Source organism: Nesoenas mayeri (assembly GCF_963082525.1).
Source record: "Nesoenas mayeri genome assembly, chromosome: 6".
NCBI classification, from domain to species: domain Eukaryota; kingdom Metazoa; phylum Chordata; class Aves; order Columbiformes; family Columbidae; genus Nesoenas; species Nesoenas mayeri.
The window spans coordinates 10,902,892-11,466,484 of record NC_137545.1 but is presented as its reverse complement, the minus strand read 5'-3'; the positions used below and the strand labels follow the sequence as shown (position 1 = coordinate 11,466,484).

The 563,593-nt window shown below is 43.4% G+C and overlaps 10 protein-coding genes across 13 annotated transcripts; 5 read left to right on the top strand and 5 right to left on the bottom strand.

Annotated features, from left to right (window-relative positions):
- Positions 1 to 144,463: 144,463 nt before the first annotated feature.
- On the bottom strand, positions 144,464 to 160,120 carry MREG (melanoregulin; the record flags this gene model as incomplete). The annotated part of the gene is made up of 5 exons (XM_080346710.1): positions 144,464 to 144,598; positions 144,950 to 145,113; positions 147,426 to 147,516; positions 155,617 to 155,776; positions 160,038 to 160,120. 5 exons carry the CDS (start codon positions 160,118 to 160,120, stop codon positions 144,464 to 144,466), a joined length of 633 nt encoding a protein of 210 aa, XP_080202836.1.
- An 8,499-nt stretch (positions 160,121 to 168,619) lies between these two features.
- On the top strand, positions 168,620 to 171,982 carry LOC308041639 (putative methyltransferase; the record flags this gene model as incomplete). The annotated part of the gene is made up of 6 exons (XM_080346491.1): positions 168,620 to 168,730; positions 169,018 to 169,178; positions 169,450 to 169,663; positions 170,326 to 170,426; positions 171,166 to 171,303; positions 171,892 to 171,982. 6 exons carry the CDS (start codon positions 168,620 to 168,622, stop codon positions 171,980 to 171,982), a joined length of 816 nt encoding a protein of 271 aa, XP_080202617.1.
- A 5,272-nt stretch (positions 171,983 to 177,254) lies between these two features.
- On the top strand, positions 177,255 to 178,477 carry LOC308041789 (interferon lambda-3-like; the record flags this gene model as incomplete). The annotated part of the gene is made up of 5 exons (XM_080346698.1): positions 177,255 to 177,500; positions 177,685 to 177,762; positions 177,938 to 178,081; positions 178,189 to 178,269; positions 178,382 to 178,477. The coding sequence occupies 5 exons, from the start codon at positions 177,255 to 177,257 to the stop codon at positions 178,475 to 178,477; spliced, it is 645 nt and encodes a 214-aa protein (XP_080202824.1).
- Positions 178,478 to 187,724: 9,247 nt separating this feature from the next.
- UBE2F (ubiquitin conjugating enzyme E2 F (putative)) lies at positions 187,725 to 271,417 on the top strand. 4 transcript variants are annotated; one of them, XM_080347130.1, is made up of 10 exons: positions 187,725 to 187,836; positions 190,369 to 190,502; positions 200,165 to 200,194; positions 202,440 to 202,505; positions 210,646 to 210,713; positions 219,568 to 219,638; positions 225,864 to 225,921; positions 239,845 to 239,877; positions 242,134 to 242,196; positions 270,065 to 271,417. In XM_080347130.1, the coding sequence occupies exons 2-10, from the start codon at positions 190,385 to 190,387 to the stop codon at positions 270,113 to 270,115; spliced, it is 558 nt and encodes a 185-aa protein (XP_080203256.1). In that variant the 5' UTR covers positions 187,725 to 187,836; positions 190,369 to 190,384; the 3' UTR covers positions 270,116 to 271,417. The 4 variants fall into 4 exon arrangements, with proteins under 4 accessions (XP_080203256.1, XP_080203257.1, XP_080203258.1 ...); XM_080347131.1 differs by lacking the exon at positions 200,165 to 200,194; XM_080347132.1 differs by lacking the exon at positions 242,134 to 242,196.
- A 980-nt stretch (positions 271,418 to 272,397) lies between these two features.
- LOC308041788 (RNA-binding protein 44-like) lies at positions 272,398 to 309,330 on the bottom strand (the record flags this gene model as incomplete). Its single annotated transcript, XM_080346697.1, has 15 exons — positions 272,398 to 272,653; positions 279,496 to 279,634; positions 295,686 to 295,961; positions 300,630 to 300,751; positions 300,874 to 301,019; positions 301,808 to 302,186; positions 302,492 to 302,565; positions 302,670 to 302,740; positions 303,423 to 303,554; positions 303,884 to 303,986; positions 305,454 to 305,628; positions 305,693 to 305,750; positions 306,240 to 306,427; positions 307,646 to 307,704; positions 307,840 to 309,330. The coding sequence occupies 15 exons, from the start codon at positions 309,328 to 309,330 to the stop codon at positions 272,398 to 272,400; spliced, it is 3,669 nt and encodes a 1,222-aa protein (XP_080202823.1).
- A 6,003-nt stretch (positions 309,331 to 315,333) lies between these two features.
- LRRFIP1 (LRR binding FLII interacting protein 1) lies at positions 315,334 to 423,470 on the bottom strand (the record flags this gene model as incomplete). Its single annotated transcript, XM_080346297.1, has 27 exons — positions 315,334 to 315,444; positions 316,832 to 316,936; positions 317,573 to 317,652; positions 318,083 to 318,200; positions 319,050 to 319,096; positions 329,018 to 329,159; positions 329,604 to 329,696; positions 330,854 to 330,946; positions 331,426 to 331,518; positions 332,457 to 332,627; positions 334,785 to 334,856; positions 336,175 to 336,300; positions 337,115 to 337,147; positions 345,632 to 345,709; positions 349,057 to 349,122; positions 350,085 to 350,129; positions 351,469 to 351,549; positions 355,115 to 355,181; positions 355,707 to 355,771; positions 358,953 to 359,000; positions 360,109 to 360,141; positions 363,696 to 363,746; positions 364,274 to 364,318; positions 365,924 to 365,971; positions 369,825 to 369,842; positions 377,029 to 377,115; positions 423,381 to 423,470. 27 exons carry the CDS (start codon positions 423,468 to 423,470, stop codon positions 315,334 to 315,336), a joined length of 2,106 nt encoding a protein of 701 aa, XP_080202423.1.
- Positions 423,471 to 444,486: 21,016 nt separating this feature from the next.
- On the top strand, positions 444,487 to 446,659 carry RAB17 (RAB17, member RAS oncogene family; the record flags this gene model as incomplete). Its single annotated transcript, XM_080347186.1, has 5 exons — positions 444,487 to 444,667; positions 445,035 to 445,186; positions 445,614 to 445,739; positions 445,948 to 446,041; positions 446,550 to 446,659. The coding sequence occupies 5 exons, from the start codon at positions 444,487 to 444,489 to the stop codon at positions 446,657 to 446,659; spliced, it is 663 nt and encodes a 220-aa protein (XP_080203312.1).
- Positions 446,660 to 448,422: 1,763 nt separating this feature from the next.
- Positions 448,423 to 448,960, bottom strand: PRLH (prolactin releasing hormone; the record flags this gene model as incomplete). The annotated part of the gene is made up of 2 exons (XM_080346696.1): positions 448,423 to 448,595; positions 448,861 to 448,960. 2 exons carry the CDS (start codon positions 448,958 to 448,960, stop codon positions 448,423 to 448,425), a joined length of 273 nt encoding a protein of 90 aa, XP_080202822.1.
- A 5,146-nt stretch (positions 448,961 to 454,106) lies between these two features.
- On the bottom strand, positions 454,107 to 479,811 carry MLPH (melanophilin; the record flags this gene model as incomplete). Its single annotated transcript, XM_080347053.1, has 17 exons — positions 454,107 to 454,133; positions 454,523 to 454,620; positions 456,036 to 456,093; positions 456,253 to 456,318; positions 456,801 to 456,893; positions 457,007 to 457,162; positions 459,357 to 459,551; positions 462,509 to 462,700; positions 464,464 to 464,547; positions 468,943 to 469,099; positions 470,385 to 470,581; positions 471,958 to 472,086; positions 473,155 to 473,249; positions 474,266 to 474,304; positions 475,380 to 475,516; positions 475,739 to 475,960; positions 479,702 to 479,811. 17 exons carry the CDS (start codon positions 479,809 to 479,811, stop codon positions 454,107 to 454,109), a joined length of 2,055 nt encoding a protein of 684 aa, XP_080203179.1.
- Positions 479,812 to 510,670: 30,859 nt separating this feature from the next.
- COL6A3 (collagen type VI alpha 3 chain) lies at positions 510,671 to 562,793 on the top strand (the record flags this gene model as incomplete). The annotated part of the gene is made up of 43 exons (XM_080346296.1): positions 510,671 to 510,758; positions 516,038 to 516,640; positions 520,765 to 521,367; positions 524,173 to 524,772; positions 526,075 to 526,641; positions 529,229 to 529,849; positions 530,993 to 531,592; positions 532,148 to 532,750; positions 533,164 to 533,766; positions 534,775 to 535,121; positions 535,527 to 535,605; positions 535,959 to 536,104; positions 537,665 to 537,757; positions 538,181 to 538,234; positions 539,257 to 539,328; positions 540,262 to 540,288; positions 540,402 to 540,446; positions 540,545 to 540,598; positions 540,762 to 540,824; positions 541,219 to 541,284; positions 541,971 to 542,024; positions 542,616 to 542,651; positions 543,165 to 543,227; positions 543,521 to 543,583; positions 544,308 to 544,370; positions 544,683 to 544,745; positions 545,508 to 545,558; positions 545,999 to 546,034; positions 546,140 to 546,202; positions 546,339 to 546,401; positions 547,048 to 547,080; positions 547,167 to 547,215; positions 547,469 to 547,962; positions 548,600 to 548,699; positions 549,195 to 549,893; positions 551,116 to 551,224; positions 551,980 to 552,278; positions 553,781 to 554,041; positions 555,809 to 555,883; positions 557,782 to 557,961; positions 558,071 to 558,124; positions 562,365 to 562,535; positions 562,753 to 562,793. 43 exons carry the CDS (start codon positions 510,671 to 510,673, stop codon positions 562,791 to 562,793), a joined length of 9,054 nt encoding a protein of 3,017 aa, XP_080202422.1.
- Positions 562,794 to 563,593: the final 800 nt, after the last annotated feature.

The window sequence follows — 563,593 nt, the reverse complement described above, 5'->3', positions numbered from 1 at the left end:
GAATCATATTGGAAGAGTTTCACAAACTCATGTTGTTGGCAGAGCCTGGAATAGCAGCCTCACAGAAAAATCCATTGCCGGAGGGCAGGTAGGGACAGCAATCGTTTCTCCCTTGTGTGAATCAGGAGGCACCTTTTTTTTCACCTTTGCTTTATGTTCCTAACCAGTGGTATCTGTTTCTGCATTCTCATCAGTATACTGAAGACTGATGTTCTTTCATCAACAGGCTTTTAAACCGAGATCCAGCCACACTGCTGGTTTAACTGCACTGTTTGTATTGCAGCCCATGAAAAAGGAGAGATTATTTGGTAGGTATTCAGTGAGGTAACTACATTTACTTGTGAGAATTTGTACCAGTCTTCTCCATTACAGAAACAGGACTGCCCCAGTATACGCAGCCACCAATAACACTGAGGATGCGATTTCTTATAATGACTTTTCATAGAATTAATATTTTCAAAAACCAAGATATTGCCAAGAGTGTTGCACTCACTTGGTAGGAGAGTGCTTCAAGAGAAACACTCAGAATTGCCTTTGGCAGAAAAGCTGAATCAGAGAGGGTTTGCATGGGTTGAAGCTCCTGCCTCATTTGCTCAGTTTTTTGCTAGCCTGGTGCAATGGAAATTGCAGGTTTTGTAGTGATTGTACTTTTTCTGGTGAGCTTGCTCAGCCTCTAGGAACGCACATGCCGCCAGGGATACATCCTCCATTCTCTGACCCGCCCCGGGTGCCTTTGAGCATGAGATCCTTCTTGCTCCTGTACCCTTCTCCAGAGCCACCCTCAGTCCTCCACTCCCTAACAGTTTTGTATCCTGACTTTCAATTTTGGAGGATGTGCCAGAGGTTATACTGAGCTCTGAGAGACAAAGAAATTATGTCGTGCTCCTGTGGTTGGTGGAAGGATTTGTGAAAGCTTAAGGTGACTGACAGCATTTTGAGCTGCACGGAGGTGTCAGTGGAGGAATTACAGCATGTAAAATGATGCACAATTAAACACCCAGGGTATTAATTGGATCTAAGCTTACGGCCTCTGATTGTCCTCTACTTTTTTTGTGTTTTTTTTTTCTTATACTAAACCATAACTTACTGGCCTAAACCCAACCTCTGGAGGAGCAGATTAGCAGGACTATTATGCCATCCTGCTTAATACCCCTCAAGATTTATTCGTGCTGGGAGCTATAAAAAATATTGTGTAATCTCCTCTAGGTTACAGATTATGTTGGACACATTGGCAGTCACACCCCCCTGATATCAGGATCTTGATAGACTTCAGTGCTGATGGATGATACTGGAGGAACAGAGATAAACTTGGTCCTTGGTGTATCATGAGTCTGATTTCAAAAGCAGCAATTTTCACATAGAGATTAAATGTATAAGCTTGCAGTTTTAGAAGACATTTATTCAGGGGATCCATGCTTTGGCTGTCCTGAGCATGTGAAATCCCTCAAGAGAGGCTTTACAGCCAGGCTGCTGCTGCCCTCGTTAATTATCTTGCGCATTGGCATTTACAAGCAAATAATTTGACTCTCTCTGTTTTATTAAAACACGTATTGTAAAGTGCTCAGCTAAAAAGGAAATTAAAATTTCCTTTCACACCCAAGACTTTTCCTGGCAATACAAATACCTCAATATTGCAACCGCCAGCATGTTGTGTAGACAAAGCAGGGCAAAACAAAGAGACATATTTTGTGGAGATTGTGATGAAGGGCGTTTGTGGAGGCACGAACTCCTCTTGCTGCAGAGCTGGGGCAAGAGGGGGAAATGACAATAACCCGAGTAGATCTTGAGCTAGTGCAGTTTGGTGTGATTTAATTGATTCCAGAGGAGCCACTCTCCCTGTCACAGTGTGAGTAGAAATCCTCAGAAAGGCTCGCACCAAGGACCTAGCTATTCATAAGCCGTCTGTTAACGGAGCTTTATTTTGACCATAGGCAGCTCTGAAACAGGCTCAAAATGAAGGGTTCAGAAGAGAGGCCAAGGGTACAGCTATTGCAGCTGTCCCACAGGTGGGATGGGAGACGTGCTCTGCAATATATTTTAATCAGAGATATCTTCATCCTACAAGGTCCTGAAGTGCTTTTAATTATTCACTAGGGTAATTACTCAGTGGAAATACTTATTCAAGGGAAATAATTACTCAGAAGAAAGTAGTCATGGTCAGGAGGAATGAAGCAGCATATGCGGGCACCATCCGTGCAGAACAGCATTTACGAGAACAAGAGGGAAACAGCAACTTTCCCAGTTAAAACCACGAGTGAAATTGTAACCAGGCAAAATCCCATTTGAAACTGAGCCAGGGCTGTGGGCTATCACTCCTACTCTTGTGGCAAGTGCGATGGGCTTTTTAATGATGAGATCCAGTCAATGATGTAGAGTGATGCCTCTAGTGAGAAGCAGGAGGATCCCCTTCCATTGACATTTTCTACCTCCTCAGTGGACTTTATCCTACATCCTTGTCAATAGGTGACAGCCACCAAAAGTGCTGTGCAACATTTCATGTGTCTCTTAGGAGTCTGTATCTTTATTTTTCTTTAACTCAATAGTTATTACTTTTAATTCTTTCATGATCCATGCGCACTTGGGTGTTGAGTGCACTCCCAGGTGAGAATCCGTGGGACTCAAATGCCCTGATGGAACATTTTTCTGTTGGAAGGTACTGTATCCTCAAAGTCAAAACTTTGGAAATGTAAGCAAAATATCCACAAAATTAATAAACAATCAGACTCGCCATTTATAATAATAGCAAACACCCCCAAAATTGCAGAAAATTTGATTTAAAAACAAACCAAACCAAAACCAACAAATTTCAACATTTTAAAGAATATTTTCTTCTAAAAGCTGGTACAAAAATGATACATGGCTCAGATTACTTCTGTTTTATTCAGAGTCTTGAACAGTAATATTCCTGTTTAATTTACAATGAAAATAAATGCTGAAATTGCAGGACTTCTGAAATGCCTTGGGTGCGAGTCTGCTCTGATCGGAAAGTCAGATTGTTGGTTTATTAGCTCAAACACAAGTCTATACTAAGCCTCACTGACGTGCAAGAAATTCCAATGAATTAGGGCTAACTTCGCCTTTCTGCACAGGTATGTCCCTGATGCCTGTTAAATGCTTCTGCATTACTGTCCTGGGGAGGCCACCAAATAAAAGCAACTGTCTCTTTCCTCTATTCTTTCGGGATTTTTGGACTGGCACAAACATGAGATCCTCTGGGATTTTTTGCCCTGCTCTATTAAATAGGAATTGCAACATATAGGATAGGGCTGCTTCCCTTGAAACATTCTGTTGTAAATACCTGTATGGGGTTTATCAGCTCCTGATGTATTTGTGGACTTCTGTCCCACTTGCTTTCAAAAACTGCTGTATTCCCTGCTAGGGAAGCAGCTGGCAGTTTAGGAGTGGGCTGATTTGAAAAATAAGGATGGAATGTGCTCTGAGCTGGGGCGGTGGTCAGGGTGGTTTGGATCGAAAGGAGAGCAACTTTACCTTCTTAATCACCCCGTGTTTGCTTAATTATCCCAAAGTATGTCTTTCATTCCCCTACCCCCTCTGAGAATGTGAGACAGGCTTGTTATAAGTACTAGGAAGTATGAAAGGTGAATTTCCCCTTAATTTAACATATTTCTAAGTTAGGCACTCTCCCCCCAGAACACAGCTGCTTTGACTGCTGTTTTTTGTTTGCTTTTCTTAAGCAGTCTTGCCTTTCTTTGGCCTGTTTTTCCATCTTCTCCTCCTCCTCTTCTGAGTCATATGTTGACACAACTCAGCATTGGCCTTGGTTGTTAGAGTGGAGCATTGTTGCTGCATATAGGTACAAAGAGGGGTTATTTTCATGCCTGGCATGTGAATACCAAAATTGCCTTCACTTCTGTTTCTTCGACATCAGGTTTTTAGTGTCATGATGTTCAACTGGTGCGAGTTCGATTTCATAGAGATATTGGAGTTGGAGACAACTGACACTGTATGAATTAATTTTTCCTGTTTTCAGCCAGAACCTGCCTTCTCTGAAGTGATCTTTGTTCAGACCCTAGGCTGACCCTGGTGAAAGCTGGCGTCGTAACTTTGAAAGATTCCTTTTACACAGGTGTCTTATTGCCCAAGACTTATCACAACTACATGATGCAGTGTTGCGACAGCTGATTATTTATATCCTCTGGTTGGGATAGGGGAAAGAACTGTTTGTGTATCCTATGTTGAGGCATATATCATGTCCTGGAATGACCTGAAACTCGATTTATTTTTTCCGGAATGTCCTCACTTTCCTCCGTAGCCCTGTTTTGAGTGCTGCACGAATGCAAAGTGTTTCCAGTAACACACAGGTACAGAAAGCCCTGCCCTTATGTTAAGTTGTAAATAGTGATGAAAAATAGCTGAGAACTGCAACTGTGTTGTAGCATTTCACCAAGGCCATTTCATCGCGACACTGATACCCATCTTGGGATAGCTCAGCAGGCAATCTTGTCCAGATCCTTGGACCTGATCATTTTGGAAGAACTTAATCCTTGTGACCACAAGATTACAGCTACATAGGGCCACTCCTGTGCACTAGGAGAACCTCTCCTTCCCCCCTTCCTGGCACCTTTCTTACTGCCCTTATTGATATGAAGACACCACTGGTGAGAGACTGGGATGATGGATTTACGAAATAGCACTTCAGACCCCACAGTAAAAATAGTTTAAAATTGTGAGCAGTTCTTAAATGACAGAGATTTATCCTTCCCCCAGGGAAATAAAGTACTAGGGAGCTGTTGGACTGAACATTTAACTGGTATCAGGGGAAAGCGTATGCTCTTCCTTTTCCCCCTGCTACAAATCTTTGATGCCTTGATTTTCTTTTCTCTGACTCTTGCCTCCCATGCTGAAGCAGTAAATATTTCAAGAGAAGGACTTTCTTATAGCTTGTTTTAAAAACATCATGCATGAGAGTTCTGGGTCATCATTTTAGGCCTCGTGGTGCTAGTACAAGATAAAAGTGAACATTACTGTCTCAGATATTAGAGAATGCGTTTTTAATGGAACTTTTTTTCTCCTTTAATGATGTGCTTTGTTTTTAAAAGTATTTCTGGCCTTTTTATTCTAGTGTTATTCTTTTCTCTGTACTCTTCCTTCTCTGGGTGATGGCTGAGCGTTGCACGGTTGTTACATTGGTCTTCACTCTGCTCAGGTGACTGTGTACAGTGAATATGGGTTGCGACTTGCTGAGAAAGATGGATGAATCTGTGTTTATTTTTTAAGAGAAAGTGTGAGCCATTTCTCCAGCTCAAACTGAGACTAATTTTGCTTTGATGGGTTTTATGACCCCCTTTCTTTGTTTTCTGCAAACATCTGTCCAACTGTTTTTATTTACAAGAGTATATTCATGGAAAAGAGCATGTCTCAAATATGGAAAGGAAAAAGTGTGACACCCTCTGAAAGCATTTGTTCAGCTGTTTTGGAAGTTCTTTGTGGGTGTTGGAGTGTTTTAATCATTCAGTAAAAACAATGCCATGTAATTTAGCAGCTCAGAGGCCATTTACACAGCCTACTCACTATTCTAATGCTGGAATACATTCAGCTGGTCTTGACCACCAAAGATCTACTTGATTCCTCAAAAACTGGGTTTATGAAGTTGAGTGGTTTCCTTAACATGGTTTCTAAATGGAGCTCTTGCTGAACAGCTCACAAGCAACTCACATTCAGAAATACTGTCATCCAACATTTTTTTCCTCTGTGAATCTTTTTAAGAGCATGTTGTAAAATGCTTTACCATCAATTTTTGCATAGCCTAATTTAAAATGAGAGTTTGTTGTAGAGGAAGTGATTGAATAACAGGAGAAAGAATCCCAAAGAGATGGACCCACACAAATGAAATAACAATCTTCCACTGGGGTGAATCAGGCAGAGCAGAAGTACAAGTGAAAGTAATAAGATGAGTCTCTGGGAGACTCTGGGGAATCAAGTTAACATGAGAACAGAGCAGCAGGATGAGATGAGTACATTGGAGACCTTTAAAATCCAGGGAGTGGCTCTTAATTGGATTAAATGCTGGAGGAATGGTTATAAGTATAAAGCTGGTTGATGTGTCTGAAAATGGGGGAGATTTACTCCCATTTCTTGCAGCAAGAGTTTGTTCTGTTGATGGATTTGGAATCCTTGCACGTTTCTGAAGCAAGGATTTGGGATTTCATCTTTTACAAGACAGAAATAATCTCAAAAGGCAAGGTCAAGATAAGGACAAATACTAAACACTTTCCTTAGGTGAAGATGGGCAAAATTGCTGGAAGTTAAAAAACCACACCAAATAATATCTTGCTTTCCTACCACAGGACATTAAACAGAGTGCTTAATTTAAAAAACACACAAACAAACAAAAAGAGTAAGGTGATCAGAGAAAAGACTGAATTTATCATTCTTTGTACAGAAACATCATTCAGACACACAGGGCAGTATTGGTAGCAGAGAGAAAAAGGAGGGAGAAATTTGTAGGGAATTTTGTTGGCACAAATGGATGGTGAGCCCAACACTCTGAAAAAGGTATTGTTTTAAAACATGACACACCAGCTAGAATTAGATAGCTGCTTGTGAAATGCTGCTTCTTTGGAAAGCTAGTCACAAGTGTCTCTTCAGCAACAGGAAACTATTATATAAATAATTGCAATATTTATTTTTAAATTCAATAATACATGGGGTGACCTGCTTTTAGAGTATGTCTATACTTAATGTATGTAAGTAAGTGATCATGCCCTCAGCAGCTGTTTTCCATGCCTCCCACTTCCTAGGATAAAACATGGTATTATCTATCTATATTCCCATCCCATAAGAGTAAAACATAACACATTACACATTTCAACCTCTTTGTGATAAATTCTGCTCTCAGCTTTAGCCTTGCCTTGAATATTTCTGCCTTGCAAGGACAGGCATTTAAAGAGGGAGTCATATCCCTGAGAAAAACAGGGTTGGTCTACAAACTGTGAGACCATTTTAGCTCTGTTGCCTACGCTTTGTTTCCTTACACAATCATACTCCTCTCTCCTCAACTTCTGAACCCACTGACTAATGTCAACCGACTTCACCAGAAGGGCAGAAATGTCAAAGATAATTTTGTTTCTGTAACAGTCGGCAATAAATTGCTGAGTAGGAGAGAGAGATCTTGTAACGGAAAGGAAAGATTGAAGTGTGAGTTCAGGCATGAGTAGGTCTGAATGTGCCCAGGAGAGATGCTATGAAAGCTCCACTAATGGGGAAATGATTGAGAATCCACACATCCGATGTGGCTCGATAGCAAACCAGCTTTCACTGCGTGTTGAACTAGTAAAATTAATTGGGGGTGCTTTTGACTTGTGGCCTTTGAATTTGTAAGGTTCTCTGTTCTGCCTCCCTCTACAATCTGGCATTTTCATTTTTTTATTTTTTTTACCATGAAAGTCGACATTGTTCTACAGCTCTGTGTCTTTAGAAGCTGAACTGTTGAGAAAAATGCCAAATAAGTTGAGATTAATTGTGAAATGAAAGGTGTTGATGGCACAGCAGAGGTCTTTGGAGAATCTTGGATTATAACAGTATGGAGGCCCAGAGGTGATGTGCCACAGGAACTCCATGAATCTATGAACTCTCAGGAAACAATTTCATGGTCATTATGCTGCTAGGATTGATAGAAAAAAAAAATGCCTCCAGAAGTCTCTTCTAAGCCATATTGGCCTGGAAGTCTGATTCTACGAGTCTTGTGACATTGCTGGCTCATTGGGGAACACCCTTTGAAGACATTTGCAAGCTATCCAGTCATCGAAGGGAAAGTCAACTATTACTGGCAAAGTAGTCCAGTACTGAGGATCCTCTTTTTTTTTCCGCTCTGCGTCAATCTGTTGAAAGACAGGCAGAAATAATGCTGAAGAATTGAGCTGACGTATGTAATCTGACTTGCAAGTACCTGATGCCCTCTAACTGGAAGACTTGGAGAGCTTGAGGGAAACTGAGGCCAACAAGTTCATCCAGATCTAGGGCCAGGTGCAGGCAAAGTTGCCGAGGGCAGAAGCCTGATGGAGCTGCAAAAAAAAGATCACAGTCCTGCTACCCACCTCATTATGCCAGAGTCCTGAAAAGTGAACAGCCAAGTCTGTTATTTCTGCTGAAAGGGAGACGGTGATGTGTAGGGGTTGGCTTTTGCAGGAGGCAATAATCTGTAGTGATAGCAGCCCTCTTCCTCTCCTATCATGTTTTATTTCCTTGTTCTACATGGATATTACACCAAGCTTTTCAAATTTAAGAGGGAAAAAAGAGACCTGGAAGCTTCCCGCATTTCTTTCCTATCCAAATCTCTCTTTTTTTTTAATCTGAAAAATTTAAACAGGGCCCATAAAGAGAAAATTAGGAATGAGGTAGGCCTTGGAAAAAGTCAGAGTTCAAAGAGTTGTGCCTCTCAGCCAACTGACTGATGAATCAGGCACCCTCACAGCTTAGCTATCATGAGGTTTTTGAACACAATAACTCCCGTTCTTTTCCCCTAGCAGATGTTTTTAGGTGTTGTCTTTAAAGATGTTTTATTAAACTCAAGTTTTATTATGTATCTTAACATCAGGAACAGGAATTTAGCAGTATTTTACCAGGAGAGGTAGGAACTCTTAAGTATTGTGAGTATGGAAATGTTATGCAGAAGCTGGGGCGGTAAGGAAAATAACCAAACATTGAAGGACCCATTGAATATGGCAAGAAATGGTAGCATGGTGGGGGTTTTTTGTAGGCATTTGATTCTCTGTTTTGCTGACGAGCACTGTCTGTGAGAAATGTGACAAATGCAGCTCCAGAGTGCCTCTTTGTCTGACCAGAGCCTCTAATGTTTTAATTATAACGGAGAGTAAATGCCTATTTCCAAGACAAATTTCAACTCTCTTCCATGGGGCGGTGGGGGGTGTTACTAAAATAATACTCCTTCCAACCAAAATGAGGGGGGACAGGGTGGAGATGACACATGCAAGCTCTTGGAGGAAAAAAGCTGACTGAGAAAACTTGTCTGTGCAACTTCGTTAGACACAAAGCATCAGCTTGCGTAAATCAGCATAATTTAATTGATGCTGAAGTAGTCATTTTGCTTTGCAACAAACTGAGTCACTGGCCTCAGTCCTCTCTCTGGTGAGGATTTCCTATGTTCTTCTGGAAACAATCATACTGCAGATCTATGGGTACAATTTTCTTTGCAGCCCTTCTGTGTGTACAGGCACAGGATGGCCGCAGTGTGCAACCTTCATTTGGCCATTCTTTTAGCACATTCTAGTAGAGAGTTATTTTTGTCTATAGATTAAAACAAAAAACAACCAAAAACTCAAACCCTCTACACCTTCTGGGATCCATTGACCCTGGAAAACCTGCAGATACTTTGGGTGCCACACCCTGCCCAGCCTGGGAACTGTCTTTGTGTAAGATGTGACTGCCCTCCAACAGGAAGCTGCCAACCCCACATCTGGACACATGTGTGCAACAGATGATGTGGGATGCTCCTGGACCAGTAACCTGGAAATATCATCTGTGGCTCCCTTCCAGCTGTGTGGGCACACTTCACTCTGCTGAACCAGCATGAGTTTTGCCATTTACCTCCCTGGAAGCAGGACATGCTGCTTGAAGAGTGATGGTTAGAAGTATGCAGAAGAACTAATAAAGCTGTTTGTCATACATTTTCCTGGTGGATTTCTCTTTTCCAGCTTTTCTTAGTAGAAGAATAGGAAAAAAGCTGGATGTACAGCTGGTTTTTTTTTTTTTGTAAATGAGGGATGCCAGTTCACAAATTACAATTTAATTTGGCCACACCCTACTTGTAACTGAGTAGTAATTGAAATCAGATTAAGAATTGGTTGTAATAGAAATAAGAGAAGCAATTATATTCCTTGAGGGTTGGTTTAGAAATAAATCAATGAATTTGATTAAAAATAAATAGGATGATTTGGTAAACATAATTATTGAATTGGATAAGCAGCATGATTTGAAACTGAAAGCCCCTTCCCGCTATGCTCATTTACCTCTTGTATATTCAGTGTAAAGGAAACTTGGGTGGAAATTTCTGGTCAAACCAGACTTTTGATGGAAAATGCTGATTTTTCTCAAGCCCACATTGTATAATACAAGGTAGGTGGACAAGCCCCCATGCAGCAATGAGATGGAGGCCTGTGTGTGGCAGGGGGCTTGGAGAGCAGAGCTGCAGGGAGGGCAGTGCAAGAGGAGTGCAAGACTCCTTTCCTCAGGAATACATCTTTTTAGCATGCACTGAGCAGAAATTTGAACCAAATTAAGCTTTGAATTTACAGGATTGTTTTAGCTGTGTGAGAAGGAAGAGGAGAACCAAAGTAACCCTAGAACAATCCCTTCAGCCAGGAGTGAAGTGTTTGTGACCAGCTGCAGCAGAAAGCTGATGTGCGTTAGCAGAGCGAGCTCGTTACTGAGATGGTAATTGGAGGGGAGGGAGGGGGAGAACTGCAGGTGGTTTTGTGGTATGTGCCAAGTGATTGCTGCCTGTACCCTTTTAACTGGAGCAGGAGCTCTTTGGGTGCTGCTTTAGAAGGGAGACTCTCTACTGGGTGTCTTGGAGGGACAAAGTTTGTGGGGTACCTTGGTCTTCTCTTGCTTAAGAAAAAGGTATTTTTGGATTATGCTGTGTTGTGCCTTCTACTTGGTTTTCTGTTGCTTGATCCAACTTTGTGTGAAGCTTTCTGTGAGCTCAAAAGAGTGAAAATTTGTTATATTGGACTATTTTCCTTTGTTGAAGAAATCTTCTGTTGGAAGGGTGCTGTGTTTGTGTGTGATGAGGAGTTTCTAGCTGCTGACAGCTTTGTTCTACTCTAATTATGTCCTGCTGCCCTTAAGACACCTTATGAATTATTAAGCTATTTTAAATTTCTCATTTGTATAGGAAGATGTTTAAAATTAGGAATAGTCAGTGTCTTGCTGCCTTTGGTGCTGCTTGTGTTTTCTGCTCCTCTTAACTGATGGTGACTGGAATGAACCCTTGTATTCCTTTTGCCCCTGTATGCTTTGAGTAACTCTGAAGTGTGAGACTAGCTAGAAAACCCCATAAAAGACTAAGCATGAAGATGACCTAAAATGTTTGGGCTTTTTTTTTGTGTGCTCTCTTTCAGCATTGTCCTTTCTTGTGGATGAACTTTAACACCGGCAAGCGGTCTGCTGTAGCTCTGGGTAGAGATAACAGCCTCATGTGTGCAGCAGGTAACACCTTTCACTTAACAAGTTTTGGGTATTTGTGGTGAGTATTTTTGTTTGGTTGTTTTTTTCAGTCTGCTTCACTGAATTTTACAAGTAAGACAAATATTATTGGTGCTGGTGTGCAAACGAGTGAGAAATAAGATGTAGCAGTAGAAATACAAGTGTTCTGAAATAGGTCTCCATCTTGTCATGTGGAGAAATTGAGGCTATTCATAGTACAGAAGCTTAAAAACAGCATCTCTTCATGTGTGGGAAATAAGCAAATAGACAGTGAATGATTGATCACATGGAGAGATACAGGTTCACCTGGGACGTTACCCATTGCATTCTTAAGAAATAGCATCACAAATACCGTTTGTTTGTTTTTCTTTCTTTTTCCCCAGCCAACGTAATGGAGTAGTTTTCTCTCTGCACATTTCAGACAATATTTTAAAACTTACTATTAACAAATAGAAGAAAATAATTTCTGCTTTTTGTTCTAAAAAAAAAAAATCAATTTTGTTTCAGTTTTGTGGCTTTTGTGACAATGAAAATATCTTTTAAGAAGAAAATGAGCAAGGTGTAAATAAGAGTTTACTGTATTTTGCCAGTTATCTTAATTCTAGTGTTCTGGGGTTTTTTTTATTTTATAACCACATCTTCATTCTCATGTGAAAATGGTAAAAGTCTTATTTGGAGAAGGGTGAATATTTCTGCAGAAGATATTGAAAGTGCTTTTGTAAGGAGGTTTAGACAGTGATATTTCCCTCTTTGCTGAGCAATGCACGGAAACAGCCTGAGACAAAGCCCGGCTTGTTGGAGTGTGGCACAGATAGCAGCTGCAAGCAGTTAAGGGTTAGAGGAATCGTTTCAGAGCTGCCGTCTTCCCCACACAGACCCACCCAGTTCTTACACTCCTAGTCCCTGGGGGCAGGCAGAGTAAGGTATTAATGTAAAATGCTATTTCTTATTCCTGTTGTTAACAAAACTGTGTTTTGGGAACAGTGTATGTTAAATTTAAATAGTCTGGGAAGGCAATACTTGTGAATGCTCTCTTAAAAATGTGGATAATGCTGGTATGTCTAATTCCTTAAAAGCTCCTCCTCTTGTTTAGACCGTTTTACAACCAAGGAAAGTAGGAAGGCTTTCTGGTGCTCTTGGTGTTGTTACAAAATGTATTTTCTTCTGCTTGCCAGCTTCTAAAAGCCAGGTACTACTTTGGTCTTGAGGGTGTTTGTATTTCTGTCAGCCACCTTCTTTCAGCTTTTGTTAGAAACACATGTTCATTTGAGGCAAGCCTGTTCTGTAGTGTTTTGCTGATGCCTTTGAAACAAATGGTGGTTGGACAGTTGTCAGAAACAGCCTCTCTCCTTTTAGTATGAGAGGAGGGTGCAAAGGCCATGTATTTTCTCACCATACATCTGATGCTCCCACCCGTTGTCCATCCCACTTGTCCCAGTGAAAGAGCAGCATGGTTCCTCTAAGGTGTGTTGTCAGCCTGCAAGGCATATCTTGAGTATGGGATAGACTGGCTAATCTCTTTCTGGAGGATCTGTGAACAAGGAGCTGGGGTGCAAAGTCTGGTCCAAGTTAATGAGTCTTTTGTTGTGCTGTATTTGCTAATTCTGGCTTCCCTCTGCCTTGGTCGTGGCTTCTATTAATGCAAGGTTGGTCATTGGCGGCTCAGGTAGTGCAATGTGAACCGTTTTCCTGTTTGGATTCATCTACTTAAGCTGAAAAATCAAACTTTTATTGCGGCATGTGCAAATCCAGATTCTTGAACTTCAGTCAGCTGCAACAATCAATTCCCTTGGGCTTCACCCTGCAGTTCTCTCCTGTGATAAAACAAATCCTTTAACCTGCTGCTAGGATGGTGCCTTATCAGGTTTATGCTGTCTTAAGCAGCATTCAGCTTGTGGAGGTTACAAGTTTGATATAACTAAGCACTATCTGTCTTTTTTGACCAGCTGAGAGCCCAGTCTATGTTGAGAATCAGTTTAGAGTATCTTGAGTGCAGGCAGTAGTTGGCTAGAATAAGACAGAATTAGAGCTTGTGCTATTTCTGCAGTGATGGCAAACTGAAATTTTACTACTGGTAGGTAGTTAGGAGACTGGGCCATTGTGATCCACCATATTATACCTTCTCCCTACAGCTGTTTCTGGCTTTATACCCAGACAGTGGTTGAAATCCATCATCCTTGCACCACATCAACAGCACAGGCGTGAAAGACTGAAGACTGTGGCCCAATATTCATTAATTTTCCTCCACTTTCTGGATTATCCTAAACTTAACATTACTGTCACTAAATCTGTGTTTTGTTTTTTTTGTTTTGTTTTCCTGGCCAACCCTTTGGTTTTGTGTGATGTAGTAGTTTTTTGATTTAGTGGGTTTGTTTGTTTTGTTTTGTTGGTGGTTTTTTGTTGTTGGTTTTGTGTGTGTTGACATTTTTTTTTGGCTCATTTGCTGATTATGCAAGCAAAATATTAAGGCTACATTTTTTTCTCCTGGATTGCAACTTTTGAACAAACATAACAAATTCCACTCACTGGAAAGTTACCAGTGCGATTAATTTCTTTGGTACCTGTGTCTGAAATCAACCTCTTGGAAGCATTTCATTCCCTGTAAATACAGGAGAATAGATTAGTGATATCTGTCCCATAACTACTTTGAACGTAGTTTAAGACTCATTCCAGGTGTGGGCTTTGTGCAAATACCCTTTACCACTGATTCCCTGGTTCTGTGTGGAAGAGAATTGGTTACGTGAGCTGTTAAGTGGAAACTGCTTATGAGTGGAACCTTTGCTGGTTCTAGTCCTAAGTTACAAAAAGTCAACCATTTATTAAATGTTAAGTATCTCTGTCAAAAGCCTGGGTGAAAATATGATTCATAGAGATATATATATAGAGAGAGAGAGAGAGAGTGAGTTTTCCTTACCAGGTGAAACCTGTAGGGCAAAAAAACTGGTGGCTTCAGGGGAGATGTTGCCCAGATAATTACCACCCTAAAGTATGACTAGTAGAAAACGAGGTTGTATGCTTTATATATGACAGTATAGTCTTAAGTTTGTTTGTTTGTTTTTTCTGCAGTTTTTGATATAAGAATCATTATGAGGTTGGGAAACCATGAAAAAATGGGTCTGGAGCAATAGGAAAGGAAGAAAAGCTGTGGTCAGTTTTAAGGGATATAAAGCATGTATTGCTGAACATTTGTTGACATGTAAACAGTGCTCTCTTAGCAGTATGAAGATGCTGATCACTAGTAGTCATGACTAATCTCCTGACTCCTCTTCACAGGGTGCTTTGCTCAACAGAGCCTATGGACACAGCCTCTAAAGTGTAGATGTGGTAGGAAGCCTTCTGACAGGAAGTTTCCACAGAAAGAAAATTTGTTTTAACAAATTCAAAACTTTTATGGTAAAATGCTGGCATTGGAACAGTTGCTAATAGCAGTGACAGAAAAATGTGAGATAAAGTCTCTGCTGCATGTACTTTTCAGTGTTTGTTGAACAAAACGGTCTCTACCTTCTAGGTTGTGAAGTCCTTATATCAAACTAATCACAGAAGAGACAGTAGTAGATGAGGTAGTTTGGTTATTAGCATAAATTAGAGGAGTTCTGTCATGCTCTTGCTCTTTACTGTAGTCCCCAGAAAGCCAAGGTAATACCAGAGCTCTGTGATGCACAAGGAATGGCACATGTTAAGAAGAGTATTTGTTACCTGGGAAGTTTATCACCTAAAGCAAGAGATGAGTATTACTTTCTTGCTGATGTTGGGCTTTTCAGACATAACTGGAAGCAACGCTAATACATCTTACTGATGTTTTGTCAGTCACAATGTGGGAGGCAACTTGCACCCCTGGCTCATATGAATAAGCCATGAGCTGTATCCTCCCTTCCCTGTCCTTGGCTTCTCCAAGGGAGCTTGAAATAGATAAGAAATCTTTTGAGGTGGAGAAAGATAATTTGTCCTAGATCACAAGGTAGGTGGCAGACTCAGAACAGACCTCAGAAATCTTGCTCTACAAGTCAGCATCCTCTTTATCTGCCACGGAGCTTTGTGTTGGGTTTGGGCTGAGAAAATAAAACCTGGGTGCCTTCCAATACTCTTTGTGATACTTGTCTAGAAACAGCACTTTCTACCTCACTTTGCCCTGGCTATGCCCTGTACTTTTGAGTGCTGTGAAGAGGGTGGAGTAGGTACCGATGCCAGTCCTGGAATAAAATGTTTCTCCACATCCGAAGTATTGGCACTTAGCTGGGTCTGGGTGGAGTTTACGTCACCAAAACAAATCAGTCCTACTGGGACCAGGGCTGATGGGACCACTCTTGCAAGACTAGATGTAACCATCTGAGTGTACCGAATGGAGTCAGTAAATGGCAAAAGTTTGTAAGTGTTTGGATCGGGCCTTAAATGGTCACATCAGTCACAGTCCGCACTGTGCCAAGATCATAAAACCATGTTAAATTCTTGCTTGCCAGCTCTTGATAAAAGAGCAAAACTGTCATGCAAATTCTTTGCAGATAAAACTGTGTGTTTAAACACTTCTACTCCATAATTTAGTGCCTTTTTTTAAACTGCTCCAAGTTGATGACTTTACAGCAGACACAACTTCAGTGGATAAATATTATTTCTGAGTGGTGTAATGGTGGTTTGTCATCTTAACGTTCAGGCAACTCATACTGGTATACCGGCTAAAACAGGGGAAAGTCATTTTTCCTACTTTAAGTTTCTAGAACTTTCAGGATTGTATTTTTAAGCATATATGGAGCCAGTTACTGAAAGAGTAAAATAACTCATTGTGCAAAAAAACAACACTGCTAGTGATTGAGGATGGACTCATTTCAAAAAACCCAAAGTTCGATCCTGCTTGCAGGAGAACTAATGCTCATCTAGCTTTTCACAGCCTCTAACTATTGCTGTAATGTTCTGGGAACATGTATTTTTTTTTTTTTAGTGAAGGTGCTTTTTGTTCCTCTTCTTTTTTAGAAAAGCATAGAGAAGAAACTTTCTCACACTCTACAAGCCAAAAGTAATCTTGTTTATTCCAAATGGGCAAATGGTAAAAACATTCAAATTCAGTGCTTTTTGAACGTCCAAATAGTCGGGCTCATCTGCTCTAGACATGGCTAATATTTGAGGTGAGGAAGTTATATGACTGTTAGTGCGTGTTGTTCCTTATCACCACAGTATTCATCCTAGAGTGATTTCTCTTGATGACTTCTGGGTGGAAAAAATCTATTGCTATTGTACTTGCAAATGTGTCCTCACCTCTCAATTTAGTGCAGTTAATTCTGGATTCAAACCTGCAGTGAGCCAGAAGACCCAGCCCAAGCTTGACAGTGAAATTATGTTAGGTACAATACTAGACAGAAATGTGCAAAAAGGATTAAACACCACTGGAGAATGTTCAATGGGATGAATGCAAAAAGCTTCAGGGGCCTTTTATCAGGAGCTCAGAGAAATGTCACATCAAGCATATATTTTAATATCCAATGGAGTAATCCAAAGGGGCTGGAATATGTTGATGGAACTTTGTTAATTAGAGTTGATGCATTTTGCATCAGACATTGAAAGCAGTTGATCATGTATGGTATTGGCTTGAGTTTGTCACAAAATCCAAAGCACTGAAATCAGTTAAGTCTCATGCTGACTTTTGAAGCTTTGTTTTCAGTTTGGAGTTCTTAGTGGCTCCTAAGTTGCTGTTCATAATTAGCTCAAGAGTCTGAATTTTCCTGTGTACCTGACAGCAAGATATGTTGCACAGGAAACTGAACACAAACTCAGAGTAATGATTTTATTTCTTTTTCCTATGAGGACACTGCCTGGAATAAGGTGCCTCACTGCATGGTACTGGAGCTTTGTCCAATAGCCATCAGATTGTGACTTCTGAGGCTGGATTTGAAATTCAGGCTTGAAAACATAACAAAATGTCTGATCTGAAGCAGGGAGAGAGACTTCCTATTAGGGTGGAGTGTTTACTTTGCTCTGTGAAATGTTTTTATAGTGTTCTTTATTTCTTCAAAGCTCTCTGTGCAATCATTTAAGAAACCAACATGCCGTCAGCCTTGTTAATGGCAAGTCTTGGAAGCATTTTTCAAACCACCTCTCTGATTCATCCTGCCAGTTTTTTCACATATCTAATATTTGTATATGTAAACAGTTTATTTTTAGTTTCATGCTAAAAAGGGTGCTCATGCACGTACTTAGAGCTTACATTTTTGTAATGAAGGGGTTTAATTGGCGTCAGTATAGTTATATTGGTGCTCTGTCAGTCAGTCCAAACATAATACCTTCTGCTCAGAGCTTTTTCTTAAACTGCTTTTGGCTTTACAATGTAAAGACCGCAGACTAACTAATTTGAGGGCTAAATTAGCTCTGTTCCTGGTAACACAAAGGTTTGTACGTAGTCCTGCTGCAGGCAGAGCTTGGAATGGTAGGGGCCCTAGCACACATGAGGATGTCTTGTATCATTTTCTATTATATCAAGTGATGATGCTTCCGTAGGGGACTTGGGATTTCTACCATGTTCTGTAGGTTCCCAAACTGACCCCAGAGACTGTGACTTTGGCTGAAGCCTACAGACCAGCCAACTTTTCTTCCCTGTCTTGAATTCTTCATTGATGGGATCATTTCCATGATGCATTAGAGGGGATGAGGTAGATTTGGTTTCCAAAGGGACTTTACCCAGCTGCTGCAGCTGCTCTGTGGGAGTGTACCACAGGCAGCCACACATTAACAAGGATCTAGTCTTTATTTTGATTAAACAAAAGATGTGGTCAGTTGACTGTTCAACACCCCTCTAGTAAATGTGAACTCCACCATTTTGGATTGACTGATCCTGTCTACTGATATTCCCTTGATCTTCACAAGTACCATTGACTATTTTGGTCTTGCCCAAACCCAGTTCAAGTGTATTTTAGGTCATAGGAACTGGTGAGAGTGGGTTTCAAGCTCCCTGAATGTAGCAGGGCTGCAGTGAACATAATTATTTCACAAGCTTGGAACCATGTCATCATTCAGAGCCTGCCACTTCCAATAAGCGTGCACTGCTCAAATCTACATACAGCTTAGTTGTGGGCTTGAGTTAAAATGAAAATCCAGAATGAAAGCAGCTAATTCCACTTCAAAATTGGACAAGAGACACTGAGCTTGCTAAAGGGAAACACATTGATACAGGAATGGCTCTCCACCAAGACTGTTAGTACAGTTCAGGTTGCAGAACTGCTTGGATAAAGCTAGCATATGTTGCGGAGGAAGTTATTATCATATAAATTGTTCAACAGTTCCTACCAAAAAGGAGTCCTTTTTGATAAGACACTACCCAGGAGCAGTATTTGCCTCTTTGTGTGGCAGCTCTGGTGGGAATGCCGTGTGGTGAGCCACAACTGTGCTGCAGGTTTGGAGGGAGTCCTGGGGAAAATCTGCAGTATGTCAGATGCAGTTTTAACTTGCTGAGTGGATCAAAAGCTGCAGGGTTATTAGTTTGAGTTTAGCAATTAGCTTGAGCTTAGCCCTCAGCTCCTAGCATCTCTGGGTCAGCCCTGAGCAAGCAGTTGTCAGCGTGAATAATACTTGGTGGCCACATCCAACGTGTTACATGGTGGACAAACAGTTAAACATGTCTGACTACTGAGCCTGGGACAGTACAGATGCACCTGCTTGTCTCACCTTTCTGGCTTCACAAGTACAGAAAAAGGGAGAGAGATGACAGTGTCCCTGCTGTCAGGTAAATCACTTAGCATATGACTAGTCCTGCTAGAATTGTGCTGACCCTCAAAAGCATTGCAGCAAATAACACCTGCTTCCCCCATCGTCTTTTAAGATCATAATCTCTTTTGCCTGTTTGTTCTCCTAACTGCGGGGAGGCTTGGCTTTTACCTGTGGGCGATATTCAGGCAGAGATTAGCATGATGATGGAAGAAAGAAAACCTGAAGGGAGGCTTAAGCAGTGCCCAGCTCTTGTTTTGACCCTTGATTTCCTCCACTTGATAAGAGCCAGCTTCCTCCTCCCACAGAAAACTCACAAACAGCACCTAGTTATACAGTAATGGAGATTAAGAAAAAGGAATTTGCTGAAGACCTCAGCACTCTGGGAATTGTCTTGTTTAAACCTTGTTTTGCACTTTGCTATTATAGTTTACTTGAGTTATCCCAAACCCAAGGAAGGAGAAGGTGTGCTGCCAACTCATGGGTCATTAATTTCCAAACCATGCTGGAAGGTGCAGAGTTGAGCATGTTTTTCTTAGTGTTTTACTGACAACAAATATTTGTTTGAAATATTTTTGTAGAAAGCAGAGAGTGGGGCTGCTTGCTGGCTTGGAGCTGCTCATGGCATCACTCTGCAGTGAGGCATTTGGAAGACCTTAAGGCCATGTGGGACATGCCTGACAGACCATGGCAGTCATTCTCAGCTTAAGATTTACGGGATGATAACAGATTCTGAGTTCTGTGGGGGGTTTTGGTCAGCTATATGCTAATACTTTTCCTTTAGTAAAACTTATCCCCTCCAGTCATTCAGTAGAAATTCTACAGCCTCTAGGCTGTGAAATTTTGGAGTATGTTCTTCTCCAGCTCCCTTTGAGCTTTGCTGTGCAATATCTCATCTCTTGCAAGTGATGCAAATGGTGCTCAAACCAATGGCACTCTCAGCTGGGGTTTGTTAAATTAGGATAAACCACCACTGGCAGACGCTGGATTTTTTCATGAGATGCTAAGGCAAGGTTTTAACTCGAACATAGTGCTAAATAGCTTGCAATATTATTTTAGTTTGGACAAATGATGTAAAGTCCAGTCTTGGTCAAGCTTTCGCTTATGCTGTTACGGTCTGCCTTTCTGTCTCTTCCTTGAACTCTTATTGAAACCTGATGGCTTTATTTCTTTGTGTCTTCTGTGGTATGGACCTGCTGAACAACTTTATTTTTAGAGATGTCTGTATTTCAATGGTATATAAGAAATCTTTCATGCAGACTCACTTCGGCAAAGACAGAAACTGGTGACTAATTTTAAGTAAATGAATAATCTCACTGAGTTGGGAATACTCCTATAAACAAAAGTCCTCAGGGGTTTCCTAGGATATGAATCAGTTCCACATGTGAAACATTTCGGGAAGAAATTTTCTGTGTAAAATACAATTCTAAATGATGGTTTGAATTTACACAAACCTATACTTTTTCAAGGTTACAGGAATACTTCCAATTTGTAGCTTTAACAGTGTAAATGATTTGTTATATGTAGTTTTAAATACCTTATTTTCTATGCCAATTTTTGTGATTTTTACGGTTATGGTTTCTTATAGTTAAAAAATACTGTTTTTTCTCTTTGTTGCTAAGAGAGAAACACAAACAGCAAAGTGAACTAAATACAGTCTGTTTAGCTATTCAGTAGAAAGCTACATCAAATGTAAAAACAAATAAAAGCCTTTCTCAATTTTTTCATTTGCAATATGCACATTTCACAGAGTGAGAGTAATATTTTTGGACAGAAGTATAATTAAGACTGTGCACTTTAAGGCAATAATAAATTGGCTTTGTAGAGCTGCACACTTAATACCTGCCTTGGAAAATGTTGTGACTGTGGAGCTGTGCAGCTTTAAATCAACTCTGTTCAAAACCATATCCTGTGTTTTATTATTTGATCTTGGATACTACTTCAGCTATGTCAGGATTGTATTTATACAAATTCACAATGCTGTTCCTATGAATGTCATTATAAATAAACAGAAGCAAAAGTTATTTTAAGTCTGAAACACACAATAAAAAGTGTCACCTGCCACAATGTCTTTAGTTACATTGCAGGTTGTAGTTTTTTCAAGTAATATAGCCCTAAGACTGAGGGGAATGTTGTGTTATCTGTATTGTGTCTTTTATCTGGGGTTTGTGTGCTTCAGTGTTGGATCTTGGTAGACAACAGTGAGGGCTTTTCATGTGGAAATACTTGGTGCTTTACAATTCCTATACTTTTAAAAATAAAAGCATTAAAAACATGAAACCTGGAGAACTTGGGGGGTGCAAGTGGAGCACTTAATGATGTAAAAACTGAAGATAGAAGGGAAAATGTTGGTTTAAAGATGTAAGTGTAGATAAGAGCAATGTATGTGCTGCAGGTACTGCTGTGGGCAAAGAACACCAGGTGTGCTTACAACCCAGGGGTGTCTATGCACCTCAGGTTGCCCATTTGATCTGGTTAAGCCTGGAAGCAGCACATGAGCATTAAGCTGCCAATGCACAGGTGTCCTCAGAAGGAAGAGGAGGGTCCCTTAGGAGGCAGAGAGCCCATATGTTGAATTTTATTAATAGGGTGCTCAAAGTTAGTGATAATGGTCCTCATCCATAAGTGCAAGCAAGAATTGTTTTATGTAGCCTGTGAAAAGCCATGGAGTTAGTGCTGGGTATTTTTTGATCCAAAATGTATGCAATGTTTTAAGGTATGTTATCTATGTAACTCAGTTTACCAAGGTGCATCTAACATGATGGCTCGTGTATCCTCAACATATCCAAAAAGCAACAAATGTGGATTATCTTATGTGAACTGGCTTATCACAGATGTATGGAAATAGGTAAAACTGTTGACTGTGTAGGAATATTTATATATTCAGGTGTGAATGAGAAGCTGTCGGAACAGCTGTAAGCCATACATGTAAGGAAAGGAAGAGAAGGCCATCTATACAGGGATGTTTCTCTAGCACAGAGACCTACATCCTTTTTATCAGGAGTTATGCTCAGTTTGGAAACTCTGATACACAGAGCTCTGATACACTCTGATTAGTCTGTAAAAGAGAGTGTTGGCAGAACCTGGCCCTGCAGCATCACTGAGGAGATTGTAATTTCACACTTTTGAAATCACTGTACATAATATGATGTAGGACGTATGGAACGTCTTCATGTAGCTAAGAAATACGCACATGCAAAAATGTGTAAGAACAGTATATAGTCTTCCCCTGTATATGCCATGGTGGATACTACAGTTTTATGTCAATATGCATTCCAGATTAGGAATTTTTTTCACCTGGATGCTGTTCAGATCTGGCATGATACAGTTTTATAACTAAAATTAAGAATTTGAAGAACTTCCCTTTAGCTTCTCAGGAAAGCACTTTCCTACCAGAAAAGAGCATTTTAGAAAAGTAGAAAACAAACAAAAGTCATTGTCTTCAGTTGCAGACACAATGTATCCTAAACCACAGGAAGCATAACAGTGCAGTCCAGCCATTCTTGCTACTTCTGCTGAGTTTCAGGTATTCATAATTTTCAACTTTTAAGCAATGATTTAAAATTAGATAAAAAGGAATATGTCTATTTATATGACTAGGAAGATAATCTCCTGTGATTTCTTGGATGAGATGATTCACACTTTCACATATCTTTTTTTTCTCCTGGGTGACCATCTTTGCAGAGACTAATTTTTTTTCATTAGTATAATCTGTATTACTGGAGGAAAACCTACTCAACAAAAAACTTTCAACAAAATAGGTATGTGTACAGGAAGAGTTTATCCTAAATAACCTCAATTCAGGTTCTCCTTTAAACTTCATAACATCAGGGTCAGAATCAACAATCCTGTAGCTGAGACTGGCATGTAGGGCACAGCAAAGTATAGCAGGGCTGTAAATAAAGATTTCAAGTATCCATGAATGTCTTATCCACTAAACTAAAGCAAACAAGAATGCTTATTATTGTATCTTGGGTAAAATTCTTCCTTAGGTCCTTGCTGCTTCTTCCTGCCAAAACTTCTCATGTGGGTTTAAGTCATCATTTATGACTGTAAGAATAACAAACTTTAATCCAAACATTTATGTATAAAGGCTTTTACTGTTGTTTTGGTATAAACAAATGTACACAAATTCTGATTGTCTTTGTCTAACAAAGCATAAAGGACTGGTTAGAGACACTTTCAAATAAATTCTGGGTGGCTTTTCTTGTTTTCCCCTGCAGCAGTGAGAAACTTGCTGAAGTAAGACAAGCCCTGCTCCGCTTCCAGCCTCTCCCAGCCCTGTCTTTTCAAATGCAGCCAGCTCCTGCCTCCCCTGTGCTTCCAGGCTTGGACCTTGACCTGTGCATCTGTCAGGAGAGCTTCACTTTTGCCTGTTTTACAAGCCTTTGGGTGACCTTGCCTGAGACCTTGTGCTGTTGCTGCATGTCACATGGGTGCTGCTCTCCTCTGTTTCAAATATCAGGGTGTTCATTGCCTAATTTGTCATTAAATGTGATTCCAGCAGTTTCAAACATTTCTATGCCTCCAAAGGCTCACAGAATAGTCAGTGTTTTCAATAAGTAGTACAGAGACACAGTGAGTCCAGTCTCCCTAATGATACCATAAAAATAGAAAAATATCAAGAACTAAAAAGGAAGACAACTTAGAACGTGTTCCTGAGGATTTTGATTTCTATCCAGCTGTGGTCAAATAATCCCTTGTTCTTTCAGATGAGCAGTGAATTTCCAGTAGGGATGGTCTTAGGAAACTTGTAAATCCACACATAGTTTCATCTCTTCCAGGCATTTCTCCTTGCTTTCTGTCAGCCAGTGTTTCTCTTGAACACTTTCATTTTCTGTAGAAAGCCCTCCTTGTCCTGTTTCTAAACTTCTTGGGTTTTTTCCACAATACCAAGTGCTTTTTCTCTTTAACCTAGATTTTAAGTACACTCTCACTTTCATTGGGTGCTCAAATCATTAAAGAAATCTTGGTATAATTATCAAATAATCAAGTTGCTGATATCTGATTATTCTTTGAGTTTTGAATATTACTCAACATATGTGGAGCAACTGATCTATGAACTGTAACCTCATACTCAGAGGATATTTGGGAGTTCCCACCAGGGAGAGGTTTTTGTTTTGGTTTGGTTTTTTGTAAATGGTCCAAGCTGAGGAAAAGCTGCAGTTGAACTTGAAGTTTACACTTCTGATTTTTACATTTCAAAGTTAACCAGGTGTGAGGATGCTCCTGAATGCACCTGCGTACAGTTGAAGTTGCTGTTCATGCTACATGACAATCTGGCTTAGCTATTTTTTGAATGCTCTTAGAAACACTCAGTTTGGTCTTCTAAATATTAAGAAGGTCAGTTCCATACTGTGACCACTAGTATGGCTAATTCCAAACAGTGTCAATATAGCTAATACAAGGACTATTGTACTTCATGAAGAATGACACAAAACCCCTGGGCAGCCTAGTAGGTTGTTTCTTTGTGCTAAAGCCCACACTTCTGGACTCACTTCTACTGGTAGCTGTGCTGGCTCCTTGAGTCCACCTCTCTGTCCTATGCTTTTTGTATTAATATTTGTGTCATATTTGAAGGATGTTATGGGCAGACTTTTTTTTTGTAGCACTCATGGTAAACAAATTGTGCCATATTCCAAGCATGTAGTCTTTATTTACAGCAGCTCTGTACCAATAAATCTGTGGTTGAAGCTTAACTCTCAATTAAGAAGGAAAATAGCATTCTTTAGCAGTAAATGCTGTCGGGGTAGCTGCCTGGCTATACTTCATGTAAAGAAAGCCTTGACAGTGGGTGGGTGGGCTAAATAGCTCTGTTCTCCTCCTGTTGCCTGCAAGTTGCTCTGCTGCCTGGGGTGCTGCACAGGACCATTGCTGTCCTGACCTCCTGCAGGGGGGTGTCTACGCCTCATGGTGCAGGCGGTTCAACCTTGGAAAGCAAGCGGCATCAGGTCTTGATGAAACAGGGATGAGGATGGGAGGGATCTCTGTACCATCCTGACAGCTCTGCCTTAGGGGTTTATAAATGCACTGGCAGTCATCACTTTTTTTTTTCCTGGCTTTGGGTTAAGCTGTTCCTAAATGTTTGGATTTGCAGGGATACTGTCCAGCTGTTATACCCCCTCCTCTCGCAGAGCAGAATGTCGCTCCTTACATGTTATTTTTCAACAAGATATCAACAGTCTGAGTGCAAGAAAAAACCATCATAGATTCACACATTTCTGAGAAGAACTGTTATCCAAGTGTACTATTACAACAGAAGTACATTCAAAGGTGTTATCTGGTGGCTGACTTCTAATTGGTCTGAAGCTGGGAGAGTGAGAGCTCAAATATGATCTCATCTTGCTGTCAGGAATCAGTTTCTCTCTAGTCCATCTGCTTGCAAATCCTTGGGTAAGAATTATTAAAAAATACCAAACTGCAGGGTGCCCCAGGATACGATTTGGCTTCACATGTGAGAAACAAAGCAATCAATAGGAAATAATATATAGACAGTGCTACAGCATCTAAAAAGACATCATTGTTACTGGGGGAAATTTCCAGCCTGGCATCAGCTCTTAGCAGCTTTAATTTCAATTGTGATGAGATGTGGCAAAGAGGTCAGAGTTTCGTTCGACAGTTCTAAGTAATGTCAAATGCCGTATCCAGTGACTGCATGATCAGATAAGGCTTGGGATTTAAACTTATTTTTCAGTTTTTCAGCTGAATTCTACTTCTGTGGAGAAAGCAGAACAGTTAAATCCTGGAAACTTGCATTGTTAGATAGATGGGTTTGGAATAAAATTTTATTTGGGAAATCTCAGTGTCTCTGGTTCATATGCCAGAATAAAAGAGTTCAGAAGGGTGAAACTTAGTGAAACATCTCTCCAGGAAAGCTTTACTTTGTGGTGGGGTTTTTTTTTTGGGGGGCAGGGGGGTGGTTGTCGTTGTTGTGGGGTTTTTTTTGGTGGTTGTTGTGTTTTGGGATTGTTTGTTTTTAATAAAACATCCCAGCTGGACAGGAGAACTGTGAGTGAATCTATTTTAGTGGTCAGTTCTGCTGTTATTTTACACACAGCGCTGCTCTTCAGGAGTAAAACATACTGCAGCAGACAAAAGTGGTTTGCCCATCTTGTAGACAATATAGGGAGTATTTTTGAATTTGAACAAATAAATGATAGTTTCATCAGGAGAGCTTAACTCTGAATTAACTCTTAACTCAAGGAATTAATCCTATGCTTTGCCTCTCTCCAAATATAAGTGCACCCAATTTTAAAACGGAGAAAAAGCTGTAGGTTGTATTGGATACACTGCAAAGGTAGATATCGTGCGGTGAGAGACTTCCTCAAGAAATCTAAACAGATGTGGAACAAAAACAGTTTTGGGGAGTAATGGGTTAGCTTGAATTCATCCACTTCTTTAGGCTTCTGTTGCTGGAAATTCACTGCATGCTAGAAGTGGCAAACTGTTTCCCACAACTGGGATATGAACAAACATGCTTAGTAATAAAACTCTTAAACCTTAAGACAATTTGGCTTATTCTGGTACCTCTTACCTCCCTCATCAAGGTACAAATAAAACTATTTTTGCTTCATAATTCCAGCAGAATAGATTGCCATACTTGCCCATCACAAGTATCTCTTGATCGGAAAAAACATCAGCTTAGGAGTGATTTTCAAGAGAAAGTGAATGAACTGCTTATGATATTTGGCTAATTAATCAAATCTCTAATTCTAATTACCTCCAAGGTGTATAATGATAAAGCACATAACACTTGACAAATGCAAGGACTGGTAAATAGTTATTTTTCCTTGTCAGACTTCTTTCCCACCTCACAATAGCTGTTGAATAAAGTGAGAAACAGTGCATGTGGCTCAGTATGAGCTGCTTGAGTTGTTACAAATGCACATTAAGTCAGAAGATGGGGGAATAATATAATGAGTACTGGATGTTGGGAACTGAGTTCTGTCATCTCATACATCTTAACTTGATAACCACTGTGAGATGGTTCTGAATATTGTCTATGGCAGGGACATGGTGTTGGTTTTGTTGTGTGTGGGGTTGTGTGGTTTGTTTGGTGTTTGTTTTGTTTGGGTTTTCTGTTGTTTGTTTGGTTTTTGTTTGTTTGTTTTTTGTGGGATTTTTGTTGCTGTTGTTTTTAAGGGAAATCTGTCCCATTGAATATGGAGGAGGAAACAAAAGTTGCTCTGTGGTGCAGGTGTCAGGTGTTTGTTTGGAGCCCCAGAAAAGCAGGAGCCACTATCTCTTGCAGTGCTGAGCTACCACTAAAGCTGATGGGACCTACTTTTTTTTAAATGTCTGTTTTGGTTGTGGTGGTGTTCTTGCTATTGGTTTTGTTTGTTTTGAATAACCAATTTGCATCATCTTGAAGGAGGGGGATTTTCGGAGGTGTGCTATCCTAACTGCAACTGAATGTGGGCACTGAAAGAAATAACAGTAAAAAATCCCATCAGTATCAGAAACTTAGGTCAGTATTGCAAAAGTTTGAGAGGCACTGAAAGGCTCAGAACTAATTTGGATATTAATTAGCTCAAATCTTTTGGCTTGGATATCTCAGTCTACCTTTCTTCCTTGTGATGACATTGCTGTTTCCAGTTGCATCTGTGTCTGGAGCCCTTTCCTCTGAAAGGTATCACAGATTTGAAGAATGAGGTGTCATAATCCATGGGTCTTCCAGCAAAACCTTGAGGCTACAGCATGGCAGGTGGCTACAGCCAGGAGCTGTTGTGCAGCTTGGAGACTGAGATGCCTCAGACACATTCTCTGCTCTGTTAAATATCTCACAAAGTGCAGGTATGATGCTGTTCAAGTGGGAGCAATGCACAGTTTGAGCACATCTGGTGGATTGCACCAGGGGAGAGTATATTCCAGGTACTGGTGAGACAGCAAACATAAGAATTAACCAGATTTAAATATCTGTTAGCCTTTTTAGACATACTAAAGCATCCTAATTCTTCTCATTGCTATTAGCATCTCTTACCAGTGTACCAGTAGCTAGACATTAACTTTCTTTAATGTAAAGGATGTTTTCAGATGGTGATGGATGTTTTGTATTCACTGGGTTGGGAGTGGACAGGGAAAAGAGATAGAAAAATATTCCAGCACTTTTTCTCACCCCTGCCTCTTCAATAGGGAAATTGCAGGTTGGTTTCTACTAAATGCTGTGAACATTTATTCCAGCAAACTTGAAAGGGATATGAGTAGTTTGCAGGTCTTAAACTTTACCTGGTTGAATAATATGCATTTTCTCCTCTAGGAGATATCATGACTTCATTTTGTAAGAGTAGTTTAGCTATGCTATTGTGATATCAGTCATCCAAGGTATGAGCCAACCATGAAGAATGCTTGTGGTAGTACCAGTAGTGTCCTGCTTCCCTGTTTGGGAATGACATGCCCCCCCACCCTGTTTTTTATTTGTATCAAAACAGAACAATGGGACTGACATGGTCATTTGTTGCACTTTGGCTAAGAGAGTGTTGTGTCTTAGTTGGCAGCACTAATTTTAAAGCATCTTGTTTCTTCCAATTATCTAGTTATGCCTCTTTCCATGTGTTAAGCTATTTCTTAATGGAATTTTACTGTTAAAAACTTTTGTTTAGATCTGGTGCTTTGTTGGCTTAAGCTGGGTGAAACAATGATAACTTTAGTCTACTAAAAAGAAATGTTAACTCTGAGGAAAACAATACATTGATTTCCTCTTAACAGCATCTCCCCTCTACTTATGTTTGTTTCTCTTTCCTAGTTCCCCTGAAGTTCAGAGGTTTCATAGTGTGAAGTGTTGGTCATTTGGAAAAGTCTTTATACAGAGAGGTAGGAGTTGAATGTTTCTGTCTCTAATTAAATAAATTTCTCTAATTTCTTGTTAAGAAGAATATTTCTTCTGTGTGTGTCGTGTTTTGGGGGTTTTTGTTCATTTGTTTTGTGGTAGTGTGGGGGTTTTTTTGTTCCCATCTGGGAGAGATTTTTGAGCAGTGATGCTCTAAGAATGTATGGCTGAATTATCTGCTGCTGATTTCAGTGGAGTTGGGCCAGCAGAGACTTTGGCCCACTGTTTGTCTGTTTCTCAGAAATGCTTTTCTGAGCAGATTTTCATTGTTTCCTGGAGGAAGGTTAACTCTACTTAATGTATTAATCCAGGCAAGTTTGTAAATGCAAGAACCACATGGCAAAGTGTATATATGGGAGTGAAGGCTACCTCATGTTCAATTCCTTTATCAGGTTTTATAATGCATTAAACAGTCAATAGTAACTCTTCTGTCTCTGTCTAGTTATAAGGGTCTGTTGGGCGCTTGTCACCTGAATGTGTGTTTCTCCTCTCCCTGCAGCTTTCGAGTACATAAAACAGCCCCTCATATATCACAAGACCAAATCAAATCAAGTTGTCAGAGGGTTTCACACTTAGGTGTAGTGAGGTTAAATCTGGCCAGTTATGAATGAGCTGAAGAAATAAGCAGGTGCTTGTTATGCAGTAGTTTACATCAGTTCAGCTCTGATATATCTGTAAATACACTATAAATGTTGTGTCATGTAATGAGTCAGGTGAACTATGAGGCCCAATGACTTCTGTATTTTTGGGGCTGATATTTGTTACTTGCAAAGCAGAGAAATCTTGCCATGCTTGCAACTTTATTCCACAAGTGCTGTGGTATTTGTATGATACAAATATTTGTCATCCTTCATTGTAAAGGTGTGTAATTCTACCAAGCTCTGAGTACTCAGCCATGTGTGATCAGCCAAATGATGAAGCCAGGCCCATATTGTTGTACTTTTCTTGAGCCAGTATTCCTCTTTGGTGGGATTTCCGTGATGTATTACAGGACAGGGCACTTACCCCTGAATAAGGTGACTGATTTAGACTGAGTCACAGTGAAGGAGAGCACTTCTGTCTTTGGAGTAACAGAGGGAATTGCAGAAGGTTAAACCTACATGCCCATTCCAAAATGAATGTGTGACCTCCAGCGCACATGAACCTCTATAGGTATCTGGCTTCCTTGGATTTCATACCATATAGGGGATCACAATGCAGGAGTCTTTTCTCCAATTCTGAAGCACAGCTCAAAATTTGGGTGTTGGGTCCCACCCAAAATGTTACATTGGAGAGAGAGGAGGAATTCCTTCAATTTCTGCATTTTTCAGACTATTGCAAGCATTAGGCTGTCTGACTGCATATCTTTGTGTCACTGGCCAGTTCAAATGTCCCTTTTTGCACAACTGGCAGCACTTCTCTGCTTATTAGATGTGGAACAGTTGTGGCATCTCTCCCTGCTTTGGACAGAGGCAAAACATGGACTTGTGGCTCTGTACAAAAGGCCACAGCCTTACTGACAATATGCCATCATATGAGTCATGTAAGAATAATAATAATCTAAGCTGTCTGAGCAACTGTGAGGAAAGATCGTGGTATGAACAGTTGGGCTAGTACTCAGAAAACTGGATCCATCCTTTCATGCTGTTTACCATTGTCTGCTGTTACAGACAGACTTAAGAGCAGCTGACTGCAGAGCTAGAGGGAAATTTCCCAAGTGTTCCTAAAAGAGAGACCACCCAAAATTCCTGCCCAAAGATATGAATAGTAATTAGGGATGAACCCTTCTGTAGATGAGAAGAAAGGCTATGGCCTACTGCTGCTTAGAGCAACCTTATTCTCCTCCCTTCTTGGAAACTTTTCTTTTATGTTTGTAAGAGATACTTCTGTTGGGGACTAGAATACGTAACCAAACACCGGAGGCAGATGTGTCTGCGAGATCTTCTGCAAGTTTTTCTTCCAAAAGGGGAGCTGATTATGTGTGACTGAGCAGCCCAGAAAGCCTGCAGGGTGTGGGGTAAACCCATCACTTCCCAATCTGTCCATCTTTGGCAAGCTTCAGTAAGAGATGAAGAAGGAGGAGGTGTGATGATGGGGACATTATATGGTCCAGTAGATCTGAGCAATAAAAGGGTCTTCTCAGGCAGACTGGTTGGAAAAATCCTTTCTCCTTCAGCAGAGTCTGAGTAGACAGGGTACAAGCTATTTTTCTTGCACCTGTGATCGTTCAAGAAGAGCAATCAGTCTGGCCCACCAGGTCTGTTTGTCCTGAGAACACCGTAATCATTCACCGTAAAACACCAGCCAATGGACCTTCCATGAAACATGCTCTGAATAAATATTTTTTTCTCCTTCGTCTATTTCTGTAAAAAGGGTCTTTTGATGAAAATATCGTTAGTATGTTTGAAGAAACCATCCCTTGAGTAGTTATTTACTGAGTCTTTAAATACACAGGCTGAATAATTGCCTCCTGTGAAAGTGCTGCTGCTGTAGACCAGGTAGAAATGCCCCATGTCCCAGTCCGGAGCCCCCAGTCATTTCCTCTCTGTGCTGCAGACGGTGTGTGGCTGTGTTTGCGTGGGTGCCCAAGGGGACAACCTCTGCCACCCCTCCCTGTCTGACTAGTGTGGGACATGGTCAGCGTCTCAGACCTTGTTCTTGCCTGTGCACCATGTGTCTGGCTATGCATAGGTGGAAAATGGGATCTTGAAAGACAAGGGACACTGTGAAACCTGCAGAAGATGTCAAGGGGGTTAGGAGTTTTCAATGCCTTATTTTTCAGGTAGTACTTATGGCTTGTGCATTAGTATTGTCTAACAAAAATACCAGCCTCAATAAATTTAAGAGAATGTAAGGAGTTTCAGTGTAGTCTTTCTACCCCTCTTGTGCCTCTTAGAGATGGCTGGTGCTGTGGTAATGTTCTTGTCTCCCATCTAGCTGAGTACTCTTTCTAAAAGCCTCAGGCAGTGAAGTGTAGAGGTCACCATCTACAATCAATGAAATTGACCCCTCACTGAGATCCTATTCCAAATGAACAGTGCCATGGGAGCTACATGTTGGGTGGAAATCTATGTAGCGGTTGACTTGGCAAAAACTACTTCGGAATGTGCCTTTTACTGAACATAGCCTATTTTGCTGCAAGCCAAATATATGTACATATATATTATGTATAAGAATAGCCATGAAGTTGAGAAGCTGATGGAAAGTTACCATATAAGCAGTTGATAAATCCTTGACCCATTTCACATCTCACTGAGCTTTTTATGAATTAAGGAATCTGTGGCTCCTAATGACCAGCAATATATGAGATAAAAAGCCTGCTCATACTGAAGAGTGAAGCAGTAGTCAGTAAATGGAAATGGTCTTCTTTTGCTGTAAGTGTTACAGACATTATTTCCACTCACAGTCTGCATCTGCTGTAATGTACTTAGGGTGCTGCAAGATACTGCTTGTGAGCAGCTGTGAGGTCTCGTTAGCTGAAAATGGATCAATTTTTATTGTGTTATGTTTGTCCTTAGGAAAGGATGCAGCCGGGTGTGTGGAAATATACAGCTCAGTCTATATTGGTGGTGGGAAAGAAGACAAGCTGCAAACTCTAGTTCCAGCCTCTGTAGCACTGTGCCTTGTCTCTGTCTGTAGGGCTTATTCTCCCTACGGTCTGAAGTATTTTGAGGTATTGGTAGCCTAAATTCTCATTGGAATTTAGTTTAAGTAGAGCTGTTCAGTTTTACAAACTGTACACCATGTTTAGAGTAAGTCTTCAGCTACAAGTACAGCTAATGTTCCCTGAAGTTTAAACTAGATCAGACAGGGAATTTAAGAGTAATCATGTTCTTTGGAGGAAAAAACACACAAAATTCTGCTGATCTGAATGAACCAAGTGTCTTTTTCTTTGTTTACAATACATAAACTAAAATACACTGGCTGTACAGGGAATCAGTCCTCCAAGTCACTGAGATTCTTTAAAAATTGCATGTACTTTCAGTTAGATCTTAACCAAAAAAAAAAAAAGGCTTTTTAATCAGCACCAGCCTGCACCTTTGAGTACCTAAAGTATCTTTTAACTTGGTCCTGTGCTCCAGAATCTTTACATTTAGGTGTCTGCCTCTGCTGTCAGGTGCCTAATTCAGTCTTGAAAAATGGGACTTAGGGTACTTACTGAAATACAAATCTATAGCCAGGTGCTGTAGTAGAAATAATTGCCCAGCTTCTAACCTCCAGAAATTTGTTTTATGTTTGTTTTTTTTTCCTGTTGTGGATAAATAATTATTCATTTGTCTAGAACCTGCTTAGTTCTGTAGTTGATTCAATTGCCTGTCTAATCATTCATTCTTCATTGTTTTTTCTATTAACCAGGAATATTTTTTTTACTGTTCAGCAAGGTCTGGTATTTTTAACATCATCTTAGTGAGGAGCTTATAAGCATTTTTTGCTGTTTTCTCCATTAATAAAGAGCTCTATAACAGTGCTATTAACAGTTCTGCAGTGCCAGAACAGCACAAAGTCACCACTGCTGAGACTTGCTCTGTGCATTTAGACACAGTACAGAGTAAAATGTTGGCTATGACTGTGCTGAAATGGTGATAGGAATATTTTGTAATCCGTGATCACTTTCATGGTGTATTTTGGGGGTGAAATTGAAATGCTTAGTAAAAATGTTAATTCATCAATATATTACTGTCATACATGTGTTGAGACCAGGAACCTTTTGAGGTTTAGTGATATATAAAGTCTTTCTGCATGATTCTGGGAAGGATCATTTAATGGATCCCTTTTATGCTACCAGTGCCATGCAGAGAGCTGTTAGTCTAAGTCAGCTTTCAGTTCTTCACATTTCAACTTCTGGAGGAAGTGTTGGAACCAAGCCTCTTTGTATAAATAGCATCTTGCTTTCTCAATAGCCCCAAAATCCACATAGATACATACCCTAAGTTAAGGTAGACTGAACTGAAAACCTCCAGCTTCCCCTGTGTACCAAACTCATCTCACTCTGGAGCTAGATTTGTGTGGGTAGGAACTGCCTATTTTATATGTGTATTTTGAAATGTGTGGTTTAAGGAATGGAAATTGTGCCTCTGTTCTAGGCAATTTTCATTTTATATACTTCCCAGGCTAGTCTCTTAATAAACTAATATTGATTGTGCCTATATTCGGTGTTAAGAGGAGGATGGCTTTGTGTTCTCAACTTCAGGCCACAGTGGTGGTCCAGCAGTGGCAGCACAGCAGCATTGCTCTCTAATGCTGTGTTTGAACACTTTGGTGCCCTTCTTAAAATATCATTTCACATTTATCCATGCTGCCATGTGGACAGCATTTAGTCACTTACTTATTCATATAACTACTGTTACTCTTTCTATGGTAAAAGCAGTTGTCTGCTGTTTCTGCTACTTAAAAAGCTTCGTGTGCTCAACAGCCCAGAGGAGCCACATGTCCCATTCCCAACTTAGGCCCTTTTATCTCTAGGTTACTTTGAAAATGTTTCTTGTATTACTGTAGCTCTTGTCTTAAAGCTCATGGTCACAGGAGACCACCCATGCATAAGATGTCCGAAGCAGCAAAGGGGTCAACCTCTGTTTCTTATAGTAGTCAGGGTATCATCATCCCTCGGTGTCAGTGTTATATGGATATGTTGTGTGAGGCAGCCCCTGCTTGAGAAACACCTGGAACTGTCAAAAAAAAATGAAACCAGTGACTAGTCAGTATGATGTTTATCAAGTAAACGCTCTACTCTGGATAAGGAATAAGCTGTTTTCCATATTGCCAGCTGGGTTTTGAAGAGAATATCCCGGAAGGAGGTTGTGTGAGGATGTATATATGGGGAGAAAATGAACAGAAAGAGCATTAGATGTGTAGCAATGGTTCTTAAGATAACATAATAATCTGAGTATCAGGCTCAATGGGCAAAATGACTTTATCTGGGAAGAAATCCGAAGAGGAGAGGTCTATAGGCTAATGTCATAACTTTTTTAGCTTTAGGAGCTGCTGACTGTGACAGCAATGCCGGCTGAGTGTTGGGGCTAACATTGTTCAGTAGCATGCGTATGGTATGACATAGGATCCTTTGCATCTAACACAGGTTTCCTTGCCAAAGTTGGTGTATAAATGTACATTTTGACCTGTAACTTTATCACTGTAGACAAATCTAAGCTAGGATAGATGCTATATTTAAAGCTGAGATTATAACAGTACTTGCTATGGTTATAGCCTTTCCACAGTACTAAGGAAACATGACAGATCCAAGCCAACTATTTTTCCAGATTTTGTGCCAGAATTCAGTTTGCATAGGTGGCAATATTGGAAACTCACCAGAGAAAGCTTTTTATCAGACCATTCATTTCTACTAGCTGTTCTCATCTTGAATCCCACCGAATCTGAGTCTAAACCTGCCATAGCAGAAAAAGCCAAACACTCTGCTATCCGAAACAGCTCACTAGTTTCAAACCTACCGCAGATTGAAACAAGCAAGTCTCAGATAAAGGCAAAGCTGGGCTTTTCCATTTCCTCTGCTTATCAGAGCCAAAACCCCTTTTCTAACAAGTTGAACTCATCCAAAGGAACTAAAAGGAGAATATGGGTAATTGGCTGGTTGCTTTCTGCACACACGTGTAGGTTTTCACCATTGGCATGGGCAAGTAAAATATCACATAGTGTGCTGAAGGCCACCCACTGGTCAGATCAGTGGGTAAAAATGTGAGTTTGCCTGTGGGCTGCTCTTGCTTCACTTCAGGCAGCTCAGAGGTGAGAAAAAGGAGCAAGCTATTGAGAGTTATGTCTACACCTCAGCCAAATGACACCTCTGAGTAAGAGCACTGAGCAATTAATAATAAACTTGGAGTTCTCAGACAAAAGGTCTGTTGCAGTGAGACTTTAGGAAATTGGGCTATTGTCCAGTTATCTGAAGATACTGAATGCTCTGGTTCTACAAATAATACAAGAATCATTCTGGAACTCTAATATGGGTATTCTTTTAGAATATACATATATACACATTCTTATATGGAAAACAATCATAATTTAACTTTTTGAACAGTTCTACCAAGTGGCCACCCATCCTGAGCTGGTCCCTTTCTGGGAACCAAACCACCTGGAAGCTGAGTCTCTTGATCTAGTGAGCTCTTTTAGCAGTCTTGGAACATGAGTTACTTGTTTCAGACCAGTGTCTCCTGTCTGTATCTGGAAGGAGCCAACAAAGATGGCCACAAATGGGGTCACCTCTGAAACTGAGGGTTCTGAATGTGAATGATAGAGATGGGTGAATCCATAAGCAGCTAAAGATGAAATAGTGTTCAGCAGATTGAAATCTCTTGTGCATTGTGTGCCTTGGGAGCAGTAGTTAGTGCTAAGCTCTCTTAAAATTCCTGAAGCCACCAACTAGGCTTGAACAGCTGTTGAAAACCTTTTACTAATGTTCTGTTATATTGGAAAGCAAAGGAAGGATCAGAGTCTCGTGACTATGAGAATATATCAAGTTTAAGCATTTTGAAGGCTGAGGTTCCCCTTTTCTCCAGAGAATATTATTAATTTTGCTGAGTTTTGAAAAACCAGACCACACCATGTCCAAAAAGAAGAGCAGCTAATGATACTGGGTGAACTGGCTGTTCTTAGATGTGGAGTCCTATGTGCAGAATCAGCTCCCCTGGGATTCTTACTGGAGAGGGTTCCTGACTGCAGCAGTAAATGTAGCTTGAGGCATTCAATAACTATATAAAATTCTTCATTACAAAGTAAGAGCCACTGTATCTTCTTTATTCACTTGGCTCCATGTATTTGCTCAGTCTGTTTCTCTGTTATATTTTAATGGCTGAGAGGTAATTACATGGAAAGCCTAAAGAACTCGAACTAGTGGGGAAGGAAGATCACAGCTGGATTGCACAATCCTGAAATAATGTGACTATCTCTGACAAAAGTCACTTTTTTGCCTTGTCTATTTAGACTACAGCTTTTAGGTTATAATGTAGTGAAGATACTAATTAGTGTTCAACGGAAGTCAACAGACTCTCTTAAATTGGGGAGACCTTGGTAATGAGCTGGTGTCAGCTGACAACCCTTTGCAATTTATTCAAAACAGCTGAATCTGCCTCTTTAGACCAGCCTCATAAATTTACTAATCTTGTGAAATCACTAATGACTTCTACCACCACAGCACCCTGCCACTGTTTTTTTTCCACTAGTAGATGACAGTTGAAATCACTTTTTTTTAAGTGTCTATCATAGTTATGTCTTAGACTTAAAGCATTTAAATACATACTTAGGTTTATGCATGTGAATGCCTTACTGGCTTTGCTGAGATTACTTGTGTGTAGGCACATGTTATCAGTAACTCACCAGATCAGAGTTTAACTATGTATAAAAAAGTTTTCTCTGTTCTCTAGTCCAGGAGAAACAGAATCTGTGCAAAGCTGGAAGGCATTGCTAGTTGGAGACAAAGGGACTCCCTCATTAGAGGCCTCATAAGCCTGGGGTTAGAAAATTAAGCTGAAGCATAATAGAAGTATCGGCATAAAGTAGAACTTGCCAGTTAAAAGTGAAATGCTGGCTAAAACAAATATCCTCACAAACCTGGGCAGCTGGATTGATCAGAGAGCTTGATTACTCATCCTTTCCTGTCTAGACAGACCTAGGTTTTAGATTTCATTATAAAAATTAATACTTATCATGTTTGATGGCTGTCTTGGTGCTGGGGGGAGTTTTTGTGAGTTACTGTCAGTATGATTTGAAATAGTTTGGGGAAGCTACTAGTAAAACAGGTTTACCTTTTGCTATATCTCAGTGGAAGAAACATGGTCTTCTGGGGGTGCATAAAAGAGGGAGAACCTCCTCCTGCCCCCTTTTCAGAGTTCAATTACAGTAAGTGCACTTGGCATATTCTAGGTTGATGTATTAGGGAAAATCTTGGTCCATTTGCTTATAAAGAAGGAATACTGCTTGCATGATATGAGTTCTTGAAAGAAACCTGAACAAAAGCAAGGTTGACAAAGGTAACAGGTGTATGGAGAAAGGGAAGTATATTAATGTGTACCAGGAATACTTTTATTTCTTGGGGGATAACATTGCTTGTTTAAAGCTATAAAGACAGAAGGTGACCTGTGTAACCTGAGGCTGGGGCTTTACATTGTATGACAATGCTGAAGCTGTCTCCTTAGTAAGTGCTCAGGGAAGGCAAAGGGTTTGTTTTTCCCCTTTATCCATTGCTCTGGTTGCAAAGTGATTTCTCATCATTGGTGGGGATAAGGAACCACAGAGTTAGCTGTGTACTGGGCAATCTTTAAAGGGGGCCATTTGTTGTTAGCCCAATCATTCATATATGGGGCATCAGAGCTGAAGACACTGATGTGAAACAGTCCAATGTGTTCTAATAGATTCAAAGGAAAAGAACATGAGAAATAGATATGACATTGTCAAAACTCTGAATTTTGTTGGAGAAAGGCAGTTTACCTTTATGGGTTTTTTTGTTTCCTCTTCTTTGAGTGAATCTGATTAAGGTAATAAGAAATTTTCCCTGAAATTTCATACTCCAGAACAGGTCAGTTTGAACAACTTTTCAGTTCTTATTTCGATTTTTTTAATATGTTGCGATGTCTATTAAACAGTTGGGCAAAATGTAAAGGATCCAAACAACCTGAAAATGCTTAGACTTTGTGCTCAGACTTTACAGGTATATAAAGAGATGTAACTGGGTTTGATGGCAATAGCCAAATATTTTTAGGAAAATAATGTGGTAAAATGTTAAGAAACATAGCTCCTAATGTTGTGCTTAATAGGGTGAATTTTGAAGCTTTCAAAAAAGAGAGTATGGTCATGGCTATTTACTCATAATACTGTGTTCTATATTAATTATCTGTGCTAGTTTAACTTAGTGTTTAGTGCTGCCCATTATTGCACTAATTGCTGTATTGATTTCTTAGTACTAGACAGTGTGTTGCCTTTTGCAGCCCAGCCAATATTGAAGTGGGAGTTGAGAGACACTTGAGGACATGCCCCACTCCAAATACAGTTGCTTTAGACAGTCAGAATGAAGATGCTTTTACAGAAGGGAGGTCCAGGTCCAGGTTTATAGACTCTCTGACTTTTACATTGGAAGAGAACAAGGAGTACAAAATATCTGCAGAGAACAGTGCTGAAAGGACATGCCTACAGCAGAGTTGAGAGCTAGATGAGAATTTCAGTCTGTACGTAACTGGATGCTCTTAGTAGGTAGTCTCTACAAGTTGAGTCTATCATAGTATGAAGACGACTGAGGTGTTACGAGAGAAACCCAGCAGAATACTAGAGTGATGCTGTGCCATACCAGGGTGTGAGCTGACTTCATTAATGGTCTGGTTTTGATCTTTCTTCACTAGCCACAAATTTTAGTAACTGCCTGCTTCCAGTTTCAGACACTCTAGCTCAAAGCATATCTGTTCCTGAAGGCAGGTCAGATCCTGAAAGTTACCTTGGAGAGAAGCTTTAACAGGTATCTGAGCTGTTATTTCATCTTCTATGAAGAGTGTTACACTAAGTGCTCTTTGGCTGCTGTTTCAGGGAGCTGGCGTGAGCAAAGTGGTAAGGAGTTCATTTTAATAGAGCTGGACTCATTAACATTCCAGATGCTGAAAATGTGCACAGCTGGGTCATTGCCAAAAAGCAGGCCTCCTCTTCTGTGGCTTTCTGGTGGCCTAAAAATAAAGTTCAAACTGACTTTATTAATAATCTCTCTATATGTATACCTATATAAACATATATTTATACATATATAAGCACACATTATGGCCAAGCTGATGTTTGCCTATTGCCTACTTAAAGGATGAAGTTCTGCTCTGTCCTTTGCTAGTAGACAGTGTCAGATTGCAAGAACTATATTCACATCCAAGTCTTGAGGTGATCAGTTTGCCTCACAGCAGTGTTGAGATGCTCTGCTGGTTCCTGAGCTAGAGAGGCACTGTTGCTGTAGAGTACTGTATCACCTTAGTTAATATGACTGTATTCTCTCTGATCAGGCTGGCATTTCACCATGCTTATGCAACTTCTAGTGAGTGGGAATGTTTAGAAAGCCACCTTCTTCAGTAAAAGTTGTAATAAGTGATTATATGAAAATAGCTCAGCTGGGGTGAGAAAAAGATCAAATGATGCTAAGAACTTACCAGGACAGGAAAAAGAATAAACCAGACTTGTGGCAGTGTATAGATCCTCAGCACATCCTTTTCCTAAGAACTGTGTGTGGTACTTGATACTCAAAAATAAATAATAAAGTATACAGAGAATGACAAAAATAGATGAAGAGTGTGAAATGGCTTTTGTACAAGAGGTGACTGAAATTTCGTGTCATTTATTTCAGCATAGAAGACATAAACAAGAAAGAACTGTCTTTAACTTTATGACCTGCAGGGATAAGGTCAGTGAGGAAGCCTTAGTCATTCATAGTTTAAAAAGCAGAGGCCTCAAGTTAAATTACTAACTAGATTTTCAAAATGCATGAAAAGAGGTACTTTGTCACACAACATATGAATCAGGTGTGGACACTTTGCAACTTTTGGCAGTGACAACTACTGATATCCAAAAAAGGTTTTGGAGAAATTACCAGAAAAATGGGGATTACTAAACACGAAGGTCTATTTAAGCACATGGACTCTGGCTCAAGAAGTCTGAGCTGCACATTGTCAAAACCTGAGCGAATAATGGGATGTGTTGCTCAATGTCTGTCCTCACATGCTTCCCTCTATAGCTGGCTGCAGCAGCTGAAGGGATGTTACTGGGCTTGGATGGCCCTGTAGTCTAGTCCATGGTATGCAAGTTCTTCAAGATAGGGTAAAAGCTTCCTGATCCAATGGGCTGAAGTTGAAAGACTGGCTGTGGTGCTGCAGAACTAACCAAAGAGACTTTATCTCCCTTCAGTCACCACTTGACTTTCTACCCTCTTTCCTTTAAGGAGTTAGTTTTCTGGGCTTGAATTTAGGAAAAAAAAGCTATGAGGGCTAGATCTTTCAAGATGCTTGGGCATTTTATTTGCTTATATTTTCAGGAGAAAACTGTATCCTCTATGGATCTTTCAAAAAAAGAGGTTGCCTACATTTAAATATACCTGTATGCCTAGGTCTTTTAGGATCTGTTTTACTGGCAGAAAGGAGTACCTTTCTCTAGCTAATTACACAGGTAAAGGTCCCTTTCTTCATCAGGCTTTGCCGATTCCTGGGTTTGTAGACATGCAAGTTTCTACTTGAACTTAAAAATGGCTTGTACACTTCTCTGAGCAAGACACTTGGTGACACAAAGCAAATGAAGGATGGAGGAGAGAGAAGCTTCATAATCATGAATGTGGACAGGATTGACCTTTAGGTGGAAGGGGGAAATGAGAAAAAGCTTAGGAAATTTAGTGCAGAAAGACTGTGGAGAGAACAGTGTCAATGAATATCACCTTAGGAAGAGGAGTGATGGCTGAAGATCAGCAATGTGCTACCAAATCACCCCTCTGAAAAGTCTGCAGACTTTTCCAGGGTGTCTGAGATGGGAAATATCCATCTACTGTTTGTTCACCATTACATGGTGGCTCAATGAATATGTTTGCAAATAATCCCTGTTCCAAATAAGATGATGTTGAATATAACCACTATTTTCCCATCACAGTCTAGTTCAAAGTTGGCCTTGCGGGTTTATGGTTCCCTCTAAATTCTGATACATGGGCTCATTTTTAATTAAACACCCATCATTCAAGGAAATAAAAACAGTCCAAAAAAGTTCTGTTGACTGAAGTCTGAAAATATGAGATGTTCTTTGGGGGGTTTTGGGTGTGGATCGTAAGGCACATTTTCGTAATATTTAGTATGTCATCTTCAAGTAATGTTTTTAAACCTCAAAACTCCAGGGAAGTTCTTTGGGCTCTAGCAAACAGATGTTAGCAGTCAGGAAAGAATTATGATTCCTGCCCAAAAATATTCCCTCCTGCCTGTCAAGATATCCTGACATGCAGTCCCTTCAAGATATGTCTTTTATGGAAGTGGGAACACAGTGTTTCTGCAGGTCTGTGTATAGATAGATTAAAAAGAGCTCTTGAGTCCCTCTTAATCATCAAGGCAACATATCACTTGGGACACCCTGATTAACAGAGCGTGTGTGTTTTAGTGCACGCTTTGTCTCTATCTAGTAGCTGCCTAAAGTGGTTTGACTCAGCTGCTGCCTGTAAGTTAGCAGTCTTTTAACTTAAATATGTGCACTAAGATCCTATGTATCCTGAGCTCTGTAATCTGCTTCAGGGATCAATGGGAAATAACTGTGAATCCAGACCCCTGCTTTTATGAAAACTGGACAAAAGTTGGCTGCAGAGGTCTTGATGAGGGGAAAATAACAACATCTGGTTAATGGGGAAAAGTTTAGCTTCACCTCAATGGAACTCCATCAACTTACTTTCATTTTCTATTTAAAGCTTAATGGTGAAGGTATAGTGAGGTTCCTGACACACAGCAGGAGACCATAGCTCACTGACCCAAAGGACAGGGAGCTTCTGCTGTTTTACAAAGAGTTTGACAGTGTCTTCAGTGTCTTCCGAGTAACATGGGGCAGGTGTGTAAAAGCTTGAACATGAGCTGACACTGTGCTGACATACAGTGAGAAACCAAAGGACTGTCTCACCATTCTCATTGCAAAGGCACCACAAATAATGCAACTCCATTATCTTTGGGTTGATGCAACTCTGTGCTGTGTCCTTACCTTTGGAGAACATAAAAGATATGATAAGCTCATCTTTCAGAGCTCTTATGCGTTACAATTCAATGGAGGCATCTAAAATCTTGCTCTCGCTTGCTTTCTTTGTAACAGGCCTCTGTGTGGTCAATATGAAAACCTGTAGGCAACATGCCTATACAGCCAGCTGTCAGTCTGTGGCCTCTTGTTGCCTTCTAGGCTCATGACCATATCCCCATCCAAAACTGAACGGGATGTGTGTTTCCACACAGCAGAAGAGCTGTGCTTTTGAATCCAGGGTGGCTGGACTTAATCCCTGCAGATGCCTTCCCAATTTTACTGCTTTTCCCACCCTTTCCTGGGCTATAAAGAAAATGGGAAGGAGGGATGATGACTGTAAAGCGAATTGTAACACTTGTTAACTGTGATACATGTTACTTTCTGGTGTTCTGCTGCTGGTACCAGTGTATGTTTTTCTATATGTTTCAACTGCGCATTTCTGTTCCTGAAAGTTACCTTTCAACGTGGGTTCCAGCCTGAAAGCTGCTTTCAACTGCCTGTTGAATGCTCAGCTTCTGCCCTTTAGGTCTAGAGAAACAGCAGCTGAAACCAAAGGCTTTAGGTTTCCTTTTAGTGCTTTTGTCAGTGGGAAGCAGATAATACTCATGGTGTAGTCTTGGTTTCTCACTAAAAATATAGACTGATTTTTATTTCTCTTGGAATCCAGTGTCTGAACTGGTGTGCCATTTTCATACCTCTCATCAGCTGTTATATCTTCTCTTTTATGCTTTTGCTTGCCAACACTTGCAGGATTACTGTTTCAGTGAAGGTGAGTCATAATTTCAGTATTTTGGGAGTTCTGATTTTTAAACTTGTGGTGGAATTAAAAATTTCTAATGGAGAAAAAAAAAATCACTCTTGGAAATAGCTCCACTTAATGTAAATACTAAGTTTAGGATCATGTTCTACCAATATTTACCTTAATGGACATGCCCGCTCTACACATGAAATTTGCTAGACTTTTAAATTACTCTGAAGTGAAACTGGCTGCCCATGAAAAGTAAATATCTGATTAATACATGCTAATTTTATCTGTGCAGTGTATATATAACCCATTCACCTTCAAAAAAGCTTCCTGTGTCTGTACTATATTGTCTCATTTTACAAATGATTCATACTTTGTGGTGGTGGGGAAAGAACATAGGACATTCCCTATTAACATGTTGCATTATCCATACCTTCTGTTTCTTATTGCATAATGGAAAGAGATAATCCTGTGTGTGGATGAGCTCTTTGGAGACCAGCCCAAACTCACTTGGGTGCTTGAAATGAAGTTCCCCTTGATTTGGGATCTGTGGTGGAGCTGTTGCTTTATGAGAGGTGTTAATTAACCTTTAGAGGATTATGATGTCTTAATTAGATTAATGTAATCACCACTAGTTTGGAAGTAAGCTGTCAGGAAGGCAGTGATTAACCTCAGCGAAAGAATTGCTGGTGGCATAGGCCAAATAACTTTCTCTGTGATTGATATGGAGGAAAAGAGATGGTCCAGGAGCAATGCTAAGGGTAGTACATTTTGCCTAACTCAAAATCCATGAAGTCTTTGGTAAGACTCCTTTTTATACTTCACCAGGCTTCAGACATGCTCAGAGAGGCTAAGAAAATACGTGACATGGATATGGTGCTTTAACTGAACATGAACGCAGACATTCTGGCAGATTTCCTGACTTAAGGTGAAATCCCTTGCAAACAACCCGGTCAACCTAATAAAAATCAAACTACAATCTCTCAGTTCAGGAAAGTACAGCCTAATTGTGAATATAGCCTTCTGCTGTCTGAACCACTTAAAAATGAATGACATGCTGAAGGAAGGTAGAACTTGCAGATTTATTTATTTATTGCCTTTACTACTTTAGTGCCTGGATGTAAAGATGCATTATATGATTACAAGTCCAAGAAAGGTGCTCCCTGGGATGTTATTAAAAGCTTTCAGAAATAGTGAGAGTCTGATGAGCCTGGATTGAAAAGTGCAAAATTCCAAACACAGAAGCTCACAAGTTTTGTTAGAGGCAGAGAAAGCTTAAGTTTATAGCTGTTTCAGGCCTGATCCAACTCTTGCTGATGTCAATGGAAAGCGCTTTGCTCACATTCTTCATTAGCAAGGTTCTGAGCCTTGAGAGGAACAAGATTTATGGAGAAAGTCATAAATGGGCAGTTTACACCTTTCAGCCTGTTTAGCAGTAGGAGCTGCAAGAGATTAATTTACAGCAGTTTCACTACTGAAGACATTTGAACCATGAGAAGATGCAACAGTGCTAGTAATGAGTGCTCATATGCTGTCATTTGCATTTCCAAGGTTTTGAAAGAGTAAGCAGTGATGGTTCAAGTGGTGGACTTGGAAAATAGTGTCTAGCTTGGTATGTTAGGAAAAGCATGGGGTGTTGGGGGGGTTAGTTTGTTTTTCAGGAGGCAGGGTAAAGTATGACAGCACTACCACTGGGGCACTGGAGATGAGCCAGATGTACATATTTGGTTAGAGAAGAAAAACATCCATGTGTCTAGAAGAGGATGTAAACATTAAGTTTTAACTTTCTGTCTTAGCCTCTCCTGTGACAGAAAAGAAGCCTTGTATGTTGAGCCATTCTGCTACTCTGTGAAAAGCTACTGTAACTCAGACTGTATTGAAAAGGAGCAATTTAGGAGCAGATATTTCTTTTACTGTATTTTTCCAAAAGATTACTTTTTCACATGGGTCCCTTCTGACGTAAGGAGGGAGAAATCATTTGGAAGGAAATACATCTTTACTGATGGCTACTCACAAGAGAAAAGCAGACAATGAGTAATTAATAAATGCCATGGATGATGCACTGAATAATCTCTCAGATGTTTTTGTTATGCTTTTAAGTTTAACTTTAGGCTTCCAAGAACTAGAGACGCACTTGGTTTTTTGGGGTGTGTGCATTGCAGTGAAACTTTGACTGGAGTACCAGTACAAGGAATGAAGAACACTCCACTAGCATATCACAATTATGGCACAATCAGTTTGTACATGGGCCATAAGGCTGTGGAAACGTACTGAATGCAAAGGAGCTTTGCACCTCTTTAGCAGTGCAGGATTCAGTCTCAGAGTGACTGCTGGCCAGGGGTCTGCTAGCATTTTAAACTGGAATAACTTCTGCCTGAAGAGTGACTAAACTGCTGTCTAAAATAACTTACTGCTACACAATTGTGTCGGACCAGGAACAGACAGTTGATGGGTTACCTGAGGGCCTGACCCTTCAATTCACATTGTTCTTTATCCTCAATCTGGGAGGTGAGGACAGTGAATTTATTCTAGTTTTAACTAGGTTGGGTGCAAGCAACACAGAGAACTCCTTTCTGCTGTGACTAATCCTCCATCTTGTGCCTTCCACTTCTCCAATCCATCATCTTTGCCTTGAGCCCTTCCTCTCATATTTTTTTAAAGCTGTTGAATAGAAGACCATTCTGTTCAATTCTCAGCTGCAGTCAGGAGTTAGGTGGCAGATCTAGACTTTAAATCCAAGTTTCCAAACAACTTTGTCGCCAAGAGTTTTGTTATAGACTCTTACAATGTCACTCCTGTCATTCTGTTGTACATGCAAGGTAGGTAAATATCAGCTGCTTGAAGCCTGTTATAAGTCTGATTTAACAATAAGGGAAAGTGCTTCCTGATATATTATAACTTTGATTTAAATGAAAGACAAGCAATTAAACTGTCTCATTTTCATTGTTAGACTTGGGTCTGCAGGGACTGAAGAACACTGGATATGATTTTGGGGGTTATTGTGTGTTGTGAAACAGAAAATGAACCTGAAAAAATATAGGAGAGCGTTGATTTCTTATCACCAGAATCTGAGGAAATGGCAGAGGAGCACTTTGGGATGGTCTCTGAGGCTGCTTGTGCTGTGCTGGAATATTGGTAGGGAGGAGAAATGTGTGCTGAGAACATAAACACGCTCCGGTCCTGATCCAAGGCCACTAAAGGCAATGCCCAGGCTCCCACTGCCTCTGTGTCTTCGTGTTGGACCAGACTGTTTCCTCCACCCTCTGTGCTGAGCCTTGAGTGTGTTTTTGCAGTTGAGTCATCCAGCCTCTCAGAATAGGAGCCTAATGTTAATGCATCTGGAACAGCAAGAGCCTGGCCAAGTGCCTATTCTGATTTGGTGAAATATTCTTGGCAACTGTTGGGCGTTTTTAAACCAGTCCTTCATTAAATACAGTTTTATATGCCAAAGTATGCCAGTTTCACTTTATATGCAAACTATTTTAAGGAGAGTTATGTGCAAGCGTATATTCATGATAATAGCAGGAGCTGTAGTGCCACAGGCCAGGGTAGCGGTACCTGGGGGATGAGAACTGGCACTTGCTGTGTCAGGCAATATAAACAGAAGTGCCTCTGTTATTTCTGTCATCTTTCATCTACCCCATCTATGTAAGCCTGGATCTGGCCACAAAATCTGAGTCATATGGACTCCCACTGACTTCTGTGGGGCTCTTCTGGCATGGAGGGTCTTCTCCAAACTGAGCTCAATGCAGTGCTGAGGCCTTTCAGGGCACTGGCTGCTCTGTTCTGTGAGAGTCTTGGCTGGTGTTTCTGTGGGGTTGTACAGCAAGTGATGGTAATGCTGTTGATGATGTTTTCTACCTTTATGGGAGGAGATAAATGCTAGCCTCTTAGAAAGTGCATTTTAATAAGCCAACATTACTTTCCAGAATACTTTAAGGTCATACTGGTAGTAAAGACATAAGTAGCAAACTTTGTTTTCTAAACAAGTTTTGAAATTGTTCTGTGGTTGGGATCAGTGCTTCCCTTTGCTGTCAGACTTGCTGAATTTGACCTTCTGGGTTCTAATATTTTGCTGTTTAGCATTCACATTGCTTATGTGTAACTCCTCCATCTACACAAACTTCTGGGGCTTGATATATCTCCTGTACAAATTCTTTCTGTGAAGGAGAGTAGAAACCAGATGGCAACACCAGGCAGGAATGAACCTCACAGTTACTGTCTGAAGTGAGGGAGTTGGCATGTGGATGGAGTGTCTTTAGTAGCATGAGAGCAATCCCAGATGAGGGAGGGTGATGGGTATGTTCTTCTGCACCCCTTGTCTTGGCTCATGTTCCAGGAGAAAAGGGGAGGAGCCACCAGTTCTTGGCCTCCCAAGAGAAAGGAAGGTTATATGCAGCCAGGATCTTCCTTGGCTCTGGACCAGTGTCTACATATGTTGTATCCTCCCAGTGGGTGAACAAGCTACAATTCTCCTGTGCCCTCAACTGGGATGGGGGAATTGGCATATGGCTGGTCCAGATACTCTCCTCCTATTGTGGAAATGTGGAGGTATGTCTGGATCTTACCGTTGGGAATAACCTGTGTTTGAGATGTTTTCACACTTTAATGTTAATACATTAATACATTACCTTTCTGGAAAGAGATCACTAGCCTTGTATTTGCCCAGGCCCTTCTCCAAAAGGGGATATGTATCCCAGTTCAATCAGGAGTGACTTCTTCAAGGGCCACATGTTTTTCATGTGCCTTATTCTATGTGTAAATGTGGAACCAATTTACTGAATGCAGGTCATAGCTGAATTAGGCTGGAATGGGCTCTACCCTGAGGTGCTCGGACTGCAGAGCTAGTGAGAACACCAGCAATGTAGGAACTCAAGTGTTTGGGTCAGGAAATGAGTCTATCCCAAGCTGCCTCAGAGGTTCTCAGGTGGGCCTCTCAAGTAGTTTTGTCCTCTCATTCAGTCAGTGGCTGGGGCTGCTGTAGGAAAGAGCATTGGGGAAAGGAAAGTGCAGTAAAGCATCAGGGTGGCACTCAGGCAACACAGGTGTGAGACATATGGACTTTTTCTATACCTGCTGTCTGTCTTGTCTCTGAAAATGTGACCCGTATCAATACTTCATGTCTTCTGAAAGATGCTATGTATTGGCAGTGCTGATGTGCAGGCCGTTCAAATGAAGCTCTTACACTTCTGTCGCATATTTTTGTAGCATGCTGAGGGTAGTGTCACTGATTAAAAATGTACCCTTAAAATATTATTTTATCTTTTTCCTTCTGGGCTGAATGCAATGTTTTGTTTGACCCCAGGTGGGGGGTGGATGAATTTTATTTTTTGGTGCACTCAAAATTTTTAAATCATTTTGGATGGATCTGAAACTAAATACTGTGTTTTTAAGTTCAGCCAGCAAACCAAAATGTAATTATTTGCACAGCTGTAATTGTACTTCAAAGGAGACATGACTCCTCCTGGAGCCCCAGGTGCATGGAGAGGGCACTCCAGCCCCTGCCATGAGCTCTGCATCCCTCCTCTCTGCATCTGTGGAAACTCAGGACCACTGCCCCTCTATTTGGATGACCACTGTAGCATCCTGACTAACAGACTGCATTTTACGGGTTGAAAACTTGAGGTATGTCTGCAGTGTTTCATCAGCAAATGCATCTCCCCCTTCACTATGGGCTGCTGTGCTTTGTTAATGTGGTGCTGGCCTTGTCCTTACAACTCCATCAGGTTAATCCTTTTCCCCGTTTAAAAGTCTGACTGGCATCAAAATTCAACCAGATGAGGCTATGTGGAGCTGAAGGCAAGGGTGAGGCCGCACTTACATGTGCACACCTGCACGGACTCCAAAATTTCTGCCTAGTTTTCTATTTATAAATAAATAGGAGCAGTTTTCATCCCATAAGGAGGGGTCCAAAAAGTTGTGTGAGGTGGCTCTGTGGGGTCCAGGAACATGGAAGAGAAAGTTTACCAAGTTAAACCCTGTACATTTCTTTCCTTTTTTTTCCAATAATATTGAGTTCTACATCTGATTATAATGGGTATTTATTCCCATCTTGCTTTATAGAGTGGTTATTAAAAAAACAGACTCTTAAAAAATTATTGAAAATTCTATTTCCATCGGCAGGGGAACATTTTTACAAATTACGTATGTAATTTTTTAACTAGTGAGGGACCTACCATTTCCTTTGGTCACTGATAGAGTGTTCCCTCTTTTTAATGACTGTGTAAAGAGTTTGTTTTGGGGTTTTTTTTGAAGCTTTTGGGACATGCTAGCTCTAGCAAAAATTTGTTAAAGCAGACGAGACTTCTGGAGCACGCACTTCTCCAGCAAGGCTGTTTGAACAGCTCTGTGGTCTGGGCAGATGTCCAGCTGGATGTATTGATAATTTGCTGGAATGATCCAGGAAGGTTTTGTTCCTAAGTCGTATCTTGACTGGCAAATCCTGCTCAGCAGTGGTTTGAGATCTGCCCAGCCTGAGCTTTTACCATTGCCTAGGAACATTTGTCCCACTTAAATCTGGGATGAGTGAAAGGTGCTTTTGCCTTGCAGCCTAATTGCTGCTGTGTTTCTCTCTGAGGTCAAAGATCCTTGGATAACTTGAGCTGGTGTTTATTCCAATGCTGCCATCCATGTCCCCTGGGAATGAGTCAGTTGAACAACCAACCTGCCATATCCTGGCTACCTGTGTCTATGCAGTTTTCCACTTCAGTTCCCAAAAAGACCAAGATGTATACCCAACAAGGTGCTGAGGCTCTAGTTTCATGGGAGTTAAGTGTGCACAGCATTTCCTTCAAGGAAAAAAGTTATAATTTGGAGGCAAATGTTTAAAAGCTCCATTTATCCCCAAATTATTTTCTCTGCTAGAAACAATTTGTCTTTATGTACCATATTTGTGTTGCTGCATTCTTAAGTATGATAACAAACACCAAACTGTACGCAGGCTTGTGACAGGATGTGGCCTCAAGGAAGACCAAGGAGGAGGTTCTGCCTGCCAAACAAAATCCCTGCAAGACTGTCTGGTGTTGCTTAGAGAAATTGAAAGCTGAGACATATTACTCTGTCAAAAATCTCCCTTCCCTGTCTCCTGCTGCCACCCACATTCTCCTCATACGGGTGTCCTGTCCACCTGACATGTGCTTTGTATGTCTAGACAGAAGTCTGTGCTTTGGCCTGACAACTCAATCATATTCATTCTTCTGGATTGCCTGGATGCCCTGGAAATGCTTGCTCTGGGACACAAACATTTGTGGCTTACCTAGAGCTGTGTCATAGCCTTAAACCACAAATATTCTGTGTCCTGGAATTAGTCTTGCATTTACAAGTGTGTTGTTTGAAACAGAAATTGAGATCTGCCCCAAAGACCCCTGTGCCACACAGGCTGCAAGGATGAGAGAGATCCTCTTTTCTGACACATCTGCCCAGATGGTGTTTCTGCACTGGCTCCTTCTGCAATATATACAATTCCCATCACTGATAACTGTTAATTAAATGGTAGGTTCAGTGCCCTGAAGCACTGCTTTCTGACACAAGGAAGTAACAGGCTCTTTAGCAACATGTGTTCAGTTTTGAGCAATTCATTAACAGCATGATACTGCTGATTTAGTGGGATTTTAGAGAAAAGTGCATCTAGGAGGCTGGCACAGGCATTGCCACAGGGAAGGCTTGAGTGTTAGTTATGAGTAACTTAACTGAGCAACATCAAAGAGTCTGTCTGCTGGGATTTGCTAGTTCAAAATGAGAGAATTGCCCCAGAAGAGACTGAAAACACCTGAATCCAGAAAAAGATTCTTGCTCAGCTGCTGTGTGATCCCAGAGACAGATTCCCTGGTCACTTCCTCAGTAGCAATAGTATCCTAAAATGTCAGTCTTGTTCCCTTCCTTTACCTGCTTATTTCTGACCTGGTGCCTGGCATGTCTGTTTGATTAAACCAGCATAGTGAATTGGGTCAGTGAACTGCTCTGGGCTATAAAATGATCCTAGATGAGAAGTCTAACCTGATCTGTTCTCTAATGCCGTGTCCTGGGCAGCCCTGAGATCAACTGGGCTGTCAAATCATAGGTGATTGATGGGAGACAGACAAAGGTGGAAGCTGTTTAAGCTGGCATAGCTGCTGAGACTAACACAGGCTGACTTTGCCAACCACTCGAAATCCTGCTCAAAGTCAGGCATGCCTGTGGTCTGGACAGAGCCAGACATTTCAGTTCTTACTTAATCCTCATCCATAAATTAGATATATTCTGGTTTGTCTCACATACAGGGTTCAAACTAGTGCACCTTCTCAGACCAGGTGGAGGCAGGCTGGATGCCTAGCACAGTTCAGGGCAATGGTAGCATTTGCCCCGATCTAAGTAGTTATGGTTACAGCACATTCAAAGGATTGGCTATGTTGAGCTTTGGGTCTTCCCAAAGTGAGGCAAATCCAGCACATTGTCCCCCTCCTTCCCTAATGGTTATTTTAGCTACCAGCTTGTAAAATATTGATGGTGGGGTGGAGTAGTCCCACTTTAAAATGTCAAATTATTTGCAAGCTTAGGATACTGTGCCTGAACTTCCTCTCTGTTTCCAGGTTGCTGCCCAAAACACTTAGCAGCAGTTGTACTCATTCTCAGCTCACTTCTCCTGGCCTAATGCCTGTGGTATGCTGGGAAATGGAGGGAATGAGAGCACCACCTTTGCAAAAACCTGGGTGCTGGGGCAGTTCCCTGCAAAGTAGCATCTACAGGTTTAATTTCCTCCAGCGATGAGCTGAACCCCTCTGCGATTTCTGCCAAGCACTGAACCATCAGATGAAGCAGGAGACCATACAACTACTCCTTCAGCCTTTAAAAGACAAGCTCCCAGGAAAACTTTTGGGCTGGGAATCACAAGTGCAAGGAATTGCTTGCAATTTAAGATTAGGTACCAAAGTTGTGGGAAGATGGGATTAAGGAGCTGCTCTGGCACAGTTCCCAATGCAGAGCAGCTCCTGTTCTGTGGCAGTAAATTTGCCCATACACTTTGCAGTGCATCTAACTTGGATGCTTGAGTTTCATTAAGTGAAACTGCACTCCAACTCTGCCATCCGGGTTAGTGAGGGGCAATTATATTCTTAAATATATGCTACTAACTAGAGGAAATGCTAGCTTTCAACCATGCCCAGAGGCACTGGCCTGTTTGTGATTGATCCTCCTGTAAACAGAAAGGTGATTTTGACCCTGAAGTGTTTCTACAACTTCTTGAAATTTGCTTTTGAAAATCACTTTGGGAATCACACCTGGCTTGTAGCAAACAGCAGCCTTACTTTTTGCCTGGGAGAAAAAAAGGAGAGGGAATCCAAGCCTTTGGTATGAAAGGTACATAAAGGATACTAATGGCTTCATACATTCAGCATCAGTTCTTAACTCCAGTGGCATGTAGGAGCAGCTGATGAGTGGAAAAACTAAAAGCTTGTTCCAACTTGTGTGACACCATTGCTAGTGAGTGAAGGGGTGAATGGAGAGCCCAGGAAGCCTGTGAACATGTGTAATTGGTACCTTCTCACTGTGTGTGGGTCTAAGCTGGCTAAACTACCCTAATATTCTGGTTTGTTGGATCTGACCTTCTACTCAAATAGCTAGATTTCATCTAAATCAGCTATTTTGCTTTTAACAGATAAGAAACCTTTATGTGGCTCAGCTGTTCATTTTCTAATCCCTCCTTTTTCCTTGGCTCAGGTTTCCTACATCTACCCATCGTCTGCTTGTGTCAGTCTGTCTGTGCAGCCAGCATCTCTGCCAGCCAGTCCCAGCAGGGACAGCTCTGAACTCTCTTTTTATTTTAATCAAAGTATCTGTCACTGTTATTGTTATATACAGTGTTCAAAATACCTGGCCTATCAGACTGGTCCTTTTCAACATGGTTTTATCTCAAATAAGCACGTAAGGATGCTGTTTTGCTTTGCTGGTTCATAAACAGGCAGGCGGATTGCACAGAATAGCTTTGTTTGGATCCTGTTGAATGTGAGGCTCTTTGAAGATGCTTTAAATAAACATCACTTGCTGGTAGCTCATTATCTAGTTAAACAAGGAGATTTTATGGTTTGGAGCTATACAAAAGAAGGAATCAGCTAATGTAAATAATAGTTAATGGATGAAGGAAGAATTAATGATTTTTATATTCCTGATTGTCAGAAAATGAAGTTGGGACTTGCAGAGCATCTTTGCAATGACTCCATAAAATCTTTAGCACAGACACAAGTGTAACCATCGCACAGAGCACAGGTGCTACCTGTTTACTGAAATGTTAAATTCTACTTAAGTGTTTTGCTGGATTGGGCCCAGTGTATGTATTTCTTGAAACCCTGATCGTCTTACTTCATAAATATTTAATAAAGGCATCACTATCTTAGACCTACTTATGTATCCATAATACCTTGAAATGAGGGCTGGAGTAAGACTTAAAGAAACCCAATCAATAGACAAAGGAGTGCACAGAGCCAAATTCCTGCTTGGCAAAGTTCCTCCAGCACTAGAGCATTTGGCAGACAATATTTAATAAAGCACTTGCATACACACTTAAAACTTCACACTATTATCATTCCCTGCCTCTATTCCTCATCATCATTTTTCTTCAGATGTTATTGGAATTACACAGAGATGACCATTATAGCTCTCACGGTATTCATGTTGTGATGTTGGGTAGTGTAGGTATCACCACGGCTAATGCTTTGGGTTGGCTGCTTCAAAGAAGATTCTCTGTCTTAACTAAATGCTTTGCAAAGGACAGTGAAGGACTGAGTTAAGATAGGGAATCTTCTCCCTTCTTTTACCTAGGGATATTAAAAAAAAAAAATCAGCAATTGCTTGCTCTTTTTTTTTTTTCCCCCAGAAATCAAGAGGCTATGGCTAAACACAATTTTTTAGGAGGTGATGCTTTTCACAGGAAAGGAGGATGCATGACTGTGAGGGGGACCAGTGGTGCATATTTAAGATCACGTGTAGTAAATCTTTTGCTCCATCTTATGCTGCAGATGTGAGTGTAGCCAGAGCTATTCACTGTGGTTTTGCATGGCCAGGCATCCCAAGGGATCAGCACTGTGTACCTCGCTCCTTATTCGTTAATTTGTGATCTGAGTTTTGTGGAGAAGTCTCCTCAGCCAAGAGCAGAACAATAGTACTCTACTTCATATGCTGAGAAGTTTAACTACTATCTGTAGAGTGCCTTGAATGCACATTAGATTTTGTTTCTAGCTCCACTGAGAGTCCCAGCAGCTGGAAGATGGCAGGGAAATGGCCAGCCAGTGGCTGGGAAGCCTCACTGGGGATGGGAAGCCTCCCCAGCTCCACTCAAACAAGGGCAAGAAGCCACCTACCCATCGTAAAAAAATGAAACCTTTTACAGATGTATACAAAGGGAATTGATGTGGGCTGCTTTATCCTATGTAAGTAAAAAGGGTTAGGAAGCTGTGTGATCTTATTTTATTTATATATATATATATATATATATATAAATATATATAATATATATACATATAAAAAAAAAATATATATAACATTTTTCCCCTAGGGGATAGTTTGAATAATTGTAGTGTAATGTAGGAGACTGTTTCCAGGTTTAAGGTGAGTTTCTTGCTCCCAAGATGGGAACACCTGAGGTCAGTGAGTGGTAAAGTACAAGACCTGTGTCAGAAAGTCAGTCAAGAGGAGAGTGTCAGGCTAATCAGTGATAACTATGAGGGTCAAGAGAGTCTGGTTTTCCTTGGACAAAAAGTGTCTGCACTGGGCTGGCATAGAGAGAGTGATGTGCTGAGTAACAGGAGCCTGGATAGCTATCCAGCTAATCTGCAAAACTGGCAGCAGCAGCGAAACTTCAAGAGATGCTTTAAACCAGGCAAATTTTAGAGGATTCTGGTTTGGTTATAAGGTGGCAAGAGTTGCATGTAAGTTCCTAAGCCTGATTACCTGAATTTGAACACTTTTTGTACAATTACCAACATATAGATGTGAGTTCACTTGATAATTTGATACAGCCCTCAGCCATGAACTGCTGTTCAGTGGACCTGAATAAAAGGACATATTGACCATACTGCATCTGTGGCAGGGACTTGCCTAGATAAATGCTTTCCAGTTATATGATGCTGGAAAACTGGTAGGCTTTCTGTAGTGTATTGGTGAGTGTTCCTCCCGTCTTTGTTTCAAGCTTGGCAATATTCAGGAGCTATGTATCACTGTGCCTAGCACACCGAGCCTGGTCTTGGTAAGGAATGAATCAGAAATGACAAAAAAATTGGGGGGGGGGGAAGCAATAACAAAGTAGGGCTCATAAACACTTGAGTTTCAAGTATTATGGTTGCTCAGAGCCAAGTTATTTCTCTTGTCCCGTTGAAAGCAAATGTCTGACCAGTGTCTGACCCTCTTCTCTATCCTTCACTGTCATTCATTTGCATCTTGTACCTCTTGTCACTTCATCTCTGGGTGATAAGAAAGCTTTTTTTCTTTATATTTCAGATAGGAGAATCATAAGGCAATCAGACTTGCTCAGGGTCCCACCTGAGCTAGGGCTGGACCACTCTTTGGTGTGTTATTTTTCTGCATTTGTGCTCAATTTCTTTTTTAAATCCAGTGGTTGCGTTTGGCTTTTTTGAACTCAAAATCATCTGTGGCTGAGAAAAATGCCTTCCAGTGTCTCTAGTTTTAAGTGAAAGGTAACCACATGTTCCTCTTTCTGTGCATAACTTCTCCTGCTCCTCCTTCCCCAGGCTGTTCACATCTGCTCTCTTTGCCTACCCTAGTGCACCTGGCAAGGCCACTCAGCTCAGTGTGTCACTGCTCACCTGCCTGGGTGTTTTTCCCCTGCCCGGACATGCTGCAGCCTGTATCCAGCACCTTGACTTGCCTCTGCAGACTCTTACACTGCCCATCTCTGCTCTGCAGCTGCCCTGGTAGTGAAGGCAGTAAGGGCTGTTTCTGACTGCAGCAAGTTGTCCAAAAGAAATAACTTTCATGTCAAATTCCTGACAAATTCAGGCTTATACTCCAGCTGCATGACTGTACAAGAATCATACAGATGTGTAGTCAGCTCAGGGACTCACCTGGCTGCAGTGCAGGTGCTTGGTTTCTTTTCTTGCCCAGTGAACTGCCCTGGTTTAAGCTTGTCCGCCCCTTTTTCCCCAATCTCGGTTACCCTCGAGCGCTACTTTGCAATGGGTGTGGATCTATTGGAAAACTTAGCAAGCCAAACCTTTGGAAATGTTTTTTCCAGGGGCTGTGCCCTACCTGCTCCACCCGGCCAGCAGATCACGGCAGGCTCGCTGCTGCAGGCCAGAGCTGCCGAGGGAAGGTGGTAACAAAGGGCAGGACATGAGGGGGCCTGGGGTCTAACAGCCTTGATGGTGGAGGATGTGTCTGAGGTCATGCAGCCCCTTTTCCTTTAAAACTTTAAGTGGGATCTGTTAAGTACAAGCGGAGGTAGTGATGGGAGTCATTCTGATTTCTTTTATTTTTTTTAATGAAAACTAAGAAGTTCACCCGCAGAAATTCTGTCTGTATTTCTCCTTTCTCTGCTGAAAATATAGGAGGGGAGGACTAGTGGAGGTTTTGGCAACAGAGGAACCACATAAATAAAGCTGCTGAGTCAAGAGAGGACTCAAGCTGTTTGTGCTGTAGGCAGATCCATATGGCCTTGGGAAGGCTGTGACACAAATCCCATCGGAGTGGTTTCCAGGACCAGAAAAGGTGGATCCCTTTAGCTGTCAATTAGAGACACTGCAGGACCTGGAAATAGTTGTTTGCTGGTTCATTAACATAGAGACTAAGGGAGGGAGGAGAAGGAGTTTGCATTCACACTGACCTACTGAAGGCAGAAAGATGCCCAAACAGGTGCCCAAATGTTGCTGAGTCCTCTAGCACTGCTTGCTGTAACACACCTGGTTGCTTTGTTAGATACTAGTACTTGCTGGCACAAAGCCTTGGGATAGAGGGGAAAAGCAAAATGTCAGGTTTGCTTGATGAAACCAGAGTAAGAAATCCAGCGAAAGCTTTTGTTACCATTCAGCAAAAAATGTCCACACCTCACCCCACACTTTTGTTTTGTGAGGGCTGTTCTTGCATTCCTTTGCTCAGGGACAAATCTCATTGCTCTGCTAACTGTAAGCTTGCCAGAGATAAACTCATTTTCCCTTCTCCCTGTCATTCCTCTTTGCCCTTGGTCATCCCTTTGCTGGGAAGTGCAGGGCTCGCACCCACGCATCTGTCTGCCATCCCTTACACTTCATTGACAGAATCCTCCACTGCTTTTTATTAAAGATGAGAAGTGGTTTGCAGGCTGGAGGTGACTCTAGGTCTGCTTGTCTCAAGCTTTCTAATGACTCATCTGTCTGCAACTGATACAATGTCATCTGACATATATATATATATATATATATATATATATATATATTCCTTTTTTTTTTTCTAACTGCAGACAGTATTACGTGCTGAGGTATTGAAAGGCTGATTTCTATTTTGACTGTTGTCATGTTGGCTTGCAAAGCATAAGGTATGTGTCACTTTTGGGGGTTAACTGTTCTCATTCAGCAATTTTATTAATAGCTTCTAGGCTCATGAATGAAAAAAAAAAAATGCAGTTTGTTGAAAATGTGACTTGTTGAAGTTGGAAGGAGTAGGAGGGAACTTTTTCTTTTCTGGTCTACTGTGGATTTCAAAGACTTTCCCCAGAAATAGACGCAGACAGACTTTCATTCTGCCTGAATGGAGCCACAGTGAATTACAGCAGATCTGACTCTGGCCACATTATGTTGGAGAATATATTGATACTTATGAATGGAACCTGTTACATACTAACATGTTAAATATACACTCGTGATATCTTTGAGCTGTGTAGTAGTATCTTAGAGACATAGAATTTAGAAATTAAAAAGCACACTGTATTCAGTTCATTAAAGAGATAAAGGTAATATATAAATTAACACACAAGATAAATCAACTTAAGAGGATAGTCTAAGACAACTGAAAATATTTCTCTGGCCACTGATCATTACATCTAACCTAAGAAGTAAATGATAACAAATATGCCATTTCTTTTAAAGGCATCTGTTTCTTTTTCTTTTAACTGTATTTATTTCCATGCCCTTAACCCCTCTGTGATTTCTCTGCTTTCTGAATAAAACTAACCTGCTGAGTTAGTAATGGAACGGCTTTTACAAATATGCCCACAGGTTCAGGAATTGTGCGGCTTTCAGATGAATACTTTATTTTGCCACTCAAGGGTGCCCACATCTCTTGTCTTTCATTGCCGATTCAGGGTATTTTCCACCAAGCAGAACAACTCTTCAGAAATTATGAGCTTGGAAGGGAAAAGAGCTGAACAGAACTTTCTTTTATCGCATAAGTAACCCCAGAGTTGCAGCTGAAGGGGAGATGTGCTTGAAGGCAAAGAGCTTGGGCTGAGGAATAAAATTTCATCTCTGCTTCACAGTTCCTGGTCCAGCGCAATGAGAGCTTGCCTCTGATCCAGTGGGCTGCAAACGATGCCTGTAATCTTTGGTCCCTAAGCGCCTCAACCAGGATATTAATAATTCTGTATGTCAGGACCAGAGGAAATGAATTAATTAATTGAGGAGCTCAGATTGTACATTAATGAAGCTGTGGGAACAGGCAGGCGGGATGGCCTGAGCCACTCACTTAACAACAGATACCAGAGGATAAACAAAGCATGAGAAAACAGGGAAACAGCTGAAATGTCAGAGAGAAAGAGGAACCCCCCTGAGATCCTTGCAGTTTTAATGGTGTTGCATTCCTCCCCCAAAACAGAAGTCCCTGAGGCTGAAGCAACAGGAGAAAGCTGAGTCCGGCTCTGGCAGTCTAAGGCAAAGAGGTGGAGGGGCTAGGTTGTCCCTCTGGAATTTTTATCGGCTCCAGCTGCCTTTCGGCAGGCTGATTCACCTCTGTCTCTAAGGAAACATGGGTAGGAGATGCAATCTGAAGGGGCTTGCAATATGCCCTCAGGGCACTGGAGGTATAAACAGAAGAATTTGAGATTAATTACCTGTGCTGTTTAGGTTGGCTTTCCCCTCTCCTTCCTTTGCTGACCTGTAACAGAACTTGTATTGAGGTGATTCATCCCCCCACATTCTTAGTTACTATGGAGTACTTTACAAACTGCATGTATACATGACATAACCGGTCGCATGTATGTGTGCTGAAATGGTTATCAAGGGGTCACTGATGGGCTAGTATGATGTTTTCTTAACTGTGTTTTCATTCATATTAGTGAATTGACAGTAATTACAAGGACAAAATTCTGTAACAGAAAAAAAAAACAATGCCTGTGACTTGTGATGATCTTTTGTTAAAGAGAAGCCCCTGTAAGCATGGTCTCTGAATATATAAAATGGAAAAGGGGTTATTTTTCCATGTGACTTTTAAAATTCATTTCACTCAGGTGCAGCTAAGAGATACAATGAAAACACCTCGTTTCTTTGCAAATACAACTATTAGCAATATATATTTGATAGAAGGTTCCACATCTGTGAAGAACTTAAGAACATCTTTAGATGTTGTTAAACAACCCATACAAAATCAGAGAGAAATTATCAGAGTCCAGAATAGGGCTCTCAAGTTCTTCACTCAGTGTATTCATCAGATTTCTTGGTCCCAAATACATCTTTGGTCTGTACAGCCTCTATAGCCTTGTAGTTAAATATATGATTTCCTGAGTCAAAGGAAAATCTACTTATGAATTATGGCAAAGCAAAACCCAGCTTGTTCTCACAGGGCTGTGTCTCCCCACAAGAAAACAGGGGTGGTATTAAGGAACACTATTGGGAAAGCAGAGGACTGTAAAAGGCTCAATGGGTGCACATGGCACTGTAACTGCTCTCACCCCAGGGTTTTTCCCCGTAGGGGAATTTGGAAGAACAGGTGGGAAGAGCAGTATTTTGTCTGTATGTTGAGCTTCTGTTAATGGTTCCCCAAAGCAAACTTGCACCTGCTCAATGGGATGCTGTCCTGCCATCCACTTCTATTGGACGGGAGGTAACCTTTTATGCCTGGGTGGTGGAGGCAGTTGCCCTAGTCCCTATACTGATAAATGCAGATGCAAATCCCTTTGGCATTTCTCAGATCCTACCACGTTGATTAAGCTAGACCTTCTAGGAGGCCCTAAGGCTCAGAGAATTTACATACTGTAAAACTAATTCCCCCTGCTTGCTGAGATCTCCATACTTGCTGAGTATGTGAAAGTACTCACTTTAATTAAAAAAAAAAAAAAGCAGCTACTGTGTTTTGCATCACACAGCATACATATAAGTCTTGCAAAGGTGGTGTTGCTGCATCTGAATCAGAGTTGACTTGCACCTTGAGAGCTCCACCATGCTTCTCCTCTGGTAGCTTCAATATTTGCAGTGACCAAGAGCCCAGCTGGAGCCTGGTGTGGGACCACAAGGTAGGCCTGTCAGCAGGATGAAGTTGTGAGGGCATCTTGCTCTAGTGAAGAAAAGAGATGTCCAGTGTGAGGGGAATCACATAATTATGCCAGCTGATGTTGCAGAATTTCAACATTCATCCAGTAACAGCCATATCTTCAGTCCATGACAAGTCTCATCCACAATCATAGATGACCCCAAGGTAAATTCACCAGGTAAGGGCCACCTCTCCTCCCACGAGTGATTAGGTGGCCTTTTTTCAGCAATTGGAGAAATGGCCTTTGGTCTTTCAGTTATAAGGACCAATAAGCACCTTTGGACTGAGCCAATTTGAGCCCTGGTTTAAAGTGAAGGAGCAGGCAGCCAGAGAGAAGAATGGGGACCCTGTCGCTCATCACCTGTGCCTAGACCACATGCTACTGCTCTGCAAATGATGGCTCAAGTCATGGGTTGCAATCTAAACACTTTTTGTCAACAGCACTAGAGAGCTAAATTTAATTTCTGCCTGTCCCAGCACTTCAGCTGGAGCAGAGCTGCAGAATCCTATGCTGCAGCATGTTGGGTTTGCATTATTTATATTTGCTTATATTAGAAAAATTAATCTATAAAAGCATGAGGAAAAAAAATGTGGTGAACAGTGTCAGTTAAACAAACATGTAAATTCATGGTAAGCCCTATGAAGAACTCACACACAGAATCACGGAATCAAATGTGCTGGCTTTCAGTCTCAGTTGCAATTAGCCTGTGTGCTGCTTTACTGTGTACTTCCAACCCATGGAAATAAAATATATCAGGCTAGATATAACAGCTGCTCATGTGTTACAAAGATTCATCCTTTTGGAAATAATACATCTATTTAATAGTTGTGAACAGAGAGGCTTGTATTAATAGCCACATTTCACTTGTTTGGTAGGATTCTATAGCTCCTTCAGGTCAAATCTGGGATCAAGTGAAGTGTGAGCACTTCTGTAGATGTGCATTTGTGAAGAAAATTGCAGTGCTACTAATTTGTGGTTAATCCTCACTCCTCCTTGAGTGGGAGGTCTTTATAGCAGGGTAGGAGGTAAAGCTGGTTCACCATAAGCATGGAAAGAAGTCTAAAAACTGAATTTTTAAGGGGGAGGGTTTAAATGGGGGGGGGGGGGGGGGGGGGGAGTTTGTTTGTTTCCTGTTTGGTTTCTATCTTTGAGAAATATCTACTTTTCTGTTTTTATTGCACTTTCTCACATCTTCCCTCTAGAGATTTCAAAATCTGAGATGTTTATAGACTGAAATAGTCTGATTTTATTGGTCCTCTAAGAGCTCCATGTATGGCTCAGCCTTAGAGTCAACTGATGTTCTTCTCCATGGTTTAAACAAAGCTGTTAAACAAATGAAACCTCTAAGGACGAAACCCCCCAAAGATCATTTATCAGACATTTGGCAGAATAAGTAGCAGCTCTGATAATGCTTCTGATGGACCGAATTAAAGATCTATAATCCTTTTTCTGTAGTAAATGTGGGTAAATTTGGATCTATTCCTCCTAGCAACCAATAATTTGACATAAATTACACAGCAACAGCTTAGCAGGGTTTGGAGGATGGTGGGGCTTTTTTCTTTGCCCTGAAGATGAACTTCATTTGTGGTGTGGCTGCCAAATCCATTTCATTGTAAAGAAATTTGCTTTCTAAACTAGATAGCCCTAGGGATTGAAATTGTGTGGAAACAAAGCCAAATCCAATTGCCTGGCTATCTGGATGTACGTTAACAAACAGTATCATTCTTTGCATCTTATATTTACTAAGCTATTTATTTATTGGCTTCAGGCTGCATTCCTGGAAGTCTGTCAAGCTGCTAAAACGTGTGGAGCCTGTTGGAGACCTATGGGGGAGCCTCACACCTTAATGGGCGGCTGTGTTACCGGCTGAGAGGCAGACATGGCTTTTTTGCAGGGACTTGTCTTGTATCCCCTGGAGAATTTCTCTTTGCGGGCTGGTGCAGGGGGGGAATCCCATCTGCTGTCTTCCCTCCTCCCAGCTGTTCTAGGTGGGTGCTTGTAGTGTGGTCCTGAGGCTTTGCTGGCTGCTGGTGGGGCTTGCAGTTGGTTTTCCCTCTTCTTTTTGTGATAATATGGACGCTTATTGGAAATTTCCATCTAGCCTTGAGTAAATCTCAGAGCAACAACGAAATGCATCCAAGGTGTAGCGCTGGGCAATTTTGACCTTTCTATAGGAACATAGTTATGAACTAAACCTCCTTTTTTTCTTCACTATAGCAATTGAGAATGCTTTTTTACTTGCAGGATAGGGGAATGGGTTTATCTGCTGGCTTTGAACCTTTGGGATCCTAACTCCAAGGTGTCTGTAGGTGCCACTCCAGTATAAATACTTTAGCAAGTGCTGCTTGACCCTACACTTTGGCTTTAGATCACAGCAGAAGAATATGTGGCCTTTGAAAATCCTCCTCCTCCAGCCTGTCCACTATTGCTGTGGAATTACAACCGAACCATACTGGAAAGGGTAAGTATAGTGCTCAAACTCACCAAAAAAATACAGTCCAAAATGGGAAAAAAGTTCTCTTAGCCAATCGGAAGGTGGACTAAAGAATGAGTCATGTCTGATGTATTTAAAAATATATGGCCTGTTCCTGTAATGTAAAACATTGCTACAGCTCACTGTTCTAATACAGTGGAAATTCCATATTTATTTCTCATGAAGCCTATCTGTTATGTTATCCAACTGAGTTACTTAGAAACAGCAGTCACTCCAGTGTTTTAACAGGGGACTATAACTAAACTCTCCTTTGTGATTTCAGTGTAGGCTTGTCTTGACAATCCATGAAGATGATGTAACCAGAAAACAGCCCATTAATCTCATCCGAAGCTTTAAATTCCAAGGTGCAATAAATCAAGTTTAAATTACTTTCCACTGAACAAAAGTAAAGGGGCTTTATGAAAAACTTTCATTTTCAGTGAGGGTTTCTTTTGCTGCATATTATGTTATAGTTCTTCAAGCAACAGCTTGTTATGCTAACAAGTTAGCATAACAACAGCTAGAAACGGCTAGTTATGCTATAGCAGGAGGGCACTGTTTAATTTTATTTCTGCATCCTTGTAAAATAGTTTAAAAGAGACATAAGCTGCTGGGGGGTGGGGGGAAGACAATTTCAATGTCATACTCTTGGGTGGGGGGAATACAGAATTTACTTCTTTATGGCCTGTGAGCAAGGCTGATTGGAGTAGTGCAGAATTACCAGAATCAGCTGGAGATGTTGGGTATGAGCCTGTGAGCTCACTTTCATGTTCTGGTACCTCTAAAGCGCTAGAAATACAAAACTAGCTGGGTGTTTGTAAGCTATGTTTTTTAAAGCAAGTCTCCAGCATTGAGCCTTTCCCTGTTCTTTAACACATAATATTTGGAAATGCTGAGAGTATGTGAAAGGATATAGCAGAGCTGTGTGAAAATGCAGTTTTGTATGCCCTTGGATATAGATGCTGGAGAATGTGATATATACAAATGCACGTGAATGTGCTTGAATATACATACGATTACAGTAAATAAGCACTTGTAGTAAAGTCTGGTGCTTATCTGATGACTCTGCAGAAGTTGTTGACTGTGTCTCCCTGTTGATACATGCGTGTTTCCCCAAACCTTCCCCTTGTTTGCCCAGTTCCCCCGAATGAGGACATGCGTTGATCTGAAGAGACAGATCTCAGCTAAGAGGAGGTTGGGGGGGAGGTCTGAAAAGCTGGAACTCTGCAAAATCACCAGTGCTCTGACGTTTAATAACATTTCCTTACATTTTTCAGTACCTGGCAGCTCCTGCCTGCTGTAGGATGCAGAGGCTCTAGGGTTACTAATGCCTGTGCCAGACCCGTCGGGCTCTGCAGAGCCCCCAGTCAGTCACATCAGCCGTTCAAGGCTTTGTGAGAGAAACGGGAGGCCCTGCAAGGGGAGTCAGAGAAGGGAGGAAAAATGCATTTATGTCCTCGTTGTGCTGTCTTTGATATATTTTAATGCGGAATTCATAGCACGAATGACGTGGAAGCAAGACTTGGAGGACTGGAGTAGATATCTTGGCTTTGGTGGGTCCTTAGTAATTTAGGCTTTTTTTTTACTTATTTTTTTTAAATCCCCCAAACCGTATTGAGAAGCTAGAGCCACGTTTCAGTATTTCAGTTCCTTTTTCTCATGTAGTCCCTACTTGGAATGATGACCTGAGACAAGGGAGGGAAGAATTCAGTAAAGCTGAGCAGGGTCACTTTGTCTGGAGCTGTTAGGCAACAGCACTGTACCAGCAAAACTGAGAAGACACCTGGGTGCCATCAGAGGAGGGTGGAGGCTGGAGCAGTAACCTTTTCCCCCAGGTCAGCTCTAACCAGTGCAACATGTCCCTAGTGGAAGAGGAAGGAAGCCTTCTCCCGTAAGTGTCTTGTCTGAGATGTACAAAGCTACTTGGTGACCTTTCAATGCCTGAATTTTTTTGTCGTCATGTTCCTTCTGCACTTATGATGTCAAAAGCATTTTGCTGGAAATTATGGCAACATCATATTCCTTTGCTGTTAAAACAAAGAAAAGGAGCAGAAAGGCTGCAGAAGAAACATGTAAGTTCAAGTACAACCATTTACATCAGGGCTCATGCTCCTCCCTTAGGTCAAGAATGTGTTCTTGAATAATCAGTCGCAAGTGATTGGGCCTGTTAGTGGTGGCTCAGGTAGAAAAGCAAGATATTTCCCTCCCACAGAGAAGTCATAACAGAGGCTCAGTGGCCTGGGTGATGGAGGAGGTGAAGATGTATGAGCAAAGGGTCCCTTTTGGCCTTAGCAAAATATACAAATCCACGAACTTCCTCTGACTCGAACAAAGCTCTCCCTGAACTGAGGAGGAGCTGAAGCACACAAAAGCTGGCTGCAGTAGCTTTTGTAGTATGTAGATTCAGTAAGAAATAGCATGAAAGGAAAATGGTTTCTGGCCTAAATATGACCTGGACTTACAGAGCTCTCCAGCATGGGAACAGTTCAGCTGACCAGCAGACCAGATTTGCTGTCTACCTTACCAGGTGATGTCTCTAATTAAAGCCATGCCAGTGTGCTCCTACTCCCAAGGAGTATTTTTAGACAGCTCGAGAAGCACAATAGTTTCACCAGTGTGTGTCCTTTTAAGCTAACTGAAGGCATATGTGAAGGCATGCCTTCCTTAACAAAATATTTAGTGAAAGGATCTGCTTCTAAAATCAGCAGAGGAATTCTCTGAGGAAGTCTAGATTTCCACAATAAGAAACTCTCCTCCTTTTCTAGATTTAGGACAATTACCTTTTGTCACCTCCTTCCCTCTGATGGCACTGTCACTTTTTTCTTTATTTTTTCTTGTTTTTTCTAATAGCAAGCACCCAGGACAGGCAAACGGGTTTTTTGATTTTCTTATGAGTGCTTATCAGGGCTGGGAACCTTTCTATTAAGGTGCCTTCCCATCTAATTTCCATTTTCCCCCTCCTAAACTCTTTCCCACTTTATCAACTATACTGTATTTCACACTGCACATTTTACAGGGCTGGCTAACCAGCTTGTGTTTGCAGATGCAGTTTCTGATTTTGATCCCTGTAGGCTTCTTGTCTGAAGTTAGGACACCTAGAAATTGTTTCCTTTGCGTTTCTCTAAAGGCCAGTCCTTCTCTAGCAGATGAGACATCTCCCTCCATCACCATTCTTGCAACAAGAAGAGGACAAACAGGGCAGCATAGTCAGGTCACACATAAACTATCTTGCAGCATCAGAAGACGTGAGACTTGACGAGTCAGCCTTGAGTCATAAACATCCAGCACCAGAGTCTGGCTAAAGAGGCCTCTCTGACTGGTCTCTGGGTGGGAGGAACTTGCAAAGCCTTGAGTAACCACCCAGACTCTTAGAAACCTAGCAAATCTGAGCTCAAAACCATGTCTTGGAATAAAGGTTGGATTCTATGTTCCGACTGTGTGGTCAGGGGAAGCATCAGTTTCAGGTAAAGGAACATAATTTATTCCCATGACCATTATTATTAAGTCTAGGGCATCTGCAGAAAGATGTGCAGGCATTTTGATATCAGTTTCAGGCTGCTGGAGGGATTTTGTCTCTTTAGGATCTTCTCTGAACGCTGTTAGGCTTTGAGGACTCTGGGGCCATTGCAGCCTCGCATTGAATGGGAAAGAACAACAGGGAGCGCAATGAATGAACACAGATTCTCTCAGACTCTGAATTTATGAAAGCCTGCATATTTTTCCGTAATTATAAGCACTTCTCCTGAATCTCCTGACAACAACCCAGAAAAGAGCCCACAACCTCAAAAGACGTATTGACTATTTTCCCAGGGCAAGGGAAGAGCAATGTTTACCCATATACTTTCATTTCCAGGATTAAATATGACAGGAGAAGGATTTCATACTTCTCTCTCTCTCTTTGTCATCAAGTGCCAATTGGTTTATGAGCTTAAGAAACTCAGAATCATGGTTTTTGGAAGGGTGCTTTGGAGATCTAGTCCAAACACCCTGCTCAAAGAGGGCTGGCTACAGCAGATCATCTATGACTGCTTCCGGTCAGGTTTTGAGTATCTTTGTTGGGTTTTTATTTTTGATGTGGGAATGTATTTTATTAAACTGTAGTGGGAAAAAGACTGGAAAAGACTACCTTTGCAAAACACTGGAGAGCATGGCTTCTTGCCATTGGGCCTGTACTTGGCCTCTGCAGGTACATTTTAAACCCTCAGTTTCAGCATTTTGTCAGAAAGTTATTTCTGTATGGCAGGGAGAAAAGAGAGCACTATTATCAATTAATGCAACTTTATGCTACCAACAAGCATAGAGCTGTAAAGCCCAGCACTGAATGGGGAATAGTCCTGGAGAAAGTGTAGATCTGTATCTGAGTTCCCAGCGAGGGTCTGTGTTGGGGAGGATTAGCTTTTGGTCTTGTAGGGCAGAGCTCTTGCTGCACAAGGACCTGCTGGTGAATGATACTGGGCCAGATGTCTCTGGAGGAAATAAGAAATAGCTGGTAATGGTGGTTTTGTTCCTTTTCACTCTGCTTTTTCCTTTTATTTCTTTGGTTTGTTTTCCCAGTAACCTTGGCACAGCTCTAGATAAGAGCAGTCAGAGGCACCAAGCTCCCAGGCGAGACTCTTGGTAAGAGTGCCCACCTTGGCATAGGTGAACAGAGCTGCTGCAAAGCCCCAGCTCCTCACATGAGGTGTGGTGCTGATATGCTAGGTCCTTGACATATCATAAACCAAGTAAGCTGTTTGGGTCACTGTCTGTCTTGCTTCAATGAGAAAAATCCATGGAAGTCTGGCATAGTGGAAAATTACCGAGGGTAAACAAGGATGTCAAAAGGAACAGAAACCTCTTCTGATGTATGGCCAGGAAACCTCAAGGTTTGCAGGAAGCTGTGTTGGTGACTCAGGGGGCGGTATTCTTCCCTTTGAGTCAGTCCTGAATCCATGCCTGGGTATGACCACATTTGAAATATGGCCCCTCTGACAGCACAGTGCCCATGAACACTGTGTTGGAGGGCTGACTTGTTGTTAGATTTTCCTTGGAAAACTCCCATCCAGGAAGAGTTCAGGCTTGACCAACTTAGCTGATGAAAGCTGGCAGAATCACAGCAAAGGCTTTGTAGCTTTGCTTGAGCAAGGAAGAGGAATTCAGAGATGTTAGATCAGGTCCTTGGTTAGTGAAAATCAGTATAACTCTGGGTGATTTGCAACTGCAAACAGTCTAACATTATTAATAGTGCATATCTGCTGATTAAATGGGAGGAGAGAAGAACTGAAGATCTGCTGCTTGCTGTAGTTACAAAAAGGTCACCATTATTTCTAGAAACCAAGTAAAATACATTATGAACACTGAGGCAAAAATAAGCAGAATATTGATAACAGTCACTGAATGAGTTTCAGGTTGCTCTTTCCTGCCAAGGTTGAAGCACTTTGCTTCATGCAAAGGGAAGTTAACTGGCAGCAGATCTCCCATCTTTGCTGAAGCCAGTCATCCTACAACAGCCTGGTCCGACATCTGTGCAAAGTTGGTTTGCTGCAATACTGTGGGCAGGATGTAGGATGGCAAATCACTCCATTTGGCACAAATTCACACCCTGGCTGGAAGAACCTCATAGGAATGATTGGCTCAGAGATGTGAATACCTTCTCATACCCAGGCATGATACCCACAGGTCTAGATTCAGTTTTGATGACTGAAATATGTACAGAGGTTTGTGCTGCTACTCCTCTGTAGCAGTTGCTGTTCAGGTAGAGCATTTCTGTCTGTAGATTGGTCTATGAAGTGTGTTGCAGGGAGCAGAAGATCCTTTAGTTGGAGAACTTGAATGTTTGGGAAGAACAACAAGTGATGGAGAATGAGCCCTGTCATGCAGTAAGGCTTCAATGTTTCCTTATGAACAAAGAACCAATTAAAGAAGGTAGCTGATGTGGGAATGTGAGAGTGATAAGGTCTAAGGAAACACGTTTAATAATAATTTTCCATCGCTTGATACTGGAATGATAAAATGGCAAACACCTGAGAAGTTATTTTCCATAAAAGTTAATACACTGAAAATAATGGGGCTTTCTACTGATTAATGCTTTATAAATGTGTTGATGCAGATGTAGTCCAATGGATATCAGTGGTGTGGAAAGTAAATTTTGTTGAAGTGTTTTCCTGGATTATATTGAGACTGTAGAACCCATAAGAAATTCTGGAGCTGTAACAGCACTTAAACCTGTCTTATTCCACATTAACTAGAGACTTATTAGGCTCCTAAAATACAGGGGCTTATGCAATTTTCAGGTCATGTAGCTGTGGCTCAAACAACACCGCTGACCTTGGTAGTATTATCTTTTGGTAACGCTTGACAAGACTTTGGTCAGGTATTCATGTACTTGTACTTGACAAGACTTTGGTCAGACATTCATGTGGACTTGCATAGATGTGAGTGGGAGGAAGGAGAGGGAGACAGAAGGTGAATCAGCACTGCCACTAGATTATATTTTTCCTGTTTTCCTATTTTACTTTGGGTTAATTGGGTGTTTCTGGTTGTATCCCTCGCCAGAGATGTTACAGTATCTATAACCCCATGCTCTGGGACTTGGTAAGCTGTCTGAAAACAGAGGTGACCCTCTCCTGTACAATCAAAGTCATTTATTCTCACCTGAGGAGAATCTACACAATATCAGTCTGCACCGGGCCACTCTATGAACACCTCAGAGCTGATGCTCCACAGCTGAGGAATGGGTGCATCTTCTGCCGAGTCCTGCTCTGAACACAGAGGGGACACTCCAGCACTGAAGTGCAGCAAAGTAGCTTCACAGATTCACTGTCGTTTAATTTCCAAACCCCCAGTGACAGGTGTGAGGCCAGTCAGAGCTGGTTCAGTTACACAAATGTGGTAGCATGCTGAAATGGATAATAGTTTGCTCTGTTTCTACTGACAGCTTTTGACAGAAACCATTTCTCTGAGCCCCAGATCCACCCATGAACATTATGAGCTCAGAAACAAGGCCTGCAGCCAAACCATTCTTGGTATTAGTTTTGCAAAAGCAAACAAAAAACAAGTGATGAGGTCTGTCCAGCTGTTTTTAACCCATTTCTAATTATAGAATGTCTTCCCAATACAATCAATTACTCCTGTTGCCCTGGTGGGATCACTTAGAATGGTCATCAGGAGCTGATGGTTTCGGCTGAGCCAAATAACCTGTATTTCTCTGTTACAAAGCAATGCTTGTATGGCAGGATGGTTTCTAGTTACATGCTGTCCCATAGCAGTGCACTCAGGTGCTGAAGCTTGCTCCTTAGTCCCATCACTGTGTCAGCTGCCTTTGCTAAATCAGTAAGAAGGGACTGAATAACACATGAGAGGGAGAAGGAGCCTTGCTGGGGGACTAGGCAGATAAATAAGTGCCCTCATGCACAAAGAGGGCAGTAGGGCAAAGCAACCATGTGTTGATCTGACTGGCTCACTTTGCAGGTAGGTGTCGTGCTGGACCAGCGTTGTCATGTTCAGTGACAGGGACATTATGGACAGACAGAAAGCATTGTCTTTAAGTTGGTGTCCACAGCTTCCCTGTGAGTCAGTGCAGAGGCAGCCAGAAAATCTGAGTTACAGTATTTTGGGAATCTGGGTAATTATGGTGGTAGAAATTGTAGGAGGGGAAAATTCTGCAGAGGGGAGAGTGACAAATTTAAAGAGCTTGCTGATGGTGATTTTTGCTAATAATTGTCTACAGTTACTATATATTTTCATTTAATCTAGTTAAAATACAGAAAGAAAACAATTAACAAAACAACAAACCTCAAACAGGAAAAAAACATCATTCAGATACTTTCATGGATTGTATGAATGTTTTTTGGCTAGAAGTTTTTGGTTTCCTAGCACTGACAAAATAAAAAGCAAGCTTGATCTCAAGCCTACTTTTGAGTTTGTCCTTTTATGCCACACAAAAGAAAAATATATTTGAAGAAGAATTTCTGACCAGGTCTGGTTTTATGCTAATAACCTCTGTAGCAGACAGAGGTGGTTACTTCTGTTGCTCACCCTTAAAATCAAGCTTCTGAGCGGGGTCTTGCTTTTGTGGACACTGTTGACCTGATCCTTGTAACTTGTTTGAGCAGAACAGCCAATTCCACTGGACGTAATTTGTGGAAATGTGTGTAGTTTGTGTTGTGTGTGAATTTTTATTTTCTTAAAACATCCTTTTTTCCTTAGTGATTATGCTATGAGCATTTAACAGGGTAAACAGTGCCAATGAAAACCCTTCTAAAATACAATTTCTCATGGTCATTCTGCTGGCAGGACTTGATGACTTACGTGAATCTCTGTTCCTCTCTCCCAGTGGGACCTCATATATCTTAATGAAGTAACTACCCTTTTATAGCTCTAGGAAAGATGGAGGAAATGAGCTCCATTAAGACTTTTGGTGGATGTAGGACACAAAAATCAGAAGGCTGAAGGAAGCTTGGAAGAGTTGAGTAACACGTGGTGGTCTTACAGTTGTTCTACATATCTGTAGCTGGAAACACTGCAGCAACCTCTGTTTCTTTTCCATGTGTTGGTGCCACCTGACACTGAAATGTCCTTGTGTTTACATTGACAGAAAGGAGCCATAGACTGTTTCTTAAGGATACTATTGCAAGACCTCAGGACACCAAAATGCCTGTAGTCTCTCATTCCTTCCAGTAACATTCTGTAATTTTTAAGGGGTTTGGTCTTTCCTGCTAACAGCCTTATTTTATTAGGTCAGTCTCTTGGTTGTGGTGAGTGTGGAATTGATGTGCTGTGGACTAAACACCTCTGCTGTGCTTCTGTGGAACTTGTGGGGAGTGATCTCAGAGTCCCAGCTGGTTTCCAGTCATGTGGAGATAAGTGACATCCATACCCCATTCTCAAAGCACTGTCAAGGGAATGATTTACTGAGTGCAGCTTCTTTCAGGAATGATGACATTTGCACAAAGCATCAGTGAGAAGCTCAAATGGTGAATTGGGGTCCCAGTTTGCTAAGCATAGGGATTCATTGTGCAAGGAGATAGCTTATGTTGTCAGTGTGTTACAAGGACCAGCAGATTAACCCAGCCAGCCACAGAAGCCCAAATAACAGTGGGAGGATGACTAAGGTGTCTGTAATGAGCAGACACTGCAGCACACGGCCATCCTTCATTGCTGTCAGAGCTGAGGCAGCTGTGGAGATGAAATTATGTCATCCCTCCAGTCTTGCCCCACTTGATGCAAGGCTGGCCTTGAGCAGGGTCTGCCCAAAGGCAGGAGGTGGGGGAATTCCCTATGAGACAAGGGTCCTCACAATGACTGAGTGCTCAGGTCACTCTTAGGTCATGGTAGGATCAAGGTAGTGTTGCCCTCTTGGATTTCCCACTCTCCTCTCTAGTTGACTGCAGCACATGGGATGGTTTAATTCCGTACACTCAGAGGAAACTTAAAAGATATATAAAAGCCTCTTGAATTGCCTAGGTAAGCTGAGAACATATTTTAATAGCAGGTGTCAAGTGGGAGCTGTTTGAGAGAAATCGCTAAGTGTAGGTACTTTGTAGGCATTACAGAGAAGCCTGTCCTGATGGAACAAGCTCCTGTGGTGATCAGCCTAGGGTTATCCTCTTTTCTATCAACAGCATGTCTGGCCTCTGCCTGCCATTTATCCACTGTGTGTCAATGTAACTCTTAATTCAAAAACAAGAAACTTTCTCCCTTCCTTCCCCAAGCACGTCCCCAAAGAGAAGTTAAGGAAGTTATTCTTTCTTTAATATGAGACATCTGGTCTCTGGGATCTACAGCAAAGGCAAAGAAACCATGAAAAAAATCAGGTGGAAAAAATCTCAGCTTTTATTATCATGTCCCACAGAAATGCCTCCCATAGAGCTGCAGGAGGAAAGTAAGAGTAGAGCTGAAAAACAGCACACAGACCAGCAATTCATTCCATTCACTTTCTTTTTGCTTTACATTGTCCATTGCATCCCCTCCAGAACATCACTTGCTTAGCTGAGATGGAACACCAGCTTTCATCTGCTGCTCAGGATCCTTCAGTGACAATCCCACACAACTTTGTATCATATCTGTAGTTGATCAGAAATGCTCTGGCCAATATAGGTGGGGTTTTTTTGGTCAGGGCATCTGACTTTTTTTAAAAGTACATGTTGCTTTGTTAATGAAAAGATTGTGAACTGTGGAAAAATATCCATGGAAAAGTTTTACCTTTAAGATGATCACACAAGAAATCCAGAAACGCTTCTGGTTTTTCCCTCAAACCACAGTTTTTTGATCTGGAAATGATGGTGTGCTAATTCCTGGGAGCTCTAGCACAGGTCTCTTATAGCACTGAGCTTCCTCAGCTGCACAGCATTTCCCAGGATGCCTTCCCATCATGTTTTGTTGGTAGGGTGCTGATGTACCATGGGAGACACTTGGCCTATAGAAGTTGATGGAAAATGCTGCTCATCAGCGAAAGCAGAGGTTCTGCACTGCAGAACTTTCCCTGAGTGCAATGGCTTTTAGTTCAAGCTGAAGTAGTCAAGTTTATGGATTTCTGTCCCAAAGTTTAAATTGTCACTAGGCATATTGTTGAAAACACAGGGAAGTAATTAAGGCACATCACGAGATTTTGCTTTCTGCTGGCTTCCTGCACTATTCATTCCATAGCTCAGATATGCAGCAATAGAATCAGTGTTACAAGAATAAAGGGGAGAATATGACTCCCAGTTACCTTTTGAATCCCTGCATCATGAGCTGGCTTGGTGTTCATCCTGACTCAACCTAAATTAGAGCAGCCTGAGGACTGGTTTAAATTTGTACCAAAGGTGGCTGGAGACTGACTCCAGCACTTAAACCAGACTCATACACTCAAGCCAGGTGTGAGGCCACTTATTGTCACAAAGGCTTTTTTTCTGTTCTAACAGGGAAACACAACCAGCACTCCTGGATGAGATTTATTGCCCATTAAAATGAGTCTGGCTTCAGCTGATTGTCAAAGAAAGAATGAGTTTGTCTTGAAATGTTGCACGTATTGGTGTTTGAAGGGCTGTGAGTTGGTCCACTGATCTCAGTTGTGAATTGTGCATAGTTGAAAAATCTCATCTGGGCTCCTTCTGGAAAACCAGAGGATTAAATCAGATGTGAACTTAAATATAGCAAAGTCAAGTCTGAATAGAGTTCTGAACTTCATGTCCAAATCCAGACAAATTAAAATGAGGATGAGAACAGGTCTGCATGGCTTAGATCAATTGCTGATAGATAATAATGCAGGAATCCGTACTTTATTAATTTCAGGAGGTAGCAGCATGGATATTCAGCATGATGTCAGCAGAAATCAGTAAACTTTTGGAGCAGAGATTCTCTGCTGGACTTCATGGACCAAGATTAACCTCTGAGGGCCAGAAAGCTTTAAGATTTTACTGGAGCAGCTGAGCAATCTGAGCAAAGCGAGCACTGGCAGTACAACAGTCCAGACATGATTGCTTGTCAAGGTGAAAGACAAGTTATTACAGGAATCAGAAGCCATGGAAAAGGTTGGGTTTGTACTATATTATTACAACTTATGCCCTGCAAAAAGCAACAGTTATGATTCAGACCTCCAGCTCTTTCCAATAGTTACCATAACTCAGGCTGAGGTAGGCTGTTGGAGGAAGGAATGATAACCCCACAGAGTTTTTGGGTGGAGTCATGTGGATTAATGACATGTGCTTATTAATACTTTCCACTTGCGCAGCCATTCCAGATATTCTTTGAAGATTACTGGCTGTCTACTAGACCCTGTAGAGTGACCTTCAAGACACCATCCTTCACTTACACATCTGTTAAAAAAAGAAATGCTGAGGACAGGGAGGGGCTCCTTCCTCAAAATGTTTGGGATCCACTCAGCTGTAACACTGGCAAACAGTGAGCACCAAGAGGGATGTGTTTGCCCTCAGTTAAGGACACAGTAATGGGAAGGATGATGAGGAACATTGTAAGAACTTAGGGGCTGGCTGCTGATGGTTCACTCATTTTTGAGCTAGGCAATCACTCTGAATTTCAAAACTTCTCAGATAGTCGGGATATCCAACAAATGTTTATATGGGTGGATCAGAAGTAACTTGGGTCCATTCTCATTGTAGCTATTTGGTGGATCTCCATCGACTGTAATGCAACTCTTGGTATTGAGTAACAGAAGTCTGAAAACCTTGCTTACAACCAAAACCTGAAATGGAAAGACTTGCCTGTCTGGATGGATGCCACACTTTTCATCATGCAACCAGAAGAGGGCAGAAATAGGCACAAAAGCTCTGCTACCTATAATATTTTGGCCATGGCTGTCACCAATGGTAAGATGGTACCTCTTCTCTGATGGTTGGTGCAGACCCATGGCTTTCATCAGATGGGATCAGAGCTCTCTGAACCTCCTGTCCAGAGTGGGCCTGTGGATAACTTCTTACTGAGGTTCTTTTCTTTGTGATTTCAATTGAAAAGGGACTGTGATTCACTGTTGCTTCAAGTCCTGAGGGACTTTCTGCTGATTTCAGCATCTGAAGAAAGAGACAGGGCACACCCTGCTTGAGGAGGTCCCGCAGTGCAGAGACAGGGCAGTGTGACCACAGCTTCCCTCTCCGTGGCACTTCACTGAAAGCATAAACTTTACATTTTCTTAGAAACTCCCAGAGAAGTGGCTTGCGTGTGGTGAGAGTTCCCCTCATGAGCAAACTGTGCTACCCCATAGGATAACAAAGAAGATTAGAAGAAACAATGGGTGTTTTCCTATGTGGTGTTTTTGGAATTTTTTTGTTTTTTCTTCCACACTTCCAGTACAGATACTAGTCTGGACCAGAGCCAGGCTTTTTCTTCTGCTTTTTAACCACCCCCATCCCACGAATTGGGAGCTGCTTAAGCCATAGACAGGATCCACTCAGGCACCAGTGGCTCACCATATGGGTCCTACTCTGATCACAAATGTTATTTGCAGTTGTTTCTGGACTGCTGTAATGGAAAGATTTGGACATGACCAATGCGGTGCTCTTCATACACGAATATGTAATATTTCCACATAGTAGTTGGTGCCTTTCCATTTAAATGGGAAAGACAGAGAGCAGGGGGACCAGGACTGTGGCAACAAGGAAATGCCCAAAGCAAAATGTTTCTGGTAAGTATGACTCACGAGAGTCAAAATACTTCTTCTTAACCACTGGCCAGCTGAGCAAGAAGAGGAAAAGAAGATAAACAGGATAGGACAACAGAACAGCATCTCTGCAAAGTTTCCAGTCCTCCTGCCCAGTCTCTGAACACTAGTTTCCAAATGTCTTTCCCTCATTTACAGTTCACTGGCAAGGATAGTGGGTGCTTCAATAGAATAGTTTTGTATTATATTTTCCATGAAGGTGTATTTTTATGGGGTTCTTCAGGATTAAAGTAAAATCCAAATAAAATTGAGAATAGTAACAGTTTAGCTTGTGTACAAGTCTGGTAATGATATCCTGATTGCCTGTAAGTCTTTAAAAGCATCTGTCCTTCATTTTCTCTGCTAAATTACACATACACATGTATATATGTGTATAGTTATACATACATGAAACACTTAAGAACCAGGGTTTGCAAACCCCCAATTAGACTGATAGTTCACGTAGCTGGTTTCTTGTTTACAAGAGTGGATGTTTCTCAGTGCTTCAGACAAACATGCAGAAAGCCCTTTATGAACCAGTTGTCAAGATATTCTGCTTCAGAAAAAATATTTCAGCCTGCAGTAAAGGTCAGCTTCAACCTGAAATATGTATTATAACTTTTCAAGTGCCTCTGATTGATTTAGATAACTCTGTATATAGTTGTCATCCATAATTTCTTTATGTCCCTGTGAAGCTGTCAGGCTCATGATCTTCAGTGACAGGGACTAGATGTGCGCTGAATGGAAAAAACAAGGCAAGGGCTGGTTCCTCAGGTTGGTGGTGATGAGCTGCTTGGAATGAAAGTCTCCAGCACCTTTTCTGTTTACAGGCAAGCTGAGCTGGGAGCAGTTCACTAAGCCTGGAGGGATATTCTCTGTACAGAGATACCTGCTTATCCTTCTACCTGCAGGTCTACTAGGGTATTTTGTGGAAAATGTACTTTGAGGACAGAAGAAACAGGCTGGCACTATGGTGGACTAAAATACTATCTCTCAACAACAGAGAACAGTATATTTTCTTAAAATAATGCTGCCAAGTGTTTTTCTTAATTAGAAAAATGATTTTGTTTGTTTGCCTGTACTGGCAGTATCAGAAACTGTATTTTATTTTTATTTCCTTACCCGTCCCCAGGGCTAGAAGAGTATATGACATCTTAAACTTGAACATTAAAAATATAAAGATTTTGAACTGTTCCTTGATACAGGGTGAGTTTCCACTGCACTTTTAGCTTGAGTTTGAACCCTGACTTCAGCCTCTCCACACTGAGAAGCCTCCCTGGGGGTGGTTTAAGCCACAGTGAATTCAGCAGGGGATATAGATAAGAAAAGGATGTTGCATTTCATTTGAGTTCAAATCACCCACTCACCAAGTGCTGGTTGTTCTCTATTTCCTTCCCAAACTGCTCCTTACAGGACACATTTTCCATATCTGCAGTGCTCACTTACCCATTCACCTCTACCAGTGAAAAAGGGGTAGAAATATTTATATTTTTATTTACTTTTGCACTGAAGAAAAGCAAATGCCAAGGATACAGGGTCTAGGATAGAAAGCCTTTTTAACTCACAGTTTGAATAAAACAGCAAATCATACTGATAGATGTCATTGTATTGATGACTTTTACTCATGTCTAAAACTCAATGTATAAATTCAAAATCAAACTGAATGGAAGTTAGTTATTTTTTTTTTCATTATTTTGTTTGTGGATTTCTCTAATACTCATGTTCTTAGGAAACTTGGAAATTAGCCTTTAAGAAGAAACAGTTATCCGTAGGGATCTGCTTAGCACAGCTTCAGGTTGTAAGTTAATATGGAAAGTTCATAGCTGTATCCTAACTCCTGCATTGTGCTCCCAAGGAAAAGCAATGTTGAACGAATGCAGTGCCAGCAGAGATTTCATTCTCTTGTGACATCTTTGAGCAGAGACAGATGCAGCCCAGCACAAAACTAGAAATCAGATGGTACATCTCTTCTCTAGTGTTTCTGATGATCACTGCAAACAACAGAAACACTCTAATCATTTTAATGGCTTTTCATCAGGAAAGAACAGCCTAACAGCATGTCCTGTTTGATGTAACAGCACAGAAGTTATTAACTAATTAGTATAGCCTGAAATTTTTCTAAACTCTCTGATATTAAGCTCCAAAACCTCTGTCAGTCTTCTGCTGACATTGCCCCGGGACACTATTTGTTTTGCACCTCTTCCTACTACACAGGATCAAGAGAATTCCTCTGCCAGATCCCTCTGTATACAAACTGGGAATGGATGGATGGATACAGGAGGAAGCCTGGAGCATTCCTGAAGAAAATCAGTGCATATGGATCTGACACCTGCTGATTTTAGACAACTCAAATTTAGGGTGGGATATCACAGATAACTGTTGACACTCACTGTATGTATTGTACTTCACTGTCTGGCTGAACCATGACCTAAATTAATCCCAGCTGGGACTTGGTCTCACAAAAAAAGGGACGTGAATAATGATACAGCTCTAGAAGTAGCTAACAGGGGCTGAAGTTTTCTCTGTGAGATATCTACATCCTCACCCTAGACATAAGTCAAACTAAGAATGAGGAAATATGGATCATCTGGGTCTGTGTGACTGTCATAGCTGACCTTGAAGCAGATCCCTTCATTTCATTGTCCCTTAGCTTATTGTCCGAGTTATAGTTTTCCTGATTAATCCATTTATATTTTATTCTCCTAAAGGTGGGATGGTTTTGCCTCTTTATAGTTTCAGTGGTGTGGTGTGGTGGGGTTGTTGTTAGGTGTGTTTTTTGTGGTTTTGTTGTTGGGGGGTGTTTGGTTTTGGTGGGTTTTTTGTTGGTGGTTGTTGTGCTGGGGATTTTTTGGTTGTTTTATGGTTTGTTTGTTTTGTTTTTTCTTTGGATGTAAATGTTTAGTTGTATTAAATAACATTTGTACCAATCATTACTCATTAGCATCTAGTCATATGGTATAATGCTAATAAAACTTATAAACAGTAACTTTTGCTAGAAAAATTTATAGTGCTCAGTACATTCAAGGAGTCATGCAAGGAAACATCAAAATAAACTTTTTTCTTTGTAGCTAGTAGAACTTTAAAAAATTATATCTCAAATATAATTTCCTTTTGAAGGAATATTTTGAAGCATCCCATGGAGTGCAACAAGTTACAAACATTTCAATATCTTTGTGGAACTGTGAAGATTAAAATACATAGAGCTTGTTGCTTATTGCCTTGTGGTGATATGAAAGATTTAAAATCACAGCAAAAGCATAATATGGTAAATTAATCCTAAACATCACAGCCCTGAAAATGTTGAAACCATCCTTTGCTGCTGCCTGCAACATTGTGCTTTTGAGCCACCAGGAACCGCTTGTTTACAATCTCAGCGATTTATATTTCCCTTTCGCAAGAGCAAGACATCATATTGTCTCATTCCTGCCTCAGTTCTCTCAGCTGTTGCTATTAACTTACATTGCTCAAGCTTCAGTCCTGTTTGCTTCAGCAATGAAAGTTGCATAGATGAAGCAATACCAGAAACAATACAAACAAATTACAGCAAATTTCTGGAGGAAAAAAGAAAAGGCAGAAGAAAGAAAAAAGCAAGGTGAAGGGAAAGAGATTTGAGAAGAAGGTTCAGAGCAACTTTGTGACACTAAAAATTATGAAAGCAAAAATTGTAATGTTCTCCATACAGAAAATGAAAGTTAAAAAGAAATAATTTTTTCTGCAGTTGAAGAAGATGATAGGAGATTACAGCAGTATCTGTAGGAGATAACTGGTATCATCAGGAGTTTTACAGGAATTAATTGCATTTAAGCCAGTTATTGTTAATGGAAGTTACAAGGATCATCAATTGTTCTTGGGAGACTTTCCCACCATGAGTCTTGAGTATGCTTGGTATGCGTTTCTTGGCTGACAGTTCAGGCATTATTAGGTTGGAGTCAGCCTAGATTAAGTGTCTACTGCAGTCCCAGTACTTCAATATATGGCTTTAAAAGGAGCTGGCTTTAAACTACTAGGTGAAGTACTGATATGGCCCCACCACACAATGCTGAGCTCACAACAGGTACGTTTCTTGGACAAAAACAGACCAAAGGGTAGATGCTCTTTGAAAGTTAATCTGATGCAGCTCAGGAATTGCATAGTAAGCTGATGTCTTATGACAAAATGGTATTTCACCATGTGGTCAGAAGAAGGTGGCATATTGTAGTTTCTCTGAGGTGTGGCTGGTTATGGTTTTGGTGTTTGGGGTTTTTTTGTTGGGCTTGGTTTGGTGTTGGGGGTTTGTGTATGTGTGGTTTTGTTTTTTTTTCCTTTAAAGCTGGAAATTCGGACTGATGTGTCTGAGCTCATGGTCTTTGAGATTACGTGAATTAATACATAGGATCTGCAGGCAAAAAGAAATCGGAGATCTAGCTTGGGGCGAAAGATGAAAAACTTCTGAAATGATAGCCAGAAAGGGAGCTCAGTACAGCTGCCATTTAAGATATGTTGAGTGTCCATATTGGATTTCATATACAAAGTCAGAAGCGTTTGTCCATTGAAATACATCAAGTAGCGAGGCTGCTAGAAACACCTGAAATCAAGGAAGAGAAACCACAGTGCCATAACAAGTGTCACCCTGACCACAGAACATGACTCTGTTGACCCACACCGTTCTACTTGATGTGAGCCATGACTGCCTGGCTTGGAGACTAGTCACACCAAGGCTTTTCCATGTCTCTTTCTGGTAGCCTGACCTTCAAGTTGGGATGTTGCTGGTTAGTGTACAAAGATGATAACAGAGCTTGCTTTTTGTAAGCTTCGCCCTTATCACATGGAATGGAGTGGGAAGCAGAGCCTGGCTGGCCAAGGGTTCGATAAGCTTGGGAGCAGGTCAGTAAACCAGCTCTTCAAGCTGCTTATGTGTCTCTGACAGTCACATCATTTTTTCCACGTCAAAAAGCCAGTACTCTTACTGTTAGTATAGAGATGCATAGAGTGCTTTTTCCCTACTGTGCAGTTTCCTTGTTGACGTAGAAAGGAATAACAAGGGCTAGTATCGTGTTTTATTTCCATGCAGAGCAGAGGTAGAGAGCATACAACTCACTGTGCATTTGCAAATGGCTTCTGCAGTTGGCAGCAAAACTGGGGTTTGGTTTTCTTTTTCCTTTCTGGGAATGGCTTACACAGTGAACAGTATAGTGTGTTTGATAATGTGAAATAGCATGTAACCCCATCTCTAGCTTTGGCTAGAAAAATAAATAAAAATACATATATATATTCAATGAACTGTGATACCCTGACTTCATCCTAACTCTTGCTGTTGGTACAGAACACCAATTTGCTGCCCTAAAAAAAAAGAGGGCTTCTCTTGCAAAAAGGAGACACCAAGCCTCCCAGTTGCATCTGAATTATGAAGTGTTAGAACTCTTTCCCTAAGCAAGCCTTCAAAGTCTTTAGCTGATCAGATAAACATTTCACAAACATTTCTGCTGGAGCTGCAAAATCTTTTCTCTCTAGCATGCCTCAACCTAGGAGAACGAATAAGGACAGCAGATGATGCTGAAGAGATGTCTGCTCCATTTCCTGGTTGTGGCAGACCAAACACACATAAGGATTCCCTTTCTTCTCTTGAAATTAATGCTGATCTGACACAATGCTTTCTCTTTCCTTCTCCCTAAATCTGGTATGCCCTCTTGAAATACAGCTTAGAATCTCAGTAGTCTATGAAAGTGGGATCTTTACCTCTACCAGTGACTGTGGCTGTGTACACAGGGGAATCAAAGCTTCCTTTGAGAGGAAATTTAGGCTAAAAAAAGAAGAAATAACAACAAGTCTGTCATGTTTAGGAAAAAAAAAAGGAGGTAAATAAAAATATTATTCTCTTGCAAAATTATTACTACTCTATCAAGTGATGGTCCAAGAAACAGACCTCATTGCCTGTCATAAAATCATAATTAGAGCTATGTATCTAGCAGAGATCTTGTCCAAAAGTTTCTTCAGAAGATGGCACGTCACCGTAAGAGGGCATGACAGTGTTGGCACAGTGTACCTTCTTGCTACAGAAATGCTGTCGATGACAAACGATGCTCACTGGTTGAATGGCATGAATTGATTCACTCTCTGCAGAAAACCTTTCCGATGACCTGGGTTCAGATCTCACAGGAAAAGAGCCACTGCAAACACAAGCATTGTTTATAAGTAAGTTGGGTCTCGAGAGGCCTGTTCTTATCCCCGTCATGTCTGCGAAGCTGCCTGGGAAACATCAGCAAGTTGTGTGTGCAGCAGATCATCTTGTAAATGCGTGAAGCCAGCTTCGCAACTCCCAAGCACTGGTTTCTGCCCTGGGAAGGACCAGGCAATCGTCTGCAACTCAGGATTCCCCCTGGTTTTCCCTTCTCTCGACAGCTTTCTCACTTCGGCAGCACCACGACTCTGGGTCTGGAAAGCGCTCGTTGAAATCACCTCTCAAAGAAGACAAGAATCTGGCACAAAGGTGTATGTGCTGGCCGTCACGTTCGATCTGCATGCTGAGGTTTAAGCCAAACTGAAAGCCCAGGCTGCTATTTTCCAAGCTAAAAGCTAAGGTTCCATAGTTTCTGTTTGGCTCAAAGAAGAACTGCTGCATGTACTCACTGGACAGAGAAGAGGAGGGTTTGTATACAGCATGCGCCTGAGCTTCAGAGGTTTGGTTCCTCTTTCACATTTGGGAAGCAGTAGCTCTTTTGGAAGACCTTGTTGCAGCTCAGGAGCTAGAAGGAAGAATGGGAGAGACAAGAACTTGTAGCAGAGATCTGATACCCTGCAGATCAACACGACAGAGAGCCTCTGAGTGACCAAGCTGTTTGCATTTGGTGCATAAGCAAGAAAAAAGGAATCTGCTTAGTAGTGAGTACAAAGTTGATGAGATGGGTATTTTGCTTTCTAAAGCAAGAGCAGGCCTGCGCAACTGTTTTGTTTTCCCTCTCCTCTTCCCATACACCGGCACTGCCCATACACTTTTGCTGGGGATGGACCTATGGCTGGCCTAAGCATTCACAAATTCTTGTCCTGTAAAGTGCCGATACTTTGCATGTCTGCATGTTTTCAACTCCCAGCGCTGTTTGCAAAATTTATCCATCACAGGCCAGCCTGCAATTTTAGTTGTGTAGCAGATACTGGTTGTTCTGGCAAGTAACAGCTGCTCACTTGAGACAGGCTGTGGGATAAGACCTTGGTACTGTCAGCATCTTGAAACACAGACTTTTCCCTTGGGCTTTTGGTAATGCCCCAGGGCTGACAGTCATAAACAAAATGATATCTGGGATAAATGTTATTCTCTAGATTAGGGTCTTACATCTGCAAATGTTTGGACAAATGTTTATCCCTAAGCACATGGCTGGGCCCATCAGTTTCAAGCTACTTAAGCTGAAACAGCAGAGAGCTGTGCAGGGTCCTTTAACCAGCTCCAGAGAAGGGTAAAAGCAGCAGGAGAGGAGTGGTCAGATGGGTGCATTTCTCTCAGCCTCACTGGCTACTGTCATGGCAGGAGAGAGCTTCCAATCTGCATGCAAAATGTTAGCACAAGGCAATAGCCTGAATTGTGGGATGGCCAGGCTTTGTCCCAGAGCATCTTGGATGGACCTGAATTGCTGTATTGCAAAAAACCTTCCTGTTTTTAATCCTGCTGGGAGCAGTTCCTGCCCCACTGTGCAGTGTTATGAAGCCTGCCCTTTCCTGAAGGTGTTGCCTGGATCCCACCGTGTTGACCGATTCTCTCATTCAAGGGTAACCTCATCAAGCGCATATCAGCTTACAAGCTGAGATACAGAACTGATTTTCAGCACCTTAATAAGTTACCACTCATCAGCTGAGGCACAGGGTGTACTCACAGCCTCCCCACCTGGGAGGGAAACGAACTGGGCCAAAATCTCCAGGAATGGGACCATGCTGCTTCCCCACGGGACAGTAACTTGCTGTGGCTCGGCAGGCAACAGTGGTGGCTTGTTGCACTGGCATACACAACCCCAGGTCTCACTCCAAAGTTTGTCAAGACATAAGGCACAATGGTATATATAAAGGGTGTTTGTTTTTTAACTTTTATTTTGTTTCTAGATAGGTGAAAGATGATGCTCGCAAGAGATTTCTGCAGAAGTATGTGATGCAGCCAAGAGACTGGGGCCTTCTAACCACTAATTTCTTCTGGCCAAGTTTTTACCCACTGGCTTTGCTTCAGTGAAATAGTAAAGCCAGCACATACTCTTACTTGGCCCATAGGTTCTCAGAACAAAGAAGAACAATATTAATAATAACTTACTAAGGAATATTTATGACAAGTTTAAATAATTGCTGCATGGCTTTCTCTGTGTGTGTTGTTTAAATTAATTATTTCTGTTAAATATATCAGAATATCTCAGCTACCTATTTACTTTTAACAACAGCAAGAGGAAAAGGGGATGATGCAAACTTCCCAAATAATGGGAAAGTCATTTCTACTATGTGTGGCAATTCTTCATTTTCAGGAGGTAGTACAATGTAAAGGAGACAGATAGGTTCAGGAGTACATAGTATTTGTAAGTAAAATTGCTTTCCTCTATATCTTAGGCAAGAGTGCCTCTTGGAAATGTGCAAGTGCAATTCATGAAACAGGAAACAGATGTATTCTGCATTGTAACCCTCTGTGGTTTGGAGTGGGAAGGTAGAAAGGGTATGATAGCTGAGGTCAAAGATATACTGCTAAGTAAAGGACTATTAACTCAGAGAATAATAAATAACACTTGTCACTTACTGCTATGCTTTTTCTCTGTGGGCCTCAGGGTGCTTTGCAGACAGCAACTAATTAGCCATTGACCCCTCTGCCTCTGATTCGTGATAGGGCTTTGAAAACTGTGATTCAGTGGCACGGTAAATCCAGCTCTCAGTTTCTTAGCACTAGATCAAAACTTGATGACAGCAGGATGCAAAACAAGACAATCCAGTGTGAAGTCACTTTTCTACCTCAAAAATGTTTTTAAAAATGAGGCCAGGTGAACTCTGCATTGAAAAATGTTAGGCTGCATTAGGAATTGTCTGACTGCTGACAGCTAGGCCAAAGCTAGTGTAAAAGCATGGAGCAAGGCTAAATTCAGTCTCATATACTCAGGGTAATTTGACAGAATTGGGATTGTGTGAGCTGGCATGATGAGGGTTACACCTATGATACAAGTATACAGATCTGTTTCCAGTTACCGTGGAACTGAGGTCTGGAGGACCCGGACCCAGAGAACAGAGATGGCAATTTGCAGTCCCAGCTCCCTGCAACTGGGCTCATAAAACTGGTTTTTGGCCACCCAAGGACAGCTGCTGAGCTGCTCTTGCTTTGAAATTGCTTCTAGGTGGTCTTGGGCTGGGCTTTGTCTGTGTTTTAAAGGTTAGCAGGTCTAATTGCACTTGCTGGCCCTCCTGCTGTGGACAAAATTTACACTGGCAAAAGATCTCCAGCTGAAATAAGCGCTCAGGTGCATGGCTCAGGACAGCAGAACTGCTGAGGCTTAGCAGGTACGTATCAGCTGCCCTGCCCAAATTGCAAACTGACACAATGTGGATTAACCTTTCATGAAAAGTGATGAAATTAAAGCATTTGGCCTCAAAACTAGGCCCAGTTAAAGCTATACCTGCCTGACTGTTTGCCTCATCCCTCTGCTAGACATCACCTATCCAGAGCAATATTAGCAGAAGACAATATGTGCTTAATTTACAGAGTGGTGGGGTTCTGTTGGGGATGAGGATGTCTTTGGCCAGCACAGCCCAATTCACAACGTCACTGAGATCGAATTCAGCAGGGTATGTATGTGTGTAAATTAACACAGCGAGCTTGTGCTCATGTCTGCCTTGCTAAACTTTCACTCTAGATACACCAGCTATTGCCTGGGCACATCCCTTTTCTTTGCATTTGGGGCACGTTTGGAGATGACCCACAAAATGCTTCTTAGAGAGGCAGGGGAACATAAATCCACTCCTTTAAAGAAAATGGTGGTATACCTATCTCAACAGCAAAATAAGAACTTAGGGACATGGTGTGTTATCCTACACATCCACACCATGCACGCACGACTGTCTGCCTCTCCCAGCATAGCTACCAGTTATGCTGCCAACTCTGCCTGCCCTTACATCTGAGCTCCATGGCAAAGCAGGGATAGAAATGGATCTGAAACTTTTTTCAGGCTTAATTTCCACAAGACTGGTGCTTCTTTTTCCCCTAGAAGCTCCAGCGGACTTTGTTTAAATTCTCTGATTTGTTTCTGCCATTGAACCCAAATTTTTGAGTCTGCTCTGAAAGCAAAGCCATGTTCCCAAAGCCTGAAGACTGGCACATGTGAGACAATGGAAAAAGCAAACAGAGCTCCATGGGGAAGAGATTTTACCTGGGCTTGGATTTATTTTCTGTGTCCAACAAAAAAGGATGTAAGAACTTGACCTAACTTTGACTTCTTAATCAGCAAGCTCAGACGGCAGATTGGGAAAGTGAGGTCAAGTGGCGCTGAGTGTGCAGAGGTGGGCAGCACTGGCGCGACAGCTGAGGCAGAGAGAGAAGGAAATTGGCACATCGAGCTGTTTTCTTCCTTTGTGCCAAGTGAGAGCAACTGGGGGCAACAGGTCGTTGCAACGTAGGAAGGCGGAAACAGATGCGCTTTGCTATGCCACAGCCAACTGGTACCGCAATCGGCCACGGCTTGGGCAGGGTGTGTGGTGGGAGCCGCGAGGTGCCCGAGCATCAGAGCAGGGCAGCTGAGGTCACCAGGGTGGATTTCAGAGTGAGAGCCGGCTTGTGTTGAAACGCTATGTGGTATTGCCATGAGAATATGAAATAAAGCCCTAGTTGGAGCATTTGTTGGTCTGTTGCTAGGCAGACGTTTCAAAAACAATCATATTTTGCAAACTGATTCCTTCTTGTCTTTGTTTTTTTCTTTTTCTTGAGGCCCTTAATAAATTGTCCAGGGCAAACTGATTTTTATCATTATATCTGTTCTTTGCTGTTGCTGTGACTGTGCACTTATCAACTTCTCAAATCACCCATGAGTTAGTTTTTAAAATATTCATCCAGGTATTTGGCATATTGTACTTCAAGACATGGTCACACCATTTCCTAAGGCACAGGAATTGTTTATTCTCCACAAGAACAGGCTGAAGGAAATCAGTTTTCATGGTTGTATGGCTGGTATGAATTTTTCTCTGTGTGGTGTTCGGAAACCCTTATTTTCTTAGACATTGTAAAAGAAGGTGCAATCTGTTCTTCACTGTAAAAGAATAAATAATATATCAAGTGCTTTAAATTAAACATACAAAGTTATTTACTTCATAAGATTACTCTGTAAGTGAATTTAAGCTGCTTGTCAAATATGAGGATTATGACCATTAAACAGTCCTTTTTTATCTTTCATGCATGGTGGAAATAAACCTGGATTCAGCCTTTCCCATGTGTTTCCCCTTGTGCTGTGACATCCCACTGCCCACACTGATTTGTTATTTGCCAATTGTGCTTCTGCAGATGATCCGTTCGGTGTCCTCCCGGGCCAGCTCCAGATCTGCTTTTCTCACTGCAGTTGTGGGGCCACGATGATGGGATATGTTTTCATCGATGTACCAGAACTTATGTAAGTCAATGTTTTGAGGGCAGCCTGAGCATCAGCCTTGCTTTGCCAGCAGGTTGTGTGTTGCTTGCAGACCTGGCTGCTTGCTTTTGCTCTGCTGGGCTGTCATTAAGGCCTTCAATCACTGTATTTAATTTTGAGCATCTACCTGGTGCATCTCTTAGTTGCCCTGAATTCCTTCTCCAGGATTACAGTCATGAAACAGTCTCTGTGGCTGTAAACCCTGTGTGCTGACGCATGGATGATGACACACTGTTCTGCACCCAGAAGCCTCCTGGCCTGTCACCAGTCTCTGGCCTCTCTGTCCGGTTTGTCCATCCCAGGAAAGATCAGAAGCACCTAAGCCTGGTTTCCTTTGAGCTAGAGGTGAGATCATCCCTGGCACGAACACCAGAGTGGAGGTCTCCTGCCCTTCCCAAAGCCATGGGCTCCCAGCCCTACTCAGAGCTGACTGGCCCAGGAAAGCTGCTGTTTTGATCTCCTGTCTCCTGAGTGCATCCCATCCTGAGCAGGAGGCTGTGACACCCACTCTGTGTTCCCTCCCAACTGAAGGCAGGAGGTCCATGTCTCCCCAGGTCCTGATCAACAGTGATAAGGTTCACAGGTGGCCCCAATTTTCCAGGCAAAGGATGCACATTCACATCCTTGGCTTCCTGGTGTAGCTCTTACCATCATTGCTGGAGCAGCCATGCTGGTTAGCCACAAAAATTAGCAGCCAATTTCTTGGAGTTGACTACTGTTGTGGGTTGCATTTGATTAGTATCAGCAGAGGATTTCAACTCAGATTTGTATATGTCATTCATTATTCCCACTCTGTGTCTAGTATCTTGTGCTGTCTCTTGTCATCCCAAGATGACAATCAGCTCCTCCCCAAAGAGTGGATGGGATATATTCAAAAGCACACGACTTCGCTCTACTTACAGAGCATGAATTGCTTCATCTGTCCAAACGCTTGCTTCTAACACACTGTTTCTTCCACGCCACCTTAGATGCATTTTATCTCCTCAAGGGCCACAGAGAAATCCACGTTGTCGCACACAAAAAAGTGGTCTTGAATGAATTAGTCTTTGTATCTCAGCTGGAAAATTATAATTTGAACCATTCCACTGAAGCGGTGAAATAATATGCACACAGTGCCTGAGAAGAGCCCAGCTTGGAGGCTTCTAGTGGAAAAAGAAAGTTCAGATAGACAAAAAAAACCTGGCATGAAGAAGAATGTCATGAGATCAGCCCATAGAATATGCTGAGGAAGACAGAAAGTGACTGAACAAATCTAAGTAATTTGGGTAGCAGTTTGCATTTATTAAGTTCTGGCTCATCAGATGTATCAAATTAGGCAAGTGCACAAGTGCCATGTTTATCATACCAGGCTCCTAACGAGCATTCTCTGTCTTAAGGAGCTCCATTTAAACAAACAGACGCAAACGGGAGAATGACTGGGAGGTAATGAGGTGGTGAGAGGAATGTATGTTGAATTCAGCACTTCTCTGGCTAATGAACAAGCCATTAGTCCCACAAGAAATTCCCAAGTGGTGTGCATGAAAGATAGGCTCCCTTACACCATGTTGTCTAAGCAACCTCAACCACGTTTCATCTGCTGCTGAGTGAGCCCAGACCCAAACCCAGCTCCTGCTTCCATGGAGAGGCTTGGAGGAATCCAGGATTCCTGGGGTGCAGGATTTGCTGGTGGTGTGAACCAGGCCTGTATTTGCCTTCTTCCACACAAACTTGCTTCATGCATTAAACTTCTGTTCTTCAAGTGCTTCATCTAGTCTAATTGGGCTGCTAGACTGAACGAGAGTGCTCTGATATTTAGCATGAATATCCCAAATGGCATTTTCATCAGTTCCTTCTCGTTGCACACTCCGACTGCAACCAACAGCCATGAGCAAAACTCATTTGGAATCACCCCAGGAAAGAAAAACAAACAAGTCAGGAATAGATCTCATATGCAGAGATATATCTCCTTAAACTCATCTTCTCCCAAACAATAAATTTACAGATACAATCTTAAAACCTTGTTAATAGGTAAACTGGAGTATATCCTGCCTAGAGATTAGTTTTGTATCCAGATTGCTGATATGTCTCTTCTGTACCTAGATGTCTGTATCTCTGCACTGCAGTTGTTGCTATTTCACAGAAAGATTAGTTGACTTGTTCCACATACTAGGTCTCTTACTAGGTTTATGAAGGTCTGAGATTTTGAACATTTATTTTAACATCTTTCTGAACAAATACCTAGTACCTAGTTGGGGCTTGTAAGTGTTTTGGGAGTAGCGCGATCACAGATCTTGAAGGGTAACTTCATCTTCTCTTAAGGGTTTTCTAAATTTCATTATTTGAATGTGTCTTAAAATTATAAGCCTTTATCCCTTCATCATTCCTATTATTCTTGCCTCAGTTTTCTCCTTTTTTTCCATTTAGGGTTCTGATCAACAGTAGTTTCCACAACGTCTTGCTAGTGATCACTTTGCCAGAGATGCGCTGTCTCTAGTGCATGCAGCAGTTATGTACAAATTGGTTACAGCCATCTTGCCTTATTGTTTTATACACGTGCCTCAGATGATAACCTCCACCCCAATAACCACTTTCAAATTTTATTTCTTCCACTGAATATCTGCGTTTTGCATCGCTCTTCCACCCTGGCATTCACTATCCTAAACTGAGTCTTGTTTTGCTGTTTCCTCCTCCTATTTCTAAGTGCTTGTTGCAACACGGATGTTGGCTGCATGTTTCAAAGTCATTTCAGATGTGAATGTACTCATTCCTTTTTATTCTCAAGGAATTAATGAGGTTGTTAAATAAAACCAGGCACCAACTTTAATCTTTTTACCACTCCCTTCAGTATTTCAAAAAATATTGTGCATCCAGCATCATTCCTAAGGACCAAGGAAAGCTGTTGAGTGCTTAGCGCATGTGAATCGTGGTTGACTCTAGATACTTAAAATGGACTTTAAGCCCTGTCTCTAGTTCTGAAAGTCTGGGCTGTAAGGTTGGACTGCAAAATGATTCACTAAAGGAGTTGTCAGTATGCATTCGTCATCTATTTATTGTTTATTTATTGTACCAAGCTCAACCCAAAGGAGGCACCCTCTCTTTATCTCCATGCTCTCTGACAGCTTTGAATACACAACAATTTCCATTGCACGTTCATGTCTTCTGCAGGCAACAAAGTTGGAACAGCTTGTGAGAAGACATTTATTCTACAGTTACTACAGTCCAGGCACTCTTACATGTGGAACAGTATTGGACTGGCCCTGTGGAAGTGGCATCTCTGCTCCTGACTGAGCTAGTGAAATGGTGGACAACCAACCCTACCCAGGTTGTTTTGCTGCCCCTTATTAGACATTTCTGAGACCTGCTAATAAGAAGGGCTGCAGTATCTGCAGTCATGCAAATACACATCTGCATCACATCATAAAGTGACTTTTTAATGCAAATGGACACAAACTAATTCTCAGTATTTAAAAATGCAGCATAGTTGCGTTTGAATGGAAGTTCTTCAGGGTCAAAGTCCTATTCCTGTGAAAGTGAATGGGGATTTTATCTCTGGCTTTCATGGTATCCATATCTGGCAAGCCATGAATGCAGATCTGTCATATTTCTTTCTGTTTCTTCACTAAGTTACTGCAAATTTTTCCTGGGAATCAGATTAGTGAATTCTCATCTGACTAAATACCTTTCTGAAGTACCTCAGCAAGGCTGGAACATTTCCTGTGGCTATCGTATCCACTTCAGTATCTTTCAAAGTGAAAATCACAGCCCTTAACCAGTGAAATAGGCTTTTCTTTCACAGCAGCAAACCAGCCTGGATAAGATGAGCAGGACATCATAAATGTTACATAGGGTCTGAGGCATTTACTGTAAATTCAACAGGAACTTTTCCAGCTTCCCACTGGGAGACATTTCTTGGGAGCAGAAAACTCTCTGGAGTTTGTAATAACTTCTTAAGTGATACTGAGATTTTTAACATTCCATATTACACAACGGGAAGCAGAATCTTAATAGAAATGCTGCACACATTTGCCTTTAATAGGAAACAGAGTCTATGCAGCAGTGGAGGAATATTTTCAATATTCTTTCTCTTTTTTTCTTTTTTTTTTTTTTAAATATTTTTAAATTAAGACTGATTTTAGATAATCTTTGATTCAGTGAAATGGATTCAGGTGTTCCTGCTGGATTCAAGGAAAAGCTGTGCAGGGTGACGTGTGGTAGTCACAATGACAATGTGTTACGCTCTACAGGATCCTCTCTCCAGCTCTCTCAAAGCTGCAGGCTGGGCAGCCCAAAACAGGCTGCTGTACAAGTGCCATCGGGCTTCAGCTTTGTGTTTGCAGATAGTCTTGTATAGAAAGTACTTTGAGCTGAAACTATATCCAGGTGTTTTTCAACATCAGCAGGACCTCCTAAACTTCAGGCTGAAGCAAGTGGAGTTTCTTGCTGAGCCCTTCTCAGAATGGGTGCAAGCTGCAAACCTCAAGGTTTGTTTGTGTAGAACATGAGTGTAGGATACAAAAGCCCCACTGGGAATTGCAAGCACATGTAAAGCTAATGGGATGCTCATTAAATCTACAAGCCACACTTCTGACTCCTCACTCATGCTGAGCATCAGGAAAGGCAGAGAGAAAGGTAAGCCCGATCCTGAAAAGGAGTTTCCGTACCCTCACTGAAAATGCTAAATGCCTCCCTCTCAGATTTACACATGTTAAAAACTGCACTCAGTACAACACATATAGCAAACTATAGTTAGCAATGTGTTAGTAACTCCTTCACAGAGACTTACTCGTTAGGACCCTAATTGACCAAGGCATCGCTTACCCTTGTGCTGCTACGTTCAGCCATCAAGGGGGTTGTACGGCTGTCTGAGATTGAGCACGTGGTCAGGGTGGTTTGCTGAACAGGGTTTGCTGGCCACACAGACAACAACTGAGAGCAAGGAGGGATTCCCCTTGCTCCTCACTAGAGAACTATCTTTGTGCTCTGGCATTCAAGAAATACCCAGACCATTCAATAGTCACAAATGCTTTTCCTGACTTTCAGCTGAGAGAAATTCCTTCCAACTGATGTTGTTTTTTTTTATACAAACCGCAGGGTACATGATGTTGAATCGAACCCAGCCCTTTCACTTTAAGGTAATTTGTGGCTGTTTCTTAGGTCTGAGCAAAGAATGGGGCTTGAACTTCTCTGTCCCCACAAGCAAGTGGCTGGTGAGTAACACCTGTGAGTAAGCATCATCAGATGTCTGTGCAAATGAACCTTTCCCCCACCCAGTCTGAAACACGTACAAAGTGATCCAAAGAAAGTAGAGGTTTTCCATGAAAGCGGGCAGGCAGGAGGACTCGAGCAAGCCTTGGCAGCACAATTCACCTCTGACTGCAGGGAAGTGCTGACCGGAATCTGGACTCCTTGCCTCACCCTTGTTTCATTTCTAAATTTAAATGTGGGATAATGTTTACAGTAAATAAGGTCACCTCCATGTCTGGGAAGGAATTTCATCTTCCATGCACTCTGTGCTTTCAAGAGAGTTGCGTTTTATAGCAAGTCTTTTATTTATAAGTGGTTGGAAACAGGCTTGTGTTTTAATAAATGAGTAATCAATGGGTAGCACCCAGCAGCATGCTGTCTATAGCATATAATTTTCCTGTCTGTAACCTGCTCAAGGAGCTCTATTGACCATTTATGAACTCTGTGCATCACTTAGAAATCAAGCTGCACTGTGAAGTGCACTCGATTGCTGCAGAGACTGTGGAAAAGACAAATATAAAAGCCCAAAGATTTAAAGGAAATCTCATGCCTGAGAGTTGCTCTGGGTCCTGGGTGCTTTAGGATCACATTGTCAGACCACAGTGAGAAAAGGACTCCTGTGCTTTTTCAGTCTCTCTCCAAAAGAGCAGGACAGATGGAAATTTCCTTCTGGAAGTTTGCTTGTGTGGTCATCCCCACAGTCTGGTACTTTTTGCTTGTGTTTCTGGTCACTTCCCAGCAGAGCTGTTGTGAATAATAACTAAACTGAGACTGAGATCTGATTGTCAATGACTGAAGAAAGTATTTTCTCCTCTGTGCCAGAGGGCTGGATGCTGAGTTCAGATTCAGACAAACTCTTATCAGACTCAACAAGTTTGGAAGGACAGAGCTGTGGCAGAGGGAAGACCATTTCCAGCTAAAACCACCATTATAAAATTGGTGCTATGGTGGGAAGCAGCTCTGGCCAACGCAGTGGCTGCTGGGGATGGCACCGTGTATGTCCCTCGGTGCTATTTTCCATGTAAAGTGGAAGCTGCCTCCTTGCCGGAGCTGCAGGAGTCCTTTCTTCACCTGCTGACTCTGCACCTGAGCTGGGGAGCGGTGGCCAGCACAGCTGGGCAATGGGCTTTGCAGGCTGATGAGATGGGACATCAGCTGCAGCAGGGAGGGATGGGAAGGTTTGGGAAACCCTATCGTCCGCTTTTTGCTGCTCTGTGATGGGACGTGGGAGGGAAAGCTGGTGACAAGTGAGGCGTTTTACCTCACTCCAGCTCATGCTCTTTCCTACAGGATGTGTGTAACCTCAGTTTCAGCTTTTTTGTGCCCTTGGCACCCAGGAGACGCAGATTTCTTTATCAGTCCTGCTCCTGGCCCACAGTGTGACTGTCAGATGTCCTTTCACAGCCACCTGCTTTAGTTTCCCCCACACAGTGAATTTTTCAGGATTAGTTAGCTCGCGCTTGTCACCTCTAAGAGATGCTGAGCATGTGGACTATCCAGGGACTGTCACCTGTAAAAGAGATCAAAGACAGGTCCCAGTTAAAAAATTAGATTCCTGGTTAGTGGCTTCTGACCTTTCCCATTTCTGGGACTGCAGTTGTGTTCTCTTTGCGATTTTGAGCGAGTCTGGACAATTTTGGCTGGTTTAAGTGTCAGGAGTTCCTGATATAGAGCTGTCTTCAAGAAAAAAGAGTCTGGGTGTATTTCCACCTTTCCATGACTGAAAGCTGCTGCAAGTCCCAGAAAAGCTTTTCCAACATTAATAACATTGTGTAGCTTCTATCCTGAAGCATTATTTTAAAAGGCTTGATTTTCATAAGGTGGATAATAATGTGAAAATTGTCTCCAATTACAATTTCTCAAGCCCAGTCCTCCTCACAATTAGTACCAGAACTGTTCCCCCTGCTTCTGAGCATTAAATTCAACTGCTTAGACTTGTTAAAAACTCTAGGTTTAGCTTCCTGCTTAAAGCTGTAATTTTAGATCCTCAGCGGGTATAAATAGACACAAAGACACAATGCAGTTATGCTGACTGACATTAACTGGGAATAAGGCCCGAGCATTTATTCCTTCTCTTCACCTCTGCTGTGTTTTGCATGCAGACACACACATGTACCCGCTCACACATTTGCACAGACCGAGACACTGGAAAGGTTTTTGGAACTTAATCTCCTGCAAAACCAACAGATTTCCTTCTTCTGCGTAAATTGATCTGTAGGTTTATTGGTTAAATCTAGATGTGAAATGAAATAGCCATAACAGGAACTGCGTGCAGACCTTTGATGGCATTTTTACATGACAATTTGCAAGAATACAAAAGTCTGCAAATTAATGTGGTGACCCGCTAGAAACACTGGAAGTTTATCATTCCTTCTCCATGACTTTATGTATACAGTGTATGGAGGAGGAGGCTTTTTCTGGTGGTTTGGTGGGGTTTTTTTCTGGTTTTTGTTTGTTTGTTTTGTTTTTAAAGAAGAGTAATTATAACCCAGCAAATGCTTTTGGAGTTAAAGGGGAAAGAATCTCCCATAAGTGTGTTTGGAGTGACTCAGCTCTGTGCTGGGGCTCTGCAACACAGAAACGAGGATATGAATGTGTTTCTCAGGCATTTCTCGAGGGGTGGCAGCTTCCCACGCGGCCCCGCGGGCCCTTGCTCACAGTCAGCATCCCTCCACCCTGGACCAGGGCCATACTCAGCCCTCGGGGACGAGTGGGAGAAGCAGGAGTCTGCAGGATCCGTGTACATGCTCACGTGTTAGTGCACATGGACGTACCCGCCTTAGCACAGGCAGATCTGTTTTTCTCACACAGCAAGTGAAGGACGCATGATGTGGGGTCGGTCATCATGGGGTCAGCAGGGCACGTTGGCCCCATGTTCATGGAGCGCCAGCCCAAAGGCTCATTCTCCAGCGTGGCTCCTGCAACTGGAGTTGCCAGGCACGGGAAGGCTGTCTGTAGGCAGTGGATATTGCCTATCACACATTATCTTTGCCGTCTCCCCCTTGAGCTCTGTTTTTGGCAGCTCTCTGCAGCAGCCAGTCACTGCAGCCTATACCTGCACAAAGCAGCTGGTCAGAAATACTTGGTCAAAGCTCTTCCCCCCCCATGAAAAATGACTTTTAGACAAACTACTTCCCATGGACAAATTTCCTTTTGCATGGACATTTCTGGAGGAGGAGGGGGTGCCCAAAACACTGAATTGCCTGTGGAAGATGCAAACATCTGATGATGCTTAAACAGAGGATAATAACCCCAAAGTCATCCATTTTCACTGGACTTGAGTGCTTGAGCATGTCTTCTCACAGCAATAATGTATGATTAATGTTAAGTGGTTTCCATGACTGGTAAGTCCTTTTCTAAGGGCCTGCTCTACACTGGCTGCTCAGGGCATGACTTCCCAGTGTTGTCACCCCTGCCCCTTTCCAAGCCCTAAACCCCTCTTGGAGAAGAGCATCCAAGGGGATTGTCCACATCAGGCTGGATTTATAGGAAGCCGGCAAGAAAGGAAGGGGAATATTTTCACATTCTTTTGAAACACATGTTGGAAAATTTCCTTAGGAAAGAAAAGTGCTTACGCAGCTTTAGTTACTGTACATGTGCTTTGGATTGTGTGAAACCCTATCTGCTTTTTCTCAGCAGAGTCCTGATACCCACATGAGAGAAGCAGACAGACAGACAGATGGGCAGACCCAGCGACGGTGACTTGCTGCAGAGCCCCTTCCAGATCCCTCAGGCAGGCACCGAGAAATGCACCCACCGTCTGCATTTTATCAGTCCAGGTGGGTGCGAGGAAGAGGAGGAGATATTCCTTCTTGGGCTAAAGTCCAAAAAACTTGTGAAAACAAAATGTGTAAGGTATAAATTCTTTGCTAGGAAAGATGTCTGTGGCTTAGAAATGCCTCAAACTTTCTATCAGGAGATGAGTCTCAAGAGTTAAAGGGTCTGCTCCTCTGCTCCATGTGTTGGTGCGGCTGGTGCAGCTGGATCCTTCCTGCCCATGACAGAGCGTGCCTGGGATGGTAAAACCAGGACAAAGGCCCCAATAGCATTTATGTACAAGAGGGAAGCGAAGCACTAATCAGGCACTTGGAGCCCAGTCTGATTAGTCTCAAGTTTCCCATACTGCTCTGTCCTATGTGTTGGAGTTCTAATCTCCCGTCAAGAAGTTTTTGGGGCTAAATGCTCATTCAGCTTTGTTTGCCTTTCCTGGGAATTAGGAGATTCCCTCTTCCTCTGTGCACGTGTGTCTCGAAAAAGAGTCTGAAATTATTGTGGGCATGTGTGTATGTATGTGGGCAGCCACACACCACTGTAGATGCCAGCAAACATGACACCTTTTTGTTGCTCCTGGCAGGATCCAATGGCGAAACAACCTGTGAGAGGACAGAAAACCCCCTCGTGCTGTAATGGAAATGCAGTGCTGGAGAGAGCAAGACAACTTCCCCGAGACGACTGGCCTAGCACTATGGTTTCTCCACTGCTGCTACCCACGGAAATGTGTCCCCCGACAGGGGCTCAGGATATATGTGAAGAGGAGGAGACAGTTCTTTGAGAGCGGGTAAGGCAGGGGAAACATTGGGAATGCGAATACCACAAAAACAAATCTGCTAATAATTAAAGCCCAGCAGTGCTGCTTGGCAGCTGCTGCTTTTCAGGCTGGACCCTCACCCTAAGCACATATCTCGAGAACCCCTGGACTTGTCTTGGCTAAAAGTTATGCAGGGTCTGGTAGAACAGCAACTTGGGGCAGCTTCCAGTCTCCTGAATCAGCATTTTGAAGGCTAGACAAGCTGAGTTACCCACCTTCCTTCCCCCAAGGCATGTGTGTATATATAGAGTTATAAAATACACATATAGCAATGTGTTAGTACACACACACTCCTGCCTCTGTGAAATGTCAGCCAAAATATAATTCAAAGATTGCTCAGCCTGGTTCAAATGCTGTTAGGCTTCAGAAATTACACCCCCCTCCAGGAATGGGTAAGAGCTGACACAAAGCAGCAATAACAAAAATAACAAAAATTTCCCCAGCTGTTGTGTCTGGCCTTTTGAAAACAGGAATTCCTTGGTACAGAGCCTGAAACCTTACTCTTTCCATTCAGCTTTGCCTGAGGGCGCTAGCATTAAAAGGATGTATGAGACAGGATTTATTGTCAGCAAGGTGCTTGTAGCAACAACATTATTTTTTTAAAGACCTGAGTATAGACGGACATTGGGAGGACGGGGGGTAACCACTGCTAGGTCTGTTTTTCCTCCCAAGCCTGTCTGCACGGAGAGCCACTTGCAAGAAACACATTATGCTCCAGAGTCCAATGTCCCTACAACACTAGCGGAGGCGGCTCATAGCTCTTCCTGGTTTAGTCAAGTTGGCTGCAGCCAGGGCTAAAGACACATGAAGCAGAACAGGAGCATCTCAGGGGAGAGCACCATGGGATAACAAGGTATGATGTTCTGGTTGTCCTGTTTTACCTGAGTTTTCTCTGGAGACCTTAATTCTCAAGGGCTGGTGGAACAAATGCCGCAGATGAATGCAGGAATAGTCTGTGATTCCCTTAGCTGCTGTCAGAGCATGTGTAGATTATACCTGGAAATTCAGGACTGGGATGGAAAGCAGGTTTCACCAAGACCTAGATCAAGAGTGGAATGCTGTTCTGATTGAACTTCCTGGTGTAGGGGGCCTGAGGCAGGTAACATCCCCATGAAAGCGTCCCCGGCCAGGATCGCAGGAGCTGTCTGACAGCATGAAGGAGCTTTAAAATGCTCCACCGAGCCCCAGTCTGCCTTCCATAGGTCTTTGGTACACGACTTGCTGGACTGAAGCTTCAATTAAAACACTCAAACACCCGAGATACTATTGCAGGGGTTGATTACGTGGTATATCTCACCTTAAGAACATAGAAACCCATAGCTTTTAAAACAGTTTATAACACTACAGCGATTCCAAGGGAAGTAAAAATATATATTTTTTTAACTTGGAAATTTTCCTTTCATGGCTTGTGACATTGTTTCTAGCTCAAAGGGTTGTTGATAGTGTGTCTTCAGTTGGATGAAGGATGCTGCACAGATTTATGCTAAACTTTGTGCTTCCTGTGACAAAAGCAAATCTGTGGGAGCTCAGAGCTTTTCTCCTTTCAGCCTCCCCCCAGGCCATCCACATCTTCCCTCCATCTGATGATACAAACATGCAGCTATTTCACTGCAGACTCCTATTGTTCACAGAGTGCTTTGATGGTAGAAACCAAACTTTGTACTTGGAGTGCTTAATTGGGTACCAGAGCAAACTTTGATTTATAGCAGTATATATAGCTGTGTTTTACATTTTATTAATGCTGTTCGCATAACCATGCCGCTAAAGTCAGATCCTTTTCAGTCAGAACTCCATATATGAGGTGGAATATTGGGATCTGAGCATTATGATAAAATTTTGGATAATCAGAATCTCAAACAGTTGTACATCACACTGATATTTCTTCCACTAAGTGTTACTATTAGAGGTTTCTTTATACATCCATGAAGAAAAACCTGGTGTAAAACATTTAGACTTGGTGAGCATTTTAGTATAAGTGTAAAAAATGGCCTAGATGGAAATTTGAAAAAAAACAAGTCATGATTTGTCTCATGGCTTTAACAATGATCAGTTTGGTTTTTTGGAAACAAAAACTTTAAATACAAAATCCTGGAAGAGAGAGTTGAAAAGTGCCTGCTACTTATTTTGGCTCTAAGAAGGCTGTTTTTTTGAGGTGAAGAGCATCTGCAGCTCCTGTTGATTTCAGGAGGAGGACAGTACCTCCAGGATTTGAGCAACATGCCATGGAAACAGTTAAATGTGAATCATTCATCATATAAGTCAGCACAAATACAATGATCTCATCTTTATTTATGTCCTTGGCCAGATTTGTGCTCATTTCCCTTGTGAAAGGCAATGAATTGCCTCAGCTGGAGTCTTCAGCAACATCTTTTAAGCACCATGATGCGCACAATCCCTGTGGCATTGCTTGTGGTCTAAAGAGGTCATGACTTCTGCAGCTGAGTGGACAGGAAGGGCTCCCACACACCACCTTTGCAGCACCACCTCTTTCCAAGGGCTGATGGAAGCTCAGGACCACTAGTCTAGGCGTTCTTACATGTCCCTGGAGACCACATTTGTCTTTGCCACGTTTCTCAAATTGTCAGACCCTGCAACTATCTCCCTGGCCAGCCCCTTCAGCTTTGCTCTTACAGTAGGGAACCTGAAGACCTGGGGTCATCTTTACATCAATGGAATTATTCTGTGAGTGAAATATAAAGAGTTAATCCATAAATAACAGTAAAAAATTAATAATTTGGCATAAGCTGTTAGCAAGTCCATCAGATGAACAGAGTGCCTTTCACCAAAGCTTAAAATCATCATCACTTACCATAATTTCATTTCTGACCATTAGTAATTTGTATCTATAGCATGTGTACAATGTTCAATACTCATTTCTTGGTTAGCCATGCAGGAATTCATTGTGGAGCCAGGAAGAAAGATTCACTGATAAATGCAATTCTAGCAGTAGTTGTTTTGTATTTTTGAGTTGATCAGTATTTCCAGTAACTGGTAGGGCTGTGTGAGTGAAAACACAGTTGGTAATATTGTGATTATAGCTATATTCCGTGATGTTTTATTTAGATTAACTTTTTTCTTTTCCAGTCTAAGTAATGTTCCCATGTTATTTTTATGATGCAGTCCTGTGGTTTCTAAACTAAGGCCCATAAAACCCTGCAGGCTGACTGTCCCAGAGCTGGTCCATGGGTGGCACCAGGCTGCAGATTCAAAGAACCTACCAGCTAGCTGACATGAAGCTTTATGTCCCACTGCCACAGGGCTCGGCCGGTTGGGTGTACACCCCAGCATGCGATGGGCCTTGTTGCTGTTTTTTGGTTACACATACACAAAAATTAAAACAGATTTGGGAACCACTTGCCTACTACACTCTTGCTCTCAAAGGGATATGGCTTTGTCAGTATTTTACATAGAATTAACCCTAAGGCATGACCCTAGAGAAAAAGGTATTTAATTGGTTCAGAAAGAGCTAAAACCTGCTCCCACAGCAATCAAAGGAGGTTTTGTCATTGCTTCATGAAGTTGTAAGGGATCCAGAGCATCCTGTGATGGCTGCTTTGGGCTATGGGAGTTATGATTATGGTTTCTTTAGCTGTTCTTTGAGTTGCTGCTTGCTCCAGGTGCATAACATTCAAAACTTGGAGGTTTGGTGTATGAAATAGAGGCAGGCTGGGGAAATGGAGGGGGATGAGATGAGATGGGATGGGATAGGATGGGATGGGATGGGACGGGATGGGAACTCCAGATGCAATTTCAGCCTATGAGGTGGAAGAGATGTGTGGTACCTTTCATTTGCCCCACTGTGGAGCTAATCTGAAATTCTGAAAAGATCTTTCCTCTACAAAATAACTTGTACTTAGTACAGAAAAACGTCTCCATGGTGGTACCAGTGGTGGTTATGTTGGTTTCAACCCAACTGAGAGCCCCAGACATTGTTCTCTCTAGAGCTGCACTTGTGGCCGAAGAGCATTTCTGGGGGAGTATATGGCAACAACGGTCTTTCCTTTTAAGCAAGGAGTTGTCACAGAGTGCTTTTAGAATCAGAGTCTGTATATGCATGTCTCCAGAGAGCTATGGCAACCATCTGTACATTCTACTTCTGTACATCTTTTAGGCAGGTGTTCATATATGCGTTTCACTATAAAAATTCAGGTAACACTTTCTAACAGTGCGAGAGTGCAAAGGAAGGTTTTATAAACCACTTGGGCTGGAACTGGCTGATTTGGAAAGCTGGCACTATGAAATTTGTAAAACTATTCCCTCTCCCTATACAAGTTAGAGCTGTCTGTGTGTAAAGTGAATATTTATGTTCAAAAAAAAAGGCATAGTTGCGATTTAAGGAGTCCGGGGGAGAATTTGTTTTCATTAAACAATTCATGAAACAAAGGACACCAATGAAAACCAGGAATTCTCCCTAAACCACCAGCTTTATTAAAACCTGCTTTTTCTGGTGCACTAGAGCAAGGAAGACGCCAGCCCCATGACAGAGGAGAGGTGTGAGGTGAGACGCATGTGTCTCTAAACAGGAAGAAAAGAAATCACAATTCATTTCAAAGCCCAGCCTGGGGCTGGTTGTCCCTCCTAGCCCATACAGCGCTACAGTGGAGGTACTGGTCCATGAGAGGGGGCACTGGGCTGAAGAAGGGAGTTCAAAAGTGTGGTAAAGGAGTGGGGCTTCTGGCGTCCAGGAGGTTTTGGGTATGCTGTTACCAAAACTTTTGTCCATCCCTGTCAGAGCAGGTGAACATCTCACTGTCTTTAACATAATCACCTTCCTCAAACCCTATATTTCAGTGTGGAGACAGCAATAGAAGGTATCTTATCTCCAGATAGATGTGGAACTTGCTGTAAGGCCTGAGCCTGGGTCTCCCAAGCTCCAGGCTCCAACTCAAATCACCAGACAATTCCTGCCTCTTCCTCTGCAGCTGCTGATCCGGAAAAAGCTGTGGCCATAATCTGGTGCTAAATCTCTTCAGATCAAATAGCTTTGCTCTTAACAAAATAATCCTATAGAATGACTTGGCTGAGAGCAAGAAGAAGATCTGGGCAGTGTATTACAGTCAGGGCACAGCACCAGGAAATTAAGCTTTATTATGTGTGCTCTGGCAATGGAGCGTACACGGAAGTCATGTTTATGGCATTCACACCACTGTTCTGTCTCTTAATTCTTCATCCTTTGCTCACCACAGTATGGTTGGGAAGCTTTCTTAGGGGAAGGCAAGGTTAATTTCTATGCTTACTGTTGAGAAAATAAGTCTGGCTATGAGCTGATTGCTCTGCCCTGCCTATCTCTGTCCTCTTCTGGAGTGAGTCAGGTGGGGCACAAACCAGATGTATCAAGGGTAGGTTCATCACCAAAACAGTGCAGGCATGATCCCCTGACACCCGCTTGCCTCTTCATTGGCAGTACCACATGGTCCTGAGGCCACAGCCACCAACATGCCACTTGTTTGGAGCTCGGGGCAGAATAGGAAACTTCTTGTGCATCACCATTGCTGCCCAGACTCGCAAAGTAAGGAACAAAAGAGTCACTCTGAGACCAGCTTGTCTGCCACCTGGGAGCATAGTAATAAGACTGTGGATTAGCAATTTGGTATTTAAAAGCATTATCATATCTTTTCCCCCAGCTCTAAGAACCACGTAGTGGTAATGAAATTCTGAAGCTGTGATTTCGCTTCCTTTCTAATTTAAAGATTAGATACCAGACTACGAGTCAAGAGATTTGGTGGCTGGTCTTTAGTTGTACTGCAAATCTTTTTCCATTTCCTCTGGCCAAAGCTGAAAAAAAAAAGCTGGAGTCATGACCCAAAGCAAAATCCCCAGCAGCTGTCAAGTTGCTGGCATACTTCTTTGCCTCAGGGAAACTCTGCTGCATTGGTGAATTCCCAGATTTTATTTGAGGTTATAATACCGATAATCAGAGGACCTGCCTCTAAGGATCTGTTCCATGAAAATACTTGTGATTTTCAGAAGAATACATTCTCTATAATAGTAGTGCTTACTGAACTTTCCTTTAGCTTGCATCCATGTTTGTGAAATATTTAGCTGAGCGTAAGCATGAGGAGGTGCATAAATGGCACATTGATAGTTTACAGTAAAAAAAATTCCTGAGAGGCTTTCCAGGAGAAAATTAAGAAATTCTTTCAGTATGTGCAGGTCACATCCATGTTTCAGACATGGCACAGATATCTAATAAAGCAATATACAGCTCTCCTTGACTCTAGACCTTCAAATGAGACATTTGTATTATATTTGTGGATCAGCAGGAACAAGGGGTTTGTGGTTCAGTTCTACTCATTTAACACTTCTCAGCCTCTGTGTGAACTTAAACTTTCAATTAATTCAACATGTTAATGCTAAACATTGTTGAAGCCACTAAGTCTCTCTTCAATGGATTTGCTATCAAAACTATTTATTTTAGAGGATCTCTCTGTTCCCAAATATATACTTATTTAAAATTGCTGGAAAACATTTGGCTAGGCTTGTTCAGAACTGGACCTTTGCTTACTCACAAGGTTCATGAACCTTCACAACTCTCTAGGTGAACTTATCCTGACTTTCCCATATATAACCAAATCCCAGCCCAGATCAATCTCATTTGGTTTCATGTTTCACTACAGGCACTTTTTTACAGCTCTAGTTTTAAAGACCTGAGCGTGGGACAGATACAAGGCTCCTATAAACACAGGCAATAGCCATGGTAATAGTTGTGCCTCACATTTGTTGTATCTGATGCTGGAATGTATTTCCCTGTAGCAAAATGCTGGAGTAGCTGTTATGTGAATTAGTAGCAAAGCAGAAATGGAAGAGGAGTGTTTATGGCTTGTATGTTAAAATAATTCCACCAAAGTTTGATTTACTCCAAATCTCACTGTATTTCTGTTTGGTTTAAGGCAATGCAAGTTTACAAAAGTACCCAGAATGCTGAGGGTGGCAGCTCAATTTGTTCTGAAATGACCACAAAAGGGCAAAGACATTGGCTAGAAGTGTACGCTGTAATGCATATTATATGAAGTCTGACAAAAAGTCTGAATTAGACAATTCTCTCATGCTATTTCCTTATAAGAGCCCAAAGAGGCGGTCTTTTATGTCAAGGAGCATGAGTCAATCCTCCGAGGAGGATGCTCAAATGGAAAACAGATCGAAGGAGGGCTCTGCAGGCTGTGCTGCTGCAGGTCCTGTCCCTTGAAGTGAAAAGCAGAGGAAGGGAGGAAAAATGGGATCGGTAACAAATGACGTGATGGCAGAGTGTCAATCACAGTGGAATTTCATCCTGGCCCAGTATTACAGCGGTGCTGGGAGTGCTGTTCCAGTGAAGGCTGCGTCAGCACTTTGTTTAGCTTATACACTGATTCATTATCTGCCCTTTGGGGTAAGGCTGATTTTTCTAGGAGTTAACCTGGCAACAGTTCTCTCCATGTATTTTCAGCTATTGTGCAGCTCAAGAGTTGTTTAACCTCTCACCCCTTCAGCCTCAGTCCCAGATTATCCTACTACACCACAATTTTCTTGGAGTGACTGGGGTTTTAAGCCTGAAATCCAGATTCCACAGCAAAGACAAGGGTTTGCACAGAGCTCCCAACAGAACACCTGCACCCTATTCCCGTCCTATCCTTAGGCTGCAAGTCCTTTGGTGGCTGATAGAACTGGTGGATATTTTGGGGCAGTTTCCAGCTAATTTGAATGTGAACATCATGCATGCCTTGCAAGGGCAGTGACTTAAAATTGCAAGCAGTGGAATTGTCCTACCTGATTAGTTAGTGCCTGTCAAAAAAAGCTGGAATAAATGTGTCTTCTTCATCCAATTATGTTGTGAAGTAAAATGCAATAGGTTAAAATCCTGTCTTTGCAATGGGACATGAATGCAGTCAGCTTGCCTGGTGGGTGATGGCTCACTAACCCATGATAACTCGAACAGATCAAGCTGAGAGAATGAACGGCAATCAATTCCTAGAAGGAGATGCTGTTCCCTTAGAAGCTCTAGTGTTGCTTAGATAGGAAACTACACCTCCACTTGCTGTAGCAGGAAACCTCTTGCTTAAATCAGTCTCCATGCTTGAAGTTTGGAGTGTGGTAAATATGTCACCAGTTCTTAAAACATCTGCTGGGACCCATATACAAGGAAGCCTGACTTCTATGTCAGACAAACTGACAGAAATTTTAGAATTAGTAGGCACTTGGATAAAACTGATAATTTGGGGGGGAGTTAGTGTCACATTTGTAGGAAAAAATCACACTTCACAAATCTATTACAACTATTTGAAGTGTCAAACAACCCTTAGCTAAGACTGAGCTGGCTGACAGAGTCAGAAGACTTTTAACAAGACCCTTCACCAACAGGGAAAGACTTCTCATCAATTTCAAACTTGTAATAATAGCAAACAAAGGACGGGATGAAATTGTTGGAATTTACAATGAAGTGTTTTACAAACACTTAGGAGTGTGGCAGGGAAAGTTATCATGTTTGCTGAAAGTACATAAATATTTATAACCAAAGTTGACTCCAAAGAGATGCAGAAGGATTTCTGGGTACCTAGGGGATATTCAGGAAAATGGCAGATGAGATCTGATTTTGCAAATGCAAAGTAAAGCACACAGGAGAAAGGGACCCCAACCACACGTGCACCCAGTTGTCACTATTCCAGAAAGTTTACTATGGATTGGCATCTACAAACATCAGCTTAGTGTTCACTAGGGACCAAGAGTTAGGACTTACTACAGACAAATAGCAAGCAGAACAGAAAACACTCTGTGTGATTATATAAGTCCCTGGTATAGGAATTCTGTGTGCAGACCTATTCATCTTCTCTCATGAAAGATATAGTGGAAAGACACAGGGGAGGAAAAAAAAACAAGTAAAGGAATGAGTGCCTTGAAGGGGCATGAGAGAGGGCTTTCAATCACACATGTCATGGAGAGTACATCAAAACTCCTCATCAGGGACTGAGAAGGTAAGAGAATTCAGCACAGTGCAGGTCAGGTTCAGGAAGGAGAGTTCCATCCATGTTGCTGGTGGACCCTGACCACTGGTGGCTGCAAGGAGAAGGGCATGGAAAGGGAAGGGTTCCTGCAGGCTCCCCTCATCTTGCCCTCACTCCCTAGCTGTGGTCAGCATACTAGGTTTCGTGAACCCTTGATTTGACCTCAAAAATAACTGTTGGCAATTGTAGTCTTGCATCTGGGTAGGAACAACCCCAGGTTCCAGTATAAGTTGTGGCCAAGAAGGCCAATGGCATCCTGGGGTGTATTAGAAGGGGGGTAGTTAGTAGATCAGAGAGGTTCTCCTTCCCCTCTACTCTGCCCTGGTGAGACCACACCTGGAATATTGTGTCCAGTTCTGGCTCCTCAGTTCCAGAAGGACAGGGAGCTGCTGGAGAGAGTCCAGCGTAGGGCAACAAAGAAGATGGAGTGGAGCATCTCTCGTGTGAGGAAAGGCTGAGGGAGCTGGGGCTCTTTAGCTTGGAGGAGACTGACGGGTGACCTCATTAATGTTTATAAATATATAAAGGGTGAATGTCACAAGGATGGAGCCAGGCTTTTCTCGGTGACAAACAATGATAAGACATGGGGTAATGGGTTCAAACTGGAACACAAGAGGTTCCACTTAAATTTGAGAAGAAACTTCTCAGTAAGGGTAACAGACACTGGAACAGGCTGCCCAGGGGGGTTGTGGAGTCTCCTTCTCTGGAGACATTCAAAACTGCCTGGACACCTTCCTGTGTAACCTCATCTGGGTGTTCCTGCTCCAGCAGGGGGATTGGACTAGATGATCTTTTGAGGTGCCTTCCAATCTCTAATATTCTGTGATTCTTATACCACTTTTTACCCTGTGCAGTCTCTTTAGCTGCCATTAGGGTCCACTCATATGCTCTTTTCTAGCTGAAGACCTTACAATGCTGGCCGGCAGCTTGCCATGACCATCTCCTGAAGATAATCCTCCCTTTTTGCAGCACAGATTGCCCTTGGTCCTTCTCAAAGCGATGTGTGTTAGTGAAGCCTGTTTACTTCAAGTGCTTAAGGGCCATACTTGCACTGAAATGCTTTTGGGCATCAGCAAGCAACCTCTGCTAAAAGGAAGGTGGTGAGAACCTAAGGGCACCGATGCCTTTCTATGCACAGCTACAGGATGGAAGAGACTTCCCAGAAGCAGATGTGTGAACCTGGACTGATTTATAAATCAATCCACCTCTTGGATGGAAACTCCCATTCTGGTAGAGAAGTTTTGGATTTATTTAAATCTGTGCCTGGTTGGTGCTTACTTTTGATTACCAAACAAAAATTCATTCAGTCTAGATGAGGTTATCTACCCTTGTTCTTAACTGCAACAGTTTAAACGTTGGCCCAAGATCCTGCTGGGAAACTTTTCCTGTGAAGTGCTAAAATCTGGGGGTGGATGAACCTATGCCATGAACTGAGGACAGTTGGGTTTAGAGCGATAAATGAAACACCTCTTGTGACCAGTCTGACTGTGAAAGATCTCAAAAGGAGACCTGGCCAGATAAAAGAGTGTTTGACTATGAGGGAGAGGTTTGGGCTGTAATGGAGGTAGAAATACTAATGAAACACCAGAGGAAAGGACTCTCATTCTGCTGAGATTCAAACTAGTTTCACGCTGTGTCACCTACACCAATGTTAACAGCAGCTCAACTATGTCCTCCAAAGTATGTCGCAGAGATTTGCTAGTCCTTTTAACAGAGTTTCTCTTCTCTAGAGATAAACATAAAAAATTTCTTGATAAATTACTGAAGTCCTGAAATACAAGGTTAAATGACCAGAAGTGAGAGGCCTGGTTTCCCGAAAGCAGGTTCTTCTGGGTTACAAAGGAAAGACACCCAAATTATGAGCTAAGCTGGAGCACTGGAGCTGCACGCAGGACGGTATCCAGCGACTGTTGGAGAAGAGCTTGTCTTGGTCACTGACCAGGATGATTGCATGTTAAAGTTATTGCTCTTCCCAGATATCCACCATGCACTACGAGTCAGCAGCCAAAATCAATTAGGAGTGATCACATAACACCACAGAAGGCAAATACACTGTCAATCTTTCACTGAGCAACAGAACTGCTTATTAGCTTATTGAGGATGTAATAGGAATAGCAACGGGTGAATAGTTCATGACAGATTATTTATGTACTGGATTTCCTCCCATTCAGTCTGTTTGCAAATTGACCTTGACTTTCCCTGATACATTCATAATTCAGAACTACTTGGTAACTAATTTTGGTGGCACAGCTCATTTGAGAAGGCTCCATTTCAGCCTTCTGTTAGCTAAAAAGCGAGGTGTTTCTTCAATGTATTTTAACTCTCTCCATCCAAAGGTGTCAAAGGGACCTGTATCTTGAAGGAGATGTTTTATGGAAGCAGTACAGTGAAATACAGGGAGACCAGCAGCTGGGTGCCAAGAGCAGAACTCCTCCACTGCCTTCTTCTGAGGTCAGTGCTTTAGCCTCTGAACTTGTCATCCACAGCCATATGCAAAGCCTCATGACATCACTTAAGTGCCTTCCCACTGACGCCTGCAGGTTTTGGTTCAATGCTGGATCTCCTCGCTCCTCTGTCTGTGATATCACAGCCTGTTTTCATACAAATGAGTGGTGAGGTCACACGTTCAGGCCCCCAGGCCTGAAAGCACAGAGGTCAGAAATCGTTTCGGCCAGGGGAAATAGAGCAGAAAAGTATTTGGCCCTACTCAGAGACAAGGGAGAGGAGAGGATGAGCTGGGCAAGAGCCCACATGTGCTTGAACAGAAAGCATCTGATGTTTCACAGACATGGGGAGGAATGCTCCTCCAGACGCAAGGCATAGCCTGGATTGGATGAGCTGTTTCAGCTCTCACTTCAGAATAAAAGCCCAGCTCTCCCAAAAAAAGCCATGTGTTCAGGCAGAAGGGACAGTAAAACAAGGCACTTCTAAAACCTACCTGTGTTATCAAGTCCTGAGCATGATGTCACTCCTCCTTGGCCTGTGCAGCTGGGACCTGTGACCCTGAGTAGTGATGAGCTCATTCTTGACACCTGGGGAAAACCAAGTCAGAGCTGTAGCAGCGCTGGCAGCTTCTGTTGATGGTCTAGGCAAACCATTGACTAGACATGGATGCTTTTGAATTTTCTAGAGTGTCACAATTTGTGGTCATCTTGGTGAAAGACTGATTGCAGCTGAGGGGCTCAAATTATCTCTTCCAGCAATGTGAAGGACCAGCAGATTGTCTGTAGTACACAGAAAGTTCAGGGTCACCCTGACCCAAGCTCTGTGTCAGACTGCCCAGAAAGTCTCCATCCCCATGGGCAATGCGTCTGTGATTGCCCTGATCCAGCCCTGAAAGAAAGTATGGTCCTGGGACAGTCCTGAAGAGGCAGATGACACAAACACAACACTCCTGAGACACCTTCTGAGATAGCTTGGGAAGCGTACTTTTGCTCTTTGGGCCAAAGCTGTGAAGAGCAGGAATCTGGTTGAGGATACCTGCCCCAGCTGCTAAATATGTGAATATGATTCAGCTGAGTTAGGTCCAGCTCTCCCCAACATCTCTGCTCTACCACCCAATTAGGCAGCTCTTCTTAACGGGGTGGGATTTGTACCCTAGCTCTTGGATCTTGCCTGTTCCTGGGAGCAGAGGGAGGAAATAACTGTCCCCAGGGATACAGCCATTAGCAATTGTGCAGATATCACTGACACATTCTAGACACTGCAATTTATAACAGGTATTTATCATTTTTGTGTTGTTTTTTCCTTATAGTGTGTTGGATCTCTGCAATTGATGTGCAGATATTGATTGCACCTTCTTTTTTCCGTCAATCCTTCTTGTAGGAGTTTTCCAGACAGAGTCTTTAGTCTGACAGTGAACTGTTGGTAACCATATGGTAAATGTCCTAATTGGGCACTTCGGTTGTATAATGAGGCTCCTCAGGAGGTTACGTGGTAGAGGACTGGAAATTATACTGTTACGGGGAGAAAAAGCAGTGTATTTTGATATGTTGTATGAGAGCTCAGAGGTGTTTGGGAGCTAAAGGATCTTGAAGCACCTGAGTCTGACCCTAAAGAAGGCTTGAGTGGAAAAATGGAGGTATGCAGATGTGCATGACTGCATCTGGAGTTTTGTCTCTGTGTCTCTTTTGGTCTCTACACTAAGAGAAAGTTGGTATGTGACTTTGTATGGTGCAGTTGTCACGTGTCCTCTGTGCAGAGGTGTGGTGTTGGTTAAATGTAGATGCAAAGGTGGTGTGTAAGTGACAATAAAGTGGAGCAAACCTCAGGAAAAGGGGCTGGCTGCTGTGGTGGGTGTTGCTGATAGCCAGCCACCACGAGAAGGCAATATTTTCTGATAGAGAAAGTTTTCAGCAGAATTTAAATGCAAACAAAAGGAGCTCTTGAGAACTCACAAGTCCTGTGAAGCTGTAAGCCCAGTGAGGGAGAAAAGCAAGTTCACAAATTATTGTAGTGACAGATGAGATATAAGGAGATGGAAGAAGTTGCTCATACTGGCAAATCTTTCAAGAGCATGTAGATTACCCAAAGTCTCCTTAAAAAGAAATGAATAAGCTTTTTTCTTTTTTTCTTTTTTTTCTTTTTTTTTTTTTAAGAAAAAAATCACAGCTGTTTTTGCAGGGAGTTTCTCTGTTAGGAAGTGATGAGATTTTGCTGCCTGATTGATAAAACACACAGAGGCTTGGAGTAAAGAGGTTTCATCTGTTGTACTCTTCAGGGCACCACTGTGCTCTGTAATATTAAAAAAAAAAACCAACAATGAAACAAACTTCTCTGCTGACTCATGCTCTGCTTGCTGGAAACTGTAGCCCTCTTGGCAATTGCTTTCCTTTCCACCCTCCACAGAATCACAGAATGTCAGGGGTTGGAAGGGACCTTGAAAGCTCATCCAGTCCAATCCCCCTGCTGGAGCAGGAACACCCAGATGAGGTTACACAGGAAGGTGTCCAGGTGGGTTTGAATGTCTGCAGAGTAGGAGACTCCACAATCCCCCTGGGCAGCCTGTTCCAGCGTCTGTCACCCTCACTGAGAAGTTTCTTCTCAAATTTCACCCCTGGCATTATTTTCCTTGACAGTGGTTTCCCAACTTTTTATTTTTTTAGTACTCAAACTACATCCAGAAGAGTATAGCTTGTTGAAGGCAGCGTTCTGTCTTCTCTAATCCTATTGGGAACAGATGGAAGATTACAGAAAATATGCCAGTGTGGCTGGAAAAAATGTTCCATTATCTGTAGCTGCTTGTGTATGGTTGTCTTGCAAACTTCTAGCCATGTGCAAGGAAGACCTGAATGTTTCTTCCCAAGTTACTCTTATAAAGTAACTTGAAAAGACTCAGAGTAAGAATTGTGAATGTTTCAAAACTACTTTAATTTCAAAGCTTTCCAGAAAACAATACAACCTAAAACATTCAGTTGCTGTTTTTCCTAAGCAATACTATTTTGCAGTATTTTTTTCCTATTGAAGTAATGTTTTTACTTGGGATGTGTTTGTAACATGGAGGCTAATCTGTTCTAACAGCTGCCAAATCAAGGCTTCTGATATTTTTCCCTTTCAAATTATTTTCCCCCCTGTGTTATTCTCAGTGTGAGCTAATGTGGAAAATGCTTTGAGCATCCTTGGAACACGGTTTGCTCAGGGCAGAAAAGAATTTCAGAACCAAGTTATGTTTCCATAGTCCTCATATCCATCATCTCTTTTCAGCCTGGTTTTCAATGTCTATTGTAGGCACTGGCTGCTGTTTCCAAAACAACAAACCCCTCAGCAGCCAAGAATTAATGGTCTGGCTTGGTGGCCTCAAGCATCTCTGTTGAGAAGAAACGGGGTGGATAAATGGGGGGATGACTCTTAAACATGTAGCAATATTACTGTTTGGGGCACTATTTAAAAAAATAATAATAATAAACATAAAAAAAGAGAGAGAGAAAGCCACTATAATACTTATAATAATAATCTGCAATTACTTTGCCCTTTTTTTAGGAGATATTATTCTTACTCATCAGCTAGTTGCTACTTAGCATCTGATACTTAAGACAGTCGTCTGATTTCAAGTTGATTTCCTCCCGCCTTTAAAAACTCTTTTTCAGTTCATTGTTTTTGTAACTGTCAGTATTGCTGTAATAATAGCACTTATTATTTTCATAATCGGAATGACAGACCATCTGGGTAATTTGGGCTATTGCGATTGTAGTGACTAGTTCAGGGAGCTGAGTTGAAAGCATGTGTACTGGCATTTGGAGGATGATACAATCCTATGTTTTTCCCTGGAATAGCAGGTCAAATGTGAGTAAGTGTTGGCTACTCTCATACTGCTACTAAGATTTTCCATATCTGTTGTGTACCTAGCCATACTTTTAAGTCTCCCTTCTCTTGCTCGCTCAGAATCATGAAATTACATGAGATTCTGAGAGGTTTTTCTTTTGTTTTAACAAAGGAAAAGCTTTGCCTTTAGTGTTGCAGAGAAAGTTGTGGCAAATGCAAAAGCAAATTGGATATACTCAGTTGTGCAATTAGGCTGAATAATTATTGTCTTTAATGCCTGGTGCTACCAATAAAAATTCTTCCCATATTGTCTTCTAATAATATCTAGAGACTATGTTAATCCAGTAAATAGTCTGTTCAAGTCAAACTTCTTGCTTACTTGACTGTTGCGTGTTTCTTGTGTTTAGAAGTTTGATTCCAAGAATTCAGCTGAAAAGAAGAGAGATGCTCTCCATACCATTTGGGGAGTCAAGCCCTAGTGTATCTACTGACAAGCCTGTTGCAAATGTTTGTGTGTGCTCTTCGATGCTGTAATTCACCCCTGTTCATTTACTGAAATGGTCTTTTCCTCAGGACCTGGAAATTACGGGATATCTAGGGTGTGGTTGTATATCTTGTATTTCATTCACTATAGAATGATTTTTCTCGTAGTACAACTGAAATAATGAGGATGGGGTGGGCTTTGTGGGGGTTGTTGGGGGTGTTTTGAACTTTTTTTTCCTGTGGTAGTTGAGAATTGTGATGCTCTAGGCCTACTTGGCTTTTTCCCCATTTACTTCTGCTTAGCTTCATGCCTAAATTCACATCCTGACAGAAAGAAGGAGAATCAACAAGGAGTAGTTTACCGAAGCTATATCCTCAGCCTTGTCTCAGAAAGGCTTCTCATGAGAAATCTGGAGGAAAAATAGAGTGGACCAGAACTGCAGTTTCCAACCTGATCATCTATAAATTAATCAGAGTTGTTGTAGTTCGTACAGGTTTGGATAGCTGAGATTCTGGCCCCAGATCTCTGATTTCTAGAGCAGCAACTAACAAACAACTCCCCTCAGCATCCGTCTTGCATGGAAAATGACACATTAGCTTGGTTTAAGATTCTGTTGATTTTTTTCAGCCGAGGAGCAGTGTATGAGCTTGCGATGTCTCTGTACAAAACAGGTGGCTTCTTTGACCGTCTTAAGGGAGCCATTTTTATGGGAGACTGGAATGAACAGAGAGAGTAGAAATAAGCCTAAACCTCTGTCCTCCCTTCAGCGACTGTGCCTTTTTAGGTTGGTCTTTACTGGAGACAGAAGAGCAATAGGGCTGCAAGGTCATAATCCATTTCTCCAAAACTTTGGTGCTCCAAGCCCTTGTGCAGGACTACTTGATGCACTTATAACGCATCTTCCCAGGAAAGCTGCTATTTTTGTGTGAGCCAGAGGATTTGCCATCTGCCTGCTTGCTGGGATGAGAGTGTTTGAGGGCAAGCACCATATTGTTTTGTTCTGTTTCATACAATGCTTGGCAAAGAGGAAAGAGAAGGGCGTCTTGGCTCTCTACCAGGTCTCCAAAGTGCTAAAATAATACTAACCCAGTAATAAATCTAAAATGTTTGTTGTTGTCTGACACTCAGCAGCTTATTTTGGCTTTGGGAATCTGTGAATTTGGATTAAAAAAAATGTAAAAACTTGTCAATGTGGAGCAAATGAGAGCACCCAGCTTCAGTCTGTTTAGAAAGACACAACTATGAATCACTGCTCCTTGGTGAGAAGAACACAGGATTTCCTGGAAACAAATTCAGGCCTCGTCAGAGCTGTTTGATTTTCAGTTGATGTTTTGTTTTTGTATTCTAAGCAACAATAACATCATTTTAAGCTACAAATAGGCCATTTTCCCTTGTCCTTGAAGTGAGTCATTAATTAGTTAATAACATGAATTAATTACTGCCTGGACATAATTAAAGGGGCCATATTTATCTGCTATGTTCTTTCTAGTAGTGCGTTTGCATGAGTAGTCTATCAAAATCCAGTTCTCCTTGCTCCACTCAGGATCTGCTCTTCCTAAACCTGGTACAACACCTGTGCTTGGGGTGGAATGAAATGCAACCATCAAGCTTATCCAGAGATGAGATATGCAAAATAATTATACTCTTGTATGACAAAGAGAAGCCCCGCGGGCTGGGTTCACAAAAGGGTGCCTTGTTTTTTTTCTTGAAGGTTGTATCCCTGCCTCCCCTGCTCACCAGGAGCCACACTTTTATCTTGGGATGGGAATTTCAATGCGGAGTTCATGGCCTTTTGACAATGGCTTCGTGGTATTTGCTGGCTAAATAAATTGTTTGTCCAATTAATTACCAAGCAGCTCTTGCTGATAGGGCTGTGGAAAGTTTATTGTGAGAAGTTTATGTGCATAAAAGAGGACACTTTGTATGTTCTCAGATAAAACAGACCTTATTTTTTGATGGAGATGCTCCTGGTAAACAAATGAGAGAAATAAAGCCAAGCCAGCCTGGGAGTGCCTGTCCTCTTCCTGGGAAGCCAATTTAGTGCTTAGCTTGGGCTCCTTGTGCTTGACTCCTGCCTCTTCCCTCAGTGACCTGTGTCCTTTTGACATGTGCCCTGAATCAGGTGCCATCGTTTGTCCTTTGGACTAAGTTCCAGTAACCTGGTAGTAGCAATGAATGAGAAGTGCTGCACAGACAAGTGTAGTAACTTCCAGGAACACATCCCTCTGCCAGATCCCTTCACCAAACTTGTAATGTTGGAGACCAGTGATGAAGCAGAGTGAATCTAAGAACCTATTCCATGCTTCACAGCACCTTAGTAGCTCACCCATTATGCTTTTATCACCGCACATTAAAAATGCCTTTTTTCCTCCAGTCAAACTGCATGGAAGCCTGACAAATTCAAAGGGAAAAAATAACCTATTGGTTTCCTTTATTGAAGTGGTGAAACTGCCTTGGTAATTCTAAATTGCTCTGCATATTTTGAGGACAAAGGCTTGTCATTCTTGTGAAACTCTTGGCCAGTGTGGACCATTGATGGGCATTGGTAATTTGTTCAGTCTGACCAGAGTAGCTGGGCAGTGCAGGAAAGTTCAGACATCTGTTTTAAAATATGTGACTTTATCAGATTTTCATCAGATTCCTGTTGTTCTCCCATTATATGCTTTCTCTCTCCACATGGGCCTAGTTCAGTTTCTACCAAAGTCTTCAAAGTTACCTTTGGTAGGTGGGCAGGTGGATCGAGATGTATGTATGACATCAACCACTGTGGTGTCATGTGGCCACAAAACAAGGGGTTACCGCTTTGTCATGTCTTGTGGGAAATATGAGTCCACCAGAACCTAACAGCAGGAGGAGCCATAGAATTAGGACCAAGTAGTCTGGTGATCCCTAAAACAGGTACCAGTGAGAATAGGCAGTAGTGACCTATTATAGGGATTGCATATCCAATATTTTGCCCTGTGACCGTTCCATGGGGATGGCAGCATCCCTGCTGGGTGACATTAAAAGCCACAGTGCTACTGATCTTAGGGGGACTTAGCTGGCTGAGAGACCTTGGCAGGTTTCTCTGGCTGCTGCCCGGTAGCATGGTAAGCTATGCATGATAAGCTGCTCGTGGATGAGGCCAATTCCCAACCCCTGAGCCCGCCTCCTGCTCTGAAGCAGGAGATCTGTAACCTCTTAAAATGCTGCATAACAGCATTGGGTGCCTTCACTTTTCATGGCGGTGTGTAGGTGAGATCTCACGAGTACTCAGCTGCAGGTGATATCCTGCAGCAACAATTCCACTGGGGAGGAAAGCGTTTCTGGTATCTGAGGGTACTGCGCTGTTTTTGTTTGTGGTGTTTGGTGATTTTTGTTTAAGCCCTTGTCAACTTCTTCCCATGAGGCAAGAATAAACATTTCCCTTATATAAGCCCAGGCTGAGAAATAGGTATTAAATGGGTTTGTTTGGTTTTTTTTCTTTACATTAACCACTTCTCATTCTCCTGCTATCCCTGAAGTGGAAGTATTTGGGATTCTTTCTTGGCTCTAGCCTCTGTTTTTCAGACCTGCTTGATTTTGTGTTTTAACCTGTTATACTTTAAAATTCAGCAGGCCATAGAAACTTGTCAAAATTCCACTTGTGGACACCAGTTTTACTCAGGGCTTGTGTATTTTAGTGACACACGTGTGTTCTTTATGCAGCATCATGCGGTGTTCCTGTGGTTGTGACAAGCTGTGGGTCCCGGGGCACATCTGGTCCACAGGCAGCCATAAGAGTGTGGTTTGCTGAATGAGATTAGGGGGCAGGGGGGGCACTGGTGTTGTGAAGGGGTGGTAGCCTGAAAACAGGGAAGGGGAAAAAGATCAATGGTGAAGAAGGGTTCGATCCTGACTCCGAACCCCATCTTCTTTCAGAGTCTGACCCCAAACCTCCTTGCCTGGCTCCTCTTCTCTGCCCTGGACTTTCATGGCCCCTTATTTGTTTTTTTGTTATACTGAAAAATGTGGTGGGTTGTTTCGTTTTGTGGTGTTTGTGAGGGGAGTGTTTTGTTTTTCCTCTCTATGTGATCAAATATGATCTGACTCCTGTGCTGTAGAGGATGAGCTAAACCAGAGCTCCTTTCTCTCTTCCTGCCAGACTCCAAAGGATTTGTTATGCCCAGGCGTGCTGCAGGTCAGACAAATCCAGTGCAAACAGGGAAAACTCTCCTTCCTTCCTGCTTCTAGAATCTCTCCTGTGGTCCTTTATAACCACAGATCTTCAGATGTTTTGCTGAATGGTGCATGTCCCACTCTGGCAGCCAGCTGAGACATGTGTCTGAACCGAGCACTTCACTTGCACAGACATCCACTTAAGTCTTGTTGTTGTTGTAGGGTTTCAGGGATAGATTTTTAGATATGTTCCAATAATTGACAGGCTGAAAAAAGTGAGACGTGCCTGCTTGTCACCATGTATGATTTGTGTGGTCTTTGGGACTGTAAGGAGCTCAAGGAGTGAAGTCCTCCTGCCCCCATTACTCCTACTGGAAGATCCAGACATTGCAATAGGGAGTACAACTATCTGGAGATGCTGGGATGGTATCCTTGAGGGGGCTGCACCTGAGACAGTGCCTGGTGGGGCTGTGGTGGGGGAGCACTGAGAGGTGGTTGGGACCAGAGGAAGTTTGGGTTAGTGAGCAGGGCAGCAGTCCAAGCAGATTTGAGACTCTGCCAACTACTAGCAATGGAAATCTTGCTGATAGGTGACTATCAGCTCATCCTGCCCCAGGTCAGCTTCCCTGCAGGCTGAGTCCTCCTTCCTGCTCATGGCCCCAAGCGCACACTGCTCCTGAGAGAGCTGATTGCAGCTTGGCCCTTTAGGCAAGATTACACAGACCTCAGCTGATGGCATGATCTCATTCCCAAATGCTTTTCCACATGCTTGAGATGTGTTTAGCAGGTAAGGGAGAGCTGGCAACTGTCACGATTTGTAAAATAAAAATATGCCTCTGCTCTGTTTAACTTTTTCTAGTTCGTTCTAGTCTGAGCTCCTCATGGGTTTAGCAAGCTGTGCCAGCAGCTCTGCATCTTCCTCCTGGCTTTAAACTCGCCCTGCAAAATGCTAACACTGGCTTTGCTACCTGAGTGTGGGATCATGCTAACCAAAAGGGTCAACGCATTGAAAGCATTATGGAGAGCTGCTACAGTCCCAGAGGTCCAAAGGCCACTGACTCTCCTCTGTGTGGGATGGAAGAGTATTTGAGAGATAGAAGAGCTGTGTGTTTGGGGTGTTTTTTTACTGCTGCTGCCTCGCAGGTCTCTAGACAGATCTACTGAACCACTCGAGCAAAGGTTGTGACCTCTCTGTCCTCGGTAAGAAGTGAGCATATTGCCAGGAGTCAACATGGATTTGACTTCTGATTATGAGCCCTAGAATGCAGGAAAAGTCCTGGTGGCTGCACAGTAGATACCAATACACTTTCTCAGCTGCTTCTTCTTCCTTCTCCCTCTCATAGCCACTCTTTGTTCTGGAGAAACCAGCCTCAGGCTGTGAATCAGCAGTGAATATTAACACCACCAGCCCAGCAGTGTGATGTGTGTTCCCTGCTGTGCCCGAAGCCCTTATGATCAGAGTCTTTTGGTCTCAGCTGCAGGCACCACAGTGGTCTGAGAGATGCCTCTGATGGACACAAATGGTGGTGATGTGGGCCAACGCTTGCTACTGTGTAGTTAGGTCTGGTGAGAGCGGATCCCCTGTTCCTCCATCAAGAGGGCATGAAAAACATGTCCTCACATCTTCCCAGTAGCTTGTGTGGGACATGAGGAGTTTTACAGGATGTCTCGGGTGATGTTCAGTGCTTTATGCCAACCCAATGCTGCTATCCCTCGTGGACAGCGCTAATCCAGCCAGACGCAACCTACTGCAGTCCCCTCGAGCTGCGTGTGGGGAGTGTGTGCGCTACAGGGGCCTGGGGGGCTGTTCTTGCAGCTGGCTGGGAAGAACCTCTCCTGGTCATCAGTGTGGAAAAAATGTGGTTTTCTTCCTCACAGCAGTGTTCTGCTGCTCTCCAGGGAAAGCTGAGTGTGAAGGGCCGTTGACACACAAGTGCTGATATTACCGCCCTCTTCCTCCCATGCAGGGGCACAGCTACGGGCAAGGCTTGAGTTTGGATAAAGAAGTGAGGATGAGCCTTATTCTCGTGTTCTGCTGAAGCAGCCCAGTGTGTGGATGGGGAGGGGATGTGGCTGCTCCCCCTGTGTCCAACCCAATTGTCAAACGCTATAGCGTCAGCCCACCTCCAAGAGCAACGCCTTGCGTCCTTGCAGCTCCACAGAGCTTGCTGTGGTCTTAGCTGAGCATAGCTGAAAGCATGTGAGCAACTGGTGGGTTGATCCTACATCTGTTTCTAATAATGTCTTCTTAGAGAGACCACTTCTAAGTAAGTCTGGTCCAAGTATGTATGATAAGGTCAGGATACAACTTTAGGAGGCACTGTCCGTGTTTGCTGCTGTCTTCCCTGTAGGCACTCATAATCAAAGAGGCACTGGAGACAAGATACTTGCATTTCAGTCCACAGCCACTCATACGTGATACTTTGTTTCCTATTGTGCTACTGCAGTATGTAAGAGCAAGTGAAAAAACAGCTTATGAAATCCTTCTTATATTTGTCATTTAATGTGAGATCCGTTCTAGGAACATGGCCCCATGCGGCATTTCTAGGCTTGAGCCTTGGTTTAGGAGCAGCAAGAACTGCAGAGACAGTGTGTTTTGGGGTTTGTTTGTTTGTTTTTGTTGTTGTTGGTTTGGTTTGGTTTTTTGGGTTGTTGGTTTTGTGTGTGTTTTTTGTTTTTTGGGGTTTTTTTAATCACAGATTTCTTGGGTAAAACTGTTTGGTTCTCCTTCCCTTGTAACATGTGGGGAACGACAAAAGCTTTGTACTCCTGCAGAGATTGTGAGGGTCCATGCTAGTGTATGCTACTGGTAATGAGGGGCTGTGACAATCAGCTGCTGCACATGGTGACAGTTCTCCACTCAAAGAAGATTGTTGCAGCCTGATCTGGTGGAACCAGAAAAGGCACTGACCTGGAAAGTGGGGCATGACTGGCTGCCGTGCTTGTGGTGCCTTTGGACTCTGTGCGAGCAGCATCTGACAAAATTCACAACAGGAATGGGTTTGGCAGCTCCTAGCAAGCTCTTAAAACGAGGAGGTAAAACAGGGATAAGCAAATTCTCCAGATGAGGGAGGTTAAATTGAAAACAACCACTTAGTTCTGCCACTGGTAAAACACGGATGTGACACAGGGCTCTAAATCCTCTGAAGCCCAGGTACTTTCTTCTTCCCCATCTTTGATTCTCAGTTCTGATGACTGTGTCATCAAGAACTCTAATGTGAATCAATGAACTGTTAATATCCATTTTATATTGACTTTTCAGTCTTCAGTGAGACTGGACATGCAAATAAAAGTGCCGTGAGAATCACAAGACCTGAGGCTGAAAATACTGTATTACAGGACAGTGTTTCTATTGAGAGCGCTACCACAGAACAACATGAAACTCATCTCATGATGATTAGCTGTGTGGGTGTTCTTGTTTTTAAACACAGATTTCCATATGCAAGAGATGTGGGCATTTCCCACTTCATTTATCTTTGCAATTGAGTTCATGTGCAAACAACCCAAATTCCAGATATGTTGTTTCATGGTGATAAAGTGAATGGGATCCCATAATGCATAACTCCTTCAAGCTAGGTTAAGTGACCCTAAATCATGGAGGGGCACATTCTGAAATGATGTAAACTGAAATTAATGAGATTCCTCCCGACTCCAGCTTTCTGTGTGTTGCTTTAAACATGGCAATTTCAATAGAGCTGTGCCTATGTCTAGGGTGTCTCGTTGTCTCTTTCTCTGTTTCTAGGGTGTCTCTTCTTCTTTTGAATTCTTTAAAGAAAGTAAACGTCCTGTATATTTAAAGGAGAACAACGAAGAACACCTCCAGTCTGTGGAGAGATAATGTGTTATGGCATCCTTTCATATCAGGTGGTGGGTAGAAGAAATACGCAACAAAAAAAAGCTCTCAATTATGTTCTCTGTGTCTAATAAACTCAATCTTGTGAGAATTTCAAGGACATGTCTAAGTGAGGAGAAGGTGTTGTAGCAACTCATGACTTGCCAGCACACCCAGGTACCCCACAGGAGAGCAGTGGGTGGCCATACTTGCTCTATTTCTGTCTGGAAGACAGAAAACCAAGCTCCAAGCACTAGGTTCCTCTAGTATCTGAGGATACTGGAAACTTTGTACAGGGCACATCTACCTGGAGCCAGGCTTCTTGGTTCTCTGCAAAACTAAGGGATTTTGCAAGAGGGAAAAAATACAAGGTCTCATTTTCCAGCATGTTTTTCAAACAATTGAGTAAGATGTCTGAAGTGAGAAGTGTTATCATAAGTTCTTGTTCTTGGCTAATTCTCATGTTCTGTTTCCAGCATGCAGCTCTTGCTTTATATTCTTCCCCGGTAGCTATGCTATGCAGATGATGTTATTTGTGATTAAATAAGAGAATACAAGGAAAAATTTAGTCAGCTGTTTAGGAAGTCATATGTCTCCCCTCAATGCCAGACAGGCTTTAGTGAGCTCTTAGATCAAGATATTTCATGGTCCTCAAGGCTGAAACTGGCTTCCAACAATACCCACTCTTATCGTGATTCCAATGATGACTAATTCTAGGAACAGATGTAGAGGAGGAAAATTGGCTGAAGAGCTGCTCAAGAACATCTCAGACACTCATGTTGTGGCTATAGGTCTCATTTCAGCATTGCTCAAGTAGAAAGTGTCTCCCCAGTTGTATATTCTCTTCCCCAGAAGCTTCCTCTGAAACAAGAGAAACCTGAATTAAACCACTGATTTAAAGGACTCTTTTCCAAAGCATGATGGAGAAGAAAAGTCCTGGGTGTGCTGAACTTCAGGGTGCCAAATTTAATATCACAAAAAGCTGCTGGCAAAAGGTCTGCTTCCCCCAGCAGAGCTTCCCCGCTGGTCTGTGAATATGGAGGCTGCTTCTCTACTTTGACTTTTGCTACCAACTTCTCCAGCCCACCTGCTTTTATACATCAGTTCTCTCCATGCTCCTTATCTTGTCCTCCCCTGAGGAAGGTGCAGCCCTCTTCCTCCTCTTGGTCATGGCATTCCTGGAAAGGATTAATTCTTATTGTCTCATTTCCGTTCACCATATCAGTACCCAAGAAAGGACAATTTCAAATAGGTTAAAGGAGAGAAAACCTTATCGTTAGACCTCTTTTGAACTGAATGATTGAGGTGTCTAGCTGTCCTGCTAGGTAGTTCAGCCAAAGAGTGAAGAGGGTTGTTTCAAGGGCAGCAAGGAAACCTGTGGAGCAGTTCCCTGGCATTTTAAAGCAGAGTTAAAGAACTGGCTCTCAAGCCCTTTGGTGTAATAAGGGAAAGCCCCACTAATAGTGCAACACCCACAACTCACAGGCAGAACTGATCTTTCCTCTGTAGTGAAGGCTTAAGAAAAACAAAATGCAAGAGTGAGAATTTTCCCCTGCTTTCAAAACTGAAACTAAGCCAAGTGATGCTTTTTTTTTTCCCACTGTGTTTTTTTTAATGGATCTTTTTCTCATAGCTCTGTTTCCTGAAGCAATTCCATTTCCCAAGGTCATGTTAAGGCTGCAGTTCCTTGTGTTATCTCTCTTCCAGCAGCCTCCCTGGCCCAGTGGGTCTGCAGCTGAGAATTGTCAGGGAGACTAAGAAACAATGGTAGCTTGTCTGTGCACCAAGCTGTTCTTCTAAGTGCCAGTACCTCCAGATAGCACCTTCTGTGCTCTGAGGCTTGCAGACTAGCATGTTGCTTCTGATTGTCAATTGAAGATAGAAATTTGACCTCATGTTGGAGGTTTGACCTCGTGTTTCAAGGTCCAGAAGTCAATTCTGAGACACTGTAACCATATTTCATATCCGTGGGTCTGTAGAACACCTAGCAGGGTGGCATTCACGCCCTGACTGAAGACTAATGGGATAACTTTAGCCACTGGAACCGGGTTGTGAAGTTTCTTCAACTTGTTTAGCAGGCTGGAGCTGCCTTTTACAAGTTCCAGCTTCCATTCAGAGTGCCAGAAATTGGTGTGGCTGCTTTAAAGGACTATGGGCTGAATTACTCCTTCACTGTGAAGAGGAGCTGAATGGTTTCTTTATACTCAGATGCCTGCTTAACTCTATTTTAGGTTCACTTTTGTTCCTTACTGACCCTCTTTTCCCTATTATTCTCCCTTGTTCTCCAAATTGAGCCAAGGACTGCAGCCGGGATGAAAGCTGGGAGCCTGGGTCTGCCTCTCATGGAAGAAATCAATTGGCCTTTGTACTCTTGAGATAAATAGCACAGGAGGATAAGAGTTTGTGGCTGAAGTTTGCAAGGTCACAAATGTTATCTGCTTTGGGAAAAGCAAACATTTGATCAATCGCACTGTATGGAAACTTTGGGGGATGAGAGGGAATACGTACACAGTCTTGAATTTGTGCTGCCGTTGTTTAGATGTGGTCATAGGTGTCTCTCTGGCTTCAACTTGTGTGAAGGGTCTGGTCAGCAGGATGTGAAATGCCTCTGATAGAGAAGGGGTAACAAGTTCAGCATTAAAAAAACAACCCCCACTTTTTCCAAAAGAGAAGCCTCAAGCTTCTGCTTCCACAAAGATCTGGATGTAGGTAGGCATCAGTGTGTAGGTGTGTTGGGGAAGGAGGTGAGAAGAAAGGGAAGTTCATAGACTAAATCCTGCTTGCTGCAATGCTTCCAGGGGCTGGGAAGCACTCATGGTCAATCTCAAGGGCTGCTTGCAGTGGAAGAAGCATCTTGAAAGAGATACAGAATTGCAAAGCAAGAGAAATTTCTTGTGCTTTGCTCCATGTTTTGCCTGCCAGAAAACACGACAAGGCTGCTCCTTGCACTTTATATCCTTAAGTCATTTTTGTAATGGTTACTTTATTAGGAAGGAAACATGGAAATTTACAGGAAGGGAATAAAAGCTCGGCGTGATCATCATTATTTACCAAATGTAGGGACATCTCCAGTGGCTCAAAGGTTCATTTTTCCCAGCGTCCTTCCTCCACAAGTGATTAATGTTGGATGCAGAGGGGAAGAATGCAAGAACAGCACAATATAGAGGGAGGTGTCCATGGACTTACCCACCCAACATCCTCCAGTTCAGCCCGGGAATCTCTGAAGCCCGAAGGCTGTGTCTACATCTTTGGTTCAATTTACTCTCTTTTGTGTTCTGAGATGATTACCAGACATCAAATCTTAGCATGTTCCTTTTCTACTTAGCAGCATTTTACATACCAGAAATTGTTTCACTTGCTTCCTTTTGTGAGGTTAAATGTATTTAGACATTAATAACACTGAAATTAGTTCGACATCAGTTTATTTTTCTCCACAGCTTACTAGCAAGAAATGCATTCTTTCATTATTACAGTAGATCTGAGAGGCCAGATAACTCATTGTTTTAAAACAAGGTGTTTCCATTCAGAATTATGAGTTGCTCCTTGCTTTTTTCAACAAACCAGCTGAAACTTGGCTCATGCAGTGGACCCACACATGTGTGTAAATCCAGATAAGATAAAAATAAATGTTTGCACCTCTTGGTGTGCAATTCCCTGCCCTCCTTCAGCCTCTGTTGCAAACTAAAATCTGACCTGATGCTGTCTTGCCTGACACAAACACTGAGACCATGGCTCTAACTTCAACAGACACTCCCAAGCCCCAGTAACTCTGAAGCCTGTAAATATGTCAGAGAAAGAGTGAGAAGAACAAAGTTAGGATAGGGTTGGTTGCTGGCTGGGCTTGAGAAAGCATCACCAAGATCTCTGATGTTCACCAAAGGTGTTAAATTCAAAGTATGTTCTGCAGAACAGTGGAAGAAGTGACAGAGAATGGCAGTTGTCTCCCTCCCATGTGGCTGAAGTGGGAGTCTAGGAGTTCCCTCTGAAGTGTGGAGATAACCCACATCCAGGGAATATTGCAGCAAGTGAATATTGCAAAACTTTTCTTGAGAATTCTCCTGCAGTACTTTTGATGGATGAGAAAAACTCTGACCTCACGATCTGCCTCTAGTTCTTGCAAATTAGTGAAAATGGCTCCTGACCTGATTCCAGCCAGGGAAATAGATGTACTTTGGCCCCAGTTGCTACCTTAGGACTTTACCTATGCAGTCCCCAAGACGTGTATTAACACATATTTGAGGTGACTTTCCACCAAGCTTTTTCCTTGATGTATTTTCCATGCCAGGTCTCTTCGGTGCTAGTCTTTCTTCTGCATTTCTCCCTGAGCTGGGACAGTGTCTCTTGCATCCCTCCTGTTCCCTGCGCAAAGCTGTGGACTCTCTGATCCCACCCTGGCTGGTTGACCCGGGTTATCTCAAATGCAGCAAGGAGCTGGGCTGTGTGCTGTGGCTGACTTGCCTCCCTGCTGTCGCTCCCTGGAGAAACACAGCTCTCCTGCGCAGCAGCTAGGAACTTCAGCCTCTGCTCCACCAGCATGCGAACTGCTGGCCCCAGGTGAGCTTATGGATATGCTTTTAGTTCCTATGAGCTTGATGTACCAGATATCTGCTGGTGAATAACTGCAGCAATGTTCTCCAACATTTGTAACAAGCCTGCTCTCAAGGGTGTTTTTCTGCTCAACATGAGTTCTCCTCTTCTGAAGCAGCACTGGATCAGACTTCTCCAGTCTGAGGTATAAGCAAAAAAAGGTTCTTTTGTCTCTTAGCTCACACATCAGACTGTATAATATTTCATAGTTACTGCTACAGAACACCAAAGAGTTAAGCTGTTGCTTTGGCTAAAACCCATCCAGGAGAAATGTAGTAAATTTAATTCTGCTAGATATGAACTCTAAGATAGGTCTAATGACATGAGGTATTACTCTGTGCAGGTATTCAGTGTTCCTCCAGACTGATATCTGCCTTATATTTTGAATTATTTGCGGTAAGTACAAACATGTGCAGTGCATTTTTTTACATTTTATTCTTATATATGAATGATTTATTTTTTTTAATAGACTTCCCCTTTTCCTTCCCCCTCTGCCATCCTGGGAACCTGGTGCTCTTTTTTGTTCTGGCACAGCTGTGCTTTTGGGGACTGCAAAGCCATTTCTCTACTTCATCAAGGTCCACTGCAGCCCACAGTGTCCTCTCTTGCAGAGCAGCTTCATCTCACACTGCAGCAGGGAGAGGTAAGAGTTTTCTCGCAAAAGGAACAGGGATTTGGACTGCAAGATGCTCCGCTTTCTTTGCATGTGTGTCCCTTTGCAATTCTAGGAGTGAAGGCCAGCAGGATACAAAATCTGCTCTCTGGTAGTGTCACCAGCTCTTTCAACTCTTGTGTTATTTTGTGCTTGAGGACTTTGAGTTAAAATGAAGAGGTGAAAAAGTTAATAAAGCCCTAGCTATCTTAACTGTAGATTCAAAGCCTGAAAATATAACCCTGCAAACTGAGATCAAAAGAACCCAAGTATTACTACATGCTAAGCCACTTGCCTCAATTCTCAAGGTTTGCTTCAGGATTGCTTGTAGTGCTTTGCTGTTGGCAAAAGGGCAGGTAGCAAAATACCACAACCTGGTGTGTGCTTCAGGTGTGTAATCATATCCTGAGACGGGCTGTCAGCCTTGGGGCGAGAGTGAGCTGTCCTGAAAATTGAAAGGGTTCGTATAAGCGACAGGAGTGATTGAGTGGCTGGGGAGAGATGTCTTCTTTAACTCTGAAATTGTGGATTTATGTGAACTGAACCACTGGGATTGTCAGTTAAGATACTTGTTCATTTGCTTTGCTGCTCTCTCATACATCCTCCCCCCCGCCCCAATCTTATGGTGGTGAATACAAGATGAAGGGATCAGTGTTGTGGGGGGTGGAGATACCTGTTCAAAGCATAAGACTCACTTGAGGAGATCTGCTCCAGGACCAAAGGTGGCTTAGAGAAGACCAAGGTGGCAATCTGAGCAAGCATGCACCAGTATCCATGTGTGTGTGTGCACATGTATGGTTTGGGGTAGGGGGTCATTGTGTGGATGTTGCTCCGCTTTGTAGTTGGTTTGTTTGTTAATTAAAATAAATGTTGTGGTCCTGTTCTTTGATGAGTTGAAGTACATGGGAGCTTCTTTTTCCCAGACACTTGTGGGAATCTATGCTCATCCTCCCCCCAATCCCCCCCTCTGAGTGCAGGATAAACAAACTAGAAATTTGGGGTTTTAAAAGTAAAATAAATAAGTATTGTTCTTCCTTTCTCCCCTGCCTCCTTCTCTTCCCACTATCTCCCCAGCTGCCTTCCTTCCACCAGAGCATCCCTTGGGATCTCCTCCGTCCCAGCCAGACCAGCAGTCTGGAGATAAAACATCCCACCACCTCCTGCTGAGGCACGAGAGCAGCACTCGCTGTGTCCTTGCCTCTATGTCCAGGGCTCTAGACACCAGCCCCATATCAACAAAACGCTGTTTTGTGTGTTTCACATCAGTAGTTGTTTTTGTATAGTGCCTGGTATAACAGATTTCTTCTCAGACCTCAGAGACATGGACAGGATTTGTATTTGTGAACTGTTGTGATCAACGGTTAAAATGGGAGGAGCAGGAAATGAGGGTGTCTCTGGTGTGGCAGGGAGTGGGAAAAATCTATTTGCCAAAAGAAAAACCTACCCTAAACCATGGAGCCTTGCCTGCAAGGAGAGGGAGAAAAGCTAGCAGGGTCTTCTGAGTCCCAGGCAATGCTTGTATGGGTGTGTAGATGCCATGAGCATAAATTGATATGAAAGCTGATGACAGATTTTCACTAAAAGTTACAATTAAAAAAAAAAATCCAATAGGATGCTCAACTGGCTGTAATCACTGAATGCAATTTTGGGTGAGAACAAAGCTTCGCTAATTCACAGGAGCTGTAGCGCAGCTCAGATCCTGTTGGTTATTGCTGGGTACCAAAGACATCAATCAGACATTGGTGGCTGATTTAAACATGTCGGTGATGCTGAGATGCAAGGCAGTAACTGGAACAATTTGCTGCAAGCATGTGCCAATGCCAAGTTTAATTACAGTTGTTAATGAACTTTGTACCACCTGTGTGGTAGGTGATGTGGCATCTTTGCTGAGGCCCTTCTATGAATAAAACAGTTAGTGGAGCATGTCCCAACCTGTGGGCTGTGGCCACAGAGACTGTGGGAGAGGAGACAGCAGCAAGGAAATGCATGGTTGCTTTTAATTGCTACAGTGCCACAGCTCTAAGGCTGTGGGCACGGGTGGCTGTAAGGAATGGTGTGTTTCTCCTGCACCTCCTGCCTTTCAGGTGTCTCCAAGCACAGCAAGTCAGTCCAGCAAGTCTGGCTCTGCACCCCTGCTGAGTTTGGGGAAGGAGCATCTATTTGCAGTGATTAAATTGGACAGTGCTCCCTGCCTCATCCCCAAACTCCTTTCTACATGGGGACTTTTTCCATAATGAAAAGCACATTGGTGAACAAGGGTTGTGTTGGTTCTATTTAAAATATTTAAAAAATCATAAAGAGGGGAGACTAAGGCCCCTCGCACCTACTAGGTGCAAATCAACAACAGAAAAAATCATCTTGTTTTTAAGAATCTAGGGAGAAAGCCTCCACAGGCAAGCTTGGAAAGCAAGCATAGGAAAGTATTGCTTAACGTGCAACCAAAATCATCCTTGATGCAACTTAAGCCTGTTACTACTTCTACTGTCCACCACAACCATTGAGAAAGGATTAATCCGTTCCTCTTTGTCCTGCATGTATTTGAAGTTCATAATCATCTGTCTTCTAGACTAAACAACCCTCATTCTTTCTTTCTTTCCTCATAAATTGTGTCTTCTGGCCCTTCTTGCTGTTCCGTTTTGGACTTTCTCCAGTTAATTCACATCTCTGAGAGCTCAGTGCCTGGGACCGGTCACCATGTTCCCGGCTTCCTCTTTGATATGAAATTGTAGCCAACATTTGTGAATCTGCTGGGTGAAAGTGAAGGTCCAGGGTTACATGAGGCGAGTGTGGGGACAGTGGTATGTAAATTCTCCTCTTGGAAAATGAAAGTACCGAGAAAGTGCAGGAGAGTAATTTCTCGCACGTTATTTGTAGTTATATTGTCCAGTGCTGGGTCTTTCTTCTGCTTCATAACAGCTTGCACCCAACACGTGTGTTCTTTTAAGGTTAGATCTGTTCTATTGCTCATCCCAGGGGCATAACTAATGAAATTATAGCACCGTTTTGTCCAACTCATAGTCTTTAATGGCATTTTTCTTCTTCCTGTCCTCCCCCACACCAACCTTATCTCTCCATTGTTGATCTGTGAGATAGATATGCATTAAAGACCATTCGCATGGTTAATGGATCTAAAGTCTGGATCACACAGACACTAGATCATGAGCTTAATCTCTGGCCTTGCATATAGAGGACAGACTTGCTCATCCATGAGAAAATAGCATGATATAGAGATATTGTGGGATACCAGGCACCAAAACATTTACCTGATGCTGATCTGTATCTGTATTTACTTTGCAAGGAGCTGAGCGGTGGTGGAAAACTCCACCATGGTGCAGCAGAAGCAAAGCCATTGTCCCATTATCCTTGCTTTGGGAGCATGTATCCTTTGTGACAACTCCCTGACACCAACTCTTGCAGTGTAAAGCTGCCTTGGATAAGTTATGCTCTGTGAAAAAAATATCAAGATAAAGAGTAAGCTCTTTTCTCCATTACTGGGCTAATAGCCTGGGTTACTTCATAGCTCTGCTTCTCAAAATGTGCATTTTGAAATGTTCTCTTATTTCTGCTAGGAGCCTCATGTTTACTGGAAGATAAATATGGGAAAGCAGAGCAGGGGGGGCATCTGGTTTTGATGGTGTTTTTTTTTTTCCTCTGTGCATAGTGCTGATTCAGTGGAGATGGAAAAGACACCACTTTATGCCCTTGGCACAGGACATGAGAAGCATCATTGCTTTCAGGAGCTGGGCATAACAGCACTTCTCAGCACTGTCAACCCCATTTAGAGGTGAGACAGCGGCCAGGGTTGTGTTACCCAAACACAGCTCTGATCAAACAGATGCTTCCTATTCAAGGCCTGGCTCATCTGCCCACGTTCTTTCTAGGTAGGGCAGGGGCCAAGCAGCTGTTCCCAAGGGTAACCCTGCCCATGGGAGGGCACTTAGGGTGGGTATCATGGCCCTACCCCCTGCCTCCATCAGCCCCCAACAGCATTTCAGTTTGGCAGAACACCAGAGAACAGCACCCTTGGCCCTACACAGAGTTTTGTCCCAGTTTGACCAGTGCTGAGCCATTCCCACTGCAGTATCCTCCAGGTGTGGGCAAAGCCCAGTTTTTGTGTCTGGGGTGGCCAGGCCCTGTTTATAATTGTCAATAATCAAGGAAAAGTGCAGATAGCATTTGTTTCCTTTGTGTGGGTATCCCTACCTGGCTGTTATGTAAAGCCCCTGACAAGCAAACAGAGGAGAACAGGGCTGTATTGGGAGCTGCTGAAATAAAAGCAGGACGGCCACCATATATGTGAGCCAGATGCTTTGCATAGTTGTGTTGTCAGCAAACACAGCGAGCCAGAGGGCAGGGAACCAGCCGCTCGCACGGCTTCTTTCTTAGCTCCTATTTGCCTTTGCATTTGTTATCTCGGACACAGAGAGGTCTGTGAGCCAGGGATTTGGGCAGTTAACCTCAAATAAACCCTAAAAGACCTACTTCAGTGAAGTGTAACAGTGTCTGTTGAATTTAATGGAGCTGGGCTTGCTCTCACCAAGGATGAAAGCTTGCTGTTTCCTGGGAGCTAATGGCATTTTGGGGTGTCTCTTTTGCTGTGTGTGCAACTTTGATTGCTGCTTTTTTTTACCTTGGCTTTATGTCCAGCTCCTCCGCACAATTGAATGTGTGTACACGTGTGTGAGAGAGAATATCCAGCAGTGAAAGGATGCACCGCTGTAACGATGGACATTTGGTTTTGCTGTGAAATAGTCTTCATATTCAGACAGCAAATATTTGACTCTGAGCAAGAAAATCAAGTATGCTGTTTGACTAAGCAGATCTCTGCAGAAAATGATGTCGTGACTCACCAGCAGATCATTTCAGAGCCTCACCCAGCCGTGTTACTTAAAAATACTGTTCAGGATCAAAGTATCCTGCTGTCAGTGAGTTTTGTTTCTTTAAACAAAACCAAATCATGCTTTATAAGGTCAGCAAGTTCCCAAAGAGCAACTTGGTGGAATACAGCTGCAAGACGGATGGCTATGGTGTGAAATGAAGCTGTTTGGAGAGGCCATTAGCGGCTGACACTGTTCACAGGGAGAGCTGGGTGCAGATCTCTGTTTGCGCCTTTACAGGTTGGTGATTCACTTATGGGTAAAAGCAGCTCACAGCAATTAGAAGTGCTGGTCTTGGCTCTTGGCACGTATGGTGTTGTGGGTTGTTTCCAGCTCTACTTGTTGATTTCTTGAGGCCTTCTGAGTGCTCAGGTGCAGGCTGGAAAACAAGCCTTATCATGGGCTGTTGGAAAGGGAGCCAGGAATTGTAGTTAAATATAGGCTTTGACCAAACAAAAAGTCTGTTCTTTCGCTTTATGTAATGACTAGCAATTGAGAGATCACGGGGAAATAAAACACAGATTCAGCAGTCTGGAGGCCCGGGAAGATAAAAGCCTGACTGCATCTGTTGCATCTCCTAAAAGCACCAGGCTGTTTGATACAGCCTCTAGGTCTTGGGGCTACTGATGTGACCCAATTGAAAGCAGCAAACCAGAGGAAATAAAGCATCCCCCACTTTGAGTGACAACTTCTGGACAAAGACCAGGGTGGTATCATCTCCTGTTGGAAAAGCTTGGCCAAAGGCAGGCAGGAGCAGGAAAAAAATAAACTCTTATTGAAACAATATTTTTAGTAAGATTGGATCAAGCCAAAACTTGGGGATTCAGGAGGTCATGTCCCATTCTCTGGTTGTTCCCAATGTCAGGCAGGATTTCTTGCTTACTGTTTTATTTAGTTATAAAGATGAAGCACAGTATGTTCACAGCTCTCCTGGTGATTTCAGTAAGTGTAGACTGACCATTTCTGGAAGATCACAATGCAATCTAAAACGTCTCCAGTGTAGTTCTCCTTTGCACTAATTCAGAACAGTGTAGCACAGTCTCACTACAGCACCCTGCCCCTAAATGAGCTACAGAGATATGCTGGGTCCCAAACCCCAGAAACCTCAGCAGTGCCTGAGGATGAGGAGGGTGAAACTGCTGTCCTACCCCTGCTGTTTCCTTGTAGCCCTTCACACATCCAACACAAGCTACTAGAACTTCACGAAACTGCAACCATCTATTTGTATGGCATTTTTAAATATGCATAAGATCCTGGGTTGTTATTCCTTTTCTAGAAAAGCTTCTGCGTGTGGATTTGAACATACAAGGATGAAGCTGACGCTGTTGCTGAAGCCTATCTGTGTATGCAGGGGCTGATGGGGGTTATGGCAAAGCCTTCTTTAATACATACAATCTATTCTGAGCCTCTGCCAGCTTTCTGCTCCCCCTGGTTTGTTATTGCTGGGTGCACAGTGTAGGAAGAGGAGCTGATGGCAGTGCTTATGGGGAAGTCAGAGAGCTCTGATTTAAATCAGACAGAGCACACGGGGCAGAGTGGTTTGTCCTTCCTTTCCTGCCAAGGAGGGCGGATGTTTATGTGCTTCTGGACTAAAGGTACCCACAGCCTGAAAGCCTCTTACTCAGTTTTGCCTGGTAATTGGGATTCCTTATTGGCATGTCCAGTATCAGTGGATCCAGCTGAGACCTGATGTCCCTAAACAAATCCTGCCTTCAAAGCCCAGCTTGCAACATCCTCTGAGAGGTTTCTGGCTTGACGTCATCCTGCTCAGAGTTTCTTTCAAACAGTCCCTTGTTAACCTAGGAATAGGGTGCACTGCTTGGATGCACGTTCACAGCCCCCATCGCTGCTCAGGGGCCAAACAGCAAGGGGATTTATGAGACATGGAGACCAGAGCCCAGAGGAAAATATTGGGTAATCGGAGAAGTGGCCTCAAGGAGCCAGTCAGGCTGTTTATCTCTCCTTCAGCCTCCCCTGGGGAGGCAGCTGCACCATGTCACCTCCATCGCACAAAGCCCTGCCCAGCCTCAGTCATAAAATCCCACAAAAGCCTTATATTTGTGAAGGGAGCTCTGCCCAGGCCGGGCTGGGATTCGATGCAGACAAGCCTGCTTATCAGTGTGGGGCTGTGCCGGGTGCGAAAGCACAGGGAGCTCCTTTATCCCTCCTGCTGGGGTTCAGGCTGGCTCAGCTGGGGGTATCTTTGTCCCCTCTTGCTCTGTGTGCATGTGCGAGGTTTGGCAGCAACAGGATCAGACCTGCCATGAATGGGGTTTGCAGGAGGCAAACACCAACTTCCAGTGAATAGGACAGAAATCCCCTGCTACTAACATCTCAAGGAAGGAGCAAGGACATGGTGTCAGGGAGCTGCCTGCTCTGAAACAGCTCTATGGGAGGGCTGAGCAGTTATTTTTTGTGTGTGTGTTTCTGTCAAGGTTTTTTATTTGGTTGTTTTTTGGGGGTGTTTTTTTGGGGGGTGGTTTGGTTTTTTGTTGTTGGTGGGTTTTTTTAATACCATCACACATGGGTCTGTGGGTCATTCCTGCCCTGCAGGAGTAGGACAGCTGCAGGTCAGACCCTCAGGCGGTGTAAATCAGTGTGTGTTGGTGCTCGATTCGGATCCAGAGCGTGGCTGCCACCTGCCTGCTTTGTTAACTGGATTAGCCATTTACAGGCAGTCGCTCTTTATGGCTTCAGTGTCTGGTTTTCCAACATAATTCTTCCTTTCCATGTCTCAGACTCTGTCTGGCCCCTCGATCTCTGCAATTGAAATATGAGCATTGCTGTGTATCAAACAGACTCATGCTTGCTTTCTGGGTTTTTTCCTTTTTTTTTCCTTTTTTTTTTCTTCTTTTTTTTTCTTCCTTCTCTCTAATTTCTTTCATGGGGACCCATGGGAGTATGGCTGCAACTTTAAATACCTTCCAGCACCACCAGCTGAAATGAGGTTGGGGAACAGGGAGAATTAAAATATGCTTCAATGGAGTATGCAGGAGGAATACAAATAGGAACAGATAGACCCTATAAGAGATTAAATCCAGGGTTTCATAGCAAATAATATCAGCTTAGGAGGGGTTAGTGCTTGTAAAGGTAGGAGACAGATGCCTGCTATGTCTTCCTAAAGTCTGCTGTGCCCAGGGCAGGGAAATGTAGGGTTCTGGGATTTTTTCAGCTCTCTCTATCAAACTGTGTTACCTAAATGATGACCTCTGCTTGGCAAGGAATCTTTCTTTCCTCTCGGGGCAGGTGTGTGGTCCTAAAGAAGGCTAAAATTAAATAAAAACCCTGATAGAAATGGCAGAAAGTGGTTCTACCCACTGATGTTCTACAGCCCCGTGTGCTCTGGCTGAGCAAGGTGCTGACCCGCACAGTGCAAAGCAGGCAAAAAGTACATGCAACCTGTGAAAATATCTCATCTGCCTTTTCCTGGGATGAAAACCCATTTATAAAAGCTGTAACAAATGCTGTAAATTCAAACTGAAAAGTTAATAGCTATGAAAGCACGTTTGCTTCTGTCCCCTTGTTTACTGAAGACTTATATTTGAAAGCCAAAGCAAATGCCCTTTGCTCTTTGCTGTCATATATCACATATCGACCCAGGCAACAGGTCACCAGCTCTCAGAGGGAGCCACTGCCCTGTCTCAGGATTAAATCAGTTCTGCATCTTCAAACGACACAAATCATTTAAAGGTAGTCAGGGATGGAAGAAATTGTACAAATACAGTGTCAGGGGCCAGGTCTTGAGACACCTGGAATCGGCAGAGCTGTGGTGATTTATGTGAGCGTACTCCGGCACACGGACCCCTCCACTCCTGCATTGGTTGGAATGTTGATCTCACACAGGAGAGCTTGCCAAAGCCATCGAGAGAGTCCTAAGCAACATCCATCTTCACCGCGGGGCAGGAAGGGCTGTGATGGGATGGCATCCTGGGAGCCCCGTTACACAAAGGCTCGGGTATCCTCGCACCCTGCTGCTGCTCACCCACCTTTGAAGCTACAGAAACATCTTGAGGGTGTTGCCAGCCATAAGCGATGGTCCTCCATTAGCCTGGGGGACACAGGCTAACATCCCGCTGAACCAGGGAGGGGCTTGAGAAAGGAATCCTAGTGAAAAATAGCATTTGGCACGCTTAGAGCGAGAACATGGACTGCTTCCATCACGTGTGTTTACAACTCAGTCACAGACATCCATGCTGACCTCTTCTTTATCTACAGTTTGCTGTTCCCTGCATGTAAAACCCTGTATCCATGCAAGATTGTAAGACTAAATGTATGTTTTCTGTTTTTTCGGAGGAGACTGCCCTGCAGGGCTAGTTCTCATAGTTGCATCTTGGCAAGGGTAAACCCAATCTTAAACTGTTCATGACATCAGGATTATTGCCAGCCAACTCTATCTTGCTCATCATACCTCTTTATCCAGTGCTAGTTCACCAAGTGCAACCAGTCTTTAACATTAGAGAATTTTTTTTAAAAAAAGTGAGAATAGCATCACCAAAAGAAGCTTCAAACACAGGAATGAAAAGCTGGGTGGTGTGGATCGCTCTCTTCTGGGTGATCCTTCTTCAGTGCTGAGAAATGTGTTTGTTTTTGCCTAGAAACTGCACGGTGACTATCAACCCTCCCAGATTTAAGCCTGGAGCTCTCTCTGCTGAAGTCAATGGCTGTGTTTCCATGAATCATTAAAAAAGGAGTTTTGTTATCTCTAGCAAGTCTTTCTGCTTAGTGTTGTGCGTGGGAGGCTCAGTCCTAGTCTGGCAGTTGTGTCTGTACCACGTATTTCACAGTATAGCTGTAGGTTTGCTGGCTGTCAGCTCACATAGTTTGACGGTTACATTTTGCTCTAAATATAGGAAAAGCCTGGTAATCGCTGACATCAGGCGGTCCTGTTCCCAGTCATCCCCCTACCACCTCATTAACTTTTAAAATGTACAGGTTTACAATAATAAAAACTAGGAAATAGGGAGGTGTGAAAGGTAAGGCTCAAAGGCAGAAAACATGTAACAGTAAACCTAACATGAAATAAGAATAATAAAATGTAAGGAAAGAATCTGAAAAGAGGCAATGGGTTGAAAAATGAGCCCCAGTATTTATAACTAGTAATGTAAATTGTCGCTGCTAAGAAAAATAAAGGCTTGGCAGGAGAGAAACTTGCTCTGATCCTGCAGATGCTCTGCAGTAGCTTGAAGCATGTGTGTTGCTTGCTGTGAAACTTCTTGAGACCCTAGATAACACGTATATATAATTTAAAGAGAAATTATCTCTAGTAAGTGTTATTTTTGAGTACGGGAGCAAAAACTGCACTGAGCTTACGTTTAACCATCCTGCTTGTCCGTCGTCTGTCTTGCAGGGTTTGTGTTATTTGTGACCGGGGTTGCTGGATCCATGCAGCCAGTCTGATTGCCCATACAACCCTGTGAAATGGAGCTTCCCCTGTGCTGCTGCTGTGCAAGGAGCAAGGAATAGTGACAGGCTGCTGCGTTTGTGACCATGTTTGACCTCTGAAGTGTGTCTGGGCTGAACTGAGCTACAGGAGACATCAGGGCTGCAGGAGAGTTGACTCAGGTCTCGTTTTCTCCTGGCATGTGATAACCCAGGTACTCAGATACATTCATTTCATCGGGGCTGCACTGGTGGAGATGGGGCTGCAGCTTCACCATGCGCCTGATGTGCTCATCAGTAGGATGTTGCTAAGCCCCTCAGCTCAGAAATGGTGGTGTGGAGGTCCAGGGTGAATCCTCAGATATTTAAACAAGGGGCAGGTTTGAGTACCTGTTGGGCTTTCCAAACCATCACCCATTCCCATTATGTTTGTATGTGCTTTGGGGAAGCTCCTTGACTTCTGCAAAGCAGAACTGGAGCAAAAGCCACTTTGATACTTTGCGCATCCTGTAATTCCCCTCTTTTGTCATAGGCTTCAGAGAAGTGACAGAAACTGCCAACTACACTATTACCCAAACTTGAGTATTTTCTGGGCTGCATCTTGTCTAAGAAGGAAAACTGAAAATCATCTTCATGCAATTAGGCAAGTTAAAGCCAAACAACCCTCTTAAAGCCAGTGTCTGATTAGTTCAGGAACAGTTGCTATATATTAACTGTTTCCCTGTTCAGCAGATCTGCCAGTTCACGAATGTTCATGGAAGAGAAAGGCTGCATCTGTCTTCAATTGGGACAGATAAACTGCAGGCAAGCCAAATTCCTAGGCATGCCTGCACGTGTCCTTTGCAGAGCTATAGTCTCTCCTAGTGATCTCACTTAAACATAGTCAAAATGATTAAAAGATGTCCTTCCCTTATGTTTTGAAATGTAATTTTCACTTGAAAAATAATCACGACTCTACTTACTGCTGTGCAGCATGCTTTGTTACTAAATCTCAAAGCAGCTCATAACAAAGAGTTAAGTTTTAGGCAGGGTTAGGATTTAAAACAAAACTAAACCGATTTTCTGTCTGGAAATGCTGATTTATCAGAATTGAAACTATTTGTGGGAATAGGTATTCCCCCAAATTGAAAAAAGTTTTAGCGCTGCTTTGAAAGGAACTGCTGTGATCTAAATTTGAAGTTTTATTTTCTGGCTAGAAACAATGCTTTATTTAGCTTATACTAAAAAGCTGGAGAGCATTAAAAAAAAGTCAAAATTGAAGCAAACCATCTTGAAATTATTATAGCAGAGTCTTTTGGATAATAGCCTTGTGAATGTTTTAGAGATACAAAGTTTTGCTTGAAGACAGATGCAGGAATATCAAGACCCCAACAACCCCTCCAGGGTAGGAAGAACATTTTGCCATCAGCTCTAGTAGGTACGACCTCCTCATCCTGCGCTTGGATGACCTAAAAGGCAGACACAGATGGGGCAGCCCTGGGAATGGAAATCGAGTTTTCAAATCTCAGGGCAACTCCCTATCACCAAGATAACACTGTTCTCTTCCCTCCCTCCCCTTTCGCCCCTAAATAGCTCACTGGGAACTGCTGGCTCCCTGCAAAGCACATCACCCCACTGGACGTGTCCCAGGTGGGGTGAATCACCCTGTTTGAGATATCAAAGGAGTATTTCATAGAGGGATTAATTCATTCCGAACCTGCCTTCCAGATGAGTTACACCAATCTTCTATTTCGTTTATTTAATCGGAAAAAAATATATATTAATATATATTTCCTCTGTACCAACCACTACTCTTTTGGCTACGGCAATTATTGTGTATGTCAAGAATGTTTTCCATATAAATTGCTGATGCCATTTTCAAAAGATGAGAGCTTATTTCAAGCAAGAAGGATGTTGGCTAACATGACCTCCTTGAGGTCTCCTCCGACCTGAATTTTCCCTGTGATCCCTTGGCCATTAGAATTGGTTTGGGCTTTACTTTCTTCCTCTAAACAAGAACAGGTATATCCTCTCATCAGTTGCGGAAATCTTCTCATAAACCATACTTGTTATTGTTGAGACTTTGATGCAGAAGAGGAATAGATGGGCAGCTGGCAGGAGTTTTGTTTTTGACTTCAGTGGTGTCTGTGTCTGGACTTGCCCTGGTGTTTGTGTCTCTGAAGTCTGACTCAAACCCTGCTCAAGCCAATGGAAAGAATCCCAGCAGCTTAGCAGATATAAAGCTGCCACTCTTGAAAGGATAAATTTTTGGTAACACATCGTTTCATAAATATCTCTTCTTTCTGATCTGCTGGTGAGCTATCATCAAACAGGGTTTTTAAGGATGGTTATTCAAGCATACACAAACACATTTCATCCTGCTGGTGCTACCCAGATGACGCACCCTGCCTCACCATCACAACATATTTTGGCACTGACACTGTGCCCATTGCACACAACCTTCTCCACCTGCCAAATACTCTTTCCTTTTCTTGGGCAGCAGCTGGGCTGTGCCTGTTTGCCTCCATTTGCTGCCCTCTCGTCTTTGCTTTGATACGGCTCTACCTCTTTGGCTGTAAATGTGTTTATTTTAATGCCACTGGGATCCTATCATGTCAAGGGTGCCCACAGTCTCCATAGCATCTTCCTTTCATATTCTAAGTAAGACAAAATAGTCAACTGAATTTATTACTGCTTTGAAAAAATGTCTGATGTCCTTAAAGGGTAAGGATAAGGCTTATAGGGAAAGGTGGTACATTTCAATAGAGCAGCTGATAGAAAAAACAGACGAGCTTTTGACCATGCAAGCCTTTTCTTAGGGCATTTGGGAGCAGCCAGTGAACAGATCTCTCCACAGCCTCCCTTGTGCGACGCCAGCTCCCCTATGGATGTGTCCGCAAGGTCTGCAATTTGTAAGCCAAATAAATGTTTCTGATAATCCATAACTTGCCTAACAAGGACTCCCCATGCAAAAATGGTTGTTTGTCTTCAAAGAAATGCTTTTGGAGAGCTATTTTGTGGTAAGTCACTCAGCGTTACTGATCCTCATTAGATTAGAAAAGTACACGCTTTCCCTCAAGGAAGAGTATGTAAGCGTTGGAATGTCTAACGTTAGAAATGATTGAAACTGAGTGGTTTGAAATGGTAATTTTTCCTATAGCTGAAATTTAAAAGATGACAGTTTTCTTTCCCGTGTCCATTCTCATTATTTATCAGAACTTACAGTGTGATTTACGTCCATAGCAAGTAAATTGGAAAGCCTGACTTCTTTCAGGCCACTGCCTTCTGTCTCCTTTGCATGCTGCTGCTCCAGCCTTTACCAAACACCTGCACTGCCACCTTCTGCCTGTCTTAGATCACAGCTGAATTTCCACCGTTATTTTGTTTTCTCAGCCTGCCAAATTCATGATATTTGTCCTAGGAAAACTTGGAAGACAAAAAAACATGTGTGCATATGCACAGTCAAGATGGTCAATAAATTGATTTTTGTTTCTAGCTGGTCTCTATTACTGATGACAATTGCCCTGTACACCATCCCAGTTTTGATTTAGAGGAAAGGAACCTTACAGTGTTGAACTAAAATACTTTGTTCAGCCACTGTTAAGTCAATGTAGTGGTGGGTGATTAACCACAGGCATTTTGTCAGGTTTGCTCAACAGCATGGTTGATGCAGGCACGTCTGAAATAACCAAATGAGTGCTGGTAGAGGCTTAGACCATCAGTTGGTATAAATTGGGATTTCTTACCTGATTTTGGAGAAGCTACCCTGATTCATATTCAGTGGTTATCTCTTTTCAGGTTATCACAGGAACTGTGTTAGTTGTGTCTGCTTCGCTGTGGCAAAGGAAAAGGAAACCCAAGTGGTGCATGTCAATGGCTTGTGGATAGAAGAAAATTATTCCACATCCCCCACTTTTTTCTTTTCTTTCTTTCCAGTTGAAATAATGGTTAACTACTTTTTTTTTTTTTTTTCAGATCGACTTTGTATCTGAAAGCTAAGTGAACCCAGATGTACTTTAAACCCTCTCACGTTACTCATTTAAAAGAATTCTTGGTATTTTTCCTTTCCTGGCTAAGGGAGGAGTGCTGGTGTCACCCTCTGTTCGGGAAAATAAATGTTCTTTGTGAACATGCTAATTCCTGCAGCAGCCAGCCCCACACCAAGTGCCACTTTTATGCGGGAACAGAGTCCCTGGTCCCAGCCCTGTGAACCTTTGAAAGAGAGATGGGCTCACTGCTGTCTCCCAGAAAGCACCAGAGCAATAATTCAATATCTAAACCCCAGCCTTTCACAGAAAGCCAGTTCTTGCAGCCTTGAGAGACTTGGTGCATGCAAGAAAAGGTTGGAAGAATTTGCTCTGCATTGTAAACATGATTTCCCTCACCATGGCTAAGGGAACAGTGGCATCTGGTGTTCGCTGAGCTCTCTTACAGGCACCACTTCCCAGGTGGGTGCTGGCGAGGCATAGGCAGGATTTGCCTCCCCGCATATAGGTATCTAGTGGCACCTGAGATCTGTAGGCTGACAAAGACATCGGTGCACGTGTCCAGGTGTGACACAGGCCATAGAGGAGACTTAAGCCCATCTGAACAGCAGCTGGAGGTCTGGGTGATGCATCAAACAGGAGAATTGCAAATTTTCTTCTAGTGAAGAAGGTAACAGCTCTTGTTGAGGGATGAGTCCCCCCACCCAGGATAATGGTGGTGATGCAGCATCACCAGGGAGCCTCTGGCTTGGGTGCTGTTTGAGACTTAAGCATTTTATGAAATCTTTATTCCATCTTTCTCAGTAGAGAAGAATTTCTGGCTAATGAGGTGCCCTGGTCCATTTGGCGAGGCAGCATGGCCACCCTGAGGCCCGTGACACTCAGTCTGCTGCAACAGCTCCAGGGTGTGATGCTCGATTGTGTATATCTGACTTGTTTTTACCATCTGAACATTTCCTCAGTTTAATCTCATGTTCTCAGTATGAGACCCAAAATGCAAGTACTGTCCAGAAGCCTTTCCTGCGCCAGTGATTTTAACTTGCCCAAAATCTGGAATGAGTTGCACTGGGAGACATTTGCTTGTGCCTATTTCTCTACCTTTGTTCTTGCCATTAAACAGCCCCACCGTATCTGCTGTATAGACACTGGTAACTTTTCTGCTGTTACAGCCTAAATACAGCTTTTAAACACCTCTGCTACACAAGTATCAATAGGCAACCGGGGGGTATCTGAACCCTGTGGTGAGTGTGTGCTGCCTCTGGGCTGCAGGTGGAACGTCCTCTACTGCTGGTCCCTAAGACACAGCCAAAGGCTTGCTTGGAGACACACTGTGTTTCCTTCTCCTGGCAGGAAAGGAAGCCCAAATCTGAGCAAAACAAAAGTTTAGGATGTGCATCTCCCTGGTAATTTCTATGCACGTTAGAAATGGCAAATTACTCTCTGCATTTTGATAACTGGAATACAGTTTTTCAGTCTTTTATCTGAAATGCCTGAAAGATAGGGCATTTCCTACTGAGATGAACAGAATGCCATACTTGGGCTTGGACCTCTATGGCAACAATTTGTGCTGGTTTCTGTAACTTCAAGTTGTAGATTTTTAGAATTTCTGCATCCTTTTACTTAGCCAAAGGTTCTTTTGTAATATCTGAAGGTTGCCCCATGACCGCTTTTATCTGAGGGCTGGGACTGACAGACCTTTCTGTCCACATTGTGACTGGTACATTATCGGACACACAAGCCCCATGCCTGGTTCCTCCTCCCTGCTGTGCAGAAGCGAGCGGCTCCGCTCTGATCCGGTGCTGCTGTTCATTCCTGCTCCTCCCTGTGGCTGTGCTCAGAAACTCAGTGCTTCTCCTGCACAGTAGCTAAACTCATTCAGAGATCATAACCATTGTCCCTTTTAGGCAATTTCTGTTGTATTAAGTTACAACAAATTGCATTTTCTTGACATCGGAGCCGGTTTCACAGCTCCAAGGGATGGCAAGCGCTGGTTCTGCAAAGGCACCGCTTAACCGTGACCTGTTGCAAAAACAAGCAGCACCCCAGTTAACAAGATATCTCTTTTTCTTACCTACAACATCTAGAAATTTATCAGGTGGCTTTATGTAACATGTAGTACTATAAAGTGAACATGTTCCAAGGGCTGGCTTTTGGGTGGTGTCGTGTACTTTGGCACGGTGTTCCTCAAACCACCAAACCTCTGTTGTGCAACAGGTTTGTTCAGTGCATGGTATCTCTAGGGTTTGATTTGAAGTTTTTCTATAAAATGTTAGATGTTTTCCAAAGTGCAGCTGAACTTCTGCTTAAAAAAAAATAATAATAATAATCAGTGGAAACTGGGCACCTAACTCCCAAACCCACTGAAATTAAATTAAATCCCCACTGTTTCCTATGAAGATGTTGGTCTTAGGCTGGCGAATGACCCTAATCTTGCAAGTCAACAGGCAGCCTTAAATGTGTGGAGAACAGGTCCCAGAAGCACATGCTCTTCAAATACCTCAACCCTTTTGCTAATGGCAATCAAGATACATGTTGTTGCCTGAAAAAGGTTACAGAGAAAGTAAGAAACTTTAGTTTTGTAATGTGTTTTGTTTATTAAACTCAGTTTTCACTGATGGCCTGAGTTGAGGCAAATGGTTCCCAGGAAGACTGACGAACAGAAACAATTCATAAATATATATACATTTAAAACACTGTAAGTATAAACAAATAAAAGCTCTGTTTTGCTATTCTGGGAGGTCCTGTGTAACCAGCATCTTTGACTGGTGAATTAGCAGCACATGTGTTAACTAGTGAAAAACTTTCACTTGTTTTTAAAAGATGAAATCTTGTTTTAAAATTATTGCTCATTATCAGAAAAAAATCCAAAGATATAAAGTATGTTCATTAAAAATCCTCATTAACAGCAGGGACAGTATATATTGACACTACATCCAGCTTTATAGTGGGGTGGTTTTTTACGCAATTAAGACCAAAACTTTCTGAAATGACTTAAGATGCTGGGCAAGCAATCAGAGGACAGTACAGGAGCCAAATTCTCAATAGGTCTGACCTCAGCACCTTCCTAAAAATCTACCTCCTTCTAAGATATCATGCTTAGCACTCCAAACCCCTAATGGCAGGGAACACAGCACCCAGCTGCAGCGCTGCTCCAGAGCTTTGCCACCCAGCACTCACTCTTCTCATGGCTACATGCTGCTCCTGCATCCTTGCTGAACCTGGGACCTGCCCAGTGGTGCTGCCAGGGGATGGGGACAAGGAAGAGGACCAGTGCACAGAGAAATGTCATGGAGTTGTAGACAGCTGAGGTATTTTTCCTCCCTCACTGGCCCTCCTGGCTAGCAGGGGCAAGGGAAGGGACAGTAGCAGGTACCAGTGGAAGGTGGAAACACGGATCTCCTTGCAGCACTCGTAACAAGAGGCATCTAGACTTCTGCAGCTACTGGTAGCAACGCCTTGTGTGGCAGGTTCTCCTCGTGCCTATTGCACATACTACTCAGCTAGTGGTCTCCCACCGGGGCTATGCTACAGCAGTTCTTGCTCCCTTCTGTTTGGGAGCAACTCGGGGCCAGAATCCGCCTTCCTGTGCCCTCCTGATGGGCACAGCTTGCTGGCCCCCCTGCTCCGCTCTGGCTGCCCAGTTGCTTCCCTGCAGGAAAACAAGGAGCAGCACTACTTGTGCTGACTCCTCGGCAGAGAAGCTGGGTCCTGGAGGGAAAGAAACTCGCTGTCCATCTTGTGCCAGAAAGGTGTGCTCCTCAGGGCATCACAGCAGAGATGTGCTGCGGGGCCTTCTGGCTATTGTCCACTCTGTCCCCACTGGGTCTCTTCGGATACACCACACTGGCCATCTTGAAGAACTCATCTGCAGCGTCCAGAGCTATGAGCCGATCCTGCCAAAGCAAGTGGGTTTTGTGGTTACTACAGGCTGTTTCAGGTGTCTCCCTGGCCAGGGTCCTCCCCCCACAGCTGCTCTCAGGTTAAGCCAGGAATTAGGTCTAATATTTTCCCACTTTAACAGGCTGTGTGGGGTTAAAGGAACTTGGGGATGCAAATTCATGATGATACAGCACTGACATTTCCAAGGAAGCTGAACAGCCAAGCTACAGGTGCAACATCTGATGGAGATGCCGCAGATGCATCCATGTATTTGAGTATCCTCTGGTGCTATCCACCTATCTGCTCCCCTCCATTTGAGCTTACTTGCAGAGACAGGGGCTGCAGGCAGGCTCAGAGCTACTCACCACCACAAAGAGGTAGCGCTCAGAAAGCTCCCAGCTGGTCGGGAAGATGTTTGTCTCTTCGGAGAGCTTTAACAAGATGTCTCGGGCTTTGCCCATGTTCTGAGAGTCACTGATGATACTGAGTTTGGTCACTGATAAGAGAGAGTCTGCTTCCTTCTGGAAACCTAGGAAAGAGATGTGTTACAGAAATGAGTCAAACATGTGAGCAGGGTCATCCCTGAGCCCTCCAGGCCCTTGCAAGGTTGCTTATTCCCCCTCTACCTTGGGCTGCTGCATTCCTGTCCTGGTTTTGTTAAAAACAAGTTTCTCTTTCAGTGAACTTTGCCTGTCAGCTAAAGCCTTCATATTAACTGCATTTTCCTGGAGAACCAGACAAATGTTTTGGTAAAACCTAGCAATGGAATGCAAACTTATTGATAAGCATGGATGGACATCTCGCGAGAGGGGCAACGAGAAACAAGTGACCAACTGTGTATAACATTCCATTCACGTGAATACTTCATATAACATAGGAGATCACGAGGATCTCGCTCTCTTGTTCTTATGGCCGACATTAGGAGAGGACCTTGCTAGTTGTCCCTGCGAACTGAGGGCTAGTGAGAGACTGAATCCAGCTCTGTTTGGCTGTGGAGTCTAATCCAGGACTTTGGGTGCCGGCTCTGCAGTTGCTGAGACTTTCAAGATTGGTTTTGTATATTTTGTATTATTTTCTCTATTCTTATTAGTAGCATTAGTAAAACATCTTTAATTTTTTCCAACTCTCTTCTCTCTGTTCTTCTTTTCCTCCCAATTGCCTCTCCTTAGTGGAAAGGGGGGAGAGGGAGGGGCAAAAAGGGGAAGTGGGGGGGAAGAGGGGGTTAACAATACATCTGCCAGGGTTTTATTGTCACCCTGCAATCTTAACCCTCGACAATTCTCTACTCTTGCTAAAACAAACCTAGCATTTTCTTGGGGCAGGTATGAGATGGCTGGTGGGGCTGGAAAAAATAATCAGAGCAAGTTTGTTGCTAGTTTTCCAGAGAAGGTGTATGAACATCCACACCCAGAGTGTGCTCTTGCATGTTCCTGATGCTGCTGGAGCTTTTGGGGCTGCTGGGGCTTCCTGAGGACCCCAGCAACTATGCCTAGATGTTGGGAGGTAACAGTTGTAAAAAGCCTGCAGCAGTAACGAACGCATGGGTAATTGTTCCTGTAGCAGTCAGCATCTCTTATAAGAAGGGTATCAAAGGAAGGAAACAGGGAGGAGAATGAATGCAGAGATATTTAAGTGTAATGGCTACTGTTAACTTGTTGTTCAGCTGGGAGCTGGTGGTGATGTATCTCACCTGAAAATACTTACTGGGAAAGAGTGGTGGTCTTCTGACTAAAGCACAGGTTTAGGTAACAAAAGATGGCATTTTTCACATCTGGTTGCACACCTGGCTTTGCTAAGGCCAAATGATCTCTGTCTTTGAGCTTCCCCAACCTTTGCAAAACAGCTTTGGAGCCATTGTGGACATGAGGGAGATGTGGGAGAGCCTTTGTCAATGTGCAGTAACAGATATAAGGATGTCAAGCAATCCCTCCCACGTTTGGCCTGTATGGGTTGCACGAGCACCTGGGTGAAGATTAACACTGATACCTAGTTATGAATTCATAATGTTCCTCCCATCCAGATGCTGGGATGGCACGTGGGACAGGAGTGGCTGAGATACCCATCTCTTTTTTCTCCTAGTGACAATATCCTTGAACAGCCCAACAAGTGCGCTCGACTCGTGCATCCTCCTCTTATTAGCTGCCAACCACCTCCAGCGCATGATGCAAGCCACCGCACTGATGTGCCGGCATGATGTGTCTCCTTCACCCAAGTGTCACATGCTGTGTGCAACGCAATTGGGAAAATTGTCACACCCGCCACAGGACCAGTGGGTGCAGCTCCCTGTTTGCAGGCTGGCAAACAGCAGGAGTAGGAGGGCTGCTGCTCAGCAGTTTTGTTTGGTGAAAGAATATTTCAAATCCACCTCAGAGCAAACAAAGTTGGTGGTTCGGCTTGGATCAGCTGGCGTGGGCTAAGGAAGAAAAACATGTATCTGTGTTTCAAATCTGAAAGGAATATTCATTTTTCCCTGTTTATCTTGTTTAGAAAAAAAACAGGGTGAAGTCCCAGGTATCACTACTAAGTTTCCACAAGGAAGTTTGCAATGGATGAGTGTGCATGCTATTATGGGCTGGAAAGGCTCTCCCTCTGGTTGTGATCCGTGGGCTTTTTGACATGCCCGCAGACACGGTGGCAGCGTCTCCCCCCAGCCGTGCCTGAGTCTGGGCAGCCTCTCAGCTGCTGTGTGGGCTTCCTGACAGCATTTCCCAGCAATCTTGTTTTGTCTTCCTCCCTTTCTCCTCCACCTGCCTGATTTTGTGGAGCTGTTCCCATCCTCAACCACTACGGGACTTATTATTCAGTACCACAGAAATGACATCCTGTTGTCCTCCAACTTACCTAAATCCTCCAAGATGTGTTTCCACCTGCTTCTCACTTCTTTTCGTGTCTGCCGTAAGGTATAAATATCATAGTTGAGCTTTTGCCATTCCTGCAAAGCAAAAGGGTAAGAGATATTCAATCATTTGCATGTGGGGATGTCTCTGCTGCTTTTCTAGGAATTACAGCTTTCAGAAACAGAGCTGAACTGCGGGTGTTGGCACTGGGGGGTCAATGGCCAGGCTGCTGCTGCCCCTGGAAGAAATTACACTTATCTGCATAGAATATTTTAGCCTGACATTTGTTACAACATCTCTGTATCTACTCTGCATGTACAAAACAGGCTTCTGGGTACCCTGAAACCGGATTACAGAATTCAGCTTAGACATTGCTGGTGGCCAAAGTGGTTTCCTCAGTCAGATGGTGAGACCATAAAACTGCTGCTCTGCTCTGTGCTAGAAACTGTAACACTGTCCTAGGCTGGAGAACAACATGAAATTACAAATGTAGTTCATTTGAGAGGCTTCAGCCTCTTTGGTCCAAAGCTCTTTACCCCAAACCCCTGCTAGTATTAAAACCTGAGGTTGTCAGAACACCTTATTCAGCCTTATCAGCTTGGGAAAGCACAAGCACGTATTAATTATTACCTTTTCTAAACTATTGCAACACCTTATTTTCATACCCTCAGAGTAAAACTGGCATGGCACGTTTTCTTACAGCTCATGATAGCCCTTGGGAAAATAAAAGTTTGATAAAAAGTTACTGCTCTCAGTACAGTCACACGTACAGCGGCTTCTCCAAACTAAACCCTCTGTTTGGCATTTAACTGAAGCAGGCGGGTTTTTAAAAGTACTGGAAAACAAGAAAAATATACTTTTTTAAAAGGCTGGGGTACCCTTTTTTAAATAGCAGAGAAAAGGGATCCACGTGGATGGTTGAGGGCTGAGCTGGAGTCATTTGACATAATAACTATTAGTGACAGCCAGTTGCTGCAGTTAATGCCTCATTTAACTATACAGCTTAAATCCTTGCACTTGACCTCAAGTTTTGTAACTGGATAATGGGACAGTGTCTAGAGGGGAAGGTTTTGAGGTTATCTATTAGAGTTATACCAGCACAATTAAACACATCTGTACAAGTACACGTTCCTGAGAAACACATGTATTCTGCAAGAAAGCCAGGAGTACTTTTCCTAGTTGATTTTAATCAATGCACACACTGAAAAGGATGCATTTACAGAAGCATCCACACAGCAGGTCATAACATCGCTCAAGTAATTTACATGCTCTAATAACCTTAATTAATCTCATTTCTCAGCAACAGATTACATAGATGGATTTGTGCAGAATAAACGGGTGTTAATCTGTGCTGTCTCCCTGGGATTTTCCTACGTGACATGCTGGGTTCAACGGGATTAAATAATACCCATAAAGGTAGGTTGGGCTTTAGAAATCCCCCTGGTTTTCTGACACCTGTTGCTTTAAAGAGTTCATTTCATTTGATAGAGAGTTTGAGATTTTTTTTAGTGTTTCGGTTTTTTTTTCCTGAACCCAGCTGACACACCACGACTGCAGAGAATCAAATGACAAGCCTGTTTTCCTGTTGTTCAGCAATAGTTGCAGGAACCCCTTGGAGATTACGCTTTGGAAGACGCAGCCGCTAAGGTTAAAGACACTGGTGAATTCAGGTCAGGAGAGCAGAGGAAATGCGGCTCTGTCTGCAGCCACTTTGTACCACTCACGCCCCCGCAGAGCAAAATCTCCTTCATTTTTAGCTTTGTGTTGCTTCTCACAATGAGCTGTTGCGTTGCAGATGGGAGCTCCGCTTCTCCCTTGACTGCAGCAGCACTCGAGAACAGCTTTGCTGTTTGCACAGGAGGGCAGCTGGCTGCTGGCACAAGGCATCCAAAAGCATTAGAGCCTTGTGGAAAGTTTATTGCAAACCTGGAAGTTTCTAAAGAGAGAATTAAGGCTGTATGATGCCTCGCTGCCTGCTGGTGGGGACCCTCGGGAACAGCCCAGCCTGCTGGTGAGCCCATGGCATGAGCAGAAAGGAGAGCAAACCAGCCTGAGCGTGCTGGTGGGGACATCAACTGCGTGTCTCTGCCCTCCCGCAGAGAAAAACAAGTGTTTTAACACACAGGGTTGATCAACACAGCCACTGTGACTCCAGGCGTGCTTCAGGCTGCTGAATTAGCAACACGAGAGGTGGGAAAGATGCTCGTCTCCCCAGAATGTGGCTTGTTGGCACGGGGCCGCAGCTTTTGGGGCTGTGGGGATTTACCCTGTGGTAGCGAACCAGACTCCTGGCTAAGCTAAACAGCAAGCAGTGCTTAGCATGCAGGAAGCTGCTCCTGATTTTCTCTGGATTAATAGCAGCTTGGTTTTCCCTTGTCTATTTTTGTTTTAAGGGAATCTAGGTTATGGCTTTCTTGCATGCTGTAGTTACTGAGTTGCATTACGGAAGCATATTTAATGCATATACATGGCACATGTTTAGTCTCAGAGGACCTCTAACTGTGTTCTGTTGATGAAAAATTTGGGAAGTGTGCAAAGGAGTGGCTTTGGTACAGAAAATGATGCTTCACAGTGATGCCAAGAGGACACACCTCTTGTTTCGGTAGCATTACTTTTGCCTGAGTGTGGAGCTTGATGTATTTATATATCTGTAGAGAGAGCTGGGAGAAGGATGCTGCATGTGGTGCCAGTCATTGAAAAGCAACTAGAGATCAGGATGAGGTTTGGCACATACGGGCCGAGCTCTCAAAGGGACTTGTGCCCTGTTCTCCATCAGCCTCAGAAAACACTGAGTTTTCCCAGGGGACTCCTTGTAGTAGAGACATCCTAAAGGCTGTGGGCAGGGGATTGTCCTTTGTGTTGCTTTAACAAGGAAATAAAGTCAAGAGCATCTTTCCATCCCTAAGATTATTCTAAAAAGCATCTCCCTCTAACTGTACATCAGAAGAAGCACAAAGTTTGTCCTGCCTGAGTCTCCACACAGGAATGGGTAACACGGGAGGCTTTGGGCAGGGTGTTCCCCACGCACTTCTCGTGAGTCACCAAGACGTGACCTGTAACTTCTACAGTGGTGAGGAGGTTTCTCGCACACAGTACTGGGAAAGTACAGCAGGAGACTGGTCTTCACCAAACTCCTTGGTGTTTCTATGGGTCTGGGACATCCCAGCGATGCTCTCAAAATCAGTCCTTTAAAAAAAAAATACCCTTTTGCCAAAACCTGAATTAACCACAGGAAAACAAAGCAGTTCCTGGCTTTGTTTTTTGCAACCAGTTTTGCCCTTTTAAACCTACATAGGTTTAAAACACAACATCTACCAGTCAACGCTTGAGAAAACCCTTTGTGTGTAAAGCAATAATATCCCGGGAGTAGCAGGGAAGCTCCATCAACTCTCTCCTCTGAGCACTAAGCCCTTCAAATAGTCACCTGGAAAACTACCCTGGACTCTCTAGTGTGATATATCAAATCTGCAAATGCCAAATTGAAGTGAGGAGATGCTGGGCCTGAAATATAAGCCAGGTTGATACATAACCAAGAGCTCTGGGAAAAAATGTGCCATGAAAACAGGCAAGTACTGTCCAACTTTTCATCCCCACTTGTATGGAAATTTCCTAATTAGTGGGTAGCATTCCTCACGTTGCCAAAATAATCCTCTACTGAAGCCTTCTCCTTTATTCTCTTGAACGCAATTGGTGTCACCGCTCTGTTCAAGAGTTATTTTGGAAATGAGGTCAAAACAGAGTTATTAGGGAAAGACTGAAAAACACAAGACCAGGCAGGTCCCACACCACATCCAGGGATGCTCCCGCTCTGGCTCTGAAACTGGGTCCACTGGAAGGAGTAGAGCAAATACAAACTTTAGATCCACACTCATATATAGAACCATTGACTGACATCTCAGCTTACAATAAGCTTAAATTGGACATTGTTTTAAGATGGTCATGCAGGATTTCATAAATATTTTTTCATATGTATTAAGTGGGTCAGTTCTGGGTACCCTGACCTGCATCCCCAATCCCTGGCAAATCCCATGACTTCTTGATGCCCCAGCCACAGTGTGTTGTGATACTGACCTTCTCTGTGACATCTTTAAAAAAGAATAATCCTGTAGGTGAGAAAAATAGGCCTTGTCAGGGTATTAATGGGCTTGCCAGGAGGATTGTGCCAGGGCAGCTCCACTAGCCAGGCCCCCAGCAGAGATGCAGGTAGAGGAATTGCCTTTGCTAGTGGGGTTTATGATCCCACCTTCCCCAAGGGAATAAGCCAAAAGGAGAAAGAAGCACTGCATTTACAACAAGCCATAAGAATGGCGGTTTTGAACTCAGTCATAATGAAAAATCCACATTTAGTTTCTGTTCACAGACCCGCGGCGCAGCTGCTCTAAACCTGGCTCCTTCTCCAAAGCTGGTGTTGCTGCGAGAGCTCAGGCTCTCTGCCCGTGGCTGGGTAATTCCACACCCCACCAGGGGACACCGAGGCACCAGGGCCACCACAAACCAGTCCCTGTGGAATGGGGCATCTGCCACACCATGCACATAAACCCAATAAACCCAGCTGTTGCTGCTGACTTTGGAGGATTGCCAGAGCCACGGGAGTCCCCTTCCCCATAAAACACTTTTATCCTCGCTAGCTGGGTACGTGCTGGAACAGTCGTTTGGCCTGTATATCTATGCAGCATCTTAAATAACATCCTGTCTTCCTAGAGATCCTCAGTTCACCTGCAAGATTTGGGGCTTTACTTTATACCACAGCAGGTTCAACGATGCTGCAAGGCAGGAGGAGGAAAAAAGAAAACCACAACATTTTTTTCTATATTTGAAACATTGACCCCAGCCTTCAGAAGCTCTGATGACAGCTTTGATCTGCAAAGGCTGCATCAGCTTTACCAGCCCCTTTAAGCCAGCCCTTCAGCTACGGTTATTCTGGTTTTCTCTGCGTACGCAGCCCCTGCCCACGCTTTGCTTCTGATGGTGCATCCAGGCACATCACACACATCGGCCTCAGGCAGAGAGAAATGAGAAGCTGCAAGTTGCCCTTACGATTTTAGGAAGCTCCAGCAAATCTTGCCTCATGTACCTATTGCGCAGTGGGTTTGGCAACCGCTGGGTGCTTCAGCAGGCTCCACCATGGCCAAGAGCCCCATGAGCTGTCACCCCAGCACACAGCGCCGAGCAGGATGAGCAAGTGGGAGTGAAATGGGGCGCACCTGGGACGTCACGGTGCTCGCTTTGAAGAGCTTGCTGCCCTGGTTCGGCGAGGAGCAGGGTGGGGCAGCGCTGCCACCCTTACGCCAGCTAAGGTCACACTGAGTTCGGGCTGGAGCTGCCAAATTTCCCAGAGTGGGGCTGTTGGGAGGAGGCAGAGAGGAGAAATGGCTCCACGAGGATCACGTGTGGGTCCAGTCCCATGGTGGGGGCAAGGAACTGTCCCCAAGCAAGGACACCAATGCTGTGAGTTGCTGGCAGCCCCACCATGAATGATCTAACGCACAGAGCTACAGGGTGCACTCAGTGTCAGAGCACCTGGCCCTTTGCATACACGGTTTGGTTTACTTATTTACAGCGATCCACAGTGCAGCGATGCCCAGGCCAGGAGAGAGCCACCATGGACCACACTTGCTGACCTCCAGCACTGCACCAATGTCATGACTGCACCTGGCCCATCGCCTCTCCTGTCCTAGCTCACAGCACCTTGTCTCTAAGTGAACAACCACTGAAAAAAAAAAAGAAAGAAATACCCAAGAAAGCAGAAGTGGATTAGCTAGATTAAAAAACCCACAATACCGGTTTCATGGAAACACACATGATGTAGAGCAACTTGCTCTTTGGGATCTTTCCAAAGTTCTGTGCTAGGAAATCACAAAGATAAAGGTGGTGAATGGCAAAGCGTACAAGCACACTGAAATTTCCTTGTTAAATGAAGGAGCAGAAATACAGGGACTAGTTCTCATTTCAGTCCGATTTTAACCAAGAGAAAAAAAAGGACCTATGATTTCATAACGCTAGTGCACAAGAAACCGTTCTTCTGTCCCCTGTCCTGCCACATCTGCATACTGCCCCCAGGGACTTCAGGAGCAGAGCAGCTCCCAAAGCAGATTATGGCTTTTGCAGCCCAGTGCTGTTTTGCAATCAGACTTTTTTCCCCTTTCTCTCAAGGCTGAAGTCTCATTAGGAGGGGAGGGCAATGCAGTCTGGCCTGGTTTTAAAATGCTCACTGGAGTAAGAAGAGATTTCGGCACCCGGGGCTGAACACAGGAATGTTTGCTTTGCCAGCCAAGTCTGTCCCTGTTCTGCCCCTCAGAAGGAGCTGCAGCTGGAAACCACAGCAGCTTGCCAGGCTTATATGTTGTGCCTCAGTTTCCCCAGCTGTAAACCAGAGGCAGCAGAGGGGCTGGTAATCAACAGCTGCAAAGGGCATTGTGCCATAATTCAAATCAAGCATATTGCGCATTGGCTTTCTTCAGAGTCAGCCTGATGTTGTAGGCTCAGGCTTTTTTATTAATTGCACTGCATAGAAAAACAGGGTATATGATCTTACATTTGTTGTGGAGAGGAAGCCCCGTGCTCTTTCTACTTTCTTTTCTCACTGACAGGGCACAGCAACTGCTCAAACCTGCTAAAAACCCTACAGACACACTGAAGGCAGGGAGAAAGCACTGGATTTAGAACAGGCAGGTACATGGTGCTGAGGACAGGCAGACATGCTGGGTTTAGGACAGGCAGGTGCAGGAGTGCTCTCCTGCTCACCCATAACTGATGCTCTCCTCTGCAACCTGAGCAAGGCTGACACACAACACTCCCTCGCCCAAGGAGCCGTATTTGTAGCAGCCTGTCCACTTATGATACCGTTTTATAAATAATAATAGCTTTTAGGAGGCCTGCCTCATAATGAGCCCTAAATCAAGTCCAAAGGCTGCTCGAATAGGCACAGGCCACAATGAGGAGCTCCAGCAATGCCCTGAGGTACACACCGCTCTGCAAAAACTTGGGACCGGCACAGCCTCCTAAACGGAGTTGTGCTTGTTTGCTTTCACCAGTTTGGGCTGGATGAAGCTCCCTGTCTTCTCCAAGACAAGCAAATGCAAGGTATAGAAAGCAGTGGTGGGGAGGGAAGAGGATATCTTCAATATAGTTGAGGTGGCTGAGGAGGTTACATGCAGCCATTAAAATGTTGTGTCAAAACCATGATAAGTTCAATCCCCAGAAAACAAACAAACAAACAAAAAACCCCACAAACATTAAATGGGGATTCTGGCCAACCGTATATAAGGACTGCATTATCTCAAGTTTTAAAAATTGTAAGTTTGATCTCAGCTGTATGTCTGGAGTTTAAGGTTTCTCATGAAAGCTGAACTAGCTTTTGGTTTGAGGGCACTATCAGAGGAGGAAGAGTTTACAGTCTTGTGGTCTCCTGGATAAAGTGGGAACACATTGAAATTAAATGTGAAGCCTCCAGGCTTTCCTGCAAAGATTGTGATGTCTTAAAAGCAATCAGAGAGGGGAAAACATGTCACTATTTGCTACAGCCTGCTCCTAATCAGGCCACTGAAATCTCCTTTGCACCGAAGTGCTTTAGTGAAGGAAATCAGGGCTGCAAAACAGCCTTTATGTAACAGCGATGATTTTTCCCTTCCATGCTAAGCGCTGTGCCAGTTCTCCGTTTCTCATTAATTGTGTATAACCCATTAGAGGAGTATTTAACTTGACGTGTCAATGGAGCGGTAGCTCAGCTTCAGGCGCTGCCATTGCCAGGCAGGCCAGGCTAATGCCAGTCTGATCACAGAAAGGCCAAAGTAGGAAAATATCAGACAAAAAAAAGCAGCCTGTGAAGCTAGGAAATTGAGCTGGGGATCCCAGTGCTACCAGTACACATTTGAGGGGTGTGGTGGTAGAGGTGCTTTGTAGGACATGGTACATCCCAGCTCAGGGCAGCTCGCCTGGCTCAGCCACCAGAGACAACCCTGAGCTTCCCAGGGATGGGATGGCTACAGATGCACCCACACCAGGCACAGGATAAAATCTGGAGGGCAATGGAGCGGATGGAAGGACCTGATGCTTACACGAGCCACAGTGGGGGACATTGGGGTCTTTATAGCAGTTTAACGAGGACTTAAATAAAGGTACCGCCAAAGCACCCGATGAAGGCACCGAGCCTTGGTCTGCAGTGAACCTGAGCAGGAGGAACGGCACCGCCTCACCTCCGAGTCCTTGTCCAGCTGGTTCCTGACCACGATCATGTTGTACAGCACCCGGTCATCGTCCGCCTCCGTGTGGGTCACGTCGTGTGGGGTGCTCCACAGGTTCTGCTCCTCGTCCCGCGCCAGCGTGGCTCCAAAGGAGGCGTAGGGGTTGTTGTTGCTGCAGAGGTGGGGAGAGCAGAGGCAGCGTTACCCACTGCAGCATCATGCTGCCTCCTTTTACCTTCCCAGGGTCAAGTGCCCATGGCTGCAGCATCCTCTCTTGCACCCAGTGTCCTGCCTGGGAGAGGGGAGGAAGAGGAGAAGGAGGGAACAGGAAGACAGCAAGAGTTCTTTACCTTAGCAAATATCCTGGCTGCACAAGCCATAGTTCAAACCAGGCATTGCTGCCACGAAAGACATTAGACGCACAATTTGCTAACGACACCAAGATGACGACACTAGGATGGAGGAACTGCAAGTATGCATCTGCGAGGATGAAAGGCAGCATCTCCCTGTCACTCCCCACAGCCCCCTGCCCTGCTCCCCATCATGCCTTCCCACCCCAAACCCTGTGCAAGTCCCCCAGCCTCTCCAAGCTTAATGTGGGAACAGTTCTAATTAACTAAGGCTCAAAAATCCCAGTGGTTTCAAAGGGTATTTTCTCTCTGCTCAGCTAACCCTGCAGCCGTGCCAAGACCCCAACAGCATGACCCATCCCCACGGAGACTTTGTGCAGCAGGCAAGAGGATGGCTACGTGCAGTGCCTCTCCCTTGCATCTTGGCCAAAGAAGCAACTTCTATCCATCTTCTGCTCGAAGGCGCTGCGGCTGGGCATGGTTTTATTTTGGACAAAACCTGTCACCTCAGCTGAGGGAGCTGGGACTGGTTAGTACAAAGAAGAGGTGGCTCAGGGGGATCTTATATACAAATACCTCAGGGAGTGAAGGAGACAGAGCCAGACTCTTCTCAGTGGTGGTCCATGACAGGACACATGTTGGAATATAGGAAATTCTGTTTAAATTCTGTGGGTGAACACAGCACTGGTTACCCAGAGAGGCTGTGGAGTCTCCATCCTTGGAAACACTCAAAACCCAACTAGACACAGTCCTGGGCAACCTGCTCCAGCTGACCCTGCTTGAGCAGGGGTTAGACTGGATGTTCACCAGGGTTTCCACCTCTGTGACCATGTTTCTGTGTGACCCTGCAGCTCTATTTTCCCCATCCTAATTTGGGGGATGGAAACATCCTATGTCTGCTTGTGAACGCCTGGCTTTATTTGCTTAGCAGTCAGCAAAACAGAGCATCATCATCTGGGAAGGCTGTCCCCACCAAGCTTTTCTCTGCGTTGGTGGCAGTTCCGTGTTTTATAGCTTTATATTGCTACTGTGGCATCCAGTTTTTTATATAGGATTATTTAGTTTTGCTGGGAGAACTTTTAATGGAGTATTTCCATAACGTTTCTAATCAAGAAGTCCAGACACTTGAGGAAAACAATGCAAACAGAAATATTTTTGGCCTTACCCAATAGTCTCATCAGCCATCCTGTGGCAATCCCTGATCACTTCTTATTATAACAACCCACTATTTATCCTATTTGCTACCCAAACCTCACTCTTTTCCCAAGGAATCCATCCAGCAAAACATCAGATGACGCTGTGGGTGCTCTACCCATGACATCAAGTCATAAAAAAGATGCTAAGAGGAGCTCTGGCACATAGATGAAATAGAAAAAATAATTCACATCAGTATTCCTGCAGGAAGGTTAATTAGACTTTCAACACACGAAAAACCTGAGCAACGAGTAATAAGGGAAAAGATAATATCTTATAATCTCTCATTAAAGATGAGCAAATAAACGTATCTTGGAGGGTGTGGATGGCATAACTCAGCTGTTCCTACACCAGAGCCAGCGTGGGATTGCTCAAACCACTTTTCAAAGGTGGATCAGGCAGGGTCCCAGCCTGGAAGGGACCACTCAGGAGCTAGTTGTGCTACCAGCACAAGTTTCATCCCATCCTGTTTTTGACAGGCTTCTTCTCACCCAGTGACTTACCAGTACCCTCAACATCTGACTTACTTTAAAAACCAGTATTTGGCAATAACACTAACACGCCTTAGCTTTTACAAGCCGCTCCTCCACTGCTTGCAAGGTGCTTCCCAGCGCGTCTCTATTTCCAAACCACAGCGGAGAGCATCCAGCAGCCTGTAAAGGACGTGGGCAGTGCCCAGGAGTCAGCAAATCCACCCAAGCGTGGGGAGCTCTGCCAACAGCGAGCACCTCCGGAGCATGCTGGACTTCCAAGCAATATTTACAATGAAGAAATGGGATGAAGAAAAAGGAGCATATGAACAGCAGCCTGCTCTGCAGGTTACTGGAGTCTCTGTGAGACCAGAGGGGACTTGGACCATTTCACACTCTGGGCACTATCCAAAAGATGGTGAGCGCTAATGCTTCATCAACAACTTTCAGCTCCAAGGGTCTTCCAGTCCAGATTAAACCTGTTTCAGGATTCAGAGCCCAAAGTCCAATTTATTTGTATCCTGAGGACACCATCTGAGCCAGATCCCACCTTCCCGCACTGAGACAGCCATGCAGCCCGGGTGCTTTGCTGCATTTTGGCCGCCGTTTCTTTTCCCAGCTCTGCATTAGTGCTGTGTCTTTGTCCATGCTCCATTTCCACCTCCACGCACAGCACTGGCTGTTCTCACTGGCTTTGTCACGGGTTACAGCCAGCCTTGTATAAACTCGGGTAATATATGCTCCCAATTATACATGTATCACCGCCCCCGCACTGCTTCATTCTTTGATATGTTGGATTTGTGAGGCCGCAACCACTACGTTTGGGGAAAATATGGTGAAAAGTCATAAACATTTTGATAGCAATGTCAGCTCAGGAAAACTAAAACTCAGCTAAAAGATCTGAAAACTTAAGGAAGTTATTCATTTTAAACAACACTGCAATAAAAATAAAAATACAGCAAGCATGCTCCTGCAAGATCCTGGCTATGAAATAAAATCCCAAAATCCTCCCAAAGAGGGACAGGCCAGCGATTAGGCTGTTGGATTAATTATGCTGGCATGCTTGTGCAAGAGCAGGTGCTTTTCGAATGCCCAGCATTTATACAGACTTTCCTACTTATAGGCAGCATTAACTGGATCGCCGGTGGAAGGCATGTTCCTAAAGAAAGGTGCCCAGTGAGGGACAACCGTGGTGGTGGGAAGGAGCCTCTCCACACGTGTGCTCAGCTCTCATTAGGTTAATGCCAATTTCCTGGGCTGGAGGCCCCATGCTCAGGATTATCTGGTTATTATTTAGGTAACTGCTTTAACAGCACGAAATCAGGACACTTCAAGCCCTGTTGCCAGCTCTGCTATAGCTCCATATCTATGTAGGCCAACCTGGGTGCATCTCAGCCTCCTCCTTGAAAAGCCTCTGTCTCACCGATGCTGTGGGGAGGGCTCAGTCCCTGTCCCCTGCCGGGGCTGGGGCACCCACCGCGGGCTCTGCCAGTGGCCAGGACCCCGTCTGGCAGCTGGGGAAGGAGGGAGGGGTGCTGCAAACCCCAAGCCCGGATGTTTCACAACACACAAAACCTGCTTACGTGCCTGCACAGCTCACATCTTCACCACGACTCAGAGCTTCATCTTTTTGTACAACCTCACGTCTCTGTGTGCAGGACAGATGCGACTGACAGGAGGAGAGAAAATTCTGCTCTCTAGATATCAGCATGCGTTCTGCTTTCATATAAAGCTCTCTGACAGTGCCGTGTGTCTCTATTCCAGCATCCCCAGCCCGGGAACGGATCCCGGCGCAGCACAGAGCTGCCCAACGGTGGGACCTGACCCCTGCATAGCGATGCGGTGATGGACGCACCCCTGCTTGCAGGCAGGACCCCCTTTTTGTTCGGTGCCTCGGCCTTCTCTATTGAAATCCCACCCTGGACAGACAAAAGCCAAACGGTCCCTGTGGTGAACGGCACACGGGAAACACCGATGAGATGCTGCTCTTGGTTCGTTTGCTAAAACTTAACCATAAAAAAAGCACACAGCACGCAGAGTCCGGCGTGCATCGCACCGCGAGGTGTCAGAAAGAACCGACCCCCGTGACAACGCGGGTGGAAAGAGAACTGAAAGCAGCTTCTTATCGCGGGAGAAAATCCCTCGTCCGGCTCTCGCAAGGCATGGCCAGCTGCCCACGGAGAGCAGCGGCTCTAACATCCCTGGAAACTGTTTTAGGGGGGAAATGGGGCTCGGCTTGACGCGCCAGGGCAACGGGAAAAGGCTGTGGGGTCCGGACGAAAAGGGGCTCACGCGTGGCTGCGGAGCGAGCGACCTATCTCCGGTACGAGCATCCCTCCTCCTGCGCAGGGCGGAGGGGGCTCAGCCCCGACCCTCCGAGGGGCCGTGGGGTTGGGAAGGGGCCGGGGGGGGGTCTCACCTGATCAGAGGCTCCTTCTCGGGCGCCGCCGCCTCCCCGCCGCAGCAGCCGCAGCAGGAGCGCAGCCAGGCCCGCAGCCCCATCGGCGCCGCCGCCAGCCGCGCTGGGCGGGGCGGGACACGCCCCACGCCCCAGACACGCCCCCGACACGCCCCCCAGCGCCGCCGCCGAGGGAGCGGAACAGAGTCGGGCACCGCACCCCCGGCACCGCCCCGCCTGCCGCAGCCGCTCCCACGGTGGCGCTGGGCCGGTGCACTCACGGCCAGGCCCCCTTAGCCAGCCTTCCGCATCGTCACGCACTCTCCTGCTCTCTGCTGCATCCACCTGCACCCTCCTGCATCCCTCTGCACCCTTCTGAACACTCCTGCAAGCTTCTGCACTCTCCTCTTCCCCCCTGCATCCACCGGCACCAACCCGCAACCCCCTGCTCCCTCTTGCACCGTTCTGTACCATCCTTCTCCCTCCTGCTTTCTGCTGCAGGCACCTGCACAAACCCGCATCCCTCTGCACTCTCATGCATCCTCCTGCACCCTTCTGTACCCTCCTACTCTCTGCTGCAGGGCACACACCCTCACCCACTCCCCTTCAACCCCCTGCTCCCTCCCGCATCCTGCTGCACCCTCCTGTGCCCCCCCGCATCTTCCTTTTACCCACCTGCATCTTCCCACAACCTCTTACATCCCCTGCATCCTCCCATGCCCTCCTGCACCCCCTGCATCCCCCCGCATCTCCCTGCACCCTCACACACCCTCCTTGATGCCCATTTGGCTGGGGCGCAAGGGCCAGAGGTGTGTTACATTCGCAGCCTCTGGGCCTCACGACCTGGCCAAAATGGGCCACCCCACTGGCTGTCACATCATGGGCAGAAATCCCCTCTGCAATCCTCTGCACAACTAAGCTGCCAGGCTTGTTGCCACTTGGATTTGTGGACACAGGACTGCGACCCTGGGAAATGCAATGGGAAATGGGCAGGGGGTGATGGACTCTGCCATGTCCCAGTGCAGGGGTTTTTGAAGGTAGGAGAGAAAAGCCTAAAAGATTGTTCCTTTCCCCTTTATTTCTCCCTTTTTTGCAATCAATGTTCCTATCACGTGCCTAGCTCAGACCCCGAGGAAGAAGACAAAGTTTAAACACTGAATTAAGATGGTCCTGGATCTCGTTTAATCACCACATGTTTGATTGCATTTCAGAACAGACCACCAAGCATCAGCCAGTTCCCAAAGCAATTGCTCTGAGTGTGGTTGGCCACATGTCCCAAAGAGTCATTTAATTTTAGTACAGCAGCTTCCTGACTCCACTGAATGTTTTCCTTATCCCCGCCAACAGAGTAATACAATCTACTATATCCTCGTGCCCAACACACGCACACAAGGAAAGGTGAAATAAAATCAATTCACACTCATGTTTCTCTCCTTCTTTTTAATTCCAGGGCTTTTTAATTGATCACCAGTGAATTATGTCCCTTGGACACCCAGGACCCCTGAATAGTGAAGCTCCCCGCTAGATGAGGCACAACCATTTTGTCACAGCACTGCAAAGTGCCATAAATGAACGTACTCAACTCAGGGACTTTGTAGCACCTGAATCCAGCCCTAGTGAGGTTTCCCTTATGGTTATTTCACATGGGGAGATCAAGTGCAGAGGCTCACAGACCCCTATGGGAGGTGGAAGTAGCTAGAGGCAGGAGAAGGAATTCAGCTGGAGCACATTTAGAAGGAGTGAGAGAAACTGCATGGACATGGAAACCATCACACACAAACCCAGGCGGCAGCAGTGGTGTCTTCTCCTACAGACTCACCTCCTCTCTCAATTCTGTACTCACCAGAGGAGACAGGAGGAGGGAAACCTCTGGGCACCTGAAACACGGCAGCTGAAGCTGGAGCTAGAGGTATGTGGTGCTTCTCAGCTATCACAGAAAGACTGTCTAAGGTGTCTAACCTAGCCTTCACATCTGATGCTCTAGAGAGCACTGGAGCCCAAGAGTCCTCTGTGTCCATCTGAGATATTGTTTCCCCCAAAATATCTAGAAATAAACATCTCTGGTAAGAAGAAGAGAAACCCCACTGCCAAAATATGGGTGTACTACTTCTGCTGCCCAGGTCCAACCCTCTCTCCAAGTTGCTGCATTGGGAACTGCAAACAGCAACAAATTTCAGCAGCAAAAGCCGGCAGTGCTGCAAAGCTGAGAGGACTGCCGGGATCCCATTGGGAACGAGCAGACCCCAAAATCACCACCTGGTACTTTCTCATCGGCCACTTTGGGAACCTGCTCAGCCAAGAGGGCTGCAGCGCTGGATTGTGGTGCCACCAAGGTGAGTTGGGACATTTGAGTCTGGTTAAGACCATTGGGTAATGAGAGATCAATGGCTCTCCAGTTACAAATGAACTGAAGACAACAATAAGCTGTTGGTGCCACTGCCATCAGCAAATAAAGATGTAAGATGAACCAGGAAGCATGGAGGAGCCTCTGGTCCATGCACAAGGAAGAGGAGATCTTGGCGTGCTCTGTCACAGATTCTCACCTGACTTCTTAATTTAATTTAATTTATTGGCCCATCAATCAGTCTTCCCATCTTCCTAATTAAAAGGTGAAATTATGAGAGAAGGACTTTTTCTTATTGTTTCTGGAAGATCCCAGCGCTGGGGCTTTTCTCCCAGCCACGGCTTTCAGCTCCACCCCCCACCCCATACATCAGCAATTCATAAAGAAAGATTTATGGCAGGGTGAGCTAAGCAGGGAGGCAGGATTTCAAAGTCAAGGGCGCTTTCCTCTGCAGACTTCCTCCTCTGCCCTTGAGCTCACCCTGCCTGCCTTTATTTCTTGTCCAACCTTTTGTGTGCTTGATCACAAAAACAACCAGCCAATATGCCAGCTGCCATTAAAAGGATCTGGCAATTGGCCATGACAGTTACTTGCACGGGTGCGGACACGCGCTCCCCAAAACAGTCACCCCTGCAGAGACTCCCTTCTTCCTCCCCTCTCCCTCGGTGGTTGATCCATCAGGTCTCTCTTTCATCTGGGCTCTCTTTTCACATGATCACCGTTTTTTTTCTGGATTGCAGATGTCAGGAGCGCACAGGGACAGCCCCAATCGGCACAGCTGTAACACACACAGCCGTGCCATCAGCTGAGATATCCTTCATTTGTGGCTAACTCCCTTCCCTACAAGGAGATTTTATTCCATGCCCTGCTGCTTGTAATCCAAGAGAATTATGTTCTTCATTAATTTGAAGTCTGAGCCCTCTAGGCTTAAAGAGCCTTGTAGAAATACCAAATATTTTCCAATCCCTTTATTCCCTGTTGTGATAATAAATCTTGTTCCTTTTCCATCAGAGAACAAATAAAGAGGGGAAGGTCTCCCAAGAACTGAAGCCTTACTGGGGTCTTAAAGGCCAATAATTTTCTTCACAAGGTAAGAGAAATATCGTCAGCCTCTTCACATGTTGCTATAAATAACACAGATGAAAGATCCAGCAGCGATGCTCTGGGGAGCAGCCTGCCCTGAGTGTTTCGCCCATTCCCCATGGGCTCTGTGGCCCCAGGACGTTTTCATATCACCGGTGCCTTCTTGGTGGGGAGGGACTACTAGGGTGGAGACATTGGCACTGTCTTTATTTGTTCCTAGTAAGCAAGAGCCTGCTGGTTACAGACTCTTTTCATTCGTCGGCATAGTTATCACCTAAATACCTGTTCCCCAAGCTCCGAGGCTATAAGGTGGGAAGGAGGACAGAGTCATCCCCATCCTGTACTCTGCTGGGCATCTCCCACAGGTTGAACTGAGGAGTCAGAGTGACGTTGGGTGAAATATGGCCCTGGACATTGCCAGGGCCCTCACTGGAGTGGGCACAGTGCATTCCTTGATACACACATCATGTCTGGATTTCTTTTCCCAGGATAATGTCTTGGAAGCTCATTACAAGCAGTAACGGTGGTGCCAGCCCACATGTTGTGACCATAGTTGCCCCAGTGGCTCTTGGGGAATTGCCCAGTGTCCAAAATCTCTAAAAACAAGGCTGCTTATTTCACACCACAATTTTGCCCAGATCCGAACATTGGTGTATCCCTTCCTTCATCTTCCTCCCACAGGCAGGGGCAGGATGCAGTGGTGGTGCTGAATTACAAGCAGCAAGCCTGCAACTTAGCTGCAAGCTACAGAATTACTGTGTGTTTAAGGTCTATAACTAAAGACCCAGCCAGAGGGGCACCTCTGCTACCAGGGAAAGAGGGCTCAGGATCTACTCCATCTATGAGAGCGTGAGTCCTGCAGCGTCACTTCTACACAGCTTCCAGCAGCAGCGGACAGAGACATCCAGCCCGAGGAAAGGAGGAGAACAAGATACCTATAGGTATCCCAAGCTCCTTCAAGTGCCACGCATCTTCTCAGCACCTGGAGTTTAGTGAGATGTGGTTAAGTGGTGTCCCTCTCCATCTGCACCTGGTAGCGACCACAGCAAAATTCCTTCATGATGCAGCTGGCCAGAGCTGGGGTTTTCTTTCAGATTCCTCTAGGTAGGTGTGGAGTGGAGTGTTTTCCAGGTAGGGCATTATCCATGGAAAAGGTGGAGAATTGAACCCTCTGAGCAAGACATTTTTGTAATTATTTTAGTAGATGGAGATCCTCCAAAAGACGTAGCTTGATGTATCTGGCAGCATTTGAGCTCCATGGACAGGATCCTGCAGGCAGAGGCTGGTGTAGGAGTGGTGTGGCCTGGAGGTGTGGGACACTGCAGAGACGGAGGGTGGGAGGAGGGTTAAATGGTACATAATTAGGGAAAAGAGAAAACTCATTATACATTTTTAAGTGGCCCAGGTAGAATACTGAAGGGCAAAGAGCTGCAGTACCTGGGCTTCAAATACAGTAATGGAGGAAGCAAACAATAACTCATTTTTCATTTGAGAAATAGCTGTAATTAATTAGAAGGTGTTTATGAGTTTTCTAACAACCGTTCTATAGCTGCAGGAAAAGAAGCCAGTTAAGAGCTCTCTGAGAGAAATTAGGGAAGATTTTTCTGCCAGAGGATTGCTGGGGATGATGTGAACATAATTACAGAGCCAGGCTTGCTCTGAGAGCAACATTTGTATTCTGGGTAAACCAGAAGGGCTCTTCCCCACCAGCAGCAAAACAAGGGAGGAGGGGAAAGGAAATCTTCTGAGAAATTAAAGCATCTGGTTAAGGTGAGTTCGGGTGTTTTTATTTTTACGGTGCTGCTCTGTTTCCCTTGGATGTCAGGCCATTTCACTGAGAAAAATAATTCAGTTTGCTGATGTGCAGTGAAATGAACCACAATAACAGAAACAAAATGGCTTTTTCAATACCAACATGAGACAGTTCAGCGCTGTAGAAATGACAGCGCTGTTGGTTAAAAACTTGAACAAGTGACACAGAAAAATTGACAGGAGTCTCATTTGCGCTTTTCCCCCCAAATAGATTGATTTTTATTATTTATTTTTTTTTAATTTCAGGGTGAGTGAGATGCATTCCCAATTAAAAAAATATATAAAAAATCTGTCTGGAAATGGTCCGAGTGGCTGCAGTGAAACACCAGTGGCCGAGTGGGATGACAGCTTGTATATCCGCACCGCTGCGGGAGGGAAGGTGAGGACACGCTGGGACTGCAGTGGCCAACGGGCACGGGGAGGTGTCAGAAGCACTCAGGCGAGTACCTATTTCCCAGGGACAAGAATCCATCTCCTGGCCATAGGTGAGGGTAGGGCTTGGCTTGCCAATGCTGTTCAGAAAAGCAAAGCTCAGGGACACCGTTTGCCACTGCATTCTGCAGAGGCACAAAGGTGGGGAGGAGGTAAGCCTTTAAGAGAGTAGGTGTGGAGGGATGACGGTGTCTTAGTTCTCCTTTTCTGCTTTAAGGTTAGGGTTTGGAGGTCTGTTGACTCAGGACTCCACTATATAATTTCAATCTGTAGGGCCTGCAGGTTTGGAGAACAAACTGAGAAGACCCCAAGGCGCTTTGGTGTTCCTTAAAGTCTATGGGCTGAATAAGTGGGCTGGTAGGGATGGTGAACAGTGGCTGATTCTCTGTGTCTCGGGTATAACTCACATTTGGGCTAAGACTAAGCAATCCAAAGGTCGAGGAGACCAATTTATTGCTGCATGGTGCAGGGCTGTCAGAGATTAGCTGTCACTGGGGAATATAAATAGCTCTAGAGACGTGGTAGGGAGCCAAAGGCAGCTGAATCCAGGGTGCCAAAGGCTGGGAGAGCTTCAAAAAGACCTGGTGCCATCTGCAGCCCATGCCTGGCTCACATTTTCTTTTACTGTAGACATTTGGCCTCAGTTGTAGTGAGAGGATAATCAGACAAACTTCATCTTCTGTATATTGCCCATGAGAGCAGCCTGTGCCATGGGGACCTCAGAGTTAAGAAGAGGGCAGGTGACCACAGCTTGGGACATCATCCGTTCCTGTCTGCATTCAGGCTCTCAGCAAAGTACAGGAAAAACTGGGGGATCTGAACCCCAAATAGGCCAGACTCTTGCCAGATGCTGAAGAACACTGCAAGGTTAGGAAAACACTGATGCCTTTGATGCTTGTGTTGTATTTTCTCTTGGTACAGAGATGCACCTGCAGTCCAATTAAGCAGCAGGTGACCCAAAATGAAATACTCTAGACACAAGCTCAGCAACTTCAACACATGCTTTGATTTAGCAAACTGTTTTGAGGTGGCCTCCATCTTCAGCCCCTGGGTAAGTTCCATTTATTTCACTTAAAATTAGGAGGGGCTTAAAAGCTGTGTTAATTAGCATAGATTCATAAGCCCTGTGCAAAATACAAACTGAGTGAATTTGCTTCAAGCAAATCATGGCTCTTCTCACTTTGTATGTATGTTATAAGCATTGCTCTGGTGTGTGAAGGGGTAAAATCCTCCTCCAAATCCAGAGGATTGCTCTGTGCTCTCATGGTTAGTGCTGGAGGTTTATGCCTTTTCTTTTTCTACTGTACAAGAGGAGGGGATTTCAGGGCAGCCAGATCTTTGTAAGTATGGCTTTGGGTGCCTGTAGTGTTTGAATCCTGTTCTCCTGCTCCCTTGAATCTTCTGCTGGCCTTCAGGTCTGCTTCCCAAGATGTGCAGGGCTGCTGAGCATCCCCAGTTGGTGGGCGTTTTGAAGGCTGCCTTAATTAATACCCACAGAAGCCGTGTGAAGGCTCGACTCCTGGGCTCCAGGACCACGGTGGGATGGAGACTGTGGAACCTGCCGTACGGTTTTTGTCTTCCTCCTCCTCCCCCAGGCTCCGGCGGGCCCGGGGTGGCCCCGCGCTCCCCCCGCTGCCGGGGCGGGCGGTACCGGAGGCGGCGCCTCCTCCCGCTTTGTCCCGGCCCCGGAGCTCCGAGCTGGGAGGCGCTGGGAGCTGCTGGTGGCGGGGGCTGCAGCGGTAAGAGGGGTGAGGCTGCCCGGGGCGGGGGCTCGCTGCCGGGGCAAGGCTTGTCCGAGCGCACGGAAAGCACCCGCAGGTCTCCCGTCCAAACAGGGCTGCTGTTCCTGGTGGGAGTGGCTCCTGAGCTGCTACGAGCTCAGCATCATCCCTTGCATCATGACATACGATAACTCTTTATTGCCTGGCGCTGGATATCTGTGTGTCACTTGCAAAACTCGCTGTTGTTGTATCCTTCTGCCCACCTTGCTCACTGTGAGCATGCGAGAGGGTGCCGCTACCCATCCAAAGAGGCAGTGAGTCCTTCTGGCAGGCTCTTGGGGTCTGTTTTTGGACCGGGAAAGCCGTTATCGTCTTGGACGGTGTCTGTTTGAGCACCGAGATAAACAGGATATGGCCCAGAGCCTTCCGGTGCGGCTCGATGGGTGAAGAGCAATGTGCCAGCAGCCGCTGGGCTTCTGCTTATGGGACCCTGCCTGGTGGGTGCATGGACCGTGTGGTTTATAGCAGCCGGGGGGTTAAATTGATGAGGCAGCAGGGGAACGATGGGTGCTGTGTCTGTGAAAGCAGCTTTGATGGCAACACTGTGGACGCAGGGCTGAGCTGGCAGGAGGCCCGGGGCTCGCCTCTGCATGTGGTTCTGGGTGACGGGTTTGATGTGGATCTGTATTTAAAAGAGACTTGGAGCATTTCTGGTGTGGAAAGGGACAAAAACCATATCAGATGGCTCAGGAAGTGCAATCAGAGAGTTGCTGTGATTGTGTTGCTAATACTAAAGCGTGCATTTCCTTAAAAAAACCTAACTTTTCTGTTGCTAGTCTTCCCGACGCTCTGCTTACTCCTCCCAAACTTGTAGATATTCCAGATATAGTGGTGATTTATTTCAGAAGACACCTGTGTGGGTGGGGAAAGCAAAGGACTAAGGAGAAGAAGGGTTTAAAAACCTAGAAAGCTTTTCCTTTTTGAGCACTGCTGGTTTGTTTCTGCAATTGGCTTACACCTGGGGAAGGGATGCTTGGAGAGCAGGTTCACTCTCCCTCACTGGAGCCTCACGGGCAAAGTCCTCCCCAGGCACCTGCCAGGAACCTGGGACTTAGTGCCTGTGGTCACAAGCTAAGGAGGTAGGAGGAGTTTGATCCCATGGTGACAATCCCTGGCTTGCTGCCTCCTCCCAGGTGCCAGGTCACACAAGCATGGCCACCCAGTTGTTCGAGGGGAGAGAGCATGCGGCTGTCTACCTGAAATACAGGTTTGCTCCAGGTGAAGAGCTGAAGCAAACCATTCTCACCTACCTGCGGGAAAAGGTGCGTGGGGTGTGGTCAGGCTGTAGGGGAAAAAAAAGGCAAGAGTGTTTGTGAGCAGGAGTTTTCGTGGGCAGTAGTATTTACCCTGCTGGGAGTGTTACCTTAGTTGGTGCCATGGGGAAGAATAAATCAAGAGGGTTGAAGACAAGATATGGGCACAGAAGAGCCTCTCCAGGGCTGTGCCATGCTGAGGCTGTTCCTGTGTGGATGATGAGGGATGGAATTTGGGGGTAAAAGCACAGAAATTGGGTGGCTGCCCACTGAGACGCATCTGCTCCTCCCCACAGAGGGCAAACCCTGCTGAGCTGGTGGTGGATGTCGGCTGTGGGTCAGGACAAGGCACCCGCTTCCTTGCTGAGCACTTCAAGAAGGTGGTGGGAACGGACATCAGCGAAGCACAGATCCAGGAGGCCAGGGATGCCCCCTCTCCACCCAACATCTCCTACCTGTGAGTGTTGGGGCAGCGAGCTCAGCAAAATTCAGGTCCTCACGTGGAGGTGGTGCTTTGTGAGTATGATTGTTGTAAGAGCCAGCTGGCACCAAGGAAAATCCCATTTGATGAGATTCCTGGTGCAAATGAGTATTATCCTAGATTTACAGCAGCCATGGTCTTGCATCCCAACAGTCATCATTGCCTCCAAAAAATGCCCACTGACTTCCTGTCCTACTCTCTGATTCCTGTATTAAATTCTGCCTATTTTTCCTTTCCCCCCTTCCAGCGTGTGCCCTGCAGAGGAGCTGCCATTCAACGATGCCTCAGTGGACCTCCTGGCTTCATTTACAGCCGCACACTGGTTTGATATTGAGAAGTTCATGAGAGAAGCAAACCGGGTGGTTAAGCCAGGTGGTTGTGTGGTCATCAGCACCTACACCAGGGACATGAGCCTGCGCTATGGAAACTGCTCTGAAAAGCTGACTGAAGTCTTCAGGGAGGTGAGGTGATGAAACCTGAACCTTGGGGCTTCCCATCCTGATTTGGGCAGGGGGAAATGTGTACTAATTAGATGCAGCGGGGAATGCAATGGGATTAGGGGTACAACTAGAGGACTCCTATTACAGGATGGGGCAGAGAGATGGTTAAATACAAGGACAAGGCTGAGTTAGGGTGTTGGTGTTTCCCACGTAGTGCTGGGGCTGGTGGGATGAGAAGAGGGATGTTAGGACTCATAGGGCAGACTCTGCAAGAAGGGTTGCAGAGTAGATTTGGGAGGCTGATATTGTCAAAGAAACTACCCATTCTTTTCATTGTGATCAAGGTGACAGGAGAAATAAAAACTGTTTGGAAAGAGAGTTTTTTGGTGATCTTTCTTGTCAAATAGTCTTTTAACAACTCACTAAAAGGAGACTTTCCACTATGAGTAACAGCAGCGTAGAGGACAGGACCCGCCCCCCCCCCCCCCCCTTATCTCTATAATAAAATAGGATCCTTGGATTCTTGACACTGAGCAAGATTTTGGTGAATTTTAATGCAAGGACTATTTAAAAAGCCTACATATATGAATGCATCAGACCTAGGACCAAGCAAACCCGAGTTAAGCGGAAAACGAGGGCTTCAGGTGGTTTAGTGTTTGTTTTTTATGCTGCTGTCTTTACAGGCCTGGGACCTGCTTTTAAAATACACACATAGTAGAGTGAAACATGTCTTGGAAGACTACAAAGAGATCTTTGAGGCCATACCATTTCCAGACAAGAAGAGGTGAGCTGAGATCCCTCAGTGCAGCACCAGGAACAGATAGAGGTGGTGTCCCCACTCCTCCACGGGGCTGCCCAGCGAGGACACAAGGGAGCTGGGGTTGCCAGAGCAGGTAGCTGCTGGGTTTCAGCAAATGCCTTTGCATCGCAGCAGAGCCATGTGGCTGCATTTCCAGTTTCATTGGATTTAATGTGGCTCTATGTTGGGCCAGCAGGCATGGTCTAAGGCTGCAAGGACCCTTCCTGCTCAAGGCAGAATTGGGTTAGATTTTTTTTAGTTGGTCGTTTATGATAATTTGAGGCTTCTGAGCAGATCACTTAAGAGATGAAGGGAAACACTGGAGGGAGAGCAAGAACCCACCCCAGCCCTTCGGGGAGCTGGCACCTGTCTCCCCACCAAGGCATGGTGCAGGGGTTAAGTCTGCAGGCAAAAAGGATGTGTTGGCAGAGGTGTTGGTGTCCTGGCTGCTGGAAGGGAGCAGGCTCTGCCAGTAGGTCTGTGCTGAAAGGGCTGTTCAAGTCACAACTAGGTTAGATGGTCCCTGGTACCATCTCTACTTCTCCAGTAGTGCATCAGTTAGAGCTCCTGACCCACCAAATGCCACAGTCTGATGGTACTTCCATCTCTTGGACCTTTGATAACATTAGGTATTTTATTCCCCACTGCCAGCTCTGTCTGTTGTCTCCGTTTCACTGCCTTTGGGATTTAACTTGTCAATGTCCCTTCCCCATTTTCCTTCTAGAATCACCAATATCTTTGATAAAATCCCTATGACAGTTGCTGGTGTGATTGGTTACTTGGAGTCTGTCTCTCCGTATCAAGCCTTTATGAAGAGTGACCCCGAAGCTGCAAAATCCTTCCTTCCAGAGACTGAGAAGAGGTAGGAAAAACACTTGGGAAAACAAGCAGGACATGGAAGATCCCTCTTACACAATAAACAAAGAGTGAGGTTGTGGGACCACTTCAAAGCTAGAAGTGAGCTGTGCAGTGATATGTTCCCTCCATCTCCCCAGGTGTGGCTGGATACTTGTCAGAGGTTAAATAGCAGATCCTCAGCTGCTCACAGCATGGTTGATCTCAGTTTAAGTCAGCTGACTTAAAGTACATGTAGCTGTATCATGTTCTTGCACTGATGTATCCATCCAAGTCTCATGTTAGAGATACTCAAGATGAGTATCTTTGCCTTGCTCTTGATTAGCAGAGGGCAAGAAAAACATATTGAAGATTATAAGAAGCTATTTTGGTCCACAATGAGGGACTGCTGCGGAATTGGGAAGGGGGGAGACATCCCTGTTCCTCCTAATTTATTCACTGACCAGAACAACCCTTGTGCATGTGTTGAAAGCATCTGGCATTCAGATCTTGGCACCTTGGGTCAATGAGACCTATATCTGGTTGCTGATGTTGCCACATGTCGGGTGGGTGCTGGCTCGGCAGAACAAGACCCTTCCTCTGCTTCTTGTTTCAGGATGCTGGAGACAATGGGAGTTTCTTCTCGTGAAACCCCAGTGGAGTTCTGGGTGAGGCACGTCTGTGTGCTGGCGTGCAAGGGACAGTGAGAGGAAAACCCTTCTCCTGATCTGGTGGTGGAAGGGAAGAAAAAAGTGGATTGTCTCTTAATACCCCACTGCTAACCACCTTTATTCCTTGGGAAGATCAGTGCTGATTTTTCGTGATTAAAATTTTGATCTTCTATGGAAACAGACGTGGGTTTATACCTGCTCTCAGGTTCCTGTCTGTGTTGGTCCCCCAGTCTGCCCAGTGCTGTGCGGTCAGCACTGTAAGGGTCCAGTTTCTGACTGTGGTGGTTGTACACATGAAGATAAGGAGGAGGAACAGCTGAGGAACTTGTTGCATTTCTTACACGATTAATAATAAAAATGCTGATAAAATGTTGCTTGTGGTTCATCTTTTTAAGAGAGGCTGTAGAGCACCTGCTGGGATGGCAATAACTGCACTCTGTGGATGTTGCTTACCTAAACCCTGAGTGGCCGCCTGTTTCATGGGTAGATGGTTTTAAGTAGAAAGGGCCATTTTCCCCTTTCCCTGCCCAGGCTAAGCTGTGTGTTGGCTTTGAAGGCTGGGCCGGGAAGAGGCTGTTGTCACCTGCTACCTGACCCCATCCCTGGTGCTTTGCTGACTGGCACAGGTGCAGCAGCAGCGTATCTGCCCCAGGTTTGCTGAGTGCTGGGCCAGCACCGCTGCTTCTACTCCCATGAGGCTACTTGCCCTGGCACAGCTCAGGAGCCTTTCTGGGGTGGCTGCCAGGGGGGAATGGGTTTGTGCTCCCCTCATTCCCTGCCCAGTATTGCTCACCCACGCTGCAAAGAAAAGATTAGAGTCTGTGTTTTGGGGAAGGGCAGGTGGAGGCAAAAGAGTTCAAAGCCAGGTACAGCCTAGCACAGGTCCCCTCCTGTTTGCTTTCTGGAGACTCTAAGGTCAGGCACAGCCTCTGCAGGGACTTTTCCCTTTCCTGTAATTCCTGTCCTGGCAAGAAAGCTGCCCCTATGCCATGGAGAAGGCTGTGGCCTCACTCTGTTACTCCTCAGTGTGTTATTAAGGAAGACAGAAGTGATGCCTCTACTTCACCTGGAGGGAGCCTTGTAGGGGCTGGAGGTGTTTCAGCTGTGGTCCTTCAGGTGTGGTCTTGCCACAGGTGTAGAGACTAAGCCTCCTCAATCTGATGAATTTGCTTGACCCTGGGCATATCTCCATTGAGGTCAAAGTGCTGGCTCAGCTTGCCCAGGGTGCAGAGCAAAGGCTTTTATTCTGCGTGGTGGCTACCAGGAGGGTGGTGTGGTCCCAGGAGGACAGCAAGGGGGAGGAAAGTCAGCTGACACATTAAGGTGAAGCTGGTCTCTGTGTCCATGGCCATGTGTTGGAGAAGACCTCATTGAGCAGCAATGACAGATGAAGCCCTGCTGCCAGTCACGGGTGAAGAGGCTGCACCAGGTGCGGGTTGTGTTTGGGTGAGCAGCAGCCATAAATCCTGCTTTGCTGGGTAAGGATGGGGCTGGTGGTTTGTCATGTTCTGAAGGAGGACTAGAGGTCTCTCCCTGCCTGGAACTGTGCTGGAGAACACAGATACTGGTGTGTAAGTATCCTGTATAGCTGTTTCAGTCTGGGGAAGCCCCAGCTTGCCTGACAGGGTTTGTCCAGGTAAGATGCATCCCCAGAAGCTTGCCATGCCCCTACAGAAAGGCTCTGGGGAAAAAAAAAGTGCTTGTTCAGGTTTTCCCCTCACTTTTAAATTTAAAACAGTTTGTTTAAACCTGCTCGCTAATAAACTTTGCAACTTTCCCTCCCTGGCATCGATGGGATGCTCAGCACATCCTCCAGGATGATGCAGCGGGTGACCAGCTGTGATGTAACACCAGGGATTGCATCACCAAACTGCTCCGGCATGGTGTTGGCAGCACGTAGCACAAACCATCCCAGCACCGTGGCAGCTGCTGCAGATCGCACGTGCCGAGAGGTGGTGAAGGGTTATGAGGTGCATAGCATGGCTGGCGGTGCTTCAAGGGACAGGGCCAGTGACAACTGTAGACTGGAAGCCACCTGATGTGCCCTGGCCCAGCACCATGGGGAAGGGCTCCTGCATATCACTGGGGGTTTTGTTTTTGCAGCTGGCTGTTTTGGGGCACTTTTCCTTTTTTTGTTTCTTTTTTAAGACCATCAACTTAAGCATGAGACTGTTCCTTCCGAATGATCAGACCAGCTCCAAAAGAGATTGGGAAGGAGCAATCTGGGCTCATCCTTGATACCTCACTTCAGTAGCATGGCTTGTGGCCAAGATTTTCTGCACTTATGCCATACAGTGGCTGATGAGTCATGAGATGATTACCTCATCCTGTGGCAGCCCTGCCCGCAGCCTTGCCTGTTTTCGCTTTCTTTCTCACAGCCGGGACCTTCCACACCACGGGATTTCTTGCCCTGGGCAAGCTCGAGTGGCTACGTGGATCGGAAAAGAGGGCTTCACCACCATCACCCACACTGCGCTCCCAGCATGGCGCCATTTGCAATTGGTGCTGGGACCCACTGAAGAGATGGCTGTGGTGGGTCCTCAGCACTATGCAGACCCCACTGGGCATGCCAGAGCGTGCCCAGCCTGTGCTGGGTTTGGGGGACCCTTCGCTGTCATGGTAGGAGCCAGTACTAGTGTGGTTTGAAGGGGCTGTGCCAAATACAGCAAGGCTTTGCTGGCCAGGCTGAGGACCAGGGGAAGGTGGAGCATGGCACCACCGTGTGAGAGGTTGCTGGCTTATGTCCAGGATGGCAAGACCATGTCCCATCAGGGAAAAGCTCTTGCTGCTGCTCAGCCAGGCACCGATGAGCTCAGCTATTGCATCACCACCAGCTTTCACTTTTCCTTTGGTGCCTCCGGATCTCCTTTCATCTGCAAAGTAACAAGGTTTTGCTTTACTTTTTCAACCAGAAATGACAGCTGGGAGATGAAAGCCACAGCAAGAGGAAAGTGGAGCCAAAGGAGTTGGGTCCCACAGGGATGTGACACTGCTCTGGGACCTGAGGGGTGACCCAGGAGTGTCACCCTTGGCTAGGGCCTATGGCATGGGGCAGCAGTTCATCGCGGATCTGCATGATGAAAGATGGTCATGCAGAAGATGAGGGGGATCCAGACCTGCTCTGCGTCCGTGGGGCTGCAAATGAAGCTGTCCAAGCGCAGTAGGTGCTGGACATCAGAGTCTGGGTGATCTAATCTGCTGGGGATCCTGCTCCAGCGGCGGCCTCTGGAGATCCCAGCCTGGCTCGTACCTCTGTCTGGAGCAGGAAACATCTCATAGTCATCTCCTATGAGCTGGTTGGGCTCTACCACGTGGGACCTTGAGCCACCATTGCCATCCAGCTGCTGCACTGCAACCTGAAGAGTTCTAGGCAGTGCCTGGACCTCCACTCCCTCCCTTCTCTCCCTGGGGTCCATGTTCATATTTACATCTGTCAGGCTTTTTTGCTAAGGTGCTGTCTATTCTGGCTGAGCTGTGCCTTGCTTGGGTGACATACATGAAGTTATTTATGGTGGTCTGGGGTTTTATTTTGTAGTTGTATTGAATATGAACAAGTTGCATTGAATAAAAAAATATTTCTCTAAATCTGCGCATTTCTTTAACAGGAGAGAAAGGAACAACAGTGCTGTTCTCCTGTTTTCACTGAGAGGGCAGATGAAAGGCCTGAGCCCTGGCTGGGGTTCGGGCTTCTAATTATTTAACTTGTTGTGGTGGGGGAGGCTGGTCTGGCAGTGACATCTGTGACTTGCCATGAAGGGGAACCCTGTGCCTACTGTGCTATTGGGCTTCAGCACCACATTTTGCTGTCCTGGCTCTTCTCCAAGTGTATCTATCTCCCTCTGGTTTGGTCAAAGCTGAGACAGCTACTGCCCGACCCACACTGTTTCCTGCCCGCTGTCTCTGCTCTTCATCTCCACTGTGGCCATCCAGGAAAGACCTGATCTCTCGGAGATGCTGCTGGGGCAGGGGAATGGCTCGAGAGAGGCTGGGCAGATCCTGCAGATTGACAACCAGTCGTGCTTAACCTCTTCACTAACGATCTGGATGATGAACCAAAGTGTACCAGCAGTGTACCGAGTTCACTGATAACACTGGAGTGGGTGACATGCCAGAGGATCCTGCTGCCATCCAGAGGGCCCTCAGTAAGCTGAGGCCACCCTAGAAGTGCCAGGTCCAGCTCTGGGCTCCACAGTGCAAGAAAGACATGGACAAACTGCAGAGAATCCTGCAAAGGGCTATGAAGAGAATGAAATGAGTGAAGCATCTCTCCTATGAGGAAAGGTAGAGGGAGGTGGGGCTGTTCAGCCTGGAGGAGGCTCAGAGGCTCTTGGTGGTGCCTCCTGACAGGACAGCAGGCAATATTTGCATTTTCAGGCTAAACAGGGAGGAAATCCTAGCCAGTTTCAGTGGCTGGCCAGGGTGGCAGCCCTGTTTGCCTCTGACAGCTTCCGTGCACAACTGGAAAATGTCAGGTGGAAGTGCTTCTGCTTTCACCTGTTTTCCTGCTTTTGTAGAGAGTCTGGTGTCTGAGGATAGTACATCATGCCCACAGCCTGCAATGCGCAGTGTCTGTGCCCAGCTGCTGCCTTCACCCCCTCCCTGCCACGGCTGGAGCACTGTGCTTGCTGTGAGGAAACTGAGGCACGAACTGCTGCCGCTCAGGAGGCACCAAAACCCTCCTGGCCACCCCAAGCCCGCGGTCCCCATGGGGCTGTGTGCCTGGCAATTTCCTGCAGCTTCCGATGTGGTGCGGGGCTGAGTTATGCCCGGACTTCCCCACACTCGTCAGCACCCCTGCGCCACTCAACGTGGGAGCAGCGTGTGCCGCCATTGGAGGGGCTCACGCCAAAGGCAGTGCCAGCACCCCCTGGTATCTCCGGGGTGCTGGGTGCGCTCGCCCTGTCGAGGCGGGCGGCTGAGCAGGCAGCAGGAGGCGGCGCTGCTCGTACCTGCCGCACCTGTGGCAGCGGGATTCCCTCCGCTGCTGCTTTCACTTTCCTGTTTCCAGAGCCAGCAAGCCACGGATTTTCCTGCCAACCTGAAAGCAGAATCATGCTGGGCAGGCAGCATAAAAAGCCGAGGAGATGGGGCAGCCAGGCAGCCACAGCAAACGAGATAAAGCAGATCCCTGGAACCAGCCACGAGCCCAGCAGCCCCTCTGCCAAGAGAGCCACCCGCAGCAACACCGTCAGGCATCTCTCCATCAGCAGTTCAGCCCGGAGTACTCTGGTTTATCCTCTCCAGATTCTTGCACTGCAGCCCATTCATCCCATCGTAATACACTCACCGTCAGACTTTCATTGGCAAAATGTTGTGCCTCAGCTTCACCTCACTGCTTGTGCTGGTGCTGGGGGTCAGCCTTGGGGCTGCCTTCCCCCAGGGCGCCCTGAAGAAGAGCTGCAGCTTGTCCAAGTACAAGTTCATCATGCGCCATGAGATGAAGGCTGCACGGAAGATGATGGAGCATTTTGTGAGTACCACCGGCAACAGGGGACTGTGGGCTGGTGGGGGCCAGTGCAGAGAAGATGCTGAGTTTGAGACCCTGGGTGACAAGGTGGATGTTTTCCAGGGCAGTTTGGGGATGAGGAGGATGTTTTCCAAGGGAGTTTGGGGACAAGAAGGATGCTGGGCCAAATTTTGTCCTGGTTTCAAACCCTTCAAGGTTGACTGGGGTTGCACAACATCGTCAAAAACCAAGATGACAGTTTTTCAATCTCTCCTTTGGTTTATGCTGATAGGAGAACATCAAGCTGCAGTCAGACCGCAAATGCAACACTCGTCTCTTCCATCGGAAATGGAAAATAGCGGATCTGTCGGTAAGAGCAAGGCGACACTGTGAAAAGGGTGTACACCCCCTGCTCCAGCCGGGACCTCCTGTGAGCTGGTTCCACCTCCATCCACACCCCTGGGCAGGTCTTTGAGACCCCTGCCCTCCAGCCCCCAGCCAGCCCTGGCACTTTAGGTCTCAAACCGGGATGCTCTTGCCTGCAGGTGCCTGACAGAGTGAGCCTGGTGGAAGCTGAGCTGGACCTCACCATTGCCATGCTGGAGCTTCCCACCGTCCCCAGTTTTGATGAGACACGCCAGCGGCCCCTGGCCTTCCTCACCCAAGTCCGGGAGGATCTGCGAGGCTGCGTGAGTGTCCCCACCAAAACCTGCCAGCCCCGTGCCAGCCCACTGTCATTGCAGGCAGCAGTGCCACAGGGCATCGCCAGTCCTTACGCAGCCATTTTCCTTTGCAGATGGCCATGGAGGCCACTTCACATCAGCCCTCGGGGAGACTGAGGCACTGGCTGCAGAACCTGCAGACAGCCAAGAACACAGTAAGTCAGGCCAGCAGGGCGAGGGGGCTTTGGGGTGTTCGTGACCTCATGGCTACGTGGGTCCTCCTGCACCCCGTTTCTGGTGATAACCTGCCCCTTCTCCTCACCGCAGGAGACCACGGGCTGCCTGGAGGCCTCTGCCATCTTCAACATCTTCCAAGTGCTGGAGGACCTGCGGTGCACGGCCCGCCGGGAGCAATGCACTTAGCCCCATCAGCACTGCAGCTGGTACGGTGCTCAACGGCCCCAAAGGATGCCCCGAGGACCTGGAAAAATTATTTGCATTGCATCATTGGACTGTATTTTCTATTTATGCATTTTTCTTAGTTATGTGAGCTCAGGGAGCATTTTTTTTTTTCACAGTATATTGAATTATTGTGTATTTATAAATGGTTCAAGAAGACATAAAGAAATGCTGTTCCTGAAAGATACTGATCATGAGGGATTAATGTATTTATTGGATGTACTTCTTTTGCTGGTTTTCAAAATATTTACTGTTTTTAAGGAAATATATTTTTGTACTTTCTATTTATTACAGACTATATTATGTATATTTGCCTATATAAATTATTTTTTTACATGCTATTTAATGTGAAAAATAAAATAGATAACTTAACTGGACAAGCTGCCATCATGTGTTTTTACTACGCTTTGCTATAATATCATCCCTTTGGAAAAGTGATTTACTGGCAGAAAAGGTAGCAAAGTAGGACTCTGCAGTAAGGAGTGGTGTCAGAGCACATGAATTGTGGTCTCCCAGGGGCTGGAGAGGACTGGGCAGAATTTACTTTCTCTCAGAAATTCAGTGGAAATGAAAAACATAGTGAAGAGGTAAAGTTGTTTATGGAGCCTTATTTCTAGTTGGTCTTGTACAGTTGATTTTCCAGACTTAAAATGTTGAATATGATGGCCTTTTTATTCAAAGACAGCTCTTCCTAGTTTAAAAATCTTCTCACCTATCTGAGAGGAGAAAAAAGCAATTCTCCAAAAGAAGAAAGTCTGCGTAGACTCACCCCTAATCTTGGGAAATTTTTGGTCCTATAGCACCGGCCGTTTATAATAGCAACGTGATAATTTTAATCTCCATGTATGAATGTCAAAGCTATTTCTCCTATTCAACTGAGTTCAATTTTTACAGAAAAGTTTTGGGTCCCCACTTGGGCATAAAAGGACCTCCACAGTGCTCTCACTGCAGCTGCCTAGATTGATTGTGTTGTGTTGAAAGCAGGGCTTTCTCAGTTTAGTCTGACAAGTTTCAGAGCTTGTTTCCTCTGTAAGAGAACATATTTCAGACATGTACTTCAGATTAAATTCTTCTTCTTAAAGTATGAACTTACTCTGTAGTTATAACGTATATAATTACGTCAAGTTTAGGAAAGTAGTTTAGAAAATATTTGCCAACATCCTTCACTATTTTGAAGGATTGTGGTTACTCATTCCCTGCCTATTGGAACAAAAGCATCAATATCTTCACGGTTGTGTTTTGCTTTTTTCTAGCTACATTATCTCTCCAGAATAGAATTTTCATCTGTGTTCATCTTTAGCTGCTGCACATATCTATTTGCTTCTGCTGAATCATTTTTTTCCTTTGAAAAATGATAAGAGCAAACCTGTATGGCCTGTATCAATCTACATGAAACACAGCACACTCCTGTACCCTTCAGTACTCCTCATGGGTAAGTTGCTTTGCCTGATTAACTGATGAATGGATTAACTGTAGTCTTTCAAAATAGCAAATGCTTGGCAGTGTGTTAGTTTCTGAATTCAAGTCCCTTCCAAGTATTGTATTTTGCAATGACAGTCCTGTAATTCCAGCTAACCTTCTTCACTTGCTTTCCTCAGTTTCTGAGAATTTTGACTTCCACTCTGAGCTTTGAAGTTTTATTCCTGCTGATGCATGGTGTTCCAGAATCAGTCAAAAACACTGGCACAGGACAGTTTCATTTATTTTCTGACTTGCAGCTGATTAGCATTATCAAATACAATGTCTGCACAGCTTATTAGATGTATTTAACTGTCTTGGGAGAAGCCTCTTAAAGGAGGAGTTTTACCAGAAAGCCTGTACTTATACAGAGTGTGTCAGTGTGACTCGGTATGTTCCTTTCCGATGAAAAAAAATATAAGCCCGTGTTTATTTTCTCACACTTTGTCTTATCAGCTTTTTCTCTGGGCCTTTACTCCTGTTCTTTAGCGACTTAAAGACACCTACAATCAATTTCCTTCCTCATTTCTGTTTGTGTGTGAACCAATACAAGGATGTTATGAAAACACACCCGGGAGTTCTGGTTGATTTCAGTTACACAGACACTGTCAGCTCCTCTCCCAAATTCTCATGTACCATCAAAACGAAGTTCATATTCCTTCTGATGACAGTTAATGGTATTTTTTTCTGCGACTAAAGGGAAATCTTTTAATATTTATGTTTGGTGGCTGCTGACCAGACTGTATTTGTCCTGTTTGTTTAGGGTTTGGATGCGGCTGAGAGGCACAAGGGTCTCTCCAGAACTGAAGTGTTGAAGGTAAGGACAGTTCAGGCTTTACCTTTGTAAAACAGAATTTACTCATTACCTGGTCTGGAAGAAGAAATCAGCATAAATTTATTCAGGTTTTGATTTTTAATCGATTTCATGTGTTTCTCCACTGTTTTATTAGCATTACACTACTGCATGAAAGGAAGTCACCTCTCTCCCCTTCTGTAGGGGTAGACAACATTTATTTTAACCAATTTTGATGGCTTCGGCGAATCCCAACCCTGTGAGGCAGGGGGAGGCTGTATGGTCACTAGGGAGGGAGTGGGGTCGGTAGTAGATGCTGTCCCTGAGGCAGCTGGTGAAGGCACAACAATGGCCGTGGTTTGTTAGTGGGCACTTGAGGGATGGTGGCCCTGAGGGCGGCTTTTGGTGAGGATTTCCACAGCAACAAACCCAAACCATCCCCTGCCCAATGTGCTCAGCGAGCTGAATAAGTTGGGAGATGAGTAGAACGGGTTTGGGTGCAGAGTTGCTGGGGCAGGGCGGTGATTTACCACAGCTGAGGTGACCTGGGGCAGCCCCTGCTCGCTGCCTGGCGCCATTTTCAGCGCCCCCAACAGCCGCATGGCGGGACAAGGGCTTTCGACACGGATCTTTGTTCTCTAGCTGGAAAAAGAGCGGAATTGAGGCAAAAAACAGGGCAAGGGACGGTTTTGCTGGTCTGTGAAGGGGAAGATTTGCAAGACTTTTGAAGGCAGCCAGGTCAGAGTTCAGCAGGTTTGTAAAGACCAGAACAAGTTTGCTCCTGGGTGTGAAGAGGGTTGTTTATTGTTCAGTGGTTGCTAAATCCATCTTTAAATGCAAGTTACGCTGTGGAATGTGCGCTGTAAAGAGCAACTGGAACTCCACTTTCCCACTTTTTTTCATCTTTGATGTGGTATGTTCCAGTTCTGTCTGAAACTGGTGGGGTTTCTTCCAGGCTTTCCACAGGCAGGGAGGGAGGTGGAGAAGGTGCTGGAACATCTGGAACACGCTGGGTCTCCCTCAGCTCTGCTGCCTGCGGGTTTGTTTTTTGAATGACTTTCTTTAAATATTCATGGCTAATGTGTTATGAAGTTTCAGAATATGCAAGTCCTGTTCATCTTTGGAAGCAAATGCACTAAATAAGAGGTAGATGTACCAAGTTTGTGTTGCATGGGGCGAGCTGGGCAAACAGGTATGGAAGTTCAGAGGAGCAGACTGTTGCACGAAAAGTGGCTGCTGGTGTGTGAAGGAAGGATCCGCTTAAATTTGAGAAGAAACTTCTTCTCATTGAGGGTAATGGACACTGGAACAGGCTGCCCAAGGGGGTTGTGGAGTCTCCTTCGCTGGAGACATTCAAAACCCGCCTGGACACCTTCCTGTGTAACCTCATCTAGGTGTTCCTGCTCCGGCAGGGAGATTGGACTGAATGATCTTTTGAGGTCCCTTCCAATCCCAAACATACTGTGATACTGTGTTTGAGCAATAATGTGCTCTCTGGATGGTGTGCTGGTTGCATTTAGCAAACTGCTGGTGTAAAGTGATGTTGGAAATATGCATATGCCTAGAAACCTTTTTTAAAACTGGGTTGTAAGGTTCCTACTACTGCTCAGTAAGTTGTGGAGTCAGCAAGATCTTTCTGCACATGCCTCATATAGAATCATTTCAGTTGGAAGAGACCCTCAGGATCACTGAGTTCAACCATAACCTAACTCTAGCACTAACCCATGTCCCTAAGAACCTTGTCTAAATGCCTTTTAAACACCTCCAGAGATGGTGACTCCAGCACTTCCCTGGACAGCCTGTTCCAATGCTTCACAACCCTAATATCCAATCTAAACCTCCTCTGGCGCAGCTTGAGGCCATCTCCTCTTGTCCTATCACTTGTTACTTGGGAGAAGAGACCAACACCCTCCATGCTACAACCTCCTTTCAGGTAGTTGCAGACAGTGATAAGGTCTCCCCTCAGCCTCCTTTTCTCCAGGATAAACAGCCCCAGTTCCTCCAACTGCTCCTAATACCTCCTGGTGTTTCAGGAGCAGGGCTGATGTGCCACGGGTTTGCTGTTCTCCCAGGGCTGTACCGGTGCAGACAAATCCTGTGGGGGCTCCGCTCCACCAGGCTGGTGGGTGATGTCTCTTCATGTTCACACAGCTGGTGGTGTGCCAGCTCAGTAAGGCTTAACCGGTGGTGGTTGATTTTGTTATGGAAACAATTAGTTAATTGGATGGTGTGGCTTCTTTGTAACAGCTTTATCTTGTGGATCTCTGTTTGTTTTTCTGACCACTTTCAAAAACAAACAGAAGGGTGTTTTGGACTTACATGTAATCTTGCAATGCCTCTTTCTCATGAAGAAGTTAAACTTCACACTATATTTTTCCCTTAAATGTGTGAATTCAAAACAAACTTGCATATCTGCCATTTGCTTACCAGAGCTATGGCTGAAAAATAAACCTTCACATGCCATTCATACTACCACGAAAAATACTGAAAAATACCGAGAAGTCCAATTTTTTTCCACCTTTGTTTTTAATTATTTTTTTTTTAATTTTCAGTGATGCAGATTTTGTTCCCACAAAAAGGCTTTTTCCTTTTTCTCTTTTACCTCATTTCCTTTTTCTCTTTTCTTTTGTCTCTTTTCCTTTTTGTCTTTCCTTTTTCTCTTCTCCCCCCACTTCTCCCTTTCTCATTTGGAAAATAACCCCGCTAGTTTCGAATTCTGTAACCATTTTGCTCATTGTGTGTGTGTGTGGCCACAGGTGCCCTCTGCTGCTCTCCAGCGTGTGCTGCACTTCTGTCCCCCTGCGCTGCCACCAGGTGTGACACATCTCGCTGCCTCTGAAGATGCGGAATAGGCAAGTTTCACAGGGGTTGGCAGATTTGTGGTGTGGAAATAACCACCTTGTCCTGAGTCCCAACCACTTCTGCGACAGACACAGAACGAGAATTCTGTTTTCATTAAGTGCCAAATAACCATGACTTGAATAAGAACATAATTGTGTTACTATGGCTTATGTTAAAAATCTCTTTGTGGCTGCTCTATTTCCAGGAATAGTTCTCCTGGAAGTCCCTGGGATGACCTGCATTTGCTCCCATTGAAGACGATAAGCTGCTACCATCAATTACATGTGCACTTGACAAAATTCAAACACAAACACACTTCAAGGGGCTTGGGGCCTGAGCTGGAGCATGTATGTGAGAATACGGTTTCTGTTGTGGTTGAGACGGACAAACGACATGGACCAAAGTCTTTCAAAATGAAAGTAATAGGTGCCATTTATTGCTACAAGTGCATTTTTATACCATTCTACCAGTTCATGTGTCTTTTCACTATTGGTTAGAAGTTACAGCACTAACATCTCATTGGTTAATTTTGCTATCATCCATGTTATTCTTCTAGCCCCTTCTCTCACGGGTACATCTCTCCTCTCTCACGAGTACAACTCCATACCTCCGGATACTCCTTTACTCCTATCCTTCTCAAGGGTAAATCTTAATATCTTCAAGGCTGATCTCTACTCCCATATTTTCTGTCAAGGATTCCACAGACCCGCTGCAGTTTCCCACAAGTTTCTCTGATCTTAATAGACTTATGTTGATTACCTAGGGACTTTTAGTTGGTTTACACTGTCTGCACACTTTGTTAAATACCACTGGCATAGCTGTGCCACTGAGGAAGAGCTTATCTCATGATTTTTCCCTTGACTGTGTTTTCTCTTTGTCTAAAGTAAGTCATAAAGGGTGAAGCATATAGCTACTCTTCACATTAAAAACTTCCTTAATAGAAAAAAAAAAAGGCAGGGGACAATTGCTCTGCTTCAGCGTTGTGATTGCAATGATCAGGCAGCAATAAAATTCTTCTTTTGTAATCTTTATTATCCTCTGCTGGTGGGAACCTTCTGTTGCTACAAGCTGCTAAACTTTCCTCTTAGTAACAGCATGTAGCCTTCTAGACCCAAGTTATGGGCTGTATACTAAACAAAAGAAGAATTAGGAGAAGAGTCATGGATATCTCCCCATTTTGAGGCTTTATTACCTTCAAAATTGCATCTTCTGACTTCTTTTTGAATGTGGAACTATCCTATTTTTTTTTTTAATTTTACTTTAATGACTTAGTGAATGTTAAAGAAATTTACAGTACAAATAAAGGATCTTCAGGAGTAAACAAAACACAGTGTTTTGATACAAACCTTGTATGAAAACTGTTTTTCTTTCACTCTATGAAATCGCATTGTCTGTATTCCCATTGTACTATAGTGAATACGAAGCGTGTAGCAGGAAATTAAATATGCAGGTGACAACATGACTAAAGGATGTATGGTCAGTTCTGTGATCTGTAAGGACTTTTTCCTCTTTAGAAACTTTCGTGAATGTGTCTTGCGTCCTATGGTTTAAAAGCCAAAACACAGAAATCCTGGAGCTAGACTGATGAGGCTTAGAGGCTCCAGGTCAAACACAGAAGTTCTGAAATAAGTAAGTCTGGACTGAGGACAAGGAAGAGATAGCAGCAAAGTGTTTGTGTTTTTTTCTGTACAATGTCAGAATAAAAAAGGCTTCTGATGGTCTTTTTGTAGCTCAGGCTGCTTAAAGGCCGAGCTTCCCATGCTTTGTTCCTAGTCAAGTCTTGGAAATAATGATTTTGAGTGAAGATGCAGCTTTAGGCATGTGGCAGAAGGTGGTGATGGCGGTTTGCTTCTCTCATCTTCCCAGTTGACTCGAAGCCACGTACCACAGAAGGGTCAGAGATTACTGTTATGTTAAGTTGCTCCTCTAGCTTATGGACAGAGGTGGCCAAAAAGGGCTTAAAAACTCAGAGATGAGTGGTGAAGACAGCTCTTGTGTGTCTTAACCAGCATGAAAACTGATAGTAAATGAGACTGTCCCTTCCATCTAGTTTGAAAAATCTGTACTTACCGGGCCGTCAGCCAGGGACTTTGGGACCTCAGAATAATTTTGCACCTTGATGTACAATAGACACTACGTTAACGTGTGCTACCAGGCTGCTGCTGTAATGGAGAGAGTGCCTTTGTCAGCCTGTTCCCTCAGCTCTTCTAGACCTCCATCTGGTAATGGAAAACTGGTGAGATCAGCATTATTCAATCATACCTACCCTGAAAAGATTTTGTGTGTACCTCTCACTGTGGAAATACTCCTGTTGGTAAAAATACGTAATTCAGGATTGAGATTTTCTGTTTGTTTTACATTAAATAGTATCCTCAATACAGACTCATTTTCATTTATGTGAAGGAAATGTAATATGATAAATTACTCTTTGTAAAATACAGAGTAAACTTTAAATATGTAAATTTATCTTTTGACCTCAGTGGATCATCTCCCTTAGGTTTTACTATATTAGGAAATGTATTTTTCTTTTTTTTTTCCTGTCATATGATATTTTCCCCCCATGCCCAATCTTTAAATGTCTTTCATTAGCTTTATATAAAGATATTGTTTTAAAGTCCAACTAAAGTGATTTGTAATGAATTAAGTGAGGTCAGATGTTTTCCATATGAAGACGATAACTGAACAACTGATGCCTTTTTAAATGCAGTCAAATGTGTTACAGGAGGAGGTTTCTTAAGAACCAGGTTGTCCTGAGCAAGGCGTTAACTTCACAAAGCTGGGAGAAAGTCTAGCTTGCTTTTGTTGTAGCTGGGTGTAGTAAAGGGGAGATGATGATTCCTCAGACGAGGACACACTACATTGTCGCTAGCCATGCCAATGTGAATTCTTGCCCCACTGCAATGCAGCACTCTGAGACCTTCTTAGCTTTAAATATTCAAATATATTTAAAGTCTTGCCTATGATAAAACGTTTCCTTGTAAGTGGTGAACTGCTGTATCTACCCAAACAGCATTCTGTGGTCATTAGTTTTGTGTGGTTTAGTTACTTTTCCTGTGATCCTGCAAAGCAAAGTAAAAACTTGCACAGATAAACTGACCAGACCTACTGGTCTGTTTGATCCACTGGAAGTTGCCGTATGTGATACACATTATCTAGACACACCAGATAACAAAGGCGTGTTTTTCTGTCAGTCAGAGGAGCAAAATAAATAATTGCTTGACTTGGTTGGTTGAACTTGTTGGTTGTGGTTAGCCTGGAAAATGTGGTGCAGGGTATTGGTGAGGGACGTGTGGCTTGGCAGATCCATGTTGGATTTACACAAAGTTGGAGGGCGCTTGGGTATAAAACTGCTCTTCTGTGAATACAATTAGCAAATTTTTTACAGTATTTTAATGAACTCAAACTGTATCAGTTTTGGTAGAGCTGTTTACATATATTTCTGTATTTGTGTAGACAGTGCACTCATTGGCTTTGCCACATGAGCTGCAGAAACAAAGCTATTCGTGGAGCAGGTGTGGACAAACGTTATGTTCCATGGAGATGAGTAGAACTGGGTGAACATAATGTTTCTATCTACAGAATATGGAATAAACAATGCCATGCTGAGCAAAATTAATAATTATTTGGGATCCAATAAGCATTTACGTAAAATTTAATTTTTTTTTCAGCTTCCTGCTTTAAAAGCTACTGAATTAAGTATTCCATATGAAAATATTTGTTTAGAAAATATGCTTTCATAACACATGCTTGGAGCAAAACAGGCAAACTGTTTGCCAGAACAACTGTGTTTAAGTGAAGTTGTCCTTTGGGATAGAAGATATTTGTCCTACTCCGAATTTGGTGCTCAGCAAGAGCTCTGAGCACAGTGTGTGTGCGGCTCCCGTGTTGGTGAAGGACCCACCCCGGGGTGAGGACCCCGCCACCCGGTGACAGCGGCACCGCCGCGTCCTCACACCCGCGGAGCCACAAAGCGGCGCCGCACGCCGCCTCGCCGTCCGCCTGCAACTCTCGCGAGATCTCCGTAGGCACCACCCAATTCCCCCCCAAACTCTCGCGAGATCCTTGCGCTCTGCGATACAGTTGTTGTTGACGGGCGGCTGCAGCCCCGCCCCTCGCGCTGCCCACTTCCGGCGCCGGCGCTGAGGGAGGAGGAGCCGCCGCGTCCCCCCCGCCCCGGGCCAGCCCCGGGATGGTGTTGGCCGCGGGAGACGGGCCCTGACGCCGCGCTCAGGTGAGTGCGGGCCGCTCCCCTTCCCCCTCGGTTCTGAGCTGGGGCCCTCAGCTTAGGCTCGGCCTTTTCCCTCCATCACCCGGTGCCCCCACATCTCCCGGGGCGGCCGCGGCCCGACAGGCCTCGGGGCCCCAGTGACGCCGGGGGGGATGCCCCCGGTACCTCGGCCCCCTCCACCGGCACCCCGCTCCACCCCTGGACTAGCAGGGTTGTAGCCCCACTGCAAGGGGCCAGCGATCCTCTTCCAGCCGTCCGGAGGGGCTTCCCCGCTGCCCCCGCTCCCCAGGGAGCTGCAGGAGTTCCGGGGCCGGCTCGCCCTTCGCGATGAATCAGAACAGCACCCCGGTGCCGTGCAGAGCTAGAGCTGTTCTTTCCCCGTGCCCTTAGCAAGTTCCGGGGGCTTCCTCGCTATGCTTCATTGATGAAATTTGAGGTAGAGCTGGAACGAATCAGCTCTGGTCACACTGGTCACGTTTCTCTTTGGTTTCCTAGTTTTCTAGGACAAGCAGTGAGGAAATCGATTTATTATTTAGGCGTTTACTTCCCATTGAAGTTGATTAGTTAATTTAATTTAGGCTTGGTACCTAAAAATTGTGGGGTTTTGCTTTGTTTTTTGGGGGGAAGGGTTGCCTGCAGTCTACAGTTTTTCTTTTCTATTTTTTTTTCTTCTTTTAGGACCCTCTGTCAGTACTTTCCAGACTTACCTACTCTCTCCTCTTTTTTTTTTTTTTAATTTTTTAAAGCCAGCTGTTGCCTTCCTCTTCTCCAATTAAATAAAAAGGCTGTTTTGTCTGCTTGTTCTTTCTTCCACTGGGGTAGTGGCAGAAAAAGAACCTACTCTAATATTTCAGTTGAGCAAGCGGGATTTACATGCTCCCTGAATTTTTGCTTTGTTTTTAATCTGGATCTTGAAGCTAACAAACATTCTTGTCAACTTCAGAGAACTTGACCCTCTTGTAGATCTTACCAGAGTTTCAGCTGTTACATACTGTTGTGAAATATGTGTTTTCCTCTTTTTTTTAAACCTTGTTACTCACGTATCTGTTTTTCTCCACATCTGAGTGTCACATCAGTTGTTTCACTTCTCCTTGCCCTTTCACCAGTATTTTGGTGTTGATGTTTGGTATAAACCTGTCAGCTTTCTCATGGCTCTGGGAAAGCAGTAGGGCTTTCAGTGCTGTAGTGACTAGGTTGGCAGACTGGAGGCTTTATCTCCCGTTTTTGCTGGGGCAAGACAAAATTAACAAGCAAAGTGACTGCTGTTGCAATAAACCTGTGAAACTTAATTTCAGGACTTCCCTACAAGAAGGGAGGAAACATGGAGATATGTAGAGCTCAAGCTGACAGAGATAAATTTTGAGTCTTGTCATTTTATAGTGTAATCCTCATCATCTCAGTCGTTTGCTGGACTTTATCATTTGTCTTATGAATATCTCATCTGATTCTCTGTTTTATACTATGAGAGCTGATGTTACCTGGCTATCTGTTTTATGTCTTGGTAACTGCTGCATCATACCTATCTGGTCTTCTATGCAAACTAGTTCATGTATAGACTATATACTGATTTTACAAGTTTTTTTGCTTTTATTTTGTTGGATTAACTGTCATGACTAAAGGATAAACATTTCTCCTATCATTTTTGTGATGCTGGGGCCTAAAGGGCATGGATCTTGTCAGCATTACGTTGGTTTTGGCCAAACTTTTAAGAATGAGTTGCCTTCATCTAGGAGTACTGTCAAAATGTATTAAGCTATGACAGACTGAATGTTTTGGTTTTATGACTTTGACATTATCAGTGCAGGTATCTTCTATAGTGGAGGACTGACACAACAGAAGATATCTTCATTTTAGTTACCGAATCTCCATATGTAACTTTCTCCACCATTGCTCTGCAGTGTGAAGAGTTATGGTTGTGCAGCTGCAGAGATAATTGCACTATTTGCAGCTGAGATCTGTTTCCTTCCCTGTGTCCTGGTAGCTGACTCAAAGCTCTCTTTCTAGTGTTAGACACTTATTCCAATAACTCCTCCCCTCCCCTTTCTCTCTCTCTTTTTATTTTTTTTTGTATTGTTTTTTGGACAGCCAAAAAGTAGCTCTGAATACTGTCATGTGAAGCATGGATGCGAATGATTGTAGCAGGTTGTCTGGTCAGGGATGTGGCAGAGGTGTTTTCACAGCAATTCTGTCGAAGGAGTGATGTCAAGCAGTGGTGTACTGCAGTAGATGGTGCAGTAAAATTGGATTGTAAACAATGATGAAAGTCTGACCTTTCTCCAGCAAAACTGAACTTTCTCTTGGCCTAACGTACTGTAACTCTCAGTATTTGTATCTGAAACAAACTCTCATTTTTCAAGTACTCTAGGCCATCCTCGTCTTTAGTTGCAGTCATGTCAACTGTTAAGTCATGTCATGACTGCTAAGAATATGATGATAGTTGTCAAATACGGAACTAACTGTAATTTGGTTTTGTATTTTTTTCCCTGTAGTGCTTTAATTTTGGTAATTGACTTTGTTCTAATATTTGTGTTCTAGATTGAAGACAGCAGTAATGTTAACTCTGGCAAGCAAGCTGAAGCGGGATGATGGTGTCAGAGGACCCCGTGCATCCAATCCACCTTCTGATTCAACTCGGAGGGTGTCTGTACGAGATAAATTACTTGTTAAAGGTGAAAGGAACTTATATTTGAGTATTTGGGGATTTAGACTTTGCAGGTGTGTTGACAGCTCATAATATTAAATTGCATATAAAATAATTTCCAGAAGTATTTTTTAGATTTCTTGTGACTTACCTCATGATTTATACTGTAGGTTATATGTTGGCTTACATCGCACCTCCAAGAGCTCTTTGGCTGTAGTACACTTATTTTCATGGAATAATACAAAACATAAAAAGCTTCTTCCTTACTCTGACACATGAATCTGTTGTTGGAAACTGTCATCAATTAAAACGTTATGATAAAAATTGTCACAAGCATTGCTAAATACATAGGAGTAGAACATCAGCTTTGACTTGATAGAAAGGTATTTTTTGAGCAAAAACATAACTGGAAAGAAAGTCCTAAAAGTAACATCAGTGTCCTGGTGGCCTTTAATGGTACAGATCAGAGGCAGTAAACTTTAAAATGCTTAAAAAAGTAAAGCAAAGTGATATTTTTCTTAGGCCTGGAGGCACTGGAAGTTGAGTATGAAGTAGTGAATAAAAACCAGCATCCTATTTTTTAGTAGTTCTCTATGGTCTGTTCAAGAAAGGCTACTGTAGGTTGTTACTAGCTGACTCTCCATTGGTGAGAAAAAAGCATTTTACTTTGTGGCAATTCTAGATAAATGAATTAGTTTGTGAGCTGGTAATTAAGCTCTTTTTTAGTAAAAGCAGGGACACCTCTTTCTTGATTTTCAGTTTTTCTGTAGCATAGATAATCTTGTATTTAAAACTCCATGGTGCTGACACTTTGTGGTTACTTTGAGCTTAAACTCGAGTTTCTTCCCTCTAATAACTGTTGAGCATTTAATGCTTGAGTTGTGCAGCTTGATCTAGTGGCAAAAAATACATTGTTTAGGTTGATGTTTGTGCTAAAAAAGATCAATAGCAAATATACCGCTGTTGCTGTGGAAGCTGTCGTGGTTAGGATTCACGACAGTCAAATGAAACGTGCTCATTTCCTGGTCTTATTTCAGAATGGCTTGAGACTGACAGTGGTATGTTTCCCTGGATGGTATTAACTAAGCGTACTGTTACATATGGCTTTTTCGAATTAGGGTAGATTCTGCCATATAGCTGTATACCAGAATAAGGTTCCCCTGTGAATGCTGCTGCCTTGGTGCACTGGGAAGTGCCTCAACTAGACTGTAGGAATGTTATGGTCACAGTTTTCTCTCTTCATTTTTCTAAGGACAGAGAGTTTTCATTCCCTTTAAATTCTGATACGATAACTCTTGCAAAGAGCTTGCTATAGACTTATGGTTTAGAAATTCTCAGCTCCAGTTCTGAGGGGGGAAAGATATCAGGCAGGAGAAATAAGCTCTTTAATCAGGCTTAGCTACAAAGCCAAATTACTAAATATATATAATCTGAGATTTTCATTAACCTACAAGTGTAGACTTGAGGGGAAAATAGTAAAGTAATATAAATACAGTTCTGCTACAATGCCAGGTATAGTGTGAAGTGCCATGAGAAATTCTACTGTGCCCTTAGAGTAATCATGTTTTTCACTTTTATGACTAAAACCTATATCTACAGGGGAAGAAAGGACTGTAACCTATACAAAAATCAGTAATTGTAAGTGCTATGGCTACCGTTAGCAAACCAGCGCAGACTAAGTATTGGACAAGTTGCGTCCCAGACTGACAAATGTTAAAAGCAGGTCACTGCATCATTCTGACAAGTGTGATTGTTAGATCGTGATCTGATGGTGCGTGAAAGTTGCATCACGTGGCCCTCCAAAAAGAGTTGTAGGAGCGGCTGTCAGTTTGGTTAGAATGGTTTCTGGACCAAAATGGGAACTGACAGTAGAAGTAGATCACTTCAGTATAACTGTACTGGAAGTGAGGGGAAAATCTAGCAGTCTAAAAAAGGCTTGTTGGGGATGTTCTCTTTTAAGCTACTCGAAATAAAGACCATTCAATTACAAAAGTTTCTAGAACTTGCTCCAGTTCTTAAAGTTAGGTCAGCCAAAGCAGCACCTTCAATGTTGAGAAACTGAGTGAAGATGGACGTCTGATGTTGACAGTTTTTTTAGGTCATATTGTCTAGATCTGCAGGAATGAGTTTAGCAGGTAGTGAAGAGCTGCCTGCTGAAGGTATGTGTACAGTGAGGATGCCTTTTACTGCTTGGTTGTATGAAACTGTTGTATTAGACTTGAAACAAAACTGGTGGGAGCCTGTAAGAGTCGTTGTAAGTACAAGTTGTTTTTGATGTTTGTTTAGGCTGGAGTTATCAAACAAACAAAAGATGACAGTTGCAGAATGGATGAAAGGCTCAATCAGGTCAATCTCCTGGCAACTGTGAATGAAAAAATAATCTATTCTTAAAAAAAAAAAAAAAATGCTGGTGATGAGTATGGAAGGAGGAGGAGATGAGAAAAGGCCTGGTGTGTTCTGTCCTTGTTTGCCTCAGCAGTTGTGCTGAGGTTAGTGCTGGTTTGCTGGTTGAGTTGTACCTCTTGATGGTGTTAGTGGTGGTGGTGGTTTTATTCTACTGTGTAAAGCCTCCGAATTGAAAAAACAAGGGACTGTGGTCACGGGTTACAGAAAGCTCAGTGATAGCTGTGCTCTTTCCATAGCACACCTGGATCCTTTTTGGCCTCAAATAGGTCTATAGCTTCTGAGTCAGTAGAACAGGAGGCAACTGGTCTGTGCAGCATCCTTCACAGCGTCTTACACGCATGGGAGACTGTCCTGGAAGCTTAGCTGACGGTGGGTTTTGGCACAGTACTCTAAATCTTGCCTGGCCTTGGGACCTGGTGATAGTGTGTGAACCAAGGTCAGATAGCTGTTCACCTGATTAAGTGGTGATGATGTGCTTGAGAGATATTATCCTGTTCCTGATCGCAGTAAATTGGTGATAGTCTAATAAATTCTGCAGACAGATGTCTGTGAGTTTTGCTAGAGGTATCACTGAGACACAGACAGTGTCTGGTTTTTATCTGGAGGTAAATTAAAGACAGACTTGTTTGTGTTGATAGAGTTCAGTCGGAGGAGGCATTACAGGACCTCTTTAAAGGACATGTTGTTATGCTGATAACCCTGCAGTTTTCCAATGTATTTTGTACACTGACTGGTAAATAGATCAATGACATTTTGATTATGGGGTAGATGACAGTGACCACAGCCACTGCTAAGTGTAGATGATGCCTACAAGCTTTTAAAAATTTGGCATAGAGCAACTACATATGTCTGCTAACTGATATTGCCTTAAAATAGGACAAATAAGTCATAATTTAGGTGTGATGTTAGCTATATGCAGCATATGGATGAGAAGAAAATTCAAAGTCATTTGAATTACTTTTACTAAATCTGGAAGTATGTGAGCTATCAGCTGAGTATTGTCAGGTGCTGTCCTCAACTTCTGTGATGGGTACATGTTAAACAGTCTTTTTTCCTACCTTTGTGATAAAGTTACTCTTAAAATAATGATGCCCTTTGTTAGTTTTTCTAAGCTGTACCTTTGCTTACATGTCCAGTATTGTTATATATTCAAATATTACTCATGGCTCAGGGTACTGTTTTGTTGGGTTATTTCATGGACATATTTGGAAAGGAAAAAAAATTATTTCCCTGAAGTTTTATGTAGGAAAATAAATCCGAGACAGCTGGAATTGCTCTTCCAGCTGTTTGTCCTCTGGGGTATTAGTCATAGCAGCAAAACAGGATTTGGTAGCAGCTTGTCCCCTTGCTGATTATCTCAGCAACTAATGGAGCACACTTGGGAGGTTAGCAGGGCACTGTGTCTGAGGTGAGGAACGTGGTGATAGTTCTGATCTGAAACGCTGGGAAGTCACAGGAAAACATCTGCCACTTGGAAATCACTGAGGGCCAATGTGTCTGAGGGTGTGGAAGGGTGAAGACTAGTAATTCGGGCTGACAGTTCTTGGAGAGAGGCTTTCTGGCCAAGGAGGAGTTGATGGGGGAGAGATCAAGTGGGGCCTAACGCATATTAAGAGAAACAGAACTGAGGAAATGTGAATACCTGGAGAAGGTAGAAAGCAAATACTGATGTGGAGAGGAGGAGCAGACAGAAACGATGCTTCAAGGAGCTCTGCTGCCTCTGGCAGAGAGAGGGCCTCTAATAAAGCACAACTTTGTTAAAAAGTTCGGTGTGACTCATTCTTGCATCTGTTATTTCACTGGCTTTTCAATATAGGCTCAGTTGGAAGCTAGGGCCCTAATTCTATTGGCCTAGTACACCAGTTAAAATAGAGCAAGAAGTACACTTGCTTTAGCAACTTTCAATTTGTTCTGTGCTGCAGAGGCAATTTTTGCTGTCAAACCAGCTTAAAATTCATCTCTGAGGGGCAACATAATGAAGTTAGGAATAGAGACCGCATAACAGGTCCTGCAGGGTGTTCTAAGCCATGCAGTGCTGAACTTGAAAAGGCAGATCCTTTCTGAAAATTTGAAAGGGGCTCAGGACAAGCTAAAGTCCTGTTTAATATTTTATAATGAATGCGACTACTAAATTGATATAAAGAACATGCCAGGATGTCAATAGTAGCAGCAGTGTACATGCTTACTGATCACAGAAGTTATCCCTTGAAATGCTTTTTTTATAGCAAACCTAAACATCACCCAGTTTTGTATTACCAGTGCTGTTTGGTTTGATTGTGACAGCTTGAAAAACACTTAATCTCTAAGAAAATGAGTTAGGATGGTTTATTCGTCAGTTATCTTAAACATTTGTGGGTTTTACAACCTGATTAATGTAACTAGAAAGTGTTTCAGGTGTGCATTTGCAGAAGTAAGTAGGAAACTGATTGTAAAAACGAGATAAATGTGCGCTGCGAATAAAAACGAGGAGAAGCCATGTGTTTGCTTTCTTCAGGCCTTCAGATACAGAAGTATTCCTTCTTACAATAACAGGTGAGGAAAATTGAGAGGGTAGAAAATACTTTTGAGAATTAAAAAAAACCACCTTTCTTCATTTACACCCTTGAAATTAGGTGAGGCTTAGCTTTAAAAATGCTGCATTAACTTCTGCACATTGCACAACTTAATAATAAGTCCTTTTCATTTATGCTTTTCATCTCACCAAAATGGAATTCCTTATTTTGGAAAAAATGATGGAAAGCTTCTTTATAAATGAGTGATTTATATTTACTAAAGACTGAACTAGTAGTTTACGCTGAAATGTTTGCATTGTAACTGTGATAGATATTGTAAAGCTAAAAATACACAAGAATTGAAGCTAATTTGAAAAATTATTACTAAGACTTTTTCTAGAACAAAGGGAGCTCTAGTTTCATGTATTGCTTCACTTCTTACACCCCTGATTTTCAGTATGCCTGAAGTATGAAGTTATATATTATGTTGGAGATTTCCAACCACGGTGACTTTCCTAGATATTGATGTCAGGATAATAAGTTTTGCAAGAGTGTATAGAAGCTGAAGCATGTGATTTGATGGTATCTTGATTAAAATAAACATTTGGAAGTGGAAGTAAAATATACATCTCTTAATCTATTGAAAAACTGGCTGTATTACGCAGCTCGTTTGACTTCTAATAGCAATATGGGACATTGTACTATTCCTAGGAGCTAAGTAGGGTAAGCTATAAGGATAAATGGATACAAATTAGGAGGCAAAAAACATACTGCTAGAATTAATACTTAGAAAATCGAGGTTTTATCAGATTGACAAGGTATTATAAAACTCTTCATATATATCAGTCTTAAAGATGTACATTAAACAGGGACCTAAACAGGAGAGGGGGCTTTTTGAAGAAAACCAGAGAGAAGTAAGTATTACTGTGGATGAGAAGGTTAATTTCAGTTGAGGAAAGGATGTTTTCATTTTGTGTACTTATACAAAACTTCAGTGGGAAGCATATGGCCTGACTCTTTGTGGCAAGGCTAGTAAACAAAGCACTTCTATATTCTGACTGTTGCGTTGGGGTGGGGGAAGGAGAGGGAGCAGAACAACGTGATTATAGTCTGTGCGTTACTGAATATAACATTCACGTGAGTCTCATAAACCATATGCCTGTACACATGTCAGGAGTGTGTGTTCCTATTTCTGTCCTGGGAATTGTCATGGGCAGGGAGAGTTATTGTTCGTGAAATAATTTATAAATAGCTCTAGGTGCTTGTGTAGGCTTATCTTTCCTCTGTTTTATGAAGTTACTAAGCTGTTTCTGAGACATAATCAGTTTGTATTCGACTCTTCCAAAGTCTGTGGTAAGTTTAAGTTTAACCCTTGCCTTTTTATTCCCTTTATGGTTTAAAATACCATTTGGAACTGTTCAAGCAAGTGTATACTAGGTAAAGAGAAGGACTGCCAGTGTACCTGCCCCTTGCATGTGTGGTTTTAGGAACACCAGGCTGGCTGGTTGGGAGCTGGTCTGGGTTGATTGCACCTGAGTTTATTCCCTGCAGAAGTTCTGACGTGTGTCTGCACTTGTGGCCTTTCAGATCTCCCCAGGATGGCTTATCAGAGCAGGTGCAGGGCCTTGCAGTACTCCCGGGTTGGCCACTTCTTGGCAATAAGCCCTCTTGACTGTGAGAGAGCTTCGGATGCTCCACAGTGTTTTTGCTCCTCTGCTAAGACAGAACTTAAGTGGGCATTGATGAGCACTGTTTTCCTTTGGAAGTTGTAGAGCACTTTCACACAATATTTCCTGAGACTTCAGTTATGCAGTTGTTTGTCTCGGAATCTTAAGGAACGGTAAGGTGCCTCGCTGTAAATTGAGATGCAGATACCTGTTTCTTTACTGTTTAGCTGTAGTTACAGTCATTCCTTCTGACCTGGTCTTCCAAAAATTGTGAGATTAGGCTTTTGGAGCTTTTGCAAGTTCAGTGCATTGGAGTTTTAATTGTTGCTTCTACGTTTTGCTTATTTATAGATCTGTTAAACCATGCGAATAAGTTGGCAGGCTACACAGGGGGCATTTTCTTTTGGAGAATATTCTTGTCAGTGCTGTTGCTTTATGTAGAAAATACATAACTTAAACCATCAGAATATTAAGGGATAGCTTGAATGATGCGGTCAAAATATTTGCTGTCTGAGGAGCAGAAGACAAAAATAATTTCAATGTCAAGACTGTCACTACCAAAAGAACTCAGAAAACTCACACTCTAGCTTTGGCCCATTAAATGTGCTAATTATTATTAATCACCAATGTTGATATGTCACAGCTAATAAGTAACATGTTTCCTTACTTGATGTTACTTTACAAGTTTAGATTATTGAAGCAGGTCTTCCTTTTTAATCTTTATAAAGTTCTTTTGTTCTTAGTTTCAGTGGCGTGTTACAGAGTTAATTAGAAACCTTAATTTTGGGGAACTTGTCTTTGTTCCTAAAGCTTTTGTGTGGATTAGTTATTACAGTCTTCACATGTGCTTGCACACCGTCAAAGAGCACGCTGTTCAGTACTACGGATGTGAGCACCTTCATTTTCATGTTTTCACAAGAAAACCTGCTTGTTCTTTTGCCAAGACAAAGGGAAACTCAGCAGCGTGAACGCATTACAGGAAATTTTTCACACTTCAAAGGAGCTGTGGTGATCAGTAAACTCTCTGCTGAACCATGCAGGAGGCAGAAGTGAGGGCCCAGCTCAGCAGAGCTGCTGCAGCCCAGCCTTTGCTGGGCTTGGACATGCTCTGTCCTTTGACTTCTCCATTTTCCTTGCTGTCCTTTTCTCAGAATCAAAACAAAGGGCAGACAGGATTCATTAAGCTGAACGGCACATAAGCACGGAAAGCAATAAGGAAAGTAGTCAGCACCTTAAAATAAGAGCCAGGTCCTAAACTGCCCTCTAGAGAAGCTTGACAGTGCCTCCCACTGTGAAAGGCTGGTGTGTTTAAAGAGAAAGGCGTGGGGGAATAATCTTATGATGGATTCTGTATAGCTGCAGCCCTCAGTAGTTGTAGTGTCTTGTCTTTAGAAAGGGAAAGTAAAAATAAAGTCCATTATTATAGCTGAAATGACATTTTTGGTATGTTATAAAAGTAGTACTTTTCGAAAACTTTCAGCAGAACTATGCCATCACTGTTGTGTGTCTTTCCATGCACAACTTTGGTTAAATCAGCTATGGCTGCTCAAGTGCTGCAGAGTGGGGGATTTTAAAGAGTGCAGTTATGAATTTTTTAGGTAAGTGTGAAACCCAGTCCTTCAGCTTTGGGGGGGTTTTCTCTCTTGGTGTAGTAGGCTGCAGATGCAGGGATACCAGGACTCTGCCAGGCACATGGGAGGTGAGAGTCAAGAGTCAAATAAGCATCGTGCTCACTGGTGAGCATGGATGCTAGATAAGCTCTGGGGAGTTAATGAGCTCTTAATTGTTATGAGAATGGTTTAGATTTTGTACCAAGAAATCTCTCCCCATATCTTAAACTGAATTACAGTTTTCTTTAGATGTATTTTTTGATAGTTGATGTTGAATTCTCTTACATATTGTTAGCCCAAATAAATGGCAGACCAGAAAGCAAAGTTAGAAATCGAGTGGAAAAAAATACTACAGGAAATGCAAAAATATATTTCATTATGTTTCCTAGAACTTTAGAAGCAAAAGGGGGAGGCATCTTGATGCATCTCATTCATACTTGTGTGAAATACAGGTAGTTGAAAGTAAGACTTCACTAAAAAAATATAAAAGAGGGAGTTTTCCAGAGGAAGTAGCATAGCAGAAAAGAGGCTTAAAAGTAAACTTATCTTCCTAGGAGATATGGAACTGCATCAGGTTGCTTCATCTCTTTTATTAATAAAACTTGCAAGTTTTATGCATGGAAAATATAATGAATAAAAAGACATTTTAACTGAACAGAAGTGCATATCTATAGCAAACTCTGCTCTCAGGAGAAATATCCAACAGACACAGGAGCAAAAAAAAAGAACTCAACACTCCTGAGTTTGTCCAACAGTGTGGAGGTTTGGGGGGAGTTGTGCAATGGATGCAGTTTTTATCACTGATGGGTGCACGTTGCTGTACCAGGTGCTTGAAATGAAGGTGTCTTTCTCTTGTTCTTTCAGTGCTCTTAATGCTGGTTTCCGTGGGCAGGACCACATCTAGTATGACAGGGCTTTTGAATTAGGGTTTCAGTAGCTGTTTTCAAGGGTGCTGTACATTGTGCCATGCTTGGAGGCTCCCCTACCTGAGGCAGCGTGTGGCTGATGGCGGAAGAGCATCCGTAGTTAAAAGCTGGAGGGTGGTGATACTTACGCAGACTGTGAACCTTCCCTGCTTGTTTTTGTCATTGGACTGGCACCTTGATTCTGGTGGGTTTTCTGCTCTTGTGTTTTGGTTTGCAGGCTGTGGAGTTCTGGCCCGCTTTATTTTAGTGTCTTACGTAGACAAGTTTGGAGGTTTGGTTAATGCCCCCTTTTGAAGTGCAAGCGTTCTGTGTATTAGAAGCCCTGGTGCTTCAGTTTTGGCAGAGCTCAACTTCCAAATCACAGTAGGATACATTTGTGTTATCTGTTGGTCAGATGAGCATTTTTCCTAATGAATAGTGTGGCTTAAAGAGAATTTTCAAGGTAAACCTCCAGTGCAGCTTAATTATATTTTTAAGTGAAATTTGCTTTCCAGCATGATTTAAAGTAGATCTGCCAGTTTGGACTTCAAGGGTGGCTTTATGCTTGCATAAGTAACAGTATGTTTTTATTTTTTTTTTCTTTCAACAGAGGTTGCAGAACTTGAAGCTAATTTACCTTGTAAGTATAGCATTTAATGGCATGCATTTTAAGGGGTAAAGAGCCATTGGACTGAATGTTTTGACTGAAGTATGAATGCTAATGATATTTTTAAAATCTTGGGAAAGCTCTGCAAAACTATGCCATTCAGGCTTGAACAGATTTTCTTTGTTGCTCCTTCTTAAGGGATTGTAGAGAGATGGACCCTTATTAGTGTCCTTTGGAAGTGGTATTGATCATTTGACTCTCTAATTTAATTGCTGATGGAATGGGAGCTTTGCTTTTGTAAAACCCTCAAAAGGTACCTGGAACTGAAGAGTTGCATTTATTGCTTCACTCCTGTTTTTCCTCCATTCTCTCATTTTCAAAGCAGGAGATTCTGATTTAGGAGCAGGACAAATAGCTCAGTTCTTGGGAAACATTAAGTCAACCTAGTGCTTTTTCACTTTGCATACAAGCTGTAAATGGATGTGTTTGTTAATAGTGAAAATACTAATTAATAATTTTTTTTAAGTGATCCATATTGCTTAAAAAAAGGCAAGATAGTGTGGTTTTTGCCCTAGAATTTTAGTTGTAATGTATGTTGTGCTAAAAGCTGAAATTATTAATGGCCACTTTAAAATGGAGTTTTAAGAGCACAGGGTAAATGGCTCGTTGCTTCTAATGCTGAGGATAGCTAGTTAGAAGTAAAGTATGTTTTCTGTTCTTTGGCTTTAGAAAGCCTAGTTCTATAACGGACAGCAAAACACAAAGCTCTTTTATAAATGAGAATAAAGTTCCTACTGCTCTGTATTTGTTGCAAAGGAAAGGTGGGTGTTGACAGTGAAGGTGAATTCTTGCTGGGCTCTCCTTCCCTTCAAGTGTTGACCAGAGCAGCATCATTCTGCCATGAGTTCTTGGAATACAGGCCAGCACAAGAAGTTATTGCTTGATAAGCTCAGAGGTACATTCAGAGCCCATTGCTCACTCTACGTACCTTCCTGTGGTGCATGTTCCTATTTCAGAGTAATCAAAGATGTTTTCCCTGCGGGGAAAGAGGCCTGAGCTGCTTGCAGCAGACTGAGAGTGTACGTGCAGGCTGTTACCATGCTGTGCATTCACACTGTCATGTCCATATGCTTTTCTTGTAAAGAAAATCAGGGAATGTTCTCTCTGATTATGCTGGCAGGTAGTTTGTGGTGTTTCTAGTCTTTCCCCATCTAAGGGAAGCTTTGAGCATATTTTTTTTTCTCTTTGGCTTAAACTTCTGGATGTTGCTTCTGATGAGCATCTTCTGCTTGCTAATGATTCTATATCCATATCGGTGCTCAGTCTTAAATCAGACTTTTCAGTATGCAGACTGCCTGATGGGAGATGTCACAAGGGGGCAAAATACAGACCAGAAGCAGCAAAAAGGGAGAGCACTTTCTGTATGCTCTTCTTAAAGGCAATTATGGAGATTTTACAGAGTAATTGTAAGTCTTTTTTAAAAACTTTTTTGTGTAGACTCTTCTGCAGAACAAACACCTGGGAAGTGTACCAGGGTTTGTAGTTACCACAATGTGAATGCATTACTAGGGTTTGTGTACAGTTGTATTTGTCTTTTACAGGCAAACAGGGTCTGTATCTCTGATGCTGTTTAAGTCCTTGACAACAGAAAGCAAACAGCCAGCTTGGTAGGTTAAGAACCTAAAAGCTGCATAATATGGATAATAATGTGTCCATGGATATGCACATCATCTAGTGCCAGCCTGACAGCTTGTCTCGGCCATAGTGAAGAAAGGCCAGTTTTGTGCATGGGAAGGCAACTTAGTTTGTGTCATCAAATGCAAACAAAGGGCTTTTATGCTGTGAACTTGCATCTGTTGAACTGAAACCACTGACTAGTTTCATCAGTTTTATATTTTATCTTTTTTTTTTTTTCTCCCACACTCATTCTTTTTTCTCACTCTTCTCCTTAAATTCATCTAGTCTGAGAATAAAAACCTGGTGTTTGGTTTGTAATGATACTCCACAACCTTTGTTGTTAATGCATGTAATTGTTTGCACAGAAGAAACTTATTTGACATGACAGCTGAATGGAGACTTCACAGACTTTTGGATGAGGCTTTCAGTAAAGCTTATATCTCATGATACTTTACAGGTATAAATAATCCTTTGTTAGCATAGGGCTGTGGTGGCAGGGATTAATCAGGGAGTGATTTGGGGGAGTGTGAAAGATGATATACTTGCCTTCCCAACAGTGGAAAACCAGTTGTCTGATGTAAATTATTCTTTTGCTTTACAGGTACGTGTAAAGTGAATTTTCCCGACCCAAACAAGCTTCATTACTTTCAGCTAACTGTAATCCCAGGTAATTTTTTTAAGCATGTTACTTTTGTTTCTAGGTGGGTTAGTGTTTAGGAAACATAATTCCAAGAGTTTACTCAAGAATAGAATAACCTTTCTAGTCACAGAAAAACTGACTTTCACAATGATTTATTTCCTAGAGGCATTGGAGAGACTGGGCTGGATTTTGAGAACTAGATTCCAATAAGAAGACCATCAAAATTGAGCAGGTTTAGGAAGCATTCTGGTTTCGTTTGCTTACTCTGAAAACATCTTTTTTTCCTCTCAGCCAATTTCAAACTACTTTATTTTATTTGGTGAGAAAAATTTTGGACTACATCTAGAGAAAATATTGCATTACAGCCCTGCTATGCTGCAGATTTATTCTCTTCTACTGATTGCTTGATTCTGCAGAGGTGAAGAGAGAGATGACAGATACAACACTACTGGAAATCTTCACATCTCTCTCTGTCTGAAGATACTTAGCCAAGTAGGAGTCTCTTGGTCTTTGAATATTCAAGTATGTGGAAATTAATACAACTTAAGTGTTCTGTGAAGCTGCTTCTGGTGTGCTGTTCAATGAAAACATTTTCAGAATGTATCAGTTCCACATAACTTTTTTAATAACCATGTGAAATTACAGAGTTTGCTCACATAGCCATCCATTTTAGAAGAAAAAGTTATTTGTGTTTTATGGATTACTTTGCATGGAAGATTTAAACCTCACATGCACTTCTTATTTTTGCTGTGTGTTACCTTTGAGACTGTGCAGCTACTTAAGTGAGAACACTGATGTGCAATACACTGAATTGTTGGAGTTAGATATGATGGGATCAGTGTCTCCCTGCCAACTAATCCTTGTAGATGCATATTTTCTGTAGATGCTTATTGACAACAGAATTCTGATGCAGTGTGGCGGTCATCCTGATGTCTTATCTGTAGAAATAGTGGTTTACCCTTAACAGGGTGATAGGAAAGTTTCTGATAATCCAGTATCCAGTAGTCGAACGGGCTCTAGATGTCACTGTTGCTGCTTATTAGCCAAAATCAACTAGCTCTTCCTCAGCAGTAGAAATCTTGTGTGATCTTTGTTAACATGTCCATTCATTTGCCTCCTTTTTGTGATGGAAAGATGAGTAAGACTGCCCTAATCAGTGTAATCAAAAATAAATGCAAATGCTATTATAGAACTTCTCATTCTGTGTAGGAGATGTATTCGTGTTTACTTGGTGAGAATTAGTCTGCTTGCACCAAATGTCCTGCAGTTTACATGATGCTGCTTTATTATATTTTGGAAATGAATTGACTTTACAAGATCATCACCCTGCAAGTTAGGGATATCTTGAATGTGAAACGATGATAGCTTCTTCATGCTAATTCTGCGTCTAAATACATAGTCATTTCTTTGTCTGTTAACTGCTGTGCAGCAAGATGTTGCAGTCAGAGGCAGTTGCCATGTGCAGAGCGTGGGGTGTTTTTTTTGGTTATTTTTTTTGCTAGCTTCATTCCTGAGATGATCTTAATTAACATTATGTTACTCTAAATATAGCTGCACAGCTGAAGCCTCTGCAGTTGCAGTCTGACCGAAGTAAACATCTATTTTCAGCTGTGCATAGTTCAGGTACAGAATCTTGTGATCAGCTATGGCTTAGTACAGCTCTCTAAAGGCAGAATGTAACACATACTGAGGAGATCTTGGTAGCTTTTCTTTAGAGTATGCTACATCTTAGTTTTTTCTGGGATAACCAAGAGGCAACTGAGTGATTGTCACAGGACTTTTCTGGCTCAAATGGGCCAAAATCTTTGCTTGAGGCAACTATTTTTGTAGTGTCTAAACAACATTGCATGAATCTTGAGAGTCAGGAGGAAGAGGCAGTTTTCCTCCTCCTGCCTGGAACTATCTCTCGCATTGGGGAGCTGAGTTAACTTCTAGAAATTCTGTTTATGCATCTGGCTCTTAACGGAGGGCTTTGCAAATATCTGTGCGGCTTTCCAATTGTGGAACAAGAGCTGGGTTCAGCGCAGCTGCGGGTGCCAGGGAACACCTAGTGCTGCCTTGCAGTTCCTCGCTATTTGGACTTTCATAGTAAGTGTGCGTAAGCCAGGGCTGGCAGTCTGCACAACAAAGAGGTTCTTGCTGGCTCACTTCTCAAGGTTCTCAGTTTGCTAATTTGCAGTTAGATATTGCATCCTTCATCACAGATCTGGTAAGAAGGGCTAATTATTTTATACTCATGTTTAAGTTCTTTTATATTCTGATTAATATTAGAGCTTGAATTCTTTAACCACATTTAAAAGGAATCTTACACCAAAAGATGTAGTCGTGTTTACTTGGTGAGAAAGTAGCTGGCTGTCAAGGTACTATGAAGGTACTGACTGAATGTGTTTTTAACACTAGCAAGGCCTTTTGCAGTTAACATTCGAGCCTTAGGTTACTGACAAAGCTTGCTCTTGGATGCTTTGTTTTATGCAGTCATTTCAGGTGTGGCTGGTCTTGGAAGGACAGTGAAAGAAGCTTCTTCAGGTTCTCTCTAAAAAGTTAATTTGAATAGGAAAATAAACTTTACTGTCAAACAGAGATACTTTCAGCTCCCTTTGTCATGGAGACACCCCAAAAGTCAATTTTTGGTGGACAACAAGTTCCAAAATAGACTTTATTCTAGCTGGAAAAGTGTAGCCAATAAATGGACTAGAATCAGGGCTTTGTACAATTATTTTGCGCTTCAACAACATAAAATAAAATACAGCTTTGGATATCAGTTGAGGAGATTATTGGGGTACAACAACATGAGAATAATGAGGATCCACAACGTGCATGCATTCACTCATGAGAAACAAAACCAGTGGTCTCTCACTGAAGGGTACCCACAAGAAATAATCACTCCCCTGGGTTAGGTGCGGACTCATGAAAGGATATATCCAGTAAATAGCACAGCACCACAGGAGGAGACGAGGCGCTCTCAATCCCAAGAAGTCTCCTTAGACAGCGTCCTAGTCCAAGGGGAGGGCTCCAGTTCACAGACCGGCTGCTCTGAGAAGACCACCCCAAGGGGGTCTTTGGTGGGGACCTCGTTTTATATCCTGGTCAGATCTGGCTGTGGGCATTAAACATATAGTCCAGAAGCTTCTATGGGCACCTCCCTTGTTGAAGACCCTGTCAGTTGACTGAGGGTCCCATTCTTCCTGCCCCCTGAGCTTGGTGGAGGTGAAGTCCCCCTGCCCTGAGGTAGGGGAGGATGTGACTGTCAACACCTTGGTGCCACTCCAGGTGTGTAGATGGGTCAGGCACGGTGGAGCACAAGAGGCCCCATCAGCTGCCCTATTGAAGGCTCCAGATTTCAGGGGGATGTGCAATTGCCACACCTTTGCTCTCCACTTCTCACTATAACCTTTCTTAATAAGTTTTTAGTGTCACAAAATTATCCTGATGACAGTGAGTTTTAAATTAAGATGAAACAGTAGCGAATCTTTAAGAGGGTAACTGCTTTCACATAAAAAGTGACTTGTACTCGCAAATTCTGATTCCTTTATGTTATAGCTTTCTTCAGTGCACCATGAGTGAATATATAATAGCATATGCTAGAAATTGGGTAAGACTTGGATTTTACTGTCACAGTGGACAAACTCTGTGTTCCCAAGGCAGATGCTGCTGGCTTTCTCTGCTGTCTGAAGCTTCTTTTTCTTTTTGTCACCTGAAGCAGTTGTTCTGTCATTGAAAAATGCCCCTATGCCACCACTTGCCTCTGTTCTTATTTTTGTGCCAGTACCTTATTGGATCAAAAGCTGGGCAAAATAAGGAGATAGATGGTTGTAACATGGGCAGAGTCCTGCCTGCTGCACCAATATTTGGAGCACAAAATTGGAAGCTGAAGCTAAAATATGGTAATGACCTGGAAAAAAAAAAAGCAACAAACTAGAGGAATAGGTAGAGGTTATGCAGTTTTCTGCAACTCCCAGACGGCTGGAGTAGTTTGGAGCTAGTGTGATTATTCTGGAGTCCCATTCTTCAGGGAATTAATAAAGAGCCTGTTTTGTGTTTTGCATTCCATAAAATGACAAATGCTGGTGAGTACGGCTGAATATTTCAGTGCTGCCGATTCAGGGAGCTACTATCAAAAGCACATCCTTTGTGACCTGTCCTAATTATCTTGCATTTTCTTCTAAAGTGATAAAATTTTACTTTAGTATTTTCGCAGCACTTTTAGCCATTGAAATACCATACAAATGCAAGCTAAGATTAGAGTCAGGTTGTCGATAAGGAAACTTGAGATTGAAGTGGGAAGGATGCTTGCTCTGTTAATACAGTTTGAAGACATAAATTTAAGCAGCAGGAGGAAAAGTGGAGCTCAGACATACTCCCTTTTGCAAAAGTCTCCTCAGTCGTCAACTTCGCAAGTTATATGCTAAAGCTATTTTGAGAGTTTTATTTATAGCACTTTCCTCACTATTAACTTTGCCAGAACTTCAGTTTTTCCCACCACTGTTAACATGCCTGGGAAATCGAGGGTCTTTATCCCAGTCTGTGCAGGTGTTGTGGGTCACAGGGGAAGAAACTACCATGTGGGAGAATCTATTTATTATACTTGATTGAGATGCCGTAAGATTACTTCGTTGTGAAGACTTACCTTGTTAATGCATTGCAAGATTTCTGGCTGGGTACTGAGACTCCAGAGGTATGAATTTTTAATATACATTTGACTGATAATGAGTAGCGTGTTTTACTGTTGTTTAGTGAAAAGATTTACAAACATACAGGGAGAATTGTTAAAAAAAGAAAAGGGTGTGAGAGGAGTGATGCTTTACTTTTCTGATTTGGTAAATATGTCCTTGCTTATTTTATAATAGAACCAGTAGGGTACCCAGTACACTTTTTGATTAGTGCTAGCATGGACTGATGCCAAGGTTTTTGCAGAGAAAAAGGGATGTTCTTTCACTGTCTTCTCCTGCTCTTTCTCTTCTGCTGACACTGGTGATAATTTAACCCCTCTGCACACCAGTTCGTATCAGTAGTCCGGGAGGAAACTCTGTGCTTTTTTTGCTGTGGTCATTTTTGTGAAGTGAGAAAGGACTTGCCTCCTTCAACTGAGCTCGCCTTGTCTGCACCTGGGTGCTAGGAGTTGTTGCTGAGTGGAAGTGGAGCTGCCCTGAGCCAGGTCCAAATGGGAAGGAAGACCAGAGAAAGCAAAGCCAACTGTTCATCTTGCCCTGAGCATCTCCTGAGCAACATCAGAGTGATCTTACTGTCTCTGCTTGGAACTAAGGGTCTGCCTTAATGTTCCTGCACACTGCAGAGGCTGGGGGCCTGGTATTTTCAGTATGAAAAGAGATGTGCAGAGCATGGTTTTTCTCTTGTTGCTTGACTGTCAGGAATCCGACAGTCTTTTGGCAAGCTCTCCTCCCTTGGAGCCATTCTTGAATGTTTCTTTTGGACAATTGTATTACAGTAAGGACTCATTAAATCTGAGGATTTTCCTTGACATAAGACACATGTAGATATATCCATCAACAGGCATCTATTTCACATTAGCAGGGGTGGAATATGAAGAGCTGCTGTATACTTCCCTCCAAGTCTGCAAAATCAAGGAACTATTGAAATTAAGCCAAAGAAAGTAACTTTCCACTGCTGGACTTCCTGAGCAATGTTAACAGTGTTGGTGTTTCTACTTTACCTTGCTGTACTGGCAGTCGGCTTCTCCCTGCACAAGCACACATGGACATTTCATGTGATTACTTATATTGTGAAGTGATAACTTAATAAATGCTTATGAGCAAGAGGGCAGTGGAGAGGCTGTGGAAGGCTTTGAGGTACATGGGTTGCACTGTAATGAATCCTGAATTCCCGTATGGTGTCACTTGTTTGTTTTAGTACAATCACTGAAACACCTGAGATTATTTTGACTGTGTTTTTTTACAAGTAACAGCATTTTATTTGGAAATGGTGTGGATTCCTGACACTTGGTTTAAAAGCTATTAGAATGTGCTAAGTGGTGGATCAAGTGCAGCTAGCTGTGTCCTGTAGGGTAACTTGGTGGTGCTTGAGCTGTTTGAACTCCCAAGGAGACATGGGACCATTTTCCTAATCATTCCTTCCTGGAACAGTCAGAGTCTTGCATTGAGTGTTTTGCACATTTGGCAGGGAACAGTTTCATCAAAGGGCTATTGGTATAGCTCGCATTTTACATCTCATTCTTTAGAAACGCCTTGCTATACTGATTTTTATCACGGTATATTTGAAAGCAAAAAATAAATGCTTTTTATTGTGCTTTTTTCCTATAAAAGTCAGTACATGTGCATTTACTTTCTGGTACAGCGTAGCGTGTCTGAGAAGACTGTTTAATAAATCAAATACACTTCAAAATCGAATTGGAGTGGAAATGGAGAATGTATTTGAAAAGCATATGTTCTGGACAGGTTATTAAAGTGAGATTTGCAATGTCTGAGTCGTGCAGCTTTGTGCTGCACAGTTCAGTGTGGAGGCAGCTGTAAACATCACTGTATGGGATGGGAAAGACCAGCCACCCTGTTTCCATACTTTTATACCTATGCTACTGTTGCAGTCCAACATTTCTGATGCTGTTCATGTGCTGAAATGTCAGTGATGTACACAGGCTCCTGGGATAAGCTGGACCATGATGTACATCCCAGCAACTCTTTCGCTGTTCTGCAGCACAGATCTTTTGGAGTGGTACACAGGGTGTAGCATACAGTCAAATCTCATCTTTGACAGCATCAACTTTACTGGTTTGCTTCCTTCCACAGCTGAGGATTTGCGCTGTTGAACAGGGTGATGCCCTCTGCTTTTCAGTAAGCCAGCTGGTAAGAGGTTGTGAAGAGGAGGAGGGTAGGAGCTGACTGCTTTCTTGTGTTTATGGCCAGTGTGGTGTGAAAGGGACAGACTGGTGCTGACAGTGATGAGTTTGTAGCATGGTCTGAAACCTGAGCAAGTAAATGTGGTGCTGTTGCTTGGTAGGAGAAAGTAGAAGGTTGTGCTAGATCTGGGGGAAGGCAGCAGGTCCAGAAGACAGCATCCTCGAAGAAGATTTTGATGACCTTTAGTAGAGGAGCTGCTTTTTTTTTTTTTTGGTGGTAGTTTGGAACAAGATAGATAGCAAGAAAACTCTTCCTAATCTTTCTGTAAACTATGGATTGCCACAAAGAACTTCCCTTGCAATGCTTGTTTAAAAAGATATTTAAAAATACTGTTGTGATTACCAGCCTTCTTGACCTTCAGACCTTCGCTGTGGCTGCACTCTGTGAAACAGAGAGCTGGAGTACCTGAGGTGGCTTGAACATGAGCACTCCTCAGGTGTCCCAAAGCCCCAGTGAGGGTTGGGTACCTCTGTTTCTCCTTCTTAATGAAAATTAAAAAAAAAATATATATCAATAATGGTAATGCCAGACAGATACTTTTCAGATCACTTGCAAACATTTCAGCTTCCAAGCACAGCCATCTCAAGAGCTGGAGGCTCTTATCCTAATCTATTATCTCTGGTTAAATGCAACCAGATATTTTCATATTTCATATTTTAAAATTGAGCCACTTTTATAATTCAGTATTGAGTCTGAGGTTGACGGAGAGGCAGGCAGATTTTTATAACTGATACTATCATCCTCAGATAATTACAATAAGAGAGCTAACTTGCTTTTCTATTGTAATACACTCTGAAGCATACTCATGCACATTATTATTCATACTACTTGTGATATGTGATTGCTAACTCAAGTCTGAGAAGAGATGCTAAGTCCTGGAGCAGGATTTAGCAGGCATTACCAAGGGAAGTATCTATGCAGCTCATTCCAAAGGTTGATGTTGTAGCACTGCCTGCCACATGGCCAATGTGTGGCAGAATTTTGTTCCTACAGACATGAGAAGTTCAGTCACAGGTTCTTCTAGCTTGACATTGCCTGATCAGGAAGGTGGATTTTCCAGGGTCACTTTGGAACTGTTTATTCTTCTGACTTAAAATTTATGCTCTAAAAGTTTTAGGAGTGGAGGAGGACACTATGTTCACATTCGTGGCAGCTAGTGTTATGGTATAACGAGGTTAAGTATTTGATGATAACACCATGCTGTTATTTTAATCTTTGTAAGGACAGATATTTTGTATTATATGGTGTCTGTCATTTTCTCTTCTTTAACTGTGTTTCTTGTTTTGCTTTTCTAGATGAGGGCTATTACCAAGGTGGAAAGTTTCAGTTTGAAATTGAAGTTCCTGATGCCTACAACATGGTGGTGAGTATTTGTCATTAAACTAATAGTTGTCTTTTTAGATTTCCTTTCCAGGTAATAAACTTCAAAGGGAACTTGGCATTAAGACTAAGAAGGGAACTTCTGTTTGTTACTAAAATATCATGTGTTTGTAGAAAAATCTTGGTTGCCTGGAGTTTTGGAGGTCATCTGAACTCCTGCGCAAGGTCGAGGTGCCATTAAAAGTTGTATTCGGTTGCTCAAGGCCTGGGCCGCTTGGAGTTTCAAAATCTTACAGGATGGGGATCCCACTGCCTTCCTGTACCTCTGTGCCAATGTTTAATTACCTTTGTTGTGAATTTTGTTTCCTATATCAAGTCAGAATTTCCCTTTTTGCAGCTTGTTTGTGGCCTCTTGCTTTATCACTGTGCACCTCTAAGAGTCTGGCTGAATCTCTATACCCTCCCTCCCATTGGGTAGGTGTAGCCAGCAATAGGGTCCCTGCCTTCAGCCTTCTCCAGGCTGAATAAATCCAGGTCTCTCAACTCTCCTTGTACCACGTGAGCTCCAGTCTCATCTCTGGCTGTTCTTTTACAGTCTAGTGTTTGCAGCCAAACAACTTTGAGGCTTTTATTGCCTCAATGTTATTTTTCCTTAAAGAAGAAAAACAAGTATTTGTAACTGAGTGACAGAAGCTGCTCAGAAGTGCAGATGAGTCAGACCGGAGAGTCTCTCTTCTGGCTGAGGTTCTGCTCTCATCCGTTCTCTACCGTTAATAATTCTTGAGACCTGCACTTAATGATTATTCTCACAAAAAATAATACATGTAAGAGAGAATGAAATAGGCGAACAGAATAGAAAAAAGTTTTTCTTCTTTTTGTTTCACCAGTTTCAAACTGGTGCTTGTAGTTCTGACATTGAACTTGGGTGTTTAATGCCTTTTGAGTGCATGCAGTGCAGGATGTGGAAAGCACAGATTTGTGGACAAGTGGCCTCCTTTAGCACACTCCTCCAGTTCTACTGGTTGTCTCTTAGGTTGTTCAGTTAATGGTTATTAAGCAAAACAGCTTTTCAGAGGACCTACAAATGATTGTGATATCTTAGTGTAGATAAATAGAAAGCTCCAGGTAGCTTGGCCTTTTAAAACGTGAGAAATGTTAGTATTGCATTATTGTAATTTCCTAAAATTGCAGAACCTTGCAAGGGAGGGGAGGTGCAATTACAATAAAAATAAATTCAGACATTGTTTTCAGAGTTTAGCTGTCAAAAGAACAAGATTGACTCCAAAAATGGAAAACAATTGAGGCACACGTCTGATTCTCAGAAATTACACCTGCCAGTCTGTGTCACTATAGTTGGATGTGTAAGGAAACTAAACTGATTTGAGCATTTGAATTGCAACGTTTGCCTTTAGGTATATAAATTGCTGGAAGAAGGAAGACTCTTTGTTTGAACAGTTTTGATAATTTTGCTTTCTTTTGTAACTTTTTTTCCAATCCTTCTGCTTTCTGTTTTCTTATATTTGATGTTGGTAGTTCAGAACTCTTCTCTCAGGGGAGGCTGAAGAATGTGTAGGGGAGGATACTAGAGAAACGTGTCCAGAAAGACCCTTGACTTAATGTTCACGTTCCCTATGTCTAAATTCAGCATTGTATATATGTAGTAGTTGCAGTCACAGCATTGTTTGTATCCATGTACAAAAGAGGTGCAGTGGTCTGAAATGTAATAGCTTGAATTCCCAGACTGAGCTTGGAGAAGGGTACATTAACACTGCTAGTAGAGTAGAAAGGTTATGTTTCTGAAAACAGAGGAGTTGGGGTTGCATTCCAGAAGATGCCTTCACAGTATCCTAATATTCCTTTATTTATAGTCTATGAAGACATAGGACACGCACCATGTCTTAGAGAAAGTACATGCTTGTGGAGGACTATAGCATTCCTGAAACAGCTTTGAATTTTCCCCCCTCCTTTTTTTTGATTGTTGTGCTCTCCTTTCATAGTAATATTGGTCAAGGATTTTCTGCTCAAACTTTTTTTTAAAGTGTTTAGGATATATTGTTTAGTCTTTATTGACACACTTCTATCTGAAATACCTACATGTACTAATAATATTTGCAGTTGCATGGTTATTGGTTACGGTTTTTCATTTTTGTTTTGTTTTGTTTTTTTTTTTAAGTTCCCCTTAACTTCATCAAATAATTTCATACTGTAATATGCACCACTTTTACTAGCTTGTGTAAAGTTATGCATGCACTATAAAGACAAAGGTGATCATTTAAGGTCAGCTACGTCCTTGTTCTAACTTGAATAAACTGTGCCATTGCATACCTGAGAAACGCAGCCTTCAGTGTCAAACCCTGTCACATTCTACACTGATTTTTTTTTTTTATTTTTTAATTTATTTTAGTCATCTTCAGTAATAGCAATTGAACCTCTCTGGCAGTACTGGCCACGGGGAACTATACACAATACATATATACACCATATATACTAATTTTAATTTCTTAAATTTTTGTGTTTAACGTGTTCACCTAAATAACACCACTGCAGGAAAGGATTTCCTATGTGTTAACAGGAGAGCTGAATGTTAATTTTGATCTGGGTTTTTTTTTTATTCTCGATTGCTATAATTAAACAATCTCCTCGTTTGTTATGGTTCCCTGCTTAGCACTGGCAGAAAATGTGCATCAGATGTTAATTAGATATTTTGAAATTCTGAACATCTCTCATCAGACACAAAAGTAAGCAGTTTGCCTTGGTGCAATTTAGAAAAGAAAATGCAGTGAGTTGAATGTTGGGTTATGATCAGGTTATTAATTAAAGTTTATATATTCACAAATATTGAGAGAATTATGGTGAGGCCATGTTTTTTCTGCCAGGCAGAACAACACTGAAACAAGTGATGGCAGTGCTTGTACTAGAACCCACAGACCTGGCCGTGTTCCCGCAGCCCGTGAGCAAGGCTGGGATACAGCACATCTGCATCACGCTCCTTGCAGGAATGCTGAACGTGTTTGTGTTGGGAGTAACAATACCGGACAAGACTGGCAAGTCCTCGTAGCCCTTCCCCAGAGCCTGAATCTGTTTCCTAACTAATCTTTTCAGCCTACAGTAGAAAAAAAACCCAAACAACAACAAATCCCATCTGTTTTTAAAGCTACAAAATGCATAATTTATAGTATAGATTCTGTAATGGTATACTTTAATTTCTGTAGCATGCTGTTACCGAAATCCTGCATGTTTGATGCTCCTCTAGGGAATTCTTCTATTTTTTTGGCTTCATTCCTCAAAAGCAAGCATCCAGCGTCTGCACCGGGAAAAGGAACAGATGTGTGGAATGGTGGTGTAGTGGAAGTGTATAAAAATATGTAATTAAAGAGGAAAAACTTGGAAGATTTTGTGTTGTGGACTGTAGCCATGGCATATTACTCTGCCCAGGGAGTAAAACACTAGAGGCTAGTTTGGAAAGCAGTGGGTCTATGAATACAGGGAAGAAAGGTATCCTTGTGCTTTAGGTGTGACCTAGGATGTACACAGTCTTTAGATACCTGGGCTATAAACTGCCTTAGGGCAAAGATTCGAGAACCTAAAATGTGAGGGGGATGCTTTGCAGCATGGATGCTTTGGAGCAAGCGCATTTGTGAACAGAGCACTCAGCTGGTCAGGGTTTAATCAGACTTCTGTACCACTGAGCTGCTCTACGAAGTATTGGAAATGTTTATTATGATTTTCTGTAAGGCAATAGAATATTATAAAGGTTCGTCCACTGGGGCCATAAGTAACTGAACCTATTTAAGCTATTGGTGATTTGGGTAATTGCAGAAGCATCTGAGCTTGAGAGCTGGAAAGGGTTCCTGGTTTTAATCAGCTGTCGGAGGAACGAGGATGGTTTGGATAGATTTGAGCTATTGTGCTAGTAGTAATTTGCCACCCTAGTCCTTCAGGCTGATGGGCTGCGTTTTGCTCTGTGCTTTACAGAAGGGGTGAAGAGAGGTGAGAGATCTTGCCACAGGCTTTTCCTAGAGTAGTTTGTTTCCTAAAGAGAGGCGCTCTTCCAAATGCTGCAGCTCTGCATGGTCATGTTGCCTAGTCCAATTATTATGTTTCCATTGTTCCTGATTTAATACTATAATTCAGCAAGCATTGGTGTTGATTGGTGCTAAAACAATGAAACGGACGTGGTGGTATCTTTGGTCTGGAAGAGATCTTTCTCCTACACTGCTGCTGTTTGAAAGCAACATCTGAGAAATTGTGTGCTTCAGTAGTCTTTTTGAGTTGGTCCAGTTAGTACACTAATGAGCACTTGACTGCAGTCAGCTTAATGTTTTAATATTTACTCTCTCTCTAATGTTCCCAGTTAAATTTCTTTCTGCTTGATTAAGGCAGACCTGGGATCTTTTCCTTTTTTTTTTTTTTCTTTTTCTTTTTCGCTGTTAGTGTGAAACTACTACAAAGAACTATTAATATTAAAGTTATTGCTTGCCCTTTGAACTCCCATATCGGACATGGGGCCAGAATCAGGAATTCTGTTAATCCTTTTTCTGTGGCCTCTGAGCAAGGAGCCAAGTGATTTTTCCTGCAGCCCTAATGAAGGGGGAGGGTTGGTCACGCTCCCAAGGATGCACATATAAATATGGTCCTGAATTGAAAGGCCTCTGCTTTCTAGGGACAGGTGGAGTAAAAAACATCCTGAAAGGAGGACTTCATCCCATACATGCCCCAAAATGTCTTCCAAAAGAATTTGTGCACCTCAGATCTGTTCCTTCTGATCTGATTCAGGCTGGCTGCTTTTAGGTGCCTTGGGAAAAGCTGGCATTGTGTCTGCAGAATCCTCTGATCAGATCCAGTCTTTCACACCCAAGACTTCCTTGATGTGATGTGTTGTTTTGTTTGTTTTTTTTTTTTAAGAGCACTGTTTTAGGGGAATGGCATGAAACGAGTAGGCTTGAGCTTTTGATGTTTTCTGGTCTCAGTGTAGTTCTTCCCATAAGTACTATCCATGTTCTGAGTACAAAAAGAAAATAAAAATTATCCTGAGAGGGTTCTTTCCCTCTAAAGGTGGAGCCAATCTGTGTGGAAAGATACCCTGGTGAGAAAAGTGAGGTTATTGATATTTAACTTTTGAGTATTTTAGGGCATTAAACATCTTTGGAAGATAAATGCTTGTTTTATCCGTTCTGAATTATTTTTCAAAGTTTCGAATTCTTTTTTTCTCCATTCTTCACTTGAAATGCTAAAAGAAGTATCAATCTCTACTAGTATATGAAGGCTCCCTCCTCTCCTATGCAGGGGGTGTGGGATGTGCCTGTTCCACGGTTCAAATCACGTTGTATTTCATGATATTTGGGAAGAAAAATGGCTGATCCTGGCTTGCATATCCATTCATATGTGAAACTGCCCTTAATATGTTGCATACTTTCCCAGTGTACTGTTCTTTATATCCTTAGCAGGTGTACAGACTGAAGGAAAGACTTCTTTAACAGTGTAACATATTATTTGCCAGATAGCCTAGGGACTGCATTCTTTGATAATGGGATATTGTGTCAGAACAGAAAACAATTGGTACTGATATAGATGTTGCAGAGGGATCACGAGAAAACTGCAACAGGATTAGTTAATTCTGTACTGTGTCCTCAAGCTACCATGCCATTAGACATATTAAAATCTGTTGGTAAACCTGTCGCTTGGCATTTTGAAGTATTATACTTGCTAGGAAAAAGCTTGGACGTTTATGAGCTTTTGTATAAAGTGAGCAGGAGTTTGTTAGTGTTTGTGCTTACGAAAGGTGCTGGGAATGTTGCTGGCCATACAGAAGTCAGAGGAGGCTGTGGAACAGCAAGCAAAATATTTAATGGTGTACACAGCAAATGCCTGTAGCATCAAGTCCTGCTGCCTGACCTCTGTGTCCGCAGCATCTGTTCCCCAAGAACTGCTTTTTTGGTTGACCAGCTCCCCAAAAATAGGGGTCAGTGGGAAATGGGAGCAAATGTGGGGGTTTGCTTGTTTGTTTGTTTGTTTGTTTTCTTGGTTTTTTTTAAAGGGCAGGGAGTGGCAGTCACCAGGGGATTAACTTATTTTACAAAACAAACAAGCTCCCTTTTTTTCTGCCTTGAGGTGCAAATGGTAAAATAATGGATGCTACAAGACTAGAGACTTGGTGCTTTAAGGAATGGAACCTGATTAATAGTACGGATCTGGGTTAATGTTCACATACAATTTAACTGTCTGCCACCGCAAGCCAGGCCTTGTTTGCAGCTCCTGTGGTTGTGTTGTCAGAGTAGACATGTTGTGTTGTCAGAGTAGACAGTCTTAGGGATTCTCTAGTTTAATGATATTGTTATGACATGAGGTACACTGGGCAGTGGTCAAAAGCTGGAAATTTAACAGCAGAGCTGCTAGTCTTGGCCCTTTTTCTGGCTGATATATTAGCTGTGGAAACGTCAAACCGCAATCTGTATTCTTGTTAATGTCTCTTTTTGGGGAATTATGTTTTGTAGAAACTGCAAAGAAAAAAAAATGGAGTTGGAGATGTAGGGCAGTTTACAAGAATGCTTTGGGACTATATAGAGTCTAGATAAAACATTTCCATTAAAAATGATGCCTAGTTTATGCTAGGAACCCTATCCCTTCTCTAGGGAGAAGCTTGTGAAGTGGAGAACTATGGTTACAGGACAGATAAAAGATATATGTATCAGTACACCTGTCCTCTTGGAGTACCACATTGATCGTGATCTGAAACTATTAAGTTCATCTGTTGATTAGCACTGTATATTTAGCCTCTCATGTGGTGAGAACAATGGAGGAGAGAGATTATTTATTAGCTGCATTTTTAAAAAATGAGGCAAACTTCATCTGAAGCTTATTCTGAAAACATCCACCAACACTGAAGTCTGTATACGTGTAGTTCTCAAATGCTTGCAACGCTTTCTTATTCTGTCTATGCGTATTCACCAATGTGTTGAAGTGGACTGAGAATGGATGTGAAGGTCAGACAGTTTCCATTATCAGAACTGATGAGAGAACCTGAAAGATAAGTTGCTGCTTAGAAATGGAGAAGAAAACTAATTCATTCGATGTTGTAACCACCAGTTGAGGTTGGATCTATTATACCTGTGCAGCTTGCACTCTCTGAGGTGAAGGAAGCATTTTAGCGATGGAATAAATGGATTTTATAAGCTTTGTTGTGCAAAGTGTCACACGTATGACTTGAAGATGGCTGGAAATATTCAAGTGAAGCATCTTCTTCCGAGAAAGTCTTCAGCGGATTTGTTGGTGTCAGGAAGACGCAAAGATGACTTGGGACAAGCTTGAAGGAGAAGTTTTGTCTGAAGAGAAAAGTTATGGTAGTGCTTCAGTTGTCCTGTCTAAAAATGAAAAAGGAGAGAGAAAGAGAAAATCTTTGTCTTACTGTCAGGAGTGTGTTTTTCTGATTTTTAGCAATGAAAAACACTTTTGTGAAAAGAGAAGGGAATTCTTTTGTTTCCATGATACAAAAAAAATGAGACACCAGTTAATTTGTTGTTTCTGAGGACTTGGGGAATATTTTTTTTAATGTTTAATTTGTGCTCATCAATACATTCCTTGTTTGAAGGTGCATATGGTAGAAATTCACTCTTTTATCTTAAACTACTGACATGCAATAAATAGGACTGCTTTCCCTTTCTTGAGAACTAGACATAATCTTTCAAAACAACATGAAGATGTAGCTAATGAAAAGCTGTGCTGTTAGAAAACTTGTAAGAACAACGTTTGTTTTCAAGGTAAAAAGTTTCAGACTGTTTTCTCTGTGCCACTTAGTTTTCAATAATGCCACGATCCAGCATTGGGACAGTGAGTGTCCCTTGGACAAACATGAAATAAGAGTGGAGAGAAGTCAACGTCTACACTATAAATTGCAGATCCATTGTGGTGATAGATGTTTCTTCTTCTAGTGCTAGGCAGATATGTTACTGGTAGCTTAGTACCATGCATATTTTCTTAGTCTTAGTTAAAAAACATTTTACTGAAAAGATAATTGGGAAGTTGAGAACAAAGTGATGAGAAAAAACACATCATGCCACTGTGCGAATACAGCTGTTTTGTCTCTTGACTGAGGACTTCATGGGAAGCAGTGAAGGAATACGATATGTGATTTAATTGAAGTTATGAAAGGTACTGCTCTGTGCTGATGTATTCCAGTACACTTACTCTGAGAAATCACTTGCTTGATTGAAAGCTGCAAAATGTAATTTGGAGAGCATGGGGGGAACAACGTGCTGTTGCTAAGCTACTGGAAATTTTATGACCCACTCTTTATTTACTTCACAAAACTAGAGGAAATGAGACTGTATTTTAAGAAATTGTATTTCAAAATGCACTGTGGAATTCAAAAATCCGGTGATCTTGCCTGAAAATAAGTTGTGTGGCTTTTTATGTTAGGGTTTTAAGTTCAGATATGATACGCCTTCTTGATGTTTTTTGTGATATGTTCTTTTGATGTGGTCATCATCATTGCATAACAAACCCTTGGCTTGGATAAACCTTGGGGGAAAACACTCAGTAGTTTTGAGGTTGAAACTGTTGTCCTGGTAGTTAAGTGTAAAGAGACTGAATAGCTTAGAATGTTTTCTTTGCCCTGAAGGAGACAGGAGAAGAGAGTCAATTTTCTTGACTTTCTTTAAAGTTAGGTTTTTCTAAGAAAAACCCTAATACCAGCCCAGCTGGTATTATAAAGAGTTGAGAGCAGCTGAAAGAGTGGAGAAAGCTGGTGTAACTCCTGTATGTTATGTTATTGGTGTCTTTAACATACAAACCTAGACTGTGAATATCAAATATATTTGACTTTATTGTTTCAATGACTTGTGATAGAGTTTTATTTTAAGAGATAATGGATAACATCGTAATGTTTTCTCTTCTGGCAGCCTCCAAAGGTAAAATGCTTGACAAGAATCTGGCATCCGAACATTACAGAGACAGGAGAAATCTGCCTAAGGTAGCAGCAGTTTTTTTTCCCTTTTTGTTGTTTTTCTAACCGTGAAGTTTTATCTGTGTTCTATTAAAACATTGCATGTAATTTTCATGCCAGTATTTTTTTCAACAGATTGTGCAAATCAGTGGCATGTGACCCTTAGGAAATGAGAAATCTACTAAAAAGTATTGTACTTTCTGTGCATTAGAGATCACGTAGAGCCTGGCTTTTCAGGTTCAGACTTAATGTTTTGTCCTACTTGGGATATAAAATGTAAACTCCAACCTAAACAAAAACTTAGGTGTTTTTGTTTTCTCCCTCTACAAGTGAATAGTCCTCAGGCCCTGAAAGGGCTTAAGGCTTTACTCATTTAAAGCCTGAATGTCTTAAGTGCTTGAAAACCATTTCAAAAAGGAAGGAAAAGGTATTTCTTGAACTTTGATGGTAACTATTTGTTTATTTTAACATTTAATATCCACTATAAACACGTGTGCCAGTTATAACAAAATGGAGTTGGGAGAGTGTAAGTCAAGATAAGAAACTTAAAAGCTTTACCAAAGTGAGAGGCTTATGTTGCTGGGTGGTTTTGCATGATAGTAATGTTTCCTCTTCAAAATCAGTTTCTGAAACTTTGTAATTTCAGTGTCCCATCTTGGGTACCTGATGGTGAAATTGGCCAGAAACAAAACATAAACTGAAGTGGAAAGCATGACTGTCATTTTTCAAGTTAATGGAACATAAATGAAAAAGTAGATGAAGGAGAAGCAATGAATATAAGTGAGATTGAAAGCTGTTCTAAAAATCCCAAACCATGTGTAGCAAATTAGCACTTAAAGAAAAAAAGCTGAATTTTCCCTCTAGATTTAAAACCCGTTTTAGTGGTGTGTTCAAGGTCCTGGTGGAAATTAAGTTTTCACGGGGCAATTTGTCAGACTTCATAGAGAGGGCAGGCCCGTCAGCTGATAACAGCTAAAGAGCCAATACCAGTTCTTTGGCCATAGTTCTCTGGTCTGCTCCACGCTTCTGCACAGCTCGTCTCCTGGAAATGTGATGGAAACCAGGCTGAGAAGGCTGTGGTTGTCTTTCTGGTGCTTGATAGTGCTAGACTGCAGTGCGATTACAGATGGGGAGGAGCTGATGTCCACAGACTTTACCTCACTCAGGGACTGTAGTATTTAAAAGCACCGGAAAAACCTACTAAATCCTCGGAGGCCACCTACAAATCTGGTTGTCCATACTTCCTTGGAGTTATATGCTGGTGATACAGGAAGGCTGTTTTGGTAAATATGTATTGCTACTTTTAGCAAACTTGCCAGCCCTGTGGTGTTTCTCAGTGCATTCTAGGACTGTTGCATTTTACATGGCTGAACTTGTCGCTTGACAGTAGGGAAACTGGTTTGAGGATCATGTATTTGCTGTTTAAATTCACCAGAGTCCTTGTGGTTTAGTCAGTGGAGAAAGCTTAGGTACTTTGAGTCAGGTAGCTCAAGTAAAGGAATGGATAAGTGAACTGTTTCTAATGGGGGAAGAAGACATACTAAACACCGGAAGACAGCTAAAAGTTTAAGCTCTGACTACAGTGCAACATCTTCTGAGGTTAAATAAAGCCTCACATCCTTGAGGATGTTTCACTGTTTCTTGTCTTTAAATGGTTTTAATTATGAAGGATTAATGTAGTGTTGAAACACCATAATTCTAATAAAGTCAAGTCATTTTTTCAGCACCTGCACTGAAACATCAGCTTTATTTGATTGGCAGATACTTTAACATATCAAACCTTGGAAATGTCTTACCGTTTAAATGGAAAAACTAAAATAACTTAGATTGCTTTATGCCTGTTATAATGGAGAATGCACTCTAAATATAGCACCTGCAATCAACTTACACTAGAGTCTTTACATTAAAATAGCTTCAGTTATTTTTAAAACAGAAAAAAACTTTCTATCAGTATTTTTCCTAACTGTCTTTTACTAAACATACCTCACACTATGGTATGTATTGGTTTGATAATCATACCTGAATTAAAACATACCGAATAATTAAACTTGTGGTCAGGTGTAATAGTTTGGGGCAGGAAAAGAATTGTTTTCTCTGTGCTTTATGGATCGCAGTTACTCCTTACCATGTTAACAATGGACCATATTAATTAGGTCTGGACCATACTTGGGGATGTTGCCTCCACTGCACACCTGGGTAGAAAACATCAAGATACCTAGGAAGGATATTCTTGCTTACTGCATATGCCAATTGACTGCTTTCTTGACAGTATGTAATGCGTGTCACTGAGGTTTTTTTTCCCCTTATGGATGTGATTATGTGTGAGGTGTTTTTCTGCCTTGACTGCATAAGCTTTTAGACTAGTTTAATCACTCAGGAAATTTCGCTGCTTCTCTGCTATGTGGTGAGCTGGTCAGTGTTGTCAGATGTGCCCTTTTTGGCAATAGGTGGTCGTAGTTATGGCATCAGGAGGCAACCAAACCTTATTAAATGGTGCTGAATGGAGTAGTGTTTGAAGACTGATTAATTGTATCATCTAGTATAGCTCAGTGTTGCAATTTCTCCAGTTATAAAAGCTGATTAAGTTGATTGCTTGTTTCTGTTCCCCAGTGCTGTTCCCAATATCCTCAGCTGTGCCAGTGTGGAAACAAAAAGCTCTTTAGAAAGCCTTTCTACACCAGTTGCTCCTCTCGTCCAGTGTGTAGCATGGCCTCCAGAATGGCTGCACTGGCAGTGCTGGGCTGAGCAGGGGGCAGGCAGCAGAGGTGAGCAAGAGAATAACCCGTCTCATGTGTCCCTGCCAGAGGAGGGTTTCTGAAGTGGATTTACAGCTTTTTAAGTTTAACTTCCCTTGAATGATACTTTCTGTTGGCAAAAGGCAGGCAAGAGTTCTGCTGGAACTGACATTTTATATTGATAAATGTGTTTATCCAAGACCTTTACATAAAACAGGTTTTCTCCAGGACCGATCTCCCCATTACAGTAATTTTTAGTCACTTAAGCTGTAAATTGTGTCAGACAGAGTTTCAGAAGGTTTTAAGCTTGCTAGTGCCATGCAATTCCCAGTTCAGTAGATGTTTTTGCAAGGTCTCTTTAGAATGTCGTATGTTTAAAAAGCAAAAAATCTTAAAGCTTTTCTCCATGCAGAAATTACAGAGCGAGAACATATTTGTGGAGATGAAAGCTGAGCAGCTGGCTGGTCACATCAGCGGCTGTTTTGGTTACTACAGCTTCAGAAGTAGCACTTTTGCAGTCTTCCCATAGAAACTCAGATATAATCATAGAATCATCAAATGTTCTCAGTTGGAAGGGACCCACAAGAATCATCAAGTCCAACTCCTGTCCCTGCATCTGACAACCCCACAATTGATAAGGATTTGAAATCATGTTCTGGGAGGTTTCTTTAGATACAAACACCAGATGTTAAAGTGCTGTTATCAGTTCCAGTCTCCCCATGACTGAGCACATGCTTGGCTTTTCTCAGACCCTACTACAGCTGAAGACAAAGCAAATGGAAAATAGTGTTTTAGTGTCCTTCCCTGTTCCTGGTGAGGTTCCCCACCTGACAAACTCCTCCTTATGCCACAGCACTGTCCCTTTTGTCATTCCTGCTGCTTTGTCCCCAAGGCTGCAGAAATTGTGCGGTTGGTTTACCCCTCTCTTTACTTTTGCAAGTTCATTCTCGGGCATCACAAGGCAAGCTTCTGAATCTTCGTTCAATCTAAATTGTATTAGAGGAGTTTTCTGGCACCCCTATATGAGCTGGTGAAGTCTTGGCAATTCTAGAATAGTCGCTTCAAGTACAGACATTTTCCTGCCCATCAGGTGTCTTGAAACCCTGGTAGAAAGGGTGGCTTTTGTGGTGTATCTGGCAGCTCGTCAAAGGCAGCCTCTTGAAGCATGGAGTGGGTGAGGAAAACTGCTGGTCATGCCATTTGAGCACTTTCTAGTAGTCCAGCTTGTCTATGGCAACAGGACCCATGGATAACAGATCCTTGAACAGAAGCTTGATGCAGATACTTGTTCATCCACTAAAGTAGCTCATGATGTGTTTTGTGTGTTTTTACTCATTTAGGTGTTCATTCTGCTGTGTTTATGGTGCTCTGAGAGCAGATCACCATTCAGACCTCCAAACTGGCAGCTCTATCCAGGTCATCCCTGTGGAGAGCATGAGATGTGGTTTCTCTAGACACCCTGCAGTGGGAAAAGGTTTTGATTAATTAATGATCTTTCCTAACCTATAGGAAGAGGGAGGGTGCTGCTCTAAAAATGAATTATATCAGCACATGAGAAATATTAGGCAAAGGTACATTGATCTGTCTTCATTTGGGTTTTGCGCCAGAGCACTGTGAGAGGTGTGAGTGTCTGCTCTCAAGTCCTCACTGCTGATGTTCTCAGCTGGAGATGTGCCAAGAGAGCTCTGAGGTTTTGGGAAGCTGAAAGGGTGTTAATGAGACTTAGCTGATATACTCAGGCACTTTGAGCTCTATCAGTGGATGTTTTCATGCTTTTCTGTGTGTATGTTGACTTATTTATCGCTCTTAAGTTCACAGTGAGCTATATGAAGAGGCAAAGGGGAGTACTATAGCAAAATTTTATGAGGAACAGACATAAAGCAACCTAAAAAGTCAGTTATTTGCTCAAAACCTGAATATCCTGCCTGTTTACTGTTCAGCATCATTTTTGCTTTTACTTTTGTAATATGAACAAAAGTTGCAACCGCAAAATGCTGGTTTTAATGCTTCTGAAATTAGTTTTGAGCTGCACCAGTGGTAATGGCATATTTTATCTCTTTTAAGGCACAGAAATGAGATTAGTAGCACAGTTAAGATGGAACAGTCTTGTCCAATACGGTCGTCCTGTTCCTAGTCTCTCTACAGAGAACAGGATCAATGTTACTATATTTCCTTGAAATAAATCGGTACATTCAGTAAGGAACTGTATGGATAGCCTATATAGTCCAGCCATGTGCTGTAATTTAAAAATTACTTAATACATGTCATCTTGAAAGTTGGTAAAACCTAATAGTTTGAGGCTATTTCACTGCAACCCTGTCATTTCAGTAGTAGAAGCTGCTGGTCATCATGGATTTTTGTGCTTTGCTACTTGGCTGTACAAATTTTCAGTTTGATTGCTGCTTAACAGAGGAAGACATGATTGTGAAAAGATACTTCAAGGAGTTTTCCAGACTCTTTCTTTCTCAGTCAGATTATTACATTTGTTTTGACAAATATGAGCAAGGCTTCAGCTCATTTCTCAATTGTACCCTGGTCCCCAGTATTTTTACTTCTCATAACTGCTGATGTTTTGACCTGTAGTTCCAATAATGTCTAACCAACTGAATACACCTCAATGATTTCAACTTGGAGGTCATGTAAAATTTCTGTACAGTGTATGCGTACATAAGAAAGTCTATATCATAATTTTGTTAACATTCTATGTATTTGTATTAAAATTCACATATTACAGTCTATAAGGAACTTTTTCCTCTTACAAGCAATCACTCTTGCCCAAAGCAGTTCTCATTGTGATTTCTGGTTGGGGATGTATGATGCTGAGTTTGTAAAGCCTTAAAATGTTAAGTTTGCAATGCAGCTCACCTGCTGGAACAGGACGGTGGGACGCTGCCACTAGACTTTCCTGGCCTCTGTCCCCGGGGGCTCCAGATGCATCTGCTCCTGTTACAGCTGTTGCAGAACCTTCCTGAGCAGACAGACCGAAACTATTTCACTTTCCTGTCTCTGCTTTTAAGAAGCTGCAGTCCTCTCACAGAAGAGGTGGTGATAACACTCTCTTTCTAATTAGATATCCCACCAAACATACCCTTTTATTGGATTGAAATGTGCCAGATTTGGTGAGAGATGAGACATTCTGCAAGCATGTTTCTTCACCAAAGCTAAACGTGTTCCAAACTAGAGCACATGTCTGTGTGCTCAGGGGAAACGAAAGGTTCAAAGTTGAGACTGTATCGCAAGGATTTCTGTGACAATTATTTTGCTTGATGAAAGTAATTAGGGTTTTTTGAAAAATGTTGAGCTCAGATCTGGAGATTTGTGATGACACTATGTAGGATGTAATTCTAGGAAAACATAGCAATTCTTGTGCTTTAAAATCCCAGTACCTAGACATAGTGCAAGAGATAATTCTTATGTTACAATTATTTTGTAAATTCTTAATGTTTTCTGAGAAGATTTCTGACAAAGGTTGTTTAATGAGAAGTTGCACTGTATGATATGTGTGTCTTTTTTCCAGTTTATTGAGAGAACATTCAATTGATGGCACTGGCTGGGCTCCAACTAGAACATTAAAGGTACTGTTTCCTTTTAGATACATACATTGAACTAGATATATCTTTTAAAATACTTTCATGGGCTTGGAAGGAGACTGATAAGGCAGTTTGCTCCAGAAACAACTAAATTTTTTGTCTTTCAACAAGTGTTGGTGGCAATAGTGAAACAATAAGTACAGCGCTAACTGCTTCTAGAAATGTTTGCTAGTTTTAGCATAGCTGCACAAATACTGCTTTGACTGATAAAATGTTTTGTAGAATGGTATGACTACAGATGACTCTGAGAAACCATGCTAGGAAGATTGGTCTTGTTTTTTCTTACCTGGGCAACAAAGGACCTTGCTGCTGGTAAAGTCTTGCAGAGCATTGAGCAGTAATCTCCCTTTTGCTTTTATGGGGAACTTTGCCAGAATTGGTTCTTAAAGAAGGTTAGCTATGTTAAGTAGATGAAAGGTACACGCTGGCTGTTTGTTTCTTTTCAGAAGGCAAATTGAAGATTACTTTTATCTAATATTTGGTTTCCTTTTTGGCACTATGAATGAGATATTTGACTTTCTTCATCTGTAAAATCTCTTCATGAGCATCTGATGTTCTGGGAAGTGAAGTAGAATCAGTGTGTGTGTTTTGTGGGTTTTCGTAAACATCCTTTCCCTGTTTCTCTTCATTGGCTAGTATGATTTTATTTTGTCCTTGGGTTTGTATTTTCGTATTAGATTAAATCAAGACACTAACTGCGTAATTAAGTTAACTGGTTCTGTTCCTGTCCCTGCATTTCATTCCCAGAGAAGGTTTTTGGACTACAAGTTTTAAGCTTTGTCTGTTTAAAAAATTAGTACAACAATATTAGAATATTACAACTAGACAAGAATGTACATATATTTTCATCTGCTCTCCAGCTTTGTTCATGGTATCTTTCTTATAGAGAATAAAATACTGCCATATATGAAGACTATGGGTGGGAATAGCTGTTGACATTGTGTGTACTTAACTTCCTGTCCTTGATAATGACGGAAGATGTGTATTAATCGTCCTTACCATTTTATTCTTGCATCAGTTTGCTAATTGCACATGGTTAATTTCATAGATTAAACACCCTGGAATCTCAATGACCAGGAGACTCAAATTACTGCATATTATGAAGTATTTTAGGGCATTTTAACCTTCAATAAGTTAAAGGGGGATGAAAAAACCCTCCACAACACAAACAAACACAAACACAACACAAACAAACAAAACCCAAACAAACCAAAACCAAAAACCAACAACAAAACCTACCACAACACCAAAACAACCAAAACCAAACAAAACCCCAAAGAACCCCCACTAACGTCATGGGTGTTGAAGTGAAAGATTCAGCAAGAGGAAATGACATAGTAGCTTAACTTGGATTTTGTTAATCCCCCTTGGATTTAATTTCTTACCCATGGGCTTTGAAGCACCACAATTGCAAACTCACATTTTATAGCTTTCAAAAAAACCCACCCCAAACTGCAAAGTTTTCGTTCTTTTTTGTCTGCAGAGTCTCAATTTTAAATAAATGTGCAGTTTCAGTAAGTGTTCTCTTGTCATGTTGTCACTTAATGTGATTTGAAGTTTCATCACTAAAAAATAAGCACCACGTGTGGATCCTGACTTGCAAGTTGTGCCTTTGTAGAAGCGCTGTTGTCACACTGTGCTTCTGGCTCAAAAGGAGCTTAAAAAAAGTGGAGCAGAAATAGCCATCAGAGATGTCAATGAGCCACAAGCAATATTCCCCAAACCGTGTTTTTGCTTGGGATACAGATTGTAAGTAGATGGTAAGTAGCATCTGCTGTCAGTCTGTTCTTTGTGGAAGATACTGTTTGTTCATTCTGAGTGTGCTCTTTGAAAGGACTAATAAATATTGGAAAGGTGGGTCTCAGTCAGAGCTGGGGTTCCTGATGGCCACTATCAGGTGCTATCACAGCTCTTTAGCTGGCTGTCACCTGTGAAGCTTCATGTGTGCCTTTCTGTGTGTTTTGAAAACTGATTAGTGTCCAAGTGCTTAGATTCCAGGCTGCACATGCTTCTGAGATGGAAAATATGGAATTGTGCTGATTTATTGACAGTATGGCCACACAGAATCACAGAATGGTTGGGGTTGGAAGGGACCTCTGCAGATCATCTAGTCCAACCCACCCGCTAAAGCAGGTTCACCTGAGCAGATCACACAGGAAGGTGTCCAGGCGGGTTTGAATGTCTCCAGAGAAGGAGATTCCACAAGCTCTCTGGGCAGCCTGTTCCAGTGCTCTGGTACCCTCATAGTAAAGAAGTTTCATAGTCAAGTTTTTTGTCGATGTGCGTTACCAGTTGTGGTAGGTACATGTTAACTGTAGAGTGCAGAATTACATGAAACAGTGAGTGATGGGTGGCAAACAAGAGCCATGAGATATGACCCAGGTTACCTTTATCTCTTAAAATGCCACCTGCACCCACCAGTTCAGCGTTCCTGAATCCATTGTTTCCAACATTTGCACATTGTGGTTTGGAGAACCTGCTCATCTCCACAAGTGGGGTATTGTGTGAATTTGCACGGTAGTGCTATGGATAGTATCTGGGCTTGGCCAATGATGGACTTGAAAGTCAGCACTTCATATTCCACTTGTCAATAGCATGAAGACAGCCTGGTTTTCTGGAGGAGCAGTACCCCAAATTGTCTGATAAAGCACTCTAAAAGACTGCTAAAATGTTGGAGAATGGGGATGTACTGTATTTCTGTGACAAAAATTGGCAGATGTTACTAATGCAGCCATTCTGAGCGCATTAGTAAAACCATTCAAATAGATAAAACCTCAAAAGCCACATGCAGAAACCAGCTACTGCTCAACGTTTTAGAAGGCTGAAGTTTTAGATTGTCTCGTCTTCTGTATCCTTGTGGTGGCAGCAGAGCTCTTACATGAGAAATCCTTCAAACTGCTGTGACCTTTTTAGCCCTTTCTTTAGTAACAAATGGGTAGAAACTTGAAGAGGCATTTAAATGTTGCCTTTTAACTTTCTGAAATAAAAAAATGAAATCTCCTAAATACTCTTTAAAAGCTATCAGATAAAATACGTTTTAACAGTGTAGAGAATTCTTAAGGGGGGAGGGGGAGTGTGGAAGCTAACTCAATTTTATTTTCTAGCATTTTGTTGCACTCAATGTCATCTCATCCATGACTGAATTCTCTTTATGTTACTAAGTGTTGAGCATTATCTTTTTTTCCACTTTACTTCTTCCCGCTACTGAATGCGTTTCCATGGACCACTGTGCACAGCAGCCTGTGTACCAGCAAAGGCACTACAGAATGTGCTATTTCTGAATTCCTGTATTAGGCACTTTTAAAATCAGGTTATGAAGAAAGTTGGGCTTTAACTCTGAAGTAGATCGTTGTTAGAATAATGTTTTAAAACAATCTAGATATACTTTTTTAATAACTGTTGATGTGATTGTAAGTGTTTTCTTTATCCATAGAAGCACTCCTGAATCCTAAATTCTTAGATAATTTCTGGTAGCAATTTGTTTATGACTTGTGTAAAAACCTGATACAAAGCTTTTTAACTGATCTTTGTATAATCTTTCACTTCTTTATAGCTAGCTGTGAGTTAGCAACAGGAGCTTATTTTCCTTTCTGTCTCCATTCTGTTATGTTCTGCAGCATTTTATTGCATACTTCTTTCTAAAACAGAATATTCATAAAGAACCGCTAAAGTTACTTTGTACCTCAGCTCAAACTGAGCTCACTTTTCTCCTGCTTTTAGGTCTGATGATCAAAACTTTATTTTTCCAGGTGGAAAGCAAATAGGTGGTTTGCATTCCATTCTCTTCTCAGGTTTTTATGTCACTAAAGATACCAGCTTTTAAATACCTCCTATGAAATAACGCTATTGCTCCAATACCCTGCTGCTTCTTCCTCAGTACTTCTAATTTCAAACTCAAAAATGCTTCAATAGCTCCTGTTTTAGTCCTCAACATGCGCTTCCCTGTACCTTATTTGCCATGGCTATCATCTGCCTTGTTAATATAGGCCTCCCCAGTGCTCATCAGCTTTCTCTCAAATGCTTGTTTTCACTTTGCTATAAAATTATCTCGGGTGATTGATTTTAAAAAATAAAGGAAGAAGTGGATCTGTGTATTGTGATTGCCTAATTGGTTCTAAAAGTCAAGCTGTTCCTTCTGCAATTATCTCTAACAAACTACAACTGGAAGTTTGTCAGTGACTGATTTATGAACCATAAAAATAATCAAAGCACACTTGTGCAACTCTGACTCTGGAGGGCTGAGCATAGTAATGTTAAGACCATTATTTTAAAAAGCATGGTGAATGTTCACGAAGAATATTTGGTGAGCTATTTTAAAGAGCTGTCTTTTGTCATTTTCATGTTACTGCTGTCTGGAGACACAGGAGTGGGAATGGAAAGCATCAAGATAGTCTTAAGCTATAGATATGCAGACAGCTTTTTATATCCACCTATAGGAAAACAATATTTTTTTTTCAGGAATTTCTTTCCATAACTTCATATACTATGTTAAGAAATAACTGTTTTGTTAGCTAATCTAATGTAAAAGGAATTCAGACTTGTTTAAAATAAACTATTGCTATTTGGAGTTTATCCGAAAGAGGCTTGCTTATTTAATTAGCCTTTAAGACTAAATGGGAAAATATGCCTTATTTGTTGCGTTGGATCTGCTGTTGTCTTCAGACAGTGAAATTACTTTATTTGAAATCATGTAAATGTCAAACTGTAATCGCTTGGAGAAGAAAATCACAGGGTCTTGACTTAATTTTCCAGTTACCTTTGCCTTGACGTTTAAGCATAAACCTGAGTGGCTTTAAAAAAGCGTCAATATAAGCACGAAAATTTCATTCATTGTCTTAATGAAAACAGGTGGGATGCTGTCAAAATTATATGTAATCAGTGTAGAGGAATATTTTAAACAGACAATAACTGTCACTGTCTTCAGGTTGAATGGATAAAAGTAAAACTGTGTGTTCTGTGTTGTTCTTTTTAATTCTTGCTGCTGATAGGGTTTGGGTTTTTTTCAGCCAGCATTATGGTAACATTGTTCTGCTATTGGTTTATTCAAATCCTTTTTGGAATGAGACTTTGTCAAAGCATGTGCTTGTAAAAGCTGCCTTCCTGGGTGGAGTGTGTTTGTCCTCCACCCTGGTAAAGTGAGGAGGAGTAAGTCATCAAAAGAAGAAACCTGAAGGCTTCATGGCAGTGGCGAAGAGCACAGGTTGTGCAGGAAGAGAAATTGCTGGGAAGTCAAGCATAGCTCAGCAAGGAGATTCTTGATCTGTTGTGAATTTTACATTTATCTCCTGGGTTCTTCTTGCTTGTGATCACCAAGGTCACAAAACTGAGCACCTGAGCAATTGTGTGATCTCAAAGGGGAGGTGAACTGTGGCAAGGTGTCTGCCTTCTCCTGGTGTACACCAGTACAGAGCCCCTGGAAACTGGGGAGAAACAAATTGTCCCATGTGTGCTTACAGTCCTTCACTGCATACGGGCTCCAAATACAGTCCATAAGACTGCATACAGTCTTCAAAAGCTACATTAGGCAGAAGAATGTCTGTTTTTTCAGGCAGTGTGCCTTCACATGTCTTTGCTGATGTCTTACAGGAACTGAGCCAGGTGGAGGTTGTTTCAGGCAATGTGTTTGTGCCTCTTGCACTGCTATGCACACAAGTGTTATCTCTCACCCTTTATTCCACGAAGACTTATTCTTTATTTGCTGAAAGGGTGTGAGGTGAGCACTGTGAGTCTTGATCAAAGGAATCTACCAAGGAGAGGAAATCAAGCCTGTTGGCCATTGTGTGTCCCTGAAGGTGTGGGCATTGATCTGCAAACTGCTTTATGTTGCAGATAACACAGATTCCTTCAAAGCTTTATTCTGTTCTTGCCAGTGCTGCAGGAGTATAGAACCCACAGTGCTGCTGCTAAAGAGAGCAAGACCATTCTCTTTCTCTCTCAAATATACACACACCCACACACACTATACATATATATATATATATATAATCTTTCTAACTTAATTCTACTGAAAGCTTTACTCCCTAGCCACCCTATAGATGCATTCAGAAGAACAGAAATCAGAAGTGGAGAAGTGCAAGGGGGTTGCTAATGCTAGCCAGGATGAGGAGCAGGCTGACAGATGTCCCTGCATGTGTCCTTGAAGGGATTTTCTGCAAGATAGGAGGAGTATTTTACAGTATCCTCCAATTTCTCTTCTGTAGTGATCCAAGGGTTTGAATAACTGATGAGCAAGAAGCTTTATCGTGTGCTCCCAACTAAAGATCTGTTTCAGATCCTCTCTAATGAGGTGGTTTGTGTCAACCCCTCCTCAGCTCACAGTTGGCGTGAGGCTTGAGAGCGCAGGGGCTTCTTCTTCTATCTGCTGTGATGGTGTCCTCTGGTTCTCCTGATCCTTGTTAGCAGTTACAAGATCAATCACTGCCTGATCCTGCCTCTGGATCCTGGTGCTCAAGAAGCTTTGGACCCTCTTACAACATGTGTTTGCAGTGGCCCTTCCTCAGGGCCTGAGCTGCACACCTCCTTGTATATTCTGGGATACTGAAGGGGATATCAGCATTGCACAAGACAGCTCTGGGGAAGCAGTGAAACATGAGAGGATAAATACAGATGTAACATTAATGTAGGGAGTTGCAGCAGAAGGTAGAGGCAGGTACAGAAGAGAGAGGTTTTAAATCACTAAAGGGGTGGATGAGGAAAGACAAAAGAGTCACAACCGTCTGAGGGCTGTTGGTTGTCAGCAAATATGGAAGTATGTGTGCACTGTCTCTTTCCATAACATAAGAAGAACTTTGGGCTGTTGTAGGAGCTCCCAGTAGTTCAGAGCCATCTTTTTGGGGTATCTCGGAGGGTGGTAATCCACTTTGTTGGTCCTGTTCTTTATGTCCATGCTTGGTGCTAGAGCCCACATGATAAGCATCTGCAGCAGAACATCTGGCCTGACTTCCTCCAGAAGTTTATTTCACATACACCAGCACTTTTCTGACCCCAGGGGCAATGGGGACAGTTGGGGATTCTGTTTCAAGGTGGCACTGCTGCTCTGAACCAAGGGCTGACCTGCTCACCAGTGCCCGGCCCTCTGTGCAAGCCCTGGTGGTTCCTACGAGGGCTCGGCCATCCATGCTGGCTCTGATGGGCACTGGGGACAGCCTGCCTGTGTTTGACAAAAACCAAGCAAGGGAGACTTAGTTGCTACAATCAAATGGGTTTCTGGATGTCCTTGTCGATCACAGTTTAGATGGGTATTTGTAGCTGTTGCAAAATGCACAGCTTTACCACAAGGTACCTTTCAGTAGTTCAGGTCTCTCTCTGTAAAGGAAGTCACCCAAAGAAAAGCACAGTGCAAAAGATTTATGTTTCTTCCATACCTTTGCTCTCTAAAGTGCTTAAAATGCCATTGTTACTGCTTTCATTTCTTTCTTTTTCTTCTTTGCCTCTGAAAACTGAATATGCGGCAGACAAAATAACTTCAGACCCAGTATTTGGTAAAGAGAAGTTATAAGCTACTGAATACAGTCTTCTATGTAGATCTGACATTACTCTGTTTTTCTTAAAATAAGCTTCAGGAAGTTTTTCTGTAGGGGTACATTGTGTTGTATTTTGCTTTTATAAATTGGCTTTATCAGTTTTGTAAGGAGTGATATTTTATTTCTCCCTCTGTACATGCCCAGACTGGTGAAAATACTTATACGAATCAATGCCTTGTATGAACCTTTGCTTCATAAAAGATTTGCAAAAATTTTCTTTTTTCTCTTTTTAATGGCTTCTGGCAAAGCTAAATCTTTGTTTAAATAGAGTAGCTGTTACTACTAGCACATTTTTAAAGAGTGATGCAGTAAAACAGTGCAGTATGTCTAATTAAACCATGCTTGTTTTCCCCTAACTGTTGATTTCTGAATATGCAATTTGCGTCAGCTCTAATAGGTTGAGTAGACTGGTCTCTGGAGGGCGATTGCTTTAGAGTTCATAATCACTGTAGTGTAGTTTCTTAAGAAACTACCACAGAATTCCCCTGGGAACAATTTATAAAAGATAATCTGCTTGTTCTGAAGTAACTTTGGGGACAAATGTCAAGGAGTCAGTAACAGCAGTAAGGGATTTGAGATGAGTGCTCCTGCATACTTGGCAATTCACTCCTGTCTTGGTCTGGGAGAGGAACAGACTAGAATTGTTCCTGGGTTTTTTTTCCCCTCTAGGATATTTGAGCACAGAAGAAATCGTTTTCCAGCCTTCCTCCTTTTTTTTGTGTTTGCTAACTGGAGCAGTTCATGCCATTTAAATTACCCAAAGCCCTCTAAGTAAGAGAGTGTTGTTGTGTTTGGGTGGGAAGCATGAGCTGGGATTGCAGACGCAGGAGCATTGAGATGGCCTTTGCGGCCGATTAAAGAAAGCTGACGTTCTCTTTGTCACCTTATTCCAAGTGGAAATGGTGTTTTACCTGCCACAAGAATTCTGTAAGATGCTGTAGCAGTGTTACCTGCAAGATTAGAGAGGAACAGGACAGGGAGAGGAAATGTAAAAGAGAACATTTTGTTTGGGAGAAGACTGCCTAGGAGGGAAGCAATTTTTCATAAGCTAAAATGCGCCTACCATCTCTGGCATGAAACATACTCTTGTTTTTTTTAACCCCTTGGACCAATGATAAGTTTTGTGCAGTCTATTAAATTGTAGTGGTTGCACACAGGTTGTCGGTCCATGGGGAGAAATCTGAGGTGTTTGTGGAGGTGTGTCAAGGAGGCAGAAAGAGAAGATGGGGCTGGGTGGTCTGAAGGGTGCTTGTTTTTCTAGGCTGCAATGGACAGAGAAAGAAGCCGGGCTTGTTTGTAAGAGACAACAGAAGGTGGAGAACGGAAGTGGAAAAACCATCTTGAGCTGATGTGTAGGCAGACAGGATAGCACACTGAGTTTTTTGGGTAATTTCAAGCCCTTTTCCAAACTATGATGCACAAAGTTTGGTACTTGTTTTATTGGAGTTACTGCTTCCATTTGTGAGGGGAAAATAAAAAGCTTCAGACACGTGCTTGTGTGACTGCTGCTCCTTTCATTGATCTGAATAGGTTAAATTTTTTGTATGTTTAAAAGAAAAATGTTTAGTAACGAGCTTTAATTTAACCAGTCTATTAGATCAGAAACACTCCTTGGATCTCTAAAGAAGTTTCTTTGATTGGAAGTTCATTAGCTGCTTTTGTCTGGCTTGTTCTCTGCTAAATTAATGTACTAAATACACTTTGCCTGTTAAAGAAAATCCTTAATTTACAATTTTTGTGTTTACTGTCTCTTCCAAAGAAGTGCTGTGTGGTGGTATTTCCACACGTCGGCAAGCATAGCTAAATGAATGCTGTTATGTGGTTTCAGTGGCGTTGCTTTTGTGAAGTGGTTGTGAGAACTGCCACTTGGGAAGATGTGGTGATTTACTGAATTAGGACCTCCTACAAATGCAATGCTTTGAGACTTTCCAGCCTCAGGAGAGGCTATTTCAAAAGCTGTATTTAGTATTTTAATTCGATGTTCTTGAACTTTAAACATTGCTGTAGTGGCAGATTTTTTTTTTTCCTCATTTGGCATGCCATAAATAAATCTGTGGGCAGGGGTTTAACGTAACTTTTCACTCCAATGCAAAACAAAAATACTTAAGAATGAAAAGAGGTGATTACAAAGAGTTATTTATAACAGTCTGTTGGTCTTCTGACTTGTTAGTGTTGACTTCCCCATCCTTGAGCTCAAAATGCTGACAATGCCATGGAGCAGGGTGTGTTTCCTTTGTTATCCCCTCTTCCACTTACCCACTGTGGATTTAAGCAGGTGCTGCTCTGCTTGGGAACCCTGGCTCTGTAGTCCGAGTATCGTTCTTGAATCCTCTGGACTAACATAACAGGGGGGACACCTGAGACCCTTAGTGGGCTCATGAAGGTGTCTGAACTGATGGGTGACATCTGTGCTGATGCAAAGTCTCCGGGGGAGCAGGGGGACAGGGAGAGGGCTGTCTGGGCACAGCTGGAGCAGAACCCAGATAAAGCGGAGTGGGCAATTCTGCAGCCTTTTCTGCAGGGTCCATCCCGAGCAAACCATGCTGCGTCATTACAAAAAGCACAAGAGGCCCCTTGGTTTTGCTCTGAGATCACCCCTCAGTGGTGAGTGTACTTGTACCCTCTGTCTTTGGTGTTATGTTGGTAGAAGAAAGTAGACAAAAAGAAGTATTGTAAAGAGAACAGCCTTGTCATGTATACACTGTGTAAGCATGCAGATTCCTATGTCTGATTCTCCTTTTGCAAGTAGATTCTTACACTGAAGTGGAGCAGCATAAAGGTGTGCCTTGCTAGCATCTTAATGCAATATCTGCCCCGCTTCTACATGTGAAGATAACCAAAATTCTTTTATATAGAGTTAACCTTCTGCTTTCAGAGTATTTAAGCCAGAAGTTCAGTAAACGTTTATAGCCAAGGATGATGCTTTGTTGCGTTAAAATAAACCTGAAGTTTTTTGAACTGTTAAATCTGGCAGGATCTGTTCTCCGGTGGCTTGCAAATCCTTTTAGTTGAGCAGGAAAATGTGTAGCGAGCGTTCAGGCAAGTGCTTATCTGCATGCAGCAAGCGGCTCTACTCAAGTCAATAATACAAAGTGATTATTTTTGCAGTGCAACAGTGTCAGGCTTTTCAGATATGAAATACTTGCTTCACTCTTGCTCATCTGTTCCATCCCACTTCCCTTCCCCAATAACCCAGATTTAAATCCAGGCTGCCCTCAAACTCATTATAAAAAGTGTTTGCCTCTGGTAGTAATTTGGCATTATTTTTTTATGGACCCATGCAAGAGTATAAAATTAATCCAGCAAATCATGAAACTTGAATAGGTATAAACAGATCTGAAATTATATTAAGAATTTCACACCGAAGTTATTCAGTAATAATAATAATAATAATAATCCTTTCATGCATTTAGATCTAGAATGGCTCTGAAAATGTAGAGCACTGTGAAAACTCACAGCTTTACAGAGGTTTTTGCTGGGATTTTTTGTTGTGTTATTTTGATAGAATTCTGTGCAAAGCCAGACTGAATTAAATAATAAATCGAGGGCCCCAACATCTTAAAACCAGGGTTCAGCAAATCAGAGTTCAGGAGCAGTTTAGGTAAACTTCAAAAAGATGTGTTTAGGGAATGATGTCGGAAAAGAATTTGGTATAATTTACATTTCTGTTTTGAGTTGCAGCATTTACTTGTGTAGGGTGCAGCTCATCACTGCTTGAATTGGAGCAGAAGCTGTTTTATTCGGGGAGACACTGCACGTGTCCTGGTGGGGAGGCTCTGGGAGATCAGGGGCTTTAGTGCTGTTGAACGTAAAAAGAAGGTGAGCTCTTCAGGATTTCAGAGTCAATATGACTGAGTTGCTCTTTCGTTTGTTTCTCTTCAGCTATGCTGGTAAGTAGTTGAAGAGTTGTGCATAGTTTGCAACCCTGTGAATGCGGTTTTGGTGTTCAGGCAGGATTTGGAAATGGACAGACCCCACTGTGCTAGTGTGAGCTCCTCGTACCTCTTTAGGTTGTTTTCTGACGCTCAGAGTTGTAATTCTCCATCACATTCTCTAGTGACAGTCTGCTGTCACATGGTGTAGATGAAAGACAACCCTTAAAAAGTTAGTTTATTCCTGCTTATTCAAGTGGAAGAAAGCAAATTACCATGCTTTAGTAAGGTCCCATTATCAAAGGTTGTGGGAAACACACAGTGGGTTAGAATCAGACACAAGAAATTCTTAATGCCCCCAAGACATTCAGTCTGCCTCCCTGAAGGACAAGGAAGCCTTTGAGGACAGCAGTGGAAAGGGCTCCTGACCTGTGGGGCTCAGAGCATTTGCTGGCGCAGAGCGGGGCTGGGACAGGGAGGCTCTGAGCCCTCCCTGGTGGGGACGGGGATTCTTAGCTGTCCCTGCCTGGGATCATTGCTGGAGGTGTTTAAAAGGCATTTAGACAAGGTTCTTAGGGACATGGGTTAGTGCTAGAGGTAGGTTAGGTCATGGTTGGACTTGATGATCCTGAGGGTCTCTTCCAACTGAAATGATTCTGTGACACATGCACTTGGTGCTGGGCACCCTCTCCTGCCTGAACTCAGGAGAATGAAGGGGAGGCTGAGACCTTCATGCCTATTCCTGCTCTCCATTTTCTCCACGCCCCTGAAATCTTCCTTTGATCAGTGACTTTGGCTAATTTTTTTCTCTACACCACTGCGCTACACAAATCGTTTATCTCTGGGATTGCTTAATACAGGTTTCCTTAATCCCATGCTTTGCTAACTTCTGCTACGTTTTGTTTCAATGACAGTCATAGTGAACAAGTATCAGAGAACTGAAATGAAGGGTAAAACAGTGGCCTTCATCTGTTGTTTGAAATAGTCCATTTTATCATACAGTATGGTCGTTTGGGAGTGGGGATGACTGCTCAGCACTATAGTCTTAAAATGTATGGACAACTGCTATTCTTAGGTGTATTTTTTTACCTTTTTTACAGTTTGTGTGTCTGTGCTGCCATTGAAAGTGATGAGTACATTTGAAGAGTTGCTGCCTTTGCCACACATGATGATTTCAGAACCTCTGTTAGAAGATGCTGAAACTGAACACAGTGACATCAGCTTTGCTGAGCAGATTGACATTATTAAAAGCAGATAAACTGAGTAGGCTGTTTGTGCAGGATCCAAGGAAAATAGAATCATGAGAGGCTGTTGTCTGGATAACGCTAACATCGTGTCTTTTTCATTTAGGCACGATTGGATAGTGTCCTTAAGGGGTGTGGATTTCTGTGGTCCACCACTCTTAGTGGAGCACCCAGAACAGGGAAACAAGCTGAAAATACGCTTGTTTATTGAAATTCTTTGCCGTGATTAGGAAGTTTTTGCTTTAAGGGTTTATATTTACTGTGACAGATACATTTTAGCCATGAATCTGTTAATGTGCAGTGTTTGTCCCACTACTGGGAATCAGGCATTGTGGTTTTCATGGGCAGGCTGTAAGGGCAGGAGGTGCAATGCTGAGCTTACTTGATTGCTGTGAACTCCAGTGCCCAGAGATCAATGGGGTTTTGCAGTTGCATAGCTTAGTTATGTTGCTACTAGAAAATATAATCTTTCCTCTAGGTAGCAGAATTTAACCTCGGAGTTGTTCGTGGTTGATCCCGTTAAGTCTCTTTCTGTTACACTTGGATCTTGTGTGTTTTCTTAGTCTTTGAAGCTAGTCAGGGAGGATGTGGACTCTGAGATTGGTCCTAGTAGAACCCTTCTGAGGATTCCCACCCCAAAATAAGCTGCATTTGATGGCACCAAATGAGGGAACATTTGGTGGTAGTTTCCCTGAAACTTCCCATTCGCAGGAACTGCAAACACTCTATTCAGCTGTGTTTAGATACTTGAAGGCAATAAAATGATTTGAGACATATGGTTATAGAAGAATGGTATTTCTCTGTACTCACACTACGCCTAAGCCTCTTCTCTCTGATGCTATGACACAATTTCAAATATTTGTCTGACAACCTTTTAATTTTAAGAATGGATTGCTGAAGTAAGTTTCATACCCACCCTTTGAACTAAGCGGGGTGGTTTTCCATTGGGGGCATATACTATTAAGATATAATATTTATAAGATATTATTCATTCCTTTGTGCAGAGAAGCAATAGGAATAAGGCTCCTCTATGCAATGAAAGATCTGATCTTGTATTTGAATATTCAGTATTTGGTTTTTTGTGACTTCTAAATAATAAGCATCCATGAAACGGGAAAGGTTTTTCAGTATTTTGATTTAAATTAATAAAAAATCACCCTTAATCTAGATTTGATTTCCAGTAATATCATGGATTAATAGAAAAAATAAGGTATGTGAATGTGTTCAAAACACTTGAAATGCCTAACTGACTGTGCTTTTTCTTTACAGGATGTCGTCTGGGGGTTAAACTCTTTATTTACTGTAAGTAAATGAATATTTTGCATATCCACTTTCCTTTTTCCTGTCTGGTTTGGTTTCAGCATCACCTAATGTGAACCCTGTCTGTTGCCTCTTGAACTTAGGTTCATTATTTCATTTGGCTTCAGTGCGTGTTGTACAAGTATGAAACCAGTTTGTGCTTTTGTTTGTGTAACTGCAAGACTCACACAGTAATGCCAGCGTTTTCATACATTGTTTTTACTTTTGGTTGCAAGTGTATGATGGGATATTTTGATACCAAGTTACTTGAGATGTTCCACACACTATGAAATTCTTTCCACTGGTTTGCAGGAACTAGAAATTCATATTACTCTGAGAAGGAACTATGTTAGTGTTACGGTCTTTGAAAGTGATGTTTGTGAGTTAGTGACTGCTCTGCAGCCTCATTCCTGTTTTGAACACTTAAGTGACTGTTCAAGGGCCTCAGTACCCCCTGCAGAATTTGCATAAATCCCAACACAAATGATACAATATCATTTAAGGATCGCATTTTCTCCCTTTTCCTTAGATTGACAGGAGCAAGAAACCTGTGCCTCGTAATTACAGGAGCAACTTGAAAATGGAGGAGAGGGCAGGAAGAGGCAAGCGGGATGCAACAGCTACTTTTGCCCTAAAAGCAGAGAGAGACTAAGTCTTTACTGTACAAAAGCTGCCTTTTTTAGGGAGTGCAGGATTATGGTTCCCTTCCACAGCCATTGCTGTCAGAGGAAAACAAAGGCACTAACTTGGTCACCAGTTTTGTCATCAGCTCTAGAGAGAACTATCCCAGCTACCCCAGGGTAGCTTTGCTCATCCCAGCCTATTTCCAGAGACAGAAATTCCTTCCACCAGTGTTGGTAGGAGGAGGGGCAGTGCAGCAACTGTGCTGCCAGCACTGTCACCAGGATCACGGTGTGTTTCTAAAACCTCTAGCACAGACCATGCCAGTGACTGGTTACAATCTCCCAGCTTTCCTGGCATCCAAAGGCTTGATTTGTTGAGAAAACTTCTTTGGTAAATTGATTTAGAAGATTGGAGAGCATTTGCCTTTTCAACAAAGAGTAATTGCATTTCACAGTTAGTCTCGCACTGCATGTTAAATAACTGGAAGAAAGCAAAACCTACTGGAGGTACAAAGAAGTACCATCAGAGACAGAAAAGCGTGTAGAAATAATCCGCTGGGCAAACAGCTGCGAAGAGCGATGGTCACGCATTGGAGACCACGGGGATTTGTCACAGCTCATAAGAGCCGTGCTTCCCACCTTACCTCTTGGGTTTCCCTCGCACCCAGCCTCTAATAAATAATTAGGCTTTGAAAAGCTGGAATTGGGTCGTACTGGCCTTGCAGATTCTTTTGTGTTTTTCTTGAAGAAAGTGAGTGAAAATGAGGTGGATTGATGTCCCGTTTTGAGTGAAACAGGAGGTTTGCTGCTTGACAGTGAGTCAGAGAGTGACATGAGCCTTTCACACTTGTCCAATGATGGCATTTCACTGCTGTCACAGGCTGGCCTTAAACTGGAGAAAATGATCTGGGCTGCAGGCAAAAGAGCGGGTTTTGTGATTTCAGTGTTATTTTTAATGGTGATTCCCCTTCTATAAGAATCTTGATGTCCATTGTTTTTAACCCTAGACCCTTTCTCCTTCTGAAGTTAGTATTTCTTGAAATTAAACTGACATTTGACTATTTCTGCTCCCTGCCACCACATGCCCTTAGCTCCTGGGCTCTTTGCACTCCCTTTCTTCTTGGCCCTGTTTTTCCCATTGGACTAAAACTTTCCTGTCTGTCAAGCTCCGGATTATGTAGTTTCTTCATAGAGAGAGTTAATGGTATGGAGGTGATTTTCAGGAAACTCGTCCTGCTTTATCACCATGCTAGTTGAGGGTTTTTTTAAGGGTTTACTTTAGCCTTGAACGTAAATCAGCAGGAACTGTGCCTCCTGAAGCTTGGAATGTTCCTTCAAAATTGGATTTAAAGCTGTCTCAGTATCACTACCAGAGAGAAGTGTCATGGGGCTGTGTGTGGTGTGGCACTAAATAGGGTTGAATGACTTGCTGCTGTTGTCCTTTAATTGACTGGTGATTTGATTTGCAATCATCAAATTCATTTGCATTTACCTTTGGCAGGGATACCTATCAAGGTAGAGAGAAAATGGCACTACACTTGCTGGTCTTGTTTGCTTTGTTTCATTATCTTGTCCATTAGGACTTTGGATGATGCAGTGAGTGGAAACTCGCTAATGTTTTCCGTTTCTTTTACAGGATCTTTTGAATTTTGACGATCCTTTGAATATTGAGGCTGCAGAGCATCATTTGCGTGACAAAGTGAGTCAGCAGTTTATGTAAAACATGTTGTTCCTAAACAAGTACACATACTGTACTCGGTGATTCCCAGGCAATCTTTTTAAAGCATTTGAGCTCGTACTTCAGGCAGTCGAGTGACTCATTGTATCAGCAACCAGTTATTCAAACAAAATGTGGTTTATCTGGGAAAGTAAACTCGACACAGTAGTGTTATTCACCATATGCTAGAATTGTTGACCATAATGTAGTCATATCCCCAAAATAGATGATCTTTTCCTTCTTGTTTCTGAGATCTTCTCTGAAGTTGTACATGTTCCGTGCAGCAAAATAGTGAACTATTTTGGCGCATTTACTTGAGTATCTCATCTTTCTCTGTCTCTTTCAAAATGCAGCTTTTCTCTTCACAACTCTTATGTGTTGTGTGCTTTTATTAAGCCAGGAGAGGTCTGGGCACATTTGAAAGATAGGAGTGGAAACTTTATTTTCTTTCTACTGATTTCTGTGTGTTCTGGACTGGGCAAAGCAAAACCTGGTATTGCTTAGTGGCCTGATAAACATCTGTGAGATGTACCTTTCCGCTGACGCTGTGCGTGGAGGTAGAGGTGAACAAGAGTAACGTCTCCATTGATGGATCTCCAAAGTTGTGTCATGTTACATTATATAGATGCATACCTCACGCATAAAAAAGTTACACTTGGTATGTTCAAGATCTCATTTTGATTAAACCCATCCAGTACTTTTGTTGAAGTTAACCTTAAAGACTGAAGGTAGCTTCCAGGTAAACGTTGATTTGAAGAGTTCATTGAAAATGCACTCAGGCAGTGCATCTAATTTATCTCATTTTTTCAAGAGGAAATATCAGGACTACAAGTTCATCTTGCCAGCTGTTTTTTGTTTAATGAGATCTTGTAGCTATTCTGGTATTTATTAGTGTTTACAGGGCTGGGATGAGATCATAAGCATAAGGTGGGAAAAATTTAGTAGAAAGCTACTCTGGAAGAGGGTTTCTTAAATGGTTTTGTTAGATGCTTTTGTCACAGAGTGCCAGGAAGCCTTCCAAGCCATAAACCACTGAAAATAGTTAGAGGGGATACAGCCTGAGAAACAAAACCAGCGTAGTGAAGGTAGCAAGCTGAATAATTTTCTTTGCACTGTTAGACTGAATTACTCTATCTTGCCACGTAAATTTGTAGCTCTTTGGGAATGCTGAGGCTACACTCCTACTGCTGTGTCGGATTTGGCACTTGATTTTTTCAAACTGCCAGAAGGAAAGTGGTTTGTCTGGTGTCTGGGTAAGGTTTTGAATGGAGAGATGCTCCCGTAGTCCTATTAATAGTACAGTCTTGTGTCGGATATGCTGAGGCTGGGGTAGGCGAGCCTTGCCAGTGCTTCGAGTAGATTGTTATTAGATTGTTATTAATAGACCTCAGACCAGACAGACAGTAAAGTCCTCTTCCCATAGAGTGATTACATGCTTAGAAATTGCTATGCTGCATTTCTTAGCCTCATTCAGAAACTGGAAATCTTGGGAATCCACATAAAGGAAGAATGTTACCTGGTTTTAAAAATACACCTCCCTCAAAAACAGAGAGGTGGACACTCAAAATACTACACTAATAGCACGGAGGTATTTTTTTTCAGATAACAGCAGCCATGGAGGAAATGAAAGGGAAATTGAGTGGGTTTTTTGACAGTCTTCTAAATGAAAAATATTTTTGGAACAAGCATTTTTTTATTTAGTAAACTCTAAGTGTTCTCATAGGCATCTGTAATATTCATATTCTGCCATATAAAGTTTTTTTTGAAGCTTATCTGAATTTAGTTTAGGTATTTAATTTATAGTGACAGCACCAGGTAGTGCTGGATTTTCCATAGTATATCTTACAGCAAAATCAAGACAAAACCAATAATGCCTTTCTGGAGAGAATAAATTATACAAGGGAGAGAAATGGCTGCTTTTACAATTAGCCTCAAAGGATTCAGTTGCAGTGTGGATTAGATTTGTCTCTTGGGCATAGATGTCATATAGTGTATAAGCATTTTGTTGTGAAGTCAAACTGCGGTGATCCTGTCCTTTCTCTTAATAAAATACTTGGAATGCATCATATTAATCATATGGGAATGCTCATGAATTTTCCCCAAGACATGTTTTACATGTGTAATAGAATTAACTGTACAAATAGTGTATATGTAATATAAGTGCCTGCATGCACAATCTATATACAAAAAAATGTGTAAATATATCTATATACAAATAGTTTCATATACAAACATTTGTATCTAACAGATACTATAAGAGAATGCCTTTGGTCATTTGCAGTGTGGGACTATAAGGCTTGTAACAGCCAAAACAAACATTTCTTGAGCTGTTTTCTGTGGTTCTCCTGGAGGAGTTGACTCAGTATTTCACTGATGTCATTTTGGATTTCCAATCTTGGGATCCCTTTGCTGGCAATCCAGGCTAAGAGTGGCTGCCCGAGAGGTTAGCAGCTCATCTGAAGCTTGCCTCTGGTTATTGAAAATACAAGACTGGAGTTTGTTGAGCTCCGTAGGCTGGTATTAAGTCATCAAAAATGACTGCCGCCTTGCAGATGCTGGAAGAAGTCACATCATAGATTTAAAATCCTTATTATTGATTCTTGGAAAACAGTTGTGCTGTGAATGTTTGTGCTACAGATCAGGCTAGAAGGGTCAGTTATCTCTTCCTGCGTAAGGGCCTCTTCATTTTTGCATTAAATCTGTGGCCTATACCAGAGCACATAGTTGTAGCCTTTGGGAAAGAAGCCTTGTTCTGAAATGTAAAAATGATACAAAATTTGGAGCTCAAGTTGTTCAATTAATTGCTTTAAAAAACTGTCTTATCTGACATCTGAGCTAGAGCAGCTTCAGCTTCCAGCCCTCAGGGGCCTCCTTCATCTGGAGGAAGAAGCTGTCAGTTACTGAACTCCTTTCCTTCCAGCTTCCCTCAGCCAGTGATTATCAAGTTACTTTTACATGAATTATTTTTTAAGTACATACGATTGTTTATGCAGCTTTAGTAATTCTACAGTTCTTCCACACACACTTTGCAAGATGTCAGTAACTTTTTAGAAAAAGGCTCTACAACGAATTTGGGCAGTCATCTGCATCCATTTTCACAAATGCGAGACAAAGATATTATCTCAATATTCAGATTTGCTAGACTTCCACTTATCCAAAAACTACCTTCTCATCAAGCGCAGAAGTGACCTAGAGACTGGTGTTGTGATCAGTTATTTTCATCAAGAGGCCTTTTTGGTGACAGAGGATGCTGTCTGCCACCTTGTGTGACTGTAATTGTTGTTTCAGAAAGAGGACCCTTCTATTTGTCTGTACTAAATGGTACTGTTGAAGTGATTTCCTCATCATTGCCATCAATTTTGTAAGGCTTCAGTTTTGCCAATTACCACTTTATCTTATGATGGTCATCAAGAGATGTTGGATGCTCCAAAGCTTAGTTACCCACATGGTAATCTTTTCCGTATGTACAGTCAGACATCCCCCCTTTCAGCTTCTGAGCTCAGTCTCAGCTTCTCTTGTCGCACACCTCCAAGGAGGCTCTGTCCCCTCGGTAACCTCCTTGTCAGTACTGGGGGGCTGCTTTTAGGTCCCCCTAAAGCCTTGTCCTCTCCACCAACAAGCTCTGTTCCCTCAGGCTCTCCTTGCCCTGAGGCCTTCCCAGCAGAGCAGTCCCCAGCCTGGCATGCAGGGCTGTCCCCGTGCAGGGACCGAGTGTGTGTCAGGGGCAGGACTTTGCATTTGGCCGTGCTGAGCCTCCAGAGGTTGTTGTCAGCCCCTCTGCAGCCCATGCACGTTCCTCTGGGGGGTGGATTTGACCACCAGCGCCTTGATTACACTCACTGTAGTGACTGGATTTCTGTAGACCTGCTGCCGATTTCCACACACAGCCAGTTTTTAAACTCAAACCTTGCAAGCTTGTTGATTGTGTCTTTCAGCATTCAGATAAAGTTGTAGTTTCCATTCACTCCTTTTTTTATTTTTTTTCCCTTTTTTTCCCCTCTGCCTTCATTTAACTCATAATTGTTTCCAGCTTAGGGGAAATTTGCATTATTTATTTTTGTAGTATTACTTTTTAGAATACTTCTGGTGCCCATATTTCACTGTATTTGGGTCATGATCACTGGAAGATAAGCAACCATCCTCTGTAAGTTCAGAGCTCAATAAATTAGAATAAAAAGATGATTGATGTCGCTATGTAAACTAAGCATGATGTTTCCCAGCATTCAGTCTTCTCACACAGATACAATCTCATCAGTTTGGTAGTGTCAGTTTTCTTGTTGAATTTGAAGAGCTGCTTACTAGTTAATTAGTTGGGTCTGCTTTGGATTTAGTGCAGAAGTCAGCCTGTCAGTAATTATGGAGATGGCCAGAGCCATTAATTGTCAAACAAATAAATACCATTGATTCCTAAGCAATGAGCAAGTGGTTAAGTTTTAATGACTACTCACTCAAAATTATTATGTGCTAAAAATTGTAGGATTTGCTGTTTTGTACAGTGAAAAAGGAGCTCTGTTGATTTGCTTTCTGTGACAGCGAAGTACGCTGAGTACTGAAAGAACAGGGATATACCTTGGTAATATAAGACCAAATCAGCTTAGTAGTTCAGGAGTTGTGTATTCCTTGGCCAGAGGTGCTATGGGCACTGTGTCTGCTATTTGTCAGCTGAAATCTAGAAAATACTTTCCATACGTACATTTGTCACAGTTGTTTTGAGATACTACCTCAGGACATTGCAATTCGCTGGGTTCCTTAAAAGCCCTTTTATTTCCTAGTAGCGATTGCCTTTGCCAACAAACATTTCAAAGCCGTATGTGCAGTACACAACAAGAAAATTCATTACATTGTCTGTGTGGCTTAAAGTAGAAACGTGTTTCCAAATATTCCTTAGCTTTTTTCCTCACCTAGGCCTGACATATCAAGAATGCTAATGCTATGTCCTATTTTAATTGTATTCTTCTGTTGTATTTGGTGCAGTTTAAAAGACAAAAGCAATTTTTGTCATCCTGCAGATTAGCAAACACTCATTTGCTTGTTCATCCATGCGCTCTTCAGTTGTTTTAATAGGAGAAGCTGAGGAACATTATCACCCTGTGTTATTTTCCTGCATGATCTTTCCATCTTCTCAGTGAAACTCATCTGTCAGTATTCAGTGCATGGAAATGCTTCCTGCTGTGTCACTGTGTAAGGGTAAGACAGGTAAGACAGCTCTCTGCAAGGAGTGCTTTTTGTCCCCTTGTGAAATCTAACATGTCTTCTTTCATGGGACTTTTACCAGCGGTTCTGAAGTGCCATTGCTGAGAAAGGTAATCAGAATAGGTGCATGTTCGCATCCATCTTAAACACTTTTTTTTACTTAATTAAGCAAACCCTGATTTTATTTGAATATTCCTTGGAAAGCATAATCTGTTTCCGATTATAGAGGACAGGAATGCACTGAACAGTAGGAGTGCCACGTCTTTTCACTGCCCCCAGGTAACTGGCAATTACATCTGAAGATCACGAATGCCACACTTTGTGTCCCTCTCTTTGCCTGTCCAGCCAGAGGAATGAGGGCCGTTGTCAGACTCGATGTAATTGTTGCTGGAAGCCCCAGTTGCTGCTGGATGTGGAGGGGTCATCGTGCCGCTTCCAATGGGCACTCGCACCCTGGGTGCCGACCGTCCCCTTCTCTACCTGCGCCGTTGTATTACCCAGTTTTCTGCCTGGTTTTAAAGAACAAGCAGCACAACAACTCGATGTACAAAGGGTCTTCTTGTGGTTATTTTCCCCTGCCTGTCTTCTGCTGCTGTCAGCAAAGGGAGTTTTAACTGGTTTTCTGCCTTTTCCGTGGATAGATCAGTAGCAAAGCTTGTAGCTGTTGTTTTTATAATGATGAATCATTTTGCATAGGTTTGGTGGCTGTGTGGGGAGTTTGGCTCTGGCCTAGGTTTTAGAAAGCATGGGTTTTAACTACAGCTGCCAAATTCTAGCAGCTCTGGTTGTCACTGACTGTATTTCTAGTCCATCTGTCTTCAGGTAGCTTTATGCACTGTTATGATGCTATTTGTAGACATGTTTTCATTCTGAGGGAGGAGCGTTATACATTCGTAAGAATATTAAGGGGAAAGTTCAGGAGAGTTGAAATTTGTATGTAACATAGTGCAGCTAAACATTATTGTGGATAATTCATGATGTGCTTATGGCTCTAGTCTTTGTAGTTCTTAAGATCTTTAGTTTTTAATAGATCATCCTTACAGTTGAAGTTTCTAGTCCTGCTCAAATCATGTCATACTGATTCCTCACTACACATTTTTGCACACTAGCAAAAATTCTCCAGAAGATATCAAGGATGTGCCAGCCCCGTTTCACGCTGTATTTTCATGAACCGCACCCTTAAATAAATCACCACAGTCAGTGCTCGCACCAGTGATAGGTGAGCTCAGAAGCTATTGGGGAAGAGGGAAGGAGGCTTTTCCTTGTGTCACCTGCTGGGACAGCTGTTGAATCTTTTTTCTTTTTTAACACAAGAAAATACATTACTGCTTGGCTTTGCTTTTTTTTTCTTTTTTTTAATTAAAGGCTTGTCTTGGTACTGAAGAAAATAAGTTTTTTATTTCAGGATTGTTTCTCTGGAGATGGATTTATAATGTACTCATGTACATGGTGTTATGTAATATGAAGCAGCCTCCTAAGGTTTCCTCTTAGGATTTTAATTGCTGCACATAGCTTTAGTTCCTTAGGAAACTGAGCTTAAAGAAAAGTCTCTCTTCTCAATTGCTCACAGTCTTTGGAGGTTGTTCTAATGAGTCTTCTGGGATGAACATTTTCCTTGAATTACTTGAGGACTGTTTTCTTGTCTTTACAAGAGAGCACTAATCTAATTCCATTAGAAATTCCATTAATAATTAGGAACAGTTGCTGACTACATATTTCACTGAAGAACTTTTTTAAGCTTTCATAATTGTATGCAGTTTATTTGAGTCCTTAAATAGCAAACAGTTTAGGATTTTCATAGAATAATCTTAATTTCTCAAACCCTTCTTTGGGCAACTGGGCAAGAACCAGCATTAACAGACAAAACGTCAGTGCTTAGATCTTCTAAAAATGGGTAGGTCATTGAAAGAGAAAGTTGTCAGCAAGAGATCTGCCTGTAAATAGTGATCATAAGTAAGAAACAAATACAGATAGGTCTGCAGAAGATCTTTAGGCATCCATTTAGAAATGAGCTGAATTCTGGAGCCACCAAGAACCAGCAACAACTTGAAATTGTAAAACTTCATTTTTACCAAGTGTGATTTCATCCTTGATGGGTTTTTTGGTTGTGGTTTGTTTTTTTTAACATGAGAAACTACTAAGTCTGGCTTGCGAAGCATGTTGTCGCAGTGGAAAGGGGTCACTGTTCTTCTGTCTCACCTCAGGTTTTATCAAACACTATAAACCAATGTGCCACGCAGAGCAGGAGCCCTGTGCTTTCCTTTCCGAGCTGCCCTGCGGGGTGCTAAATACAGAAGCTGGCAGACTTGGCATCTTTCATCTCTACTGAAGTTTAGAGTAATTTTATCCTCAGACTGATAATGCCTTCAGACAGTTAAAAAGTCCCAGAGCTCGCTGCCTGTGTATCATTTCAGATTTGATCCTTCTAAAGACTCTTCCAAATACTGCCATGGCCAGCTGTACTTTTATCCTCCTGACTTTTTATTTCTGTGCTTATACATAATAAGGGCATAATTACATTTAGATTTAAGTCTACCTTGAAAATCCGTTTTTCTGTGTAGCTGAAGAAATGCACTTGAAACGAAATAGCGTCTTAAAGTTTGGATTCCTCTTGGTCTCTTATCATTGGCCACTTTGACGTTAGTTTTCTGCTATTAATATAATTTCAGATATCAGAAGCTTAGTCTGTTTGAAATGTTATTTGATGCACCTGAATGAAAAACATGATATAAACGTTAGCATATCGCGGGTGTGTTGGGTCATCTAAGCAGACAAACAGTAACACAAAAAATAGAATTGGAAGTTTGGAAAAAAATTTCATTACCTATATTTCTTCCTTAGATCTTCTGGCTTAAAGGTATTAATTTAACTGATCTTATAGTAACTTGTCTGTTTCTCTGTCATATCTGCCCTTTTTTGTTATCATTTTTATATCAAAGGTGTTGAGTACTTAGGTTGCTCAGCTCCTGCAGTGATTCCTCCTGTTCAGGAGAGTGATTTAGTTCTTTGAGGTTTGGGCTGCAGAACCCAAGAGCAGAGGTGGTGTGACCATAGTAGGGAGTGCATCAGTTAGTGCATTAAATTTGCTTGCTTGAAGCTTTTAGGTTGGCTCACCTCTTCATAAATGGAAAATGCAAGAACATTTCTTCCAGCTTTGAGTTAACTGTGTGTGTCTGGCTGGCAGCAAAACCTTTCCTTTGGATACTCTTCACTGGGTTTTCTGCTTGCTAGATATAATTGTTAGCAGTTAAATATCTTGAAGTAAATATATCTGAAAATGAGAGATACTGATCCACTGATCTGTAGTGACTGTTGGAGAATTTGGGTGCAAACCAGTTTGTTTGGATAGTGCTCACCAAAATTATCCAAGATTCTGTAAAAGACATTTCAGTATAAAACATTTATACTATATAAAATATTATAAATGACATTTTGTGGTCTACAGATGCTGTATTGCTGTATCTTGTCACAGTAGCTTTCAGAGGAGATATTACTTGCAGTAAAAAGTACTAGAAATAGCTCTAAATCAGCATTTTATTTTCCAGATAATTATAAATTATGTGAAATAGCAGTGTTCCTTAAAGAAACTGAAAACAACTGAAATGGTTTTATTTTGCAAAGTAGTCAAAAGCATATGGGTAGGTCAAAAGTCAAATACTAGCTCTGTATTACCCCGGTTTATATCCTATTTCCATCTCAATGCTTGTTTCTTTATTGTATTGGGTCGGGGCCATGCATGCCAAAGGTTTTTACTGGCAAACTGTTTTTTCTAATGCCTTCTCCAAGGAATTGTTTAAAAAATAATGTTGATTTAATTCACTAATGCATTATTTTTATCCCAGTTCTCTGTGTCAAACTTATCAATAGTTTCCCATCGCAGCCATACACTTTGTTAAACTTTTGCAGTTTCTCAAGCACATCCCCATGAAATTTTGTGGGCAGACAAAGCTAATGAGATTGGAAGAATTTGGATCATTCTGTTTTCAGTGCAGATGCTTTAGTGATGGCTCGAGACAGCTGGAAAATTAGCTTTTGAACAGAGAAATCATTTTGAATGCATTTACTTGAAGATCCTTTCGGGTTGTCTTTAAAATGTGTTTTATCGTGTTTGAGCTGGTGCAAGCGGAGTAACCGTGTGTGTGGCCATTGTGCTGGGTTCTCACCCGCACCCTGCCCTGTTCTCTGAAAGGGATGTGCTGGAAGCAGGGATGGAGGGTGCAAAAGTGACTTGTATTGCCACATTACGCGGTACAGAGGGAAAACCTTTACTGGTTTCTGAAGGTCGCGTACTGGAGTCTGACTGGTTTTTCTTTGCCGTGCTTCCCTGAGGCTTGAAGTCACAGGGAGGAGAAGAGCCGCTCCTCCGTGTCACAGCTTCCCAAGGCTGGCCGTGCTCTTCCCACCATAGCAACTGGAGAAGTTGCCACAGGGAAGCACTAGATGGAACTCAACATTGTGGCTGTGCTTTCTGTTTGATGTGAGAGGCTCTTCACTCCTTCTGCCAGATGTTACCAAACAGCCTTCTCACTAAATTACCTATTACACTTCATTGTAATAACTGTGACAGTTCTGTTGGGTGGAAATGCTTTTGATTAAGGCCAGAAGGTTTGAGTTTGCAGCTTGGGTAAAGAGGCAATCATGTTTCTTGGTAGCTCTCCTGTGTTGCATCCACTGTTTTTTCAGTAAGTAATATTTCCCGCATACACGGTCCAAGTGAAACCCACCATGTGTTGTGGAAACATCTGTTTGGGTACTCATGTTTAGAAGAAACCATTTGCAATGATCCTGTGTCCAATCTGGAAATCATCACTAGCACACGTGTTGCAGGTGGAGGGCTCTGTCAGCTCTGTGAGTCCACAGCTGCTGCCTCCTCCAGTACTGCACAGGCTTTTCCCTACTTGTGGGACATAAATGGCGATTTAAAAGGTCAGTACAATTTTGTGGTTCTCCCTCCCTCCAGCTTTACAAGCTTACCTGTGTAAGTCAGGATCCTTTAGGGTCTGTCTTCCAAGATGTGTCTTGTGTTTCATTTAGCTGAGTGCCAGGCTCTGTCCTGAAAACATTCATCAGATGCTTTGAAGTTTTACTTAATTATTTTAAGGGGTTAAAAAGTGGGCACTCTCATCTCATTTTCAAATTTGTTCCCTAAATCCTGACTAGTAACATAATGATATAACAAACAGAAAGCTGGAAATGTTTCAATAATAAACCCTTGCTTTCATCTGTCAAGACAACTGAATGGAAAATGTAGAGGATCACAGCATTATTTAACAGCCTCTTCATAATATTGGGAAAGCATCTTTATCAATTATTGGCAGGACAGAAGGATCAGAGTCTGACACTTGCTGCTCGTTTGGCTAACATGAGTAAGTTATACTGTGCATCTAAATGTGCTGTCAGTGTCCTCAGTTTCTCCTTCAATTAAAAAAGACTTGTGAACGTTCAGAATTTTTCAGGATGAGCCTTTACTTTTGCATTGATCTTGTAGCAGCTGTTCCACAAAATAGCATAAGCCAACTGTCCTTCCTCCTTTTCAGCATGGCACATGAAAATGTATTAACTATTCCTGCAGGACCCAGGGGTGGAATGAAGTGTGAATTGAATACAGATTATGTGCCGCTCATTCCTTTCTCCTCTATGCAAGAACAAAGGCTGATCGCAGTTTGGAGAGGGATCACAAGCTGTTAGTGACATGCTGGGTTAACATACCCTAATGTAATCTTGCATAAATGAATGGAGATAAAAACAAAATGTAACTTCGCTGTTACTGGAAGGATGTAATATAATATCCAGCTCCAAGGTGATGTAGGTAGCCTGGTATTTTGCTAATTGTGCAGAGAGTGATGAGATCTGGCATGTCACGTTACCAGCCTGTTTCCTGCTGCGTGCTTGTCAGTAACCTCAAATTCGTGACTGACAGCTCTGCGCTGCGTGCTTGAATTTCTGCCTTGATCCGATTTATTTTGTAATTTATTGAGACAGAGTAGCTTCCTGCTCTAAAACAACTGGAAGTGTGACAGATGCAGGCACACCTGTCATGCAGAAGCAACACAGGAGAATTTTGGTATGAACACATTAGAAAATGGAATCAAGAAGCCTCTTCCACCTTGTCTAGAGTACCTGATGGTGCTGGCTGTTTCTTGATTAAAGACAGAGATTTCTTACCCGCACTCTTTCACATCCACAGCATGAGCCTCTGTCAGTGATTCTGAGCGTGGTGGCTGATGGCGCACTTGACACAGCATGAAGGGATAATGTCTTGTTGTGGTTTTAGCTCTGAAACCGAGTTTGCATACACGTCAGTCAAGGGAGGATAGTGCACAATATTTGTCAAAATAGTCTGAAATTTAATTCAATGACCTGTTGCACATGGCATAGGAAAGTGGCAGATCAGCAATAAACCATTTTTTTTTAGAATCTCTTTCCAGCACTGTGCCGGTGCTGGTTTCAAATATTACCTTGTTTAGCCTTGTGTTCATTTTGGCAGAGTGGAGCAATGTGGGTTGGTTACAGCTGCCAAATGAAGTGTTGTCAGGGAATGGGTCTTTTCTATGGATTCCAGTCCTGTGCTGGCAGACTTAGGAGGAAACCAACTGAAAACTTCAGCTTGTCATCATGCACTGACTATCTTGTCAGTAGTGTGAATATTCAGTAACAAAATCTATAAAGGCAGAATATATTTTGTTCTGGTGTCTTGAGACACCCTTACTTCAATAACAAAACCTTTACCATGTAATCTGCAAATTACTTTCCATGTGATATATTTAATTAAGTTACTACTTTTGTGCTCATGGCCTTTTGTTGAGTGTCTGGATTGACCATAGTCACTGTTCCTATACATATGCAGTTGTGTGGCCAGCCCTGTCCACTGGAGTCAGCAATTGTTAATTTTGACATTAGTTTCAGCAGATTTTGTAGTGATTTTTACAACTGGAAAAAAAAGAGAGACTTTCCATGAGTTTCATAGGAACAATTTAACAGTCATGTCTATCCAGACCCTTTTAATCAAGCATCCCACTGGATTTTCTCATCCGAGGATGTTGTAATGATGCTGGTTGTTACATGACTGCTTCTCTGATTAGATAGTACTCTCCTCTGTGTCACCTTATGGTCAGACACTCTAATTTTGTGCTTAGATTACAGCTATTTCTCCTGAAGGACTGGGCAGTTGTTTTTACTGTGTTTTATTTGGCTGTGACAACAGAAACAGCTTTTAAAGGTGCTCACAGCCTAAAGAACCTGATGAGGGACATGCTCACCAGCAGTGAGATCTATAGGGACAAGATACTTAACAATTGCTGTAGGTAGCTGGGTTTCTTGCATTACTGCAGAGAAGCACTGCTGGGGCATTAGCACATCACTCAACTAAAAATAAGTCCTTTATAACTTCCGAAGTACTTAAAATGCTTGCTGTAGAAAACAACAGCTGCTTTTGATTCTTCAGTATCATTGAGCATACGAACCCTTGAGCTGAAATCCCTCTTGAAAAATAAATAGGAATTACATTTAATAGAAGGAAGAAGCGGTAGACCAGGTTTTGGACATATTTTGAATATTCTGCTTATTTTATATTGTCTGAAAATTCACAGATGTCTGTCTGCAAAGCTTAGATAGGTAGATAACCCTGAAAGATTTAACAGACAGCAGCACAGATAATCCCTGGTTTAAGACTCTTATTTGCTTCATCAGGAATTAAAATTAATGTTTGACCATGGCAGTTTTAAAAATTTTTTCTCCACTGGCTGCTGTCAGGCTGAGCTTTTCACCTTGTCTTGATTTTTCTTAAAATGGTTAGTAGTAGTTGTAGGTGGTTACATTTTGATATCTTTAATAATAAACTGAAGAAATAGATTTAAGTATCGTTAAGCTGGTTAATGTTGGTTTACAGTAGCACGTGTAGATATGTTTACCACTTATTTTTGTGTGAATAGAATAGGATCTGATGTCTGTGAATTGAGTTTGATCATCCAGCTGAGGACACGTTATTGCGGTTACCTCCTCTCACTGCCTGGGGAGTGAAAGTGGCCATAGATACTGGGGCATTCTCAGTTCACCGTAAGTCACTGTTAAATCTGAGATCGAATGCCTGGATCCTATTTAGGGCATTTCATCGGTGGAAACAAAGCGCCCTGAAGGAGAGCTCATCGTGGGTTTTGCTGCTTTCCTGATGGGAGCACAGTGATGCAGGGAGGGAAATGATTCACCCCGGGTAGGACAATAAAGCTGTGGGGGTCTGGGCATTCATTTGGATCCTCTTAGTCCTGGATTAATAACCTGGCATTTAAATATTAATAGCATTCTGTTTCTTATGCTTTCCTTAATTTTGGCTCAAATGTGTCTGAGTCTTGCTGTAATGTTCCTACACAGACAACTTTTCTCACCTATTTTTTCTCTGTTCTGACAAGTTCGGTTTTGAAGGAGTAATGACAGAGCACTTTTCTCCGCTATGCTGCCCTTTTTACTTGTAGGTGCTAACGGTTCCCGTTACATAGAAAAGCCAAAATGCACAAAGGAAGAAGCAGCCAATTTTGTAGTCTAAGCTTGACATTCTACTTCTTTTATCTGCCTGCAAAATAAATCCTTTTTCTGGTTTTCAGAACAGAGATTGGACTGTGGTTTAAATCAGCTCTGCACTGACTACAATCACAGCTGAGACCTTTGTCCTAGCGGTTTTCTTACATCTTACAAACTTCAGCCCCACAATCAGCCCATGTTTGCAATCAACAGAGTAGAGAACGTGCTGCTGGGAAGGGAGTTGCTCTTAATGGCTTGGCAGTGGCTCCACAGCATTCGCTCATCCTTACGATGACCGGTTATTTATCCATAATAAATTACTATATTATATAGGTAGTCCCAGCTATAATTCCTGTGCTGAAAGGAAATTCTTGTGTGGGATTATAGTTGGTGGCCATCTTTATAAAAATAAAAGTAAAGGCAGCTATCAGGAGGATAATTTTCTGAACAAGGCAATACAGTACAGACAGCTACTAAAATAGGTGAAAAGGAAAGGAATGATTTTGCCTTGCCTTGATCATTAGAAGCAATCAGTTCAATGTGATTAACGTAAATTATTGTGAGTCGGGAGAGATACAGAATTGCAGGGCATTTCAGGTTTAAAGTAATTTTTTTATTAGAGTTTTCTAAACTGTAAAACTGTAATTGGATAGGGGAAGGAAGGGAATCCATCTATTGTAAACTAAACAATCTGGTCTTGAATGTATTGGAATATGAGATAATAGTAATTAGGTGTAGAACAAAAGAGTGTCTGTGGAGCTGAGAGTAAAGGAATTACTGAGTTGACAAGCCCCAGACACTTTCTTCCTCCATTCCTCAAGATTAAAAATTATACTTTTAACAAAATGTTCCTATATTTGGTGCGTCACTCTGGTATGAATAGATGTGTCAACCTCAGTGCCACTGTCATTTCTGAAGGATTTCTGTTTTCTGTCCTTTCACTTCTCTGATAAAAGTTGGATATTATTTTGGAGTCTGTCAGTCTAATGTTCTTGTAACAGCAGCAGAATAATTTGAAGACATATAGAATGATGGATAATGATGAAACTGAGTAAGGAGACACTGGAAAGGTTCACTAGGCAGCTGGCATGTTACATGAAGTTTGTGTTTTTAATGTAACTGCAATTTTAAGGTCTTGATAGAAACGTTTATTTGTTCTTTCTTGTTTACGCCGAGCGTAACCAAGTAAACAGTGATTCTGAATTGTATTAGAAAGGTTGTTCTGTAATGACAGGTTTTCCAGCACTTTGTCCTTGAGGCATTTTCAGAAGGTGTTTCACGAGTGAGAGCTGCTGAGGTTTGCAGGGACCTGGCGAGACTGTCTAGTCCAGCCCCCATACCCATGCTGGAGTTGGCTGTAACAGTTTGCCCAGAATCCTGTCCAGTCAGATTTTGAGTATTTCCAAGGACAGAGACTCCACAACTTCTCTGCGCATCCTGTTCCCATGTTCCACCACCCTTACCATAAAAAATCTTCTTTTAATGTTTAAAAGAAATGTTCTGTGTTTCAGTTTGTTCCCAATGCCTCTCACCCTGTCCCTGTGCACCACTGAGAAGAGTCTGGCTCTCTTCTTCACACCTTCCCATCAGGTATTTTAAATCCATTGAGGTCCCCTCAAGCCTTCTCTTCTTGAAGCTGAACAGTCCCAGTCAGTTGCTGTAATCTTTCCTTGTGTGACAGATGCCCCAATTCATTAATCATCTTTGTGGCCCTTTGCTAGACTCAGTCCAGTAAGTCCCTCTCTCTCTCCAGTCCTGGGGAGCCTAGAACTGGGACAGCACTCCGGATGTGTCTCATCAGGCCCGTGTGGAGTGAGAGGATCACCTTCCTCCTCACCTGCTGCTTCTTCATAGTCCAGCTCAGGATGCTAGGGGTCATCTTTGGGAGTTAATGGTCAGCTTGGTGACCACCAGGACCCCAAGATCTTTCTCTGCAAAGCTGCTTGCTAACCAGCCAGCCCCCAACAGGTACTGGTGGGTGGTGGTGTTCCCAGGCAGGACTTTGCATTTCACCTTGTTGAACTTCATGAAGTTCCTCTCTATCCAATTCTGCAGCCTGTCAGAGGCCTTCTGGTTGGCAGTACACCTATCTGGTGTATCAGCCAGTCCTCCAGTTTTATATCAGCAAACTTTGCTTCTTAATCCAGATCATTAATGAAGAAGTTAAGCAGTATTGGACCCAGTGAGTCCTCCACTAAGACTTCTTGCCACTGATCACCACTCCCTGAGCTCAGCAGTTCAGCTGGTTCAGTCCAACTCAGTGTCCATTTGTCTAGTCCATACTTAATCTGTTTGTCTTGGAGCTCCACTGAAGTGAACCCTTAGCAGTTACGTTGCTTCGGAAGTCTTTTTGGTTTTTTTGTAAAAGAATACAGCATATGCAGTCCCCTTCCCTCATCCCAGCCTCCCTCTTAGTCCCCATAGCTTTTGAACACACACATCAACTTCCATCAAATTTGACGGAGCAGCAGAGTCTTCATATCCAGTTCCCATAACTGTCACAAAAATCAGCAGCAGACCAGAGGATGGTCTGCGAGTCTCCCATGCAAGCTCAGCCAGGACGCGCTCCAGGTGGGGTGTTGGGCCCGCGTGGGCACATACAGCTCGGAGCAGACTATGTGTTTTGCCTTTCCCTCAGCTGTGGCAAGGAGCCCTGGGTGCAACCCAAGGGGGCTGCAGTTCTGCTGGGACAGAGGAGATAGTAGAGAGCATCAAGGAAAAGCTGTATGGGGAGGGAGGAGAGTCTGCAGATCTGCAGGCAGTTATGTTTTGCTCTTTGCTTGCTTACTGTGTCCTTTAAAGCCCTTTCTTGATTGTGCTAGATATTCCCTAGTGGTATGGGTAAAAATGTGTGGGTTGCAAATAGACTCTTGCAGACTAAGGGAAGCTTTATTCTGGTAAAGAGGACTACCCGCAAGCTATTCAACCACCACGGGGAGTTCCATTACTTCATACTGATCACGAGATCTGCATATTTTTACTTGCACTTGTCTTTTTCCTCTTCTGTATTTAGCCACATTTGAACTAATTAGTAATCAGACTGCTGTATACATTAGTTTTTAGGGGATTTTTGCACAAGTCTCATTTTTTCGTTTTCCGTACTGCTGGCTCTTACTCCAACAATAGTAAGATATGTGTTAGTAAGATTGCTTAAAAAGTAATTGAGGTCAAGGCTTTGAAGCTACTGCTTTTTTATCTTGCATTATTAATACTCAAGGTTTACAGAAAGAGTGGCATTGTAAAACCTGTTGTAAAATTGTATACTGTATAACACTAGCTGCTCTGCTTGCTTGTGATCTGCTATGCTTTTCATGATGTCTGAACGTCTCATTGGATTACCTCTTACCATTTTCAGTTGTTTTCAGTTTGTCTATAAACTGGATTTTCCTTCTCTATTTCCACTCTTCCACATGATCTGATGCTGGATCATGGCAAGAAATAATGGTGGAAAAGAGAGTTTCCAAGAGTTTGCTGGGGCTATGGAAGAGAATAGTTTGAGATTATACAGATGCTTCTATATACGCATATAAACAATAAGAAGATATTGTTATTGAAACTTGTAAGTGTCAAAAATGTTTTGCCAAATGTGGTGGTTGCTGCAGTAATTCAGAAATTCCTTGGTCTTGTTTCCTGATGCTTCAGTTGAGGTAGGTCAGGAGATTTCAGAACAGCTCTCCAGACAGTTCTTGCTATGGAATGATCCAATTAATCATTGCAAAAGAAATGCATAAACACATAGGTAAGCTATAACTTGACCTCTTTACTACCTTTCTCTCTTGTTTGCTATTTTTTCTTGGTGTATTTGTATTTTACCAGGGATCTCAGCTGGTTGTCCCAGAGCTTGTAGCACTGATAGATCATACTTGAAAGTCTGAGTAGTTGCTTTGCAGGGTCATCATTACCAATGGTCTTTGTGAGACTTGCAGCATTTCAGACTGGAACACCAACCTCACCTTTCTTTTCAGGGCTACCTTTTGTGCTGCAAACATGCAGCAGATTTCTCCAGCCAGGACGACCATCTCCATTCCTTTGACCCATTCTGTGTGCGTTTTTTCCCATTGCTCTTCCAAAGAGACTCGTAAAGAGCTACCATGATATATCTATGCCTCCAGGAACTCCTCAGGCTTTTGATTTGCGATCTGGGTCCAAGAATTTAAGATGCACATTTCAGCGCTGGACTTTGTCAGCACCTCGGTTGATGCAGTTGGCTTTTAGCTCAAGGAAGGGCAGACAACAGAAAGGCTGGCAAGGGGAGGCATGTCCAGATCTTGTTCTCGTAGTGTTTGCTTCAAGCTGGTTTTGTCAGGCCCTCATTTTTTTAGGTTGTTTGTATTGTAGAATATTTGAGTCAATGCATTGCTTAAATTAGTGTAGTCTCATCCTTGCTGTGCTTACTAACTCCTGTTTGAGCTTCTTTTGGACTGGGATCTGTCTTTGTCCATTGTCTAGTATGAGGTTTTCCACTTAAACTCATTCCCTTGTTTAAATTGATAGCCCTGCACCAGCCCTTGACATACCGAAATCTATCTTCCTAATAGGAAGTAGCTGGTTCTAAACATTTTCAAGAACACTGCTTTTTATTTCTAATGGTACAAAACTGTGATTTGTTGAAAGTGTGAGGGTTTTTTTAACCTTCTTCAAGTAAAATAAGAAACTCGCATTTATTCCTGGATACTGAATCGAGTATCTGTTCCCTGATTTCTTCTAAAAGGGGTTACGAAACATTGAAGAATTGTTCTAATTAAATGCACCCACAAAGTGTGTCTGAGGAATTGAAGTATGTATTCACCTTTGGCCACACAAACCTGTCATCTCTCTGTAGGCAAACTTTTTTTTCCTATGTTTATAATGAATCCTAAAGTATTTGTAGCTGATGCAGAAGACGCAGGCTCGCTTTCCTGACGTACACCACTGCCACTCAGACGTCAGCTGCTCCACGCACCGATTGGATTTCGTGCCAATGATGGGGACGTGTGCATGTCGCTGTGACACCTGACGACATCAGCGGTGCAGTGACAACGTGCACGTCATTGCCTTTGCCTTCCCCAGCCCTCCGGATTTGTAGCGTGAGGGTAGAAATTGGAGCGAGAGCCTCAGTATCTACAGTGTCCTGAAATTCTCTTAAAGCCATTTGTTTGAGGCCACGCGTCTCCAGCCACTACGAGTGCCTGTGGATGCCATGTTTATGGTTTAGGAGTTTGTAAGTGGCAGAAGGAGCTTCTCAAGGGAAGAACTTGTTCTGTGGCTTTAGAGGCTAACCTTAGGTTTTCAAGGTTTTACCACACTGGAAAAGAATTTAGCCCCAAAAGGCTTTCAGACTTGATGTGGGTTCTTTTGGAAGCTGTTTAATTTTTGTTGTGGGTTTTTATTACTCTTTGATTATAGCTTAACTGTCTTATTAAGAACAGTACCATCCCAATCCAAAAACATCTTTTCATAAGAATTTGCCCTGTGAGTCATCACATTTATTTATCTCCATATTTATTGCAGTAAATCCTTCACTTCCTCTGCACACCCAGCCACCCTGTTTGGTGTTTGTTTTCCTCGCTGAAATTGTGGCAGCCACAACAGAATACATATTTTGTTTTTCTGCAGCATTCTTGCATTTAGAGAACTACACTGGGGTTTTTCTTGAATTGCCTCCCCATTTTATGTTCTGGGTCTGTGTCACAGCCTTTGAAGCCTTTTCCCAGTGAGCATAAAGTACATTAAACAGCATGTGCAAATGAGCAATAGCACAGCTGCTAATTGTGCTAACAGATGTAAATAGGAAAAACATTACTTTTGTAATGCTAAAAGTATTTATAGAAACCATTATCCATCTTTCATAACACTTTGATTATGGATGGAGCCTCTTTCACGTTCAGCAAAGTTGATTAAGCTTTTGCAGATGGTCTGACTTGCTGAGATAATGATAGAAATGTGGAAGAAATGCAGATGTTTTAAAGCTTTTGTTTTACATGCTTTAAGCAAATAAGTGACTTAAAAGGAAAGCTTTTGCCTTACATTCTTTAGAAGAATGCATGGCTTTCAAACAGAAACATACAGGAGGGTTCTTGAATGCAAACAAGAGGTCTGGCCACTTTGAGGTGAGTTCACCATGTGCCTCACCTGCCCGGTCAGCTTTGTTTGAACATCGTTTGACTTAAGTAATGTATGACTTGCAAGAACCCTCTTGCCAGAGCCAGGCAGCTTCGATTTCCTCTGCGGAAATCCTCTTCCTTCCTGCCGTGTAATTCATCCGTTAAGACCTCAGATCCCGAGGACATATCCTCTCTTGGGAATGAGCAGCATCCTCACAGGTGGAAGTGCATTTGCAGCACAGGGCAGGTTAATGTCAGTGTAACTGAGATGATTCAGGTAATTTTCTTGAAGGACTCTCTCTCTAGCCCTTTCTGACAGCTGTTATTGACAAGGGAGTGTGCCTGGCACCAGACTGGGCCTGACTCCAGCAGCATCCGAGGAGCAGGGAGCAAGCACCTGACATCAGGCACTATGTGACCAAGAAACCTCCCTCCATTCTCCCTGCTTTAATCTCATGGAAGGTTTTCATTGTTTTCAGCAACCTGGGCGAAATCATATGTGGTCATAAGAAAATCAACTGATCACAATCAGGGCAAAACCTGAGTTATTTGGCACTGTAGAGGACTCAAAAAAGCTTCCACAATCTGCCTCCAGCCAAGTTGCTCCATAAGCCAAAGGGCAGATTTGGCAAGGGTGTCAGGACCCGCATTGCATTTGATCCAGGGAACGGTTTTCTTTGGGGAGGTGCTTTGCTCCCTTCAGCTGGCTCGGTTCCCTTGCCTTTGCACAAACGGGATTTAGATGTAATTATCCCTGGCTACCCTGGTGGCTTTCACACCTGCCTCCTTATCCATAGCCCTTTCCTCTTCCAGTAACTTCAGAAAGGGCTTTTGCTCCTTTATCTTTGTTTAACTAGCAAACAGCGAAAGTTTGTGGAAGCGCGAGGGAAGTGGTTCCTACTTAGGATCTGAAAATCTGGAACAAATGGATGTGGAACAAATGGACGTGCTGCTTCGCGGTCAGTGTGCTGATGCTTCGCTCTGTCTTTGCAACACATCTTTGACTGGCCCTGGAGCAGTGTCCTGGCAGGCAGGTCGCTACTTTTCACAACAGTTCTGTCACCAACCTATACGTGCAGATATTTTTCAAAAGAAGGTCCAAAACATAATGTTTCTCTTCTTCCCCACAATGCTGCTTTTTTTCCAAATAGTGGAAGTAAAAACAGCAGTGGTGTTCTTTGGTTTTGGTTTGGTTGTTTTCCCCTGCAGTAAAAATTCCACCATATTTTGCCCTTAGGACCTAGCTATCAAAGAGATCTGCTACAGCGTTTTGTCATCATTCTGCAAAATCAGAATTACTCCGTGTGTAGAAACAATGTTTAAAATTTGAAGTAGCGAACACGGGCTGTGAAGAGCGATGACTGTACCTGCTAGGAGCCTGTGGGAGATATCTGTGTATGGGTTCACTCCCCACTCTTCCTTTTCTTTACAGAACTGAAATTTAATTACAGAGCTTGGAAAATTCTTCAAATGGTGTAGAGGGTGAGCTAAATAAAACAGTGACAGGGAAATGATAGCAAGGCAGGAACATGAATTGGAAAAACACCTCATACTTGAGATTTTTGTATTACTCAAAGGCTTCATTCAGCTCCTTTTTAAATGGGAGTGGGTGTGTGGGGGTTGAGGGGTGTGAATACTCATTATTTCCTGCAAGATAGAAAAGAAAGAAAGAAAAGGTCGCTTTAAATAAAATTCATAGGTCTAATGAGTAAATCTACCTGGCTATTATACCCTCCTCCTAAAGCTTTGGCTGGATCCAAGTAATGTCATGTTACTGGTGCTCCAAAGACCCCTTTACTAAACTGAATTGTAAATTGAAATGATGTGGAGGTGGATCAGAGTTGGTCGCAGTGTCTGGGTTGTCACAATCACAGTTGAGGGACAGATGCGGTAAACTGCTTTTTATCCTGCTGGGACTGGCCAGTGTGGTCCTCAGCCTGGTGAGCAAACCCCAGAGAGGGGAACAGTTTCTGGTCTCTAATGTACTTGAGGGCAGGAAGTCAGGTCAGTATTGTGAGTAGGAAGAAGAAAAACTTTGCCAAATGCTGCAATGTGTGAAGTGCTACCAGTAGTCAGTACATTAAGGATAATGAGCTAAATCTGCTACTTTTATATATATATATATATATGTGTGTGTGTGTGTGTGTGTGTGTATAATTCTTACATATACATTTGGTTTTATTTATTATTTTTTAAAGATTCCTGAGATGAAGTTTCCATTACAACTTTTCCAAACTTCTCTGGTAGCTGTCACAGACAAGTGTTGTGTTGGCTTTGGATAACTGAGCAGATCTTCTTTCTTTTTCAAATTAAAAGCTTAGTAAATAGATAAGTAGTTAGTAGAACTCGGTGCAGTATAAATTGTCTCGTGTCTGAGAGGTGCCAAATCAGGTGAAACCCCAGTTTTCAAAACAGTACCTAGTTGCTGAGTTTGTGCTTTGCTATGCTTCTACAAATTGTAGACTGTGATTCTCTTCTGGGGTTTTGGGGTGGCTGCTTTTTCCTTCTGTTTCCGTGATAGTCTACGTGTCCTCTCCCAATTTCTCCTCAAGGATACATAATTTATGATAAATTACCACTCTGGCCATGTACTGAGTTCGCTCGTGCCCTCAGTGTAAAATACCTTGTGGCATCTTCCTTTTCTAGCCTGCCATATTTTTTTAGTGTCATTTCAGTGTGGCATATTTTTATGATGAGCAGTTCATCAGTGGAGGCTTGAGTTGTTTTTAATATTACATCAATCGGTATTTTTTTTTACCTAAAGCTAATTAGATAAGGATTTGCTTTTTAATATTTTCTTGATGCAAATCACTGCACATGTCATGCTGTCTGGTAAGAATGTAGAGTACGAATGAAAATTGTGAAATCAGTAAATGGGTTGAAATTTATATCTTTGACCAGAGTTCTTTCTAGTATACATATATAATTTTATCTACTTAAAGGTTAGACTTCCTTGTATAAACAAAACTTCTTTGTTTAAGTACTAAAGTATACCCAGGAGAAGCTCAGTGGGATGTATGTTTTAACTTTATGGTCTTTGCCATAATCCAGTTTTCATCTAATGATATTGTGAAATATGTCATGACTTATATTCCATACTCTTCATCCACTGATGAATTTTGGATTTCCCTTTGACTGATTGTCTCCACATGATTTTCATCAAATGAAGTAGTGATTTGGCCAGCATTACTCATGCAACAAATACTTCCCGCAGGGCTCCTGCCGTACCGCTCTGCTCTCCTTCTCACCTCCCCGTAGCTCAGGGCAAAGCTGCTTTGGGTCTGCTCCAAAATTGTCTGAACTCTCCCGTTTTAGATGGTTTCTTCTCACACATATGTCTGAGAACCGAGCTGAACTTCCACCAGGGTTTTGCTTACCCAGGGTGAGGACTGGACAGGACAGGGACTTGCATGGGGGCGCACTATAGGAGTGGCCTGTGGGGTGGGAAGGGGAGGCCTTCAGACCCCATGGAACTGCATCCAGCGGGAGCTGGCACAGGACCTGCTGTGCTCTTTTGGGGTATGCTCAGTTAAGATGTTTTGTTTTGTTTACATTTTGATAAGTTTCCTATTCCCAGCTGATCATCATATGCCTGGTACTGCTCCCAGATAGAAACCCAAGCCTCATTCCTCCCCAGCACATCTCCAGAGAACCCAAGGGCGGTTTTGTCCACCTCTTACTCCATATATCTTTTATCTTGAAATTTGTGAAGGAAATACTGTACAGTGAGGTTGATGAAGGGCACATGACAGTAGTTCAGAATTAGATTTTCCCATTGAAAAGCTCCTCCAGATGGCATTTCCAGCACTCACTGATGGCAGATCAGTGCTTAATGGCTGGTTGAGTCATTTCTGACGGTGTTCCATGTGTTACAGCATCAGTGCTTCTGTAGGAAAACGTCAGCCCTCTTCCCCTTCATCAGTCTTTGGCGTGACAACCCTGATGACATGGAAAACTACTTCAGCGTAGAGGCAGGCAGCTGTGCCTCTGGGCCAGCTAGCGGTGGGATGTCACCCAGGCCCAGAGGGACATGGCAGAAGCCCCAGTGGGCAACACAACCACTAGATGAGTGTTCTGACAGGCGCATAAAAGGTCATCGACATCAACTGCTTTGATGATGGGTGATTTGCAGCAGCAAACCTCCACACTCTTCTCACTCTCATCATCACAACCACAGGACGTTATATGCTTTTTCTCATCAGTGTCTGCTTTGGCAGCAAAGGATTGTTGGAGCTCAGGACGCTAATGCAGACTTGAGCTTGGGTACATTTCCTTGGAGTGTCCTGCAGAAAGAACCAGAGAAAGAAGCTCTGGCTTTGGTTTATTAGTAAGAGTAGATGTTTAGCACAACCTGCCTTATAGCCCATCTTTCTAGCAGTACTACAGTTAGGATCTTTCCTTGAAGAGAAGTTAGGAGGGGGTAACAGGCACTGCCTTGTGTGGCAGAGAGGACCAGGGCAGGTGTGGACTGCAGGGCCATGGGTGCTTGCACACACAGCATCCCCTGTCAGGTGAACAACGTGTCTTCAGCTCCGCTCCCCATGAAACTTGTCCCTCTTCTTTCCCTTAGCATTCCTAGCAGGATTTTGTACGCATCTCTTTATTATGCAGAATATGTGCTGCTCTGATTAATTCTTTTTCTTCTGATTATTCAGTATTACATCTAAGCAGACGTGCACATAGGAAAATGGCCCCTGTTAATCAGGAGCTGTTGCGCCATATGGCATGTCAAGATGGAATATTACAGCTATGGGATGAGACCCTCCTGTTCAGCAACCAGGTTTGCGTGCGGCGAGTACTGTGTTAACATATTCTTGCCCATGCTGTCAGTTCCTTCATCTGGCAAGTCAGCCTAAGTGACAGCGTGGATTTCTGGAGCCTTCCCTCTTTGTTGAGGTCCTGCTTCTGTTAAGTTAGTGCTGAGGGCCTGTCTTCTCATTTGAAAACCTTGTAAAAATACGGATGAAAAAGCAGAGGATGCTCTGAGCTGCTTGTACTGCACTGCTCTTAGATATCATATTATAGATACAGCAAAGATGCAGTTGGCACTATTTCATGTCCAGTGGTATTTGTTGGCCCAATTTCTTTTAGTAACTTGTCTCTTGGAGAATCACAAGAATAGAAGAGTCCAAACAGCTTCATGTATCAGGTGCAGTGTCATGACTGACATCCTCGCACGTTGTGTGTGCCCAAGAACAGGCGGACAGCAAGTGTTGCTGCTGCTCGTGGTCAGTCTGTAATACTGACAGTATCCACCATAACTGGTAAATGGGAGGTTTGCAGCATCATTTGCCATTACGAGTAATTTTTCTAGTTTGCGTCAGTGTAGTCCATGACCCATCAGAGCTGAAAAAATTCGAAAGATCTTTGTGTGATATTTTAACAGACTCAAGCTACCTAGAGATTCTTCTACCCTGAGGCAGCCTGAGATCTGGGAAGCACATAGGCGTGTTGTTTTTAAATAGTTAGTCAGAAACACTTTAACATGATACTTGGGTATCGTAACTATCGTCAAGGGACTGGAGTTGCCTGGCATCTGAAATCTTTTGAAAAATGAAGACAGCATTAATCCTGTAGCATTAGTTTCTTAGCACACTTAACGTATGGGTGCATGTGCATGGAAACAAGTGTGTTTGCAGCAAAGTTAAAAGTCACTACACAGAATATTGCCTTTAGCAGGTGCCATATTGTACCAAACTGGCTGCTCCTTTCTCCTAAGAAGTGCAGGCAACCCATGTCTAAGGAGGAAAGGGATTTGGTTTCTGGGAACTGGTGTCTGTTGGCAGTCCGTCCTTGCAGGACACACCTGGGCTCCCACTACCCCATGCCGAGGTGTCAGGTGTCTTACTCCGATTTCCTTTAATGGATGCTTGTAATTCATGGTCTCTGCTTTTATTTCTCCCAAAGCACAGATTGTACCTCTCTTGAGAAGAGCCATTAGCGGTGGGTGTTTTTTCCCTAAAGTGCATTTGCACTTTTGCTTCCACATCTATGATATTTTTTGCCTTAAAGCACTTTTCAAACTTATTTGAGATTCTGAGCACTTTGCATACAGTTCACAGAAATCTCTGTGATGCATTTTATCAATTGGAAAGTGAAATCACAGACAGTGTTGCTGATGGGTCATAGTTCTTTGATCCTTTGACTGGACACTTTAACCACGAGAGAACCTTTATCCTTTCTCTGGTAGAAAAACTCACCAGCAGAAAACCAAACCATTGTAAAGGGAGCTGATCAGGAAGTATTTGAAGTGTGGTGTTGGGGCCAAGGAAGTATTGATGCATTCCAAGGCTAGCTATAGCAAAAAGGCTGTATTACTGCTTTTTTTCTGGTGTGATGTGATATCTAGCAAAAATTTTAGTTGCAGTGTATAGCTAAATGCTGCTCAAGACATGAGGGAAATCCAGTTTTTTGAAAAAAGGGGACGTAGAAATAGGCAAATTTAGCTGAGGGGATGGACTTTTTAGCTTTAATGTTTTCTGTTTACATTTTAAGTATCTTCAAGTTTCAGAACAGGTTATTGCATGCTGCTGAAAGGGAAGACAGCTCTCTGTATTTTCCAAATAAGTTTCGCAGTTAAAAGTGACCGCTTGCTACTTTTCAGACCTTTTAGCCGTATTAGTACAAAGTCACGGTGCATATTGCAGTGCTCTGCTGTTAACGAAAAAGTCAAAAAGACTCGATATTAAAGTCCTTGAACCATGCATGGCCATTATTTACATGAGGCATTAAATTAATGAGCTGCTGCTTTATCTGTAAACCTCTTTTTATTGAGCTCTTTGCCGAGTGGACTGTACCAGAACACTCAGAGTGCATTTGGAGGGTGTCATTTAATGTGCCAGCAATCCTGGAGCTGCTCTCTTGGACAAGGTGCGTTGTTTAAAGCAGGAACATCCCTTGCTGCGATACCGCAGGTCACGGCAGCGAGACGTGTGCCTTTCCCTGGTGAAAGCGGAGCCCTGGCTTGGTGAGCGGAGGATTTCAGTGCTTCCGTGGCCCCTGCTCCCCGGGCAGCTTCCCTGCACCAGGATGCTGTGTTCAAAACCTCTTCAGCTGTTCTGTGCATTGTTCTTTTTATTTTTTAGCAGACATGAGAATATTAATTTCCCAGGTTTTCCTGCTTGATAGTCTAACGAGCACACAAAACAGGGAGGTGGAAATCAAGCAAGAAGCACTTTGCTGTGAATCCCCCACTTGAATCTGGAGCACAGGCCACTCAGTGTGTTTGTGTTGAACATATTAAATAACAGGCTGTAAGCGCGTTAGGCAAGGTTCAGACTCAGAATAACGTTACAGGAATGTAGCATCTGTCTGACATCCCGGCTTGGGCAAGGATCTAATGAGAGTGTGTCAGAATTCCTCTTGCTCGGCATCTCTGTGTTTTGTAAAGGTAAGCTATGAGAAATGTGTGCTCTTCCACAGGTACAGAGGTTATAGAATAGTCTTGCAGGTTTTCTGTGCAGGGTGTAGGTGTGCATGTGTTCCCTCTGAACCACTTTAACAAACCAAGTGACTCAGGCTAGAGTAAATGACCAAAAAAAAAGGCAGTGATTGATTTAGCTTCGTTCTGTGCTGGCTGCGACATTGTGCAGTTACCGGGGGAGGCCAGAATGAGCATTTGGGACAGAGCTGACTTTGGCCACACAGCTTTCGTAACAGTCCCTGCCGTAGCTTTGCCTCTTTTATCCGGTCAGGACAGGACAGGACAACTTCCCTTCCTTATCTGAAACCGTGGCCAGGTCTCTGCTGTGCCACCAGCACCGGCAGCCTGTCAGGTGGGCTCTGTTTGCACCTTCCTTGATAGCTGATGGTGGCAAACTGTTCAGTCCCCAGAGGAGATCCCCGACGGGGACACGTCTGCTTGCAAGGACTCGAGCCATCACCTCGGTTCTCATACACCAGATTGGAAAATGTGTCCTAGGTCTCCGGGAGAGCATTGGGCCTTGGGCTTGATGGAAATTTGACCCTACGGGTGCTCATTTGGGAATCCACCACCATTGTAGTCCTACCAGAGTCCGTCTGTACATGCTTGGGGTAATTCTGGCTGTGCTTTCTCCTAGGAGGACTTTCGGAATAAAGTTGAAGACTACATTAAGCGCTATGCGAGATGATGAAGGGAGATGGATGGCAGGACCATGGCTTCCACACGACAGTTGTCCTTAACTTCAACAACAACAACCACAACAATAAAACCAGCCCGGATTGTACTAGTCCTGTGTCCATGTTGTACTGAAGAAGAAAACTAACTTCATACCTTGTCCATGTTAAAAGGAGAGTTCAGCATAAATACAGCAAGAAAAATGTGTATGTTGGTTGAAAAAGTTGTTTGCTTACTTTACAAAATGTTTACTCTTCTGAACCGTACTGTATATCCTGTTGATGAGATATGCTTGAGAAGTTAAAAGAAATCACTATTGAAATTGTAAGTACACTTTTTTTTAACTCTTGCCTAGTTTGGAGAGGGGGAAGGAGAAAAGAAAAGGTGGTGTGTTTTTGGAACACTTCAAGTTGGCAATAAAATGGTCTCCCATGAACCAAATGACAATACTGTTGCCTTTGATGAGCAGAAATAATATGAGCTTTTTCCAAGAGTCAGTCCGCTGAGGCTTTGAGCTTGCCAGAATGCAAGTGCTAAATCAAATTCTACTTCTGCTATTGAAATTCTTGATGATATTTAATGTAAGTACATTTCTGTCACATGTTTGGAATTTTTACATTGTTATTTTCAGCTCCTGTTTGGGCTAACAGTATTTTTTTTGTTTCTATTTGTTGTGTGAAGTAGTTAAAAGAAATACAGGCTAATCTGTAATTTAAGTAAATGTGTAGTATTAGTAAAATTTATTATATATATATATATATTATATATATATATTTCTGTGAAAACGTAATGAAAGGGAGATTTTTTTTTTTAAGAAATCTGCCTTTGGCTTTCCAACCTGGATGTGGTCAGGGAGCATCAGTGTTTGATCTGATGAAAGTAAATTCAAGCACCGTTACCTGGAAAACACCTATTTGTGTTCTTCAAACTTCTGCACTGAAAGCGAATGACTAATAATGCAGCTGAGACTAATACCACACTGCACCCTCTTTGAAACACTCGTGCGCACCTGCTTTTCGGTAATTTGAAAGGATATGATGCTGTAATTGCCTTTTCTGTAAGTAGCTGTATATACCACATAGTATGTGCGAGCAGAGATCCTGCAGAACTGTTGCATGAACCTCAGGAATCACTTCAGATGAGAATTCTGCTGCCAGCCGTGTGCCGCAGACCCCGCTGGTCCCCTCGCTGCCGGGGCGCTGACGCGGCCTCAGAGACCGAAACGCTGCTGCGATCACGCCGAGCAGGAGCAATGGAACCGATTCAAGCTTTTATAAATAGATAAAACATAGAAATAAATGTCTGTGTGGTTTCATATGGAGCAAGCGTGTAATACTCAGGCATTGACTGTTGTTTTGTTGTTTGTTTTTTTTAATTTCCCCGCCTCCCAATGATTACGCTTCATTCTTTCCTCTGCAGGCACTGAAGAAAACCAATATTGCCTCCATCATTAGCGTGGCAGAGCTGGGTTGTAAATTTTAAGCACACTACAGCCTTGCTTGTTAAGTTTTCTGTGTGCCTTTTCTCTTACAGCTTCACAGGCTCCTACACGTGCTGCTGGAGGTGCAGGAAATCAGGGAAATGAAATGCAGCGATCAGTACACAGGAGCAGAGCTGTAGTGTGAGCTCGATCCACCCAGACTCCGGCATTCAGGGAGGGGGCACGCACAAAGGATTCACACCAGAGACAGGGACCTGGTTTATTGATGTATTTATTCATTTAGGTAGGAAAAGCACCTTGTTCCTGTTGCTCGTTAGCCCCAGGGCACCGCCAAGGCCACCACCCATGCCACCATCTGCCACGGGCAACTTTTACCTATTACACCCCATCTCCCAGGCGAAACCCACCCCGTTCAGGCTTCGTCCTTGTGCTAGGGGAGAAGATTCCTTTCCTGGTGTGAAAAATAAAAGACAAAAAGAAGAAGCTGTGGTGGTTGCTGGCACTGCAGGGCTGGCAGGGTTTCAACCACCCCATCCTCTTTTTGTTTTCTCTTTAAAAATGTTCCTCTTTTGGCACGCGATGCTGGGGGTTTGCTGGGAGGGAAGCAAGTGGGAAAGGATGAGCAGAGCCATGCCAGTGCTGATGTCTGGGTCAAGCCGTGCTCCCCGGTACCCCGAGAGGACTCTGTGATGGCTTCACAAGCCACCAGCATCCAGGACCACCAAACAGTGTCTTAAATTACGTACTTATTTGGAAACCGCTGGGTGAGCAGCACACGTGGAGGGTCCCGGCGAGGGAGGAACGGTGGCCTTGCTGTCTCTGCCTCCGGGGCTTTGTCCTCCCCCAGGGTGTCCCTACACGATGCCCTCGCTGCGTTTGCTCCTCCACACCACCAGCGCGGTCATCAGCAGGGTGACGAGGACGGGCAGCAGGATGAAGGGGCAGAGGACGCTGTTGGGGGGGTCGTGCAGCGCCCGGCCGGAGGGCGCGCAGTTCCTGAAGTACTGCTTGTGCACGGCCACGAAGAACTCGTCCACCAGCCGGTTGGGCCAGTAGCAGTCGAGCCTCTCGGCGATCAGTGCCGTGCAGTTTGTCAGCTCCCCATATGTGCTGCAACACAGACAACGACAAAAGGGACCAGAAATAAACACGCAGAACCTACTTAAAATACTTATAATTGCCTAAAAAAGGGGGATTTTGCACATGTGAACCAACAGCATGCTTTTGAAGCTCACCCCTCTGCAGTACGCTGCTTTGCAGGTCAGCAGGACCACGACTCATCCACCACCCAATGGACAGCAAGTCCATTTTCTCTTTGTTTTTTTTTTTAATATTTGGAAAATGAGGTGCAGCCTGAGCAAGAGGCAGCACACAGAGAGGACAATCCCTGTGCCTGTCCAACCATACCTGCAAGGACAGGTACGACCATAGGTTTCAAATCTTACCTGATTTAAAATTACCTATGCATTAAAAAACCCCCATGTATATACACAATTTCTTTTTTCCCCATCCCAATTACTCATATCTAATCCTAGAGCAGCAGAGCTAACCCAACCCAGCTGGGCAATTAAAAACACACCTGGGGGAAAAAAGCACTTTATAAGCAGCTTCCCAACTCCTGGCCGCAGCCTCTGTGCGTCCCATCGGCCAGGATTTTGGGAGGCGCGGCTGCCTCGCCGTGCCCGGCACACAGCAGCGCCGGAGGGAGCCACTGCGGAGTGCGGTGATTTAATTAACGAGGCGCCTGGAGCTACTAAAAGCAGCTTATGCTCAGTGTCTCATTGTGCAAAATTACCATTTCCCATTCATCAGCAGCCTTAGGAGATCTCAGGAGCTGAAGCATCCTCAGGAACCAAAGGGAAAGAGTTAACAGCGAAGCAAATAAAAGCTATTTTTAAAACCGCAGGGCCGTGCAGCAGCCGGCTTAGCCCTGCTGCAGCTCAGACCGCGCTTCCATGCCGATAAATAGCTGCTCCCGTAATTACACCTGAAGACGTCCAAGTAACCAAAGCAAACCGGTGTCAGCACATGGAAGGATAAATTGCAATTACACTTTGCACTTGGGCAGTGGCCTATTTCAGTGCTCAGACGGCTCCGTGCCCCCGGCTGGGAGAGGCTGGACGCAAGCAGCACAGAGGGGAGAGGAGGCGGCCGTGGGGCTACAAGTGTCTGTCCAGGCGTGGAAGGATGTACTTCCATCCTGATGGGGGGCTGCAGCAGTGGGTTAATGTACATAAGTCTCCTGTCTTCATTAAAGCCACCCTGCTCTGGGTGGGACAGCACCCTCAGAAGGAGCAAGGTGCCATCATGGCCCCTCATACCCTCTCAAAACCCAGCAGGGAGCGAGCAGGAGAGGCCTGGAGGTAGAAGGAAACATTTTAAGAAGTGACAGCTATAAATATAGAGGTGACAACAAGGGCTGTTGAGCTCCTGGCCAAGGAAAAGCAAGTCTGGATGCACTTCAAGAGACAACTTTCTGTCCTTTACACGAAGCACTATCTGACCCTCATAGTTCTATGAACAGCCAACCAAAAGCAAAGCCAAACCCTCAACAACAGCCAAGTGCTTTCACTGCTTCCACTTTATCTCCTAGACCCTTGGCCATGCACAGAACACAAGCTGACAACCACTGGCTGCATCCATTCCCACGAGCAGGTCCTGAGCTGCTGTGTCTCACGCTGTTTGGAGAGCGGTCCTGTGAGACTCACTCCTTCTATCCTCACATGCCGAGCAACAAGACACGTGGCACTGAAGCCCTTCCCATTGCTGGGATATGGATAAACCAGCCTGGTCAGACCCGGCTGCTGCTCACGATGCCTTGTCAGAAGGGATCAGGCTCCCAGCGGAGAGCAGCAGTGTTGACGCCCAGGGCTGAGCATCCTCCTCCCTGCCACAGCCACGGCAAGCGCTCATCCTGTTGTGTCTCCAAAGCAGCAGCTGGTTCCCTCTCTCTATAAGGACAACCGCACTCTTACATTAGCATGACACCAGTGTGGCTGCGAAACCTGGCTGGCAATGGAGGAGTTGTTAGTTAAAACCTTTTCTTTCAATGTGAATAAGATGATACTTGGAATTAGAGCATGCAACAAAAGCCTTTCCATCGGGCGCTTCTGCCCCCATGGAAAGGTATTTGAAAGCTCTACTGTCCAGTTGTGTCTGCAGAAAAAAGCTGGTCAGAGCACTCAGACTGGTCCTGCCTCCCACAACCTCAAGGAAAGCCCATCAGCAAAGGATTCCCAAGTCATGCTCCTTTTGCCAGCCAGGCTCGGGCTTTCCCGGGATCCTTCCCAGTGCCACAAATCACCTGTAGCCCAGCGGGGGCTCCCCTGGGGGTTCACCTGCACTTTGGGATGGCAAGATGAAGCTGGCTGCGGTCCCTGAAGGAGTGCTGAGCATCCCGAGCTCACCGTGACTCCCAGTGTGTCCCCAGAGACCACTGGACATGGGGGCAGAGGGAAAGGAGAAGCGATGTGCACCCATGCCACCTCCTTCTCCTGCCCCCTGCCTCCTCTCCCTCTGTTTTGCTCTAAATATCAGCATATTAATTTAAAATTCTTAAAATATGCCTTAAAAATGACTTTAATTACTAAAAAAAATATTTAAAGCTTGCGATTATTGAGCTGATGTAGGATAGCACCAGGAGCAGGGCAGGTTTTTCCAAGCCATCCCACCACCACAGGCTGCGGGCAGAGAGACAGGCAGGGAGCCGGGCAGCCTGCTCTGAAAAGTACGGCTTTGCTTATTTCAAGTATTATTTTTTTCCTTGCCCAATGTGAACTGCAATTAAAACTGTTTTCCTCATCACCACGGCAACGGTTTAGGTTTAAAGGATGCTGTGGCAGGAGGAGCCCAAGCAGTGCAGGATGAACACAGGGGCAGGACAGGGATGGGGCTGGGACACTGGCGGGAAGCAATCAAGGACTGATTTATGGTTTGACGGGCTCTGAATGCTCATACTGCCATAAATCCTAAGCAACGCCTCTAGTTTTGTACCACTGCAACCCACACTGGAATGTGATCTGCCATTTATTCCTCACCAGCGCCTGGGTGCGGAGGGTGTCACACTACGGATACTGGTTGGGGTTCACAGGATTGCCAGCTCTCCCTTTTTGCCACAACTATCACGATCTTCCCAATCCTCCCCAAATCCCTTGCTTCAGAATGGAAAGGGAACAAACACAAGGCTTTCCTTTTGCTTTGTAAATTAAAGGAAAAATTGATTTCCTTCTCGACAAGGCTGCAGGGCAAGCTTGCAACCTGAAGATAAATAAGTAGATAATAAGATAATGGATCAGTCTGTTGTCTGTAAGATAACAGATAAATAACCTGAAGACACACAGAGTGTATTTCCCGCTGTGAGGGCAGCCTGGCCGGGGCAGGAGTGCGCAGAGCACCAGGCATTTCTGGATCTGGCCCGCTTCTGGACCCAGCTGCAGCTGTCAGCCTGACAGGCAAACACCACACTGGTGAGCTCCTTCCCCACAGGATGCCTGCAGCGATGGGAGAGTTTGAGGCATGCCATGGGGTGGATATATTTGGGATGAGGGCGCCTGGCTCGGCTGGAGTGACACCCGCAGCTGTGCACCGCTCAGCACCATGAGCATCCTCCCGTCCCGCTCGCTGCTGCCCGACGCACCAATGCTGTGCAAAAATCATCACACAAAGCTGTCCCCTGGCCCACCAGTGAGCCAAAACCATGCAGGAAAATATCTGTAAGTCACAGGCTCCTGCTGATGCATTTGTGGGTGAGCAGCTGACAGCCCGACCCCTCCAGCAGCCCTGGCTCTGCCAGCAGCGCTCCATGTCCCCAAAACAGCTGCCCTAAGGGAGACCACAGCTCATGCCCCAGCTCAATCACTGCACCCATGAATCTGGACTTGGAATCAAAGTCATGCACAGCTGAGATCCTGGTCAAAGCAGCTCGGCCACCACCATGAAGCAGAGGAGACCGAGATGCCACTACAGTTTTAAATAACAGGGTTGCTGCAAGCCCTGGGAAAAAAGCCACTGTGGTGTGTGGTCTAAATTGCTCTCAGACCAGGGATCTATGGGGCAATGCCACGGAGGGGCTGGAGATACTGGGTAGATGGGCAGCTGACCAGGTGAGCCACAGGAAAACACCTCTCAGAGCTTCTCCCTCCCCAGGAGACAGCGTCCCTTGCCAACTTCTGGAATTCATTATTTTATTAAAAAACATGTGGTATGCCATTCCTGAAGCGTGTAACAGCTCACACAAGTGCCCCTGGTGCACCATAAACACCTGCATATCAAAAAACATCACCTTTCCCCAAACAAGCACAGCTAAGGAAGCCAGCAGAGCTTGATGGTGTTGGACAAACCTTCTCAGAGAGCTGGTGCTTGTCCACACGGTCCAAGCCCAACCTCAGGAAATTCTCCTAGTCCAGAGAAACCCCTCATTACACCTGACCACAGCGATACTCATGATGCAAGAGCTCAGTTAATACCTCTGCGGGTAAGACGGGAGGATAATCTGCAGCCTATAAATAGGACCAATAAACCACAATTACAAACTCTGCTGAGACATTTCATTTATCCAGATGTTCCCATCATGTCATTCTCAATTGAGCAGTAAATGATGGGTCTAACGGGCACTTCCCCGCTAAATGATGCATATGAGAAATCACAGCTCCAAACCCGATGCTGCTGATGGTACAGGACCTGTCAGAGGCAAAACCTTCAAGCATTTCTCCTTCTCAAGCATCAAAATTCCTCGGTTTGGGGGAAGATAGGGAGAAGAAATGGACTCTAGGCAGGTGTTTTATTCCCATCTCTTCATCTCATGCCTGGTGGAAGTCACATCCTTCCCCATAAAGCCAGAGTGGTGGCCAGCCAGTCTATGCTATCCCTGCCCATGCCTGTGGGGATCTCTCCCAACAGCACTTTTTCTCCCAAAAGGGGATGGCAAGTCCCACAAGCCCAGGGAGCAGTGATATTGAGCGAGGTGGCCACCCGAAACACATATCCTTGCAGAGTAGCTTATTTACTGCAGTAGCTGAGCTATTTCTACCTGATTTTCCCAGTGCCCTGAGGGCACTGGAGTGTCAGAGGAATGTCACCTCTTAAATAACCAGAGCCTTGTGTTTGCACGGAGCAAATGGACCCACGCAATCAATTAAACACTGTGAGTTCATCAACATTTCCTCCAAGCCCCTCGAGGATAACAAGTTTAGTAGAAGCTATTTAGAATTAAAAAAACAAGATGTCAGAGATGAAGAACAAGCTCTTTAATACACCTCTGCTTCCTGTGCAGTGGCTTCACCAAAGGTCTGGAGGAGGAGATGGATTGCATCTCACCAAGCTTGCAGACAGCACTGGAGCAGGACCAAAAGCAAAGTCCTGTTGCTGGGACACACTCAGTCCCTGCCTGGGGACAGTCTAAACTGGGGACAGCTCTGCTGGGCTGTCCCCAGGGTTGGGAGCTCACACCCAGTGCAGCCAGGAGACACCAGGGAGCTGGTTATCCCCTTCTGCTGCCACTTGCCACATCTGGATCACATCTGGATGCTGTCCCCATAGGTGTTGATAGAGGGGGAGAGGTCCTGCAGGGACCCCAAAGGCAGAAGGGAGCTGAAGCAACAGCAGCAGTCCTGGACATTTTTGAGGACCACATGAGGTCCGTCATAGTCTTTCCACTCTCTTTTCTTCCCCTCTGTTTTGTCACTGATAAAGGGGAAAGAAAACTCAAGCTGTCCTTTTGAAATGCTATTTAACCCTATATATGTATGCTTATATACACACATGCATATGTTTTAATTTCACACAGAAAAAAAGGGATATGAAATGGGAAATCGACCAAAATCTTACAAAAACTCTAATTTTTGTGCAAAACATTCATGGCATACGGCAACATCTCAACATTTCCAATTGACCTCAATCCCCACTTTGTGTCACAAGAACGCGTTTTTTTTCGGTGCCTCGTTTTCCCAGAGAAAGGCCACGGCACAACAACGCTGTACAATGCAGAACGCCAACTCAACGTGGAGAATGGGGTTTGTTTTCTTTTTTCAGATGAGACACAGAGACCCCAGACTGATCTTTGCAACTGTGATCAAAACCATCTCACCAGGAGAATGATTTAAGCCATAGCAGTACCGAAAAATTCAGCTCTGCTGATTATAAATAGGAAGGAGCCAATCCCAAGAAAGTGCGTTCAGGTGGTTTGTAATAAAAAGAACCCAAAAGAAACGCCAAAAAAAGCCAAAACCAAACCCACAGAGCAGCACGTTCCCTAAATGCAACAACCCTGCTCTTCCCAGTGCTGCTGTAATGAAGTAGGGTTCCCTTATCACCCTCATTATCCCCCCAAGATGCCACCGAGTGCTCCACCAGGCAAGCAGACCACATCTCTGCTTCTCCTAAGGCACAAATCACCGCTAACTCGCTGACACTGATCACAAACAGGAGCCTTAGCAGCAGACTGCCATGCTGTGCCACGCCAGCCTCTCCCTCTCGTTGCTAAGAAAAATCAACAGGCAACTTTTGGAAGTAGTGGGCAAGCCAGCAGCACTGGTGGGACAGCCTAGGATGTTCTCATAGGGTCTGAGGGCATCTCAGTGGGTTGTGGGGTTTTCAAGCTGAGTTAGGGCGTTTTGGACTGCCTGGAGAACTTGAGTGCTGGGAGAAAAAATAATCTCATGGAAAACATGTCCATCAAGAAGTGAGTCACCAGAAGAGGTAACAGAGCCATGACATGGATCCCAGCCTTATTAACACATCAATATCCAGCGTGAAGGAGACCGTGAGTCCTTCAGCTGGACCTACCAGGGATGGAGCCAGGGCACCATCAGCATTTGCCAAGCGGAGCCAAATGACACATTTGTCCCTCCCATTGAATAAAACGCACCACTGACCTCCTTACACCCCAGAAAAGATGGGTGCAGGTGGTCTGAGGACTCCGCGAAGGGAGGAGTGAGTAGAGGGACCTCACTTACCCCACGGTCTCATCCCAGTCGCACCAGAGCCGCTGCCCGATGCCCTCCATGCTGAGCTGGAACTGCTTCAGGCAGTAGTGCCGGATCATCCAGCCGTAGTCCGCCTCCTGGCACGCCGTCGCCGCAATGAAGTGATGGGCTGGAAGACAGGCGAGGGGAGAGGGGTCAGGCTCTGCCGCAGTGGGTCGTGGCCCCGCCACAGCTCCCCGGCGTGGTGCCCCTCTGGCTTTTCACACAGAAGGCACCTGTCAAAGCGAAGCTGGACATCAAAGCAACCCCACTGTCAACCCGCTTCTTCAAAACCTCCTTCTCGGGGTTTTATTTCCTTCTTCACATCCCTCTGACAGCAGCATCATTCTCTGCTACCGTCCCCAGTGCCTGATAGTAGATAAATCAATTATTCAAAATATGCCGAGGAAGTCATAAATAATTAAGGAGGCAGATGTATTCTCTGCTGATCACCTGACACACATCTTTGCACTTTAAATTCCCAGTTTTTTGGATTACAAAAAGAGTAAGTTTGGAAATAAACTGAAAGCTCCCAGCCAGATCCCTGCTGCTGCTGAGCAAAGGACCCCTTAAACATTATCTGCACATTGCCATGCTTGGAAACAAATATCCACCTCAGAAGGAGTGCAGGGACAAGGACGGTGAAATTCACCTCTGGCTGCGTGGCGCTGATTTAATTCACCTCTGGGTATCCATCACCGCTACACGGTGCCTTCTGGGTTGGGACCAGAGAATGAAGAGATGCTGCTTAATTTGCCCCAAGTTTGTGCACAATTAGTGCAACGTGGCTAGCAAGTGGGAAGGGAAAAGGACAGTAATGCTACGAAGGGAAGAGGGAGCAGGCTCAAAGTAAAATAAAAAACCTCTGAAGGAATGATTTACTGAGCCTGGCTATAAATAATAACTTTCACTTGGTCCCAAAGTGCCAGCTTGTGCCTTTGCAGCTCCTGGAGCACACTGGAGGCATCGCATACCAATGCTATTTTTTGCTGTGTGCGAATAGCTCTGCTCAAAAGAGTGGGGCTTTATTTTCATTTATATTTTATAACAAAACAGAATTTAGCTACTTATTTAGCAGTCTGCGTGCAAAACCCATGGGACATCACTGGTGGCTCCTGCCCGGGGGGATGCTCTCGAGTGGTGTCCTCTCCAGCCCCCAAATTCATGGAGCACTTCAGCACCAGCATCCTATGGGAAGGGGTGGGAACTCGGGATCTGCTGGGATATTTGGGCAGTGAGGGACCCCCTGGACCAGGTTTCTGGATGGCTGCAGGGCTCCCACGCCACCTCCCACCACAGCAGCCGCTTTGATCCAGCTCGAGATGAGGCGACATGAGTTATGAAGCCAAGGGAAGGGAGTTAAGGAACATTAAACCCTCAGTGTTGCAGTAATAAAACCGTGTTTAGAATAATTTAAAGCTCTGATCAGCTGATACCAGCCAGGGGCTGACCCTACAGCAGCTGCCAACACCACCTCAGCCAGCGACAAGCCCTGCTCTGAAATGCGAAGGTTTGGGATGCTGGAGCAAAGCACCGAGCGAGGAGGAGGAGGAGGGGAGGTGCAGTAATTTTACGAGAGAGCTGGACTACAAATCTCAGTCCAGGCAGGCTCAGGGACGATTGATGGCTGGGCGGCTTTTCTCCCCCTCCCGTCCCTTCAAATCTGGGTGAAATCAAGTGAGCAAGTGACACGGCTGAGCGAGCACCAGCATCCAAGGGAGGTTCAGGTCCCACCCAAGAAGTCAGCCCTTGGTCAAGACCAAGCACCCGACTGTGAAGGACAAGTAGACGGACAAACAGCTGGCAGTGAAAATGCTGCCAGTGAACACACCAAATGCAGAACAGGAGAGAGCTGCGTAAGGGGAGAAAGGAGAGCAGGGGAGGTGAACAGATTAAAAAGCAGCCAGAGAGGTGGATGAGGGAACTGAGGAGCAAAGGAGGAAACAGAGCCAGGCAGAAATGAGTGAGACACACAAAGCACGGAGAGAAATTGAGGAAGACAAAGCTGTTCTAAGAAACTCAAGAGCAATACAGCATGAGCAGAAAGAGAAGCAGAAGTTCCTGAGCAAGGCCAGGCTGCCCTTCGCCCAGCTGTGCTCCTCCCTGCTCCCGATTAGCATGGATGAGCCTAGAGACAAGTCATCACTTGTAGCATAAAGACAACTGTCCTTAGAGATGCCCAAAGATATTCTGATGACTGTGCATCTGCTCCTACAGAACAGACCTAAAGGAAACCACCTAACAGTTCCACCTTGGGTAGGGAGAGAAGAAACACTAAATAAACCACGGGGATGAAGCAGATGAGAACTGCAAACTTGTCATCCCTGAGCACATGACTCATACGCTTGCACTTTGTTCCTGCCTCTTGTCTCAGCTCCGAAGGTCCCTCACGGGAAGAGCAGCACCTTTCTTTCACCCCAGGCAGCTCTTTGCAATGTTCTCCAGGAGCTCTGCCTTCCCCGTGAGGGATTCTGCACAGTGAACATTGCAGATGCCGACAGCCAAGGCTTGGCTTGGCAACCCCAAGGAGTGGTGCAGAGACTGCGCTCCTGGAAAACATATCCCCCACAACACAGAATGGCACAATCATAGAATGTCCTCAGTTGGAAAGGGCTCACAAGGATCACCAAGTCCATCACCATGTGTCTGAGGACATTGTCCAGTCTCTGCTTGAACACTGTCAGGCTTGGGGCCGTGACACCTCCCTGGGGAGCCTGTTCCAGTGTCAACTCTCTGGGTGAAGAACCTTTTCCTCATGTCCAACCTGAACCTCCCCTGGCACATCTTCCTGTCATTCCCTCAGGTTCTGTCACTGGTAGCTAAAGAGCCCAGTCGCACCTCCCACACCTACATGTGAGGTCTGTCTGCGAATCCTTTTCCCCCAGGGGACTGAGGAACCAGACCCATCAGCCAGTGACTAAGACATTTCACAAGGACATTTGATTTTTAACATCCTGAAGGGCTCTTTTGTTTCATACATCAGAGACAAAGATCATCCAGGAGGAGGAGGGCTCAACAGAGCCTGTTGTATAAATGCTGCGAGGATGGAGCTGGACACAGTGAGGCCAAAAAGCTCCTTTGTTTTCAGCTGGCTAAGGAAAACTGACTTTAGTTTTAAATGCACATTTTAAGGTCAAAGCAAGGAAAAGCTCCTGCACATTTCCACATGGACCCTGCCTAAACCCATGAATATTTCCCAGATTTCCCCCAAACCCATGTCTATCTACACGTCAGGCTGGGACTGGCTCAGGGTTTGTAACAACAGGGGAAAAGAGCAGGGAGGGATATTTGTATCCCCTGGTTCTTGTTCCAGCAGGTTTTCCACCTCTCTTCATCCCTGCTGATGGAGACAGTCTAAGTCAGCTCAGGGAGCTGTAAATAACTGAGCTGCACAGCGGTCACACCACTGCACTTAGCAGCATCCCTTTGTGAAGGATATAAGGAGCTGCTAAGAAAATGAGCCCCAAAACCTGACTACACTGAGGCTGAGCTGCCTCCCAGTGCTCCTGTTCCTTGGGAAAAATGGCCTCAGGAGCTGCGGGTCACAGTGGTCCTCTGGGAACATCCCACCAGAGCCATGTGGTACCTCCAAAGCCCTGCTTGGTCTTAAGGTGCCATCCAGACACGGCGCAGCAGGTGATCTCCATCTTCCCATGTCTCCCCAGCCATAGAGGTGATACCACCGCAAGCTGCCCAAAAATTCACCCTTGCAATGTACATGCACGCTGCCTTCTGTGTGCAAAGATGTCTTCTACTGGAAGGAGGCACCATCCGATGTGGTGTTTATCTCAGTGCAAGGACCTGCATGACTGTTAATGAATGCCCTTCCCTGCCAAGAGGAGCACTGATTGCCTGACAGAAGATGCAACTTTAAGGATATTTAATTTGCCTTCTCACCTGGAGCATCCGGAGAGCAGTGGTGAGGAAGTGATTAGGGGGAAGGCTTGTTCAGGAATCACAGACCCTCTTGATTGCTCTGGGATTGATGTCCTGGAGAGTCCCAGCAAATGTCTAACAGAGTTCAGCTTCCTGAGGGTTAACTGTGAAAACCCCAAGTCACTCGCGTATTTAAGCAAGAAAAACAGCGTTGGCCCTGAATTGTTAAAAAATTTTGGAAAAATAACTGGACATTCTTCTATTGCACATCTTATAACTGGGGTTCGGGTCAAGAGATCTGAGCAAACAGCTCTAGCCAAAGGAAGGATCAGACCCAGCCCCAAAATTCTCATCCAAAACACTTATGGGAGGGTGAGAGGACATGGGAGACAGGAGGTAGAAGATGAGCCTGAGAAACATCTTGGTTCACAGCCAAAAAATGCAAAACTTGCAGGGGGGTTCGCTTTGTTGACTCAAAGCCCACAAACCAGCCTGGCTGGAAGCAGCAGATGGTTTGGCGGGGGATGGAGCAAACGCTTGCAGGACTAAAAATAAACCCACCGCTGCCAGCCACACTCGCATGTAAGGGTTGGCCTGGGCTCTGGCTGGTCCCCATGAACTGCGGACATGGGAACTGGCAGCATCACTGCAAACCTGCCCGGGACCACCCTGACCGCCGGTACCCACCCACACCTCCTCCTGAGCCTGATGCTGCCCCCCCTATTCAAAGCCAGACGGGGCAAAGGGACGTATCCAGCCTCCTGCTTTGTACCTCTGGCCCCCATGGTGGTGTTAGAAACTCAGATTTTTTTTTTCCAAAAAGCCCACTGAGTCCCAACAGAGGTACCAGCCCCCCTGCAGCTCACCCATCTGAGGGGCACCTTCCACACCAGGCTCTGAAGACCCCCATGGTGTCCAGCTCCAGATAGGCTTTAAGAACCAAACCACTGCATAACCAAGCAGGAAGCTCAGGTCTTGTGCAAGAAACATCATGCCAAGAAACACAAGAGAGAAGGGAAGTCACCCACACCAGCTGGGGAGGAGGGGGAAGAAAGGCACAACTGCCCCTTTCAGCATCTGCAGCACTGTAACCCCTGGGAAGGGTCTGGCATCCTCTGCTTAAAAATACACCTCCTGCTGGAGCTGCTTCAGGCAGCTGCCAGCTCAGCGAAGGCTTCAGAGCTTGTAAATGCTGCCTTGGTTCACCAGGAAAAAATGAAGCTGGCACTTAGCAAATGTGTGAGCCCCTTCAGCTGGAGCTGGGGGGGCAGAAAATGCAGATGTTAATGTCGGGGAAGGACAGGGAAACTGGCACACCACCACTTATTTCTCTATCAGAAAGGCAGGAGCCGTCCGCTAACACCTCTGGTTGCTGACAGCCTGGGACGTGCCCCCGCAGTCAAACGAAACCTCGGAGCCCTGGCGGGGGATGCTATTTCTGTCCCGGTTTTGTACAGGGAAAGTATTTTTAAAGCCCCTAGTCCCTGCCTGTGTGGATCAGGCCAGGAGCATTCCCACCCGCCCCGAGCTGCTGGGATCTGGCAGCAGCTCCTGGGGCTGTCAGAGCTGTGCAGCAGCTTGGGAATGGTCAGAGGGATGGAGGCACCCCAACTATGCAGGTGATCGTGGGGGTGACAGAGTCCCCCACCACTTCTCAAGCAGCCTGCCCGAGCCCCACCACCAGCACAGGATCATCCCATCCCTTCCCACAGAGGCTCAGCCCAGCTGCTCCCCAGGCAGCTCCCCTGGTCACCTCCTCCCTCCCCAGGTTGGCAATATTTCATCTGCAGCATCTCTCCCTCTCTCTATGAGCCTGCAGCAAGGGAACGTGGGCACAGGGCTCTCCATGCTGCCCCCCTGTCCAATGTGCTCTCCTCCCCCGAGTACCAGCTTTTAATTCAGGTTACCTCCTTTTCCTCAACTTCAGGTGAGAACCATCATCTTGGCCTCTCCTGTAAAGCACTGGGAGATGCGGAAAAGCAATAACTGTTATTTAACAGACAGAAAATGAGCCCACAGCCAATTACCCGCCAGACCTGCAGCTGCCGGAGCTACCACATCAGACTAAATAAATTTAGCCAAGGAAAATGGATTATATGTAGCACTTCAATTATTTCAAAAACTTCATTTGCTAATGCATGATTGGACAAGCTGCTGCTGCTTTCACCATGGCAAAGCACCAGGCTCCCCACATCCAGTTTAAGGGCCTCAAAAATACACGGAGGTGTTTGAAGTCACTGCAGAGATGCTCCTACTTCCCCATCACTGTAGGGATGCAGGTGCTTGGCAAGCAGCAGGTGAGCCCATGGGAAAGGCCTGTCCCCCTCACTGGCAACCCAGATACACAGCCAGATTCGGGCTTGGGGAGGTCAGGACAAGGAGGGACTCACTGGTCAGTCAAAGCTGTTTAAGGTGAGAAGGGCATTTCTCATGCCGGCAGCACTAATTCAGAGAGCAGCTCTGCCCCAAACCTGCTCCCTGCTGCTTCTGGAGCATCCTTGGGTCCCAAAACCAGGCAGCCTCTGCCTCCCCTGCCTGCTGCACACTTGTTGACACTGCCCCTTAATCAATAGGATTTTCCTTCCCAGCATAGCCATTCAGGATGTAAAGAGGGAATTCATGGGATATTCGGGGGGTTCTCATGTGGTGAAAGGGAGAGGGGACTTTTCAACAAGGCACTGAGCCACTGTGCCGCAAGGATTTCAGAGTCAAAGCAGATGCTGAGAGGCGGGGGAAGGCTGATCTCGGGATGTTCTGGACGTGCTGCCACAGCTCGCTTTGGAGAAGAGAAGGAGCATCCTCCCCTCTCCCTCCCCTCTGCCCCAGGGGGCTGCAGATGGAGCAGCAGAAGGAACCTACCCAGCTCCTACTTGAACAGAGCGGCCTGTAAACATGGCATGGACATGGTTACAAAGCACGGCCAGAGCTCTCCAGCAAGGTCTAAGATGGAAGACTCACCCCATATTCCCCCTGTCCAAAGGCTTTACTGCCATGAAGCCACAAAAGCTTTCAAATTACTCAAGTGCTCAGGAAACTTGGAAGGGAGAGAAGTCATCCAGGCTAGGGGGAGAAAAAACAGCCTCGCAGCAGGGAAAAAATGTTAAATTAAAAGAGACAGGGCTAGGAAAGCTCAATTTTAGGAAAAGAGATGATCCTCCAAAACACGCACGTTGTTCCAGCTTTGCTTGTGCAAATGGGGCCTCTGTGCCAAATACGCACCATGGCAGGAGGTACAGGGCATAAGCGCCATGTCAGGGGCACAAGCAGCAGCGAGAGTCAGTGTAAAACCTCGCTGGCAGATACCTGAATGCAGAATCAGTAGAAAAACTCAGCCACTGCTCGGCCAGGCTGGGGACGGTCCCCAGTCAGGGACCTGGCCATGCAGAAAGCTCAGGTGGCAGATACCCTCCAAAGAGGCTAATGGCATCTGTGTCTTCAGGAACGAAGCACAACACGTGGGGCTGAAGAGCTCACAGAGATCCTGCTTGTACCATCCCACTGCTGCTGCCAGTGGAACAACCCTACAAGTCCCATTTCTGTGGGGACGTGGTCCGATGAGAACAGGAGCAGAACCAGCGTGAGGGCTGCGCTTTGCAAAAGCCAGGTTGTAGGGAGCATCGTGATGCTCCAGAAACGCTTCTGGGGATAAACATCACTGGGCATAAAGACTTATTTATGGTAAAAGGCAGTAACAGGAGAAGGTCAAACGGAAACAAGCGGATCACGAATAAGCATCAGCTCCATCTCAGCTGCACGCCAGCAGCCGGACACGGCTCTCGGCGCAAACGCCACCCCAGTGACCGCAGCAGCCCTGTACCGTCACACCGCATTTCCTGGTCCCCTCATTGCACCTCCAAACAGGGCACGCAGCACCAAAGCAATACCATTGGCTACATCCCTACCTGGTTTTTTTTGGCAGCCCAATGGTCCTTTGATAAACCCACCTCACTCTGAAGTGGCACCATGTTTTTAGCAAAGCACAGCGCGCCCAAGCACTGCAATTCCCTTACCCCGGCGGCAGTGAGAGGTGAGCGGAGGATCTCCATTCCCTGCTGGCTGGAGCCAGCACCCAGACCCCGCCACCCCATCCCAGCTCCACGGCCCCACGAGGAGCGGGGCTCCAGCACGCTCCGCTGCGCCCAGCAATCAGCTCCATAGCTAGGGCCCTAATTAGGGACGCTTTGTGAGCGGCGGGCTAACGAAGCCGGGCGGTACATGGGTCAGGAGTCCTTTTGCCCTCATTTCTCTTCCCAGCGCGACACCTCCTCGCCACGTCCCGGCTCTCGTTGCCTGCCAAAGGGACCACATAATCACAGAGATTTCCCTGCCCGTCCCCCTGGGGACCTGTGCCTGCCCTGCCCTCGGCAGCTGCTTTCCCACGGGACAAGGGACCCAGCCCGAAGCGCCGTTCCGAGATGCTCACGCTCCTCCTGGGGCACTGGGGTGGCACCCGGGGTTGCAGCTCTGCAAGGAGGAAAACAATTTAGGGGACTGAAATGAAAACCACTAGGGCCTTCAGCCTGCCCAGTTGGGGTTTCACCAGCACACCTCTGCCAGTAATGCTGCCCAACTCCTGCCTTGCCATCCCCCTGCCCACGGTGACCCTGCCCCTGCACCCCCAGCTCACAGCCCGGCCCCAGCGGGAACCCCAACCACCAATGAACAAAAGTACCATCAAACCTACTGGCTCAAACTGTCCTGCTTTGGCTGTTTAATAAGGCATTTGCTTAAAACAATAATAAAGAAAACAGACAAACAAACAGGCATCGCTTTCACAGGCAGCCGGCTCCTACCTCAACTTCAACAACGAATTCACTGGTGGTCGTTTTTAAGCAATTTACTTTGTGCCCTCTCGTAATGCTTGGGAGAACTATAAAATGATAGCAAAAACAAATGGCCTCAGCCTAGCAAAAAACTAAGTGATTACAAATCATCAGAGTATCAGCTCAATGGACAAATGACTACATTCCTTCACAGCCACAACAGGATACCAAAATTAAAACCTCAGATACCCTTTTGGGTTTCATTATTATGTTCAGCTGTATGCAAAATATCTCATTAGTGCTGGCTGGGAAAAAAAAAGCTAACTATTTATTTTGCTTTGTCTAATAAAATGAAGGGGAATAACCATTCCAGGAACAGTGGATGAAGTCTCACTGGATGAAGTCCCCCTTTTCTACACTGAATCAAAGAATCAGATTAAAGTAATTTAGGTTCTGTGTGGAAAGGACAACTCCAGTTCTCGTAAATATCAAAGCAATTAGTTTTCTGAGGATGTGAGGGATTTAAGAGACATGGAAATGATTTGGGATGGTGTAAGCTTCCAAAGCACTAAATTACTGCAATATATAGCGACTCACAGAAGTATCAAGCAATTGCCTCAACAAGCCCACAGAAAACAGTTTCCCCAGATCCCCCTCTGGCTGGATCCCACACTCAGGAGATGCTGGGGCAGCAGAGATCCTGCTGCACCGTGTTATTCCTCTTCCAAGTTCTATATACTATGGAGCACCTCAGAAAGCAGCTTTCCTGTACCTACAACGTAACAGTCAAGCCCTCCCTAAATGAAAGATAATTCAACACCGTTCTGACATAGGTTTCCACATAAAGGCTCCTGTAAATGCCTAATATTTGGTTAAAATTAAAATGCAAACCAAATGCTAGTACTTTGCAACGCATCAGCCAGTGTAGGACTATTCCAGCTTGGCTGGGTCACAAGGGGTTCCCTTTTTGCCACATAATATTGCTGTTAAATGATATTAACTAATAAATACATTGAAACGGGCTGTTCAAAGATCCAGGACCCTGGTCCAGTTTCTCTCCTTGCCTCAGTTTCCCATATGTATCAGCACAAGTTACGGTATGTCCTTGATACCCATCAGCAGCTGCCAAGAACATTTCCAGAAACGGGACTTACCTTACATGTCCCTAGACTTGATTCTGCACAGAACAGAATGGCAAATACTTTTCTTCCTCCCCAAAAATTCCTTTAGTAAGTAAAATAAAATCAAAACCAGCTGAGAAGGAGGGAAGGAGAAAGGGAATCAAAAGCCAGGCATGCTGAAAAGCAACTGCTGGCTGACTGAAATCAGGAGAGGGAAAAGTCTGCCATAAGCAGCTAGTTCTAAAGATAACTATATATATCGTTAATGAATAGTGGGGTCTTTATAAAAACAATTCGCCTTGATTAAATTAATGGAGGAAAACCACAGGTTTTAGACACGCACTGGAGATTAGCGACGGTACAGTCCTGACTTGACTGGCTTCACCTATTCCCAGTTCAAATCAGGTCTGACCATTACCACCATTAAATACCCACTCACTGACCCAGATGAGCTGAACAGGGACCCCCATTTAATTCTGCACACCCCTATTTTGGCAATGGCCTGTGTGGCTGGCAGCTGCTTGCAGGGGCTGAAGCGATGCCACCCCCGGGAACCAGGCGTGTTGCTCCTGCCTACCAGGGGATGACAGTGGTTTCCAGCATCCTCATCCCGGCACTTTACCCAGGCATTAGACTCGTGCTTTAGAGTTACTTGTAAACCATCAACAAAGCGCAGGACACCAAAAGAGGCCAGATGTCTGCTGGGTCTCAAAGCTGGAGTGGTCTTGGTGCAGAAAGCCAGGGAGAAACAAGCAGCCCCAACGCTCAAGATCTCAAGAATGTGCTGAAGGCAAACGTGTCCTTCTCCCCCTGCCCCCAGGCTATTTTTTCCTTCAGTTATTTCAGTTGACTGAGGCTAAAATAAGAACAGAGAAACTTAACACCAAGGTTAAAAGTGCCCGGCATCAGTTTGGAGACAACACGCTTCGATCCTTGGTTCAGGTTTCAATGGGTCTGTGTGCATTAAATGTGGATTATTCTTTTATTCCGTTTTATTGAACTACCATAGAGATAAAAAAATGAGCTCCTGGGCAAGTATTATTCACTCAGATTGCCTATAAAGAAGAACATAATAAATAAATATAAAAATTCATTAGGGAGAAAAATAAAATAAATAGCTGCAGTGTCTTGTTAGTGTATTCATCATAAGCTGCAAAGAACAGCAGCTTGACTAAACACTTCAAATATACAGTTTCCAGACTAAAATCTGTCACTGAGCTATGTCAGCAGCTCGGGAATGATTTATTTTCCATTTTAGAGGATTCTCAAAGTAGTTTTCTTTCCTTCCTGCCGAATAACGTGCAGAGATGACACTTCTCTGCCACTCACCCACACAGAGCGCGGCCGCTTCCCAACAAACGGTACCTGAAGGATACAGGGAAGCCCGGAGGAATCTCATCCCGCCCGTGGCTGAAATCCAGCGCTGCCAGAGGTTTTTGGCCAGGCTGCTGCCAGCTTCCCAGAACTGAAAAAGGTATATAGCTATCTGACCAAGTCAAAACGCTGTGTATCCCCTGTATATGCCATTTTTAATGCTCCTCTCCCCTGTACCCAGCGCTACCCCGTGGTGTTTTCAGTCCTCGCTCGGTGCAGGGTCTGTGCTGGCAAGGGCTGCAAGCGCAACCACCGCTTTGGGGCCAAAACCTTCACCAAACATGCACGCTAATACTGACAGAGCCAGGCTTTGCAGCCAGGCAGTGAGGCAGAACTTGCTAGCACAGAGCAATAACTCCACATTTCCACCCGCAGATTTCCAAGACCTCCCTCAACTCTGTAATGACCCAATATTGATATCCAGCCCTATGAAAACATCAAGAATGCCAACCTCATTTTTAGCGATTATGAGGTCTCTCATCTCGTTCCAGGTCATGGCATTTATATTTTCATTACCTACAACCTCCAGGGTCATTACAAGATTATGGTGGTGGTGCTTAACGGCTGTTTAATTCAACAGCATTTCATATTTAATAAATGCAATTCAATTTCTCAAAGCCAAGTGGCTCCTGACTGGGTAACACATCCTGCATCCAGCCTACCAAAGCCATACGCCACCAGTTTCTATAGGAATAGAGCCGGCATGTATGGGAGCAGTAGGTGAAATTACACAGTGGAAGTAATTTATTTTTCACTACTCACATGCTTTTATTTTAATGTATAGAAAGCCTCGAGTCCTCTCCATCCCAGAGATACTCTGAAAGGGAGGAGGAACATTTCACTTCACTGTCAGGGATTTATAACACAACACGTTCTAAATATTTAGGAGGATTTTCCCAGAGATGCAGTAGCCTTCAATTAGTCTTTAAACCAAGCCTAAGTATTTTTATAAAAGAGGTGCCTGAGTTCAGATAACACACAGACATTACTGAGTGTGGTTCGGGGTGAAGAAAGACACAGATAATCCTAACACACGGCAAGATTTTGCGGCTGCGGTGCAGCCACCTGTCTCACAAAGCTGCTCCCGCTGACAGGTAGAGGTTTCCCTTTCTTGTTACTTTCAGTGTTCATCTTTTCTTATTGCTATTATTTTTGAGTCCAGGAAATTCACGCGATCAGCTGAGTACAGTCTGCAAAGCTTGACTGATGGTATCAAGGCATAAGGTGTAACAGTTTAAGGATGGTTACAGGGCAAAGGGAATATACAGGTACTCAGGCACATACAGAAAAGCCAAGGCATCTCCTGTCACTGCCACCTCCTTCCCCAGAGGTGTCTTAGACCAAAGTCTAGGAATCAGAGCTGTGATGTTTATACATAAAGTTAAGACAATTTAAACCATTCCAAAAAACTCCAAAGGTTTTACATCACTACCTTTCCTCCCAATTCCAGGAGTCCCAGGAGCTGAACAGAGGATACAACGGCACTTGTAATTTCTTATTTTCCAGCATAAATCATACATAGCACCAATAACTTCCATTTTTCAGGAAAGCATCATTTTCTGTAGAATATGCCAACACACTGCTGTACAGCATAGACAAATAACGCAAGGAATCAATACGATAATAATGTTTTACTGGCCTTATTTGCAATCCCCTCTTATCTCTTTCCATAATACAGCTATCTAAACCCCAAAGAAATCAAAGCAGCATAGCACAGTACTGCCAGCAGAAACAGGCACAGAAGCGACAGCAAACGCCGGCATGGAGAACGCCTGTCCCCACAGGATCTCCAACCACCCACTAGCACATTTGTGAGAGGCACTGAGCATCACTCGACCCTTCTCACGCCAGCCAGTATCCCTGGGCACACACATGGATGCTGCTGGCACATCCCTGTACCACCTCCAGCAAGCCATGCAGCAGAAGCACCATCGGTGCGGACCCATCTCTCTGCAAATCTGCGCAGCGTTTAGCACGAGTAAGAGGGTTTTCCTGTTAACTCTCAGCTGCGCGACCTTGACCTGGGTCCTGAGCCATAATCCTGCTTCATCCATCACCACCAGCAATAACGACGCTCCTTGTGAAACCCAGCCCTCAGGTAACCCCTTAAACACCAAGGCAAGGCTGCAGAGCAGAGTGTGGTGCTAATTATCATCGCTCACAGTAATGGTGAGCAAGAGCATGGCTCAGTCCCCCCCTCTCTGAGCAGCCCCTGCAGGGAACCAGAGCCAAAAAACGGAAAAAGCCAGATATTACCTCTAATAGAAGCAGTTACCTTGGGATATAGCTGGATCTCAGGCCTGCTGAATGAGACCAGGTTGTTTTTAGGCAGGTGGTACCCTAACCATCATGGCTTTTTAAGGACTCTGAAGCCAGTCGCAAAGCTGCTTAAAGCTTGAGCTTTAAGACAAAAGCTTGAGCTTTAAGAGAAAGGCTTTCCTTGCATAGAAGGAAAGCTTACCTGATCCTGCCAGGACCTGGACCCCAGCTTCAGTACAGCCAGGGGGCTACGGTGGCAGGGAGAGAGTCTGTGTCATTCTCTCATGGCCAAGACAGCATACAAATTTGGGAGTCCACAGCTCTGAGCTGCCAGGAGAGAGCCCTGCAGTTGGGCAGTACGGCTCTCACAGCTTTAGGCCAGGAGGTCAGTTCCCACCACCAAGAAGTCCTGTAGAGGCTCTGGTCCCAGGGCAGGGAGGATGCTCCCAACTGGCAGCAGAAGTTGCTCCACTCTGACTTGACGCAGAAATGACCGACTCAAAGGCACAAAGAAGCACTATCAGCCTTAACCGTGCTCCCTGTTTTATTCTGGATGCCACTCGAGCATCTCAGATTGTATGTATTTCTTCTGAAATAAAAAGACGGCCTCTACAGACCACTTCCGCATCCTGCTGTGGGCTGCAGCGGCAGACCACAGCTAAATGCATCAAGAAGGAGCTGGGGCAGGAGCAGGCTCAGTGCAATCCCCTGAGCTCAGGGTGAGCTGCCTGCAGAGGTGGACACATCTCCAGAAACACAGCTCTGGGGAAGAGATCATCACACGCCATAGTCCAACACCCATCGTTCATAAAGCTCTCAACAATTGACAGGGAAAGGTGCTCCAGTGACAAAGGCAGGTATCTGAGAGTGTGTCCCAAGGCAGTGACAGGGCTGGTGGTAAAAATGCCAACACAGAGCTGGGAAACTCACCCTCCCTACCTGCTGCCTGTCCAAAGAGACGCTGCAACACTGTGTGGCACCATATACAGGAACAGAGATGATGCTCTCCGCATAAGACCTGGTATTCAGCATAGGCACTTCAGGTTTGTCTGCCACCTCAGCACTCCTGCTAGCAAGATCCCACACCTATTAGCAGAACCTTTTTCCCCCTTTTGTCTTTCCTTAAAAAAAAAAATAATAATAAATTAAAATTTAAAACACCTGCTTCCTGCATCAGCAACCTCAGAATTCACAACTCCACTATGACTTCTGGGCTCTCTCAGCTGTCACCTGCAATTTCAGTGGATCCCTGTCTGTGTTCAGGGCCATAAAGCAGAAAGGTAAAGCAGAAACAAGTATTTTGTTGCGGTTATTTTTTTAAAATCATGCAGAATGTGCACTATTGGTGCACTATTTTTTTTTAAACAGTGCAGAATGTGCTAAAAAAAACCCACAGAAGGATGCAATGGAAGACAAATGCATCCAACCACTCAAACCATGATTAGCTGTCATCCATCACGGTTACGTGGCTTGCACAGAGACAGATGTCCTGCTGTGACCGAGCCTACTGGAGATGGAAAAGAGCACCCTGGGGTACCACCAACTCCTGCTCTCTTCACTTTCAAACCTTACACTGCACAAACCAAGAGAAGGAAAGGCAGGAAAAGGGGGGACTAGGACAACAGAGGAGCGAGAAATCCTAGGAGAGCAGGAATTAGGGCTCCCTGGCAGCTACATCAGTCACAGGTTTCTGCATGGGACTGCTCCGGAGCCTTTGCCTGCAACCAAGCTCAAAAAATGTTCTTCATCTAATGGCGCAGCTTTCTCTTCCCTGTGAATAACCATCAGCTAAAGAGTAGTAAATAGTTAATTACGTGGTACAGATAAAACCATTACATGCAGCACAGCTCAATGCATTATTCACTGGGGTTTGGAGAAGAAAACGGGCAGGGAAAGAAGGAGAAATCTACGCATCCTCAAAGAGCACTTTGATTTCATGGACGATCAGCATTAGGATGAGGGTATGCAGTTTCCCTTTTAAGTAACCTTAAATAAATACACTTCTTATGCAGCATACAATTACATGATCCCTCTGAACTGTCTGCTGTGGATATTCACGTTACAAGCACTGTACCAGTCTCTACCTGTTGCATCTGCAATTACATGGACAGAGAAACCATGACACGCTGCACCCCAAGAAAATAACCAGACAATGCAACAATTTCCAACAAGATTTTAAGTCGATCATCTACTAAACCCAGAACATCCGATCTCAGCATAGAAATATTTGCTTGAACGAGCACTTCTGGCTGCATCCTCTCCCTGTGGCTCAGAAATAGGAAAACTGAGACTCCTAAAGCAGTCTCTTAGTAATTGATTTCTACTTTTGAAAGAAATGGCAAGCATGCTTCACTAAATCTCACCTACCAAATAGGAAATCCCACACAAAACAGGCTGTGTCCGACAGCATGGTCATGACATATTTAGAGAAGTTAAACCTTTTATACTTCCCAGTGCTTCGGAACGATTTCTCCTTTTAATTTCCACCTGCCTTTTATGCCGCCAGCAAAATGCAGCCGGAGACTTCGCAGGTTTCGGGGATAAAGAGCTCAGCCGGCGCTGGTGAAGTCAGGGAGGAGGAGGCCGGTGCTGCCCGCCCGTTCGCAGCGCAGAGGCAGCGCACACCTCCCGGCCCCGCCACCGCCGGGCTGCCAGGGGCTGCCAGGGGAGCTGCCCCCGCCGCCGCCGCCCCGCACGAACGCTGCCAGCGGTGCCCCCGCGCTTCCCGCGCCCTGCCCGGCCCCGGCGCGCACTCGCTGCAGCGGCAGCCGGGGAAGTTTGCACTTACCCAGCAGGAAGCAGAGGAAGCGCCGCGGCAGCAGGGCCATCGCCACGGCCGCGCTCTGCCCCGCGCACCCCCCGCCCGCGGCCCGTGGGACGGAGCGGGGCGGCGGGGCGGGATCCTCCCCCCGCTCCGCCGCAGCTCCGCTCCCCGGGGCCGGTGGGGTGGGCTCCGCGGAGGGGCGGGCCCCGGCCGGCCCAGCGCCCCGGCCTCCGAGCGCCCCGCCCGCCCGGCCCGGGGAGTCCGCTCCGCCGCCCGCTGCTTCGCCCCGGGCGGGGATCGCTTCTCCGCAGCCGTTTCACGTGTCAGCGGAAGGCAGGTAGCCGGGGGTTGGCTTCAGCGGGCTCTAGCGGAGCGACATGCCCGGCGGGTAAGACGGCGTTGCCTCCACCTCCTCCCGTGGAACGGGCAGGTGGGCGCCCAGACACGGCAAAGGGAGGGAAAGCACCGAGAAATCCTTTTTTTTTTTTTTCCCTTACGCATTTTCCTTCGCCTCCATCTGCACCGAAGGCATTTCTTTCTCGCCTAAGGCTAAAAATCATACCTTCCCTTTCTTTTTGCAGAGTTGAATACGAACATAGAGGATGTAACACAATTTTAGGAGGAAAATAAATGTTTCGTGGTTGGTTTTTTTGTTGGTTTTTGTTTGTTTGTGGTTTTGAGTGGAAAATCGTTACAGAGCTAGTACAAGCTCCACCTGCAGCTGGTAAACGAATTCGTGCCTCAACATGAGCGTGGCTGCTTGAGCTCTTCAGGAGCAACTTTAGGATTAGGATGTGCCATGAGGAACTTGTGATCCCAGTGGGTGAGGGCTCCAGCTGCTCAAAGGTCATTGCCCCACAGATCAGTTCTCTCACATGTTAAGTTAGCTCTCCCTTTTAAAGGGAGAAGAGCAAGAAACAGAAAACTTGAATAAACAAGACAGCGTGCTAATTTCAGTGTTTGCCATCATACCTGTTCCTGCATCCCCAACAGAAACAAAACATCTTGCATGCCAGATAGCCAGTTCTATCTAAACTATTCATAACACCTGCCCAATTACAAAATCAAGTCTAGGGAACACAAGGGGCAGCATCTGCTGTTAATACTGTGGTAGAGCAAAGCCTAGGGCTGCTTTTGTCTTGATACAAACAGGGAAGGAACCAAGGTTGATGCCTCACCTGCAGTGGTTCTGCTAGGAGGAGAGGGAATGGGATCTGAAAACAGCACAACTTTTTCAAGGAGGAATGTGAACCTTTATTCACAGGTAAGTAAGGCTGTGTTTTTGGCAACAAATGCAGTCAGAACCTAGAACAAAGTGCAATAAAGAGGCAGAGACAGACAACAGTGATCGACTGTCTTGTTATGCAGTATCACAGCATGAGCCTGTTTAAGTCAATCAAAGATAATTCTCCTCATTCTCTGACCAGATGTGTACACCTAAGCTGCCTTTCCATAGTTTAGCAGGATAGCTGAAATCTAGACCTCTTCTGCACAGTAATGACAAAAACAAACATGAAAAACTGGATATTCCCAGCTTTCCTCCCCTCCCTCACCCCGTGTTGACCCAAACCAGGAGTCATGGGGAACGTGTGCCACTATACCAGGCCATAGGACACACAAAAAAAGGATTTAGAAGCCCATCTTCCGCTTGCAGCAACAGAAACAGACTACGAGACAACAAAATGCCATGTTCTAAAAGAAACAACCAACCAACCAACCCACCCCAGGCTTCCTCCTGAAGGAACTGTTTGGCCTTATCAGTGTTCTGCAGTCTGCAACATGCTTCTGAGTCAAAATGGACACAAGACAACTCTGCTGCAGCCAGGGACTGTGTAACCATGTCCACCAGCACTGCGAGCTCCAAAACCTGGATTTCTAAAAGGAAGCCCTCGGTGCCTTCCCCGGTATTCAAAGGATACCTGGAATTTCTACAGACCATTCAGAATCAGATTATCTGGAAAGCACAAGCGTGTTGGCTATTCATTAACAGCTTAGCAGCTTCCACCATGCCTAAAATTAAGTGGCATGCAAGAACTGGGGGTTGTGTAGTTCAGCCTAGAAAAAGCCCTGCTGGCATTGGAGGTCTTGCTTCACTGAAGTATGATGTTTCTACCTTAGAGAAACCTGCTGAAACACTTGAACCAACTACAGGAAACAACAAAACTGAGAAGAATCATTTAACATCTGCATAAACAGAAAAACACCCCAAACTGATTTTCACATTATATTCTCTTGGCTAAGACTGCACATCACAACAGTGATGCTACATGAGGTTTCATGAAGATCTGCTGAAATAAATCAAGGAAGAAAAACAGCACGATCCCGCAACAAGCTGGAGTATAGCATTTGCAAAAAACTTCCCAAGGGAGATGACTGATTCTTCATCATCAGAAAGGCATCTTCTTGAAAAACAAACAAACAAAAGCAGCACATAAATTTTGCATGTATATACTCAAATAAAAGGAACATTAGCAGTTTTAGGACCCCAGAAAACCACAAGAAGCTCTAATAATTTTACTATGTATGGCAGAAGTACACAGAAGAGTAAGGTTTCCAAGCTTCAAGAACCACATGAAAGAAATTACTACAATAAAATATAATATATAATCTTTGTGTAACAAATTATGTCTGGTGGTCATTTTTTATTAATTCAAAATAAAATTATCAAATCATCCTTTATTAGTTTGCAGGCTCTATGTATTTCTTTACGTTCCTCAAAGTGCTGTTTTAGTTATGCTTCGAGAAGACTCCTCTCCATTGGTCTATTTTTATATTGTTACTACGCAGATTACTAATTTCACAGAAAGCTTCCAAGCATGGACATTTGGTACTGATAAAATTTAAGGAAAGAGCCATTTTTAATGCTGCACATAAAAGCTTTAATATTGCCATAATTCCTCTTAACTGCAGCCTACAATTAGGTTTAGAAAACAGAAAAAGCTTAAGCGTGCCATTCAGGTAAATAGGACAGCCGCTCACTAATGAGAACAAAAGGACTTTCAGTCCAAAACCTAACTTCTCATTTCAAATTAAATTACTCCTTCAAAATTAACAAATACACAAGATCTATCAACATTCAGATGTCCAACGCTGGGCAAAGTCAGCCAAAGAAAAGAAAGTCAAGTTAATATCATGCTTTACTTTAAAGCTGAATTCAAGCTCTTGCACACTAAATACTATGTAATATAACTTGACATAAAAGTATTATCTGTAGAACTCTGGACATTTCATCAGCTTGCAAGAATATAAGCCTCCAAGGTGGTATTTCTCAGTGGATACTTACCCTTCATGAAAGTCTGAAGCTACACACATACCAGAATAGTACAGATGGGCTTTGAGCACAATCATCTTTTCTTAAACCTATTACATGTTTCTTACTATGGAAGCTGAGAATTCTTTTTCCCCATTACTTACTAATGATTTGGCTATTTCACAGCTCCCTCATGATGAAAGTAAAATTTGTTATAGGTTATCATCTCTTTAGCAAAGCAACAGAAAAAATACTATAACAGGAATAATTATTATTGTTAAGCCCACACGCCATTTAAAAACAAACTAAAAATCACTTTACAAGGAAGTACAATACATTTGAGGCTGCTATAAAACAGGGTAGTCAAATGCCAAACTAACAAACTTATGAACATAGCCAAACACGCAAACTGGTCGAAATCCTTTTACCCTCTTCCTCACTATCTTATGCTGTATTTAAAATCCTATCCTGTGTCCCTGTGTATTCAGCACAAACTACAGGCTGTCTTTCTGAGGGTCACTGATATTACTTCCTAGAACAAGGACTGAGACAAATGGCTTATAAGCATCTACTTGTACATTTAATGCAGCTATGGCAACTTTCCTAGCCCAGGCTTCTGCTTTGTCTTACTAGGCAGAATTTCTCTACTTCTATTACAGTTCTACTATGTAACGCACAGCAGTTCTGTCTGAGTTAAGGCTGTGTTACGGTTTACTGGTGCACTACAGTAACATGTGCAGAGGCAGCTAACCAGGAGAATTTAGTCTGATAAGCAACATGCAGAGAGTGGGAAACACTTAGATAAGTAAATCTATTTGCATAAATAATACACATCTTGGAAGAGGTGGTATCAATTAAAACCAAACTGACTCCCTGACATCCTTGAAACAGGAGCTTTTAGACCAAAATCAGAGCATTAAGAATTTGGTGCAGTTTTGGGAAGAAACACCTCAGAAGAAAAAATACCATACAACTGGACAGATTGGTTTTGTGGGCAAAAGTGAAGCTGGAGGAGCACTCAGAAGGTATGGGACAGTGCAGGAAGCCCTAAAGCCAGCAGAATAGCAAGCTTAATAGTAGACTGAAACAAGCGCCAACTCAAGGATGTCTCCTACAGGACAGTTTCAGTTATATCACTTGTATGTACATCCCTGCAATTGTGGGCTGTGGTTTTAGCGTGTTCAGCTTCCTGCAGCATCCAGTGCTGTGTCATCATGCAAGATGTCCCCTAACATGAAAAAACTAAAAGACACACAATCTTACTCCGGTAGATTTCCAGCCCAGAACTGAATTTCATACATCAGATAGAAATAATCAATTTTTAAACCAAAATTAAGCCTATGCTTGGATTTCTTTATGAACTGCTACACAAGGACTGGCCATTAGGTGTCACCTTTGTACAAAATAAATACAATTACGCTGTTCTCCACTAAATCAATCAATGAAACAGTTTGCATAATAAAACTCCCAGCATACTAAGTTTTATAGGGTGCATAGAGCTTGCAAGCCAATCTGTTTACAGATGTTCTGCAAAACAGCTAACAATCCTTAGAAACTGTTGTTTCAGGGGATTCATTCAGGTACTTCTTGCAGAACTTTACACTAAGTTACTTACTAACCTAGTCAGGCTATGCAGCTACACAAACTGAAGTGGGTTTATTTTGATATATTTCTGTAGGCTAGAATACTCACTTATTTACATTGCTTTTCCTACCCACAACTTGGTGTTGATTTCCTTAGAATGGCAGAGGTCCTTTCCCTAATAGTACTGATGGGTAAGCCACTTAAGATACCTTTGTTGTTTTTCTTCACCTCCAGCAGAGCATCCACAATTTTGTCTCTACATGAATAAAAAGAAATAACTGTTTACACCACATTTTTTGCAATACAATCAGCACTTGGTTACCACGGATACTGGATCCACTACAAATCAGGGCAGAAATGAAATCCAAATACTCCCACCTGCTAGCTTCTGGATGCATTTCTTGAAGTTTCTTCATTAATTTGGTAAAGCTGCTCAAATTCAATGTATTAAGAGGAATAAAGGCCTCATAAGAATTAGTGGAGAAAGGAGCAGAGGTTTTCTGCGGGAAATTTTCTCCAGTGTCCTAAAATTGCATCAAAATAAGCAAAAGGTGAATGGGTTAAGTATTGTGTGGGTAATAGAACATAACTTTTCTGCTAATAAATATTCCTGTTATGAAAAAAGAAAAAATGACAGATAGAGATTCAGATCTATAAGCTATCGTACTACAGCCAGTCATATTATCCAATCTGCAAATTTGAAATAATATTACTACATGCATTTATGTGTAACTGACATACCTGCTACATGAAACTAGATCAGATTTATATTTCCCAGAGGACTAGCATGGTTGAACTTAAATCCCGAAGGGCAGCATATCTATCCAGTTTATAAGAGCAACACCAGCAATTACTAACTTTGCCTCCTCCTCCGGGGACCAATATGAGTAAACACAAAAACATGTATTTATACATATGTTTCTTTAGATTTATGTTTAAAACCCAGGAGTTTCCCCTCTGATATCCAAAAATCTTTCCTGTGTAAAAATCACAAAACATTCATATAAAAAAATGTAAGTGTTAGAAGTGAAAACTCAAATGAGGAGAAAAGCAAGATGAAAAATCTAGTGCAAATGGCTAGGTTTCCAACTGGCTTAGCATGAAGAGAAAAAAGATCATAATTTGATGCAAGGGCAAATGAATGATGCTCTTGCTCTTCTGCAGCATGCCAGAAATTTATTAATGACATGTTTTCCTATACTAACAATTCTATATATATATGTATATATAAAAAATGTAACATGTTATGGGACAAGAAGCTTTAAGGCTCTTAAATCTGCCATACAAAGGAGGCTTACTAATAATTACTTACCTTTTGATTAACTCCAATCAAACAATGTACCGAATCTTCACTAGATGATTTCAGATGAGGACACTTGGTTTCTGAAGGTACTTGTGTAGAGCAAGAAATTTTTGATGGAGCTATGGGAAGCAGTTGCGTTTTCTCAGCAGCAGAGGTGGCATAAGGTGCTTTCACAGCATTGGAAGCTGAAGTGAGTGTTTTATCTTGATCTTTTCTTTGACTGTTATCAACAGGCTGGATTTCAGGCCAGAGCTTATTTGTAAGTATTTGGGAAACTAATGACGAATGCTTTACAAATTCAACACCTATTGTTTTTCCTTTTATTTTTTTCTCGTTCATTTCCTCTACAGCTACTTTTGCTTTGTTAGCCTCTTTAAAGCAAATAAATGCATATCTAAGACATAAAATGAAAAAAGAAACTAAGTAAAACACAAATTTCTATCAGTAAGAACACATGATGGTTCTCATCTTTCAAATATTAACTGTATCTCAAACTCAAAAGAAAATTTCAGAATACTTCTCATATGCTGAGAAGCCATCTAGAATGATAAGTTATTGTCAACCTCTCTCTCTCTACAATATTTACAAAACCAAAATGAAAATAAATTAATGAACAACTCCCTCCTCTCTCCCATTATTCACTTACTTTGACAGCAATAATATCTGAAACAAGTAAAACTTAAATTCATATACCTGTAGTTACCAGAATCCACACACATAAGAATGTCAGAAATGTGATACTTCTGGAAATGTGATCTTAAATCATCCTACAAAATAGAAGCAATATATTTTGGTTGCATATGTATAGTATGAAAGAATTCAGAAAAGAGGCAAGATGTTACTACTATGATATAAATAGGGACAGGCATACCTCTGACACTGAGGAACTCAGGCCACCAATACAAATAAAACACTCATTTCCACTCTCAATTTTCTTGGTTTCTAATAATAAACATAAGAAAGAAACGTGTTACTAACTATTCTTATTTCAGTTCAAGTCAACACCATCTCTGTAGATTTCAGAACACGCAGAACAAAAAAACCTTTAGAAATCCTAAAAGAATGAAGAGTATCTTCTAACAGAAAGCATCCTGAGAAGCAGACCAGTTCAGTTTCTGAAATCTCTTTCCCCTGTGTCTTTCCTGGCCATTGAAAAGGCAGAACAGGGACAACCAGAGAGAAGACTGGTCTGAACTAACAGATACCAGCGTTAAACCACGTGTACTGAGTCCCCAGCACAGAGCACACAAGCTCTCTACTCCCAAGACTTCTAACCATGCCCATCACTGGGACCCAAGTCTCCCAACACTGACTGTTCCCATCTAACTCTTCAGAAGCCAGTATTGGGAAGAAGCAGAAAGGGGAGGAAGAAAGAAAAAGACAGATTTCTAGGCACATCATTTACTAAATTGAGTTTAACCACTGCAGGTAAAGTTTTCAAGGAAAAACCTGGATGAAAAGAGCTGAGTATCTCTACAAGGATTCACTGCAAGTCAGTGAAAAAATAAGTCTGAAAACCCAGCTGGCATTTTTTTCCAAGTTTACTTATGCTTGTAGAAAGAAAAAAATACTCAAATAATAAACGTTATTGTTGGATATGGCAGCTTAAAGCACTCGACCTCACCTTTTACATCTACCATGTCTTGTTTTTCTTGTTGCTTTTCTGTTTCTTCAGATATTACTGAAAAATCTGGTACTGTCAAGTCCTCTTTAGCATCAAACCAATATTCGTTCCCTTCTTCATTTTTCACACAGCCTTGACATTTGAAATAAATTTCAGTGTGTTAAAATTCACAACATGGTATGTCATATGAATGAGTATCAAATTTCTGTGTGCTTAAGAGGATTCCAGCTACCTACATGATTTGGTACTACGTTATGAAGAGGTGACACATACTAGTTTTCACTTCTGAGTTAAGTAGCAATTCTTTTTCAACATATGAATTTAGGGCTGAGATAACATTGAGCAATTCTTTACAGAAAGAAAATTGAATATCCACATATGTTTTACAGATGGTTTATTTTTTTTTCCAATAAGTAAACTAACAAATAATGCAGTATTTGTAGTAGAAGCAGATCACTTACCACACTCCACATCCTGATCTTTATGTTGTCCTTCAAATGTCTTGGACGAAGTCGACTCACTTGGCTGACTGGCATCAGTTAAACATACAGCCTGTGGATTGTCCTATAAACGTGTTTCAGTTACATCACAGCACTTGTACCTAATCACGTTATTTTTCTGAGCTTCAGAATATTAAATGATTAAACCAGCACATTTTAAAAAGTTAACCTACTGATCATCTTCAAGAAGCCCAAATTATTTTATTTTGAAAGGACAACCAAAATGTCAAAAAGTCACACGAGCTGCATTTGCAATTACTGGCAGAGAATCCCAGTTTGAGCCCTGAAGACTGTGATGGCATCTGCATATACCTAAGAGAACACTACGCTTCACAACATAATATCTAGGAAACGCAGTAATGAACAAGTCCCTACCATGTTAACAGAAATTTTCCTTTCTTGCAGTTCTGGTGCTTCAAAGTCAGCTTTTCTTGTGCCTGAAACAGAACTAAAACAGAACCAAGAATTTCATACGAAATATGGCATGACCATTTTAAATTCTACAATGATACCAAGTACTCCAAAATATTAAATAGTTCCAAAAGCTCACAGTAAAATAAATAAAATGTGCTTAACAAATCTTAGCTCGACATGGGAACCAAAGTTTTTTGGTACCTGTATTTTATAAAAGCATTAGTTGCAACATAAAACATAAAGCTATGTTCCAGGTTTATATTAGGCTGGTTTTCCTTTATACCCAGACAGCTTTCTGTCCAATGTTTCCATGTATGTCTTTCCAATTTGAAATCTCTGTGCAATTTTTGATTCATTTTACTAATGTTAAGCATGAAATTTGAAAAATATCTCTATTCGTTTAGCTGATGCAGTACAAACTTATTGTCCAATCTGTTTTAATCTCCACTTACATAAAGTGGACATGGCTCTCAAAAATTCAGTACCATATGCCTTCCTGAAAGATGAAGTTATTTTTCTATCATTCTTCAAAACTGAATTATAATCTCAGCAGAACACCTTCTTCTGTGTCTAATATTATCTTTGTTGGCAGCAATGTCTTTTTGTTTTGGTGGGTTTTTTTGTGGGTTTTGGTGTTTTGCTTTTTGTTGGTGGTGGGTTTTTGTGTGTGTGTAGTTCTGTTGATGTTGTTTTTTAAGACAGATAGCATTAAAATTAGAGACAAAGGTTTTTAGTAGTGAAAGTAAGGAACCAGGAAAATTACCTGGAAATTGAAAAGTTTTACTATGAAGTTAGTAAAAAAATACAACCCCGTAGTTTGCATGTTAGAACACTACAGAATAAAAATCTCCTTAAAATAAAATCACTGTATGCAAATTGCTATTCTCGTCTTCAGCTAAAGAGTCTGGACCAACAAGATACATCCCAAAATAAAGAAATTCTAAGTTTACCACCTTTTAAACTCCTCATTGATTTTAACTTCAATAAATACCACACATGAGGACTACTTACTCATAGCAAAGATCCTCTCTGAAAAACTGTCAAAAAATAAAAGATTTGTCTTAATTTTCCGAAGAAAGCAATTTCTATTAAAAACAAAAAGCGATTAAGAAATTACCTTGGATGGGACATAAGGAGAGGAGATGGGGGACAACTTCATCTCAACTGATAGCGGTGGAAGTGCATTTAAAGGTATGCCCATTTTTATTTTCATTCTCATTCTGTTGTAATTCTCTTTTAGCTCTTCCAAAACCAGCATGAGAGATGAACATAATTCAGTATTTCTATTACATCTGTTAAAATATGTATAAGAAAATAAGATCAACTCAGACAGACAGCTGCTTTCCGGAGCCCTACTCTTTCACGGCAGTTCTAGGTGCTCTCCTGAACCCTCTCCTGAGCTTTGGAGCAGACACTAGCATGAGGAGGCTTTACCAGCTATCTGTGGCACAGTAAAGTGTTCCAAGGCAGAACTTCTTGGTGGAATTCCAGGTTCCTTACAAGGCATAAGCTTTATCAACTGGAGACTCTGCAATCTCCACCCACTTCCTGCCTCACCTCTTAACAGTCCTACATCTCCTCCCCTCTATGTATCTCACCACTCCTGAACAGATTCTCTGTACTATTCCTTCCATACAGAAAGACATTTTCCTGGAAACAAACTGGTGGTGGATTTTTATGTTTTGGGGTGTTTATTTTTGTTTTGGTTTGTTTTTTTGGGGGTCTGTGAATGCTACAGAAAATTTTAGGCTGAAAATAAGACTTGGCAGCTCTAGGAACAAAATATCTTTTGGACAACAATGCTAACTATAAACATTATTACAAGAAATGCATAGACTACATCAGTAATATTCAGCAATTAATGCCTTCTAACAAAGTTAGCTATTTCATTTAAAAGGACATTATAGTACATGCCTGCTAAAACATGTGGTTTCTTCCAAAGCCAGTTTGTAAATCTTCAAGCAGTGTTGATAGCACATCTGATAATGAGTGTTCAGAGTCTGCAATTCTGCTTCAATCGCTCTCTGCAGTATTTTTTCACAGCAGCTCGATGTAGAATTCTTCACAGTTTGTTTGTCAAGGTGTATCGGCCTTTAAAATAATAATAAGCAAAATCTTGAAGCCCTTGAGTCAATATTTTACATTCATGATGTTTTATTTTGAAACAAGTAGCTTTCCAGAAGCTATTTTTGTTATGATTCAAGGAGAAGAAAAAAAAAATATAAATAAAATTAGTTCCTCCTATTTACTACACAGAAAAAAATGATGTCTTCCAGTAGCTTTCACATTGTAATCAGCCTTAACTGAGAGGTGGAAACTCCATGAGCACCATAATAATTTCTATCCTAAAAGTGCAGTTGTGAGAACAAGAAGACACTTAACAACTCTGCTGATCCATAGACGCACTTAGATTTGTTTCCACAGTCAGAGAGGAATTTAGGTTGGAAAGTGTCTCTAGAGGTCAGCAGTACAAACATGCGTTCAAAGCAGGACTAACTTCAAATTTAGCTCAGCATCTTATCCAGGCCAGCTGCATTGTGGGGCTTGGGTTTTGTTTTTTTACATCTCCAAGAGAGGACACAGTACCATCTCTCCAACACTGTTCCAATCCTACTCTCACTGTAAGAAACTTTTTCTTACACCCACTTACAATTCCCCTCACTGTGACTGCTGGCTCTTGGCCTTGCAAAATGCAGCTCTGCAAAGAATTTGACTCCGTCTTCTCAGCAACCCATCACTCAATTGCCAAGAACTGCAGGGAGGTTCCCCACCTCCCCAGCCTTCCCTTCTCCAGGCTGATCAAACCCAGTTCCTTCAGCTCTCCCCACACATCAGGTGCTCCACCAGCTCCCCTCACCTTCTCCATGGTGGACTTCCCCCAGTCTGCCAGTCTCTTTCTTGCACTACAAGGTGCACAGCTGGAGATGCCTTTCCAGAGGCAAACTCACAAGCACCAAACAGAAGAACCAACACTTCCCTCCACTTCTTGCTAACACAGCCCCAGGATGTGGCTTCCCTTCTTCACCATACAGCAGCACTGCTGACTTACACTCGACTTGTTCTTGGCCAGTATACTACTGCAGACCAAGGCTCCTTTGGTCTTTCGTCAACTTCAGGAGGTCTTCAGCTCATTCTTCTTACTTGTCCAGGTCCCTCTGAAAGGCAGGCAGCCCTACCCTCCAGCCTAGGAGCTGCTACCCAGCAATCTTTCAGTACCATGAGTTTTGCTAAGTCACAGACACTTTTCATTCATTAAAAGAATCTTATCCAGCACCTAGAATTCCAAATGAAGAATGATTTGTGACCCACCTGTCAGTGCTTATCTTTAAACAGCTGCTACAAAGCCCATTTTTTGATACCCGCTGTTCCTAAATAAAAAAAAAACAACAAACCAACAAAACATTTTTAAAAGTTACAGAGTAACATTCGTGCAGACAAGTTCATAGCAAATTTTAAGTCAAAAAAACTGCTATATATCATAATTGCTTGTTTTCCTTAATTACCTGTAGTGAACTTATTTCAGCTGTTGCAGTATTGCCATCTGAGTGTTTTTCCACCGTGCCAGTAAGCTGCGAACAGATTTCCTCTGTACTACAGGCTCCACATGACCAGTCTGTATTGCAAGCAACATCTGCACAGCTTTCACGGCACCATTCCGCGGGTCGAGATTTGTTCATCATTGTTATCTCTGTATTAATAGCCCTGGATGAGAGACAAACCTGAGCACTGGTACTTCTGCTTGTTGTAAAGCAAGCTCTAAAATCAGAACTCACGTCAACAGCCTGGTTAACTGTAGAGTCACTGGCAACCTTTTTCAAGGTTTCACAATGCACCAAATTCAGACAGCTGGTATTTCCACACGAGGATTCATCTGCAGCTTCCACTCCAAAAAAGGGATTCTTGCTAGTGAGAACTGCAGAGACTGGGAACTGTGTTTCAGCATCCATCACAGCATAGCTGGCACCACGTGCGCACACAACAGGTTCTTCACAACTGTAGAAATCAGAGTGCTCTGCACATTTGCAAAATTGCACAGCTTCTGCATGGCTACGGCTACTGCAGGGGCCCTTCCCCATGGCTAAAGTCAAGGATTGTCTTGCTTCATTGAGATGCTGTGAATGTCTATTATTTTTTTCAAGCACTACTTCACTTGTAGCAACTTGAGGTAGCAGCCTGCCACCAATCAGGGGGGTGTCTTTCACCTCTTCATTTTCTAAACTGTCACATACAAGCAGATTTGGACAGACCACTTCTTTACTCCCGTAAGAACGACTTTCAAGTATACTTCCACAAACAACACTATGATACTCTGTCTGCTCTTCCTGATGATCACTGGTCATGCCGCTGGAATCTTGCAGAGACAGGGAGGCCTGAAGTAGGTGGGGAAGCTCTGGCTTAGCTGCTTCTAGGCAGGTTGGGTCACCTACATCATACTCAGAAGAACAATCTTCTGACACGTCAACAAGATTTTGTTCCGTTGTGACTCCACCCTCTGGAACTTCATGAACTGGATCTGTCAGCTTTAAGGTTTCGATGCCTATCGTTCCTCTTTGCTCAGAAAACTTACTTGAGCTATTCCCATCATCAAAATCTTGCTCGTGAGCACTAAGATACTCCAGCTGTGAATCTTCATCTAAATGGCTTTGCCTGCAATCATCACACACCCCGCAATTGAAATGGGTGTTGTCACATGCCCTTCCCAATGTATCAGCTTCTTTCTTGCTTTCATCTACCTGTGCGCAGCAAATTCTCATTCTCTGCTTATTATAGATTTCAATATCTGCATCTAAAGATGAATTTAAATAAGGTAAGCTGTCCTCGGAAAACGTTAATTCTGAAACTTTGGCAGAATGTGCCTGGCCAAAACCAGAGTGGTTAGTTCCTGCTGCAGCGTTTCTGACAAGCATGTGCTCAGTTTTCTCAGAATAAGTGTGGGAGGTCTGATTATAACATCTCCTTTTGCTTGTAACATCGCTCTTCTTTTCTGATTCCATGGTACAAACACTTAAGCCCTCCTCAGAAGAAGAAATCCACACAATTCACTTCCACTGCAGCCTCTCAAAGTAATTGGCTCATCTCTTCCTGTCAGTTTCTCACCTTAATAAAAATTAAGAGAAGTCTGAGATACTCCATGGTATATAAGAGGATATTAGTGTTTTAAAAAAGATGCTAAATTAACCATCCTATTTTTACCTACTGCATGCTAGTATAGAAGCCAAGAACTACATGGTGTGTTCTCAAAGAAAACCTAAGAGCTCACAAAAGGCTGTTTAAAAAAATTGCCACTCTTGCTTGTCTGACTTCAAAACATCCTCAGAGACCAGTCAGTCCTATTTTCTTACACTCTTGGGCAAAGTTTCCAACCTCCTACTACTGAAGCATTTCTTAGCTGAATCATCGGAATCCCTGCTGATCCACAGCGACCTATTTTTTAATACATCATATGTGAGCTCACAAGGTGTTTAGATGCACGTACTGACTCTCAAAGTCAAAATGCTGATGGTCGTGGATTTAGCGACCACAAACTGACCTCACATCATTCCTGATTGTTTACTGGCCTGTAAGCACTCCTTGCTACAATAAGCTTACAACTTCTTGATCCATGACCAGTATATTTACTGTAGGGAACATCCTTCAGTCTGAGAGCTATAAAAATATTAAAAACTACTGAAATTAGTAAAGAGGTGAACTTAGAGCTCTGTGCCTCCCAAGAACTAGAAAGCCTTCAGGTGTTGGACAGGGGGAAATGGAAGCATATTCATTAATTCTGGGAAACAAGAAGAAATGGTTATCAAGCACAGAACCATAAGAAAACCTGAGAATCTTTACAATTAGAAAGTGTAAGTCATGAAGGAAAACAAGAAGATGGTTTCTTGGATCAGAGCGCTTCTTTTAACAGAAGAAAACTGGACAATACAACTAAGAAAAGCAATACACCTGCTCTGGACTTGGAACAAACCTGGTTTCATAGCAAACGTGAACAAAAAGGAGAGGAAAAAAAAAACACATAGGGGTGGAAGACGCTCTTTGTGAAGCTTGTTTCTTATAAGCAGTTGTCAGGTCCTCTCTGCCTTCCCCCAGAAGCTTAAAATGAAGAGGGATACATACAAACATTAGACATATTTCTCAGTCACGTATGCTTTCTAAAGCACTGAAAATAAAGATAACAATTTTATGTTACAGTCATAGGCCTCTAACCTGACTATACTCTTCTGTAAGGCACTGCAAATTACAGCCCTGTCTGTAACTCCCCTCCAGTGGCACACAGACGAACCAGGAGGCCCATAAGCTGGGTTTCACAGGCTTCTAAAGACACAAGTCACTGGTTCATACTCCCGAGGAGGTTTCCAGAGTGGTATAGGTCTGTAAGGACCCAAGAGAAGTACTGAAGTGAGACACAGGCTGCTGGTGGAGCGTGAGAGTAGAAACTGAGGCCTGTTTCTTGGCCACTGCTCTGGGATTAACACACAAGTTCCATGAGTTCCATCCACTCCAGATACAAACAGCATGACCTGTGACTCATATCTGCACGGGAAGGTTTGCAGAATGTACCCCAAAGAGACAACATTATGATAGCTCTTCCTCGTGGGGAAACGTGGCCTGTCCTCAAATCTGCATCCACTCATTCTTCTCCGATAAGGATCATCATTAAAATTATGTCATTTGAAATCACTTAATGAAAATGGTTTAAATCAAGTCATCAATAGAAGTCAGTCGCCCTCCAAAAAAACACTTTACGATGATTTCATTATGAACTTCCACAGTAATTTGTTTCACAGAAGGCAGCTTTCTTAGTGCACTAACTTTATCTTCATCTCCTAACTCAAGTTTGAAACAACCTTATCTGTGAAAACAGATCTATTGCCATAACACTATAAAAGCACATCCTAGATGCCTAGACATAAAAAATAACACATTTATCACAGAGAGGTGACTTTCCCTCCCTCCCCTTTTTCCTTAAGAACAATTTAAGAGACAAGAACCAGAACCGCTCTAGGTATGTGCTAAATAAATACTAACACAGTTAGAACCCAACCCTGCTGTTAAAGCACAGCCACCGCTGAGCCCCCGGGAGGAACGGGGAGCCCGCACCGCAGCCTGGCGCCCCCACTCGCCACACGGGAACCCCGAAGGCGGCGAACGGCGGCTCACACCGGCTTCAGGGACGGCTGAGCACCCTTCCTGCTGCCCACGGAAGCCAGTTAGCCCACTCTCCACCCCCGGACCGCCCCGCTCCAGCGCCCACCCCCGCCCTGTCACCAGTTCCGCGCCTCGGCCAACGGCCACACGGAGCACGCGCCTAACGGCCGCCAGCCGCCGCTCACCGCCGCGCCTCCAGCCCATTGGCTACCACGACAAACGCTCCAGCGTCTGATTGGCCGGCGCGGCTCCCCGCGTGTTCCCACCCTCCACGGCCGCGGCGCCTCGGGGCGCTCGGGCCGTTCCCCGCCGCTCCTCGCACGGCGCCGCCCGGCTCCGCGCAGCCGCCCGGTTGCTGGTGCGGTGGCCGAAACCTGCCGGCAGCGGGCACGCTGGCGGTCTGAAAGAGAGCGGTACAGCCGCGGGAGTTGAGTGCAGTGAACTGGGGAACGGCACCCGGTTACTGATTGTAGATGGACACGTTATTTCTTCAAGGTCGGTTCTAGGCCTTACTCCTTCCTTTAAACACAAACATGTAAAGTTCTTAATAAAGTGTGCAAAACATCACTGAGCTGCCTAAAGCAAACTATTCCACAAAGCCATATAAGTGACTGTTTGGAGCATTTGAAGCAGAGACAAGCAGTGAGGTCGCCCTTGGTATATTTCATGTGATCTGTGGCAACACCCATGGTCAGTACAAAATGAAACTTAATAGTGAAACTGACAGGTTTGTGATGAACCAAGTTGCCTCCTGTTGCGAAGGATTCATCCAGGGAAAGTTACTACATAGGTTACCTATATGTTCACCATAAATATTTTACATTGAGAATGAATCCAATTAGCAATATCATTCAAATTCCTCCTGCTGGGACACTGTCCCTGTGCCCCCACTCCCCAAGGGCACCTTGCTGGTAGAAATGTTAATATTTGGAAGTACATCTCGCACCAATGCCCTTACACACGAGCCCACATCTTCATACATTTTACAACCAGCACTGCAGTAATATATTAAAAAGGAAAATGAGCCTGCTACACCAGTATCATCCAAAAAGTCTGTATTTTCCAAGAGAACTTTTACCAGTAACATCATCATGACAGACCACTCCATAAAAACTACCCAAACAAGTGACATTTTTATTGGCGAGTTCTGCTAATGAATTTCCTTTTCCACACTTGTATCGCCTTAAAGATTTAAAAAAAAAAAACAAACAAAACATCTCGGGTAACATTCCGTTTGCAAACAAACAATAAAATTATTTAAACATTTTAAAATAAAACAAAAGATAGCAATTTTAAATACAAATTCTAGGAATACCTGTCCTGGTTCCCCCAGGAGCCGCTCCTCGCCAGGCTGGGTACCGAGGCTCTCCCATTTGGAGCTCAATGAAAAGGACCGGGGCAAGTGCTATTATTACCATTGCAAGCCCTGTTGTACATTCTTCACAGGAAAACATAAAACATTTTGCAGTAAACCAAGCGGTACTTTTTCTTCCCTTGTTCTAAAGCTAAGTCACACTGAAAGTTTGGGGGGGGACGGGGGGCAAAACGTGGCTTCAACATTCAGCTACTTTATCACACACAAAGATTTCTACTAAGAGCATATCCAGGTTGAAATACACGTCTGTTTCCTTTCATGAGGTTAATGCTTATGGGGCGCGAGATGCAATCTACTTTGAAATAATAAACACATCACTTCTTGATGAGCAAAGTATTATTTTTAGCCTTTTGGACCGACGCATAGTTGTGAGGTTGTTTCTCCTAGACCTTGCCAGGAGAGGCAGTTTTAACTGCTACCACAAATAAAAAGATGACCCGTGGCAACCACGTACTTTCTAATCAGTTAGTAAAATGTTGTATTTAGCATGTTTGTTTGCATTCTAAAGAACCCTCAGGTCATGTTTTTAGGCCTCGGAGGCTTTGTACACCAGAAATTACACAAGTCAACCACAGAAAATTGTAAATTGGTAAAATTGGTATCCACAGCTATTTTGAGGTATTCCACAAGAAAACCTGGCTCTGCACCTGAATGTTCCTCTCAAAAACCAAAAAGACAAAAAGAACCCCAAGCCCTAGCTGGAGTGGAAATTCCATTTTAAAAGATTTCTCTGATCACCATGTTCCACCACATTTGATCACCAAGGACATACCTTATTTCACAAAAAAGAAAAAAAAAAGCCTTCTTCATCCTTTTCCTGGAATTTGAGTACTTCATTCCTAAAATTCTGGGTACGCTCAGAAGAGATGAAGACAATAGTGTTATTTTCTAGCCAAACCAGAGAAACACATTCAGACACTGTTTTTGGTTTATTTAATTTATGAAGGTGCTCTAAGAAGATACCAGCGATCCCCTTAACGTTGAAAATAGCAGCGGTTCATACTCTAACCTCCCATTGGTGAGGAAGAGGCTAGGGAAAAATCTGGACCAGAGAATCTGAAGACCAAGTTAAGAAAGAAATGGTCTCCTGGGTCTGGATTTGGCTTGATAGAACCGTATCTATTGAGGCAGTCGGTATGGACAGAAGGTTGTTCCTGTGGAACAGGAGATGCCGCTTTATGGCGTGAGCAGGTTCCTAAGGGCCTGGCTGCCTGCCTTACTCACAAGCTTTTCTGTCAGGGCTGAATGGGGAAGGAGAGCTTTATTCTTCAGGTAACTGCTGTTCTCCTTTTGAGTAGTACATTCAGAACAATTTCCAATAAACCAGAGCTGTAGTGCTAGTTGGGTATCATAAACTGCCTGCAACTTTTCATTGGTTACATTATTTCTATGAAAAGTGGAAAAACTTTACAGTCACCTTAGAAGGAAATCATTTGCTGCTTCTGTAGTTGTAGAAAAACCATAGGCAGGAATATTTTCTAAAGTGCTTCTTTACTTATCAGTTACTTTTTAAAAAAATGAGACTTGTATTCTGTAGCGGCATAGTTTCCTAGCAGTTCATGGACCAGTAGATAGTTTCTGATGTAAAAAACCCATTATGTACTTTGTTTAAGCAAATGACACTTGCTTTGACAAATGCACCAAAGTGAGAGATCTAAATGCAAACCCCACCATTTCTTAAAACACGGCCTTATGCTGGTTTATTAACGCAACTTTACATCCTTTAAAAGTAGTTTACTTCAATTCCAAGAGCAGGGATTAAATAATACAAATAAAAGTTGAAAATTCAATGAAGCTATTGCCTATTTACCCTGAAATAAAATAGTCTTATGATTCAACTGGTGCAAAAATCCCTCCAAACACCTTTGTTTTATTGGCAAAGTCATTTAAGGTCACTTTTGCTTCCGAGACCATCTTCTTCCATGGTTTCCACTGAAGGAATTTTGCTTTATAATGGCTTGTGGTTCCACAGTGATTTGTAAATGAAAAACCTACCATGAATAACTCTACCGTAGTCAGTAAGTTACAGATACTGTCATGAGAAAGTCCAAAACTTACAGTGCGTTCTTTCTTTTTAAATTTTCAGCAAGACACAAAATTCCAGTCCAGTTAAAGTGTTTTCTTTGAATACCATTTTAAATGGCAATAAATGGCTGCTGTGCCTTCTGGATGGAGAACTTAATGCGATGCCCAATGTGCTTCTTATACGGTAGACGGCTGTTGTACTTCAAACATACCCAAAGAACAGTGTTGAAGGGCCCCCGCAGGCACAGCCATTTGCATCAGCTACTCCTACATATACAGTGCAGTTGGTTTGAATCTGCGCAGAGAGAACCGCAGCTGGGTGGCACGTAGCAAATGTTGGAGTTGTCTGTTCTCAGAAGGCATGACACAAAGCATCCCGGACAGCAAGAGACAGAAGCATCTGCAACATTGTTCTGATTCTGTCAAAGTAGTAGTAGCTTCCATCGAAAGGTGGTGGTTATTGCTGAGACAGTAAAGCACTTCGGTTGGCTTTCATCTTCTCCAAGCGTTTTACTAGATGACCATTGCTGACTTCAAGCTCTTCGGTTTTATCCAATGCTGAACGGAGCTGAAGGAAGGAAGCAGGGGAAAAAAACAAAACAAAACCGTAACTTTCACAGTGTTTTCCATTTCCAAAGATAAAACAAGGTTTGTAGTCACCAACGCTAACTGACCCTATTGCTGGCATTTCCTTACAAGATAAAGCAGTTGAAAATTCCTAGTAGTGGAGTTAAACGTAAACGTTGTGTAACTGCCTGTGCTGTTGCTCTGAAGGCCACACACACGCAGATATTTTCTAAGCACAGTGCCAAGAATCCAAGGTATTTACAGAATGTTGGACAAATGGCTCAGACTTCGCCTCAACCTCAGAGGCACGGATGCTCAGAGATATCTGCTGGGTCACATCCGCCTGTCTTGCTGCCTGGCTTTTACATTTCTGGTTCCCAGAACGGCAGCCACAGCTGTGGGTTCAGTGCCTTGGTTTTCTATAAAACCCACCATGAGATGAAGGTAGGAAGAGACGGGTGGACAGCACAGAGCAATATTTACAGGCAGCATAGCAGAAGGGGTATTTAGAAAAAGCAAAGAGCCAAACTGAAAAAAATCCACAAAACGCCAGGAGGCAGGTGTGAAAGAAGCTGATGAACATATCTAAGCTGGTTGTAGCAGCGACTTAGATCACAAAGTTTGGTAAGACAAGTACGGTCAAAACCATAGACAGCTTGAGGATGCCGTGTTTTAAGATCGAGAAATACAGACAGTAAGAATGTGAATCAGCAAGAATGATTCACATCCATTTAGCACTTCAGTTTAGACTCTGAAGCTTGAAAGTTTAAGCTGTCGTTCCTGGTAGTTTCACTGTGCTTAAATAATGAAGCACCCAAATTAGCTTTACAGCAGCATTTCCAGGTTTTTACTCTAATTTTTGAGTCACGTGTTCTAAAAAAACTAATGTTTTGTGTTTACAAACCCAGAAGCTGTAACACCCAAAGTAATGAGCCTTCAAGTACAACACACAACAAGGACAGCAAATTAGAAATAGGAACTCTTCGGCTTGATCAATGTCAAACCACACAGCTGTTGAACACTCACAGCTGCAAAGCAGCATGCAAACCTGCGCATTTGAAAGCTGCTTCTACATTCAAGTTCTACAGGAAGAACTTGCGATTGCTCCAGAGAACCGACTCTGGCACAAAGCAAGGCATTACAAGTCAGTTAGGGAAGAAACAGTGAGATGTCACTTGGAGTTCACAGTTGTGACTGTCACTCCAGTTTGAGTGCTGAAAGTTTGGTTAAACATCTAGAACAAATAACTAAGGCAATTAAAAAAGCAGACGTTTATTCTTTGCTCTGCCAAGAAGGGTAGTTCCTCCTCTAAAATGCACCAGATAAACCAGTTTCCCCAGGCAGTGCAGGCTGACTGCAAGCCCATCAGAGTTCATATTCAGAATTACCTCTCTCTGTAGTTTGCGCTTCTCTGCTTTCAGTTCATCTTCTATTCTTTCAGCATTTTCAGCAGCAGTTTTGTATCGGGCTACCTGACCTTCCAACCGTATTACCTAAAGTGAAGGCAATTTTTTCAAATTAAAAGCTGTACCAAGAATTTACTCCGATGCGTTACTCTTCCACTAGCAGTTAAGCAATAATCACGGAGATGCTCATTTTTCTGTAGTAAAATAAAGGCATATTTTGAGGGAAAAAAATATACCATGGTAACTTACTCCAGATCTTCAATACACACCCATATTTAATAAGCTTCCAGTAACAAACAATTCAGTCTATTCACTAAATTTATCTTACCAAGAGTATCACTGACATACTCTGGATAAGAGCAAACAGTCAAAATTGAACAGTCTTGTATAAAATCCATATATACTACATCACATGCCAGAAGCCATTTTAAAATTGTCAATAGCTAGGCATAAGAAAGTATTCTGAAGAGTTCAGTAAGTGCTTTCAATATACCTTTTTGCCTCTGAATGTTTTTCCTTCGGTAAACATCAATAATAAATTCACCCTTTCCCATACATAAATGAACGCATTTTAGTCTTTACAACTTAAGTCCAGTAGCCCTGATGTGCCAACACTCCTGCTTCTTATTTTAAGGGAAAATCACAGTAATCATTATTTCATTTATCATATAATAAACCACACTTTCCCTTTGCATAAACAAACAGAACAAACAAAGAACTTACATTCTGCTCCAATGCTGTTATCTCTTGCTCAGACTTTGCTAGTTTAAATTTGAGATCGCTGATCTGTCTGTTGGCATCTCCTGAAAGAATTGCGGATTTATCAGAGATGTCAGAACAAGTGTCAACAGCATCTTCTAACAAGTCTGTCAGAAAATTTCCATGCTACAGTGGCAGGGTGGCACGTGCTCTCTGTCAAAAACAGTGCCCAGCAGATAGGCGCTGTCCCAGTCTCACCTCATTCCCTTCTGACCACTATGAAAGCAAAATTAACCAGGAACTCAGCCCAGCTGGGGAACACAAGGGAGATTTCCAACTGCAACTGCATTCTTGTTCAAGCAAAGTGTAATTATTCCCTCACCACTAATAGAGATGCACGGCTGGCTCCCAGTTTGAAGCTCCCTTAGAACCGAAGGCTCATTTTTACTTAGAGCCATGCGGTTATTGTACAGATATGTTTTTCTCACTCACGCGCAAGACACAAACTTCTCTTAAAATAAAAATGTAGCTCACTTTGGAGGTCAATCATGTGCATATCTGTCCCATTTTCTAGAACTTCATCTTCAGATTGTGTGTTTTCCATCTTGCCATTCTTTTGTTTTTCTTCCAGTTGTCCCTTTAATTTTCTAACCTGAAGGACACAAAACAATTGGTTAATAAAATCAATAAGGGAAGAGTGTGGCTCAGTACTCAAATTCACTGAGGTATGATAAAACAAATAATTTTTTTAAAACCTAAATTAAAAAAAATTACAAAATAATTTCCTACAAATGACTGATCATATGTTAAATATCAGTGCTTATGCGTAAGTTCAAGACCAAACATAATGAGTTGAAGAAGACTGTTTTACTAGAAAAGCCGTTTTGCTTTGTGTGAAGTCTCAAGGCCAGGGAGATAAACCATAAATGAAAGCATAGAGCATCCTGTAGAGAAACAGATCAGCTACCATTTTTTGAATAAGCTTTATATCTGCTATAGAATATCATGGTAGCAGCAATAATTACTTTGCCATTTACCCATCTACTGTAATTCCCCCATCACTTCTTTCCAAATGGCCCATTGCCCACAGTCCCAGCAATCGGGAAGGCTTACTCCTGGAGACAGAATTTGCTTCTGCAATTTCTGGACCATATTTATATTTCTTTTCCCTTGGGCTTGGCCAATATGAAGCATTATTTTTCAGAAATAGCCCTGGAGAAGGAATTTCAGGTAATGGAGGACACTGAATGTCACTGATAAGCAACATGACCGGGTTACATCTTTCTTCTTCTGTATCCTGAGTTAACAGGCAGGAGAAATGTTTCAGAGGAAGAATAAAGTGGCTGTAACTCCTCAGCAAGAGCAACCCAGCACGTTCTGAAAGGCAACAGCATTGCTCTTCTATATATTACGTTAGGGCTATTTTCGTTTCTTTTTTAATCTCTACGATTCTTATCACGGATTCAGTAAACACACAGCATTTCAGTTTTCTTGTGATTACCTGGTCTAGTAAGGATTCGCGTTCATCAATGAGCTTTTTCAGCCTGTCTGAAAGAGAAAACTCAAAGTTCAGTGCCCACTTGACCGAGCCGCACATTTCAGAGCGCATCTGATACCAGAGCGAACCGGTAAGGTTAGTGAAACTACTGATGAAGGTAGTTATGCACGTACCACAGGCAAGGAGGCCACAGGCAGGGCTGGGGAAGGGCTGCAGCCAGGGGAGGTTAGGTCATTCTCACAGAACATGCTTGTCACGGCAGCAGCAGCACCCAGCTGCATGCAAAGAGGCTAATCTTCTACGTTAGGTTAGCATGCAAGAACTCTATGGTCAAACACAACTGCAACACAAAATCTCACACATCTTTACAGTTTAACATGATGAAAGTACTGTAAATACCTGTAATCATAGCTAAGCACATTCTCAGCACTTTAAATCTTCCCTTATTTTACTAAACAGCAGGGCAATAGCATTTTGTGTTCTCTCCAGTATTATGACCAGAAAAATATTTGACCACTAAATTATTTTTGTTTCAAATGTAGCAGTCTGGTAAAACATTTTTTTGTTTTTAATCCTTCACAGTCAATTCTCCTGGTCAGACATCAAGCAGGTGATGGGCAATCTGGACCACTGTTGTGTCACACTTGAACTTGGACGTGCTACAGATCAGCACATGGATATGTGTGGCATTCATCAACAAAGTGCACATTACAAAGTGAGACAACTGGAAAAAATAGAACTAGAAGCAAAAATATCACCTTTTTTTTTTTTCTTCTTTATTTAGGGTGCAAAATGTGAAAGCATTTTAGCAGGTACTGTATTGCAACAAGTCTTAATTCTCAAATTTTCTTATCACTAAAATTACCTCATTAATCAACCTTAGTGTGTTCAGGTATACCTCAATAGATCATAGCATTCAAATATTCTTATTAGAAGAGGATATATTGACCTCAGGCAAGTCTTACTCCACAAGATTGATGTGTATGTTCTTTTGCAGTTTTCTTTAGCTTGGCTCCCTTGCCAGCAAGGAGCACCTGTGCAGAACCAAGCTGGCGGGTGTTCAGAGCTCAACTCCACATCTAAGGTTTAGACCGTTCATTAAATGCTTAAAATCCAAAGGTCACACAGGAAAAGTTGTTGGGTTTTTTTGTTGGTTTGGTTTGTAAAGGAAAGGACAGCAATTTGCAGATAAAAGGCTTTTACCAGGTAAATTCTGTTGACAAACTTAAGTATTTCCTAAAAGCTTTAAAGATATCCACACTGTAGTCCCTAAAATCCTGAACAGACCAAAGTCTCGTGGCCCACCATTTTTCTTGTTAACACACGAAATAAAGGGAATAAAGAATTTATATTGAATCAAATCACAGGGAAAACTAAGTTTTCAAACAGAAGTCCCTCTATACGGCAGACATTTACATTAGCTAGTAATGATGTGGCAATTCCCCTCCTGGGTATACAAGTTCCCATATACCAGCAATCATTTTAGAGCATGGAATAAAACCTTTACCTTGGCTTCTGATGCAATAACCAAATACAGATCTTAAAGTGACATCCCCGTTCCGCAGTTCTAAACATTCATTTTGAACCTCCTCCAGTCCTATCTTTTTTTTTAAGCCATTTGTAACACACTCAACATTGTTACACCTGAGCATTCACATGGGAAAAAAAAGCAAACACAACAATATAAAACAAAAACAATAAACAAACCACATTTTGTAAACTATCAAGAGTAACAAAAATTTACAAGCATAAACCCCTTCAAAATAATCAAACAATTTTACATATCTATATGAGAAGGAAAAGAAACTTAAGACAAATTCTGTAAAAGATGCAAGAAAGAGAAGAAAAATAAAGGTCAAGGAAGAAAGCAAGGAGAGCAAACAGCAAAAGAAAGGTCAGAAGATATTCAGACTTTGGAGACAGGGTTGGGAGTCACAGGTCAGCAAAGATAAAGAAATGAAGTTACTAAGAAGTGGAAAGAGAACAAGGACTGATGCAGAAGGAAACCTCTAGGCCACTACAAAATTAACCCAAACTAACTGATTCCAAATGGGCCAAATAATCCACCTTGATCCTGCAAATAACTTAGTCATGCATACAGCTAAGTGACTTTGATTAGCATGACCACTGCTGTGGGCTGCATTATAACTGCCTGAAGAAATGACACCTCAGTTTCCAGTAAGGAAGCACAGCAGCTTCCCCCAGCCTCTTTCCCTCCAAAATGGATGTTGGCATTTTAGGATGAGCCTTCAAATTCCATCTCACCACCAGTTTTCTCTTCCCTCATTACAGACACCCGTGCACCCTACTGGGACAAAGGACATAGTGGCAGTGGCAGCAGGATTTACAAGACCACAGAAAAAAATCAGTTTGCTAAAACTGTCATTTATGTAGAGAAGTTTTCTGAATGTATAGATGGCGGTCTCTTCGGTTTCACTTATCTTAAAACCTCACACTAATAAAGAAAGCTTACTTTAGCTCTAACAGATATCTCTGTACAGCTACCTTGTTTTTCCAACAAATCAAGGATCTGAGGACCCTGAGAACAGGTGAGCAGGAAAAAAAAGCAACCTACCGAATTAGGACACGAAGCTGCTAATGACAATTCTCATCCATAACAGTCACTATCCTTATTTCACATAGGAAGACACTACGGTGAATAATTAAGAGTGTGACATTAATTTCACTTAAATTTAACTTGGGTAACATGATTCCCAGGCTACTTGCTGCACCCGATTCATGGCTTTCATATGCAAAGGAGCTTAACAGAGGGCTGAAGGAGAAGCTGGGCCCTGGGAAGGCCTGAGAGAGAACAGGACAGAAAGGTGGTGGTTATCAGCATCTTCTGCTATTGTACAGGCCTGTTTGTAAATCAAATGACTATTCTCATGACCTCCAGGTATTGCTAGCAAGGGCGCTGCTTCCATGGTGGAGTTGACCTCATCTCCCCTCATCAGCCACAGATCCTTGGTGTCTCCTCCTACTTGGAAGGGAGCACATGGTAAAAAGCAGCTGGTTTTAACCTGAGTTATTTGTACGATGCATGGCCCAGAAAGTAATTAACACTGATGCAAATGAGAGGGCTAAACCGTACTTGGAGTGTGGGAAGGCATCCCATGAAATCACAGCAGCAGCCATAAGCAGCTATGCAGAACAGTGCAAGATCCTCACTGTCAGGTCAATAGCAGGTTGGGCAACAGTCCCTCTCCACATCTGTCAGTTTATTTTGGAACACAAGAAAACAACAACTAATACTGAGAAATGCATTCCTCTCTTTCTCAGAAAGGGGGATACTGCTGGGGACAGGCTGTTGGAACAGTGAATAAACATAGGATTTAGAAGACACCAGCTTGCAATGGTAGTTTTGAGGGTGACAGGAGGACTGTTCTTTTCCATAATAAAGGAAACATTGACCACATGGCTTGTCACTATTTTTGGATTAGGGGGAAAAATAAAAAGGTTTCTTCAGCTACTGCTTTTGAAAGCATTTCAGGTTAGCTCTGAATTCGCAGGAATGCACAAACCTGGGCTACACGCTACACGTGGCACTAGGTATTGAACAAAACACCCAGCGCGCATTATTGGCAGCTATGGAGCTATGCCGAAAGACAAGACTCTTACACACTGAGAGCAGCGCTCACTGCAGCACTCAGCAGCAGGCTGGCCCTGCTCAAAACAAAATGGGTAACGTAACAGCAGCAAATATGAATCTTGATGTTAGTTCATCTCGTGATTTCTTGGTTTCACGTTAGACTTCATAAAAAGGCTGATTTTGATCTTATCCTTTTTCTGTTCTATATTGCAAGGATAATGCCAAAAGTAGTTTTCAATTATGTAACTTTACCAAAGACGCATTTTCTGGGGAATTCCTCCCAAGACACTGTCCCCCTCTCTCTCTTACGGCACACATTCCACTCAAATGCCAGCTGGCATAGAATTATTAAGTTCAGAATATAACATCTAGCAGTCCCCTTTATCTTCAGGATGATTTATCCCTCGATGTACATATGCTCAAGCAAAAACCAAAGAGGTAAAGACGATCGTGACCTTCTCACAATTCCAAGCAGCTCACGTTCAAGAATGGATTTATAGCCCATCAGCTTTTCTTCACTGCCTGTCCATGTTCCTGCTCCTACCCTAGTTTCACCAAGAGATGCCCAGTTACTGTGGAATAAAAGCTGGTACATGGACAATTAAGATGAGAGTTGTCATTCCTTCTCCTGTGACCTGGCTTTAAAAAGGACATCTTACAGATTCTTTGTTTTCTGAAGAGGTAAAGCTAGTTAAAATCAGGTCCTTGTTAATTCCCTCAACCATTCAGAAGCACATCTATTAGAAATGAACTCACATGAAAAATACAGGACGTGCCAGCACGTGCCTAATTGAACTCAGAGTTGCTTATAGATCCATCCCCCAAGGTAGGCGAAGCCTGGTAAGCACATTTAATTATATATTTATGTGTATTTAACATTTAAATATAAATACATTTAAAATACTTTAAGCATTAAACCATATATTATTGTTGTGAGTACAGCAGAGACAAATCTTTTACATAAATACTGCTACATAGTAAGAAGAGCTTCTTTTTAAGATCTGTGACTTTTTAGTCTAACCTTTAGCGTAAAACCTTAAGAACAACTGCTAATACTTACAGAAACCACACTGGAACTGTTGTAAGTTGGAGAGAAGCCATATGAAAAGAGTTACAGGTTTACAGTCCCGTTACAGGTTTAGAGCTATGGGTGCCATCACTTATTAAAGGTCCTCAAACATCAAGGCTGCCCATTTCTAGTAAGATCACTCTTGTAGCTACGTAGCACAATGCAATAAATCTAACAGAGAAGGCTGCTGAAAAATGTTTTTTGAAATGATATAAATAAATATTTATGCAGGTTTATAAACAGTGCTCTGGACAGGCAATTTAAAGTATAAAATATGTTTATTTCAATTATATACAGCTCAGTACATTTTGATATACATCTTGATATTTTGCAGTCTGTTTGTAACATCAACACAAATACACGGTTCCATAGCCACCCCCCGCCAACTCCTCAACTGGCATTCCCTTGGGATATTCATTGTTTAAAACAACTTTAAATGAACTTTTAAGTATGCAAAACATGCTCTTCCTCCCAAGCACTAGCAAAGATGCAAGAAAAAAATATTCCAATGGAGTCAGTGTGTCTAATTTATGCCAGCAATTCAAAGCAATCTAGCTTTTTGAAAAGGCACAGGGATTCGTATACAGAACAATCATCGTCTTTGGTCTGATATCCAACAAGAATTAAGACACGCAATGTTATCTTCTTTCCAGAAAGGAAGAGGTAAGAATTTTTCAGAGATAAACACATTCCTTCAGAGTCATAGTTTGCAAAAAATAATGCAGTAAGGAAATGCAATTCTTAACAAAAAACTTTTTGGAAAAATAGATATTTTGTATACTCATAGCTAGACAGTACGAACCTAGGCACACACTACAGTGTGTATTGACACTTTATTCAGAAAAAATAAACCCATGTGAGACATGGTGTAAAAGGCCTGTTATGGTGCAAAGTTCCAGGAGGAAGTAAACATGTAGGTATCTATTTCTTTCAGCAAACTAAGGCATATATGTTGCACTTTTTAAAAATCTCTATGTTGTTCTTCCAAAGCCTTTAGACTAAGCAGATTCACAGTGATCTAACTATATTTTGGAATATGACTGTATTAGAAATACAACGTGGAATGAGAGTATCTCTTTTTTGATGGTAAAAAAAATAAAAAATTGGTTCCTAGGCTTATTCAGAAAGAAGTTCCAACATTAGATCAGTGTTGCTGATCTACTGAGTTCCTTCATGATGTGTTAATGCACTTACTGTAGATCTAATGCATATAAGTACACATAAGTATGTGCATAAGTGCGCATAGATCCAGTGCAGATAAGTACATTCAAGACATCAATCATCTAGGCTAGAAATAAAAAGAATTTCATACAGAAATTCCTCAGTAGCAGTTTTCCACACTAAAAGTACTTCAGTTGCAAGACAGTCTATTTGTGAAAGCTTGCTCTTTTGGTGATAAACTTTAAACCTGAGACACAGCAAAAACCCACACGTGATCTCTCGTTGCTGGGTACATTGGTGAATAACTTAATACTTGCATAATTACTATTTACGTAACATTGTGTTATGATGAGAGTTACCTATAAAGAAAAAAACCTTTGGAGCATTCCTGGGGTCTGATGCATTGTGCAAAGTGCATGCTTCTGTACTGGGACTGATCAAACGGCATGTAACCCGTGTAGTCTTCAGATTTTCAACTTAGGATATTGTGCAGTCATCTCTGGATCTACCCTTACCCCTTCTGCCACCTTGTGAATCCTCCTTGCTTTCATCTCTGTTATTGCTAGCACTTTCCAAATCCTGTTCTGAAACATCATCATCTTCTATTTCTTCCACTTTATGAGAAGCTGATGCTTTGATTTCATCTTCTATCACATCGGTCTCCTCATCAGTTTTCCATGACGCTTCCCCTTGCAAGTGCCCTGTTTCTTCAGGCTCATCTCCTTTTCTATGCTGGAAACTGTCATCTGCAGTCAAGGCAGCTTCGGTTTCTGTTTTGTCTGTTCTTTCTCCAGCTTCATCCATTTGGGCAGTTTTTCCCACAGTGCTGTTTCCATCACTTTCTTCTTTCTGTGCATCGGCTTTCTCTCCATCACATTTTCCCTCAGTTTCTAGTATCTGTTTTGACTCTTCATCAAAATCAAACGCATCACCATCATCTTCCTGTCTTTCATCCGCTTGACCCTCCAGTTTAACTTGCTCACTAGCATTTTCATCCTGCTCAGCTTTCTGTGCCAGGGAATTATCTGCACCTTCCTTAGAAGCAAATCCGCCACCATGGTGGTCTGCAAGCTCTAATTCTTGCTCATTTTCTTTCAGTGTTTCTTTATCAACTTTGTTTTCAGTAGTTACACTAACATCTACAGCTGACTCCTCTTTAGATTCACCTTCCTCTTGTTTAACTACATTCTGCACTTCACCTTCTAAAGAAATACTTTTCTCTTCCACTGTATCACCTGTTGTTTCTTCACTACACTGAACTGTTTGATCATCTATATTTGGCTGTAAATCTTCTATCTGTTCTGTCCTACTTTCCTTTTCTTTCCCAGACTCATCCCCTCTTTCCAATTCTGAATCTTTAATTTTGTCATCTAAAAGACTTGAGTCTAAACTGGCTTCCTGACTCCTCATCTCTTTCACAACGTCTGTGTCTGGCTCTGCCTGCTCCAGTATGTGTCCTTTTCCCTCAGTAGAACAGCCTACAGCCTCCACAGATGCCTCATCTTGCTCACCTGTTTCTGCAGAATCTGAACACATCTCCAGCTCTTCCATTACTACTTCCTTCTGTCCATCCTTCTCAGCCACAGCATTTTCAAGTTCACTTTTATCTTGCATATTTTCTTCCTCTGATGATGCAGCAGGACTACCCTCTGAAGAAACCGCTTGGATGTGGGCCTGATCTCCACTGTCTTCCTTCTCACTTTTATTTGCTGGGACATCACTTTCACATGACTCCGTTCCCTCCAAACCCACAGACTCCATTTCACTCGTTTGACCCTGAACTGCACTCCCAACCTCATTTGCTTTTTCAGCTCCATCACCTCCTATTTCATCTGTTCTTCCATCAGCGCAGTCTTTGCTTTCAACAAGCCTTTCCTCCAAGACACCTGGAACTTTGCTTTCAGGACCTTCTTCTGAGTCCTGGAGTCCCTCAGCGTGACTCTCCTCATTTACCTCTTCACTAAGCAAGCCTCCTACTGTAACCTCTGCTAGCCCTGCCTGGTTAGAAGCCAACTCACAGCTCTCACTGGTAACATCAGCTTCCTGATCCATTTCATTGTCACTCAGGCCATGGCTAGTTTTAAGATGCTCTTGTTCTTCCTGTTCAGGTGCAGCTTTGTCCAGCTCATGCTCTGTACTGAAGATGTCAGGCATCTCCTGAGGAGCCTCAAAAACCTGATGACCTTGCAGAGAACCCACCTCCAAGTCCTGATTTGTCCGTGCATCTAGGTCATGGTGTTTCACCTCTGTACTAACAGGCTGTTGGGCTGCTGTGACTGTGGACTCGGTCTCCTTTCTCAAATCATCTGTGTCACTATCACCATTTGAAGATGCACTCCCTGATACATGTTCTGTAAGGCTCTGAAGTTGTTCTGTAAACTTACTATCTGGTAACACCTCCGTTGACAGGGCATCACATTCTTCAACCATTTTTTCTGCCTGAGCATTTTCATCAGCATGCAATGTCTGTACTTCCTGCTCCTCTTTGTGTTCCTCACGCTCAGTATTCTGCAAGATTTCTTTTTTCCCCACATCCTCCAAAATCTCATTTTTCATGTCCACTTCATTGGCTTTGCCTAAAAGACCATTGAGAAAGTTGAAGGGACCACACCCATAGCACTTACCTCCCCGCTCAAAACCCGAAAGAGAATGAATCAAAGAACAGGTTAATGAAAGATCAGCTTTTGCCAATTACGTGAGGCAAAGCAGCAATTGAATTAGTAAGGGCTGCGGGTTTCTGATCATTGAAAATCACCACCACCCTCTCAAAGCAAGAAGTCTCTGGTGCTGGCTTGTGTTTTTGTAAAGGAGAAGATTTATGCTCTTGGCTGTGTGACTTACAGCTTTTGTAGATGAGGACAACTGTTTCAAGCAGTGCAATTTAACAGTAAAACCTGCAGATGTAGCGCTAACAGTAAACATTGTTTTTTCTCAGCAATATTATCTGCAACTTTAACCCTAACAGCACTATGCATGCAAGAGTGTGTGTCTGATGCCATTATAAGGAAGTAATCAAGGATTATTCAGTAATAATTTATTCCTAAGCAAAATAAACAGGTATCATCACTGTGTATGACAAACACTGAATGCAAAATTGATAGGCAAGCAAATGCTTCAGCTGTTTAACATCACCAACACAGACCAAAGCTCAGGTTCTCTGTGCCTCTTAAAGCCACTTCATCCACTCAAAGGGATGAAGGTATTAGAAAGGTATTAGAACAACAGTGTTTGCTGTTTCAGCAGGTAGCTTTTGGGTCTATGTTGTACCTGTTTCCAAAAACAACAGAGTAAGGAAAGACAGAAAACATATTAAATTTTAAAATACACCCTTACCTTGGTTTTGGTGTTCCAGATTATTTCCCCACAAAAACTGAGTGAGGAAAAAAGCAGCCAACAGCTAAAAGCAAGACAACTTGCACTTGAAACGGTTGGCTGCCCGTCGCTATTTATTAATATGTTCATTTAGAACATAATAAGTATAACAAGTTCTCTGAGTGGCCATTCATCGCAAACAACTCTGTAAGAAGGATGTTTTTGCCAACCAGATTTCTCCTCAACACTATGCACCTCAGAGTTATATTCTTTGAATTTAACAGCAATAATCCTGTTATAACAAGTAAAAATGTTGAAGTGTTAGAATGAACTGCTCAATAGCACTAGATACCAAGAAAATTAATTTGTACATTAGTGTGAGTCCACAGTGCCCAGCACTGTTGTTCAGCAGACACTTACAGTTCCCAAGTCTATAAATGAACCAACGTTGACGTTCTTTATAGGAAACTAAAATGCTTTTTTTCTGACTCTTTAGGATATGTGCTGAAAAATATCGAACAACAGTAGGATTATTCTGGGACAACTTTCAAAATCAGAGTTTAAATAGTAATCTGAATTATTGCTACTTATCTGTAATGTAATGTTTGTATTCTCGTCCTCTGTCGCCCTGAATGGGAAATGCAATCTGCCTTTGCAGGAAACTGCACAACATACTTGAAGTGATAATAAATATTAAGCAGAAAAATGCATAGGAAGTGATTTGACAAGTAGCATGCTGCGTGATGTGTTAATTGTCCCACTAACAAATGCCCCAACTCCAAGCAAAGATGGATGAATGGACAGAAAGAAAGATATGAAAAGATATACAGCACTTACCAAGCGACCCATCTCCTCCCGTCTTTAATGCCTGAGTTGTGCCTGGAACAGTTGTAGAAGAATCCAAGTGTCCTTCATTATCAAGAATGTCTGATGTCTCCCCATTGGTGGCTACATCAGAGTCTGGGATTATTCCATGTTTCTGTAGAGAAACAAAAGCAATGCTTTGAGCCTGCTGCTCAGAAATGGGAGGATTGTTCAGGTATTCTTGTCCTGGATATTCTCAATAAATAATTGTTTCAATTGCTCCATTAAACATGGCTAGAAGTCAGAAATGAGCACAGAATATTACAGTTGTCAGTTTTTGTTGGTTTTTGTTTGTTTTTTACATAGATCTGCTGCATAAAACGTTCCTCAGAAAAGCATCTCCTAGAAAAGTAACCACTTAATACTATCATCTATATTAAAGGCTCATGGTAAATATTAGGGGGAAGGATTTTATGTAGAAAATTCCTGAAATGGCACCTTTGAGGCAACATGAGAATAGAGTTCATGCTGCTGAGCTACATTAATTCTTTTCTGCAAAAGCGTACAGGAGGAAAAGGTCAGCAGTTGAATACAAGTTTCTTTTATTCCTCTTGCATACCTTCAGTTGCTCCTTCAGCACAACCACTTCATCTCTAAGGTCATCCCGCTCACTCCTTATGGAATCAAAGAAATCTTTCTGCCTCTCTAATGCCTGAGTTCCCAACACAGACAGAGGGCGAGGAGACATGAAGAAAGGAAGGAAGACAAGTAAAGACCATGAAAAGCAAGTGTAAACAAGAATGAGTAGATTTAAGATATTCAGAGATTCATGGAAGTGGCATGTACGAAAAAGGTAAAGTTTACGGATCAAAGGACTAAGTTTACATACACACAGATAAACTTCAAATCCAAGAAATGCACAGCTTATTCAATAACCTGGAATTCCTACCAAAGGCATTCAGAGCCCAATCCTTCTCCAGGAATCCTTAAAATGAGGATCCACTTTTCCTTCTTTCTGCTAAACAAGTTAATTCAGCTCCATATTACTTCAAAGTGCGCACTGAAGACACAGGCCAATTCCCACGTGTTCACTGAACAACAGGAAAGCAGGCCCAGCAGATTTTAATAGTCTTTTTATTCCATGGGTTACCATAATGAGTGCAGCACATTTCACTTAATTTGAAAGCAGCCAGTAAGTCATCTTTAGACGGGGATGTACCAGGTGCAAATGCATATTGTGCTACTGAACCTCCCCCAATATTTCTATAAAAAACCATAAATAGAACAGTAACAAAAATCAGAAAATTTTGAGTTTCAAATTGCTACAAATTATTGGACATGTCAAGCAAGGGCAAGTTGCCAGATTTCTTTCTCCTTCTATATTCGGCAAGTCTTTCAGTGCTTATTGTTAGAAAAGCAAGCTATGCTTCCATTTGGCTTTGATAGGGGTGGTGGGAAGGCATTAGAAGCAAAGGAGACTTTCATCCCAATAACCCATAAATAGCTCTTGCTTCTGCATTACACTCCAGGTTCTGCTCAGTCTGCAGATCAAATCTGAATAAGCAAAAATTCAGTGTTGATGGAACTGCATTATAAATAGCACTTCCTTTCTCACTATGGCAAATACAAATGGTGCACCACAGCAAATAAATTATCCTAGGCTTTGAAATCAGACCAGCTGCTGAGTTTTTCTTGGATTTTATTATACTGGCAAATACTGCTATTTGCTAGTTTACTGCTAATATAGTAAAACAGCCACACCAAGCAAAGTCACTAGGGAGTATTTTATTCATGAGGGTTTGCAAAAGCAGGATCAGCTGGAAAACAACAGTGCCACTCTGAACACATTCCAGGAGTTGACAGTCCTACCCCTATTTTTTTGTCTTTCCACTCTATTGTCTCCTGAAGATCAGAGATTTCCCTGACATAGCTCTGCTGTTTCTGTTGCAGCTGCTGGATTTCCTGAGAGACAGGAGCAAAACAAGGAGACAGAAAGCAGGTAACAGGTTAACAAAGAAGGTTAAGATTGCAGTGGTGCCACAGAATGAAAAAAATTGGAAGCTAAAGAGTATCTCCATGCAGTTGCAGAGTTCCTGACATCTCAACGAAACCTACATTCCTGAAGATAATCTTAACTATCCACAAGATGACTTAAAACAAGTTGGACAGTTCCATCAGTTTCCTCTGCATCTCCACAAACAGCTGCCCGAAACACAGCTTATTTCATATTATGGACAAGGCAAAAACAGAAGTCCAAGTTCAGATAATACTTACGAAAGGACTATATTAGTCAGCTCTGAACCTGTTTGGCCTGAAACACTAGTATGTCTTCACATGAGAAACTTGAGTAGGGAATAAAATTCTCTATACCTCACCTTCTACACCCCTACAGCTAACTGGGAACATACCAATCAAAGAAGCCATTAAAAAGAGTTACTTACTGCAAGCATTTCTTCTCTTTGCTTCAAAGCCTCCTTGATTTCCTTGAACTGAAACTGCAATATGCTATGAGCATGCTTCTCCCTCTCAAACTCCTGTGAATAATGAAATATTAATTACATTCTTATTGATAAAAAATAGCATTCCATGAAAGAAAAAGAAAATATGCCCAACCACAAAGAAAATGCTTACTGCAATGTAATTCTTGAATATTCCTCTAATCACAGTCCCCCAAAATACAATTTTTATCTTGTTTTTCCAAGAAATATCTTGTTTTTTCATCAAATATGGAAGTGACAGACATAATTTAGCCAGCTTCATAAGCTGAACAGCAAGCTGGCTTTTACACTCAAGGCCTACAGATTTTGCAGATAGATGGATGGGAATTTAACCCACTCTTTCGATGTAGCCATGTACTAAAAGTTATCTAGACATTGTGGACTTTAGAAACAAAACCCACACTGTATATTCCAGTAACTACGTGCTTTTGAAGTACACTATAGTGAAATGCCCCAAGCTAAGAAGCCAGTTCTGAAAAGCTAACACAAGCCACAGCTTTACTGTTTAACACCAACTCACTATCTGCCAGACACTGAATTCTTTTAAAACTTAACTCTCAACCAAGTAGCTGCTCTCACTATATAAACTGCACAGCTCCTCAATGGGCCTTATGAAGAGAGCTTTGTGTGTGTAAAAATACTCCAGAAGTCACACAAACAAACCCTCTGAATATACTTTAAAGACTGAATATGAAAGGATGTGGTCATACCAGTATAGCCTTAGCATATAAAGCATTTCTTCACTTCTTCAGAAATTGCTTTGTAAGACAGAAACTTAGAGAAGATTTCCATTTGTATCACAACCATACAATATGCTGCTATTCCATATGCTTTAACAGTAAGGAGAACAATAGCTTATTTAGAATCTTGAATAGTAATTTGGTTGCCTCCTCCCAAAATTTGCATATTTGGTCTCTGTGTCTCCCCCCGCTAATCTTTCCCTGTTAAATAACATGCCATAGCTGTATACGTACTTTACTTTTTTCTTCATATTGCCGCCTGGATTCTGCCAGCTGTTCTTCTAACTCTAAGAGCGCATCCTTCAGGGTATCTACTTGGTACATGAAATTTGTCTTTTCATTGTCTAGTTGAGCATTTGACACCATAGCCTTTTTGTATTTCTCTTCAACTTCAGCTAGAGAGTCCTGCAAAGAATAAGCAACCACAGTCAGTCAGTTATAAAAGACACTTTGCCAACCAAGACCTTCAATAAGAAAATTAAGTACTAAACCACAAGCATGCTGAGTACTCCTATGGAAACCAGTGCTAATCATGTGCTAGAGAGGCTTACCAAGTGTCCCAAGGTGAGGATAACCTCCCTGTGCTCCCACCAGAGGTCTGTTTACAAGCAAGGAACCTTACCTTAGGACAGAAAAGAACGTTTCCTGTTCTCTGCTGCTTCAGCTGCTGCTGTCTCAGTTTTTTTCCTTCTCCGACCTCCCCCTGGCCCTGCACATTGGCAGCTCAAAGTAGCTGCTGAAGATGACGAGTCCATTTTTTTTTTAAAGGTAAACTGGCCTTGATTTAAGATCATTTTAGATGCCTTTGACGGCCACTTCACACAAATTTCCAGGATCACTGCAGTGTGGGAACCACTAAATATACTGACTCGGGAATTAGAATCTGCCATGAAAAAGGTGCAGCTTTTGTGACCTGATGTATCGTTTTTCATTAGGTTTCCTATATCACATCCCTTCTTTACAAATGTACTCTGTAAGACACAATTCCCAGGGTATTGAGAACCTCTCCTAACAACTTGACCCGAATGTAAGATACTGAGGTATTTTTAACAACAGATGATGGCAAAATAAAGGTCAGGATCATTTTCCATGTTGTGCAGTCAAACTTTGCAGTATTTGATTTTAATACCGAAATAAAAATAAACAAAACAGTGCAAATATGAAAACAAGCAGCACACTCGTGTCAACATTCTAGTTTACAGATCAAGCAATTTCTCTGGGAACTTAAGTAATTTCAATAATTACATCTAAAGCACAGGTGAGTTTCATATACTTCCCTTTTCATTCAGTCAACAGAACTGGGGATGATAGAGGTGAGCTGATGACAAAATTAAGTTTGAATCAGTTTAGTTTACCTTTCTATTGGCAAATCAGAGAATTTGTCTTTAAGGACATAAATTTGTACAGTTCCAAACACAAATGGTGTTTTGGTGCACTTTCCAGACCAAGAATATGAAATACCAAGCCAAGGAAAGCAGCCAGGATTTGGAAACACAGGTAGGATTAAACCTCAGAAATTAGCTGGAAAGGAAGTATATGCAAGTAAGAAGTGAAGGTAATAGCTGCACCACTCCTTCAGCATGCTACGGTTTGTTTTCTTAGCATCAAGCGGTGTGGCTAAAGTACAAATCGCCACAAAAGGCAGTGTAAGGGACACAAATTGAAATACGACCTACATTTTTAATGCAGTTTGTTGTTTGCTACACCTGCTACACAGTGATCAGGGAAGAAAAAAAACCAAACAAGCAGGTTTTACAGAAAAAGGGTCAAACTACTGTTTTTCCATTGAGAACTCCAGATGGCAGCATCTTCACCTGTCACAGCATTGAGTCAATGACAGTCAGCAATTATTGTTGCTAAATGTTACATTATATGCCTGGATGTCTACATACATATTTGCAAGAGTGCCTTTTCCAAAAAACGCAGCTCATGTTGCTGCTCACTTCTCAGGTGGTGGTATGGGGATGCACAAGTTAGTTGTTGCACTGGAACTCATTTATTTCTTCATGAACTGGTGTGAGTGTTCGTTCTTCACGTAAAACACCTTGTGACATGAAGGTTTGCTACAAGAATTGTTTAGGGGTGTCTTCTGTGATCTGAATAGGAAACCAAACTGCTAATCACCACCTTGCATGCACAACTTCCCAAAGGCATGCTGGACCTTATCAAAATAAAAACATACAAGCTTTTAAACTCCAATTTTTCATAGCACTGTAGGCCATGAGTTTTAGTTTATCTTCCAGTATTGGGAGGCTTCCGGATTAAGAAACTATAAAAAAACCCTAATAATTTTAATTTGCTAGCAAAATGATTACCTTCTCAAAACAGCAAGGACAACATGCAATGGTAATCAGCAGTCTTTCAGTTAACATTTGGAAGCATTTCTCACCACAATCAATCGAGGCCAGAACAGATACTTTTCCAGTTAATGAAATGCTTTTCACACAGTTTGCAAACCCTCCCAGCAGAAAGCATGCAAGGTCAGTTCTAGGTCTCACACTGACTCTCTGAATGTTTAGGTGGTGTTAATGATCACACTCCCGGTCTGCAGCAAACCAGTACCTTCATTTCTTTCAGTCCCTGCATGTATTTGCCTTCTATATCCTGAATCTGGTCCTTTAACTCATAGATATCCTGAGAGAAATGGTAAGAAAGGTGAATGATGCCACTGAAACTAATGGGCAGAAGCGCAGCTGACAGGTAAAAGCAAGTACCGAAAATTCTCATTTAAATATTTCTACCACACAGGCTAAGCCATCTGATCCTAACCTGAGCCTTGCTGGACAGTGAGATTTCTTGGTGAGGAGTTTATGCTAATTCTGCTCTTCTTGACTGGAAAAAATGAAATCTTCAACGTTAAGGACAAGATGCAGACCCAGCTTCAAAGCCTCCAACAGTTACACACCCCAACCACACAGCCCATTTCTACCTATTTCACTCATTATCACCCTCTTTGCCAAAGCAAGTCTGAAATATGAGCTATATCAGAGATGCGGGAAAGACTGTATGAAAACCATCCGTCACACCAAATTTAATTATAAGTCCTATTTCACAGTCTCTCTCCTCTTTTGTCCTTGGTCACCACCAAATGGCTCTTTCAGCAATTTTATAGTGCTGAAACTGGGACAGATCTGCTTGTATCTGAGGTCCTAATATGAATTCCACGTGTTTTAACTGGCTGTAATTTCAGAAGTGTTATAAACTGTATGCACGGAAGTTAACAGAATTGAGATTTCCCATTTCACAATAGTCTTCAGAATGGAGCATTAAAAAAACTGATTACAAAAAACAATTTACCAGTGGACTACCCAGACGAGCACTCAATGAAACGAACACCGGATTGCACAGCTATTTGCTATTCCAATGATCGTAACTTCATGGAATCACAAATTAAGATTACAAAATACAGCCTGCTCCCCAAATTAGCATCCAGCAAGTGTGGTACTTCTTGCATTATTTCAATCCCCCTTATATTGAGGCCATTTCCTATTAGATGAGGATGTGTATATTACGATCAGTCTGATCTCTTATTGTATACCATAGGACTTTACCCAAATTTTCCTGCAATACACACTAGCTTCCCAGCAGCATCTCTCCAATAAAGCTCTTCACTTTTCATTTACAGCACGTAATTCATTTTGTTAGAACTGCCAAAAGAGGGAGACATGACAGTCTCATATTTAAAAAGAAGTCTAAAGCATATTTAATAATACCCTTTAGATAATATTAGTCTATTTAATAACAATGCAAGGGACAGTCCTAGCTAGTATTAGCCTGTCAGTCCCAATTCCTACCACTGATTTCTAGTCAGTAATGGGAACACCAGCACTACTTTAATGTCATTATAGTTTATTAATTTATCAAATGCAAGGCATAAAAACCTTCTGATCAAAAAAGCCATAGTTAAGAGACAGATTCCTAAGAATTTATGCTGGTTTAAAATAGTTCTTACCTTAATTTCTCTAATAGATGCCTCTGTATCAGCTGAGATAGATGTGTCCCCACTGCCTCTTCGTGAAGAAGTCCCACCCAGAGAAGCCAAGGTAGCTGCTGATAAACTTGAAACAGTACGTGCTCCCTACAATCACACACAGTTAAAAATGCTTACCGTTTTTTTCTAGATGCATTGTGGGTTTGTATTTGTTTTTGGTGGGGGGCATGTTTGTTTGTTTCTTGTCATTTTTTTAAAAAAATACACATATTATACCAACCCTTGTACTTCTACGTTATGCAGATTTGATTAAAATAGAACCTAAGAAGAGATATCAAATGATCAAGATTTAACAAGAGAAACTAATGAGAAAAGGCTGATCAGATGTATTTAAACACTATTGACACATGAGTTTGTAGGGCTTAGCTTCTAAATATTAGCTCTAAGTTACAGAAAAGTCTTCAGGAGCTAGTATCATCTTGCCAGATATTTTAAAAACTTAAAATAATACATTTTGTGGATGCTTTGGACTACCCCTCAAGCTCCTCTCCTTTCATGGATGTTTAGCTATTCTGCAGCAATAGCCACTTCAACTGTTCTAGTGTACCGAAGGTTCTGCATTAAGCCAATTTCTCATTACTGCAGTATCCAACTCTTTATTACTATTTATTTTTTCATAATACCGCAATTAAATCCAATAAACAAAACCAGTATTCATGTGGCTTAGCCTAAGGCAATTTCAGTGAACTGTTATTGAAGGTCAACTCCTTAACCTCTGAATAACCACAGAGGTTTAAAAGTTTGTCTTTAAAAAAGTAGTAGTAGAACTCTCAAATAACTTGAAGTTTTGCCCCACAGTGTTTATTCTAGAAGATTTCTGTACACTCACTTTGAGTTCTACCTACCAAAAAGAACATGAAGAAATCAGTATTGGCAGAAGAATTCAGAAGATTTGTCTTACCTTCTCAAAGTCTTTTTCTGGCCTTTCCTCAATCTGTAAAACAAAGATTTAGAATGAAGTGTTATATAATAAAAGACAAATAAATGAAGGCAGTAAGACATCAGAAAGGGAATTTTTCAACCTGTAAAAGGATTCATTAGTAATTTCTATCCACTCAAAACACAGTCAGCTTGCTCAGAACAGCAGTGTCCTGGCTCACATCTCAGGGCACAACACTGGACCATTCACCTCAAATTTCTAAGCACCACGTAATTAAGTGGAATATACTTATTGATAAAAATCTATTTATTCTATTAGACAGAGGAATACTGCCCCTGCCCAGTCCCCTCGCCCCCCATTCTACATCACAATGTTTCAAACATGAGGACGGCACTTGATATCTGAGTTGACAACGCAAGAATGCAAAGACCTACATGGGCATGAATTTAAAGCCCCAGATCTGGACATAAAACCAGCTGTATGCAACTGCTGTATTGACATATGCTCCTACTCCTACTTACTTTAGAACAATTTAAAAACATGCCTCAAATGAACCCCAAATGCCACTTAAGTTTTTAACTGAAATAATAGATGTCCTGCCCAACATAGCCTACTGATGCTAAAGTTTTATAGCCCTTAACTAAAATAAGATCCAAAAAGCAAGGTACCAAGTTAGAGCTGAAGGACTGTACTGTGTCTGCACAACTCCTAAAAGAAGAATGGAAAAAAGAATGAGAAGAAAATTCTGAAGCTTAAACCCCTGTCAAGTATTCTCCACTCAAGACAAAAGGTGACTGTGACTTCAAGCAAAGATCCAGGTAAGGCTGAGACTATAAAAACTGACACTCAAGTACCAGGGACCAGTTCAAAGTCTAAATAAACACTGCTTTTATGGTTTCAGTACTTCACTGGAATTTAGTAAATCAGAAGAGAGATCCTGCAGTAAAACTAGTCTAGAGAAAGAAAACAGAGCCAAAGTACCATTTAGGAGTACAGAAAATTACCTTGGATATAGATAGCTTAAATGCTTAAAAGAAAATTACAGAGCAAAACCCACACACAACCTGAGCAGATTTTATTCATCATTATTCCCTTTGTTATTGAAAGGGGGGGGGGGGGGGGAAGAAAAAAACCCAACATAATATTTTCCTAAATATCTTCATCTACAATGGAACTAAGTTTTCTTAAACTGAATGAAAGGAAAAGCTCAGCAGAACTCCGTCCAGAACACATCAACTCCTTCTGGGAACATTCGACACCCCAGTCAAGATGATTATCCAAAAGACCTACTGAAAATTAATAGCTTCCCCAGCTCAAGAGCCTAAGAGCCATAGGGAATAGCGCTTTTTAAATCACTAAAAAAGTTTCATTGAAAACACACTCAAAATCTACATCTCTTTCCAGTCAGTACATTTGGCATAGGGTTTTTACTTTTAATTACACAGTACAATGTGGGGATGACCCCACTCATTATTTTTGACATTACCCATAGCATCCTAGGAAAATAATCCTGTACCCATTACAAATCAGCTTTTTACACCAATAATACATCTCATATCATAAATTCCCTATAATTTCCATTAGGAAAATTTAAGACTCGGGCTTCTAAGTAAAATAAGCCAGACTTTAAGCACTAGATATAGACTTTGCAAAGACAGTGAATACACAAAGTAGTTAGGGAAACAAACACACAAGCAAACAAAAACCCAACAACAGAACTCTGAATTTGGATGCAATAAGAAAAGGTCACTAACGCAGACAGATACTTCAGCTCATACCCAACAAACAAGATGAACTGACTTTTGCAAATAGTCTGGTTTGTGCCTGCCAGACAGCTCCAAATGGTGGATTTGGGAACCTTCTAGCCCAGCCAAACACTACATTGTTGTTTATCGAGACAGCTGTACCAGTGTAAATATTAGTGTGTTTCTAGAGATTAGTGGACACACGCACACACAAATTGATCTCCAGAAATGTATGCACAGCCTTTTGCAAAGTCTACCTTATGGGTTCAGGGCACAACTCAAAGTATTAATTTTCCCCAAGTCATTTGCAGAATGCCCCCCATTATCTGCAAAAATGGGTGACATCAATTTTGAATGAGATAAAGGTGGGAACAAATCTTGATACTGTTTTAATGGTGCATTACATGAGTCAAATAAAAACTTCCATTTACATTGAAGACAATGTGATGAGAGACACACATACAGTGGACATTTCTACTGAGAACACTCATAACCACACCTGTGAAGCTTGCTACACATTTATTGCAAAACAATCTTTAATAGTTCTCTCAGGTGGTGTAATCTTTAACAATTAAAGCTGTTAAGTAACTTGTAAAATTGAGGTGGTTTAAAAAAAAAAATACAGGAGATTTCAGTTTCCATGTTGATGCTCTCGCACACACATCCATTTGGTGCCATGAATGGAATACCCACAGCATTTTCTCCTCAAACCCAGTCATTACCACTTTAATTAAACATTAACATTTTAAAATTTAATCTGTTTTGAGGAAAGCCAATTCCTCATTCTAACATAGTATCCTTTCTTTACAAAGATACCTCCTGCTACACAACACTTTTCTAAGCCAAAAGCATCAAGCAGCATTTAATTCTATGGTTACATGGAAGCGATACACCAAAAGTCGTAAAGAGTTTCTTGTAGAAAGACAGAAGTATATTTTCGATTAATATTTTACAGAGTTTTAATTCTGCTCATCTTTAGATTAATGTATTCACAGTATCAGTCCTTTATAAATTGTGCTTTCAAACAGCTGTCAGCCACCAGAGGGAACTCCAGGTTTTCAGCCTTTACCAGGTCCTCAATAGGCCCTTTGACATTTTATCCGGTAAGAAATCAAAGAAAGGCCAGAAAAAAAATGTTCATTTTTATTTGAAGTGGCAAAAAATTCTTGTCCAAAATACTTACCTTCTGTACTGTCATTCAATAAAGAATATGGTAATGATTAAATAGATTGAAAACAATCTCTCCACCCCCACAGTACTATTCTCAGCATGGCTTTTTGTACAAATAATCCTGGCTTTTGGACTCTGTCACGTAAAAACAAGGACTAACAGAATACTTGCTTGAAGAGGAGATCTAAAGAGGAATTCACCTACTGATACTAGACCTTTAATTTCTAGAACACTGTACCATTTTTCATTTCTACAACAGCATGGGTCTGTCTCTAATCACTGATTACCTTCCTCGTCACCAACAATTCGGGCAATTTGTACTTGAGCGCATAAAAAAGCAGGAAAAGGAAGTAATTTTCCGAGCAACTCCAGCACACACATCTTTGTTTTGGCAAGGGGAATAGGTTGTTCTCTGCAAAATAAGTACAGTGGGAGCAGAGTTCAGCCTCTTCTGACAGCGATTTCGGAATAAATCCAGAGCCATGTTACAAAAATGTCAGCAATATCAGAGGCTTACCGCAGCTGGAAACTTCACAAGGGCAAAATCATCCCCAAAGCCTATATATGGATATATTGCCTAGTTTTCATAGATAATAAAAACATGTTCATATAATGTTTGAAAAAGTCTTTCTACTCCACAGGTTAACCCTTGAAGTTCCTTGCCACTGGTGAGTATTCAGGCCAAAATTAGAGCACCCATAGCATTATTCATAGTGCATCTAACAAGATACGCTCCAACACCTACTGAAAGGACCAGAGACCCTGGAACACTCAAGCATTATGCCCAGCTGCAAGTAAAGAGAAAAAAAACTACTCAGATCTTTAAATCGATGGAGGAATCAGGACTAAGGTACAATTTCCAACCTGCTAAACAAGGCTAGAGAGGAAGGGAAATATGAAACGCTTGCAGCTGGGTAGCGCCACATACCACCCTCAGGTATGAGAACAACTTCAGCATGTTCAGTACGTGGCCGTCACTGCTCAGCTCCAAGATCTTGCACTTAGATCAACTTCCTCATAAAAGCAAGGGGTTTTTTTTTTTGGTGACAAATCAAATTAAGATCATTTCCTGCTCTTAAAGTAGTATAGCACAGCTTGAAATGGAAATATGGCCCACACGGAAGAAAAATCACTGCAATAGGTAGTGCTGAACACAGGATGGTATCTACAAAAACTGGAATTACAAACCAAGCAGTACTGCAGTCAAGATAACCCCTCCTACAAACCCCATTTTACCAGTCTGATGGGCTGGGCTGGGGCAGGCAGGAACACAGAAGGTTCCTGCGCATTTTTCCAATGAGAGCCTCCTTAACACCAGCAATTAGCAATAAGCCTTTAAAAGTCAGCAGGGGAAAACCGCTGCTGAACTTTGTCAGGTCTAAAGTGGATTTGTCAGAATTATCCTCACTCAGGAATGAGTGTTATGTCAAACGTCATTGCTTAAACAAACTTATCAGTCTCTGAAATGCAAGTTAGCGCTGCAGCAAATCCTCACTCCAGAGGGGTCGGAAGCACAACCAGGCTGCCAGTGGCCAGGCCAGGATACAAGCCCATCGTATAATAAATCCCTAAGCACAGAGGAGAGAATGCAAAGCTTCAGCAGAGATAACTGCTTCCAGGAAAATTAAGTCTGACTGTCTTCATTTGATTGCTGGTGAGAACATGATAAGCTTCTTCAAGTGAAGAAAAAGCCGTTCACAACTGTGCATTAATGTGTGACCTGAGGGCTTGTATTTTCAGTTTTGTACTTTGCAGGACCACGCTGCTGTCGGTACCATCTCTCCTGGCTGTGCTGCACACCAGCACGTGCCCTCCTGCCCTCGGAGGCTCCACAAGAAGGGAGAGAGTTAATACAAAAAAACCCATTATCTCAGGGCAGCAAAATGTACCCTCTCCTATAATTTTTGCCTTTATTTACTCAAAAAGTCTTCAGGTAAATACTATTGCATTCTATTTCAAATGTATAAATAATCGTTTTTCTCTAGTAGTTTATTAATTAAAACAAAAATTAAAATTCAGCAATACATACTAAAAATCTTAGCTAAAACATGCCACTAGCTCAGGCACAAGATTTACCCCATCTGCACACATGGGCCTGACGTTTGCTCTCGGTAATCTTCAGGTCTGTACTTTATATTAAGCATAATGCTGTAAAATTAAATGAAACATTTGCATATCTGCAGAAACTGCAAGGACAACAGACAATAATCACTACTGAGGATCATGAGAAAAATGTTTACTTGCTGCTTTAAAAAATGAAAATAAAACCAAACAGCAAACTTAATGCAGATATATTGAAGTCTTAAAAATACATACTAAGACAAACAAATAGTCACATGTTGTGTTTAAGTATCCTGGCTTTTACTGTAATACAAATATGATAAATGAGAACACAAGCTGGCAAAACTGTGCGCAGCAGGAAAAACTACAGTCACTTTTTGCTCACTGTTTAATGAGCAGTGACGGAAGGAGGAAACAAAATTCTAGAAAAAGGTTTAAGGGCTTCAGTGACAAGATGTTGTACGCTTTAATTTAGAAAGTTAAATCATTCTCCATTCTCAATATCTAACTTCTCGTGATAGTCAGGCTTGGGAACAGGTCTATTTTGTTTTTCTGCCTAATAATTATAGCATCATTTTGGTTGGAAAAGACCTTCAAGATCAGAGAGGCCAACTGTTAGCACTGCCAAACCCATCTCTAAACCACGTCCCTAAGAACCTCATCTACGCATAATGCCCATAATCACAAGCCAATAATATTTATCTTCAGTGTTAAACACTCATGATTACAATGCATGGATTTTGTAAACTATCACACTCTCCAGTGACATAAGCATGCTGGAAACTCAGCTTTTCAACCCAACAGACGTTCCTCCTTTGCCAGCCATTTAAAAGTAAATGTGGAATCAAATCTTTATGTGTGTAAATGCCAAAAGATATATATAAAACTGAATTGAGAAAGCATATGGCTCAATACATTAAGGCAGAGAACGACTCGGTTTTGGGGGTTAGCAATATTAAAACAGTTCTAACATAGACTACTCATATAAACAAAAATGACGACTTTTTTCTTCTCATAAATTATTACCATCTGCAAAGAGATCTTTATTCTTTCTTCAGGAAGTCGAAGCAGATGACATTTGGGGACTGTACAAGTGGAAGCGATACACTGCTAAGCCCACTGAGAAGACTGGGCTCTATTTCAGCATCTCTGCTGCCAAGACCAAGTACACAATTGGAAGCATCATCAAAACACCTCAAATCCTATTAGTAAAAGACAAGGCAGGGAGCCCTTACTGTGAGTTACATGAAAAGGTGTTGTCTGTTTAATATGGAAAATAAGATTAAAAAAATCAGAAGGTGCATTGACCCCGTTAGTAATTAGAGCTTCTCTGGTTTACAGCAAAGCCCAAAGGGCAGCAGAGGAGCGCAAAGCCACCCCTTATCAAGGCTTCTACTACCTTGCACTAGCAGAAGCAAAGCCCCTGCAGCGCTGCCTTTTAGACCCACTTCAGTGTTAACTCTCCACTCTCCTTCAAGGCCGTGGAAATAACAGCAGCTCTTCACGCCCTGCAATAAACCACTGATTTAAAAAAAGAGTGCCTGTTGTCTCCTTGCAGAGCACATTCAGCTTGGCACATCTCCAGCACCAGTGCTGACACAGCTAACCATCCTCATAAGCACCCTCAGCCACTTGCATGCAAACAGTCCAATGTGTGAGCAGAAAATTAGAAGACAAAAAATCCCCTACAGCTCCCAGGAGGGGCAAGCTGCATTTTGTGATTACCGTAAGCAATCTGCACAAATGACTCAGGCTGCATAAAAAAACCACATAATCGAAACCAGATCAATGTATGGATACCCAGTTCTTAGACTTAAAGAACTTTAATGGAATCCTTGGTTATTCTGATTATTTTTTGCTTTGGGGGATAAACTGAAATTCAGTTTGCAAAGCCATTTAGGAAGTATTACTAATGTAAGATATAATACTGCAAGAACTCATAGCTCAGGGACTCAGATTCAGGGACTAATTAAAATACTAACTTATTTATAGCTCACCAGCTGCCATACATTATCTGATTAATTTTTTTTTTTAATAATTTTAGAAATTGGATGTGCCCTTGTCTTTAAGAAAGACCAAGACTTCAGAGCACATGACTTCGTTCTGTTCGTGCAATTTTCTTTTGCTCCAGCCAGTTAATTCAGCGCTCTCTCACTTAGGAGACTTGATGACCAAAAGACTCCCCTGTTCCCTGCCTGATGACAAGAAGTAACCCTGCATGGAGATTTCCAGCACCTTTCACTGCCAGGATTCACTGCATGGTTCTAACCATGGGAGAAAAACCCCATAGCACACAGGTTTTCAAATCACCAGGTCCGTTTCAAGAGGGAACCAGCATGATGGGGGACATTAGATACAAAGCAATTCTTTACTACAGACTACGGGTGTTTACTTAAGAGGAACACTCCAAATATTTATATTACAGCTTACCATGTTGCATCCTGTTGTAGCTTCTCTGACTACCCAGATACTCCTTTGTAATTAGTCCTTAAGGCAACATTTAAGTTTCAGCTCCTCAGCAAAGGAACAAAGGCAATAGGATGCATTAATTTTACAGTATCACCCTCCCCATCACTTTGTATCTTGGGGATGTGATAAGTAATACACAGCAGGTCCCAAGAGAACTAGCACATTAAAACTTTACCAGGAGAAATGCTTCCATGAAGCAAAACCAGCTTACCAAAGCTGGTAAGCAACACTTCAAAACTCACTCTCTGTGCAAGATTAATTCTGTTATAGATTAGTGTACTGTCAGCTGCATATTTCCTCTAAAAGACATGCTACTACCACCACGCTATCAGGCCGTGCTCTGAAATTAATCACGAAAGATACGCAGCGTTGTAAAATACATGGAACAGCCACAAAGAGAAAGCACCAATACGCCGTTTTAAAAACAGAAGACTTTATTGCAGTAAAGAGCAGGGGAGAAAGTCTTGTCTTTGCAAACTACAGTCACAGGGGCTGGACAAGCCTTTAGCACTTGAGCCTCGTTCAGCCATAACTACTTGGTGATTCAGGGCGCTGGACACACCGGGTACACGTACTCCTTACAGCTCTTTAACATGCTAAAGACTCTGCAGTGTCTGGTCATCTACAATCCAACGAATACATTCAGATGCAATCTCTGGATCGCTTTGCAGGAACTCACCACCAAAATAACCGCTGAACAGAGAGAAACTAAACTACTTGAACACTGCAATAAGATATAGGGTCTCCTGATTTTAATAACCAAAGGAGACGCAGCACTAGCATCAATAATCCAGTCTTCTCCACAATACAATTGCCGATGTGCTTTATGCCCAAGTTAGAAAAAATATAGCATTGTCACATGAGTCCCAAATGTACTTTTATTGTAAAAATATGTGCACCTGCTTAGGAATTACTCTGTTTTTGTAACTTCTCATCTGCTTCACCCCTTCTTCATCTTAAGCATTGCCCAGAATGTCCAATTAATACCATAAGAAACTGTCTCACAAGGGGCAGTGACCTCTTTTTACAAAAGAGACCTTGAAGAACAGAAGAATTAAACAATTTAGGGACAAAGAAAAATAGAGGAGCTCACCACTGGACTGGCCCGAGCAGAGCTGGCTCTTGAGGATGCCCGAGATCCTGAACCAAGGTAGCAGCTGTACTCAGAGGGCTGCCGCAGGAAAACCAAGGACAGCAAGCAGAGAAAAGAAAAAAGCATTAGAATTGGGAAAGGAAGCAATAGGGGATTTAGAGCATTACATCTGAAGTTAGTTACAGAAATGGTTACATGCAGCTGGACAAAGGAATAGCAGTGGAAGTCAGAGAACAGACACCTCAACTGTTCATTAAAGAATTAAGGCAAGCAGTAATTCAAGTTGACAGATCAAGCAGAGTTTTGATTTAATTCTTAGAGCGACAGAATACTAATGATTTATTTATATATTTTCAGATACCAGTCACAAGTAAACAACTCTTAGTCGCTATACAAAAGGCTCAATCCTACTACTCTTCGAGAGCTCTGAGGTTCTCTGGTGAGCCTTCTTTTCAGGTTTCCAACATTGTGGACATATAAAATGAATCCGTGCTCCACAGGCTAAAGAGAGAAACATCCATCTACGTGGTGATTAAAGTAAAAACTAAGACCATCTCAGAGACTGAGTATCTCTTCTGCTTTTCCAGCACCTGCAGTCCTCATCTCCTGCCAAAGAAAGTATTTTAATCCTTCATAAAAGCAAACATCTAAGCAGTGATGCAGAACAGACAGGGCTAACTTGCTGCTGACAAGGACAAAGAATGTGTCTACAGAGTCTTATTTCCAGAGGTTATACCACAGTGGAAGTAGAGAAGGAAACGAAGTTTAAAGAACCAAGGAAACAGAACTAGATTCTAGAAATGCATTTGAGAATTATTCCCTTCACATTCAGTCTTGTATAGACATGTACTTTATAGAAAGATACATAAGCATCTATAAAATGGAAGGTTTAATATATATATAGTACTAATTTTATTTATTTATTTATTTATTTTTTACTTTTTGGTTGGTTGCTTGCTTTTTTGGTTTGTTTGGATTTTTTGTTTGTGTTTTGGGTTTTTTTTTTTTGTTTTGTTTTTGGTTTTGTTTTCTAAGGTTTCTTCTATTAAGTTACTTGGCCACTACAGGAATCCTCTGGAGCCCTCAGCTACGGGCACAGCCAGGTCTTCACCAAGCTACTGTAGAACTGTTTCAGCATCACTAGTCACACTAACGAAGTGGCACAGTATTAACAACAATTAAGCTTACAGTACTCATAAATGATAAGAGGGCAAGCTGGAAATAACCCCAGCTACCGTACAACCATAAGCTTAGTTACTAACCACAAAGCATTACACTGCAAGGTACACAGCCCTTGGCAAGCCCCTGAAGCAGGGCAGAACGTGACCAAGCCATATCTTCAGATGTCTTACATGAAGTGACACTGGCTTTATACACCTGAACTACTGAGCTTCATTTCAGAGATGAGAAGACACAAAAATTAGAACTGCATTGCACAAAGTTTACAACTATTTTCAATCGCAGCCACTTCAATTCCTAAATTAAAACCAAAAAGGACTCCAGTACATATTTAGATTTTGTTTTCTTATTAAGCAGTTCTAGCACGGAGGCCTTGTGTCATCACTGGTGTTTTATATTTAACATAACAAGGATGTAGAATAAACTTGAATCACATGACAGGGAAAAGTATGAACTACTGATGAATCTCATATTAATGTTTCATGGGATCTATTTATTCCACAGTTGCTCTCTGCATATTGCAGGGCAGAATATGGGAGCAAGTGCCAATTGTTCAGCTGAGTCCAGGCACAGCCCGTTTCAGCCTCACTCCCCACATTCACCTCTTATCTCATCATCCAAAAACATTCTTTGGGGACAGCTACCTAAATGGCACACCCTCTACACGTTAAAAGAGCTGTGATGTTCAGAGATGTTAAAATAACCACAGATAACTTAGTAATTGTGACAAGGTCATTTCCTTTAAGGCAAAAACCTTCAACTCTCTCATTACCACAGATGAGCGACCGTGCAACACAAACTGGAAAGGCTGGGTGACACACAGGCTTCCAAATACCTGCGGCACAGGGTGGGATGGGGACGGAGAAAGAGGAACAAGCACCAGAGTTTTATTCAGTGTTCCCCACTCAAGCGATTAACAGTGGCTCAAAGACTTGTAAACAGTGTTTGGGCTCAGAGCCCACTGTAAATTATTTCTCCCAAGAGTAGAATTGTATCATCTGGTCCTCTGAGAGGCTTATCTCAAACAAAAACAGACATCCCATACAAACAAAGGGCTACAACCAGCCCAGCGCAGCCTCGCTGGCAAATTCACTGAATTACAGGCTGCCACAACAGTCCAAACTGATAAATAGTAATTTTCCAAGACAGCCAAATGAAAATAAGGAACAACTATGAAACAAAAAGTAATTTGAAGCTTAGTATCAGTAGCAGCAAGATGCACAGCCCAACTAGCTAATCAGTGTGACTGCAAGGGCATGGAATAGCCCTTGAAAGATGAGCAAGTTCTTCGTAAGCATTCTTGAAGGATTCCTTCCTTCTCCAAGCTAATAAAATTGTAACTTTTATGATTAGTTAACATCAATATTTTGTCTTGAGGGTTTTTTTCTGTTATGGTCTTAGGTGTTTGGGGTTTTTCTGTTTGTTGGGGCTTTTCTGTTTGGTTGGGTATTTTTTGATAATCAGTGAAGGAGTTGAGACAGAATAAGCAGTGGCTCCACAGACCAGAATCTAAAAGTAAAAAAAGACTGACTTTTTAAAATTTCCCTCCCCGCAGGCAGATACAACAGCAGTACAGATAATGCCTGGCACAAACGCCCACCCAGATACAGAGGCTCCATCTGAGAAGAGGTGAAGGCATTTTCTGCCTTCTAATCTATAAGCTGAACCCTGCAGCCTCTCTTTTTTTAAAAGAAACAATTTATATTTTCATTTCTCATATATTTCTCCATAAATGACAGAGCCCTCCATTCACAGGAACATGTATTTTGAAAATATTGTCACAAGTTTCCTGAGTCATTGCTACAGAATATAAATCCAGCAAACAAAGCCAAGCAAGTAATACAGTCACAAAAATCCTTTAGTTCCTGCTAGCGTGTAAGTGCTAATGATGTAACACTGCAGAAGTGTGTTTGTTTGGTTTTTTAATTATATTGTTCTCACTTTTCAAAATATAAGCCTCAGTGAAGGAAGGGATTCATGTACCATCTTTCCAAGGTGTTTTATCTGCAAATGAGGTGCAAGGCAGAGCTGAATGCCCCTTGCCAGGCCCAGTGTTAAAACAGCAAATAAATCACTACTTATTCTTTCATGGAAACAGTTCTTGTACTTTTGCCTACAGCAGCAAGCTATAAATCTCACACAGTCCATCTTAAGTGTTCCTCAGCGCAGAAAAGGCTATGTTCTGGTACACACAAGTTATGGGAGGACAGAGACAAGACAACAGGGAAATGCAGAAAACATCTTACAGCACGAGAACTAGAGGCACTATACCGACGACTCCCACTGTAAACGCTCTCGTCATACACAGACGCCTACAATTAAAAGACAGAGTCAGAAGAGGACTGGCAGGCCTAGTTTCTTGTTTCAGTCTGGAACATTACAAATTCACAAGATGCAGCGCAAAGAACGTAGGGGAACAAACAGGATGTGCAAGGACAGGGACACGTCCTGTCTGCAACCACAAGCAACATGCAAGTGAAGATCTAACACAACCTGAAGTCAGTGAGCTGGGACACACCATAAGGAACGTGCAAAGTCTGACATAATACCCCTCCCCCAAATCCCGTCACACAGTCATGCATTTCTAATCATTCTCAATGGTTCATATTTGCTACCAACAAAACGGCTACATCAATTCTTAAGTTGTCAAATCTGTTTAGCTTTCCTATCTGGTGCTGGCAAAATACAGGGGAAAAAAACCCTACACCTGATGAGCTTCACTTACTAGAGAGTTTACTAAATTAGTAAAAAAGAAGGAAGATGCATATTCTAGGACTTGCTCTAGTTTAGCATATAAATGTCTGTCTCAGGAAACACAGGGGGAGCAGGAAACTCTACCTTTAAGCTTTGACCAAAAAAAAATCTGAGAAGCTCATTTGAAACAGGAACAGTGGACTGTGACTACAAAAATTTTCAAACAGATTTTTGTTAGTTGTTACACAACTAGAAAGAATTGATGTTGCCTCTCTCTGGCCTGTTCCTGCACATTATAGCTAATACACCAAAATGAAGACAACCGTCTCCATCCAGACGGAAGCCTGTGGCAGCATCACAACCCCACAAGCAGTGGTTGCACAGTTCTAATGGGAATAAAAAGAAGGATCAGCAAATCCAGGTCCGTACAAACATCATCACACACGTGCATTCTGATGGATCAGATACCAGAGTGTGAAATCAATGGGTCTAAAAGGAACCACAGAGGTCAGAAACAACATATGCATGGCTGAAGGTGAGTGGCTTTGGTATTTGTGTTTACAGCATTAGAACAACAAACCCTGTAACTTCTGGCTGGCAAGGCATCGCTGTACAGCAAGGAGGGCTGAGGAAGACAAGCACAAAACTTTTTTTGCAAAGAAAATGAAACAAAAAAGGCACCTACAGCAAAACTAACCATGTCGATAAGAGATTAGGATTACTAAACTACAACAGAAGGAAACGCAGTATAGAGAGTTATTAGTCATTCACACCATGTAAGCATTAGATCTCAACTCCCAAAGACTAAGAATACCAAGCAGACACGTGCATTTCCTACAGGAAGGGAGGACACGACAGTATGCAAAAGCAAAACAGCATAATTTAATTTTAGGTTGTTAAAGTGTTATTGTCTCACACGCATTTGTGTATAGCAGCCAGAAAGGGTGTTTCTCCTCGCTTCAACCAAAGCCAGAAAAAGAGATATATACAAAGACAGAAGTGTTTTAAGATACCCATTTTAAGCATTTCACACAGCTAGAAAATCATCTCTTGTGTATTTTATTAGTTAACAAACATGCAGAGAAAACCCAAATAATTCACAACAAAACTATGAGTACTTACATCAGAGCACCATGAAACAAATTACATTGTTCTTATTAACCATAGTTTACGAGAGCACAGACTGTCTCTGGCATAATTAGGTGCAAGAGATACTCCAGCAGTGGTCCCCAGCCCACAGCCTGCAGGCAATGTCCTGCTAAAAGTCACCCTGCTCATCTGTGATGTCACCCCACTCATCCTCAGTGTCCACATCGCCCTGTGGTGTCACCCTGCTCATCCTCAGTGTCCCCATCACCGACCAGCCTGATGCCCCAGGTGATAAGCAGGACAGGCTGCGGACCACTACTTGAGCTCTGCTTTGCAAGTGCCGGACTGGCTGAGCTCTGCCCACACACAGAGGACAATCCAACCTCTTCAGGGGATTTCAGCAATTTTCCTCTATCAGTCTGTGAATGACTTGCTTGTAATTTCATTTTATGCAGATTGGATTCTCTTAAAGTTGCTAGACTGACATGGTGAGCAGAAGAGTTGCCTCAAATAGAATAGAGAGCTTCAGTTAGTTAAGATTTCCCCTATTTTCCAAACCAACTGAGGCCGAAAGCAAACAAAGTAAGTGTAGGAAAGGGAGGAGCTGCAAAGGAAAACTAATTGTGCTCATTTTAAAACAAATTTCCATTACTCATTCCAATCCAATCTTAAAAGGTCTAGTGTTTGTTTTTTGTTGGTGGTGGAAGGTTTTATTTGTTGGTTTGGGTTTTTTTTTTGTTTTGAAGTTTAACTAAAAAGGGCTAAAGAGACTCTGAACAACTGGTCCAAATTGATTCCTAAGTACAAGAGGTTGTATTATCCAAATGAAGTCAGAATGCCAAATCCAGGCCAGGTAAAGCCAGAGAGCAACAGACCCAGTTTCCATTTTGGGAAGAAGGTTGAGATGTGGAAGCATAGCCACTGTTGTGAAGACCCAGATCAGAGTAGTATGAAGCCTGCATTAATAACAAACAAAAAAGCCTCCTTGAGTACTCGTCTTTGTAATGTGAAGGACTTTCTAAATTCCTTTCAATAGGAGACAAAAAGGAAGTTAGGTGATTACAAACTGCAAGGAGTCAAAGTGGTCACAGATGCAAAAAGAAGAGCTAAATGGATTAAGGATATGAGGCTGTGTGAAAATTGAGTGCCCTTTCCATCTGTAGAGATTTAAGTAAAAAAAACCCCACAAAACCAAAAGCCTTTCTTCTACCCATACAGCATCTTAGGCACAAAATACCCATTCGTTTTGTTTTCCTCTGAAAAGGCTTGCAACACTCACATTCTCTCCTCCCTTCTCACTGCTATGACCAACATGACAGTATGCTGCAAGGACATGATTTGTATGGGAATTCAAAGATGACAGACAGTATTTTCAAAAGCATGTATGCAGTTCATGCACCTAAGTTTCACCCTAACTATAGTTAAGTGAAGCAGCATTTATCAGCATAATTCCAGCTTCTGTAAAACAGAACAGATAACATCTGTTTTACAAGATGCTGGAAATGTTAGCTTTCAGGCTCTAACTCAGAATAAATGGCTGCATCACAGCTTCATACCTAAAAACCCACACTCCTGCCTTAGAGGATTTATCTCTTTGCATGTGCAGTCCCACCACTGCAGCCAACAGATTTGACTGCAACTGCCCATCAAGCACCAGGAAAACATCTTGATCAGAGAGAAGGTTCAGCTTCCTTCTGAATTCTTGAGGAGTTTATGCCCTACAAGCTAAACCCACAAGAAATACAGGAGACTGTGTGAGGACAACTCTGCTGCAAGACCAAAAGCAAAGCCAGGGACCAAAACTGTTGGCTGTGCCCATCAGGAGAACTGAGCAGCCCTCTGTTAGATAACGCAAGGCTGAATGCAAAGACAAGTTTTATGTAAGAAGTGAGATTGTCTAAGTTAAACATCTTGTTTTATACCTAGCATCTTGCCAGTCTTGCACTTTTGGTTCACTTATTTGGTCTCCCCAATAGTGGGGAGATCTTAATTCAGCTCCAAGTTAAATACCAAAAGCACCGATAGTGGCTGACTGACAAATCCAGTGGACTTAAAAATCACCCTTACCCTCCAAAATAACATTTAGTGTGATATACATCATCTCCATTCATTCACCCTGGCACCTGTACTGGAGTGTAGGATGCCAGCTCAGCTTTTCAGCAGTCCTGTATTATCTGTGAGAATTTCCGCTGCACAAACACTTCAACACAAAGCTGGCATGGAGGGCTTGCCAGGGTGCAGGGAGGCTGACAGCAATAGGATATTTATAATATTGAGTGGAACTCAGTATTTTGGTTTCTCAAAAAGCTTTAGGAGCATGCGACACTATATTATGAACAACTTAAGTTGTTATAAACAGCTGCTTTTAACATGCAGGGATATTTAAATTTGCAAATCAAAGTCTGTTTTCAATGCAGATTGGAAATCCGTATAGAAGACATTATGCATCTCACAGAGCCAAAGGAATCAAGAAAATTACAGGCATAGTAGAAAGACTTTGTATTTTCCTTATTTTCAGAAAAATGGCAGTCTAAAAGCATAACTAAAATGCAATAAAATGGTTACTCTGCTGTGCCTGGGTGAGTACAAAGCTGCACCAGGATGGGGTGCTTAGGGCTGGGAGGAAATGCCACCTCTCCGCATCCCCACCCTCCCGCAATGACCAGTGCTCACTCAGTCTCCTGTAACCAGCCCTGCAACAGTACACAATGTGCATGGGCATTTTCAAGGCCCCCTAGGCACCGTTTAGATTATTATTATTAGATTATTATTATTATGCTGGTGCGAATGGTTGGTATGAAGGAGCTCCATAGCTCTTCTTTCTTTGCAATACTCCAGAGCTCCCTTTACAGCCCTTCTCTAAAATCCTGCTTCTCCAGTCATTTCTTATGGGGATCTAGACAACCAAGATACTCTGCTTTTAGTCGTCAGCCATTACTCAGCTTTCTTACAAGCTAATCCTTGCATCATGACTATAAATGACTATAAATTATGTAGGTGTTAACTCCATTTACAAATGAGGGAGATCAGCCCCAAATTACAGAAACTCATTTGTTCTTGACACTGGACTTCTGCCACTACAGGCAAACAGATCTGTGGATGAGACACAACAGCCACACGCATATACTGAGGATATATCATTGTCCAGTCTCAAAAATTTAGATCCCTTCTGCCTCACTCTTTCTGAATGCCTGTAAAATAAGAAATCTGAATCAACTGAACTGAGCTTAAAGTTACCTTCATTCCCAGCTAGGTAGTTGGTAATCCACATGGGGACTACCTAAGCACATGGGATTATTAATTTTTAAGGAATCAATCCATTATGTTGTAATTAGAGTGTACAAAGTTTGATCTCCATGCGGACATCACCCCATTTTGCAACTTAGAATTGGAAAACTATTGTGGAAACAATCATTTTATCAGCAGACTCAACACTTCGTTCCTGACCTGAAGAACTCTGCCTCTTCTCTGTTTTTTATTGTTGCTTTAGTGATCTTTACAGTCAGATTTGGGGGTTTTGGAGAGAGTATTCCTAAAGGTGAATGCCAGACAGACTGGCATCAACTGGTTTTGGAGATTCAGCTGGTCTAAGTCACCCCAAACTCTCATCTCCTTCTCATAATGATTAATCTGAATTACATTTAGTACTGAAAGCAGCAAGGAACTAATGATGTTGCCATAATTATGCTTTACATATACTAAACATCCATGCTACAAACCCTAATACCAAGATGATTTTACATTATTTAAATGGAAAGCAAACAACTTCTTTGCCCTGGATGACTTTCTTACAGATATTTTGCTCTTCCTGCAGTACTTGGAGCTCTGGAGTATGTCATTAAAGCATAAGAACATAATTTGTCAGAAGCACTAAGTTCCTTGAACTCGTCAAACGGTTCAGCAAAAGTGCCAGAACAGGACATACTGTTTTCTTAAGAGTTTAAGCAACAGTATTTCATTTTCTCTTATCCCCATACACAAGCTAAATGCATAAAACCACATGGAAGCAACAGTTTACAATGGACATGAAATATAAGGTCCCATTTCGCTATTTATACAAGCGCCTGCTTAACTTCATGCTTACAAAGTAACTCACTGAAGTCCATCTCCTGCTTAGCATGTATTGCTCAAACACTTAGCTAAATGGAGTCTTAAAAGTAGTTTATTTTTCCGCTAAACATAGGGCTTTAGTCTGCATACCACTAGATTCCTTTAGAAGTCTTGGTAGCATAAAGATCAACAGGCTCAGAGCTTTTGTCTGCCTTTGTTAAAAAAAAAAAAGGTAATGAAGAAAAACCCCAAGCAGTTCCCCTCCCTGCTCCCAAAGAGGTTCTGATTGAGACAATACCCTTAAATTATTTGCACAAGCCCCAATATTTAACAAAGCAGGACAATGAAATCCTGTAATTGACACAAAACACTTGTGCTGGAACAGAAGGGAACATTGTGACCCACATACACACAATGAAGTTAATAATTACGGGGTTTTTGACAAGAATAGCTCTATAAATAAAAATACACCAGTGGTAAGTAGTTAAGTAGTAACACTTGCACTGGCTGTTCATCTCTGTGGGAGTTTCCAGAAACCCTAAGGTACAGTTTATAAAGGAAAAAAAAAAAAACCAAACAGGTAAGCGACAAATTAACAACATATATTTGGTTAAATTTTAAAATATATATATATATATTTTACATGTGCAAATCTCAAGACAAAGACAAACTTGTAGGTGAGGCTTGGAAGTTTCACTGTTAGAGCAAAACATCAACACATCACACAGGCCTGAAAACAATGGTTCTGTTGTCCAGCACATGGAAATCCTCCGTGCCAAACTGTTTCTTGTCACAATTTCACTTTTACCCAATTTTGTTTACAGGTTAAGCAGTTCTGGCTTCCGAGTTCTACTTGTACCCAATTTGGAGACTTCCCTTCCCACTCATGGCCTATTTTCTTTTTATTTTTTTAGACAGCTTATTGCTGCACCTCCGTGTCTGACAAACTGCAAAACCCACAACGTGCAAGACAGGAAAAACCTGCTTTACCACAGAAAAGAATGTGCTAATTAACTTTAATCACATTAAATAGAGCAATAGGTTTTATAGCAATATAAATCATCTACTAACCCTGCTAGATTTTCTACTCTGGGACGATCCATACATGTCTTCCTCATAACCATTGGTCTGTTATGGAAGGAAAGGAAAGAAGAAAAAAATAAAAAATAAAAAAGGAGAGGAAAAAAGAAAAATTATGCAGACCCTAAAGGGAATTTTTAGCAAAAGTCATCACTTACGAAAAATCAAAGGCAGAGACAGAACTTTTGAAAGATACACCGGGAATAGGAGAAGTGCAGGATTAGGTCATGATTTCAAACATGAGGACATGAACGTTTGTGTGTCTGTCAGTACTTGTATACCAGCCAAAAATGTCAAGGATACTCCTGCTTGCCTTTTTTGACCCCTTTACTTGTTAAGAAACACCTTTGCTTCCCCTGTTATTACTGCACTATAGCACCTGTCTCTTCAAACGCTCTGTGAAGGGAACACAGGACAAAAAGGGGACACTAGGGATAAGAGACTGCAATAAAATAGATTTATCACTGTAGTTACTGATATTACTGGCAATTACACAGTCAAAAAGCAGCAAATTGTAGCAGAATAATGTAATCTTAAAATTATATTTCAGATATTAATTGAGGAAACATGCAATGCTGTATAAAATATCTTCTTTTTAGCCTTCCCCAACTGCATCAAAATTAAATTCCAGACAGTGACCATCTGCCACATTTTGTGTGGCATTCTAAAGACTAATAAGACATATCAGTCAGTTCAGCTGTCCTCCGTTGTGCTCAATAGCTTGCCTTGTTTTCATTAAGATGCTTGGTTTTTCTCCTTTGAGAGAAAACAGGTTCAGAAAGAGCAATTCATAAGTAGGGTGAGATGCTTCAAGTCCCTACAGCAGCAGGGTTGGGAATAAAATAAAACAATCACTACAATGCAGTTTTCAGTCTGGAAATGTGATGTTGAAGAAAAGAGGACAGACCTAAAGTCACCTCAATTGATAGCAATAAAAGCTCAGATTTCTCAAGCAATTCCCTATTCTGGCATCACTTCACATCAAGGCCTGGTTTAACATCAAAAATGAGGAAGCACTCTGTGTATTTGGGACAGGGTTTTTTTTAGCCTAATTTTAATTAATTTTTCTATCCAAATTAAGTTTTGAAGTTCAAGTTTTAATACATTCCAAAAATGAAAATCCACTAAACCCATTCTTGAATCAAATTCCAAGCAAAATATTTATCATATACTGCACAGTGGCTTCCTGAGAAATTACACTAATTAACTTAGAAACCAGTTTAGACGCAAGCTGGTAAAGCAGCTTCTGGGAAAAGCTTCTCTACTGAAATTCAATATTCTCACCACAAATGGAGGGCCAACATCCAGTTTCTTTTTTTCAAGAGGAGCCGTTTTGAAATACTGCTATAGTCTTCTCACACAGCTTGGGCTTTTTCCAGTTTTTACTAGGGTTTTTTTGAGCTCCTTGAATTTCTCTAACACCTCCCTGAAGAATGGTTAAAATGAACCTCCAGCAGCTGAAGCCAAAACTCCCAGCTCCAGCTTCAACAGCACCATGAAGAACAGTTACCTCCACCGCCCCTTGCAGTTCTACACTGAGGAACTGTTTGCCTTTTTTCAGCAAAGTAATATTGACTAAATGTAACCTCAGATCATTATCAGAACTCCTTATTTTGTAATAGTATATTTAAATTTTCCCAGACGTGGTATTCTTCATTTATTTTTACTATTATTCGGTTTTGACAAGTTGCCTCCTACCCATCATTGGTATTTTTATTCTAACCTCACATGAAACCACCCTCACCCCCTGGACTTAGCTGGCCAATATAGCCTTCATTGTACTGTTTTCCCCTTCAAAAACAGATGATGCTGTCTTACATGGGAGTAGATGAGATGAGATCCTTTCCAGTTGTCTCATTATCTAACAGTATTTTTCAACTAGCTGTGCATTTCTTTTACAAGACTCAATCTTGCCCAAGGTTTCACTTAATGTCATGTAGAGACATGCCAAGAGCCTTATAATCAAGTTATAGTCACATCTCATGATTTTCCTTTATACCCTTAAATAATCACTCTGCTTAAGGAAATTAAGTTGAATTGGCATGATTCATTTTCCACAAATCCAAATTAACTGTTTATCACATTATATTTGAGACACTTCTAAACATATTTAATTTGTCCCGCTATCTTTCAGATTTCAAACTGAAGTCCTATAGCTCACATCATTTCTCGTGTCACTATGACACATCCTCTCCAGAGATTTCTCCCATGTGTATTTTTGAAGGCAGATGCTCCAGACAGCTCCTGAAGAGCAGGGTCAGACCTATCAGACCTGGCTGACCTTTGTTTTATGCTACATTAACACGTTAAGCATCCAATCATAACCTTAATGAAAATCGGAACAAATAAGCTTCCATACTGGGGAGACAAATATTCAAATTTTACTTGCTCAGTCTTTGCATGCAATTGACCCAATTCTTTTATGTGTTTTCTTCTCACCTTGAACAGATACAGAAAACTTTCTCATAGCCATTCTGTAACACACTGTACCTTAGACTGTGGCTAATCCTACTCCTTCAGGATTCTTTCACAATCCCACATCCAGCTTCCACTTGTCAGAAAATTCCCTGCTGACTGCCAGTGTACTGAAGAACCCCAACCCAGTCCAGCAACCTCTTTTTGCAACTCCCAGCCTTCCCTCTGCAGCAGCAGCACACCACTCTGCCCACTCTCCTGTACTCTTTCCTGCCCTGGAATTGAGTAAATTGAGTACAATTTCCGGCCCCATGGGATTCACCTATAAATCCTAACTGTGTGAAAACGTGTTATCCTTTACCTTCCATCCAGGTCTGGCTTTGCAGTGCTCTATGTAATACCCTATTTGTACAAGTGCTAGTAAGGCATTGACACTACACAGAATTACATTTAAGAAGAGATGTAGACTTCATTACATATATATTCTAACTACCTTTATGAAGGATGCAGCCTTTACTACAGATATATTCTATCAGTATTACATATTTCTGTGTCATGTTAAAGCTCAAATTAGGTTTTGAGCATTTCCAAGATACTCTATGTACAACACTGACATAAGTGCTTGGGTTATACAACATTTTGCAGATGAAGTGATGCTCGGCATTCTTGGAGACCCAGCCAATCCTGAGATCTAGACCGTATCCTTGACATTAGGCTGGTGAGCTCAAACAGCCAATATACTTGCACATATTCTTTGTCCTATCACAGTGGCTTTGTATGCAAAAACCTTTCTTGAGACAGTCAAGATACATACTGCTTTGGAGTAGTTCTTCTTTTTGGTCCGCTCATTCTCTAATCCAGCCTGCAGTGAGATTAAGAATGCAGGATGAAAAGATCAATGAGTTTCTGTGCACCCATCCATAGCCAGGCATGCATGTCAACATGCAAAAACATCAGTCCAATTTTCCTCCAGCTCTATACAACATGGCTCAGTAAGCACACATGAAAAAAAATCAGATCTCAAAGTCAAATGATTGGTTATTAAAGAATATTGTTAAAAGCGATGATAGCGCTGTTAAATTTAGTAGCCACAGTTAAAATCATTCACGCTTGCTGGGTTAAGTCAATTAAAAGAGCTACCAGCTGTCAATATATCCATGCAAAATCCAAATGTGTTTGAACTATTTCTGTATATAGGTCACTCACAAACAGATACATTGCATTCCACTTTGAAACAGCGCAAGGAACAGAGGAGAGTTAAAAAGCTGGAAACTCTACAAAGCTGCTCTACTCAGCTTGCGTTCTGCAGAAACCGAGACACCTCTGTTTCAGCACAGCGCTGCCACAGGACAGCACTGATAACAGTATGAGGAACTTTTTAAAACTAAGCTTAAAGTCCCAATCCTCATTGTCTCTTGCATCCCTCTTCTATTTTTCCAATAGTCAGCTTTATCTCTATGTATTCAATGCAAATACTTGCTCTCGTCTTATTATTTCCTACAGAGTTTGATTTTATCCTCCAAAGCAAAGGTAACAGCTCCATACACAAGCTTCAGCTTTGGTAGGCAGTGTATTTGCCCTGTCACCTTTGCTAGATCTATTCAGCATGGGTTTGGGAGAGTATTAGTTCCTTTCCAGATTTATGCTGAAATAAAACTGGACATATCTGGTCAAATGATGGACAGATTGTAACAGAGAAGGTCTGTAAGAGAAAATAAAAGTTGTTCTGCTCTATCCTATGGTCGCTACTGAACTAGATGGGGCTTAGATCTCTCTAATGATTCAGTGCTTTTCATCTGAACTGCATCAGAGTAGTAGGTGAGGCAAGTAGCATCTTTACATCAGACCATAAACTGCCTCAGGATCATTTTATATCACCCCTTATCTCTCATCAGCTATCACAATTGATGTTAATTTCTTCTTCATAATTAGTTTTTAAACACACACTGCAACTGGCAGACTATTCTCACCACTGGGTAGGTGCTGGTATATTCCAAATGCGACTGTAAAGGCAGGAGAGGAAAGAAAAAACAGAATACAAGGGAAAACACTTAAGTTATGGCAATCAAAATAATCTCCCAAACCAAACCAAATACACACACAGAGGCACAGAGATGTAAATCCCAACCAAAGAACTTTGAAAATGCAGAACTTCTTGCACAAAGCCAGAAGTCAGGAACTTTGGAGCAAAGAAAACGAGGAAAATTAACTAACTCCATTATGAGTAGTTCATAACGCAACAGTATTTCATACAGGATGGTCTCAGATTAGAGAGAGAAGTGGGAGCACAAGGGTACTTGCAGTAGAAAAGAGACTGAAGAAAGATTCAAATGTCTCAACAAACAGGATGATGTTACTGAGCTCTGAGCTTCCCTAGGAAAAAAAGGGTGATAAAGAATCGACCCCGTAGAACTTCTGAAACAAGAGAGGCAGGACACTTCATGCAATCACGATGAGCTACAGACAAGCTATTAAAGATACCCCTTCATTGCAGCTGAAGGTCTGCTGGCAGGAGGCAGATTTACTCGAACCAGCATTAAATCTAGGCCACTGTTTACAGTACAGTCACAGCTGCAGAGCTTAAATCAATATGCTGGCCTGGTCTAAATCAACACCTCAAGTGGTTCTGCAGTCCAGGCAGATGGTTGCTCTGCCAGAGGCACCCAGGCCAGCTCCCCAAAAGCTAGCTCAGCAGATCCCTGCTGCCAGTTCAGATATCCACTCAGAAAATATTCCAGGAGAAAACCCAGAGTAAAACCCACACAGACTAACAGGCTGGTAAAATTGTAGGGAGACATACATTCCTGACATGGGCTCATTCCATTGAAAACTTCCTGTACAGAAAAGCAGCATAGCTTCAAAAAGCAACCCCTAACACTATCAGCCCCTCACAGTGCAATGAGCCCAAGTGCCAAAGATACAAGATCCATTTTCAGAAAATGGAAGTCTTGCAAACCAATTACAATGGCATCCTGCAACTATGGAAGGAGTCTTCAAATACCAAAAAAAGAGCAGCATTCAGAATTCTCTGAGTAGTTTTATAAACCCTTTGTGGACACAAGGCTACAGTTTCTGGTGTCATCTTCACTCCAAAATAGCTCAGAAGCCAAACTGAACTCTAGTCCTTAGAGGTAACATTTTAGGTTGGTCATTTATTTTTGTTTGTGGTTGTTAGTTTTGGTTTGTTTGTTTTACTTTGTTGTTTTGAATACACACACAGCAAGAGTTCAACCTTCGCAAAAGGGCCAGAGAGAGATGTTTTTGAACTATTAAAAGCATCTACTGTAAATCCACACTAGGAAAATGTTCTATCAATTCAGTGTGACTAAAACAAGAACAAGTTGAATAAGGGTAAATTTCAGCTCAGAGTAGCAAGCATTTGATTTCATCTACAATCCCAGTGACACTTGGATCAGGGCAGGAAGCTCTGTCAAAACTTTTCCTGTGCACGCCCAAGTGTCAGCTTGCGTAAAAATGTTCATCAAATTCTACTGTGCATTATCACTAGAAATACCAGCCCAAAAAGTTTCAACCAGATCCTTCTGTCAGAAAAGGACATTCTTTGCAAAAGTATTAGGTATTTATGGACCATCCCAGGAACCATGTGGAGACGGTTGTTCACCAAACCAGTAGTGATTATTGCAGCCTGAAGGAATTCTTGCAGCCCAGACACTGTCAGGAAGAAGGGTCAGGAGAGTTTCTTCTCAAGGGATGGGGGGAAAGTAGAATGCAAGGATTCTGCTGTTTAAATATACAACGATAAAACCCAGGGCCGTATTACAAAAGCACATTACATGGAAATAGTAGCGCATTTCCATGAACAAAAGTTGTTTCAGATGAAGAGGGCTCCTGTATCAACACAGTGCCAGTGCGTTCACATCTTGCCACATCAAGGGACACACAATTGCAGCCATGGTTAAATAATCCATTTGTATTGTAATCATCTTCTAAATAGAAAGAATTGAAATTTCAAGTGATCTAGGGGGTTTTTTCCCCCTCAAAAAAACCTTGCAGAAACATGTCAAAATTTAAGTAAAATAAACATCAGTTTTCATGTTCAGCTGTGAAGATAAGCTTTTCTTCATTGAATCTCTCGAGCTTTAAGGCATCTTCTGGCTTTGAAAAGCACTAAAGTAAGGCTGCAATCTTAAAGAATAAAGATTTTAACAGCGTTTCGTAAGTAGCAATAAAGATTCCACTAAAAAGGGAACAAGACAACCCTTAGAACTTTTAAGTACATCTTATGCTACCTTACAGTGAACTCCATTAGGATCACTGAGCAGGCTCTGCAGTAGTAATTTTTCCACCCCACCCCCCCCCCATCTTCCAGACTCTTTTAGAGGCATATGACGTGTTCCACTCAATCCTGTACTTTTGGGAATAGTTTGTCAGGAAAAAAAAGGTAGTTCTAGCCTAGATAACTATTAGCAAGTTTTTTAAGGGGAAGAAAAAAAGCACAAGAAATCTCCCTAGAAGCCAGAAACTGAGGATTATAAATCAAGACCTTGCTATGAATGATGGTCTTTCTTGTTTTATACAAATAGAACAGATCATCCAGCTTAACTCACATAATTAGTGCTACTAATAAATTAGGACAAACATCAGTAGAAGAAAAATATTCTCAAACACAACAGTTTTAGGCACAATGGCTCCATAACAAAAACTAGTTGCAGCTGATTCACGCTGAGGACTCAGAGCTTCCTCCATAGTCTGTGAGGGGTTGTTTCAGTTGAGTGGTTAGCCAAATGCTTCTCCATATGTCTCAGCAGCAGTGAGCTCTGTTCATCTTCTGAAGACCATCTCCACACGCTAAGACAACAGCAATAGCGATTCACAATACTAAACGGCTTTAACTGCCTTCTTACAAGAGCTGATTATGTCCATGCTAGAATGAAGATTTGTACACAGGTATTAACTGCAAAAGTACTATATGGACATTTTGAGGAAAAAACTGTCTGAACTTTTCCTACAGATGAGTACTAGTGCACCACAGCACTCTCTGCACTCCTAATCCCTCCCTCCACAAAACTCAACTCTGCAGATGAATTTCAAGTATCTCTAAAGCAGTTTTGAGGAGAGCGTTCACCTGTAATTCAAAAGTGCTTAAGACTTACTTCCACTGATAATTTGGTTTTGGTTTCCTGATCTGATAAATATTGATTACGGAGTAAGCCAGCACTCTCTCTTCCCAAATTCTCAGCATCAATAATGAAACAGGGAGCTCACAAGGTGCATACAAGAAATAGCTGGCATGTACCAGTGTTTTGGGTAAGTACTTCCTGCAACACTGACAGTGAACAGCATTTACCGGCAAGGTTTTTACAGAGCCATGTGCTTTGCTGATGTTCCTGCACAGCACATACAAATCTGACAATTGCCATGGTTGAACGAACTATTGACGTAGCTGTACTCAAAAAGCCCGATATGCCTTGGACACAGAACACATCAAGACCTTGGAAGGATGATGTTACCAGAGAACTACAACCAGTCTGGTGGTACAGGAGGGCAGCAACATCAGTACACACACATGCACACTTAAATCCTACAGTTTACCAACCCTCAGGCTTCCACGGCTACCCACAGACATGCGCTCATCTTCATCCGAAGCCTATCAAAAGAAAGTATAAAGACAAGAAAATAATGAAAAGAACACAAGTAACAGGCAGTGAGGTAAATACTGATGGCTTTGATGGAACAGAAGGAAAGAAAAGACTTACAGAATAAATGTATTTTAAAAAGTATTGCATTAAACTATAGTAGAAAGTAAATGAAATCCACCCAAGAAACACTGTTGAGCATTTTACTACAAGGTGAATGACAAGCTTGCTCAGGTGTTCCCTGTTGTATGCTCTTGGCCCACAGTCTGAATAAACGGACATTAAACACTCCAAGCAGGTTACTTCCCCACCTTCCACCCCCTGCCCCCCTTTACTCTCGCACATTTGCAAAAGCTCCTGGAGTGACTGGGGAGGGCAGAGAAGTCAGGAAGTGGCTTTGGGGTTTTCACCCATCTGGGGCTGGGTGTGGCGAGCTTGTTCACTTCTTTCTTTTTAAAAGGAAATGCCTTATATACGTCTGGTTTTTTTTTAGTTTGAAATATCTAGCTATAAAGAAAAAGCAAAAGTAGATACTAACCGAGGCATTTCTTCGGGCTCTACGGGAATAACGCTCACTGTCTTCCTACCAAGGCAGCAGAGAAAAACAAAGAGTGAAGTGTTGAAAGGACAGAGACACCAACAGAGCACTTTCAGAAAGACACAGTGAATTTCAGTAATGTATAGGAGCTGGTAAGGTTAAACCAAATAATGGAAGGTGACACCTTGTCACGTCAGAAAAACTTTTAGCCTTCACTTGTGACCCCAACTTTCTCCTCTTCCATTTTTTTCTGCTACACACTTTCATTACTTTTACGGAAAGTTGTACACAGTGACATCTTCATTTGCATCTCAAAAAAACATTTCAAGTGCACCTTTCTGCATCCGGGAACCAGCATACTTACAGTGCTTTTGTAATTAAGCTTTCCAGTTTGCAGTCCTTCAAAATCAAATCTCAAATATCTTCTATTTGAAATGAATGTGGCAGGGCAATGGGCTCTCTCTAGCAGGTATCCCAGAGGGGCACAGCCTGGCCCCTTCTTCCAGACCAAAAGCATCTGTGCTCTGCTTACAGGTTCTGCGACATGCAGCACCAACTTTTGCAGGCCAAAAGCTGTGTTAATGCTGGAAAGGCTGTAGGGTGCATTAAGTTTCCAAGAAACTAATTCTACATGGAATTTAGAAACCGTAGCAGAAAACAGGGAAAAAAGGTTCAACATTGTAGTTAATGGTTCTCAAAAGCAAACTGATTTCCAAGCAAAGCAATTTTTGGTAACATGGAGCTGAATCCCCCTAGCAAGGATTTGAAGAGACTTAATGGCTTATTTGTGAGAATAGAGCATCTCGGTAGATGGTTGGTCCATATGGCAGCAGGCTTTCAAGAAGGCATAGAGCAAACCAGCATTTATGTCAATTAATTATCCAAGGTCATGGAAGCCAGAGAGTTGGAAAAGTTATCTTCCACACTGGAAATCAGCTGTTTGGTTTCGCCTTCTTTAGCGTGGGCTACTCAGCTTGTAGGGCAAAGCTATGAACAGTTTTTATCTGGCATCACTGGTAAGTTTATGAAATCACTTGTGTTTGAAAGACATTTCATCTCAATGTCTTCCAGCCCTTTAACAACTTGTTCATCTTATATTATTGGTGTTAAAAAGTCAAATACTGCTAATGCCCAAGTCCATACCTGGTACCAACTTCGCTGGCTTAGCAAATAGTAGAATCCAGGATATTGCATTATCGAAAAAGCAAGCATTAGCATATTAGCAGTAATAATGCATCCCCACAGTTCCCATGGACCAGAACTTGCCCAAAATTTAAATGAAGACAGATTTGAGAAGACTCAAATTGTAACAAAATCCAAAGGAAGTAAAATGAGCACACGTGTTCCTTGTATGACAAGCCGCTTTAACAGGTCTATATGCTAAACTAATCTTCAAGTGATATGGTGGAGACAGAGGTCTGTAAAAACATAATAGATGCATCTAACCAAACCTTTGCCAGTTTTAAGGTGACCATAAGCCACATTTCAGGTATTGATGTGGACTGCAAGAATCCTTGTGGTTAAGAGTGCAATTCACACTCCCAATACATGAAAATACCTACTTCGTGGGATTCCAAATTCCGTGAGCTATACAAAACTTCAGCACATAAAACAACAACATGTTGTTTAGCTACATCAATCAAGGCCTACCATCCATTGCTCGATGTCTCCCCATTTAGTGTCCAGACCATAATATTTCTACAGACAGAAAAGGGGAAAAAAAAAGAATTTAGATGAGAAAGACAAACACAGAACATCTGACATGCATTGCCAGGTTTCGGCCAAGCCACACAGCTTCACACACACACACATGCTGAAAGAGCTGTGCCAAGTGCCACCAGAGCCCCCGCTGCAGGTGCCCAGGACAAACTGTCCAGCAATGGGAAAGGTAGGACCAGGGCACTTGACAGCTTCTTCTTTCTAAGCAGTGCCAAACCACAGCGCTGTGAGGACAGGAACGAGGAGCGTAATGAGTCTTGAATTCCTGACCCATTTAAGTCAAGTCTCATTACAAGGGATCCAAACGCAAAACACTTTCAGGATGAAAAATGCTGTCAAATCATGTTTACCATACAGATTTGTCAAACCAGGAAGACAAGCTGAATACAAGTAATCTCTGTGCACTCTTATTCCCTGAACTCAGAACTCCCCAGAGCTCCTTTTCAGTACACGAGGCCTTTGGTCTACACTTGACCATCTTGGCAGCGGTGGTATCGCCAGCGAGCACAGAGGAGGAGCCTCTGGGACATGTTTCACCAATGCAGGCAGACTGGAAAGCACTCTGCATTTCAGTACCAAATCCCATGTGTATTCCTGGTAGACTGGCTCTTATGAACCATTTCTCAGTTTGTATTTTATTCATACAACATTGACAACTTTCCTTTGCATCACCACCAGACAGCAAATTGTTCAAAGATCGACAAGTTTAGCAGGACTTTTCTTCCTCGCCAAACATGCGTTTTGAATCTAGTCTTGGGAAGTTTGCATTTATAATGGTGACCATAACATTCCTGTGTAAAGAACAAAAAATCACCAGCCTAAAGCACAGTAATCGGCAAATGGAAATCCTGCTTAAGGAAGCATAATATGTATTTTAGAGCAATTTAGAGTATGTGCTTTGACATTCCTGTATTTATGGAAAAAAACAAGCTTTTACTTGCCAGCTTTCTTAGAGGTTTGAGGAAGCAATATCAACAGTCAAAGCTTAAGGTAATGATCAAACAAATTAGAAACCTGTTCTGTATTATATTCTGAATTTAGCACTCATCTCAATGGTAATAATGTAATTTTACTTTCACCATTAAAAACCTCATTCTCTATTTATTAATCAACTAGAACAAACAGCTGCATGTTCTTTGATACTGTATCAGTTTATTCTCACTTCAGAGTTCTTCCTCATTAAACAAAATTATTTTCATGTGAAAGTCATCTTCATTTTCATCCTAATAGCTCTGAACAGTCTGTTACAAAGTAGAATAGGCAGTGGGGTGCTCAATTACCCATCCTGGATACCCCAAACTGTACAAGGACCTTTGAATGTTATCAGTTTTGGGGTCAAACTGGGAAAAAGCAGAGGCCTGCAGCAATCCCATTTATTAGGAAAAATATTAGAAAATAAGTTCTTAAAGGCAATAATTTGAAAACAGGAAATAATAAATTCACTGCATTGCAGTTTTAAATAGTATGCAAACATCTCCCTGGAAAAAGGAAAAGAGACAACGGCTCAGCAAACTCTTTAACCACATCCCTATGAGAATAGGGAAGTATTTTCCACTGCCTTCCCTGCAAAGCATCTGTGCGCTCAGATACATCTATTACCTCTATACAATGTCTAGCCAAAGTGAAAATTCTCCCTAAAACTGCAAGAAATTAGAGTGCACGACATGAACCATTGTTTCTTCAAGCATTACACACTTCCGCACAAGTGCTCAGACTAGTTTCTTCCAGGCAGAAGCACAGCACACACAACATGACCCCTGAAAATCATATGAACTCCAGCTGGTCAGGATTGTGTACACGATCAAAACCTACCGATTATTATGCTTTGTGGGAAATCAGGTCAGGTAAAGCCTTATTAAAGGATTTTTTTCCCTCCCTCAAGAGATGTATAACATTTTCTAACACTAGAAATAAAAAAAAAATCCACTACGAAAATTGAGAATCCTTCCTCACAAATAGGAAGGATCCATAAACACGTTAATAATTTTTGTAAGGTCTGCTGTTTCCTTTTCCTGACCTCCATTCTCCTTACTTTCTAACATAGGCTTCTGAATTCAGCTTTGCAAAAGGAAGATGGGGAAATACCCCTTCAAAAACTTGCCACAAGTTAAGTTCCACTGGGTCTTTTCCTCCACCATGTAGAACTAGATGGCTAAATGCTTAATATGCCCCAAAAGAAAAATGTTAATGAATGCATTTGCCTTGAGACTATTTTTAATTTATAATCTTTTAAACAGCATATCTCACACTGGACTGCAGTGGCAGCATTTGAAGTGTCTGGTATTTTACCCCGTCAGTCTCTTCCCATTTCTTTCTCTAAGGTGACTGTTCTGCCCGAGGTGTCTGGTTTGAATAGACACATGGGTTAAAGGAAGAAATTGTGCTTATCCATTTGTTTGGTCTTCAGTTCGAGGCCTTTGCCAGACTCAAGTTGCCTTCTACCCTGAAAAGTGATATTACAATTAAATAATTAATGACATTAATACCATTGAGAGAGAATTCCAGATCAGATTTGCTTGCTAAGTGATAGTGAAATTGCTAAGACTTGCAAACCCACTATGGGATGTTGCAAGGCTAACCCACTTATCTTCTCATCCATATCAGGACACCAACAGTAAACAACCTCCTTGTCTCCCATGGGGCTGCGTATGTACCAGAAGATTAAATTAGTTCCTATTAAGGAGTTTGATAATGAGCCTGTTGATCCACGGGCAGATGTTAATTTGAGTCACTCAGTACATAGTCAACTCCACAAATAAAAACAAGAGTAAGAGATATTTGTTGCCAAATTCATGGGGTCAGCATTCAATAGCAGAGCACATGATTTGAGTAGCTATCTTCATACACATACGCACTTAAAGAGGAGAACAGCATTTCCAAGAAGCACACACACTGCTAGGTCAGGCAAGAGAAACATGCAGTTAAGGCAGCTGGAGTGCCAGAACAAACCAGGCTGTGGGTTGAGAACACATTTATCATTCAGCAAGCAATAAAAATCTCAGGGAAAAAAAATATTCAATAAGGTAGAAAATGGCAGGCTTGAAGAAATATATGCTTCTCCCTCCCTGCAAAAACTTTCTGGAGCTATTTCTCTTTCTAGTACCACAGAGTTCACATGCTTGAAGCACGTAATAGCCAAACATCGTTAACACAAACCCAAAAACTCTGTTGTTACATAGCAAATGACCTCAGTTACAGCTATTATCATTATCTTTGCCATGGTTTGGAACTATCAGAGGAAAATTGGGAGGAAGGAAGAGATTATGACTTTATACTGAGAGTATTAAACAATACAGAAGCATTTACAATGCTTAGGTCACATCGCAAGAAAGGCCACAGAGTTTATTTACCAAAGGATTACAAATTCAAATGCAGCGTCCCTGATTTACTTCAGCGACTTTCTGCAAACAAAGTGATCTGAAAGTCATTTTTTCTGGTGACACCTGTTAGATGCTTGCCAGACCAAAATATTTTCAACAATACACTTGGCCTTCAACTCAAAAATGGGTGTACAGTTCTTAGGGACACGTGGAGCCACCATACTCAGCTATGATGGCTGGTTTGCCGAGCTACTTTTCTACTTATTCTGTGCCAAACAGTCTGTAGAAAAAATTATATTAAGTATCCAACCAGGCACATTATACACAGGTCATCTTCCCTCACTCCCCTTTATTATCCACTCCACAAGCCTACAGGATGGAAAGAGAGAATTGTATGGAAATACAAAGCCTGCTGTGCATCTTCCACTCTTTAGGGGTTTTTCTGATATGTTAGCAAGACTCGATGTGGGAACACATACATGCAAACAAGAATGAAAGACAGCAAGCCCTACCTTCTGAACTTGATAGATCTAGGGGAAAAGGGAAAGGAAAGAAATAAGGAAACAAAAGCTACATGAACAAATAAGTAGCAATGCAACGTTCCACAGCTCATTCTAAAGGGAAAAAAAAAATAATCATTTATACAGAATATACAGCAAAACACAAATACAAAACAGCGCACACTGAAGCCTCGTAGAACTACGTGGAATGAAAGCAGCATTTACATTCTAGGCCTCCTCCACATGAACAGCTAAGATGCAGCATCCCCATTCTCACACCCTCTAGGCTCTTAGAAGAACATGTAACTTTTGCTCCCTAGACTTTGTACCAGACCACAACCCAACCCAGCTGTGAGGCAGGACCTCTCGCTTTTCCAACCTCCCTCCTTCAAAGTTACAGATGCCCAAATATTCACCTGGGATGACAGTTGCACATCATCTACCACAATAAAAGCAAACGGCATTAAATACAGAAAAATTGTTCTTTTAAGGACAAAATTTGTCCTTAACCAGTGAAGCACAGTTATTAATGCAAAAGCATCAATGCTATACATACTGCACCGTGGCAGTTTGTTAAAAGTCTCTGAAAATCTCTTGCACATACATTGCCAGCGTTGGAGGATCTCTGCAGGTTGCTTTTTCAATTTTTCATGTTTCCACAGAGACTCACACCATTTGCAGGCACTAACAAATGCACTGCTGACTGTACAAAGTTGTTCCATAGTCTTGAAACATTTTAATAATACACAGAAGCATTACAGCCACCCTAATACATGAAAAGAGAAAACATGTTTTTTTTCTTGTCTCCTTCCTAGCATTTCTAAAACAAGAAACCTTTCTTGTTCATAAAGAACTAACTGGCTGCACAAAGCCAGAAGGAAACTGAAGCTTCATTCTCCCCACTTCTCTGCTGAACACTTCGCTTTGTATCGGCAGGAAATGTACCACAGCCCTGGTCTCGAAGCCCTCAGCTGCCTTTCGGCTTCTCTTCTTCAGTAAGCACTGATGTGAATAAATACCACCACCAGCCTTCTGCTCTGTGAGTACAACCCCGGAGGAACGTTATGTTGTTCTGATTCCAGTCCTTCAGCCGGTCAGCAGGAGGCAGGGTAGTCAGCCACCTGTATTTTGGAATATTTGGGCAATCCCTGCCATCCTTTGCTCTTCTGGTCCACCTCAGGGGAACTCAGATCCCTTTGCTGGGAAGCAAAGCGCACTTCTTTCAGGCCCCATGCTCCTGATCAGGTTCCCCTTTGTGATCATGAAGGACAACTGCAGAACCCAGCTTCATACCTCAGAAGCATTAATTACTATAAGTGCAGAGGGGGATAATTGAGACCCACATTTACAACTAGCATTCCCACACAACTAATCACCTTGGTTATCTTTTACTAAGAAAACCTTGAAGAGGAACATGAGCTAAACCCTCCCACAGTTCCCAAGACTGCATACTGACTGATCTTTTGCTTTTCCATGGCACATGCAGAGTGCCTTTCATCCAAACACCATTTTAGATGTGGCAATTACCACGGAGCTGTTTAACCTTTAAGCTTTAACTTCTCCATGCTGTTATTTCACCCACACTTCAAGACAACACCATGAAAGTCTCATTTTCTAAACCCTGATGCTTCAGGCTTGGCACAGTAGGTATTCCTGCTGAATGCCAAGCAAGAACCACAAGAGGGCTTGTGTCCAGCACCCAGATTGCCAAGGGACAAGATAACAACGAGGCCCTTGTTTAGGGCCAGACACTGTGGATGGCAGTGGAGAGGGGCACAGGGACAAAGCCAAGCATGTCATTGTAAGTGTTCCAACACTTCATAAAACCTGGAGTATTTAGTCATCCATTAGCTAACAGGCAAGATAACAGTTCTGCTCTTAAGTGACTGATCTTTCATCTGCATACTATCCTTCTTAGATAGTATGTTACAGGAGAAAACACATGCTTTTCAACAATTATCTCTACTGCAGGAATGTCCCCCACAAGGCGTTTAACAGTCAACAGACATCTAAGCAGTCAACTGTCTTAAACAGCACTTTGCTGTATTACAGTATGACAAAAAAATGTGTTTAATCCACAGTACTAGTTGAAAACTGCTTTCCAGGTTTTCTCATCACATGAGGTTTCCCGCAAAAATAAAGGTTTTCACAGAAGTAACTGCAGAACAAGACAGAACAAGAGAGTCCAGCATGCTTCAATGGCAGAAGGCAGAAATCCAGAGCCTACTAAAAACATCCTCAACTTTGTCCCTCTCCAAATTTTCATGTGCATCTCCACATAGGTTGTTTAAGATAAAGATTAACCTTCACAACCCACTTAATTTCTTCCTTGTATATGTAAACACCAAGTTTCATAGTCAGTTTCCCCTCCCATTCAAACCAGGAGAATTCTGCTTTTCTCTCTTTTTCCTGCACTGCCTGGGATTTTAAACAGCTTCAAACAATCCCAAATATCAGCTGTGCCATGGGACCCTCTGACTCAGATCAGACTTGTGGGCACTAAGTCCTAGCAAGGGAAGAAGGGGCCCAAGTCACAGGATGGGTGATGAGATCAAGAGTGTTTACAAGTCTTTTGCCCAAATTAACTTGGATTTAGTACATTTACTAAATTTACTACATGCTCAAGGAACCCATTGTAGAAAGCACTGGTAACATATTCTGTTCTAAAGAAATACAAATCCAAAGGATGAAAAGTACATGTAAATCAGTATGCTGGTAAAGAACAAATTCACAAAATAGCCAAGGCAAGTTTTGTGCTGTGCCCTTTAAAGTGAAAGCTGCAAATGAAGCCAGGAGACAAGCACAAAGCTCTTGCCTTGAACTAAAAGTACAGGCTCATCTGCTGTGTGAACTGGCAAGCAAGAATCTTATCCTGCAAATTAAGGAGTGGGAGGAGATAATTCTCTTTTCACTTCAGGCAGTAATATCCGCTTAAATTGTGGTCTCCAAGTGTCAGTCCTTGAGGAGACATTTAAAGTCCTGCCAGCAGAACACACAGAAGGTACTCCTACATAAAACATTCTCTACAATTAGCCCTAATGCTGCAGCTTTTACGTGTCTTGAAACATCACTGTAAAATACTTCTTGGGAAAAAAGACTTTAATATATCTTATGCAAAGCTTCTAAGAAAAAAAAAAAAAATACATAGGAAAAAAAAATCTTCTCTCCATTTACCTGGTAGCCCTGTGAGAATTAACAACTTGGTACACAGAAAAACTCAGCTGACAGCTCTGGATTTGCTCTTCTGCCTGAATTAAAAATAAATATCTGAATGCACACAAGCATTTGTCTCAGTACCAAACACATCTCCACAGTATGAGCCAATGGGACTGGCTTTAGACTCAGCAACTGTAAACCAAATGTGTGAAGGCCATGGCAGCATGGTATGGTAACAAACACAGGACCCACCACTGATCTGACTCCCATCATCTGGGTGGGTACCAGTGGCACGGAAACAGGCAAGGGAGCAAGTATCACGTATTATAATTGCCCTTAGAACACACATTGGTGTTGCCTCACGAGACTTCTCCTGTACTGACTGTCACACAAGCACACCAGAAAACATACTGTGACCTCCTGATTAATTATTTACATCTTTGGTGAACAACAACAAAGCAGCACAGAAGGAGAAATCAGAAACATTCAAGCAGTTATGTTTATTAGATCTGTGCCTTTCTTAGACCCTCATGTCCAGGAACCTGTTCTCTACTAAATATGTAAATATATACACATATATGTGATTCATGAGTGGTCACTACCCTTATCTTCATAAATTAGCACATACCAGATTATGATTCTTGCACTCATCCCCTTTCTTCAGCTCCAGGAAACACCTTTCCTTTACCTAGTTTATACTTTCCTATTAAACTTGTGCTCATGCTCTTCTCCTTACCCTCCTCTCCCTGAAAAAAAAACCACATGGGCACACATAACCCTCTTTCAGCTGCCTGGCATGAGGTGATGGCAGCTGACGAGATGATGCTGCCTTTGGAACACCCCTGCCCCACCACAACGAACAGCGGCAGCCATCCTAAGCAACATTCCCACCTCTCACACTGCAATTCAAAGGGTGGGTTTTCTTCCCATCTGTTTCTGCTATATGATTTCTCCAGCTGTCCTCCACTACAGCAGTATGTTGCTTCACATCAAATCTCTAGAAGAATCCTTAGTCACCTCATATTCCAAGCCAAGTTTACAAAAGCCATCCCTCCAAGCACACAAACCATGAGATGAATAGCAGTGACCAGCCTGCGCAAGGGCTGAGTCCACACCAATACCATCATCTTAAGACCAGCTGCTTGCCACGAGCTTCTCCTAGAAAGCCCCCTTCGAAAGGAAAGGACCTTATCAAGAATTTGGCTGATCACACAATTTTAAATTGCCAAAAGAATCAACTGTGCAGGAATTTCTGCCATCAATTATGTGTGCTACATGAAGAAATTGCTGCCAAAAGAGGAGCTTGGTATGGTATTGTGTAGCCTTCCCCATTTACTGATAAGCTTTACTACAGTGTTGTGACCAGTCTTCGGCCTACAGATCAAGCCACAAGGCATTTTAACAGCCCTCCAGTGAAGTGGCTGCTCATTCTACCTATAGAAGCATTCATAAGGTATAGAACAAACAAAAATTGTTAGATTCTTGGTGCTTTTGCACTGGCATTTATTTTGTAATGGCAAGCAGAACATTAGTTAAAACACATGTATACTCATGATGCAAAAGTCACCCAATTATTTTAAAATGAGGAAAATGAAGCAGATTAAGAAATGTCATTCATACTAGATGGCAGGCAGCAGAGAAGCCAATTTCCAGTTCACATCCAAACCATTAAAACACCCTACTTCATTGCCAGCGAGAGCTATACTGCCATGTTTATGGCTTATAATGGTAACATCTGGAAACTTTTAAGCCAGGCCAACAATATAAAGATATTCTCAAGTAATCCATGCTCCACAAGAAGCCTGTCAGGGCATGTACATTGCTTTAAGCATGAACAAGTACATGCATATGCAATAAATTTATTTATTGCTTTTTAACTCTTGTAACTGGCTCTAAAAAGCCTTCAGAAGTAGCAAAGCAAGTGCTTTAAGTTCTGGTTATTCAAGATGTTAGTATTGGGAATACACTGTTTATTTCTCTGAAAAGTTTGCAAAGGAAAATGAAGATGGTGCACAACAAGCTGTACAGACACCAGTATCACAGTATGTTCTTCTCCAAGGAAGGGGTAGGTACCAAATCTTTTGTGTTGACCACTGGTTGGGATTTTCTATATTTATGTTTTATTATATTTGCAAGACATATGTAGCACTGAAAAGCTCCTGCAGCCATCCTTAGTAGCTCTACCTTGCATCTGGGAGCTGAGTCTATGCTGTTTGAGAAAAATTACAGAACACCCAAACTTGCAAAACATTAAATAAATGTCTAGTCACTTTACGTTATTTATGCCAGTGATTGTAGTGGATATCTGGCTCAGTTTTCACTGAATTTAGTATTTCAGAGTGATATCCTATACCATTCAATTTCTATTCATACAAAGAAGTTTTCACAGATTTTCAAGTCAATAGCTCTTCAGTTATTAACTGCATGAGTACACACACGAGCTTTAGTTTTCATACCAAATTTTCAATTTACTAGGACACCCTCAGCAGCATGAGCTTTTAATCTTCAAGGGGGTCATCAGCTCCATTAAAGTTATCTGCAAATTAGATGGTAACACCGCTGTCAGCAGCCACGACACCCATATTTAGTTTGCTGCCCAAACAAAACACCCAGTGGTTGTTTACCATGGATCTTCCAAAGGCTGCTCGGCAAGTCCCATTACTCAGGCCATAGGCACAGCAGGAAGCTTGACAGCACCAACACTTATCTGCACTCCAGGCCTTCCGACTGTAGTCCAGGTTGCAAGAAACATCCATCAAAAAGCAGCAATTGTAGCAGTAAAGGGTTTCTCTCTTCCACAAGCACTGTGCTTGCAGCAACACTCCCCACAGCTCTTGCTCCTGGTGTGTTTGCAGATACATCTAACCCTGCTGTGGCTACAGGGTGCTAAGACACATCCAAACGTGCCTCAACTAGACAAGAAGCTCCAGCACAAAGCTGAGCATGGGCAAACTGCCAAAGTGTTTCTTCTGCAGGCTGATTACTGCAGCCTGCACCCAACACTGGTCTGCTATCACACCCCAATTCACTGCTTAAAAGTGAAACTGGATCCTTCTCTGCATCCTAAAGCACAAATGTACATTTATTTTTACTACGTATTCCCACACTTCACCCCCAAACTCCTTACTTCTTCCCTTTCCCTCAAAATCTATTTGAAAAAAATAAACTATGATTGCTGTTGGTCCTATTACATCCACTCTGCCGCTTCATTAAGTGCACATCAACAAATATAAGTTTTAAGCCCTTCTGGTTCTCATCACTGGTATGGCCCACCTGTGCCAATCCATGTTTACAGCCCCATTCTAACAGCACTGCTTCTAGACCTTCAAAACAAATGCTGTTTTCAGGTTTTTGCAGTGGAGAATGACATTTAGTACAGCTCCTACTTAGCAAACACAACAGGAGCAGAATGAGCCTTTTTGGTCTTTATGATCATTCCTACACTGGGAGCCCCTGATCTCCCACACACTGACGTACAGGGGCACAGTAACTTTTCTAATGGTATAAAACAACTATCTCATCCAGAATTCAGGAGAGACTACACCAGGCATTTAATCCAAACACTTTGAAGAAGGTAGTGTTTTGCCAAGTCCAGTTTCTGTCATTAGTTCTGACAACAGCAGACCACGATTTTTTTTACAAACGGGTGATCACAATGCCAGCCTCACAGCAAGGAAGCATAACAACTTGCAAGAGGTATACAAGGGCCAATTCCATATTCATTAGATTTCTAATGAAGTGATAAGGATCCAACTCCCCAACGCACACACAAGCAAGCTGCATACTTCAAAGTTTAACGTTAAACAATGATTACTAAGTAACCATCAGTGTTTTCTGTGAATAATTATATTGGTTTCACCAAGATAAAATTGTTGCCACAATCTGAATTTTTTTTTTCAGGCTACCTCCTACAGTCAACTAACTAAGCAGCATTAGCTCCATGCACACTATTAATGTTTCAGCCAAATACAGATTAATCCTTTGTTCCAGGACCTCAGATTTATATACATATTTATTCGGGAAAGATGATGATCAAAACACCCCCACGCCATGACCGTACCTCTTTCTGCTGCCTCTCCAGTTCTTTCATTCGGATCTCCCGTGCCTCTGCCCGCGCCGCTCGCTTGGCCGCGAGTCTTGCTTCAGCCTGCGAACAGGAGCACAGCAATGAAATAAAAGCTGGACAATTCAAGGTGAAACACACTCGTCAAGCAGGGCATGAAATAAAGAGACTTGACTCGGCAAGACTGTAAACACCTGTAGGAGTTAATTCCCTATTGCAAGTAATAGCCCTGCCTTCCATAACTTGTTATGCTTCACAGGCAGGTAATACACCCTCGTGTAGGCACTACCCTCGGTTAGCAGTTGTGTTTAAAAGTGTTTAAAAGTTAAGTTTAAAAGCGTTTCTTTAATTACTGTTTGTGTGGACGGAGATGAAGCAGTGAGATTTATTTAAGAAGGGCAGGTTTTGCTCTAATTTTTTTTCCTGCACCAGATTGTTTTTATTGATGAATTAATGTGACCAGCAGCAAACACATTATGTGCCGTTTTTCCTGACTGTTGACATTGCACACAGGTACATGGGCACAGCAGTCAGGTAAATATTGCTGTTCAGCATGACTATGCACAACTAAGGCTGAAATGATCAAGATGAAGGAGTAGGGAACCTGAGAAAATGCACCAACTCAATTAACATCTCCAAACCTCCATATTCAAGTCGAAACCTCTCCAGAGTGGAAATGTGCCAAGAACGGGCCTCTTGGGAGATCTACAGTGCTTCCTAACTTCAGCCCAGTTAGAAGTGCTGAAACAAGCTATACAGTAACATTTTAAATATTCTGCCTTTATTCCCAAGCAAAACCAGTTAGTCTTATGGAGAAAAATGTCAAATTAGCTCAGGCTTGGTACAGTGCAACTGTGAGCAGTTCACCCAGCGTAACTGAGAACAGCTCAGCAGGGAGCAAAAGGCATCGCTCAGCCAGTCACCCAGCATTCCACCCAACTCCTCTGCTTCTGAAACCTCTTACTGTAAGTACAGCATCCAACTCAATGGGAAAAAGTGCACTAATATCAAGGGCAAGCATACAGAAAATCAGAATGCCAGCACTTTCACTAGCATTTCTAAACAGAAGGAAAACTAGGAAAAAAAAGTGTAATTTCTCTTTTGTAAGTATATTTGCCACTAAAATTTGTGGGAAAAGGCCTAAACCTTCAAAAACACAAAACAAAACATAGAAAAATGCCAAAAAAGGAGTAGATTGACTGAAAGTTTCAGCAAACAGAAAAGCGCTAATGAAGACCAAGCATGAGTTGGTGTATGGGAGGACTAGGAGCCTTGCAGTGCTGTGGACCTTAAATATAAATATAAATATAAAACAATAATAAAACCCAAAATATAGAGCCACTAGGCCAAAATCTAAGTTCACGTCACGCACCTTCTACAAAACGCCAGTTCCTAAATACTGCCGTTGTTCAGTTATCAACATTATCTGGGTTTACTGCATTGCCCTTAGACTCTAACTGGTAGGCAGGCAGATTCCTTTTGACAACTCTGGCAGCTCCCTGCTGTGCAAATACGATCCATTTAAACAAACTGAGTATTAATTCTTGCAACGCAGACAACTTCTGCCTGAAAAATTACTTATAACAACAGAAAAACCTTCTCAATGGGTAAAAATGCCCATGGCAGAAAGCAAAAAGGGTGGAATTTGCACAGTGCTGCTCTCTCTTTAGTTCATTGTTTGACTTTCAAGGTAACTGGCTCTGCCATGGAGAAAAACTGCAAAACACACCTGAAAATAAATATCCGTACCTCAAGCGGCACTACTGTAAGACTGCTCCACATTCACTGCTGTAAATACAGGATGGTGTCAGAGATAAGGACGACTCTGGGCTATTCATCACAAAGGGCTGCCAGGCCATTCATATGATACCAGGTAACAATCATTTTTTGCCAGTAGCCGTTCAAACACAACACACACAAATGCCAGGGAAGGGGAATCTTGTTCCAAGGATTCCAGCTCATCAATGATTTTTTGCGGAGAAAGAACAGGAGATACAGCTCCAAACAACACCTTTGACTCCTTATGGTTTAGAGGTGCATTCCCTCATCTCAACACTCAAGCTGTAAGCAGCCTGAAGAAACAGCGCAAAAATTAAAGTAAACAAACTTAATGCTGTACATATATTCAAAAATTGCACCTGATCTAGGTGAAGAACAACATCAGTGCAAACCATTTGCTATATTTTTCCCATATGGAAAACAAGGGACCTTAAAGTCTCCATAGGCAAAACACACCAAACAGTACAGGATTGTCTACTTCTTACATTCCACTTGCCAGAAAACGACAGAAACAATATTATTTTGATGTTAAAATTATTGTTGAGCTTTTAACAAAACTCTACGCTGTATGAAAATTTCAGATATTGTGTTTAGCACACATTAAGTATCTCCCCTTCTGTTTTTCTTGTATGACTATGGCGAAAGGCTTTCCATGCTTGATAGCTACGTTGCAGAATTATCTATTGTCCAGAAGTGAGCACGATATACAGAGAAATTCAACAACTTGAAAAATGGAAGAAAAAAAGGAGTTTAGCAAGCTATTCTAGGGCTTCCCTGAGGACAAGGCCCACCTGTTCCCTAGATACCAACTGCAGTAAGTTAAATCAATTTTTCTTTTGTGCAGCACACTAGTAAATGTCAGGTTACACATACGATACATTTCAGTTTTAAGTGCCAATCCATGGGGTGTCTCTAATTTATTTTATTTCAGCTTTGTGTTCCTGTACCCACACATGCAAGGCCAATTTGCAAACCTTTAAGAGATGCAAGAGTAAAAACGCATTTTCACGTAGTATCTTTGACTAACAATAGCTTATATCTGACACAAGCATCTTTTATTTATTAACTTTTTCTTTCCATGGCCAGATGGCTCTTCAGCATTAAGTATCTTACAATATAAATAAGAGAAACCGTATATTCTGAATCTTTTTAAATAGCTTTTTAGCTTTTTTTAAGGTATATATATATTGGTACCTTTATAAGAAGTCAACAAATTGTTCTTCCACCCAGTATTTTAAAGTAACTCATTTTTATCACATCAAAACAAAGAATTACAGAGTCCTTCAGGCTGGAAGGGACCTCAGGAGGTCTCCAGTCCACCCTCTTTCTCAAAGCAGGTTCAGCATTGAATTCTGATCACGATCCTGTTGCTCAGGGCTTTATCCAGTTGGCTCTTGAAAACCTCCAAGGTTGGCAGATTCACAGCCTTTCCACACTCCTGCCTTGATGCCTGACCATCCTCACAGTGAATATTCTTTTCCCCCCACCTCAATCATATCAGAACCTGCTCTCTTCCCATTTAAAACCACCGTCTGTTTCACCGTCCTGCTATGCATCCTCATAAAGAGCCTGACTCTTGCCTTCTTAGTAACCTCAGCTTGTATGCTGGAAGGCTGCTGTTAGTTCCTACCTTAAGGTTTGGTATTCTGCAAATACTGAAAGTAAACTGGCTGTTACATTTTTAAACATGTTCTCAATGGTGCCCGGGTGCTATTTAGATGATTACACAGTTATCATTGTGGTTTCTGACAAAAATGCCAGCTCATCTGTGCTGGACAAAGGCAGTTTGTAAGAAACAGGCCATCTTTCTCTAAGGAGTTTTTGAATCCACAGTAAAATAAGACTGTGGGTGACAAGAAATACATAAGGATAAAAAATTCTCAGTGCAATGGTGTGATCAATACAATAAGCAATGGTCTCTGATGGTATCAGCGATATGAATAGCACTAAGATAACGATTAAGCACAAATCAAACACTTCCATGAAATAAAATTTTCTTTGCTTCCTTGGGTAAGGTTGGTTGAGAAAGACTGGATGTGCTCTTAATCATCATCCATCTCCCTTTGGCGCTATAAGAAAATAGAACCACTAGAGTCTGTGGAAGGGTAAGCTAGAGCTCCCAGGATCCTCACAGGTCCTCAGGAAAGTCCTCATCTAAGCAGGAACAAAACCAGCCCCCCAGCTGCACAAGTCCAGTAGCCTGTCTCAGTGTTTCCAAACCTCACTCCCCTGAGGCTACACACAAGCTTTTGGAAGGTGTTCTCCAAATGCAATAATCAGGTTGGTCATTAAACAGTCAACCTCTGCCCTTTAAAATCCCAGTTTTGCCATGCTTTAGTTAATAGAACTACTTAAAATGAAATTGTTTTGATATTCTGTAGACGGCATTGGTGACAAACCTGGCATCGCTTATGAGCTCAGAGGAAGTAAATCAATCAAGGCAGGGAGAAGTCCACACCTAACATTTATTGTGTACAATTTTATCAGTCAAACCAAAAGTCTGGTAACAACCCTAAGGTCCAGCAAATTCTGCAGCAAGTATAGGAGGCAAATAAGAACAATTACATGCAGATTTTCCTGTGCAAAAGCACAGCTTGGCTAGTGACAGGAGTAGCTACCCCAACAGCAAGGCACACAGCACGGACATTCGTATCACGACCTCCACTGTCACCTGCAGACTTTTACACTAATACATAAGAGCGTCAGATTTATAACGGACCTCCTCCTGAAAAGCAAGGACCTGACTAAACTCATCTTGAATTTTTCAAAGCATACTCTCTGAAAGGCTCGGATTCTGTTTTCACAGTAATGGTTATGTGCTATAAATACCTTGATTTCTTGCACAACCTGCAAACAGCAACTTTAACCTTATATTTCTCTCTGTGTGCTGACTAAACCAAAACGGGCTTTGCCTGGATGACTTTGGACTTCATCCAGCCCAAGCACATGTCAAAGCCCAGACCCAAGACACCTCTAAGGGCAGTGGCAGAAACAGGCGCTGTAGCCTGCAAGAGACACAGTTGAACATCATGAAATCACCAAATTCATACAGACTTCTGAAATTCAGACTACAAAAGCTAAAACAAAAGACTCAAGGTTGCCAGCATAAATAACTATTCAACAGATTCAAGATGGAAAAAAAAAAAAGAACATCCCACATTAAGATTGAAGGAACAATCTTAAAATCATCTAAAATTCACTAGTGACTCAGTGAGCAATACAGGCCTCAATCAAAAGTGACAGATCACTGGCAAAAACAGAAGAATAAAAATATGAAGCCTAACTGCACTCATTACAAAGCTTTTGTAACTTCCCTTTTAGGAAATATTGCTCATCTGATAAGAACAACTAGCAGATTCAGCCATACTGTGCATGTCATACAAAAAAAAACCCACCAAAACCAACAACTCCTAAGGGGCTTTCCTAACGTAAGGGGCTTCTGTAAAGCCTCGTGGGCAAAACAAGAAGAGATGGCAACCACACTGCTGAGACGAACACGGAAATCCACACCAGCTGAAAAATAATCGCCTTAATTTATGTAACTTGCTCAAATACATCCTGCATTTTTGTCATTTTATTGCAGTTGCCCAGAATGATTTATAGCCACTAAGCCCTGAAACAAGTATACTGTTGCACTGCAAAGTGCTCATTGCTTTGTCAGCCCCTTTGCTCAGCACTCGACACCCCTGCTTAAGGGTCACCTTAGTTTTAAAATAAAAATCCAGTCCTATGCAACCGCAGACCTTTACCCTGCCTTAAGGTGTTCGGTATGTTCAGCTCTGAACCAGGAAAAACTAAGCAGTCTGTAACCTGGTTCACTACTGAGGTACAACAGCATCTGAAAAAAAAAAGCCAGAAGAGATATTTGATCTCAGGTGGGAAGGGTGAGAAGCATCTCATTATGCTCTGTGCAGCATGAGGCAGTGGGGAGAAGTGGGAGTATGAGATCTGCAAGCGCTGTAGAGTTACCCCTACACACCCCCTTTTTAAACACCACTCATCAAGAGGAGGCGAGGTCTGGTTGCACCCGGGGCCAGCATATAATGCACAATGGTTACGGAAGCGATGACTTCCTGGCTTCAAGTGCAGCGTCGGGGAAGCTGCACATTATCATTTTGATGAGTGAATTATTTAGGTGACTTCGTTAGGTAGAAGCTAACAACACACATCCTGAAGGTGATCATTCTCAGAGCTTTTTCCCTCATAAAATGTCCAAGAGTTCATTGTTCAACTGGAAACCCCAAGAAAGAGCCAACAAAGACAGGAAATTATGCTGCTTTTTTGAGCAGTGAAAAATGACTATGTTGACTTGCCACATAGCTACAGACGTCAGAGTTTTCAATCTATACAAAGCACCCCTTAATTCCAATGTACTCAAAATCATCTGCTGCTAAGGCTAGTAATCAAAGTTAGTGTCATATTTTTTGTGGATGACTGAAGTGTTGGTTTGCCAACACCAAGCCATAGAAAACTCTCTGATCCCACTGTCAGAGAAAGTTTAAAACACAAGTCTGCCCAACTAAATTACACCTGCTCACTGTGTGCAACTACTATTATGTATTTCTGCAATAACTATTCTCAGACCGATTTAAACTTCTTGCCAACATGCTTAAGATACAGCCAGCAAGCCATTTTTTGTGACTGATGCCATCCCATTCAAATATTCAAAGGCTCTTCCTTGGATGTTATGCAACTGTTCACTTTATTTGCGTCAGTCATACTTTGTCAGACATAAGAAATCTGATAAAGGTTTGTTGTACTTCTACAGAACTTAAAGTCTATTTAGACAAGCGGCACCTGATTTGCAGTATTCCTGTAACACAGCTGCTGAATATAGCTATCAGGTAAAAACAACTGCTAACCCATGGCAATGTTTTTTCCATCTCCACTTGAGCAACAAGTGACCTAAACCAGCAAGTTCCAGGAGCACACTGTGAGTTATCACATGCTCCTTAGCATCGAAACAAGAGCGTTTATAAATGACATCTATGCTTAGAGGTCAAACCAGCATATTTACCTGACTGGTTTTGCATCTGAGTTATGTATATAAGCACACTTTGCACCACTTACTCATATGACAATGAGCCTATGAATCACCTAGGGCTCGGTCAGTCCACATCCTGCGTGACTCCTCACCTTTCTCTTAAATGCAAATTAGTATTAAAAGGCAGCATGTTCACGAACCTTAGCCTATACATAAACATAAGGATTCCCTTCCATTACCCACGTACCAGTGTCGATGGTTAGACAGACAGGCCCATTATGGGCTTGTCTAACAGCTCCTCTCGCATTCATACAGTGACAGTGGTGAAGCAGAGAGTGACAGTTTATGTCAACGAATGACTAATCCATCCATTACATTTTTATGGTCACATGGGGGCTGGTTTGAAACTTTATTTAGAATCTATTTAACAGGTTCAGTTGGCCTATATGCTTCTATAGCGAACAGAGCAGTAAGTAGCTTACACTCTAGTACTGATTTTTTAAAGAAAGCCTTAGGAAACTCCATGCATTGTGAAGAATTAGCTACCTTACCCTGCTGTCGGTCGGCAGCAGTATTAAGTACCTCCCTCACTAGCACCTGTGCAGAGCTGTTGTGAATCACATCCCGTACCCCAAAGCAGACTGAAGTCCAAGCCGTGCAACCCCCGGAGCCCCGCACAGTCCCCGGGCACTCAGCGCACCCCGCTGCTGCTCGGACAGGCCGGGCACCGCCAGAGGGGTCCCGCGGGAAGCACAGCCCAGCTCCGCGGTTTGACAGCCGCCCAAGGGCACACACGCAGCTCCTCCGCGCAACCGCGTGTGCTGCCCCTTCCCCGCGGGCACGACGCGGAGCCCGGGCCGGCGCCCCAATCCCCGCCCCCGAAGCGGGTTGGGTGGGTGCAAGCGCCTTACCTGCTGCCGGGCGGCCGGGCTGAGGCAATCGGCTGCCGCCTCCATAGCTCCAGCCTGCGCTTCCCGCCGCTAGCGGCCGTGTGCCCCCGCCGGCCCGCGCTGCGGAACCCGCCCGGCCCGGCCCCGGGGGCGGAGCGCTGCCGGAGCTCCCGGCCGGCTCAGCGCTCCTCGGGCCGGCTGCAGGGCACGAATAAACCGCCCAACTGTTGCTAATTGCCTGCGATTGTATCAGTACGGACCTGAGCTTAAAACGGGTGATCAGCGCTGCATATGCTGGTGTTGGTTCTATTCTTTAAGTAATAGCATTGCACTCTAAGCAACGGGGAAAATTGGAGCAAAATAAAAGGCTAGTAAAAAAAAAACTAATCGGCGTCTGAGAGTACTGCAGAAGAGCGATCAGGAATAGTGGCTGGACATTAAAAAAAAGGGAGGGGGGAATTCTACATTTCAAAAGGTCTCATGATGAGCTGGATGAGACTAGAACACACTAAGGAAAATATCCAAAGCATCAGAGGACACGAGTGTTTTTAAATTACACTAGATGGGACAATACCCCGAGAACAATTCAAGGCACAGTCAGAGCAGAAATCTTGGCTCCCACCAATTCCACCCACAGTGCACACACCTGTCCCCTTGCAGAGACAGGAGGGCAGGGAGAAAACCACTGGCGCAGGGAGAATCACCAAAGCTTAAGTAGCTTATTTTATCCATTGCAATTCTGCAGCAGCAACAACAGAAAACACAGAGAGTCATCTCTTCCTGGCACCAGATTTTCTCCGGTTGCCGAGACAAGCAAAACAGGTTGCTCCTTAGCAACGAAGCCCTGCACTCTCTCTCCTTCCTGGCCGGCCGGCACAGGTTGGGGAGCCCTGCAAAGCCTCCACCCAGCAGCTGAGCTCAGTTTTTCCATGAGCTGCCAGCCCAGTACAGAGAATCTGGTTTTTTCCCACTGGCAGAGCACACACTGCCATGCTGCTGCTGCTATTTTAGCTGATTTGGAACACTACTTTATATTTGGGGGCAATACTTCAACTGGATTCATTGGCAGTCCCTGGACCCCAGCCATGTCCCACTGTGCCTGGAAAGGCCAGACATGTTTCCTTTAGATAAAAGGTATTAGGGATGTCTAACTTTCACCATGGCCTTGAGAGAAACCCCAGTTAAGTGTGTGGAAGCTCTGCATTTGTAAAATAGACTGTGGTTTTAGGTAAGTCACAGAATCACAGACTGGTTTGGGTTGGAAGAGACCTTAAAAGATCACCCAGTCCAATCCCCCTGCCATGGGCAGTGACACTTTCCACTAGACCAGGTGACTCAAAGCCCCGTCCAACCTGCCCTTGAACACTTCAGTGATGAGGCACCCACACCATCTCTGGGCAGCCTGCTTGAGTATCTCACCATCCTCATTCTAAAACATTTCTTCCTAACATCTAATCTCAGTCTTCCCTCTTTCAGTTTAAAACCGTTATCCCTTGTCCTACCAGTACAGGTCCCAGTAAAGTGTCTCTCTCCATCATTCCTGTAAGTCCCCTTTAAGTACTGAAAGACTGCAATAAGATCTTCCATCTCCATCTTTCATTAAACTCCAAAACCACCTGTTGAGCCCATAAGTTATTTTTTCCTCTTGATTCATATCTTCCTTAATTACAAGGTAAAGGACCCAACTTTGCTTCAGAAAAAATAAACTGAGCTGTCTTAAATCCGCTTCAATGCATGTACAAAATAAAGAAACTAACTGATACAGAAATAACATATGTTCCTGTGAAGCAAGAACAAAATCATATGCCTCAAAGGGATTGGTTTTTATTTAGACAAAGTCAGGTTTAAGCTACTGTGAAAGATGACAATTGGAGGTTGAACAATACACTATAGCCTTGTGTTCAGTTTCTTCTGGGTAAACATGTTCCAGATGGAGGGTATGACAGGTATGTCTGCAGAGCAAAATACATGACATCAGAAGGGAAAGAGAAGCCAGTCAATATAACCTGCTCAGCACGCTTCATAGGCAGTCAACATTCAGTACAGAGAAAACATCTGTGATTTAAATCTATGTTTAACAGATTCTCATTTCATTCCCCAGTATGGCTTATACTGAAATCAGAAACTAGACCAACACGATGTGACCGGGAAATGCTTTCCTATTCAGGTGGTATAACATACAGCCCTAAGCCCGTTATTTAAAGCTGATGAAGTTCCCAGTCTGCTACAATTTCCTTATCCTCCCTCAGCACGAGCAAAAAGCAACAGAAACCTACAGTAACTGAAGGAAGACCCCGGTGTGCCCTGCAGTGGTGCTTTCTGCCTGCAGATGCAACTTGAGCCATGGCCCAGAAGTGCCTTCTTCACAGCTGAATATGATTTTTGGATTTCTGCAATGCTTGATACTGTTTACTGCACCAAAGTTAAATGCTGAGCAAGTTTGTCTTTTGTGAACGGCCCTGAGTCCAATAGAAGTTATGCTCTAACTCCCATAGACTGCTCAGCATTTAATTTCGGTGCAGTAAACAGTATCAAGCATTGCAGAAATCCGTATATCATAATCTGCTGTGCATAAGGCACTTCTGGACTATGCCAGCTCACCCCAAAGCAGCCAGGGGCAGGCACTGGGGTTAATTCTTTAGGAAATATATGTCTTACCCAATATGTAGAGGTTTTAATAGAAGGAAAGGAAAAGAGACTGATGTTAACCATGTAAATCTGAAGCATCATAACAACTCAGCATGAAGAAGCATGCATATTTTCATCTTAGCTTAAAATAGACAATTTGTTCTGGGTTGTTTTGGTTGTTTGTTTGTTTGGGTTTTTTTTTGTTAATGAGAATTAACCTCCCCTTACATTCCCTGGCAAATCTCTACTGTTTTTGTACTGTCACTTGGAAGAGACACTAGAGATGCAAGTACCTTCTGTACAAGGCATAGTGAGGACTCCCCCACACCTTTTTCTAATTACTTTCTAAATCAATGTAGAAGCAAAGATGTTTGTTTTTATCTGGTTTACTTAAGGAAGCACTTCATACCTCAGGATAAATTCTAACACACAAGTGTGCTATGGACCTACTGGGTAGGAACTGAAGGACTGGGAGGTCTTTTTAATAGTAGCGATCTTCCATTTTTTTGTAATAACAAGGCTGACAGCATTCAAAACACACACTTCAGCGTGCCTGAATTGATTTTAGATGCAGTGAGCCCTCTTCTGCTTGGATTTCCAAACAGGTCCCAACATATTTCCCAAGAACAGGAATTCTCTGTACACCCACATCAACACTCTCTTCCTCATCTCTTCTTCCTCCTGGCTCTCAACACTCCACCGGATCCTTCAGACATTGCTAAATAAAAAGCAAGTGCATACAATTCTGTAACTACAGGAGCTCAGCCACAATCTAGGAAGCCAATGATGCATTTTACTTGATTGCTCGCCAATGCTATTTAGCATTGTTAAGCTGATAGCAGTTACCTCTGACTCCTTGCCCTTCAAATTGCTGCTGTGTAACTTGGGGGAGCAGGTGGGTACTCACAGCACCTAGAGAACACTGTTTGACAGTGGAGTTTAGTCTATATTTTCTTTTTTACCCCCTCAATAATGCAGCATCTATGTAGTCACACCTCCCCCAATACTCAGAAAGATAACCAAAGGATCTGAAGCTCTGCTAAATGTTGTGCCCTCAGTGCATGGTTCTTGTGTCTCTGCATTCCTTATCTGAAATGGACATTGCAAGTGTGACCTGAATTCAGGGACACATCCAAGCAGGAAGAATGTTCGCAATGGAAATATGTATTACACGTAGTACAATGCTAAACTAAGCATAAGAAAAACAGGTAACAGAAGAGATTGAAAAGCGGGGGGAAAAAAAAGTGTTAAGATGATGCTTTCATAAACCTGGTAGGTTAACTGCAAGTTCATCTTAAGTACTTATAAGCCAAAAAAAATTATGATGCTAAGGACAGCAGCTCAGTTTCTGATGACAGACTCCTTAGTTCTCCATGAGGAGCATACTTCACCTTTGCAAACATTTACACACAAAAAATGTGTGCTTGCACACAACACAATGCGTTCCTCCACATGTACAGGCCTAAGTCCTAAAACTCAGTTTCACAGCACTGCAACCCTTTACCTGTAACTACCGAGGAGTTGTGTCAAAAGGCAGAGGGAAAGATCATACAGTCATCTTCAAGGTATGTTAGAATCACTGATGATTCAAACAAATTCCAAGGAAGCCTGGCCTACAACACAGGTCACACCCAATTGATTATTTTTGTCTTCAGGACGTGTTGTGTCAGAGATAAATGAAGAGGCATGGAAATGGGGTTTCAAGTAGGAATAAGGCAGTCAAAACCTTTACAGAGAGGTTTAAACACTGAAAAAACCTGCAACATAGAGCACACTGGCTCCAGCTTGGCCCATCTTAGTATTAATTCTTAAGCAGTACCAGCAGCCACCACCCAACACTATCTGGCACCTACATATGTAACTCGGCTTATTTCATTTATATCTAATAAAAAGCAATTCTTTTATTCTCTTTAAGTAGTATCTCTTAGAATTTCAATAATGTTCCTCCATGTCACATTTACTACTGGTCTTCCAAACAGTGGGAACAGACAAAGCAAGTCTAATTCTGTGGAGAAAAAGGCTGGAAAGTATGTCATATTAGAAGAAAAATTTAGTTACTCAAGCCTATTTTTTTTTTCCTTTAAGTTCATAACCTTGTTCTTCTAGTGTTCAAGAAAGTCTATAAAAATGTATGGAGATACACCCATCTGAAGTTCACAAAGACAGAAGAAACTCCACATGCATCTCACTTGATCATCCCTGTCTGCTGCGGGCATCCTGGCACCCTTGCAGCTCTGCTGGCAAAGTTAACAAAACCTCCTTGTAAACTGTAACCAAGGCAATGGACTCAAGTGTACACAACTGAGTGCTTCTTAGGAAAACAATGTCCGGTTTTCATCACCAAAATGTACTGCCAGTATCAACAGATTCTTTTCTATTGAGGCTCGAAGGCGACGCAGCAAGGAGGAGGAAGGAAACGGCTGAACCAGGCACAAGGGCTTCTCACCACGCTCAAGTCAGACAAACTGAATCGTGCTGCTGGAGAAGCTGGAAGGCTCTTGGGTAGCCTATACATGGTATATTTATCATTCAGCTCAGGGAATCCATTCAGCTTCCAAATTCAAAAGCAATGCTGTCTTGAACATTTGGAGATTTATATATTAATGCCTTGCTACTATCAAAAAGCCAAAATTTGAAATATGAGTGTACGAAAAGTTACGTGATCTTTCCATTTTAGAAGAGACATATTTGAGAATATTTCTCATAAGCCAATAAATCCATGACCTACTCTTAAACTCTGTTCCTTTGCTTAATAATAAAGATAAAAAACCAAACAGCACCACACAAACCAAAAACCACACACAGAATTTTAAAAGATCAGACCAAAAAAGAATGACATTTGGTTAGGAGCACCTCACAGAACCTGAGTATATAGACATCTGTGTAAAAAGAGGACCCAACCAAACAAAAACCAAACACACATATGTGATCCAGTAAGAGAATTTTACCTGTAGAAGTGTCTTTCTTTGCTTGTGTACCCACAATATTAGACTTTGCCATCTCCCAGGCTCAATCTCAAACCCAATCAGCTTTAAAGATTTAGCAGCTGCATTAACCATTTCCACCACAACCGCAAATTTACTGAATTGGAAAACCAGCAGTAATTTCAAAGAATATCACACAGAAGGGCAGAAGTTCTGCACCTCAGTCCTACCCATCATTAGGTGGGGAAACACAAGCAGCATTTGGAAACTCGGGAAATGCCACAGTTACCTCATCAAGCTTTCCAACTCACATACAAAGAAGGCAACCAACATCCAAGTCACAGTAAAACCCAAGTTCAAAAATCCAGGCTAACAGCTAAACATAATCATGTCCAGCGCAAATATTTTACTATAATCACTACAGAGAATAAATATCTGAAATGTATAACAATCACCTCTTTACCTTAAGGTCTTTTGCAAACACTGAAGAATCTCATTATCAAACTTCTTTGAAAAAAAAATCACTTTGGGAAATGCCCAATTTTTCCATATGAAAGTGATAATAAGGACATCTACAGAGGAAACTGACCAAAAGAAATGTTACGGTGTTTCCCCATGACCACCCTAACTGCAACCTAAACCTATTTTTCTGAACTGGACTCATTCACACCATGCAATCCTACAAGACTGAAGCTTGGTGGGAGATTAAATGATATGTTTCTTCACGGAAAATTTTTCTTGTGAGAGCATTCCAAGACTGATTTTCTTGTTTTGTTTTTAAAGTTTCTCAGAGTGCCTGAGCTTTGTTTTTCCCCTTTTCATCAATTTCCAAGTGCCAGGAGCAGGGAGTATGAACAGGCAGACGCTCCCCTCTGACATGCTGATGGTGCTGTTGCGCATTATCTCTGTTTATAGGGTCAGCATTCTTGGTCATCTTGCTTAACATTTTGAGCTAAAGACTAGAAAGAGGAGGAGGGTAAGAGACCCACGACTAATGAGGAATTTACACATGAACATTGTCCACTTCAGAGAAACATTTGCTGTTGTGTTTGCCAGGAAACCCAGAGATATAATTTAAGCATGTGACCAGAAGCTGGAAAGTTGTGTTGACATGGACCTTTTTATTCCATAAAGGAGAATGTTTATTCTGCAGAACGCTGCAATGAACAGCATGTACGGCTCTACAATGTGAGAGACAATTAGGGAGTTGTGTCCTGCTTCATAAATTACATTGCCATGCAGTCACAAGAGGCCACTGCTAAAAATATAGTCTAAACAATAACTGAACTCTACCATGAGCATGCATGGATTATTGAAGTAAATCCTGCCACAAGAAATTGACCTTAAAACACCTCTTAAAAGTGAGGTATCTTGTAATCATTTTCATAGATTCTAGCAGTGTTTTAGAGGCATTTATTCCCTTGGTATTCTTCCCCACCCCTCTTGGGGTTTAAAAGTGATATTGTTCTAAAATTTACTAGTTGCTCAGGAAAGTGATATGGTCCCTTTCCTTCTCCTACCTGTCACATACCTTCACCTGCATACTAGTAATAAAGAGCTTGTTGACAAGTTCTTCGGTAGCTTGTGGTTGGTGTGGTCTCAGTAGCAACATTGGGTTCCCCTTGCACACCACAGCCCTGGCTGAGCTGCAAACTGGATACCACTTTCAAGATGCACCGGACTTGTGGTAGGAGGGAAAGGAAAAATGCTTGAAGCATGTCCTTCAATTCAAACAAACCCCTCTCCATGAGAAAACGCTGGAGAGCTCAAAGCAGCTTCAGAGGCAAGATTCAGAAGAAAAATTACCATGACAATTTATTAGTTTTGTAGAATCCAGTAAAAACAGAGATTTTCATAAGCACTGTAGCTCCACAGCCTGGACAACAGGAAGATCACTGCTTACAAATGGAAAGGGATCCATCCTAAATGGAAAGAGTTTGTATATAAAGGGCATACCACTTCCACTGCTATTTATCAATAATAGGGTTTAGGTAGTGTAACAAGCAGAGGACCAGTGCAGTATCAACTACCCACATTTACATCACTTCTTCCATTGGCATTTCATCTCAAAACAGCTCTCGTCAATAACTGGCTGCTCCCACCAGAGAAGAATTTTGATACCACTCTATCTCAAGGAACAAAACCGCATGTTTTATATACCCTATATAAAACTGCACTTGTATACTTCAGATCGAGACTATTACTCTTGTAAAATAGCTTTGAGGGAGTTGACATTGACCTTGGAAACAACTGGATCACTCATTCAAGTAAATGAAACAGAATTGTTGAGGCTACAATGAGACCTAGAAGGAAAAAATTAAACAAAAGCTGCTAACTGACAGTATTAGTGAATATAAACTAGAATTTCACAGGAAAAGCATACAAACATTCTCAGTCTTGTCTCCTGAAATACTTATTCACATGAAGCCGCATTCAGTGTTTTTTTCACTTGCTTTACCCCACTTTATAAAAAGAGGGAAATTTCTTTTTTACAGTGACCCTTTTAGTTCTCCCTCTATTAGATCAGCAGTCTTCTGCAGTGAGTTTTCCTCCTTTAAAATTGAGATAAAACTGAAACTCAAAACACAGAACTAGAATGATTGTATTCCAGAGCACTTTTTAAATACTGTATTTGTTTCATTGTAGAACAGCCTTTGTAACTAAAGTTGCAGAGTTCACTGCAGACTTTAGAAAGCATAAAGCAATGTGGGGCAGTATGCAAATAGGGGTACCCAAGGGAGGTATGAGCTTGTAGACTTACTGTGGGATAGTTTTACCCTATGCAAGCCTCAAAAGGCTTTAAATCTGTCTTTATTACAAAAATGTGGTTGTTTGGCATTCTGAATTTCTTTCTTTGGAGAGAAAAAAAAAGCCCAGCATGCTTGCTATAATACAGGCACCGCCGTTATTCAGGTAGTGCAAATGACTTTGTAACATACAGACCTGGATAACTTTTGCTTAAACCAAACAGGGAGGTCAGCAGGAAGACTCTCAGTAAAGAAGCACACATGCAAAATTATTTCAGCCACTGGTACGTATTACCGAGCAGCAAACACATTTGTCTTGACCATGCTCACAGAGAAAGTAAGCACAATAACCAATTTTGGAGCCTGCAATAAACAGCAATATTTAATCCGGCTTCTTTAGAACATAAACATAGCTTGGGGAGGGCTCCAGGGCTGGGTGAGAGCCAACATCTTTTTGAACACAGATAGAAACAGAGTTTTTGTTCCTGACTGGTAAAAATATTTTAAATAGGAACTGAAATTCAGGGACTGCTACAGGCAATGTATCCTGTGGGTACCAGATCCTGCTTTCCACTGAACTGCAAGTTTCATCTGAAGAAAAACTGGCAAATCTTGATCGCAGCTCTACACCTACAGCACATTAAAACGTGGATACAAACCTCAGCAACTGCTTAAAAAAAATGCTCAAACTACCAGTCAAGAGAATTTAAAAAAAAAAAAAAGTTACAGGTACTGTTTTAATGATTACCTAATTTTTAATGATTACCCAATCTGTGGCAAGAACTTATATAAAGCTTTAAGAGAGGCCATACATACAAGATTACATTCTGTTTCTCAAATCAAGGGCATCCACTTTCTGGTTAAATCACCTTAAAATAAAAAATTAGAAAACAAACAAGCAAAACCCCAAAAAACAAATACCCCAAAACCAAACAACAAAACCATACCACAAACCAAAACCCACCTTTACTTGCATCACAGATGGAACAAATACATTCACAAGGAAGTATATGTACACCAACACCACAGTGTCTCCACAGAGCTGCAGTCTTTGCATCCAGACAATTTTCTGGCTGATTTCTTCTTTTAAGACCAAGTAAAACAAAGATCAGAAGTTTTAGGTAATCCACTGAAAACTCCCCCAATGCTTTTGGAGAGGTACACAGGCAGGAGCAGATTTCAAATGTTATCAGACACCAAATAGCTGAAGCTGCTGGGTCAGAAACTAATGAAGAGTCCAGTTCTTGGCCATGCAAGTTATATGGTATTCAGAAATTGCACAAACAGTTCTGTGAAGTCAAGATGAGAGATAAAGGAAAAAGGTGCTGAAAATACTGCAGACTAAATAAAGCACACAGTGGGATATACAGAAAACATTACATAGGATAAATTGGTGAGGAATAGAGAATAAAAGAGCACAAGAGGGAAGGGAAATAAGATACAGTGAAAATTAAGTATAACTAACAAAAGCATCAGAGACAAGCACCAAGATTTAGATTTAACAGCCATACTCCAGTCCCCATACACAAACAGTTCAACATCAGTTCAGAGAGTGAAACTGAGCAGCTCTCAATGCTATGACAAATTGTATCATTATTTTGAAACTGTGTAAGATTGGAATTAGATCATGTGAACTGCTGTTATTTCAGTGTCACGCTAATGTGAGACCTTTCCATTTTGCAATAGGTCAGAACAATTTGTCTCTTTTAAGTTTCAGCAGGAAAATTTTGAAGAGCTTCATGCCAAGAACTAGTCAATGAAGTTGCACAGGTCTTTGCCATCAATTAGGAGCAATCCAGAATTCCACTGTGCTTTAGTTTCTTGTCCAGAGAATAGAGATTATATGTCCCTCTGGAAGAAAACCAACGTAAGTAGTATTTTGAAATCTTCAGACACCACACATTACATACAGAGATTTTATGCCAGCAGAGCAACTGAGAAACTACACAAACTACACAGCTACAACATTTGTATTTTTTGGTATATAGGAGAGCTCACGGGAAGAAAACAGAGCTCTTTTTTTTTTTAATTTAGTTTTCAGGAGCAACTTGCATAATATAGCAGCTCTCTGCAGAGAAGAGCAATAGCCCATGAAGTGCAACTCAGAAGCGCTGACTACAGGAAGGGAGATAAGAAAGAGATCTTAATAGTATCAGCATAGCAGGTACCTGCCAAGTCTGGTACCGCTATGATACAGACTTCTCTCTGCTTTTTTTTATAAAAGTAAGTTATAGTATATACTAATAGCACAGCAGTATAAATTCTTGGGGGAAAAAGTAAATTATGTTTTAAAAGTTAATTAAATGCTTTCACAGATTTAGTCCTCTTGATACAAAAGAATGTTCTAATTTGTAAAGGTATACAGTGAGGCAAGTCTCATGGTCAATGTCCCACTCAGTAGAGCAAAGGAGTGCTGCTGATGAATAATTCTATCCAAACACGGAGAATGAACTTCAAGCTTGTTTAAACTGCCCTGAAACCCACAAGAGGGAGCAGCAATCAAGCAAAGCAAACATTTATGTTTCTAAAAGAGATAGTCCTTCCATCACACAAAGCTCGATCCCTTAATTTTCAGTATATATGTTTAATTACCTGACTATTCAGTCATTGAGAATGTGGATGAAAATTATCAGCACCTTTTAATCTGACCTTGGGCTAACAAAGAAGAAACTAGAGTACAAGGTACACTCTTCTGTATTCCTGCTGAGGACATGGTATTTCAGTCTTCCTCAAATTATTCCCTCTACCAAATGCATTTCAACCACCTACATAAAGAAGTAAACCAACAAAGGTGGCAGGGGGTGGGTATATTTAGAGTTTGTGTTAAGTCCCCAGATCCCCAGCCCACAAAGCCACAAATCCTAGCTAACTTTATTTTGCCAGTAATTCCTGTTTTGTGTCCTTGCTCTCCATCAATGCTTTTGAAGAACTCCAACAAAACTCACACGATTTTTCTTTAACTACCAACCTTTCAAAAGGTTAACAGCTGCTGCATTCAGCATCACTTCAACATACCAGAAAAAAACAAAACACATTAAGAGGTTTGAAAAGGTTCACAATATTGTTTCTTGCAGGCTTCGACAACAATATGACAGTCTTGTTTTTATGTGAAAGAATAGAAAGAAATAAGACAGCAGCGTGCTTTGCTGACAGTTAGATGGTTTAAGTAGGAGAACATCAGAGCTTAAAGTAGAAGCTGAGGACTCAACTAAAAGCTTATTTAGAGGCAGAACCTCCCACACCACTTTGTCCGCTACCTCCCAGCCCAGTATTTCAGGATCTATTAATACTTTATTCACTTTTCTTAGTGAAGAGCGGAAATTTTAAAGAGAGCACATTCAACTATAAATTGTAATAGAGAGGGGAGACTGACAGATGATTTTTTCACAGAAGAGTACTTTGAGACAACCATATCACATCACACAGACAGTACAAGAGTTTAAATCAACTACAATTTGGAGAGAAGACCTCAAAGCCTTCCACGTTCCCAGGAGCAATGATGCTTTAATAGGTAGCAAATCTCTATGGCTCAACAGCACCAATTAACCATGGAAGTTAACAGAGCTCCTTGAAACCTGAGATGCTGCCTGAAAGGAAAAACATCTCCTTGAGGTCACTGAGAATCCCTTGTGACCTTTTGCAAAGGCAGATAAATCCATTAGTTTGTCCCTGTTGAACTCCAAATATCCACCTGCTCTTGCCTGGCAGTTACATTAGGATATTGCGCCAGTGTACTTTTTACAGTTGGGAAGCCCTTGTCTCCTGCGTTACAAGCAGCGTGCTGATAAAAACGTACACTTGCTAAGCCAATTCCAAAAAATCAATCTGTTGAAACTCAAGGGCATGAGCCCTTATTCAGCTACTCACAGCAAACACCAGTGAAACAAGTGGCACCATCTGACTATTTTAAATGACTCTTCCAAAGAATTGCTGCTGATCAAAATATTACCTAAAAAACTGTATGAATAAATTTAAGATAGAGCTACTGAGAGTAGCCAGATACAAACTGAATTATGGAAAGGCTTACTTGTCTTTAAGTCCAGCACAAACTTTTTGTTAGGAGTGAGTTTTAAATACACTATACAAAATGTGCAGATATTGCATGCATCTTACAGAGTAAAACTTAGGGAATGAAAGTGTGTAAATATAGCACACAGCTTGGATATGCTCCATCGACAAGTAACTGAGAAAGCCTACTTTTCACCTCGCAAAAGCATTTAACACTACTTTAGGTCTAGCCAATGCTGAGGAACAGACTTGTGAGCTATTTATACGCAGAGATAAAGGTGCCAAAAAAGGGTTTTAAAAAAAATCTTGAGGTCATCAAGCCTCAGTCTATCTAGAGATGTAGTGTTCCTGCTATACAGCCAGTTCTTCATATAGCTGCTAGCAGAGGACGAACAGAATAAAGTAAAACAGGGGAGCAATGAACTGTTTCTCTGGAAAACACATTTAAATAAGCAGACAGAAGCTAGAAGTGCCGAGTATCTGGCTAGCATACAAATGCATTCAGCTTAGCGTGCTATGCATTAGTTAACAGGTTTAAGATTTCCTCTAAATAAAACATGTGAAGCTGCAGGACTTTACACCATTACACAATTAATGGAACAGTCACTTCACAGTGGGTAGCAATATCGCAAAAATCACGCCACTGCTCTATTCATATAGGGTAAAAAAAGTCTGTAGAATTATATCGTTATTAACTCAACAGAGCTTTCGAAATTCTGGCAATGTCAAGGTTATCTGAAAACAACCTTGAATGTTCAGAGGACACTTCCCAGTTATGTTAGTGGCTCAACAAGAGCTGCAGTCAGCAAAGTCCACTTCACTGAAAGCCTAGAGTACTGAGACTGGAAAAGCCATTGCTGTATATAACTGCAGTTTGTGCAAATCCAGTATAGCGTCCATAGTGGGTCTGGCAAAGCAAAACTATAATAATTCTCTTCAAATGGGAGAAGCTCTGCCAGAAATCCAGCTATATACTAGAAATAAGCATGATAAACAGGTCTAGGTTTTGACAAAAATGCCATTATAATGATTCTGCTTCAACAAACTGCTTGGAGATGCTCACATGCTTAAAGAACATCTGTCAGATCACCATGATGTGACACACTACACCTAAAGAGACACAACAGCCAATATCCTGGCAATTACCTGGATGCAAGAAAACATACACACAAATGGGTCACAGAGCAATCAAAGGCACACTCAGCATTAACAGCTGGAAATTAGGATGTCAAATAATAGCTCCAAGTGTGCAAAACACTCCAATAATCTGCATACAAAGACACACAAGTGGAAACAGCAAGAAATGGCTAATTGCCTTAATTCTTCAAAAAAACAGGCAATGTCTTATTCAGGAGTAAGAAGTCATGTCACGTTAAACACATATCAGAATTTGCTTTACAGCAGGCTAGACGTTGAGCACCGATACTGAACACTAGGTAAGCAGCAGCTGGGACAGCCAGACACCACAGCCCAACCTCTATTCCTCCCTGCCTAGTTCTTCTGCTCCAATCTAGGAATAAGGCACCCCTGCCCCAAACACTGCTTTGAGGGGTGGGAGGGCAGAAAGCCCCTGCTCTCCAATATTTCCAACAGTAGTCAAGATGCGCAGTGGTCAATGGGGAACATCCACAAAACATGGATCTTTAAGAAACGCCTTGGGGCTGCACACCTTCCCATTGAGGACACAGCAGCTTCTCTCCAGGGCCCCTGGCAGGCAGCCCAGTAGCAGGCTCTGCCCTGTCCCACTTCCCTGTAGACACCAAAGCCGGTGTCCACACACAGACTATCAAGTATGGACTACACTTGGACACGAGCACCAAATCCAACAAATCCTACACTTCTCCCCACACACACACAGCATTTTACTTTCCACAGCAGATACAGGACCCTACTGAACCTATAGTGGAGAGCAAAGCAGACACTTGCTTTGCAGGTAAATTGCTTGGGAGGTGCCACTTTTAAGTGAAGAGCCACCTGAATACCCACTGCAGAGGATGCACCACACATACTGCACTGATGCTTACAAATCCACCTCTTCAGGGGTCACTCCTGAACCAGAAACTATTTGTGGTGATCCAACCTCCTCTGACAGAAGATTTTCCCACTAAAAACACAAGCAGACTGACTAATTTTAAAGGATTGATACAAAATTGCCGTTAGTTTGTTCACCTGGCTCAGGTTTAACTCCTTTGGAGACACATCATCCAGTATCATTACAGCTCTGTTACTCTTCACAAATAACTATCTATTTCTGCTCTCTTATTTATGAAATATTATTTTAACTGCTTGTGTTTTGGTGGCAACCAGAGACCAACTGAGACCAGAACTCACCTGTCTAAATATTTATGCTATCTAATGTACTGTGATGGACAATGTAGACCAAGTATAACACTGATACCATTACCGGGTCAATAGTACCCAAGTGATCTGGCTGATACCATCATCCACATAAAAATAAACTACTGAGTTGATCAGGAATAAACATGAAGTTTGCTCTATATTAGGTGTTTCATGCTATTTAGGTTTTGCTCGCCAAATCATGTGTAGACAGCAAAGTAGGTGACAGCTTTAGTATGCTACTACAGGAATCCATTCCTTACTGTCATGCAGACTCACATGGCTTAAATACCATGGAAAAAGAAAGCCTTCTGCCACAGTCACTGTGAAGTCATATATTCCCATCTCCTTACTAAAAACTGCCATAAAGCTTTCATTCTGCCCATCTCTTCAATGAAGAAATTAAAGTATATACAAACTATTTATCACCTTTCCCTCCTTGTGTAGTTTTTATTAGTCCTGTACATTTTACATACATATACTGTTGGGAGTATTAATCATTTTCCCCATATGAGAAACTGTATCTATTTGACCTTTTAAATTTTGCTATGATATTTCATCAGTTGAAATAACAGCCATGCCTCACCACCACCAAGCCAGATGAAGGGTTTATTTTCCCTTAATGATGTTCAGGACTGAGCTTCTGCCATGTGCTTACATCAATTTCACTGCAGGGGAAAGAACCTAAATAGGCCGATTATCATCAATCCCATAAAAACCTCTATCCAAAGGATCAATGAGGTGCACACAGTGCAGTGCACAGAGGCAGCTGCAGAACCTGAATATTCACGTGGTGAAAGCTTTGGTGTTTACAAGAGGAATTCACACATTTCTTCTGTGCTGAACCCCTCTACCTCTTGCACTATTCCCCTTTCACAACTCGTGGGCAGGCAGCACTTGATCCAATCTCCTTAGGGCATTAGTACACAGTGCTGGCACAGCAGCTGCCACCCGTCCCGCTCCGTCCTCCCCAGCAACGACAGCTCCCGTCTTAACTAGACGGACAGAAGCGACAAGGGACAGATGGCAGAGGCGTGCTCACCATGTGCTGCTTTCTGCGGGAGATATAGTGCTTCACAAATCTGTTGCACTAAGAAAAAAGCCTGACTTGGACTGCTGATGAATGCCAAGGGATACTCTATATGACAACAGATTACAGCTCCCTTTTCCTTTGTGCAGCTTTCAAATCCAGTAACAGGGGCGCAGCTGAACCAAGAGTGCCCGTTACTCCTTGTCCATCCACAGACTGCCCTGTAGGGTGGTAAAGAAATTATTTCTCTGCTCATTGCCCTGTGATATCTCAGTAAGAAAAAAATTGAGATTTGGCCATTTTTCATCACATTCATGCTGTGAAATTTCCCCATGACAACACAGCTGATTTACACAACAGTATTTCTTTCACTAACAAAAGAAACAAAAGATCAGGAACAAAAGGCATATTGCGTAAGAAAGGAAAAAAAACACCCTAGTGCTGGAAATATGATTCAAGTGTTAAAAAAAATGAAGTCTGACTTATAAAGAGTACAGGCGACACAACCAGTAACAACCATGTTCTCTCACTGGTGTGACAGTACCTGGCAGAGGGGGAAGAAATGAAGCTTCAAAGTCCTGTTTATTATAACATCTAAGACCTGACCTAGTTGTGAGACTAGCAAGGAGAAAAAAAATTTAAGTGCTGACCTATTGTTCTAAAATTAGTTTCATTAAATGCATTTACTACTAGCAAATGCCATTCTGATGACATGAAAGCCAAAACAAGACTCTAGAAAGCTGTGTGTTCCTCAGAGCATACATCACCCTCCAGAACTTGATTTCTTCATGTCTAGGAGGTATTGATATTCTTCATAAACATAACTGTTAGAGGGCTTTTATGGGCTCCTCTATGTTGCCATAGCAGAAACACTATTGAAGCCCCCAGCTTTGTAGCCCCCCAGTGATATGAAGCACCAGCACTGTTCTGAATCCAACAGAACTGCCCAGAAAAACAAATGTTCAAGTCTTCATACAGAGGCAGAGTTCAACTAAATATAAGTAGAATATTATATTCCTGATATTAAAAAAGCATTGGAATTGACAGCATGCAACTTCATTTTTTCTAACACACATGCTGTATACAAAAATAGTCTCTTCTCCTTAAATCAGCTTTTCATTCTTCACAGTAACATTTAAACCTTTTATGCTACAGGGGTTATCTCACTCTGCATTCAGCACAGTTCTTGTGCTTTTTATATTTCAAATGTGTTCACTGAAACATTCAAAATTACATTAGACTCATACTGCATGTACCCCCAGGCATGCTCAGTCCCAGGTCCCTAAAAATTATCTGTCTACATATTACTGAGCTTTCTAGGAAACTGTTTCAAAGAGAAACTGAAATAGTTACATAGAAAAAAAGTTGAGACATTCTTATTTTTGTTATTTTTAAATATAAGAACTAATTCTCTTCTTGTTACCACTGTCACCAGCAATTGCTCAAGCTGGAAAAGATGAAAATCAGTCTTTTGCATACTTCTGAACAGATTTTCAGTCTCATGGACACAAAGCTGCAACAGTCATCTACCTAAAGCGTTAAGAGAACACAAGAGTAGGATCTGTACAACGTTCTCATCATCAAACCTTTGGTTGCTGAAAGGAAGAACCAGGGTTTCGGGCTCTGGACTTAGGCAAGCCCCAATGGGATGAAGCCACACTGAAGACACACAGTTTAAGCATCCTGTCCAGAGGACTCCAAGCTGAGCTTTAAATGCACAACACATGAGAAAAAAATGCAGACACTACAGAGATGGGGACAGGTGCAAAGTGGTTTTGAAGTCACCAAAACCTAGATAGGCAAGAAAATATTTTCATGGACCTGAGCCTTAGATTTCCAATTCACTGATAGCCAATAGGTTTCAAAGCGATGATGTTGCACCAGAAGGCCTTAGGGATAAAGTGGACTGAAATAAAAACTTATTAAGCTCTGTTAACAGAGAGGTATTTACAGAATATGTCTTGATTTTTCCTAATCTAAACTTGGAACAACATCAACAACAGTCTATATTCAAAATTTGTTTTTTTAAAAAAACGCATTTAAAGAAAATAGTCATCAGCTACACCATTAGTAAAGCAGAGTCTAATAATGGGGATTTTTAAGTTTTGTAACAACTTATAAATGTACCACTTCAGCAAATTAAACAGGACAGGAACCTTGGCACATGACAGTGAATTTCTAACCCAGTTCTCCAGCAAAATCCTGGTTAATCCAGCCAAAACCCCTTTATTCGCACTGTGTTTAGCATTAGTTTTTATTTGTCAACTGACACAGTCAGTTTGTTCACATACCTGAGTGGAGTATTTGTTTATTACAGACAGAAAAAGGACAGACAGGCTCATGAAAACAACCAACATGCTGAAGTCAGTCTGTCATCTACACTGTCTACGCAGAAGATAGGATCTGCAGCACTGGGAGCCATGGAAGAAGTTCAGTCCTACAAAGCAAAATCTATATAGGTTAAATTCTTCATCAACAGTTGATTTCACCTGAAAGCGATGAAAGCACGTATGCTGCAAAAAGCTTTCTCTGGAAAGCAATGTATACTTACTTCGACTAGAAGAACAGAAGCATCTGCTTAAACTTCAATTCCTTCATACAGAACTAAGACTGAACCACACTAGACAGAAACAGCTCAACTGAACACAACGGTCCAAATGCATTTTTCAGCTCGTCTCCCTGATCCCTTCTGTAGATGTATTATAGGCTCCCAACCTTACCACATTCTGCGTAACTCCCACCAGGTTCAGTGGGAATAGATTCAGGATTTGTGCAGACCCAGGAGAAGATATGGTCACATCCAAATATTAACCAGCAGCTATTCTCAGCCCTTCCTCCTCAATACCTCATGATTCTATGTACCTTTTCAGGGATGACTGCACCACACTCCCAGGTGGAGGGGGAATGGGAAGCTCAGAACTAAGATGACAATTTATCTTGATGACTTATTAACTTTGTAAATTACATATAATTCCACCTTGAAATCCAAGAGTTCCCAGTATTAAAATATCCAAAGTATAAAGTATAAGCAAGAAGTTGAAGCTAGTGTTTTACTGATTGAAAAAAATGGATTGTGAAAATACTGGAATTTTAAAAATACTGGAATTAAAAATTGAATTACTGTTTCTTAGTCCTTCATGGAGCCAAGACAGAAATATAGGCAAGGTGATTTAGAAGTAATGACATTTAGGCTTTTCGTAGTGCAGACAAACAGACCTCAAACTTAGCCTATCACATCGACCAAAAGGTTTTTGCGGTTAAAATCTAAGAATGAGCATCCTGTATTTTAATGAGTAAGACATTAAATCATGTTTAGCCTTTAACTAAACTGAAGAAACACCTAAGGAACAGGACCAAGACAGCTTTACTATCTAGAATTTTAGCACCTTCTTAATTATGTCAATCAGAAGAAGTTGTAAAATACCCTCCCTTCCTTCCTTACACAGGCTTTGTAGTGAGTAGGTGGTGATTAACTTTTCATTAGCAGGAAAAGTGCTAGAAACAGCCTCCTCACAAATCTGCCTGGAAGACAGATCTTTCTAACATAAGCAAGAGTACTGCCACAAGCCGCAATCCGGAAGTCCTTACAAGCACTGCGCAGACAGATGGAGTATAAATTCCTCTCACCAAGAGATCTCCATCAGTGAACTATCCCAAGATTAACAGATGAGTTTCTTTTCTGCATCTCTTCCATCCTAATTGTTTTCACACGCATCCAACTGCAACAGCATCTTCCTTAGTGTCAATACAGATCTGACAGCTAGAGATGAGAGTTTACAGATCCCACTAATGAATGTCTAAGGCATTAATTCCCTTCCATAGTATCATTTTAAGTTTATTACAAGTGCTCAGGTGATTAATTTATGCATTCAGACAGTCATAGATTAAGTTAAGCATCCTCACTGTAAATACTGCACTCTCAGGAAAAGCAAGTGGAACACAAAGAGCAAAAAAGCAACATAAAGTTACCTAATTTGGCATACACTTTTTGTTGAAAAATGTCAGCTGTTGGAAGTACAAGCTGTCAGACAAACACTTCCTCTGAAATACTTAGTAACGGTCACCTCAGTGCCTGTGCCAGCATTGCCTTGCTCTTTTCCAGAAAACTGTCTAAAATTCGGATGGTTTGGTTCACAGAATTGTTACTAATTTAAGAGGTCTCCACTGAGTGCCTAAAATTGAATAATTCTTTTAATTTCTGATGTGGTAGTAATAGGCCAGTTATTTTTCCATGTGCTCAGATATTTATACAGCCTTATTTTAGGTACGGTAAGCTGTTGAGAATTTATATTCAACCTATGGCAGAGGAAAAGGAAAATATGCTACACTGTATGTTCCCAGTAAGCCAGCTATGGCTTTGGATGCCATACTTCATATATTTAGACTCAGTCAGAAGCAACATTACCTGAATAAACTGCAGCTAAAAAAAATAGCATCATTTAAGTCTTGTTAACGAAGTTTAAGCTCAACATTATTATTCTAATTTCTATTTTGATTAAGTACTTTGACTTTGGTTGGAATTTACCAAATTGAAACAAACCCATTCCATGTTTCCTTTGTCACATTTGTCTTAGCAAGAACCTAAAGGACATGTCATCAAGTTCCTACACTAATATACTATCTGGATAAAGCCAGAGACTCCAGAAAGAAAATAACTTTCAATAGTGGGGCAATTCCAAATTGTAAGCCACTATCATCATGCCTTTTTTTCTGTCATTTTTAGGGGGTGAGGGGTAGGAATGAGGGAAGAGGAAAGAGAAAACCACAGAGGAATTTAACTACACAAGTTTCAGTGATTATGAGCTGCCTCTTTCAGAAAAATGTCAGCCCTTTTCTAAGCAATTGCTGCCTCACCCTCCTCCCCACCCTGCAACCTCTTTCCTTTTCAGGCAAAACTTCAACATTTTGGAAATAGCTCCTGCACTAAACAAAAAGGTATCTGCCTCATATTCAACCTTCATCTGCAACCCAGTAGACCGGTCAGCTCACAGCATCTATACTGCACTGTAGACACCATCAGCCCAGCAATCTGCTTTCTATTATGAACTACACCATGTACAGATGGAGTTCATTAAAATAAGCAGTGTGGCAAAAAGCAAACCATTCACACGATAGCAGAGGGCTGCAGCTGTTGACCAACTCAGCCATCTCCAAATAACTCTCATAACTACAGCATGTAACACAACCCTTCCTTATTTGTTTGCCTCCCTGCAAGGGAATGACTGCAGGAAACATACTCTCACCCTCCCTTTCCAACAGGGGAAAGGGTAAAGAGAGTATATTCAAGATGACGTAAGTAACTTATCCTTCCAGACTTCAAAAATCCAAGCAGGGGTCAGAGATATTAGCGTTGAACGGTTCTGCCATGAAAATTCTTTCATGGGGGCTCTTTGCTTTTCTATATCTGTTGAACACGATTTAACACATTCACTTGGAAAAAGGGGGGAAAAAAGTTATGTGAAAGTTTGGTTTAATTTTAGAAACTCATTTCCACACCCCACCCCATGAATCATAAGAAGGTGTGGGATCTTTAAACTCTTTCCTTTTGTCAAGCACACAAAATCTTCGCTTTCATGAAAGGTAAAGCCACTTTCAACTCAATGCCATTAAAATTTAGTGCTGAAAAGCCAAATGCCAGCACAAAAAGCAGCTTTAAGGACTTGACACGCCAAGACACTATAAAGCTCCAGTTTTACAGAGATTAGGAGAGTGCATCTGAGTATTACTTTTTGCACTCCAGAAAATCAATGTTATTTACATAAGTACTCCTAGCATATTTACTACTATGAAAATATTCTATACAATGATTAACTTTATTGCACAAGGTATAGAAACAATATTATTTTCTCAAACTAGAAGTATCAACAAAAGCATTGCCAGAAAGGTGCCAATTTCTCTGTGAGGTTTTGTTCTCACAGCTCTGCCAGAGCCTGTTAGTCCTCACCAACATAGCAACTTAATTTTTACTTCTCTAACATGTAATTTCATTTAATTATATTTGCAGAATATTTATAAGGCCATTAACATTAATTGTAAGAGTCAGAGAGGTCTTCAGCAGTAATTAGTAGTACGCATCAGAGTTCTGAGTAATTTTTTTTATATAAAGAATCAATTTGATAATCTATTATACTGAATTGCTCAGCATAATGGAGCTACTTCAATACAATGAGCAGTTAAAACATTAACATTGCTGTAGACAAGCTTTATCATCCAAATAAGGGTCTATATTTCCCATCCGGTTCCACTAAATCCCCAAATTCACTTTGAGATATTAAATGGACTTCTGAGAAAGTGTCAGGAAGAATTGACACTAGTCTTAAACCTTTTATATAAATCATTTTCCACATGTGTTTAGTCCTCAACTCACATTTTGTAGCAATGAGGAAACCTAGTGTTTGGCTAAGGAGCCAGCTGCAAGTGACAACTGAATGACTGCAAGCACCAGGGGTCTGTCTACAGGGAGACTGTCATAAGGGGCAAAGGAGATGCTGCCAAGGAGGGAGGCCACTCAGACTGGTAGTCCAGGGCCTGGTTCAACTCCAGTTGTTATGCAGATTTACTGCATCACGCAGACTTCGCGCTCACATACCAAACTTGCAAAACTACAACCTCGTTGCACCATCTGATAGTGTTAGCAACACATTTGTAATACAGGCAGGTGTTGTCAGAAACCTTCCCAGTCTCTGAAGAGTGAAAAGCATCGCCAGTTCTTCCTCTTTTACATGTGCAAGTTTTTTCGGCTCTCAGCTGTCATTTGCAATGGCTTTTTTGACAAAGCTCTACCTTCAGATAGCAAGTGGTTGCAACATAATCTTATAAAAGAAATGAGCTAAGCTTTCAGCCTTCCTACAGGCAGGGAAACTCAACTGCAATCACAGTGCAAAGCTCTAATCTAGTTTCTCACCATTATTCAGTCATTTTACCAGAAGTAAAGGTACACAAACCTACACAGCCCATTCAGAGATGTGTGCCATTTGTTGCCAGCAACCAAGCTGTGACCTTGCCCCCTTTGCTTACACACACTTCTCACATCCAGCTTCATCACTCTGAGAGCACAACGAACAGATGAACCTGCTAGTTTTGCTCCTAAACTTTACCAGGATGCTTTTCTAGTTCTTATTTTCAAAAAAGCTCTTTGAGATTACTGCTAAACAATCATGGCCCAAAGCCTCTACAACAAGAGAAGAGTCAGCATGCCAAAATCTCAGATGTGAGGAAATGACTGCAGTCCAAACGCAGGGATAAAAGGTACACTACATTACAAAAGCAGACAGAACTATTAAGAATCTCTTGGCTTGTCCTGTCTACACTTTCACCTCATTCATTAACTCATCAGTCCTCCTGATTTTCTTGTCTGAGATTAAATTTTTAAAGTTATATAGTTTGAACTTGCCAAACCCGGGGATACACACATACAATTTCTCAAATGTATACTGGAAAAAATATGTATTGGAGGAGGAGAAAAACTGCCAAATATACAAACTCATTTTCTCTAGATGTTATTAATAAATCAGCATTGCTTTTACATATAACCCTGTCTTGTAGTAGTATCATAATACAACAGACATCACACTAGGGAGCTTATACTCACAATAAATAGGTCTAGTGCAATTTTTGCTGAACTCAGGCTGTGGTTTGTAAAGTACAATTCCATCCAATGTAATCACTTTGTAATAAATTTCAGATGCTAAAGACCAACACAAGATTAAAACAATCCTGACAAGGAGATAGGTGAAGGCCTGGCTGCATCAAGGTTAACTTTCCAGTTAGTTCATCTCAATAATAATCCTTCAGTTTTGCCTTCTATAATACCTTGCCAAATCCAGGCAGGTAAAGACAGGACTTGTACAAAGAATGAGACCTTTCTTGTAATCTTGAACATCAATGACAGCATTCTGAACCAAAAAAAGAAGCTGCCACAGATCTCTAATCTGTTTGATTCAGAATGGAATTGCAAATTAGCCAACAACAGACATGCAGAAAACCTCTGCTGTCTGCCTGGGACACTTGAACACTGAGGCAAAACACAAACTCCAAAGGAAAAGAAAGAAGAAAACAAACAAACAAAAAATAAATAATAATAATAAAAAAACCCACAATCCAAGAGTTGTTCTGTATTCACAGACGAGTGATTTTTTCCTCTTTTAAGGAGTTTACTTTGTCATTTGATTGCAAGCATGAGTCAGCGGCAGGGAGGGGAAGATGGAACCATCAGGGCAGGAAGCTCATTCCTATGACACCCGGCTTAGCTAAACCACAGGCAGGGCTCCAGCTGGAGCCAGCACTGCTACACCTCTCAAGCAAGGGGAAACAGCATGGAGAGGGAAGCGACTGCTTGGGAGTTCAGAAACAGGGGACAAATATGAACCATAACTGGGTTCTGCTCTCACATTGACGCTGGTCGGGCAAAACTGAAGCACCATTTTTCCCCATGTCTTACAGAGGTGCAACTGCTTTACTGGTATACTGAATAGACTGACAGCATCATGCTCCCTCCCTTAATGACAGCACAACTTCCAAGGAACTGTTAAAATCAACACCAGCACTTGGCTCTCAAAGCTATTTTAAGGCATCAGACACATCCCTCCTTTTTCTCCTCCCCTTTTGCATGATCATCAACTTATTTTTCCTTTTCCCCCCTTCTGAATAAGCTTTGTAATTGTAAAATGCGGTGTCTGACTGCCCCAGAAGCACAGATTTTCCCATGGTATTCTGCCAGGATCACTTTGTTCTTGGTTTAAGTTAATGTCGAAGCAAGGAAAGTTCACTCTCCATTTCCATCCCACCCATAACCCTTTCCCCTGGAATTTTCAACAATGCTATGGTAGAAAAAGCCACCAGATAACAGAATAAAACAAGCTCCTGTAGTTTTCTGCACTTCACTAAAGCATAACCAGATGATGACTCAAACTTTTTGATTTGAGGAGCTTAGGGTATTCCATAATGAAGACAGCTGATGTGCCCATGAGACGCATGAAAATGAGAAAGCAGTTGCACAGAACACTTATTATCTTCTAAAAGCAGTAACATTAAAAAGCATTCAAGCAAAACAAATGCTGAGTACTTTGACATCTGACTACTGAAGCATTTGATGGCAGCACTATGATTTTCTCTCATACTCCTGAACTAGCCCATTTCTAAAATAAGCGTTGCTTGACAAACCAAAAAGGCTTCTAGGAAGCTGTAGAGTTGTTGGGGTTTTTTTGCTTGTTTGGTTGGGTTTTTGTGGGTGTTTTTTGGTGTATGTTTGGTTGGTTTGCTTTTTATTGTTTTTTGTTTGGGTTTGTTCTTTTTTTTTTTTTGTCTTGGAATTTCAGTTTTATGTAGCATAATCTCACAGTATAAGCAAACAAACAGGATGAGAAGATAAACCAACACAGTGAAACTTCATTGCTGTGCTCAGACTCAGCCCTCAGTTTGAAGATCTTTTATTGAAGAGACATCTTCATGCTGAAAGCCTGATTTGATATTTTAATGAGAAAAAAAGTGTTGTACTGAGCATTGCCAGCCATACAACCTTTGGAGGGTCTGCAGCTCCATTAGAACTTGAGCAAGAAACAAGGACACTTTGAAGCCAATGTCTATATTGACTGGGCTGCTCAGTGTCACACACAGCAGTGGCACAGGCAGGCTCCTGAAGGAACCTTTAAGAATGAGCATGCCATTAATGAAACAATACTCTGGAGTACAAATCATGCAAAAATAACTATTTCTGCTCTTCTGAGATAAAAAGTTCGAATTCAGCAGAATTAAGACCAGCAGCTGATGAGTAAAAGCACAGAAATTGGCCAAGAGCCATCACTTTAGGGAATAAAAGTATTTATTGCAGACTCCCACCCAGCCTAAGTATTTTCACACACTATAAAAATAGGTCTGGTTTAAAAATTATTGCACAAGAAAAGTTCTTTCAAATTAATAATTAGAAGAATAGATGACTGGAAAGAAGACCTATTATGTTATATAAAAACAAATCTCACTTGTATACTTCTCAAGGTGCTCCCTGGATAATCAGGTCACACTTCAGAAAGAACTCCCTGCAATGCTACAGAATTGGAAATTCAATCCATTTATACAATTCTCCTGGTTTGGCAGTATTAGGATGAATATTACATGCCACTGTACCTGGTCTGCCTGTATTCCTGATGCAGAGCTGAAGGAAAAGCAAGCTGAAGACAGTGTCAATAAATAAATAAATCACCTAACACACTTCTAAAGCAAGTATATTTTGAAGGAAACAATTCAGCCTATGATATTAAATATCCAGATTGCCCTTATTTGCCACACTGTACTTCCCCACTTTTCCCCAGTATTCATGAACCAGCAAATCCAGCCAGAGTAATCACTTACTGCATCTCAAAAATAATTCTGTGAAGCTTAGCATGTTAAAGGGAGTACCAGAAGTCTGTTGTTTCTATATATAAACTGGCTATGTGGTGCACAGTATGTCTGAATAACATGGCCTGCTTGACACTGAATGCAAGTTCTCCTGGGTGGCATAAAAGAAGTCTTCCTTTGGACTTACTTTCATATGACCAAAGCACAGCATAACATTCTCAAGAGTGCAGATAAGACAGAAATAAAAACGTGATCCAGTCTTCGGAAAGTACCATCACACCTACCACTTATAGTTGATTATTTAATTTAAGTCAGTAAAAGCCTTTCATAAAGCATTGTCACTCAAAGTGGTAGAAATAAAGATTTGAGCATGTAAGTACACAAAATACTTCATGAGTTAAAGTTATACTACACAGAGGGTTATCTACCCACTGCCTTAGGCTGCAGCATCAGACCTTGTCAGCTGCTTCTTTGCTCTGCACCAGCATCAGACCTTTCTCTCAGGTGGCCTTTGCTTCCTTCCCCTTTATCTCCTCACATCTTTTCTTTTTAAAAACCAACATAACTAAAAATACATGCAAGAAACCTTTATGCATTTACCAACAGAAGAGTGTGGTGTTTATCCTACATAAAAATAAACACACCTAAGACCTCGACACACTGTCTAGGCACAACACACAGTTACCTGTGATGCAGTCTGGAAGGGTCTGCAGCCTTTCCCAAGATGACACTTGGATTTGCAAAGCTGCTAGGCAGGATTTCCTGCAGTGCCACGGTGTGAGCTCTTAGGACCCAAGTTTAATGTCAAAAACATTTAAAAAGTATCAAGTCAGAACAGAGAGTTTGATCTCTGTTTACATAGTATTTTTAATAAATAGGAAATACTTAAAACTACATGCATCCAATACACAAAATTATTTTCTCACACCTCATAGGTATACTTCCATTTTCTTTCACAAGAAGTCAGGGAGATCAAACCTCTTCAAATAATAATCAATAATAATAAAAATCCTTAAAGCTACAATTCTACCTGGCTTCAAGCAAATTAAAGACAAACCAGTAGATTTTTACATGTAATGTTAAGATTCAAAACTGGAGATGACCTTTAGCGCACCTTTCCATGGGTCGAATGTTCACATCCACAAGCAGATTTAATTAAATTTAGCTCTTTAGACTGATTAGAGTTAATAAAGTAATCTGGAAATAGACCATTTTATTGTGTTTACAATAAATTGTTTTGTTGGACTACATTATAACAGTTACTAGTTGCAAGGCACTGTTTTTCATTACCTCTTCAACTGCACTGACTTTATATGAAACGTAAAAAAAAAAGGACAGAGTCATTGTAAGTACTGGAGAAGATCAGAAATCTAGTGCATAAATTGTATGAAGGACTCTTCATAAGAGATCACCAGAGAAGACTGTTTTAATTTCATATATAAAACATACACACGGATTTACCATATACAAGAGAACTATTATAACAACTGACATTAGTTTTCATGCTCCCCACTACTTTATACTTGTGTTAAGCATTGGGCAAGTCCCGTGTGTAAAAACTGTTTGGGAATAGCTAGATGGGAAAAAGTCATGTGCAATTCTTCAAATTTTAAAAAGCCTGGTGACATTGCCTTTTCTTGTTAGCACAGCTGTGTGCTGCACAGTATAGATAATGGTTTCTGCTACATTGTGCTTTACCAGATTTTCTGTCCTTTAAGAACAAACATCAAACATTTAGTAATAGCACTCTAACCATGTATCTTCAGGAGATGAGCCAAGTTCTACATTCAGTTTGCAGAAAAAGCACACACAGGAAATTTCAGAGAAAACATTTTGAAAATTCATACTTCTCAAGCAATTTTAAGAGACCTGACAATAGAGAATAGAATTTAAAGAAAAAACATTATATCACACTATATCCTCCATTTATCACCATTACAATTAACTCAAAAATTTGTATCTACAAGAAACTCTTACCTGGTCAGCAGACTGGAATTACCCTCTCGCACTTGCTATCATTCCACAACCCATTCCCTCATGGGAAGGGGAATTCCCTAAGAGAGTCAGGACACGTCAAGCCCCCTTGCCCTGAGCGAGACGGTGCTGAACAACCCATCAGCTTGGATTAAAGCTAAAAAACCAGCATTGTTTAAGAATGACTGGACAGCTTTTGTGTGGGAGTGGGACAGGATTACAGTACCCAAACCAGGTCTGAGCTATACTGGATTACCTGGCGAATCTGTGTCCTAACTAACCCTCACTAACAAATGAGTTCAGTTTGAAATACGCTACCAGGCTACGCACACCTTGGTTAGTGGTACAAGAAAAATGACCTTCACGGGTACTTACTGGAGTTCTTGAAATCAAGAAATGCCATTTGGAATACACCAACAGCATAAGACAGAGGCAGCCCTCCCTGGTCAGGTCCTTTCTTTGCTTGCTACTTTTTTCCCTAACAGCAATGACCACCTAGTACATATGATTATAAATAGACTGTGAGACTGAGGATAAAGTTAACACTCAAATTGTGGCAATTAGTTTAATGTCAGGACCAGCTGTGTTTGAAAAATGGCAAGTAACAAGAAATAGTGAGGGAATGGGATGAACCAGAGGCAAAAGCTCAGCTCTTTGAGAAACACATTCTATTAGAGGAAATTATAACAAACCCCCAATTTCCTTAATGTTTAATACCAGCTTCTAAGGTGCACCAGGCTATCTTAGAATGTTATACATAAGGTTTCTATACCTGACTGCTGTATTCACAGTTCATATCCAAGATATTAAGACTATTCTTTTTGGCACCCTGTTTTGATTTTATGGGGGGAACACTTGAAAGAGCAGACCTGTTATGCCAGCAGCACAGGTAGCAGATCTCAGAGAAGCAACTCTGGGTAATGCAGATCTCTACAAGAAGCTTGCTTCTGTATTAAGAGGTTTAATTGTGTGTGTGTTCTCCACCTCCTCCCCCCAAAACAAACAAACAAAACAAAACAGACAAAAAAAACACACAAAAAGAGAGATTGCTGTAAGAGCACAGCTCACCACAAACGCATTGATCTTTATCTTCTAACACTATATTTGTAGACTGCTTGGTTAAACAACATGTTCTGGGTTAACAGAACTGCTAGCCTGAAAATTTTTAAGTCTGACAGTATATATTTATTCCACAAGTGATACAAAAGCACGTATAGAGAACCTTTCTTCACTCATTCTAGTTCACCAAATACTGATTTCTTTTTTTCCAGTGTAATTATACAAGAATGTACAAATATTACTAGAAACACTGTGTAACCCTCTATAAATAAAACACTGACATTCTCTATGTATACCAACATTATCCTTATATCCACATAGAAGCGTCCTATTTCCCAGAGCCCCTAGATTCCGCCACAGTTCATGTAAAGGTTAGGTCACATCACTGGTTCAATGTGCTCATTTCACATCAGGGCAGATTTAAATTTCATATTTAATAGACAAAGGAGTAGCATGACCTTTTGGTATCACAGAAAATGTCCCCAAAGCCCACTTCAATTTTCAACAGATGTTGATTGAACATATTTGTCAATGTAAATCCTCTTAGAGCTCAGCAACACATTCAGCAAAGGAAGAAAAATCAAGACAAGCACACAAACATTTCAGATGGGATAACAGACATTTTAAAGAAAACAGTTTATGTGAAATGCACAGTTGCAAAGCAAAGCAATAGCATTGTAGACCACTCAAACTTCAACGCATTTATTTTCTAAAGCACGTAAGGTTATATCTATTTCCCTAGTAACTCAATTTAAAGAACTTCAAGTTTGGAATCGGATAGAAACAAGAAGTGATTACACCAATTAATAAAAAAATATTTAAAAAAAGGTTGTCATCTTTTACTGATCATAGTCAGCAAAAGTAAATATGATTTCATGTTTGCATGTGAAGACTGTAGTACATTGGCACCAGTATTAGCAGTCATATTTGAAATATCTGAATCTAAAGTGATGCATGTTTTAAAAGCAAAGAGTTAAAAAAAAAAGTGAAGCTACTAAAGTCTGACAGACCAGAGCCCAGAGATTTCTTTGCATGTGAAGCAAACCAAGAGCCATTCCCTGCTCTCCTGTCAACCTAGTATGTTAGCTGATAAACGCTCCATAATTAGCAGACCCAAGTGGGGATGCCTGAAATCCATCTGACCTGAGGGAACAAGTTTGAAAACCTGACCCAGCTTTTAGCGTCACAGATATTCCTGTATTCCATTTCTGTCTACTGGAAGAGGCTGGCAAAAGCAGACAGAAGAGATAGACTCAACTAAATTTGGTATTCAAATGTGGGATTAGAGAAAGGATATTTTGGGATGTAGGAAGTACTCGAAAGAGGAAGGCAAAGGAAAAAAAAAATAAATGTAAATCAGATGCTGGCAAAGGTAAAGGTCACAAGATATGTAAGAGCAGAGACTGAGAGGGAAGAAATATTATTCCTTCACATTCCCTGCCTGTGCAGAGCTCAGCGCTCAAGGTATCTGTGGGACTGTGAGAATAGTCTGCAAAGAACTGTCAGTGGGTCTGCTTGGAACATCACCACTTCATTGCCAGCAATATTAAAACATGAGTCATTGGTCAGCCAGCTAAACCAGTAAACATGCAAATAAACTGCTTTTGTGGAACTTGCTTCCAGTAAGCTTTTCATCCTGGGAAAGATAAAGCAATCTGACACTAATTAAATCTAAAAACTGCAAGTAATGGCATCACGGTAGGAAAAACCTAACTCTAAGAATCTATCTTTGAGGAAGGCAGTAGCAGTTGGAGATACCATCTTGCTTGTTCCTTTGGTACAAGTTTGAATACAAATTGCATAGTCCACTTCCATTCACATAAACCTCCTGACAGCTAAGAAGAAAGAAAATTGTTGCTCTGAAACTTAACTACTGTTTTTGCATTTCTCTATGTGCCAATGATAACAAGCACTGCCCTACCTAATTACCAGGTATTAAAAATAGGAACACAGCAGCAGTGATGCACCTGGCAATTTTGGTTAACTAAAGGCTCTGATTTCTTGTACGGCAACATATAACACACACACAAAAAAACCTAAATATTTTCTCAAAGAGAACAGGAGCTCATGAGGCACTGAAGGACTAGAAGTGTTTTTGCGAGCATAGTATCAGGATTAAAGTGGATCACACAAGATACTCTCATCTTGCACACAAAAACAGCGTGCAGGAAGGAGAAAAGAGCTGTGAAACAGAGCAGTGACAAACCAGCAAGAAGTAATAGGAAAGGAAGAGGCTTCCTCACCACATCCGAGACTGGAGCACAGCTCGGATTTGGCACCATCAGATCACTTTCCCTGTTCACTGCCTCCAGCTCAACTCTTAAATGCTGCGGTAGCATTTAGGTGGATAAAACCAAAGCGCACGCCAAGCTGCTGGCTCGCAGGCTGCAGGCGCGCAAAAGGGCAAGGCAGATGTGACTGAACAATTCCACCTCTTTTCAGATCACACCCAGGATGTTTTACTGAAAGTACTTCATGCAGCAATCAACCTTCTAGTTCTAGGTCAGAAACTTTTAATGAGCAATTAGCTCAGACACTTGAGATACTGTTTGGTGCCAGTAAAAATAAGATCCTAAATTTAAAAAAAAAAAAAAAAAAAAAAAAAAAGTTATTTCAATCTATTCAGTGGAGTTTCCAAGTCAGAATTAGTCACTCAAAGTTTCAGACCAGAGTTGTGCCATTTCTATGCAATTATACTCAATACCCAAAACATCCATCTTTGCTTAACCAAGAAATAGCTAGTTTTGTTAAAAATTCTATTTCTTATGTCTGACAATAAACCCAACCTTTTTCAAAGGATTTGAAAATAACCACACCTTCTTCACAATTCCACAACCTAAAGGGGTACACACAGTATCGGAAAGTCACTTGAAGGAAAACATGCCACACTAAAGGGATGAAGGAACAGAGACCAGGATTGCAGGCTAGATGTTGAAGCATGAGTTAAATCAGTCTTGGGGATGCTGTTTCATTTAACCAGGGATATGCTCCTTTCTGCCCAGTTTTTGGTTTAGGCATATACCTATGTCCCAAACCAAGCAACCTTCAGTTTTGGAAGCAGCGTTAGTCAGAGGTAGCTTGTGTCTTCTCCTGTCTCAAAGCCCAAAACTCTCAGCTGGATAAGCCATAAAACTGCTCTTAGCTCTGCTCATCAGGAAATACTTCTCAAGTATTTCCACACTGCCCTCCACACTTCATACTGCTTAGCAAAGTTTGGTTAAAGGCCAAATTAAAAAATGAGAAATCCATCCAAATGCACACAGGAAGTGTCTTTGGCACCGAGGTCTAACCAGTGAATACTCTAGATAAGGACAACTGTCAAACTAGTACAGCGGTCAGAGGTAAGGCACATTCCTGCCAACATGAAAGTATTAGTTCTGTGCTTTATCCCAGCCTCTGAATACATGACTTCTCTACTGTCTATGTGGCCTCCAAAAATCAGTAGTTTTTAAACAGCCTGACCAGAACTTCCACATTTTCATAACAGAAAATTATGTCATATGGTCATTCACCTATCAGAAGTCATGTACATGCTGCATGGCAATGGATCAGCTCCTCCTAGGTAACTAAAACCTCCAAATTCCTACCAGTGAACTATTGCCTTATTTGGTATTTATTATGCTACACCAAGCTTTAATTTCAACACTTGAAGCTTCTACAACCAGGCCTTTGAGAGTTGCCTTACATTTCTTGTTACGTACCAGGAACACTGATGGTTCTCCATCCTCACAATATCTAGGAGTACCTGCAAACGAGCTTCAGATCATCAGCCTACTCAGTTTAAGAGATTACTGTCTCCAGTTGCTAGTCTCATCCTCCAGTAAGAGGTTACGCTGCTCACAGGGCAGAGGATGAAGAAGCACACAACAGCTCTTCCCGAACAGTAATTTACCTTACAGCATCGTACTTTTAAGAGTTTAAAACGAAATGACAGGCGAAGATGCTAAGCTGGAACCTAGCAGTCACAGTAACCTTGAACTGCAGTGATCTGCACCACAACTACTCATCTCAGCTACCCATGGTATGAAAAACATATTGATCAGGAATTGATCAACACTAACTTGAAAGACTGAAGACCAAGCCTACCTATATGAATCTTTTAAAGTATATTTTGCCTGATGTAATTCTCATTTCAATGCACATACCAGTTATTTTTCCAGCTTTAGCTAGGCAAGTTCTACAGTTTAATTCTTGTTCCCTAACTGAAATAAGGTAAAAGGAAAGTGTCTTGAGAGTAGATGGTTAAAGATGTCTTCCCATAAGAAATCCTTAAGCCTTTCCTTCATCTTTATTATGTGATGAAAGCCCAAACATCAGCTGTTTTTCTACTATGTGTAAGCCCAGTTATTCATCTCCAGTAGACTCAGAGTGATGAACAAGAGCATCAGGTAACAACCAGAAGCAGAGAAAGCTCCATGATGAAATGACCATGCACTTTCCTTTTCATAAGCACCTCTGGTATAATATCAACAAACAAACAAAAAACCTCCCAAAGCTAACTTACAACTATCTGAAGGAAAATTTGGCTTACTGCTTACTGCAGTTCCCTTCCCCCTCAACTCCAATGGGTAACTACTTCTCCCCAAAAAGTATTTCAACATAAGTGAGACAACAGCTGATACATTTGAGATGCTATTTTAAGGTTTGCCTACGAGTGCTTATGTCTAGCTAGACAGATTCACTATTCCTGGCAACCCGCTGACTTGACAGGAGGGACAAATACCTTGTTTCACAAGCCCAAAATGCTACGTGGATTGTGCTCCTTGCAATCAAAGGAAGAAAAAAAAATCTGAACAGTGTTGAAAGCCTTGCAGTACACTTGAGCTTTAACTTTATCCAGCAACAGGCCTGGAAAAACATCCTTGTGGATGAGGTAATGATTAGTATTACATCCTGCAGACAAACTCAGCATCTGGGCTTGCAAAGAAAAAGGCTGGGCTTCCCATGTTGTTAATCCTAACAGTAGTCTCTTGCTTGACTGAAATAGGAATCACAGTTCCTAAACAGCTGTTTCCTTGGACAGCAAGAGAACAGCTGAAGAGGACTCAGGCCAGGCATGGACACAAAAAACAGGCAACTAATTATTTAAAGTTGCAATAGACACATTGTGGGGAAGATTGTGCACCAGGAGACAGGCCACAATCACCCATTTAACTAAAATGAGATGGGCCTTAAGATTTTTGTCTCGCTTCTTAAACCATTCAAAGATGCCCCTTCACACATTTCTTTTGAGAAAGATTATAAGGGAAGCCAATCCCATTTGCTGGATATATAGACATAAAACCTTAGCGAAAAAGAGCACATCTCAATTTTGGAACAATTCTCCATGCCCTACTGGCAAGGTTTGCCTACAAAGTCCTCCTTCCCATATTTAGGTAAGCAGGTTGAGTCAAGCTCTCCATGAACATCCCCTGCTTTCATAACTTTCTCTTCTAGAAGAGAGACCTTCAGCCAGGCATGGTTTTTCACATCATTTTTCCCTGGGCTGATATATTAACATTCATAAAGGCAGAAATTAATTAAATGAAAAAATAAGTCAAGTACAAGCAACTGGTGCTACATAAACCAAAATGTTTCCAGGGGCTTCTCTTGGAATATTTATCTGGCTTACAAAAGTCTTTATGCATCTCTAATGCCAAATACTGCTCAAAAAAGTTCCACCACTATACTAACGAGGAACAAAGATCTTATACAAGCATTACCTGGTGTGTCCTCAGGAAATACACTGCTTCAAATGCTCTGATATGCATAATGGTTCAATAAAGTTCGCATGGCTTGTGCTCCCATATACAAATATCCACTCAGCTTATGTTAGCTGCAACTTTACCCAATTGTTTCCATCCCTATTTATGGAGGTCACCCAAATTGTTGTATAAACCAGAGAATTCTTCCCTTTAGATTCCATGTGCAATGATCATAGCATCTCTTCACCACTCCTGAAACTCCAATCGAGGCTTCTGAAGTTACTTAGTACCTTCTTACTGTAACCAGTAAAGCTGACTGATTGGTTTAACCTCCATTTTGAGCCATCTCTAATCAGTTACACTTCTACTCCTTCATGGGAGTGAAACATCCCCATTTTTTAATCACTAAGAATGCAAGTCAATGCCCAAACTAAAAACTTCGGTGAAACAATCAAATCTGCAGTCCATAAACTAATTGTGCCACTTATTTAAAAAGTAATAATTATACATGTAGGTGACAGTTCTTGAAACTTTGAAAGTGACACACAGTGTAGAAAAGAGTGAAGAAGCAACCCTCATAACATCACTTTGTTTAATAGTGAAAATAAAGTTATGTTTCTTGAATTACTAACTTCAGATTAATTACCAGCTAAAGACTACTCTAAATTGCTGGATGAAAAAGAGCGGATTTCTAGTACGGAGGTGATACAAGACAGGATTGTTTTTTCTGAGCAGTATAACACAAATCTGCTTGCAAAACATTAGCAAAACAATGTGTAAATTACTTTCCTAATAAAAACATGAAAATTACCTTGACTGTGGTCCTCCTCATTTGAGAAAATAAAACCCAGTAAGTAATATTATCTGCCTACATGAGAAATATCTTGTTTACACAGGTGGCAGTTCCGCATTGGATTTGTAAAATTCGTTCTGCAAAATTCTTTCTGCTCATGTAACATTTAAATATTACTGTAGCTAGCAAAGAGCAAAGTGAAAGTTGGGGGGGGAAATCTACTCGCCTAGAAACAATGTTTCAAGTTATCACATCAAGCCCATCTGACCCAAGCAGGAAAAAAGCGGGACGCCAGTTCCTCTAAGGTTCAGCAGCACAGGACTCTGCCTTCCCAAACCAGCCCGAGAGAAGGGACAAACGACTGCACCGTGCGCACACACTGTTATTGCTGCCTGCATTGGCAGCAACCTCGAGGAGTATCAAACTGCTAGATTTTGCAAACACAGCTGGCACAGATTCGTGGAGAGGAATAAAATAGCCCAAAAGTTTCCACTGACCTAAACACAGAATCATCTACTGGCGTCAACACAAGTCTGAAAGCGGAGAAGCCCATCATTGATCAGCTTTGCTCTCATCTGTAAGAGTTGACACCTGGAAAAAATAAGCTCAGCTATACAAGCTAGGTGTGCAGCAAAGCATGAGCAGCAGTCATCTGTGTCCCCTAGAAACTCTGAACACCATGTTCTTGTTTTAACTATATTCACTAGTTCAGAAATTGTCTCAAATATTAAAACTTACTACTACTGCTTAACATTACTAATACTGCTACTAGAAGCTTGTCACTACAATACGCTTCACTTTTACAATTTCCTTCCGCTTGCTTAGTTACTTCCTCTTAAGCCCGTTCTTGCATCCTGTGGGGGCGAGGACCGCCTTCTTATTCTTTCGGTCTATGCAAGACTGCACTTGCACAGCAAGACATCCTGGTTGTAGATTCAAAAAAAGAAAAAATTATGCTTCAAATGGCAGGTAGTATAGCAAAGCCCGCTGATTTTATAGGATCTTTTGACAATTGCAAAATGCAACAACTGGGAAGTGTCAAAGCAGCACAGTCCTTTTGGAGGAAAACCAGAAGGAGAGAAGATGCACGCATTTCAGCTCACTCCCAGAGATCCCAAGGTAACAGTACCTCTATGAATCAATCTGGTTTGGAAGCTCTTTTAGGCTCCCATCCTAACACGGCAAAATGAGAACCTAGAATCTGTTAGTAACTTGCAAGCACCTGCAGCTTCTGGATAACAAAGAAAGACCAAAGGAATGAGTGAAAACTTATGCACAAACACAACGTGTCTACCTCTCAGTTTTGCCTGAACACCTGTGAGGAAGGCTGGAAGAGCCGAAACAGCAGTAACTCTTGTCCCCTTCTCAACATAAAGATTCTAATCATCTTTATTAGGAGACAAAAGGCTTGCTTTACATTTTTAAGAGTTCTTACAATCACATAAAAATATTTATCTGGGTTCCCTTGTGTGGAAAACAGGCAGCTAAACAATAAAACTATTTTAAGTGCATAAAACTCAAGACCGAGTAACACAAAGAGTTAAAATAATATGGGAAAATGCTGAACCTTGAACTTGGCAGTTCACAGTTTTAGCACTCGAGGGAAAAGATAAGAGACATGCTTTTTGACCAAATGGAGTTGTTCTTTAAACAATCCCCAGAAGAAAAAAAAAAGGCAAAACAAAACATGAAACAACGCAATATCTGAGGCCTCAAACCACTGCACAATACAGTGAAAAGCAGTACCTAAGCTAAAGAAAAGTGAAAGTGGGAGATAAATGTGCAACAGACAAAGACAATCTAGGCCCTCTGTTACAGATTGATGCTTTCCATGATCAAGTGACAGCACAGCAAGGACACAGTTGTGGCATTTAAGCCCTTATCCTGAAGCAATTCCCAGGATATCAGAACTCAGGCTCTAACAGATAGCACAATCACTTTTACTTGCTATCTTATTTCCAGGACTTGGGGCATTATTGTCCTCCTACCTTGGAATCCATCCCTGAGAACTTTCCCATCTTCTCATCCTACTTCCACAAAAATCTGACTTCTGGAAACATGCTATCCAAATCACTCATGCAGAAATCAGTCTACTGCATGTATTCCAAAGATGCTACAAACCACTTTACAAGAATAGTAAGGGTTTTCCATACCATTAGTGATAACATCCAAGGTGAACAATGTTACAGCTAACTCAATGCAACAGCCAGCTGCCACCATCAGCATTCATCCCATCCTGCTGCAACTGTGATTCAGGAAAGGAAACCAAGAGAGACTTAAGTCTCTTCTAGAAGAGTGATTTATCTTGTCACCCATCTTGGGGTCAGACCAACGCAAGGCAGGGAAGAGATGCACATAACCTATGCTAGGGGAAGGGGAAGGCCACCTTCAGCAGCAGCTGGCATCAGATCAGCTTAGACACAGTGAAGAACAACCCCACAGCCGCTTTATCCCGACCTCACGCTGGGGTTGCCCACCTCCCCCATGAGAAGACTGTGGGAAGAAGGATGCAGAACAACCTGTGTTGGCTTTAGTGACATAAAACCCAAATTCATGTCATTCTGTTCACCATTGAAGCAATGCAACTGTCCACCGCGAGTAAGAATAAGGAGGTAGAAAGAGAACGGCTGTCAGCTGGTTTTAACCATTTAAAGTCAGATCAAGCACAATGCAGTGTCTAGAGCAGCAAGCCTAAATCATTACATATAAGCACGTTCCCAAGTTAGATTGTACGCTTACGCCTGCATCTAGCATCATCTCGCAGCGTTCTGGTTTACGTTTTTTTTAATTTATATGTATCCCCAAGAAACCCGAGGGGCCCGTTTTCCGGCTCTCGGTCATTAACACGCTCAGCCGCAGTCAATTAACGTCCCCCGGCCGGAGGGGCTGGCGCAGGGGGGGCTGGCGCAGGGGGGGCCGCCCGCCCGGGCCGCGCCGCTCTCCCCGGACAAACCCCCCGAGCGCTGCAGGCTGAAGCGATGCGCTCCAGGCTGAAGCGATGCTCTACGAGCACGGACCAGGCCGGGATGAACGCGGCTTTATTCGCCGATTCATCAACCTGCCCTTGAATCGCCGTTGTGCCCGTTGCCCGGGGGCGCGTGCGCGGCGGTTGGGGGAGCCCAGGGAGGGGAGGGGGGGACGAAGGGGAGGAAAAAGCGGGGGGAGGTCGCCGCTCACCTCGCGGGCGATCTGGTTGAGCGCATCATCCTCCGCCGTCAGGCGCTCCCGGTTCGGCAGCCGCTTTCGCCCGGCACCCTGCGTCCCCATGGCGGACCCGCTCCACCGCCACTGCCCGCCGGACACAGACACGACCCTCCCGCCGCCGCCGCCTCCTCCTCCTCTGCCGGTGGCCGGCGTGAAGGGCCCGGCCGTTACCGCCCCCCCACCGCGCGCATGCGCCGCCGCCCCCCGCTCTGAGGGGCCGGGCCGGGCGCCGCCTCACGCCCCTCAGCGGCCCCCGGCAGCGGGGAGCGGGCAGGGAAACGGGCTGAACCCTCCTCTCGCACCTTCCCCGCTGGGGACCCCTCCCGCGGCACCCGCGACCCTGGCCGGGCACAGCCAGGGTCTTTGATTAGTATACTTTCGTGTATACAACATTACAGTGTGTGTACAACATTACAATTGTTTTGGGAACCGTAGCTCTTCTGATGACTGGGTAGTAGTGTCGCATTGATGCTGCTTCTTATGCCTGGGACAATTTATCTTGACAAGAAACTGATTGTGATTAAGGGCGGTGGTCAGTAGGTCGAGAGGTTCTCCTTCCCCTCTACTCTGCCCTGGTGAGACCACATCTGGAATATTGTGTCCAGTTGTGGCCCCTCAGTTCCAGCAGGACAGGGAACTGCTGGAGAGAGTCCAGCACAGGGCAACGAAGATGCTGAAGGGAGTGGAGCATCTCCCGTGTGAGGAAAGGCTGAGGGAGCTGGGGCTCTTTAGCTTGGAGAAGAGGAGACTGAGGGGTGACCTCATTAATGTTTACAAATGTATAAAGGGTGATTGGCACGAGGATGGATCCAGGCTCTTCTCCGTGACAGCCAATAGTAGGACAAGGGATAATGGGTTCAAACTGGAACACAGGAGGTTCCACTTAAATTTGAAAAGAAACTTCTTCTCATTGAGGGTAATGGACACTGGAACAGGCTGCCCAGAGGGGTTGTGGAGTCTCATACTCTGGAGACATTCAAACCCACCAGGACACCTTCTTGCGTAACCTCATCTGGGTGTTCCTGCTGGGAATTGGACTGGATGATCTTTCAAGGTCCCTTCCAATCCCTAACATTCTGTGATTATTTTGTCAGCAGAAGCAGATAGATGAGTTCTCCACCTTACCTGGGCATTAAAAACAAGCATGTGACATACTATATATTAGTAATACTTTTAATTAGTATAATCTTAATTTACTTGATGCAATTACTAAATATGTGTTCCCAAGAACAAATATTGGTATAGTTTTCATGAGTCCTATGCCAAAGGCAAGAGAAGTATAACTCTACAGAAGCAAACTGATGTACTAAGATCAAGATTCACAAATGGAAAGGGGAAAATTGCAGACAGCACTACCAACTTAATGGCATAAGCAAGATGCCTACTCAACAGCATCTCCTAAGAATAGGTGTTCCTTGTTGTACACAATTCACAGAGGTCAGATTTTTCTCAGTACACATTTTCGGTGACAAGGGGGGATCCTGACTGTGGACGAGGCTGTAAGAACTCCAGCTACTTCTCTTCTCTGAACCTATTTTCTTTCATGTTGCAGAAACCACTGTCCTCCAACTTGCACCCACCATGTTTTCCCAGCCCCCAGTGACCCTCCTCCTGAGGCCTCATGGCCACAAAGCTTAATAAAATTTCCCTGAAATCGGGAAAACCTCACTGTCTGTGAATCTGGGTGGTTTCTCTGCAACAAACACGAGGGGAGTGGACCAGAAATCCATCTTCCCTTGCCCCGAGCGCTCACCCAGCCTTGTATCCCTGTGGGATCCCTTCAGCCATTAATTTTCATGTTAAGCATAAGTGGACATGATTAATTCTAGTGTCAAATACATCAATGCTTAATTAATTCACATTGACAAGGAGCATTTATTCTCCGGGATTCCCATCACTGCCCTTGTAACTCAATTCTCACAATAATTCCTGAAATATAGGTTATAAGTCTCTCAAGCTCAGGACACCAAACGGGTTACACAGCTGCATGACACTAAAAGGGCTGTGAAACCCACCCCCTTACTGACAAAGACCAGCAAACTGCATTTAATATTTATGACTTAATTTTACAATCTATTCAAACTTGATAAAGGCAAAATGCAAAGCCTCCCTGCGCTGATCAGCCTAATTTTTGTCTGTCAGTTTTCATATACGGCGGCCAAGATTTGGGTCATCCTCAAATTCAAAACTGTGTCAAGCAGTTTAATATATCACCCCTTCTCTTGAGGACACGTATGACAGAATAAAGCAATTGGTATGTGTTTCAGGGAAAAAAAAAAAAAGCAAAGCAACCAAACAAAACAAAAAACAAACCCACCAAAACCTAGTTTTAGAAGAATCCCTTTCTCCAAAAGAGTATACATGCCTCCCATCAGCACCAAGCTGCTACTTGTTCTTCAGAAACTATTTAATTCTCTCTTGTTACTTTTTATACGAGTGACATCAAGGTGCCTATTTATAGCCAGTCCCTGTGCTGAAGCGACTGCCTCTGTGTGATTTCCCACCCCAGCACCCGGCACCGCACGTGCGAACGCTCTGGTCCGAACTTGGCAGGAGATTGTGCAGACCTTTGAGATGCAGCTGTTGCCTTCAGAGTAGATGAGTAATTGAGAGGTCTTAACAAAGTCCTCCTGATCAGCCACCCTGCCAGGCAAGGTTCCCTCTTCTCAGCACTGGGATCTGCAGCCTGAAGAGGAATCCCTCCTATTTTTGGCGGTTTTCTTCTGTTCAGCATTGCTTTCAAGCGGGAACTCAAAGCCCACCCTCTCCTTCACCCTGCCATCGTTCCAGCTCTATGTCTACAACTTTCTTAGAGCAGCCAAATACTATCTCTGTTTCAGACAGCATATGGGCTGTGCATGCACTCACCACACACATTACAGTTGTTTTGGGAACCATAGCTCTTCTGCTGACTGGGTAGCAGTGTCACATTGATACTGCTTCTTATGCCTGGGACTATTTATCTTGACAAGAAATAAGTGTGCAAGCGTGCAAGGCAGCACAGGGACTTTAAAAGTGAGCTCTGACCCTGCTACAGAGACACAGTCTTGCTGTGTCCAGCTTTCCTAGACATCCCACAAGCTTCCCTTCTTCAGCCACCTCAGCTCCAGCCTCACCTCTCTAAGACCTGGCTTAGCACTATCACCCTTTTGGGCCCTGCATAACTGCCTGAGCCCTTATCCTTACATTTGCCCCTGCCCTTTGAGGAATTCTGGCTAAAGATGTAGCACAGCGCCTTATTTTTAGGTCCGTGTTACCCAGGGATTTCAGCCACCTGTGCAGCTGCATCACTGTATCCATGCAAGGAATTTCCAGTTCAGTGGTGCAGTAAGATTTACATTAGTGCTGTTTGCCTTTCTGGTTGAAAGGTTTACAGAGGCTTAGCCTTACAGCCAAACTGAGGTTTGTGCTACAGAAGTTCATGTCCGAAAACCCACTGTTCAGAGGGCCTTGTTAAAAATAAATAATTCTTTAAAAATAAAGCAGAAAAATGGGAAGAGAAGAAGCTGCTGAGTGACTGCAGTCAGATTACAAATCACACATTGAACATGTACTGCAGTGTACATGTTTTTTTCTTGTACCTTTTTTTCTTGCATTCCAGACACTTATAGTAATTTTTTCTTTTAATATAGTCAAAATAAGCCATCTTGTTGTAAAAATACTGTACAGACAGAATTTGTCCAAATAAATATGAAATAATGATTCAAATAAGTTAGTTTTGGCTACACAATGAAGTGCAGTGAGTGCAGCTGAAAATGAAACACTGAAATGTACATTTCTTATTTTAACAAGCAACATGAAGTCGAGGCTCGTTTTGTCTGAGAGTCATAAGCATGATTAATGCTACTCAGACAAGACTAAGTATCCTGGGCCAGTTTCAAAGGCCTCTATTTTAAGAGTATAGTGTGTATCTCATTCTCCAATATTCTGTGTATAAGGAGGCTGTTTGATACAGAGCATGTTCCAAAGATACAGTTTTCCCTCTGTGCTGCTCTTAAACCCAGCCATCTTGTACAACCGCATTCTTGAGGATCAGAGCAAGCAATCAGCTCTTAAAATTATCACTGCTCATGTGCTCAGACTGTTTTTTACATAATAAAATGGGGGTTTTTATATTCTGTTCAGAACAATATGATTACAAATCTATTACCAGCAAGCCCTGGGACTGGGGAATCCAGTGACTGGCTGACAGTGTGAAAAGAAAACACAAGGGCACCTCTCTGCCCCACCATAAGATCACCACATCTGCCAAACCAGAAATGAAGTCTGACAGCTTTAACAAGATGTCCATATGTTCAAGGAGAGCAGAATGCTTAAATACCTTGGAAAATCTACACTTAGAAGGCTGATATTTCATACTGTTCAAGATACGTGAAATGAACAGAGTTCCGTTAACATTCTAACATTTTGCAAACATAACAGCAGTGGTATCCAGCAGGGTCTGTGGATTTATTAATGGAAAAAAATTACATCACAGACAAGTATGTACTGGCACTGAAATACTGCAGAAAAAAACACTGGTGCAACTAAAGGGCTTGTACTTTATTAAACCTCCTGTGGAGCTCAAGATGATCCTCTTCAGCAAAACAGACCTCCTGGCAAAAGCTTTCAGATGTTGCCACATTTGAGCAGTGTCAAGACAGGGTTCAAGAGACTAGTAGTGTCCATGGGGATTTTGTCCGGATGAGATTCATTACTGTTGCTTCATCTCTTCAAGTCAGCAGAGTCGCTGTTTGCATCAGCAGAGCTGTGACACACTGGGAACCCTGCTGAGCTTCCTCACATCTAGCTGAGGGTTTGTAGTTACACAGTGACTTGTCACAACAAAGCTGTAACTGATAAGTGCCTTCCCAAGTGGTCCAGAAAAGAGAATGATGAACTTGGGTTCACCAAGGAGAATACAGTCCATGAAGCAATGGGCTTGCAAGACAAGCTTTAGGAATACTGGAGAAAAAAAAAAAAAAAAAAAAAAAAAAATCTATATATATCTCCCACAAGTGCAGCAAATTATTACCTTATTCTCTTTTTAGCAGCAATGATTTACTTGCTATACTAAAGATGTGGGGTGTTTTCTGAAGAGGGTTTATTTGTTGTCTTCATCTTGCCAAAACCCCTCAATGCCTCAATGATGTACTGGCCTCCTGTAGTCACCCTGTCATGAGAGGTAGTTTTTCCACCTCTAAATTCTACACTGGTCACTGAATATGGCACTTTGCGATCTTGAGGTCTCAGAATTTGATCCCTTTAAGACTGAGGAAGGATCTTCCTTTGGAGGGAGTTTTTCAAAGGTCGGCCTTGGGGCTAATTTCATATAGGGTTAGGGTTAAGGTTAGGGTTTAGGGTTAGTGTGTGGTAAGGGCTAGTGTTAGGGTTTAGGGTTTCATTTCATATTTTCATTAGCGCCATGACACAAGTAGGACAGCACTAATGAAGTACACTGGTGACACAGTGTTATGAAGCATCACCAATAAAGGAGCATATAGTCATACAAGAATGGGAAGAGGTTAGGGACTTGAGAAAGAAGTGGAATGAAATTAAGCAGACAGCAAATATGTCAAGGATGAAATTAATGATCTCATCTGCTGTAAGTGAGGGAAGAAGAGGAAGTTCTGGGCTTGGAAACTCGTCAGAGGTCAGTTGTATGCCACCATCACAACACAAACACCAAAGAATTACGTTTAATGTTAGAGCACTTCACATAAGAGTCTACCAATGCAAATATTTATACTGTTGCACAACCATCCACCAGACCTTACCTAAAACAGTGCCTGCAAGTCTGCTTTTCCATGCTAAGAAAAACTCAAACTTGTGTAGCAAGCAGTAAAGCTCCTACGATAAGCAGGAGGACCTTTCCTGAGATGAGAAGGGGTTGGCTTGTCTAGCCAAAGGCAGAACAATGGCATTTCTTGTCTATAAGCTCTTTTGGAGAAAAGGGATGGGGTTGATGCTTTGTAAAGCTTAGAGCCAAGTTAGCACAAAAGCATACAGCTAAACAGGCCATATATAATTGTAGTCTGGAAATCTGATGTTTCTTGCCAAAGTTCTGGACATCCATCCAAAAGCAGTTTTTGGATAGCTGGGGTGAAGTATGTTAAATCTGTAGTAAGCACTATACTGAGAATCTGTCTGCCTTAACAAGCACTAACCCACACACCACAGGCTCTCTGCCATGACACTAAATTTGGGACATGAATATCAATCACAGCTGATGCTTCAACAGCCCCAGGGAGGTTGTCCTGGCCCCAGCAATGCTCCTAATCAGAGGTTACAATCCAACCTTTACCCAGACCAACAACTGCAATCGTGCAAGCTCTCCATTACCATGCCAAACAGGGAACTTACCTGCAATTTGTAAACTGTCACCAAGCTCACTGAAAAGTGCCCATCTCGAGCAAAAAATGTGAACTGGCTCAGTGCAGCCCCTGTGGACCTAATCTAATTAGCAGCAGACACATAGAGCTCAGAGTGTCTCAGTGTGAAGCAAAGAGAAGCCAGTTCTGCAGCAGCTACAGGGATCCAAACCTGTCCTATGGTGCTGAATAGCACTTGATTGCTGTGCCTGTCTCACAAAAACAGCAGGTTATGGTCTGCTGTTTGCTATCTGTGCTCCTGCCTGCTATTCCCAGCCTGCCGCAGCACTGCAGTGAGCTGCAAAATCTGGCTGCTTCTCCTCCTTCGGCTTCTCCTCTTACCATGTAAAAAAGCTAAGTTTTAAGAGAGCCCCAGGCTATTTTTAGAAGAAAATACATCATACATCTCTTCCACCTAGCATAAAAACACTCATTTCCTACCTCAAATGCTATGGGGATAAAACCCATTCCAGACTATGGGATGCTTGAGTATTCCAGTGACAAGACCTGCATACCCCATGCCTTTTCTTCTCAGAGCCTGGGTAGAAGGCAGGCAAGAGATTTAATTTGTGAATACATCCTCTACATCTGTCCTAAACAATAGTCTAAACTGGTTAGTCCTTCAGCCAGACAAAATCAGGATGGCTTCAGCCAAAACAATGCATTACATCAGCTGAAGCAGCTGAGGAACTGGCTCTGCATCATTTTGGGATTAATATATCAAAGCATTCCGCATGCTATTGTGATGGTGCCCTCGCCCCACTGACAGCAAGTAGACATGAGAGTGAGGAATCACGTGGCGTTGCTACAAGGGCTTGATGCTGCCTGTTTGATTTTCCCCATGGTTTGTCTATTCCATGCTGTGTGGCCTCATCCACTCCTGTCCCAAATGCTGCAGAGTTAAGCTGAGCCATATTTTCCAATCAAGCCTTCCAGGTTTTTTTTAAACTCCAGTTGTTTTGGACAGCAGTAAAACATAGCCACAACACATGGTCTAAAAACAAGCAATTTTTTGTAGCGGATCAAGTGCTTGGGCTAGTTAGTTGCGCCGTTCCATAAAACAGCACATGAACATCATTTTGGAAACACTTATGTGAAACCACATCACAGTTTAATTCTCTCAGATGGAACAGAAGAGGGGGAAGGAGGTGCTGTTTGTTGTCCCTGTGGAAATCCATCTAAATTCATCCAAAGCACATATCAGACAAAACATCCCTTTTCTCAAGCCCAGCAAAACTTAACCATGCTCTGCTTCTAACCATCTTTCACTCTTGTCAGGGACGAGGTATTTTCCACTCACATATTTTGCAGCAAAATGAAAAATTGCCACGTCTCTTCTCAGGGAACGGTTCCAACCACTGAACATCAGGCAGAAGAGCACCTGTATATGATTCTCATGGTTCTGCATTACGAACTGAAGTTGCGCACCACTAACCCAACTCCGGTCCTCTCTCTGGTCACCCACCAACACAGAACAGCAGCAAACTGGTGTTGTCAACTAATAGTTCCTGGCTTACCTAAAATAAACCATGCTGGTGCTAAAGTGTTTCAGATTCCAGCTGTGATAATCACTAGTAGGGCAGGAAGGCAGGTCATTATAGTTTCCTGAAATAAAGAAGTTTGCCTAAACTAGGAAGTGAAAAAAGATACTGGTAACAAAACAATAGAGGAAACTGAGACAAAACACAGCAGATGTTACAGTTTGTTAGAGTCGGTGCATCTGATTTTAAGCCATAACACATTTTTCTGGCATCCCTAGCCCTCTGTTTTTTCCATGCACAGTGACTGATGAATGACATGTGGGACTGACTCATCTGCCCAGCACGCTTTCCCTGCTCTCTGCCTCTCCCTGCACCCCCAAGCCAGTTCATCTGTTCCTTACTGGACCCCATTCCAGTCCTGCACCAGTTACCATGCTCCGCAATCTTCCTGTAGGCTTTTCCACAGCATTAGTTATTACAGCACTAAACCTGTTCTCATCCTTCCCTATAGGAATGTGAAGGAATTAGCTTGTCTGTTCTCCATCAACAAAGAGACAAAACAGTCAGGCAAGTGTTGTCAAATTCTCCAGTGTTAAGTTTTTCCCCCAACTGTGGAAATAACTAAGATTTTCTCCCCCCCCCCCCCCCCCCCCCCCCAATGAGTTGCCACAGAACCCTTTCATTTCAGCCACATGTAAATAGAAATAAATAAATAAAACATTGAATACCCAAATCTGGACAGAAACAAAATGTGTGCTTGCATCTACAAACCACCAGCTTCTACAGTGGGCTGAGTAGCTTGTCAAGGACCTGGTTGGCAACAGGTGACAGAGGCAGGAACAGAACAGACTCGGCCACAAATCTCTGTATTTCCTTTCTTTTGCCTTCTGTCTTTCCCTAAGGACAGCTACTCAATATATAGCTACTTATTGCAGGGCTTCCAGCCTTAAGCCATGTAGTAGGGCTGGGCACTGTTAGAAGCAGGCATCTCCCCAGGGATTGACAGACACCGCCTTTGTTGCCCAACCTCAATTGCGACAGAAGTTTTCATCCTCCCTGACCTTGTAGCTCTGGTGGCAGAAGGGAAAGGCAGAAAAGAGAATTCTCTGCGGTGGCCTCTTTTGGGGCAGTTACTAGTTTTAAGTTTCTGAAACATTCTGAGCCCATTAATGGCTCAACTCAACTAATTAGAAATTCCCAAAATAATTCTCAATACATTTTTCAATTATAAAAGGAGTTGCTCTGGGTGACAGCAGATAATGGTTCCCCCTGGAGGCATCTTTGTTCCTTCCTAGTTTATTGGCAACACATGACTCATTTCACCTCTGCATAATGCTGATGCTTTACAGCTCTTCCAGCGGTGGCTATGGTTAAACAAGGTTGCTCAGGCTTATACCGATGAAATAATTTCTGTTCTTGTGCTTTTACAGACCACACCTGTAACACCCAATCCATGAGACTGAGAACCAGCTGAACACCAGCCCAACATTTAGAGGTGACCTGAAAAAGCAAGATTACAATGTAGCCACAGGCCCACTGGAAAGCATGGAGACACAAAACTCATTATAAAATGCCCTATGAACATGTCTGTAGTGTACATCCAAAAGCTAGTTGGGATCTTCAGGGAAAAAAATTATATTCACACCCACATGAGCTTTCCAAGTCCGTGCTAGACAGCATTACTTAAATATTTATCTTTCCAAGCACCGGCAAAACATTTTCAGTTGCATTCATTACAGCTGTCTCACAAACACAGATAGATGAAGCACTTCTGGGGGAGATTACTGAGGCAGGAGCAACTTTTGGCTGTCAGTGAGCTCCTCTACAGCCCTTTGCATAGAAAGGTACCACCTACAGCCATTTTTAGCCTAGTTTCCTAAGGAAACATTTGTGACCACTCTGTAAGTGTGCACCAGTCCCAGACTAATAGCTTAAGCAAGCCAGCCAGCTGCCACCATGATCCATCCATGGTCAAGGTCCATCCCAAACATGACATGCCCACTGCCAAAAAATCAGCACAGGGAGCTCATAGTAGGCACCAGACCATGAACGTGGAAGAGAGTGCTTAAGTGCTTTAGTTGTGTAAAATGCTACAAAACCTGCACCATGTTAGATAATGATGTCTCTTACTTCACAGAACTGCCTCCTTAATTTCCATACCCTTCAGGAGCTGGCTCTTCCTTTGTAGTCAGGTACCCAAGCTAGAGCCAAAGGTCTTTGCATCGCATCTGGACTGGGACTCAAGAGGGTCCTCCTGGGGCAGCTACGCAGAGTGAAAAAGAATGTGAAGCTTGGGATAAGCAAGATGTTCGATGCATATATTTTTACTAGAGAAAGCCATGTGTACCTTTCACAAAAGCTGCAATTTACTTATTAGTCATAAGGCAAGAACAATGTCATATGCTGAAGGGGAACACTGACTACTTTTCAGATCTCTTTCCACTGCACCTCCAGCTCCCTCAGCAGGGCTGTTCATAGCAACTCTTAAGCGAGTTTTGACGAAATCCCTATAAATCACAAGGGATTGTGGCTAGCAGGTAACCAGTGTGGGTAGGCAGCTGCCTGCAACAGCCTGTAGCTGGAGTGTAGCTCCTCTCAAGAATAAAGAGGTGTGGCAGACATGTCCCACCTCAGCACATCCCTATGCATCAAGGCTATTTGTTGTGAATTGTCAAGTGTAATTTCAAAGGTGCAAACAATATTACCTGTCTCTTCCAAAGGGTAGCAGGTAATGCTATAGGAAAGCCTTTCTTGTGGTTCACACTTGTATTCTTTTTGTAATTCAATCCCACTATATTTAAAATGTTTATTGTAGTCAGTAGTTATTTTCCCTCCTTGGTCTTTAGCACATGCTAATGTTCACCATCACTAATCATCTGGGAACCATTAATATTAAGCTTGTTTAATGTTTCCAAGTCAATCTCTGGAGTGTTTTAGCAATGTTAATAATTAATACAGGAAGACAAGCATTTTAGTAGCCTGAAGCAGTTCACGGCAGGCTCAGTTTCCAGCCTCATTGTAAGTGATCTGTTCATCATTACAACTCCACCAGTCCTCAAAATATTTCTTAACTCTATCAGTGCAACAGTCGGGAGCCCAAACTTTTTTCCATTAACAAAGCCACAACCCTTCTTCCTCTTGTAACTGACAAAGTAATCTTTTAACGCTTTATTGCAGCAGTGACAAACGTTGCCTGTATGTGGGCTACTCTGTGTCTTCAGGCTTGAGGAGTTGAACTCTAGTTCATCTTATTGCATCAGTTCACAGCATTATGGCAGGCACAGAAAAGGAGAAACAGGAATAGCAAGGAATACAAGGAAGCTTAGAAAAAGCATTACCATTCCAAGCTGGACTCCTGTGATTAACTTCTTACCTGTGTTTTCTAGGAGAGCCATCACACAAAAACAAGGGATTACATGTTTAACAGTACAGATGTGGTGACTAGTTTTGAGAACATAATTTATTGTGACATTTGGATACACCAAATATTCCGATTTCCTTTTCTTACCATTGTTTCAGATGTTTCTTCCTGAAACAAATAGGCTTTTTAATAGAAGAGCCCCAGCCTATTTCTGAAGCCCTGTATGTGCTGGCTGCTGACAAGGGCCAGGCTGGCTTGCTCAGTGAGAGACAGCAAGCCCACCGCTCAATGCAGGCTGGGCCCCCCCAGAACAACCCTCAGCATTTTGGAACCCTGTTCAAAGGAGCACAGTGAGGAGAGCTGCTTTGCAAGGGCTGGGTCAGCACTCCAGGTGGGCTCTGATTGGTGAGTTCATTTATAGCAATACCAACTAAACCAAAATAGTTATATCGCCAAAGCAAGTCATGCTATATATGCTCACACACAAGTGGCTGGCTCCTTTGAAGTTGGCAGTGCAGAGAGGCAAGTTGTCTGTCCTACAGCTGGTCTAGAAGCCACTTAGGCAAGGTCATAATGAAAACCACATTTCTGTGACTGTTAATTCTGGGCTCTGCATGCCCATCACCAGCTGTCTAAATCTGACCATAACATCACTTCTGTCCCGTTAGTCAGAGCTCACAATAGACACAGTGTTGGCTTTGCAACGACATTGAGATGACAAGCGACTCTCTTGGGAAGCCTGGCGATACAGAGGCAGCCCATCAGAGCCTATATATAGAGCCATTTGCAGCAGAGGCTTTACATCAGGCCAGCAGTGGCCCATGGGCTTTCAGCACAGCCCAGAGACCTAAAGCCACTGGACAACAGCAGGATTCAGACACTATCAAACACACCCTCCACACTTTCTAAAAGGCCCATGTACATATGCATTATAGATACAAGGCTTACTGAAAAAGCAAACAAGAATTTCCAGGCCACCATATCTACTGAGTTCATACTGCTCTATCCCTGTTGTAGCAGCTTCAGTCTGTACAAAGCAGCTCTAGCAAATCACATCTTCGTGGTTAAGGCCAGAGAAGTTTCACAAAGCCCTTCCAGTGTAAATAACGCATTTTTTTCTGCTCCTTCATGTCCAGCAGCAAGGGAAAAAAATAAAAGGAAAATCCACTTATGCTTTCAGACATCATCTTCGTCTGGTCAGAGAGCAGGAGGCAATGCAGACAGCAGTGCTAACAGTGTAATCCGGGCAGTTGAAACATGCTATCTGTTCCTTGTCAGACCAGCCAAATTCAGGAATGAGATCATGGCCACCTGTCCCCATGTGAAGTGGTGCAATGTTGCTGCGATCCAAGCGGAAAACAAGAGCCTGAAGGTGCCCAAGCAAGCGGCACAAACAGTGCCCATCTGGGCAAGGCTGCCGAGACCACAGCCATAGTCTTGAAATACACTAAATAAGAAGACATTGGAGCATTTTGGATGAAAACTGACCCATCATGAGCAACTTCAGGGTATTCAGGGATCCCAGGAGTCCAAAACCACTAAAACTGGGGCTAAGCATTTAGCAATTTCTGAGCAATACAAGGTCACAGTGTTGGTTCAGCAGTGTGTGAGCTTCAATTGAGATCAAACACCCTACACAGAGCACATCGAGGAGCACACAGAAATCAAGTGGACATGCCAAGGGGAGTGAGAGAAACGAGCCAGGGGAGACAAAACACCTCTTCCCATGGACAGACAGTGGACAAGTGGCAAATACAAGGTTTTAGTCTTGTTCTTTGACTCAGCGTAGTGCCCTTACTACCAGACCCTGCTGCCTTTTCCACTCAACCACTCTCCCTTAAGCAAGGGATTATTTACAGTGCACATATTGATGAGCTAATCCTTCCTCACAGCAGTCACAGTCAGCAGGAAACAAATGCTACACAACAACAAAAAAGAGCCCTCCAGGAGCTCTGAAAATGCTCGAAAAATGCCACTGCCCTTGTGCCTCCTTGTATGCAGAGAAAGAGAGGAAGAGAGGCAACCTGCCCAAAGAAATGCAGCAGGCAGAGCCAGAAATACAAGATTATTGGAATTATTCTCACATGTTTACTCAGGGAGTTTTATTTTGATCTGTTCTGGTATTCCTGTGCACTATTAAAGTGTTACCATTTCCTTCACAGTTAAAAAAGTCCCAAGTGGAGCAGGGGTGGAAAGTCTACAAGGGGGTTCCAGGTGCTCAGGTCATGCATTGCTAGGCTGGAGCATTTGATCCATACCACCATGCAGCCAGACCTGTCCTGCAAATTCTTGTGGCATAATTACATCAAGCAGGCACAAAATTAAATGCCTCAGGTAAACAACCAATGCCCAGTGAAGTTTATTTCGGGTAAGGAACCCTTGACTGCACAAGCACAACTGACCAAGGTGAATCTCTAGCTTTGTGCAGGTCACTCCAGGTCCTCTACTGATCCAGTTTTGGTGCAGCCACTTACTGCGGAAGGCGGTCTGATCCTGAGCATCCAGGACAGAAAGACTTTTGCATGCCTAAGAAGCAGGCAAGCGTACCAAGATACTGTGTGAAAAAAACTCTGGTTTCTTAACACTGCAACAGCATTTATCACAAAGGTTCACATCCTAGTTGTTTGGAGAACAGAACCCACCCAACAGAAAATCCGGCTGCCCAGAGGCAGTTGTGGCAGGAGACATCAGCCCATCTCTCTTGTCCTCCCTGCTGTCTGGTGTCTGCTTGGCTGTTCAGTGCGGAAAGTTCAGAAAGGGGACTCAGGAGCAGATATCCCTTCTGCATCAAATCCTGGGTGAGCTGTGCCCTCTAGTGGGTTCTGGCTCAGCAGGAGCTGGAGAAAGACCGGTCCAGGAGGCAGATGTCCCAGCCCATGCAAAGGACACGCTCCCCTGGGCTCCAGAAGACACCGGGGCATTTACAACAGCCAGGCCATAGCGGTTGGTCTGGGTATCTCCTTTATACCATCTCCTTTCATAAAAGCCCTCAACAAAGGCGCCTAAGATGTAACATCTGCTCCAGCAGATGAGACTGGTATGAAAATAACAGAGCACAAGACGAGTGCTTATCGCAGCAGCGCAAATTGGAAATGAAGTTCGTTTTAGCAGCTACAAAGCAATCCTTTCATAAGGCTTCAAAGCCTTCCAGACAAGACTGAGAGCCTCATTTTCTATGAACAATTAGATGCTTAGTTTAGGTGCATGATGTTACCATAGCTTGTATGTCCAAACCGAGGGATAAATGGGAGTAGACTGCCTTTCAGCATCACTCACTGCTGTGGATCAAACACTCAAATAGTATTATAAGCACGAGATTCTTATGGAGTACATAGCTCCAAAAATTAAAATCAATTCAGATGGTTATCTACATTCCCTGCGCCAATAAGCATCCTAAATGTACCAGTACAAGCAGGCTTTATCAGAGCTCCCAAGTTATGTTCATGATGGAAAGTGTCCTACAGCAATCCTAGCCCAAAGTATTCATGCCCCAAGCCCTTCTCAAGCCTGAAATACCTTTTTACCTCTCTGCTGTGCCAACACAGCTGCTCACAGGGTCACACAGAGACTCTCACTGAAGAACCGATCTATCCAAAGCCCTGGAATAAAATAAGGTTTTAAGTCAGCTCATTTCACAGTGCAGCCTTGTGCAACAAGTTATGGGAGAGGGATGGGAGCACCTAAACTGTGTTTGTGCTGAAAAATTTATACCTGTCTCAGACAGTTTGGGTTTTCATGGGGTTGTCAGGAATATCCCCAAAGGATCCCCAGATCTCGTTCTAGCCTCTGCAGAGCTGATGGGAAGGGACCTGGAAAGGTAACGCTTTCCCTCCCTTTGGCAAAAAAGCTGCAGGATAAGACCTGCTCTCAGGCTGGGTGCATACGTGGGTTCTACTCAAGCCAGTTTTGCAGTGATGCTGCAACTCTGTGCATGGACATGTTCCCAAAGGGAAACTCTTTCGTCTCACAGACCAAAACATCTCATGGTGATTCCACTTGTTGGAGGCACTGCTCTCGTATGACATCTGTGTAACTCTCGGGTGCCTGCACATGGCATTTCATCTTAGAAATGGGAAGTAATCGAGCCGCAGCAGTCAGACCTTGGAAGTCACAAGACATACTCTTCATTTCAAAACTGGGATAAGATGTTTTTTTTAGGTTGTTTGTAGGACTCCTGCTTTTCAGCCTGCTCCCTATAACCAGGAGGGCCAGATTTTGTGAAGTCTCTTTCACTCCCAGAAATCTTTAGGAGCTGGTGCTTGAAGGAAAGACACTGACTATCACAAGGTGAGTAACAGAAATACAAAAACTATCTTTATTTACATTTTTAATTATCAGATCTTCCTGTTCTCGCTCCAGACCTGTTATCCTAATGCATTAACATGCTATGGTTTCTCTCTCAAGATATTAGAGCTCTAACAAGAGCAGCCTTTGCCAAAGTACCAAGCCCCAGCTGCCTGTGATAACTAGCGATTACCTTAGTTAAAAGACAGTAAAATCCCAAATGCTCAGTTTTTCCTTGTTTTGCACCCAGCTTGTCTGCTGAAGGGCTTCGCAAGAGAATTGAGTGTACAGTTTCCCACCAGCTGCTAAACAAGCCACGCTCCTGAAAACAAATTACTTTGGCAAACCCCAGCCCGAGTGAACTAGAGTTCTTACCTTGGCACTCGACCAAAGCCAGGTCTAATGTGCGTCAGCAGAAATTGCCGTATTATAAACACCCAGAGAAGGCCAGGTACCTGGCATACCATGGCTCCGGCTGGCCCCGCACCCAGCCCTCCCCAGTCTTCAAACCCCTGTGGTGGGGGTGCAGGCTGCCTTTGCTCCCCCATGCCCCTGGTAGCTGGGCTGGCCTTGCACCCCAATGCATGGGGAAAACCCATCCACCCATTCATCACTCTATCTGTCCATCCGCCCACTGCCAAACCCCAGCATGGAAAGCAAGGAAAGAGAGAGGGAAGGAGTGGCTGGATGAGGAGGGAAAGAAAGAGGAGGGAAGGAGGGATGGATGGAGGGGCTGCAGGGGGGCATGGCCACCAGCCCAGCTCACAGTGACGGCAGCCCTGTGGTCCCGCCTTGCCCAGCTCACTGGCAGGTCTAAGGTTCACTGATCTCCAGTCGCCTCTCACCTTTGACACAGCTTCCCAGGAGCTGCCGGCTGGTTTCGCTTTTACCTGCCCCGGACACGGAGAGGCTTGGGCAGCCAGACGGGGCTGCTGTCCCTGGCCACACGGACCCGAGCAAGCACCTGGAGGAAATCAAGGCTTCGGGAAGGTAAAGGCATCCTCCACACGCGGGTTTGCCACGGGGCAGACTTCAGTCCCGACCCACCACCTCCAAGGTGCTTTTCCCAGACAGGCTCCTGGGACTTTCATCTTCCCCCAGGAAGCAGCCCTGCATGCCAGCCACAAAGGAGCATCCACCAGGGAGGATGGCACCATTCTCAGCAGCCCTCTGCCCAAGGGAAGAGGTTTTAGGAAGATTAGGAAGCCCTCTGCCCTATTCCCATCCTCTCTGGCAGCCAAAGAGCTGCTGGGAAAGTCTTTGCCGAGCGCTTGGTCTCACCCACAGCACAGGGCGACCTCCGCTTATTTTTGCCTTATTTCCCCAACCTGCTCTGCTGCACAGTTAATGACCCGTACTCTGTTCCCCTTAGCTCTGAGGAGGGCTGATTGCTCTGAGAAATCAGCACTATGTAAATCTAACAGTGTTTACGCGTTAAGTCTTAGCAGTTGGGATTTTCCGTATTCCCCGGTAACCTTGGTGTAAGTGAACTTTACAAGCGGCTGCACCCTTATACCAGCACTGCGAGAACTTTAACAGGTAGGAGGAAGCTCTCAAAAGCAGAGGAGTGCTTTGAGCTGAATACTAGACAAGTTAATGGGGGAGGTAGGTACATGACCATTATCTGGGGACAAAAATAAATAAATAAATCTGAATCTGAAAGAACCTAAAGCATTGATTCCAAAAATTTCAGGGCTACACAGACTTACACAGGTAGCGTTGGAGCCCTGCTTTTTCCAAGGAGCTGATTAACTGTGGTTCTTGTTCACTGCTGAACCCCTGCAGAAACTCAGCACTACGGTCTTTAGTGGTTTTAGGATCTTCTTGGAGCTTGTGGTTTAGAAAAGCTGAGACATCAGTTAGACATATTAAACATCATTAATTTCACAGGAAGTTAAATAGAGTCTTAAATAACACTTCTCAGTATCTCCATCCCCAAATATATGGATTTCCTTTTTTACTCTTTTCATTTGGAAATAAATGGCTTATCCCCTGGCAGTAAATATACCAGGATGCCCCCTCCCCAGGTTAAAAATGCTGCATAGATACTAATTTATTGAGAGGCAAAAGCCAAACCCTTACTGTTGCATTCCAGCACAAATATTTACCACCTCATGTTTCTCTTTTTTATTGCTAGTGTTTATGCCCATAAAACATGAGTTTGAAAGGATGGTCCTTAGATAAAGTCCACTTTCCTGCTAATTATAAACAACTGAGTCACCTTCATAAACAGATTTGTCGGGTTCCTTCTTGGAAATACAAAGGGCAGGCAGTTCAAGTGTAATATCACTGATCTGGGGCTGCTGCCATACCCGGAAAATAGATTGTATTTAAGTTGATTTACATTAAACCAGCAGGCTCCATAAGGAAAGCTGGTTAGTGCTGGTCAGAGCTGTCTCTGCATAGCCACCCATTGCCCATGGGAAGGAGAGAGGAGTCATCAAGATGGGGGAATGCTGGTGTCTGGCTGACAACACAGTTTCCTGGGTGCAGCAATACTTAATCCTCCATTAGGGAGTGAGAAATGATCTGTGTCGTGGCTGTTTCTGTACTCACCTTGTAGGTAAGTGTTAGACCAGGCAAGTCTGCCCAAAGTATCTGCTGCTAGACACAGCTGTCACAAAATATTAAGCTATACCTGGAGACTAAATCCACCAACAGGATTTTTACAATTGAAGAGAAATGCTTATCTTGACTAATCTCTGTCTCTTTATATTGAATCTGAGCAGGTTCAGCTTTCCCTGCTCCTTGGTGTCACCTCTGGGCATGAGTACAGGACTTGTAACACCACAGCTGTTCCCTGGCCTGCTCCCTAAATTGCCAAGTTATTTTTTATTGGGATCAAACTAAAAAGCCCCCAGATGCAGCATTTAAGCAGTTCCAGTCAGGTGATACATCAGCCTTTCAAAGCCTGCAAGGGAAAATTTGCCAAAATCATTTTGCACAGGAAACTTCAGTGACTTCTTCAGAGTTCTGAGTTTGCAGTGAGATAAATCAAACTTATTCTAGTAATGCCAACAGGAGCTTTCTGGCACACAGGTGCACTCCACTGGGGCTTAACTCACAGAAATCAGCAGGAAAGTTGCTTTAAAGGTTTCTCCTGGATATGCTCAGTCAGTCCCAACAGGAAAAATAAACACAAACAAACAAAAAACAAACCCATAAACAACCACCAAAAAACCCCACCAAAAATACAACCAGAACAAGAATAGTGTTTCCCCTAAATTCTATTTTCCATCAAATGAGCGTAAAGTCACTTGTGTTGTTTCCTCGCCATTCCCCTCAGGTGGAAAGGGAGACTCACTCTCTGCCTCTTAACATGGAAAAGAAACTGTTTCAAATGAACTTTGGCAAAACTCTCTGTCTGTAATAGGTGTTTGCTAGTATGAAAAGTTTGCAAGGAAATTCCCATCAATGGCAGTAGTTCTCAGGCTTTGTTCCAGTGTCAGTGCAATCTTCTAGGGTTAAACAGAGATCAGCAGAGTGAAATAATGAGAAACTGAGTTTAAGAGCGTTTTTCATGCAGCTTCTTGCTTCCCTGTAGAGTTTTAGGGCTTATATCATCTACAATAGCTAACGTTACTGCCCAGAAAGGATACTAGTCATTTCCAGGTGTACAAAGATAAGTAATTAGTACCATAAGGAGCACCCCTATGTTATGCTACAAGATTTATCTTTTTCCCCACTTAAAAAATATAACCCACCCCGACTATCTGTTCTGCACGAACTGTGATCCCACTATTCATCACTGGGCTGTACTAGCTGGGAGACAAGATTTTACCCCTGGGTTTTAAGGGGGTGAAAGCCCAATTCATGTAGAAGAAAAAACACTCTCATCTGCAGATACAGACCCAGCTTCAGCCAGCACTGAGGAACACTCTCAGTGACAGCCTGCTCTGATAACAGCTCAGGGAAGGGAGGACAATTAAAGGTCTGGAGCCTGCTGGATTGCAGGGGGAAGACAGCTAAAACAAAGGAGACACATGAGATGAGCAGCATGAAGGAACAAGAAGCTTTTGTCAGACAAGGGAGCTGCAGGGCTCCCTGGGCTGGGAGCTACATTACTAGCACTGCTGTTAGGTGTCTGTATAAAGATACTTCTTGCTCATCTGCAAATTCTGTGCGTGAAACTCCTGTGAGCCCCAGGTGGAAACTGAAGCAATTGCACCAATTCTGCATTAAAAGTCTTGCAGACCAGGCTGATCAGGGCTTTCTTCAAAAGCACGTGGGAAGAAGCACCCCACACCAGCAGCGTTCACCCCAGCATGTGAGGCTCTTTGTCTGGCATACAATAGCAGCGAGAGGGTTAGGACACACAGGCAGGGACCGATGGCAGGATGCTAACGTTTCAGCACCCTTCACAAGGCTCCTCTGCTGCTTTTGAGAGTTAGAAGATCAGATCTATCTAGGAGGCACTTCCCATCTCTGCGCACAGCAGTTACAGGCTTGCTTGTGGCATATTTCCCCTTTGCTGCTGCACATGAGGTGAAATAAGTGCATGAGAGGTCATCTCATACACTTCTCCTGCTCAATTCAATACCCCATGACCCTTGATATCTTCAAGCTCAGCATTGAACCTGCCTGTCTTCTGCATAGCTCTCCACTAGAGCTTCATGTTTTTAGAGGAGAAGCTCTCCAAGGAGTAGCCAAGGCAAAGCTCTGGTTGGCTGCAAGACAGTGTTATTCACCACCCTGCAGTGACAGCTCCCTCCAACAGTGAGGCAGTGTCACTTCCTTGAGATCAAGGCTGGGAGAAAGGGGAAGATGCCACCCAGGAGTGTTCACATCCACTGCCATCTTCCCAGGGTATGGCCAATGCTCCACAGTGACTCTCTTCAGGCCAGGTTTGAGGCGACCACTGTTATTTTGGGCTGTGCTCCTCCACTGTCCCAGGTCACCACTCAGCGTAGCTCCACCCCAAGTGATGCAGAGTCACTCTTCATGGTGCAACAGTCACAAGGGCATGAGACTTCACAGGCTTGTTCCGTCCAGGGTTTCCTAATCCACAGTGAAGGAGCATGTGCTGTCTGCTTTGTGTGATACTGTCCTCAGTGGTGCTTGAGTCAGGTCCTCGCACTCCTGCTTTTTCACCCTGGCAAGCAACATGTTGACTTGAAATCGTGCTGCCACAAAGTCCATCAGCTCTTGAGGTCCCCTGGGCACTGTCTTCAGCAAGCTGGTTGCAGCATCACCTCCATGCCTGAGTTATGCTCTTCTAACCAAGATCCACAATAAGAGTGGAACAGCAGCCTAAGCTCTTTGGCAGGACTTTGGGGAATGAGAGATGCTCAAGAGCAAGGCATACCCATTAAGTGTTGTGATTCTACCATTAACTTGCTCCAGAAAGTTAAAGGAGAATGCAGCCTATCCCATCTCCTTGTCTACATCCAAGGCGGCCTCTTGCATCAAGTTGCTTCCTAAACACCTCCACCCTCTGGTCATAACTGACAATAGCAGATGGTTTGATGGATTAAATTTGATTCAGGATATTAATTTTGTTCTTGCTTATTTTGAGGTTAAGCCCCACCTGCCCCACTGCCACTAGTCAGAAGTTGATGCAGGAGGCTCAGCTGATGGACCTGGGATCGCTGCAGTGTGTTTTGATGCAATTGGTTTCCTTGCAGGGCATGACACAGAAAGCAATCCCAAACACCTCCCTGGAAGGGGTTCATCCCACCTACATCTACAAGGTGGTTCTGCTGGGGAACACATCAGTGGGAAAGTCAAGCCTTGCCTACCGATATGTGAAGAATGACTTCAAGGAGTCACTGCCAACTGTGGGATGTGAGTGAGTGGCTTCAGTAGCTTGATGGCTCTGGACAAGAGACCAGGTCTGGTGCCCTTCCTTGCAGCAGGGTGGGATGCAGGAGAACAGGTTGGTATATCCTGCAGTAGCACAGACCCACTTTTGAACATGATGCAGACTCGCCCCAGAGCCAGACCTCCTGTGTCACTCTCACCTTCAGATCTCTGCAGACCATTTTCCTCAGCACCAGACTGTAAGCAAAGCCACATGTAACCTGCACAGATTTGGTTTTTTGTGCACTAGAGCATTGTTACCAGCCCTTGGGATGGGTTTGACCTCACAGCAGTGGATTGGAGCTCTCTGCCCTTGCTGCAAGTGAACATGCACCCTGCATCTTGCTTGCAGGCTCCTTCTTCACACAGACACTCAACCTGGGGGTAGCCACCGTCAGGTTTGAGATCTGGGACACCGCAGGCCAGGAGAAGTACCACAGTGTCTGCCACCTCTACTACCGGGGCGCCCACGCCGCTCTCCTTGTTTACGACATCACTAACAAGGTAAGGCAGGGGATGCTGATCCTGTTCCTGCCGAGCTGCAGCAGCACTGACAGGGCAGAGGTGTCTAGATGATGGTGTTTGTCTTCGGCAGAGCAGAAAGCAGTACACGAGCACCACTTGAGAAGATGAATGTACCACCTGGGATGTGCCAGGGGCTGTCCCTGCCTGTGTATGGCCCAGCCACAACCCCAGGGGTGATTTCTGCTGCCATGCAGAAAGGCCGCACCCCATCCAAGGCTGATTTATCCCTGAATGTGTTTGAGGGACAGTGACCTGTTTCCCTGAGAGAGAGGGCAATCGAAGAACCCCCACCACATCTCTTCCATCCCCTTTGTTTTAGTGCCACCTGTCCAGGTTTGCTATGCCTGAGATGAAAGGATTAAATCAAAACCAGATCCATGGGTGATTTTTGTCTCCATCTCTCCAGGAAACACTCAACAGAGCAAAGCTCTGGCTGACTGACCTGGAGAAGGAATTCCTTCCTGATGAAATTGTCATTGCTTTGGTGGGCAACAAGACGGACCTTGCTGCTGAGCGAGAAGTTGCCACCGAGGTGAGTGCATGTGGTGAGCCGCCAGACCCACTCATCACCTCCTCGCCAGCAAACACTGGGTTATGTCATAGCAAAGCTGAGAGTTTAAAAGGCTTTTGGATACCTTTAAAGTCCCCATACAGTTACTTACCTGCCATGAAATGCCACCATAGCTGAACAAGTAGCCCCAGAGAGGGCTGGGGGAATAACTCTGCTTGTCTCCACCCAGGAGGGGGAAGAATTTGCAAGGACCAAAGGCCTCCTGTTCATGGAGACATCTGCAAAATCCAACCACCAAGTAAATGATATCTTTATGGCCGTAGGTAAGTTTTGTGATGGCTCTCAATGAGAGACAAAGTGGCTGAACCACAGGCCCCAAACCTCTGCTTTGAGGCTGCAAACACCTCTTCCCCCATCTCAAAGATGACCCTCTTCATTGCTCATGCTTGCCACCAAGGTTTGCTTCCCAGCTGGTCCAGCCTGGCAGCTGGCACTGTGCCTGACAGCTTCAAGATTCACTGCCACAACAATCCATGGTTTCAATGCAATATGTCTCTCCTCTCAAAGTAGAAGGACAGACAGATCCATCTCAGGATGCTCCAACATCCTGATTTCAAGCCCTCTCTCAAAGCCACAATTTTCTTTTGCTTTAGTATCCAGTCTAGGTGTAATGTTGTCCCCAGTGTAGCTGTTCAGTAGAGATCTAACATGGTCACCATGGGATGGTACCAGTGCCATCAGTGGCTCTCCTGGGGTAGGACAGTACAACCATCACATTCTACTCCACCAGCAGGAGAACTGAGCCTTATCTCACTTTGTGTTTCTTGCTAGCTCAAGAGCTCCTGAAGCGTGAACAAGAGAAGGCATCCAACCCATCCCCTTCCCGTGGGAGGTCGGCAGTTGATCTGGGACAGAGCAGAGTGAGGACTGGGTGTTGCTGACTGTGAGGACAGGCAGCTCTGGATGTCGGTGGTGGCTGTATAAGGTCTGCAAGAGGAGCAATGACAAAGCTGGGGCTGCAGAAGCACAGGGACAGCTCAGCTCAATCACCATCCTACCTGGAGCAAGGTCATAGCCCATCTTGGGGGCACAGGGCCTCTTCAGCTCTCCAGCACTGGCTTCCTCCAAGAGGTAAAGCCCAGGGATTTCTTCCATCAAGTTTCTGTTTCCAGAGAAGAGCATGACCCTCTGGCACTGTTACCACCACCTGTGACTGATGACACCTCCCCAGCCCCAGATGCATGTCATCTCCCTCCTGTCCCATCTCATCTGAAAAGGGAGGATTTAGCTTTCTGGAGCAAGGCAGGTGCATCCTGATAGCTTTACACCCAGGCTGCAAATAAAGAGACTATTACTTTAGAGGTGTGTTTTTTGTTTGTTTGTTGGTTTTTTCCTGAGCTGGATGTCATCCTGCAGGCAGGGACCACAGGAAGCCCAGAGGCAGCAGGGCCCAGAGCCAGTACTTCCCTTGCTGGACCCATTTGAGCCCTGATTGCCTGGGACCATGCTGCAGGGTGGAGACTCACCCCATCCTCTTGAGAAGTCACTGATTTATCACCAACACAAGAGCCGGATCTGTGCACAGAGCAGGGCCAAAGCAAATGCCAGGTGTCACGGCACCCTGCACCTTGCTGGGCCTCCCCTCCCTGCATTATACATGTTACACTGCAGGAATGTGCCTTGGCTGGAAGAGAAGATGGAAGCTATGCCAAGAGGCATCGCAGGGCTTCTGCAGCCTTCAGCCACTGCACCAACCCAGCCCATCCAAGCTGCAGGAAGGAAAGAACTGTCACTTGTACAGGGAAAGATGCTCTCTCACCTGCTCTATCCCAGAGCACCTGAGCTGCCCCCAAAAGCATGCCAGTGCCCAGCAAGCCCAGGAGCTGCTGGGCTCCGGGGAGATACTGCCTTTTCCAGGACACCTGTGGTAATTCCAGCAAGGCCATGGGCAAAGAGCAGCACCACTCATCCCATCACAGGGCAATGCAGCTGCTGTTTTTTTCAGGGCATGGCTTGACAGAGACTACAGGGGCAAGGCTTGGCCAGGCTGAGTGTGGCCACAAGGCAGCAGACGCCCTCAAAGATGCTCTCCATGTTGAGGAGGGAACCACAACACCCTTTGCCCAGGTTTGCCAGGTCAGGTTGCATCCCAAGGATCCCCCCAGAACCCCACACCACCCAGGAACACCCACCTGTGATGCTTCCCCAAGGCTGAGCTGTCTCAGGGCAGGACAGGAGCTCCTTCCCAGCAAGAAACAGGAGCTGTTGCCTCCTACTACTTAAATCCCCTTCCTTAGGGCAGCTGAGAGGCAGGGGTGCTAATTGCCACTCATCTCCCACACCTGCCTCCTCTCTCCTGAGATTAACCCTTCCCTTCCCTTCCCTCCCCACACAGCTCCAGACTCCCAGTGCTGGGCCAGGAGTGGCAGGCATGGATGCGATGGGCTGAGGTTCACCCTTCCCTGTGGTCCCTCTCGCCCCCAAACTGGAGAGTGGAGAAAATGCTCTTGCCTGGGGACACAGCTGCTGCACTGCACACACCACCAGGGCAAGATGCAAAACTGTGGCAAGAATAGCAATTTTTGGAGGTGCATCCCCAAGCACACGACTTGCTGCAGCCCCCTGTGACCTCCTGTGCTGCGTTTCGGAGTAGAGAGTCCGGGACACGGGCTGAGAGGAGAAGGGCTTTTATTGTTGGTTCATCTCAGGGACTCCGCTCCTTCCGGGCGGGCTGGGGATGCAGGTGGGAGGGGCCACATGCTTGCCATCGGCCAGCGCCCCCGGGATGGGTGCCCTCGCCCAGGGCTCGCCGCCTTCCGAACCGCCCCACTGGCCTGATCCCGCGCCCCGTGTACCAGGAGGGGTCGATGTCAGGGTCTGCAAGGCAAAAGTCAAGGAACTGTCAGGGGATGATGCAGGGGGGGACATGGAGGTGGAACAGGGCATTGTACCCAAGGATGGGGGGCATGATAAACCCCAGGGGACTGGGAAAATGTCTGGGGGGTGGGTGTAAAAGCTACTGCAGCTGCTGTTTCAAAGCCAACCTTTGCTTCTGCATAGAGACCCCCTGCCCCCCAATATGCAGCTGAGCCTGGGAATGCAGAAGGGGCTGGGGGGAGTCCCTTACTCCTGCTCTCCTTACTCCTGATTTCCATGGAGTGCTCGTAGACACGGCTGTGGGTGACGGGCAGGGTCAGGCAGGTGAGCAGCAGACACAGGAGGCAGGCGGCCCCCAGCTTCATTCCCGGCACTCTCTGGTCGCGATGGCTTGGCCCCAAAGCCCCCTGGCGATTCCTGCTGGTGCCACGAAGACAGAGGCTTCTGACGCAGCTGTGGAAGCAAAGGCCATCACAGAGACACCCCACTTGGATTAGAGGCTCGCAGGTTGAGCACCCCATCAGGAGGAGAAGGCTGAGATGGAGGGGATGGGGCAACTGCATCACTGCTGCCATGGGGCTGTTGTTCCCATCACAGCATCCCTGGGCCAGCTGTGATGCAAAGAGTTTGGGGCAGCTTGGTCAAAACCCAGGGGTTTTGCTGGAACTGATAGCTCAAGGGAAAATCTCCTCTGCAGACATAAGTTGTACAAATCTCCTGTTAAATAAAATAGATTTTTGTCCTGGCCTAGTGCCTTAGGCCAGGCCTGGCATCACCTTTTCTGGCTAGGACCCCTAGCACACCCACGATGGTGGAACTCTGCAGCCCAGGAGATGGGAAAAAAGGCCAGCGCCAAAATGTGGGGCTGGAGGCACAAATAGGTTTTGCTGCCAGATACTGGGTGATGGATGGACCATGGCCACCTCTGCGCCCTCAGCACCCACCCCGGGAGCCAGCTGCTGAAATGATGAACCCAGAGCACCCTGTAAGATGCTTTATAGCATCAAGGCAGTGAGAGGGACTCTGCGGGGCAGGCTGAGTGCCGAGTTTGATTTCTGCAACCACCTGCAATGAGGGAGCTGGGCAAGGTGCTGAAGTCAGAGAGCTGCATTAAGCAGGACACAGTGGGCACACAGCAGAAGCCTATCGCCAGGGTCTTTTGCAAAGTAAAAGTTTTCAGCGTGCTGGGCAGGAGCCAGTCTGGGCTCTTGAGAACTCAGGTTTGCTCTGGCCACTTACTTTTTACAATCCCCTTTTGGAAACACCCCCCCAACTGGCTGGACAGACACAAAGACATGCACACGCAGGCAAAGCAGCGCACAGGAAATTACTCAACAACAGAAGCATCACGAGAGGGAGAGAAAAGCGGCGCTCCCCTGTGTTGGAGCTCCACTTACCGCGGTGAAGTGAGACGAGGTGCTCGTACGTTGTCCCGCTGAGCCCAGCAGCCACCGTCTGAGCCAGAGTCCCCTCTGGTCCCCGTTTTTATGGCTGGTTTCATGCTGATGTCAGAGGCGAGCCCCGGCAGTGACAGAGCCGGGGCATCTCCCCTCCCCGCCATCCCCTCTCATCAAATCAGCACAGGGATTTTCATGACTCAGAAGGGACTAGCATTTCATCTCCCGCTGGCCACGACAGATAGTTTGGGAATATGTTAATCCCTGTCCTCAACTCAGCATTTTGTTTGGACGAGGGGAGGTTTTCTGCTCCATCACCCTGCCTGCAGGGAGCCCCTCACTCAGTGCTCTCTGCAGGAGGTCAGTGAGTGATGCCACGCCTGGATCCTGCCGCTGCAAACCCGCTCCATCACAGGGGTTATGTCAGGTGCCACCACCCTTCATCTTCAGATCCCCCCCAAAAGCTGCTGTAAAGAAATCAGAAAATTAAATGCAGAGAAAAGGGGAAGGCAACTTGATGGGATGCACTGACTGGCAGGGGCAGGCTCATCCCAATGGTGTGGGGGCATCAAACCTCCCATTTTTTGAATTGGTTAAACCACTCTCAGGTAAAGGTTTCTGATGATGTTTGTTCTGCTGGATGCAATGCTGGAGGAGGCAGCTTCGGTTCCCAGCACAAGGCAGGGGCTGTTTGGAGTACAAACACATCCACCCCACGCAAAACTGGAATTACTGAGACTTTTTGGGCAGAGACCAAAATATGGGCATCTCTGAAATGATGGGTTGGTGAAGACACTGTCATTGGTCAGGTGTGGGTGGGAGTCTGCCTGTCACCTCCATGTGGGGTTGAGACCACCCCAGGACAGATCATCTCTGCTGCGGTTGACTCCAATGCCTCAGTGCAACCGGTGTTGGGGGACAGTCATGGTAGGAGCATGAGAAAGAGGGTGATGGCTGCAGAGGGACATCAAAGATGGGGAAAGGGTTGAAGAGAGGAGGGAAGAATCCCCCATAATCCAGGGAAACTCAGACCCTGGGGTCAGCAGCAGGAAAGGAAAGGAAAGGAAAGGAAAGGAAAGGAAAGGAAAGGAAAGGAAAGGAAAGGAAAGGAAAGGAAAGGAAAGGAAAGGAAAAGAAAGGAAAAGAAAGGGTGCTGCACCTTTCCTGCCCAGCAAAAGTGCATCCTGGGGAGTGGGACACGATGCAGCTGAAGAGGCCATCAAAAAGAGTCTTGTGACAGGGACTCCATTACCACCCGGACAGCAACTGCCCTCTCTCTCTCTTCAACAGCGTCCATTCCATTCCTTCTGGGAGCTTTACCACGTGCAAAGCTGCCCATAAGTGTTGTGTTTGAATAAAGGTTGTGTTGTGAGTGCTTGGATCGCTTTTGTGGGGATCGTGGGCATAAGGTGCTGGCTGCTCAGCTGCCACAGAGTCAGGGAGCATTGTGCAGAAGAGCTGATGGGATGGGCTGTGGTCTCTCTGATTCTGTAAATCAGGCTCCTCCTTGCGTCCATGCTTCCTCATCAGGGCAGTGAGAATAACTCATCAGCCTCCGGAAGGTGGTCCATCCAGTGCAGCAGAGAACGCAGGAGCAGAGCAGGTTGTTTGTTGCTATTATTTAATACAGATTTAAAGCAACCCCTTGATGTTGTGGGGTTGTGTTTTGGGTGGCTTCAGCTGCCAGATTTGCTCTTGGGTTACCATGCAAGTCAGAGCAGTGCATTTCAGGGTCAGCCTCTCCTTGCCCCCACACTGTGCAACCCCTTCACCTGGCTGGCCTCACTGCTGGGTGCCACTGACCCACACTCATCCCAACTGCAGCTCTGTGAGCACCGTTTGATAAGTCATATTGCCATCCCATTCGTCACCATCTCCCCGTGTTCTGCTTTGGTGTTGCTGATTCGGCTCCTGTCTGCTTTCACCTGCCTAAGTTTTAAAGTGAAGGGTGCATCAGCTAGTTAAAGGAGAGGATAAGGAGAGAAAGGAGCCTTTGCTCAAGTGAGCTGAAAAAAACCACACTGCAAAACGGGTCCTGGGTTCTGGACACAAAACTGGCTTTATTGCATGACTTAGTATACATATATATCATGTCTACACAAGCAGATGGGGCAGGAAAATGGCAAATAACAAGACTACAGCCTGAACGATGCCTTAGTCTGCACTGCTGAGGTTCACGGCAAGGACTTCTATGCAGGGTCAAGCATCCCAATAGCTGCATGTAAGGACTTGAGTTACAGCTGAAGCTGGGTACATTGTGGTTGTGGGGAAGGCTGAACCCTGACACTAGAAGGGTGAGTGCAAACCCATAATGTTGCCCAGATCTTGGTGGAGCTCCCTTCTGCCAGCCAAGGAGCTGCTGTTCTAGCACCAAGGCCAGCTGAGCAGCAAGATGTGCACCCAGCAATGACACAGTGTCTGGGGGAGTTTCTGCAATGGCAGTGGTTCGCACTTACCCTTTTGAACTTCAGACCAGAAGGATTTCATTTTAAAATAAGAAACTGGTTTTGTTTCCAGCTGGGAAGCCCAGATTTAGAAGACTGCTCTGGAATGACCGTGGGACTGATTTCTAGGCAGTTAGCAGTCTCTACTGCTACCAAAGCCAAACGTATATGTTACTTGCATGAGAATTCACACTACAGCTCATAATTAAAGTGGTTTTGATCAGATGCACAAGAATAGCCTAAAATGGTCCTGGCCATGTGGCCATGGATGGGAAACTGCCAGCATCGGTCTGACATCCCTGCTCTGGCTGCAAGCAATCCTCCCTGCATCACCCACTGCAGGAGAAGGGAGGAGGTAGGAGGTGGGGACTATAAAGGACAAGGAACAGCAGGTACCAAGCAAAATATTTTTAACATGAACCTTCTTCAAATTTTCCTACAAGAGAAAGGAACCCCCTGCCCATCCTGATGTCCTGGACATGGGTATGGGGCCAGGTGCTGATTCACTGGGATCAGCGGATGTGGAGAATTAAATGCTGGAGGAAAATGAGCAGTTTGAGATTTCTGGAGATGAGCACTATCAATGCTGCTGTCACCTGACAGGAGCCCAAGACCAGACCCCAAAGGCCATCACAGCCACTCCAAAGGATCGAACGGTCCTACAATCCCATCATTAGAGATATTTTCCTCATCCACAAAGTGCTGCTTGGCACAGGTTGACCCCTCTGCAGAGCAGGAAAAGCCTCCAGAGAAGCTCTTATGTTCTGCTTGCTGGAGTCCTTCTGAACTTGCTGGCATAGCCTTGCTGGGAGAGGGGACACCTTTGAGAGCTAGAAAAACAAACCAGTCCCCCGTAAGCCGTCTGGCCTTTCTTCCACTTTTCTTGATACTGCTTCCTGCACACCTCATCTGACTGGTGCCCAGATTGTCACAGCTGCTTCGGGCATGGTGGCAAGAAGCCTCAGTGGGTGCTTGCATAGCTTTGTGTAAAGATCTGTTGGCCAAGTGCTCGCTTGGAGGGAGTCAGCACTGCTCTCACCCTGCTTTGCTGCTCAGGGAAGGGAAGCGACACTCTAAGGGACAAGTTGGGACCAGCGCCAGCATGCAAATCCCAGCCTGGGGTGCCTGGGCTCCTGCTCTGCCTGGGGTACCCCAAGGGCTCCTGCTGTCAGCTCCTGCTCAGCACCAGTCTGGAAGAGAGCAGGAACAGGCCCCAACCATGATGAGATGACTGCGATAGATGACATTGGCCTTTTGTCAAGGGCTGGGACCAGATGTTGCCAAGTGAAAGCCATGTCACTGTCCCCAGTCCCCATGCTGTAAAGCCACACTGACATCCAGCTCCCTCCAAAGAGGTCACTCCCACTCTGCACCCCTTTTGTCCCCTTGGTTGACCCAGTACCAAAGAGCTGCCCAAAGCTGAGGTCTCATGCCTGCATCCTTCCATGAGAGTCCCTGGCCACATGTCCACACCCCAGTGCCTCGCCCCTCTCCCTGGCAGCTCCCAGCAAGACCCCTGCCCTTGGCCTTCAGCTTTGCTCCTGTCTGGGGTTTCATGGAAAGATGAGTGTGGGAGAAGGAAGAGCAAGCATTGGGGGGAAGGTGGTGAGGCTTCGAGCTGAGGTTCTGTATCATCAGTGAAATATGGTGGCAGGAGGGTCCCCTTCTTCTCAGGACAGGTGGGTCATCACAGGCTTCTGCAAGGCACCAGAAGAAGAAACCTCAGCTCACCACTGTGCCCACACCACCCTGAACCACCACAGGTGATCAGGACAGCTCAGTCCCTGTCCTCTTCAGCTGCTACCATGTGGAGTGAGGACCTGCCTCATCCCATGGACCACGCGAGTGGTGGGAATTCAAAGATGTACATCTTGTTTGGTCCTCCTGCCCTGGGGCTTATGACATCCCAGACCTCATTGGGCACTTCCCAGGCAGGCTTGCCCTCACCAGCCATCATACCAATGGCTGAGGGCACTGTGGGCTCAAGGGAAGCGTGGGGAGGGACAGGTCCCTCTGTGCAAGCCCAGGGAGGTAGGTCCCATATGGAGGCCAGGCCAGCAAGCCTCCCGGGTGGCTGGGTTCATACCGCAAAGAGCCGCTCCACTCTCCTGTTCTTCCCATTGGGGTTTCTCTGTGTCAGGGAGCCACGGTAAACAGAGTTGCGGTCAAAGAAGTCATCAGGACCTGTAGGGAAAAATCAGAGATGGGCAGCAGGTCCTTATCCACCTCACTAGCGGTTTCAGTTACCGACCAGTCTGCTTAGGTTTTACTGTCTTCCACTTGTTTTGATTTTGGATGCATCACTGCGCTTCCCTCTCCAGGGGGGTGGTGGGAACCCCTTCATTAACAGGAAAACAAAACCTGCTGATACTCAGGTTTCCAGAGCACTGATCAACACATGTGGGTCAACTTGGGGGTCAGCTCCTTTGGACGTGTCTCTTGGGCTGTGATCGTTACCTGTCCCCACAGATGGGCAAGCTGGGTCAACTGCTGAGACCTCTGCTGTGGAAACCTCTGTGGTAGAGCAGCAACCCAGCCTGGGAGGAGCTATCACCCTTCAAAGCTACAACACTCTCTTGACCTACTAAGTCATCTCCCCTTCTCTGCCACCAGCCTCTGCCAACTGCACCTTTGCAGGCTCAGTTTTGCAAGTCATTGACTTGTGGGGAGGGTGGTCAGGAGACCATGACACCCCATCACCCAGCCCAGGCAGAGGGGATTAGGCTTGCCTGGTGTCATCCCTCTATCTCCTTGCGGGGCTGACGTGTCCGCTGGGCTGCCTTTATCTGCTGCCCTTTGCAGGAAGGAGAGCAGATGACTCGTCCTCAGCACAAGGAAAAGAGGACGTTTCCACCTACCAGCCTCAACTTGGGAAACGGCACTGTTAATTGTCTGCATGCATGGGAGAAACAGGATTCCTTCTCTGCATAAAATGATATTTCCCCCCTTCCCTCCTTCTTCCATTATCTGGAAGAAGTGCCATTCTTTCTGCCTTTAAGCTTATGAAGTGAGATAAAAGAGAAATAAAAAGTAATTTCCTAATAAGTCTTGCTGATATTGGTCAGGATGAAAGTTTCCAGTGATTGCTCCCTGCAACACAAGCTGCTGTGCCAAGTTTCAGGTCACTGTCTACTTTGAAGCACTCCCAAGTTGCTGTTTGTCATAGCTTGGCTGTGCAGGGCCTCTTGAACCCCATCAAAGACCAGTGGCCAAGGCCGGTGGGCAACAGGGTCAAGGATACCTTCCCCAAGATGACCAAGTGAGGAAGAAATTGCTATCAGAAATGATGGGTTTGGTGAGGCTTTGAGGTCTCAATGGGATGCCACAAATGAAGTAATGCGGATGTCTCCATGGACTCTGGGGTGGCAGGAGCCTAGACTGCAGAGAAAATCTTGATTCTTGGAGGACTGAGCCAACTCAGCCTGACCTTCACTCTCCCACCACTGTTCCAAATCCTGCCAGATGCCTCCTCCTTTCTAGGTTATCTAGGAGGCCATGAGTACAGGTAATGGGACCCCCTCAATGCAGACACATCCCCCAAAGCCCAGCCCATCCATCCACAGGTCCCTGCCTCCCATGGACAGAGCTATGGCCCTTACCAGAGATTTCGAGGGGAATGTTGAACTTTCTCCTGAACACCTGCAGTCCGGGCATCACCTGCAAGAGAAGGGGAGCAGGCTGCTGTGGGCAAGGGGATGGGAGGACAGAGGTCTCCCCCGAGGCCACCACTTCGAAAGCAGCTCTCTGGAGACCCCAGTTGTGCCACATGTGCACTGGGAAGGTGCACTAGCTAGCACGGATTAAACACATACTCACTCTAATGTCATCCGAAGACTCCCCTGGGCTGCTGCTGGTGGGAACAGGAGAGTCAGGGCAGGCAACCTGTGGGCAGAGGAAGGGCAGAGGTTTCTCTAGGAATGCAGAGGGGGCAGACGAGTCAGTCTGCCTCTCTTTGCATTTTCATATCTTTTGTTTAGCCTCAATTAACCATAGGCTGAGCAAAAGAGGCAGCGCACTGCCACAGCAGCAACCGTGCCTGATGGACTGCAGTTACGAAAAATCAGTATGGAAATGCAGGAGTTCAGTCCAGCACATGCAGCAGCCCTGCATGGCCTCCCTGCAGCCCCAGGATGAGCACCAGCCCCCTGATACAAAATCCTTCCTTGATGTAAGAAATCAGCCTTGTCCCACATCTTCAGTGAGATATCCACTCTTGGAGCCTTGGGACAGGGTACCAGGCAGCAGGGAGGGAGCTCAGCAAGACAGACAACCCTTCACAGTGCCCAGGGATGGCAGCAAAGAACCAGGGGAGCATGCACGTCTCAGGGCTGGGACGTCTTACACCCACCGTCCTCCATGCTCACCTGCCCAGTCGACTTCTTCCTTGCCTTTTCCACAGACTTCACTGTCAGCCCTGCAGCAGACAGAGCTGCAATTCGAGATTCAATGTCTGATATCTTTAGGGGAAGGAAAAAAAAACCAGACAGTGGCCAGAGGATCCATCACTGTCTTAATTTGCCATCACTGGCCAGGGCTCTGGGCAACACAGCTCTCAGATCCAAACCCTCACCTCACTCTCTGCCTTCTGCACCTGAGCGGCTGCTGAGGCCACTTTGTCCTCGAGCTCTGACAGCTCCGAGTCGGTAGTGCCGCTGTGCTGAGCCCCTTCCTCAAGCTCCTTCAGGGTCTTCTCAAGCCGGTAGGTCTTCCCAGCAGTCAGGTACACCTGAAATACAATAAAACGAAAAAACAACACATTGCAGAATTATCCTGCCTTGAGTTCTCCTCTCCTGGTGTGACTGCAGCCCCAGACACAACAGCTCCTGCTACTATTTTACGACTGTCACTTTGCCTTGCAGCACAGACAGTACCAGTCAGCTCTGGCAGGGCTTGTCATCTCATTTCCTCCCTTCCCTGGGTTTTTTTAAGAGCAATTACCAATGGGGTGAAGTGGTAAAAGGCTCAATGGGAACACAGGAAGTACCAAAACTCGGTGACCTGCTTGAGTAACACCAGCATCTTTATGCCATGTGCTTAGAGGTGAGTCAGGTACCTGCAAAGAAGCACAGGCTGCTATGTCCCATGGTGGCAGCAAGCTGGGAAGGAGACAGACTGCCTCTCCAAATTCACTCAGGCTTTTTTTAGGGTGTCTCTGCTATGAGGTTGCCTGGCAGTAGGGTCAGGATTTGGGAGTTTAGCCTTGCGTAGTTAACCAGCCTGATCCCTGCAAAAGGCAGTTTTGCACAGGGACTGCTCTGAACGTGCTGGAATGATCCCACCTGAGAGCTCCAGGAAACACACATGTGAGCAGAGCTCAGCACAGCAGCGGGATGAACCAGAGAGTGCTGACCAGGGATGCACAGTGGCTATGGGAAACAACATGTTACCTTGGGTGTTTAGATAAGAAGGGTAAAAGGACATGGCCCAATAAAACTGCTGGTTTTGCTGTTGCTTGCCTCCTCCTGGGCTACTACAAGTATTCAAGTCCGAGCAAGGCAATTCAGGAGACATTAATATGTCTGTACATAATCATATAAGATGATTAGACGGGTTGTGGCCATTGTTTTGCTGACTGATCCCAAAATCTTGGTATTGGTAATGCAACTCCTGCTCCCCCAGCTCTTTCCACTTTTTATGGGCTAGTTATTGTGTGAAACTGCCCAGCACGAGCCTGCTGCATGTGCTGAAGTGCTGAGCATCCACCCAAATGACAACAACACTCCCCACATCCCACAGGTCCCACCCATCCCAGTGCAAACCCTGAGGCTGTAACATTTGCAGGTGCTATTTGTGAAGGCACTCAACCTGTGAGTCACAGGCGCACAATTTGTTCTTGGGCCATCAAACTCTCCCAGTGCCCTCTGAGGCAGGTGGCGTTCCCCAGAGAACAGCGAGCCAGCCGTGACTCAACCGAGACACCAGAGAGAAGCAGGATGATCACGCATCTCCCAGGGCCATCCTCTATCCACCACCTCGCTCCTGCCCAGCCACTGACGGCAGCAGCACTAAGGCCAAAGTTCACAACCTTCTCAGCCCCATCCTCTCTCCTGGAAGAGGAGGAACCTCAAAACCTTCATCCAGCCACCCCTTTTCCCCTGGGACGCTGTATTTGGCCAGAAACCAGCCAAGTGGTGCAGTTTCTGAGCACACTCCACTCCCAGCAGCTCCCTGCTTCTATGTATAAGCTTTCCCTGATGAGAGATGAACCACAGAACATGCTGTAAAATCCTGCTCCGCATTGAAGGACCTTTCTGAGAACAAAACCTGACCACCCAGGTGGAGATGCGACTCTTCACCCCATCTTTGAAAGGTTTCTTTGCAGCTTGGTAAATGGCACTGCAGATGCAATCCGTTTCCTGCGGTGAATGAATTCATACAGGTTTACAGTAGCTAAAAAAAATTGTCAGTGCTTCGCACAGTCACACAAACCTAGCAGGGGATTACACTCTAGATGTAAACTTATCACCTGCACAAGCTCATCAGCCCCAGGCACAAGTCAGCCTTAGTGAACAGATAGATCACACTATCCTCATTTGTAAAAGCCTTGAGGAAACGTAGTGCGGGAGAGAAGTGGGATAAAAGCTTTTGCTGCAGCTGGAGCACAGGACTGCTGCAGTCCAGCAAAGTGATGCTACAGCAAGCTGGGAACTGCGCTCATCCTCCTTCCCCAGCACTCACCTGGGGGAACTGGGGACTGGGGCACGGGAAGCCATAAGACAGAGCATCTGCACTGCTATTGTGCCATCTTCCTCATAGACAGCCCTGGCCACCGTCAGATAACACCAGACTCTTTAATCCCTCTGTGGTGTCCATCCTTTTAATGCTGACCTACCCACTAACAAGAAACTTGAGGGGGGGTTCCTCTGTATTCCCACCCCACCATGCCCTCCCTGCTTGCAGCAAGCTCTCTTGAACCTTACATTTTCTTCAAGCTCACGGTATGCTTCGGCCACCTCTTTCCCATCTCCCAGGCTGGGAAGCTGCCCCGTGGGGAGGGCACAGCCACTGTTGCACTGGCTCTCTCCGTGCAACGACTCACACACCGCTTTCTCCGTGGCGTTTATAGCTCTCAGTACTTTGGCTGTGATTTCGCTCAAAGCCTGAGCCGACGACATCTGCAAATGCCCAGCACAGCCAAAGCGGAGGGTGGAAGGGAAAAAAAAGGACATTATTTTAATGTGGTGTACAGAACAGTGCAAGTCAGGGGTGAAGGGGACATCAGACCTTCAGGAGCTGGAGAAAGATGGAGAAGCGATAATTAAAGCGCTTACGCTGTTCCTGAAGGGCTCTCCACCGGAGATGGATGAATGGCTAAAGCAGAGCTTTGATCTCAGCTCATGCTTTCTGGAGGATGGCTGTGACAAAAGAAGTAATCTCAAAAGGCTTGGAAAAGATGTTATCAATGGATGTATTGCTTACTAGGAGCGGTGCCACCAGAGCTGTCTGGCAGCAGCAGCACTGGGGCACCTGAAGGCCACTCAGTTACTCAGCAGTTAAGGTCTAATTGCATCATATTGCTTTACACTTCATCAGGCATGAGCAGGGATGCAAATAACTCCTGAAGTTGTGACAAAAGAAAAAGCCCCAACCTATAAAATTATTGTATTGCCACACTGCCAGAACTTGGGACTAATGTCCCCTTCCCACCCCAAGGATAGCTGGTGGCAATAAGGTAAGTGCTGCCTTTTGCTCAGTCAGGCACTAAGCACATGTAAAAATAGACTGAAGAAACTCATCATCTCTCTCTCAACTGATAATTCCCTAGAAACCAAGGAGATGGGGGTGATATGTACACTAGTGACAAATAGTTGTGTTTACAACTGCATGTATTTCCAGGTAAACCATCTTGCAGAGAACCAGCTCATTCAGTCCAGCTGATGTTTTTATCATTTTATGATGCCTTCATGGTACACCAGAGTTTTTTCACATTTTCCATTAGGACCATGTACTTTCATTGCAGTGTTTCCCAGTTAGAAGACTTTCTCCTGACTAGAGAGGAGACTCACATAAAAACAAACTCAGAATCATGCAAAATCCAAGCCTGGATCTGGTATAAGGAAAGTTGCTGTTAGAAAAAAATCCACACTACACAGCCTTTAACCAAGGCTGCTCCATCTACCTCACCACAGGCATTTCTAACCCAATACTGCACAAAGATATTTGATACTTGGTGTGTTGCCACAATGCAAAAAGATGAATTCTGCTTCACTTCTTAAATTTGGTTCTGCTGGAGCTGTTGCAACCCAGCTGGGTTTCTCTTTGCTTAGGAGCTGTCATATAGCTCCAGTGTTACTTGGCTGCACAACCCCACTGAGAAGCAATAATGTCTGTGTCCTCCTTGCTTCATAGCTGGGTTTTTGTCAAAGAAAGCAGAAAATCTGGAGAATCCAGGCTTTGTTTTACGAGAATGAAGAAACTTATATTGATACTCCACTAACATCTTGTTCCTGAGCACAGATAAGGGGCTGAGCCTCTGTCTGCTGCAGATCAGCAGCTCACACAGAAATTAAGTTGCCTTGGCTTGGTGAGTTACCACTCACTGCCTGTGCTGCAATTAACTGGAAATGGTTGCTAAGAAGATGCGCATCGTTTGAGCCATGAGCAGTAGATAAGTCTAGCTGCAGTAATCATATCTAAAAGCAGCTTTTAGGAAAAAGGAGGCAGTAAAGGAGGCTTTCTGTAAGGATGCAGCGCACTGCTGATCTAGTGTCAGTAAGAGCACAGCAAATGGTACCCAAAATCATGAAGGAAGCCATTCTGGGAATAATTGCTTGCTTTAATACGGATATTTGACACAGAGTTGTGCAGAGACTCGTACCTGGGACAAATTCACTAAATGCACCGTGTGTGCACATGCAGTTGCACTCTCCAAGCCAAGCAGCAGCCAGATTTTACCTTGCGAGGCTGAGGAACAAAAGCACATTAAAGAGAGGCCTCGTGGCGCCATGAAAGTCTTGGTAACTTTGAATGGAAGGGGGTTTGCAGGAGAGGAGAGGGGCAGCGCAGCCTCTGCTTGCTCCCTTCATCACGCTCACCAGTGATGGGTGTGTCAGAGCAAACACACACTAGCACATCCACCACCAAGGCGGGAGGGGGGAGATGAGCAAATAAGCCATTAGAGTCTCAACAAGGAATGCTGACCTCTTCATTTTGTGCTAATGGACTATCTCAGGAGGCTCCGCACAGCTGGAGACGCAGAAGGTCTCCCTTTGAGTCACCTGGGCTGTCATCGGTTGCTCATCCCTGGTGCTGTCACCCAGCCCTACCACCTGATGGGTGCATGGGAAGCCGTCCAGCACTTCTGTTTGCTCTTGCTTTCCAGCCAGGGAAGCAATTCACCCCTCTGCAAGGCTGCACACAAATGGAAGCTTCTCCAGCCCTGCTGTGGGGATACATGGGGAGAAAAGCAGATCTCTGAAATGCACCGAGCAGGCAAGGGGATAAATCAGAGCTGCAGTGAGCCATGGGGGTGAGGAATGGGAATAGGGCTGCACATATGCTGCAATCCCTCCTCCTCTTGCTGACCCGTGTCCCCATGGATCACTCACCACTCAGTAGGGGACAGGAGCCAGCACAGTCCTGTGAGTACAGGAGATGCTGGCCTAGCAGAGTGGAAGTGGGACCAGGGATTTTGGGACTCAGGAGCGCTAACAGGTCTGGAAGAGATGTCACAGGTGCCTGACAGAGGCTGGCGGCACTAAATCATCACTGAGTTCGTATCCCACTCTAGGACTCTCTTCTCCTTAATAACATTCAGATTTTGAGACAACTCTTTTATAGAGATGTGGAGGTTGTGTACCTCTCCATGACAAGCAGTAGCTCACAAGACCTCTAAGAGACTTGTGACTCCTGGGTGAAACTGGGAGAGTCTACAAGGACAGAGGTCCAGATCCAAAACCTTGGGACTTGTCTCTCCATTGACACCTCTCTTAGGCAGACAGCTGAGCCAGACAGCTGTGGGAGACATCAAGGTGGAGATGTGGGACAGAACAAGTATAAGTTATAAGCCATCGAGAGTAGAAATAACTACAGATGGAGCTGAGAATGGTATGGGTGGGAGGACACAGATTACCTTTCGAGCATCTCTGGCCATGTCATCACTGGAGGAACTCATCTCTAGTTTCTTCACTCTCTTCTCTTCTTCATGCTCCTCTTCTTCAGAAGAGACTTCTTTGTCACTGATGTTGCTAGCCAGCTCCTCCAGCTTCCTCTTCAACTCTTCCTCCTCAGCATCAGGATCAAGCTGGGACTCTGGGGCTGGAGACTGAAGGAGCAGAACAAGGGAGTTGTGTAAGAGTCTGCTGTGGGGGACAGTAGGATATGTCCGGGTCCAGACACACTCACCAGGACTGGTCAGCAGAAGAGCTCTAGGAGCATGACCACAGATGGACTTTCCAAAGGGGACTTCAAGCCCTCTCTCTGCATCCATTCTCACAAGAAACAGCCAGACCACCCATAGGAATAGCAGAGCCCAGTGAGCTGCAGTCCAGCTCCATGCTGATGAATACAAACCCTTGATCTAAAAAACCTCCATTTCAATTTTCCCTGTGGTAAATTGCCTTTTTTTCCCCTTAAAAAGGTGTGCATGGAGGATTTGGGGCCAAAAATCACCACATTTTCATTAGGAGCCACAGCATGGCTGGTGGATCTGAGGACAGAGATCACAAGGACCAAAAGGCACGGTCCACCAGGCCAAGGGAAGCAGCCACATGAACTCCCCAAGGTAGCTGTCAGAGCCTTTAGGTAATCTTATTTGCAATGAGAAAACATGCAGCAAATTTTCCCTGTAGGACAGATGGCATATTTCCACAGGGCCCTGTTATTAGGTGCAATCCATGTTACCTGAAGAAGAATCCTATTAAACTCCCAGGTGCTGGAAGGGTTCTCCAGAAGTTATTGCACTCACTATCCCTTGTATTAACACAGGAATACAATTACCTGTGTCATACTTGATGGGGTTTTGTCTAAGCTCTTCTTAATGACCTTGAACAATGGCATCTTTCTTCCAGGCAACCTGTTCCTGGGCTCTGCTATCCTTTCTGCTACAAAGCTTTTCTTAACAGTTAACCTCAGCTTGTACTGCAGCTGTTAGGACCCATTGCCCCTACTCTGATCTGTCCTAGACATGGGAACAAAGCATGGGAACATGCAAGCTTGCACATCTCCTGCTCCCTTGGTCAGATTTACCAACAGAAAATTGCCTTTTTTTCCCTTAAAAAGGTGTGCATGGAGGATTTGGGGCCAAAAATCACCACATTTTCATTAGGAGCCACAATGGTTACAAACATGGCCATCCTTGCCATAAATTTTAGGAAAAAAGAAAATTGTGTTGTTTCATCTACACCTAAGGGACTTCTTTGTAATTATCACTATCTGTTCTACTAAGCTGTCAGAGCAGCTCAAGATGTTGGGTTCACATGAAGGAAAAGTACATAGTCTAAAATTAGAAACTCAAAATCAATGTTAAGTGACCTGAGTATTCACAGATTCTACATTGCTGCCCAAATTTAACTTAATGTAGCTCTTTTCTTCCAAGTTTGATGGTACAGTAAGACAAGGGCAGCTCAGAAGGGATTCAGAAATCCTTCTTGACTCAGATCTCATATTCACAATAACCAGGTCACTTTCCCGTATGTGCTAATTGATTCCTCCATGATTTCAAATGAGCTGTCGCAACTCTGCAGATGTACTGACACCCACCTAAAACCACTCCTGAGATTAGCCTTCCACAGAGTACTACATTGAAACCAAATTTTCCTGGTGCAGAAGGGGCAAGGAAGACTCCAGCTTGCACGGGGACCCATACACATGGGTTAATTTGCTTCTGTTTCTGTCCTGCCATGCAATGTTTTCTAAGGCGCTCCATCACCTCAGACTAGAGAGGAGCCTCTAAGGCCGAAACAGAGGGTTGAAATCAAGCAAGCTGAGCCAATTTGTCTGTTCAGCTTTCTCCCTGCATGCCAGCAGTTTTGGAAAAGCCTCTCAGATGCAAAGGGGGCCAGCAGAGCCCAGGCTTTGCCCGGTTACCTCATCAGAGCGCACCAGGATTTTTTCCTCCAAGCGGTTCAGCATGCACTCGATTGCGGACATGCGCTTGTTCAGCTCATGAATCTGGAGGAAAGAAGAGAGACAGAGAGAGAGAGAAAAGGAGTAGAGAACAGACCGGCCACCGCTGCCAGGACAGTGAGAGAACAATGCAACCCACATAAGAAAGCAAGCAGCAAGACATCACCACCATGGGCTGAGTTAAAAGACATTAAAAAATAATGTCTTAAAAAATTGACCCTGGACACCCTGACAAGCTCTCCTTGAGCCTGGAAAACTCAAAGCCATGCTGAGTACCCAGCACACCACAGTTCTCACCAAAGCATTGGTAGCTTTGATACAGGGAACATAAAACCACATCACCAGCCCCTTCGTGTCCCTTGTCCAGAAAAAAGCACCAGGCTGCAACAAAGCCATGTAGCTGTCTGTCACATGCTGCCCCAAATTCAAGTCAACAGCAGTTTTTCCTTCCTACTAACATGTTTTTCAAGTAGCTACCACCCCATCGCCCCCCTACCAATACAGCACTGGAAAGGAAAATGGAACAAGGTAAAAATTTCCCATGAAAAATTCCAAATAGAAAAACTAAACCTGAAAGTTTTCCCCACCACACTTCGAAATTTTCTGACTTTTCCATGCACTGATTCACCAAGATGCTTGCCCCTCTTTCCTCCCTCACTCTTCTGACTGATAAAAGGGGCATGAAGAGAAGAGTAAGACAAAATCCTGAAAATGCAAGAGAAGTTGCTTTCTATGCTCAAGAGCCAAGACAAACTTCTGTGGTTGAATCACTAAAAACAGTAAAGGAAGGTCTTTTTGTTTGTTTGGTTGGTTTTTTTTTTTCCTTTTAGAAATTGAAGTTTTTCTTTCTTTAAAAGAAGGAGTGTTTCTCCTTTGATCCAAACAAATAAAACACAAATGATGAGAAATATTGCCCGTTTTGTATAGATAAAACACCACCTTCCACATCACTGCTGTTCCGAGTGGCTGCCTCATTCAAAGGGAATGAGCAGCAAATGCAGTAAGTAAATGCAGTAACAAAGAGATGCGAGGGTTTGGCTTTGTTTTTATAACATTTCCATCTTCTCAATTCGTTTTTGTGCCTGATAATATTCAATTAATTAGATCCTCACAACAGCTTGAAGAGATTGTCTCTGCTAAAGGGAAGCTGAATACAAAAACCTGACACCCTCCAAAGCAGAGCGCTGTAATTACCCTCCCAAACTGAAAGCATCTTTAAGCAGCATTAAACCCAGAGGCAGGAAGCAGCCTAATCCATCTGTAAGTGGTTTCTTGGTACTGTTGAAGGCCTGACTCTTGCATTGCTCCCTGGTGACAATGAGAGGTCTGTGACAGGCCACCAGCTTCAGAGGAAGTGTTGGTGACGAACCATCAGGGGCTGGACTGTCCTGAACTGCTCTCTGTGTGACAAAGACTGGCAAACGGTGCTCTGTAGTAAAACATTTCAAGTGAAGAAACTTAAAATTCAGCCCATAAGGATGATGTGAGTTATGGCAAAATATCACTTGCTGCTGGGGAGGAAAGACAGGTTATTCTAGCAGAGGTTCTGTCTCCAGACTCTCAAATACCCAAGACCTCTATCAGAAGCTTTATGTAAAGCTGATTTATGTAAAGATGAGGAGCCAGATGACATTACAACTTTGGGAATCCAGGACCACTAAGCTACCTTGAGGTACAGGAAAATGGCTTTTGGGGAGGTGTGGTGAATTGGTGCTATTCCTTGTGCCTTCGTCTTATTCCTACCAAAGGCACAGACCTAAGTTTTGAGTGATCTCTGCTGAAATCAAGTGTTTTCTTGTGTGAATGCCCTGTTCCAAATTCAGGGCTTCTTTTAATGTCTCATCAGGTTTAAGAGCATTTTTAATACTGTTTCGTTTTAAAATTTTGTTCTAGCACCTTCAGTTCCTGGAATCACAGGACTAGGGAACAGCCTCTGCTTTTGTTACTGGACAAGTTAAGTTCCTGCTTTTGGGTACTGAACAGTGCATCCTTTCCAGAATTAAAGCAAAATCAATTTTCAGATCAAATCTATTCTGACAAACCTAAGGCATTTTGGTTCATCTGTGGGGTCAAAGTGATGCAGGGCAAAGAAGTGAGCTCTCCACCTCTTGGAACCTTTAGAAACCAACAAAATGTCTACCAAGAAAACATTGCTTTTGAAGCGAAGCTGTGAGATTCAATACAGGGTTAACAAACATGGTTCTGGACCCTACACTGCACAGACTAAAATATTGAGTTGCTGAAGTGCACAGCCTCTGAGAAGTGCAGCACCAGGGTGACCAGTCATACTCAGCCATCCTTGCAGTCCCCTGAGATGTCCCATCAGGGTCTGGGACACCCCAGAAACCCTGATGATAGCCATAAGACATACCCTGGAGGTGCCTGTAATCAGCTCAAGAGCTACCACTTTGCTGCTCAGGAGAATGCAGTCCACTGCCTACTGTCCCAAATCCCTCCTGGCTTGTCTCTGCCCTCCTTCCAGACTCAGTCCCTCCATCTCCTCCAACCTCAGGACAAGGGGATGGACACCAGCCTCTTCTGAACGTCTTCCAGCTCTGCCAGTACGACACAGCTGTCTAGGACTGGAACATGGATGCTCTTGCCTTATCTCTTCTTTGAGCTGGCACCTGGCCTCACCTTGGCCAACAGCAGAATCAATGCACATATGCATCGTTCTGAAGTTAATGGTCCAGCACAGAGCCAGATCTGTTCCTGCTGGGAGAGGAGAAGCCTCAGTGGGAGGACGGTTGCTAGCTGTAAACACATCAGCGGCAAAAAGGGCAGGAAGGACGAAGAGCTATTTTAGCTAATGAACAATGCTGGCATAAGAGCAAATGGGGCTAAATTGGGAGTGAGAATATGTTTCATAACCATTAGTGACAAGGCTCCACAGCAGCCTTTGTGCTGGTGTGATGGAACAAAGCACACTGGACCCCCCTGAAGCGAAAGCTGGCCCAGCTGATGAAGGAAGTCATCTGAAGCATTGGTAGGAATTTGGCCCCATATCCACACTGCAAAACATGGTGCACATTTCATGCCTAACATACCGTGGCCTCATTAGGGACAGGCAGACCAGGGTTCTTCCATTTACCGCTGGCTGAAAAAGGAATGGCATTTACTAATTAAAACATGTGCTGGGAGAACTAAAAGGCAAAGGAAAAGCTTCTCTATACTGGCAGATGAAGTGTGCTGTCGAGGGATGGTTGTGGTGACAGATCCCACCACCGACAGCCCCCAAAGGGGGCTCCAGGATGTGAGCAGTAACTGTGCTGCTGGCTCTCCCTATGTATCTGTAGTCAAACATCACTGCACATTTTGCAGCCTAAGCAGTCTGAGGGATGCTTTTTACAATTCCCACCACCCACAAAGGTGGTGTCAAGAACTGTAGGTCCCTGCTTGACAATTAAAACACAAGCTCATAGCCTTTTTGACACCTTTCTCTAGACTGTTCCCCCTATTATCATCATTGAGGAGAGAAAAGTGACAGGTCGTCCTGACCCAGTCCTACCAGGGCAGGAACACTACACACTGCAAAGAAAGAAAAAGGATCTTGGTGCTTATTAAATATCCCTCTCTAAACCTATGTCTGATGATAAAGCACAAACATGTTCAATTGAAGAAATGCTTTTTGGGGACACAGAAAAAACACAGGTAACTCTCAGATTTATAAGGACAGGCTGGAAAATTAACAGCAATGAAGGCAGGCTTGTTCCTGCAGCAGCAGCATGAGCAGAATGAAGCACCAGTGCCCGATTTTCTCTTTGCCATGGGTGTAAAAATGGAAGAGCTGGAAGGAAGACCTGGTAGAAGCAGCACAGAGCTCCAGAGTGCTTCTGTATCATCCTAACAGTGCAGAGAGAAGTCTATTCTTCTTCACTTTAATGAATGAAGGACCTTAAATACACCTTCCCAGATCTCAGCCCTGCTCCCATTTTACTTAGCAGGTGCCTTACAACATGAAGGGCAGGGCATGGCCATTCATTGGGCTGATGCCACACAACCGTCATGTGACACCTATTATAGATGAGCCACCCACCCACCATCCCAATGTCTTGCTCTGGCAATGCAAAGTGGCTACACCCTCAGCTTCTTCAGTTCCTGAGCTGAAGAGGATGAGGGATCTTGAGTCTGTAGGGATCTGGGATCCACTCTGCTCACTCTTGGATCTGCACATGGGAAGCATGGCACCAAACCTTCCCTGCACAGAAAGGGCAATGGTTGTGTGGATATTTATGGCACACCAGCTTTTCTGGTCATGCTCCACATCCATCCTGGCTGGGACACTGACTACTGTGGTTGCACCCCAGTTTGCCATCACTGCTGCTCTTCTCTGAACCAGATGACACCATCCTGCACCTCACAGATGACAAACATCATTTATAGCAAGACAGGCTTGGCCACAGACTTGGTCTCACAAGAGGTTTAACAGCTGTTTGGTACCTGATTCCTGGAGTGGCTGACATTCTCCTGGGATGATGTTCTGTTCCGGCGTTTCACGTGATGGGGGGGGTAGGCAGGGAACTGGACTCCCTTCACATCCTCATCAGAAGTGTCCATATCTGCAGAGTATGTGGACCGGGGCTGCTCATTCCAAGGACTGCCTTTGGAGACAGAAGGCTTCAGCACAAAGGTACAAGAGATTCATACCCTTGAGTTACTTCCTGAACATCAGCCCCATCCTTAAGACAAGCAAATAATGAGGCACTTCTCCAAATCACGCTTTATATCCTTTGACAAGAAATGCTTCTGCAAGAGTTACTAAGGTTAAGGATGGCTACACTAGGCCAGGCTGCAGCTTCATCCATGGTGGCATTACTGAGATAGCAATAGGGCATGAGGAGCATCATCCTTGCTCTCTCATGTTACAAACAGCCCCCTCATCAAAAAATGCTATTGCCTTTTCAGTTTTATTGGAGCATGGGTTTAGACACTGCCCTTCATGCATCATTCAAGTGCTGGAAGGTATTCATCTCAGGTTAGAGAAGTACCAGTCTATGATGGAGTGTTTAAGAGAAGATCCAATACCTTTCAAAGGAGAATTTTGAACGAGGCAAGAAAAATCAGAGAAAATGGCATTAACAAACCAGAGAGCCCTGCTGCTGTGTCACCCCAGAGGGGCTCAGAGTGGGAATTTAAACAGTACACAGTAAGGTTTACCCAGTGTTTCCTAGTGCCCTGAAAATACAACTAAGCAGTTGGGCACCCAGAAGGATATATGTGTTCTACAGTTGCATGTGAACAGGCCAGTGTCCAACATCCCTGGCTCTGCTATCACAGCAGAAAAAACAGTGGGAGTAAAAGTCAAATTCTGCACCGTTGTTTGCTACGATATTTATAGACTCACAAAACCACAGATCCTGTAGCCTGCTAGTGCACCCTGCCCAGCTACAAGGGTGCTACTTAGCAATCCCCAGCACTTGTATCCAGTTATTGTCCAGTCTTACTCCAGCTCAAGTCCCCTTAAAACTGTAAACTGTTTGCACCCACACCATCCCTTGGCAAGGAGTTCAACTCATTTGTCCCTGCCTGCAGAAGGAAACACATCCCATTGTTTCTACTAGTGTCATTGGTTTGTATCTAGTTTCTACCCTGGATAAGGCCTCCAGATATGGAGGGGTGGACAGTTTAAGAACAAGCCCTCTAGTTTTGAGAAATGAGTTCATTGGGAACAAGACCGGCCCATTATAAGTAAATAATTTCAGCTGATTCCTCCAAGAAAAAAAAAAAAAAAAATGTAGATGGATGTTTTGTCTTGACACTCAAGATTTTTAATAACTTTGAGGTTATTGGAAAAAAAAAATAAAATCAAAGACATTTTCATTTTGGTCCAAGTCTTGCAGACACTTTACCCCAAGATACAAGAAGAATCTGGCCAGAGACACCTACCAAGTTTTGTGTTTCTGTCCAGGCTCCTTGTCCGTGAATTGACGGTGAGCCGAACCTCTGTGCTGAAGTGCTGCTCTGGAGGACTCATGCCTGGTCCCTGTTCCTGCAAGACGTGGTGAAAAACCAGATCTGCTTCTGCAATCCTGGACTCCTGGGGAGCATCTTCAGCTGAGTTGGGGAAATCTGGGAAGGACTGAGAGATGAGGATTGCTGCTGAGCAGCTGCCCATGACGACACCTTGACCTTCACTAACAGCTCCTAGCTTTATCCTCCAATACATGTATAGGATGACCTTTTATAATGACAATTCTTAACAATTAATTTTAAAGCTTTATTTATCTTGCTGATGAACCCTGAGCAATACTTCTTATCACTGCCAGGGGGCACTGTTAAGTTTTACAAGAACTAGGCACACCATCCCTTCGACAAGGCCACAAAGAGCTCCACTCTTTTAAACACCGTGCACTTTCATGTATTCAAACAATAACCACCTTTTGCCCCTCAAATAATCTGAAACTGATAGATCTGATTCGGACGATCTCCACAGAAGCCAGCCCGCCCTAGACTCACATTGAATTCTGACGCATAAAGACAGGCTTAGATAAAGAAAGAATGAATCTAATTGTTTGCCTAAAATTCCTATCAATTTATGTGGACTGATGTGGATTTTTTTTTTTTAAAGCCTTTGTTACACATTTCAGCACATTCTAGTTCTACTCAGGGGCACAGTTTAAAGCTGCTATTTTTTTTTTTTTAAGTGAAATGTAAACAGGAAAGGCAAATAGGACTAATCCATGAAGCTTGATCTGAAGCATCTCAGGCTGGAAGATCGTTTGCTACATCCAAGGCCACCCCATCTGCATTACTCCCCCAGAGCTGAAAGGTGGGGATGGCTGAGCCCCAGTCCTTGCTGGGATCAAGGGGCACAGCTCACTGCAGTCACTTGTGCTGGAGCTGCCCATGGGCCCTACTCCTGGTCAGCATCTCCTGACACTGAGACATATATGGTCTCTTATATAGACATAACCAGTGTTCATGCATAGTTTTTATTCTCCCCTCTGACTGCTGGGGACCACCAGCTTGCAGGTGCCATCCTTGCAGTCACACTGGCTCCGCAGGATTCATCTCAATCTCAGAAGGGCAGTGTGCTCCACAAAGCTGCCGGCCAGCTACATCTCCAGTGCCATCACATGGCAAAAACAGCCCAAAAATGGATGGGATGATGTGAGAGGGGTCTGGCTTCATTTAATCCCTTGATTACTGAACCTCCAAAAGCTTGCTGGAAACTAGGGTGTCCCATAGCCTTGGGACAACAGAAGAAAACTCTTGTCTGCACAGAGCTTTTTGCTATCTCATCTTACTACTCATCTTTGCTTTGGTCAGATGTCCTACTCCTGACTCAGCCTTAGGCAAAGCAATTGAAATGGGAGAAGAGCTGGCAAGTGGGGCTGTGGGAAGTGAGAACTTGCACCATCACCTCTCAACATCAGCTGAAGCAGGAGGTAGCAGAGATAACAAGGAGGAAGAAGAGAGAAAAAGACCCCCCCAACCCCAGCACTCTCCCAGTACCTGGAAACCATCCGGGCTGCTGGCTGCTGGAGAGAGCTGCACAGACTGACGGCGAGACTGAGAGGAGTAGTCCGAGTCCAGTTCAAAATCAAAGGGATGGACAGACAGCAGGCGCTTTGTCTTGCGCATCTTAGCATAGGAAGTGCAGGAAAGGAAAACTCAGCATAAAACACAGTTGACCTTGAGCAAAGGGAGAGGGAGGGCCCTTGTCTCCTTAGTTTGCCTGAGTTTGCACAACCCAAAGCAAGGCTCCTGCCTTTTGCAGAGAACATGTGGGTCCAATGTTGTCCTGCTTGCAGGGAGCCAGGTGTGTAGGGCAGTGTATGTTTATGCTGGAGTAAACACAAAGTGGGTTCCTGATTTCCGGAGTCTCTGGCTCAGGACTGTGCCCATGAGCAGACAGGGAGAAGCTCCTGGTTTGTAAAGGCACTATGGGAAAGCTGAGCCAGGTTACAGCTCAGATGGAGCTCCAGGAGATGCTTTCAAGTCCTGAAGCATCTCCCTGTCTCCAGAAAAAGGATACTGTGAGCAGATCTTGCTAGACATTTGGGAAGTCATCAGCTGCTTCTGGGCAGGAGCAGCTTGGACAAGCTTTTAAGACTTCAGAAGCAGATTAAAATGAAGTATCAAGCATGTGAAATGCAGCATATACCAAATGAACCAGGCTGAGATGGTGCGTATGTAACAGCATGTATGTAACTGTACCAGCATTCCAAATGCACTGATAGATTGCACACATGCTTCAAGGACAAATACACCTCCCACTAGACTTTTAAATCTGCATTTTGATCCGTACACATAGTCCCAGAAAAACACAAGAGATAAATACACAAACCAGCTGTCCTTTCTACTCTGTCAGGTAGTAGTCAGGTATGTCAGTATGTCAGGTAGTAGTAAAAGAACAGGTGGGTTCTCATTATACAGGTAGGAACTGAGACATTGACATTAATTGGGGTCTTCCTGAATGTCAGGAGATGGTCTTTTTTCCATAGGACAAATATCTGTGTTTTTACTGACTTGGTTGTTTCCACACAAACTGTGAGAGGGGCTCATCTCAGAAAAGAAAAACAGAGAAAGACCCAGTTTTGAATGTGGGACAGAAAGCCACCACCACTGCCACCACTATCACCCAAGGCAGGCGACCAGCAGCTGAGGGCACAGGGCAAGGCAGAAGGGTGTCCAGAACCAAATGCTTACTCTGCTGTAGCACTCTGCTTCAGCTCCACGAAGGACATCATCTTCGTCATCGCTATTGTCCCCAGTGCCACCACTGGTGAGGAGCTGGCATTCACCTGGAGGGGAGACAATGGCACTCTGTGTATGGGCATCTCCTGCACCCCGTTCCTGGGGGAAGTAAGTCCCCACTGAGGCTGTCACACCAATGCATTTGTAGGTAAGGCCAGATTAGAAATACCTCCCAAACCTCCCAAACCTGCCTAAGCAAAGGGAAGGAGACAAAGGATGGGAAAAGGGCAGGAACACCTTAAGGTAGCCCCAATGACCACAGCCTAAGACCTGTAGGGTAGAAGCTCTTTGGGGTGCAGTTCCAAGGCATTGCTGCAGATACCCACTCTTAGCACTTGATCTTGCAAAAGCATGGCTTGTCTCTCATTGTTTTCCCTTCCAGCTGAGCACCAACACAGATGTGGAAGTGACCACCACAAGAAGACAAAGGGCACCTGTACCCCAGAGAGCAACCTGAGGTCCACCCAGGTGACCCCATGTTTGAAGGCACTACAGCTCAGCCCAACATAACTCTGCCGCTGCTATTGCTGGTTCCCATCAGCCAGGTCCACCATCTATTAGTGACCTGTTCCTTTCTGGGTTCCCGTCTCTGTGCCCAGATCACTGCCAAACCAGCAACACATTAGGAACAGCACAAATGCCAGACCAACACCAAAGTCAAGGTAGGTAAAATGCTCTGTTCTCTATCAAACGGAAAGGTGGAGCAAATCCTTCCTGCAAGGGCTCTTAAGGAATGCTACCTGAGGTCCTAAATTCAGTGGATTCCTTAAGAATATGGCCAGCTTTAAGCATATGATGCAGGTCTGTTGAGATGAGTAGTTGTAAGCTTCAAGTCTGGCATGTAACTAAGGGTCCTGTTGCATCTGAGTCTACATTCAAGACCCGAGGTGTACCACAGTTTGAGAGGTGAGCATTACAGTCCAGCTCCACCGCAGTGGAGAGATGCACTCCCTGGTCCAGCCACACCAAACTGTGGTTGTAGCCAGAGGATGTGGAGAGAAAAAGACATTGGAAACCTTGCTTGAACTGCAAACCACATGCTGCAATTCTCTTTTTCACTTACTATTAATGTCTGGCAGGCTGTAAACTCTGTCATGAAGACCTAAATGAAAAGAAAAATGGTGGTAAAAATAGATAAGCACATTTTGTTCAGGTACCTCACAGAAAACAAGCCTCAGAGCTATAGTTAACTGGAGTTCTCATTCTCTAACCATCACAAGGCATGATCATCAAAAAGGTTCTTTAGAGAGAACGAAATAGGCACTTGGAGACCGGACTTGACTTTTAAAAGTCAAAGAGCTTATTGCCACCACTTCCACAGTCCTGATGCAACACGCCTGGGAGTGCAGCAGCAGGAGAACGCTCAGCTGACAGCAGATGGCCACACAAAATGCAGCCTTCCGTGCTCGTTCTGAATATTTCTGCCATGAGTGATCTGGATAAAAGAACGATTGGACTATTCGAATCAGCTCATGTCTATGGTATTTGTGCAAACTTTACTGTGGCTCCTCAAGATGGGAATAAAATCTGCACTGGTTTTTCAAGGCAACAGGCAAAGCAGTGCAGAACCTGTGTGAATGGCAACCAGCAGCTATCCAGTAAAAATACTGTATTAAAAACAGCTTTCAGCCTGTGTTTATGCACTATTGGGTCAATCTCAGAAATACTGAAGATCCATAAGTCTCCGAAGAACATAGCTATGGGGACAGGTAGCTCACTAATTTTTATACAGTTTTGTTAGTGTCAGAGCATCATCAGATTGGCTGTAAAAATTATTAGATCGTGGGAAGAAAACAAGTGCTGGCTCTATCTACCCTCTGTTTTTTTGACCTGCAGGTTAAAACTTGGGTTAATTTCACAAGCTCTTCCCTGTGATGAAAGAAAAACAAGCTGCAAGTCTTACGTACTTACCAAGTACAGGACATGAAACTTTTAAAACTAAGCATGAGATATTAACAGAGAAAAAAATAAATCCACCAAGAACATCTGCTCTGCTGCTCCCAGTATGAATGCACCACTCTGAACCTCTGTTTCCTCCCCAAAATGTTTTGCATGATCTGGAAACTACATGTCCCTCAGGGCAGCATCAGCACTGATGTTCTTCACTTGGTGCATTCCAATGCCTGCTCAGCCCTTGCACGCAGCAGGGCAGGAGAAACCCTGGTGCTTCTCCTCACCTAGAAATGCGGAGCTCAGCCCCTGCCCCGGCTGTAGCCTGCCATAGAGGGACTGCAGCACTTTGGCACTTCCAAACCTCTTGAAACGGGATCGTACATGTTCGTAGTACCACTCCAGGGAACCGATCTTCACGATCCTGCCCAAAGAGAGGATGCACACACAGGTAAGCCAACCCAGCCAAGCTCATGGTGACTGGACCCTCGCCCAGAAACCACCTCTTAACAAAAACACAGCTTGTTTTCTAACCAGCATAACTAGTTTCTAACAAGCATGAAGGGATGCTGAGTTTGGGTGACTCTCCTTGAACCTCAGCCCTGAGGCTCGCCTTGCCCCTCGCCCTCCATCGCAGGGGCGGTACCTGGACAGGCGGCAGGGATCGCACACCCAGCCTTGCTCCTTCTTGTTGTAGCGGCTGCAGTTCTTGCAGGTGTAGAAGCGACAGTCCAGGCACTGCCGCTTGCTGTTCAGCAGGAACTTGAAGGGCTGGAGACAGTGGACGCAGTGGGTTTCGTTGAGGTGGGACTGATTCGTGAGGAACTCTCTCTTGCTGCTCTCCTGGTCGATCTTCCATTTCAGCTCCCTGCAGAAAAGATCCCAAAACACAGGAACTTGTTTTTGTCAGCATTTCACTGTGAACTCTCACATGTCATACCCCATCATGCTTCAATAATTTCAGGAATGATTTTCCAGGCAACATCCTGAGGCCCGCAGCCTGTGGAAAATGCTGTAGGGCAAATCTGATCATCAACATATCACGAGTTAAATAAGCTGAATGAAGGAGTGAGTTCCAGATTCTGGACAGGTTATTATATGTTAAGATCTGCTGCTATTAAATTTAAAATTAGATTTGGTTGTGCCAAAACCTGTCACATTTGCTTCACAAATATTGATCATAAATGCCAGGAGTCTCAGGAGAGCGACTCTTCTCAAAAAACCTCTGCCTGCAACCCAACCCAAGACAATGTTTGAGCCTGAAGTCCAGCTGGGAGTTAAAGGCTTTCTGGAATTCTCAGCTTAAAAAAAAAAATAAAATAAACAATACATTTAAAAAGGCAATCTGAGATGAAAAAGGATTAAAAGGGGTTTTAATTTAGTCCTTCAGTGCTAAATTCAGCAGAGGCTTTTATTAAGGACAGAAGCAAAGTGCAATGAGGTCCTGACTGTTCAGAGGTCAGCAGCAGATGCTCACAATGGTCTTGTGAAAGCTCAGACAACATGAAGCCTTCCCAAGAGCATCTTCTCCTGGCAGTCCATCGCTACAGGCTTCCTTTGCTATCCAGACCCGGCTGCTAGAGCATGTCCCCATGCAAGAAGGTAACTGTGCCAGGCTGAACCCCCAGTGACAACCATGGCCAGCTGAAACACCTGCCAAGATGTGTGGGGTGCCTGCTGTGTTACCCAAAGGCTTTCTGTTTGTTCCCCATGCCACGCACCACCTCAGGCATGTTTGCCTTTGGGGCTATGGCTGAGCGGCAGTGTTTGACTTGTAGGGAAGGTCCTAGAAAGTTGTTTTCTGTCTCGGTAAGGCTAGGAAGCTGCATTTTCCAGACCACAAGTCAGACTGGGCCAAAAAACTCAAGCAACTCTGGAGGCTGCTGCAGGAGCACAGCATGGACCACAAGGCTTCTGGTGCTGCTCCTGGTGCAGCCCAGCCACCGAGCAGACGGGCTGACGCTGGGGCGACCGCAGCAGGAGCCTTGCTGATGTGGCAGCGCAGTGCTGGGGAGCAGCGATGGGAACATGAATGTATATCGAGCTAATCTCTGTTTAACCAAATCAGTTTGCACATTAGGGATAAGATCATGTTTTTTTTCTGGGGGAGACTTATCGCCAGCTCGCTGCCGGTGCAGCCTGTTTGCTGTTCCACTGGAACAATACCAACTTGCATTAACCAAAGAGCCCGGACACACAAAAATCAGTATAAAAACTGAACGAGGCACCTAGTTTTTCTGTTCAGCTCCTCACTGTCCTAGCAGTGTTTTGAACAACCTAGTGCAAATGTTCAGCTGTAAATTTATATGTGACTATTGAAAACAAACCCCCAAATAGAAAACCTTTGGGTTGGCCTCAGTGCTCGTTTTCCACCCCCATGCTAAGGCTGTTTGCAGCAGGATCCGATCTTTCACTGGACCGCTTTTTCTGGTTCCCAGAGACCAGTCAGATGCCTTCACCTCCCCTCCTTTGCCCACGAGACCTGACAGAGGAAGGACAAGTCGCAACCAAACCAGTTTAAAACCCGCAGGAACCGCATGCCTCTTGTCTCCTCTTGCTGGCAGGAGTGCAAGCCAGTCCTTTACCCACTCTGCTCATGGCAGAATAAATCAGCACTGGTGGGATGCCAAACTGCAGTGGGGTCAGTCCAGTTGAGCTCCGGGGGAGATGCAGGGAGCCATCCCAAAACCAGGGGTGTGCTGGCAGGGAAGTTTATGGAAGGAAGCAGGGAGAGCCCCCACAAAGTGACCATTATTTAATTTCTCAGGCAAGGCATTACCCTCGCATGGTTGTGCAGCTTCTGGCCAGCTGAAGCCTTTGTCCATTGTGGATGAATAGCTTCTGCCAAAAAGAAAATGCTGAGAAGTAGCAGAAAGAGAAAAAAAAGACCAAGATGGGGGGCAACATTTCTTCCAGGCTTGCAGGTTGATACAAGCCCAGTCAATAGAAAAACAAATGAATAGAAAAGCAAATGAGGGTGGTCAGAACACGAGGTGAATGGCTGCAGGGTCTCACACAACCTCACATCATGTTCCAGCTTGTTACAGGCAGAAAATGCTGACACAGCTCCATGTCCAGCATGCTGAGACGGAGGGAATGCTACTTAGAGACAGCAGCCAGGGGTAGACACATCCCCAGACCTTCCCTCTATCTTGCACCTCCTATACCATGACACTCAATTTGGGAGCCTACTGGGCATCAGAGCAGAACTAGATAAACCAGTCTGGCACCAAGGTCAAGTAGGTAAAGAATTCACCTCACCCATTTCTTTGCTGCAGGGCACAGCAACGTGGTTCCCCACCTACTTCCCCCAGGCAGAGCTCAGATGCATCACAAGGGAGACATTTACCCTTTCCAGGGTGATAATTTTTTTGAACACCCTTGTCTGATCTCTGTCCTGCACTTCAGAGCTACCAGCAGAGGAAGGCAGCAGACGATGATACTGAATTATCTCTGCCTCCCACACAGGCTGGGTTTTCTTGGGCAAAAAAATTCATCAGGAGGTTCAAAAATACATGTCTGAGAGCTTCTCATGGCTAATGGTGTAAATGGAGAGGCTTCCATGCAGCCCCGTGTGGAAACCCACAACAGCAAGCTTTTAGTAGATCTTTTGGCAGCTCCGATGGATATATCCCCTCTCACCTTTCCCTTTGGGTTTGATAGAGGACCCAATGTGCTCTCGGTTGCTACAGCATTGCTGTGCCATGGGCACCAGTCCTGGCTGGAAAACTTCGGAGCTAGGAGGGTATAAGAGCCCAGCGGGGAGCAGCACTGCCCAAACCTGGCCATCCTGCTGGGATAATGAGCTCTTAGCCAGACCCTGAACAGAGACACTGCAGCTTTTTTTGCATAAAGGTAAGAAAATATTAAGTTCAACACCTGATATAGTTAAAGAGCAAGACCCCACTATTTCTCATGCTCAAAATTTAATCTAATCTGACAAAAGGTTTTTAAAACAGCACTTTTGCCCAGTGCCCTGTTTATAAGAACTTAGAAAATATATCCATTTGCTGCTCCAGTGGTTTTCAATCTTTTCCCAGTCTGTGGCTCCCTAAAATTTTCCCAGAACAGCATGGCTCCCTGTATAGCATATTAAGGCTATTACAATAGGTTTACTACTCCTCTCAGTTTTTTTTTCAGGATACTTCAGCAGTTTGTGGACTGCCAGGACCCACTAAATACCCCTCCTGTCCTAAACACATGAGAACCATCACGTGAAGCAAAAGCAAAGGAGTCAAATCCCAATCTTTGCTCCCAGGTAAGGTCTCACCCTGGCAACCACACCAGTGTCAGGCCCCACAAAATAATTTCCTGAGCAGAGGACAGATATTTGTACCTGTAAACCATGGTAGTAACACCGAACTGTGTTGCTGCTGATGGCCCAGCGCCAGTTTGCACCTTCGCAGCCTGAATGTGTCACCTGGCAGCTGATAACATAATCTATTAATCACTATATTTGATTTTCACAGCCAGCTCCTGGCTGTTCCTCCTTGCCCGCATCCTCAACGCGTTGCTTTATTCTTGCAACCCCTACGCCATAGGACGTACAGAGATCTGAGGCTACAGCTGGCTTGGACACAAACTCACAGACCAGAGAGCAGATACTCACTCCAGCCGTTCCTCCTCTTTTTTCCTCAGATCGAAGTCCCGCTGAACAACTTCCCAAACATGCTTGGCCTCTTCATCAGTTAGCTTGGAGAGGTCCAGCTTCCTCCCCATCTCGTCCTGGTGAGTAGAACCTGGTCCTGTTACTCACTGCCCCGTACCCTGGGATGCTGATTGAGGGGTGAGAGCTCAGCCCCACCTCCCTGGCTGCCCATATAAACGGGCAGAGCTGCAGGCAGCTCTAGACCTCGTCCGTCTGCCTGGCTATGGTTAGAGATGTTTACTCTCAGTGGAGCTGCCTGCTTTGAGCAGGGTGTGCGAATCAAATGAAACCTTCAAACGCCTCCCCAGGGAAGGCAGGCCACAGGGTTTGGGAGGAGGCTGAGCATCCCTGGGAGGAGCTGTGCCTGCACACCCAGGGAGACTGGCTCCATCATGGTGGGTCCTGCCCCACCACCAACCTCTGCTCCCCTGCAGCTCATTCCCCGGCTCTTCCTTCTGTGCCTGATCTCATTAAAAAAATTTCCACCCTGCTCCCCACCAACAGCTTTGTAAGGAAAAAAATCAAGAGCATCTGGCTTCCCCCCACCAGTACAGCCACACCAGGGACTGGCCTCCCACATTTGCTAACTGCTCTCAGGGTGATTTGGGAGGTTGAGCTTGGCTTGTAGCAAACAGCTTAATTAGGACACAGTGCTCCCCTCGTTTACAGTTAGCAAGAAAAGATAGTTTGATAAGATTTTAGGAGAAATTATAAACATCACATACCTGAAGGAATATATATTGCAATAATCCAGCTACCAAAACTGGCCTCTTGTTTGGTAAAACACTCCCTGTGTCTCTAAGCAGGGATTCCCCAGGCATCAGATATTAAAAGAAATCTGTTTCTGATAATCAGAGCAAATATTGATACAAACCGCCCTCTTCCCCCACCCCGATAGATATCTAAGCAGAGAGCAAGATGGCAAGAGCAAAGAAGATAACTGTCCTGCCTGGTGGGAGCAGCCCCCCTGCCTCTCAACCACAACACTTGCCCACGGGTGCAGGGAATTATCCACCCCAATAACTCACTTGAAACAAAGATTAGTCTAAACTCTTCAAACAGAGCCAGAAATGGATTTTTAATCCAAACTTGGATTAATTTTACACAGAAAAAGGTGATGAGTACAGATGCAATGTTGAGCAGGATATCAGGAACACATGATTTTCACTGGAAGCCAGAAATTGATTTCTAGCTCCTCTCCCAGCAGAGATGTGGTCCTGACAAAAGCAATTAGTTTATTGGCAGGAGCCAGACATCAGTTGGGCTGCTCCTTATGTAAGTGTATTTGAGAGCCCCTGCTCGCCCCACTGCATCTGAACAGCAGAGTGGGTCAATAGATACTAATTAACATCACAATGAGACCCTGTTCCAGGGCCTTTCAGTATAGCCTGGAGCTCCAACGCTGGGGTTTGTGCTGCCCAGATCTGAATACTTTCTTCTCCAAAAGGATAAGGAGGTTGCATAAAATTGGGAAGCTGTGGCCTGCTATGCAATGAAAATGTGAAAAATGCAAGTGTTTAGCAGTGCCAATACCACCCAAAAGTGCTGGTTTAGCCAAAAACATACTGCATGGGAAACATCCTAGATGCAGGTCCACAGAATAGATTTCAAGAATTATGTTGGCCTGGGAACTGCGTCTCTTTAGGGAAACTCTCCTCAGCAAAGACAGACTTTCCTCCCCCGCCTCTTTCAAAGTAGTTTATTGAATTTTGCAGCAGTTCAGATCCAGCAAACGCTAGCTTCCAGCAGTCCTCTGCTTTGAGGACAATTAAAAGCTTGTTTGCTCACAGCTCTTTCCCTCCATCATCCAACCATGAATAAAGGCTCCCCTGATCTTATGAATTCATGGAAAAAAAAAAACAAATACGCACAAAAAAAACACCACAAAAACCAAAACGCCACCAACACACAAATAAACAAAGCAACCCAAAACAAACCCAAACCAAGAGCCACTCACACCGACACTATCACATGTCATAAGGCCAGGTAATATTATACGAAGTTCACCAGCACCTGTGGTGATCACACGTGCATGGGGTGGAAGTCAGGAGCAGGGATGCAAAGGACAAGGCAAGTTATGTGTTTGCTGTTAGCTGGAGGCTCAACTGGACATGAAGTCCAGTTGATTTGGTCATCTGGGCACCGGGGTAGCAAAATGAGAAAGAGAAGTGTCACAAGCAAAGCTTTTCCTTGGAAACAAGGTACGGATGAAGCTCGAGCTCAATTTCTGATTTTCAGTCTTGCCAAGTGATAAAAGAAAGGGATTTCTGAGCTATCTTCTTTAAGAGAAACATGCCCTTCTAGATGCAGAGCCACTCTTTTAAAAATAATATTAATATGAACTGTTATCTTTGCAGTTCTTGGTAATCATTTGTGAGACAATTGGGAACAGATATATAGGACAAGTGGCCTGGACCTTCTCCAGCTGTCCATTTTACACTGTTTTTGTTTTGTTTTGTTTTGTTTTTCCTCATAACTGGAAGTAAAATCATCATCTACAAGCAGAGTTCAACAAAAATGATAGATGAAGATACTATTCAGTAGCATCTAAAGATAGCGTATGCCACCCCAGTGAAACCAGCCAACACTCCCACTCTCCCATCTTCATTTTCAGCTTGGCATCTCCAGGTACAGAGGGCTCTGCTTGGCCAAACAAAGGGAAAGAACAAACAAACAACAAACCAATGAAAAACCCAAAACAATTTCTCTAAGTGTAACGATGTCTTATTTTCCAAACAGCTGTCCGAAGCGCTGCAGAGGGAAGATGTGCCTACACAAGGTTCCCATCACCCTGCATGTAAAATTGGTGCTGGCACATGCAGGCAGCCTTGACTGAAACAGATGGTCAAACATCACTTGGGGATGCAGGAGGAGGATGCACCACACTGCTCCCATCCCACACAAGCAGTGCTTTGCAGTGGATCATCATGCCAGGGTAACCGCAGCACAGTGTGGTACACCTGCAACATTGGAGGTGGGAAACAGGGTCTTGCAGGTGACAACCAGCATGCTGGTTGGGATAAGCTGCTGAAATGGGGTTGATTTACAGTGGTACCAGCTCCAGCTTTCGTCTCCACTCCATGGATCACTCTGATAGGTGTTTTGGCTGGGTCATCCCAAGCACTGGGCCAAACTGGAGGAGTTTCCAAAAGCCAGCTGGAGTCAGACCAGGAGCATTCACCAGGAGCTCCAGCCCATCTTCAAGCCTCAGGCAGAGAGGACACATGACTTATTCAACAGGAGCATAGCAAAAGCATGGCAGCTCCAACAAACAAGGCAGCAACAAACATATTGCTGCTGACCCTAAGGAAGCCTTTGCTGCTAAGCAGAGGCAATTTCATGGTTGTCTCTGCCTCTCCCACCATCCTCCTGTAATCATCTCTAAGTCATGAGATCTCTTGGGGCTGGGATGGCATTCCCGCTCCCTTCAGTTTCTTGGCAGTTTTACAAAGACCTCTTATCATCCTGGTCATGCCGAAGCAGAACAAGCGGGACATAAAAAGGGCATACAACACTGCTGCTATTTCTGTACATGACCCATGAGGGATTGCATCAGGTTTTATCTATTAATACAACTCCTTAACTATGTTACAGCATGACCACATCTCATTTTGAACATCCAAACAGCCTCACTTAAACAAAATGGCCATTCATCATTAATTATTACTGACAGTGATGCTCTGACATCTATTGCAATTAGAAAACTACTGCTATGGAAGACCTGAAAACAAAGTTTGTGGAGTATTATTTCTAGGGTGGAAGATGTAAGCACATTTTTCCTAACTATGTGAATGTTATGGAACTTTAGTCTGCATGACCTCTTCCTTCTCTTATCTACCACATTTTTTATAATATGGATTTAATAACATTTTTGATGGATTATGCCACAAGCCTACTGTCAAACCTGATGTGAGAACTACTGCATATTTGCATTGTCTCCAGAGAGAACTATGCACCAAAGCCTGATTCAGGTTCAGCATATGGTCCTCGTATCACTCCCAGCCTTATATTCCCACATATCAGGAACTATTTCAATTTTCCTCACCTGTTCTACCAATACAAATGAGACTAAACAGTCCCTATTCTGTTTCCAGCTCACCTTTGAAAAGGAGCAAATGCCACAACCTCTATTCACCAATCAGTGCCTCAATATGAAGATAAACCCAGACACTCACCTAACAGAAAGCTATCTAGAAGAGTTCCCACCAGAAACTGATTTTTTTAACATGAACAGAGTTTTCCCCGGGAAGTCACATAAGCTTGGACCTGTGGGGATGCATCATTCGCAGTGATCAAAAATATAATTCAAGCATCTGTCTTCGGCAGGTGGTAAAATACTTGGCAAAGGCCATCACCCTCTACAGCTTGTAGGAATTACCAAGGTAAACAGTAGCTGAACAAACACAAGCAATCTGTAAATCAACATAAATTCAAGGTCACTTCAGACACAGGTGTTATAATGGATTATGTCCTATTGCAACCCAGCAGCACTGGATGAAAACAAAGACTGCTTGGGGCTGTGTGGACTGTGGTGACCATGCAGGAATCTTACCCACAGCCTGGGAGTTGTGATTTGAGAAACATCTTCAGGGTCAGTGCCTGAGTCTTGGTAAAGTTTAACACCAACTTGAACACTGATGTAGGAGTTATGACAGGGACCAAGGGTTCAGTACTCCTTAAACATATACAAGGGTTCAATACTCATTAAGAAGATGCTCATAGATTGGACCAAGAGTACTTCGATACTTAAAGATGACAAGATCTAGGTTGGAGGAGACTGCTCATTAGACCAGCCAGTCTGTTCCCACTTCCCTACATTGGGTGGTGAGAGACGTGATCTCCTATCCTTCCCAGTGCTCCACAAGGAGACCAGACCAGATCACAGATGGTCAGGTTTCTACCCCCTCCCTCTGGAGACTATGTTCTAGCCTATTTCAGAGTGCTGGCCTTTAACCCATGTGTTCAAATAGCCTCCCTTGTAATAGCCTAAAATAGCTTGAGGATCCCTCAAGTCCTCACTGGCAGAGGTGGAGATCTTTGCAAACAGCTTAAACACAGCACAGGCCATGGTAGAATCATTTAGCTTGGAAGACATCCTTAAGATCATCAAGTCCAACTATAACCTAACTCTAGCGCTAAACCATGTCCCTAAGAACCTCACCTGTATGTCTTTTGAACACCTCCAGGGATGGTGACTCCACTACTTCCCTAGGCAGCCTGTTCCAGTGCTCTACAGCCCTTTCTGCGAATAAATTTTTCTAATATCCAACCTGAACTTTCCCTGGCACAACTTGAGGCCATTTTCTTTCATCCTGTCACTTGCTACTTGGAGTAATCTCATCTCAAAGCAGGGGGTGGATCAGCTGCACTCTTCTAGGACAGTCCTACTTCTCAGTGAGACTTAGAGTTTTTCATACCACTTTGGTAATAATGATGAAGTAGAAGTTCTGCTGCAGACAAACTCAAGCAATCTTAGTAAATGCCCAAGAGGGCCATCCCAACAATTTCAATTTCCACCCCCTCCCCACCCCCTTTAAATCTTAAATGTAATCATGCTGTGCCTGGGATTTCAGCCTGCAGCAAGGACTTGGATTAACACTATCCATATGGAAAGCAACACTGGAAGGGGCTGGAGGTTTCACCAGTTCCACAGGAAACAGCCTGAGCATCTATGAAGACATGAAGAAGATCAGAGTTATCAGGTAAGGGCACTAACTGGATGTTCCTGTTCAGACAGTTAGCAGGGTCAAAAATAAAACAAACACAGTTTTTGAGAGCTAACTGCCTGAGAAATTAAGCAGCTTGTGCGTGTCTAGGGTGCTTGCTCCAGGCTGTCTGAAGGCACAGGCTGTCACTGTTTAACTCGTTCCTGCTCTGCTAGAGCCCAGAGGGGTCTCCTGCCATGATGAGAGACTGATATTGCTGCAGAACAGCAGCAGACCCCAAACACCTTCCTTTGCTGCTGCCTGTCTGCTAAGAGATGAGACTGTGGAGACAGCATAATGAAACAGATGATAACAAAGGACTCAACTTATCTAAAGTACACCGGAGGCAAGACCCGGGCGATCAGTGGAGATCCACAGGTATCAAAAAGAGGGAAAAATCAAGCCTAAAAACAGCTTGGAAAAGGCTTCACAGCCGGGAACAGGAATAGAAGACCATTCCGACCAGAGGCAAATCCCAAACCAGAAACCCCCGCTCGATGTCTTGTTAGCTGCTCATGCAGGCAATCACAGCTGCTTTTGCTTCTTCACCCCATCCAAGACAGCAATCGGGACAAAGGACCAGGAAAGGGCTCAACATCTTCCACAGCAAAAGCGCCAAGACTCCAGAAGGGCAGAAGATTGCAATGCAGACCCCACAGACTAAACCACAAGCTCTCCAAGGCCAGGTGGGATGGTTTTCCCTCTGGAAATCCTTGTGTGACCAGGATGGGAGCTGGCTTGGGTTCTGCTTCTCAAGGGCTCCTCCTGGACTCTGGGTTGAAAACAATCTCCTTTTGCATTCACTATTTAAACACTGGAAACTTCAACAAAGCGGTTGTGAGTTCACAGAGAGCTATCTAACATGAAAATCCTGAAATCTGAACCCTTTTTACCCTAAAATCTTGTACACGCCACATTCCTCAGCACCTAGTAGCCTCATCTAAGTGCTCCTGCTCCAGCAGGAGGATTGGACTAGATGATCTTTTGAGGTCCCTTCCAATCCCTAACATTCTGCATTCTGTGATCATGTCATGTGGCAGAGGTGTAGAGATAAGCTATGCTTGGCACCTGACCAGGAGGAAGATGTGACTTTCTGAACTACTAAGCAGAAAATAAGTGTATTTATGACCCCTGCACCCGATGCTGGAGAACAGGGCCAGACCTTGGCTCTCCATGTCCCTGTCAGAGGAGGTATAGGGCAGGCACTAGGGTCAGTCACTGCTGCTAAAGAGCAGCTTGGCACATCTCTGCTGATCTCACCAAGATGCCTTATTGGCAAAACTCTTCTTTCTTCACCCTGCCTATTAGCCTTATTTTTTTTTCCTCTTTATAGAGTCTGAATGTTGTTCCGAGCTAATTTGTTAGGTCTGTGTTGCCTCATCATGCCCAAGTCAGTGGATGTGGGGATGTTTTCATACTATTGCTCTATTTATTTTCAATAAACATTGAAACAATTATATTTTCTTCTGTTACCTCCCAATAACCTGCTGTGATGTGAGGCAGTGCTTTGGCACTCCCAGACCTGCCCAGGTCCATCTTGCTCAGAGATGTCTCTGCCTTTACTCCAAGCAAGGGTGGGAAGCAGGAAGGCATGTGACAGCTGGAGAAAGTTTGGGCAGGTGTTTGATGTGACAGATGCAGGCATGGAAAAGATGAAGAGCCCAAGAGATGAGCCCTGAGGCTAAGGACAAGCAGATGGGCAGTGCCTTTGGCTTAGTCCTATGGCTTGCAGCTCCATGGTTGTCCAACCCCTCCATAACCCCATGGCTTTTTTTACCATTGTCCATGCTACCTGCTGTGGTTTGGGTTTGAACCAACCAGCAGAGAGCCTGAAGAAGCTCCCTGTGGTGCTTTGCCCTCAAAGAAGACCTGTTCTATTCTTGCCACTCAACCCTGGGCACCTCCTGGCTGTGCCTGCCGCGCAGCTATTCCCATGCCAGTCTTCCTATGGTCTTTGGCAGCACCCTTCTTTGCTTTCAAACTGGGTGGCTGAGGCACCAGCCACAGGATTTGTTTTGAGCTGCAGCTTGTTTCCAGCCCACTGACCTGCCTGCAGCCCTATTTTGAAGCTCCAGCTTCCAGGAGGCTCTCTGGTCCCTCCTGAAGCTGTCCCAGTGCTTCATTGCTCTCTTTGTTCAAGATAGAAGATGCCTTCCACCTAAAAAAGACAGATCATGTTGCTTTTCTCCACATCAGACGTGACCCTGGAGGGATGGGAAGGACCAGTGGGAGGCAGCCAGCAGCCTCAGTGCTGTGCAAGCCTCCCAGCAAGGTTGCCTAAGGAGAGCCTTGCCAGTCGATCTGCTCTCTAATGAGTTTCCATGCATCTGTCTCTGCTTTGTACTGCCAGTGAACACCATTATTCCTGTCCTCTTTTTAATGTGCTGCTGGCTCCCATTGCTTTGCTGGGATGAGGTGGCCACTTGCCAAGGCTCAGAGTGGGCAGGAGGAGGGAAGGTAGAGTTGTTCTTCCAAATATGAAGAGGCTGCCGAGGGGGAAGGGTGAGGAAAGCATCCTTCTTGTAATTATCTGCTTCTTCAATCTAGAATGCCTGCACTCCTTGCATTACCCTGGCTTGGCATTGCTGTCTGAGGCAAAGTAGGGAAGGCAGAGCATATCCCAGAGCCCAGGCACCTGCCATCCCTGGGGATGCAACAGCCCAGAGGGCTGCTCCTTGCTGATCTAACAAGTGCCCAATGGGCAAGTTCAAGCTAGGATCCAGCTCCTGTGCTTCTTATCACTATTCCTGCTTGTCTGCTGCTCCAGGCCACAGAGGCAACATCAGCCCTCATCCTTTTTCCATCACTTACATCCCACCCCCACTGGGGTGCTGCTCACCTGGATGGAGCCAGAGCCACTTCTGTCACTGAGGGATGCACATGTTATATACTATGACATGTATATTATACATATGATGCAGCGACAGTTGAACCTAGCATCCTTGGAGACTTACCTGATCCTGAGGCTCCACCCTGCAGGGCTTTCCCACTGGGGCAGGGATGGCTGTGCCTGGGCAGACCTGAGTAGAGCACAGAGGAGCTGCAGGAGGTATCGGGGGCAAAGCTGGGCTCTGCCTGCCCCTCCTGTGTCTATGAGCTCAGCTTTACCCCTAAAACCTCCTGCATCTGTGAACTCAGCTTTGCCCCTGACACTTCCTGCCAAGATCCCACAGCTCATATCCCAGTCTACATCCTCTGTAGCACCTTTGCTATCCCAGCCATGTGAGCAGGGCAAGAGGCCTTTTTCTCTGCTAGATTTTAGGTGGCTCCTACTCTGTGAAATGCCAGCTGCCTCTCCAAAGCCTCCACAAGCCTCATGACCTCCCCATACCTAAAAAACCCCAAACCAAAGAGTAACATGAGGCCTTGGCTCCGCAGACATAAACACAGACCCAATGACTTGCAACAGCACCAAGCAGGCGATGGAAGCGAGGTGGCATGAAGCATCCCCCAGCAAAGCTCTCTAAACCACACAAACTATCCGTGACATGCTGGCTCTGCAGGGTACAGCTCATCTCACTTGACCACTGGAGATGCTTGAATAAATCATCTGCTTATCAACGTCCTCTTGTTACACCCGGTAATAAATGGACATAAGCTGCTTTTCTTTTCCTCCAGCCACTGAGGCAGGCCAAGCAAGCAAGCAGGACGGGAAACCAGAAGCCTGGCTGTGTTTGTGCGGTTTTGGGTGAGTCATATGAGTCCTGTCCCCACCATCTAAGCTGCCAAGCCCGCTTCACCCGGGAATAATAGCAACAATAAGAGCAGGCTGGCACACAACAGCCATTTGTGGCATGATTTGAAATGGCAGACTTTTATTTTTATTTATTTTTTTTTTTTTTTTGAAGAGATGCAAAACTGAAACATCTGAGTTCTGGTAGCTTGAAGCAGGCATGACTTGCTTGGTCTGGAGAGGGTAGCCACCCCCCAGAAATATTCTGGCTGGAGGGGTAAAGGATGGTCTGCAGGACACAGTGGAGTTGGCAGGCTACAACATGGATGGCTTCAGACATGAGAAGCAGCATCAAGGCAGTGAGCAATGGGAAAGGCAGAGCTGCCTTGCAGAGGTGCTTGGGCTGATAGGAAAAGGGAAACTTCTTAGCCCACCTCAGCCAAAAAACATGTTCCACTTCATAAAAGAACAATAACCTCCTTTGCATCTGTAGCTGTGGTTTCCTCCTTTGCTGCCATTTCTGATAAAGCTCCAGCCACAGCCAGGCTCACTTTCTTGCAGCTTTTCCTTTTGTAATTTATATTTCATTCTGGGCTACACCAACCTCAGAAGGGCCCCAGTGAACAGCTACGGGGAAGGGGAGGTATCCCCATATGGGTGCAGCAGTCAATACGACCAGCCCCCAATCCTTTCTTGTTTTGCAAGCTCTCAACAAGAAAAGCATTGAGCCAGACATCACCCCGCTCAGCCTGTCCTTTCTGGGCACCCAGCAAAATACTGCTAGAGATGAGAAGGAATATACCCCATGTAGGATTTTTCCAGTTCTGCTGGAGGCTAAAGCTGAAGCATCGCAATCAGTTCTTGGTGCAGAAACAGTGCAGTTCGGGGAGCCCGAGCACCCCCAGGATGCGTCTCTAGAGAGAACAGTTTCATTGTGCCACCTTGTGGACTCCGGGAAAATATACAGGCAGCAAGCATGGGAATACAGCACGAGAGAAGGGACTTTTTGTATTGAAAAGATTTTGTTGCTTTGCAATAAGCAGCTCTCTTTTTGCTGCTTCCAAACCTAACGCTCTGATTTCTGGTCTGTACATTAACCTCGAAGGAAATCTCCATCCCTGATGCGCATCCTGATGCCTCCCCATTCACTGTCTCCTGGTTGCCAGCCCAGAAGTGAAAATAGCTATCTGTAGAGTATATTAATCCCCCCATCACCTCAAATGATACTTCAGGGCTGGAGCTGTTCACCTCAGCTCTGCATGTTGAAGCTGGTCCCGTAGTCTGTTTAGAGAGTGCAAGTCTGGGCCATGACCGGAAGGTGGAAGCATCCAAAGCATCACTCAGACGAGCTCTGGGCCAGGACCCCAGTGCTTATGCACAAAATCAGACAGCACCAAACAGCTCTGCTTGCCTTCTTCCTATCAACCAGATCCAGGACCTCATTTCTACAGGATCTCTCTAGAAAACCCCCCTTGCAATGTCATCAGGCAATCATGATCTCCAGGAGCAGCTCAGCCCAGCCTCCTGAGCTCAGACACGTTCTGTGTGCTCCACTGCCTCGGCTAGGGGCCAGTCATGGAGACAAAACACTGATTTTTGTCTATAACTGAACACACTGCATATTTCTCTTTCATAAACAAGTTTTTCACAGCTCTCTTGCCAGGTACTGCCAGGGGAGAGGTATCTTCCCCACCTTCCCAAAAGCTTAAACCATGGAAAAGAAAAAAACACCACCTCTGAGAGTCCCTCTTAATTTTTTTTTTACCTTTGGGAAGCTGTCCCAGCCCCTGGGGAGGGCTCACAGTTGCTTATTTTTCTCGTCCTTGTTCCTCCTCTTGGTAGAGAAGGAAAATCCCAACTGCTATCCCATGACCAGAGAAGTCCAGCCAGGACTGGCCTCTTACAGGGGAAAGAAAAACAAATCTCCTCCTCTCCCTCTCTCTCTGGTATTCCTCATCCTAGTTGAATACAGGCCAAATTGGCATTTCTGTGAAGAGTTTCAGGTCATTTATGTAAAAAAAAAAAAAAAAAAAAAATCACTCATTCTGTTAAATACCAAAGAAGATTTGACCCTTGTTTGCTGTACTTCTAGATCCTCCTGCAGCATCCTCCTTTAAATACATCATACCCCACCTCAATTAAAAACCTTATGGCCAACTTTGTTGTGATGCCTGTGGGCTACCTGTTTGTGATATGGAAGTACTCACTTTGGGAGGAAAAGTAGTGTTTTCTCCTTTTCTTTGTGCCACTGACCTATTTGTTCTTGTCCTTTGGACCAAGAGCTCCTGAGGACAAGGGTCATTTCCCACCCTGTGTTTTTACAGCACCTTGCACAGCCTTGACCCAAAACAGTGCTCCTTGGCTCCACCACAACAAAGCTGAAGGAAACCACTGCCTCTGAGGCACTCCTCCATACAGGACCTTGTATCTCTATAGCCATATATGTCAGCTTAAAGCCATGTAGTGTACTCCAAGACCCCAAAACATCACAAGAGTCAGCAACCCTTAGGAGATATTGGACACAGAGATGGTCCTTGAGCACCCTCTGAGCTTGTTCCCTCCCATGGGGGATTTGTCTAGCTGCCAGGATGATGCCATAGGTGCAAGGAGAGCGTCCCTTCACCAGGGATCCAGTTATAGTTAAATCTTGCCCAAAATGGTCTTCCTGCTGTTAAGGCATCAGCCAGGTCCACCCTTCCAGGGAAATGAAGTGTCAGCATCCTGTAGACATCCCTGCTGCCTGCTCTGAGACACACGTCTCAGCAGGGGTTTATTTCATGTACAATGGCTTTTCATTCAGCCTACGAGTGTCTAATTTGATCCAGAGACTCGTAGAACAGAGAGCTGGCAAAACTAGATGACCAGATGTTTTCTGAGGAGGTTTGCACTCCTCTGTGGCACAGTGAGAAGGATGTTAGTGGTAGCCTGCTCAGGAATATAGATCAACAGATAAATTAGTGAGAACATGCTGCTGTCAGCACGAGCGATGTACGTGTTGTACTCTGTACATCACTGCACGTTCCTGCTCCGCCAAAGTCTCCCTGCTGCAGAGCAGAGGAGGTCAGATTACTGAACTGGAGCTTCAGATCCACAACGAATCATTTGTCATTAGTTCTGCAGTGCATTGCTCCCTGCCCCAGCACTCTCCCTTGAACTAGGGGCTCTGGGCTGGTATTTTTATGCATGTTGTGTCCCAGGTTTGGGAAGTGAAGAGGATGCAGGATGCTTTGCAAGACTGTTGTGGCACCCTGGTTCACCATGAACCAAAGACTAGACCACAAGCTGCCACACAGCACTGTCTCCTCCTTAGTCTGGACATAACATAAATGTCCTGCCAGAGCTCAACTTCTAGTGTGTGTGTGCACAAACCAGGGGAAGAGTGACAATTTGGAGAAGCTGATGGACAGCCCTGAACCCTTGTGCTGTAGCTTAGGCTGTGCTTTTGCAGGATGTGGCCTTTTCCATCATGCTTGAGCCATCAAGGTGCATGCCCTGCGCTGAAGGGATTTGCAGCAAAAGACAGGTTGTGAGTTGCAGTCTAATAACACATTCACCCCCAGGAGGGTGCTGGCATTGGGCAGCCATCACTGGGTCATTACTTACATCATTAGCAGCCAAAATGCTGTTGTCACCAGAGAAGTTGCCCTCACCAAGGCAGAAGGTTAGGGGCAGCCCAGTAGAGGTTGTGCTGAGACCAGCACCAGGGGCTGGAGCAGATGAGGGATATAAGGGCAATTTAACCCTGTGCCTCAACAGCCATTTGGCAGGGTGATATCTCACCACCTCCCCAAGAGTTGCTTTCATTTGTCCATGTGTGTGCTCAACATGATTGTGGCTTTATGGATTAGTCAAGACCATACATTAAGGCTTAAGACCCAGCCTGCCAGCAGCATTTTGTTCATAGCAGATAATGCTCCTCTTACAGGCAAAAAGATATATAGCACAATTATTTTCTGGTTGGTGATAACTTCACCTTGAATCAGCAGAGCAAGAGAGGTTTAGGACAGGCACCCAAATTAAGCACTTTGTGTGAGTAGCAAGACCGTCCTGCTGTGAGGCTTCCTCAAAGCCAGGCATAAGGATAAGCCCTGTTTCATCTCCAAAGCCATTTCTTGGGGGAGAGGCTAAAGGATGAGTTTAGCCAGAGGACCAGATCACAGCTGATTATGTACTGGTAGGTTTCAGTAGAGCAAGAGATTTTTGCTTGGAGCTGAGGGCAAGAACGTAGGCAATTTCCTCTTTAATTTCTCGGTTTCCATCACAGGTAGAGTAATACATCTCTGGAACTTTGTGTTTGAGGGCAATAAACTCATTTAGCTTTTTACCTTTAAGTCTGAATCACCTTAGGAGTGATTTTGGGACAGCTGGCAACCTACTGGCATTTCACTTTGCTGGAAGGACTGACCAATACAGAAACTCACCAAATGCCCGTCTACTTTTCTGCTTTTCTACCTCTACTTTTTCTTTGCAAATGAAGCAGAAACTGGGGAGATCCATCTCCCCACAGCATCTCCCAACTAGAGCTGCTCCCATGCTGACAGACAGGCAGCAAGAGAACAAGATGCTGCTGGCATGAGACCCCCCCCAAAGAAAAACACATGACAGCAGTAGCCAGGATGGATGTGATTCTTTCTTATTCAAGAACAATAAGTTAGATGGATTGAGGAATAAGAGCTGCTGGGGCCAGAAGACCAAAAAAGCAAAGGCAAGGAGGAAGCTTCACACAGATTAACTGTTATTTGGGAGAGAAAACCAATGACAGAAATGCTCATCTCTGTGTATGGTACTTGTTGGCCACTTGGCATGCACCTCCACTCTGTTGGGGGGCACTAGAGACCTCTAAATATTAGATCAAGCAGGAAAATTCACACACAATGTAAAGCAAGAAGATCCAAACTTTGAGATCCATCCCCAGAGAGGAAGAGAAGCCCACTGTTATGCAGTCTCACAAATGTGGCTGCACACTGGTGCATCCTGTGGAGGTAAAGCTGGGCTCTGAGCTTGAGCATCAGTTATCTCAGATACAACACCTTGCCCTGGCATATGACTTGTCTTGCTGGGTAGTAGCACTCTGTCAAAGCTGCTGGGCTGCATTTTTGCATCTTTACAAAGTCCAGAAATGGTCTGAAATTGTGTTTCTTATGTGCCAGGCAAGGCTCTTCTGATACAGAACCTTTACCAGAAGGTTTGATGGAGAACAGTTGTTTAAGATGGAGCACATTTGCTAACCCACCTTGTTTATCAGACTGGAAAAGGCAGAATTTTGACCGCTCCATCTCTTTGCTGAAATTACTCCTTGCTTGGTGGAAGGCAGACAGTTCTCAGCATCTTTACCTTTAATCCAGCTCCCCACTTCAAAAATTCACACTAAAACCATCTCAGCCTATAGACAGCCTGAGACTGGGACAGGCTGATGGAGGTTATATATATTTGGAGGGGGTTGAGTTAGACTATTTTCTCTCAAGAGGACAAACATGAGCTGTGAATGCTGATGAGGCCCAACAAACAACGTGCATCTGCACGTTGAAGAGCAGGTTCACATGAAAGGAATAGGCTGGACCCTGCCATTGCCAGGGGAAATCTCAGCTTTGTGGGCAAGCCCTTAGTGTGATGGCACAAAGTGCCTGTTCACAACTGGTTTGAGAGCAAGAAGTTAGGACAGAGCAATCATTGGTCACAGACTCACCCTCTCCACATGCCTCCTCCCTAGGAGGGGTGATGTGCCAACCCAGAGGGAAAGGGCAGCGTGCCTGGCCATGTTATTTATGGACCACAGGGAGCCAGAACAACTCCATCAGGCTTTACTGGCACTCAGGCTTGTTCCTCCTGAGTTTTACTCACATAGATACTCATTCGCATAAAGATCAGCCCTACTCCAGCTTGCTCATAGTTGACAGGTGCCTTGCTGCTAGGTAGCATGGGGTTTTTTTTTAGGGACAAGCATGCTGTTGTTCTGCCTTGAGGAAATGATGTGATCTTCACGTGTCCCCACTGCAGAATGAATGAATGAGTCGTTTGATGGAGGACACATTAGTAAGGCTGGCAAGCCTGCTGGCTTCAGGTTTTATAAGGAGCGCTGAAGGCTTTTTTTCCACTCTTTTCTGCCATGAGCAGTCAGAAAGGGCAATAAACAGCAACGGTAACCATGCAAAGCCATCCCCACCTCTTCCTGCCCCAGGACAGATTGATCTTTCACATCCAGGGAAATCTCCAGCACAGGGGCTGCAGATGCCAGCAGGAAGATGGTGTTGCTCAAAGGGATGCCTGAATTTGGAGAAAGGTTCATTGCTGAAGAGGTTGCCCAGTAAGTGGGAGATGTTTCCAGTTACAGAAAGGAGGATAACCACCTCCTGAGCCTCTGCGGACAATGTTTGCTCCCTGAAACTGAGCTACAGGACAAAAAGACTCAGCTTATCCTTTGGCTCTGTAAAACCAGGTTGGCTTCCTTAGCAAAAAAACAACCAACCAACACCAATCAGACCCAACAACAACAAACCGACCAAAACCCCAACAAACAACAAATCCACTTGACAAAGTTACAAACTTCAGCAAAACAACGTTTTTCTCCTCAAGCAAATAATTTGCTAATGCCTTTTTTTTTTTTTTTTAACCCCTTGTACCCAGGTTTTAAGTAGGAGCTTACATCTGGTCATTTGTCCAGCTTTATCAGAATACTTGTCTCATTTTTTGTTTCTTTGGTTTTTTCCACACCTGTAAGACCAGAATTTGGTATTGAAGCTAATTTTACTTTCTTACTAGTTTGAATTTGATTGTGTGTGAATAACCTTGCAGTGCTGAAGAACCAATATTTTCTTAAGGAAAAACTCTCCAATGAAAGATTGAGGTTGTGTCTGCATCTCTGATGCAGCTCTTATGCAGAAAAATGCATTGCTCTGAAAATTGCCTAGAATAGCCAGAAGTGCACCCATACTTTGAGTGAGTTTCTGGATGGATTTGAGCAAAAACCTTGTTTTTTTAGCTTCCAAAGGAGCTCCAGCCATTTACAGGGCAAAAATCTCCCAAAAGATGCCTCATCAGCTTTACCCAAAGCAGCGAATAGCACAGTGAAAACAACATAGTTTTACCTCCTTGTTAGAAACTCAGCATCTGCAGATGCCTCGGACAAACATCTCAAGCACAAGTTGTTCCATAAGCTCAGTGCAAATCACAGACAAGCCCCTGAGGAATACATACATACTGACTGCATACATGCTATTTCCTGAGGATTTTTTTAACACTAACTCCAAACAAAAAAGCTGCAATGTGCAAAGGCTGTTTATATCAGCTCCCCAACAAGTGACAGGATGTTTACAAGTAAGAGAGCAAGATTACACAGCTTGGACCCTTGTCCCCACCCAGCAGGACTCCCTGGCATGAGGAGCCCCTTACCACCCAGCTGGGGACAGCAAGGACCCCCCCCATGAAGGAGAAACAAACTCATCCCACCCTGGGCTACCTTAAGCAACAGCAATGCCAGGATGCTATGCGACACAAAGATGCCCAGTAACTAGCACCACTTTTCAATATCACTGGGAAATATGGTGTCACCTTCCATGTTGCAGCAGATCTGTGACACCACTGCCCACCACAACCCTCCCCAGGCTCTCAGAAAAGAAAATATGTGTCCTATATTAAGGCCTAAGAGACTAGAGAGGGACCATCAGCTGTCCGATGAAGCCAAAGGAATTAAGCCCAGAGATGAAGCCAAGAAGCTGCATGATGTGAGAGATGGAGAGGGGAGTGGGGATTAAACTCCGCTCAAACCCAGTGTTTGTCTCCCCTTGATTCACAGCTCTCTTCAATTCAGGGGAGCAGCCCAATTTTCACAACTGAATTAAGTCCGTTCAACAGAGCATCAGCTCCAAAAATTAAAAAGAAGCAGTGCTTCTGGCAGATCACCCCACAGGAAAGCATGGCAAGGGCTGATTAAGGACCTGGTGCCCCAGGGACAAAGCAACAACCCTGGCAAGGTTGAGGTATGGGTCATGATCCCTATGGGCTGTTTCAGACTCAAGCAATGCTGTTTCCCAGCTTTGTTATCACCCTACCCACAAGAGCTGCTCATGGAAAAAACCAGTTATTGTGGTAAAACCCACATGGACAAGATAAAAATATATGGTTTTATTCCTTGAATAGGGAATCCTGAGAAGAACATACACCCTGGAGACATTTTTTCTCTCTTTACTGCTGGTGCACAATGACCACAGGTTTCCAATGAACCAGCTACAGTAAACACTCAATTCTTTCCCCCTATATCTTCTGAGCTAACATAACACTCATTCATGGGCATGAATAATTCCCTATAATTCCTCTTCAGCCTGTCTGCCACTACATCATCCCATCTGCATGGGCAGTGAGTATTTCTGCCTTCTCCCTGACTACAGCTCTTTTCAAACCACCTCACTCCTCTCAATGGTTCAGTGAACCTTCCCATTTTGTGATGGAAATGACTGTTACTAACTGGCTTGGAGAGGAGTGAGGTGGTTTGAAACATTTTTTTATGCAGCACAACAATCTGAAGCTGCTACAGGACATGGAGGCAGAGACTTTCCAAGGCTTTTTGACCCCATTGTGCAACGCATCACCTGGAAGCATCTAATTCAAGAAAACAGGAGCAACCCAAAGCAATGTCTGGCCATAAGGTATATCACACATGCTTCCCAAGCTACCTTTTATTCTGGCAAAGAGCTCAGCTATTGTGTTTCCTAGAACCCACACATCACTGTTCATATTACGATTTACTGATATACAAAATGCACAGTGTGTTAGAAGGGAAGATATCCACATTATTTACATATTTGTGAGTAGAGCATTCCTTGTCGTTGCAGACACTGAAAAGCCCGTCTTGCAGGAGGGCTTTCTGCAAATGCAGTTGGTCAGGGCTCCAGGTTTCTTTAAGTTACAATCTCTCCTATAGGCCATAGATTAAGGCTATATATACACTCAGATAACGCATGTAGCCCTGATGTAGGTTTGTTTTTGCTAATTCTTCTGGGGCTAGCCTGTTGCCATGATTTATTAGCAGTATTAGCCTCAAATGTTACAACAAAACATGCATCCTTTTAAGAAATCAATGATTTATCAGAAGAAAAATGCTTTCTAGCATATGCAGAGATTTTTAAAAGCTTCAAATTGTAGGGTAAGAAAAAAAGAGACACATAGCACAATGCATTTCAGTGACTCCGATAATAATATATATTAATAACATTAATTAAAATACCTCCTAATAAGCCCCACTAGGTGAAGCTTTTTAAATGGTAACACTTAAGAAGAGGGAAGAAAAGAAGGAAACTGCTTTTCAATTAGCCCTAAACCATTTCTCCTCCCAGGAGGGATTTTCCTCCCGTAGCATGGGAGACACTGACATTTTTAGTTTCATTCTTAAGGCTTTTCCTGCTGCTGCTTTTCAAAATTGTGGGAACTACAACCACAAGACTCCAGCCTTTGCCTGACTCCATATGACAGCTCTTTCCCCTACAGCAGTCACACTGACCCCCATATTTTGTCCTTCATTATGCAAGGCAGACAAAACCCACTGAATGGCGGCTAAGGAGCTTAGAGCAGACAAATTACCTGTAAAAAAAGTGCTGGCAGAGAGATCCCAAGATTCCAGTTCCCCCAGCACTACCCCAAGGAGCCCTTGGAACACACTAAGGTACACCCCACCATCTCGTGCTAGGGCACAAACCTCCCTCCCCTGGTGACGATTAGGAGATGTGCCCTGATTGCAATTAAGCCCAGGTTGCACCCAGTTTATTGGGATGCTCATAATGTCCCCAAGTCTTTTCCAAGCCCTCTCCTAGTGCAGCCTGCCTTGAACCCACTATCAGGGCAGGTTTTATTTGAGGGAAGAAGGTGACCTTGGGTTTGGTGGATGCCTGAAGAGTCCCTGGAGGAAAAGCCAGCAGATGGTGCTCAAGGATGGAGCCAAGGCAGGATTCTCCTGGGTGTCCCCACCATGTGTGACCCAGAGCGGGACATCCTGTGCTTGTGTGAATCATATGGGGGAAATCCATGGAGTATTTTCTTAAATCAGGGGTAGAAATGGCTCAGCTGAAGCACGTCTGCACACAGAAAAGACCTGCACGATTTCACCACTCCCTGCTGGTTTCACTGAATTTTTAAGGTTCTGAAGCTGAGACCTTATTCTGGGGAGGGGAAGACATCAAGGTCCCCTTTTCATTCAAGCAAGGATGTAGCACACAGGGCTTTTTTTTTGTCGTGGGTGTAAAGAGAATTCCTCAAAACCCTCTTCCTGACTCATAGCATTAATCATGTCTAGTTATTAATACATCAGGGAGAAAAATCTTTCTAAACTTAGCCCCAGCTGTCTCTAGAAACTACCAACGTTGTGTGATTCAGTCTTTTCCTAATTATCAGAGAGGGTTTGCTCGATGTCTGAGGATGGAAAGAAGTCTGTCCCTGCAGATGTCACCCCTTCCCCAGGGGTTTTGCTCACCCCCAGAACGTCACTGGGGACATGCCTGGGTTCCCTGTTGCTGCCATGGTGAATGGGAATTGTTTTTCAGGGGGTCACCAACATAAACGTGGAGGGAACTAACTACTAAAGGAAGGATTGTAAAGGATCGTGAGTGGAAGGGGAAAAGGAAAAAAATAACCCCACCCCAAAACGCCCTCAGCATCCTGGCTGGTTGTTCTCCCCCAGTGCGCCAGCTACAAAGCCCCTTTTTGGAAAGGAAAACCTTTCAGCTTGGTTATTACAGTCATAAAGGCAAGCAGATGGGAATTTAAGACCTCTTGTAGTCTCATTTAATTATTGGAGCACTTGGTAAAAGTCACTTCAATATTAAAACCATATTAAGACAAATTCTGCATTGCAAAAAGAATAATACTAACTTCCAAGTTAAATATGTTCTCAGTCAAGCTGGGATAGGTATACAATTCAGGTCCTATACATTTTGCCAATAACATTACGTTATTTATCTCCAAATCTCTATCTTAGCTATTTTTCACAACTCTTCTGGAGTGGCTGAAGCTTTTCCATGCTTTATTATTTTGTTTTTGCCAGTGACTTAAAACTGTTTGCTTGCATTCCTTCATTGGCACACAGAAAACTCTGGGTTTTGAAGATTATCTGAACTAATGGGAACACAGATCCCAGTTGCCATTGAGCTCATATGATTGAACCGTACTGGTTTCCACTGGTGGCAGCAAACTGGAAGGCTGCAATTCTTGTGCCTCTCAGCCCTGCTGCCACCTGTACAGGAGAGCTGGTAGCCTGAAAGCTCAAATGCAGAAGACACAGGACAGCACATCACCTGCCTCTTCAGCAGGAGACTGGCAACGGGGTGAGAATGAGTATGACCGTGTGCTGCTGCTTTATGGGGTTGTCCTGGTGCCACCACAACATCCCTGTTGGGCTTCCCCACCTGGCAGCTGAATTAAGAAGGAAAATAATTCGGCTTGGATGCTTCTGCCAGCATAGTGAACCTCCACTGTACGTACTTTATCCTTCAGCAGCTATGCCTCACCCACCTTGGCTGCTCTTACGTGTTTGCCACTGCTTTCTAGCAGACCCTGTTCCCTCCATCCCTTGTTCAGCTGCCCACCAACACCCAGCAAGGAGCTGCAGCTCCCTTTTACCAGGCACATTTATTATTTGGGAACACCCTGCCTGTGAGCTCCAGCTCACCAGATTTGGGGAGGGGGACACGACACCCTGTTTGCTTTCAAGCACGCAGCTGGGGATGGTTGTGCTGGATCTCTCTGCAAGGTCAGCGCTCAGTCTCTGCAAGCACCAAGCCAAGCATTATTTCTAAAATGAACTATTGCATCAGTTCAAGGGCTCAGCACTTTCCTAAAGCATTCCAGCTATTTCTTTATGTGGCTGGTCTTGCAAACAGCACAAAACCTAGAGCAAACATCATAAATCCCCATTTGAAATCAAGAGAATTTGACTATTTGATTCTAGGGACGCCATCTCTGTTCCAGCCTTATATGGACCCAAGCAAAGTCAAGAGATAAGAATTAATGTTTCCATACCATTATTTCTTACAAAACATAACCCAGTCCAGACCAAAATGTTTAACTTAAGCCAGTGACGTGCTGTTGTTTGAGGTAGAGGAATAAATTTAGCCCCAAAACCTGCCTGCTTGCATCTGCCTAATAAAAGGTTAAATGTATTTTTTCACAGCAAATAGATTGAAAAAAAAAAAAATTAAAAATCACCACTCAGGAACTTACTGACTTGATTTGTTGCCTTTCAGGCTTTTACTTTAAGCCTTTAACTAGGCTATATGCATTTTAAACAGCCCCTTAGCAGAAAGATAAATATTTTATAAGTTATGTAAAACATAACTCCCCACACTTCTCACTCCCCATCTGGGCAGGTTAAAAAAAGAAAACCCTGTTACATCTAAATAGGAAACTACATTGAAAAGAGACACTCTCCCCCTGTGCTGATGCTTGTAACTGTTCAGGAGGAGAGGCTGAGCTTTCTGCAGCCTCAAGCATCCCCAAAAGGCACTTTGCTGGAGCCCTGTGTAACTTGGTATGCCTTGGCAAGTCCTGGCTCCTGCAAACATCCAAGTCCAGCCCTTCCTGACCAATAGGCATGGTTAAATCAGCTCCTTCAACCCTGCAGGGCTTTTTTCCCTGGTTTTATACATATTTCTTCTCAATTGTAACAGGGAGAAGTATTTTGGAACCGGCGGGGCCAGCGCAGGAAGGGGAAGCCACACAGAGCAGAGGCGTCCCCCATTGCGGGGGGGGGGACTGCGTGTGATGAGCAGCTCTGACCTCAGCCCCGGGAACGCCAGCACCAACCATCTGGATCCCATTTGTAACGTCGGATCGCTCGGCCCCCCGGCACTCCCGAGCCAGCTGCCTCCTCCAGCCTCGCTCAGACCCGCAGTGGCCGTCTGGCGGGGACCAGCGCACCCCCATTTCCCTTGCCCTGCCAGTGCTCACACCCCATCAAGCAAGGCGAGTGGGGACCGGGAAGGCTGAGCAACACCAACACACCATGAAGCAAGGGTGAGAGGCGCTTCGGAGTGGAAAATCCTGGAATAAGCAACATTCCTGGGGGTTCGCTCAGGGGTAAGTGTTGCTTTCCACACGGGATCTCTTAGCCTGGGTGCAGCAGCTGCTGTGCTGCGTTCACTCTCCTTGGTGGGCTGTTAGTCTTTTGGGGAGTTTTCAAGGAATTTTGGACAAAACCCATCCCATGCACAGACCAGTGTCATCAGAGGAAAGCTATTCCCAGGCTTGTATCCGGCTCGAAAAAGTGGAGTGATGCAGCCAGCTTGCTCACACCAGGAGCCTCCTCACCAAGGTGATGCACCACAGGTGCACAGGGACACTCCTGTCCCCACCAGCGCATGGGAATTTAATTCAAAAACACCAAGCAGGGTTTTTTTTGCCTCCTGGCTGCTGCAGGACACTGTTTGCTTTTGATACCTTGAAATCACTGCAGCAACAGCTTGGTGGGATGGGAGTGGGATGTCCCTTGGAAGAAGTGGGGTAATTGCTCCAAGGAGGGCACATAATGGTTTGGGGAGCTGCTTGGACATAAGGAGATACATGCATGAATGGGACCCTGTAAGGAGTGTGACAAAAGAGTTGTCTCATTGCCCGTTTCCCATGTCCCCAGGGCCAGGGGAATTGACAGCAGCCCTCACCCCTCCTGCCTCAAAGTGAAGTAGGATGAACTGGCCAGAGATGCTCATCCCATCATCAGCCTATCCACTCCACACAGGTCCTGCTGCTGGACATGTCCCCACTGCTCCAGGGTGGGCCAGCACCATTGCGGCTCCAGGGACAACCCTCATCTCATGGTCATCCACAGAGAGGGAAATTGGCCACAGATCAGATATTTTTCCCTCCAAGGGCTCTCCAGTGTTGCAAGCAGCCACCTCCTCTCTCCACAGCCCCCATCCCACTCTCTCCTGACTTTTTTTCCCAGCCCTTTCCCCCTGTAGCCCCAATCGCCCTTGGCTCCCCAGGGCTTTGCACACAGAAATGCTCTTGCTGAGGGGGCGGCTATGACTAATCCTGGAGACACCCCACCACCATCCCTCCTGGCTCAGCAAAGCCCTCCCTTTCCAAGCAGAGCTTAGGGTGAGAAGGGGTTGCAGCCAAATTGGTTTCCTGACCATGCACAGGGGCCAAAACTGCCTGGAATGGAGGTGGCCAAAGCCATTCTGGTTCCAGTGGGTGCAATGGGAAACTCTCAGTTAATTTCTGGTTGCTGCAATGACTCATGTATGCTCTCAGGGTAGGAATATTGCATTATTATTTTTTTTTGTTTTCCAAACTTCTGGCTTTCCCCCTTACTTACTGGTTAAAAAAAAATTAAAATAATCAGTATTTGTGACTGGATAATTACTGTGCTTATATAGTGCTGTTTCTGGGGCACAGCCATCCAGTTTGGGAGCTTTCTGGAGGCTAGAGATATATTTGCAGCTGGCGGCTGTTGCCAGGAGCTGGGGAACTCCTCCAAGGTTGTATATGGATGCAGAGGTGGAACAGAGACAACTATGTACCTCCCTGGTGCTATCCCTTAACTCAGCAGTACCAGAAATACCAACATAGCACCCAGAGCTCAGGAAAAAAGAGGCTTTCCATCCTCAACCTTACACTCTTGTGCCACTCCGGTCATCGCAGAGAAGCTGACCATGACCAGGGTGCAATGGCATTTTTAAGATAGGAGTGCAGGGCTGCATGCTTGCTGCTACCCCTTGTCATTCATTCATTCCCTTTCCATTTTCCAGCAGCCTCCTAGGTTCCCTTCCTGGTTTTCAGGTATCTTTGCAATTTTCCATTCAAATGCATTAACTTTCCCTGATTTCAGGGTGAGCTAAACCAGTCCCCACTGTACTGTATTCCTCACACGTCAAGGAAAAAGTTCTTTCTGTAACTCTCGCTACGTGCCTGTCTGGGAACAGGAAGGAAGGGAACATCTTATTTCTTCCATCAGTGCAAACTCTGGTAACTACACATTGTCGCCAGCCTTGCACTGTTTCCCCAGCCTGGCTGCATTTGATCTGCAGCAGAAGGGTGAGGTTGTCCCACGCTGGGTGTGCACAGCAGCAGGGCTGGCGGCGGGTGGCATGGCATGCCCGCTCCCCGCTGTGAATCACAGCCAGCCACAGCGCTCTGCCTGCCCATCACTTTTTCCACCTTCTTAAGTGATCTGTGTTCCACATTAAGGACCCAATTTGTTTGGGTGGAGAGGCACTGGGAGGCTTAGGTTACTATACATAAAGGCTCATTGATCTTTGAGGGAGTTTCCTCTATTTTATTTTTTATTTTATTAAATACTCTCTTTCCTCTTATTAAAGACTCTATTTTAGTCTCAGTCTTCAGATGAAGAAAACAACCAGATTAAGACACTAGCATGCTTATAAGAACAAAAATGAATGTGATTCATATTAAATACTAGCACTGGGGAACTTGCCCTGATAGGATATAAACGCAACATAACTCTGTCGCTTTGCTAAATGCTGGTTTTCAAAAAAATTGGAGCTCAAGTGGTTTGCAAAAGCAGGAAAACTTTCCATCCTTTTAGGCTTGTTTGTATTTAATGCTCAGGTCTATATTTGTGGGAAGCAATGTTTTCAGGAGCAGCTCTCACCTTCCCAGTGCCAGATAACAGTAACGTTAATGAAAACCCTTCAAAAGAGCTGGTACAAAATAAAATGGCTCCACTCAACTCCTCAGAGCTGTGAATAAATCCAAAATCTGTCCCATACAGCTCATCCCAGGTCTCTCGAAATAGTCTTGCTTCTCTGGAGGCTGTGTGGCCAGGTGATATTTGGTGCTATATGATGAAGGTGTCACCAAGTGCTTAGAGGCTTATGTCCCTTTTCCAAGGTGACTGAGCTATTTCATGGGGGGGGAAAAAAAACCCATGGCATTTAGCCTTCTAGGTGTCCAAATCGCTCTGGGAGTGGTTTTTGGCTGATGCTTTTTCCAGCCAAGAGAGGAGCATGAATCACCTCTAGAGGACAATCTGTGCTACCATGGCTCCACATCAGCATACTGGGAGCTGTTTCTGCTCCCTGCTTGCTCCAGAGCCACAACTGGATGTACATCCCACTACTGGTACTGCAAATAGTTGTTCTCGGTGAATACTGGCAAGGCTTACAGCAGCCTCATGGCCCCGCTGCTGCCTCTCAGGGATGTGCATATAGTAGAGAACAGCCAAGACAAGGGAATTTCAGGCTCAGCATCTTGATTGGGAAACAGGGTTACAATAAAGCATGGGGAGATCCCCACAAACAAACAAAGATGAAGGCAGAGGCCTCTTGGTTTTGACCCTGACATTCCCATGGAACAGACTTTCAGGGAGCTCCAAGGATGATCACGGCATTTTGTCTCACACTGCATCTGCAGGACAATGCTTTGCCCTCCCTCTGGTCCTGCCTGTTCCCCTTACAGAGAAGCTGTTGGGGTCCAGGTGCAAATACACACCTTTCTCCTAGTGCAAGATGACCCATCCCACATACAAAGGGAATTTAGGGTCACAACTTTTTTGCTGCCTTATATTCAAGCTGTTTTCAGGAGATTCCCCTGGGGCTGGGCAGGAAAATGGGACATTATGTACTTTGTTTGAGGACAGTGAGGCATCTCAAAGGTCCCTGGCTGTGCCAGCCAGCAAAGCTGCACAGGCTGCCCAAGGCAAAACCCAAACCCAAGCCTTTTGTCCCCATAAGAGCACTCAAGTCATAACTCCACCTACCAGATTGCTTTGGGTCCTCTGTCCTCTCCCAAAGGCTGCTCATCTCCCCACAGCAACACCACTATCATGGGGAGGGAAAACTAACAGGAACAGATTTCACAAATAAGTCACTAATTTTGGATTTCCTGGTTATCATACCCCAAAAGTAAGTTCTGCCCAGTTTAGTACTTTAGCCCTGAAGAAAAGCACCAGTTAGCTACAAAACACTAGTACAGAAAACCCATCTGACAGCTCAAGCTGTGCAGTCCAGCAAGATAGAAAACATCAGTACCTACAGCACTGCTCAGCTGGGAGTTCAGATTTAAGAGGTATTTTGCAGCAACATTAATTATTCCCTCTACCCACCATAGCACTCATCGATATCTGTGCATTGTACACATCAGATTTCTATTTACACCATAGATACTTCCCCTCTCTGTCAAAGTCAGGCATCCCAGATGAGAGGCACGTATAGTGAATCAAAGTGATACGTAACAGCTGTAGTAATTTTTCTCTATCTTTTATGTTTTGCCTGTAAGTCTACTCATCTGCTTTGCACTTCTATGCATTTCATTTTAGCTACACTGGAGTGAAAAAAACCACATGCAAATGATTACTTAGAAAACGAACTTGAAATATACACTCAAATAAAAAGGATATGTAAGATGTCAGATTTTATGCACAGAGAAGGATGCAACAAGCAAAAAATAGCTGCTGGGAAAAATATTTAAGGAAATCACTTCATTGCTTTAGTGGTAGAAAAGCTTGCCTTTTGAAAGCATTATTAGTAACAGATGTATATCATCTGATGAAAAGAAGGACATACTGTAATATGAAGAGGTCACCACACACTACGTAAACTCTCAACAGACGTAAAACTTTCAGATTATTGAAGACCATACGAGTTAATCTTTTAACACATGAATTGTTAAGAGACCAGGTTCTGGTGCTAATTCTTAACAGTTCAGGAAAATGGTTCCCTTTTCTAAAGGCACTCAGTAGTAAATGCTTTCAGCATTTTTTTCCAGCTTGCAGTTATTATATCAAAAGCTCCACCAGAGCTTTCACCCCCTCAGGACTGCAAAAAACTTCTTGTAAAAAAAGAAAAAATAAAAAGAAAAATTGAGGATTAAATTGCCTTATGGAAAATAACAAACCAGGAGAATAAAGTTGCAAAACAAATACTTGTCATAATCAAGAATTAAAGTGAATAAGCACAAGTTCACATTCCTGGTCTTATCCTCTACCCTTTGCAAGCTGGTACCACCTCTGGCTTCTGTAATCAGCCGTGGTTTAGGACACAAAGCAAGAACATATTGAACAAAGTTACTTGTTGTGCCTCACTAAGGCAAGCCAAGAAAGACCTAAGTCCCAGCAATAAAAAACACATAATTTACTCTCTGAAACTCACCTTTCTCACTGAGCTAGAGACTTTGACTCAATGAAACCAAAGCTAAGCAGAGGTTTGATTCAAACTCTCCAAAACCCTTCCAAGAGGTACATTACCTCTACAAAAAAGAGCTGCTGCCCTTGCTGTTTCTTCTTAAGGACCATCCCTTGCAGGAAGATCAGCTCCTCATTCACCCCTTCTCACAAATACCCAACTCTTCAACCTGTACTAACAAGGGTGCTGTGGAGGGAAGAATATAAGGGAAAACCCTGATCAGGAACATCTGTGCTTAAATGCTCCATTTTTTTCCACAAATTGTCAGTCAGTCTCTAAGAGACATCAATCACCTCTTCTTGCAAGACTGTGATTTGTTTTGCTTTTAATAACTGATCTCAGTTACTGTGATTTTAGGATGGTTTTGGGGAAGCATGATGCTAAAACTCGTCTCTTATTGGTGAACAAGTTCATCTTCTTTCATGTAACTGAAAATACTGAGATGGAGGTTACAAAGAAGCTGAAAATAGACCTGGAGGCATCCTAAAGACTAAAATAGAAAATAAGGTGATTAAAAAATAAACCCAGCCAACTTATTATTGCTTGAAAAAAGCATTATACTTCCCAGCTGGCCAGAGCAAATAAACCAGAACTGAGTGTTGTTTTAATACATTGTGATATCCAGGTTTAATCTCATCGTGCCCCAAGGGCTGACTCATGATTTCCAGTCATTTGGGTTTGCCAGGATGGGGGTACATAAAACACAGTTGATGGATTCTCTACCACAAGGCTCCAGAGCTGAACTATGACCCAAAGGCACCTAATGGAGCTGGGCTCAGCCTGGACTCTCCTCGGGCTCCTTGTTTGAATGTGGCGAAGCAGTTCTTCAAGGGGTTACAAGCCAAAGCAACCCTAAAGATGTAGGTGTAGATCCACCATTGAGTTTAGAAATCCCATTCCATCTAAAGCCCAGTTGCCCACCGCTGCAGGAGAGTTATGGGGGATATTGCTGGTAGGAGAGATTTCGTAGCACTGGGGAGATTTGCTTTCCCTTTCTTCTGTGTTTCATGGCTGTAAACAGCCCTGTGAGGTTCTCTGCAGCTGCTCAAGACTAAAACCAAAAAACCCCTAAATGTTTGCTTCGATCTTGTCATTTACTAGCTGACAAGACATAAATTTTCATTGGTTTATCTTGATGCTCTGTTCACCCCCAGCTGTTGCGACTGCATAGGGATTGGATGCCAGCAGCTAATAAACAGGATGATAACATAACTTCCTGTGTTTCAGAAAAGAAATACTAGCACTTTTACAGCGTACATTATTTTAATGGGCTGTTTTTCTGTAGCGTGCATTTTATTTCATAGTTTTCATTCATTGCTAGCCACATTTTTACTCCCAATGGATGCTGCAAGGGAAGCCTGTCTCAAAAAATGTGCAGCTATTCCGTAAACCTCTTCTGCCCAGAGGGGAGATGCTCTGGTGTGGTTTAATGGGTGGTTGTCGCGAGCTCAGTGCTTTTTGCAAACCTCAGCTCTGGGACCTACAGACCTTTCTGTATTTATGTGCTCAGGGGAAGAAGCCTGCAGCAATGCCCGTGGCTAATCGTGCACCATGGGGAAGCAGAGCCCAGATTTTCCCTCCCCATGTGTCCTTTGGGTGAAACCAGATTTTCTGGGAGTGAGACGTAAATCAGGGACATGGTCCAGCAAAGCAGGTTCACTCCTGCTGGAGGCACTGGGAGGTTTGGCCTGGACTTCGATAGCTGGGGATGGATGGCTGCCAACTAAAAAGGATGATTTTCTGGTCTTTTTATGAATAGTGATACCCCTGGGCTGCAGCAGCTGCCTCTAGAAATCAAGGAGCTGCCAATAACAGGGAAGACTTGTCACATCTTAATTAATGCTGTGTGTTAACTGCTGGCTCTGGGTGCCTATTAAATGTCTCTCCACCTGGTGTTAATATTACTTTTATATACAAACGTGAGAGAAAAGGTAGGCTTTTCCCTGACTCATGCTATACAGCATTCATAAATGCCATCTGGAGCACATGGAAGGGTAAACACTACAAACTCTGTCTCCCAAGAAGGACTAGACCCCAACCCAGCTTTGACATGCAGGGAGTGAGTGCAAGTGTCAAGATTGCATCAGGTTTTGGGAAATAGGTGGACATTGTCCCCTCCTTTCCACTGAACCCCTCTCTGATAGCCCTAGCCTCTTCAGTGGAAGAGGAATCAGCTGTTCAGATGTTTATTTCCAAATTTTCCCTAATTCCCAGCACCTGCTTCTGTATCTGTCTGTGCCAACGATGGCCACTGGTGTAACTATCAGGGCTTTCCTTAAAAAGGGGGTTAGTGTTCCCTTAGCTCCCTCAGGCTTTTGTATTGGGCATAGCTTTCTGGATTGATGGAGCTGGCAAGGATGATAATAAGAAAATAGACTTTTTTAAAAAAATTTTGTTTTTGTGAGTGTTTTTTTAGTTTTACAGTAACCTGCTTTATAGCTTAAAGTATTTGAATCACTTTTGGCTCATTTGTGTAATTGAGCTCCTTTTGGGGAATGAAAAGTATTAAATCACTGCATTCCCTTTTGGGAGGATATTTTCTCAGTTAAGCAAGCCTTGCTGGTTTCTACTCTGTGGGCCTGGAAATGAGGATTAAATAATAAATTGGCCATCTCTATGACAACAGATACACAACTTTCCTGAAGGAGACATTATTTCAGAAGGCTTGCCAGGTGGATCATAGATAAGAAACTTGCATAAATTATTTTTTTGGCTCCAACATGTGAAATATTATTTTTGGTGCTATTCCAAAATGTGATCAGCTGGAGCAGGCTATTCCACTGCTGGGGCTGTGAGCTTGGAAGACTCTAAGGGCTTTATGCTGTATAACCAGGTCATGTAGCTCATTTGAGTCTAGAGTAATTAAATTTTCATTTATGTGCTTGGGACAGCTGGAAAGCTGAGCTAGGGCAAAGAGAAATGTTCAGGACAATGATTATTGTGTCATTTATAAAAAATAAAGTAAGAAAGCAGTGTAGCAAGATAGGATGCATTGACTAAGATGTTTCAGCTAGCCATGTGTGGGTGAGAACAGGTGAGAAACCATCATATATTTTGAGAGTTGGTGGTAGAAACCTAGGCTGACCATTTTCCTACATATTAGGTATTACCTGGGATGGCATAGGCAAGAAGAAAGCCATCTAAGTCCACAGGGCTGATTATATGCCAATTATGTGAGCAATTATTCCTCTTGCAAATAAATGTTTGCTATGAAGCAGACTCTGTCCAACATTAACATATTTTTTTCCTGCTGAAGTGCCACAAAAGTATTGCAAAACCACATGGTTTGGCATTTCTGTCTCATGCCTCATCTGTGCCTGGCCAGCACTCTTGCTGTTTCTCACTCTCCCCCTTTTTCTCCCTTAGGTCTCACATTGGGTGCTTTGAAACAAAGCAAATAAAAGGAAAACTCAGATAAAAGGCCAAAATGAGGAAACACCGACATTTGCCCTTTGTGGCAATGTTCTGCCTCCTACTCTCAGGCTTTTGCTCGGTTCATGCTCAGCAGCAAGCAGGTAAGACCAGACTGCTTTACCCGACTTTGCCCCCATACAAACATGTTGCTAGTTCACACCATTTGGTTTTTAACGTGCATGATGATACATTGTGGTTTACCTTCTGCTCCTCAGCTCCCATTCGGCTCAGGGTCCTTTCAGACCTTAGCCAACGTGTGTGGTGCCTTCCTGAGCATGTTGCTGGCTGGTGGCCTTTGAGGATGCTCTGCGGGGACAGGGGTGCGGGATGTGCACCCAGGGTGGCCTCAAGCAGGTTTTCTCCTGGGCAGAGCTGTTTTGTCCTCCTTGCATGTGTAGAAGGGCTTTTTTGCAGTGAGAAGAGCACTGTCACTGACCTGAAGAAAGGCTGTTTGTGTTTTTTAAGAGGAGAAACTGGTGCCTTTGGGACCAGAGCTGGTGTAATGAGGAGGGGTGTTAGCAGCAGGAAAAACACGGAACCAGCATGCCAGAACCCACGCTGCATAAACCAAGCAGCTTTTCCTCCCTCAAGCACTGTTGCGGAGCCAGCAAAGCCCTGAGTCAGCAAAAATGTGCAGGAGACCATGGGCAGCTGGAAGCTGAGCAAGCGTGAATTCACATGTGAAGCTGCAGGTGTCTTTGTCTGGCTCAGGGCTGGTGTCCAAACCTGTGCGGTGAGGGTCTGGGAGGGGAGAAGCATCTCACCTCCCCCTCCCTGGGAAGGGTAGGTCGCATGCAGTCCCCTCCTGTCCCCCAACGCCTGTGGTGTCAGGGCGCTGATGGCTGCTTGGCTTTCCTCCAGCTCTTCTTGTTTCGCTGTGGGTGATAAGGGGAAGCTAAGCTTCACTTTCATCGTGCAAAAGAGGCTGTCGGTCATTTGGGTGAGGAGGAGGAGGAGGAGGTGTGCTTGTGCTGACCGATAGAAAATCCTAAACCCCCATCTGTTTTTTTAAAGCTGTCAAAACCGTTGCTGTGGCTGATATAATATTTCTAGTGGATTCCTCTTGGAGCATTGGAAAGGAGCATTTCCAACTCGTTCGAGAGTTTCTGTATGATGTTGTAAAAGCTTTAGATGTGGGAGGAAATGATTTTCGCTTTGCCCTGGTCCAGTTCAGCGGAAACCCCCACACAGAGTTCCAGTTAAATACCTACCCCTCCACTCGAGACGTCTTGTCCCATATTGCCAACATGCCTTACATGGGGGGAGGCACCAAGACTGGAAAAGGATTAGAGTACCTAATCGAGAACCATCTCACTGAAGCTGCTGGAAGCAGAGCCAGTGAAGGCGTGCCCCAGATTATTATAGTGTTAACGGACGGACGATCCCAGGATGATGTGGCTCTGCCATCATCTGTCCTTAAATCGGCCCGTGTAAACATGTTTGCAGTCGGCGTGCAGGATGCAGTGGAAGGGGAGTTAAAGGAAATAGCAAGCAAACCCTTCGATACGCACCTTTTCAACCTAGAGAATTTTACCGCTCTCCATGGCATAGTTGGAGACTTAGTGGCGAATGTCCGTTCATCCATGACTCCAGAAAAGGCTGGGGCCAGAGGACTGGTTAAAGACATTACAGGTAATGGCTGACTGCTGGTGGCTCCCATCAGCATGGTATCTGCTGACATTGCGCTATTTAAAGCCTTTGTAGCGGCAAGACTGAGATGGACGTTCAGTGGTTTAAAAACAAAGGTTTGAAGCATGTGGCCCCTTCTTTGTAGCTATTGAGCATGCCATTGTTTGCAGAGTGAGCTGGCATCCCTGCCAGGTCTGCCAGGAGGTAGCACAGGAGCCCTTGGACGGGCAACAGCATGTTGTAGCCATGGCATGGAAATGCAAAGGTAGGAAGCCCTGTAGAGTTATTAAATTGCCCCATTCCATCCACTCCCAAGGAAGGGAACTAGAGGTGAACACGCCAACCATGATGGTGACTCTTTGAGGCCCTGACCAAAAACCTTCTGGAGACCAAGAATATTGCTCCTGGCTATGGGAACACTATGTGGGGTGTCCACTTGCGACTAGTGGGGGAGATAGGCAATGTGCTACTCCAGTAAGTCACATTCTTGGCTGAAGACAGAAAAAGCAGTTTAGTGGAGAGCTCTTCCGCTGAAACCCCATCCCTGAGCTGGCCCTTAGCCTCTCTCCTCACTCACTTGGAGAAGGTGTATGGTTGGAGAATCCCTTTTGCGATGCCACTCAAATGCTGCCTTTACAAGCCGACATCTTCCACCTGCCGGAGTGCTGGACCCTTCCTGTAACCAAAACCTCTCTGCAAACCACGTTGGCTTCAATGGATCTGTGCTGACTGCAAGCCGGGGGCCTGATTTTTCTGGAAAAAAAATAAGACTCTTCCTCCGTCCCTCCCTTGCTTATGAAATTGCAGCGTGGAAAAGGCTTTCTGAGCAGATTTGTTGTGTTTCAAAACAGAAGTCCCAGAGATCAAACCTTTCTTTTTATTCCTGAGACTCCATCTGAAGGTCAATAGCTTGTGGGGTGATGTAAGGCAATGGCAGTGTAATGAGGCAGTGTAACATTAATCCCCCTGTGTTGTCTTGCCTGATTAACCCTCACGCCAGCCCCACTGAGTGCTCTCCATCACTGCATGACACCAAGCAACACCAAAAACTGTGCTCATGTGTATTTTTATTGTGCAAAGTGCTTGACAGGGCAAATATTCAGACCACATGAAAGCCACGGGGAAGAAAAGCAGCTCCCCCAGAAAGACGACATAAGGTTTGCCAATTCTAAGAAAATAATGTCAATATATGTGGAAAATGAATGCCGATACCTACTGGAGTGGCTGTTCAGTATCCGCACCATGCAGGACCCCAGTTCTTCTCTGTTGAAATCAATAGGGGAATTGGTTTTTGGTGGCTGGCTGTCCTCCTCTGGGGAATGTCAGCAAGTAACTCCACAGTACATAAACATCTGGAGCCACAGACACTTCTTTAAAGCTGTAAAGGCAAATTCCCACTTCACATGCATCACGCCTTTCCAAGTTCATTTCTACTTAAAAATATTTTTTGCAAGCATTTCGTTTCCTGCCTATAATACAAACTCAAGCTAATCCTACTATTGTACTTTTGCCCCTGTGTGACTTGCATGAGTGATCTACAGAGGATCATTAAACATGGAAAAAAGATGTTACAGGTCCTAAACTTTGGATGACAGTGTGCAAAGCATGGTACAAGTAACTGTTTGCATAAGAGTTTACGAAGTTATTTATTCAGCTGATAACTCCATGTAGTATTAAAATGCACAAAAACTTTTGTGGATGTTATGCCAAAAATGAGCCGTAATATGAAACAGAAATGTAAAAAATAGCACAGTCCCATAGGATTTCCAGGATAGAGTACCAAAGCTGATGGTCTGTGGCAGTCCCCAGAGCTGACTAGTGTAAGTATGAAAGTCAGCCTCGAGTTTGCCCTGAAGTGTTCATTAAATCCTAACTGTCTGTCTCATCTGACCCTCCTTGCTTAGTTGTGTAACAAGCATGCTTTTATTTGTTCTCCAGCACCAACTTGTTCCATAAATGTGCACTGAAATACAAGGATTTTTTACAGTGATGACAAATTATCCAACACATCTGTTTCACATGAATTTCCTCTCCTGTGGAAGTGGCCTATGATGCTGTGATGACACTCAATAGTGTGTGAAATCTTATTCCTCAAAAAGATGTCCAGGGTATCTAAAGCAGTGCTGGGCACAACTGCTTTGAGATTTCCTTTTCATTTATATGAAGAAGTAGAATGTGTACGTTGCAGCTGAAAACGGCATGGTAAAGACAACTCTAAGCACCCCTAATAAATTTTGTCTCAACACGTTGATGTTTTCCATGCCCACACTGGCTATTGTGTTGGCTCAGGGAAGCGATGATGCCCTGGAGACATCCTTCTTTGTCACTGGAATTGTGGCATAATGTCAATCTCTTGGTGGGATTGTGATGTATGAGAACATTTACTAGAAAAACAAGTAAACAGGCAAAAACAAAATAATGGCTAATACTGCTGGTTGATAGCAAAGACCACAGGTTTATTCCTGGCCTTGCTAAACTACGTGCCAGCTTTGCTATTTGTTTCATATTCAACTTTCAAAAGTTGAGAGATGGGTGGGATTTCCAAAAGTTGCTTGTCATTCATTTGCAAATAATCTGGAATTTGATTTCTTAACAAGGTTGGAGAGTAATAGCACAGAAACATCTGAGCATGCTTTGGGGTCATCTTCACCCCCCACCTTGTTTTGCATGCATACAGCTCTTGGTGATGTTGATGGTAAAATTAGTTGAGCAAAAGCAGCAAGAGCAGACACCAGGGCATTTTGGGTCTGCTTTGGTAAGTCTTACAGCAAAAATGCTTCCCACTCAATAACCATGTTCATGCCATGTTTGGTGTGTGTATATTCTCAGCAGATGCATGTGATCTTGTGGGTATAGTCACAACAAATAGAGTTGGATAATTGTGTCATGACTGATTTCATCACCCTGTTTTAACCTGATTCTGCATTCCTTGATTGAATATCCAGAGTCCATATGAAAAATACAGACCAGACTGCTCTATCAATAATTAATGCATCTTTGTGTAAAATAATTAATGCAAGCCAATTATTGAGTGGCACAGGTTGAAATTCTGTAGGTCAGCTTGCTGGACAAATACCTTTGTGTGCATCCTGGACAGCTGGTAAAACAGTTACAGTGCAAGAATAATAACCAAAACTTTTTCAATTATTTCTAATAAATGCATTTCAAATATTAATAATTTATAGTGGGAGAAGCCAATATATTCAGCCGGAGAGGTTGAAACTTGCTAGGCATCAGATAAATGGTGGTTTTTGTTCTTTAAAAAAAAAAAAAGAAAAAAAAAAAGAGAGTGATGAAGAAAATGTCCTATGAATATTACTGCTCTCTTCTGCTGTCTTCAGGATAAATTGCCACCAGAATCTACCTTTTTCTTTTGGCTCTGTCTAAATACTTGGACAGTACTGGCCACTGATGGAATGGATTATTTTTCCAAAAATTATATTGTGCCAAGTTTTCTATATGTGCCAATAATGGTGACCCCTGTGTAACTGCAGCCACCAGCTCAGGTTGTGTCTGCTTGAGTCATCTCTTGATGGGCAGTGGATGCTACTGGGATGGGGCTTGGAGCTCATATTCAATCAGAATGCAGAACTAAGAGGCAAACAAAACATCACCTCCTCATTGAACATGTGTTTTGTTTTCTCATTTTCGTGTTTCTTACTGGTTTTCCAATAAACATGTCAGAACACTGTACAACCGCATGTAATCACTCATTTTAATGCTTTCACCTTTTGCATTTCTTTTTTTAAAGCTCAAGAGTCCGCTGACCTAATTTTCCTTATTGATGGATCAAACAACATCGGAAGTGTCAATTTTCAAGCCATACGTGATTTCCTTGTAAATTTGATTGAAAGCCTCAGAGTTGGAGCTCAGCAAATACACATTGGGGTGGTGCAGTATAGTGATCAACCCAGAATCGAGTTCGCTTTGAACAGCTACTCCACAAAAGCGGATGTTCTGGATGCCGTGAAGGCACTTAGTTTCCGCGGTGGCGAGGAAGCGAACACTGGTGCGGCACTGGAGTTTGTGGTGGAGAACCTCTTCACCCAGGCGGGAGGCAGCAGGATAGAGGAAGCGGTGCCTCAGATTTTAGTGCTGATAAGTGGTGGAGAGTCTAGTGATGATATCCGAGAGGGCTTGTTAGCAGTGAAGCAAGCTAGTATATTTTCATTTAGCATTGGGGTCCTGAATGCTGACAGTGCAGAGCTGCAGCAGATCGCTACTGATGGAAACTTCGCATTTACTGCCCTGGATATCCGTAACCTTGATGCTCTTCGAGAATTATTACTGCCCAACATTGTTGGAGTGGCCCAAAGACTCATTTTGTTAGAGGCCCCAACCATTGTGACTGAAGGTATGTATGCCTTTCTAGACTGTTGCATTTCGATGAATCGATGAATGAATGAGCTTTTGCATGCTCTAAGAACCATTTAATTTTTTAATTTATTTATTTTTTTTTTTTAAATTTTTGCAATGCATCTCTCTGGTCTGGTCATGGAGAAACAATGAGAAACACAAATAGTCCTGCAGCTAATGTGCAGAAACTCATTTGCCCAGTGGATTATCTTTTGAATACCATAAGATTTTGTGTCAATAACTGGCATGGCATGGGATTTTAAAGGACACAAACAGAGTATAAAAAAGCTCACATAATCCTTATTGGGGTATCTGAGCACCCTGGAGGTAAATACTGCAGCACTGTCAATTTTGAAAACATTTATATCGCATAAGTTTACATTATATGCCAAAGTGTCATGAGAATGAAATTTGACTGAGGAAGTTAACAGGGATGTTAAACGGACCCTTGTTTCACAGGCTTGAAGTTATCAGCTTGCTAAAACAGTAAAATTCTGTACCTCATTGAAAGTATGCACTATCCTGGGTAAAAGGGTGACATTCCTGTGGTGTTGAACTTAAAAGCAAAACAACCCTCAGTTCTTCTGAAGTGAAATCTCTGCCCTGCTAACAAATGTTTTCCTTTAATCTGTAAGATGAGAAATTTTACAGATTTCTATGAGGCCATGGGAAATGAAAATGTAGGTGTCAATATTCCACTTTGGTCACTTTGTCACTTTTAAGTCTCCACTGACATTACTTCTGGACTAGCATTAGCTTGGATGCAGTAGAAAAATGAGTATCTGGATTTATGGAGCAAACAGGTGATTAAGAGTTTCTCACCCTATTTTTTTTATCACTAAGTTAAATCTACTGATAGAGAGGCTTTATGAAAGGCAAAATATGTCCTACTTCAGAGGCCCCTGGAAAGGGCCAGGCTGGAGTTGCTGCACTTAATTACCAAGACGCTTAATGCAAACAATATTTTTGGGATCCAAGTGCCAGCCTGGAGTTCTGTACATACTGTTCAACTCATGATGTATGTTGACATATAAAACCGCATTCCAGATGTCTTTACTGATCTGTGTCTAAATATGATTGCTATCCTGTGGTTCAAATCAAAGGGAGGAATTTGCCTAAATAATTATTTGACGATCTTGCCCTGATTATTCCAGGAAAGAACATAAGAACTTCTGCTTGTCACACCCCGCGAGAACCATATTTAACTAAATAAGCTGAAGTCTGCATGTCTAGCTAAAATCTGCATGCCAGGACCCATGCAAGTAAATGGAAAACCTCTCTTTCCACCCCTCTGATTTTTTAACCATTTGAATGGAAAGATTGAAAGTGTTGGTACATTTGATTTCATCTGCACTTGCTTATTTTCAACTTAAAATGCCAGCTCATCTGTAGAAGGTACTACGGTTGAATCAGCCTATGCAATTACATTTGGACAGATATACTAAATGGAGAAGTAGGGTATTTTCAAAGGAGTTTTAGGGAATTTACTTTCCTTATTGTCCATAGAAATTAATTTTTGCTAGTCTGCTTGATTCACATCAGTGCCTTGGAAGCCTGCAGAGTAAAGCACTTATTTGGGAGACACATCGCAAGCTGAAAAGGTTGCCAAACACATTGAGATGCCAAGTGTTCCTGTGAAATACTGAAGACTCCTTGCTTCACTTTAGCTCTCTGTCTGTATGCTGTTTCTCCTGGGATGAATGGATGCCTCAAAGTGCCTTTCTGCATCTCTTCTCCCCAATCCTTTAGCTACTGGATGTTTAAATTAGATGAAGTACTTCGCTAAAGGTAGCTGACATGGCAACGAGGAGGGAACTGTACAGGGCTGGGTTCAATGCTGACACCTTTCAAATTCCTAGCTTTTAGAGTCAAAGATACAGTGCTTTGATCCCAAATACTTTGAATTTCTTGGGAGAGTTGCCATCAGTTTTACTGGGCTCTAGATCAGACCCCATGAGATGTCTACAGCCTTGCTCAAAATGCTCTTGCTTTAATTTCATCCATTGAAATTAGCACCGTGGGGTGTTTCTTCCTGCGGGTTTTGGTTTCGGTCCTTGCATTTCTCTTCTCTAAGGAAACATACCGCAGGTTTTGAGAGCTGCAAGAGGAATGACTAGTGGAGGGAGCTATTCCTTCCCAGCCTCCCTCATCTTTGCAAAGCCCCTTTGATGTTTCCCATAAACTTCTATATAAAGTCAGAAGTTTCCAGGGCCTCCATTTTTGGGTATCTAGCTGCTGACATGCTAAGGAAGCTCTTTGGACATCTCTCCTGTGTGATGCAAAGCAGAGATTTCAGCCCTTCTTATCCTTTTGAGAAGTTTCCTGTTTTCAGCTGTCTCTTCCTTGGAGTAACTGATGAGGAAAAAAACCTGGCTGGGGGGATGAATGCTGAAAATTATGGCTCTGGGAAAGGGATCATTTAAACAAATCCTTGTTGCTTTGTCAATAACTCTGTTTTGACAGCCTGGGCAGTCAACTTCAAGCCACCGGCAGTTCATGTGAGGCTGGGGCTTGGGGAGGGTGCAACCACATTCACTCCATGTAGGTTCTCATAATTTTGTGGCCAACAGCACCACAGCAGGCTATTTTAAGATTCAAAGTTTGACAACAGGTCTTTTAATTAAAGACTTCCAGCAAGACTCTGTGAGAGGTATTTGCAAAGGATCACACTTGCTGGCAGAGGCAGGTCTCTTGGGGTCTGAGGACAAAGGGGGCAGCCGAGTCACAGATGTCATCTCCAGCTCTAAATCACTTCTGGGGGTAGCCCAATCTATGGCACTCACCCCTAATGAGAAACCTGACGGAAACCAGCCTTTGGGAGCATTGCTTTCTGTAGCCAGCTGGTGTACGGCCAAGAAGGACTGCAGCCAAAGCTTTGTTCTTTGTTCTAATCCAAAGTAAATAGCCTCCATGCAGAGGAGTCCTGATGGGCTGAAGAGCTGCCCTTTTCCACTCTGGGCAGGACAAGAGAGCGTTTGCTACCACTTGCCCTGAGTGGTGTGAGATCCCCAAAATGCTGGGTCTCCTCTTCCCCCCAGGCTGTGCACTGTGAGCCCAAGACATGCTGGGCCTGCCACCTTGAATACTGACCGCATGTCAGGAGCTCTTAGGTGGGTAGGTGATTTAAGGACATCCCAAGTCCAACATAACACGATGATCCATAATGTTCCAGCGTAACTTGGAAGACACACAAGGTTTCCTTTACTCACTTCAATGGCATGAAATCAGGGAGGTGATGATGTGAGTGGGGTTGTCTAAAAGATGGCATTAAGATCATCTTCCACGATGATACTGTATAATGCTTTTATCATAATGGTATTGATCTCGTTAATATTTACTGTTTTTTCTTGTACCTTTGCTGTATTGAATATGATAGTACTTTGGTTCCAATGCCACACAACAGGGTTTTTTTCAAACTTAGCCAGGGAACGAGAAAGCTAATTGTGCTCTTTCTGTGTCCTATGCCACTGTCAATAACATAGTTTCAGAGGGGACCTAGGGGACATGTTTTGTTAAAGACATGGCAACCAGAATATAACTCAGCTCTTCCATGACTGGGCAAGCTGTACCAAGAAAAATCATAACTTGTTTTTGTTAGATAAGGAATAAGATGTAGGATGTGAAGACCTGAAGTGCAGGTATGTTAAGTGAAGATTGTTCTTTGCTTGTGTCATTGCTCTTGGGAATCTAATCCTCCTGAGACCAAAGCATGCTCTGGCATGGTTCAGATGGCTGATCTGAAGACAGAGAGAGCATCAGCTGTTTATTTTGTCTCAAGTACCAGCTGAGTGTGAAGATTTATTCTGACTGTTTGCTTTTCTTTCTTGTTTTGATGTGTATACGTATTTTAATGTTCAGTTTTATAAACAGTGCAATTCTTGCAACTCTTCAACTCTTCTGCGTTCTAGAAAGGGGAAACATTCAAGCAGGTTTCTTACTAGCCCTCTGCTAGAATCTAAAAAATAATTCTGTTTTGAAAGCAGGACCCTTTAAAAGCTGTTGAGAGTAACAGTACTTCAAGCAAACAAGAAATCCTAAACGTTGCTGAACCATTGACACAGAACTGATGCGCAGAGTGTCATAAAGGCTTCTGCTAACATTTTGTTCATGTGTTACTTTCAGTTATTGAAGTGAACAAGAAGGATATAGTCTTCCTCATAGATGGCTCAACTGCCTTGGGGACTGCGCCCTTTAACTCAATTCGTGATTTCGTTGCCAAAATCGTCCAAAGGCTGGAGGTTGGACCTGACCTGATCCAAGTCGCGGTGGCACAGTATGCAGACACTGTGAAGCCAGAGTTTTATTTTAACACCCACCAGACCAGAAAGGATGTAATGGCTAATGTGAGGAGAATGAAGCTCATGGGTGGTACCGCTCTCAACACTGGGTCGGCACTGGACTTTGTGAGGAATAACTTCTTCACCAGTGCTGCTGGGTGCAGGATGGAGGAAGGGGTGCTCCCCATGCTGGTGCTCATCACTGGTGGTAAGTCCATGGATGCTGTTGACCAAGCTGCAGCGGAGATGAAAAGGAACCGCATAGTGATCCTTGCTATTGGGTCAAGAAATGCTGACCTGGCAGAACTTCAAGAAATTGCCCATGAGAGAGATTTTGTATTCAACCCAAATGATTTCCGCATTCAGTTCATGCAAGCCATTCTTCCTGAAGTGCTGTCGCCTATCCGGACACTCTCTGGAGGACTGATAATTGAAGAACCACCGTCAGGTAATTAACTACTTTTTTCTAATTAAGGTCGTATGATTTATATGTTTGTCAACTCTTATTCTATAATAGGTAGAGAAAAGGGGGAAAAAAGCTTCAAGCACATGTTTCAGCATAGATAAATGGTGTCTCTTTGATTTGCAAAATGCGCATGAACAGATCGGTGAATTTCGTAGTGAGGTTGTGGTTTCAGGTTTGTTATTGCTTCCTGGAGATTTTTGTCCCATTCCATATTTGTCACCAACATTTAAAGGCCTGGATGTCAAAGATGTGCTTTAGTAGTTAGGTGTTGAAGTTGTTCAGTGGAGGCTTTTTCTCTCACTTGGGGTTTATGTAACCTATGAACAGGTCACACTGTGAATGCTTTAATCTCTTCCCCAGTTTGAAAATCACCTGTAGTGGATATTTGCTCAAGAAAGCTTTAAAGTTTCTTCTGAGTGTAAAGAAAATAAGCAAGTTTTTTCATAGAGACGTTCAGAGAAAGCTAGCCTGACACTGTTGGGCTGAAACTCACCCTTTAAGAACATATTTATAGTTTTCTTATCATTTACTCAGCTCAAGCCCTAAGAGGCATACGAGACTATTGCAGTGTTGATTTTAATTTAATCTGTTTAGAAGATGATCCAAAGCCCGGGAAGCCAGAGGATTCTTTTCACTTGGTCTTGCCATTGACATCAGTAGGCTTTGGAAGCAACCCAGTGACAAGAGTTATGTCTTTTGAGGCAGTTTTGCCAACATTTCAGGAGAGGTACCAGCTACACAGAGATTTTATACCAAATTTCTCAGGATTTCTTCCTGATGGTGATGTTTGAGGTTGAATTATTGTTGTGCTAGATCATATTTGAGTTTTGTATTTCTGTCCCATGGCACATAAGCATTGGAAAAACAGGACTTCATCCAGCTACCAGTGAGGTTCACTTTGGCTTAAGTGGGTGTTAAACCATATCCATATTTTTTCTAGCTTCTCCAAGTAATTTAAAATTATAAACTGCAGCACAACATAAATTGAATTTCTGGAAAGAAGTCTTCAGAAAATTAGAGCCTATAACTGATTTACATGAAGAGCAGACATTTTAAATCAGTTTGCCAATACCTGTCCTTAATTAAGATGAATATCACAGGAATTATCATTTCATAAGCTTTTTTTTCAGAATGTACTTCCTGCTAATACAGTTTTGCATGGCTATACACCAAACCTGACATTTTTATTTTTCAATATAAATTAAAAATGTTCCTAAGCTTCCATGTTCTTCAAAGCTCATCCATGCAGCTTCTCTTTTTTCCCAGTCCTTCTGCTCTGCTGTACTCACAGCTATTCACATACATAATAAGCAAGTGACTATATTCTACTCCATAAAATGACCATTATTAATAGATAACAGATTTTGACAATGGGCAGTCTGCTACATTTCAACTAGATATTGTCTCACCCTGGGCCCTGAATGGCCGTTTTCTTGGAAAAATTACAAATATAGAAAACTGAGACAATCTGTAAAATCTGAGAGCAGTGCCTGTGTTTTGAAGAGCTCTTTTCTCATTTATTGTTTTAATATCTCAGTATTTGTATATTTTATATATATAAAAACAAGCTTACAGGGACAAGGTAACCTAGAGAAGTGGGTGAATATAACTATATACACATGGGTAAATGCTTAAACAGAAATATATTGAACAGAATTAGCAACTGGCATAAGTATATTCTCAAATAACTTATTTGGAGGAAGGCATCCAGGGGTAATGCACTGGATGAACCCTCTCTTTAGTTCTCTGAGATCTTATTTAAAATTTTAGCATTTTGATCTATTGTCCAGGCATGACATGTTTAGAGCAAAAAGCACAGGAGGATGATGCTGTGATGTTGCAGATTTATGTCTCAGGGCTCAGATGCTGGGAGACACTCAGAGATGATTTTAACCTTAAAAAAGAAGCATAGAACTGGCTGTTTACTACCAGAAGTGGGAAATTTTTCTCTGCTTCGGCAGCCTGAAAAATGTATGTCTGACATAAAAATGCAGTTTTCTGCCTCAAATGCAGATGTCCCAAGGCAGATGTCTCAGACAGCTCTTGCAGCCTCATCTGGATCAGCTTTTCTAAGCCTATTAGTAAAAGCTATTTTTAATACTTACTCAAAATACCAACCAAATTGGTTACTTGGCAGAAGAGTTTTCCCATGCAAGTGGAGCCTAACTCTGCACCGTGGGCCAGCAGCTGCTGGCTGTACAGCATGACCATGGAAAGCCTCTGTAGGGCAGGATATGGTTCTCTACACCTAGAAATGCGTGGGAGCACTCCCGTGGAACTGGGGAATGCTTAATAAAGAGGTGATAGTGCTGGGTGACAAATCACACTTTAGATGCCAGAAAGGAGAAACATTGGCTAAAGATTTGTTGGAAAGTAAATGCATGGTGACTTGCAGATAAGCAAGGTATCTGTAGGCATAATTCAGTGTTGCTCCACCAAAATTAATGAAGGTGCCTTTTGCTGGCTGAGGATTTGGCCAGAGCATGCAACTCTGGCATTAGCAGCCACTGAAAACCTCTGCCATGCCAGAGGCTGAGCCCTGTTGATAAATCTGACATTTAAAAGACTTTTCAATAAAATTCAGAAACCTCCCATGCCTGGTTTAGTACTTTCCAGCAAGGTCCTTGTTACTTATGTGCCTATTGTACTTTCTCTTCTCTTTTTCTTCCCCTTTCCTCCTAACAATATTTACATGCGTGTACAGTGTATGCTGTATGCACACATGAAAAGAAATTTCTATTTTTGTTTTCTGTGATGTCTCATGTTATTTTCTGTGCTCTACTGCAGTTCAAGTAACCAAAAGGGATATCATCTTTCTTTTGGATGGATCACTCAACGTTGGAAATGCCAACTTCCCCTTTGTGCGTGACTTTGTTGCCACCCTAGTTAACTACCTTGATGTCGGCAGTGACAAAATCCGAGTTGGCTTAGTGCAATTTAGCGACACTCCTAAAACCGAGTTCTTTCTATACTCATACCAAACCAAGTCAGACATAATTCAACGTATGGGGCAGCTGAGGCCAAAGGGGGGGTCAGTGCTGAACACTGGCTCTGCACTGAACTTTGTGCTTTCGAATCACTTCACGGAAGCTGGTGGGAGCAGAATAAATGAACAAGTGCCACAGGTCCTAGTCCTGGTGATGGCAGGGAGGTCTGCCGACCCCTTCTTGCAAGTTTCCAATGAATTAGCTCGGGCTGGAGTGCTGACTTTTGCTGTTGGAGTTAGGAGTGCGGATAAGGCAGAACTTGAACAGCTTGCCTTTAATCCAAGAATGGTGTATTTTATGGATGATTTCAGTGCTCTGGCACCTTTACCCCAGGAGTTAATTAAGCCTATAACAACATATGTTAGTGGAGGTGTGGAAGAGGTTCCACTCGCCCCAACAGGTAATACCTACCTTTCTTAATGTTGAATGCATTAAGTTAATCTTATTTTTCTTGCCTGTTTTTGTTCCCAGTGTTCACGTTCACATCTGTTCAAGGCCATGAGTCACCAAAGGAGTTAGGGCTGTTCTTAACCTTAAACACATGGCTTGACACAGTCACCTCTTAATTTTGTTCAAGTTATTGCTAGTACACTTTAAAGACCGCACAATTTTAAGTCTTTCAGCAGGTCAGAACTGAAGGAGGATCTGAGTAAGTTTATTCCTACTAGTCACTTACTCAGGTATTCCCTTTCTGTTACTATGATAATGTCACAATCTGTACATGTATTATCAGGCAATGGAAGCGTGCACACATACTCCTTTAGCCACAAGGAGTAGTTTGTGTAGGTTAAATTAGTGCCAAAGAGCACAGAGGAGGAAAGGTCTAGCCAGGTACAAGGAGCCAAATCCTTCCCCAGAGCCACTCTGTCAAAGTCCTTTGATCAGGCTGCCATGGAGGCTGAATTTGGCTCCAGATATTCAAAGTTGTCCTCCAATACTAAACTCCAAAGCTTTTGGCAAGATTAACCTTTTTTAAACAGGTATTTGCTTGCTAATTCTCTTATTGTGGCTAAGTGTATATGAAGTTATAAAAACAACCAGGAGTGCTTAGTATGGTAAGGAGACCATTAAGATGAATATGAAAGATGTTAAGACACAAATATATGAGGTATTCAGTTTTGCCTTGGATATCTAATGAGATTAAAGGGGCATCAAACATAAACAGGTAAAAGTATATTTCTCCTCTCAAAGTCATAACTCACCTATAGATTTTGATGCCTCTTTGTATTGCAACTAGGAGAAGAACTTTAAGAGAATACAGAAAGTGCTTTGTGTATGTGTGAACTAATGTCTCATTATCCACCAAGCCTCTAAAGAACAAAAAATAAACCTCCCTGGTGCTGTGCTTCATGCTGGTGTTATCAGCAGATTGCAAGAGCATAAACACCACTGGCCTAATATGAAATAGCAAATTTATGATATGACTAACCTGATACAATACAATGTATGAGATGACTGTCTGGTGCCTGAATTTATTGAGCCTTAGGAGAGAGGTGTCCCTGATACCCTTTCCTCCTCAGATAAATAAATCAAAGTTACTGTTTACTCCTGTAGCCTTTGGATACCTTGGTAAATGAAAACCACTTCCTTTGCATATTAAAACCCCGTTAATTTTCAGAGAAGTTTCTAGGATGATGTTTAAGAAGAAAAATGCCTTCATATGTTTTTTTCCCAACTCTTTTCATTTGTGAATTTATTCTAGAAAGCAAGCAAGATATTTTATTCCTGATTGATGGCTCAGCCAACCTCTTGGGTAGCTTTCCTGCAGTCCGGGACTTTGTACACAAAGTCATTTCTGAACTGAACGTGGGTCCTGATGCCACACGAGTAGCTGTAGCTCAATTCAGTGATACCATTCAAGTTGAATTTGACTTTGCTGAACTCCCATCTAAGCAAGACATGCTAGTGAAAGTGAAAAGGATGAAGATAAAAACCGGGAAGCAACTGAACATTGGAGCTGCTCTAGATGAAGCTATAAGGAGGCTGTTTGTGAAGGAAGCTGGAAGCAGGATTGAAGAAGGGGTTCCTCAGATTTTGGTTCTCCTTGCTGCTGGGAGATCAACCGATGATGTGGAGCAACCGTCAGATGCTCTGAAGCAAGCTGGAGTCGTGACCTTTGCTCTCAAAGCCAAAAATGCTGACCTCGTAGAGCTGGAAAAGATCGTTTACGCCCCACAATTCATCCTGAATGTAGACTCCCTCCCTCGAATTTCAGAGCTTCAGCCAAACATAGTCAACCTGTTGAAAACTATCCAGCTTCAGCCAACAGGTACAGGGACCCTTGGGATTTCCAAAAGGCTGAAAGACATCACTTACATGACCCCCTCGATTTGGTAACACAGGCAATTGGGTCTGGTGGTGACTAAAACAATTATGTGGAAACTGCTATTGTACTTGGATTTTCCTCTAGTCAGACCCTGGTCCAGCAAAGCATTAAGGTCAAAACTGATTTTTAAAGATGAGTAAGGAAAAACCTTTTGTTTGGCTGCTAGAGCTGCAGTAGGTGCTGTTAGAGTGTGCAAAACGTGGTGCAAACCTGAAATGACAGAGAGTCATTGCCCCTGAGATCTTGCATAAATTCATGTGCAATGGGCTAGAAGAAGAAAATAAAGGCTTGTCTCAGTTTCTCTTTCCATCCTTCCTTTTCTGGAGGAGTGGTGGGGAGTAAGGAGCACTGCAGCGTACTGGATTCACTCTTGCTCCATTATTTCTTACAAATTATGATGGGAGTTTCTACATTTTTAACTTATGCATTAATAAATTAGATGCTCTTGACTCATTTACTGTTACAAGCTCAGTAGATGAGTTTGGAATAATTGAAGAATAAAAAAAAAAAGTCCTTAAAAAAAAATCACTCAACCACAATTATAAATTCACACTGTGGTACTGGAAATTATGCATGTCCAGCTGCATGATTTCCTGAGTAAGCCCTAATTTGAGAATTAATCTGTCTCCCAACAGCAGGTAGGGACAAGGAGAAGTGTAAAAACATCCATGTCATCTCTCTGTAAAAGTCCTGGGCAGATGGATTTAGAATCATAGAAACATAAGGAAGCAATAAGGTTGGAAGGGATCTCAGGGTGCCATCTGCTACATACCCTTGTCCCCAAAAGATTTCCTTGTCCAGAACCAGCTGACACTGGTCTAACATGTTCTGAAAGCCCTTCAGTGGAGATTTCCCAGCCTCCATAATAAATCTGTTCAATTGCTTTTATCTGTATCAGTAGATACCTCTCCTTAATGTCAAACCCCTGCCTTCCTAGTCATAGTTTAAGCCTTTCGCATCTCCTGCAACTCAAGAAGGATACAGATGTTAACTCATTTGCATGTTTTGTATGACATCCTCTCAATTACTTTAAGCTTGCCATGTACATTTTGTCTTGGTCCTCTTGTCACCAGCTGTGTAACCAGCTCATTCAATCATTCCTTGTAGGTTTTCTACCTTTTCACCCTTGTCTCTCCAACATCAGGCTGCTCCACATGACCAGAGCATAACAATGGTGTCCCCTGGTCATCTCTTACTCCATCCTTTCCATGTGAAGTCATTGCCCTTCCTGTATTTGTGCAGCTTCTGCCTCAACATAGACTAGTGCAACTGGTGCTCTTGATTTGCATCCTCCCTTTTCAAACCATTTCTGTCTTGTCAAGATCATCTTTAATTCCTTTGACCACCAAATACGGTGAATAATTGTGCTATTTGCTCACAAGTAGCTGCATCATCTACTTTTCCTATTATTCTTGGCTAAAATAGAGCCACCTAGTAAGAGTACCCATACTTTTTAAACTCTTTGTCTGCTCTCCTGAGACTTTTGATAGGGTTCTCTTCTGCTCCTGAACTTTAGAAGTGTATGAACCTGGCATACACCAGGCAATGTCTGCCTGTATTGCTCAACACAACATATGTTAATATTCCAGTTCCATGTATCAACCCACCAAGTTTCTAGTATTCCTCTTAAATAATAAACTTGATTTGAAGTCTGCATTAAGACCCCAGTTGTCCTGGTTAACTCCTTATATCTCTGGCATTTGCAAGCAGATATTTAATATTTTCTTCAGAGGGACAGATCATGCTTCTGCTTGTCCCTCTTGACCCTGCTATAAACAAGCCAACAACACTTTTGGGGATGCCATTCACCAGTAGCTGTGTTTGAGAGGCAGTGATGTCTTCTGCTTGGCTGAGCCAAAGCTTTGCAACTCTGTTAATCAATAGCAGAACATGTCAACAGTTCTCTGATCTTAGATATTTTATGTTCATTATTTTTTTTTTTTTTTTCCTAAAGAATGTTTGGTCACAATTAGCATTCTTTTGTGCTTGAAGTTAGTAAAACAAAACAAAAAACAGTCTCTAGCATTTCTAACTCCAGTGATTCCTCAGAAAATCTTTTCCTCTCTTCACCAGCTCCTTGTGAGCACCCTCTGAGCACCCTCTCTTCAGTATCTCATTTCATTCAGAAACTCAGTTTTCTCTGAGAGATCCCTGATGCCCCAGACTCCTGTTGCACATTTAAAGCCATGTGCCAGCTTCCTAGACCTCTTTGGAGCAGATGGCTTCTCCTAGTCTCAGGTAGGTGATGGCACCCAGAGTCCCTTGACATCCTGTTTCCTGTGGGTCCTATGATTCTATGACTTGGTGGGTAAGGCCTGGCATGTGTTGCAATGCAGTTTCCACCAACTTCCACCCATCTGCCTCTTCGCCAGGGATTGCATCCGATGGCAAAGGAACCAAACCACCCGTTCTGACACCTCCATTTCCCCTGCCCGAGCTTTTGTACTATGGTTCAATGTATGTGGAGAATAATAATCACTGCAAAAGAGAATCTCACTTATTCCCCCCTTACCTTACTTGTCTCAAACAGTAGTTGAGAGAGGTGAGAAGAAGGATGTGGTGTTTCTAATTGATGGCTCGGATGGTGTCAGAAGAGGTTTTCCTCTACTGAAGACTTTTGTCCAAAGAGTTGTCGAAAGCCTGGATATCGGTCGTGACAAGGTCCGTGTCGCCGTCGCACAGTACAGCAACGTCATACAACCCGAGTTCTTACTCGACACCTATGAAGACAAAGCAGATCTCATCAATGCCATCCAGGAGCTGAAGATTATGGGAGGATCTCCTCTGAACACGGGTGCAGCCCTCGACTATCTCATCAAGAACGTGTTCACGGTGTCGAGTGGCAGCAGGATAGCGGAGGGTGTCCCACAGTTCCTGATTCTGCTGACTGCTGACCGGTCGCAGGATGATGTGAGGAGGCCCTCAGTGGTCCTGAAGACGAGTGGCACAGTGCCTTTTGGCATCGGAATTGGAAATGCTGACCTGACAGAGCTGCAGACTATTTCCTTCCTCCCAGATTTTGCAATCTCTGTGCCTGACTTCAGCCAGCTGGATACAGTGCAGCAGGTCGTCTCGAACAGAGTCATCCGGCTGACCAAGAAAGAGATAGAGTCACTTGCCCCTGATCTGATTTTTACATCACCCAGCCCAGGTGAGAAGATGTTTGTGTCTGCACCGAGAGCCAGCGGCAAAATATGATGTTTAGTAACATCATGGTTGCAACACAAACTGAGAAAAGCAAAGATGGTCACAACTAAGACTCCAAGTCCATTTTGGTCTCACTGTTGAACTACCTAGGGTTGGTAGGAGTTGTGTAATTACGCCGAGCCACCTTTAAGCCCAGTCCCTCAACGTGGTCCATGTTGTATCCACATGAAAGACTCACAAAGTGTATGACACAACCCTAATCTTGTATTAAGTTGACAGATTTTAAGCCCATACTGTTCCTCCTGGAATGGAAATCGCATCATTTAGATGCTACAGGGACACCTTCACACCACTATAAATCAAGATCACCTTTCTGCTAAATATAAGGCTTGCTGCTGTGTCCTACATTTGCCATGCTTATTCTCTGGGGGAAGGGAAACTGGAAGCGAGCATCAGGAAAAGGATCACGTATTCCATTTCTGGTCTCACTTTGAATGAAATCCAGCCAGTGTATGCCTGTGATGAAGGAATGAAGGGTACCCACCCCAGATCAATCCCTTTAAAGTCCACCATCCTACTCTGGCTCTTCACAGTCAGACTGCTTTCCTCCAACCGCACTTCTCAGTGTGATGCTCAGAAATAATTCAGGCTCTGACCTGAATGACCACTGCAGAAAATATTTTATTAAGTAACAAAAAATCATCCTGGAAAGGCAGAAGTTGAGAGAATAAAAGGATAGGAGCTTTGCTAGAGGACCAAACCAAAGAAAGAGGTGTGGTACTGAGTGTGAAAAAGCCCCAGGCTGCTTGGCAATCTGCCCTGAGTAAGAAGCACTACTAGGCTACATTTCTTTGGGTGGAGATCCCACAAGGAATTACTGTTGCAGCTTTCCCTAGCATCCTTTGCTCTGGAAGCTGCTGTTCTTGCACTGCTTGGGGATGTGCATACCAGACTAGTCTTGTCCCTGGCTTGAGCCCAGAGCTGCCTGATGGGGCTTCCAGGAGAGAACACAGGGAAAAAGAAAATGATAATTCTCCTCATGGCCAAAGGCATTGGCCAGTGATGTAGAAGATGAGCTTAGCTTGTAGAGCATTGCTCTACAAGCAATGCCTGATGCATCTTCTGACTGCTGCCTTCTTTCCTGCAGCGGGTGTGAAGCGGGATGTTGTGTTCATGGTTGACGGCTCTCGCTACGCCGCCCAGGAGTTCTACCTCATCCGCGATCTCATTGAGAGGATTGTGAACAACCTGGATGTGGGCTTTGACACCACCCGGATTTCAGTGGTCCAGTTCAGTGAGCATCCCCACGTGGAGTTCCTGCTCAACGCCCATTCCACCAAGGACGAGGTGCAGAGTGCTGTGAGACGGCTGCGGCCACAGGGAGGGCAGCAGGTGAACGTGGGGGAGGCCCTTGAGTTTGTGGCAAAGACCATCTTCACCCGGCCATCGGGGAGCCGCATAGAAGAGGGTGTCCCTCAGTTTTTGATCATCCTGTCCTCACGCAAGTCTGACGATGACTTAGAGTACCCATCGCTCCAAGTCAAACAAGTGGGGGTGGCACCTATGGTGGTAGCAAAGAATGTGGATCCTGAGGAGATGGTACAGATTTCCCTTAGTCCTGATTATGTATTTCAAGTCTCCAGCTTCCAGGAACTGCCCAGCCTTGAGCAGAAGCTGCTGACTCCTATTGAAACCTTGACTGAGGACCAAATCAGACGACTGCTGGGAGATGTGCAACCCCCTGGAGGTAAGGCTCTGTCAACACCAGCTGCCTTTGGGTTGCTATTCAAGTGAATGTTGCCCAAAATTGTAAATAACTTTCCATCTTTCTCTCTAAACTGAGTTTTCCTTAGTTAAAAGCAAAGATGCAGCACATGTACAATTTTAGAAGAAAAATTTAGACAAACAGAAATTCTACTGAAGTACCTAAATACATTATAACTTTTGATTTTCAAGTCAAATATTGCCTATTCCCATTTAGCAGCTCTCTAGGAAAGAGACATAAATCTAAGGTAAAATGAAGTGGAAACACTGACAAATCCAGAGAAGAACATTAATGAATGAAACAGATAAGAGTCTCAGTAATACATACTTTGAATATTAGGCAGACTGTTAACACACACATGCACACTTGCAGACAAGCCCTTTTGGAGATGCTCCCTGTAGCACCATGCCTAAGGTTGGCTAAAATATGCTGTACAATTTTACATCCCATGAGAGCAGATAGCACAGAAATCCTCCAGCAAAGCTTAAGCAAAGGCTTGGCACACAAGTTATTTCCCCTCTCCTTGCTTCCCTGCAGATATTCCTGCTGACGCAAAGGACATAGTCTTTCTCATTGACAGCTCTGACAGCGTTAGGTCTGATGGGCTTGCTCACATTCGGGATTTCATCAGCAGAATTGTTCAGCAGCTGGAAGTTGGGCCAAACAAAGTACGAATCGGTGTGGTACAGTTCAGCAACAACGTCTTCCCTGAGTTCTACCTGAAGACCCACAAGTCCAAAAATGCTGTCATGCAAGCCATCCGTCGCTTGAGGCTTAGAGGGGGGTCCCCTGTGAATGCTGGCAAAGCCCTAGACTATGTGGTGAAGAACTACTTCATCAAGTCTGCAGGGAGTAGGATAGAAGATGGAGTGCCCCAGCACCTGGTTGTCATCCTCGGAGATCGGTCTCAGGATGATGTGAACAGACCTGCTAACGTGATCACTTCAACAAGCATTAAACCTCTGGGTGTTGGAGCCAGGAACGTGGACAGGAGCCAGCTGCAGGTCATTACTAATGATCCTGAGCGTGTGCTTGTGGTACAGGACTTCACTGACCTCCCAACTTTAGAAAGCAGGATGCAGAACATTCTTGAAGAACGTCCAATACCCACAACAGAAATTCCTGGTTTTTTAGAACCTGGTAAGACTGCCGTTCATCCTGTAGACTTTTTTGGACACAACACAGATAGAATATATATAACGTGAAAATGATTCTTCCTATACTTAACATAATAACGCATTTTGATTCCCAATTGTTTAGTCACATTATTTTAAAGAAGACTTTGAAGAAGACCAAAAAGCAAAAGAAAGAATAGAATTAAATTTGAAATGAGATGAGGTTGTCTATCACAAAAACAAGTAATGTTGCATGAAGTAAAATAAATGTGTTGCTTAAAACCTTTCTTCTGGTAGAGATGTAAAATCATGCCAAAGACTGATGAAACTGAAAAGGTAGAGAAACACAACGCTAATTCACAAAGCACTAAGCATCTTAATTATTACAGATGCCACAAACAATTATTAATAACTGTGATTTCTTTGTAATCTTTTCAGGAGCTAAAAAGCAGGCTGACATTGTGTTTTTGCTGGATGGCTCCATCAATCTGGGGAGAGATAACTTCCAAGAAGTTCTTCAGTTTGTCTACTCTGTGGTGGATGCCATTTATAGGGATGGTGATTCTATCCAGGTAGGACTGGCCCAGTACAACTCAGATGTGACTGATGAGTTTTTCCTCAAGGACTATTCCACTAAACCTCAGATTTTAGATGCCATCAACAAAGTAATCTACAAAGGTGGTCGAGTGGCAAATACTGGTGCAGCCATCAGACACATCCAAGCAAAGCACTTTGTGAAGGAGGCTGGCAGCCGAATTGACCAGAGAGTTCCCCAGATTGCCTTCATTGTCACAGGTGGGGTGTCCTCAGATGACGGGCCAGGTGCGTCCTTGGAAATCGCACAGAAAGGTGTCAAGGTATTTGCAGTTGGTGTGAGAAACATCGACCTGAAGGAAGTGAGCAGGTTGGCCAGCGAGAGTGCCACGAGTTTCAGAGCATCCACAGCCCAGGAGCTGTCTGAGCTGAATGAGCAGGTCCTGGTTACACTGGAAGCTGCTATGGAGGAGAAATTGTGCCCAGCAATAACAGATGTTACAAGAGGTAAGCACGATCCTTTCATAACGTTCTCAGTTTGTTCCTGAGGGTGGCTTTTAACATCCAATGCATTTTGATGGACTTGTCTAGCCTGCTCTTGTGCTTTGCTTATAGCCTGAGGTGCAGCATAGGCTCAGATCTCCTCCATCAGCATGGTGGTAGGCTGCAAGCTTTGGGTACAAGAGTTGCCTGTTTCTGTGCTTTAGCACGTGAATGACTGGTGTACCATCACTGCAGAGGTGCAGTCATGGTGGAAAAATATGCCAGGCAGGCACTAAATCACTGGTCTTCTACTAGTGCATCGGAGAGGCTCCTTTATTTAGCCAGTAGCATGTTGACAGACAAACGTTGGTGCGAAAATGAATAGTGATGGTCCTTATTTTGACCACTGCATTTATAACAAGCCAGTTGGACTTTTTGGCTGTCGAGTTCCTGGCATGCATGATGTGCTGGAAATTGGAATTTCTCTTGTCAGATCATCCAGGGTGCCCACTTGTTCTCATGACAGCTATATGAGAAAAAATGTAGGGCAAGAGTGGTTGTATTTTAAGGTAAAATTGCCTTAAAAAGGAATCCTCCCTCTCTGTCCCCTTGAGTGGAGGACGGTTGCTTCAAACACAGGTAGAAGGTACATGTACACACGTGCAAGTACTGACAGAAGTTACATGTACACTGTGCAAGTACTAACAGTTTTTCACACAGAGCAAAGAAAGCAGCAGTCTTGGCTGCCTGGTGAAAACACAAATTTCTGTTGGACTTGGTTTAGTCAGCTCCTCACAATGTTAAGCAACAATTGCACAAGAAAAAAAAAAATAAAGAAATTCAGATTTTCCCAGATTATCATTGCGATGATGAAAGGAAGTAGAAGGCACTTGTGTATCAAATGGTGACAGCTCTTGATGCAGACAGTGTCTTCTCTAACGACTAACAGAATAATTAGGAAAGTCATTACTTGAAAAGCAGTTGTATTGCTCAACAATGACACTCTCCTCTCTTTCTGCATTTCTCTTTCAGATTGCGACTTAGATGTGATACTTGGCTTCGATGTCACAGATGTTGGGGCTGGACAAAATATATTTAATTCCCAGAGAGGTCTGGAGTCCAGAGTCGAGTCTGTGCTGAAGAGAATAACACAGATGCAGAAGATCAGCTGTACCGGCAACCAGGCACCCAATGTCAGGGTAGCCATCATGGCCCAGGCTCGGGGGGGACCTGTAGAGGGACTGGACTTCTCCGAATACCAGCCTGAGCTCTTTGAGAGGTTTCAAGGCATGCGCACACGTGGGCCCTATTTTCTCACGGCGGATACACTGAGGTCCTACCTAAACAAATTCCGATCTGCGCCCTCTGGCAGCACCAAGGTAAGTCAAAACCAAGACCACTGCGATGGTGTTGGCCAGGAAAGCTGGCTTCTGGTGTATTTTAGTTGGCAAAGCAAGTGTAAATTCATAATAAATTAAATAAATAAATTTACACATTAAATAAATAAGTTTTATTGCAGACAGCACCCATGAGCACTGCTTGGCTGCAAACTATTGCTTTCTAGATTTTCCCTGCTCGTGCTTTAGGAACAAACACCTGCATGGTATGATGTACTGAAATCTGGCACAGAAATGCAAAACTTCATGGCCTGGAGTGGATGTAACAATTCCACCATCTCCTCTGAGGTGAAACATCTCTCGGAAGAAGGCTCTTCAGGTTGCACATTGGCTATGTTTTGCAACTGAAATATTCTGGGTCCTGACATAAATTTGTTTCTCTCCCAGGTCATAATCCATTTTACTGATGGTGCAGATGACTCTATAGATGAGCTGGAGGCTGCTTCCTCTGCTTTGCATACAGAAGGTAACTTTTTTACTCTTCAAAGCTATGATTATAATCTATGTTAATATGTGGCCCATTTTACCACCATTTGTCATGAATCTACTGGCTTTTGATAGTAACGAGTAAGGATTTAATGATCTCTACATGCACTTGCTATTCTTAGTTGCCTTTCTGTGATATTTAGTTTCCTGCTGGCACCTAAGTAAGCATGTGGATAACTTGCACTAAATGTGCTTGAAGATATTTTTTCTCAATTGAACAACGTCCATTTGCAGTCAGAGAGGCAGATAATGACCCATCCTTAACAGGAAGTGTGTGCAGGCTCTGCAAAGCGCCTCACCCCATCACACAACCCTTCTGCTTCCCCTCCTCAGGTGTCAACGCTCTCATCTTCGTTGGGCTGGACCGAGTGAGCAATTTTGATAGAGTGATGCAGCTGGAGTTTGGTCGTGGGTTCGCTTACAACAGACCACTCAGAGTTAATCTGCTGGACTTGGATTTCGAGCTGGCAGAGCAGCTTGTAAGTAACTTGGCACAGGCAGTGCTGCCTTGTAATGCTGGAGGACAGCCGAGGGCTGGATCTCCTACGGGGCTGAACCACGGCTGAATTACACCCTCTTGGCTCTGCTCCTCTCCCCTCCCTACCTCATGTCAGCTCTTTTCACAGATAACACAGCAAATTAAGTTAAGAGCAGATCATGGCACTATCTGGTCTCGTACCACTGCTGGAAGGGCCCTACTCCAGCCGAGGCTACAGTGCATGGGATTAGGTCAAATGGGGTGGGATAGGATTCCATTAAAACTGCTGTGCCAAAAAGCCCGCCCTCCGCCTACATTTATACTGTTGGTATTTTTAACCTTATGGGTAATGCAGTGTCATGCCTTGTCAGTGCTAAATCTCTCGAAGAATCACTGCTTTCTAGGTTTCTTTCCCCAAGTCAACACACTGCCTGTATTTCATATGTGCTTTTAGCAGATGAAGGAGATATCCTTCCTTCTTCATAGATTTACTTCCCTCCCATATATGTGGTCCCTCTTGAGTTTGTTAGGCTAATATGCCATCAACGTTGGTACATCCAGTTCCTCACAACTTCACAACTGCTACCAGAATTGCTAAACTCCTTTTCCAGTAGATTTAATAAGATTGAACTTAACCAGTGATCCCTGTGGTAGCCTCGCTGGGCCCTTCTCCATAAATCAAAGTGCAGCCACTTGGGAGTGAAATCTTCGTTCCTGGGATAAGAGCTAGTCTTCAGCCCATCCCCATGTAATTCAGTTGCCTAGGAAAATCCTTTAAAAATGTAAATGCACAAAGCTGGAAGGAAATGTTTGCAGCCAGCAATGTACTTGGCAAAGAAAATGATTTAAAAAAAAATTTCTAATGGATGATGCAAAACCAAGCTGTGATTTCTTTTCCTTTCTTTCTCTCTTTCTCTCTCCCTCTTTCTCTCCCTCTTTCTCTCCCTCTTTCTCTCCCTCTTTCTCTCCCTCTTTCTCTCTCTCTTTCTTTCTTTCCCTTCCTTCCCTCCTTCCCTCCTTCCCTCCCTCCTTCCCTCCTTCCTTCCTTCCTTCTTTCCTTCTTTCTTTCCTCCCTCCGTCCCTCTCCCTTTCTCCCTTCCTTCTTTTTTTTCTTTCTTTCTCTCTCCTTCTCTTTTGCTCTGTGCTTGCAAATTTTTCTCAGCCTGCAGGCTGCTGTTGAGCTACTCACTGCAACAACTTTCTCGTGGCCCATTCCACAGCCTGAGATAAGATTGCTCTCTTCAGTGACCAGCACTGTTTTGGGGATGAATTCTGCCCCACACAGTTCCCATTTAAACCCTTGCCTCTGATGTCCTTTCACAAAAGAGAATGTTGCCTGCTGCATCTTAACTATGCAACCAAACCAGTCTGCCAATACACATCTCCCTCTCCTGCTGTTCTGGCTGTTTCAAGGAGGAGAGACCCAAAAATGTTGCCAGACTCAAGTTATGCTTGGTACAGGAGCAATTGCACAAACCCAAGGGCTTGCAAGAATTATGACATCTGGGCTCTTCCAGGTTTCTAACACTTTCTCGTTGTGTCATGTGCATTTTTGCTGCAGGACAACATTGCGGAGAGGACGTGCTGCAAGGTCCCATGCAAGTGCTCAGGGCAGAGAGGGGACAGAGGTGTGCCGGGCCCCATAGGACCAAAGGTAGGTCACTTCATCTGGCGATGAAAGGTTCTTGTGCAAGGCCAGTGCCCACCACGGTGGTGGTGGGTGATGTTCAGGTTGTATTGCATGGGGCTAATGGGGAGGTTGTCTCCACTTACCCACCACTTTTAAAACTGGCCCTGGGCCACATATAGTGGTTGAAAGCTGCTCTTTTTCCCTTTCCTCACAGCCTCTGTGTTGTAAAACAACCAAGAGAGCAGGGGTGAGTGGCTGGAAAGAGGGGGTGAAGTGTCTTGTGAAACAGTTTGGGGACATCAGAGGAAGATGGTTTCTCTCATTAACTTGTTTACACATAGAACCAAGCAGCTGCATTGTGCAAATCTAGGGAAATATTGAATATCAATTTACAGGGAGATCACAGAACTATGAAAGAAATGAAGAATCCTCTCTGTTGTCTTCTAGGGTGCCACAGGTGATCTTGGCTATGGAGGCTACCCTGGTGATGAAGGAGGACCGGTAAGTGATTGCCCCTGCTCTGCACAATACTGCTCAAATTAGGGCCCTCAACATAGTGAAGTGCTTGGAGGCATTTTCACTAAATATTTTCTGCTGGGGATGTGGAGGTGCATTAGACAAGAGAGCAAGTAGAACTTTGCATCTCCTCCACCTGATGGCCTGAGTTGCTGGTTCTGTTCCCAGCTGTTCCTGGGTGAAGTTCAGTAAGGAGCTCCTTGAGAGCTGGAGAAGGCATGACGGGGGCCATAACTCCAATTATTTGACGTGACTCAGTTCTGTGCTATTCCTCCAAGGCAGGTGGGACTCTTTGCAGTTGGTTCCAAACACCTGTGACTAGAGCAGTGTGGCTGCAAACATGATAAAATCCTCAACTTCATTAAAGCTGCAGCTTATGCCAAAGTTATCCATATCAAATGCAGCTGAAAGATTTGATTTAGTCCAAGACTGGGAGCAGGAAGGGGTGTTTCTATCCATCACAGTGGCAGACAACATGAGTCCCGTGATTTCTTACTAGCACTGTTTCATCCAAAACCTTACTTCATGAATGCCACGTCACCCCTGGAATAAACAACCCCCCATGCATCACGCCCAGGAGGTGAAGCTGAGGCCAAGGGGCTCATTCCTTTTCCAATAGCCCAGGCAGGGGCCAAATGCTGCTGTCAGACATTGCATGCAATCCCGTGTTTTTCTGAGGCTTTAAGGTCACAGTGTGATTAGAGAACTATGCAGAGCTCTGAGGGTTCTGTCTTGCTATTTTAATTTTGAAGAAGTTTTACAAAGCTCTTTCATAGCTGAGAGTTTGGCAAGGCTGTTTCTAAGTGATTAAGAGTTGCAGTTGACCTCTATGGCATTGAAGGTTGCAGGCAGGAGATAGTGGGGTGGGTGGATGCTGACCTTTCAATACCCAGTGATCCATTTTCTCATACGCTTCCAAGTCACCTCCCATGCTTGCTGACACTCAGCTAAAGAAATGCACGCAATACACAAACTCTGACCATTATGTTTTCATCTCCATGTAACAGGGTGAGCGTGGACCTCCAGGTGTGAATGGGACACAAGGTTTCCAGGGATGTCCCGGGCACAGAGGAACCAAGGTACATGTGGAAGGAGCCTGCATGGAGCAGGCCCACAGTCCAGCTGGTGGGAGTCCACTGAGGGCAACTTCTGCTGCTCTGGGATGTCACGTAACAGCTGCCACGTCTGCTTGGGTGGTGATGTCCACCTGGTCAAGCACCAAGGCTTTCTGCAGGTGTCATGGCTTTAGCATTGCTATGAAGAGCAAGAGGGCAGCCCAGTGACCCAGGCTCAATCTGTAGACAGGGCTGATTTATTTTCTGCAGATGGCTCTACGGGAGAGGTGTGAGAAGAAATGGATTTGTTCTTAACACCCAGAAGTGGGGTGTGTGTGTCTTGGCCCAGGAGTGGGATGGTATGAGGGTTAAAATCTTCTTTTGGGTAGGAGGGAGAAAAATGAGCCATGGTTGCTGCTTTAAAGAGGAACCTTGGTTCAGGACAGCAGCTGTACTACGAGCCAGAAAAGGTGGTGAAATGCGCAATATTTGTGGGAAATATACAGTGATATTAAGGGGCATTTCCTACCATTTCCTCTGACCACAGGATCCTCTGGCAGGAACCAAGCCCATTACTGAAGCTGAGATATGGAGTCTCTTTAAAGAGCTGTCCAGCCTTGGACAAAGCTGCCAAGACTGGATTTGGATTAATATAAAAATGGGGGTAGGGAGAAAAGAAAGCCAGTAAAGAAAGAGTTGTGGCTAAGGAGCAAGGTATTTTATTGGATCAGCTGGCTGACACCCACAATCTGCATATTTCATCTTGACACAAGCATTGAGGAGGTGGCTGAAGAAGATTGGCATAAGAGAAATAAAAGGCACTTGAACCCTGGTGCAGCAAGCCCTGGGGTTGTCCCAATCCTGGCTCTACTGCCAAGCACAGCCCCCCTTCCCCACTGCTTCCTATGGGGATGAATGAGGTAAAAGTGGAGTAACTCCCTTTTCTGATTTTTTTAGGGCTCTCGGGGATTCCCAGGAGAGAAGGTATGGAGCTATTTCCTCATGCCACGGTGGTGAGCATGAGCATATAGACACGTGTCCCCCTCCCCATCCCCCTTTCCCTTGGTGAGCATCTGTCCCTCACTTCTCTTCCACAGGGTGAACTGGGAGAAATGGGTCTGGATGGCATTGATGGAGAAGAGGTCAGTTATTTTAATTGCTTTTCTCTTTGTAACAAGATGCTCCAGTGGCAGGGCCCCGAAAGTGGCAAATATTCTTCTAAAATACTTATATTTTGCAGGGAGACAAGGGTTTGCCAGGCTCCTCTGGAGAGAAGGGATACTCCGGAAGGAGGGTAGGCTTTTCTCACATTTACAACTGGGTTAAATGATGGTGAAAAGGTGGATTTGAGCCAGGGGAGGTTGGAAAGCCATCACTCTCCCCTCAGGGCTGAGGACCTGGGCAAAGGTGCACAGCAGGCAAGGGCTGCTCTCTCCAACTCCATTTCTTTCCTACAGGGTGATAAGGGAGTTAAAGGTGAACGAGGAGAACGAGGTGACCGTGGGCTTCGTGGAGATCCGGTAAATACTGCTAAGGCACCTTCGTGATTTTCCACACACTTTCCACCAATTCTGGGGGTCATCAGCAAGCCTGCACTCAGGCTTATTAAATGCAGCTTGGCAGGGGCAAGGACTTGGGGGTGGAAAGTTGGTAACAAATTCCTCTTGATACCAACCTGTCAATCACTGTTTCATTATATAAAAATTCCCCTTCTCTTCTTCTTCAATAGTATTACTATATTTATCAGTTGAAAAGCTGTGTCTGTCTGAAAACACCAACAGTACTTCATTTAATTCAGTCAAAAAATAAAAAAGAAAAAAATATGTTAGTTCTGAGCTATAGCAGAGTGGTTTATGATGTCTGACTTCCATGTCCCACTTACACAGATGTTTCTCATTGCTCTACTGCTTTCAGGGAGATTCAGGAGCTGATAATACTCAACGGGGTTCCAGAGGCCAAAAGGGTGAAATTGGACCAATGGTAAAGTTTCTTTGTTGTCTTTTGTTGTTTTTTGGTTTTTACAATAGAATGGGACAGAGAAAGTAAGAAAAGAGTATGCTGCCAAAAAGGTGCAAGATTCTTAAACTCATCATGCCTTTGTAAGATGGAATATTTTTCCACTGGAAAATGTTGTTGATTTGCAACCAAAGCTTTCTCTGGGAAGACGTCAGTTTAAAATATGTTTTGTGTAAAAAGTGTCCTTTTTTAAAAAAACCCGCAACTTTATTTTACAATGCCCTTTGGGAAATTGTCACTGAAAACAACTTTGTACTTGGAAATTAACTTCATATGTTCTTGTGGGTCATATTCAAAAGCAGAGAACTGTTTAGATGATACCAAATCTGAGCATCCTGATTCACCTGAAACCTTTGAAAAAAAAAAACCCACACGCTCCTTGGAAAATTTCAAAACCCATTTGTTTTCATATTGTCTCAGAATAAAAATGCACCTTATAATGTCATTTGCCAAAGAATGAGAATGTCAGCTTGTGCTAGCTTAGAAACTTGATGGCATCTGTGAATTGTTAAAAGGATTTCTACCAATGCTTGTGTGAGAGGACCCTTTTTTTGTTGTGGTTTTTTGGTTTTTTTTTTTTGAGAATTGAACATATTTTTCTGGTGCCTGTTCATCTCAGGGGTCTCATGTGAGTTTTGCTTTTCCCTTAGGGAGAGCCAGGACCAGCAGGACCGGAAGGCCAAGAAGGTGGAGTCGGGAGGAGGGTGAGCTGCCAGACCCACAGTCAGCAGGAAACAAGATTCGATTGACAATAACTTTTTACCCTTCTGCTTTCCCACATGTTTTGTTTCTACAAGTGTCAAGAGATTTAATCCTGATTTTATTACAACCAGAGTAACTCCACTGAGATAATGGAGCTACACCTGTTTACTCCAGCATCTGCATTTTGCTGCTGGTTTTTAAAAGGCAAAATCTAAACTGGAGCTGGTGTAGCTGTGATGTCTGGGAATGCATTCCCTGCTGCTCTGCTGCTGCCTGTTCTTGGGGCATGTCCCCCAGGGACAGTGCATAAACCAGTGGCAAAACAGACGCTATGCATGTGCAAGTGAGGAACTCACCTGTGTGGAGGGTCAAGGGATGTGAGAAAGGAGAAAACATGCCAAAGTTTGTTTTACAAAAGCTGACTGTTTTGCAGATTGTGGAGTGTAGATTTCCTTCTCCTTTCCCAGTAGTTTAAACTATTCAAACATGATTTCGGACTAAGAGAAGCAGTGATACATGGATCTAAAAGCAGTAGAGAAACGCATGTGCTGAACATACTTGCATAAGAAGGCTCATTGTTTCTTCATTCACAGGGTATGGCAGGACGAAGGGGACCGATTGGTGTTAAGGTAAGTGGTGATGGGGACAAGACCTGGGGCTTCTGCCACACTACCATCCAGGCAGCCCCAGCACCTAGAGGGATGTGCCAAGAGAAGACACGTGCAAGCTTTGCTTCTTCTGCTCTCTCTCCTCTCTCCTGATTTCCCTCCTTCTCCTCCTGTGGCTCATCCCCCTGTATGATCCTTGCTGGACTCTGTGCGAACCAGGTGTTCACATGCCTGGGGCTGTCCATCCTCTGCAGAGTTCCCTGCTCAGATGCTTCATCTCTGAGTGCTGCTAGAGCAGCACAATGGGCCCAAAGAGTGAAGGAGATTGATACCCATTGATTGCAAGAGGCAAATTACCCCACCAGTTCTGTGCTCATTCTCTGCTATAACCATATTTTGCAAAAAAATCCCAACAAATAACTGTTCTTCCCTGCTCTTTATGCAGCTCTAAAGGCCCTGAAAACTCCTCTCCCTCCCCATGGTGTTGACCATGTCCTGCCATGCTAATCTGTGTTGTCCATTTTGCACTTCAAGGGTACTAAGGGCTCACTCGGTCAAGCGGGGCCAGCTGGAGAACAAGGCATGAGAGGGCCACAGGTCAGTGAACTTACGGCAAAATGAATGTCTTATGTTATTATGCTGTGTCATTATTTAATCTCAGCTGCTCCATCAAAGAGTCTCGTCAGTGAAGACTATTGGGATTTGGGGATTTTTGGGTGCACTGTGGCCCTGTCTCAAGACATCAATCCTGCCATTGCATTCATTCTACCAAAGTTGCGATGTGTTTGAAAATTATCTCTTGGGCACCGTAACATTTGCATCCTCTTGTGTATCATTGGTGTGCTTCTACTCATGTGTTTTGACACAGTCTTTCTTTTTTTCCTGCACAGGGTCCACCTGGACAGCTTGGCACACCAGGCATAAGAGGAGAGCAGGGCGTTCCTGGACCCAGGGTAAACTCTTCTGCTGCTTCTCAGCCATTGACCCAACTGTGCTCAGCAAGAACACCTCATTGAGCTAATAAGATGCAACAGATATGTCTTCCTGTTTCCTTCTCTAGTACCCTAGCTCTGTTTCATTCTCTTATAACACACTCTTCCAGTACAATCCTCCTCTCAACTTATGGAAAAGATTTCTTGATCAAGAGTTACAGAAGAGAAAAAGTTAAAAGCAACCACAAAGGATTCAGGACCTCAGTGTTTGGACCATTATTGTTTGTGATCTTAATTAAAGAACATCCCTGAGTGAATGGCGGTGCAGCCCCCACAAAGTTTCAGTCTCTGAGGAGAGAACATGACCATCTCACATGCTCACTTAGAGGTCCCCAGGCATTTAGTTCTCCTCACTGCTGCCCACCCCAGCAATTCTCATAGCCATAAAGCCAGAAACATCTTGCATTTCAACACCCTGAACAGGACTTTGCCCCTCCTGCCTACACTTTCCCTGGGGGAGTTTCTCTGAGGACAATATAGGTTGCTGCTGATACTTGCATTCAGCTGACCTGGTCCTTCAACTCTTCCCAACTGTGAATTAGACTTCCGAATTTCCTAAGGTTTTTTGAGAGGCACCAGTCCTAGTAGTTAATACTCAGTTTCTACAGTTATCCAAGCCTCTAGTTTCTGGGGCACCTGGTTTATTGACACATTGCCAACATACCTCTCCCTGTTTCTGTTCCAGGCTGGTAGTGGACCACCAGGAGCCCCAGGAGAGCGAGGCAGGATTGGTCCCCTGGGACGAAAGGTATGTCTTCATGACCATGGACCATCAGCAACTAAAACAGCAGTGAAAAGCTAGGTAGGAGTGAGCTTAAAAAAATACTGGAGATTAACAACTTGGAGCAAAATTAGCTTCTCTTCACTGGATTGCAGAGTGTGGAGCAAAGCAAGGTCTGTGTTCGTGTAGTGTTGGTGGACTGTAGGTCTAGCCATGACTTTCTGTTGCAAGGACCACTGCAGACTGGTCTATGTAAAGAAACCAGTGCTGGTGGGATGGGAAAGGCTCAGAGTTGCCTGGACTTCCAGCACATGCTTTAACAGATGCTCCTGCTTTTAGGGTGAGCCTGGAAACCCTGGACCCAAAGGGCAAAATGGACAGCCAGGCCCACGAGGAGAGATGGTAAGTGTGGCCATACACTCACGCTTCGATGATGTTGGGCTGAACTCTCTCCTGTAGCAAATGGGCCACAGCCCTTCACAGCAGAGAGTCTAGTTCCCCTATGGAATTTGCATCCTCAATATATGAGAAAGGAAAATCAGCCTTATGTTCTTCTCTGGCATGAGTATATTTGGTGATGGTTGTCCCTTTGATGAGATCAATTATATCACTTGAACAGTGACTTTTAGCATCTCAGAGATCAGTCTGCAGAGCTGAGGCTGTCCAGAATTTCTTGGCCTTGTCCTGGCTCATTGCATGAGGGGTGGGTAGACACCCTGAACTGACATTTGTGCTAATCAAAAGTAATCTATTAAAAGGAAGCATGGACAATATGAACCCTTTCATGGGGCCTGATTCTCATTACTCTGTGTAATGAGGAGTCAACTGAGGAAAAAACTCTTTATGCAAAACAAGGGGGGACAAGCTTGGGTCAGACACAGCTATAAGTGCACCCCTAGCACTGACTGTCCTCCTAACCTGCTTTCTATTGCTGACTTCCACCTGGGACACAATATATGTGTCTACTGCTCAGGTTTCAATGCAGATTTGTAGTTTTGACACCACCTTTTTGTGCTTTTTTTTCTGGCAAGAATTTCATCTATAGAAGTATTTCTCAAGGGCCTGTGGCATCTGTGGATTCTTTCTATTGGTTTTGCTGAATCTGTGGGGTTTAAGTTATTCAAATATGACTGCATATTAATGACTTTGGCTTTCCAATTTTAGGGTGATGATGGACGAGATGGAATTGGTGGCCCAGGTCCTAAAGGTAGAAAGGTAGGTGTATGCACATAGGGACAGAAATCAGCCCTATGTGTGCACTGGTGAGAAAATCAGGCAAGACTCTTCAGACCATTCCCCTCTATCTTTGTCTTGGATTTCCTTAAATAAATCAGCTTCTCAAAGGAGGAGGTATAATCTTTTTGTACCTTCTGGCCAGAAAGCCCTATGAATGTCTGTAAGGCTTGAAAACAATATTGCCAGCAGCCCTGATAGTTCCTCTACAGTTGAAAATAGCCTTAGAGAAGCAATCAGACCTTAAGAAAAGTAGATGTTTGCTTTTTGTTAATTGTATGAGGAACAAAATTATAAAATGAATTTGCGGTATCTCTCTTTTTCCTCCATCATTTAATTCCTTAAGGTGCTATAGATCCGCCTGCAGAATCAGGTTCATTTTCTAAAACCTTATACTCAAATAAACTGTTATATTGTTTCAGGGAGAACGTGGCTTCATAGGCTACCCAGGACCCAAGGTACAGTACAACCCATGGTCTACACATTTATTTTCCAAGCAATGTAGCAGTTAGCTGTGGTCCTGTGCAGATTTGGAGCTATTGTTTGTGTTTTTCTGCAACTAGGGTGGACCTGGTGACCGCGGTGGTGCTGGAGGTCCCGGCCCTAAAGGAAACAGAGGTCGCAGAGTAAGTTAGACCATGACAAAATTTTTGCCCTCTGCATGAATGATCTGAAAGATGTGTGCATCTTTTCCCCCTAAGTGTTAAGCCACACTCCTGCAGATGTTCATGGAGAGGATTTCTTTGCTCTCTTCATCTCTAGGGGAATGCAGGAGATCCTGGGACACCTGGTCAGAAAGGAGAAGTTGGATATCCTGGATCATCTGTAAGTGTTCACTGCATTGTTGATGGGGCCTCTGGCCTCCTCCCCAGAGAGACTCTCTGAGAAATGTAGTGGTCCCTGTTGGTGCCAGGGGTTGAAAAATAAGCCCACCTCCATCTGCTGCTAATTTCAAGTTGGGCAAATTCCTCTTCTTTTGCCTTGGATGTGTCTCTGTAAAGTCCTGACTCAATGTTTACCACTGATGTTCACCCATGCTCAAACTGCAATGCAGAATGAAAAAGTCAAGAGACAGGTTTTTATCAGACATGAGGATTTATACTCATGGTAGCATGCGACATAAAGCTCATTCTAGGAAGTTCTCAGCTCTTTATCATTTTTCACCCCCCATACAGGATGTGGTCCAGGGCCAAATCTGACTGGCACAGAGCACCCTAGAAAGGCCAAAGTGTCTTGGCTCCCTTTGCACCTGAACCAAGAGCATTGTAAATGTCCGATTTGGGTTTGGTCTCAGACAATTTTACTCCTCACAGGGAAAAACATTTCCCCCCATTGTTGGAAATACAAATGAAAACAGGCAGGTTTCCCCCCGGCTTCTCTACAACCTGTGGTTAAATAGTTACTGCAACTGGGTTCTTGGGGCACCCTGAAAATAACCATCACACTCAATTTTACTTTCTTTTTTAAACAGGGACTTAAAGGTGATAAAGGAGAATCCAGAGATGTAAGTGTGGCATCATTTCTCTCTTGTTTTGAAACATGTTTTTGTTGACTGTGTCATATATCTCTTTTTCATTTTATTTTCTAAAGCAATGTGCACTTGTGCGGAACATCAAAGACAAATGCCGTGAGTACATCAGTGCTTCACAAATTCCCTGTCACTACCCTTGTATGTCCATCATGTGACACAAAAGGCACTGACCAAACTGCTTTTTCCTCCCAATCTCTTCCACAGCTTGCTGCTATGGTAAGTCACCTTCAGTCCTTTAAACCCTAGTGTGACCATGTGCCAGAATTGTTTCTCTCCCCACACATGTGGTATGAATGATTAACCCCTTGCACCCTGACAACCATTTGGGGTACTATTCGTTCCCAACACATGTTTCTGGCAGGTCCCAAGGAGTGCCCAGTCTTCCCAACTGAGCTGGCCTTTGCTATTGACACCTCCTCGGGCGTCCAAAGGGATGCTTTTAACAGGATGAAGCAAACCGTGCTCAGAGTGGTCAACAACTTAACCATCGCTGAGAGCAACTGTCCCCGGGGTGCCCGGGTGGCTCTGGTCACCTACAACAATGAGGTCACCACAGAGATCCGCTTTGCTGATGCCAGGAAGAAATCAAGCCTCCTCCAGCAGATCCAAAACTTCCAGGCAACCCTGACCACAAAACCACGCAGCCTGGAGACTGCCATGTCCTTCGTGGCCAGGAATACCTTCAAGCGTGCCCGAAGTGGCTTTCTCATGAGGAAAGTGGCTGTCTTTTTCAGCTATGGGGAAACAAGAGCCTCCCCACAGCTCAACGATGCCGTGTTGAAACTCTACGATGCTGGGGTCATGCCTGTGTTCCTCACCAGCAGTCAGGACCCGGTTCTCACCAGAGCTCTGGAGGTTGAGATCTTTCACCCTTTCTTTCTTTTTCTGCTGATGATCTTAGTCTGGTTTGCTGGGGAGATTGATGGTGTTGGCTCCCACAAGCGGTGGCTGGCTTCCACAGACCTTTCAAGTTCTTAGCACCGAGAAAGCATTACTGACAAAACTCATCCATCACATCTATTAGGAGAGAAATCCAAAACGCAGTGCATGCTGCAAAATGCTTGTGAGGTTATGATGACTCATTTGTTTCCCAGAATATGGCCCCAGCATGCCAGGTGTGGTATGAAACAGAAGAAAAGACAGTCTCAATAGTGAGAAAGATCTGATTGAGACAAAAAGGCAAAGGGTTGGAAGGTAGAACTACCATTGGCAGAAAGAGAGAGAAGAAGTACAGAGATTTAAAGCAACAAAAAAGCCCCAGACAAGTACACTGAGCACTGGTTCAGGTGCCTGACCCTTTTCTTGGAGTTTAGCTCTAAAATAGTCCCACTGTCTGATGTCAGGGGCATTAGGCTCCTCCAAGGGGTTCTACCAAAAGCAGCACGCTGAGCAGAGAATCCCTTAGAGTTGTGAATTGCTCTCCCCTACTTTGAGCTGCAAAGAACAAAACTAACATTACTAACACCATGTTTTTCTGTTTGCCCCTCACCAGATCAACAACACAGCAGTTGGACATGCAATTGTTCTTCCAGCCAGCGGCAATCAGCTGAATGAAACTATCCGGAGGCTCTTGACTTGTCACATTTGTCTGGGTAAGACATCCAATTTCTCTTCTAGACAGTGCCAAGTCCTTCTGGTTGCACAGCAGTTGGTTGTCAGTGGTGCAGAAGGGAAGCTCAGTTGGGAGTGAGCCCTTTTGCTGCTGAAGACGAGGTATTCATAGTCTTAGGCTGAGCATTGTGGATGAGGTTTGCTTTTTAGCATGGGTGTTCTCCACTTTGCAACGAGAAGCTCCTCTTTTTGGCCAGTTCCCATTTTTACAGCCCAAATACCAATAGCTAAAAGCTCTAAAATATGGCTTTCTGCCATTTATGACAAAGCACTTGAGGGATCTCTTTGAACAAGGGAGGAGCACACACAAAAAATGCATAAATGTGTTTTGGGATGAAATGACTTTGGTATCAAGTAATGGACCACTGAATGTTCATGGCTTGACAGTATTTCATATGACACAAGAGATTTTTACAGGGGCAAGGGAGGGTCATCTTCAGTTTCTTCAGGTGAAACCTACTGTATTTCTTCCCTAGATGTGTGCGACCCTGATCCTGTCTGTGGTTTTGGTAGTCAGAGACCTGTATTCAGAGACAAAAGGGCAGTCCCAACAGATGTAGACACTGACATCGCCTTCATCATGGATAGCTCGGAGTCCACTACCCCTCTGCAGTTTAACGAGATTAAGAAGTACATTTCCCACCTTGTAAGCAACCTGGAAATCAGCTCTGAGCCAAAAGTATCTCAGCACCACGCCAGAGTGGCGGTTCTCCAGCAAGCTCCTTATGAATATGAAACCAACTCAAGCTTTCCACCCATAAAAACTGAGTTTTCACTAACTGATTATGGATCCAAAGAAAAGATCATTAATTACCTTCACAACCAAATGACGCAGCTCCATGGCACAAGGGCAATAGCAAGTGCAATTGAACACACTATGGCTCATGTTTTTGAAAGTGCACCAAACCCTCGCGATCTAAAAGTCATAGTTCTGATGATGACTGGAAAAGTGAATAAACAAGAACTTGAGTACCTGCAGAAGGTAGTTATCAATGCAAAATGCAAAGGATACTTCTTTGTTGTCTTGGGCATTGGCAGGAAGGTGAATATCAAGAATATCTATAGCCTAGCTAGTGAGCCAAATGATGTGTTCTTCAAATTGGTCGATAAACCAGGAGAGCTTCACGAAGAGCCCTTACTGCGCTTTGGGAGACTGCTGCCATCTTTTATCAGAAGTAAGTATAACATCCTGCAGCTAAAGTACTACGGAAGGGGCAACGAGTGACCTCAGAGGGGTTAATCTGCCAGGTCTGATCTACCTGCCTGTTGAGTGGGTGGGCTTGAGCCTGACCACTGCTTTGGGCAGTGGGGTCCACAGAATTATTAGTCTCTTTCTATATGTTCTGAACTGTTTGGTCTGTTTTGTTGCTGCTCATAGGTCTACCTAGTTGAATACGTCTAGGTTTTGTTCACTTTGGCCTCCCCAGCCCATCCCGTGCAGTCTGTTGGCCTGCCAAGTAGAGTCTGTACTTATGCTTGGTTTGATTTTGTCTCCATGGGCTCACCTGTGGGATCTGACCTAATGCCACCTGGCTTGCTGGTCACATCTCCAACATGTCCTATAGTGTCTGATACTGCTGGATCTCTTGGCCCTCTGCGGCTGAGCAGCTGGCTAGGGCTCCCCCCAAGCCTCCTGAACACACAGCAAATCTTCCTTCTCAACTTCAGCATGAACATCACGTCTAGCAGGCATTTGGCTGGCTCAAACTGAGATCTGGAGCTGCTGTATGCAGATCTGAGGACCAAATGAATAGGATTCTTTGCTCAGGGATAAATAATGCTGCCGTGTTTGGGATGTGAAGACTGTGCCTTGAAAATTTGCAGCTCAGCTTAACTAGGGACCCCAGGCTGGATTTCCAGCTAGAGCTAGCTGCCAGAGATCCTAAACAGACCTGGCCAGCAAGGACAAGAAATGGGTCTTTTCTAGGAAAGCCAGTTTTATCAAATAAGTCCTGAAAAAATGTCTACTGAGCTAACAAACCACTGATTCGGGAATGTCTTGCACTGGAAATAAATGTTTACATTTTCTCTATTTGCTTTTTCCATTTACTGCGTACAGGAGTCCTGAAAAACCTTAACTCTTGAAAAAATATTAACTGTGTGGTTGGAAGTGCCTTCTTATAAGGAAGTTGTTTACATGTGACAGACCTAGACATACAGCCCTCTGGTATCTTGTAGTTACTGTTCTCGTGTTTGTAAATTGGAATAACAAATCTCCCAGCCCAGGATGCTGCAGTAACCACACCAAACATCAAGAGATATTCCATAGCTTCTATCACAGCAAGCAAGGAGAAAAGAGGGGGTTTTAAATCAAGAAGAAATATATGTAATATGTTGCTGGTAGGCAACAACTGTCTTCAACTCCAGTGTTTAATGCCAGGCTCTTTCTGTTTCTAGGCGACTTTGCTTTCTACCTCTCTCCAGAGATAAGGAAACAGTGCGAGTGGTTCCAGAGTGACCAGCAAGCCAAGAGCCAGAGCCTCGGACACATAGGGCAGAAAGCAGTGTAAGTAGTGGTTTGTCTGCAAGAGAGTGAGCTTTGCTAACAGCCTGTCTGGAGGAGAACAATTAATTTCCAAGTCCCTGTTTGGAAAAAAAAAAAAAGACAAATAAAAAGCAATTTTAATGATGACAATTCAGGATTATTAGCATGTTACCTGTTTGTTTAGTGCTGTGGCAAAAGAACAAGAGATCTATCTACTAGAGAAGGGTAGACAAGTACACATAGAGTTTTAAACTTGTATTAAATTTTATATTTCTATGTGTAAAGGATATGAAGGAGGCATATGTTACTGTCATGAAGTTCAGGAGTTCCAGACATTACATTGGGGTTTTCCACTCAATAAGCTATTTTCAGAGGCTGGGCTGCCCTGGACTATCTGATATACAAGATCTGCCATAGAATATACCCTAATATTTTCTGAACAGAAGTGAAAGCTTGTGTCACCAACACCCACTCATTGCTGGTACAGGGCTGTGCTGGCTTCTGGAGGTCAAACACCTTGAAATTGCATATCTCCATACTGATTCCACTCCTGTGTGTGTGAAGTTGGTGTATAGACAGACTTGTGCCCCAAGTGGTAGGCAGTCCTGTCTTGTTTTCCTGCAACACTTTTCACTGCCTGTCTGTGGGAGTATATAAAGACTATTCACCCTGGGGGCTTTCTTGCTAATGGTTTCTGTGTCAGCTCCTCTCCACTTCCAATATTCTGCTTATATTGGGGGGGTGGAAAGCTATATCTACTGCTTTTGCTTTGGCAGGTACGTGGCACCCAACGTGACCATAAGCCAGACCCTCAGTGCTGGTAGCACTGTCAGTGTGAGCATCAAGCCCGCTGTGAGCACCAAGGCTGTTGCGAGCACCAATGCCCGCGCCAGAACCACCACTGCCAGCACCACCGCGCAGACCAGAGCCACAGATCAGACCACAGCCAGCACCGTGGTCCAGGTGAACGCCACCATGCAGAGCACAGCAAGCACCGCTGCCCACACCAAAGCCACCGGCCGCACCACCGGGAACACCACAGGCACAGCAACAGGTGGCAGGAGAAGACAAGGCGGTACGTGAAAGGGTCTCCCCATGCAAGCGGTGCCCCTTGTTTTCAGTGCTGCAGTGGGTTGTTGCTTTTTATTCTTCCTGAGAGGGTTATTCCTATGGGAACTGTCACTAAGTGACCAAGTTTTGTCCTTGTGAAAATAAGATTCTGGGTGCAAAACTGGAAATCTGCACTGGGAAGGGGGAGGTTTTGTCAACTTGTGTTGAGACATTTGTGCAAAACCAGGTGGGGGGCAGGCTGTCTCTAAGCAAAACACAAGCAGGGCATGCAAATATGGGGCAATTCATCATTTGGTGCATAGCCCAGTAGTACAGTGACAGAAGCACTTCACAGAATCACAGAATGGTTGGGGTTGGAAGGGACCTCTGCAGATCATCTAGTCCAACCCACCTACTAAAGCAGCTTCACCTAGAGCAGATGGCACAGGCAGGTTTGAATGTCTCCAGAGAAGGAGAATCCACAACCTTCCTGGACAGCCTGTTCCAGTGCTCTGGCACCCACTTCTCTTTCTAGCATGGCCTGTTTGCTTTCTATGTTTTTTTTCTTGTAGCATTACCACTTGGCTAAGTTTTGCTATTTATGGTGATTCATACAATGGTGTTTGAATTCTCCATCAGCTAATATAAATAGTTCCATTGGTTCATCACTGAATCAGTGTGGAAACCTCTTTGGGAATGCTAAAGCTCCCTTCATGCGAAGGAGCTTTCCCATGTGTTTTTGCAAGGGGGTGCAGGCAGCTCTGCACTAGATGAACAAGTAACAAAGAACATGTGTCAAAGCACAGGGCTTCTTAACTAGTCAACGAATGTGTGTCCCCATGTAAATAATAAATTAAAAGTAATAAATCAAAGCAATCAGCTTTTGCAAGGTCAGTGCTTTCACTGGGTTGCAGGGAACAAACTTTTCTGAACGTTCCTTGCTCCACTGTTGCTTCCAAGCAGTGTTTATAAAAGTCTCATCCAACACTCTGCAATAGCAGGAAAACCTTTCCCTGAGAGCTTCTTTGACCTGTCAAAGGTGACGTTGCGGGCTTTGCTTGAAGGTCTTCAGCAGCTCAGTGAATACATTGCACCCTAGAGAAATATCTGACTGGACCCATTTACAGTTGTTGGGGAAGTTGTGCTGGGAATCACATTTCTGGCTGTGTAAACCCTGTGGGGAAAAAACCAAACCAAACCAAACCAAAAAACACACAAAAAACCAAAAAGCAAAACAACAACAACAACAAGCTTTGGTTTGCTAGATTGCAGCAGGTTGCTAGAAAATAAATAAATTATTTGGTAAATCATGTAGGCTATGAAAAAAAAAAGCCTCCCTGCAGTGTGCTGGATTGAGCATCTGAGATAGCAAAGTCACAGCATGGTTTGCCCATGCCACAACTGTCTGCAGACAAATTAATTTGCTGTGGACTAGAAAGGAGATCCTGCAGTACTGAGACACCTTTTCCTTGAGACTTTTCCTCTTCAAGTCTTTTCTTATTGTTTCTTCTGATTTTTGCATTGCAGCAAAGACTCATGACATCCAGATCACAGATGTCACCGAGAACAGTGCCAGGCTGCGCTGGGCCAGCCCCGAGCCACACAATGCCTACGTTTTTGATCTCACCATCACCTTAGCACACGACCACTCTCTTGTGCAGAAGCAAAACGTGACCGGCACTGAGCATGTCGTCCAAGGACTCAGAAGCGGACAGAAATATCTTGTCGTTGTTACCGGCTACCAGAAATCCCAACCCAAAGTAACCTATGCAGGAACATTCAGCACAAGTAAGTACCTCTTGAGGAAAACACACGAACTTTTATTTTTTCATAAAAAGGACCTGAAAAATGGAGAAAAAATACATGCAGGGGACAGGGAGTCGGTCAGTACCAACAATCCAGCCTTGGCAATGCTCAGATGTGTCACTGCATGTCTGGCATCCTCTGGTCCAGCAGCAGAGCTCAGTTACAAAATACTGCAAATGTGCTTCTTTGGCAAATGTGAGTTCACACTTCAGTGGTGTTAAATCAATACAGATTGTGGGAGAATTAAAGCCAGTCCCAGAGCGGGGGTTATTGCGCATGCAGGAGGCTTTGCACAATGTGTCTTGGTGAGTTTCAGCCGGCATTGCTGTAATTAATAAGAGTCAAACTGGGTTAACATAGTGTAAATTCAGTCCAGCCTGATTGCAAAATAAGTAGAAGCTGTTTCTCCAGTTGCCACTTCCACAGCCACCTATCTGCTTCACATACTATTCCCCTCCCCCAAAAAAAACCATGAAGAAGAGAGTGAATGGAGTGTTTAGTCCTTTAGAGATCCAAGCTCCATGTGTACAGATCACATGTAAACCTCACTAAACCCTCTGGCATGACCAAGATTTGCTATGTAAGACACAGCCATGTTTTATTTAATATAGTTTGGCACAGAGACGCCTTGGCTTGGTGGTGTGGAGAAGTTTGCACTGGTCCTGCCAGTGCTGCATCTGGCTACTTCTGGCACATCAGAGCCAATTTCAGTGCCCAGGGAGAGCCTTTCCATTGGCTTCTGTGGGTTTGGATCAGATCTGAGGTCTCTTACCTTCGCGAGCAATAAATGTGCCCACAAAAATGTTGAGAAAAGACATCAATGTGTAGAATAACATTTGCATGCACTGAGTTGGAGCTCTTGATGCCCAGGGAAGCTGCATTTCCCACACAGTAAACCTTGAATGGGAACAAATTGAGCAGGCAGCAGTGATGCTACTTATGCCCACAAGCTGTGACCTGGACACTGGGTAGAACTGTACCCCTTATACTCATACCCTCCACCAGAGAAAAGAAATCCAACCCTTCCTGTGGCTGCAGCCCCCTCCTGCCCTCCAGCACCATGGTTGCCCTGGAAAGGGGCATGATACAATAGGGTGCAGTCATGTGGGGCATGATGCAATATGAACCACGTTCTCCTTTCAATCACAAGGGATTTCTTTTCCAAGTGACAATCCTCAACAACATAGTTTCTAGAGGGATGTGAGGCTGTGATGGGAGGAGTGTGGTCAAGGTGAGGCGTGCAATGCATGGACAGTCCTTGAGGGCTGCAGGGGAACAGGAGAAAATCAATCACGGACTATTTGCTTACCTGGAGGATGACATTTTTTTTTTCCTGGCATACCTAAGGGCGGAGGAGCAAAGTTAAATTGGCTACAGAGAGACCGTGTCCAGCTCCTTCAGAGCGCCTGCTCAGTCACATGCTGTGGGTTGAGTGGAGTCCGTCCAAAATGGTCATGTGGGGCCCTGAGAATGCCCCTTTGCAGTCAGCTCTGAGTATGAGCCCATCCATGCAGCAGACCTGTTGGCTGTGGAGAGCAAGGTGGCTGTGGATTACTCATCCCATCAGCTGCATCCAATAAACATTTCTGAAATGTACGTGCTAGGGTAAACAGATCCAGACCTGACTCCTGCAATTTGTGTGCATCCCCCGTGCTGGAGCTGGGGCTGGTGAGTTTGTTTATGGCTGCGCCAAGGGTGCTGCAGCAAATCCCCTTCCTTTTTCATGACACCACTCTTTCTTCCCCCCAGAGACACCGGCACAGCCCAAGATATCCCTGGCCAACATGATGCTGAACACTGAACCACTGGAAGGGCCTGAGAACGGTGAGTATGGGTGATGGTGGGAGCGCTGGGCTGGGGTGCTCTGCCAGAACCCCCACAGAGAGCCTGGCCATTTGCCACTGGTCTTTGTCTTGACTGCTCCTAAACCCCTGCTTTCTCAGAGCCCAGCCAGGATCAAAGGATCTGTGAACCCTTTGCTTTGCAGAGCCAAGAGATCACGACCTAGATGACATCTTTGGCCATGTGGGTCTGAGTCCTGTATTGGGGTCTCTGCCCCATGCTGGATCCAGAGCCCTCTGAAGTTGCTGTGATCTTCATGGGGGACCCAAACAAGGTCCTGGTTCCATCACAAGAATGGGAGATGAGCCAGGGCCCAAGCACAGTTAATGTTAAACATTTGCATAAAATTGGCTAACTGGTAGCCTCCCTCCAGTTTCACCCACCTGGCCTTGCCCTGTTTCTCTGCCACCAGTGGCATATGTACCAAAGTGCTAAATGGGCAAGCTGTCAGATTCTACCCTGTTGTTAATCCCATTAACCTGTGTTAATAGCACATTATCACTGTAGCTGTTAATACATCATCTTTTTGTTGACAACAAGCTCTTTATATCAGCTCTGTTACATTCAGTTGTTCCCTAAGTGCCACCATGTTGCAACCCTTCCTCCAAGGGTCTGGGAAGGCTCTCAGCCCTATTGCAGACACCAGCTATGGAACTGTCATCCACAACTCATCGCTGAATCATCACTGTCATGTTTTTCTTTGAGCATTTTGCTTGCACTGTAGCTCCTTTTCTTCCCGAGGTGATTTGAGAGCATGGAAGATGCTGCTGCTCAGTGCATTCAGCCAACAGGAGCTGCAAAGCTCCTCTTGGGGTCTGGCTGCTCGCGTTGAAAGATATGAGCATGGACCTCATGCGTGGCTGGTGGTACCATCAAAGCTTGCTGCAGTGGAGGGGCTGAGGGCTTGTGCTGCACAGGGACCAACTCATTTCTGCCTTGCTGCATGTCCCATCATCCCACCCTTCCCATATGTTCCCAGTGTTTGGACACACACTCCTATGTCTTTGTTTAACTCCCTGTGTGCCAGCTCTTTGGAAAAAAAGGTGTGTAGGCTTGCCCAGGTCTGCCCAAAGGAAAATCAATGTGCTGTGTGCTCACTCTGCCCTTCAACGCAAATGTCTCCATCTCAGCTCCTCTCGTTGACCCACTTGCAGCAAACATCTCTGCCCGAGGATTTATGGCAGCAGGCAATCTGGGGGAAACATTCCCCAAGGATGCTGATCTTAAGTTTTTCAACAGGCTAGAGATGTTAAACTGGGCAGGGGATTTGGGATGGGTTGTTTAGCTGACTCTTCTCTAGTTCTCTGTGCAACAGGAGAGATCCATGTGTGAACCTTCCTACAGACCATGGAGGAAGCCCCAGATCCTGCCCTCCTTACAGAAGCAAAGCAGCTGCTAGCACAGATGGCCTACCTTTGCTACAAAAACTCCGGGATTTGGACTGAAGTTATCATTTCAGGGCAGGAAAGGAACATATGTTTAAATCCTCATCAAGTCTTAAAGTACACCACATATGGCTTGCATTTAACATAACATAAACACACTTAAGGATTAGAAGTTATTGCCAAGACAAATAGCTTTGAAAACAGATCGGCAGGGTGTGGGGAAGGGCTGAGGACCCAGTCCTGTGTGGAGTAAGGGGCTCCCACCATCTTGGTACAGAGACTTGGGGTTTGGAGGTGTGATGAAATCAAGAGCAGGGAGAGGCAAGCCGGAGGCTGGGGAAGGTTTGCATTCAGCCAGAGGAATCACACAATGAGGAGATGCCATGATCCTGTATTGGGCTTTTTTTCTTTTTTTTTTTTTCTTTTCAATCTCTTTGCCTTTTCAGCTTTTAACCCTTCCAGAGTCACTTAACCTTTGCACCTTTTGACATGCAGATTGGCCAGACCCTTGCTTGCTGGACTTTGACATGGGCATGCAGTGCAAGGACTATCAGATTGTGTGGTTCTTTGACTACAAACACAAGATCTGCAGCCAGGGTTGGTATGGTGGCTGCGGTGGTAATGCCAATAGATTTGAGGCCGAAGCTGAGTGCATTAGCAAATGCTTAAAACCATGTAAGTACCACATGGAGATTAATCCTTTTGAGTTATATTATATTGTCAAATGTTTGGATCAGAGAGAAAACATTGTTTAAAAAACAAACCCACACACTTTTTCCTCCAGCAGCAGCTGAGAAATCCATGCAGCAGCCACCCCTTGAGGAAAGATTATCATCAGGTAACACACCAAGAAAGTCACAAACCAAAGCCAATCCATTATTTCACCTTGACCATTCCATAGCATGCATCTAATCTTGTCCAACACAACATCACCAGTAGTATAGACTTGGCTTTAACCTGCTCCTTGACATGACCATGACCTACCATCTGCTTTGCATGAGCAAGCCGCCTTGCATGCACATTGTCACACCAGGACATGTTGTGTTTGCACAACCTGAGTGCAAACCACAGCTATATGGCAAAGTCATGCACTGGATTTCGTGAGAAGCGTGGGGTCACTGAACTGGAGTGTGGCGTGGTCCCAAAGCAATCCAAGTTGTTGCTGCATGACTAACTGATGCCACCACTCGGTGGTGCACCACTGAGAGGCAAAGAATTTCAGACTTTTCACTGCCTGTAACTGAAACACTTGATGAAAAATTACTCCATGGGGCTTGGGTCTTGCGTGCAGATGTTTTCCTTTTGCACCAAAAGATAAAAATCAAAGTTTAGGGAGGAGCCCACAGTAAAATGGCAATTACTACCTCTCCTCAACTAGGTTCTGAGATTACTGGGTTGTGTTTGCAGGCCTCTTCAGGACTGTATTCTTGAAGCAGAGACTTGCAATCACCTGTGTTGGTTAAACAAAGAGTTTGGGATGGCATCCCGAGCCCAGCAAAGCCTTGCTATCAAATACAAGTGATAGGACAAGAGGAAATGGTCTCAAGTTGTGTCAGGGGAGGTTTAGATTGGATGTATTTTAGGCTTTTTAAATCAGACTTGAGAATTTTTGTCACTGGTAGCATTGCAGCCTCAACCCAGCTGTGGGTGCCACTGCCAAGTTGTACAGGCAAATGAGGAGGGGGCCACCACCAGCCATGGAGATGCCTGGGGTGGCAGCTCCTTGCAAAAGGAAATTGCGATGTTGTTCTGGGTTGCAAATGAGCATCATGGACAAAAATCCATTGGTTGCAGTTTGAGGATTTTTTCAGCCACAGGAAGCAGCATAGGGCTTGTGCAGAAACCTGTAGCTACGATCTAGACCAGAATTTTATCCTCACAGAGCTGAGAAGCCTCCCTGATGTATTTTTCTCCAGAGGGTGTGTGTTTCTGCTAGCCCTATCCCATAGACCAGCCTCTTCTGATCATCATCACATGCCTTGATGATGTTTCCAGCAACTGTTGTTCAGGCTAAAGTGATATTTCACGAACTTGGCGTCACTCTGCCCTGGGCAGATAGTCAAGAAAAGCAACCGAGGGGCCCTGGAGGGATGCTCACATCTCTGCCCACCCCACCAGGGTCCCCAGCTCTATTCACCGCTTTATTCTCTTTTCATTTTTTACAAAACCAGCGCTTGAATCCACCATGGAAATAGACACACAGGAGTTCACTTGCAGCTCAGCTTATAAAATGCTGGGTGTTGTGTTGGGCTCTTAGTTCAGCCCATACCAGGCACTGGAGCCAGGTACAACCCTGAAAAATAAGTTGATCTCCCAAATATTAGGGCTTTTTATTAGTGCAAAAATGTGCTCCAGAAACACCTCCCATTTGAAGCCTTTTAAATGCTGTGATAACCTCTAAGTATTGCCTTTTTTTTTTTTTCTGTAACAAAATCATATGTAATTGTGACTGAGGATCCAAGGCCCATTTTACCCACAGGATGAATTAAAACTGTGAATTACTGTGGCTACCCCCATCTTTTGAACCTGCCAGAGTAAGTCACAGCTTAAAACACATTTTAGTTCCCTAGTTCTTGCTCCCCATTAATTCCTTGAAATTTTTTGGTAAGTGTTTATTTAATTTATTATGTTTTGGGCTTGGTTTTTTTTGTTGTTTTTTTGTAGCAGGGGAGGTTTTGGTTAAAATGCCATCCAGTGTTTCAGCAAGAGCTGTTACTAGGTGATGTTTGATGGTTCTCTGAAACTGGAGAGAGGGCACAAGCCCCCATGGTGTGAATATTAGGACAGGGAAAACTGGAGATCCTGATTCAAATGAATTTCCAGCAGCTTTCCTGAAACTAGGTCTGCCTTTAGAGTGCTGGTTGAATTTCCCTCTGCATTTGCTGATCCTGAAGGCCGATTCCAGACTCAAAGCAGGGGTGAATGGAAAAGCAGAGAAAAATTCTGCAGAGAAAAATTGAACTATACCTCTCATCAGCTGAATATTTTGATTACTGGTTGGATTCCTGAATGGGTGTGCAGAGTTTGGGGTAAAGTAATTCTTGTATTCATATCTGCTGGATTTCACTGTTTTGGAAGCCCGAGAAGAAGGGAGATGGGTTTTGAAAAGAAAAAAATAATAATATAAAAAGGCAAAAAGCCTTCCAAAGACATGGGAAAGCTTTTGGTTATAGGAGCCCAAAAGAAAAGCTGAATAGGAAGATCAACATTGATTTCAAATTCCAAGCCAAAATGGAGATTAAAAAAGAAAGCCTGATTAAAACCTGCATGTAGGATAGCATGATGGGCAGGAACATCCCTTTTTGACATGTATACTCTCAGAAAGGACATATTCCCAGCCCCTCCTAACTAAACAAACAAACCACCCAGTCTTGGTCTCAACCACAGCACCGACCACTTGAGTCTGACACTTTTGACCACAGCATTGTTCTGGCAGCAATCTGCTCATTCCCTCATGGCATGGAGGGGACTCCCTTGAATGGGAAAAGAGGGAAAAATGCAGTTAAAATGAGCAGGCAAAAAGGTTTTATCTGTTTGTCAGACTATCCAGAAGTGTACTATGGCTGGGCTACAAGGTTCGTGACGCTGGTCGGGGCATTTCCATGTCCATGCCAGGAGCATCCCGGCCTTGCTGCCACGTTCCTGGGCTCTGGGCAGCTGCCAGCACCAGCCGCAATTTCCTCTAAAGTAAACCTATCACCGGGGCTTTCTTATTGCCTGGGGTTTGCTGCCAGACCTACTTTCTAGTCGGGATTTCAGGGACAATCTTTTGCGCCCTTCTTCCCATGAAAACTCCAGAAGGGTTTAGCGTGCATCAGACTCCAATAAACTTGCTGGAAAATACACTTTTTAATATATTCATGTACTCTTTCCTATATTCACTATATATTCCCCTGTATTTGGGACAATTAACCACAATTTAAGAAACAAATCCTGTAAGGAGCTTGATTTCTGGCACCTGGTTTACAAAACTAACAAATCCTGAATTAGATCTTAAGGCAAGATTAACCAAGATAACTTCAAGACCTGAATGTGCTCAGCAGTCATTGCTGGTGTACTCTACATACATTGATTTGGAAAAAAAATAAGGTAAAGGGCATTTTTTTCTGACTGCAAATATCCGTCTAATAAGAGGAACTCCACACTTTGGCTATGTCACTCCCTTTCACCCCCATTCATTTCTTTTTGTGATAGCTGTTTTACTGATTTACTTGTTTGACTGATGACTTATGACTTTTACTCATACCCAAGGCTGGACACTGGCAGCTTGAAGTCACACCACCAACAAGTAGCATCAACGAGTGCAATACCAGAAATTTTGGGGCTCTGCCTGGGTCATGGCTACGGTAACAAGGTTTTCCAGGACTAACTATGGTGGTTGATGGTTGTGCCATGCTTGGTAGAGGTAGCATGAACTGCCACCTGCATCCCTGTCTGCGGGGAGTGCCTTACTTGTGACTTGATGGTAAATTAGTGGCTAATATCAGATTTTTTATTTCTTTTTTTACTTTATTTTTAAAATTTATTTGGCAATTTCACTCTAGCACATCCAGGTACTTTGTTATTTTGTCCCCTGCTCACCCAGCAAGGGTTGCAGGATGCTACGGGGCAGTGTGTGGTAGGTCCATCTTGACATATTTCTCTTTTCAGAGGAAGCCAGTGTTTTTAATGGGAAAGTGGCGGTGCCAATACTTTTTCCCTTGCAGCCCAGCCAGTCATGTCCCAGTTCTGAGACCTGCCAACTCATTTCCTGCAAATCCCCGGGATTTGCAGAGAACTGCTGCCTTGCAGCACTCTTCCTTCATCTCAGTATCACTCCGTGGATGAGTGACAGCAACACGGCCAAGGCCTTGTGAATCAGGGCTGGTGACCTCCAAAGAAAGACCTTCTCTTTGCAAACTAAGATATGGGATTTAGTCGCAGGAGACGTGCACAGTCTGTGCTGTGGTTGCCCTTTCTGAGCTTGCATGCCAGCCCCGCTCGCAGTCATTTCTCTGCCATGCAAATACATGCAGAGAGGCTGTGTTTCACCCAGGAGTGCTCTTGCTGACTCTTCTTGCTCCTGCTTTTATCCTCAGTCATGGATATCTGCTGGCTGCCAAAAGACGAGGGGACCTGCAGGAACTTTGTGCTGAAATGGTACTACGACCCTAAGACCAAGAGCTGTGCGCGGTTCTGGTACGGCGGCTGCGGGGGCAACGAGAACAGATTTGACACGCAGAAAGAATGTGACAAAGTTTGTGTCCCTGGTAAGCAACACATGTGTGGCTGGAGAGGGGCCAGGCAGGTCCTTGGCATTTCCAGTCTGGTGCAAGGCTGTGGGGAGCTTGCTTGTGGTGCTCGGGACTCTGCAGCAAGTCCTGACAACTAACTCTGTTTATCCTCTCTCAATATCCTGCACAGCTTCCCATGTACACACACACAAAAATCTAATTTATTTTTCTCTTTTTCATCGAACCTTTTCAGGTAACATCAACCCTGGCATGGTGACAACGATGGGAACATAGAGCCAGCGACTTGTCAACAGATACCTCTGGGACAGCCAGGAGCATCAGCTGTTGCCACCTTGCCCCTATAGAAGCTAAGGGTATAGACTACCTTGCACTGTACTATTTCATGCTTTTAACTTCCGAGCAAACCTTGAAGAAAGTGTTTTGCTGCATGACCTATCAATATGGTGCTAAACTGTTTGTGGACTGAGTGCTACATGTGTCCGGGTTATATTGCATAGCTTTAACATTACCAAATATTTACCTAATTGCAGATGGTTGTTGTGTGTGAACACGTCTCTAAATTACCCTTTCTTTCTGATTCCGGCAGTTTGCCTATCTAAGGCACCGTAAAAATAAGACAAAAAAAACAAAGGTAATAATTTCACTGCAACTGCTACATGCTTGCTTTTTATCATTTTCATAACTGAGCATAACTTTACTGGGGAAGACTTTGTGTAAGAGAGTAGCTAACCCTGATAAACAAGTGGTTCAATTTTTCATTCTTCCTTTTTAATTTTTTTTCTCCTTTTGCTGGATTAGATTTCAAACTAGATCTCTTGTATGCATTTGTAACATATGTGGCCAACAAAACTAGCAAGGAAAAGGAAGCAAGATTTCCAAATGCAAATGCACTGCTGGGACCAAGGCCTCAGTTAACAAATTTTTAAATTGTGGTGTAGGATGCCTCTGGCGTTCTTCTGATGTTATATGTTTTATAAAACACAAAGCAAAGCAATTTGAGGGGTGGGGGTCTATGGGTGGGTGGGGGATTTTATTTTTATTGTGGATTCTGTGTCAGGAAGTCTATACAAAGA

Coding starts and splice junctions, on each gene's coding strand:
- UBE2F (XM_080347130.1), top strand. CDS start 190,385: ATGTTAACTCTGGCAAGCAAGCTGAAGCGGGATGATGGTGTCAGAGGA. Junction 210,714..219,567: donor CTGATGCCTACAACATGGTG/GTGAGTATTTGT, acceptor CTCTTCTGGCAG/CCTCCAAAGGTAAAATGCTT. Junction 225,922..239,844: donor CTCCAACTAGAACATTAAAG/GTACTGTTTCCT, acceptor TTTTCTTTACAG/GATGTCGTCTGGGGGTTAAA.